Below are 576,716 nucleotides of genomic sequence, written 5' to 3'. Positions count from 1 at the left end.
AAGGGTAACGCAGACGAATGCGCAAATGTCGATTGTCGAGGCGAGTGATAGGCGGCCCTTTGCAAACGCGCGGGATGCACAGTTAAGTGTGTGCCCTGCACAGTGAAATCATTGAAATCGCATTTGCGCTATGCAAATTGAAGTGTGTGGTGAAGTGTGTGCCTTGCACAGTGAAATCAGTGAAATCGTTTGGCATATGTTTATTGTTTGTACTTTGGGCCATGCCCCTGTAAACGCCCACATCTTTTGTTTGACACACCCCTCTAAACGGCCACATCTTTTCTTTGACACGCTTAAGCCCACAAGGGACTACTTTCCCACTTTTGGCGGTTTTGCTTTTTTAATGTATATGGTGTCCACATCTATAGCCTATGTCCTTCTGCTACATCTCCCCTTTCAAATGGTGTATTGGGTGTAGTGATTGGTGCAGTACTTTTTGAGTTTACCTGGCTCAAAGGTTTGTGTTCTCTCTTTATAATAGTAGTATAGACATACATAAATAGATAAATAGCCAAGAAGCCCAAGCAGCCTGAATTCCTGCATCTATGTGTTGATGTACTCCTCCTGAATCAAACAATCATACCCAAGAAAATCATCACCTTCACAGTGCATGACATAGTAGCAGAGGTCAATGTGTCCAGCTCTTTCTTTCAAAACTGGACTTGAGTTCTGGCTACCCCCAACTGCTGCTCCAAGCTGAGTTAACATACATTAACATACATTTAAACCTGCTCATCCATTTAGGGCTGTGATGTAAACAAGGGCTCTGCTTTGGTGTACCCAGGATTTTCAGAATTTTATTAATGAAGTTCTGCCAGGCGTACTAAAGGTCAGTGATCGCACAGTAGAACATTTCCACATTCACCAGTGAACATAACAATCCCCTTTGAGCAGTGTTTTAAAGACCGCCACAAGCAGAAATAGGCATTCCTTTACATGTATATAGAGTTCTTTGGATACTGGTTTCCCACCAATGCCATGGCAGCACTCAAAAATGGTAACCAATGTGAAGAAGCAGCAGTTCCAGAATTAGTGTCAGAGATGAAAAGCTTATTCGGAGTAATAAGTTACTGCCAGCGAATGATCAGGAACCTGATATTTACCTACACATCCACTAAGTTAACTTCTGAAGTTGAACAAGCTTTGGGCCAGTGTCAAGAACACTATAAGAAGCCCTGTTGAGATCCACAACAATGCAATTACTCCTGACATAGAATTCCTGGAATGAGTAGGTACCTATTACGTACACCAACCAGTGCTTTACACCTAAGAAAAGTGCTATTCACAGAGGGAGAAACTAAGAAGTGATAGTGATGCTCTAGGGGTGGCTGTCACCACATCACCTATACCTGTATGGAGTTTCCTTCCACAAACCAAAAATCCCACTGTTCCAATAAGAGAAAGGTGTATCCTTCCGCTCCAAAAATGTTTTTCTAAGGTGTGTAAAATTGAGGCACGAAACAGACAGACTATTGAGATACCCCACCCAGCGTGTGAACAGGAAGCGGTTCGCGCCCAAGCGATTGATCGATATGTCAGACTCTTGATGCAAGGCTCTAGTCTAGAGTCCTCCCTATCTCTGTAAAAGAAGTACAGGATAAAGCACTACGCGAAGAATGCCTGCAAGCAGTCATTAAAGCCACCAAAAAGGAACGCCTCAAAACAGTGATGCAGGAATGGCTTAAGCGCAGCTCTGGCGCTTGGGCAACCCACATCCCCTAACACCATGTGCAGCAGAGGCTTCCACAGACCATTCATGGTCTCCTGAAAGGAACAAAGTTGGTGCCCTCAATAGCTCTGATACTATGAACATCACAACTAGCCCATGCAGGAGACCATATTGCCATCAAGACAAAGACCCACATCCATGGGAGAGTGTGTTTCCAAACCGAGATTCCCTATACAAAGGTCTGATGCAACACAATTTGAAAATTTTGTTCTGGCGCTTGGAAAGTCGGCAAGCCCCAGGCTCTCTAAGAACAAAGGGGCAGATTTACTAGCCCCTTGCGCCACTTTTGGGTCATTTCTCCCATGTTAAAAATGACGCAAAAGTGGCGCAAGGGGCTTGTAAATCTGCCCCCAAGTTTACATCAAGTGCTTTAGAAGCCTATCCTCTCTCCTGAGAGGACTTTGGAAGGGTAAGATACAGAAGCTGTTCTACCGAGATGCACCATGCCATATCATGTTGTTATGGGAAGAGGGCAAGGCAGCATTACTTTGGTTTCTCTGTCTGCTCAGCACCAAACCCAGGCACCTGCCACACACCCTGCAAATACTTTTCCATTCCTTGCACACATACATGATTCACTATGAAAAGGCGCTCGGGCTCCTGCTCCCTTGCTGAGGCAGAGTGTCATGGAATCGAGGTACTAGCAGATACGTGACACCATAGGAATCTTGCCTTGACTATCTTATTCACTTGCTTCATCAGTGGAGAAAATACTTGAGCACTAGATACTATATATGGTCTTTTGAGGTAGATCCTGGACACTTAAAGCCATACCTAGACATTTGAGGCTCATCTGGACATTTTAGATTGTGTCTAAGCATCCAAGCAGTTGATGATGTATATGGGTAGAAGATGGCAGCAACTGTGAATATGATGTGGTACTTTGTCATTTAATCCAATGCCTGACTGCTTATAGCAAGGTCAAGGCATATGGCGTTTGTCCCTGGGCATTTGAATAAGTGGTTGAGCATTTTAAACTGTACTTAGGCATTTGAGAACATGCTTGAATGTGCTGTCATTTTTTTTTTATTGAAAAACATGCTCAATAGACATTACATTCAGGAGATAGTTACATCAAAACAACAATATTATCGTTTACGTCTTCGATGTTATCTTTGTCTATACAATGGGTATAAATACAAGCCTAAACAGTCCCTACACTAGTCGTTTATAGGCATTTATAGGTCTGAAAAGCACCCAATATCTTCTACCATTTCCTCGAACATCCCCTACTCTTGTATATCGTTTGTTTTGCTTGCCGACACCAATCCAAATCAGATTTCCACTCCCCAATATTGTTGGGACATCAGTTGCCCTCCATTTCCTTGCAAATTCCGCTTTGCAACTCCCAGTGCCAATGCCAGCCGCTGCCTTATGTGTCTCAGCCAGTCTTTTTCCCCAATAATCATACGTGTACACCACTTTGGTGCCATCGGTTTCTCTATTCCCATAACTTCCGCTAGTTCTTCTCCAGCTTTCTGCCAGAATTCTTGAAGCTTTGGGTAGTCCCATAACAAGTGATAGAAAGTATCCTCTAAGCCACACCATCTTTGGCACTGTGTATTTTCACTCCACCCCATTTTATGGAACACTGTTCTAGGATAGTATATCCGGTGAAGGATTTTCAGTTGAATCAACCGGAATCTTGCTTTTATCGCCACTTCTCTCGGGCCCTGCAGTGCCTCCATCCACTCTTCATCGTTCAATGGACCACTTTCTCCCTCCCAAGTTGCTCTTAGTAGACCTAATTTGTCAGGGGCATTGTTAATAATATTTTTATTGAGCAAGGAAATTGCTTTTTCGTGTAGTGGCTCAGTTAATATGCATCTATATTACACTCAAATGTCGATGGAGAACAAGACAACAAATCTACCTCAAAGATAAATCAACCAAAGACCTCCCAAAAATGTTTTTGTATAAAAAAATATCCTAAAGAGTAAGGATATCTACCAGTCACCAACCAGTGCCACCCCTAGTCATCATCTAGGTCTTCTCTTGGCACTTCCATAGTGAAACAGTTGGTGAACTAGGGACCATGGTGGTTATGTCCCACACCCAATTATGAATCACTGGATGACCTCCAGATGTACTCTTATTGTCATTTATGATGGGAACTGTATTGCAGTGCAAGAGCTAAATTATGAAAGTGAGTTAAAATTGGGTAAATGACAGAAACATTATGTTTATTAATATCACTCAATGCCCAAGACTAAAAAACAGTGCAAAAAAGGGCAGTTTTTAACAAATAGCTGCCAGAATGACTATGGGGTCGACATGTTTCAGCAATAATGAGTAAAAAAGTCCTATGCCTTCCTCAGGACCTCAAAGGAATTGCTACTGCAATGTGCACACCAAATAATAAAGAAGTGAAAAGTGTGTTTAAAATAAAGCAACCATGTTACCTGGGATCCTGGGTGTGCATTTAGATCCTCTGCATGTGGACTGATCGGCCACTGTAACAAAAACAACATTTCATTATTCAGACTTATTGGTTTTATATCTATCAGGTAGAAAACTATCAGGTGTTCATAACTATCAACATCCTTACAAGGCTAGATAGCCATCTATTCTGGCACTAGTCAGTTTCAACACCATGTATATCTATACACAGAGATGTATTGTTTCTCCCAGCTTACCTAGTCAGCAGGAGGATTAGACCTCACCTCACCTGGCTGCGGCTCAGGGAGACGAAGCACCGCTCTATAAAAGTCAGAAAAAACACAAAGAACTGTAGTTAACAGTGCCCTGTTCCCTTTCTGATATGCCTATATCTGTTTGAATGTAAACACACCCTGGTAAGTGTTCAAATACTACAAAGATCGTGTTTCTCAGTTATAGCAAGCTTGTTATCATTCTCCGCTATGACCACTTCCGTGTAAAGATAATGTTGTACTCCTCATTCCACATACTACATAGAGTTGCCTGCGCCTGGAAGCATAGCATAGACGCTGCACCTACGTTCTCAAACACTCTCACTACCAGAAAACATGCTGGCTGTAGTTTTTAGCGACCTCATTCCAAGTACTGCTTAAAGTTTTGCCACGCCTGGAGGCACTGCATTGACGCTGCACCTCCATTCCTAAACATGCTGGCTGTAATTTTAAGCGACCCTTTTATATGCTAATAAAATTGCGCTTATACTAAACAAACATTGATTGAATTTACATCCTGAAACCTAACCAAATTCTCTTTATAGAGCCCATTTCAATTCAACAATTCAATTCACCTTTATTCGGCTATAAAATAGCCATAAAAGCACAACATATAATACAGACTTGGTGTAAAAGATGGCAAATACACCATATTTCATAAGCCATAAAATATTAAAATATATAAAACCTAATAAGAAAAAGTCAATCCTCTAACATTGTTGCTCTAGAGGAAACAGCAGCGTGTAGAACCTTTGCTGCACCGCAGCAGGATCCATCATCAGCCACAGCCTATTTCACTGGTCCCAATTCCAAATACCACAGTCGCAGCCTTCCTAATTGTGGGCAATGTAACCAAACTCTCGGTGTCCCCTGGGATGACAAAACTCATACACCAATGGCTCCCCTTTCTACCTCTGATTTACATTCTTCACATGCTTCACTTGCGCTGTTTAAACATTTTTCACAAGCACAATCTGTTCACCTTACACCTGGTACACAACTGAATAAGCATGGTTGATGCTGCTTCTTATCCCATGTAAAGTATAAATCTACGCTTCTCTTCATTTGTTAATATAATTATGTTGAATCTAAAAATTGGGACTATGTTTTTGTGTAATTAATTTACTTTCTTTATTGTACTCCCTGATTTACTCCCATTGAAACATTGTTGTATGATACTATACTTTCCACCTTTCTACCGCGTCACCCCAACATGGACTTGAAAAGCAGAGCAGCCCAACCTTTTATTCCATTTGTAAAATGAGGGTTACATGAGAATAGTGAAACGGAACACGGGACTGGTGTTTGTATGGGTAAAGGCAGGCTACATGTGCTATTTCACAATTTTGAAGAACACAATTTCTTCATTTTCAGATATAGTAAAATCGATCAACATTTTAAAACTGGTGTTTAAGGACAAACCTCCTGGTAACACAAATATGACACACATGGATCCATGAAAGTAGTGAAATCAGAAAACATGTATCATATATTCTGAGCCTGGCTGTGCATTGAGACATTAGCTTAAACACCATAAAGCCATCCCATAGTTTAACCTGACAAAGCACACAATACTGCACATACAAAACAAATACCTGTCTCAATATAGACTGGTGAACTTCTTGTGCAAGTCTACCCACAAATAGTAAATACATTTCACCACCTAAACAGGCTACTATCCCAGAAAATGTGGTGAAGAATTGGTAAGAGTCTCTAAAAAGTATTACTGAAATGTGACTGCTAAAGATGTCAAGGTACATCCTGCACGTATGTAGATCTATGTCTCCGGTAATATGGCGAAGACCTATCCAGACGCGCATGCCACATGTAACCCACATCATATTCTCAGTTAATCAACTGAAAAATTAACTAAAAAGACAGACAGTATAAACAATAAAGATGTGAGCTGCCAACATTTAACTGGGATTTCATGTCTTACAAAGAGTTTCTTTCCTGTCATCACTGGCCTGCTACCAATTGTTGATGATCATTCAGATGGAGTCTGTTGTGTGATTTCCGCTCTTTTGCCCTACTGGGGAGAGAAAAGTTCTAGTACATCTATGATCTTCTACAATGGCTTCACAATATCCCTTTCTGTACTTAGTGTTATGTTATGTTATATTACTTTTATATAACGCAAATCACTGTCAGGTCTCTAAGTGCTTCTAGAGAAGAGTGAGCAAGTCACTGGGGCAGAAATATAATGTCAGCAGCAGTGTCAGAAATTACGTAGTTGTTAACGTCTCTCTCAATAGGAAGGTTTTTAAAAGCTTGCTACAGGTGAGCAGAGCCGTTTCCCTGCTTAGGTACTCCGGCAGATCATTCCAGATCTGCGCGAGGGAAACAGAGCACAATCTACCCCATTTGGATTTAGAGATGTACCTGGGGGAGCTAACCCACAGGCCTCAGATGATCGCAGAATCCGGCCAGGAACATATTTCTCCAAGCAATGTTTTATATACTTGGGTGCCTGACCGTAGATTGCCTTGTGGGCAATACATAGACCCTTGAACTGGGCTCTCTGTTTAATGGGGAGCCAATGTAGTTTATATAGCAGTGGAGTTGCGCGTGTCTTTCTAGGAAGTCTAAAAATTAGCCTAGCTGCATCGTTCTGCACCACCTGCCATCTCCTAATAAGCTTCTGGGGGAGGCCAATGTAAAGGGCATTTCCGTAATCCAGCCTGGAGATGTCAGTGGCGGAGACAATTGACTGTAGGGAAGATGTTGACAAGAGAGGAGCGAGTTTCCGTAGCTGCCTAAGTAAGCCAATACAGGTTCCCACTACAGTGGGAACCTGGCAAGACATAGATAGTTCAGAGTCAATTTTCAGCCCCAGGCTTTTTACAACCGGGACTGGTCCCGGAACTAAACCTAGTTCCGGAGGCCAGAAGAGATCACACCATGGGCTATTACTCGTTGGAATGACGAGCAATTTGGTTGTATCCGGATTTATTTTCAATGAATTGGCTGTCATCCAGTTCACAGTGAACCTGAGCAGCTTTTTGGCCGACTCCTGGGCCTGGTGGGAGTTGTTAGAGAACACATTGATGTTTAGGTTATGCATCAACAACACATGTATGCCATGTACAACACTGTTGATATTCTCAGTCAATGCCCCAAGTGACTTCATGATGTTTATAGGTCAATTTAGCTTTTATGTAATCTAGCATAGTCCCCACAGTGTTCTTTAGACCAGCGGACCTCTAGATGACCTCTAGATGACATTCATTGCAGTTTTTTCCACCAACGCTTTCTTGATTACCATTGAGGTTGCCTCCAAAGCGGCCATGAGGGTTTTCTGGTATTTTGACTGATCTGATCTACTGGAATATTTAAGTGTTCATGTTCTTTTAAATTACTTTCTAGATCAGCATGGATCTTCAACAACAATCTTCAACAACAGTGGCTGCATGACTCTCACAATAGATGATCCTGTTGTCGAAGTGAATGAGATGTTCTTGTGTTTGCATGGACATCCTAACTGGGGTCAATGATGGAGACGTATTACCCAGGAGCTAACTTGAGTGGTGGTTTTTATGTGGGTCTTGGTACCTCGGGTCTGGGTATTTGTTTCTGAGCTCAATTGTGATATATTCTCCAGCAGCGACATCAAAGGGCCAGAATTATTACATTGTGAGGTTCCGTGATTCTGGACTCGTTCAATAAAGGTCGTCGGATAAAGACGATTTTGGTATCAGTGGACGGCAAATCATGAGTGCGGTATGTACGAGTGTTTTTGTAATAATCGATCAATGAGAAACACTACGTAATCAGGGATTTCGTTCGAACCTTCGGGTTCCATTTTGTGTACGGCAGCCATTTTGTGTGGTTGCCCTCACATAGGCCGATGACTACGGCCGAACGAGTCTTTGGGACACGTACACCTTAGCTGACTTTTGTGTGACCTGAACGAACTGACTCCCTTGCCCGAGGCTGACCTCGATGAGCCAGTTCCTTGTTAAGCAGCTGGTCAGATAGAGATCAAAGAGCAGGACATTGCTGAGTTTATGGTACATGCACACACCCTTCTATCTTGCTTGTCATCTGCTCCTGTTCCTTCCTTTATGGCTTAATTACTGATTTGGGTTGAGGTCTTCTATTATGGGTCCGTTTGGCCTGATCAAGCAGGAATGTTGGATTTTGCCTTGTCATTTCTGGTGGGCTGGACAACGGAAAGTGGGATTGTCGTCATGCGATATGTTTGAAATGTCATCCTCCGATTGGTCAGTTTGTATGTAATCGATGCTAGCCATGATTGTGATTTTCAGCATAAAAGACAATGCTCCACTCTATGAATTTGTGCAGCCTCTAGCGAACCACTCGTGTTGTGCTTCGTAGACCTCTGTTCCTGGTTGCAGCCAATAAATTTGGTCTTTGACGTCACCGAGAAGTGTCCCGTGTCTCTGTTTGCCAAGGCAGGGGAACTTGAAGACATCAGGCGTTTTCCCTGGCGACGCTGGGTTCTAAAACCCGGTTCTTCAGTTGGCGCCCAACGTGGGGCGACTTCAGCGGTACCGGTCCAAGCCTGAAGATCGTGAGGAGCTTCGTGTGAAAATTCTGGAGGAAGGCCTGCCACTTCATCGACCCCTGTATGTCGTCGTGGTCCGAAAGTCTTTGCTGCGAGGTTCCCCGCTTTCCGACGGCTACGAAGGACTGCTGCCCTGACTGTCGCCCTGTCTTGGAGCCATTAGACGATTTGTAGAGTGAGACGATAGACGGGTCTTCTGGTGACGCCATCGACATTTCAGTTAAGTATGAGTGGAGCGTCTCCCAGTCCTTAGTTTTGTTTTGGTATCCCATCGGGATTCTTTGATTTGGTACCTGCAGGCCCCAAAGCCGAGGGACTCTTGTATTCGCGAGACTATTGTTTTTGATATTCCCTTGAAGTTTGAAGCTAGACTAGTGAGCGAAGATGCCTGGTGTTAGCAGACTTGGAAAGATATTTTGTTGTGGTTGTAATAGGGATTCCCGATTGGAGGATTCGTGTCCGGTTCCTCCGATTGGAACTCCGACCTATGAGCTCTACGTAAAACATGGTGTGGGCCCCATCGCGTATAATGAAGTATGGATCAAGTATACTAGGAAAGACGGTGTCCTACAGTGGCCCCGTTATGGTAGCTTTTAAATTGAGATTTTAGACAATCTCGAAGTTAAACTGTTCAAGAAGAAAGTCCGGCCGGCGATGTTTGACTCTTTCCGCTTATGGCAAAAGGAAGCCAAACAGAAAGAAATTAAGTTAGCGAAGCGAAATAAAAGAGAACGAGGTATGTCAATGGTGCAAGCTGCTATTCAGTTTAGGGATAACGAAGAAGAACAAGAAAGCGAACAGTTGCTTAGGCAACGTAAATTGGCGGTAGACAAGTGCTATCCAGCTTTGCCACCTCAACAGCAAGAAGAAAAGAAAGATCTTGAAAAAGATCCTTTAATGTTGCATCTATTGAGTTCGCCACCCCCTTATGTGCAGAGTGCTACAGCACCTCCGCCACCTTTAGTTGCACAACCTCTGTTGCTTTGCCACCTGTGGTTCCTCAACAGCCAGCTCCTCTTCTGTTGGCTCCTATTCCTTTGGCGCAGCCTTCTCAAGGGCCGCCGCCTTTGCTACCTCCTTCGTCTGTTACTGCTACGCCTGTATTGTCTACTCCTTCTGTTACTGCTCCTATGCATGTTTCTGCTCATCCTGTTTTTCCTCCTGTTCTTTTGTCAACTTCTTCTTCTGTTCGACAGAGAATGACCGATACTGTTGCTGGTCTCTTTTCTCCGCTTCTTGGTTCATTGGGTATGTCTCCTGTTGCAGAGCGTAAGCAATTGCGTAGCCAACTGCCTGGTCCTGATGAACGGACAGTGTTGGATCACTTAGCGCGTAAATGGGTTACGTACCCTTTGCACTATAATCTCGAGTGTGTTATGGATGTTTTCCGTCAATGGGAAGCACCGAAACAGAGATATGTTTTTGATATGATGTGTTTTTTCCTTCGTGAAGAATGGGAAGATGGTGATTTAGGACAAGCTCCGCCTGAGTTGTTCCGTATACGGTCTGAGTTTGCGAAAGGGACTCTTGTGGGTCTTGAGGTTGAGAAAGCAGTTGCGACGTTGTTGTCGTTTAGGAATGAATCTCCTTCTCAGCGACTGTTTGAGCCTGATTCTTCAGTTAGGAGAAAGGCGCGACAATATCCGATGCGAGAGGTTCCCCCAGTTTGGAGACCTGGTGATGCGCAAGCTAATCCACCTGTTCAGCCACACTTTCAGAGAGTTTGGGTACATGTTCCATGGAAGCGTGCTGAAGTTTTAGCCCTTAAGCAGACTTTGCCTGATCCACGTAAAAATCCTGCAGGGTACTATAAGGAATTATCTCAAACTGCGTATTCATGTATTATGAATCTAGCGGATATAGACATGTTGTTTGGGAATGTTGTTCCACAGCCTATATGGGGATTGATTCCTCATACGGATCATGCGCAGGAATTGGGTGATACATGGAATAATCTTAGAGCCGCAGATGCTAGACAAGTAGGTGGTGCTAAACCTGAGGACGTGATTACTGACCTCCCTGGTAGGATTATTGATTACATGAAGGCTATGCGTGTTAATTGGGACAAGTTGTCTGCGTGTAAGCAGAAGAAAGACGAAAGTGTGTCCGACTTTTTCACTAGATTCGAAGAGACGTTTGTCGACCACAGTGGTCAGGATATGAGTACGGAAGGTGGTCAACGGTTGTTCGTTGACAAGTTTGTGCATAATTTGCTTCCCGAATTGTGCACTAAGTTGAAGGATTCTGATAGTGCTTAGGCTGTTTCTACGTCAGCGCAGATTTTGGCTACTGCCCAGTACTACGAGAATAGAAATAAAGAATAAGATAGAGAAAGCGGATAGGAAGACTAAGGAATTGAAGACTAAAGTTCTTCTACAGCAAGCTTATCCGCCTCGTAATAATCAGCGCGATTATCAACAACATCAGCAATATCAGAGAAACTCGCAAAGGTTTGAGTCTTCTCAACAGCGTTTTCCTATAGGTCCTAATCAGTGTGCGTATTGCAAAGAAGAGGGTAATTTCAAGAGTAGTTGTCCTGTCCTGTTACAGTGCACAAATGGTGCTTCTGGTGTGAGAGGTCGAGGTGTTCAGCAAGCTCCCAGAGGTAGAGGTCGTGGTCAAAATTCGCGTCCTTTGCCTCCACAGAACTCTATGAATAGCTTGGATCAGCAGAATGGTGCGTCTGGTAGGATGGCACAGTACTATGCGGACGATTACTACGTCGAAGGTGAGAATGTGGATGGTAATGATTGCTAGGACAGCCATAGACAAAGAGAGGGAGTTGTTTCAGTTCCAGTAGATCACAGTGGACCTTATGTTGAAGTGATTGCATCAGGTGTGTCAGAGCCTTTTCTGTTGGATACTGGTGCTGCGAAGAGTTCTATTATGCACTCTAAACTCCCTGGCGCACCTTTGTCTGGCTTAATGAATGTTTCAGTAGGTTATTCTGGCGCCCCGGTTAAGAATCCGATTTCTAGTCCGTTGTCTATTTCTGTTGGACCTTGTGAATTCGAAGCACCCCTTATTTTGACGACAGGTTGTGGTGAGAACTTGTTGGGATTGGACTTGTTGAAGAGATTGTATGCGACACTACATTGTTCTCCGTCAGGAGTACATCTTACATTAGGTAAGAGAGTGATCTCTCCGATGTATTTATCTAAAAATCGACTTCCACCTGAATTGTCTTCTCTCCCTGATTCTCTTTGGGCTACTGGTCCTAATGATGTGGGTCTCTTAGAGATTCCACCATATGTTGTGACGTTGAAAGCGAATGCTAGATTGCCACGTATTCCGCCATATCGAATTTCCAGTGATGGTGAAAGGGCACTTCTGGCGATCATCTATGATCTGATTGAGAAAGATGTGATTGAGGAAACGAGAGGTAATGTGTGCAATAGTACGGTTTTGCCTGTTCTGAAAAGAACTGATTCTTCACAGCCTCCTGTATATAGGTTTGTGATCGATTACCGCGAGGTGAATAAGACTGTAGTTCCGCAATTTCCTGTTGTGCCTGATATCACCGCTTTATTGACTTTGATCCCGGCTACAGCCACGTGGTTTTCGGTGATTGACTTGAAGAATGCTTTCTTCAGCATCCCGATTGCCGTGGAGAGTAGAGATGTTTTTGGCTTCTCTTTAGGAGGACGAAACCTCCGGTTTAAGCGGGCTCCTCAAGGTTACTGTGAGAGTCCATCGATCTATAGTCAGGCTTTGAAAACACAACTTGATTTGCTTGTTTTACCTGATGGTGCTGCTCTCATTCAGTACGTTGACGATCTCTTAGTTGCTGCTGACAATGAAGAGATTTGTAGAGAGGCTACTTTGTCGTTGTTACGTCATTTGTCTGATTTCCATCGCAAGGTTTCTCTTTCGAAGTTGCAATATTGCCGACAAGAAGTTACCTACTTAGGTCACCTCTTATCGAAGGAGGGAAGGAAACTGACCCCAGAAAGAATTCAAGCAATTGCAAAAATGAGTGTGCCTACGACACAGAGAGAAGTACATGCTTTTCTAGGTATTACGTCGTATTGTAGACAGTGGATCCCTAATTTTTCATTACTTGCGAAACCTTTGATAGCTCTTACTGTTAAGGATACTCCAAATCCTATTCCTTGGACTGACGAATGTCAGAAGAGCTTTTCAGAATTGCGTGATGCGTTGTGTTCGGCTCCTGTGCTGGGTGCCCCCGACTACAGTAAGCCGTTTACATTGTATGTCCACGAGAGAGAGGGATGTGCATTGTCAGTTTTGACTCAACAGTTTGGAGATAAGCAGCGTCCATGTGCTTATTTTTCATCGATTTTGGATCTAGTAGCTAGAGCTTTGCCGAGTTGTTTGACAGCTACAGCAGCAGCGGCTGTTTCGATTCGACAGTCTGCTGGTTTGGTGATGGACAATACATTGACTGTGATGGTTTCACATGCGGTGGATACCTTGTTGAACCGCACCAAGACACAGCACTTAACTAGTGCTCGGTTGTCGGGTTACGAATTGACACTGTTAGCGAGTCATGTGCATATAAAGAGATGCAACACGTTGAATCCAGCTACGTTGTTGCCGATTTCAGTTGAGACAGATGTTGTTGAACAGCATGATTGCTTCCTTAGGACAGAGGAAGAAACGAAAGGAAGGATAGACCTTAGGGATACTCCTCTTCCAGAATATGATGGTACCTTATATGTTGATGGTTCGTGCTTCAAGCTTCCGAATGGTGATACGACTGTGGCATATGCTGTTACGACTTTGCATACAATTGTTGAAGCTGCACGTATCCCACATAATTCAGCACAAGCAGCAGAGTTGATTGCATTGACGAGAGCGTGTGTGTTGTCGAAAGGAAAACGAGTGACTGTGTATACCGATAGCCAGTATGCGTTTGGTGTGGCTCATAGTTTTGGACGTTTGTGGAAAGAGCGTGGGTTCCTGACTTCGCATAGAACTAAGATTCAGCATGGTCAGTTGGTGAATGAACTTCTTGAATCTCTTACCTTGCCGTTGCAAGTTGTGATCGTGAAATGCAGTGCGCATAAGAAAGTCACTGATGATGTTGGTCGTGGTAATGCGTTAGCAGATGAGGTCCACGAAAGAAACTGCGAGAGATGTGATGAGTCGAATGTATGTTGCGGGTCCGGCGAGATGGGTTCCGGATAGAAGTATGTGTGAAGATACGATTGAGAGTGTGAAAGCCATCCAAGCTGAAGCTACAGAGAAAGAGTTGAATGAATGGAGAGAATGCAAGGGTAAATTGGATTCGAATGGTTCTTGGATTGAATTGTCAGAGCATCAGAGATGGTTGTTACCCAATGCATATGTACTTCCAGTGGTTGCGATGGCTCATGGATTGGCTCATATCAGCGTGAAAGGGATTTGCAAGTTGTTAGCTCCAGTATGACAGAATGTTGGTATTCCTAAGTGTGCAGAGAATCTGGTTAAGAATTGTATGGTGTGTTTGATGTACAATCCTGGTAAGGGAACTCCAACTCCAGCTGGTCATTTTGCTCCTCCAACGTATCCATTCGAGGCTTTGCAGCTAGATTTCATCCACATGGAGAGGTGCAACAACCTGAAGTATGTATTAGTAGTTGTTTGCTCTTTTTCGAGATGGGTGGAAGCTTACCCTTTGAAAGATAACACTGCCTTGTCCACAGCGAAAGTCCATATTACGGAATTTTTCCCTAGGTTTGGTTTGCCGAGAATGATCTGGAGTGACAATGGGAGTGAATTTGTGGGTCAAGTGATGAAGAGAGTATGTGATGGATTAGGAATTAGGCAGAAGTTTCACGCTGCAAATCATCCCCAATCAGCTGGCCTAGTTGAGTGCTATAATGGCACTGAAATTAGCCAAGATTCAAGCGAGCTCTTGTTTACAATGGCCAGACGCCTTGCCATTAGCTCTTCTGTCCACTAGAATGACTGTGCATTCACGAATGGGACTTAGTCCGTACGAGGTAGTGTTTGGTCGCCCGGCAAATGTTTGGGAAGTGCCGCGGCCGACGAAATTTAGTGAAATAGAACATCCTGAATTGCTTGACTACCTGTACGAATTGACGGCTAAATTGCATGTTTTGCATCAGGTTCATGATACACTGCCACAAGCTTTTGAAGATCCAGGACACGCCATAGAACCTGGCACCTGGGTGTTGGTGAAGAATTTCCAGCGGACCAAGAACGAGCAGCCCTGCTGGATAGGCCCCTACTTAGTTCTTTTGGCCACCCGTTCCGCAGTACGAGTAAAAAGAACTGGATCCACGGTGTACATTGTAAGAGAGCCCCTTTGCCTCTGCCGTACGACCGGTGGGTCCAGAAAGGACTTCCTGATTCTGAAACTGAGACCGTGCCTCGTTTTCTGCCTTTTAGCGATGCCCGTCTGATTGGGACGAACACTGAACGAGAAAGTGACGATCTTCTTCAAGAAGCTGTGCCTCCGTTGAACCGTTTGGACACTGTTGAACCTGAGTTATTATTCCGTGAACAGACATTGCCTGACAAAGAGCGTTATTATTTGCGACCGAGAGTCGCTGGACTAATAAAGAAATACAATTCTTTCTTTTACTGATTTTTGAAGGTTAGCTCTCCTCCGAGGAACTATTTTGATTTTTGTTTTTTGAACCACCATCCGGATTCAGCTGTAGGGTCGCGGTGTCAAGTCTTTGGAGTGCAAGCCAAAGACATTAGGTCGACGTTCTGGTTGGTCTGAGGGAGTTTCCCTGGACTGACAGACGCGTTCCTTAGCACAGAACACCCTACCGCCGCGAGCAGAAATTAGAGAGGATGGAGTTTTTCGAGATGGAGAGACCTGTTGAAAGAATAAGCTTTAAGAGCAAAATATGTAAATTAATGAGCAGAAAACGTTTTTTAATATTGTGTTTGCTTATGTTGTTTAGCTTAATGATGTTTTTAATTAGATATGTGACATTCTCTTTTCAAGTGACGTTTGTGCCTACTATGCAACCTATGCCTTCCCCTACTGTTTCTTCACATTCTTTTCACCCTCTGCCCGAACATGAAACTGTTAGAAGATTGGAATTTGCTAACAATTCCTTTGTTCAGCTCCTGCATCAACACCAGCTAGTAATGAATACAACAAATTGTTGGGTTTGTGGCCTCATGCCCCATACTACCGATAAAGGTATTCCCTATCTGGTTTTGCCTTTTAGCTATAATGGTTCTATTCGGGCATACAGAACGATGTTCATTTATGCTCATGGCGTCTATCCCCAACGTTCTGTGAAAGATAGTCCGAAGACTAGTGCTCTGGTCAAGGGTATAGTCGACATGATTAGAGGAATTAGTTCATATGAGACTATCCCGAGAGATGAGACACAAGCATACATTGGATGGAACGTTACTGGATACGGAGTTAGTCTGAGTGTTAACCAGCGAGCGAAGAAATCCCCACCGATTTGGATAGTGCCCCATCAGGGTCATTATTGTCTGCAAGGTAATGGCAAGAATCCGAGAGCTCAGTTAGGGAAGAGTGTTTGCTCTGAGACTTTTGTATTTGCGTCTCAGACTTCCCCAGTGTTCCTAGCAGCTAAGGGTACCTATTTCATCTGTTACGATAAAACATACACAGGGTTGCCCCTGACTTTTCGGGCACATGTTTTGTTTCGTTCCTGTTGCCTCCCACATTTACAGCTGCGGCATATTACCATAAGACAAGAGTTGCTAGAGGTGTCTTCAGTAAGGAAGATACTGCAGGACAAGAATTGGGAGATTTCTTTAAGGGTTTTCTGCCGTTCTGGGGACCCATGGCTAATAGCAGGAACATTCGACAGTTGACAAGAGTGGTTGAGTCCACCATAGTCGAAACTGCCGGTGCCCTTAGTAATTTGACTGCTGAGCTCCAGTCGGATCGCCTTATGACTCTTCAGAACAGAGTTGCGCTAGATGTCATACTTGCGGATAGAGGTGGGGTGTGTAAATTGAATCAATCGAGCTGCTGCGTTTTCATTCCAGACAACGCTCCGACAGTTTTCCAGGCCATTTCCAGACTACATAAGATCTCCGAGTCTGTACATATAGACGAGGGAGATTGGTCATTGATGGGATGGTTTTGGGGATTGTTATCCACGTGGGGATGGAAGATTCTGATGGTCATTGGGATGATCTTAGCTATCCTTTTCCTGTTCTGTCTTTGAGTACAGTGTGCTCCTGCTATATGTGGCCTGTGTGCTACTTCGTGTGCGAGGAGACCTGTCCAGAGAGAGTTGCTAAGTACTAGGATGATGCTACAGCAACATCTTGATGATCTGATGAATATAGACCTAGATTCAGACTGATATGGGTTTGGGTTTATTGCCTATGTAAGGGCAAAAGGAGGGTCTGAGGTTCCGTGATTCTTAACCCGTTCAATAAAGGTCGTCAGATAAAGACGATTTTGGTATCAGCGGACTGCAAATGATGAGTGCGGTATGTACGAGTGTTTTCGTAATAATCGATCAATGAAAAACACTACGTATTCAGGGATTTCGTTCGAACCTTTGGGTTCCATTTTGTGTACGGCAGCCATTTTGTGTGGTTGCCCTCACATAGGCCGATGACTACGGCCGAACAAGTCTTTGGGACAGGTACACCTTAGCTGACTTTTGTGTGACCTGAACGAACTGACTCCCTTGCCCGAGGCTGACCTCGTTGAGCCAGTTCCTTGTTAAGCAGCTGGTCAGATAGAGATCAAAGAGCAGGACATTGCTGAGTTTATGGTACATGCACACACCCTTCTATCTTGCTTGTCATCTGCTCCTGTTCCTTCCTTTATGGCTTAATTACTGATTTGGGTTGAGGTCTTCTATTATGGGTCCGTCCGGCCTGATCGAGCAGGAATGTTGGATTTTGCCTTGTCATTTCTGGTGTGCTGGACAACAGAAAGTGGGATTGTCGTCATGCGATATGTTTGAAATGTCATCCTCTGATTGGTCAGTATGTATGTAATCGAAGCTAGCCAGGGATGTGATTTTTAGCATAAAAGACGATGCTCCGCTCTATGAATTTGTGCAGTCTCTAGCGAACCACCCGTGTTGTGCTTCGTAGACCTCTGTTCCTTAGTTGCAGCCAATAAAATTTGTCTTTCACGTCACCGAGAAGTGTCCCGTGTCTCTGTTTGCCAAGGCAGGGGAACTCGAAGACATCGGGCGTTTTCCATGGCGCCGCTGGGTTCTAAAACCCGGTTCTTCAGTTGATCAATCACTGACGACGTACTCAGTAAGTTGTGTGCCATCATCTGCTGCACTGGGCGCTCCTACATGGGAGGGCGACACTCGCTGCCGAGAATTCCAACTACATTTCAAACAAGAAAAATCCATTAACCGATAGTGTTATATTTTTGATACACGTTGCATGTATCTCTGCTCAAATACTGAAGAAGCCACATTAAATATAATAAGTAAGGGGCGTGGCTTGGATTCCGAGGAGGTAGGCAGCGTGAGCCCGGAGCTCCGCGCCCGATCCCGAATATCATCCTGATTATCCGAGCGAATTCCAGTAAAACTGGGATAATTCATAATCTGAAGTCATCGCGGAAGATACGGCGTTCAGAGTGGACGACCTGGAGCTGTTCCTTGTCCTGAAATTTGACTTTGAAGACCAGCACCGGGTGTGATGTCGTCGATCTAAGATGGCGCCCTGAGGCCTGGACAAAGCAACGACGGGAGCGCGAGGCCGGATTCTCCTGCTGCTCTATTACTGGCAGTGTTTATTGGACTGGATGGCCCCTCTTGACCTTCTCAGCGGGCACGGGTGAACTTTCCTCACGCTGGTGCGAGTTGTTGGGAATCGCGACCACAATTACGTTCGCCGACGAAGCCCTAAAATGGCGGCGTCTTTGTGACGACGGTCCCGATTATCCGAGCACAAACTGGCACCTTGAGGCTCAGCGGCAGCAGTGGACCCCCGGGTACTGCACCATCTAGTGCGATCGGAGCAGAGTCCACAGCCCTGAGGACATCCTGGGTCTCTGGTCCTATTGCCCGGGGAGTTCTCCAGTGGCGGAGCTCTGCAGTACGGAGACAGTGAGGAGGACAAGGGGACCCTAGAGGCCGCTACCAGCTGCAGTCGAGATGGTGAAACCAAAAGGGAAGGGGGACGGAGCGACTGACACGGAGGCGACGGATGGAGCGGATCGCGACCAGTCTGCTCTCCAGCGCATGCAGGACCGCATATTGGAGGCCATCGCGACCACGAAAGATGCCCTACAGCAGGACATCGCCCAGGTGGCGACGGGCTTGGGTCTCCTGAAAGCAGATCATGATAAACTTAAGGACAGAGTCAAGTCTATGGAGATCACGGTTCAGGAACTGGCCCCGGACCACGCAGCTGTGAAAGCGCAGATGGCGGATGCTCTAGATAGGCTGAAGGTGTTGGAGAGGAGGGCCGAGGATGCGGAAAACAGGAGTAGGCGCAATCATGTTCGTCTCGTGGGCCTACCGGAAAAAATTGAGGGCGACCATATGGTGTGCTACCTCGACAACTGGCTACGCACTGAGGTGGCACCAGAGGGACTATCTCCTTTCTTCTCCCTGGAACGGGCCCACAGGGTTCCGGCTCGGCCTCCGGCCCCGGGCCTGCCGCCTCGCCCGGTGGTGTTCAAGTTGCTCCATTACAGGGACCGGGACTGGCTACTACAGAGGGTGAGGGAAGCGGGACCCTTTCAAGTTGACAACAACAGAGTCACCATGTTCCCGGACTACACTTTTGAGACCCAAAGACTCAGGGACAACTTCTTGTCCCTCAAGCGTGAGCTCCGTGGAGAGGGCATAAAATACTCCCTGCTCTTCCCAGCGAAGCTGAGAGTTGTGGTGGATGAAAAGTCGCTCTTTTTCACGACCTCGGCGGATGCTTGGGCCTGGTGGGACACCTATAAAGCTGGAACGGACGGAGCTAAGGCCAGGGCGGAGGAGGCTAGAGAGACACAGCCGATCAGGAAGTCGCAACGGATTCGTAAAAATCGCTGGAGAACTGGAAAACCATCCGTGTCACAAGCAGAGACAGAGAGGAAGGCGGCCCTACAGGCGGTTGTGGACCTATCTAGCACGGCCAGAAGCCAGTCCGGGAAGGGTACGGACTCTGATGAGCAGGGCACGGGGTCGGTGACGGGGCTCTCGGAATTTGGTGGAGCCAAAGGCCCTGTAGTGACACCGCAGACATCTGGGGAGATAGTCGAGGCGTGAACCGCTGGACTGGAGGAGCGGCCTACTGGTCAGACACTGGGGCGCTGTGCCCGTGAGCGCAGTTTACTGTTGTATGGGATTTCGTGAATCTATTATGGGGGGATCATGGGGCGGGATATGCGGGATTGATTTGCTTTAACGAACCCTCTCGACATCGGTCCGCGCCCTACTGGCCCTTATGGTCATCGCAGTGGAGACTGCGAATAATAGTGCCTTCCTTTGAGGGATAGTTGGTTGTGATAGTTTGGATGGGTTTGCTTCCAATTGTGGGGGGGGCCTGTCCTGGGGGGGTTGGAACCGAGAGTAGTTGGGGACGCTCAGGTTGTTATTGGGGGGGGGTTCACTTGTTTGGAGTGGGAGGGAGGGGCAGCACGTTGTTGGCAAAAGCGCATGGTCGATGGCTATTATTGTTCTGTCTGTATGTGCAAGAGGACATGGCTAGTACGGGGGCTCTGAAATGTGTGACCTGGAATGTGCGGGGTCTCCATACTATGGTGCGCAGACACAAGGTTCACGCGTATCTAAAGTGTAGGGGCGTGCATATAGCTTTCCTACAAGAAACGCATCGCACCAAGCAGGAGGGAAGGTGGAGGGAGAAGCTGTTTAACACGACATATTCGGCCTTTGCGAGGGGGACATTGATTTGGATACGGGCGGGGGTCCCTTTCCAGGTCACCAAGACGGTGGTGGACCCAGAGGGTAGGTTTGTGGCGGTGGAGGGGAGACTCAGGGGCCGGGTGGTATCTCTCTGCAGCGTGTATGCCCCAAATGTAGATTTGCCCGCTTTTCTAACGACACTCTCGGGCAAACTGGCGAGTTATTTGGCAGGGTCGATGCTCATGGGGGGGATTTTAACTCGGTGGTGGATATTGATTTGGATAGATCTCATCCCCAACTGCACGCATCCCCAGTACACAGGGTAGCGAAGCGCAGACTGGAATGGCAGGAGAGTTGGGACCTGGGGGACGCCTGGAGAACACTGCACCCCACCACGAGGGACTATTCCTTTCATTCACATTTACATGACCTGCATGTTAGACTGGATGCGTTTCTGTGCTCATCACTATGCTCTCAACAGTGGGTAGCGCGGAGTATTTGGCTCGCACGATGTCGGACCACAACCCTTTATTGTTGTCCCTGAACTGGATGGTGGAAATCAATTGTGTACCAACATGGCGGCTGCAACCTGATACCTTAGATGACTTGCTCTTTAGGGAGGCCTTGGGGGAGCGAATAGCTCGCTACTTTGAGGAGAATAGTGGCTCCGCCTCCACTAGAGCTGTGGAGTGGGACGCGTTTAAGGTGGTGGTCAGGGGACACTGTATTGGGAACACTGCAGGGGCTCGTACAACTTTGCTAGATGATCTTGAGAAGGCGGAGAAACGATTGAGGGAGAAGGAGAGGGAACGCCCAAATCACCCCGAGCTTCAAGAAGGGATTAGTGATGCCAGGGAAGCGCTAGCGGTGGAATTGGAGCGGCTGCGTAGCTTCGACCACAAGGCGTATATGACGAAGGCGCATGCGGAAGGTGATAAGGCGGGGTCGATGCTGGCGTGGCTTGCCAACCCGATCAGGCGGGGCGCGCCGATCATGGCGATTCAGGCGGAGGGGGAGGGGCTTTGCCACACCCAAGCCGGGATTCTGGATAGGTTCAGGACGTACTACGAGGGTTTGTATGAGAGCGGACAGACGGGCGGGGCGGATGAGCTGGGCACCTTTCTAGAAGGGTTGCAGCTACCACGATTGGAGGACTCAGAAGCAGAGGAGTTGGGTCGGCCTATAACGATTGGGGAGATAGGGAGTGCAGTGAAGCAGATGGCTAGGAATAAGACTCCGGGGCTTGACGGTCTCCCGATAGAGTTTTATAGCAAATACTTGGAGTATCTAGCTCCGCAACTGCAATTGGTTTATCATGAAGCGCAATCACGAGGTAGACTCCCGAGCTCCATGTGCGAGGCCCTTATGATCCCATTGTTAAAGCCTGGCAGGGAGGGCGCTGCCCTTTCATCCTACCGTCCATTGTCTATGCTCACGACTGATTACAAGATCCTGAGCAAAATCCTGGCAAATAGATTATTGACCCACATGACCGGTCTGATACATAAGGATCAATGCGGCTTTATCCCGACACTTAACACTACCCATAATATCCGCAGGCTTACAAGGCTGATGGGGGCCCAATGGTCGGAAGCCACTACTCCATTTGTACTCTCTATAGATATCGAGAAGGCCTTCGATAGTCTTGGGTGGGACTATCTGTACGAGGTGATGAGGCGTTTCGGGCTGGGGGACGGGTATATCAACTGGACCAAAGTCCTATATACGGAAGCCACAGCTAGAGTCAGAGTGGGCTCATTGATCTCGAAGCAATACCCGGTACGACGAGGCACTAGGCAGGGGTGCTCCCTTTCTCCCCTCCTGTTCGCTTTGGCAATGGAACCGTTTGCAGCGGAAGCCAGGTCTGGCCGCCATTATACGGGGCTGGTATACAGGGACAGACCGCATGTCATCTCATTGTATGCGGATGACCTACTGATGTTCTTGGCTGATGCGGAAGCAGAGTTACGGGGGGCGAGGCGTCTGTTGGAGCTGTTTGGGCGGCTGTCGGGCTTGAGGGTCAATTGGCCCAAATCTTGTCTATACCCTCTGAGACAGGGAGAGCCGTGCCCTCTCACGGCGCAGGAACTCCGGTGGGAACCGCATTGTCTGCACTATCTTGGCGTATACATCTACCATACCCCAACGGATATGCTGGATGGCAATATTAATCGCTGTATTACTGCCCTGAGAGGGTGTATGGATTTCTGGTCCACTCTTCCACTTTCACTGGCTGGTCGGGTCTCCCTACTTAAGATGGTGGCTCTGCCCAGGCTGTTGTATTACTTTAGGACTCTTCCGGTATGGATTCCGGGCTCCGTATTTCGACGCCTGAGATCATTGACCATAGCGTTTCTCTGGGGCGCGGGCAGGTGACGAATCGCGCTGGATACCCTCTTGCGGCCCAAGGATGAGGGAGGCATGGCGGTGCCCGATTGCGAAGGTTATTATCTGGCGGCTCAGCTGCAGACTTTCACTCAGGAGGTCGCGAGGGTGTATCGAGGCCCGGAGCATTCTAGGGATGAGGGCACCCCGCGGCATGTGCTGGCATACATCACTCTGCATCAGAAGCTCTTGGTTAGGGATTTGACAGTGGAGGAACAGACGTTCCGACTTTGTTGGAATCGGGCGCGCAAACGAGCAGGGGTCCGCCTTATGTATGCTCCAGAGATTCCGCTGGGGATGGTTACAGCCCTGCCTCATGGAGGGGACTGGTCGCGATTACTAGGCTGGGAGGAGGCTGGGGTTCAAATGCTGGGCGACTTGTATGAGGATGGGGCGTTGCTTCCGTTTCAGGAGTTGCAGGAGCGGTTCGACCTCCCTCAAGGTGATTACTTGTTACATGCGGCGGTAACAGGCGCCATGCAAGACCACTGGGGAGAGGGTTTGCAGGGACTGGCGACATCCATGGCGTGCCAATATACGATGATGGCGGCCGGGACCTTTAAAGCGGTAACCTGCATGTACTCCAGAATGTTGCGGGAGTCCTTGCAGCCGCTCGCAGCTTTGAAAGCTAAATGGGAGTTGGACCTCCAAATGGAGATCCCTGATACAACTCGGGGACAGTTGCTACGAAGGGCGCGGAAAAGCTCAAGGAACGCTAGGTTCCAGCTCATACACTTTTATATTATTCATCGGGCATACCTCACGCCTGGGAAAATACGGCAATACTTTGGGGTGGAACAGGCGGCCTGTCCCAGATGTAACACAGTTGGGGCGGATCTGGGTCACATGCTGTGGGACTGCCCTACCTTGGGGAAATACTGGCAGGAAGTTGGGAGGGCCCTGAATAATGCTACAGATAGGGAAATACAGTACACCAAGGCAGTGGGGGTCCTACATTGGTTTCCACACATGTCTAAAAATAAAAATACCAGCCGATTTATAGATTTGGGGCTGATCCTTGCAAAGAGGGAAATAACGAGGAATTGGAAGTCAAAAGTGGGACCCACGTATAAACGGTGGTATGGTGAATGTCTGCGGTGGGCAGCCTGTGAAAGTACTTTGAGGTACCAGATGGCTAGGAGGACGGATGATGAGAAAGTCATGGAGAGGGCAACAGCGTGGGAAATGATGGTGCAGGCGCTCCGGGATGATAATGATGAGGAGGAAGGAGAGGAGGAGGACTCGGTAGCAGCTGACCCCACCAACACACCTAGGAACACACCTTAGTGAATGTATAGGACATTCTTGCACACACCAGACCTTACTTTGACTAGGATTTTCACATAGCGCTGCCACGGGGGGGGGGGGGAGTTCGGGACTGTAAGACGGCGGGGGGAGGGGGGTTGATGGGGTGGGGGAGGGGCGAAAATTACTCAGCACGATGGCAGCTTGGTCTTCTTTCTGGAGACGTGCCTGGTATGGTGGGGGAAGAGAATTGATAATGTGCCTTCTTGCTATGTTTTAATGGCTATACCATAACGATATTGTCTGTACAATTATTTTGGTGCTGCAATAAAAACGATGTTACAAAAAAAAAATTAAATATAATAAGTAACATGTTGCAGTCAATGTATCACAACGAGGCTTTTTGTAGTCAAACTATTTATGGACGATGCATTGCTACAGTCAATGGCCTAAAAGCAGCAGTGTAATATTCCATGAAGGGGTACAATGTCTCAAACATTGCACACATCATCACTTCTGAAGCGGATGTGCTTCTACTTCCTGTCATCACAATACACAGTGCCTATGTGCAACTGGAAATAAGGCACAATTATTGATGTGTGCCTCAGAATTATATTAAGTCTCATTTAAACTGTATGGTCCATAACCTCTCAGTGCCATAAATGTCATTTTAAGCAAGTACAGAGCTGTGAGTTCGCCTGTCGATGCAATAGCCACGCTAACAGGTCTCCACATGTACTAAACTCATCCCTTGTGTGTAAGTCCTTGTATCCCATTGCACATCATTTTGGATTTTGTGACATATTACACTTTCCTGCCTGGTGAAGGTTTCATGTCCATGCTAGTAGTAATTGTGCCAATGCTTCCTACTACCAGGTGCAATTATGGCGGCCAACTGTTCCTCATTGCTGCGAGTCATTCTTGGCCCCACCTCGTGCTATTTTTCTGTTTTAGACCAACTACTTTTTGTTCTGTGTTTCACGCCATGTCATTTTCCTTCGTGTTTTTTGACGGTCCTTTTGGTGGGTGCAGCCTATTATCCTGGTGCAGTTTTGGAATTGACGAGGAGTTTGCTCTTGTGTTTCTTCTCCTCTGTAATACGGATTTACAGCTGCACAAGTGGATCACACCTTTCTGGCTCTACCTACCAGACAGGGCCACGTTTGGTCCCCACTGACTCCTGCAGGTGTTGTCTCTTTGTGCAGGCACTCACTTCTTTGGAAGTTTCGAGATTGTGCTGCGATGCAATGTAATATTGTGTTTGAGGGTGTACCACATTGTTTTTGTGCCTATGCACTTAGACATCTCAGTAACATGGCATTTTGTAGGTCTGGCACAATGCAATGTTATTTTGGTGGCAAAATGCTAGGCAGAAGTTTTTATGCTGCATTGCCCAGCTCAGATGTTAGCAAGTCCAGGCATGAATCCGTCGAGTTCTGAAACCACTGAGTGCTTCAAGGTGCTTCATTAGTTACTTTTTTATTTAAAATTACCAGCCGTTAGATTTTTGTGCTTTATATTCCCGTCTCATGCTAGATGGGTTTTTGTTTCCCTATTTTAATACAATGTCTATGCCCGATCTCACAGTCTCTAAAGGGTTAAGCCAGTCATATGAAGAACGTTAGTAAAGCCTCCTCTTAATACGACCCCTCTGTTCTTCACCAGCCTGTTTCTTTTAAAACCCTATTAAGTGGGCATTAAGACATATTTCGGCCTGCCAAGGCGCACACGCATTAGCAGAGTGCGCGTGAAGGCTCTGTTCTGCTGTGGAATTGGCTTATGCGCCATTGGCAAAAACTTTCAGTTGAAACCCTTTTTTTGCAAGAGTTCACGGCAGGGTTAGAAACGATTAAATTGCTTTGAAAGTATGCACTGTGTGAGGAAGCCAAAAGCTGTCTAAAAGAACAAGACGAAATATTATTATGCCAATATTCGAACAGACTGTGAGAAACGTGCACTTTTAATGACACAAATGAGAAACCGGCTGCAAGGTATACCAGGTCCTTGTCATGCTCTCACATGAACATAAACAAACTAAACAATTAATTCCCATGATATAAATTAAATGAACCAAACACCCAGCACCAAACTGTCACTGTCGTGGTAATGATGGTGTTTAATGGGTTTCACACTTTTTACCAAACTTGGGACAGGTTATTGATTCTTTGCCAATTTCCTTTCACACATCCTGCATGAGCAGCTAAAGATGCAAGGGGATGATGGGCAGCTGGAAACCAGGTGCCTCCTCTGCATCATCTTCCTAGATGAAATGTAGAGCCCTCCGAGGGTGAGGCATTCTGAGCCCACTGGGAAGGGAATCAGTTAAAATACTGTGGGGATACATGGGGATTCTCTGTAGGATTCCATACCCTGGTCTGTAATTCATATGGAGAGGGATTCCATATGGCCAGACTGGTTGATAACAGGTGGAAGCCACAGCGCAAAGGAAAATGAGCAGTCAGACTTAGATCTTGGTGGCAACTACAACGGGCCACCTGCTGGGTTGAAGATACAAGGTGTGTAGAGGCCCCTAACAAATATGGAATCCAGTGGTCTCTGGAGCTAATCGCGAGAGGGCGCAACATGTGATGATGTTTGTTGTACTGAAAGGCCTGCCCGTTCATGGTCTTCCCTTCACACAAATGGATGAGCTACTCATAGTGGCCTTTTAAAGGCTTTTCATCCACTTTAGGGCCAGATCATCTCTCCTCATCTGAGGCCCACTAGCAGAACTGGAGGGATACTAGGTCCTGCTCTCACAGTTTCCTTCACCCTTGAGTTCACCGACTATCAGGGGCAGTTACAAACTGCATCTAGTTGAGGTCGGTGCATTGCACACTTGCCCTTCTAAAATAGTCTTAGAAAAGACCAGGAAGCTATCAGATCACCTCACCCACATTCTGCAATATTGGAAAGGCAGGTAATCTTCATTTCAGTTTCAGCGTTTAGTTAGTTCCTGGGGCCCCGCTGTCAACTGGGCCTCCAAAAAGCTACGGTCTTACCTACTCAGAGAGTGACCCTACTGGCAAAGGTGCTCCTGGACTACAAACACATCCCAGACAGCTCCTAGATTGCATGGCTCCGTCTCCTGCAGCAAGGACAGCCCTCCAAACTCCTCATTAGCATGCCTTAAGCAGGAGAATACGGAAGTTTAATGTCAGCCTGAATCTCATCTGGAGCAAAGGCCTGTAGATGTACCTGAAGCAGCACTGCATTGACTTATCTGCACTTAGAACAGGAGTACCCTTTAATGTTGTTGCATTCATAATACCTATAGTGTTGTTGGATACATAATACCTGTAATCTTGTTAGATACATAATACCTGTACATAATTGACAGATTTATAGCTTTAATAAGGCTGCCTACTCCTAAGTGTTCTGTATTCTAGATGAAAAGGGTTAGAATGTGTGTCTAGAATTATATATATACTAGTAGGAAGTTATAGTTAGGATGTAGTTTCCTTTGGAAGAGCGTTTTTTCATTTGCCAATAACTTTGCCGTCATTTGATGAATTCTCGCGAACCTTTCAAAACTAGTTTGCCACTGACTTCAGCTGATGTCTTGAAAGTTTCGGGGTGATCCATCAAGTGGGGGCCAAGAAAAAGGGGGTCCCAAAACACATTTACCCATGTTAATTTCGATCGGAACTTTAGAAACGCTACAGCCTGAACTGCTGAACGGAATTACATCAAATTTGGCAGTGAGGTAGCTGCTGGCCCAGAAAGCAACCTTTTTGTGAATTGTTGTAAATCCATTCAGTAGTTGCAGAATTATTTAAAGAAATTTCCAATTGTATATATAGGGACGCAAAGGATCTGTGACCCCTCCCGATCTCGTGCTGAGATCTGATTGGCTGCCAACACTTCAAAACTTGAGCCGAGTCCCAGAAACAACGTTAAAAATAAAGAAATGGAAAGAAATACACTGACTCCCTAAGCCCAGGTTCTGGGGGCATTTGCAAAAAATAGGAGCGGGCGCATGCCCCTGGGCTTATTAATCGCCTTTGGACCACCACATCCACTCCAGGGAAGGTACCCACTGGCTCAAGAAACTGTGGGGAGTCGGAGGGGTGTAACACGGGAACCGTAGAGAAGCGCTGTACTGCCGGAAATTGGCAGCCCAGGCCACCCTTACCACAGCAGCAAAATGGCGTCCACCGCTACCGAGAGCGGCTTCTAAACGACTGCAGCCAGCAGCGCGGCCTGGGGTGCTCTTAGCGGACTACAGCGACCAGGGCAGAGACGTCTCAGGCACGAAAGAGGCGGGGAAGCTGCAGGTTGTTCCGTGTGCAGCCCCGCGATCCTGTGGTTCACGGCGTCCAATCGACTGCAGCCGGCAGTCCGGTCTGGGGCGCTCCTGGTGGTCTACAGCCGAGAGGGACATAGACGTCTCAGGCGCAACAGAGGCGGGGAAGATACAACTCGCTCCGTGTGCGATCCTGAGATCCTGGGGCTCGCGGTGTCCGCCGGGCATCGCAGAGTGAAGAACGCCACTGAGCACCAGGGAGGGCAGCGCGAAAGGGCATAGCTGAAGCATTGCGCATTAAGAGCATAGGCCTGTAGGCCCGTTGCAGCGAGGACCCACTGGACTGCTAGGGGCTTGCCCGGCGGCCACCGGAGCCCCGATGGTCATTGGCGCTCTCCCCCCAACAAACACTGCGTGAGCGGGGCGCTCTGAATCGATGGGGCCCTGAAGGTAACAAGTCCGGCTTGAACAGGTGAAGCGGCTGTCCCTGGGGGTGTGCTGGAGGTCCGGCGGAGTGCGTGGCAGAGCAGGATCGTGGCGGAACAGTGAGAGGACCCTCAAGTAATAGATGATCTATAGCTGGCAATCCCCCCAGTACGACCGGGCCCTTCACTTCGGATCAAGTGAGAGGGAAGCAGGAGCTCCTTGGGCCTACCTCACGCGCATAGCCAGCTGTCCAGTGATAGTCCAAACACGGAGCCTGATGCGATGCGGCCGGACTGAGCCTCATCGGAGCCCTGAAGCAAGGGTGAACGGCGGAGCAGCACTCTAAAATAACCAGACTGGACTGAACTGAGCCCCAGGTAGCCTCGTCACACCGGAGACTCCGCCTGCTTACAGAAGGCTCCGGTAGGCCTCACGGGAACGCAGTAGCTCCACAAAAGGTCCACCACACAAACTCGTACGCCGGGATGACGTCCTTGGTCATGGGCCGTAACAGACTGCAAGCACAAGTCCAATCAAACCACATAGACAAATACACAGTGACTATGGGAAGGGAGGATGGTCACCAAGGGGGGAGCCAGCAGTGTGAAGCAGTGGGCGACAGTCCCGACTCATCACTCAGAGACATTATGATGGCTATAAAGGAGATGCACGGAACCATAGAACCTAAGCTGGATTCAGAATTAACCCCGGGAACCACCACCTCCCAGGGGCTAATTCATTGTGATGGCAACCCCCAGCCCTGGGGCTCACCCCCCGCAAGGTCCATGATCAATTTGGTTCTAGGGACGTTATAGTTATAGTTAGTTGGACATTTCACTCATACGAAACAATAGAAATTCCACTGACCATGTCATGAATGATGTAATATGCATTGCCGGGCGTGAGTTATAGTTAGCTCAACTAACTATAACAGCGGAATTTCTATCGTTTTGTATGAGTGAAATGTCCAACTAACTATAACGTCCCTAAAACCTATGTTTTTTTCAGTGAATTTCTAAGGTTTTTCAAATGCTAATCCCCAACTTTAACATCTGCAAAACCTATGGTTTTTTCAGTGAATTTCTAAGGTTTTTTAAAGGCTAATTTCTAATTATAATGTTTATTAAACCAATCTTTTTTTCTGTGTTTTTTAATTATCATCCCATTTTCAACCTGGAGAAAACTGCAAATCTCACCACTCTTCCATCGATACCTTACGCCAACAAAATCGCCACAAACGAGAGCCACAACTAACGCTAATGACATGCAAAGTAGGCGTTCTCGTGCAAAAAAAATACAAAAACACCCATATTTTCAACAACCAGCCAAATCTGCAATACGAGCCAAAAAGCAGGCGATAAGCTGAGTAAGCAGTAACAAATTAACATCAACCTTTAACTGGTCTACTATCTACTGCGTGAATTAGACCCCACTCACAGCCACATCTAAAGATCAACATGTGATAGAGCTACTTTTCATGCGGCTCCGATCCCCAACAAGGCCACAACACCCAGCGCCACCACCACCAGAACCTCCCCCCGGGCCATCCCCCAGCTACTATCACCGAGGCAGGGAAAAACAGGACAACGGACCTTCCCAAAATGCCATGTCCCCTCAGCCACACAATAGCTGAATGTTGGGAGATGTGGCAACCAACTATGTATGAAGCAGACAAGTCACCCATCAATAATAATGCACACAATGCCAAGTGTAACGCTGATGTGCTGCACAGACCTCACTATGCAAAGCACAAACCTCTCCATGTGGAAATATGCTATTGATACTTGTAGTGTAGTGCACAGTGGACACAACCATGTTACCTCAAGCAGTGTGGAAGATCTCGGTCATGTAGCTGTGTTGTTCCCCCCTGGAAGCGGAGTGGGATGGTCCAACGTATGCCACTCCAGCGTAGGAGTATGAATAAATAGGCCAGGCCCTGGGCGTGGTTCACTTGCGGGAAGACCAACGAGTCTGCAGAGCGATGGCCCTCACCCTGGCACATGGCTACCACCATGACTGCAGGCCTCCACCACACAAGTCCTGTGCGAACCCAGCGGCACAGCACCACACACTTATGTCTGTACCGACTACTGCCTATCTACACTGTGGACAGCAGGACTCACAATTCAGATGCATTGGCGATTGCAGATGACGCACTCCAGTACGCAAGACATGTTGCTCCCTGTGCGGGCTGCACAGACCACGCATGATCGCAAGCTGCACACACGCTGAGTGCTTCAGGTGCTACTCACTCACTGTGCCATAAGTCATCATCATGTGGCCTTATCAAGACAGAATTCATTAGACAAAAGACATTGCTCCCAGTGCTTCCCTCCTGGACCACGTATCATTGCAGGGTGCTCACACGCTGGGTGCTCCAGGTACCACTAACTGCGCAGCTCAACTCAATTCCACGTGGCTGTGCGCCCACCCTTAGCGCTGCATCTGCCCTACACTGGGGTTACACGGTTCACAATTCAAGATTAGTAGCAACGCAAATTGTGTAAGAGACTATAATGGGTTAAGAAGACCAAATACTCCCAATCTGTGCAACTCAAGTCAACGTCACCTGCCTGTGGGCCTTTGCTGACCACTGCCTCCGGCCTATACTGTAGAAGAACGACGACACCTGGTTCCAACTAACCCTGTTCGACACGAGCCGATCCCACATGTGTAACTGGTTCCTGAGTCTTGAATGGCAGCGACCCCAACTTCATGGCAGCGACCACAGCACCAGACTCCCTTCAATCAGTGAATGATATTTGCATATGCAAGGCCAGTGACACATGGTGCCACTGAACCTGTACTACGCAGGGCGGTGGGGCCACCAACATATGCACATAGCTATCTGCCCTTGCTCACCGCTACCTCTGACCTACACTATGGTAGACCGGCAACACATGGTACCACTAACCGTCTTTAACACAAGCTGGTCCCTGATGTGTAACTGTGTCCTGAGTCTTCAATGGCAGTCACCCCAAATCCATGAGACAACCACAGCAGCAGGCTCTCTTCAATCAGTGAAGCATTTCCATATGCAACGGCGGAGACACGTGGTGCCACTAACCAGCTTTAACACAAGCCGATCCCACATGTGTAACTGTGTCCTGAGTCCTGAATAGCAGTGACCCCAAGTCTGTGGCAGTGACTACAGCACCAGACTCCATTCGATCAGTGAGACTTATTTTGATATGCAAGATCGGCAACACGTGGTGCCACTAACTCTGTTCAACTGAAGCCAATCCCACACATGTAACTGTGTCCAGACTCCTGAATGGCAGTGACCCAAAGTCCGTGGCAGCAACCACAGCACCAGACTCCCTTCGATCAGTGAGGCATATTTCCATATTCCGGATTCCACATGACGAAGTCCAGCAGGGCAAGACACATTGCTCTCAGTGCGACCCGTCCACACCAAGCATCATCACAGGTTCATACAGTCTCAATGCTTCTGGTACCACTAACCCCATTTAACACAAACCAATCCCACATGTGTAACTGTGTCCTGAGTCCTGACTGGCAGTAACCCCAACTTCGTGGCAGCGACCACAGCACCAGACTCCCTTCAGTCTTATTTGTTGTCTTTTTCTTTAAGTTTTATATGTAAATCTATACATGACTAAGATTCTTATTTGTCCAACTGCATATGGTCACTTCCAGGCCAAAAAAAGTTGTTGGGGGTATTTTGCTAATGTGGGAAGAGGGTGCGTTACCTGCTAATGTGGGTATAGGGAGAGTCAAAGGGGTATCTCTCACAGAAAGAACTCTGATACGTTTTCACAAATGCCTCGGACAGATGCCAGCTGATGGATTGAATCACAAAATGATTTTTCAATACTTATGTAGTGTGAGTTATGAACAGTAGGCACCCAGGCTCGCAGAGGGACAGCTGTGGCCCTTCTGCTCGACTCACAGATGCAGTACTTCGAGCCATCCGCGTCATTGTGTCTATCCCTGCCCTGTTCCGTCGTACGCAACTCCACACCACTCCGATTACGTTCCAACGTTGGCCCCAGATAGCTACCTGTCGCAGGCGTACTCCCTGTTGGTGTGCAGGTCAGTGGTCTAGTTCTCAACATCTCACAGCCACTCCCTGAGGGCAGGTTTGCACACACAAACCCCACCCATCCGGCACATGCATCACTAGCCATGTGACCATGAGAATATAATAGATCGACAACGTCACATCCTTTATTGCCAGTGCTGACTAGCTGGCGAACGCTCCATGGTTCTCAACCATAAAGACTCCATGAAAAGTTGTGCAAAAGGTTAGTCGCACCCTCAGCTGTATGGCCGTCAACGGCCTACCATCCCCTTGGTGCGGACGTCATATGCATAGGGTTAGTGTCATCCCAAACTCATGAGGCCATCAGGGGCCTACCACCACGTGGCACGGACTTGAGTTCCACAGGCTTAGCGGCACCAAACACTGAGGTGGTCTCCGCCATTAACAACTCAGGACTCAGCGACATGTGTGAGATCTGCCGGGCCACGGAGAAGCTGATGTGGTCTCCACCATTAAGGACTCACCGACATCTGTCAGATCCACGAATAAGCTAATGTGGTCTCCGCCATTCAGGACTCAGGGACATCTGTAAGATCCGCACAAAATCTAATGTGGTCTCCGCCATTCATGACTCTGGACTCAGCAACACCTCTGAGATCGGCTTGGTTTTGACGGCCACGTGGACTCCACCCACTGCTGCACACTCCGCTGGCACCAGGTAATTATTTGCTCATGGATCCGCAGAGGCGACAGTCTCTCTCTCCCTCTCTCTCACTCTCTCTCACTGACCTCTCTTCACTCTCTCTCTCATTCTCTTCATTCCTTTCCTTCTATCTCTCTCCCGCTTCTCCCTTTCTCACTCCCTTTCTATCCTTCCCTTCTATCTCTCTGTCCCTTCTCCCTTTCTCACTCCCTTTCTTTCCTTCCCTCTCTTTTTCTCTGGCTTGTTTTTCCTTCTACGTTTCTCTCTCTCAGTCCTTTGATATGCGCATTACACACGTCCTTATTTTGTGCTTTATTTTGTAGGCTCTGTCGTCGACATCCATGGTCCCCACAGGAGTCTTCCACGTGGTTGTTTTCTATTATTCTTGTTAAAATTTGTTTATTGGTGTATTTTTTATACATATATATATATTAATAAAAAATAAAATTAGAAAATTGTTTATATATGTTTATAAAAATATAAGTTTAACAAAAAAAAAATTAACCTTTTTGGTTGTTTTCTTAACTGCTGTGTGACTCTTTCTTGTTCCTATTACTGTTATTTGCTGGTATCCTCCATGGTGTTAAATTCTGGGGCACTTATCGCGGGAATACTGGTGTTATCTGAAGTTTCCACCAACTTCTGAATACTGTGTTAGATTTATTTCAACTTTAGTTGCATTAAAGTGCTGATAATGAAATACAGAGTAGCCGTTCCATACAAAACGATACGAGGTGCACCTTTGAGATTTATTCTAAATACTAAAATTCTGTATTGAATTGCACTGAGGTATGCCTGCACTTACAGTGTACTCACAAAATCAATGAGGAAATCTCATTGTATTTATATTGATTTGGAATAGTGTGTCAGGTGCTGGATCTTGACGGGATACACTGCCCAGATCGTATATTGTTCTGCACACGAAAAAATCACATCACGACTTTCACAACAACTGCAATGCAACCGAAATTCCGGCGATAACCCACGTTACCATCAGGGATTTTATACCTGCTTTCTGCTGGTGTTAAGCATGATGAATACCTGCAGCATGAAAGGAAACACAGCGAAGAGCCACACCAGAACACACACAGGTGCCATAGTGTCAATGACCACGATACAGGGATACCCATGATGGGCACAAGACTCATCGCAACAACCCCAGGACCATTAACAGCCCCCAAACCCCCATCTGAACAAGTGTGTCCGTGTGGTCATTGTGTTAGCATGATAGGCACGGGCCCTGCAACATCACAGTGTGCTGTCTTCAGCAGATGTTACCATGTCACCTCAGCATTGGCAGTGACCCTGGACATGTAGCTACGCATGCATCCTCCTACATGCACAACAGATGTGTGCTGGTCGGGCGTATACAGGTCAGCACAGGGGTGTGCCTATATGGCAAGGGAAACGGGGTTCTCAGACATGTTCGTGTGCAGGAAGTGCTGTAAGTGTGTCTCTGTGTTCTGGTGTGGCCTGCCACAAGGGTTGCAGTAGACGATGTTGTAAAGTAACATGCACCACCACCAAACGGCACTCTCATGGTGTAGTTAGGATGCCGCAGGACATGCCTGAATAGGCATTACAATGCTGTGCCGTACGAGTGCAATGGATACAACTGCGTACCGTACAAAAGTGTGGGGGCTCGTGGGAGGAACGAGCAGCTGTTTGGCAACATAACACACAGTGAACCCGCCCATGTGCCACATGCTGGGCATCTCATCCAGGATGACCAAGGTTGCACACATTCCACAACACCCACGACCGGCCTTTGTGCACATCCTGTATGATTGCAACGTGGTTTTCACTTCTATGCTCGTTCAGTGGTGTGATGTTGCCGGGTTGTGTCACTTATGCTCCTTGTTGGAGTGTTTAATTTTGGCCATTGTTTATCTATACTTGTGCTGTACTTGATTGTGCAGGTGTGCCATTGTGCCCATCTCCCCCCGTCCCCCCACTCCCTGCTTCTTCCTCTTCCTGGTGCTGTTGTTTCTATAATTTTGTTCCTCCACACATAAATATATGTAAAGAACAAATTAGAATACTTCCTTGATTCTTTTACGTTTGAAAACTTCTCTCTATTAGTTTTTTTAAAATTTTCCATATAAACAGGTTTTTTCATATTCAACGACACATAGAAGTCAGCAGTGCAACGTATTCTATCAACAAACTTTCTAGAACATTCTACAACATATGCAGGTTAAAAGGTCATCAATTTTTTTAAACCTAACGATTTCTTTTTGCAACATTTTCTCAAACATTTAACGGCACGTGCAGGTTAAAGGTTCACAATTGTTTTAAGTTCGAACAGGGCCTTCCAAATGCAAGTAGCAGGTATGGTAGTTGAGCAAATGTTATCCTATAATATGTACTCTATATTCAAACTGCTTTTTTTTAAACAATCACAAAGATGCTTTTCCACAAAACGAATGTGCACCCTATTTTTAAAAAACAATGCTTTTCACCTCCCAATCATGTATCGTTTTGTATATAAAAAAAAGTAGTTCCCCATCTTTAAACATATCTCTTATTCTACGAAGGAACAGCAAGAGCTACAGACATCTTTCTATACCTTCCAGCCATACCTTCAAAATGCTAGTGTGGATCGTAGGACATAGCTATGTTTTCTGGTGTAAGAGGTATGCAGAACAGGGACGTATTGACTTAGACCTAGGTTTACAAAATGTGGACATTAAATGGTTTGCACAGAGAGGATTGAAGTGGCACCAATTGTTGCCTTTGGTTAAAATCTGTTTGCATCTCCAACAACTTGACCTCATGATTGTGCACTGTGGTGGAAACGACCTAGGCACATTGGCTGGGATAGGTTTGGAAATGCTTATGAAGGACACCTTTGGACAATTGATGTTACTTTTGCCTCAAACTGTCTTTGTATATTCCAATATATGCCAAAGACAGAAGTGGAAATGGTCAAAACAATTTTGTTCTCAGATTGAAAAATCTAGGAAGAAAGTCAACAAAGCTGTGTCTGCATACCTCAGAGACCACAAAATGGGGTCCATCTACAACAACAACATACGTTTTGATATGACTGATATCTACAGAAGTGATGGAGTACACTTCACGGATCAGGGAAATCGAGTTTTCCTGAATAACCTGAAGCTGGGCATCTGCACTTATATGTAGCTCCAACTAATGAACACAAGGGTTCTTTTTAGAGCCACCCTATAACTTACAACTTAGGCCCGCTATTTTAGGGCCAGGTAACGTCAACTCCTGGACCCTCGATAAAATCTATTTTCCACACAGCTGTGGCGCAGCTGCCAGACCAACTGACTTTGCAGCACAGAGCTCTCGCTTTGACCACCGGCTATACTCACCCATAGGGGTGAGTAGTTTGCGCTTTACAAATACCGTATTGATTTACCTTCGCACTCCCTGTACAATACCACCTAAGCACTAAATACAAGTTGGACAGGTGTGGCACAGCGCCCAGAGCACATGACTTCACAGCATAACACACACAGTTTGTCCTCACGGTTTCATCCCCAACTCCAGCAGCAGCTCAATTTAGCAGCATGACACTCTAGGCAACACCACACTTAATTTCCGTACCCAGCACTTTCAGTCCGTTAGGGGTCAATAGTTCAGCGACTTTACCCCAACTCCGGCAGCAGCTCAGCTTACGCCCCCAGCTCCACAAAAGTTCCTCCAAGTAGGTATAACTACATGCTCACACTACTTGGACAGATGTGGCACAGCGGCCAGAGCACAGGACTTCACAGCATATGACACACAGTTTGGGCTCACGCTTTCATCCCGAGTCCGGCAGCAGTTCAGCTTAGAATCATGAGACATTAGACAATACCTCACATCCGTAGTTTGTCCTAGTAGGTATAAACACATGCTGACACTACATTCACAGGTGCAGCGGCAACGGCACATGACTTCACAGCATAAGACACACAATTTGCACCAGCTCACCTTAGCAGCATCGCACTTTAGGCAATACCTCACTTACTTTCCGTAGCCCACCACTTTCACACCGGTAGGGGTGAATACTTCGCTTCGCACCCCCTCTATAGCACACCCTAAACACCCAACAGAGGTAACAGTGCTCCTACCCTCCTTGTTCCCACTTTCTTCGCCCTTTTTTCCCCCTACTCGCTTCAATGCAATCACAAAACGCCGGCCAACACTTCCTAGTTGCAACCGCTTGCAGCGCTTGTAACCAATAGGCAGCAAGCTCGTGCTCGTAACGCCTCAGCCAATCAGATGGCAGAATTCCCAAATATCGATATCTGTAAATTTCAATATTTCTCAAAAACTACTGAACAGATTTACACAAAATAAACAGAAGCGTGCTTTCCAGACCAAGACCCTTCTCCCTGCCAAATTTGGGGTAATTCCGTTCACCCGTTCGACCTGTAGCCTTGTCTAAAGTTTCCTATGGAAATTAACATTGAGAAAACATGTTTCGGGACCCCCCTTTTTTCTTGATCCCCCCTTGACGAATCACACCCAAACCTTCAACATAGGAGCTGATATGAACAAAGAATTTGTTTGGAAAACTTCATGAAGATTCATTAAACAACGCCAAAGTTATAAGCAAAACAGAAAATGCTCTTCCTATGGAAACTTGGTCCAAACTATAACTACCTACTGGCGACTGCCAGTAGGTAATATATATATATCAGAGAGTTGAAATTGAAAAAAGTGTTCACCATCAAAGGCAATAAGGATCTTACGCAACCATCTTCAAGCACAACAGCCTCTTCCGCTAGTGTTAGTAATGTATTAGCATCGGATGTAGCACTGTTGGTGGATTTGCATGATTTAGGTAATGATGGCAACAACATAATAGAGGAGGAAGAAACTACATCCTTGAAAGAAAAACTGGCCAACATCACTACTATTCATCCTAGTGCGGGCAAGAGTCCTTTCAAAGGAAAGTCAACTTTCATACCCATGATGCTGAAAGATGCAGTGGACATATTCCATGAAAGGGTCACAGAGGATCTTAAGAAACTTTACTGGAAGGTATGTGACACAAAAAAGAGTTTAAAACACCATGAGATCATGTATAGGAACCTTATGTCAAAGCTCAAAACCAATCATGAAATTATTGTTTGCCAATCAGATAAGTGGGGGAACATTGTTATTTGGCCACACACGAAAGGAGTATGTAATGGAAGCTAAAAGACAATTAAAAGATTCTTCATGCTATCAAATGGCAAATATGTTGGATTTAAAAAAAAGCTAAGGAGTCCCTAAAAAATCCCTGTAGGATTATAAGAGGCAAGGGCTAATATCCAAACAGGAATATCTGTTTTTACATAATGAGTTCCCAATTACTCCATATTTATACCTTATTCTGAAGATTCACAAACAAGTCAATCCCACTCCGGGTTGCCCAATTATTTCGGCAATAGGGGGGGTCAGTGAGAACATTAGCAGATATGTGGACTTCTACCTTCAACCCTTAGTACAAGGTCTTCCTTCATACTTAAAAGACACTGGGGACTTTCTTAACAAACTAAAAGTCACAAAATGGAAACAAAGGCAACTTTTAATTACACTCGACATCGAAGCGCTGTATACCAGCATAGACCATCAAATTGGCCTAGCAGTGGTCAAACATTTTTTGGACACAAGACCGTTGAATTTTTATCCCCATAACCTTATGCTTTTAGAACTGATTAAATGGTGTCTTTTCAACAATTATTTTAATTTTGGTAAAGAGCTATTTTTACTGAAACGAGGAGTGGCCATGGGTTTCTGCTTCTCACCAAGCTACGCATGTTTACATGTTAGCTTGTGGGAGGAGCAGGTTCTCAGAGGCACGCATGGTCTAATTTTTAACACCAATGTGATCAAATGGTATAGATACATTGATGATGTGTTTTTAATCTGGGATGGCAATATTGAAAGTGCCCAGGAATTCATCAATGTTTTAAATGAAAATGTTTTGAATTTAAAATTCACATCGCAAATCAGTGAATCCAGTGTAGAGTTCCTTGATACCACAGTCTATGTTGAGGGTAACACCATTCAAACTACACTGCACAGAAAAATAACGGCAGGCAACACAACCCTCCATGCCACCAGTAGCCACCCCAAACACGTCATAAACAACATCCCCTACGGTGAACTACTTAGGGTGAAGAGAATTTGAAGTACAACTGGGGAATGTGAGAAATGGTCGGCTGACCTAATTGACAGATTTAAAAAGAGGGGGTATAGTGAGAAAGTTCTCAATAAGGCAGAAAGTAAGGCGAAAATCAAGTCCCGTGAGTCTCTGTTGCATGTAAACAATAGTTCCAAAGAGACAATATCTGTATCCTGCAGCACACCTATTGTCCAATCAGCCCCCAGATTCATTATGACTTTTAATGAACAGCATAAACAGATCAGGGGATCATGAATAAAAATTGGCCAATTTTACAAACAGATGGTGTGTTTGCCCCCACATTAGCTAATAGGCCGGCCATGGCTTTCAGAAAGGCTAAATCAATGAAAATGGATCTTAAGTCAGACCGTGCTTTTGAGTTGGACTAGAGGACCTGGCTCAAACCCAGGAATGGGTTTTTTAAATGTTCCACGTGTAGAGCCTGCAAGTTTGGGGTGAACAAAACAAAGTATAAAGTTCCGTTCAGCCCTAATGAGAGACCAATCACAGGACACTTTACATGTTGCACAGAATTTGTGATATATGTCTTAACTTGAACATGTGGTCTCTCATACATTGGTAGCACAAAATTGCAGGCACATGCCCTTATTTTACAGCATCTTCGGGCCATTGTCAACAGTGACTCTAGCTATCCGGTAGCACGACATTTTAAAAAGACAAATGCCAATGATCTTTAGTGTCTCAATTATTTTGTCATTGATGCCATCCCCTCTCTGCATAGAGAAAAACGTCTTAGGCAGCTAGAGTCAACATACATTTTGGAATTCGACAGCAAGGCCCCGAATGGTCTCAACAATACAGAAGACCTACATAACTTTTATAAGACACATGTAGTTTAATGCATCAGCTTTTAATCAATGAATGTCCTGTCTTTCTCAATGTAGCATTTTTTAGGCCTACCATATATGTTTTTGTTTCCATCCACAGGGGTTTTGTATACATTTTAACCTTCTTCTTTTATTCAAATTTTACCTACCCATTTGATTAGTGAATATGTCCATGTATAATCTTAGATACATAATACGTTATACATATATATTTCTTACTTTCTTGTAGATATGATGTTCACCCTATGGATGCTGTCTCTGAATTATATGAAATATATCTTCAGACAGAAACTTCTTTGACTTATAGGAGTTGCATCTCAGAACAGCCTACCTGACCTCCCACCGTTCCAATTACATGGAATTTTTGTTAATATAGTAACTATTTGCCCTTTATATCACAAATAATTATTATTCTTTTTTTTTAACCTCTCTACCTCTATTTTTTTTTTATTATTGAGAAAAAAGAGAGAACAATACACAAGGCAATAGTACAATATACACGGACATGTGTTCACAAAGGAAGGACCTCTGAGTACAGTGTTATTCAGCATATAACTAATACAGAGAGTAGGGGGGTCAGCTGGGAAGCAAGTCAATGGTAACATAAAGTGAAAGATACATGGAATGTCAAATCAGGGGGAGAGGGAGACATCTAGGATCTCAACGAAAGGGTGCGTGCATATATTTCCACTGTAGGCATTCCACTGGTTCCAGATTTTATTCCATTTCCTAGGTCTACCCCTAGCCACATATACAGTCTTCTCTCTAAACATACACCAAGCCATGCTTTCCTTTCATACCGATACACCAATCCATGCTTTCCTTTCATACCGATACCGTGGGCGGCCGCTGGGAACCCCACAACTGTGCAATGTCTCTCTTGGCAATCATGTTCCAAAGCGTTGCCCACTGGGTCTGAGCAACATTTTAATCATTCGGTTCCCACACATGCAACAGGTAGCGCCTGGCTTCAGGCCGTAGTACAACTCCTGTGACCCTCTCCATCACTGCATGCACACGATTCCAGAAGCAACCACCTCCGGACACTCCCAAATTATGTGAAGGAAGGTTCCAACCATTCCACAGCCACGCTTACATAACCCGTCGGGAGAATAGCCCATACGAACCAAGCGCGGACCAGTAGCATACACACAATGGAGGATTTTAAGCTGGACAAGGCGGAGACGGGCAGGAATAGCCACCTCCTTAGGCGAAGATAACGCGGATTGCCAGTCCTCATCATCAGGCTCCAAACCGTCACCAGTCCAGACCTCCCTGAGATGTACAAGTAAATCCGCCAAATTGTTGATCAACTTCTTGTATATTAATGAAATCGTGCTATCGGGCACATGACCATCAAGCACACGATCTTCGAGCGGGGAGGACTCAGGGATGTCGGTGCCAACAGTGAAAACCGAGGTCAAAGCATGGTGAATCTGTACATATCTGAAAAATTCCCTGTCACTCAACTCATATTCTATCTTTAATGCCTCAAAGGTCTTAATTTTGCCCTTGGCCCAAAGGTCGCCCACCCTGCTAATACCAATCATGTCCCATTTCTCAAAACCTTTCGTTTTCCCAATCTTTCAGACGCATATAACGGAGTTGCACCGGTCAGTCGATCTCTCCATCCCAAAGCCACATTTGTATCATGCCAGACTCGTACAGCAATCTTGGTAGGTCCAGATAATTTCTTCCCCACTACCTTAGAATAGAGAGCCCTATTGTAGTTCCCGCCCGGCAACAAGTACTTGTTCATCTCGAATGCCGGGTTAGGACCAGGTGCGTACGTTGCATGGTTAATCGCACTCAGCTGAGAGGCCCAATAATAACGCCTGATATCCGGAAGCGCTGTACCTCCGTCGTACCAGGGGAGCGTTAGCTTAGCAAGGGCGAAACGCGCACGTCCGTCCCAGACTAGCCGCCTCTGTAACTTTCCACCTCTCGAAAATAGCTCGCCGGAATAATATCGAACGTATTCTGGAGCGAGTACAAAAATCGTGGCAGGGACATCATTTTGAAAAGCGCCGCGCGCCCGAGCGGTGACAATGGCAACCTACGACAGCGCATAACATCGAGTTTCAGCCTCTGAAGAGGGGGGAGCAGATTGCGCTCGTAGCGGACAGCGGGGTCTAAAGATATGAAGATCTCTAAATATTTGAATCCCGTCTGCGAGACCTGGATAGGAAATCTACGAGGCAAAGGAGGGAGACCACCCGAAAGCACATAAACATAGGATTTAGTCCAATTGATAACTAGACCTGAGTTCTTTCCAAACGAAGTATGCACGTCAAACAACACATTAAACGATTTTCGGGGGGACGTGTGGTACAACAAGATATCATCTGCGTAAAGCGATACTCGATGCTCAAAATCCGGGGTCCATTGGATACCCTTTATCGAAGGCTCCCATCGCAGCCAGGCAGCCAGTGGTTCCAGAGCGAGGGCGAAAAGTAGGGGGGACAACGGGCAGCCCTGCCGTGTGCCCCTCCTGAGGGTAAAGGAGTCTGATACTCGGCCATTAACAACCACCTGAGCCAGCGGTTTCTCGTATAAAAGTTTCACCCACCCGATGAACCCGGAACCGAAACCAAATTTCGCGAGGGCGGCCCAGAGATACGGCCATTCTATTGTATCGAAGCCCATTGTGGCGTCTAAGGACGTCAAAATGGCCGGCTCATGAAGAGATGCCGCCTTCGCGAGGACGCCATGTAAGCGCCGCAGGTTAAGTGCAGTGTTGCGATGCGGGATAAAACCCGACTGATCCGGGTGGATCAGGTCACTTGATCAGTCGGTTGGCTAACAATTTGGCTAGAATTTTGGGTTCGGCATTTAAAAGCGAAATGGGCCTATAAGAAGCACAGTGAGCCACAAAGGGGAATGGTCTGATATGCCCCGGGCAAGGTGTCTAATTTCTCTATTAGAGGAGGATTGTGCCGCCGGCATCAGAACGTAGTCAAGTCTGGAGAGACTTCCGTGGGCCCCAGAATGGAAAGTGTATTGTATCTACTCGGGATGCATAAACCTGCAACAGTCTATTAGACCAAAAGTCTCCAAAAACCCACTCAGCCATGATTGAGACTTGGTAAGATCTCTGGGGGGATAGCGATCTACGCTGCCAGAGACAACCGAATTAAAATCTCCACTCATAACCAGGATACCATCAGGAAGCCCCAGCACTACACGCCCAATGTCGGCGAAAGTAGAGGTCTGTAGACCCGGCGGGACGTATACGGTAATCAGTGAAATAGTCCTTCCCTCCCATCTGCCAGTGAGAGCGGCGTAGCGCCCCCTATCGTCAAGGATTACATCATCTATCTCCAAGGGGAGAGAGGACCGGAAAAGGATGCCCACGCCCCTAGAACCAGAAGTAAATCCCGAGTGTGCAGCAAGACGATACCCCCGTCTGTTCATGGCGGGACACATATTCCCTAATCAAATGTGTTTCCTGTAGGAGAACAACATTGGGGGAGAGGCGTCGCAAGAATTGTAGCACCACTCCCCGTTTTATCCTATCACCCAACCCATTGACATTCCAAGACATTTGCCTCAACCCACTACCCCCCATCCCGGCAAGGAATGCAGAATCCACCCCACAAAGAACACAATGACCGGATCAAAGAAGAGAACAATACGTTGCCTTGCGAGAAAATAACAAACACACAAACTCCCCCCTCCACCCCCCAACTTGAACCCGTTGCAACACCCCCCACCCTGCACCCCTGCGTTAGACTCAGAAGCCACCCCAACTTGCAGTGTGCCTGTCGCCCTGACACTAAACTAATCTACAGAAAGAAACCCAGAGGAGGAAAGAGTCTTGTTTCCCCCGCCACCCTCGGGCATACAACAGTGAAACACAATAGTATTAGAATCATCGAACCCAGCTGTGTGATAAGTCAAATGTTCAGAAGTCGGGAACCACAGTATCACTCTTGCTCCGGCACACCACCCTCGGCGCCACCAGGGTGCTCAGTTCAATCGTTCTGCGTAGGTCGAGCATCCAGCCAGTCACTAACACTTTCAAGACGGTCAAAGAAAAACGTCCGGTCCTCGTACTCGACACGAAGCCTGGTTGGAAATAGCATCGCATATTTCAGGCCCACGTCTTGCAGTCTTCGCTTCACTCCCTGAAATCCCATCCTTTGCCTTTGAACAAGCTGGGTGAAATCCGGGTAAAAGCTCACTGATGTGTTTTCGAACTTTACAGGGCCGCTCACCCTCGAGGCCTGCAGGATAGCGTCTCTGTCTCTGAAATGAAAAAGCCTGGCAATGATAGGCCTCGTAGGGGCCTTCGGCTTCGGTTTACCGCGTTAAAAAAGAACTATTTTAACTTTGATGGAGAATTCTACTTCCAAGTCGGAGGCGTGGCAATGGGATGCCCATTTGCCCCTGAACTAGCTGTGTTATTCATGGCAAGATACGAGGAGGCATTCGTCTATAACAATAACCCATACACACAATGGATAACCCATTGGTAACGTTATATAGACAATATTTTTTTCATATGGTCTGGACCAATAGAGGAACTTGAAAGATTCCATGATTGGATCAATAATAGGACACCGACTATAAAATTCAGCATGGAACATTCATCAGAAAAAATGCCATTTTTAGACGTAGAAGTGTACCCCTACGAAGGTGAATTAATAACAACACTCCATAAAAAACCCACCGATCGGAACAGGGCACTGCACTACCGCAGCAATCATCCGCGCAGTCTAAAAGATAACCTCCCATATGGGCAATATTTATGTCTAAGACGTAATTGCCAATGCAAGGAAGAATACTGGAAGCACGCAGACAAACTCACAGCAAATTTACTGACACGGGGCTACCCGAAAAAACTACTAAAGAAATCAGCCAAAAGAGCGTGGTGGACTCCACGGGAGACCCTCTTGGAAAGAAGAGCAAAAAAAGACACAGACAGGTTGGTTTTTGTTTCTACGTTTTGCCCCAATTCAAATGCTTTGAAAAAAGTAGTGAAACAAAACTGGCATCTGCTACGCAATTTGGATCAAACCTTCAATAAAGAGCCACTTTTTGCTTTCAAAAAGAATTACAGTGTCGCTAACCAACTAATTAGAGCTGCCTTGCCCAAAAAGACAAATCCAGACTTAAGGACCATGCTAAATTTTCCGCCAATCCAGGGACATCATAAATGTGGAACATGCACATGTTGTGATACCACGGTAGAAGGAACTGTTTTCACATATAATCAAATTAGTTGGAAACATGAAAAGTTCTCAAACTGCAAATCACGCTACGTGGTGTATGGAATCGTATGCCCTTGTAAACTGGCATACATTGGAAAAACCAACCAAGAAGTCCGTCTCCGAATACAACAACATAAATCAAGAATTCGGAATAATGTGGCCACAGCTCCTCTAGTAAATCACTGGAATGAAAAACAACATAAAGACACAGATCTAATCTGGACAGTTATTGCTAAGGTTGAAAGTGATGCCAGAGGTGGAAACCTAGATGCCAAATTAACAAAAATGGAAGCGATGTTAATTGTCAAATTCAATACAGCATTCTATGGGCTAAACGAAATGTCAGAAATGTTCAAACTCTGAGACATTATCTACATTATCAAAGGACACCAGTCATAATTCTTTGGGGATATCCTTCTACACATCTAAATTCGAACTATGGACACAACCACACCTGTTCATATCTTTGCTGTCAACTTTAAGAAGTCAACCAACAGTGATAGACACTGGCAATATGGGTTGCCACCCGATGTCTTGGTCACCACAAATCAGCACAAGTTCACCTTAGAGGACCTCCCACCGGACATTTCATGCAATCACCGCAAGTCACGGATTGACAACTGTAATCGGCTCCTTGAAATTTCATGAGCCTCCACCATCTTTGACCGTCTCAAACAGAGCACTACAACTCCCAGAACCCATCGCACGCTTTAACGAGCCAAATCTTTACTGCTCGCTCGCTGCTCCTGATACTACTCAGGCCCACTAAAATCTTACTTAATAATAATAATAATAATAATACCGATATTTATATAGCGCGAACAGCTACCTCGCAAGGAGGTGTCCCGGCGCTGAGTGATCATTTTTCCAGGCAGAAAGGGCGGAAAAAGGGGAGGGAGTGCTTAGTTATTCTGGGAAAAGAGCCAAGTCTTTAGCTGCCTCTTAAAGCTGGCTTCCGTTGGAGCCAATTGGATGTTGGCCGGTAAGGCGTTCCAGAGTGTCGCCGTGCAGGCAGAGAAGGCTCTGCCTCCAAGTCTGGCTCTCCTGGCGCGGGGGATAGAAAGCAGGTGTCGTGAATTAGAGCGCAAGCATCTCTCCTGATAGTATCTGGGGAGTCTGAGCTTTAAATAGTAGGGACAGGTCCCCTTTTGAGCTCTAAACGCCAGAGTTAGAGCTTTAAACTTGATTCTGCAGGCTACAGGGAGCCAATGCAGATCGCGCAGGTGCGGAGAGACATGCTGTTTAAAAGGGATGTTTTTTAGCAGTCTCGCAGCCGCATTTTGCACGATCTGCAATCGTTGCACCAGATATTTGGGTAGGCCAAGGTAGAGGCCGTTTGCGTAATCCAGTCTGGAAGTGACTGTAGCATGGACCACCGTCTTGCGACAGTCTTCAGGCAGAAGGGACAGAAATTTGCGTAGGTTTCTTAGTTTATGGAGACAGCACGCAGAGACCTGCTGTATATGTGAAGAGAAGGAAAGACTCTCATCCCACCATACTCCCAGATTTTTCGCATTGGTGCTGGGTAGAGGAGGGGAACCCATTTCGGAGGGCCACCACAGGCTTGGGGGGGGCCGAGTATGTTTGCCAAAGAAGACGACCTCCGTCTTACTCGCATTCAGTTTGAGTTTGTTTGCATTCATCCAATTGGCAACATCTCGCAAGCATCCCTTCATATTGCTGAAGGCTGCCTCTGAAACATCCGAGAAGGGAAAAATTAGTTGCGTGTCATCGGCGTATGAAATCGCCTTGACGCCCCATTTAGCAATAAGAGAAAAGAGTGGGGCCAGATAAATATTAAAAAGTAATGGACTGAGGGCCGAGCCCTGAGGGACACCACACCAGAGGGGTTTGGGTTTTGAGGAAAGGGGGCCCAAGGCTACTTTCTGGGTACGATCAGTGAGATAAGACTGTAGCCAGCCCAAAGCCTTATCTGCCAGGCCTGTGTTTTTTAGCCTTAACAGTAGCCTCCCATGATCCACAGTATCGAAAGCGGCAGATAGATCCAGGAGCATCAACATAGCCGATGCTCCTGAATCTAAGGACCACCTGATCGACTCAGCCACTTCTATCAGAGCGGTCTCGGTGCTAAAGCCCGCCCTGAAACCTGACTGGGTTTCATGCAGTATGTCTCTTTCTTCTATGAACCTGTTTAGTTGGCGTTGTATCAGTTTTTCGAGCATTTTGCCGGGGGCTGCCAACAGGGAGATTGGGCGGAGATTGCTAAGATCATCCGGGGCACCGTTTGGTTTCTTTTTTAAAGGCAGGAGTGTGGCATGTTTCCAACATTCGGGGAATAGACCTGTTGCAATGGATGTGTTCCAGATATGTAACAGTGAGGTGGTAATTGAGTCCGACATCATTTTCCAGAGCTTGGGCGGGCATGGGTCGTCAGGAGCCCCTGATTTACATTTTTGTAGTTCCCTTTTGGCCTCGGCGAGGGAAATAAGATGGAATTGAGCTAAGACGGGGAGGGGTGCCACATTATCATTTGTGTCGGACATGATAGTGGGCTCGGGACTGGTGAAGGTGTCGTAGACTTTCTCGATCTTTTTATCAAAAAAGACCGAGATGTCCTCGCAGAGTTTCTCCGACGGAGTCACTTCAGTTTCAATTGCCCGAGGTTTAAAGAAGGATTGAACAATTTTAAAAACTTCTTTGCTAGATTGCTCAGCTTGCTGAATGGAGGACACAAAGAACAATTGTTTTGCTTTTTTTATGGATTTGTGGAAAACACGCAGGGCTTCTTTATAGCAAATTTTTGCTGATATGGAATAGTTTATCCGCCAGAGACGCTCTAGTTTTTTGCAATGACTTTTTTCAGCCAGTAGCTCAGTCGAGAACCATGGGGCCGAAGGGGATTCTCTGCGTGATGTAGCGATTTTTGCAGGCGCGATGGTATCCAACGTATTACCTATCCAAAGATTTAGAGCTACAGCGTCCGTGTTCACATCTAGTGACAGAGCTGGAGTAGTAGCTGAGAGAGCAGGGCAGAGAGTCTCTGCTGATATATTAGCCCAGTTTCTGCGGACATAGGATCGTCTCCCTTTTGTCTGGAGGTGGGAGGGGAGGGAGAGAGAAAAAGGGATTAAAAAGTGATCCGTCCAAAGCAATGGTTGTGCGGTTTTAGCTGACCAGTCTGGAATATTGGAAAATATCAGGTCCAACGTGTGGCCTGCCTTGTGCGTTGGTTGCGAGATAATTTGGAATAGGTTCGCAGCTTCCAGTGTAGAAATAAGTTGGGTGGCTAGGGGGCAGTCTGGACTGTCAACGTGAACATTAAAATCGCCAACTGCAATAAAATGGGGGTGAACTATTGAGCTTTGGACTATAAGGTCCATTAGTTCGGAGGTATAGTTGGTATGGCAGTCCGGAGGCCGATAGATAATCAGGCCGGCTAGGGACAAATGGGGGTTTATTTGAAAGCAGAAATGAAGCCCCTCAATGCCTGGGATGGTAGTAGGCGTTGAGGATGACAGCGTATATTTGTCCTTAAAAATAATCGCTACCCCACCGCCCTTTTTTTCATTTTCTCTGTTTGAGAAGCTCATTTTGTAGCCTGGTGGGACAGCCAGTGAGATAGAAGCTACACTATCCACAGACAGCCATGTTTCTGTAAGAAATAGGGCGTCCCAATCGGAGTCCTCCAGTAGCAGCCAGATATCATCCGCATGCCTAGGGAGGGATCTGCAATTAAGTAGGGCGGCTTTAATAGTGATATCAGGGTGGTTGATCGGGGAGCCTGTTTTGGAATTTAAAAATGCTGTTTTAGGGGGTGGAGCGTCGCGAAGTGTCTTGTAGCACACCGGACATGATCGCGGTGGTGTATCGTTGGCCAGGTCATACCTGAGCGCATGACAGTGATTGTCTGAATTCAGAGCTAATAATGCAGACCTAGACCAAACGATCCGCGTAGCGTCCCTACTCTTACCTGCAGCGTGGCTGGCGCTGGTCGCGGTCCCGTCGCGGACGGGCGCAGACGGGCTTGCCTTAGGCGTGCCTTCGGCACGCAAACGGCGCTCCCGCTGCGCCCGTCCGCTGCGCCTCCGGAATATGCACATAATGTATAGTGGCGGGAGATGTAGTGAAGGGGGCGTGGCCTCACAAAAGGGGCGTGGCCTCAATCAACGCCAGGAATGGCGGCAGCGCTAAACTCCGCTGTGCACCTCTCGACGAGGAGTTGAGGACCCTGAACTAAAGTGCCACGAGGAGATAAGTGGTGAACACAAAGTAAATGTGACTCTCAAATAGTTTTAAAAGGTTTAAGAATAGTCTTAAAAACACCCTCCCGGCTTCCGCCTCAGGAGACCTAGAAAAGTAATTGACCGGCGCTTGTAGTCAGCGACCTTATATAAGCTCTGAGGTTGTTGTTTTGCTTCGGTAAGGGGGCGTGGCCTCACAAAAGGGGCGTGGCCCCAATCGACGCCAGGAATGGCGGCAGCGCTAAACTCCGCTGTGCACCTCTCGACGAGGAGTTGAGGACCCTGAACTAAAGTGCCACGAGGAGATAAGTGGTGAACACAAAGTAAATGTGACTCTCAAATAGTTTTAAAAGGTTTAAGAATATTCTTAAAAACACCCTCCCGGCTTCCGCCTCAGGAGACCTTGAAAAGTAACACAACTGAGGACATGTAGACTCATCCATTAGTCGTCTGTTAATCTCATTTCCCGATTGCCCAAAGGACATTTCTCGGGCCCTTAAAGATATTTAAAGCGCTGCATATCGCGCATCGAACTCATCTCCCAGGATCCTTTGCGGACCCGGAAGCATTGCGCACTGAGGACGACTGGCAGAGACAACTGAATCCTGCTCCGTATTGACGTTACCTCCTCGAGGTAAGATTCGTCTCTTTAGGTTGCATATAGACAATTCACAACAGCTAAGTCGTTAAACATATCTTGACAGGACTGTTCTGTCCCCTTTTTCAGATATACTCCAACGCTTACGGATACCTCGGCCATCAAGACTCATTCACTGGTGTCGGCCATTGAGACTCATTCACTGTTGTCAGGTGAGCACACACCCATCCCCCGGCGATACACCGCCTCTGAATCCCCATCGCAACATATTGACAAGCCCCTTCTTCCCCACAGATATTCGGCGCCCGCCAAACAGCCCTCTTGGTCAACTGCGGAGCCCGGACCCGCCCTTTGACTATGTAAGCACAATGTGAGAAGTGAATGCTTGCCTGTGGTTGACAAGTAATTAGGTGTTAGTAGATAATGGTGTCATACATTTTCTTATGACAGATGGTTTTGTGTCCCGGAATCCCAACACGTTATTCTGGTCTCCAATTGACTGAGAGGTAAGAGACATGAGCTGGTAGTAGGGAAAGGCAGTGTGGTACCACAGTTAAAACAGCATACCAATAAGTTTCCCCTTTTTCTCTTTTACAGACCTTGGTCCTGACGAGAACTCAATTATTTATTTGAGTTCGAAACGCGTAGACTTTTCAAGCCTAAAATTTAAAAAAACCGTGATATAAACTCCTAAATGGTTTCTGAATAAACACAAATGTTTTTGGCTTCTTTGTAAATCTAAGTGATTACATTGTTGAAATAATTCATATGTTTTCTTTTCTGTTGTGTTTGTATATAATATGTAAATAGCGTGGTTTGTGAGTTCTATGACTGATTGTATGTTATATATGTTGTCTAAAAGGTTCTAATCGTTCTACTTGAAAAAATTGTTCATTTTGAATATATGTTGTTTGGTGTTGTACATAAGGTCTTAAATTATTCACTTGAAAAAATCTTAATTTCTTTACAGATCTAAATAAAATAATTTTCCTTCAAAATAAAATAAATAAATGACATTTTTGGTCAATACAAACATTTGTTTAATTGTCAGATGTTTAAACTGAAAATAAGAGAGCGAAGTTGTTAGCAGCACATGCAATTCTTGTTGTTGGTTATTAGCTTGTGGCAAGCGGTGCTGTTGGGAGCCCAAACCCAGTAGTTTTTGTTGATTGTCCTATTTGCAGACAGTGGTCTGTGTGGTCCCTAATCTCTTAAAATAGGAGAGGTATAAAGTGGGATTTTGTCCTTTATTGTTTTGTACCACTGAGCAGATAGTTATGCTTGCTGTGTGTGGTAGCCTATGTGGTAGATTGACCTTGTGTGTAGTTTATTGTTAGGAGTATGAGTGAAAATTAAACTTTTGCGTATACTGAAGAACATATAACAAATCTACTCGCTGACCCACCCCTCTTCGCTTCTGCTTCTCTGAGCGTCTCGGCCCAGAACCAGAATGAAATAGACAAACTAACACGCTTAAAGAAAAAACAAATCCGTACCGACCTGCATGGTCATTTTTTGCTTCAGCATCTGAGAGGAGGCACAATTCCTGCAGGATTGCAGATCAAAAACGTACCTGTAATATTCACAGAAGATCCTATATACAAAAAGGGATATAGTTACATCAAGACGAAATGCAGCCGTGACTTAATGGTGTTAACAATCGAAACCGCCCAAAGACTTTCAAAAACACAATTGGAGGAAATTGAGGCACTGGAAACAGCTATCTCCACAAATCAACTAATCACAGACTCAAAATCATTGTTAGAGAAACTACAAAAAGAAATCGGGGAATTCAAAGACTATACAATAAACCAAAAAATGGTGCAATTCGAAAAAGATAAGAAAAATTTCAACTTGGAAAAAGTATATCCGTATCTACAATCGGACTTTTATACCAAACCTGATTCTAGAAAACATCTACAAGAATATCAGGGGAGATCATTCAATAAATTCACAACCTTTTCGGACACTTCGTCAACTGGAAGTGGGAGCGAAGGAGACGACCCCACTCCAAGGAGAAATAACAACAGGAGAGGAGGATTCCAACAAAACCAAGGATTCCAACAGCAACAACAAGGTCCTTTTTTAGGCAGGGGCCAAACCAAACCACGCGGGAAAACTCGTTTTGCCCCCCAAACATGGGAGATGTCAACAAGACGACACAATTACAAAAACTAGTACCTTCACCAATATTTAATTTGTCTAACAAAATCTTGACACCTGGAGAAGAAAATATTTTAACAAAAGGTTTAAAATTTGCCCCTACTAAATACACAGACTTCGTGAAACTCAAGACAGAGGTCATTGAATTTTGTCAAAAAATAAGATTAAAAACATTCTTTTTAGAACAGCCCTACCAACCTAGGCTTGAAATAACAGGACTAAGGAATAAATCATCGTTTTGCTCGCTTACAAATAAAATACCGTGGAGGTTATTACCTTTGAACGGACCTTACTGTCAGCAGTCATGGAAATGGAGAAAAAGAAAAAGCACATAAAATTCAATTTATCGAAAGCTGAGTCACAAGCCTTAAACAATCTAAAAACAGATACATCGGTCATTATAAAGCAGGCCGACAAAGGTGGCTCAATCGTCATCTGGGACAAAGAACTGTACACAATGGAAGTCAAAAGACAATTAAATGATGAGACATGCTATCGGAAGGTGAACAAAGATCCAACCTTTGAACTGAAAAATGAACTACACAAAATCATTGATGTCGGCTTCGAACAGGGATTCTTAGGCAAAAAAGAGTATGAATACCTAAAAATAAAACACCCCAGGACTCCTCTATTTTACGTATTGCCTAAAATACATAAAAATGAAAAAACGCCCCCAGGACGCCCAATAGTGTCCGGCGGTGACTCTTTATTGGAACCCATTTCTAAGTTCGTTGATTTCTTTCTTAAACCTTTTTTACTGAAAGTCAAATCTCACATACAAGATACTACGGATTTTATCAATAAGCTGATGACAATCAAGTTTGATAAAAACTCCCAACTAATGGTCACAATGGACATAACCTCAGTTTATACTTCAATCCCGCAAGATGAAGGCATTTATGTCCTTGAAGCATTTTTGGAGGAAAGATCAAGACCTCACCCAATACCAACTGATTTCATTTTGAAACTTTCAGAATTCGTGTTAAAAAAGAACTATTTTAATTTTGATGGAGAATTCTACTTCCAAGTCGGTGGCGTGGCAATGGGATGCCCATTTGCCCCTGAACTAGCTGTGTTATTCATGGCAAGATACGAGGAGGCATTCGTCTATAACAATAACCCATACACACAATGGATAACCCATTGGTATCATTATATAGACGATATTTTTTTCATATGGTCTGGACCAATAGAGGAACTTGAAAGATTCCATGATTAGATCAATAATAGGACACCGACTATAAAATTCAGCATGGAACATTCATCAGAAAAAATGCCATTATTAGACGTAGAAGTGTACCCCTACGAAGGTGAATTAATAACAACACTCCATAAAAAAGCCACCAATCGGAACAGGGCACTGCACTACCACAGCAATCATCCGCGCAGTCTAAAAGATAACCTCCCATATGGGCAATATTTACGTCTAAGACGTAATTGCCAATGCAAGGAAGAATACTGGAAGCACGCAGACAAACTCACAGCAAATTTACTGACACGGGGCTACCCGAAAAAAGTACTAAAGAAATCAGCCAAAAGAGCGTGGTGGACTCCACGGGAGACCCTCTTGGAAAGAAGAGCAAAAAAAGACACAGACAGGTTGGTTTTTGTTTCTACGTTTTGCCCCAATTCAAATGCTTTGAAAAAAGTAGTGAAACAAAACTGGCATCTGCTACGCAATTTGGATCAAACCTTCAATAAAGAGCCACTTTTTGCTTTCAAAAAGAATTACAGTGTCGCTAACCAACTAATTCGAGCTGCCTTGCCCAAAAAGACAAATCCAGACTTAAGGACCATGCTAAATTTTCCGCCAATCCAGGGACATCATAAATGTGGAACATGCACATGTTGTGATACCACGGTAGAAGGAACTGTTTTCACATATAATCAAATTAGTTGGAAACATGAAAAGTTCTCAAACTGCAAATCACGCTACGTGGTGTATGGAATCGTATGCCCTTGTAAACTGGCATACATTGGAAAAACCAACCAAGAAGTCCGTCTCCGAATACAACAACATAAATCAAGAATTCGGAATAATGTGGCCACAGCTCCTCTAGTAAATCACTGGAATGAAAAACAACATAAAGACACAGATCTAATCTGGACAGTTATTGCTAAGGTTGAAAGTGATGCCAGAGGTGGAAACCTAGATGCCAAATTAACAAAAATGGAAGCGATGTTAATTGTCAAATTCAATACAGCATTCTATGGGCTAAACGAAATGTCAGAAATGTTCAAACTCTGAGACATTATCTACATTATCAAAGGACACCAGTCATAATTCTTTGGGGATATCCATCTACACATCTAAATTCGAACTATGGACACAACCACACCTGTTCATATCTTTGCTGTCAACTTTAAGAAGTCAACCAACAGTGATAGTCACTGGCAATATGCGTTGCCACCCGATGTCTTGGTCACCACAAATCAGCACAAGTTCACCTTAGAGGACCTCCCACCGGACATTTCATGCAATCACCGCAAGTCACGGATTGACAACTGTAATCGGCTCCTTGAAATTTCATGAGCCTCCACCATCTTTGACCGTCTCAAACAGAGCACTACAACTCCCAGAACCCATCGCACGCTATAACGGTGTGACAAATGCAATCGGCTCCCTGAAATTTTCATGAGCCTCCACCATCTTTTGCCTTCTCCAACAGAGCACTACAACTCCCAGAACCCATCGCACGCTATAACGAGCCAAATCTTTACTGCTCGCTCGCTGCTCCTGATACTACTCAGGCCCACTAAAATCTTACTTAACACAACTGAGGACATGTGGACTCATCCATTAGTCGTCTGTTAATCTCATTTCCCGATTGCCCAAAGGACATTTCTCGGGCCCTTTAAGATATTTAAAGCGCTGCATATCGCGCATCGAACTCAGCTCCCAGGATCCTTTGCGTACCCGGAAGCATTGCGCACTGAGGACGACTGGCAGAGACAACTGAATCCTGCTCCGTATTGACGTTACCTCCTCGAGGTAAGATTCGTCTCTTTAGGTTGCATATAGACAATTCACAACAGCTAAGTCGTTAAACATATCTTGACAGGACTGTTCTGTCCCCTTTTTCAGATACACTCCAACGCTTACGGATACCTCGGCCATCAAGACTCATTCACTGGTGTCGGCCATTGAGACTCATTCACTGTTGTCAGGTGAGCACACACCCATCCCCCGGTGATACACCGCCTCTGAATCCCCATCGCAACATATTGACAAGCCCCTTCTTCCCCACAGATATTCGGCGCCCGCCAAACAGCCCTCTTGGTCAACTGCGGAGCCCGGACCCGCCCTTTGACTATGTAAGCACAATGTGAGAAGTGAATGCTTGCCTGTGGTTGACAAGTAATTAGGTGTTAGTAGATAATGGTGTCATACATTTTTTTATGACAGATGGTTTTGTGTCCCGGAATCCCAACACGTTATTCTGGTCTCCAATTGACTGAGAGGTAAGAGACATGAGCTGGTAGTAGGGAAAGGCAGTGTGGTACCACAGTTAAAACAGCATACCAATAAGTTTCCCCTTTTTCTCTTTTACAGACCTTGGTCCTGACGAGAACTCAATTATTTATTTGAGTTCGAAACGCGTAGACTTTTCAAGCCTAAAATTTTAAAAAAACGTGATATAAACTCCTAAATGGTTTCTGAATAAACACAAATGTTTTTGGCTTCTTTGTAAATCTAAGTGATTACATTGTTGAAATAATTCATATGTTTTCTTTTCTGTTGTGTTTGTACATAATATGTAAATAGCGTGGTTTGTGAGTTGTATGACTGATTGTATGTTATATATGTTGTCTAAAAGGTTCTAATCGTTCTACTTGAAAAAATTGTTCATTTTGAATATATGCTGTTTGGTGTTGTACATAAGGTCTTAAATTATTCACTTGAAAAAATCTTAATTCCTTTACAGATCTAAATAAAATAATTTTCCTTCAAAATAAAATAAATAAATGACATTTTTGGTCAATACAAACATTTGTTTCATTGTCAGATGTTTAAACTGAAAATAAGAGAGCGAAGTTGTTAGCAGCACATGCAATTCTTGTTGTTGGTTATCGGTTTACCACCCGGCACACGATGGGCACGCTCCACGGCGAAAAATTTGTCAGACCTGTAGGGGCAAGGTGATTTAGGACGAGGTCTTCCACCAGGAGATCTGTTGCGGAATTTTCGGGGTTTTCAGGGACACCAATGATGCGTATGTTGTTACGTCGGGCCCTGTTTTCAAAGTCCTCCAGTCAGTGAGACATGAGGTCGTTGGAGGATCACAGATTACCGATTTCAGTCTGTAGATCTGACACATCGGTCGTGAGGCTAGAGGTCTTTAAATTCAGCGACTTGACCCTATCATTGGTCTTAGACAAATCAGCTCTGATCAGGGTAGCATCGATGGCTACCGTGTCGATTTTAAGAGCGAGAGCTTCATATTGTTGGCAAATGGAAGCCTTCATGCTGGCAATGGTGCCCATGACATCCTGGAGAGTCAATTCGGTTGGCGCAGTCGGGTCCTCCTTGGCTTCTTCCAGAGTACTGCTGGTACCACCGGGGGACCCTTTAGGATGGGTATGGCGGTTCATGACGTTAGTTTGGATCGGTCCCCCGCGTAAAGGCGTCTTGGTTTTCCGCTTCTCGTTGTCGGCCCTGTTAGCCATCTTGGAAAATGTGCCCCGAAGGGGCCCACGAGACATGGTGAAAATGGCCGTTCGCAGGCAGATCACCAGAGTCTACAAAAGTGGGCTCAAGTTGCAGGGGTAACAACGTAGCTCAATACAAAAGCGCTCACGACCGCAGGCACACGATGAAGAGGCAGAGCCAGGCTGGACTTCGGGCAAACCGGAAATGTCTTGCGTTCTGATAGTGCCAGGACCCAAAAATGAAACTGAAAGTTGGTTCAAGGTTGCTGGGGGGAGCCCCTCAGCCGCTGTTGTTCAACTACTTCCCGGCGTCCTAGCTTATCAAGCCCCTGGCTTCGCCATGGGGTGGGCCTCAAAAGTTCAGATCAACGTAGCTGCGGTTCCCAAAGTCCAAATTACATTTTTAAAAGAGCAAAGTGTCAGCCGAAGTTCATCTCCAATAACCCGTATTCAGAATCAGGATATCTTCAGGATATGTGCGAAGGGCGGCGAGGGTCTCGGGAGCCCTGTGCTCACGCGGCCATCTCGGCTGCTACCGTAGCTCCTCCCCCACAAATAATTTTTAACATGGTTTTTATGGACTGATAGTTTTTATGTGTACTGTAATTTCCGTCATGACTCTGAACTAAGGCCCCAAGTGTAGGTGGCAAACTCAGGATTGAGTATTTTGCACACAACATATTTTGCACTGGTTAAACAGTATTTTGCACTGAAAATCAACATTTAGCATTTTAAGCTAAAAATTGGGGTAATATCACACTATGCCCTTTGTTTGCGCATTTTGCACAGTTTCGCTAATTTTGCACATAAGATATGAGTTCTGGAAGTATTGGTTTATCCAGAGTCTGACGGATAACAAAATCTAGGCACATTTGCAGTATTTTGTACTGGGTATACTGAATTTCTCTTACAACTATTAATTAGGATGTTGTAGGCATTTTTAGACATATAGCATATTTATTTAAATTGTTTGCCATAAAATGAAATTTCAAACATATATATATATATATATATATATATATATATATATATATATATATATATATATATATCCATCATTACCAGTTCCCAAAAGTGAAGGGACCACCAGGAAGATTCTTGAGAAAACACTGGTTTATTAACAGCATGCTCGTGGCAAGGAACAGGTAACCAATCCTGCAAAGTTTTGGCAGCCAGACGCGTTTCGGGAGGAACCAACTCCCTTCTTCTGTGGCTAGAAAATGCTTGTCAAGTGAACCTGCTGGTTAAGTTGTTTGCTACCCACCACGCCCCTGGGCGGGGACGCGACCGCTCCTGCGGCATTGTGGGTGTTGTAGTTTTATGCACTATGAATCCCAAGTGGGTGCAGGGTTCAATTGCTTGTGGCACAAATGTTTGTCCCAAGTGGGTAGAGGGGGTGACCTGCTTCATGTCACGCTGCTTTGTCGCTGTCAAAAAGTGTCCACGTGAGCACTTACTGGAATCGTGCTCGCACGTCTCCCATTCGATGACGTCAGACATCCAGGTGGAGCTGACCGAATCCAGAGGCTGGGGGGTCACCTTCGCGACCAGGGCGGCCGCTAACATCCATCATTACCAGTTCCCAAAAGTGAAGGGACCACCAGGAAGATTCTTGAGAAAACACTGGTTTATTAACAGCATGCTCGTGGCAAGGAACAGGTAACCAATCCTGCAAAGTTCTGGCAGCCAGACGCGTTTCGGGAGGAACCAACTCCCTTCTTCTGTGGCTAGAAAATGCTTGTCAAGTGAACCTGCTGGTTAAGTTGTTTGCTACCCACCACGCCCCTGGGCGTGAACGCGACCGCTCCTGCGGCATTGTGGGTGTTGTAGTTTTATGCACTATGAATCCCAAGTGGGTGCAGGGTTCAATTGCTTGTGGCACAAATGTTTGTCCCAAGTGGGTAGAGGGGGTGACCTGCTTCATGTCACGCTGCTTTGTCGCTGTCAAAAAGTGTCCACGTGAGCACTTACTGGAATCGTGCTCGCACGTCTCCCATTCGATGACGTCAGACATCCAGGTGGAGCTGACCGAATCCAGAGGCTGGGGGGTCACCTTCGCGACTATGCACTATGAATCCCAAGTGGGTGCAGGGTTCAATTGCTAAAGCCAAAGCAGCGTGACATGAAGCAGGTCTTGCAATAAAATAATACACAAGGACTGAAGTTGCTGGAGTGTTGCTTCTCTCCTCGGTGAAGGAGGGGTTTGTTGATGTAATTACGGCGTGGTTCTGCCGAAAGCATGCACCGCCAGTGAGTGTGCCGGTCCCCGCCCGAAAGCGAACCTGTGTGATGAATGCGGAAACGAAGGGCGGCGGCACTGCCGAAGACTAACCTCGGCATGGTTCTTTGTCAGCTCCAAAAGCGGGCTGACTATGAGACGCAACGGACCTTTGATAAAAACAATGCAAATTAATCAAATGGGGACAACAGCCATTGGAGGCTTGAAAAGCTATTGGAAGCTAGAAAAGGATGTCGGTCAGAGAACCACAAGCACCAGAATGCATTCCGAAATTAAGCGGACGCCCATTAGGGGGCGAATAAAAGACAATGCTTGTCATAACTCACTTGATTGGTTCTCCTACCCGGCACGGATGTCCCCATCGGCGCACCTCTGAAGAAGGTCAATGGTGACCGAAATATATTAGGACTGCCGTTTTGCAATAAAATAATACACAAGGACTGAAGTTGCTGGAGTGTTGCTTCTCTCCTCGGTGAAGGAGGGGTTTGTTGATATATATATATATATATATATATATATATATATATATATATTACCTACTGGCGGTCGCCAGTAGGTAGTTATAGTTAGGATAATTTTCAATGTTAAATCTCAACATTCTATTTTGAATAACTTTGGCGCCGGTTGACGAATCTGCCTGAAATTTTCAGGAAAATGGTCTCATGGCGGTCCGGTCCTTCCCTGAAAGTTTGGGGGGGATTCGTCAAGCGGGGGCCGAGATAAAAGGGGGGTCCCAAAACGCGTTTTCCCCATGTTAATTTCCATAGGGCGGTCGATTTCACTTTTAGCCCGAACGGCTGAATGGATTTCCACCAAACTTGGCAAAATTGTAGGGACTGGTAGCCCGATGTGCCTTTGCTATGTCTCAAGATATGTGCTCCAGTGGATTTTGAGTAATTTAGGTTCAAAAAAATATATATATCTATAGCCGCGCTCCCGTGCGCGCACGGGAGTGCGCTCCAGGCGCGACACGCGACTTGCGCGCAGGAAGCTGATTGGATCTCAGTTGTCTGTAAACATTCTAAACAGTGCGGAGCGGCCGCCATCTTGTGTCTCGGTAAAATCGAGACACAAGGGGTTTGAAAAAAAAAGGGGCAAATGACCATAAGGGGGAAGAGTAGACCCCCTCTGACCCCCTAGGTTTGATGTAGGGACTAAAATAGGGTCCTGCAGGGCATTAACATTTTTTTTTCGTTTTGCGCGGGGATATGCGCTCTCCCGTGCGCGCACGGGAGTGCGCTCCAGGCGCGACACGCGACTTGCGCGCAGGAAGCTGATTGGATCATAAGGGGGAAGAGTAGACCCCCTCTGACCCCCTAAATCCAGGACTATATTTATGAAGGCCTTGCGCTGTTAGTTTTGCGCTTCCTGTGCGTCAATTTTTGTGACGCATCAGCGGTGTAAAAAAATGCGCATTGTTATGCAATATTTAAAAAGTGACGCATCTATCTAGATGCGTCACTTTTTAAATATAGTGCAACGAGGTACATTTTATTACACTGCTGGTGTTATGCGTCACTTTTCTGTGCGCACTCCTTATGACGTTCCAGATGTGTCATATTTAATGTATGACGAATCATGTTGCAGATACAATATGGCGCAGAGTTTTAAAAAGTGACCCATGTACCTAGATGCGTCACTTTTTAAAAATAGCGTCAGGTATAATGTATGCAGAGGGGGTGTTCTCCCGCAAAAAGCTTTGTAATAGCGACGCAGTGAAATCTTTGAGATTTCACTGCGTCAGTTTTAGGATGCTGTTGCGTCAAAATCTTGTGCCTGCTTTACAGCAGGTGTTAGACTGAGGCAAGACCTTTCATATGCTGCTTTCCCCATTTGAAAGGACACATTACTGGAGTTGCGTCACTTTTGTGACGCACTCCAGCAATGCGTTACTTGGAATGTCATAAGGAGTGCGCACAGAAAAGTGACGCATTGCACCAGTAGTGTAAAAAAATGTGTTGCGTTGCGTTATATTTAAAAAGTGAGGTATCTAGGTAGATGGGTCACTTTTTAAAATCAAGCGCCACATTATATCTGCGTGAGGTATAATGCATGCAGAGGGGGTGTTCCCCCACAAAAAGCTTTGTAATAGCGACGCAGTGAAATGTTTGAGATTTCACTGCGTCACTTTTAGGATGCTGTTGCATCCTTTAAATATAGTGCAACGAGGCACATTTTATTACACTGCTGGTGTGATGCGTCACTTTTCTGTACACAGTCCTTATGACATTCCAGATGTGTCATATTTAATGTATGACGAATCATGTTGCAAGGAGTTACAGATACGTCAGTATTTCTGACATATGTGTAAACATAAAAGTGATGCGAGGCCGGCGCAAAATTTTGACGCAATAGCATCCTAAAAGTGACGCAGGGAAATCTCATAGATTTCAGTACGTTGTTATTACCAAGCTTTTTGCGAGGGATTGCCCCCTCTGCATACATTATACCTGATGCAGATACAATATGGCGCAGAGTTTTAAAAAGTGACCCATGTACCTAGATGCGTCACTTTTTAAAAAATAGTGTCAGGTATAATGCATGCAGAGGGGGTGTTCCTTGCAAAAAGCTTGGTAATAATGACGCAGTGCGTCACTTTTAGGATGCAGTTGCGCCAAAATCTTGCGCCTGCTTCACAGCAAACCTTTCACATGGTGCTTTTTCCATGTGAAAGGACACATTACTGGAGTTGCGTCACTTTTGTGACGCACTCCTGCAATGCGTTACTTTTGTGTTTAGAGATATGTCAGAAATACTGACATATCTGTAACTCCTTGCGAATTGATTAGTCATATATTAAATATGACATATGTGGAATGTCATAAGGAGTGCGTCCAGATAAGTGACGCATCGCTATTTTCACGTAGCGATGCGTCACTTTTCAGAAATGAGGCCTCCAGTTTATTCACTGTGTCATAAATTTCTTTTCTAACACTCACCTTCTTTCAGTCCTCCTACTTCACTTCCTTTCACCTCTCATACCTTTCTGTTCTTTCTTACTCATTCTCCTTTCAATTATCAATGCACTATATTTCACTTACTCTTCATTTTTTAAGATTATAGCTCTTTGATGAGAATTGGAGGTAGTTCTGAAAAGAACTTTTGGTTTTCTTCTTTTAACTGAAGAGGAACAAAAACAGGGAATAGAAACTGCTCAACAGGAGCAAAAAGAAAAGAAAAAAATTAGGGGTGGGAAGGGCAGTGATGGTTCTCTAATGCCCGAACCATGAGCAGGACACTTTGCTCCCCATAGGTGAGGAGTTGATTGCAGTATCTGCATCTGACGACCCCATGGTTGAATGCAGGTTGGATGTTTGCTACCTGCCCCTGAGATTGTTCTCTTCCAGAAGAAGTTGCTCCTCCTGTTGATGTAGAGGCCCCACCTCTGGGAACCTCCTGTGCCAGAGCCCTGACACTTTCTCGGGCAAAATTCTGGGGGTGCCTGGTCTCCACATGGCGAATCATGGTGAAGTTGCCAAAAGAGTATTTTTTTTGGGGGTTACCCCGTGACAGGACCTTTTTGCAGATCCTGCACTCTACTTTTGGTGCATTCACCTTCTTCTGGTCTGCTGGAAATTTAAAGAATTTCCAGATGAAATGTCCCTTCACCTTTGGGGTAGGTGGCTCTTCATCAATGAAGTCATCTTCACTGCTGGATGATCTGGCAGCCATGATGAATCCAGGAATATGGAGCAGCAAAAAAGGCAGGTCTTTCAGTCACAAAAGTGAAAGAAGAAGTGAAGGAAATGGGTGGGGATTTCATTCATTGTAAAAAAAAACTGTTAGCAACCAATGAAAAGTGTTATTTTAGGGTCACATGACCTGACGCGCTTACGATGCGCGCTCGGGTGCACTTCCGGGTGCGTTTACGCAGCGCGATCGTAGGCGCTTCCGGGGCGCACACGTGGCGCGATCGTAGGCGCTTTTGCGTGCGTTTAGGCGCCGCGCACGTATGCGCTTCCGAGGGCACGTACGTTGCGCGCCGAAGTGACGTCATCAATCTTTAATAGAAATGCATAATCATTTTCCATATTAAAAAAAACAAATTTTATTTGTATGGTACGAAATGTTTTGCATTATTATTAACTTTTCATTCATATTTTTTTTTCACGAACGACAGTTGCGCTCTGGGTGCGCTTTCAGATGAGCTCTCGGAGAAGCTTACAGGAGAGCTTAGCTGAAAGCTTCCCGGAGCGCGCACCCAGAGCGCAAAAAAAAAAAATTATAAAAAAAATGAATACTTAAAAAAACAGCAAATTGTAAAAAAAAAAAAGGTTAGAAACTCGATATACAAAGGAATTAGCATTTAAAAAACCTATGAAATACAATGAAAAAACCATAGGTTTCACACCAGTTATAGTTAGGAATTAGCATTTAAAAAACCTTTGAAATTCACTGAAAAAACCATAGGTTTCACACCAGTTATAGTTAGGAATTAGCATTTAAAAAACCTATTAAATTCACTGAAAAAACCATAGGTTTCACACCAGTTATAGTTAGCTGGAAATTTTACTGATATAAAACCATTGAAATTCCCACGTTATAGTTAGTCGGACTCACTATAACTTGCGCGTGCAATGCACTGCTGATGACGTCACATATTACATCACTCATGACATGGTCAGTGACATCACTCATGACATCACTGATGACACCATCCAGTGAATATGTGTCTTTCTGAAAAATAAATATTAGTGAGTTATGTTTAAATATTTAAATACATATATTAGTGTTTCACTTTGTGTATAAGTGGCTACATGTGTTGATAAGTAGCTACATGCGTATGTATATGGGTTATTTGATATTTTTATTAGTATTAGTATGAGTGTCTATATGGTTTGGTGGAGGTATTACTTAGCACATAGATGCATGAGTGACTGACTCTTTGTTTGTATGTGTTTTGAAGACAGCATATGTACAGGACTGTATGGGTGGATGAGTGTCTATATGTGTTTGTTAGTGAGTGAATGACTGTCTCACTAGTGTCTTTATCAGTAACTACATATGTTTTAATCTAGTATATATGAATATTGATGTATATAAGTGAGTATATGTGAGAGTAAGAGATTGTAAGATTTCCTGTTTAAATAAGTATGTGTTTCTATAAGTGATTGTTTAAGAGAATAAATATGTGTAATTTTCAATAGAAGTAAGGTGGAAGTGTGTGTATAACTCTATTTTCAAATAAATGGTTGTTCAATAGTTTATTTGCACGTGTGAATATGTGTGTGAGTAACTTTTGGATGAATGTCGGTGTGTAACAGAATGTATAGGTGTATCTCTTCATATGATGAGTGAGTATATGTATGAGTGACTATATAGAACTGTTGGTGAATGAGTGGATGAGTATATAGATAGTGGAAGTACAGAATTGCTTGTTGTAACTGATATAGGTATGTCCATTTTTTAAAAATTTCAGTTTCTATTTTTGAATATGTGTCTCAAGGGTTACTTTACACTGAGAGGAGGTCTGTCACTGTGTCACAAGGATGGTGTCATCAGTGATGTCATGAGTGATGTCACTGACCATGTCATGAGTGATGTAATATGTGACGTCATCAGCAGTGCATTGCACGCGCAAGTTATAGTGAGTCCGACTAACTATAACGTGGGAATTTCAATGGTTTTATATCAGTAAAATTTCCAGCTAACTATAACTGGTGTGAAACCTATGGTTTTTTCAGTGAATTTAATAGGTTTTTTAAATGCTAATTCCTAACTATAACTGGTGTGAAACCTATGGTTTTTTCAGTGAATATATATATATATATATATATATATATATATATATATATATATGTATATATATATCTGGGCCAGCAGCCGATTGAACTGTTGGAACATAACAAAATGTTGTTATCTATGACCAGTTTTTGCCTGAACCATAACTTTTTCATGTTCCTCAACCAATACTACCAGCAGGTCAGGGGTGCCGCCATGGGGCCTGTTTCTCTCCCAGTTATGCCTGTTTGCACATGGGCTACTGGGAGAGACAGGTCCTCTGTGGTGATCACCGTGACATCTGTAATAGCCACATCATACAATGGTACAGGTACATCGATGATATCCTGTTGATTTGGCGAGGTTCACATGAAGAGGCAGTTAATTTCGTTGAAACCCTGAATTGCAATGTCTTTAACTTGGCGTTTACATCACACATCAGTCAGTCTCAGGCACATTTTTTGGACATCACGATCGAAATCAATCGGGACAGGTTGGAAACAAAATTGTACAGAAAGCCCACTGCGGGCAACACTGTACTACATGCTGATAGCCATCATCCCACGCATCTGATTAGAAGCATCCCCTACGGAGAAATACTCAGGATCAGGCGGATTTGCAGCACAAATGATCAGTGCAAACTAGCACAGACAGTGAGTAAAAAGAGGTTCCTGGCTAGAGGGTATAAAGAGAACATAATAGATACAGCTATCAATAAGGCAAATGCTTTGTCCCGTGATGACGCTCTGGTCCATAAGAAAGCTCAGAGATCCACAGATACCAAGACACATCAACCAACCAGACTCATTTGGGCCTACAATAGGCAACATGGGGCACTAAGAAAGATAGTGAACAAACACTGGAATTTAATCGGGTTTGATCCAGTGATTGGTGAACATATGCCTAGCGATCACATTCAGGAAGGCTTATTCCATGCAGGATGCCTTAGTGAAATCGAGTCCTGAGGTGATCTCCCCTACAAACTGGATGGCTATCAGTAAGGGATTTAGAAAATGTTCCAGCTGCAAGGCATGTGTGCATGGATTCAGTAAAACTGAATTCTTGACAGCATGTTCCCCGGTGCCCCGTAAAATCAAAAAACAACTCATGTGCAAGAGTGAGTACGTGGTCCATGTGCTGGAGTGTCCGTGTGGCCTGCAATATATTGGAAGTACCAAATTGCAGGTCCACAAAAGGATACTCCAGCAAATAAGGGCAATCAACACCAACGATGCCACGTACCCAGTTGCCAGGCATTTTAAGGAGTGCCACAATAACAACAGTGGACTCCTTAGGTACTATGCCATCGATACTGTGGGTCCTTTAAGAAGAGCAGGTAATAGGGAGGGTATCTTAAGAGCGTTGGAGACAAGATATATTTTATAAATGGATAGTAAGACCCCACGTGGCCTTAATTCCACAGAAGATTTCTATACTTGTCTTCAACAGCCAGGATTGTCTTCTATCTAATTGTGCCGTTATCCATTAGAGAGATATTCTGACAGTTGTTTAATATACATATATATTAATTTTTCCACTGCACCAACTCTATATGCAGCTAGGTTGGCCAGTGGGGTAGAGTAAAAGAAGACACCTGAGAGGTTTCTGTGTTTCGTGTATCACCTTGAGTATTTGCTGTAGATTATGAGTAACCTACATGAAAGATCTTGCATTACTCGTTTTTTATCATTATATGAAATTTTGGAAATAAATGTAATTTTTGTTTTTTCTCACATATTCACAAATAATTGGCTGTCCTTGAAAAAGCTGGACGTTAAATACAGGCTTAATGGTACTGCTGTTGTAAAACTATAGCAGAGCAAAAAATGACTAAAAAGGACAAGGTTGAAAGGGATTGAGGTTTTTTCCGATCTATATGTCATTCACTCAAATTATAAAATCAAATAGCAACAGACTGTGTATTTAAACACAACACTTTATGTCTGTTTTAGAATAATCCTAAATAATTTTGTAATAAAAATTATTTATTAGCTTTTATCCAAGTATTTTACATTAATTGTATCGGATAATTATTGTGGCTTTTATCAGAATAATTTATGTATTTATACAGTAAATGTTTAAAATTCTCGGGGATTACCCCACCATGGCTTTCAAATCAATGTGTTTTCTATGTCTATTAATTTAAACGACTGCCTTAATGTTGTGACAGCCAATCAAATGCACTGTTTTCTTTGCACTAGCACTTTAAATACTGCTTGCTTCTCTCATGGCGTCATGTGACCAAGGCCTCTTGGCAGGCCGAAACGTTATGCTGACGAGGTGTGCCAAATAAAAAACTCACCTGCACCCTGGGTCTTCTGTTCCTTCTTCTTTGTCGCGTTTCCTGACTTGAGGGCGTGCTGTCGGTTGGAACTAACAGGTATATATATATATATATATATATATATATATATATATATATATATATATATATATTTATTTATTTATTTTTTATGGAATTAGAACATGCATATTGTCTTATAGTATTTTTTCCATCTCCATATGTAAAACCATGTGACACTAATGGGTGTGTGTACTTATATGTCTGATCTCGCGTGGAACTTACATGTGATCAAGGCCAGCTTGGCTGGCCGAAACGCGTAATGGCAGGTTGCCGGAGCACTGCATACAAAAATGAAAAATAAAAAATAACCTGGAATCACAGGAAGTGGTGTTCGTGTGTCTCTTCATCGCCGAAAGGAGGTTGAGGATGTCATTGGATTTAATATATATATATATAAAAGTTCATTATTGCCCTAATTAAGTGCACAAATCATGAATAAAGAATTAAGCTTGGGTAAACATCAGCATGTTTAAATCTATCTATGAATTGCTTGTTGTAGGTATTAAATTGAGCGCATTGATGCAATGATAGACTTTGTTTTTAACCTAAACAGTTAATTTTCAGTCTAAAAACAAATATTGAAAAATTAAATTATGTTGAAATTTCAATTTGACCTCACGTTTTGCACATTATGTTTTGCACATATATACATATCACATGATAAATGTTCAACCAATAAGAAAATAGAGGTTGGTTTAAAAACGATTTTTTTTTTAAAGTGATGACCTACATAAAAGAGATGCTATTTGTAGTAGGGCATCATGTGATCATGTCCCCGTAGTAGGGACGATACGCGTCATGGCTGCCAGCATTTTACCTGTAACTGAAGGCAAATAAACTGAAGGCACTTTTAAGCTTGGTGGTTCGTGCTCTTTCTGTTCTGCGGCCTGCAATGGTATGAAGCAGCTGTAAGGAGTTTTTGGCGATAAAGATGACAGGTTCTGACTCCTCCTGTCTCTACACAAACTCCCGCGCATAACGGGCTCACTTGTCGCAAAGGAGTTTCCTGCTCGGTAACGAGCGAAGATTATACAATCCAGAAAGGATTTTCGGCATACGAGACCCTCCAATGAAGTAAAAACGGTATATGGCTGTGGACTACTGATCCGGTCAGGCACGACGGCGAGCGGGAGGCGTGTCGGAGGACGCGACTGGCACGGAACTGGTGTTCCGGTAAGAAGCAATTCAGCTTTACCCGAAATTTAAGTAATCGTTGGGTGCGTGGCTAGCGTACCGGTGTAAATTTGAGGTATTAGGCAGCCTGTTGTGGCCACTTAACGGAGACTCCTCCATCGAGCCCAAAAGCACACCGGCAGCCTTCTAAAGCAATTACATTCATAGCATACTCAGTACTCACAGGTAGAAATGTCGGCAGACGATGCCAGAAGGGAAAGGGAGGAGGCGGCAGCAACAATGTTTAATGACGACATGGTACTAGAGGTGGACTGTGGCTCCCAGAATGCAGCAGCAGCCTCCACTTCAAATACTGGGATTAAGGAAAAGTGCAGGCAACTGGAAAAACTATGGAGAACTGAACAAAAAAGATGGTGGGAGGCCAAATCCCTAAATCGGTACATCGAAGTGAGGAGAGTTCCACGAGGGTTGAGAATCCTTATTGCCCCTAGCTATGAGACACTGGATCGCGACATGATGCGCGAATGGGCAGAAACCAATTTGGAATCCTCGCAGAAATTATTATTCATACTAGTGAAATATGCGGAAAAGGATTGCGTAAAATTAGGGGAGGAAATTGACACTCTCACTAAAGAACTTGATGCTATGGAGAATCAGGATGAAATTACCAAGTTGAAAAATGAAATGAAAAAACGCCTCAAAAAGGAAGAAGATGTGATCAGAGAGTGTAAAACATTTAAGTTCCATCGTGATCGCTGCGATTACGAACAAGACAGAATTTTCACCTTTGCTCGGAAATTCGATGCTTTAAAAGCTGAGAGTAAAAAAGCGTCCAGCCAAGGAGCAGCAAATACTAATCAACTTTCTGAACTGACGTCTGCATCAGAAGACAGCTCAGTAACGGGAAGTGGCTTGGAGGCCGATACATGGAGTAAGAACAAATAACCCAGGGGATGTGAACTCTCTCTCACTGAGGAGGTGTATTTTTTATGCTGGGAGCGCCTCCAAACTTTAAGACCAAGAAAGCCACAACCAGGCGACAGCAAAGGAGGAACCAAAACAGGCGGGAGAGAAGAAAAGCCTGCAGAAGAAGAATTGCCCAGCAAAAATCAACAACAAAAGACAAAAAGAAAGACATTTTGGAAAAAATAATATCACCAAATGTCCAGGAGAGTAGGGCCAGAACTGTCATCAATTTAACTGATATGGTACTTAATACAGCAGAAACACAATTGTTGGCCCTGGGTCTTTCATTCTGCCCCGAAAGCAGTTTTAATTATACAAAATCTAGGGTGGATGTTTACAAGAATGTTAGGAAATTAAAACTACGTAAATTCCATGAGCAAACAAACAAAAAAGCTTTGTGTGGGACACTAACTGAGAATTTGAATATACCAATATCGGTCTCAGAAACAAGTTACAATGATCGATCCTCCATTGCACAAGAATTATCGGAAACAGGTAGCACAAGTCAAATTCCCAATACTCAGCAAATGGTGGACATATTATTTGAAATGGGACATGGATTGAATCCGCCTAATGAAGAACTAGGATCTAACCCTCAACAATTGAAAGTCCATAATGTTACACCGTTCAAACCACCATCAAAATTCTACCCATTAATGGTTAAAGACAATATTGATATGTTCCAGGAGCAGGTTATCATCAATTTGAAAAATCTCCTAAAAGCGACTATCAAAACATTACCAAGGAGAAAAAATAATAAGGCACTACAAAATCACCAACTTATGAAGAAAATTAACAATAATAAAGAAATTGTAGTGTGTAATGCAGACAAGGGCGGGAATGTCGTCCTGTGGAAGAGGCAAGATTACCTGTTGGAAGGTTTGAAACAACTAGGCGATGAAGCCTGCTATGGTAAAAGTAACAAAACAATTTGGAACAATATCCAAGCAACATACAGAGTGAAATTGATGGCATGGCTGGAACAAGGCATGCTAACTAGTGATGAGTACAAATTTCTATGGAAACCAAATCCCACCATTCCAATCCTGTACTTTATCCCTAAGGTACATAAGGACAGAATGAAACCACCTGGAAGGCCGATAATTTTGGCAAGGAACAGTATTTTTGAAAATACATCCATTTATGTGGACTTTTTTCTTCAGGAGTTCGTTCAAAACCTGGATTCCTACATTAGAGACACTGGTGATATTTTAACTAAGATGAAAGATTTTGTGTGGGACAATGAATACCTACTTATTGCATTAGATGTAACCTCACTGTATACATCAATCAATCAAACACAGTGATGGATTGAGGGCAATCAAATACTACTTGGCGAGAAAAGGACATTTGTATAATGAGCACAACAAAATGCTCATTAACATGATTGAATTGTGTCTAACCAACAATATTTTTATGTTTCAGGATGCCATATACCAACAGCTCAGGGGTGTAGCATAGGGGCCAGCTTCTCCCCCAGCTATGCCTGCTTACATATTGGCTGGTGGGAGGAGCAGGTCCTCATGGCAAAACACGCAGAGACATTAGCGAAACATGTAAAAAGTTGGTCTGGCAGGGAAGTGAACTGGAAGGAAAAGCTTTTATTACAACTTTGAACCAGAATGAAATAAATCTAAACTTCACTGCAACTGTCAATCCCAAGTCAATAACATTTCTTGATGTGGAAGTTTACATTGACCAAGGGAAATTAGAGACAAGATTATATCGCAAGCCCACTGCAGGCAATGCGATACTCCATGCCGGTAGTGCCCATCCGATGCATCTGGTACAGAGCATCCCCTATGGAGAATTATTGCGGATAAAACGAATCTGCAGTAATGATGAGATGGCAAAAATAGCTCAGGGAGAATGCTTGACCAGATTCAAGGAAAGGGGATATAATGACACATGTCTAAAAAAAGCCCTCATCAAATGTAATCAGGTGGATAGAGAAACCTTGGTCTCAACTAGAAAGAAAGTTATAACTAAAAGTGAGACACCAAATACTTTCAGGTTCATCCTAGATTACAATAAAGAACATCTAGCAGTCAGAAAGAGCATCAGAAAAAACTGGCATCTCATCAAACAGGATCCGATAATTGGTATGACTGTCCCCAAAAATCCGGTGATTACCTACATAAGAGGGGTATCAATGAAGGACACCCTTATGGTCAATGACCCATGTAGGCCGCGAACCAAGGGCTCTTGGTTTGCTCAGAGAAAAGGATTTTACAAGTGTAAGGTTTGTGAAGCCTGCCAACAGGGAGTAAATATGACTGAATTTTCTACAATATTTGGAGGTCCCAACAAAGAGATCACCAAGAGTCTTAACTGTAAAACTGATCAAGTGGTATATATGTTGGAGTGCCCCTGTGGGTTAAATAAAAATATAGGCAGTACCATCTTGCCTGGACACAAGAGGGTACTCCAACACATAAGGGCCATTAAGAATCACGATCAGGCATATCCAGTGGCCAGACACTTTCATGAGTGTCATGAGGGTAATTCTAAGGACCTCAAATATTATCTTATTGACTCTGTCCCTAAAAATAAACGAGAAGGAGACAGGGAGAGGAACCTTGGAATTTTAGAAATGAATTATATTCTCAGCCTTGATAGTAAACAACCAAATGGGCTTAATAGTTTGGAAGAACTCCATGCCAGTCTACTATGATTAATCAATAACTGAGGGCAGACCAATTGAGGTTGATGTTATAACTAGTCTGAGAAAACAAAATCTTAAAACCTTAAAAGTGGCACAATACGGATAAATAGAGAATCTGGCAAAATGAATTTGATCCAAATTAATTTCTGTACCTTTGTCCCAATCTAACATAAGTTGAATTAATATTACTAATTGTTGTAAATATATTGAATTTGTACTTCTCCCCCTCCCAGTACCCAAACTTTTCCTTTCAATTTTACTACTTTTTTAAGTCACTTTGCAGTGATAGGCACAGTTCACTTTTTTCAAAATCAGCATTAGCAAGCGTATTGCGTATTTAGCGTGATTCACTTCCTGGTGATAGACAGTGAAAACAGACTTTACAAAACCGCGTGATATGGTAACAGGAGCTAGACAGACTTTGAATGAATTTACATCAAGTCATATTTCAATCACTGAAATGTTATCATGAATAACGGAGAATAAATCATAACAATTCTGTTTAATGTATTTGCATTGGTGAATTAGCATTTCAATAAAACTTTATTGTTCACTCATATGCTTGGCCATTCAATATGTAATCGTTGTTTTCTTACGTATGTGAGCACTTTCACACCTTGCTTACAACACAACAGTACCCCAGTTATTATTTGGTCCACGTAGGCTGAGGCAGTCAGCCCCACTGGGGCTAAATATTTGATAGGTGCAGTTGACAATTAATTAAGCGCTTATACATTTAACAGAATTGTTATGATTTATTCTCCTTTTTCAAGATAAGATTTCAGTGATTGAAATATGACTTGATGTAAATTCATTCAAAGTCTGTCTAGCTCCTGTTACCATATCACGCCATTGTGTAAAGTCTGTTTTCACTGTCTATCACCAGGAAGTGAATCACGCTAAATGTATAAACACGTACCAAGGGAGTTCATCTCCGAAACGCGTCGAGTGATTTGGGCCTTTTTCCAACTTTAATAAACACGCTGTATGCAGGATTCTGTGGCATCGTTTTTGTCCCAAAAGGAGTGAGGAACGATTGAACTGAATATATATATATACCTAAAAAAGTTTTTTGCCTTAAAAAAAAAAAGACAAAACAACTAGCGAGAACTATGACCTCAATGACCAAACCTTTGCTTTAGCAGCTGCTGATATACCAACTTTATTGACAATACATGATTTCATTGCAACTGAAGTTCAAACCACAGACGAAGATATCAATGAAGCCACTCAAATCAGGCTACAGAAAATAAACTTAAAACAGAAGGGTGCTGGAATCAGCCCTTTCAAAGCCAAGTCAATCTTCATTCCTATGATTCCAAGGGATGCGGTTGATATTTTTCATGACTGTGTCATAGAAGATATCAAAAAACTATACTTACAAGTGAACAATAGTAAAAATACTAAGAAGAAGAAACAAAGGCAACACAAAAAACGTAAATATGCCAGTCTAATGAAGAAACTAGAAACCAACAACGAGATCATCATCAAGAAATCCGACAAGGGTGGGAATTTAGTCATTTGGCCAAACGACTATATTAAAGAAGCCCAAAGACAACTCAACGATACTAACTGTTATGAAACAGCTACCCACAAAGAATATTTAAAAGCTGCTGAGCTATTGAAAAAACTGCTTTCACAATGGCGCAAAGAAGGACTAATTTAACAAGATGAATACAAATTCATGATCAATGAATGGCCAGTCCTACCTGTTATGTATCTAATACCTAAAATACATAAAGCTATTGTGCCAGTACCTGAAAGACCTATTTTTTCAGCCATGTTGCGGAACAGGTTGGGCAATATATAGATTTCTTCTCACAAGTTCTGGTAAAAAACCTGCTTTTAACAAAAATCATAAATTTATCTTGGTCTGAAGGTATGTTGATGATAGCGTTGGACATTGAATTGCTATACACTAGCATAGATCACAAGGCGGGCGTAGCGGCAGTCAAGTATTTTTTAGATCAGAGACCCAGCGAATTTTACCAGCACAACAAAGCAATCATTAGCTTAATTGAATGGTGTTTGAACAACTATTTTTTTCTATTTGGGAAGGACCTGTTCAAACAGATCAGGTGCATGGCGATAGGAGCCTGAATAGGAGCCTGAATAGGATCTGCCCCAGCTATGCGTGCTTACACGTTGGCTGGTGGGAGGAAGAGGTCCTCAAAAAGAATCACAGTGTGTGCTTCATTAACAACATAGAATGTTTCTTCAGGTACATTGACGACATCTTTCTTTTGTGGAAGGGTAGCCAACTAGAAGCGTTAGATTTTGTTAATAATATCAACAATAACCAATTAAACCTCCACTTCACAGCACATATAGATAACAACAGTATGGAATTTTTAGATGTCAAATTGTCATCAGTGACAATAAAATTGAAACAACTTTATTTAGGAAGCCTACCGCTGGGAACATGACATTACATGCCTCGAGTTCGCATCAGAAACATCTCATCGCCAGTATCCATTATGGGGAAATTTTACGGCTAAAAATAATTTGCAGTGTAGGTACAGACTTAGACAAATGTGCTATTGAATTAATGGCAAGATTCAAAACACGTGGATACTCAGACAAAATACTATAGGCCGCCATGACTAAAGCTAGATTGAGACCAAGGGATAGCCTGCTACCCAACATCACTATGAGTAACGTGGAGTCTGGAGGACGAGTAGTCCAGGGAGAAGAGCAAACAGAAAATCAAGGGCCCAAACTTATCACTACATTTAGTGATGAAGAACGCAAAATTAGATCCATAGTAAAGAAAAACTGGGGTATAGTGCTTACTGATCCAGTACTACGCTCAAGTTTACCTTCCATTCCCACTATCACATTCAGCAGAGCAAGAAATATGGGTTCAATATTAGACAAGAGCAGTCCAGAAATCAAACAGAATTCCACCTGGTTGAAACCAATCCCTGGGTTTCGGAAATGCTCATCATGTAGAGTGTGCAAATTTGGCGTGAATACAACACACTACCAAACGTCTTTTAGCACCAGTGAAACTGCCATAGTAGGCAGTTTCAATTGCAGGACCGAATTCGCTGTATATGGCCTCACGTGCACCTGTGGCCTAAATTACATCGGCAGTACAAAACTACAGGTGCACATGAGGATTTTGTAACATCTTAGAGCCATTCTACACAGCGACCCCAAATATCCGGTGGCACGCCACTTTAAAAGAGTACACAATAATGATGTAAATTGCCTACAATACTTCGTCGTGGCATCTGTATCAAAACAACGCAGAGGAGGTAATAGAGAGCTTTTGCTTAGACAATTCGAAACTAAATTAACCCCTTGCATGCTGATGACGGCCACATCCGTCATGCACTACGGCGCTTGTGTGCTGATGGCGGCTGGGGGCCGCCATAAACCCGCCCACTTGCGATTTTGCCGCACAGGCGCAGAATCGTGGCCGCATGCAAGGGGTTAATTCTAGAATTTGACATCAAAAGCCCTAATGGGCTGAACAATGCGGAAGATATGTACAACTTTCTTTAAACATTGTCAGCCAACTCTGAGTAAATGGATACAGAAATAATGTAGGGAGCAGTTCCAGTTGTCATCATTATTATGATATTAGGGGTACCTTTCTGTGGCAACTTTAAGACACTTAAGAACAGGAATTCCAATGAGGTCTAGCTCTATTCTGGTCTAACTGAAGAGTGTTTAAGTTGGACTTGCTGGGTGTAGAGACACTAAAAAACTATGATAAGGCGGTTTAAACATTACCTCGTATGTTTGATCTAGCGAATCAATGCCTGAATTTAAATCACGAATGCACTTTGTAAATAGGATGTATGTCATGAATAGGATCTTAACAAATATGAAAACTCAGTTTTTCTGATGTGTTATCTATATTTAATGGTACATATCTCCGCGTACTTTTTGCACTTTATTTCCAAGCAGGGAACATATTGCCACGTTTTTGCACATTTATATCTTGATTTTACTGCTTTGCACTGTTTTGGACAACCCGAATAGCCCAACTTACCATCTCCATTCAAATTGGTCGAATTAATTATTCATGTATTAGCATTGAAAGTAAAGTGGGAAAAACGTTTGCAAAAGGATTTAACCTGATATTGATATATGACTCCTATGACACTACATTGCCGGAATTTGCTAAATATGTTAATTAAAGAATTTTTTGGGGAGGTTATGCAATTTATGAGTCATCATACTACAAAGCCAATGATGTTGGATTGTAACAATTTTTGAATCAAACATTCCCAGCTTTTATTGTACACAATGTATTTAAACAGTGATATTTCTGAAAGACCAATTTTATTAATTATGGATTTTAATTCTAAATAACTTACATTTAACATATATTGCAATTGGAAACAATGCACGTAATGAATTGTTCTGCAGTCTGATGTTTAGTTCCATTATCAGGTGACTGGAGCATGTGATCGGGGCGGGATTGTAGCAACGTTTAAAAATAATTGGCATTTGCACAGTCTTCATGTGAACAAGGGCTCTTGAGCCCGAAATGCGTCATACCTTCATGCTGAAGAAACTGGGTTAAATAAAACACCTTGCCTGTATGCAGAGGTCCGTCTCCTTCTTCGTCGTGTGGGAAGTGGCAGGAGTTTGCGTATTGTGAATATATATATATATATATATATATATATATATATATATATATATATATATATATATATATATATATATATATATATATATATATATATATATCCTTGCTCGCTGCTCCAAGGTACGTGGCACTCTTCACGGCGGGTTCAGTCCAAGCGCGTCGGAGCCTCGCGCTTCCAATACAAAAGCTCTACCCCTCCCGGTCCCGGATGGGAAATAAGACTGCACACACGGGAATCTTCAATTCAAAGCAACTTTTTACTCGCACAGACGCGTTTCGGAAGCCACGCTTCCTTTCTCAATGTTGTCACATCGCAACGCGCAGAAAAAAACAACAAAAGAGTGTCCCTTTTATAGGAGGGATGGGAATATGCACGGAGCACAAGGAATCAACAAAAGCCCATTTGGTTTGTTTTTAAAGCCCTCACTCACCGACCTGGTCGTGACTTGCTTCATCATCGGGCCCCACCGGGTGTGACCGAATGCCACCCCGGTGTGCTGCGACGCCAGAATTACTGCGGAGCTGGTCTTGTGAGGAAGGAGGGGCTATGTGATAGGTAACGTGAATAGTGTCAAAAGTGGTGGTTTAAAATTGCCTTGGATGTATCAAAAATTATTTAATAGGTGATCATCAAGGACAAGGTTTTAAAAAATGTGATGGTGAACAAGGCCAACTAATTGGATGGTCTTGTACCAATAACATTAAGTGAAAGTGTAGTTGGTCAACATGTTTCAGCCGGTGTGGTATATTAACCTGGCATTCGTCAGGACCTAGAGTGTAAACCCCGGCGGTCTAGGCACGCTAAGGCCCATCCGACCGTGGGCCGTGAAAGTGAAAAATTGTGTCTGTGAAGTAAAAACGAGAGGAGGGCTCCACCAGCCAAGGGCGGGGAGCAAACAACCTCAAGTCTCTGAATTTCAGAGACAAAAAATTAAAACCTGTGGGGATAAAAGTACAGACAAACATACAAAGAGACAAACGAGGAAATTAAAATCATTTGTCAAATGGCTCATAATATTACAGCCTGTGACTTGTGCTCAGAGTGCCAGGGGGTGTATAAATCATACAAACTAGCAGAGGTGCGTGACTCTGCCTGTGGTCAAGACTCAGAGGACTATAACTAAGCCTTTAGTAGTGACTGAACAGTCTCACGTGTGGACTATTAGACTGGCTAACAGTGCTAGTGAGCATCAGGGGTTGTGAAGGTGATGGAGTAGGCGACTAGCAGTGTGATAGACATACACACGCAACTCAGTCACACGGGCGATCAATGGGCCAAGGGCCGGTGACCACTCAACAAAGAACTTTAAAGGTGAGAAAGGAAGGTTCTCACTTCACAGGGGGTGGTATTACACCCCATAGACCTCGGGAGGGGGGGACAGCGCTTTTTGGCACATCCTAAAGTAAGAGAAGACAAGGGGTAGAACAAGGGACAAACACAGTCAATGTGTTGCGAAGAGTACTTAGCTCGTTTCATCTGTTGCGGTCGCGGTGTTACTCACGCCCACTACGCCAGTCTCCCGCCGATAAACCTGGTCGGCCCTCGGAACCGGGTCTCGCCGATCCAGGGTCGGGGAGTATGAGGCGTTTTTATTAGACAAGGTAGTTTACGCTGTGATTGCTCTTCCGGGTAGGCTGCCTTGAGTGGTGCGCATGCGCCATATTCGGAGGACTAGAACGTACACCTGACTACGGGGCAGCGCACCCACTTCCGGGTTTGAAAGTTTGTTGTGCGCATGCGTATGAATCAGGTTCGTGACACACTGAAGTAAACAGACTCGGATAAGCAGAGACATAGGGTCATGGAATGCGGCAATGCAAAGGTGGTTTTAAATGAAGGGTATGGGGAATTCAGTCTACGTTTGTTTGTAGACCGCGCTCCCGCATTGCGAGGCGAGTGTCATGCCCTTTCGTCATAGGTGGTACGAAATCAGACTGGAAATGAGTTAACTGCCTTAGATTGTGATCGAGTGTGATGCCCTTTCGTCATAGGTGGTACGAAATCAGACTGGAAATGAGTTAGCTGACTCAGATCAATATAGGTTCATAGAAGGTCTGTAGAGCTGAGTCTGGATTAATTTATAGACAGCGCGAGAGGGAGTGGTGCCCTTTTGCTAAGAGTGGTACAAACTCAGACTGGAACAAGGGAGTTAACTGACTCAGATCGATATAGGTTCTTGTGGTAGGGAGGCAATGCATAGGTAGTACTTAATGAAAGGTATGGGGAACTCGGTTTATTTCAGGACGGAGGCCCAAGGTATGTCGTCATTGAGGCCATTTGTATGAGTCCCCAAGCGGTATACCCACCGCTGTTCCTTTTCGAACAGTCTGTCTGTGATATTAGAACCTCCAGTAATTTGTTCAATCACAGTCCATCTAAGATCGTTCGTGGTGTGATTGTTCAATAAGAAGTGATCGCTCATTTTGGTAGTTACTTTCTTGCACCTGATATTGCTCCTGTGCTCGCATATCCTCTGTTTCACTTTTCTGGTTGTCATTCCAACATACCGAAGAGAACATGGGCATGTAACAAGGTAAACAACATTTGTGGAGTTGCAGTTGGTATGTGCTTTTTGGTACCAAGTTTTACCCGGTTCCAGGTCTAGAGATTTGGAGGAGGTGGTCAGGTGACAGACAGAGCAGTTGGCGCACGGAAAGTGGCCAGTAACTTTAGGGAGATTCCAGGCATCAGTGATGCTTCTTATTGGGGGGATTGTCAATTGTCTAGGTCTCGTGTGTACGAGAGCGTCTTTCAGGCTGTGTCCCTTTTTGAATGAAAATAGAGGTTTTTGCCAATCTTTCTTCGTGCTTGTGATGATTTTCCAGTTTTTATTTATGGATTTCTTCATCAAGTTGGATAAAGCACTATAGGTGGTCACACACGTCAGTGGAACTTCCATCGTGGTTTTTGTGACCGGTTCAAGGAGGGCTTCTCGGGGTTGGTTTCGAGCTCGTTTAAGACCCTTTTGGAGAATATGATTGGGGTAGCCTCTCTGTGTGAGCTTGGTTGTCAGATCGGATGATTGGGTCTTGAAATCATCTAGACTACTACAATTCCGTCGGATTCTTAAATATTGTCCATAGGGTAGATTCTCCCTCAATGGGCGAGGATGGAAACTGGCGAACTGCAATAAATTGTTTTTGGCAGTGGCCTTGTAATGAGTTTTTGTAGTCAGTGTGGTACCACTGTTTGAAATTACCACATCAAGAAAGACCACCTCCGTGGTACTCACTGTGTGGGTAAATTTCAGATACCTACTGATGGTGTTGATCCACCCCAGAAATTCCAACAGTCGTTCCATGCTGCCTTTCCAAATTAGCAGCACGTCGTCTATGTATCGTCTCCAAAAAGTAATGTTTCTTGCAAACGGATTATTAATGGACTGGATGTTTTGGGCCTCAAAGTCTGATACATACAGCCCCGCCACGCTGGGCGCAAACGTGCTGCCCATCGAGGTCCCAGAGCACTGTAGGAATAGCTGTCCTTTGTACGCAAAGAAATTTTCTTTGAGAGCGATGGTAGCACATTCTAATACGAATTCCTTGGGGGTGTTGTATTCCCATGTGACTGAGTTGAGAGCTGTTCCGAGTACCTTTATTGTTTCGTCTTGGGGGATACTGGTGTACAAGCTCTCTATATCTAGAGTAGCTAGAATGATGGTATTCGGCTCAAACGTAATAGTCTGTAATTCGTATAGAAGGTTTTTTGTGTCCTTTAAGTAGGTAGGGGTGTTCTGGACAATTGGTTTTAAGAACTGGTCACAGAAGGTGGATAACGGTTCTAGTAGAGAACCAATCCCTGACACTATAGGGCGGCCCGGTGGTGGCAGCCTGTTCTTGTGAGTCTTTGGAAGTGTATAAAAATATGGGATGACCTTCTTACTGGTTGATAAATAATCCGCCTCATTCTTGGATAGGTGGCCATTCCCTTCAGCTTCCTTAACCAGGTTGGTGATACGGTTTTGTAGATCAGAGGAAGGGTCTACAGTAAGTGGGGTATAATTATTGGTATCATTCAGTAATCCCTCACATACTTTATCGTAATCCGTGGTGTTTTGGATGACGATACCACCGCCTTTGTCGGCAGGTTTGATAGTAATCGCATTGTTGTTTTTTAATTTCTCCAATGCCTGGTATTCCTTGGCGCTGAAGTTCCCATAGGTCTCTGGTTCAGAAATGGTTTCCAAATCCTGGAACACTGCTTGTTCAAAAGCTGTGATGGCAGCAGGTACCGAGTGTGGTGGGGGTACAAATGTTGATTTTAATCTCAATCCTGTGTCCCCTTTTCGTAGGTCTGCGTCTGGATCCTCTTTACCTTCGAAAAATGCCTTGAGTTTTAATTTGCGGAAGAAGTCAGTTAATTCGCAGTGTAGTCTAAACTTGTCTGGGCGGGCAGTAGGCACAAATCCAAGTCCCTTCTCTAGTACTGTTAGTTCAGTAGTAGTAAGTTGATAATCAGAGAGGTTGGTTACTAGGCTTGTTGGTTGCTTGTTCCTGCTTGGGGTGTCTTGCTCCTGGTGTGATTGCCGACTGCGTCGTCTGTTTGCCAGGAGACTTGGTTGGGGGTTCTTCTGTTCCTGCCTCTTCCTCTCCGGCCCCTCTCTAAAAAAGGCTGCTGGTATTGGTTTGGTGGGGGCGGTTGATGCCAGCCTGGATTCCATCCCGTCATCGGGAATTGTGGGTGTGGAAAGGAGAAGGGGGTAGGCCCAAAGCCAGCGTGTGGTGCCATTGTCCAATGACCAATGATGTGAGGAAATATAAATTTTTGGTCAAGTTATGTTCCCTATCGTGTACCCCACCGTCTCCATGTACGAGTTAAAGTGCATGTAACTTCCCTCCTGTGCCAGCTATGAAGACGCAAATACATTTGCGTCCAACGTTAACATGTCCTCTTTCAGACCCACCCTGAATGGGTTGAATAGTCCGTTCCTAAGTATGCCATGCCAACGTCTTTTTGTAGTGTACGTTACATGTTTTTCAGCTCTGGCAAAGTAGGCCCTGAATTTCTGCCATCGAGCCTTTTTCTGCCTTCTGACTCTGAAAGCCTCAGCCCAGGCTGCCCCCGTACCTGTGAACTCTGCCTTACTTCCAGCGCGGCCCACCACGCTCAGCTCAGCCTGCTGCCTGCCAAGACTGACTACAACCTTCGAGTTATCTGTTCCGCTCCTCGAAAATACATTCCTGCCTACTAGTTTCAGTAAACATCCCCCAGCTGCAGAGCCGAAGGGCCAGCCTGTCTCCGTGCAAGTAATTCATAGCCTCTGTTACCATGCTCCCATGGAAGGCCCATGCCCCCACGCTTCTCATGCAGACACTCAGGCGCTTATACACGCACTCACAGTCAGTATAGAATAGCTTCTGCCCCAGAGACCTTTCCGCTCAGATAGCTCAGTTCCTAAACATCAGATATCAGATATGATAGAAGCACAAGTTGATCTGACATGCCAGACTTCTGTCTCTTTCCGTCAGTGTAAATGTCAAGCCCCCTGCACCCTCCAGTTTCACGCCAATCACACGTCATGCAGCTGCGCGCGCATCCAAGCTTCCGATTTCTGCTGACATTGCAACATTTCTGTTTAGTGCCACCCACATGTGACACCTACCTGTGACGTTTCTAGAACACACCTCCAGTTACGCCTAGTCCACGCCTCTGATTACGTACTAGTAACACGTGGATGCTGTTATCTTGTCTTCTCTCAGCTGTTACGCCTACTATATTGCTTTCTATGATGTAAATTAAGTATATAAGCTATGTACTGTCAATAAAATATGGCTCTATCCCTTCCTGAACCCTGTGGGGTTGCAGGAACCCGATACCCAGTTCCGGAACGATTCCTTTTTAAGGAATAAAACCCCTAAGAACTCTAACACCACGGACTCTGTTTTCTTTCTTTCCGATTGAGTTATTATTGATTAAGTACTTACCTGCATAGAAATTAAGATGGTAAATTAAATATTTACGACATTTTGGCACCCGAATAGGGACCCCTCCCCCACCTCACGCGCCGGTTGGTGCGTTGCAAGCTCTGTCCCCTGCCATCAGTTAGAAGGAAACTACGCGTACCGGCAGGATTTCCTGTATCTCCCTCTGGCCCACGGAGGTGACGAAGATTGCGATCAGTACCCAGACGAGGCGGTGAGGAGTGCGGAGGATCCCGACCAGAGCCTAGCCGAAAGAAGCAAAGTCCGAGGTGTCAAGAGGCCCACCAGTTTTCCGAAGTATCCACGTGTCGAGTCGAGTCCGGTCCAGTCCAGTCCAGTCGAGTTTTCCGAGGCCTTCTGTTTTCCGTGCTTCCCGGTGAGTACCATTGCTGGGACGTATCTAGACGGGTTTGGGTACACAAGTCCGGTCTGCACTGTTTTAGACAGTGTATCTGTACTGTTTAGCAGTATATCTGATGATTCAAGTTCTTGCACTGTTCTCAGCAGTGTATCTGTGCTGTTTAGCAGTACATCCGATATAGGGGGTAGTCATATATGTTGCAAATGTCTTTTTATGTGATTAATGTCGTGGTATGAGTGTGACTGTTTTATGTGCATTATTGTGTTCTTGTACAACTAGCTGTATCCAGTAATAAGTAGTAAGGATTGAACGTTCAGTACTAAGTAAGCAAGATGCAGTTTTTCAACAAGTTAAAACAGATAGGAACTAGGAAAGGGATACTAGAGGAAGAAATTCCTATCCCCCCTAGGGACACTCCTGGAAATTTTATGTACCATAAGCATGGCATAGATGCCATAGTGTATCTAGATTTATGGGCCGATTATACTAAGCATCTAGACGAGAGACACAGATGGCCCGTTACTGGAACATGGGATGCCGAGTGCATCATGAAGGTAGAAGAAGCATTATGGAAAAAGAAAGCCAGACAATCTCAGAAAGACGCCATAGAGTTTTGGCGTAAGGAATCACATAAGCGTGCTGAAAAAGAACTACGTAGAGAGGACAGACTTAAAGAATCAGATAAAGCCCAAGAAAACGAATTAATTACTGAAGGGATCCGAGTAAAATCAGAGCAAGTAGACCGTGCACGAAATAACCTCGTAAACGGTATGTATCTCGCGGCCGAGGGTTCGCCTGAGGCCATTTCAGAAATACCGAAAAATCTGCCGTCACCATTGGTTCCGACGAAAGTAACTCACAGGACCACTAAAGACATATTCCTGAATTCCTATCTAGAGGATGTAGCACCCGCTTACACCAATCTGCCTGTCCGCGCCCTGCCTAACGACAGGGACGGGGGTGGTAACCCGCCCCAAGATCATATTCCGCCAGTACCACAACAGATTCCCCCTGTTCCACCACCTCCACCACTTCCCACACCTAAAGTTAATCTACCGAAGCCACGTCTACCTGACCCTACTAAAAGACAAATTCAAGTACAGATACAGACTCCACAGAGAGATAATGTCCAAGCTTCCGCCTCAGGAGGTGCGACGGGGGGTCTACAGACCCCGCCATTGATGCGCAGGTCACAGCTCGGGGACTTGCAGAGTCCCTTCACGTTCAAATCACCCCGTCTCGACATACTCAAAGGACAACTTACAGTTTGCAGATATGATCCAGTACCCGGCAAAGACGATAGAATGATGATGGCATCACTACGGTTACGATCTGCTACTGATTTCCTGCTGATGTTTTCAGGAATGAAAGAATACCTAGATAGAATATATCAGTTTGTACAAACCGGGAAAGACCCTGATAGTATTAAGGATGCCATGGAGCATCAGAAAGTTGACGTTCAAGGACAGATACTACGTTTTTTCATAAATTGCCTAATAAGAGAACGAGACAGGCCCGAGACAGATCAGGGTGAAGTCTTACACAAAGAAGAGAAAGAGAAGGCTTCCTCCGAGGGGGAAGAAGTACCTGAAGACCCAGAAAAGACTACAGACACTATAGCGTATGTAGGTAAGGGAACTTACCTTAGGAAAAGCATCCGTCCAGAAAGCAAGAGAGTTTTTCTCTCTGCCTTAACAAACCCGAATTCTGCTGAACATCAGTTCCAGGAGACTGATAAAAGGCTTCGAGACCGAATGGGGTACCATGTACTCAATTCTATGGATGAACAAGAACTAGCCCGGTCAGCCATATTATGGACTGACAATCCGGATATATACAATGATGACACCGTAGCACAGACATTCCTGAACCTTTCCCCAGACGAGCAGAAATTAGCAGGTGTATACATGATTCAGCACCTCCTCACGAAATACAGAAATCAACATTCTGATCCAGGTCCCTTACATGATACATTAGAAGAACTACTCATGGATAGATGGAGAGGTTTAAGCACCAAATTAATTCAAATAATTCTAGAACAACGCCACAGATATAACACTTTCATAAGCTCCGAATATGTTCCCGCCCCGCCCCCAGAAAGAAAAATGTATCATATGGAACGTCTGCATGGCATTGAAAGTCAGAACCCCTTACGAGAAGTGCATCCAGTTATGGGTGACGATCATAACTTGAAACGCGTGTATGTACACACGCCTCTGACTAAGTTAGAACTGTTAGAAATGAAGAAACTAGTCCCGTGCCATGATAAAGACCCTGCAGGTTTTCATAGAGAGCTTAAAGACATGTTACTGATGGGGGATTATACGTACGAAGATATCACGAAAATGTTAAAGGTACTGCTGCCCACGGGCATTTACGAGAAACTAAAGGAAAAGGAATGGGAGGTGGGAGAGAAAAAGATTGTATGGGCAGAAATAGAAGACGAAGAGAACAAACGTGTCCCAGGGGTAGGCCTTGGGGAGAAAACTAAAGCATTACCAGGTTTGATAGTACAGGTTCTGCCAAGATTATTGACAACTAGAAAGGAAGACTGGGATGCAATCTCAGCATGTAAACAGAAACCCGACGAAGATACTAGTGACTTCTATTCAAGATTCGAGAAATGTTTCATTATTAATAGTGGTCTTAAACCAAGTAGCGAGTCATACCCGCATCTTTTTGTATCAAAGTTAGTCGAGAATTCCCTGTTAGCAGTTAAAAACTGTGTATACAAGGTCGAGAGTACATGGCAAGCCAATACGCCATCACAGATGTTACAAATGTTACAATACCATCAGAACAGAATTAGAGAAGAGCAGGATCAGGAACAGAAACGTATGAAAGACACGAAAATGAAAATGCTAGTAGCCCAGTCGGTCCCAACCGACGGCCACAGGAAGGGTACGACCCAGACAGGTCACGCCGCAGCTCCCGTTAAAGGGACATGCAACTATTGCAAGCAGCCAGGTCACTACGTACACGAATGCCCAGTTCTGAAACATAACATAGCGACAGGTAAAACTAAAGAAAGACCGCATCCGCCTAGACAAGACCATAACCAGCATCAGTCTTCGCAGAATATACAGCCCATGCAGAATACACAGCCTACGCATGCTTCATCACATACAGCACAGACAGTAGCGGTACCACAGCCGCAGCCCATTGCCGCAACTCAGCAAGTTTCACAACAGATGTACCAGTATGCCCAGTCCGCTTACCCCGATTATCCACGATATACATGAAACAGCCTAGAGAGGGAGGTTGGCTTGCCTCTTATTGAGATTCCTGTAGATCAAGAGGGTCCTTATGTACATAGTCAAGTATTGGGAAAAGACAGAAAGTTTTTGATTGACACAGGGGCAAGTCGCACCACAATCAGTCATGATGAAGTTCCAGGGGCACCCCTCTCAGGCTCACAGAATGTTTCCCTTGGTTTTTCAGGACAGCCCATTGTAAATGAGGTATCAGAACCAGTTCCCCTGGCTGTGGGTCCATTATCACGTGTTACAGATTTGTTACTTACGAAATCATGTCCAGAAAATCTGTTAGGAATAAAAACATTGAAGGCTCTAGGAGCCGTGATCTGCTGTTCCCCGGAGGGAGTCAGACTCTTTCTGCGGGATTTCAAGGGTCATTATATGTTACGTGAGTTTGACGTCAGATTGAAAAATGTACCAGATCACTTGTGGGCAAAAGGCCCAACTGATGTAGGTTGTATGCACATTACACCATACCGTGTTACACTCAAACAAGGTGTAGTTTTACCCAGAATTAGACAATACAAGTTACCACCTGATGCTGTAGTGGCTTTACTGGAAATCATTGAAGAGCTCATTGCCCAGGGAGTGGTCGTAGAGACCGACTCCAATATCTGTAATTCACCCATCATTCCAATTCTTAAACGTACTGACCCCAATGCACCGCCAGTATATCGGCTGGTGATAGATTTAAGAGAACTGAATAAATGCATTATTCCACAGTACCCTGTGGTTCCCGACATCTCATCCTTATTGACTGTTATTGATTCAGAAGCAGCGTTCTTTACTGTAATTGACCTCAAGAACGCCTTCTTCAGTGTACCTATTGATCCAGAGAGCCAATATCTCTTCGGATTCAGTTTAAATGGACGAAGTTTCAAATTTTCGCGCGCACCTCAAGGATTTACAGAAAGCCCCAGCATCTATAGCCAAGCACTGAAAAGACAACTTGATTGTATCACAATGCCAGTTAACACCGCTTTACTGCAATACGTCGATGATCTGCTGATCACCGCACGAAGTGAGTCCGAATGTGAACAAGCATCACTGACAGTTTTACATTTTCTGGCCGACAAGGGACACAAGGTGTCTCCTTCGAAGCTACAATTCTGTGTTCAGCAAGTTGTGTACTTGGGTCACTTGCTGTCCAAAGTGGGGAGACAGCTCACTCCCGATCGCATTCAGTTAATTGTAAATATGCCACAACCCCAGACACAAAAGGAAGTGCGGGCCTTCATAGGCCTCACCTCGTACTGCAGACAATGGATTCCCCAGTATGCATTTCTAGCCAAACCACTCATTCAGTTAACAACACAGGAGGCAGCGACTTCGACTGTCCTTCCCTGGACTCAGGAACATACACAGGCTTTTGAAGAATTAAAGAAAGCTTTATGCCAAGCACCAGTTCTAGCGACACCATGTTACAGCAAACCTTTTACACTTTTTGTTACAGAACGTGAGGGTACAGCATTGTCTGTCCTCACTCAAGACCAAGCAGGTTCATATAAGCCTTGCGCTTATTTTTCAAGTACATTGGATTCAGTAGCTCAGGCACTCCCTGCGTGCTTGAAGTCAGTAGCAGCAACAGCACTAGCAATCAGACAGAGCGATTCAATTGTTTTAGGACATCCATTAACAGTTCAAGTTCCACATTCAGTAGAGGTTCTTTTAAACAGAACCCAGACTCAACACTTGACTATAGCACGACTGACAGGTTATGAATTGACACTATTCCAGCCACACATAGAAATCAGACGCTGTAGCATTCTGAACCCCGCAACACTGTTACCTACAATTCTGACAGATCCAACACCGCATGATTGCATAGAAATCATTAATACAGTAACAAAACCTCGACGAGACCTAACAGATGTTCCACTGACAAATCCAGACCTGACACTTTATGTGGACGGTTCATGCATGAGAACAAGCACAGGAGAATTAGTGGCCGCGTATGCAGTGACCACTGAAACTGAAGTTAAAGAAACACACCGTATTGACACACTGTCTGCTCAAGCGGCGGAGCTCATCGCTCTGACCCGAGCTTGTATTCTAGCCAAGAACAGAAACGTTAACATATACACTGATTCCCGCTATGCGTTCGGAGTCGTACACGACTTCGGCATGTTATGGCAAGAAAGAGGTTTCTTGACCTCTCATGGTGCCAAGATCCGACACGGTCCCCCTCATTCAAGCACTATTAGAAGCAATACATTTGCCCTCGGGCATATCAGTCATGAAGTGTAAAGCACATACTAAGGTTACAGATTCTGTTTCCCAGGGTAACGACCTGGCAGACCAACCAGCAAAACATACAGCATTGACTCACACCCAGACTACTGATGTGACAAAGACAATAGTACCAACTCAGTGTATGTCAGTCAGGGATCCCACCCTAGACGTAATCGATATTCAGACACATGCTACTCCAGATGAAATAAAGAAATGGACTGAACTAGGAGGGATCCAGACAGATCAAGGATGGGTCACAAAGGGAAAAACTACATGGTTCCTCCCCGACTCAATGGTTCAAATCATGATAAATACAGCACATAGTCCTGCACATCTAGGAGAGAAAGCTATGTTAGACAGTTTACAGAATCTCTGGTACAACAAACACTTACGAGCAGCAGCAAAACAGAAAGTGCGTACTTGCATGATCTGTTGTCAGTTCAATCCAGGTAAAAGCGTTCCTGTAGAGCAAGGTGGATTTCATCCTCCCGATCACCCTTTTGAAGTCCTCCAGATGGATTATATCCAGATGGACCGTTGTCGAGGATTCAAATATGTCCTCGTAGTTGTTTGTGCACTTTCTCGTTGGACCGAAGCATACCCAGTCTCAGATTACACTGCCCCGACCACTGCCAAGCAGCTGGTCCGAGAATTCTTCCCACGATACGGCCTGCCTCGTGTCGTGTACTCAGATAACGGACAGCCGTTCTCATCCGAACTCATGAAGCATGTCTCCCTTTTGCTAGGATATCAGTGGAGATTCCATTGTGTCCGACATCCCGAAGCCGCAGGCCTTGTAGAGAGGCATAACCAGACACTTAAGATCCGCCTTGCCAAAATATGCCAGGAGAAAGGGGTCGACTGGATAGTCGCCCTGCCAGTTGCACTGTTCTATATGAGAATGGTTGCACATTCGAGATCAGGACTATCCCCGTACGAAGTGGTCTTTGGCAGACCACCGAATATGTGGGGGACGCCCATTCCTAAGAAAATTACCGATGTTGATTGTAACATGTTGACAGATTACCTTGCCTCCTTGATGTCTGCACTCCAATCATGTCGTTCACAGGTGGCCGCAGCTTTTCCTGACAACACTGATGTAAAGCCGCACGATGTCCGTCCTGGCGATCTGGTCCTAGTGAGGAACTTCGACAGGAAAAGCCCGCTGGAGCCCCGCTGGAAAGCGCCGAAGACCGTCCTTCTTACTACAAGGACCGCAGTGAAGTTGGAGGGCAGAAAGGGGTGGGTCCATACGAGTCATATTAAACTATGCAACGAACTGAAACCAGACCCTGACTCGTCCACCCCCACCAAAGACTGTATTAAACCTAGTGACTTTAAAATACCCGAACGAGAGAAAACTCCCCAAGAGGAGTATCGATTGAAGCTTCGATCTAGCAAGTCAGACAGTTTAATTGTTTAAGTCCTCCCCTAGGTGAATCGGTTAAATAGTTTCTGACATGTATCCCCTAGATCGAGATAGAAAGAGAGAGAGACAATTCAAGAAACGTACATACTGCAAATCACTGCGTAGTCACTGTATAGTGACATTATTAATTATGTTTTTTCTAAGTCTTCTGATTATTGTTGCAAGTATACTTCTTCCTATCTATTGCCCTATTTTCAAGCGTGAACAATCTGCTTACAATGTTTCTGCTGAACATTCTTTTAGTGAGTTACCTCCACATGAACTCTCTTACAGACTTGCGCTGCGCAACAACACATTCATCAGTATGCTACATCACTCCCATCAGACTAATAACGCTACAAACTGCTGGATATGTGGCCGACTCCCTCCCTACCAGAATTACAAGGGAGCTCTGCCCCTCTTTCCGTACCCGTTCACTCACAACGGCTCCTGTGGTGCATGGTTTAAAATAATTAATTCCTTAGATCCTGATATTGCTGTTTTCGACGGGAGCTGGGTTTGGGGAAACCTGAACTTAGTCCTGCTCGACGTCTGTTACCCTGATAAGGAGGGACTCCCCATTAGAATAGGAACTGATCTAGAAAATGAAGTATATGGATTAAGTAATTACACAATTAACCTTATGATTCTTACTGTTGAATCCGAAGCTGCACCAGTTCTGCCCGCTATGTCAGTACTACCAGTCACTGGTGAATTATGTGTCAGGAAGAAAGGTTCAGTACACTTAGGTCATAGTAAATGTACTACTGTGGTCGAATTCAGTGATCATGGTAAATCGTCCTTTAAAGCTACCCGTCATTCTTATTTTGTTTGTGGTCATACCGCATACATACGTTTACCTCCAGATTGGGATGGTACCTGTTATATTGCATTCCTTCTGCCACCTGTTTTTCTAGCCCCTCCTGATTATCACAGAAACACACATTATTTATTTATTTTTATTTATTTATTTATTTTTAACATTTCTAAAGCGCTGCTTATACCCGTGGGCGTCTTGGCGCTGTAAACCAATTATTTGTAAATTTGTAAATGCCTCTGAGCTAATTGACTATTGAGTGAACAGCCAGGTTTTCAAAAGCTTACGGAATTGAAGGAGGGTGGGACTTCGCTTGATGTTAAGAGGCAGAGTATTCCAAAGCCTGGGGGCGGCCACCACAAAGCGGCGATCGCCCCAGGTGACAGTTTTGGTACGTGGGGTAACTAATTGGTTTAGGGTGGCTGACCTTAAGGCTCTGGAAGGTTTGTGCAATTGAAGTTGGTCTCTTAGAAACTGGGGGCCTTGGTTGTTAAGTGCCTTGAACACAATGCATAAAGCTTTAAATTGGATTCTTTTCTGCACAGTGAGCCAGTGAAGGTCTTTAATGCTATTGGAGATGGATTCAAATTTGGTTTTGCCAGCAAGCAAGCGTGCAGCGGCGTTTTGAATGGTCTGCAATTTGGTAATGACTCTGGCTTGGGCATTTAGGAAGAGACCATTACAGTAGTCCAGGGAGGACAAAACAAGAGATGTGACCAGTGTCTTAATGGCTGATTCAGGTAGAAAAGGGTGTATATCTAGTAAAGAATAGACTCCGAAGAGATCTCCCGCTTGTCGACTATACAGAAACGGCATGGGAACAATACACCGATTTTAATAAAGGATTCTTTTTCTTTTTAGGCCCCGTCCAAAATAGTAAATTAATACGTAGATTAACTAGAACACTTGAAGCCGTAGTACATGAAACTGCCTCCGCCTTAGGTAACCTAACAGAGGAGCAATCCGCCATGCGGGTTGTTGTCCTTCAGAATCGTCTTGTTATTGACGTCATCTTGGCAGATAGAGGTGGAGCCTGTAAGGTCATCGGGTCAAGTTGCTGTGTTTTCATCCCAGAAAACGCGCCATCTGTATACAAAGCTATTACACGTCTTCACAAAATTGCAAGTTTAATACATCAGAATCCAGGCACCTGGACTTGGTCCGGTTGGTTCTGGACAACGTTGTCCGCTTGGGGATGGAAGATCCTATCCTTCCTAGGCATTGGCCTTGTCATAGTATTCAGTTGCTGCCTGTGCCTACAGTGTGGGCCGGCGATATGTGGACTGTGTGCCACATCATGCATTGAACATTCCAGTTTTCTCTCAAACCGACAACGGAAGAGAGACGAGCAAATTATGTTACAAGAACAGACTGATCAATTCATGATGATCGAGATATCATGAAGGGTCCGTAGGGAACAAGGAGGGAATGAGGAAATATAAATTTTTGGTCAAGTTATGTTCCCTATCGTGTACCCCACCGTCTCCATGTACGAGTTAAAGTGCATGTAACTTCCCTCCTGTGCCAGCTATGAAGACGCAAATACATTTGCGTCCAACGTTAACATGTCCTCTTTCAGACCCACCCTGAATGGGTTGAATAGTCCGTTCCTAAGTATGCCATGCCAACGTCTTTTTGTAGTGTACGTTACATGTTTTTCAGCTCTGGCAAAGTAGGCCCTGAATTTCTGCCATCGAGCCTTTTTCTGCCTTCTGACTCTGAAAGCCACAGCCCAGGCTGCCCCCGTACCTGTGAACTCTGCCTTACTTCCAGCGCGGCCCACCACGCTCAGCTCAGCCTGCTGCCTGCCAAGACTGACTACAACCTTCGAGTTATCTGTTCCGCTCCTCGAAAATACATTCCTGCCTACTAGTTTCAGTAAACATCCCCCAGCTGCAGAGCCGAAGGGCCAGCCTGTCTCCGTGCAAGTAATTCATAGCCTCTGTTACCATGCTCCCATGGAAGGCCCATGCCCCCACGCTTCTCATGCAGACACTCAGGCGCTTATACACGCACTCACAGTCAGTATAGAATAGCTTCTGCCCCAGAGACCTTTCCGCTCAGATAGCTCAGTTCCTAAACATCAGATATCAGATATGATAGAAGCACAAGTTGATCTGACATGCCAGACTTCTGTCTCTTTCCGTCAGTGTAAATGTCAAGCCCCCTGCACCCTCCAGTTTCACGCCAATCACACGTCATGCAGCTGCGCGCGCATCCAAGCTTCCGATTTCTGCTGACATTGCAACATTTCTGTTTAGTGCCACCCACATGTGACACCTACCTGTGACGTTTCTAGAACACACCTCCAGTTACGCCTAGTCCACGCCTCTGATTACGTACTAGTAACACGTGGATGCTGTTATCTTGTCATCTCTCAGCTGTTACGCCTACTATATTGCTTTCTATGATGTAAATTAAGTATATAAGCTATGTACTGTCAATAAAATATGGCTCTATCCCTTCCTGAACCCTGTGGGGTTGCAGGAACCCGATACCCAGTTCCGGAACGATTCCTTTTTAAGGAATAAAACCCCTAAGAACTCTAACACCACGGACTCTGTTTTCTTTCTTTCCGATTGAGTTATTATTGATTAAGTACTTACCTGCATAGAAATTAAGATGGTAAATGAAATATTTACGACAGGTACATGATTGTGTTGGTATCGCTGGTTGCCTCTGTTACCTCTATTGCCACGCCAAAGCGCCATTTTATTTCAAATGCACACATGGGTTTAGATGTGGGACATAGAGAGAGGACTGACGCGTGAGCGCCATGTTGCTAGTACATGTCATTAAACATTAACATAGCAGTAAATAAACATTCTCCACACAATTTCTATGGCAGTATTTAGAATAGGAGCGAACCTTGAAAATTAAAAAGTTACTCACAATGAGATATAGCCGTGGATCGGCATGGAACCTCTCAATTGACTTTACAAAGGGGCATGGAATAAGATCTCGCCGTGGATCGGCATGTGGCAACCAACAAGGTTGCCTCTATAATCTCCAAAGCCCAATACACTTAATTGTCCCAAAACTTCCCTGTGTTGTAAATTGCATATTGTTATAAAGTTGCTATATGCTTAACAAAATCCTGCGAATACCAAGAAATCTGCATTAATCAATCTCAACATTCATTTGATTAATGGTTCTCATCAGTTCATTCAACAATAAAAAACACAAAATACCATCTGTAACCGAAGGAAATTCATAGCAGGTAACAACCCCATATCGCTTGTTCTATGTACATGTATGGCCAACACAGGATTGATCGCTGCATTATCACTACTGCTCTATCGTTTAGCTTCCTAGGTGTACTGTTAATTCTTCCCCACAGTTCAGTCCTAAAGGGGCCTTTGTCTGGCAGTCTATAATATATCGAGATTCTAACCTACGAAGTTTTTGTAGTCTGTCTCCTCCCCTGATGTTATCGGCAATTGCGTCAAGGCAATAATATTGTAACAGACTTCTATCGATCTTATGTTTGATGGAAAAGTGTCTTGCGACAGGATATGTGAAGTCTCTGTTAGCTATGGCCCGCATGTGTTCCAAAATGCGCAATTTTACAGGGTTTATAGTGCTGCCTATGTACTTAAGCCCACAAGGGCATTGGAGGCAATAAACTGCACATGGCGAAGTACAGGTAAGGAATTGGTTGATTTTCTTTTTCATTTTACACCCTATGATCTCATATGAGTAAACCCTTTTACTACTGGCACAGGCCTTACAACGGCCACAAGGGAAAAAAACCCTTCACATCCTTCAGCTTGCCTGTTTTTGTGGGAATAGGTGACAAATGACTATGTACCAGAGTATCCCTCAAAGATCGGGCCCTCTTAAAAGTGATTAAGGGGTTGTCAGGTATATCACTCCCTATGATGTTATCGCTTTTCAGAATGTGCCAATACCTTTTCAAGATTTTTCTAAGTTGTTGACAGTCCTGAGAAAACGGGGTGATCATTCTGAATTTGTCTGTATTAGTTTAAGGTTTGTTCTTTTTAATGAATAGGGTCTGTCTCGGTGGTATCCTCACCCTGTCTAGAGTGTTCTGTAGTAGTTGCTTGCTATACCCCCTGGCCTCGAATCTTTCATTGCTCACCTTTGCCGCAAGCTCAAAGTCTTCATTGGTAGAACTATTACGTTTCAACCTTAGAAGCTCGCCATACGGTATACTTTTGATTAGTTTTTGGGGATGGTTGCTCGACGCATGTAGCATACTATTTCCTGCCGTTGGCTTTCTGTAGATGGAAGTTTTAATCTTGTTATCCATCACCTCCACTTTTAAATCTAGGTACACTGCCTCACTTGTGCTGGCCTGGCCAGTGAAAATCAGATTACAATCATTCTCATTTAACACTTTGATATATTGCCAAGCTGTCTCAACTGAACCATTCCACACTATGCACAAATCGTCTATATAACGATACCATGAGACGATGCAATTGGACCACTGCTCTTTCTCAGGGGCCCAGGCTTCCTGCTCCTCCCACCAGCCCACGAATAAATTTGCGTAGCTGGGGGCGAAGCAGGAACCCATGGCTGTACCGGAGAGCTGTCTGAATAGGGCATCTTGAAATAAAAAGATGTTAATATGGAGACAAAATGCAATTAACTCCATCAACATGCTGTTGTGCTGAGAATATTTCAAGGGTCTTTTCCCTAAAAAATAGTCAATCGCCTTCAACCCTTGGGCATGCTCAATGCTCGTATAGAGGCTGGTGATATCAAGTGTCAGTAGGGCGTACCCTGGATGCCAATCAATTGATTCAATCTTTTCGATAAAATCGACAGTGTCTCGAATGTAAGACTTCAGTCCCAAAACCATTTCAAATAAAAAATGATCTAAGAATTTCGAGAGATTCTTGGTGAGGCTGCCCATGGATGAAATAATAGGGCGCCCTGGTGGTTTGTCCATCCTCTTATGTACTTTGGGCAAGTAATAAAAGGTGTGGGTGACTGGATTTGTTGTTTTCAGAAAAAAATATTCTTCAGTCTCAAGCATCTGTTTGTCATGCCATTTTTTGAGTAATCCATGTAGCTCTTCAATGCTGGATTGGTATCTTTGTTTCGTAGTTGGTTCATAGCAGGCTTCGTCTTGCAATTGTCGCATGGCTTCTTGGACGTATTCCTCTCGTGACAGAATGACCACGTTACCGCCTTTATCTGAAGGCTTACAGACTATGGATTTGTTGTCGGCCAATGTTTTCAATGCTGTCCGCTGTTTTTCAGTCAGGTTATTCCTACGTCCAAATGGTTTTTTATGCATGCGCAGTTTTCTTAGATCCTTGATCACTAGTTCTGAGAAAGTGTCTATTATGTCTGTTTGTGTTGGAGGCACAAATTTAGACTTTAGTTTAAGACCGCTGTTTGGAGCCTCCTGTTCTATATCCACCGCCCTTAGTCTCTGAGTCAGGGTTTCTGTCGGTGATGGCGTTGTCACTGCTACCTTCTCCAGTCGTAGTTCTTCGAGCAGTTCCAAGGAGTCAGATCACTTACTTTCAAAAGATCAGTGTCTTTAAAACGTGATCGGATCAATTTCGCTTCATCTGTAGTTGGTTTGGTTTTGAAGTATTTATGCAGACGGAGCCTTCTAATGAATTGGAATAAATCAATTCTGGTCTGAGTGTACTCAAGATTGTTGTCAGGGCAGAAGGTTAATCCCAGTTTGAGTATAGATTCTTCTTCAGGCGAAAGCGTTCTTGCGGAAAGGTTGATAATTGTAAGATGGTCTGTGTTTTCTTCAAGTCCTACCATCTTGATCCTCTTTTGGCTCTTGTCTTGCGCACTGGAGCCTCCGCATTCGCCGCTTTCCCTCTTCCCCTTCCTCTTCCGACCACCCCTTCTGGTTTTTCTCCGTCTTCTGGGGGTTTGTTCTTCCCTCCCCTCAGCCAGTTCATTCGGATCACTTGAAACTCCTGTTGAAAAGGGGTATCCTCGGTGTGTTTCGGGGTTCTGGTTTCGTCTTCAGATTGTTCTCCCTCTGTGACCTCGGACTCAGATGTTTCCACGTGTGCTGGTGCAGCCGCACCAGCAGCCTTGTTCCTGCTGATCAGATCCTTCCGCGTTTGATCATATTTTTTAGAGAACGTGAGGACTCGACCCATAACATAGTCCCTTTCGTCTCTATCGAACTTTTCTTGTTTTCGTGTACGAATCTTCAACTCATACATTTCCAGTCGTTTCTTCATCTGGGCTCTTAACTGATCCTGCTGTGCTTTATCCTCATTTAATGCTAGCTCCGTTTCCATAGTTTCAATCTCCTTGAGGACCTTGTCTCTGTCACTCCAAGCGAATTGTACCAGGATTTCTAGCATCCCTTCACAGGATTTAGCAATGTGTGTTGCCCCGGTTTCAAGAAGCAGTGGGTCCGGGTTCTCATAGACGGGGATTGTAAATATCCGCAGACTTCTGGGCACTCTTTTTACTTCTATATATCCTTGAAGTGATGTGCCTTCCCACCACTTGCGAAGCTCACGCTCATATAATTTCTCCAGTTTTCCATATTGCGTAACTAGTGGACTGGGAGCTTCAGTTGTTTTCGTCACTGATTGGGTGGTAACGTCAGGATTTTTGTTTTTAAACATTCCAGTCGCCAAATCGCGACATTGCGAGATGTTAAACATGCTTGTATTTTGTCATCGAGCCCCCCGCTCCCGGGTTGCCCTAGTTGTTGCTGTAATTTGAATTAATTTGAATTCCCTTCGCCAAAGCCAGACACTCGTGTTGCGTGGAGCCCACTGTAAAGTTCGATCAGCCAAACACGAGCAGAATATATCTCCGCTTACCCAGTTTCTGTCGGGTTGCGCCGAGTGCTTTCTGTCCGGGTTGCAATTGCGGGAACTTCAGGTTTATGCGCTCCTCACTCGATTTCACCCATCGGGTGTTGGCGGTGCTCTACGTGAATTAAATCCTTGCTCGCTGCTCCAAGGTACGTGGCACTCTTCACGGTGGGTGCAGTCCAAGCGCGTCGGAGCCTCGTGCTTCCAATACAAAAGCTCTACCCCTCCCGGTCCCGGGTGGGAAATCAGACTGCACACACGGGAATCTTCAATTCAAAGCAACTTATTACTCGCACAGATGCGTTTCGGAAGCCACGCTTGCTTTCTCGCAACGCGCGCCAAAGCGCCATTTTATTTCAAATGCACACATGGGTTTAGATGTGGGACATAGAGAGAGGACTGACGCGTGAGCGCCATGTTGCTAGTACATGTCATTAAACATTAACATAGCAGTAAATAAACATTCTCCACACAATTTCTATGGCAGTATTTAGAATAGGAGCGAACCTTGAAAATTAAAAAGTTACTCACAATGAGATATAGCCGTGGATCGGCATGGAACCTCTTAATTGACTTTACAAAGGGGCATGATGTTGGGGTTATTAAAGGGTCCCGTGGGGAAAATAAAAATAAATTGATTTTTCACGGTAGAAGCGCTTCCCGGGCCGCGAACTGGGCCGCAAACTGGTAGCGAAACAGGAATTCGCCATTTTGTGTTTCGTTTTAATTAAATTACTAGGTATAAGGGGGTGCGGGAGACGTATCCTGATCCCTTATGTTTTCTGAGGGTGGCTGAGGAGGCTCATATATGTTGATATATGTCTTCCAGCGGCTGTGCGTGCGCCATCTTATCTCTCGGTAGGATCGAGAGAGAAGAAGAGGTGAAAAACGAAGGGGGAATTTAATGAAAGGGGGCAAGGTAGACCCTTCTTGACCCCCTAGGAATGATGTTGGGGTTATTAAAGGGTCCCGTGGGGAAAATAAAAAAAAAATGATTTTTCACGGTAGAAGCTCTTCTCGGGCCGCGAACTGGGCCGCAAACTGGTAGCGAAACGGGAATTCGCCATTTTGTGTTTCGTTTTAATTAAATTACTAGGTATAAGGGGGTGCGGGAGACGTATCCTGATCCCTTATGTTTTCTGAGGGTGGCTGAGGAGGCTCATATATGTTGATACATGTCTTCCAGCGGCTGTGCGTGAGCGTTTTTTTTTTTTTTTGCTGCGTGACGTCTGTTAACGTTCGATTCGATGGAAATCAGGAAGTGTTGACCGCCAATTTGTCACTGCGATAAAATATTTTGTTATAAATGAATCCTTATTGATAAACATTGTATGCGCCATCTTGCCTTTTTTCCAATGGCACAATTTTGTCGTGCACGGCAGCCATTTTAGATGCCTTGACCAGACCCACTCTCTGCACGCCGTCGATCCTCAGCACGGCTCCCCACCCTCGCAAGCATCTCCCCCACGCACTGGTCACCCCCGCTCTCTCTCTCATGCTTGGGCTATAAACTTCCCCCCATCTGCGCTGCTCTTCCCTGAGAATCACACCCTGTGCCCGCCCGACACCTCCCTTTCACCCTATTCACTACCGCACCCTCTGACACTCCTCTTCCTCTGTGTCCGATTGTCCAGGCCGGTCCCAGGCTATCACCTAGCCCTGCGGATGTAGTTTATGGCCCCAGCTGCAGAGAATCCAGACATGCCAACCCTCCCGATTCAGGCGTGAGACTACCGATTTCAGTGCTAGTCTCCCGCCTCCCGATTCCTGCAAGCAAAAACCCGATTCCTCGGGGGTTTCAGCTGACAGGGCTTGGTATTGTGTTACGTGCTAATTCTTCCAGGAAACGTCAGAGGGCCGATGCAGGGGCTCTAGAAGGGCTGATAAACCATTTAAGCCTCATTAACAAGCGCATGGTCTTTTAAAGATATGTGAAGTACTAGGGGCGGCGGTGTGTGTGTGCCCTCTTTCAGGAGCGGGCGGGGGGGTGGCACTGCCAGCAACTTGCCAGGCCAGGCAGTGTTCAACACTTGCATCACCCTTTCTCTGCCTGCTATTGCGCTCCATGCTTCGGAAAGGTAAGAAAAAGAACGTGCATTTGAGTTTGAAATGTCCGATCCTGTAGCAGCACACTTCCAAAGCCCACACATGACAATAACCCGATTCAAGGCCCCATTCACCCGATTTTTTAAAAATATATAGTACTCCAACAAAGTAGGATTATAAAACTTTATTAACTTTATAAATATAACGAACGTAACAAAAACTGTAAATACATTTAAACATTTTTTTGCAAAAAGAAGCAACAATGGTCAGTAGCTGTCTTTTGTGCGAATAGTCCCAAGGCAGCACAACGTGCTGAGTTCTGGACGGCACCCAGGTGATGTCACCTGGGTGCCGCACTGGTTTTTGGTTTCCTACAATGCAGCTCAGAAAAACAGCGTGGGGCGTCCCGGGTGGTGCGGGGGGAGGCCTTGTCAGTAGCGGTCTGTTGTGCGAATAGTCCCAAGGCAGCAGAACGCGCTGAGATGTGGATGGCACCCAGGTGATGTCCAGTAACTTGCCGCACTGGTTTTGGCATCCTACAATGCTGCTCCGAAAAACGGCGTGGGGCGCCCCGGGGGGGGGGGCGTGGGGGAGGCGGCGTGAACGGGCCTCCCCAGGTGGAGGCTCGTCTGCTGTACTGGGGCGCCCCTTTACCGTTTCAGTTGCCATTCCGCCCGCTTTTGCTACACTGTGCCTCATCCTCCATTCAGCTGTTTATCGCCTGCTCTTGCGGCTACAGCGTCTCGCTCACCATGTAGTTGAGTTGCGCCCACTCTTGTGGTGCAGCGATAGGCGGCTGCCATTGGATTCTTAAAATGGCGGACGGCTCTTCGGATTTGGGCCTGGTCCACTAAAATGGCCCTGGGACACCTTGGAACTCGGACGCTTGCCTGCTAGGGCTTGGGCTCCATTCTCGAAAGCGTCCCCTCAGCCGTGAAGATTCTACAAAAGTCTTGGGGGCCCTCGACTCCTGCAGGCTTCCGGTGGGGAGCGGCTGCCATGATTGCTCGCGGAATGACCACGACGGAGCCACGAGATGGTGGTGCTCTCATGCTGACGCCAGCTTCAGTCTGAAACATCCAGAAACAAGGTGGGGCTTTCATCGTTTGGGAAAAAAAATGTTCTAAACCAATGAAAAGTGTTATTTTTAGGTCATATGACCAAGCCTTCCATCATTAGGAAACCAAAAGTAAAATGAACCAATGAAAAGTTTTATAAACAAGTCACATGACCTGTTATGCGGCATAGGGCTTCAAAAAGCGTAGAAAATCCGTTGGCATGTGAGGCGGCGCCAGTAGCGGACCGATGTGCGAATAGGCCGAAGGCAGCACAACGCGCCGAGATCCGGATGGCACCGAGTTGTTGTCCAGCAAGTTGCTGCACTGGTGTGGCTATCCTACAATGCTGCGCCGAAAGTCGGCGTGGGGCGCCCCGTTGGCCTGTAAGGTCGCGTCAGTCAGTGGGGGCTGTGCGTCTCCCCCAAGATGGAGGCTCCTCGGCTGCAGTGCGGCGCCCCTTAGCGTTTCACTCGCCGTCCAACTGAGTTGCGTTCGCACTTGCGGCTACAGTAGGCCGAAGGCAGCACAGCGCGCCGAGATCCAGATGGCACCGAGGTGGTGTCCAGCAAGTTGCCGCACTGGTGTGGCCATCCTACAATGCTGCGCCGAAAGACGGCGTGTCCAGCTGAGTTCCGGTCACTCTTGCGGTACAGTGACTCGAACGCGCCGAGATCCGGATGGCACCGAGGTGGTGTCCAGCAAATTGCCGCACTGGTGTGGCCATCCTACAATGCTGCGCCGAAAGACGGCGTGTCCAGCTGAGTTCCGGTCACTCTTGCGGTACAGTGACTCGAACGCGCCGAGATCCGGATGGCACCGAGGTGGTGTCCAGCAAGTTGCCGCACTGGTGTGGCCATCCTACAATGCTGCGCCGAAAGTCGGCGTGGGGTGCCCCGTTGGCTTATGAGGTGATGTCAGTAGTGGACCGATGTGTGAATAGGTCGGAACCAGCACAAGGCGCCAAGATCCGAATGGCAAGTCCTGGATGTTGAGTGCCATAGTTGAGAGTTCTGAGCAGTGCTTGTAAGACTGTCTGAAGCTTATTTGCACCTGCTGCAGCTTCACTATTGCCCTGGGGTGGCCAAAGATCGCACATGACATAGGCGGCTGGCTCCCGAGGTCCGGCGGAACTTTTTTCCTTTTCCTTTTTGCTTCTTGTCCCACAATCCGTTTCACCTGAAGACACGACCAGGTCCCTGAATGTGTGCAGGGGGACGTTATTGATTGAATCAAAATGGCGGCTTCACACAAAGCTGACTCAAGCGTTGCTGTTGATGCTATACAGACAAAAATTGGTTTTCAGTTTGTACATTCTTCAGGATTTTTTTTTCCATCCAAGGCTGATTGAGAGTTTGTAGAAAAATGGCTTCAGATTTTCCACATACTACTCTTCAACATTCTTCCTAAATGTAACAATGTGAGACTCACTAGGAGAACGGCTGTTTATCTTTCCTTTCAAAATGCTGCCAACAATATTTTCTGAATGGAAGACACCATCTTGTAGCATAAAGGGCCGAAATGGGTTCTGGTCTGGCCGATGGTTGGTGGAGACATTTTGACTATATCTTGCACCTGCCCGGCCTCGCCCAAAATGGCGCCGGTATAAATGGGACTCGTAACTCCTTGTTGTGTACTGGTTGAACAACCTTGATATCACGAGATATGAATGCAGTTTTGATGCTCATGGCGGGCGGGGGCGAGAATTGATTGAATATTTTGACATCCCTATTGATATTAAGTTCTGATGTGTTATTGATTACTGTACTATTGAAAGTTCGAATTAACGTCACCCATGGTACTTGCCCGCAAATGTATATCTAGATGATTTTTTTGTAAGTGGCCCTGTCGTAATTTAATTACAAAATGTACGTCCACCGATTCCGCAACTGTTAGACACCTTAGTTCTTGCAACCTAATGGCCCGCTCGTTACGTTCCTCTATAATGTAAATGTCTCCTCATCATATACGATTTCAGTTTGCTCCGTGGCCGGCCCACGTGGTTATAGGCCCGTATTTGTATACTGGCATTTTCACAATAAAGGTTTTTAAAACAAAACATGGTAGTAGTATTTACATTGGTAAAGTTTTTACTTTTAGTCACTGTTTTCGAATCAGTAAAAGGCAAGTGAAATAAAGCAGTCCAATTACATGACGGATAAAAGGTATAATACGTAGGAACGCAGTAAAGATAAATGGTCAAGGGCAGTTGTGTTTTCCACTCCTGCAACATAAAGTGATCGATAAGAATCTGATAATCAGGCGTATCGGCGACTAAGACAGCAGGCCGAGTCTCTTTTACTCAACGGCCCCGTCATGGAACGAAGAAACGCCCTTTTTCTCGAAAAAGGAATATATTTTACTTGCAGGACAGTTGTAAATTTTCCGGGAAAGTACATTAGCCTGGAATATTATAACATATATGTTTAAAAAAAAAAGTTCGAAATCAATAAAAAGCGTATTTTTTAGGTCATATGACCAAGCTTTTCATTATTAAAATAACAAAAGTAAAATGAACCAATAAAAAGTTTTATTAACAAGTCACATGACCTGTTATGCTTACGTTACGCGCTGCGCGCCGCGCCCCGGATCACTTCCGGGTGCGCTAACGCGGCGTGTCATATAACGCATTACGCGACAACGTAGGTCAAGAATATAGTCAAAATGTCTCCACCAACCAGCGTTCGGAACACAACCCCTTTCAGCAGTCCAAAAAGTTCTGTTAAATGACAACAGAGGGGACAGGCAACAAGAACCATCAGTCAAAGAGGGGAGGGCAAGTTCTTCTCTACCGGGTCATGTTGGGGCGCTACCGGAACTGATCGAATTGGTAGTCTACAGTGTTTCTGGATGTTTCAGACTAAAGCTGGCGTCAGCATGAGAGCACTACCATCTCGTAGGTCCGTCGTGGCCATTCCACGAGCAAACATGGCAGCCGCTCCCCACCAGAAGCCTGCGGGAGTCGGGGGCCCCCAAGACTTTTGTAGAATCTTCATGGCTGAGGGGACGCTTTCGAGAATGGGACCCAAGCCCTATCAGGGAAGCGTCCGAGTTCCAAGGTGTCCCAGGGCCATTTTAGTGGACCACGCCCAAATCTGAAGAGCCGGCCGCCATTTTGAGAGTCCTGTGGCAGTCGCTTATCGTTGCATCGCAAGAGCGGGAGCAACTCAACTACATGGTGAGCGAGACGCTGTAGTCGCAAGAGCAGGCGGTAAACAGCTGAATGGCGGAAGAGGCACAGTGTAGCAAAAGCGGGCGGAATGGCAACTAAAACGGTAAAGGGGCGCCCCACTACAGCGTGTCTTCAGGTCAAACGGATTGTGGGACAAGGTCCAGAATAGAAGAGTCATCAAAAGGCAAAAAGTTCCGCCGGACCCCGGGAGCCGGCCGCCTATGTCGGGGGCGATCTCAGGCTAAACCGGTGCTATAAGACTTGGGGAGGGGGTCGGAGCCAAGCGTCTTCTCCGAGTCCGTGCCATCACACCGCCCCTCGGGGGCCTCCGTCAAGCGGTTTAGGGAGGTACCATATCACATTGTTTTCAAATGCAGTCAGGTCCACAAACGACCCTCACTTACTTTGAGAATAGTGAAGCTGCAGTAGGTGGAAATAAGCTTCAGACAGTGTTACAAGCGCTGCTCAGAACTCTGAACTATGGCACCCAACATCCAGAACTTATGCCATTTGAGAATGGCAGTGACATCGAAGCAACTCAGGGACCAAAACCATTAACGTACTTTCACGTATGAAAATCTTACTTGGGGAGGGGGCAGGAGCGAAGCGTCCCCTCCCAGTCCGCGCCACCACACCGTATGTTGAAAATCTGAAGCCATCGTTCTACAAACTCAACCAACCTTGGATGGAAAAATCTAGAAAAATGTACAAACTGAAAACCAGTTTTGGTCTGCATAGCATCAGTAGCAACGCTTGCTATCAGAGTGCATGAGTTTCATGCTCGATCGATTGAGCTAGCCGGATCGGGCAATAAAAAGTATAAAATAGTTATGTAAATAGTTATTTAATAAAATGTTTTACCCTGTTTCTTTGCTGGTGTGTTGTATATATTTTTAATATTTGCATAGGGTTTGTCGTTATTTTGGGCGGGGTGGGTGACGGAGCCGAGCTGTCTTGCAGCCCTCATGGTGTGGAGCTCAGTTCATCTCACTATTTTCGTATTTCTCATGAAGGGTTGTTCCTAATATTTCTATTTTAGCGAGGTCAAAAAGAGATCCAATTAGTGGCCTACTGATTTTGCTCGATTAATTTTATTTTTTTACACGATTTTTCACGATTTTTCACTATCTGCAAAGACTAAACAGAGTATTGCGACTTTGTGCTTGTTTGTAAATAGAGAATCAACCAAAGAGAATCAATTGTAAAACAGTAAATGCTTGGATAACAATCAATCAAATGGAGAGACAAGCAGGCACGACGGATTACAACGGGGGTAAAGGCCTGCGTTAACTACTCTTCACTATCCTGCAAAGAGAGAGTACTACTAAGAGAAAAGAGGGGAGGGGGGGGCAGCGTTCAAAGCACATCAGCGTGCATAAACACGAAAAAGTTTTTACCTATCACGTACTTGACATTTGACAGCTTTTGATATTTGCTATTAAAAAACCATTGAAATTCACAGAAAGAACCATAGGTTTTAGGCCATATATAGTTAGGAATTTGCATTTACAAAACCTTGAAAATTCACTGAAAAAACCATTGGTTATAGACCATATATAGTTAGGGATTAGCCTTTTCAAAACCTTATTTTACTCACACAAAACCATTGAAATTTCATATATAGTTAGTTGCACTAACTATATATCGCGCACCCGCAATCCACTGCTGATGATGTCACATATTACATCATTCATGACATGGTTAGTGACATCACTGATGACATCACTGATGACATCTCAAATGACATCACTGATGACATCTCAAATGACATCACTGATGACATCTCAAATGACATCACTGATAAAATCACTGATAACATCTCATTTGACATGACTGATCACATCACTGATGATATCATTCATGTGATAATACCATGAACCTCTTCAGACTCTAATATAACCTTAGATACAATCAGTGTAAACAGACAGTCACAGACTGTCACTCATCCATGGAGTTACTCACACACCTAGTCAGTTATGCAAAAAATCAATCACACCTCCATTTTCTCAACTATACAGTTATACACACCTTACGTATTCAAACATATACTAACACATATTTACTCTCTTATACAATCCCTGATACATGTTCACAATGATCCATACAGCCACTCACACATTCACTGGCTCTTATGCACAGTTATTTATATATGTCAACTCTCACATGTACTGTGTTTTACATATGTACTTACTTTGACATGTAGCACTGAGATATCCATTCACTCACTAATACACTCATGCACAGTCAACCGCCCAAACAGCTGTTTCCACATGCACTTTTGAACCCATACATATAGTGAATCAACTACTCACACATCTATGTACAGAGTCACACACCTCCCAGCCACCCATACACACACACTCAGTTTCCCATACAAATACTTGGACAACCAATGAATAACCCATACAGTTACTCATATAGCTACTGATCAACATATGCAGCAGTTTGTAGAACAACAGATATAATGATGCACAAATTAAGACAGTTTAGTCACTAACCCATACACTCAGTGAGACACATTTAATCACTCACTCATACAGTCAGTCATGCACCTACTAAATCCTTCATCCAGACACTTATACATCCACTCATTCTTCAATATGTAAGACATATTTTAACTTTACAGAAACATACAGTCACTGGATGTTGTCATCAGTGATGTCATCAGTGATGTCATTTGAGATGTCATCAGTGATGTCATTTGAGATGTCATCAGTGATGTCATTTGAGATGTCATGAGTGATGTCATCAGTGATGTCACTAACCATGTCATGAATGATGTAATATGTGACATCATCAGCAGTGGATTGCGGGTGCGGGATATATAGTTAGTGCAACTAACTATATATGAAATTTCAATGGTTTTGTGTGAGTAAAATAAGGTTTTGAAAAGGCTAATCCCTAACTATATATGGTCTATAACCAATGGTTTTTTCAGTGAATATATATATATATATATATATATATATATATATATATATATATATATATATATATATATATATATATATGTAGTAGCAATCTGAATGTTTACACTTCTCAAATTAAGTAGGCACAGACTCCTTCAAGGTGCGTTGGAAATATTTTTATTGTTGTTTTAGACCATTAAATTATACTGTGCACAGAGTATTATCCATGATGCGTTTTGACTGTATTCACACAGCTTTGATCATCACACACACACCCACATATATATATTTATATATATATATATATATATATATATATATATATACATATATATGTATATGTGTATATATATGTATATATATATATATATATATATCTATACACACAATGCTTATGTTCGTGACGCTCAGTAGGGCGGGGCTTGTTATTCATTAAAAACAGTTGTTCCCATCAGCCCGCTTTTCCTCCTCATTGTAGCCAGTGAACAAGAGCATGCAGATGCTCGAAACGCGTATGGCAAGTTTGGAAGGCTTGTGGCATGCTGATCAACCCTGCTACCTAAGCATGGGCGGAAAATCCGTTTCGCTCGCGGATTTTGCGGATTTTCGGTAAATTCGCAATCCGCGAGATTCGCGAATCTCCCGCAAAATCCGCAAATCCGCGAGCAGCGGATTTTATGGCTTGCTCGCACTGTTCACGTGAGTTCGCGGCTTCCCAGTACAACTTCGCGCCCCGCGAATAAGCGCTAAATTGCAGAAATACGATCTTAGCAAAACTGAAACTACTTACCAGGTTCAAAAGTTCAGGCTCATCATTAGTAGCCATTTCCTGTAGTGCTTCCTGAGGGGCCCCTCCAGAGTTCAGTTGCCAGTTGCAACTATTATGTGACCCTGCTCTGAACCTCAGAATAGTTACACATATGCCACAAAGGTCCTGAATTACAGCTAAGGGAGACAAGCAGGAGCCAGGCTGGAAGTTCAAATCCATTAATCAGCCCCTAATTCATTATTGTCAGTTGGGGCAGGTCAGGTGTTGTAACTAATTTTGCAACAATGAAAGCACTTAGCAAGTGCAAAAGATCACTAATCAGGAAGAACTAAGGAAGCAGGTGCCAGCTAAAAAAATATTCTGTGACACATTAATCAGCCCCAAATTAATTCAGGTCACTTGAGGCAGGGAAGGTGTGCTTTGCTTTGCCACAATAATGTACACTGACTGGACAACCAGAGGGTGCTGTGATGAAACAGAGGGTGGCATGGGTGGGCCAGAGGGTGGCATGAGTAGTCAGAGAGTGGCAGTGGTGACAGAGAGTGGCAAACACAAAAAAAAAAAATTCGCGAGAATTCGCGGATTTTGCGGATTGCGAGTTCGCAAATCCGCAAAATTCGCGAACGCGAGATTCGCAAAATTCGCCCATGCTTACTGCTACCTGTGGCAATTTGTGTTTATACTCCTCTGTGTGTGGCGACTTTCAAGGGCAACCTTTCTGTGTGTGATTTAATGCGGCTGGTCCGGTCGCTAAGTCGCTCCGCCGCTGCTTGGGCGGATCCTGTGTGTCTGCAACACGGACACCGATGGGAACAGAGGGGGCCTCAGCCACAGGTATATATTGGCAAGATGGCAGCAGAGCGGACAATGCTTTTCACCCAACCGGGTTTTGACATTTAACGGTGATGGAGGTAGCGGAGCCCATTTGGATTGATGGCGTGAGCTTAAACAAACTACTTTGACCACAATGCTTATGTTCGTGACGCCCACTAGGGCGGGGCATGTTATTCATTAAAAACAGTTGTTCCCATCAGCCCGCTTTTCCTCCTCATTGCAGCCAGTGAACAAGAGCATGCAGATGCTCGAAACGCGTATGGCACGTTTGGAAGGCTTGTGGCATGCTGATCAACCCTGCTACCTGTGGCAATTTGTGTTTATACTCCTCTGTGTGTGGTGACTTTCAAGGGCAACCTTTCTGTGTGTGATATATATATATATATATATATATATATATATATATATATATATATATATATATATATATATATATATATATATATATATATATATATATATATATATATATATATATATATATATATATATATATTTATATACCTTTACTGAAAAAACGAATAATCACGCTCTCAGGAAAGTAAAGCCACAGCAAGAATGGAGTTGGAAAACGTTGTTTACTTCACAACGCGTTTCGCCACACGAAGTGGCTTGATCACGTGAAATAACAACAGGCACTCCCATCATTACATTTGTATCATGTCGACAATCATCATAGACATAGGACTGACATTACCTCATTCAAAGTATTGTCTAAAAACTACAAATATGTCACATTGTGTAACCATAAATCAATGATCAAGCAATAGTACATACATGTTATGAATTGTTATTTCTCAAAAGTTTGTGTTTAAATAAACACATTTTTAAATGGACATCGACCTGGAGATGCCTGTAACTAAACCTGTAATTAAAAATGTAAATTCAGCTTGACTTTTTATGTAGTCCCAAGTTGCATGACCGAAATACGGAGACAAAATTATAAAGAAAACAGTGAAAACTCTCCGTTCCATACAGCAGCTTCACGTGACGATACGTGCACGCACTGACGTCTCCCAGTGAAGAAACACGCAAATAGCGTATGCGCTATTGACGGGATTGAATAAAGTTAAGATGTTCAAAACAGGCTTACAATAGGGCTCAAAATTACTCTAATTAGATGCTGCGAGATACATATAAGGGGAGCAAGTGAAGGCTCCAAACCACTAACAATACTAGGCAAGTGCCTTTGTATACTCAATAAACCCTATACAAAATAACCGCACAGTGGCACTGGTAGCTTCCAACCACTAATACTAGGCAAGTGCCTGTTTGTCCATATGCTTTGTGGGGGTGCATGAAAACAGCTATGACCACTGACAATCTCACAGTTCTTGATGAATTGCCCATGGTAACGGACGTGGTGAGAGAGTGCAGCAAACCCAAGTGCTCATGAACGGAATAGAGAAGAGGGAGAACTGCCCGTGCAGAGTGAGTGAAGATCCCTTGGGCCCCTCTTAGCCTTTCCTAAAAATAATAAACAAAACACAAAGTTATATTAAAACTAACAACTTACCACTTACAAGCTGATACGCTGTTGTATCAAAATATACATCACAGGGTCAATAAACAACAAGGGCTCATGTTCAGACTATTAAAGAAGAAGATGTGAACATCTAGGTAAAAAACACATAGGTAAAAAACACATTATTCTTTCAAATGTACTGACAATTCCTCGTCTTGATTGAGCCCCCCGGGATCTTTACTAGAGAACTTAATGATCAATTTGGATTCTCTCTGCCTTAGTAACAGGACCCTGTTGCCCCCCCTCCAGTTTTTGACAAACTGTTCAAGGATAATATAGCTTAAATCTTTCAGATTAGAAAAATGGCTGTTCCTGAAATGACGTGCTACTGGGTATTTGGGGTCGAAGTTGGAAATGGCCCTGGTGTGTTCAAGAATACGTTTCTTGGCCATGCAAGTAGTACTGCCAATGTACCACTTGTTACATGTGCAAACAATGGCATATACCACAAAGGTGGAACTACATGACAAGAATTGAGTAAATTTCTTGGTTATTCCATTATACCTCACTTCACTGTGGCTTTTGCTGTTAGCACAGGCTTTGCAGTGACCTCAAGGGAAAAAACCCCTGAGGCCCTGCGCAGTGGTGATAGGATAGGTGGTAATATCATTACGTACCAGCATGTCTCTCATGTTGTGACTGCGACGGTACGTGATGCTAGGCCTATCTGAGATGATGTTACAGATAACGTTGTCAGACTTCAGGATCTCCCAGTTCTTTACCAAGATTTTTTTAATCGCCTGGGCATCCGAACTGTACGTTAGTATCAACCTGGTGGTATCTTCTTTCGATTCTCTAACCGGAGTATTTTCACTCAGGGTTTGTTGTCTTTCAACTTTTTTAGCTCTGTTGAGGGCTGCTTTCAGTACCCAGTTGGGATAGCCTCTTTTCCTAAACCTGTCCACAATAACCTCACTTTCCAGTTTATAGGCATACTCAGTGTTGCAGTTGTGTTTAGCCCTCAGCAGTTCACCATAGGGAATGGACCATTTAAGGTTATCCGGATGACTGCTGAGGGCATGTAGGATGCTGTTCCCTGCTGTGGCTTTGCGGTGTAGGACAGTATGTACTTTGTTGTCAATGATTTCCACTTTGACATCAAGATACTCGATTTCCGTATTGCTCATAGTTCCACTCAATACAATGTTGCAATCATTTTTGTTCAACTTGTCGATAAAGATGGTAGCCTCATCAACAGAACCCTTCCAGACAATAAACAGGTTGTCAATGTAACGTAGCCACATCGATACATTGACAAAATCTTTCTGCAAATTGGGATCAGACCGAATGCTTTCCTCCCATTTCCCCAAAAACAGATTGGCAAAACTAGGCGAGAAACACGAGCCCATCGCTGAGCCTTTCACCTGTCGGTATAATATTCCATTGAACAGAAAGATATTATTTCTCAAACAATACTCCATCATCTGCAGAAGCATCTGTGTGTGTTCACGGAATCTGATGTGTCTGCTGGCAAGATAGTATTTGCATGCTTCTAACCCGTGTTTGTGGTCAATTATGGTATAGAGGCTCTGCACATCTTATGTCATCAGAATGTAATCTTTTTGCCATACCAAGTCTTCGATTTTGTTAAGAAAATCTTTGGTGTCACGGACATAGCTCGCCAAGTTTACAACTGCGTCTCACAAAAAATGGTCAATGTACTCAGACACAAGTTCGGAAACACTGCCACGAGAGGAAACTATAGGTCTCCCTGGTGGTCTTGTGGCATGTTTATCAACTTTCGGAAGGAGATACAAAACTGGGAGTACCGGATAGTCACATTTAAGATAACAGTATTCCTCCCATGTGAGGATACCCCTATCCTTCCAATCACACAGTTGTTCCCAGATGACGGTAATACTCTGATTGTATTGCTCAAAACTCACCAATTCATAAAACATTTTATCAGACAACTGTCTATCTGCTTCTTCCAAATATAGTTCCCTGTCTAGAATCACCACGTTACCCCCTTTATCTGCAGGGCGGACCACAATACTATTGTCGTCCATAAGGGACTTCAGAGTCTGTCTTTGTTTTATAGTGAGGTTGGAAGAGCCCTTATATTTGTATTTCTGTTGTTTTTGTCTGTGTTCAATGAGATTTTGTTTACACATTCATGAAAAGTATTGATACTGTCATGAGGTAGTACAGGAGTAAATGTATATTTTGGTCTAAACATAGTGTTAACAGAGGTATCAGTAGTGATGTCACGATCAGAAAGTAATTGTGTGTCGGAAATAGCAATATCCAACTCATCATTCCCTAAGTCTACCACAGTCGCCAATACTTCAATGTCATTGATGCTGAAATTATACGAATTTTGTCCTGTAGACACCGAATTGGGGCACAACTTATTAGTATCACCTTTGAGTTTATACCATTTTTTCAGTTTCAATTTGCGGATGTACCTAAATAAATCAATCCTATAGGATTGATTTATTTAGGTACATCCGCATTATATGTATTTAGATAAACTGGATGGACAAAAAGATAAACCAAGGCATAAGGTCCTTTTGTCATGGATATCAATACTTCTCTTAGAAAGATTTATAATGGTTTTGTTCACCATGTCATCCTCTATCAGTAGCCTCTTCTGGTGCGTCTGTTTGTTCCCACTGCGCCACGGCCCCTGCCTCTTTTGCCACCGCTGTCTGATTCTTTTCTTTCTGTTTGGTCGCTTCCTCTTCCGCTGCCCCTTCCTCGTCCCCTCTGTCCCTTTGTTTTGGGTATCGGTGTCTCCCTCGTCGTTAGACGTCCCCTCCTTAGAGTCTGATACTCGTCTAAAAAAGACACCTGTTTCTTGCTGGTAGAGGGTAAAGTTTCACTGAGTAAAGATGCATCCGATTCACTTCCACTGGTTAATGTTGTATCTCGATTCACACTAGCCATTGAAGTATTCAAGTTGGTAAGGAGTCTTCACCAGAATACAAATAGTCATACTTATGACTGAAAGTCAAGATGCGCCCACTGTCATAATCTCCTTAGTCACGTTTTAATTTTCTCTCCTTGTGCGCTTTTATATCTTCCTCATGCTTGACTAATCTCTCTCTAATGTCGGCTAGGGCTTTCTCAAGACTGTCTTTGTCCAGGCCTGACTTCAATTCATCCATTAACTTGTTGATTTCTTTAATGATACTCTCTCGATCCAACCACGCACATTTTATTAGAATTTCAAGCATTCTCCTGGAACTGACTGCTGAGTAAGTAGACCATTCTTCTGACATCAACGGATTCGGTTTCTCGTAGGTAGGAGTGGTAAAGATCCTAAGCCCTCTGGGCACCATGTTTTGATCCACATAATGTTGCAGAGAAGTTGCCTCCCACCACTTTCTTGTTTCAGTTTTTTTCAATTTCTCATATACCTTGAGTTTATCATCCATAGGTTGGGTCTGACTTTTATTCTCATTGGGTTTCACCCCGGGGTTTGTTTTTCTCATGAACAGGCTCTTGGCTACCTGTGGTCGTTCATCATCTTCTTCAATAGTTGCCCCACTCTTACACACAACTCCAAAATGCTGTAGCCAAATCCCCCCAGTAAATACTGGGTTCTCTTTGCCTCAATGAAAAAATCGTTGGAACAGGAGATATTGCTTGCACAATAGTTATAATACGAATGATGGTCCCTTAAATTCTGGATCATCAAATCGGGTGTATATACAAGTTCATCCACACCGGTCTGCGCAATGCTATACGGTTCCGCGGCTACCCTTAGTCCCGCTGCCTCGGAGTGAGTGAGTTCCAGCGCCCAACCACCGTCGAGCACCCCACTCCCCACCCCTAAGTACGGAAACACCGGTTACCGCTTACCTGTGTCAGCAGAAAAGCGCTTCTAGATGAGCTTACACTCCCTTCTGTTCCTTGATTGCAGATTGTATGGCCGGTCCTGCCAATGAGGTCCTTGTAATAAATCCAAAGTAGAAGATGCCCCTTCCGTACCTCGTGGGACCCGTGAAAAGTGGCGTGAACGCTGGCGGAGCGCACCGGCACACTGAATACCTTTACTGAAAAAACGAATAATCACGCTCTCAGGAAAGTAAAGCCACAGCAAGAATTGAGTTGGAAAAGGTTGTTTACTTCACAACGCGTTTCGCCACACGAAGTGGCTTGATCACGTGAAATAACAGGCACTCCCACCATTACATTTGTATCATGTCGACAATCATCATAGGCATATGACTAACATTACCTCATTCAAAGTATTGTCTAAAAACTACAATTATGTCACATTGTGTAACCATAAATCAATGATTAAGCAATAGTACATTCATGTTATGAATTGTTATGTCTCAAAAGTTTGCGTTTAAATAAACACATTTTTAAATGGACATCGACCTGTAGATGCCTGTAACTAAACCTGTATTTAAACATGTAAATTCAGTGTGACTTTTTATGTAGTCCCAAGATGCATGACCGAAATACGGAGACGAAATTATAAAGAAAACAGTGAAAACTCTCCGTTCCATACAGCAGCTTCGCGTGACTATAGGTGCACGCACTGACGTCTCCCAGTGAAGAAACACGCAAATAGCGTATGCGCTATTGACGGGATTGAATAAAGTTACGATGTTCAAAACAGGCTTACAATAGGGCTCAAAATTACTCTAATTAGATGCTGCGAGATACATATAAGGGGAGCAAGTGAAGGCTCCAAACCACTAACAATACTAGGCAAGTGCCTGTGTATACTCAATAAACCCCATACAAAATAACCGCACAATGGCATATATATATATATATATATATATATATATATATATATATATATATATATATATATATTTATTGTTGCGTGCTTATCTAGGATCCTGATCGATACTGTGACCTTATGCCCCTATTCGGCTATAAATCCATTTATTCCCTTTATTGGCATAACCGTTCAAGTGCGATATTCAGAAAGTCATCTCTGGCCTCACACGAACAGAGCCACATTCCAGAATAGTTCTCTGCCACTTCCTCTGCAACCAATTAGTGCAATGACAGAGCAGAAGTCACTATCTGAAGATTCCTAGATTAACACTCCGAGTTCTTCAATAAGATAAAAACTCAGCAAACCTGGAAATCCCCGCTTGCTGTGTTTTGATTAGTAATGGAACTCTAATGAGCAACTGATAGCTATCACTTCCTAGTGACATCTTTAATTGACGTCTTATGTCCAGCAAACTTACGTCAAACCAGGCACCTGTCAGGTATAAATATTACCAACGTTGCCTTAAGCAATTGCTGTTGTCGCCTGCCTGTTGCTAGCTGTCTGCAGTACGCTGATGCTACTGCTGTCCCGAAGCTGCTGATACCATTATCGCTGCTAAAGCGCGAACGATGGTGTGGTGTAACTAGGAGCTGAACAGCCGTCCCTCTGCGAAGAAGCCCAGCAGATGCCAGCTGCCCGCGGACGCTGTCCCCCCTCCTCCTCCTCGACGCGCTGAAGAGAGACGCTGCCTTTCTCCTGCAGAGAAATCCAGCTCCAGCGTTTCTGGTCTGCCCTCGCGGGTGACTGGGATACCGAGTTCCCCCTGAAGGAGATACCAGACCTCCATCATTCTATTCAGAGGTATGGTGTTGACTAAACCCTTAGTGAGAATTCTTGAAGCAAACCTTGGCAAAACCAACTTAAACTGAAGCTACTTACTTACTCCCCTCCCAAGTATTAGGCTTAGGTCAGGTACACTGGGGTAGGCGTAGTTAGAAGCACCAGTTGAGTATTTTAGCCTAATGTATATATGAATGTATATATGTTTTATTACTTTTAAACCATTGTATGGCTAAGAAACCATATCAATGCTTTTACAGTATTATCTTGCAATACTTATCTTACTGTACGTACTTTTTATAATAACAAGTCTTTCAATTGTGGCAATACATTTCTCTTGTACGAGAAGAAAGACTGTTCAATAAATGTTAACCCTTTATTGACAAACGCCCGTCTCTCTATTCTCTACATATCGTGAAAGTAAACTGCACTAACCTGACTGAGTAAAATAACTGTCTATTGTTTCACACGACCCTAGAGATTGACTCTTGATCTGAGGAGCAAAGTTGTCATGTTGCACGGTTGTTGGAAAACTGAATCCCTTCTTGTCTGTGCCAGGGAAACTGATCACTTCCTATGCAGAGAAGAAAGTTTCCAGTGACCTCTGAGCTAGTTGGTAACAAACCCAATTAAGTTTAGCATAGCCAGTAGAGGCCTGGAAGATCCGCACTTCTACGTCGATACTACTGTTTATGTTATTCCAATCCGCAGGGCCTAGTGGGAAACTAGGAACTACACTACATGGCGCCCAAACGTTTGGTAAGGCGATAAACTAACGCAAGACGTTAGAGTAACTCAGTCGTGCATATTTCACACAGACCCCTTTCTCCCGTAAATACTCCAATAGACGTCTGGAGTGGGTGAAAGGTTAAAATCCGCCCGAACTCAGTAGGAAGAGATTCCTATGTAAAGCTCTGGTTTATTCAACGTTGAAGGATACAGTGTTCCAAAATATTGTGCACCTAATCTTTGTCTCCTTGGAGACCAACTCTGCAAAATCTGCATTTATATAATGTCAGACAGTGAAGAAGAAAGGGAAGCAGCTAGGCTGGCAGCCCTACTAATAGAGGAAGACACGAGTCTCCTACAGATAGACCCGGATGCTATTATCATCCCGGTCCACTTAAGGAAATCTATAACTTTAAAACTTATAGAGAACGGACTGACACCACAAGGTGGTACAGTAATTTTCGTGATAGAGGCTCACGAATATCGGCAGACAGAGGTATTCTATTCATGGATAAACTTTCCAGCGGCAAACGCTACAACAAAAGAGTTTCACTATTTCAAAATAGAGGAACCTCCGGAAGAGTACGCTCCTTTCGAGGAGACTGAAATCCCACTAAAATTCCAAGAGCACCTGCTCTGGTTTAATGGCGCCCTAAAACATAATGATCATATTACCAGGCTCGGTCCACTAGGTAGACCAGGAGCAACATGGCCGGTTCTAGCCAGCTACACACCACATCCTGACATTGCAAAAATGTCTAGAGAAGAGCTGTTAGTACAGCTAAAAACACTTATAAAAATACATAGGCAATTAGTCCAATATGTAATGCGGACTGCAACAGTCCAACCAGCTGTTAATGTACCACAGCTGACCCCTCAACAGGGGAACACTAATAAAATCACACCACAGAACATACAGTCATGTCTTGGTAAAACACCCGTAAAACGGGAACAAATTCCTTTCTGGTTAGCACAGAAAATCACTCAAATAGAGGCAGTATTTCCTGATACTACCCCTATAGAGAAACACAGAATCTTGACCATCTGCCTTCCTATGGGAATCGCACCACACGTGGAGGACTGTGACACTTGGGGTACAGTCTTTGCTTCCATTTACACAAAAACACACGGTGTTCCGTCTATGGCGGTAATACCAGAAGTGCTAGAACAGATTCAAAATGAATACGGTCCAGAGCCCGCTTTAAATCTAGGTATGAAATTACTGAAAGACTTCAAGCAGGTCTCGGCTATATTATTAGCCAATATAAAGGGAGAAGCAGCATCTGTGGCGATCCGCCAGAAGTTGAAGGAAACAGATATAAAAGATCCAATTGAGCTTGCCAAAATCATAGAAAAATGCTATGAAGAATTAGGTAGAGACAGCTTGGGTGGGAAACCAGTAAAGCCCCAACTGCTCGAAAATCCTGAAAAATTATTTATTAAAAATAATTCAAACACTCCTAAAAAGAGCTGGGATGGAAATAAACAATCCACTTCCAAGGAAAAAGTTTTCCAGTCCAGAGGAAGGTCTCCTCGACGGAGGGAAAGAACTCCGACTCGAGAACACCAGTCTCCCCAGAGGGAGCACTCTGAGAAAAGATATAACCTTAGAAATAGGGATAATCTGAAAAAACCTGATAGATATCAAAGTATTGATACACGTCCCTCTCGATCTTTTTCGCAGAAATCGGAAAGAAGAGGACGGTCAGACCCAGGAGAGCACACCAAGTCCAAATACAAGGAACCTGCTCAGAGTAAAAAATCTCAATTTCAAAAAAAGAAGGTAGCCAGTATTAGGGTAATCAACCATGCCGAGAATACTGAGGACACAGTTGAAAAACGGGGAGTGGGCATTGACAATGTTGGACAGTGCAGCAGAAATCAGTATAGCGCGCAAGATCTTGATGAGTCATCTGGAGACAGTGGACACGAATGAATACATTCAGGTTGAAACTGCCGACACCAGACTTAGCGAGCCCATAAAATATACGAAATAGCATTGCGTATAGAGGGTGATAAGACTAGGAAAATAAGAGGTCTATTTTGGGATAAGCTCTCAAAAGGCTATGATATTCTGTTAGCTGAAAAAGATTGGCCCCCAGAGTTTGTCAGGGAGTGCCCTCGTGGCGAAGAAGTGATTATGCCTGCCTTCTCAAATCACATTCCGATTCACAAAAAATATACATATGCAAGGAAATGGGCAGTAGCCCAGGCACCAGCATTATATAAAAATCATGTAGGATGGGATGAGGACTCTCCTCCCCACAAAATCCAGTTAAAAAGTAAACCAACTGCCCAACGGCAGTATCCCATTAAGCAAGAAGCTAAAAAACAAGTCAGGGAGATCTTAGATCAACTTGAATACCAGGGGGTGATTGAAACATGCACCTCTCAAATGAACAATCCTTTGTTTCCTGTCTCCAAGCCAGACAATTCATATCGTCTAGTTTTGGACTACAGACACCTTAATACATGTTGTAAAACATTTGCAGTACAAAACTCGCATAGTGCAGCCCTAATGAATAACATAGTTAGGAAAAAATATAAAACGACATTAGACATATCTAATGGTTTCTTTTGTCAAAACATTGCACCGGAAAGCAGATATTTGACCGCTTTCTCTGCATTTGGGTCGCAGAAAAAATTCTGTCGACTCCCACAGGGGTACAAGAACAGCCCAGGACTATTCTCAGCTAGGGTAACAGAGTTACTACAAATATATGATGATGAGGCATTATCTTACGTAGATGATATCTATCTCACAGACGACGACTTGGATACTCACTTGAAAAGAGTGAACACCATTATACTTGGGTTCGCAGCAGAGGGTTACAAATTCAACTTTAAAAAGTCTCGAATTGTCCATCTGACAGTACTATTTTTAGGGTACGAATTATCAAGTGAAGGGAAAAGCCTAGCGGACAACTTCTTAGAGAAGTGCGCTGTACTCCAAGCTCCAAAAACGCTGAAGAATTTACAATCCATTCTAGGTTTTCTGAATTTGGAAGAACTTACATTCTAAATTACGCAGAGAGGGTTAAACCTCTCTACAAACTAATTAAACCTGATTTTAAACAAATCAATTGGACTCAAAAACACACAGAAATTTTGAGATCACTGCAAACAGACATGTTAGCAAAACCAAAATTAGATACACGTGACAACACACGCGATCTTGTAATCCGAGTCATCCCAGGAAGATGCAGATTCACGTACCTAACCTCTAATGAGGGAGAAAAGGTACCAATTTCAATTAAATCTCACTTGTACACACAAGCAGAAAAAACATTCAGTCACACAGAAAGAACTGTGAAAGCAGTGCAGATTGCATTAGCAAATGAAAGAGAACTAGCACACGGCAGAAGGATTAATATCCTCACAGCGGAATCCGCCTTCGAGGCGCTATTCAGCCCAGTAAACCTGCCTACAGTGTCACTGGATCCGAAATGGATACAGTGTGCAGATTCTCTAGGAGCGGAAGATGTGAAATACTATTTCGCCCCGCAATTCGAAGAACTGACTGATTTAGAATATGAAGAAGAATATGCTTTGCCAATCGAACTTCTGCCTCTCCCACAATTCGCCTGTATAATCTATACAGATAGATTTGTACAGCATTTCAACGTAGAGAGTAAATTCTACGATGCAGCATGTGCGATTATTAAAGGTCGTTGGCTGTGCTGTAAATTCAGACCGAAAGTAACAAAAACTGAATCTGTAAGAAACTGTTCGGTTCAGAGAACTGAAATCAGATGTTTAAAGATGGCGGTCGAAAATGCAGAACGTGAATTCCCGACACTTATCGTGTGCGATTCTCATTTTTGCGTCAACTCTTACAACAATAAACTGCAGAGGTGGATTGAAAACGATTACAAAGATGACACAGGTGCCACAATAAAGCATAAATTGCTCTGGAAACAGGTAGCTCTTTTACACAAAGAACTACAAAAGACTCACGTGATTCACGCACAGAGTCTTCAACGTGATGGCGTTCACGTTGCAGGGAATTCATTGGCTAATACAGCCACAGCGGAAGCAACTAACCCGGCTACCGTAGCCACAAAAAAGCGTACAGAAAAATACATAGACGGGGAAACCATGCTGGCAGTAAAAACGACCGTAAAAGGCGACTGTGCAGCACTACCCGTGAACTATCCACTCAATTATGCATACGTAATCGATGCAAACTCCGTTCCTTTTGCTCGAATCCCTGGAGTGGGGGACAGAGTAATTCCAAACACGAACCGGAGAATATTTTTAATAGCAGACGCACACATGGGTTTGGGTCCTAGGCACAGAGAGATCAAGGAATCACTGACTGAATTACAATCAGTATACTGGTGGCCGGGAATGAGAGTAGAACACCAAATATATGCAAACAACTGTGAAAACTGCAATAGGGATCGCAGTAGTGAACCATGCTACCGGCTACCGATCAGAAACAACGTAACGCTGCCTACACCCCATCCTGCGTCCTATTAATAGTTAAGGCTAAACACACTTAAAAATGTGGCCTCCAGCGCTCGGCTGACGCTAGAACTGTTATAAGAAAGATCTGCGAGTCCATATCGGCATATACGCAATTACCACGTTCCATTCTGACCAGGGTCCTGCTTTCAGCTCTCGAGCTTATAAGGAGGCCATGGCCAGCATGGGAATTGGGTTGCGGTATTCTTGTCCGTCGCACCCCGAAGGGAATAGTGTGGTTGAAAGAAAAAACCGGGACATAAAGCGATCTATAACAGCGAAGGTATTAGGTTCAGGCGCTGGGTGGGTCAACCATCTAATAAGTGTCCAGACTAGTCTTAATAACTTGCCAAGAAATTCTCTAAAAGGTTTCAGCCCATACGAACTATTGTTCGGAATTAGAATGAACATTCAGGACCTCGATAGTCAGATGTCAGTGGTACAAGAAAAAACAACAGACTTTGACATCAAAGATCGTTTGGCTGTTTTACAGGAACTGAATGAAACAAGAAAATCCTTAAGCAACATAAAGTTAAAATAACAGCCATCTACCACTGACGAGGCACCACAAGCAACAGCCCCAGCAAGGCCTGTCTGGATTCCAAAGATTGGGGATCTAGTCAGAGAAAAGATCGCAGTGAAGAAGGAATTTGGGCCTTCTTACAGAAAAGCAGTACCTGTCTTGGCAGTCACCGGAACAAGATCAGTTGTACTACCGCCCCTTGCTGGTAAAAAGGAGAACAGAGTTGTGTCCATCGACCTGGTAAAACCACAAGCATGTGACCTATAATCAACACTAGGCCCAGTGGACTCCCAAGAAACAACAGAATACCCAAACTTGCAACAATCCAAGAGGTTCAAACTGAAAGACTAATCACATTCGATCAGCCTGCAGTGCACAGAGAAGGACTATGCAATAATGCCATGGAACTCGTGCCTCTTGAGACACAGATTGAAACGGTTCGTCAAGAAACATCAGTCTACAATAATGTGGCATCAGAAAGTGCTACCGAGAGACAGATTGAACGAACAATCCCAACAATTGACAGAACTGCCTCTGGTTATTTCATCAACTTCGACAACTTCTCTGAAGATCAAAACGAACCCGAAGTGATGCCAGAAACAAAAAAGACTTTTAAAGAAAAAGCAACGGAACTCTTTAATCAACTGAAGGAAATCTACCTTATTTCACCTTGGTTAGAGTTCTGGTTCGGTCTAGGTGTATTTTTCCTCCTGCTTTGGCTCATCATGGTACTTTGTTTGGGAAAATTCATTGAGGGAAAATATAGTACAATGGACACAGCAAGTCAGAACATCAACCTAGTCCTCAAACCACACAGATCATCCCACGTGAAGAAAAGAGAACTGTCAACAGTAAATGTCACAGCAATTCCAATACCTTTTGGGGGATTTATGGGAGAAAACAGACTATGAGATCTATGGTCCGGTCGAAATCCTGAAGTATCCTCATCAACTGAAGGTTTCCTTAAGTGACTTTGTAAAACCTAGTACATTCTCTGATGATTGGGACTTTAACAGTATTAATGACATGATGTCTGATTTAGTAATGTCAGCTAGATTCACAGAACATGATTATTTACAAGGTTCATCTAGTTATGAGCAATTATTCTGCTACACACATTATGGTGATCATTACTTGCATAAATCTGCACAGTCTAGAAATGTTTTTATGTATAATCAATGGGAACATTGTGCTACACCACCTAAAAGCAGTTCTAAAGCATTTTTTGAGAAATTCAAGTACTTCTCAGGGTTTAACACCAGTAATGCAGAAACGTTTTATTACAAACTGTTAGATAAAACAGGAATGAAAACAATGCTGACAAATTCTAAATTGATATATTCAGAAGCATTCTATGAAAAAATGATGACATTTGGTTTTGATTATTGGAAAAATAACATTGAAACGAAAACAATTTGGGGTACAAAAGATTGGCAGGTACAAGGCCTTGAAGCACTATTTAGAACCTGCATGATACCAGAACAAATGATGTTTTTAAATGACACAATACACCAAACATCCTGTCTTGGCCTAGCTAAGATCAAAGACCTTAAAACACCGTCTATTCCAAAGCCAATACCTGAAAATGCAACTGCAGATATTGAGTTAGACGTGTCACAAATTTTACATTTTAACTGAACACATCCTGATTGGAAAAAGTGGTTAATCTGGCCTATTGACACAAACAACTGTCAAGATTGATTCCTGAACAAAACACAGGGGTTAAAAATGACCAGACTAGACCCTAGATACTCCCAGAGACAACATCCAGGGATAATAACAACATACAGTGTAGGGAAACTCTGCCTTGAGTGGCTAACATCATCCACACTGGCTGAAATTAAGCAACACTTGTCTTTACTAAAAGATGGTGCTGATTTGCGCGATTTCATTCTTGGACCACGCAAACAGCGTCAAAAGCGTTTCATAGCGACCAGTATCTATGCTGCTTACAACGAGGCTTGGAAAGTCAAACAAATTGATACAGCTGAAAAAATACGAGAAATTGATCGTATTAATTTGGAGAAATCACTTTCTGTAGTGGACAATGGGTTAATGACTCTGTCCTCCAGAATATATTCGTTGGACAATATTGTATCCTCTGCCTTTGATGTGATAGACAGAGACTTGCTAATGTTACAACATGGCCAATCTCAATTACGTTCTATTATACAATTAGGCTGGACGCTGCAAAATCTTCGTTCAGGCTATGTGCCTTGGCGTTTAATCAACACAACGTCATTATTTTCCATTTTTAACCTTACTGATAAACAGATCAGTTTGGCACAGAAAGGAGCAGACTATACAATCCTGAGCATCGAAAAACTTGAGAGATTACCATTGACAATGTCAGAGAGTCCTGTCATTGAATGGATAATACACGGAATTATCACAATTCCGGTAACAACTTTCCGATTTAAAAAGTGCCTTGAGTACATACCTGCTGGCCAGTATGAACAATTGGGTAAAGGATATGTAAAATCAGAATGGAAATTACCATACACACATTCATGCTATAGTGACAGCGACAAAAATGTATTTCTTAGTGGTGAAAATTGTAAACATTCACTAAGCGGTATACTTTTGTGTCAGGGTATTAATTTACACGGAGCTTGTGATGGAAATTCTAACAACCTTTCATGCCACCAGCTTGTCACACCTGCAACTCAGATAGAGCCCTTCTTTATGCAACTCGCAAACGGGAGTTACATTCTTAGAACGGATCACAGATATTGTGGCCTTGTGCCAGGGAAAAGCTATCTAGTAAGTGTAACATCCATGGTCAAATGCTGTATGCAGGCATTGTTCCCGAGTGAGCCTGCAGACACAGTGACTCCCATCTGGCCTCGTCTGAATCTCTATTCTATACGAATTGATACTTTAAGCAAAATGAAGTCTGTGCTTTTACAGACAACAGTGCCCATAACGTCATCAAAAGAGACGTATGATCTTCTAGTTGCAAGGACAGCTACTGAAGTTCATGAACTTTTATCAACAAATTGCCCCGTGCATTTCGTAGAAATGCTTAGCCAACTCCTTAACATGTCTAGTGCCACAGGCATCCCAGGCATATTTAAGACGATTTTTACGGGACTGCTAACACCTTTTCAAGCAATTTTGGGAATCGTTCCTAATTTTATCCACTCTGTTTTTGGTGGCATACCCTTATTTTTGGGACTTGTAGCAGGGATTTTATTTTTGACCGTCCTGCTTCGTTATGGCAAGCCGAAACTCAGACATAGCTCCCATGGGAATGGAAGAGACAATCCTAGCAATGCGCTACTGGGACAGGATAACTAACGTCCTTGGATTGGCCAGGCTGAGAGATCTAAACATGACCTGGTTCTTTTCATTCAGACCTATATGGCAGAACTGTATCTTACCGGTACTTCGATGTATGCTATGCGGAGATGAGTGCGTGTTGGACATCTGTCTTTCACTTCCATCAGCAGTACCAATGGACGTCGATACTTTGCTCAGTCCGATAACGGCTCACGCATTGTGTTGTCCCCAGCGGCTACCAATCCTGATGACGGCATTCGTTGAGACTCCTGTGCTTCGACTAGGTGGTAACAGTGGAGCGAGTGACAAAAGCAACATCACCCAGGTACGACCTTCTGTGAGCATTGCTGATCCCGACTATGATGACAGCAATCATTCTCACACCTGCCAAGTTACAGCACTATCGAATTTGGTTGAACTGTCACCTGATTTTGTAGACCAATTCTTTGAGAGCCTGTCTGATATGATGTTCTCACCCGAACAGAAATAATAACTTTGGAGAAGCTTTCCGACACACAGCTTTCCCATGAACTCTGAATTTGGCCTTCAGTTTTGAACAACAAAAACTGCTAAAAGCGTTGGAACTCTATTTCCCAGTTCAAGCATTAATTCTTTTGAATTGAACACTTTTTAATATTGACCTTTTTTTTTTGGCACGAACAATTCTTTGCTTAAAGTAAAAACTATTCTTAGAGAACAGAAGCTTCAACTTCTATTTCTAAACACATCTAGAGACATAACAACCTTACACCAGCCTCTAGCACGCATTTATTGCAATGCATTTATATGTGATGATTTATCTCGCCCTTCTTCTGTTTCAGAGATATTTCATGTGTAATTCTTTTTGCATAATCGTTCATTGATTTTATATGCTATAATTTTTTAATGATTTCTATGCTTCAAAAAACGTACAGTACCTAAAATTTCACGTATTACATTATACGCCTATTTCAAATGCATATATATATTTTGGGGTGGGCAATGTTACACATGCATCTTATTGCTCTAGTTTTAGTAATTTGATGGACATGAACCCGTGGAGTGGGTGTTGCGTGCTTATCTAGGATCCTGATCGATACTGTGACCTTATGCCCCTATTCGGCTATAAATCCATTTATTCCCTATATTGGCATAACCGTTCAAGTGCGATATTCAGAAAGTCATCTCTGGCCTCACACGAACAGAGGCACATTCCAGAATAGTTCTCTGCCACTTCCTTTGCAACCAATTAGTGCAATGACAGAGCAGAAGTCACTATCTGAAGATTCCTAGATTAACACTCCGAGTTCTTCAACAAGATAAAAACTCAGCAAACCTGGAAATCCCCGCTTGCTGTGTTTTGATTAGTAATGGAACTCTAATGAGCAACTGATAGCTATCACTTCCTAGTGACATCTTTAATTGACGTCTTATGTCCAGCAAACTTACGTCAAACCAGGTACCTGTCAGGTATAAATATTACCAACGTTGCCTTAAGCAATTGCTGTTGTCGCCTGCCTGTTGCTAGCTGTCTGCAGTACGCTGATGCTACTGCTGTCCCAAAGCTGCTGATACCATTATCGCTGCTAAAGCGCGAACGATGGTGTGGTGTAACTAGGAGCTGAACAGCCGTCCCTCTGCGAAGAAGCCCAGCAGATGCCAGCTGCCCGCGGACGCTGTCCCCCCTCCTCCTCCTCGACGCGCTGAAGAGAGACGTTGCCTTTCTCCTGCAGAGAAATCCAGCTCCAGTGTTTCTGGTCTGCCCTCGCGGGTGACTGGGATACTGAGTTCCCCCTGAAGGAGATACCAGACCTCCATCATTCTACTCAGAGGTATGGTGTTGACTAAACCCTTAGTGAGAATTCTTGAAGCAAACCTTGGCAAAACCAACTTAAACTGAAGCTACTTACTTACTCCCCTCCCAAGTATTAGGCTTAGGTCAGGTACACTGGGGTAGGCGTAGTTAGAAGCACCAGTTGAGTATTTTAGCCTAATGTATATATGAATGTATATATGTTTTATTACTTTTAAACCATTGTATGGCTAAGAAACCATATCAATGCTTTTACAGTATTATCTTGCAATACTTATCTTACTGTACGTACTTTTTATAATAACAAGTCTTGCAATTGTGGCAATACATTTCTCTTGTACGAGAAGAAAGACTGTTCAATAAATGTTAACCCTTTATTGACAAACGCCCGTCTCTCTATTCTCTACATATCGTGAAAGTAAACTGCACTAACCTGACTGAGTAAAATAACTGTCTAGTGTTTCACATGACCCTAGAGATTGACTCTTGATCTGAGGAGCAAAGTTGTCATGTTGCACAGTTGTTGGAAAACTGAATCCCTTCTTGTCTGGGAAACTGATCACTTCCTATGCAGAGAAGAAAGTTTCCAGTGACCTCTGAGCTAGTTGGTAACAAACCCAATTAAGTTTAGCATAGTCAGTAGAGGCCTGGAAGATCCGCACTTCTACGTCGATACTACTGTTTATGTTATTCCAATGCGCAGGGCCTAGTGGGAAACTAGGAACTACACTACAATATATATATATATATATATATATATATATATATATATATATATATATATATATATATATATATCACGGTCAGATGATGATAAGTTGATAAGAGAACTACGAGGGTTACCAGGCTCACCTGCACGCCAAACCAGTTGTCCCTGGGTGCCTGACGCTGTTGGGCTCCCTGCCGCCCCCACTAACATCCCGCGGCCGCATAGGGGGAGACCACAGCTCCCAGGCTGCACACGGACTGCCCCGCCCACTGCCACGCATTTCGCCTGCCCAGAGGCACTTAAACAGCGGAGGCTCCTGCTAAGGAGCGGGGGAGAACTACAAGGGTTACCAGGCTTACCTGCACGCCGCACCAGTCGTCCCTGGGTCCCTGACGCTGTTTGGCTCCCTGCCACTGCCAGTAACATCCCGCGGCCACAGAGCGGGAGACCACAGCTCCCAGGCTGCATACCAACTGCCCCGCCCACTGGCACGCATTTCACGCGCCCGGAGGTGCTTAAACAGCGGAGGCTCCTCCCGCATTGCGGGACGCGCGCGGGCGAGCCGGGCAAAGGGCGGGCCGTCTGTGGCCCTCCGGGGCTGGTGGAGGTCGGGCCGGGCCACCCCCCCTTGGTCTTCCTGTAAAAAGAGGTACAGAGAACTAACTTACACCTTGAGACTACCTGCATGTGCACTTTGGCTCTTCCTAAGGGACTTTACATTGGCTTTTAAGCTACACGCTCCAGGTGTTTGTTGTGGTTATATATGCTGTGCTAAATATATAAAAGCTAGCCACACTATGTCTTGTAAAGGGATTCCTAAAAACACTATATCTCAGGGGGGTTCTCTTAAGGGAACAGCTGACCACTACCTGACCAGGGCAACAACGGTAATTGATCAAGAAATAGAGAGAGCAGAACGACGTCTCTCTATAGAAATTACATCTAGCAAACGATCTCCTTTGGTGCCAGACGACGTAGTACAACATTTTTCTTTACTGGGGGAATTAAATGAGATATGTAACACCAGGTACGCTCCTGTGGAACAGGGAAACGCGCAAAGTGGTGTTTCTACCTGCTCTACGGGAAATATAAGTCCCCAGCCTAGCATACCATCTCAATTAAACAAAAGTCTCCTGAGTAATCCCCTTTCACCATCAGTTAAAGATAATACGCAATCGATAGTGCACCCTCAGGCCCCTTCTGTTAAAAGAAAGCGAAAGGGTGCTAAACAGATGGGGAGACTAGCGAAACAACATAAACTGCATTCAAGCCCCCCACTGGATAAAACCACCACCCCTAAAGCATCTAAGGTATGTCCAATACTAGAATTTCCTGTATCTTCTCCACAGGCTACTCTATTGGCGCAGATCGAACATTTGGTTAAATCGTTAATATCCCTGCTGATAGAAAGAATGAAGAGTATAGGGGAAACGCTCACGGGTGTTGAGGAATCCACCAACGCAGATGCGCTACTTATTAAAAAGAATAGTAGGATATAAGCACTCACAGATTTTAGCTGCTACTGATGCACCCAAAACTACTGCTCAAAATATTACTGCCCAAAATCAACCAGTAATCCCAAAAATGCCAGCCTCAAATATTCAGAAAGTAACCCTAAAACCTGCAATAGTACAGAGTCCCGCTCCTAGAGTAAGGCCGAACAAAGAAGCCACGAGCCCCAATGGGATAGTCGATAACCAATGTATGATTCCAAGAAAAATTAACAACATACACCTACCACTGGAGGCCGCACCATTTGTGTGCGTCCTGTCTGGAGTGCCTGTGCTTACAAAGAAAAAAACTGAAGGACAACAGGAACTAAAAAACAAGGTATCATTCTGGTTAACTAAAAATAGACCCCTTCCACCTAACATCAATGGAAGAATATTAAATGTTAGACGGGTGGGCTGGTTAGGATCCCTGCCAAAGGATATAGCTGGAGACCTGGTAATAGTAAACTTCAGGGATAACCATGTTGTCCCTTATCTTCAAAGTTGGCAGCCACAAACAGGAGACGGCCCTATAGTAACTTAGGAACTAGGTGACTTCTACCCTAGAACAGCATATCTCCCACCTGCAAGAACGAATGCAGAAAATAACTACTTGGTGGGTAGTGGAGCCCTCGTATTGAGCAGCTATAACATACCCACTTACAATCGATTTGACTTATTTTTTGGGTTACATCTGGTGGATTGTTTGGATGCGGACACTACTTCGTAGGAAATTTTTTATTCTTTTATTCCGTCCCTAACAGGTAATGAATTATAACCGATGTAATCCAGTGTTTCCTAGAACTATAGAGATTGGATACAATTTTATCTGTTGTAACAGTTCCATCATTTTTAAAATATGTTTTTATATTGCGAAAATCGATCAGTTTGGATGATTTGTAATTTTCTCATCACAAGGAAAATATGCTCTATATACGAAACTTTGTCTAAATCTTCAATGTAAATGACATTTTATGTCGTATGCTTTTATGGTTATACTTTTTAACCGAATAAAGTACTTTTTTGGTTTGGTTGGTTAAGTTGATAAGAAAAACCTATCTTTCTTCTGCTACCATTGTTGTCAACACATTGGAAGCTGCATCAGCAGGTGGCGATTTAACAGTTTCTGGACAGAAGCTCTGCACATGCGACTAATTTCTGACATTGAACTACAATTTGGGGTAGGAACTCACTGTTGCTAGTTGGCCATTGTCTTAGCTGTTAAAGCTTGTGCCCTCCTGCAATGTCTTTATTGGTTCTGATCACAGTCAATAGTGGTTCTATCGCTAGCAAGAAAAGAGCTGGGGTGAGTGGGCACCCTTGTCTGGTTCCCCTGCCTAGGTGAAGTATTTCTGATGTTCCTCCGTTTACAACCACCCGTGCTTTGGGGTCGTTGTAGAGTGCCATTACCATCTTCCTAAAGTTGGCTCCCAGCCCAAATTTCCCCAGGCATTGATCCAGGTATGGCCATGACACCCTATCAAAGGCTTTCTCCGCGTCTAGGGCAATCATAACAGCTGCGTTGCTGCTTTTGGAGGAGTGGTTTATTATGTGGCATAGTAATCTTGTGTTGTCGTGGGACATCCGGTTTTTGAGGTAGCCTACATGGGAGTTGTATATAAGCTTCGGTAGGTAAGCATTCAGTCTGGTTGCCAGTATTTTTGCGTAGATTTTACAGTCTACGTTTATGAGAGAGATTGGTCTAAAATTCTTTGCCTCGTTAGTGTCCTTGCCCTCCTTTAGTATGACTATTATGTTTGCTTCTGCCATTGACTGTGTTATGTGTCCGTTCTGGACACATCTCGTGAATACTTCTTGCATGGTCGGTTTGAGAATGTGTAGGTACTGCTTGTAGAAGCCGGCCGTAAAGCCGTCTGGCCCCGGTGCCTTGTTTTCTTTCAGGCTAGCCGTGGCTTTCCCTATTTCATCCTCAGTTATAGCTAGGTCGAGTATATCTTGTTCCTTTTTTGATAGGGTTGGAGTAGATATGCCCCTTAGTAGTTCTTTCCCTCCATCAACTTTTAGTGTGTCGTCTCTTGTGTATAGTCTCTCGTAGAAGTCTCTAAAGACTTCCAGAATGTCTTTGTTTGTAGTCTGTGATTTGTTGTGTCTATTTTTAATGGCCCCAATCGTGTGCTGTTTCTGTCTCCCCTTCAGGTAGGATGCTAGGTTTTTCCCTGCTTTGTTTGCAGTTCACAAGTTGACTGATTTGTATTTATTGACCCAGGTCCCTGCTCTCTCGCTCAGGATTCTGTTAAGTTCGTACTTTCGCTTAGTTAGGCATGAGAGGGTGTTCTTATCCTCTATGTTAGCTTTGTGGCCGTTCTCTAGATTTTTAATTTCTTTTTCTAGGTCTGAAATTTTTTTATTCCTTTCTTTGTTCATCCTGCCCTTAATTGTCATGACAGTCCCTCTTATGGTGGCTTTCAGAGCGTCCCATAGCATTCCTCTGTCTGTCTCTGGGATATCGTTTATTGTTATGTACTCTTTTATAGCTGCCTCAATCTCCGCTTTCGCAGAGGTGTTGTTGAGCAGACTGTCGTCAAAGCGCCATCTTCTGTTTGGTTTTTCATTGTGCTTCCCTGATAGGGTCAGGCTTTTGTGCGAGTGGTCTGAAATAGTCCTAGGGCCAATTTCAGTGTGGTCTATGAGGTGGGTGTGTGTTTCTGACATGAGAATGTAATCAATTCGGCTGTAGGAGTTGTGGGGGTTGGAGTAAAAGGTGTATTCTCGGGCGTCTGGGTTGCTTAGACGCCTCGGGTCCTTCAGGCTGAGCTTAGAGCATAAGTTCCTTAGGATGTTGCCGCTGTGTGTGGCTGAGCTTGGTCTGTGGGGGTTTTTGTCGATTGCTGGGTCTAGGACCTGGTTCATATCTCCAGCAACCACGAGGAGGTCATCTAGTGGCAGGGTGTGTAGTTGCGCTCCTACTCCTTCCCAGAAGGGTTTGTCGTCAGTGTTTGGGCCATATATATTGGCCACGTGTATTGTCTCTCCCGCTCTCCTTAGGCTGGTCACAAGAGTTCTTCCCTGGGTGTCTGCCTGTGTGTCCACTACTGTTAGGTTTGACTTCTTACTGATTATTGTCACCACCCCATTTTTCTTGTTCTGTGCTGGTGACCCTACAACATCGCCTATCCAGCTTGCTCTGAGGTGCTTTATGTCCTCGGCTTCTAGTCTTGTCTCTTGTAGAACAAATATGTCGCCCTTAAGCTTCCTGAAGTATTCGAGCACTTTTCTCCTTTTCACCGGGCTGTTAAGACCTTTGACGTTCAGTGATACTATCTTAACGTCTGCTGAGATGTTTGTCTGAGTGTTGTGCGTCATTTGTGTGGTTTCAAGCTTTGCGGTCTGTGTGGCCTTACCCTGTAATTTTTTCTGTGGCCCCCTTTTCTTGGTGCATGTGTCGCCTGTTGGTGTCTGTGCTTAAGCCTTCCCTTGCTGCTCCTCGATGTGGATGTAGAAGTAGAAGTAGAAGAAAAGAAAGAGTAGTGTAGAAGATAGTGAAGAAAAGTAGCCCCATGCATGTGCTCCCCGCCCCCCCTCCCTCCCCGGCCTTCCCGTTCCCCCCTCCCGTCCCACCCTCCTCCCCCCATACTTGCTGAGTGAGTGTGCGACGACAAAGTTCCTTTGCACCGCAGCATCCCTGAGGTAAAGTTTGTGTTCTTTGTTTGGCCGGGCCTTGAAATTTGGCAGAGTGCGCAATCTGTCCTGGTAGATCTCACTTGGCCCACTGTTCCGGTATTAGACTTCCCTGTCGTAGTCCTTCCCAGTCCTGAGATATGATACCGCGTGTTCGCAAGCATGGTAAACGCCATCTGCTTCCTCGTACCGCGCTTCGTCGGCTTGCCTTTCTTGTCATGTTCGAGGTAGATTTTACCTGGCCTGAGATGCTGGCCCTTTTAACAGGTTGTGGTGCTGCCGGTTCAAAATGCGCTTGGTCATTGAGGTAGACATGTTGTCCTGTTGCTTGTTGCGTGTGGGGTGCCCTACTCCGATTGTCCCGTCACGTCGGGAGAGGCGCTCCTTTTCGCTCCCCCGGGGTTTTTCGTTTCTTCCATCTCCTCTGCTGGTGGGCCCTGCAGGTACCGTCTTAGGTCTCCTGGGTTCTCAAACACCATTGTTTTCCACTTGTCTATAACTTTGAAACGGGCCAGACCAACAAAGCTGAAGCTGGCGCCTCTTTTTCGCAGTGTCTCCCTTAGGGCCAGAAACCCCTTCCTGATCTCGACCATTGGCCGTGAATAGTCTTGAGTTAGCACGATCTTGGAGCCTGACCATGTTAGGTTTTGATTTTTCCTTGCGAAAGCAAAAATGGCATCAGTCTGGCACGCTCTCAGTGGGTGGGTCAAGAGCTCCAAGAAGAACTGCCGAGCCCTCGAGAATGTCTGGAGAAAGGAACCCACACCGGACAACAGGACCACCCTCAAGCTCGCCACCCGGAAACACCACCAACTGATCCGCACCGCCAAGAAAACGGCTTTCAAGAACCGACTGGACAACAACGCACACAACTGCAAGGAACTCTTCAACATCGTGAAAGAGCTCCCCAACCCCAACGCCGGAAACAACGACATCACCCCATCGCAAGACCTCTGCAACTCCCTCGCCTCCTACTTCCACAACAAGATCGCGGACATACACAACAGCTTCAGCACCCATCCGACCCACGCCACGACCACAGCAACGCCGCCCACCACCACCCTCCGAGCCTGGACCCCGATCAGCACCGAAGACACCGTCCGCATGATGAACTCCGTCCACTCCGGATCTCCGACCGACCCCTGCCCTCACCACGTCTTCAACAAAGCCGACGCTGTCATCGCACCCCACCTGCGGGACATTATCAACACCTCATTCGACACCGCCACCTTCCCCGAGAGCTGGAAGCACGCCGAACTCAGCGCTCTACTCAAGAAACCTACGGCAGACCCCACCGAACTCAAGAATTACCGCCCCATCTCACTACTCCCGTTTCCAGCCAAAGTCATCGAGAAGACCGTCAACAAACAGCTGGCCGCCTTCCTCGAGACGAATGGATCCCTCGACCCCTCGCAGTCCGGCTTCTGTGCCAACCACAGCACCGAGACCGCCCTCATCGCCGCCACCGACGACATCCGAGCCCTGATGGACAACGGAGAAACAGCTGCCCTCATCCTCCTAGACCTCTCCGCGGCTTTCGACACGGTCTGCCACCGCACCCTAGTGCAGTGCCTCAGCAACGTCGGAATCCAGGAGAAGGCACTGGAATGGATCGTCTCCTTCCTCGACGGAAGAACACAGAGAGTCCGCCTACCACCGTACAAGTCAGAGGCCACCGAAGTCATCTGCGGCGTCCCTCAAGGATCCTCGCTGAGCCCTACCCTCTTCAACGTCTACATGAACCCCCTCGCGGCCATCGCACGCCAACACAACCTCAACATAATCTCCTACGCCGACGACACCCAGCTGATCCTCTCCCTGACCAACGACCCCGCCGCCGCCAGAGCCAACCTGCACGAAGGGATGAAAGAGGTAGCCGAGTGGATGACGACGAGCCGCCTGAAACTGAACTCAGACAAGACGGAGGTCCTCATCCTGGGCTCCTCGCCCTCCGCCTGGGACGACTCCTGGTGGCCCCCCGCCCTGGGCACCGCACCCAAACCGACGAACCACGCACGCAACCTGGGCTTCATCCTGGACTCCTCCCTCTCCATGACCAGGCAAGTCAACGCCGTCTCCTCGTCGTGCTTCAACATCCTGCGCATGCTTCGGAAGATCTTCTGGTGGATCCCCACGGAGACCAGGAAGACCGTCACCCAGGCCCTCGTCACCAGCCGACTGGACTACGGCAACGCACTCTACGCCGGAACCACCGCCAAGCTCCAGAAGAGACTCCAGCGGATCCAGAACGCCTCAGCCAGACTCATCCTTGACATCCCACGGAACAGCCACATCTCCGGACACCTGAGAGACCTGCACTGGCTCCCCGTCAACAAAAGAATCACCTTCCGGCTCCTCACCCACGCACACAAAGCCCTACATGATCAAGGCCCGAGCTACCTCAACAACCGAATCAACTTCTACGCTCCCAAACGCCACCTCCGATCTGCCAGCCACGCCCTCGCCGCCGTTCCACGCATCCGCAGAGCCACAACAGGAGGAAGGTCCTTCTCCTACCTGGCCGCCAAGACCTGGAACTCCCTCCCGGCCGACCTGCGCCTGACCCAAGACCACCTCTCCTTCAGGAAGAAGCTCAAGACCTGGCTGTTCGAGCAGTAACGGCATCCCCCTCCCCCTAAGCGCCTTGAGACCCTACGGGTAGGTAGTGCGCTCTATAAATGTCATTGATTGATTGATTGATTGATTGATTGATTGATTGATTGATTGATACATATGATCGGTCTTGGACCTTTGCCTGTCGTTGGCTTCCCTGTCGGCACCCACCTGCTCCCTCCGGCTCTCCTCCTTGTCCTTTCCCTATCTCCTCTCTCCCAGGGCGAGGGTCCAAAGATGTAAACCAAGCATAACGAAGGGGTGGTAGACGACATCGGAAGTCTGAACTCGGAAGACCGGCAATCGGACTAACGTCAATAAGACTGGCAGCTGACAGCTATCTTTCTCCCCCCCCAGCGCTTTTTCTCTCTTCCTTTTCTTTCTTCCTCTCTTTCATCCATGTATACTGTATGCTCCATGTAAATATATATTTTTCTAAAATAAAAAACTACAGAAATAAAAAAAAAGCTTGTGCCCTCCTTGAGCCCAACTGTTATTTATCCCGATGATGCAAGGAAAGCAACGCGTGCAGCAACCCAGCTTCACAGTATGAAGTCAGGAGAGTCAGTGTGTGAGCTCTGTGATGCTGTCAGTGAGGAAATTCTTGGATTACAAGCTGGTTCACAGTATTTGAACTTACGCTGTGGCCCACTTGAAGGCCCCGTGTCAATTGAAGGTGAGACATTGACTTGCACACAGGCTTCAAAGACACTGAAGCTACAGCAAATGTCTCAGGTGAAGAGCGAGCTGCAGAAATAGTCATTACTCATAAGTACTTGTGTTGTGTGAGGAAATAAAAAACATTTTTGAAAAAACAGTCTAACTTACATAAGCATCCTGTTGTATAGGAAGTCTTGTTCGTTGATGCTGCAGATGATCCTAGAACCATGACTCTTCAGATGAAAAAGAACATACTTTTGCACACTTTGGATTCTGAGGGCTTAATATTGAACAAGCAAATACTTAAGAAGGGTAGGTAAGGGTACAGGAATGTTTTGAATGATGCTTTAACAGACCTACATGCTTATTACACACATATGGTGTATATTGGGATCAGTAGGTACAACATTTTCCACAGATAACAGATGAAGGCTCAATCTGCTGATGACGCACAATTGATGGACGAATTGCAGAACAAATCAAAACATTCACTCCCCCGTCAAGAGATCTGGGTTAAATCTATCATTCTTTTGCTCACCATGCCACCCCAGTTTAGACCTGGCCATATGCAAATCAGTCTTGAGCCCTGTGCCTCATGCGAACTGCCAAGTCAGCTCCTCCCTGGACCAAAACAAGCATCCTAGGACCGGTATCGGTCCAGATCTCTGTACTGGGGTGAATGTATGACATTGTTCTGCATTCTTTTCATCAATTGTTCTTCTTGCATTTGTCACCCAGAGTGGGACGGGTATGCTCAGACGTGGGTCCTGTGCTCTCCTTGCCACTGGAGTCAAGCTATCCTGGCTGATGAGGCCTGAAATCCCAAAACCAGTCCTAGGATGCTTGTTTCCAGTCCAGGGAGCACCTGGCCTGGCAGTTCGGGCTGGACTGTTCCCATTGGGGCAGGGTCAAGACTGATTTGCATATGGCTGGGTCCAAACTGGAATGGCATGGTAAGCAAAAAAAAATGGATTTCGGCCCAGATCTCTGTATTGGGGTGAATGTATGACATTGTTCTGCATCCTGTCCATCAATTGTTCTTTTTGCATTTGTCACTCCGAGTGGGACGGGTATGCTCAGATGTGGGTCCCGTGCTCTCAATGCCACTGGAGTCAAGCTATCCTGGCTGATGAGGGCTGAAAGCCTGAGACCAGTCCTAGGATGCGTGTTTCCAATCTAGGGAGGACCTGGCCTGGCAGTTCAGGCTGGACTGTTCCCATTGGGCGCAGGGTCAAGACTGATTTACATATGGCTGGGTCCAATCTGGAATGGCATGGTGAGCAAAAAACGATGGATTTAGGCCCAGATATCTGTATGGGGTGAATGTATGACATTGTTCTGCATTCTGTCCATCAATTGTTCTTTTTGCATTCATCACCCCGAGTGGGACAGATATGCTCAGAAGTGGGTCCCGTGCTCTCCATGCCACTGGAGTCAAGCTATCCTGGCTGATGGGGGCTGAAAGCCCGAAACCGGTTCTAGGATGCTGGTTTCCAGTCCAGGGAGGACCTGGCCTGGCAGTTCGGGCAGGACTGTTCACATTGGGTGCAGGGTCAAGACTGATTTGTATATGGCTGGGTCCGCACTGGAATGGTATGGTGAGCAAAAAAACGATGGATTTAGGCCCAGATGTCTGTACTGACCTGAATGTATGACATTGTTCGGCATTCTGTTTATCAATTGTTCTTTTTGCATTTGTCACCCCGAGTGGGACAGGTATGCTCAGACGTTGGTCCTGTGCTCTCCATGCCATTGGAGTCAAGCTATCCTGGCTGATTTGGGCTGAAAGCCCGAAACTGGTCCTAGGATGCTTGTTTCCAGTCCAGGGAGGACCTGGCCTGGAAGTTCGGGCTGGACTGTTCCCATTGGGTGCAGGGTCAAGACTGATTTGCATATGGCTGGGTCCAAACTGGAATGGCATGGTGAGCAAAAATGATGGATTTAGGCCCAGATCTCTGTACTGAGGTGAATGTATGACATTGTTCTGCATTCTGTCCATCAATTGTTCTTTTTGCATCAATCTGCTGATGAACGTGTAAATGCTTTGAAATTCTGTCAATGGATTGAATGCAGGTTTGGGATGCTTCACAATGAATCGATCAGATATTTATCCATGCACGCACTCCTGTAATCTAAGGGAGACTGTAGATCAACTGAGCTGAAGAATTAAAGGAAGTTATCACATCAGGAGAGCTGAAGTTTCAGGCTGGTGTGTAAAAGCTGTTAAGAAGGACGTAGAGAGAATGAAGCAGGTTGGAGATGCGAAGGTGAATTTTAAGAAGCAGCTAAGAAATGCTTCTTAACATATTTACATATTACATATTTACATAGCGTTTGTAAATATGGCAAAATAGTGCACTGGAAAAAGTATGATAGCGCTAATCATTTAGCATACAGTAGTGGTGAAAAGTAGGTCATTATGTAAGGGCGTGTTGAAAAATTAGGTAACTCTATCGGAAAATACAAATACTCAATGGAAAGGAGATCATATCAAGTGGCGAGCAGTCCCTAAACAGTACAGCTATCTTGAACATAAAAAACAGTTGTGTTGACCATTTTGGATATATGTTTGCTTAATACCATAGGTGAACTCAAAATTCCAGTAGTGGTGGACTTAGAGCGCTAGGAGCTTTGGGGACCCATCTTAGGGCTGACTTAAAAGTTTTAAAAAGGAAGTTTTAGGTCACCCAAACTGTTTATTTTGTCAGGTTGAAATGGGAGTTGAAAAATGCCCCACAGGCTGCAATGGCAGGTCTGAGATGTGTTGTTTGGTTGAAATATATTTTATTGAGTTTCAATAGCCTTCCATTAGAACACCAGTACAATGTGCCCGAATGTGCCCCCCCCCCAACACTGTTGCTGTAGTGCGTGGCAGAGGATACAACACAGTTAAACATACCCTAGACATCCTCTGAATCCACCCACCTGCACTAACTCAAAAAAAGTACTTATGCCGTTTATGTAGCCAGCATTTCAACACTATGACTTTGGTACCTCCTCATATGTTTTATCAGCAGGTTCTGTTCATCGCAGCAGGCATAGTTATCTAGGGCTATCAGTTAATACAATTCAGCTGGAAGTAACAAACTGAATAGCTGCCAGAACTCTCTGTAAGTTTCCAGTGGTGAGTGCAAGAAACAAGCGTTTCATACCCAGTATATGCCATATGCTATAAAGCCATGTTGTGCGTGTTGGCAGCCTTCCAGTTCCGATTCAACAACATAGCTAAGCAAACAGTGATTTTTTTCACACTGTTCTACACTTTTTTTAATCTGACGTCCTGGTGAATATCAATAAAGAATTTTTTTTGCCTCGAACGTCATTTTAAACATCACTTATTCACCTTTTTGTTTGCACTGCACTTTACCAGCACCACTCAGTGGCATGGACACTTCCACTGTATGAACCAGAATTGTGTGTTGTCTGGCCAATTCATCTGGGCCTGGACACACCACCCTGGTTCTAGACGTCCTACATGACGAGGCTACGCCAAGTGGGTGGTCTGATAGGATATCTCTATTATACATCTAGTATCGCGTGACCACTTGGTCTGGTCCAGTGCAATCCAACAGTGTGGTTTCTCAATAAGGACCTTACAGGCTCAGCCTTTTGTCTCACAGACCCTCCAACTCTTCTTGTTTGTTCGTAGCCTTCCAGTTCCCCAACCAGTGAGTATTGCCTCGAGCACTGCTCCCAGTGCTAGGTCAATGAGTCCTACCCCTATGCGATTTAAGTGGGAAGATCAGGGGGTTAGGGAGCCCCAAAACAATATATGCTGGGACCACATTTCAGCCTGTTCTTGCCGTTCCTGCATTCCTGTGGATAATTGCTGAATTCTACTCCACGCCTCACGGTACCCGCTGCGCGGGTCCCGCATCGTAGAGAGGCACTTTCTTTCATCTGGGAGCTGCTGCTGGGGTGTACCAGGGGCTGAGGGCTGCGAGCACAAGGGCTGGGACTCCATCTCCCAGGAGTCTCAGGTCATCCCGCGCCCGCTCCACCTGGGCCGCTCTCCCTCATCGCCCCGCCCCCAACAGAACTGAACTCGGAATAAATTCCGGACTGCTCATGGCTTCGTGGGACCACATTTCAGCCTGTTCTTGCCGTTCCTGCATTCCTGTGGATAATTGCTGAATTCTACTCCACGCCTCGCGGTACCCGCTGCGCGGGTCCCGCATCGTAGAGAGGCACTTTCTTTCATCTGGGAGCTGCTGCTGGGGTGTACCAGGGGCTGAGGGCTGCGAGTACAAGGGCTGGGATTCCATCTCCCAGGAGTCTCAGGTCATCCCGCGCCCGCTCCACCTGGGCCGCTCTCCCTCATCGCCCCGCCCCCAACACAACTGAACTCGGAATAAATTCCGGACTGCTCATTGCTTCGTGGGACCACATTTCAGCCTGTTCTTGCCGTTCCTGCATTCCTGTGGATAATTGCTGAATTCTACTCCACGCCTCGCGGTACCCGCTGCGCGGGTCCCGCATCGTAGAGAGGCACTTTCTTTCATCTGGGAGCTGCTGCTGGGGTGTACCAGGGGCTGAGGGCTGCGAGCACAAGGGCTGGGACTCCATCTCCCAGGAGTCTCAGGTCATCCCGCGCCCGCTCCACATGGGCCGCTCTCCCTCATCGCCCCGCCCCCAACAGAACTGAACTCGGAATAAATTCCGGACTGCTCATTGCTTCGTGGGACCACATTTCAGCCTGTTCTTGCCGTTCCTGCATTCCTGTGGATAATTGCTGAATTCTACTCCACGACTCGCGGTACCCGCTGCGCGGGTCCCGCATCGTAGAGAGGCACTTTCTTTCATCTGGGAGCTGCTGCTGGGGTGTACCAGGAGCTGAGGGCTGCGAGCACAAGGGCTGGGACTCCATCTCCCAGGAGTCTCAGGTCATCCCGCGCCCGCTCCACCTGGGCCGCTCTCCCTCATCGCCCCGCCCCCAACAGAACTGAACTCGGAATAAATTCCGGACTGCTCATTGCTTCGTGGGACCACATTTCAGCCTGTTCTTGCCGTTCCTGCATTCCTGTGGATAATTGCTGAATTCTACTCCACGCCTCGCGGTACCCGCTGCGCGGGTCCCGCATCGTAGAGAGGCACTTTCTTTCATCTGGGAGCTGCTGCTGGGGTGTACCAGGGGCTGAGGGCTGCGAGTACAAGGGCTGGGATTCCATCTCCCAGGAGTCTCAGGTCATCCCGCGCCCGCTCCACCTGGGCCGCTCTCCCTCATCGCCCCGCCCCCAACACAACTGAACTCGGAATAAATTCCGGACTGCTCATTGCTTCGTGGGACCACATTTCAGCCTGTTCTTGCCGTTCCTGCATTCCTGTGGATAATTGCTGAATTCTACTCCACGCCTCGCGGTACCCGCTGCGCGGGTCCCGCATCGTAGAGAGGCACTTTCTTTCATCTGGGTGCTGCTGCTGGGGTGTACCAGGGGCTGAGGGCTGCGAGCACAAGGGCTGGGACTCCATCTCCCAGGAGTCTCAGGTCATCCCGCGCCCGCTCCACCTGGGCCGCTCTCCCTCATCGCCCCGCCCCCAACAGAACTGAACTCGGAATAAATTCCGGACTGCTCATTGCTTTGTGGGACCACATTTCAGCCTGTTCTTGCCGTTCCTGCATTCCTGTGGATAATTGCTGAATTCTACTCCACGCCTCGCGGCACCCGCTGCGCGGGTCCCGCATCGTAGAGAGGCACTTTCTTTCATCTGGGAGCTGCTGCTGGGGTGTACCAGGGGCTGAGGGCTGCGAGCACAAGGGCTGGGACTCCATCTCCCAGGAGTCTCAGGTCATCCCGCGCCCGCTCCACCTGGGCCGCTCTCCCTCATCGCCCCGCCCCCAACAGAACTGAACTCGGAATAAATTCCGGACTGCTCATTGCTTCGTGGGACCACATTTCAGCCTGTTCTTGCCGTTCCTGCATTCCTGTGGATAATTGCTGAATTCTACTCCACGCCTCGCGGTACCTGCTGCGCGGGTCCCGCATCGTAGAGAGGCACTATCTTTCATCTGGGAGCTGCTGCTGGGGTGTACCAGGGGCTGAGGGCTGCGAGCACAAGGGCTGGGACTCCATCTCCCAGGAGTCTCAGGTCATCCCGCGCCCGCTCCACCTGGGCCGCTCTCCCTCATCGCCCCGCCCCCAACAATCCTCCCACCTTCGCTACAGCCATAAACGAGATTGCGACTTCCGCTGCGCGGGAGCGCGCGGGAGCTCGCCGGGAGAAGCCCGGGACAAGGGCGGGATCGTCTGTGGCCGTCCGGGGCCGTAGGAGGCCGGGCTGGGCCAGGTTACTGTTATTGTTAATTGTATCTGTATTTTCTTTTGTTGTCCACCGTTCTGCACTCTGTTAGTAGTATTTTAAGTGTATAATTTGGGTTAGATAGCATAGCTTGTCCTATCTGGATATGAGTCATTCAGCTCCCCCAGGTGTGGGCATCTCTGTACTTGGCCCACTCGATAAATTCTTTTAAAAATCTACCAAGGAAGTAGATATGGATCTACTCCTTGCTGAGAGAAGAGCTGAGCGACGACGCTCAATTGAGCAACTAAAGAAAATTCCACTGCCCACCCTATCAGACCCAAACTTCACCCAAGAAACGGCTGCTCAAGGGTTGAGCTCCATTGAGGATGATGTCACTGATATTAATCAAATCCCCAGTATTTTTAGGTTTCCAATTATTTCCCCGCCGTGTGCTAGTGCTACCAGCGGAAGCCATTTAGATTGTCCTCCTAATGATCATTCTAGCTTTGTTGATATAAACATCCCCGATATCCAAATCACGGATTCCGAATCTCGTCCTACGCTGCCCAACCAGTCATTGGTTTGCATAGATCCTGACGAGAATCTACATCCAATGAGTGTGTGTGACGCTGGAACCAAGCCTGACAAGGCAAAGAGGGTTGTGCGTTCTCCACCTAGGAAAAAAAGGAGAAAGGGCGGGGTAAAAAGGAAAGGCCAAAGTTGTCAGTCACCTCCCCAGTCTCTACCCAAACCAAACTCTGAGTTATTGATCCCACCCAATGCAGAGTTACCGTCGCCTGACACACACGATTTGGTTACCCCTGAGACAGTCATCGATGGGTTTAATGAGGTGTTCTATGCCATTATAGAGAAGCTTATTAAATCATACATGTTACCCCTGCTGGAGCGTGTTAGGACAATGGGTGATAAACTGGATCGCCTACTGGCGACCATTGAGCCAACACATCCCTCTAGCTCTGATAAGGACATGGGTCCATCCATTAAAGCACATGGTACAACCCACGTTGCTGGCAATATAAATACTACCTCTAGCCTACAACCCAAAAGTACAACTAATGTAGCTACTATCTCAAATAAAGCATCGGTTTTGGCTGTTAAACCTCCCAGAGCAGCCAGCACTGCTAAAGCGAATCCCAGGGTGGTCGTTAACAAACCACCTACTAAGGGAATAGTGCCACAGGCAAAGAATGGGGTGGGTAAACCCACAAACTCTAACAGTAAATCTCACAAATCCCTATCACGGAGGAACAATGTAGACTTGCCCCCGGATTCCATGAACTATGTTATTGTAATGACGGGTGTGCCACCAGTTTCGGAAGGGGATCGGGAAAATAACGAAAGCCTAAAAAACAAAGTCATATTCTGGCTGAAAACAAATAGACCCCTTCCTGTTCATCTTAACGGGGATATTGTTTCGGTCAGAAGATGTCAGTGGGTGGGGGTACGCCCCAAGGATATAGAGGGGGATATAGTGATCATCAACTTTAGGGACCACAGAGTAGTATCCCATCTCTCAGATTGGTATGTGGGAAAAAATGAGGGAGGGATCTCCACGAGGAACCTTAGTTATTTCTATCCTGAGACCCTGATTAATCCAACAGATCAACCTCCTGTCAAAAACACTAAAAGTTCCCTCAAATGGTCCAAGGCACCTAGTTTTCGTGGACCCCAATTTAACCCTGAGGCACGGTACCGCTCCTACACACAATCTAGCTACAACTGTTCCCTTCAAACACCGGGTTGGGCTAAGATTAAGCCCCAGCCTCTTGGTCCCCCAGCCTTATTGGATCTTCCACTCTATAATAAGTCTCTGTATTCCTTGGTACCCACCACCCCTGTTTTCCCACAGATTCAACAGCCCCCAAGTTTCCACCCAGCTTATCATTATCCAAATAGGTTCACTCAGCCCAATGAGTATTGGAATATCCCGCTGAGAAACCTTTATGACCCACTATCAGGGCTGTCGACTAACGATTGACCAGTTTTTTTGACAAGGGATGATGAGCCTAATTCCGATTGTATGGGTGTTGGAGATGTCCTGAGTAACCCACTAAGCATTGTTGAAAGTTTTGAAGACCAACCTCGTTGTTGTGTGGAAGGGTGCATGGTTTACTCAGGAGAGCCAGATTTATTGGCTATGGTACCCATCTCATTGTCCTCCATGGATGTCACCACTGTGGGCGTAAACCCAGAGCCAATTACCCAGGCTGGGTCAATATGTATGCTAATGGAAGGTACGAATACAGTTGCCCCAGTGCTTGAAGAACCCCTTCCCCAGTCCAACGAATCCCACCCTCTAGACATAACTAAATTGTGTGATCGAGTATGTAAAAAGGGTACTATTATGGGCTGTTGGAATGTTGCGGGAATTGAATCTCGTATGTGCATTCCTGATTGGGTTGATTTCATTTGTCAAGGCGATGTTTGGTCCTTTCAGGAGACCTGGGCAACCTCACCAGTGTTTCTTCCAGGTTTCTTGAACTTTAACAAATTAGCCATTAGAGGTCATAGAGGCCGGGCCATGGGTGGCCTCACAATCTGGGTTCGCCAATCTGCAGGTGTATCTGTTAAGGAAATCTTTATTGACTGTCCAGATATATTGATAGTTAGTATTAAAACAAAAAGTGGTTGGATATACTGCTGTTCAATGTATACGCTAGAGGAATCACGGGTGGCAGAGTTTCAACCACCCTTACTTGTTTGGATGATTTCCTAAGTTCTACCTTAAAAGCTGGTCATGTGGTTGTTATGGGTGACCTTAATACTTGTTTTGAACCACTAAGCAAAGATGATGGTTTATTAACTGAAGCAGAGGATCAGACCTGGGGGATTCCCCAACTTGATATACCCCCGATCAATAAGTGGTCCCAAGCAGCCACATATATTAAAGGTCTCTGCCTGAACTGGGGGTTACGTGCCCTTAACGAACGAGTAAGCTCGGACAGGATGGGTAATCACACATTTTTCAATGGCAGACATAGCAGTCGCATTGACTACATCCTAGTAGATATCAAAATGTGGCCTGTGGTATCGGATATGATAGTTAAGCCACGTCCAGAAAGTGACCACGAACCTCTGATAGCGGAACTGAAGGATTTTAGCTTTGCAGGGCCGGTTGAACGACAGCCTAATCCTGTACAGGAGGCGGTCGTACTCACAAACGACATGAGGAGGGTTCGCTGGCCAAAGGTTTCTGTAGATGTGGAAGCACGTAAAAAGGTCAGAGCCCTGGTCTCCAACTCATTGATAGAAATTGATGAGTGTGAAAACCAGGAAATGATGATCACAAATATCACAGACATTCATGCTAGCCTGTTTTTGTCCTTAAAATCACTGTTTGTTAAGTTTGTTGCCAATAAGGGCAGAGGGAAGGTTAGGAAACCCGCTAATTGGTATAACGATGTTTGCCGAGAGACCCATGCAGATCTGTTTAAAGCTTTAAAATCAAAGAACCCAGCCCTAATTAAAGCAAGTAGGAAGGCCTTTAATGAAGCCAAACGCCATGCCAAAGCAGCTTGGGATGACGAGCGTTGGACATCATTAGCTGAGGCCTGTGGCTCTAGGAACCTACAGCAGTTTTGGCACCTTCTCAGGTGGGGTCAGTCACAGGATGATAGCCCAAGCCCCGCAACGGTTGAACATCAGAAATGGGTGTCCCACTTTGAGGAACAATTTAGATGCCGCAATAACATGCAAGATTCCATCAGCTGGCCACTATCGCTAGATACACTTGTGTTCTCGGCTAAGGAAGTCGAAGCAGTCCTGAAAGCCATTCCTAGGGGAAAAGCGCCTGGTCCTGACTGTATTCCAGCGGACATATTTCAACAGGACCTTGATCTATGGGTACCATACCTAGTGCGATTGGTAAATGCACTGGCCATGGGTGCTAGGGTACCTGATTCCTGGGCTGGTGCAGAAATATTGCCTATTTTTAAGAAGGGTGATCGGTCGGTTCCATCCAACTACCGGCCGATCAGTCTAATTGACGCGGTACAGAAGATCATAACCCGTCTTGTTCTTTCCAGGATTCAGGCATGGATAGAGGAGCATGACATCCTTACTCCTCTTCAAGCTGGGTTTAGACCCCACGTGAGTACCCTAGATCAGGCATTCCGGTTCATGCTTTTGCATTGGAAGACGGTCACCTTGGGCAAAGGCAACCTATACGCGGCCTTCGTGGATCTAAGGTCAGCATTTGACCTTGTCCCGAGGGCCGGGTTATGGAAATGCCTACTAGATATGGGCATGCCCCCCATTTTGGTACGACTCATAGAGAACCTACATGCACAAACCTTTGCTTTTGTGCGATGGGGTAAACCAGGTGAGGTGACAGAGAATTTTCCAGTGGCTAAAGGTGTCAGGCAAGGTTGTGTGCTGGCACCCACCTTGTTTTCTATATATATTAATGGAGTTACCAAGTATTATGACAATTTTTCCACGGATGCCCCAAGTTTGGCTGGAATGAAAATCCCCCTGCTCATGTTCGCTGACAATACTCTCTTGATTTCACGAACCAGGCAGGGTTTACAGAAAGCACTGTCGAGGTTCGAGAGTTTCTGCAGCGAACATGAGCTGGAGGTGAACGTGTCCAAAACCAAATTTATGGTTTTAAGAGGGCACAAACAAATAAATGCCAGGGTTTCCATGGGGGATATCCACCTGGAGGAGACAAAGCATTTCACCTACCTGGGAGTTACCTTTAGTGAGACCTTGAGCTGGACCCATCAGATTGAGCTCATGACCATGAAGCATCAGCAGTTGGGTGGGGCACTGATTAAGGAACATAAAGGGTCATTTACAAGGCCAATGTCCCCGCTTATTAAGATCTATGGCGGTAAGGTTCTATCAGCAGTCCTATATGGAGCAGAACTTTGGGGTGGTAGCAACTTGGACCCGCTAAGACATGCCCAAAATACATTTTTAAGAATGGCAACAGGTCTGCCACAGTCAACACCACTAATTCCCCTTCTTTACGACCTAGGGTGCCAACCGGTGGAGGACCAAGCAAGACTTTGCCCTCTAACATTCTGGCGTCATCTTTGGACAACGCCGGAACTCCATCATTATGCAAAAGCCTGTTTGGAGGTTAGAAACAGCTTTGGTGCCACAAACATTGGCTGGTTCAGAGACTTAAAGGCCACCCTAATAGCTCTGGGGTATGGTGACCTGTGGTCCTCCCCCGAATCAGCCAACTTCCCTTCAAAAAAGGACCTCAAACAATGTTATTGGGAATGGGTGTCACATAACAGGTATTCCAAAATGAGCTCGAGTAGCCTTACTGGTCTGTTTATTGTATACAAGGATACGCCCAAGTTGGAAAGGTATTGGGATATTATAACCGCAAATTATTTTTTCAATTCAGATGCGGTTCACTTCCCCTCGGGGATTTTACCAAAAAGTGGGGAGCCGAAAGGACGGGGCTCTGTCCCAAGTGCCAAGGTACTGGGGAAAGCTTGAATCACTTTTTGTATGTGTGTCCACTATACTCTGCCCCAAGAGCCAAATGGCTTAGGCCGGTATGCAGAAATCTAGGTACCAGATCGGCTGGGGAAGCAAGTTTAAAGACCAACTTGGACCCTTTTATTGTTGTGGGGGTTGCTAAATTTTTGGGGTGGGCCTGGTTGCTTAGAAGCAGGCTCATTAAAAGTAATCTAACGGGGACTTAAATGATGTGATTGTTTTACATCTAGGCCTGTATCCTGCTGAATTATGGTTGCACTTGTGCGTCTCTGTAAATTTTTGTAAAATTGTACAAGAAGCTGATTAGCTTGTCAATGATTTAATATTTGTTTTAACTGTTTTTATATGTATAAACTGTATTTTATGTCTTTTATGATGAACTAATCGAATAAAGACTTCTTGACTGAGTATATGCTGGCAATCGTGTGTCAAGATATTTATCAACAGCCAATAGTGCTTACCAACAGCACATGAGTTTGGGGCAATACCAGAGGTGGTGAAGCAGCGTCCTGGGATCCCCAAACGTCTCCAGCACTCTGCACTATGCTCATGGTTACCTCTGTGGAGTCAGACGGGGGTGAGGTAAAAGTAGGTTACAATTTTAACAGCAGTTTCTTTTGAGCTGTTCAAAGTGGAGGGGACCAGTAACATCAAACATATGTCCCTCCGAGCGGCAGGTGGCTGTTCCCCATACCAGGATGGCGGCAGGGTGCAGCCCTTGAGTAAAGTCTGTGTTATCCAACATTGGTGTTAGTGGTGAAGGGAACGAAGACAATCCGTTTTGGATAGCCATGGGGTTTCATACTTGCAGTGTGGCTCTGGTCACTTGAAAGGAGTTCAAACCCCAAGCCCTTTGTCTCCTACACAAGAAGGGGTCCTTCCAGAGATGTTTTTTTGCTATAGTTCTGTCGATGAAACACCAATGCTTTTCAGACTGCTTGTGGGTCCATTCCATGAAAATCATAGTTGTGCCGCTTGGTAAAAGCACTGAAGATTGGGGATGCCCAGACCCCTCTATCAAATAGGGCGGCAGGGCTGTTTATGACATATATGGGACCTTTGACCACCCCAAACAAATTGGTTGATTTTTTTCTCCATGGTTTACCGCATACCAACTGGAGGCGCCAGAGGTAAAGCCTGAAAAAAAAAGACTCCATGGCAAAATGGTATTTTTTCAGCTCTGCCATCTGCCCTAGTCGATAGATTTTCCATTGGGCCAGATCGGCACAGATCTGTCACAGTAGAATGTGATAGTTGAGGGCCGCTGTGTCACACCACCAGATAGGGCAACGCAGTGGTCACCCAACCAATCAGTTACTGGGCAGCCAGCTGGGTCTGTACAGCTCGTGGCGTTGAAAGGTTGAGGGCTATTGTGTTCTGAAAATTAATGCAAAAGCTGGTGGCTGCCCCAAATTCTCCCAGCTCCTCTATAAAGGCCAGCAAGGCCTGGCGGGGATCTTCAAATGCCACCATACATCATCTGCATAAAAGCAGATGATGCGTTCTTCACCCCCAAAGTGTACCCCAGTCATGCAAGGATTGTGTCACACTCTCTGTGCCAGTGGTTCCATATAGAGCGCAAATAAGAGGATTGATAAAGAGCAGCTCTGCCTCTACTGATAGCGCTGAGCAAGAGGCCCTTCCATGTGCACCATCACCTGTGGGGCTCCATAATCGCTACTAATACACACACTGAATCTGTCTCCCGTGCCCAAATGTGTCAGCGTTGCTTCTAGGTAAGGCAAATGGACTTGATCAAATGCTTTTCAGCGTCAGTAGCAAGAAGCATGATTGCCCTCTGTGCTCGTGTGGCCTTGTCGACTATGTGAAGGATACGTTTAGTGTTATTGCTGCATTGATGGTGCAGTACAGATCCTGCCTGATTGGGATCCACAAGAACTGGCATATAAGGTCCCAGTCTCGCTGCTAGAATGCTAAAGAACAATTTAGCATTTACATTTATAAGAGAAATGGGCCTGTAAGAGCCACATTGTCTATTACCTTTCCCCGCTTTGGTATCACGGTAATGGAAGCCTCAAGCATGGAGGGTGGAAAGGTGCCAGTTTCAGCTAGGGAGTTGAAGAGCCGAGTACGGAGAGGGGCAATGCCTTGCAGAATGTTTTGTAAAGCAGGATAGGGAACCCATCCGGGCCCGGTGACTTCAAAAGTTTCTGGTAAGCAAACGCCATTATCACCTCCTCACTGCATATGCGCTGGTCCAATAACTCAGCCTGCTGGGATGTAAGCCGAGGTTTATGTGCATTGCAGAGGTAGTCTCTTAAGAGTGCAGATGGCAAGGCCTGTGTTGTGTATAGGGACATGTACTAATCCCGAAATGCAGCCGTTATAAGTGCATCTTTGGTGATTTCAGTGACATCAGTCCTCAGGCTAGTCTCCACACTCTCTGCCTGCCTCTTAGTCCTCAATCTGTCAGCTAATAGCCTGACACGTTTGTCCTCCCCTATACAGGAGTGTTGCAAGTGGACCACAGTATTTTCGGCCCTATCCAGGTCTAAGCTACTGTCTGAGCATGGGCCGCTTCTTCTTGATTCCAGATCCGGGGAGCCCCTGTCCTCTTATGAATACTTTCTGGCTCCATCACTTTCCCCTCCAGCTCCAGCCATTTCTCTTTGTATTCTTTATTGTCGACAGACAGCAGAGATAGCAATGAACTCTCCTCACACCACTGCTTTCAATGTCTCTGATAAGTGGGAATTGGGTTTCCTCGTGGCCATTTATTGCTAAAAAATCTTCAATCCCCCGGGAGATGCATCAGACTGTTTCAGGGCGATGGAGGAGACTTTCTCTCAGCTGTCACGGGCAGGAGCCCCAGCTTTGAGAGTCACACTGATGGTAACATGGCCAGAGAGACCCCGAAGCTTGTTGAATACCACTACGACCTGGGATGTATACCCTTGGAACCCAGGAAGTATTCAAGGCGTGCCTAGGCTCTATACACATGCTAATCTCTAGTGTGTGGGTTTGTGTCTCGGCATAAGACGTTCAAGCTGACTTCTCGTAACCAGTTCATCCCTTCCCAGGAAAGGGCCCCAGGCTGCCCATTGTGCTGCCTCCACCTATCCATGTATTTGCTCATCACTCGGTTAAGATCCCTCCCAAGCAGTATCTGGTCAGGGGACATCAGCACCTTAGAAATAGCCAGAGTGAGGAACTGCTCCTGGTTATAATTAGGAGCGTATGTAGAAGCCAGCATAATGGAACAGTCCCCAAAGTTTACCTGAGTTGCTCCTTCAGCTCCGCAAGCTTGCAGCCCACCTTACCCCTAAAGGAACATGCAAAGAGTATGGCAATGCCCCCAGTCTTGGTAGTGTTAGAAGAGAAGTATTGTCGTGGGAAGAGCAGGGACCTCATTCGGTGCCAATCTCCAGCTAACAAGTGTCTCTGGCAAGAAGCAGGCATCACCCCCCAGAATGTTCCAGGTATGACACGACTGTCCTGTGCTTAATTGGGCCGTTAAGCCCTTTCACGTTATGACTTTAAAACTGAGTGGGGTGGTGGGAACTTAATCGTAGGGGTGTTAGTGTAGCATATTCTGTGCGTTGAAGGGTAGGTGGTGCACGTCAGGTGTATAAAAAGGAGTCCATTAGTACAGGCCTAGATATCAAGAACGGAGTGAGTACCCCTCCATAAGTTCCCCAACAAGCCTCGATGTAAACCAAAACGAACACATGACCAAAAAAATAATGAGTTGCACTGGTATTCACCTGCAAAGTCCCATAGGGGTACCTGGGTGAATGTCCCTATAGTCATCACTAAAATCTTTGGACAAAAGTACCTGCCCCCACCTCTGCCTCTCTTCACGACCTAACTATAGTCACATCATTGCCTCCAAGAGGCCACTTTGGCCCAGACTCCAGGGGCTCTCAAGTCTAGTTTTGCAGCTCTGAGTCACCGGTCAGGCTGTCGAGAACAGCCTGCTGCTTCATGGCCCTGGTTGTTGGATCCAGCCCAAAGGTCCCTGTCAGGCCCGGTACTGTACTCCACTGGTTACGGCGTCTCAGCTTGCGGTGTGTGGGTCGATGGGGTGGTTCCTCAGGCCCCCTCTCCGGATTATTCAGGAGGCAGCGGGCCTCTTTCAGAGACGTAATCTGATGGAGTTTGTCCTCCCAGCTGAAAATGAGGCAGAACATGTAACCACAGCTGTAGGAAACTCCCTTGTTGCGGAGGAAGATGGTGATAAGTTGTAGAGTCCCTTCTTTTTTGTAGCGACCCAGCGGCTAAGTCTTGGTACAGAGTTAGGGTATGGCACCTAAATTGTACAGGGTGGGCATCCCATGTTTTGAGTAATATACTATTCTTTAATTGGGAGTCATGGACACAGGCAAAGATGTCTGGCGAGCAGGTGCCCTCTGTAATGACGTCCACAGTGACCACAGTAGCCAGGCACTAGGACATGCCCGAGGTGGGACGAGGGCGGGCGGAAAGGGAGGAACTGGGCCTAGGGACAGCAGTTAGCCGTTATCCCAGGAAGGAGAAGGACGTTAATAAAGAAGGCTATATTCATTCACTCGGTTTCCGTGTGCTTATATACCACGACGGACACTACAACTGGCGACGAAGGTGCCTTGAACTCGCATGTATGTGAGGACGGCTAACTCGGTGCACGTCCCCAGAGAAGAGGCGTCCACCAGTGGGGAGAGAGACCCATTTCCCTCCTGCCCTTCCTCTCCAAGATCCTGGAGGCTCATGTTTCCAGCTGTATCTCTAATTTTATGGAGACTTCGAACTACCTGGAACCTAACCAAGCAGGTTTCCGTCCGGGCCACTCAACTGAGGCGGTGATTTTAGGGGTGCAGGACACACTCAGGGCCAATGCAGATGCAGACGTCCAGCAGGCTCTGATACTGCTCGACCTGTCGGCCGCGTACGACACGGTTGATTATAACATCTTACTCAACCGTGTCGAGCAGGCCGGCCTTAGGGGCTCTGCTCTGAGGTGGATCGCATCTTTTATTGATGGCCGAACCCAAGCAGTACAACTGGGAACATTCACGGCTACCAGACATCACTCCATTTGTGGGGTCCCGCAGGGCTCATCACTCTCCCCCCTGCTATTTAACTTGTATCTCCGTCCCCTTTTATTTTCTCTCAAAAAATTCAAAGTCACAGCGTACAATTACGCTGATGACTTACAACTGGTATTCACTCTCAATACACCTGATGCGGTGACTGAATTTCAGAAGACCATGAGGCATATCCAAGGCTGGATGAATGATAACCACCTTAAGCTGAACCCGGGCAAGACGGAACTACTCTTGCCCGGGAAAAGCGTACCCAGCTGGGGCCCCCATTTCTGGCCCACCGATATGGGAACTCCTCCTGTCAGCTCCGCCTCAGTAAAAAGCTTGGGGGTCACTTTAAGATCAGATCTGTCGCTGCACTCTCAGGTAGGCGCAGTGGTGTCAGCAAGTTTTTTTCAACTCCGTAAAATAAAAAAAATTGCTCAGTTTCTCACACATTCTGCCCTCATTCAAGTCACTATAGCCCTGGTGCTGTCCCGTCTAGATTTTTCAAACAGCATTTATTTAGGCTTACCATTGGGACTCTTGAGAAGACTCCAATTGGTCCAGAACCAAGCAGCCAGACTCATAACTAAACAACCCAGGAGGCACTCAATTAAATCAGGCATGAAGGAGCTACACTGGTTACCTGTGGCCCAGAGAATAGCTTTTAAAACCTGCTGTATAAGCTTCAGAGCCTTAAACAACTGTGGACCAATTTTTATTAAAAACCTAGTGACAAAATATGTCCCCACACGACACCTCCGATCTGCCCAGAAAACACTCGTGGTGGTGTCTCGATTCAAAAGGAAACGACAAGGGGGCAGCTGCTTTCATCACCTCGCTGCCACCCTTTGGAATTCGTTACCTCTACCACTGAGACATAGTAAAGATCTGCTCACGTTTAGACATGCCTTAAAGACCTGGCTGTTTGAGCAAGCCTATTTATAGTAGTTTTCACAGCAACATGTATCATCTCTTCCTCCCGACAGCGCCGTGAAGCCCACGGGCGTACGAGCGCTTTAAAAATTGCATATAACATAACATAACATAACATAACAGAGACCGCGTGGTCACCAGGCACAAACGCGAGCGTCCTCGCGAGCTGGGAGCCCAGCCCAGCCACCCGGCGGTGATCGACCCGCCCGGAGCTCGCCCCACGTTTGGGGGTTGGAGCGCGCTGCTGTGTCTGCCCACCGGGAGCCCACCCCGGCGGCGGAGCAATCGGAGCTTGCCCCGCGTGCGGAGGCTAGAGAGCATCGCCTGAACTGCCCACTGGGAGCTCACCCCGGCGGAAGAACTACAGAACCAGTGGTGCTCGCTCCGCATGAGGAGGCTGGAGCATTCCATGTAAAGTGCACACCGGGAGCCCACTCCGGCGGCAAAAGACAGAAACAACAAAAGAAGCACGTAGAAAAAGCTGCCCTACCTGATGCGGTGACTCCGGAGATGAATTGTAGCTGCAATCGACAAGCGGTGAGTGGAGAGTGAAAGCGCTAAGAAATAGAGCAGCTCCGGTGAAAAGAAAGGAAAAAACGGCAGAAATCTCGTTCAACACGAGATTCACGCGCAGCCATTTTGGAGTCAGGCAGCATTGTCCAATCCCCTGCGAGAGACCATCGGCGGCCAATTTGAAATCAGGCAGAGGACCTGAACCACAAACAAACATTGGCGAGTGCAAGAGGGCCAACAAACAAGCATTGGTGAGTGCAATAAATATAGCAAACAAGCACTGGCGAGTGCAACAAAGACAACACACAAGCATTGGCGAGTGCAACGAATACAGTAAACAAGCACTGGTGAGTGCAACTAAGATAGTAAACAAGCACTGGCGAGTGCAACGAACACAATAAACAAGCACTGGCGAGTGTAACGAAGATACTAAACAAGCACTAGCGAGCGTAACAAACACTAAGAAAGAGACTGTAAGAGCAGTCAAGAACAGCAGAGTCAGACAATGGCTGACCCAGCTCCCGTAAGTATGTTTGGGACCTCATTTCTGCTACGTCCAGAGCCCCTCGCTCTTGAATATGGCGGGGGTATGGGTTTACGATGGCAAGAGTGGATAGAAGACTTCACGGTCTACATGAAGGGGTCGAAAGTAACAGACACCGAAGAACAACTACTAGCTCTCAAGAACCTGGTCAGCAAAGAAGTTGAACAAATAATAAAAGAGCTACCCACTGAGTCTGCTGGGTCCTATGAGGCAGTCTGTGAAACACTCAACCGCAAGTTCCTACACAAAAGGAACGTTGACTTTGAGCGGTACACATTCAATCTGGCCACCCAAGAGAGCGGTGAACAAATGGGTGTATTTGTCACACGCCTGAGACGGTTGGCGAGATACTGTGAGTTTGATACATTTTCCACCGAAGATGCTCTTCGACTAAGAATCATAGAAGGCTGCATCTCAGAACCACTGAGACGGAAACTGCTCAAGAAAAGCTACTCGCTAAAAGAAATCTAAGAAATGACAAGAGTAGAGGAGCAAGCAGATGAACATGCAAAAAAAATGGAAGCCGGGAGAGGTGATAAACAAGAAAGAGCATTCAGGACGCAGCCCCGACAAACGCATGGACGATCGCCACCTCAAGTACGCTCCTCCAGATCAAAGAAACAACGTCACCAGTCACACAATGGATGCCACAGCACAAGACACACCACAAGACGATCCGACAAGCAACTGAAGTGCTACAGATGCGGCTATGACTTCCCACATGCAGATGCATGCCCAGCACTAGGGCAACGATGCCGGAAGTGCGGCCGAGACAATCACTTCGAAAGCATGTGTGGGACACTGCACAAGAGCGATCAACGGAGACAACACCGGCAACATCATCACTCAGACAGTCGTCACCATGTCAGAGCAGTCCAGGACAGACGAGACTCGTCCACTGGGTCGTCACAATCTAGCTGCCACTCTTGCCGGACACATCAATCTTGACGGTCATCATCAAGAGAATCTAGATCCCTCTCACCCATCTCACAAGACCGCAACGAGTACATCTACTTCGTAGCTGACCCTGATTGGCTGAAGGAATTTCCACGGCTGGACATCAGAGTTGGTTCTCATTCTACCAAATTCGTGCTGGACAGTGGGGCATTGTTAAACTACCTACCAGTAGCGGAATATCAACGAATGAGACCGCCCCCAAAACTGGTCAACGCCCACATACAAGTATACACGTGGATGTTGAAGAAACCACTAACATGTCTTGGGATGTTTGCAACCGATCTGTCTTACAAAGATCGCAAGATAGAAGCCTACATACATGTCATCGAGGGGCCCGAGGCAGACTGCCTTCTAAGTTTGGCCACAGCTGAACGACTGAAACTGATTGACCTATTGTACAAAGTGGATGACAAACCGGACGTCATCCAAAAGTTCCCCAAGCTCTTCCAAGGCCTTGGAAAAATGAAGAACTGCCACGTAAGACTGCATATCAATGAACAAATCACAACGTGGGCACAACACCACCGGAAGATCCCATTTCACCTACAAGAAGCCGTCAAAAAAGAACTACAAGAGCTATTAGACCCCGACATCATAGAAAGAACGGATGGACCAACATCATGGGTCTCCCCGGTTGTAGTGGAGAAGTGTGGCTCACTGGTTAGTGGAGAAGTGTGGCTCACTGGTTAGAGCAGGCAGACCATGAAGCAGAGGTCAGACCCGGGACCAGGGTTCGATTCCCGACACGGCAGGGTGTTGAGCTCATATGTCCACGGACTCGATAATTCTCACTTTGGTGCCTGACCTAATCATGGGTTCACACTCTGCAACTCTGGGCATTAAGCTTGCTTAATCTCCACAACGGCCCCCCCGCGGCGGGATGCCTGGCTTTACCTTGGGGATGCCCTGTAGGGGCTATCTCACAGGGAAAAACCAGGACGGGTTCCCAAGGCAAGCGCGGAGATACCCCTTCGGGGGTCGATTCTGGCGCTATATAAGAAATGTAATAATAATAATAATAATAATATGTAGTAGTCCCAAAGAAAGGAGAAGCCGGCCGAGTCCGACTATGTGTGGACATGAGAGCGCCCAACATGGCAATAGAAAGAGAGAGACATCCAGGTCCACACATTAGCGACATGATAACGTCACTCAACGGAACAAAAATATTTTCGAAATTAGACCTCAACAAAGGATACCACCAACTAGAACTGCATGAGCGATCAAGATATATCACAGCTTTTTCGACACATCTGGGGTTGTTCAGGTACAAAAGACTACGTTTTGGGGTGTCCTTAGCAGCAGAAATATTCCAAGAAGTTATCAGGAGAACAATTCATCATATCCCACATGCACTAAACTACAGTGACGATATCCTAGTATACGGAGCAACCACTCAAGAACACGACAAGGCGCTAGAGCGAGTCTGCCATGCATTAACGGAAGCCAACCTCACACTCAACAAGACCAAATGTGATTTTCACAAACCAACATTGACATTTTTTGGCCACATATTTTCTGGAGATGGCATGAAACCAGACCCCGAAAAGGTAACAGCGCTAAACGACACACCAAGCCCAGATGACGCTGGGGATGTACGATCATTCCTAGGCATGGCCAGCTACTGCCACAATAAGTCACCCGCTGAGAGTACTGCCCAAACAAGGACAACAATTTCAGTGGTCCACCCAATGTGAAGGGGCGTTTAGAGAAATAAAGAAAGCTGTGGAGTCAGCTAAAAACTTGGCTTACTTCAATCCAAAAAAGAAAACGTAAATAACAGTAGATGCTAGTCCCGTAGGACTGGGAGCCATCCTAGCTCAATACGACAGAGAAGGAGACCTTCGACCCATAGTGGCATATGCCAGCAGGAGTCTAACAGACACAGAGAGAGCGTACTCCCAGCCAGAAAAAGAAAGCCTGGCTGTTGTATGGGCGTGTGAACATTTCCACATATTCATTTTTGGAAAACACTTCACTTTAGTTACTGACCATCAAGCACTGACCACGATTTTTTGAAACCCTCAAGCAAAAATGCCACCACGGATAGAACTATGGGGCCTCAGGTTGCAAGAATACACATATACCATCATACACAAACCAGGAAAAGCTGCAAACCCCGCAGACTACATGTCCAGACACCCCACCAGATCCAGCAAATCAGAAAAATCAATTGCGGACGAACATATTCATTTTGTAGTAGACCAAGCAAGACCTCCGGCCGTTTCGCTGGAAGCAATTTGTGAAGCGACACAAGCTGACGCCACCCTACAAGAAGTGAAACGTAGAATCCAAACCAACAGATGGAGGCATTCACAGACCAGTGAACAAAGCGACCAAGAGATGGCGGCATTCAAACATGTCCACGACGAATTGTCAATAGCAGCAAATGGTCTCATCCTAAGAGACACAAGAATAGTGGTCCCACGACAGCTTAGACAAGGGATCATCAACCTAGCGCATGAAGGACATCGGGGCATAGTAGCAACAAAAAGAGCACTCCGCGAAAGAGTCTGGTTTCCAACACTAGACCTGATGGTAGAGACAACTCTGAAATTTTGCCCGCAATGTCAACTGGTGAGCCGTCCAGATCCACCCGCACCACTACAAATGTCTCCACTACCGGAGGGTGTCTGGCAACACATTGCCATTGACTTCTTTAGGCCAGTCAAGTTGGGCCAATATGTCCTAGTCATCAATGACGAATACTCCCGATTCCCCTTCCCACAACTATGCACATCCACGAAAGCGTCTAGCACCATACCAATCTTAGAAGAGGTTTTTGCTGCGTGGGGCATTCCTCAAGTGGTGAAGTCAGACAACGAGCCTCCATTCAACAGCCATGACTTTGCTGATTTTGCTCAACACCTCAACTTCAAGCATCGGAAGATCACGCCTCTATGGCCTCAGGTGAACGGAATGGTCGAACGCTTCATGACCACGATCAAGAGAGCCATTTAGCAAGCAGAACTCACCAGGAAGAACATTCAGACAGCACTGAACGAAGTACTACGAGCTTACCGAAACACGCCACACTCCACCACAGGCAAGTGTCCTGCCACCACCATGTTAGGCGACCAGGCTGCCAATGATGAGTCCCGCGGCGAGTGAACAATATCCAGACTCTGACCATGAGGAGATGGTGGCCAGGGATAAGATAAAGAAAGAAAAGATGAAGGACTATGCGGATGAACGCCGACATGCCGCTCCCTTTGAAATTCACGAAGGAGACTGGGTGCTGGCGCGGCAAGAACAACACAGAAAGACTGACTGCCAATATCATGAGGTGCCTCTGAAAGTGATACAACAAAACGGAACTATGATCACTGCGGAGGCCAACGGAAGACGCATTACCCGTAACATGACGTACTTTAAGAAGTGCAGCCCCAATGTCAAGGAACTACTGTCTGAACCAAGAGTAGAGAATAGAGAACTAGAGACATTACCAAGTCGCAGTCAGGTGCTGATGGAAATCACTGACGAGCGCGAGCATGACAGTCCTGACCTCCAGGCGCGCCCCAGACGGGTCATCACAAAACCGTCTCGCCTGATTGAGGATTTATAAACAGAAACAGTTGACGACTAGAAAGAAGAGGGTGCAAACTGTTTGCTGTGTTGTGTTTTGTTTGATTTTGTTTTTCTTTTTTTGTGTTTGTTTACAGAGGAGGGAGATGTAATGACGTCCACAGTGACCACAGTAGCCAGGCACTAGGACATGCCCGAGGTGGGACGAGTGCGGGCGGAATGGGAGGAGCTGGGGCTAGGGACGGCAGTTAGCCGTTAGCCCAGGAAGGAGAAGGACGTTAATAAAGAAGGCTATATTCATTCACTCGGTGTCCGTGTGCTTCTATACCACGACGGACACTACACCCTCCAGTCGCAGGAGGCACACTCTATGAACCCTGTCCAACTGCACTTCACAATCATCTTGTGATCCCAGTATTTGTAGGAAGAGTTGTGATGTCTGAGCCCTCCACCTTGGTTGGCCCTCCTCGGATGCAAATGTTCCTCCAGGAACGATTTCCAAGATCTTCTGTGTGGGCATAGAGAGCAGTTTGTTGCTCTTGCAGGCGTAGCACCTCTTGTTGCAGGGGTTCCATCTCTGTGTCTCGGCCAGACTCATTCCACTCTAATGTAGATACCCTATCTCCCACATCTGTCATCTTACATCTGAACTACTTATGGTCCTGGCCCAGTGCTCTCCGTACTGTTTGGATGTCTTCCCACAGAGAAACGAAAAGCGCCTCCATAAAGGATCTCACTAAAGGGGGCTCTGTCTGCCCCCTCTCAGGCACTGCAGTTGACTTTGACTGCTGCACATTTTCATTGGCCGAAAAACAAGTCGACTATATGTGCATGTCTTTGAACGAACGCTCCTTCTTTCCCACTGTCACTGTTGTCTGTCCTCACTGGTTGGGGCCCTCAGGCAGGCAAATGGTTTTGCAATGCATGGTGTCACGCCGTCTCGCAGTGTAGCCCAGCACCAGCTTCTAGGCTCGCATGTGGAGGGCCAGAGGGGTACCAGAGAGTCCCCTCACTGTGCAGCTTAGGGGTGAGTGTTCCTCTGCCAAGCTGGTCATGTTGGAATTGTGTGGTACGATGGCAGGGGAGGGGCACTTGAGGCCCATGCAGCGCACAGGATTGACGAGCTACCACAACCTGGCAGTGTTGCACAGGGTCTATCTCACAACTACTGGCTAACCCAGTCAAAGCTATGACACCCCCTTGGGCTGAGCTGGCCCAATGTAGCATGCCAGGCACCTCCATCTGAGTCGCTCTCTGCCACATGCATCACCCCTTGCATTTCATACCTCTGGGCCTCCATCGGTGCAGGCTCTACATTTGGAACCCTCCATCGTCGATTGCTGTGCAGGCTTTCATTGGTGAGCTTGCTCCCCAACTGTGAAGCAAAGGACGGCAGCACACAAGCAGGGCCCGTCCCCAGGTCCAGAAGGGAAGTTCCCTGAAACAACCCGCAGGCTCTGCAGACCAGCATCGCACAAGCTCCATCAGCTGCAGTGGGCTGTGCGTGTCTCATTGTGGCCGGCCAACCAGTCTCCCTCCTATGGCTGCCCCCTGTTGAAGATGCGGTGAGGGCCCCAGTCCATGGGCCAGCCTCCAGGCCCCTAACCGTTGCTCCCTTCACCCCGCCCGCACCTCTGGGCTGATTATAAAGGCGCACGCCCCCCTGGACCGCTGTGTGGCCAATGGCGACCCACAAAAGTGGGTTTTTTGCACAGCCGCTGCTCAACATCTGAGCCTTACTGCATGGGCAGCAAAACCGCTGCTCCTCCTAGACATCAGTCTCCCCTGGCTCAGCAATGGTCATAGAGCCCTCTCTCCGGGGTCACAGGGCTGTGGTAGATGCTCCTAAGGCGGCGGTCAGAGGGAGATGCAGTATGGCGTGTCCTAATGGTCCGCCATCTTGGACACGCCCCCCTGAGATGTGTTTTAAAGTGTCACTTGAGTGAGTGGCACAATGAGTGCTGCAGGCCCACGAGTAACATTTCATTTACAAATCCTGGGCACACCTAGTATACCATTTACGAGGCAATAACATGTAAATTAAATGTGGCAATTTGGTGTAAACAAATTTGACCATATTTGAGGGAGAAAGCACTTAGCACTGGTTAGAGGTGGAAAAAGTTCATAAAGGAAGAAAGCCAACAAACACAAATTCAGTAAATCAGGAGGGGTGAAGGCAAAAGATTTGCGGGACCACCACCCAAGTGTGTTGGGTCTAACAGCAGTCTATTGGGAAACTGGGACAGTTGGACCAGAGAAGTTTGCATATAGTTTTTGATCGGTATAGTAAGGAGTGGGTCCTGATTGTTAATGAGAAGGAACTTACAAGTTTCGCAATGGCTTCAGTATGGAAATTGGCAAGCTTCCAAGGTTTGAGCATAGAATTGTACAAAAGGAGGATGCAGTACCGAAAAGCACAAGGTAAGGAGTATTTCCATATTACTCACAGATTAATTCTCTGCTCAACTTGAGAAGCTTGTAAGGGATGATTGATTGAATATACAGTCATTCAACTGGTTGTCCTACCTCAAAAATTCATCTCTGTGTGGGCCTTTGGGGGCACACAGACACCAAGGCAAGAAGTTTTGTTTAGCTGTCTGCCCCTCCCTCAGTTTCACAACACAGGAGACTCCTTGCCATACACTTAAGTTGAACATTTCAACTGTCGGAATTAACCATTCCAGTGCGGTTGTCTTTTCACAAAAATTGTCAGATTCACAAACGTACTTATCTGGGTTTTTTTAACCTCATCGACGCTCATGACGAGCTCAGCTCGTCTTGAGCCACGGTGCTCGTGTGCTCATGACGAGCTGAGCTCGTCTTGACCGTTGGAATGCTTGCATGCTGGGATAATTCCCCTGCTGTGCGAGCGTTCTACAGGAACGGGTGTGGTCATGACGAGCTCTGCTCGCCTTGAGCACACGACCACCGTGGCTCATGACGAGCTCGGCTCGTCATGAGCACGGGGGTGCTGTGCGCCCCCGCCTCCCCTCAGCAAAGCGGGGCAATCAGCCCCGCATGCAAGGGGTTAAACATACTTTATTTAAAAACCTTATCAGCATAAATGTAGGATCATTTTGATAAATAAGGTATTTTGTTTTTTGTTGTTTCCAACTTATACATAATACATATTTGTCCATGATATAACTTCTGGTTACAAATGTAGTTCGTCAGTCGTCCGCCTTTGCGGTATGAGAAGTATGTTCATATAAGCGGCCAATATTATTACATTGAGATCAGTAATACCAAACATGTTTATGTTTAGACTAACTTCCTAATTGGTCCCCACCCACCTCCTGTTCTCTCCCCTCGTCCTGGTCTACAGTTTCCGAGTCATATGGTCGACTGATAGGGTTATTAACGTGGTACTGTGTGTCCCACTCTGTCTGTAATCTGTGGTATGTAGACTGGGGTCCGTGTGGGTCTGGCTATGTTTTCATAAGGGGTGACAGTAGATTATTGTGTGGGAGTGTTTTGTACAGGGATTAGATCTAATTGTTTGAAGTCCTCTAACATAATGTCCCATTCCACAGAGATAGGCTGTTTCTGTAACCCCCTCACCTCCTCTCTTCTAAGCGCCGTGCTCTCAGCAGCACCCCATTGTATCATATCATCTTGCCAACTAGACAATGTCGGGCATCTAGGGTATTTCCATCTCATAGTGAGGGCCCTAATGGCTAGTAGAAGGGCAAGGTCCAGAAAACGTTGTTGAACTTTCTGTTCTTTGGTACGTCTACGAAGCCCAATAAGACACTCTAGGGCATTGTCCTGAACTGTTATATGTGTGGATTCTACCAGGGAATGTCGAACCACATTCCAATAATCTAGTATGTGCGGGCAAGTCCATAGCATATGGATAAATTCCGCCTCGTCGCCTTTGCAGCGAGGGCAGCAGTGTGGGGCCTCCAGGAACATCCAATGAATTCTCTGTGGGGTGAGGTTGGAGCTATGCAGGACCATTGTTTGGATAAATTTCAGTTTAACGTTGCGGGATACCTTCTTGGGGTGTTCTAGCATGCTCGCCCAGTCTTTTTCGGTAAGTTCTAAGCCAGCGTCCTCTGCCCATTTTGTCCTAAGATTTGTGAGTCTGATGCCAGCTTGCGCCCTGATACTGGTTTACAACCATTTGATGAGATGTCCTCCAGTCCCCATATAATATAGTAAATGGACCAGGTCACATTGCGGGGGTTCTCTGCATTGTGGTGCCCAAGTGTTCCTGATATAATGTGATACGATTGCATGTAGTAGATACTGGCAGTCCGATGCCCCAGTAGTCTGTACGAATGTGTCGTGGTCAAGGAGGTTACCATCGCCAGAGAAAGCACCAACCTCCTCCACACCTGTCTCTGTCCAGGTGCGTATTCTAGCCTTTGTGAGCTTGCCCCCGGGGGTGGGACTACCCCGTACTGGGACATTGGCAGAATAAGGGGTTACGTCTGATGTATACAGCAGAGCTTTCTTCCAGCATTGTAGTGCAGCCTTCAGCCATGTGGGTCCCTCCAGATGAATTTTAGCTTTGGGCAGGTTCAAGGAATGTTACATACCCGGTCAATATCCCTTGACGTAAACCCGATTTCTTGTAGGTTCCTCCCCGCTGTCCAATAGGACCGCCACTGGATTTGACAAGCATAGTAGTATGTCTTGAAACCTCCCTTGTAAGATTCCAGTTGTAGTTTCTGAAGGCTCACTCTTCTGCGACCCGCACCCCAGATGAGCTCCACCAAGATAGTGTTCAACATGCGGAATATGAATTGAGGAACCACTATGGGCAGGTTCACGAAAAAATATAATAACCGAAGGAGTACTACCAGCTTAGAGATGGCAATTCGTCCCATCACCAAATTCGGCAGGGATGTCCAAAAGGCCACACTCGAGCGTAGTGCCGTGACGGCCTTCAAGAGTTTACCCTCCAGCAGATCTGCCTGTAATCTGTATACCTGTATTCCTAAATATTTGAATGTGGTGTGGGTTACGGGTAGAGTATAGGTATCGAATTGCACCTCATCTGGGCAGGGCCCCTCCCGAAAGAAAAAGGCATGTGATTTCCTTGAATTAATAACTAGGCCTGAGATCTTTCCAAAGTCGGAAAGAATAGTGGGGAGGGGTGGGGCTTCGGCAGACAAATCACGAATATACAAAAGGATATAATCTGCGTATATGGAGGTCAGGTGGGCCGTGCCATCGATTGGTATTCCTAGCTGTTCCGCTGACTGTCTCAGGGCTATTGCTAAGGGTTCCAACGCAAGTACAAACAATAGGGGGGACAGAGGGCATCCCTGCCGGGTACCTCTGTCGATCGTGTACTCACAAGAGATATGCTGCTGTCCAGTGCGAGCTTTTGCCGTGGGATAGGTGCAGAGTAGGCGCACCCATTTGAGATATTCATCAGGGAAACCAAAGCGCTGTAGGGTAGTAAACATGTAGTCCCAGGTTATGGAATCGTAGGCCTGACTAAGGTCTAATGCCAGACAACCCGCGGCCGGATAGGCGGCCGGGGTAGCTTTCATAACATAGTGTAATCATCTAGTATTAAGGGACGTGCTGCGATTCGGTAGAAATCCGCATTGGTCACTGTGTATGAGGGTATTGAGATATGGTTGTATATGGTTTGCGAGTGCTTTGCTCAAAATTTTATATTCGGTTTCTAGTAGGGATAGAAGCCTATAATTAGTATTGTCTGTGCTATCATGGCCCGGCTTGAGTATGAAAGTGACCAGGGCTTGCATGGTGTATTGTTGTAGGTGGCCGGCCTCTAGAGCTGCCTTATATACTTCTTCCAATTTAGGGACCAGGGCATCTGAATAGATTTGATAAAATTCTATGGGCAGACCATCTAGGCCAGGCGCCTTATTACTATTTAGGCCTTTAATCGCGATACGTATTTTTTTGTTGGGTTATAGGGCCTGCTATTTCTTCCTGTATGTCTGTCGGTAATGAGTGGATTGTTAAATCTCGTAGAAAGTCATCTATAGAGGTGTCAGTGTCATGTGCTGGGGCTGCGTAAAGATTACTGAGATAAGTGCAAAAGGCTTAGTTTCTTTCTTGTTGCGTGTAGGCTGATCTGCCGGATGGTGTATGAATAGAAGTAATAATTGGTGGTTCAGGTCTGTCCCGTACTATTCAGGCTAATAATGTCCCAGCTCTATCTGCTTCCGAGTGTTTCCGTTGCATAAAGGCTCTATGGTCTATATCCCGCAACGTTTCAAGTGTTTTAGCATGACTAATGCGAGCACTCTGTAATGCATCCCTTTTGTCTGGGTCTGTCACCGCTTCCTGCTCTAAGGTGGTCAAATAATTCTGAAGTATTTCCTGTCTGGCCCCCACCATCTGTCCGATTGCAGCCCCTCTCACCACCACCTTGAGTGCGTCCCACTCAATTAGGTTGGAGGAAGCTGTGTTTCAGTTTAATAATTAGTGATGGTATTGGATACAGTGGTGCGAAACGGGGCATCCTCCAGTAACTGTGGCCCCAATTTCCAGGTATGCACTGGGTCGGAACTCTACTCAAGGCAAGTGTAAGCTCAAGGGGGTTGTGATCTGAGAAGGTTTTTGCTAAGTAAGTGGATTGGTGGATCTGCGTGGCTATGGTATTGGAGCAGAGGAATCTGTCTATCCTTGTGTGGAGCTGGTGGACTGGTGATTAAAAGGAGTATTCCTTATGTATAGGGTGCAAACGGCGCCACACGTCCAATAAAACCCATCCCTCTAGCCAGGTGTTCAGCATCTCTGCTAGCTTGCAGGCAATAGTGCCATGTAATGGGGGTGTGACCTATCCAAATCCATATCTAGCACCACATAGCAGTCCCCTCCTGGGATCCCTGGGATTGTATCCCACCCGACTAATGCTGTGCTCAACCGCTGAAAGAAATTGTCCTGGTCAAAGTTCGGGGCATATATGCTCCCCAGGACCACGGTTATGCAATCCAGGTGTCGCAGGGATTCAGTGCTCAGACAGAACTGTGCATAGAGGCTTGGAACCTCAGTGAATTAGGGTGTGCCAAAACTCACCTTAGTACCCAAATATCCCCTACCAGACTAGCAATCAGTGTCTCATTGGTCATCATAAACTCCCAATGCTTAGACAAACCAGAACATGGACTTAGTACACCTCAGGTAACGTGGAACACATGAACACTTTTTCATTATACAATAATTTCAATCCAGAACAAGGAGTAAAAGAGGACACGTGCATATTTGAAATGTTTATTCACTAATGCAGTGTTCTCAAACGCAGTATCTTAGCTAATACAAGCAAACATATTATAAGAAACAAAGTAATCAGCATAGTCACTAGTCCATAGAACACAAACGGTGAAAGCATAATATTATGCTAAAATGAATAGGGTTTAACAAAACCTAATTCTCACCCTCCCTAGCTAGTATATTATATTTTATCTAAGAAGGTCTCTTTTGGGTTTTAGCAGAGCAGCCCCATACCTCAAGATTCTAGTGGTAAGGGATCACATCATCAGCAACCAGCTCTTCTGCATGTGAAGCACCATCAAGTGTGTTTGTATGCTATCGTGCAAAGCAATATTAAACGCGCCTAAAGCCAGAACTTGACTGCAGCTGCATGTATGTTATGTCTAGGAACGTGCGAAGATCAGTGCTCACAACAACCACTGTGTTGAGATATCCTTGAAGGTTTCAGCACTCACTGTACAGACACAGCTCGCCAAGCAAGGCTGATATCAGTGTAACAACATATTATTCTCGTATGAATCAAAACATTCTACTAGGTTAAAAGCTAAAGCAAAAATTATGTGTCATGTGCAAAAGCAGCAGAAAGGTAAAATGGCGTTTAAACTCCTAAAAAGCTCATGCTAACTTAACACAGCATACAGGCTATATATATCTATATATCACCCTCCCTTGATCCGAGCACGTATCAGATAAGATAAGATAAGATAAGATAAGAAAAGGGACTCAATCGTTGAAAGCAGAGTTCAATAAAACGTTCAGTTCGAAATCGAGTAGGTGAGGAAAAAAATAATTTAGTCCGCCCAAAAATCCAAAATCTCACCAGCATGACATTATAATGTCCGCTGTTGGTAAAGCCAATAGGTCTGATTACAAAAATAATATCCATCATAATTCAAAAAAAAAATTGTTTGAGAGAAAGAAAAAAACACAACATCAAAGGCCTCAATAGGAGTCAGCCTAAAACTGAGTATGCGAAATAAGCAGCAACCGCTTCCAAAAGGAAGTCACTGTTATCATCCGAAAATAACTCAGCCATCCAATTTAATAGTGAGAAAGAACATACATGCTCTTCAATAACCGGAGCCTCTAGTAACATCAGAGGACAACTCAGTGGGTTCTCAATGAAGCTGTGTGCCAAGAAATCTTGCGCCGCTGCGAATATATTCCAACGACCAGGAACTCCATGCATCGCTGCAAAGGCCATAATCCCTTCATCAGAACAAAGCAATTCATGAGTAACTAAGGGACTCATGAGATGATCATAATCCACTTCAGGAGGCACCAAATTGCAGAGACACAAATCCAGGGCCCAATCGAAATCACAGCTCAGGCAATGAAACACAGGCTGGACACAGGTGAAATAGGAAAATCGAAACGATAATCCATACGATGCACTTAAGGTGGCGAGTGGCAGCACACCATAGTATTCAAGCATCCTGTTGCGAAATAGTGCTAACTGCTCCCATTTGTTTGCGAACACAGGACGGGCATCCATTTAGAATTAAACAAAATAGCAACAAAAAGCCAGCAGCCAGCGCCAGTAAAACAGGAAATCCATCAAATAGGCTGGAAAAGATCGAATGGAAGAAAGCAGGAATGACTCCAAATATCTTTTGGAAAGAAGTCACTAGACCACTGCTCACTACTTTAAAAAAATGAGCCAGCCCGAAGTGGAGGACGCGTTAAAGATTGTATGAATCAGCTCACCAAAATGTAAAGGAAGGTCCGTATTTAATAAGGCATGCACTTCTGTGCAGGTGTTAGCTATGTGAAGGACAAATGTTTCGCGAGCAGATGTCAGGGCAACTTCTTTTTGTGACAATAAGGCTCTTATTCTGCTCATTTTATTGAACTCTGACTTCAAGGTCGGAATTCTCGGCCATATGGAAACATCCAGGTTCCCATGCGGGGGTGGATACAGCACATTTTTACAGCAAACCACACGCTCACTGACTGTCCCGGGCCCTTTATGAAATCATTCAAGTCAACCTCGTCACTCAGTTTAGAATTTTACTGACGCTAATGTAGAGTGTTTGAGACAATTCTGACATAATTTGCCTACAGAATAAGTGGTAACTGAATGGTTACTCTCAAAACGGAGATCTACTCTGACTTGTGTAAAACCCTCAGCCAGGCCCAAAAAACGATGCTGGCACAAATCTGCACTTCTGTGCCACATCAACCAACCCTTGGGATCCAAACTGGATATGTTAAAGGATGAATTTAGCAAAAGGGTCTGCAACTCTAATTGAAAATTTAGTTGAATTTTCCCAACCCGAATATTCTTCCAAATCTGGGAAGGAAGGAGAATTTAATTTTTTAGAAGTAGCCAATCCAAAGCATGTTGTCTGTGAGATAGTAGAATTCAAAAACAACATATGATTTGGGATGAGACATGCACGGTGCAAAGCCTCAGTGCCTTGTACCTGCCAACTTTTAGAACCCCAAACTGATTTAAGTTCAATAGTTTCCTTCCACAACTCGTAGCCACCAACAGCCAGCTGGTCTAGAAAGGACTTCAAATACAATAACTTAGTATCGGTAAGTCTAACTTTGGACATGGATTTATCTATTATTCTAAAATAAAAGGAAGCGCATTTGGACTGATTAAAGTCAGTAAAATAAGTGTACTTTTTCAAAAATGTATTCGAGCTGCCTCTTAAAGGAGCCGGGCAATGTTCCCACTGGGTATAATTCACAGTACCTCTCCTAGAATTAGTTTATGCAGGAAGTGATGGACAAAATGTTGGAAGCAAAACAAATCACCATAATTAGCAGATTCTAAATATAAATCTTCAGCATCAAAGGCAGCATAATACTTCAAATCAGCAAACAAAGCCTCTACGGCCCGAACATCCCAATCATCAGAACGTATGTTTTGTTGAACCACATCCCCCACGTTAACTCTAAGCACATTAGGAACATTAATAACTTCAGTCGGGCCATAGATTTGAAATTTAACTGCATGCTATACTATTCCATCCAGGACAGGCCACGCGGTGATGTTAACAAAGGCCAAGTCTCTTTTCAATCTGTGGGCTGAATGTGATGAGGAGTGGGGAGCCAATGTTCCATTCAGATGTCTAATGCATATTCTCTCCTCGACATAATGTTCATTGATCAATTGGAAAAAATAAAAAACAAAACCAATTGACATAAAAAGATAGAGAGCAAAAAACCCCAGCCAAATGTAAGTCCAAGGGGGAATCAAAAAATGCTTCTTAAACAAAGTTGCATAGGCTCTCAGCCTTGTGGGCTTCCCTGAAGTATGTGAAATAGTGTCAAATGAAAATCTGGATTCTGTGGCTAAACGAGTTTGCAAATCAGGCATCGATAAGTCAGTTGGGTAGGTGTAATCTGTATCATCAAGGCGAGTAACAGGCAAAGCACTCAATAAAGGACTTGAAACTGCAGGCATCTCAAGGGCCACCTCCGGTGCATGATCCGAAGCAGTGGCCAAAACAGAATTTCTCACTATCGAAGGACATGAGACTGCCGGTGTCATGCTAAGAAGAATCGGCCACTCTGTGTATTTTGACATTGTCAATGGAGATATACCTGTTCTCTTTACGACCTGGAAGTGGTGGTAAAATGACTGTTCTTGTGCCCTTCACTCCAAGCACGGGAACCGGAGCACGGTATGAGGGACCAAATTCCTTTTTGTTATCGATCTTCTCCCGAACCAGTTCTCAAACTTGGGGTAGCCAGCCAACTACCGGGATCTGCAACGCATCATCCGAGGTGGAGGGCATATGTTCCTTTGCAAGACTGTCTCTGGTCTCTTGTAGAGTCTGTAAAACATTGCAATGTTCATCTGCGTCAAAGGAGGCAGCCGAACCGACGTGTCTAGGCGGTCAAGGTCCGGGACATACATCTTGATACCAAAGAGCATTTCGTATGGGGTGCCCCCACCCAGAGACCTTCTAGGGAGATTATTAAGAGCACGCTGCACGCCATGAGGATGGGCCAGACAGTTTCTTCCAGTGCCTATAACTCGAGCTGTCAGTGATTGCTTTAAATCACGGTTCATTCGTTCCACAACACTATTACCCTCAGGTCGGTATGGAGACGAAAACTTGACTTGGACCCCCATCGAAGCCATGGCATCCTTATACGCCTTGGAGGCGAAAGCAGGACCCTGATCCGAATGGAAGGTACCACAGGCAAAAATCCCTACAAAGACACGCAAATCCCTGATGACAGTCCGTGAATCAGCGCTGCGATGAGGCCAGATCCAAACAAAGCGTGTGCATGAATCAACTGCTACTAAGATGTATTAAACGCAGTATCAGATGAAAAAGGACCGCAGTGATCTAAATAAACACAACCAAATGGTTTATTAGAAATGAACAACTGTGTTTGGGGCGGACGCGTAGCAGTTGAAGTCTTAATCTGCTGGCAAATGTCACATTGAAGGACATAGTCACGCGTCTGTTTGTACAGTCCCCGCCAGCCAAAAACGTTGTTGCAACTGAGACACAGTAGCTGAAACGCCCGCATGCGCAGACGCAACCCCTTCATGGGCTGCTGTGATCAGTGAATGTCTGCGATCTGAGTTGGGAATCAACCTATCCCCAACTTCAGGTATTTTCACATAAGGAACCTTATCGGGACTTAAGTCGTATGTGTACTTCGAAGGGAACCCCGTAGTATATTTATCTCCCTTCTCAGTGGCAGCAACAGCCCCCAAGATATCATCATCAATCTTACTTTTGGACCGTGTGACTGCTGCAACTAAATATGTATATACCGCTGATTTCGATGCTTCATCTGCAAGCGAGTTGCGGACAGCGTGGACTCCAACGTGCTGGTGACCGAGCGTATGAATTACAAACATGAGTGGCAACTGCTCTTTAAGCTCAGCCACTCGGACCCAGACCATTTTATGTTTTATTGTGCTACCCTTCGAATCACGAAAATCATTCTGAATCCAAAAGAACAAGTTCTCTTTGTAAGACTGGACACAGTAGTAAGAATCACTTACGATAAGTGTTGTCACACTAGGATCAGCGTACTCCAATGCAAGCATCAGAGCACGAAGCTCTGCCAATTGTGCGGTGCAGTCCCCTAGAGTCTGCGTGTGCACGACCCTGGACTTGAACTCATCGTTCACCATGGCACCTACCACAATGGCGCAAGCGGAAACGTAGGCGTGTTTAGAACCATGCGCAACCTGCGCCGAACCATCAGTGTATATGATGCAATGGAAATCCTCCAAAGGCGGCATAACCAAGGGTGCAGGATGAACAAACTCATATTGCAAAAACTCCTGCAACCGTAAGGAGGCATGAAAAATGAATGTGACATCCGGAGACGTCAATGATGCAGCCCATTGTATCCACCGAGGGTGCAAAGCTTTAGAATTCGGTACACTGGCTTTCGTAACTGTCTCCAAAGCAGGACACGGGGTAACAACCAACATGCGTTTTCCCTGTGACAGAGCGCGATCCTTTAGAATCGACATCTGTAGAGCCGTCAAAACTTTCTCCACAGTGGAAAATTGCATTTCAGCCGAGGTGTACAAGTGTGACTTGTAAGCAATAGGTATCTCCTTCGTTAAAAGTAAGGTATGTGAAACCCACCGTCCCAGGGATGATTCTTATCACCAGGTTGGTGTGATTATCAAGAGTCAATAAGTATTTAGAAGCGAGCAGATCAGCCTGCAAAGATTGCAGTATAGCCGAGTGCTCAGGCAGCCAGTTCGATTTTGTAAAATTTGGTTGTATCAAAGCATACAAGGGCTTTATACGCTGGGCATATTCAGGAATGTATGTCCTCCCGAAATTTAAAAAGCCCAGCAAAGACTGTAATTTTTTTAGAGTTGTTGGAGCGCGCAACTGTGCGCATTTCTCCAAGAAGTGAGGAGCAAATCCTCGACCTTCATTGTTGAGCTCGTAGCCCAAGAACAACACTGTGTATTCTGCAATGTGCGATTTTGCAAAGTTAAATTTGTAACCGAAGTCCGCAAAGCTACAAATTAAGCGGTCAACGCAACACAGATGCTCCCACAGTTCATCATCCGTGAGATAAATGTCATCCACATATGAACAAGCATCTGGGTCAACCCTCTCTAAGAGAGAGACTATGCGGGCAGCAAACACTCCAGGACTATTGTTGTAGCCCATCGGTAAATGTTCGAAATGTTCATGGACACCGCCGCAAGTAAAGGAGGTCCATTGGGAACTAAGACCATCGAAATGGTGGGCATAAAAACCGTTGGAAATGTCAAGCGTAGTTTTAAACCGCTTACGCACGAGACTATCCACTAAAGCAGAGCTGTGTGTATTCTGTACTGCACAGGTACGGAAATGCGAGTTTAAATGCCGGTAATCCAATACCAAACGATATGAACCTCAGGCTTGGTTACAGTAAAAAGAGGGTTATTCATTGGTGGCACACAAGTTTCAATAACACCCTGATATTCTAATTGTTGGAGGATTTCCGCAACGGAAGCCTTCGCTTTGCGCTTTATGGGATATTGAGGTTGAGGCTGAGACATAGACCGCAAAGGAATCTCGTGGTGAGGGGAAAATGTATCCCATCCACAGTGAGTACGGTACAGAGCCGGTGCAAGGGCCTTAGCCCACTCTTCTGCAAAATTCAGCGCATGCTCCTTCGAGACCGTGTGCACGAAACTAGGGAGGATTACCTCCTCCCCTCTCGGAGCTACGAGCACAAAAGGTGGGGGCCAGTCAGCCTCCGCCGACAAAATGTCATAGGTAGTCGTAAGATTCTCCCAAAATACCCCTTCTATGGTACGTTGAATGTCACCCTCAATGAATAAGACTATTTCATAGAGTCTGTCAGGGGGAGCTACTCTAGTGTCAGTTGTCTCCACAACAACATAACGGTCAGTCGCTGTCACCTTCAGTAGTTGACGCAGGGCCTCTCGCACTATGGTAATCTCCGCCGCGCTGTCCAGCAAGGTCAGAGCCCATGTCTGATTCCGAAGCTGGGTTCTCACTATCTGTGGCATATCTGTGTGCTGTTAAAGCAGCGACTTTCTTTTTCTGAAACTGGGGTCTCTTCGGTGTAGAATCGTCCTGCTTGCCTTTGCCGTCTTTCGGGCGGGGCTGGTTGCGTCCTTGCTGGCCGCCCCGACCCATGCCACCTCCTCCACCACCGGAAGAAAAAGCCGATGACTCCTGAAAAGAACGAGGAGAGCGCTGATCAGAAACCTGAAAACGATCAGGTGATTTTATCATCGCTCGATCGCGCAAGTCATAAACACGTTCTGTGGGCGCAGGCAATGGAGACGCAGGACGAGACTTCTGTTGTTGTTGGTGCTATCCCTGTTTTTGTTTTTTAGGCCAATTTTGTTTTCTGGTCTTGGGCTGGTCGTCGGTTTCCGACTTCTGCCCTTGGGGTTGTTTTTTCTCTTTAGTAGAAAAAGGCTTGAGACCCCTACTATTGGGGCCCACGGTTTTATAAGCCGCCACAATAATCCTCGCCAACTGTCGGGGTTTTTCGGCATCGGGAATCGCCTGCAAAGCATTGGCAACCTGAAAGTTCACTGCATCCCCCTTGACATTAGCAAGTATGAGATCGGAAACCACATCAAAGGTGCCACCGAGACGCATACCCAATTCAACCGCAGTCTCCGGTCCGTGTTCATCCTGAACACGTTTAAGGACCGTCATAGGACCGTCATAGACGGAGTGCCTTAACACCTCACGTAGACCACCGCAAACGTTTTTCCCCAGGTCTCACAGTCACCGATTTCGGGGGTCAAATCCTTCGGTAAGCTAATTGTCAGAATCCTGTGTTTTTCACCAGGAGACGTGTTAGGAAATACTGCTTCCAATTGGTCAAAACTTTCGGCAAGCCAAAAAGGAAATTTATCCTGTTCTTGGGGACGCTTGCCCATCACAGCGTTGACCATAACGGGACTGAGCTTCATTCCGCCCTGCCCGGCAGGAAGCGCCGCACCACCCGGGGTCCCGCCAGGGAGACTGCGGGTAATGTATTGCACTAACGACCTAATCACGCTAATAGCGACTACATGCAGTCATCTTAACTCAGCTACGTTACATGCTCCGTGCAGAGGATGAGGCGTAAAATCCAGCCAAAACAGGCCAAGTTGCGCCTGGAATGGACAAAAGACCTAACCTCGGAGGTGCTAATGTATGGGGCAGGGCGCCATTAAACAAAACTCAATGCTGCCAAGTATCAATAGGAATCTCATGTGCCCTATATGGTGCATATTCTGCTGGCACAGCCGTAGGAGTGTACGTGTCTAACACACGAGTATTTGCATTCATTGCAATCTCATATGGGTAAGCCACCTCTGCACTCACTACCATGATCACGGCCATACCATCTTTGGGGACATTATAAATCTGCAAATGATTGCGCACCGCAATGCGGCAATGTTGCGCAATGTCCACCGCAGCCATAGAAAGAAAAAAGGTACGGTGTGGAGAAGTGTGGCTCAGGGGTTAGAGGCGGCAGACCCGGAAGCTGAGATCGGCCCTGGACCAGGGTTCAATTCCCCGCCTCGGCGGGTCTTGGGCTAAAAATTCCACGGACTCGATAATTCTCGCTCCGGTGCCTTCTCGACTCACGGGTTCACACTCTGCGACTCTGGGCAATAGCTTGCTTAATCTCCACAACGGCCCCTCGCGGGGGGATGCCTGGCTTTCACCTTGTGGATACCCTGCCGGGGTTATCTCACAGGGGAATACCAGGACGGGTTCCCTAAGCAAGCGCCGGGAAACCCACTGCGGGTAGCTGTGGGCTATATAAGCTCAAATACATTTACATTTACATTTACAAAGGAAACTTTGTAGCACAACTGTGTGGTAACTCAATGAAACCGTTTTAGAAAGATTCAAGCTTGAAAAGACCCGTACGCATACAGGTAGGTTTGTCCGACACCACTGTTAACCGGAAACAATAGTGAAGGTGTTAAGGACTGAATGATGTACTACTCAAGTATCATGCAATAAGACCACCAACGATTGGGCGCCATGTCGCAGGGATTCCGTGCTCAGACAGAACTGTGCATAGAGGCTTGGAACCTCAGTGAATTAGGGTGTGCCAAAACTCACCTTAGTACCCAAAAATCCCCTACCAGACTAGCAATCAGTGTCCCATTGGTCATCATAAACTCCCAATGCTTAGACAAACCAGAACATGGACTTAGTACACCTCAGGTAACGTGGAACACATGAACACTCTTTTGTTATACAATCATTTCAATCCAGAACGAGGAGTAAAAGAGGACATGTGCATATTTGAAATGTTTATTCACCAATGCAGTGTTCTCAAATGCAGTATCTTAGCTAATACAAGCAAACATATTATAAGAAACAAAGTAATCAGCATAGTCACTAGTCCATAGAACACAAACGGTGAAAGCATGTTATTATGCTAAAATGAATAGGGGTTAACAAAACCTAATTCTCGCCCTCCCTAGCTAGTATATTATATTATATCTAAGAAGGACTCTTTTGGGTTTTAGCAGAGCGGCCCCATACCTCAAGATCCTAGTGGTAAGGGTTCACATCATCAGCAACCAGCTCTTCTGCATGCGAAGCACCATCAAGTGTGTTTGTATGCTATCGTGCAAAGCAATATAAAACGTGCCTAAAGCCAGAACTTGGCTGCAGCTGCATGTATGTTATGTCTTGGAACGTGCGAAGATCAGTGCTCACAACAACCACTGTGTTGAGATATCCTTGAAGGTTTCAGCACTCACTGTACAGACACAGCTCGCCAAGCAAGGCTGATATCAGTGTAACAACATATTATTCTCGTATGAATCAAAAACATTCTACTAGGGTCGTGTGCAAAAGCAGCAGAAAGGTGAAATGGCATTTAAACTCCTAAAAAGCTCATGCTAACTTAACACAGCATTCAGGCTATATATATCTATATATCACAGGGTTCCCTTCAACAGGATGTACCTCCCTTGGTCATCTATGCGACGATCCAGTTCTGTGAACGGGACCCCATGCCAGATGGTCGCTCCTCTAGCGAATGCTAAGTAGTTAGTGGAATAAATATGGCCCGCCATTTTTTGCTGGTCTTCTGGGCCTCAGAGTCAGTAAGATGTAACTCTTGTCGGAAGACTATATGGACTTTGTGCCTAAGGAGATATGCGTGGACACTGTGCCTTTTCTGTATTGCTCCTAGGCCCCGCACATTCCAGGTTAGTAGATTGTAGGAGCCTACAGTGGAGCAATCTGTAGGCATAAGACTCTTTGGTAGATGAAGCTCCCTATATTGCGGAGCCTGTGAACTATTGTAGACCAGGAGTTCCCCATTACCTTAAAACGAATAATACTTGGCTCAGCTCCCAAATTACACTGGGCCCAACAACTAATTCCAACATACAATTTACACATAACGGTGCATACACTCAGTGGGGGTTCACTTCCACCATTCACACTGCACATTTTGTAAACGCGGAGTCCTGGCGGCTCGACGGAGCACGGGGGGGAATATGAACATAACGTAGTTAATTATTTGACTATCACCACTTGGTTACATGTGAGACTCAAACAGAATAAATTGTGCATGAACTCTGGTAGACGTACAGAATCAGATAATCGGACTGGGTATAGCTATACATGGAAAAGATAAACACGTAACATATTCATACAATTCCGGGCAGCTTAACCTCTGTTGTCTTATTGCGATAAAATCGGGTACAGTTACAACTCATAGGTCAGTAGTATTTCCTACATCATGGGAGCATTTTACACACCAGACCTTTCATGGAAGTGTGACCATTATATAGGGGTTTAGTGTTTCAGTTATCTACTAAATCATTTATAGTCTGAGGTGTAACAGAGGGGAACAGGGTGATGCTGTGATCAGAGTCCGAGTGTAGTGTGCTGTCCTCAGAGTCTGTAGAGATCTTGTGGCTGCCATCCCTGAACAATTCGGCCACAGTCAGAACCTCCTCCCTGTCTATTTGCTGATGTTCCCGGGTCGGGCCGGTGCTGTCTTTACTCTGATTGTTCTTCTGCGGTCGGCGGTATTCATGTCTCTGTGATTTGTTGCAGCTCTGGGTTAGCAAATCTGATTGGCCACTCTGGCTCAAGTCAAAGTTCATTATCTCCAGCCATTCCTCTGCATCATTTGGGCTGTCAAAAAAGTAATTTTTTTGTCATGGATGATCTTTAACCTGGCTGGGAACAGTAACGCGTATTTAAGTTGAGCCACCCACAATTTTTTTTTTCTTGACAGCTTGATAAGAGGATCTTTGCCATTGTACTAGTATAGTGTAGTTTGGGTACAAGGAGATACAGTGATTTTTGTACTGGATCTGTATTTTTTCCCTTGCTTTTTGCAGGAGGACGTCGCGGTCTCTGTAGTTTAAATTTTTTACGATTAGTGGTCTTGGGGGCGCACCTGCCTTTGGTGCTTCTGTTGGTATCCGATGGGCTCTTTCTACACAAAAGTATGGTGAGAGTCCATCCTGAGCCACATGGTCTTTGAACCAGGTTTTCAAAAGTCCGCCGCTCTGGAGCCTTCGCTGCTGTTTTCGGGGAGGCCAATTACGTGTATATTACTGCATCTATTTCTGCCTTCGGCGTCCTCCACCCAATCCTGGAGACTATTGACCTGTTGTTGTAGGTGTTGTATTTGCGTTGGATTTGCAGTGATTTGGGGTTCCAAGTCTTTCAGAGCTAGGTCATGCTCCTTAACCGTCCCAGCCAGCTTTTCATGGTCAGCTTTGAGCAGCATAAGGCCAGAAGTGAGAGCCCTGATTTGTTGCTCGAGTGCCGACCGAGATTCACTGATTTCTTTTATGATCAAGTCCAGTTTGTCTGAAGTGATCTCCACGGTATCCGAAGATGAGGCACCTGGTGACGGGGGCCTACTGGAGGTCCCAGATGTGTAAGTGGCCACTTACACTGGAGTGGCCATCCAGTATTTTCCCTTTAAGTCTGCCCATGTTGTACACTGGTTGTGGTGGATGGTGGTGCTCACTCACAAATACGCACGGAGGAAGAGGGTCTCCACTCCAGCTCGCACGTCGAGCGCAACGTGGCATGCTACCCAGTACTTTACCCTCGAGCTGCACCTTGAGAGGAGAGTAGGCTCCCGGTCATCGCAGGTACAGTCAGGTGCTAAGGGCCATAGCCGGGCTGGTGTGTTGCGACAGAGAGCTGGCGACTGATAGGAGCACACGTTGTTTTTCCTGGGCAGCGAACCGAGTTGCAGGAGGAGTGTGTTTGCCACACGTGGTCAGATCTGCAGCACCATGCCGCAGGACTCAGTACTATTCTCCGCAGACCAGCAGGCCCCCATGGTCGATATGTGGCATCAGGAAGGTGGACACTAAGCTCGTACTCTCTGGGCCTCCGATCTGTGATGTTGTACACTGCCGAATTATCCTTCAAGCTCGGCCAGGCCAGGTGTCAGCGGGTGGCTTATGGTAATGGCAGCCGTACCCTTAGCACACTTAATGAATATGAAAACCGGGACCGGGCAGGTCCACACCCGGCCCGTAAATGTAGTGGTGTTGTTATCGCAGGTAGGGGGGATTTTCAGCAAGGGGGGCACCGGATCAGGTCCCGAGCACTGGTTTAGTGTAGAAGGCTCTGAATGGGCGCCCCCACTCCCCACATGATTATGGTCTGGTGTTGATCGCGTGCGTATTAGTGCTGAAGCACGGAGGCGAATGGACGGGCCCACAGCCTAGTCGGGCCCGCCCGATTTGCCGCACTCACCGCCCAACCAACGGTATGAAGTAGCTCTGTTCCAACTCGGGGTCTCCTCGAGTATTGCGGGGGCGCCAGGATGCCCGTAGGGTTGCAGCGCACTTTAAAAATGGCATAAATAAATAAATAAATAAATAAGGTGAAGCTCAGAAAAAACTGACCTAATGAGGTCTTGGTAAGATAACTCCATCGTGCCCCATGAGCTGGCAAACGAAGGGTTATCCACGCGGTAAAGTTGCAGCTTGTGAAAGTAATGCCTTAATCGTACCCTTGTGCCGCTCAGAGGAGCGGCACAAGGGTACGATTAAGGCTACTTGGTTTTAGGACTTTAGGTAGACTATTAAAAATTCAAAATTGAGTCCTTTTTTAGTAGGGACCATCAGAGGTCCTGTTGAGTAAGCAGTAGGGGACTGCCTACGAAACATGTTGACCAGGTAGCAAGCATACTACGCTCTACCCACAAACCCCTTTTTAACGTTACCAGCTAGAGAAGTTAATAAATATTTTTTTCTACCAGCCAGGGAATTTTTAACTTTGTATTCACATAAATAGGTCCCTACACTTCACTGATATCACTTCACACTGCACTACACATAGCCTACTGTCACAATATCTAGTGCTCCCGCGTAGCCCGTAGGTCGCAGCATGCCCCACCCCGTAGAGGGACGGGAAGACCCCATGATGAAGCATGGCACTAAGGGATTCTTAGTGTGTGAGGGGTATTTTAAAAGTACATAGTGCCCTCGTCTTACCATCACAAGAGAGAGCCTTGTCTCACTTATTACACAGCAGCGCATCTCAGACAGGCCTCAACCGCCGGCAGACTCCCACACCTCCCCGTCGCTGCGGACATCGGGATCAGCTACCTCTGCAGTCTGCGTTGGAGTTACTCACTGGTACATGCCGGTAATTATGGCGAGTGAGAGTCCATTTTGGGCGGTTTAATTAGAGTTTCCCCCAGGGGGTTCGGAGCCTCACCACGACACGTCTGCCATTTTAGGAGGCAAGCCACGCCCGAGTCCCCACACTTGTGGCGGAGTCTCCGCACTTGTGGTGGAATCTCCTCTACTGAGGTGGAATCTCCGCACGGCACACTCTCTGCAATGTGTAGTGCAGAGATTCCACCTGAGTGCCCCTTTCCCTGTCTTCTGGCTTAGGTCCTTACATATGGGTAAGCTTTAGGTTTTATAATTTTCCCCTACCAATTACCACTTAATTAAAGGGGTAATAGGTTAGGAAAAATTATATATAGTTTCTACATATTTTTTTTAAATGTCACAGAGTACTGCGATACTTCCAAGGAGGTACCACAGTACTTAAAAAAATGTAAAAAAATGTATGTTGAAAATTAAAAACAGTGTATCTTTAATTCTTTTAGATATATCACTCTTTGTAAAAAGAAAGTCCACAAAGTACCGTGGATATCCCAAGAAATTACCATGCAACTTAAAAACAATAAAAAAGTGTTTACATTGCTTAAAATTAGTACTTCCTATGTGGTAGTATGGTACATCGTAAACTTTTTAAAAGATTATATAGAAAAATATAAATTAATTTCCCTTTCTATTAACACCTTGATAAAGTGGTAATAGGTAGGGAATAATAATAAAATCTAAAACTTTCCTATAATTAAGCCCTAACCCACAACCCAGTTACAATTATTCATAAAATATGCCCGCCTTTTCGTTTTGTGAAGACAGCTATTACCTAATAATATACCGACTTGTCATTAGCATGTACTGCGGTATACCACGAATTTACTGTGGTATAATATAGCGCAATATATAACTAAGGGCCAGATTAATTATTGTGTTGTGTTACCCTTGTGTCACGCATGTGTCACATGGATAACACAATAATTAAGTTATATTTACAAAGCAACACAATGCCACCATGCTTGGCCCTGCATTGCTTGATATATCTGGAGAAACGCAAGGAAGCTCTAATTGCTGTCTTGCGTTAATCTGCACACCATATTGTACATTCCTGACAAATTAAATGTACATTTGTGTGCCACTCCTCTGTGCACCACACCACTCAATGACACTCCACTGTACACCACTCCACTCAATAGCACTCCACTGTACGCCACTTCACTCTAAGTTACTCCACTGTACGCAACTCCACTGTACGGCACTTCACTCTACACTAGTCCATTGTATGCTACTCCACTCTGTGCACTACATTCTACATGACCCGTCACTGTACGCCACTCCACTCTACACCACTCCATTCTACATTATTCTACTGTACACAATTACATTGTATGGTCCTGCGCTGCAGCCTGGGTCTCGCAGTCCCAGCCCTTGCTTTCGAGCAGCCTCACAAGCGCTTCCAATCTCCTCCTAGGTTGGCAAACAAGCAAGGAAGCAGCAAGTTCACCATAGTCACTGAGCAAGGTAAAGCTACGAGCGGCACCCGCAAAGCGGGGGCCGCGAGCAGTTGACGATTTCAGCAGCCAATCACAGGCCGCTCTGGAGCAAACAGCCAATCAGTGAGGAGCAGGGGCGGGAAGAGACTCCAGGTGCGCTCTGTTGGTCCTGCGCTGCAGCCTGGGTCTCGCAGTCCCAGCCCTTGCTTTCGAGCAGCCTCACAAGCGCTTCCAATCTCCTCCTAGGTTGGCAAACAAGCAAGGAAGCAGCAAGTTCACCAAAGTCACTGAGCAAGGTAAAGCTACGAGCGGCACCCGCGAAGCGGGGGCCGCGAGCAGTTGACGATTTCAGCAGCCAATCACAGGCCGCTCTGGAGCAAACAGCCAATCAGTGAGGAGCAGGGGCGGGAAGAGACTCCAGGTGCGCTCTGTTGGTCCTGCGCTGCAGCCTGGGTCTCGCAGTCCCAGCCCTTGCTTTCGAGCAGCCTCACAAGCGCTTCCAATCTCCTCCTAGGTTGGCAAACAAGCAAGGAAGCAGCAAGTTCACCATAGTCACTGAGCAAGGTAAAGCTACGAGCTATTCCAGTGTATCCCAGTCAACTCTACGCCACTCCACTGTATGCCACTCGACTCTATGTTGCTACACTGTACGCCACTCCATTGTACATCACTCCACTGTACGCCACTCCACTCTATGCCATCCCACTGTACCCCATGGTACACTAATACACCGTGCAAAAATCCACTCTACGCTATTCCACTGTATGCAATTACACTTCATACCACTCCACTGTATGCCACTCCAGTGTATGCCACTCCACTGCACGCTAACCCACTCTAAGCTATTCCACTCTATGCCACTCCACTGTACTGCACTCTATGGTATTCCACTGTATGACACTCCACTCTACGCCACTCCACGTTGCATTATTCTACTGTATGCCACTCCACTCTTCCTCACTGTACTGGATTCTATTCCACTCTACCCCATTCCATTGTACACCACTCCACTTTAGGCCACTTCACTATACACCACTGCATTCCCACTACACTGTTCGCTACTCAAATTTACTCTATTCCACTCTACGCCATTCCACTGCATGCCCTGCATGCAATTCCACTGTATGCCAATACACTCTACTCAACTCTATGCTATTCCACTGTGCACTACTCCAGTTTATGCCACTCCATAGTATGCCACTCCACTGTTCGCCACTCCACTATACACCACTCTGCTGTACGCTATTCCACTGTATGCAACTATATTGTACATCACTCCACTGTATGCTATTCCACTCTACCCCACTTTACTGTATGCCAATCCACTCTATGCTACTCCACTAGAAGGTATTCCACTGTATGCCACTCCACTGTACACTACTCCACTCTATGCCAATCTGCTCTATGCAATTCCACTGCATGCAACTCCACTCTCTGCCTCTCCACTCTCTATTTCACTCTACTCCACTCTACTGTATGCCACTCCGATGTTGGCCACTACTCTCTACGAATTTCACTGTATGCTACTCCACTCTACACTATTCCAATCTACGCCACTGTGCTGTATGCCACTCCAATCTATGCTATTTCACTGTATGCCACTCCACTCTACATCATCCACTGTACGCTCTTTCACTTCATGACACTCCACTGCATACTAGTGCACTGTACCCCCTCCACTGTACACCACTCCAATCTAAGAAACTTCAACTCTACTTTATTCCACTATAAGACACTCCACTCTACACCTCTCCACAGTACACGATTCCACTACATGTAACTCCACTATATGGTACACCACCCTACGCCAATCCAATGTATGCCACTCTACTGTATGCTATTCCATTGGATGCCACGCCACTCTATATTATTCCACTGTATGTCATTTCATTCTACATTGCTCGACTGTCTGCCACTCCACTATGCGCTATTTCAGTGAACACCACTCCCCTCTACGCCACTCCAGTTTACATCACTCTACTGTATGCCACGACACACTACGGCATACCACTCTACACTATGACACAACAATGTACAAAACTTCAGTTCATGCCACTCAAGTCTACTCCGCTCTACGGACATCTGTCCCACAGTACGACACTCTGCGCCTCTCCACTCTACCAAACACTACTCTTTTCTATAATACCCCCTGTAAAATCTTTACTCAACACTATGTCACCACATATAACTTACATTTATAATTTACGCGCCATCTTCAATTTACTATAAGTCGTGCACTTCGGTACACACATTACCAGTAACTCATGCTTTCTCCATGCACCGGCTATACCCTTGCATATTATATTACTTATAGCATGTGAAATCATAGCAATACACTCAAAACAACACTTATTACATCTTAAATGACATCGTTTGTGAGAACACAGTGCATGGTATAGTGGCAAGTTATAGTTAACTATAACATCTTTTTAACCTTTGTTTTTTTCAGTTTAATATAGAAAGGCACCAGCACACTTGAATGGGATAAGTGACAGTTTTATTTGTACTCTGTGCTGAGAAAGAATCTCAACGTGTTTTGGCTAGTCTGTAGCCTTGAACAGGATAACCAGTGCTATGTTGAGTTTCTCTTAAATACACAATGTGATCATTAAAAAAAAACATAAAAGGAATACTGCCATCTTTCAACAATGTTTAACACAGTAGTCCATCATCAAATAAAATTACATCTCATTCCCATTATCGAGAAACATAAACCTGAATCATATGTCAAAGGTCTCAATGACTTCGATATGTATTCTGACAAGCTATCTGAGTTGAGTAATTTTCTGAAAAAAGCGTTCATTGTCACTTAATATCATTCCCGTGTGGACGATCGCATAATACATTTGTAGGAACTCCCATTACTAAATGATCAATTGAATTTAGGCAATTTTCACGATAAAAATCAATGATACAAAAGCGTAAGTTTTTGTTACAATTATGCCCATGTGGGCACAATAAATTTAATTTGTAAAGTTAAAAATAAAAAAAACATAAAACAATTAATGGAACATTGTGCTTATATGTCTTAGTTAGAACTTCAGTCATACATACCTTCTTTCATATGGTATGTGTTTCTTTGGTATCCCCTCGATGTCAGCTTGAAAACGGAAACCAAAATTATTTTAAAAACAATTAATTTGGATCACAATATTATTATCGCAAATTCTATCGAGAGGGGCAGAATTAATTAATACACAATTTATAAATGTACAAATAACTTCATCTGCATTCCATCCATTCGGCTTCTGAGGATCAAATTCTAAAATGTATCTGTTTTTTATAATCTTCTGATGGCCTTCTATCTATCATCCAATCTCATAGTGAGTGGAATCCCAGCAATAACTATATTTCAACAACAATTTCTTGCCCTCATGCATTAACTAAAAATGTTTAGCAAAAGGATATGTATAATACTGATTTCCAATTGCTCAGAGATGTTGCAACATCCTTTTGTATGTAGGTAATGCTGTGCTACCAATGTACATTTGCTGGCAAGGACATATCAAAACATATATCACACGATCATCCCTGCTAGTGTAATGTTTATTACGTACTTTCTTACTTCCTGTCATGGAATTTTCCAACACTTTGATGTTTTGACCGTACTTTGCTCTTTGTACACTTGAAAAAGATCTAGCCATTTCGAAGCTACCTCCTCGCTGTCTCAGTCTTAAGGTCGCTGTGCACTAACCTATATTTCATGGACGTGGATTTTCTAAATGTTAACATTGGTTTATTTCAATCTTGTTTCCTATGACAAGATCGTTTTTCAATATGCCCAGTATTTTCGGTGAATACATATGATGGATTTGTGTTGTATGTTATAAGTAATTATCATCCTACGTGCATCATACTGACTTTCTGTGTCCCCTTGTTGCTTGGGTGATGCTAACAGACTATCCTCTAGATTCTTATTCTTTTCTCTCTCTACTGCTTTAATGAAGGTTTATTCTTGGTATCCCTGTTCCCTGACTCTCTCTAAAGTGTCATCCCTCGCTGTAATATATGCTTACTCCTTACTACTATTTCCTTTATTTCATAGTAATTCCCCATATGGGACAATTTCCTTCAGAAGGATAGGATGGAAGTTCTTAAAATGTAACATACTGTTTTCTGTAAGTATGACTGCATATTTTATTGTCAATAATCAATACTTGTATGTCAAGGAAAATCACAGTTTCTTCACTGAGTGTACTATTAAAATGGAGATTCAGATCATTAACAATTATTCGATCCATAAACGCCCGCTGCTCGCGGTTAAAGCCCTTCCACACTATAAAGAGATCATCCATATATCTCAGCCATAAAATAATATGTAGTAAAGAGAGGCATGGGTACATTTAGGGTTTAGGGATGAGTAGTGATAAAGTAAGGTTAAGAGTAAATAAAAACGTTTTTTATAGGGGTTTTAGTTACCTTAAATATACTTGCCATGCGTGGTAAAGGTGTGTGCGAGGTAAAGGCATGCATGGTGGAAGCCTCCCTTGTAATGTCATACATTCATTTCCATGCAATGTTCATGGAAGAATATGAGTATGCATGGAAAACAACAACTGGTGTAGATTCCCAGACATATACTAGCGATCTTTGTGACTCACGCGAGAGATGTATCAATCTGTAAATGCATTCACTCCCACTATTCCATAAAACGTTTGAGTAACAAATCACTAGCCACCTTAGGGCTGCTCCATCCCGCTGCATGACTACATTACACATTGTGTATTGCATTACAAACATAACCATAGTTCAAATTGGCAGAAAACTGATGAAAGATTTTAAAAGTAAATGTGTCCAAAACAAAAGATTCCCCTGCATCAGAGCTTGAGATCCTCTTGGTCGTGCAAGAGTTAGTTTCCTTGGGTTTATTTTTAGACTCTGTATCCAGCAGAGAGCATTCAAAAAACAATAGTACCACAGACATTACTGTGCGGCAACCAAACTCACATTAAAGTCCAAATTAATTCAGCACAATTAATCATGTCAGTCCTAAGGGAAATCAAAGATAATTTGTTTTGCGTGGGCTGGAAACCATAATTATCTTGTGAAAAATTGGTCATTAATATCAGATCACTGTTAGTCCAAAATGAGGCGACATGCAGAACAATGCTATCCAAAGAGTAATGCAATGACACTATCTGTACGTAATGTAATGTATAAATAATTTGCGCACTGATAGGTTAAATGCTAATTCTTAGTACTGAGGTGGGATCTGTGGCAAGGGGCAGAAGTGCCATCTTTGTAAGCCCTAGGGGCGAAATGATATCAGCTCGCCTCAGCACTGTCCTCCGAGCACCTGACTATGAAGAGAAAGAAATGATTGTGCGTGAACCTCTCTTCCTCCCCTCCCACTTTTCATTGTTAAAAAAAACCCAGAGGAAGGACTCACAAAACGAACGATCACTGTGGATACATGAATGAATGTCTTTTCTTATCTTTGGGTGTACACGCCTTTTTGTTTTCTTTTTGGGAAAGTAACAAATTGTCATCCTTTTGAAAGTTAACAATGCCTATTGGCTTACCTTTGACTGCTCAAAGTGCACATTCTGGGGTTGCTGGGTGCCTGTTCTAGTACCACTGGTTTGAGTCTCCTGCAGCCCACAAGCCATTTCCCTGGTATACATTAATTAATGTTTTCATTCACCCAGGGTTCCAATCAGGGGTGATAATCTCTGTCCCACTGCAGTGCTATGCCACTATGGCTGTAGCTCTCTTCTGTTTAGTTATGCTAGAATCGGCTACGGTGCAAGTCCACCGTTCGTATCTTGCTAAAAGGTCAGACGGCACACTGGCCTGGGTTAACTGCACAGTTCTGAGGCATTATAGTCTTTCGGACGCATCCTCCTGGTATCTGTCTAGGAGACGCCAATCAACTGGACGAAATTAGAGGTCGTCTTGGCTTTTGAAGTTGTGTCCTCTGAGCCATCAGGGAAATCCTCGGCTGCAGCGGCAATGACGCCTGGACACACAGCTTACCAGCAGCAGCAAGCAAATCCCTCAGGTTACGTCAGATATGCCGGATGACACACTTATAATGAAGGTTAATGTTGTTTCACATAGTTCACCAAATGAACCATGCAGGGAAGATGGGGGACTTGGAGGTAGGCATCGGGTGCACTCCCACATTCAAGTTGGCTACTAGTCATCCTTTTCTGGATGTTCCTTGCTCTGGGAACATGTCTCGGTATCTCCTCCTCAAAGGCCATTTTCCTGCTGGGCTAAGCACTTTCCATACCTCTCCAAGAAGACGTGCAGGCTTCTAGTTGCTACGCAGCCCCAAAGTTTCTCCATAAAGCTGTGCAGACTTCAGATGATGTCCCCTTATCTCCTGGAGACTGGCTGTCAGGTGTACACCAACCCTGGTCACACAGCAGCTATTTGAGAACTCTCCAGAGCACCTCATTCCAAGGTCAAGAAGTACTTGTAACTGGAACAACAATCATGTACAATGCGATAGGTCTTGGGTTAATTAAGCTTGAGCTATTGGCATTGCTAAATATTGCAACACCAACTGCAACAAAAGTGTATACATTGCAGGCCAAAAAAATGTGTATTTATTTTTGTAGCAATGGTGGCATGTTGCGCTTTAGATGAATATGTTTAAATGTAAAGTGTGCCATACTGTGATTGCTGCAATAGTTAATTGTGGATGCGTTAACAATTGATGTGTGCACTGATGGCTGGTGGTGTGTGGGCCTGTAGAAATAGTGCACTTATGGCTGGTGGTGTGTGTGCCTGGTGGAAGTGTGCACTGATGGCTGGTGGTGTGTGTGCCTGGTGAAAGCGTGCACTGACGGCTGGTGGTATGTGTCTGATGAAAGCGTGCACTGACAGCTGGTGGTGTGTGTGTGCCTGGTGAAAGCATGCACTGATGTCTGGTGGTGTGCGCCTGGTGAAAGTGTGCACTGACGGTGAGGTTGTGTGTGTGGTTGTATGTGTGGTTGTATGTGTAGTTGTGATTGTATGTGTAGTTGTGATTGTGTGTGGTTGTGTGTGTGGTTGTGTGTAGTTGTGTGTGGTTGTGTGTGTGGTTGTGTGTGTGGATGTGTGTGTGGTTGTGTGTGTGGTTGGATGTGTGTGTCGTGTGTGTGGTTGTGTGTGGTGGTTGTGTGTGGTTTTGTGTGGGTGTCTCTGTGTGTGTGTGTGGGTGGAGTTGGGAAGGGATAGTGAATAGATGAGTGAAATCATGGATGGGTGAGTGAAAGGATAAATGGATGAGTGGGTGGAAGGGAGGTGGATTAGTGAAAGGGTGGATGGATTGAGTAAAAGGGTGAATGGATGGATGGGTAAAAGGATGGATGAGTAAAAGGGTGGATAGTGAGATGGACACGTGAAATGGTGGATGTATGTATGGATAGATGGATGGATGGATAGGTTTAATGGATAGGTTGGTGATGGATGGATATGTTTGGATATGGATGGGCGGACAGAGGAATGGTAAAAGAAAAAGATGGATGAAAGAATGGATGACAGGATGCAAAGCTAAAATTATAGATAAGTGGGTGAAAGGATGAATGTACAGGTGCTTGGATGAAAGAAATACGAGTGCTCTTCTGGGGAGGGTCGTGATGACTTGCTTCGTTTGCTTGGTGTCATAAGAAGTTTGGTTAGAAGTGGGGGGGCATTTTCATTTTCTAGCTAAATCCTTGTTCTCACTAATTTAATACGTCTGTATTACATTGCTCTTCTTGAAATGCACACTTTTATTTTGACCCACAGAGTATTTAATAGAAATATCGCTGCTGCAACGCGAATTAGAATTCGCACTAATTGAGCCGTCAGAACTTGTTAGCTACCTTCGATCCCAAGGTTGGGACCGTGGAGTCCCCCTGTGTGTGCCGACCTGTGGGAGCAGGCCAGAGGAGCCGGGGGTCCCTGCAGTCTGTGCTCCCCTGGGAGGATGGCGCTGAAGCTGGCAGCATCCATTCTCAGACAAGCAGGCAGGCAGCCCATGGCAGTGCCGAGCGGTGAGTGGCGGGGGTTGGGTGAGGGGCGAGCATTGCTCAAACTCCCGTGACACGGTGGGCAAACTCCGGGCTGGGGCAGAAAGGAAGGGGGCTGTGGCTAGGGATGGTGAGGGGATAAAACCCATGCTCAACCTTGACTGAGTTACAGCTGCTCCCCACATTAGCATGAACGCCTGGTTAATGTCCGCCATGGGAAAGCGTCACTTACGTCTTTCCTCAATTCGGTGGCCAGGATTTCTTTAGTAACCCGTCGCTTTCCAAACACCTGCGTCAGAGGTGCACGGGCCCATTAAGTAAGTCATCTGGCAAAGAAAGTCCCATGTGAAGCTGTGTCTTGTTCCACCCCTCTCAAATTTTGGATTATTCCCAACAGCTTGGAGTGCAGGCTGGGGTAGGCGGAACAGGCACCGCTTGAGACCTGAGTGCATGCATCGACCCTTCCAACTGTCAAAACGGGGAGACGACCCTAAGTTCAAGCGTGGGCGAGGCCTGATGTGATGTGACTGACACTGCCCCAACCCTTCAGTTTCGAGCTTGCTAGGAAGTGTCTCCATAGTGGCGCGGAAATTTGGCCTCCGACTTCACCACCTTGAATTTGTGGTGCAAGTACGCGCTAGTTGCATCTATAGGATACTTTCAGGAGGAGGTCGCGCACAAATATCACGTCCTTTGTAATGCTTTATGTTGCTCCCACTACCCGTACTTCAACAGAAACAAAAAAAATTTGCGAGACGATCCAGGGCTGTAAGATCCTTCTGGGTGGCGAGAAAAACTTTGACAGTGAGTTCTGGTCCTTTCGCTATCCCCCTTTCAAGGAAGCCATGTAGCAGCACCTCCCTGCTAAACATGGAATTGTTACTAAGGTTCTCCAAACACACACCTACAATGGAATCATCTCTGAAAAGCAGCAGTGATCGAATCTGTACATGCAGGTGACGGATAATGGAAGCAGGCTCGCACAGAAACTAATATGAAGGTGGAAATGCCACGTTGAAACCAAAACGGATTTCGTGAAATTGTAGCTTATGTAATGGAAATGCTATGTTTAAATTAAATATTAAAAGGAAAGAAAAAAAGTATAATAAACACAAGGCGGCAGGGCTGGTGGCTGGGCGACACAGGAATTACAAATACACATGGCAGAGCCAAGCCATGAACCATGACTATGGAGGACTAAGATGTATAGATGTGGCTGGGAGTGTTTACTAATTCACGTTAGGATTAATTTGACTATTGCTCATGCGACTATTGGGGGATCGCATTTCCGTCTAATCTGCGAACGTTTAGACATATGTTAGAAACTGGGCATTTAAAAACTTACAAAGGTACTATATTTGGCATCAAATACAAGCCGGGTACCTCACTTAATATGACACTCTCACAATGTCCAACAAGGAGGAGTTAACAACTGAAGAGGGAGAGGCTGAAGGTGGGAGGGCGGGTGAGAGAAGAGGCAGCCAGCTTGTTTAGAAGCGCCGCGCGCCCCTCTGCAGACTCCCCCTGCATTCTAGAGAGGCGCTCAACACGATCCGGTCTGCCCTGCAATGCTGTGGAGACAAGACCTGGCCGCATGCACAACGTTATCCTATGGGGAAACGCTGCGCGCGGCCAGGTCTTGTCTCACTTCGGTGTTCTCAGACTGCTGAGACGCCGACCATAGTTCTCTGGCGAGAACGCGCTTTCAGCGCGTTACTAGCCGAGACCTAAAAAGAGTTAATACGGATCCCATCGTTATGCGCATTCTCCACACTGGGATGTGAATCCACCTGCTCAACCGGTTTGGGTGAATTCCTTTCAAAATAGAATTTTCTGGTTGCAGTGTAGACACAGTCTTTGTGCAGTATGTTGGCTCTCACAACAGGTAGTGATGATGCTGGGTTATGGTAGCAGTATCCAAAACAAGGGCACAATGTGGTGTGAGATCTCTGCACATGGCTGTCGTTAGCCTTTCTTGAATTAGTATTCAGGGACATACCGTCCCTCACCTTTACCGGCAGAATCTGCTAATTCACCCCTTCTAAGCCCTTAACATCCACCACATGGCAGTGTTAAGGAACGCCAGTCAACAATCCCATGTTAAAAGTTACTCATAGAATTTCTAAGGATAGCCCCATCTCCACACTTCCTCCTTCAGTGTCTGAATCCCCAATCACCAGTCGCAGGAATGCAGGCAACACACTTCCAATGTCAGCGAAGTTGCTTGCACCCTTCAACTTCTGCCATGTTATACCAGGGAATATCAAAATGGATCCCACTGGTTACAGTTGTATAACACGTCTCCTACCATGCACGCACATACTCAACACTCATTAGTTCCAGGGTTAGGTACTCACAGCAGAACTTTACACAAGTGAGTTAGCGGGCTGCACGCATCTGAGTAAGACAACAAAGGCTACACCCAGTACTATGAATCCTCAGATATCGGTATACTAACAACACCACTGTAAGTCAACAACCCAATACATGGACAGTAGCCCCATGTCGATACACAGAGTCACTTGGTGCATTCTCCTAGATCACTGAACTGGTTGAGGCCCTTTGCTTTACTATGGACAGGCCTGGGACAGAGCACACACACTAGATTAGAGTGCTGGCTAGGCTATAATAAAAATCAGGATACCAGTTTCACATGCAGTTGGGCCCTCAGGGCAGGTGTATACATTCCTATCCCAAGATATCTAATTTAAAGTTTCAACTGCATTTTAAATAATGAGTTCTTTGGCGTTGCTTTTGGAAAGATTAGCTTTGGTGGACAAAAGGTTTTCAATTTTATTCTCTGCCTAACATAGGGCAGTTTTATCATATGCATACTTGGTTGGGCTACTGCCTCCAGGATGAAACAGCAACATAAAAATAGGGAAATGAACAGAAACAGGTTGAGGTTAAGGTCTACAGATCTAAGATCTTATAGGATCACTCACCATTTTGGGCAAATCTATCAGCAAGTTTTAAACTCAGAACAGCACCAAGGTGCCATCGGAGAGGGTGAATGATGATATATAAGAACTGTGTATTACATTCGCCCAGTGCTCTACCACTTCGTTGGCTACCATTTGCCTACCCCACTTGGCCTTAATCTCCCTCAGAACCTCTACTTTGGTCTCCTCTATAATAGTGTTTCACAACCTAGTTACTAATGTCTCTGTAATATTCTATTTCTTTCTCTGCTCTGGTTCAGAGTGAGTACCTATTTTTGTTTCATTGAGGTAGTAAATAGTTCCTATTGGACACATTTGATTCGTATGCATACAACATCACTTATGTATGACTATGTTGAATGTTTTAATGCTATTACCATTCAAGGTTTGGAAGAAGTAATGATACCCCACCCTGCATTTATTTTTAGGTCGAGCCTGAGCCAGCACACATGCGCTGTTCTTGCGATCTGCTGTAGTGGAGTAGGGAATAGAAGCCCCGCCCACTCTCCGCCCATATTTGCCATTGGCTTGCGTCATTGTCCGTCCTAAATGCTGGCAACTGATTCGTGAATAGGCTTGTTAGGCCCTTCTTATTACCGCCTTCTCTTCATTTGATACCTCCGATGGCGACTGACCCCTTTACTTTGATTGTTACAAGGTGAAATCTGATTCTCCTGATGACCCTGTAAAACCTGGCATCTTTAGGAAGTTCCAAGACTGCATCCTGACAGAGGGGAGGGCACTGATTAGTAGATCACTTCAGTCAGCAGTGCTTCACAAATCTTGGAAACATGCCAAGGTTGTCCCAATTCTGAAAAAGCCCTCACTGGATGCATCTGCCCCAGAGAATTTCCGCCCTATCTCATTGCTCCTTTACTTGGCTAAGGTCATGGAATCCCATGTTAACACCATCCTAACCAAGTACTTGGAAGAAAATGAGATTTTGGACAGGTCACAAAACGGGTTCCGGACTAAACATAGCACAGAATCCACTTTGTTGGCAGTCACAGAGCAGTTGAGGGCAGCACTGGATGAGGGCAGCACCACAGCACTGGTGCTGCTTGATCTGAGTGTGGCCTTCGACACAGTCTCCCATAAGATTTTGCTCCAACAACTCAGGGAGATCCGCGTCAGCGGCACAGCCTGGGCCTCGTTTGCATATTTTCTATCTGATAGCTCTTTCCAGATCCACTCCCCCCCCATACCAGTCCAGTATTTACCCTCTCTGCTGGCGTCCCTCAAGGCTCTGCGCTGAGCCCCACACTCTTTAATGTGTACGTCCGCCCTTTGGCCCTCCTGCCCAAAGCCCGGGAGATCAATATGATATCCTATGCGGACGACACGCAGCTGCTAGCCACCTTCTCCAACAACCCTGGCCTTGATCAACTGAGGTTCCAGAAGGATGGCTTTGCAATCTCAGAATGGATGGCGGAAAACTAACTCCAACTTAATTCCTCTAAAACTGAGGTGCTTCTGGTTGGAAGAGACTCTCACAAATGGGACTACCAGTGGTGGCCCGCTGCACTGGGCCCTTCTCCCCAGCCGAAAAGCACAGTAAAGAACTTAGGGGTCCTGATGGACAACTTCCTCTCCTTCGAATTGCATGCCAAAAAAGTGGCAGGTACTTGCTTCAGCCACTTACGTGGGTTGAAACCCATTTTAGGGTTCTTTGCTGCACCCATCCACCAAGTGATCATTCAATCAGTGGCCTTGTCTCGTCTTGATTACTGCAACAGACTTTTATTGGGTGCAAACAAAACGGTCACAAAGAGATTACAATGGGCTCAGAATGCTGCTGCCCGCACTCTCTTTACCCTCCCTAAACACTGCCACACCTCCCATCTCTTGCACCGCCTACACTGGCTTCCGATTGAACGGAAAATTCACTTTAAAACTCTTTGCACCATCCATAAGATTCTGTACAATCAGGGCCCCCAGATTCTGGAGGGGCTCTGTTCACTGTATGTGCCGACACGAGCACTGCACTCTGCAGACTTGCACCTGGCTTGTACTCCCAGGGTGCGCAGGAGCAGAGTGGGGGGCACTCACTCAGGTCCCTGGCTCCTGCCCTTTGGAACTCTATCCCAATCTCGGCTCGCCACACCCAAAATCACTTGGCTTTCAGGAAACAGATTAAAACCTGGCTATTCTCTTTCATCTAGCCGGGGACGCCTGTGTTGGGCACTTCTGTCCCGTGGCGTCCACATTTTAGGCATTTCAGGGCTGCCCTCCTTCTAGCCTTTCACCTCCCATCTTTGCTTCCTGCTCCGCTAGCGCTGGGATGCCCCGTTGCTGGGGTAGCCATGCGCTATACAAGTATTACTAACATAACATAACATAGACTGTGAGCACTATCTTCTTCATCCAGTTTCTCTTACTACAGGCACCACATGCTTTGCTGCCTTATTTACAACCCTGCCCTCCCTCCCATTGTCTGCGCCTTCTCTCCCCACTCCCTCTCTCCCTCCCTCCCGTTTTCTGTGATGCCTACCATTTGCAATAGGTCTCGCAATTACGAGAGTATAAGCTATTGGCATTGTAAATGACAATGCCTTTTATTTATGTTTTGGCTTTTAAAACAAATAAAATGCATTGTCATTTACAATGCCAATAGCTTAAACTCGCGTAAAAGCGAGACTTATTGCATTGCAAATGCTTGTTATAGTGTCTTGGGTTGCAACACCTTCGTCTTTCTTTCCGGTATGTGGGTCATTTAGACCCACCAGCTTTAATATGTCAGGTTTCTTCTTTTATTGATTCAACTTAGTAATGCTTTTGATATTGTGATCTTTTGTGCTGACATAAGCAATAGGATTGGGTAAAAATGGTTCCTTTACATATTGATCCAAGGCTTAAAAGGACTTTGTTGATGGCATCTCTATCTTTCTCACACAGGCGTACTTGAAAGTCTTGCTAATTGGTTCTATGGAGACGGGAGCAAGATTCATCCAAGTTATCTTTGCCTTAGTGAAACTAATTATTTCTTAGAGCACTCGGAATTTGATGACATTTGCATTGTTTTCACATTCATACTGGTGTTGTTATAACAAGTATAATTGCAAAGGCGATTAGTAACAGATACCTGGCATTACAAAATGGATAATTTATTGTAAGTTTGTATGGTCTACGAAACAGTAAAGAAGGCAATTACCCAGAAACCCGTGACCTCAACCACATTACCAAGTAACCATTAACACAATTATTTTATCACATGTGCCATATTCCTTTTTTTTTAGGTCTCGCCTACGCAGCGCGCGCTGCCAAGGCAAAAAGACCTTTAGCGATCGCTTTAGCTTTTCAGCCAAAAAAGTGCACGTGTTCCATTGCCTTCAATGGCAACGCGTGCACGTGTGGTGATTTATTTGCGGGAGCGCCATATGGTAGCAATTATCGCTCCTGGCGCTGCTCGCTTTTGAGAGTGAAATGATTTCACTCACCCCCACCTCTCGCCCCTCCCCCTGCTGCCTCCTTTTAGCACGAGGAACGCACTTGTTATTCCATATGAACAGCTCACAATTTGTTAGTGGGAATGCCAGAGGTTCTTGAAAAACTACTTCTGTTCCATGACGGCGTGTGCTAAAGAACAAACTAGTAGGCCATCAGCTATGACATAGCTCACCCGAATAAACATGAGCATAATTTAACAGTTTGTTAATGTAATACGACGCCATTGCAAGATGGCTGCAGCTATCTGCATGATCAGGGTGACAGCAGCAAAGAGCAGCCATCAACTGACATTGTCCGTTTGGACAGAGTGGTGGCCATTTTATTGGGCCGGGCCCATGCACTTTGTGTATTCATGTTGATCTCCCTCTGTCTTCCAGTTGTGTCTTTAGATGTTATGCACTCTCTTTCTGAGAGACTGGAGAGTTGATGACTTTGCTACTATTGGTAAGGTTCCTGCGCACCGCCCGGCACGAGTGCTTGCTCAAAGCAAGATACGACATTTCCCTATTGGCTGTGTAAACTGAGCGGAAACTATTAACAAATGTGATGAGCATTGCCACCAACCAACCAGAGAGTTGTTCAAAGAGCGAAACCGATTGATGTGGCATGTGGGCAGGCTTAGACTATTCTCACAGTGTTGAGGGTCCGTGTTCGAGGTTTCGATCGGTGACAACGACTTCAGTTTGTGTGAGTGGGGTTTGAAAGCAGGGTGGCTGTTAAAGGCGGCGGTGTGGGAGGCTGTTTATGAAGAAAATAGATGGTATGGTACACTACTTCAACAAAGGTCGACAACTTACCTGTTCTCTTTACTGGTATTTTGATTGGATATGGCACCATTGTAAAATCTCCAGCTAATCTTCACGCGCTGTCTTGTTTACGATTTTCTAGTTTTGTACAATAATTTGTGGTTCTGAGTCTTCGATGCTAAGTTACTCGCAAAGTCCCCAAATGGTTTTTGATCCTGCTGAGCTATGCACAGATGTTAAATATTAAAATCAATAGTGTTGTAACAAAGTTGAGATAAGCAGTGACCGTGTGAGGTGTGTTTTACAAAAAAAAATTCTGAGACAGAGGTTGGGCTTGCGAAGATGGGGCACACCTCACTAAGTCATTACTCCAGTTATACCTCTCGGTATTCAGCTGCTTCTTCAAACTTTGCCTTGGGTGCCCCACGAATATAACGTGTTTTTAATTTTTCTCAGGGACTTTCCAATGTCACTGTTCCAAGGCATTTAATAAGGTGCAGAAAACGACCTTGTGGCAGACTTCCAAATGTCTATTCAGGATGGGCTTTACATTTTGCGAAGTATTGATCAATGTGACTGACCCCAAATGTTTTGAAATGTTCAATTTTTCCATCACAGAGCCACTGGAACTTTACACTATATTAGTTACTTGGAACCCCATTCTAGTTCAAACATTCATTGCAAGTGTTTTGTTTTAATTAAGCATTAGGACAGTAACCAGCGCTTGAAATGGAAAAATTGAAAGCAGGTACGCTGCACCAGAGTACCTGCTTGTTTCTGAAAAGTGCTGGTACTCTCCAATTAGAAGTATTCTGTTTCTCTTGAGAAGTGCCGGTACTGTCCCTCTCAAAATAAACAAGCATTGGCATAGCCAATAGGTCTCGCCTTTGGGACCTTATAAGTGTTTAGCCAAGCAACAGTTGTTGTTGCACCAAGGATATTGTGCTGCATAACTAAATACTTATAAGGTCCCAAAAGCGAGACCTATTGGCTATGCCAATGCTTGTTTTATTTCTGAGGGGATGCTCTACATCACCCAGTATCTCACCTCTCTCCACACATACCTGTTTTGCCGATTCACCTCCACCCCCGAACTTCGTGATGATGGTTTTATTTGTACTTTTTTGAAGACTAAGATTTTCTTATGGTTATGGAATAGACATTTTTACATATTGTGCTCTAAAGAGTGCATCAGTAGGGGTGGCCGAATTACCCTTCAAATCTTTACTGTCTCAATGAAGCAGGCATCATTAGGAGGTGAAAACGGTTCTTTTCTGAACCACTTTGCTTCGAACACAATTCATATTCTGTTATAATTTATCATTACCGTTTAATGTGTTTTCAATTTAAAAAAATAGGGGCCAGATTTACCAAGCATTCTTCTGATCGCAAACGGCTTGATTCGCAGTATTTGGCCGACTGAAACTGGAAAAATTATTTTTCTAGCGAACAAAATGTAAAATGCAATTTGTTAACTTGTTACTGAATTGCAATTTGCATGTGTGATTCAGTATTTGGAATGGGCATGTTTTGGGCATCCCTTCCAAGTTCTGAATAGTTATGGTTATGTATTACAGTTTTGCAACCAAATTCCAGTAATAATTTACCACCATTTTAAAAGTGGTGATAACCCATTCGCAAATGGGACCCTTTTTCCTTTTGAGAATGTTGAAGAAATATTTCTTAAGAGCAGGCAGTGGTCCAAGAGCCCACTGCTTAATATGGCGTGGAGAGAGAGAGTGGAGAGAGAGCGTGGAAAGAGAGAGTGGAGAGAGAGAGAGTGGAGAGAGGGTTAGAGTGGAGGGAGAGTGAGAGTGGAGAGAGAGTGAGAGTGAGAGTGGAGAGAGAGTGAGAGTGGAGAGAGAGTGAGAGTGGAGAGAGAGTGGTGAGAAGGGAGAGAGTAGAGAGAGAGAGTAGAGAGAGAGAGAGAGAGTAGAGAGAGAAGGGAGAGAGAGTGGAGAGAGAGTAGAGAGAGAGTGGAGAGAGAGTAGAGAGAGAGTGGAGAGAGAGGGGAGAGACAGTGGAGAGACAGTGGAGAGGGAGTGGAGGGAGATAGTGGAGAGTGGAGAGAGAGACAGTGGAGGGAGAGACAGTGGAAAGAGAGTGAAGAGAGAGACAGTGGAGATAGAGTGGACAGAGTTGAGTGGAGAGAGAGTGGCGACTGATTGACTCAGAGACTGAATACTGACTGACAGAGAGACTGACTGGCTGAGAAACTGACAGAGAGAGAGACTGACAGAGAGAGAGAGCGAGACCGACCGACTGACTGACTGACTGACTGAGACTGAATGACAGAGAGAGAGAGAGACTGATTGACTGACAGACAGAGAGAGAGAGAGAGAGAGAGAGAGACTGTGATGGAATTGGGGTCAAAGTGTGTATGAAGCTATGCAATGCCTCTTAAGATTGCTATTGTCTACTAATAAAAATGTATTATCAAAATGTGCTCTTTGTAGTTACATCTGCTTTTGAAATACTGCATTGTCGCATTGTCTAATGTTTTAAAACGGAAAGGAGAAGGAGCAGTGGATGCGCTTTTGTCAAAACTGAACGATGAGTGGGCCCGATGTTGTATATCATGACAGGAGCCTGCATCAGGAAACCCACCTAAAATTGGGCAAACTTCCCCGGCGTACTGATGGCAGGGACCCTGTAATGAATGGACCACCACTTATGATAGCCTACTGGCAGACTACGCCCAACCTTTAACTCCACCATCCAGTGTTACTGATAACAGCTGTATGGTGACAGTGGCGTAACAATAGCCCCCATCCTCTGCAGTATGGCGGGTCGCTGGCCTGAGTGCTCTAGACTGACACAAGTACATAAATGTTCAAGTTCATAAATTTGTATAGCGCACTACTCACTCAGAGGGTCTCAAGGCGCTTGGGGGGGTACTTACTTATCGAATATCCAAGTTTTAAGTTGCTTTCTGAAGGAGAGGTTGTTCTGTGTAAGGCAGAGGTGGGTGGGTAGGGGGGCCCCCTCCATGTAGTTTGCAGGGGGGCCCCCTCAAGTTTCGTTACGCCACTGAACCAATAACTCAAAGGACTACATTCCCCATGAGTCTTTTAAACTTAAACATCAATATCCACCAATAGCATTGCTCTATTCTGTATACAGTCCTCATCAAAGAAAGGCATTTCCTCTTTCTTGGTGTGAAGTGTTATGCCATATACTGCTAATCAAAATTCTGGCTTCTGCTCGTATCCTAGTGAGAGAAAAACAAAGCTTCCAGCAATTGGTCCACACTGGTTCCGACTCCCACTTTGGTAGTATTTAGGGGCACCCCCTAACCTTGCCTCTTCAGACAAGAAACGACCAAGAAGAAAAGAAGAAGAAGGAACGAACAGCTGTGCAGAAGCTAAGAAGACTTGGCCCACTGACTTGGCCCCAGCTCTACCAGCCTGTCCCCACCTTGAACCTGTAGAAGCGAACCTCCAGTGTGTCCAGCAGACAGCAACCTCAAGAGCCCCAAGCACCTGCCCTGCCTTCTAAAGAAAAGACTTTGTTTCCTTTGAACACCGGATTTGTTCACCCACAGACTCTGGCTCCAGCAAAATTCTCGAGTCTGCACCACTCTGCGCCCGTCGCCCACGGCCCAAGTTTGAGTGGCCAACGCCCTGGTGATTCTGACTCAAGATCTGGTGATCTCTGACCTGACTCGAATCTCCCGGCAAATTCTGCAGCCTCTTTCTGGAGACTCCCCTCGACTATGACTGAAGTTGGTAAGAGAAACCCGATGCCTAAAGACACCCCTGCACCCAAAAGCCCCATGGCCTTGGGTGACCCAACCAACTGTGCCCCAGCATCTTCAGGCATTCCAACTTACCTCTCCAACCAGTGGTCACCTCCAGAATATCTTCGTCCCCAAGCCTGCAGTCTATATGGAAATCAACAGGGCACCCAATGCCAAACCAGCACCCTGTACCAGCCCTGCCAAGTATCATGTATCAGGAGTGACACTAATGTATTTCAGTGTGGTGGTCCCGCATCACCGCACTGAAATGCAAAGTCATGCATTTATAGCGCCTCCTGGGCTGTGAAGCGCCCAGAACGCTGGCTGCTAACCCACCATTTTTTAATGTGAAGAAAGTGCAGAACGACAGCGATTGTTGTGGGCTGTTCCCGACAAGCTTGGGGGCTGCCTGAGCTCAAGGGAAGCTGCTACTACTTACAATGTAACAGACCTCATTACTAGGATTGGGTTCCCGTGCGGCCGCGGCATTACCATTTTACTGACGTGGGAGGAGTCGGCGAGCGCCCAGTGTGATAGGCGGTGGGTCCTGCTGCAGCTGCCGGCACGACGCAGTTGAATGCGAATTTGCCTAGCCTTGGTGCTGGTAAGTTCCAATTCTATTAAGGACTCGGAGGCGAGGATTATGCCATTCTTTCATCGCTTTATTCTCTACAGCAGCAAGAAAAATATATAACAACTACTTTTGCCATGAACATTTGGGGGAAAGAATAAAGTCAAACATGAGTCCTATTACAGTGTCCATGTACAGGTGTCTCCCATCATGCTCCACTGTACTTGTCCCTCCTCTTTCTTTGCGCGAAGCCAGAACATCCGTCCACTCACGCATCCTGTTTAGAATTATCTGCTCCTGCAAAAGAACACACCATCAGATCCATCCTATATCAATAGAACCTCAGCGATAAAACAGGAAGAGCAGTACACCGCAGAGCCATAAGCGCACATTCGAAAAAGAACATAAACGCTTTACTTACATTGCATACGGGGAGGGTACACTTCCATGAAGTCACTGGGGGGGATAATCCTCGCCTCCGAGTCCTTAATAGAATTGGAACTTACCAGCACCAAGGCTAGGCAAATTCGCATTCTATGTCAGGACCGGAGGCTTCGGATTATGCCAGTTCAAAGCTTATCGACCACCAATCTGGCCACATCAATAACTGACTTGAAATAGAACCTCTTAAACGTGGAGTCTGAGGACCAATCGGCCGCTCTCATCAGATCTTCCAACCGAGCCCCAAGGGCAAAAGCTTTAGACGCCATGGCACCTCGCGTAGAGTGCGCTCCAAACTGTTTAGTATCAATCCCCGCCTCCTGCATGATCCAACGCACCCAACGGGCGATCGTCGGTGAAGTCACTGCCTTATACGGTTTACGCAGGGCAATAAGCAACTGTCGCTCACCCGGAGGGCGAGTATCCTCTGTCATATCCTCATAAGCACGGAGGCACTGCACTACGCACAGCTTAGGGGAGTCCTGAAAAGCCGGGTACGAAATGACCCTAGTATGCGTTTTGGTCCGTCTGCTGAGGGTAAAGGAAACTCCTTCAGGAGAAAAAACCCTGGCCGTAATATCCAACGCTCGCACATCCGAGACACGCCTGCAGGACACCAGGCACAACAACATGGCCAACTTAGCCGTCAACTCCTTACGCGTTAGAAACCTGTTCGGTTGCCAGGAAAGGAACAAATTCAGCACCCTGTTCACATCCCACAGGGCGGAATACCGAGTCTCCGGCGGCAAGGCAAGCCGTATACCCCGCAAGAGCCTACAGACTAAGGGGTGTTCGCCAACCGGGGACCCTTGAACCAGGTCGTGTCCCGCAGACACCGCCGACCGGAACGTGTTGATCGATCGATAGGCCAGGCCCTGATCAGACAGTTCCACCAAGAAATTCAAGACACGCACTACAGGTGCCCCCACGGGATCCAAACCCCGTCGCACACACCAACGGCTCCACCGGAGCCAAGCCGGTCTGTAGCGTTTGGTCGTGCTGTCGGCCCAAGCCTTGGAGAGCAAGTCCTCTGCCGATCTCGAAAGGCCAGGCAACGTCCAGCGTCGCCGGAAAGCCTCCACGCCATCAGGCGCAACGAGCCCTCCAGAACCAACCTGTGGGGCGCTCCTTCCGGATTCAGTAGAATGTGGGGAGACTGGGGGAGTAGGATCGGAAAATCCCAAGAAAGTTCCAGAAGAACCGGAAACCAAACTTGCGACCTCCACCACGGAGTGATCAGCACTACCTGTGCCGACTGGCGGTGTAACAACGCTGACACCCTCGTTATCATTGAGAACGGTGGAAACGCATAGCCCTGTAGTCCCGACCAGTCCTGGAGGAACGCATTCGTCGCCTCCGCCAGAGGGTCGGGGCGCCAGCTGAAATACCGCGGGAGCTGGTGGTCCAAGCGGGATGCGAACAGGTCCACCTAAAATGGGCCCCAAAGATCCGAGAGCTCCGCAAACAGGGTAGGGTCCAGCTTCCAAACGCTGGCGTCCAGAATATTCCTCGAGTGCCAATCGGCCACCTCGTTCTGACGACCCGGCAAATATTCTGCCGTAACCGACACCTGGTGGTCCAGACAAAAGTGCCAGAAATCCCTGGCCAGGTCCGCTAACATCTTGGACCTGGTACCGTCCAGGTGGTTGATATAACGGACCGCCGACACGTTGTCCATCCTCAGAAGGACGCAGGATTGCACCCTGTCCTTGGTCCAACATTGCACCGCGAAGGAGCCCGCTAGCAACTCCAAGCAGTTGATATGCAAGGACTGTTCGAGAGCAGACCAGGCGCCGCCTGTGGAGAAATCTCCGCACCTCGCCCCCCAGCCGGAACGGCTGGCGTCCGACTCTATCACGATATCTGGGGCGGAACCGAAAATCCTACGGCCATTCCGGGCTTCCATGTGCGTAAGCCACCACTGCATTTCGTCCCTCACGTCCTCCGACAAAGGAATCAGTTGAGAGTACGTCAGGCCCCTCCGCAGGTGGAATGCCTTCAAGCGCTGCATGGCGCGGTAATGAAGGGGCCCCGGGAAGATAGCCTGGATCGAAGAGGACAACAGGCCCACTAGTCTCGCCAGGTGGCGCAAGGAAATCATCCGCTTCGCTAGGGTTTGTCTCAACTCGTGTCGGATCCGCGCCATCTTCCTGGCCGGCAGGCTCAAGGTGGCCGCCACGAGTCTATGGTGAAACCGAGGAATGTAACGCATTGCATGGGAACCAAGAGAGACTTCTTCTCGTTGATCACGAACCCCAGGCCCTGCACAAGGTTGACCGCAGACTGCAACTGTGACCGCAGTCTCTCGGGGCACTGATCCATGAGCAGCATGTCGTCTAGGTAGACTATCATCCAGACCCCCTGAGCTCGCAAGGCCTCCACCACCGGCCGCAACACCTTTGTGAAGCACCACAGTGCTGAGGAGAGCCCGAAAGGAAGAGTAGTAAACTCGTAAACCTGGCCGTCCCACCTGAACTGGAGGAAACGCCGATGAGGCGGAAAAATGGGAATCGTTAGATAAGCGTCTTTCAAGTCCAGCCTGACCATCCAGTCGGACTGTCGCAAGACGTCGTGCAGCAGATGTATCCCTTCCATTTTGAAGTGCTGATACACCAACCACTCGTTGAACTCCTTTAGATTGATCACGGGGCGACTGCCCCCATCCACCTTGTCTACTAAGAAAAGATTGCTTATAAAACCTGAGGGGTGCTCGCAAGCGCAACATATCGCCCCTTTTTGGAGGAGGGCAGCGACCTCTTCGCTCACCAAAGCCGCATCGCGCTGGGAAAAGGTAATGGGGCGAGGACGCTGTAGCTGACAAGGACGGCCATGGAACTCCATTTGGAAGCCCTGAACCGTCTGCAGCACCCAAGCATCGCTGGTAAGGGAGGCCCATGCAGGAAGAAACTGCGCCAAGCGCCCCCCCACTTTCAAACTCGCGGAAGGCAGAACACTCACCTCGGCCACCGCCTTGCTGTTGGCCACGCTGACCACCACGACCTCCGAACTTCTGCCCTCTCGTGGGGTAGAAATTATTGAACTTGGCCCTGTCCTGGTACTGGCCACGTCCGGAGCCTTGACCTCGGTCCGAGCTGGCGCCCCGGCCGAACGAGCGGCCCCTGCCTCGTCCGGCCTTGTCGAAAACCCGGGGCGCGAAAACCTTTTTGATATTGGACTGGGCACGATCCAGGGACGTGAAGGTCGCCACAAACTTCCCCAGTTCTTTGATGAACGGGTCACCAAACAAGCCCCCCTGTGCTACAGCACCCGCCTCCGACGAGGCGAGGTCGCCCAGCTTGGGATCCACCTTGATAAGCAGGGAGCGCCTCCGCTCCGTAGAGAGGGCGCAGTTGGCGTTGCCAAGGAAAATAATGGCCCTCTGGGCCCAGTTGGAAAGAACCTCCGGGGAAATTGCGTCACCCGACACCTTGGCCTCCTCCGCCATATCCAGGATCTTGGTAAGGGGCCCAACAGCATCCAGAAGCTTGTCCTGGCAAGTGCGCCAGGATCTGTCGATACCCTTCCTCGGGTCCTTGACAAATTTCTGTAGGAAGCCGGTGGACAAGGATGCTAGGAGCCGCCTGCGCGCGGAGTGTCCCCGGCCGTCGTTGGATGGCAAGGTGGCCATGACCACCTTGCCATCCAACGACGGCCGGGGACACTCCGCGCGCAGGCGGCTCCTAGCATCCTTGTCCACCGGCTTCCGTAGCCTATTAGCGACGTACTGGGCCACCTTGTCACACGGGACCCACTCTGAGGAACGGGGATGGACGATATTGTCCGGGTCCAGCATGTCCGACGGACCTGCGGAGGATGAGGGCTGAGAAGGGAGCCACGACCCAGAAGAACAGGCCTCCTCCTCCGAGTCCAGGGAGTCGTCGTCATCGCGCTGCGGGTCCGGAGACATCGCAGGTGGAGAAAGCGGCGGAGCCTCCGAAGGAAGAGGAGCAGGAGCTTGTGCGTCCTCCAGGGCCTTGAAGGCACTCTTTACCCTGGCGAAAGCCACCGAATCAACCCCCTCAGTGCAAGGCTTCTTGGGAGGAGGTGGGGTAGGGGACGAATTGCCGGAAGCAAGGCGGCAAACTTGGCATAGGCCTCGTCCAGGCGCGCCGAAAGACGTTGTTCCAGGGGGACCATAGCCTGGTCGACCACGCGGTAGATGGACTCGTCGACCGCCTGGTAAAAGTCATCGTCCAACGGGACATAGTTCAGGGGTTCCTCCTCCGGATAGTTGTCCGCGTTCCCCTGCATAGCGAGTTAAATTAGGCTCTAGCAACGGGAACGTCAGACAAGACCAACGACCCTCCTCAGGGTGCTCTATAGTCTGAGGAGTCCCAGCGATATGGGTGGCCAGAGGCACACAATGAACGGGCAAAGCCCTGGGAACGCTGCAGCCCACAGAGTCTCGGGGCGCCTCCCGGCAAAGCGGTCCCACAGCACACTTACGACCCCATAGGGTGTTCGCCAAAAGTACAACCCAAAGGGCGTTCAGAAGCAAAGGGAAAACCTAATTGCGACCCCGCAGGGTGTCAGAGCCTGGAGGCTAGGCACGGGTCCGCTGGTGACAGGAGCGCGCCAGAACACTCTAGAAGCTTCTGGAAGCGCCCCTTCAGCAAACGAGACACTGGCCCCTGGTGGCCGCGCCACCACACCGCACACTACTGGGCAAAGATCGCGTAAGGAGCGCACTAGGCGTCCCGCGACCAAGCAAGGGAATCTGTGGGGAAAAAACAGAAACCCGACACCCGGCCCAAAGGCCAAAGGAACCACACAGAAACCCAAACCCAGGAGAGAAGGAAAAAACCAACTTAACTTGCTGCGAGCAGCGAAGAAAGAGGAGGGGACAAGTACAGTGGAACATGATGGGAGACACCTGTACATGGACACTGTAATAGGACTCATGTTTGACTTTATTCTTTCCCCCAAATGTTCATGGGAAAAGTAGTTGTTATATATTTTTCTTGCTGCTGTAGAGAATAAAGCGATGAAAGAATGGCATAATCCGAAGCCTCCGGTCCTGACATAGAATTAGAAGTTTGCATCCTAAACTGGCAGCAAACATTTAGGCTGCTGATTGAACCACGACCCGGAGTGGTTTGTAGCTTCACAGAAAACTTTCCTGACTCACTGTGCAGCTATGTAGCAGAGCTGTGACCCTCAATCATGCTCGGCGGCCGGCATTGCTCAATGCAGCGGGCGGGGTCCAAGTTGGGTTGCTGGAGGCCGGCCTGCACTGCCTCCCACTGGCCCTCAATGTAGGAAGTGCCCAGCGTAACCAGGTATAATGATTTCAAAGTTTTACGGTTGAAGGTGCTAGCACGCAGTCAGATACATTCCTCTTTAAGTAAAGGCCTGTTTCACAGCTGATTATTACATAGGCACACTACGCGCCTGCTTGCTTGCAGATAATTCAGTTAATTATAGGCAAAGATTGGCGTTTCTTATGGCGATGCTGCACTGCTGTGTTTTTTTTCTTTTTTACGTGACGATTTGGAGCAAGCAGAGCGAAAAAGGCAGCCAGCGCTGCTGTGACTCTCACTGGCAGGGCCCGGTACCACACAAGGCAGTGAAGCGAGGGAGCCCCACTGTACTCCGCACTCACAGTCTGGGTCCAAAAAGGAAGGGAAGGCGGTTTAGGCCAAGCAGGGGCTCGCAACAACTCGCCAGCCCAACTGGGACACAGTCTCCTGCATTGCTCAGTTTCCAGAGGGCAGGCTGTTGGCCTCTCAGGGAAACTTTGTGGCAGTCTGGACTGTGAACAAACCCAGGGGGAAGAAGCCATCACTCACCTACCGAGACGGGGTGCCAGCTTCCACCTAATGGGCCTCTCTCTCCTCACCCCGCATGAGGGGAGTCTGGGGCAAAGGTCTGCAGGCCTCATTCAAGTGCTTTCAGCTGGAAAAGCATTGTATTCTTAGTAGAACATGGATTTTCTAAGCACACTGACACATTTCTTTGTCAGAGAGGAATGTAAAACTACAGCCTTTTAGAGTAGCTGTCAACTTACATGACCCACGCATGTTTGCAAAACTGTACTTTTTTCACGAAGATTAGCTACGAGTAACTGCTTTTTACTAGGTTAGTGCCTTTCCATTTCTGTACCTGTACAACAGTTTTAAGATATTAGAGTGTCTCGTTCCTCAAAAGGGTGTAATTTCTGATATTTAAATGTTTCCCTCATATTCATCGCTTGATTTTGTGTGAGAAAATGTCACTCATAATTACACTGAAATTATGAAAAGGTCACACATGGCAATCTGAAACCTTGGCAGCTATGCTGCACCCAGCCGTCCCCGCGCCGCTGCTGGTGTACTTTGTCTGCTAAACAGGATCCTCCTTTGCCCTGAGCCTAACACCAGGAGCTTTGCTCCCACAACCCAGTGGCCAGCCCGTAAGCAGCCACAAACCGGAGGCACCCTAGCCCCCATTGGATAACATTGGGCCTCAGCACTCTGCACCCAGCCGCCCCTGTGCCGCTGAGGAAATAACAAGAGTGCATCCTAAACTCTGGGGGAACCCTTGTTCTAACCCCAGATACTCAACCACAAAGACTGAGTACTTACCTGGTAACCTATTAAATCATTTATCTCCATAGGCATCCATTGACTGTTTCTCTCTGAAGAAATTTCTGTGTGGAGTTGATTAGTATGGAAACCAGAAAAATTACAATTGCACAAAACTAAAAAGTAATCTGTACAGTAATTTCAATACCTTGACTTACCTGTATTTCAAGCAACTGCATTTGAACTTGCATTGACTTGTAAACATTGCATAATAGTTTGCAAATCATTTATTTCACTTACCTGTGCCAGGCTTGGTTCTAGAAATAAAATAACTTAATATGTTTATACAAACAAAATTGGTCTGATTTCAGTCTTTGAGTGTGTGACATCATTTGCTGATTGAGAGGGTGAAACAAATGCTTAACACTACCTTCTGATAAAGCCTTACGGCTCACACTCACTACCACAAATAAAGAGTAAGGTGCTATCTACTTTTACCTCTGCTTACTGCCAGGGGCGGATTGGCAATGCGGGCATTCGGGCATCGGCCGAAGGGCTGGTGTCTCTGTGCCCTCTGTGGGCCGTTTTTTTTCCTCCCCTTTCCCAGCCACACAGTGAAGCTGCATTCATTTCTCTGTCTCTGTCTCCGTGCCCTCTGTGGACTAGGAAAGGGGAGGAAAAAAAAAACGGCCCACAGAGGGCACGGAGACAGAGAGAGAGAAATGAATGCAGCTTCACTGTGCGGCTGCAGCGATTATCCGCTGTTGCCTCTCCTTCACCCTCTGCCCTGCAAAGCAATCACGCTAGGGTGGCTGGGGAGGGGGTGATTGTTTGCAAAAATCGGCCTCCCTGGGGGCCAGGTGTTGTTCAGGCCTTTGAGCCATTTTCACCTCGGCCCCCCTGGGGCCCACGCAACACATAAACAGTGTTAGTTTTAACACCTCGCCCACAGCCCTTCACATTCAGGGCATAGTGGGCGAGGAAGAATGGGTCTCGCTGTGGGGGCCAGGTGATCTTTGCAACTTGCACCATCTTCACCTCAGCCTCCCCTTGGCTACCATGGATGACCCAGCAGCTGTGTTTTGTGCTCCCATGCCAGAACATTGCCCTGAGGCCTGGAGGGCTGATTATTTACTAATTGCAGGGGCCTTACAGCTATTCATGTGCTCCTGAGCTGAAGGTCTGGGGAGGGCTGAGTAGGTTAGTAAAAGCAGAGCCTTCGCTGCTTATTAGGTGCTCCTTCCCTGGAGGGCTCGAATAATTTTGTGACAGATAGGGGCCTTGCTGTTTTTTTAGTTGCTTAGCATGTAGGCCATTGTCAGCTTGGCCCTGTGTCCTGTGCAAGAACAGTATCCTCTCACTTTCATTCCTTGTCTGAGCCAAACATCTAAAGGATTTTGGGGGCCCTGGGCCAAACATATTTTTGGGCCCCTGTTCGGAACAGATTTGAATTTATAATCCAATTCCTGCTCTTAGTTGCCCTCTTTCAGCTGGTCACTGGACAGTGCACTACCATACTTGTCCAAATTCTTAATGTATTTACATCTGATATTCATGGACATTTACGTGTGTTTTCAATATTACAACACAGTAACAGCTAAAATTACTGAAAATAATCTCAGTGACATCCTCCCATTTCTCATATGTGATGGCCTGTTTGATCTTAAAGACATTTTTTATGGATGTTGCATGAAACAAAAACATTTTTCTGCAAAATCTCTGTGATAGGTTCTTACTCATCGCCCATATTAAAAATACATTTGAAAAAATGGTATTTAAAACAATCTGTTTAAGGAGTATGCATGGTCATTAGGGCAAGATTCTTGAGTAATCCTCAGTCTCCCCATGGCCAAGACTTAAAGGCAGCAACAGATATGAATAAAACTGTGTTTTTTGTATATGGACATTACCTGCTGGCTGTGAAATAAATTTATGACTGGATTGTACAGATACATTTTTCAGTATTCTTTACACCCCAGACTGCCTTTTCCTCGTTTGTGAATTCTTACTTTTGTTATTACATGTTCTATTCCCAGAGATTCCAGTCTTACCCTTTCTCCTTGACTTTGTGCTAGATTTCTGATTTATGTGATGATTAGAGTCTAGGACATAGCTGGTTGGGAAAGAGTATCTAACGGCATAGTGCAGGGCGTTAAGACTGCAAGTAAGTATACAGGGCCCGATGTAGGTAATTCTAATTTACCACTTCTTAAATACCGAATCATACCGATTCGGTATTTAAGAAGTGGTAAATTAGAGGGGGGGGGGAAATGTAGGTAATTCAGAATCGGTAAATACCGAATCGGTAAGATTCGGTATTTACCGATTCTGTAAATACCGAATCGGTATCCCCCATTGATTCCTATGGGCCTTGAAGCCCATAGGAATCAATGTGGAATACCGAATCGGTATTTACCGATTCGGTAAATTCCGATTGTAGCAAGGGTGCAGGGGGTGTCACTTTGACACCCTCTAGCACCCCAATTCCGGACTTGTGTGCCATGTGGCACACAGACATGCCCTAAGGGCATGTCTGTGTGTCACATTGCACAGGTGTGCATGCACAGATGTGCATGCACACCTGTATTCGGTATTTAACCACCTAATAGGATTGGGTGGTAAAATACCGATTCTTAAAGCCCTGTGGCACTCTGACATGTCGAGCAAAGATAGACTAGGCTGTTCCTACAAATTAGAAGTTAAGAAAAGTTAGATGAGATTAAGGTATGGTCACAAGGAGGGTAAGGGTAGTGCTCTGTGGAGGACTACTCTGGGTATCCAATATGTTGGTAATAATGGCCTCACACACCCTTGCGAGTGTCATGCTTCATCATTGGCGTTTGCTCCTCGTTGGGCAGGCGGTGCAATACCCAACGGGCTCACCTCAGAGAGGGGCTCTTTGGCGGAGATCTTTTTACCAACTGCCTAAGGGTGAAGTGTGGGTGAGGGGCCAGAAAGGAAAGGATAGTGTAAATACGTGAATTAAAATGTGGCACAAGGTACCGGAGACCAATTTATTCTGGTGGTCCCTTGCCACATGTAAAAACAGTGGGTAGCCTATGATTGCTGGAAATTATGATTCCTTATCACGATCTAGGACTACAAGACTTATCGTGAGGTCAACATGTTTCTCGCCTATGCACACTGGCTGCGATTCTTCAGGACCTAGTGGTTACATCTATCTCTAATATAACGTGACCTAGACTAGTGTCAGTTAAAAATAGTGTGTACTACCTGAATGGGACAGCTCTTGCCTACGGTCAAGGTGTCTAGGTGTCAACAGTACCCGGTAGGTTTTACATCAAGGGAAAAGAACCATAGGGGTTTAAGGTTCAAGAAGCCTTGGTAAAAGCACGATTTGCCTACCCATCTCTACCGGACCCCGGTAGAGATGGGTAGGCAAATCGTGCTTTTACCAAGGCTTCTTGAACCTTAAACCCCTATGGTTCTTTTCCCTTGATGTAAAACCTACCGGGTACTGTTGACACCTAGACACCTTGACCGTAGGCAAGAGCTGTCCCATTCAGGTAGTACACACTATTTTTAACTGACACTAGTCTAGGTCACGTTATATTAGAGATAGATGTAACCACTAGGTCCTGAAGAATCGCAGCCAGTGTGCATAGGCGAGAAACATGTTGACCTCACGATAAGTCTTGTAGTCCTAGATCGTGATAAGGAATCATAATTTCCAGCAATCATAGGCTACCCACTGTTTTTACATGTGGCAAGGGACCACCAGAATAAATTGGTCTCCGGTACCTTGTGCCACATTTTAATTCACGTATTTACACTATCCTTTCCTTTCTGGCCCCTCACCCACACTTCACCCTTAGGCAGTTGGTAAAAAGATCTCCGCCAAAGAGCCCCTCTCTGAGGTGAGCCCGTTGGGTATTGCACCGCCTGCCCAACGAGGAGCAAACGCCAATGATGAAGCATGACACTCGCAAGGGTGTGTGAGGCCATTATTACCAACATATTGGATACCCAGAGTAGTCCTCCACAGAGCACTACCCTTACCCTCCTTGTGACCATACCTTAATCTCATCTAACTTTTCTTAACTTCTAATTTGTAGGAACAGCCTAGTCTATCTTTGCTCGACATTGTCCTTAGGGCTCTGACTGTGGCTGGACCTTCCATTCTGAGAAATTCCCGAATGGTAATTTGAGCCCTTGGATCTGGATTTGATCCACTTCCCCTCCTTTTGATATATATGCACTCTGACATGTGTCAGCTACTTCTGCATTTACAGAATCTGTATTTTACCGAGTCTGTATTTACCGATTCGGTAATTTTACCGAATCGGTAAATACAGAATCGGTAAAATACCGATTCTGTAAATGCATGCCCAACATCTGGAAAACGTAATACCGGTTGGAAACGTCCGAATTCGGCCGTTTCCGACCGGTATTAGGGCACCTACATCGGGCCTTAGTTTTCAGAACTGCAGTGCTCCTAGTCTTTACCAATGTTACTTGCGCTGTAAGCTTTAAAAGGCTTAATTTAATAAATATTTCTCTACAAATTAGACCTCAAAGAGTAACCAAATGGTGTTTCATGAAAGGGCATGCCCCTTGATTGTGGGCCACGCCCCTTAATTGTGAACCACGCCCCTTGAATGTGGGCCACTTTTTTCGTCAGTTCCCGGGCCAAATTGTGATCCCAATCCGACCCTGCTTACTGCACACTATACCTAATTTTGGTATAATATATACAGAGCCAGCTTCCTTCAATATAGCATTGAGAAAGGCGTCATCGCCGAAACGCGTCTGCCACAATTAATATTGAAGTTTGCAAACCTATGAGTGCTCCGAAACTTCCTGGTGTGGAAATTGGTGAACAATATGTTTCCTGAGGCCACAGTCGCGACTGAGGCACCCGCCCGCAAGTTGTTCAGCAGCAAATTGTTGAAGTTGGTGAAGGACAATCCTGCTAAACTCAGGTTTCATCCACCAAACGGTGTCGGTGCCAAGCAGTGGATGGAAAGCCCGCTAAACATCAAAGTAAAGCTGTGTCGAGTCCTTAGCAACACAGTTGTTTGCGCTCCGTGATGTGTGTGAAAAATAATTTTTATTTGGCAATGCGTTTTGACCTTGCGGTCTTTGTCACAGCCCAAAACTAGCACCCGCGTCCCTACATGCAGGACAATCACCGGACCGATCCTGGTTATTCCTTTCATAGAGGATGTCTGCACATTCTCGACAGCCTGCTTAGCTTCACCAGCTCTACCACGTTGTCAGCGCGGCCACTGTGCCTCACTCCTGGCCGAGGACTCTGTAATCCGGCATACCTCCTGCATGATTACGGTCTTGCCTTTGACAGTTGATTTCTATGTATAGTGGCCATTGATTGTTCCAGTGATTTTAGGCTATATGTTTTGAGTTTGCTTTAATTGTTTCACCTCGCACTGGTTCATTGCATCATGGCTTCAATTCCTTCCAGTGCAGATCGATTGGTTGGTTGATTCAGAATGTCCTGCTGATGATCGTTTAATTCAATATGGATCGAAACGTCATTGGTTGGTTCTTTTACCTTAAAGTGACTTCTTGTGATTATTGTGTATTACATCTCAGACATGATTCAGAATGTCCTGCTGATGATCCTTTCATTCAATATGGATCAAAATATCATCGACTTTGACACACTGACCCTATTTGATTTGTATAATTCATTCTAGGAGCAGAAGTGTCTTGTGGGTACTTTTGTGACTTATTATTCTTGCAATTTCCATCACAGTTTTACAACTGAGTCACTTCCCATCACCTATTTTTAGTGTGGGTTCTACCCACTCAAAGTATTTTAACGTTATTTATGAATAAATAATTATTTTTTGTTTCCCCAGTACATGAGTTACTATCAGATAGATTCATGAAGCATTTTTGCGGGCGCAAACGGTGCGAATCGCAGAATTTGGCTGTTTGCGCCCGCGAAAATGGCATTTGAAATTCATCATTGGGTCATGTACACGCAATTTGCGAAATCGCAAAAAATATGCGATTTTTCAAATTGCGATCACATTTAAGGAATCTCAATTTGAGATTCCTTAAATGCTATTCATGACCCAATGAAAAATTGCGAATTCGCTATTTTTTGCCGCTATTTACCACGAAGTCAGACTTCGTGGTAAATAGCGAAAACAGAGAAAAATTCACTTTTTTGCATTTTTCTCAGTTGTATGTTACACACACACATGTCCTTTGGACATGTGTGTGCGCAACATAAGTCAAAATTTACATTTCAGGGGTGCTACAGGGTGTCCTGTGGACACCCCTAGCACCCTTGAAATCGCATCCTTATTTGCGATTAGCAAATTGCGAATCGCAAATAAGGAATAACTCCCCATTCATTCCTATGGGCCTAAAGGCCCATAGGAATGAATGGGAAGTTATTCCTTATTTGCGATTCGCAATTTGCTAATCGCAAATAAGGAATGTGTAGGAATCGCAATTTTTTTTGCGAATCCTACATGAATCCCGTTTTCCGAGTCTGTAATAGCGATTCCTTATGAATCGCTATTAGAGACTCGCAAAACGGGTCTTTGATGAATCTACCTGTTAGTGACCTTTCTAGGGACCCTTGTTTCTCATAAAAAGTAGCTACCCCATGTCCCTTGATACCCGTGGGATTCCCTTGTTTTCTCATAACAAAATCACTGATTACTGTAAACATATCTGTGAACAAAATTACGGAGTTATTCAACGTTGTTAAGTCAAATTACCATATTACAGTGAACAAATCATCACCCAACAGTTAATATGAAGCATTGTGTCATCTATTATCAATATGATGCCACTCTTACTACAAATATTTATCCCAAGTGGGTTGAACTTCCCTGTTACACCGCCATGACGCTTCAATAATGAACATTATAAATTAATTTCAAATAATAAATTTAAAGACTGGTGATGTGTAATACTGTGTAACTCCTCCAATAATCAAAAATGAGGCCCAAGTGAGCTACCTCCTCAGTTAGTGACGCATACTCATGGTTGTGCTCAAGGGTCGAAAAACCATACTATTCGGCTTGAGTGCTCTAGACATTCCCCCCCCCAATCATATCAAACTACTGCATGGAAAGTTCTACCTATAAGCAGTGCTATTCAATGAGAGGACATCTAACTAAATTCTTTCAAATTGGAAATTGTGATAAAAAATAATCGTCCTATAAAGTCAAGCCCAAGTGGGCAAATATTTCAACAGTGCTGGTCCGAAATAAACAGTAACATTTATGCAGGATATCCTCTAATTTTAAACACATATCTTAACACAAACAAAGATATATCTTTGCTCTCTTGCATCCCTTCTCAACTGGAGCATCCAAACGGTACCTGTATGAAAACACATATATGAAAATTGGTTAAAAATAAGAAGTGAGTATCACTTTTCACTTTTAGAAAAACACAAAAACTTAAAAGCAATACAATCTAATTCCTAATAACCATTGTAATGACATTGAATTTGTGTCTCTGAATACCATAATCAAAATTGCATAGCAGATTACAATGCAACCTAACCCAAATGTACAGATAACTCTTCATCAAGGTTAAGAACTGTAGGGTTCAGAGTACTGAAATTAATGATGAATTTGGACTCCAATTTTCATAATTCGAGAACTCTTTTGCCACCCCTCTCATTCAGTGGTATCCTGTTTAGTACACAAATTTGTAACTGACTAACATCACTCAACTGGAAAGCCTTGAAATGCCTGCCCATTTGGTAATGCTTATCTTGTTTGTTGATGGCCCTCATATGTTTGAGTATTCCCTTTTTGGCTTTGTGGATGGTACAGCCAATATACTATTTGTTGCATGTATACTTCAAACTGTAAACACAGAAATTAGAATTACAAAACAAGTGTTTATGAATTTGAAATCCCTTCTTTATAGTGGGGAGCTTGACTTCCTTTGGGTTTTCACTAGTTTTGCATGCTTTGAAGTTAGCATATCTATAAAATCGGTGCATTGCATTTTGCATAGTATTTTTAGTGAGTATATTATGACACAATATGTCTCACAACAATCTGCTTTGTTTGTAAGTTGTCCTTGGGTGGCTATCTAGATGTTTCGAGAATATCTCATCAGTGTGTAAGACATGCCAATATTTATGAAGGACCTGTCTTTCATTAGAAGCCTTTTTAATATGTGTTGTGATAAAATGTACCATCGATCTAAACCATGGTTCTCACCCCAGCTTAAATTACAGAAACAGCATTGTAAAAGGCTGAAAGAAAATGGAGACAGAACTATAGCTTAGAGGCCAAGACAAAATTCAAAATAACCCAAAAATCCTGTTATGCAGCTATTGTATCAGCTGAGCGCTCCTACTATGCAGATCGTATCGCCTTATCTGGTAACAATGTTAAAGAACTGTTTAACATTGTTAAAAGCTATTTGACCCCCAAAGCAATGAACGATGCCCACGCCCCTTCTCTCTCCTGGTGCTAAGAGCTTTCTAACTTTTTTATCAATAAGGTTAGGGCGCTACAACGGCTTTTTAGCAACCAGGATGCCCAGCCCACTCTGGTGCTCTCTGGCCAACTAGCTTCCTCTGCCAAAGTCACTTTCTCCTTGTTTGACGCTATATCGTTAATGGACTCCCGAGCTGCTCTGTGCTCTCTTAAATCTGGCTCCCATAACGATCCCTGTCCTGTCAAACGTATGGCTAGCGCAGCTGTTGCTACCTATCCGCTCTTGAACCAGCTGATCAACGCTTCACTGACTCTGGCCTCTGTTCCTACTGACTGGAAGCAGACTCTGCGGGTCCCTCTTATTAAAAAGTCGATTCTGGATCCCCACCTTCCGTCCAGTTAACACCCTATTGCTCTACTTCCGGCTATTGCCAAAGTATGTGAGAAAATGGTTAACAAGCAGCTGACCTCTTTCATCAAACAGCAGGGTCTTTTGCATCCAGCCCAATCGGGATTCAGAGTTTCATACAGCACTGAGTCTGCCCTGGTGGAAATCACGGAGGCTATCCGTGAGACCTTAGATGCTTGGGGCAGGGCAGTTTTGGTCCTGTTGGACCTTTCTGCCACTTTTGATACTGTCCCCACTCTCTCCTTCTGGCCCATTTGCAGAAGTTGGTTATCATTGGTGCTGCCTGGGAGGGGTAAAATCCTTTCTAGAAGGTAGAACCCAACAAGTATGGATTCCCCCTTTCGTGTCAACCACTCAAGCCCTCCAGACCGGGGTCCCGCAGGGCATGAGACCGCTACTACCTATGTTAGAGCTCGCTTGTCTGCCGTGTTCAATTGGCTCACGTCTGCACAGCTGAAATGTAATGTAGACAAAACAGGGATCCTATTCTTCGGGGAATTCCCTCTGCTGTTTTGGCACAATTTCTGGCCTAATGAATCCCCTAGTCCCTCTCCATCGGGACACCCAGTAAAGAATTGTGGCATCTGGTTCGATGAAAAACGTAGCTTTTGCAACCAGATTAGCAAATTGACTGGCACCTGCTTCGGCATCCTGAAGTTTCTCAGAAAATATCTGCCTCTGCTGCCCCTTTCTGCTAAAGAAATGATCATTCGTGCTTTGGTTACCTCCTGCATTGATTATGCAAATGCATTGTATGTTGGACTACCCGGCTACCTTATGGATAAGCTGCAGGTGATCCAGAATGCCGCTGCTCGGCTGCTGTTGGACCTACCCAAACATACCTGTGTTAGGCAGCATTTGCGCAATTTACATGGGTTGCCAGTAAAAGCTAGGATCCTGTTCCAGGTTCTGTTACAGCCCATGCCGCCCTCTCTGAATATGGCCCGCCTATCTTAAGAAACGATTTCTGTTTTATATCCCTGGCCGACTCGAATATGCACCTGGCTACGATCCCCAGAATTTGTCTGAAAAGAGAGGGGGGCAGCTCCCTGGCTTATTTAGCTGCAAAATCCTGGTACTCTCTCCCTCTTGATCTGTATAGCCTTCAGGATCCCACTAAGTTTAGGAAAAAACTCAAAACCTTCTTATTCAACTGAGTTGGTTCTACTGGTTCCACCGTCTCTTTCCCTGTTTTGCTTCTCTTGGGCTCGCGCTGGGGCATTCTTCTGAGTAGCTGTACACGTTACAAATCGTTGATAACATAACCTAACATTTTCTTCTTTCTCCTTCTTTTTGCTTAACAAAAAATCTTCCCTTGTAACCAGATCGACTCGCTCCAGAGCCTTATTTATAGAATGTTTCATTAACAGGATAAACAGATCCATTGTAAGCTTCAGGTATACATTCAAAATGACAATTATGGATATGTTAAACATGTTTGTAAGATAAGTATCAACAAATCCGCTTGTTCATTTCCATTACATTGTCAGCATTAATCACATTAGCTGTGGTCTGTGGGCTGGATGTTCCTATATCTAATCCAGTAAAATGCTGTGAGCAGTGGCAGTCATCATATTCAGGCCAACCCCCCATGCTGCAAGTGAAGCATTAGTCTCAAGTTCCTGAACTCTATTTATAATTACTTTGGTTTGCTTTAAAAAAAGTGTCTTGTGTACTACAATTTCTCTTCACTCTAAGTAATTCCCCGTAAGGAAAACTGTGAATCAGATTCTGGGGGTGATTGCTTGAGGCATACAATAAACATTTGCCAGTTGTTCTCTTTCTATAAAGCTTAGTATCCAGTTTATTGTTGCTAACTTCAACCTTTAGGTCTAGAAACTCTATGCTACAATCATCCATGTGACTGGAAAAGTTCAAATTTAACATGCTCTTATTTAATATCTCAGCAGATTCTTCAGACCACTTCTCTAGATCCATTCCAAATACAAAAAATATCATATGTGTACCTCACCCAGAGAACCACGTGGTCATCAAAATAATCTAATAAGGCTACTCACTACCTGTTCCTCTGATCAGCTCAGGTATAGACCCGCGTAGCTTTGAGCGAAACAGATGCCCATTGCAGTTCACTGGGTATGGCGATAGATTTCTTTATAGATAAGGAAAACCTTGTTAGTAAGACAGTACCACATCATGTCAATCTGCATTTCGGTATATACCACGGACAGTGACCTGAACCAAAAGAAGTGTCTACAAGCTTGTATCCCCAATTTATGGGGAATACGTGGATAGGGACTGTTGACATCTAGACTCATAAGGAGATCATTTTCTTCCCATGATGTTCCCTCAATTATGCTTCAAAAATATCCACTGTCCTTTGTGTATGAAGATAAAGTGTCAACTAACAGCTTTAAAAAGACACCACTGAAATGCATTACAAAACTAAATTTGTGGAACATACTGGCACGCTAGATGAGAACGTGTACTGACCTTATACTTGTATTGATTATTTGCACAAATTAGCTGATGAATTAATGACAAAGTGCATTGTTTTATGTGTTCTCTATTCCTTATTTGTGATTTGGAATTTCAATTATGGTGTAATGATGTTTTAAGACCAATGTTTTTATCAATTTGATCATGTGTAGGAATTGCACTTTATACATCTGAATTATTAGATTTTTATGGATGACAAGTGTGAAGAAATATATATATTTTTATTAAACATTTAACATTGTCAATCAGCCTGTGGCACTATATCTAATTGTGTGGGTTGTATATGTGAGATTGTATTTTGAAATCCTGCTGTATCCCATAACACAGACACATTTTCCAACTACTCGAGGGCCCCATATTAGCTCTAGAGATCATCAGTAGGAAGGGTATGCCCAGATGTGGGTCCCTTGCTCTCAACGCCACTGGAGTCAAGCTATCCTGGCTAATGAAAGCCCGAAACCGGTCCTAAGATGCTTGTTTCCAGTCCAGGGAGGACCTGGCCTGGCAGTTCAGTCTGGACTGTTCCCATTGGGCGCAGGGTCATGACTGATTTGCATATGGCTGGGTCCAAACTGGAATGGCATGGTGAGCAAAAAAACAATGGATTTAGGCCCAGATCCCTGTACAGGGGTAAATGTTTGTGGACTACCAGTGCAGATATCTCTACCTTTTTATGCCAACCAAACACATTTTTGTAGTGCTAACTGAAAAGATATATATTTTTTAATAACTTTGGAGCCGTTAATCGAATCAACAAGAAATGGTCTAAAATAAAGTACTTCCCATTTGCATTCAGCAAGGCACGTTTTGTGCAGATCCATCAAAAGGGAGGTGGGGGCCAAAACAAGGGGTATGTCAAAATAGTAACTATTCCTATTGTAAACATCCATAGGAAACTTCCGCCTACAGAAAAAAAACATTGAAAGGAAGTACACTGAATTTAGCATGAAAGTAGAACTTATGGGTGGCGTGAGCAGCTGGTAATGGGGTGAGACTCACTCTGCTGAGCTCTACCAGCCAGCCGAGGCTCCCGTTGGTGCTTGGGGTCTGCCTTTTCCCCCTTGCAGCGATCTGGGGATCACAGTAGGGGCCCATGAGCTCAGAACAGACCGAAAAGCACCACTGCCAACCTGGGACTGCTCCGCCATCACTCCAAGTTATTCAAGATGGCGGCGGCCACCTGAGTGCAGAAGAGCTACAAGGCCTTGGCAGCAAGTGCACGATGGAGAGGGGGCTTGGAGCCTATACCTCTGTGGTCGAGGGGAGCTGCAGATCCTGTGCCCCAGTCAGAACCCAAGGTAGGGGGCCATCTGAGAGAGGTGAGGACTCCCTTCCCCGCATTTGCTATTTGCTGCAGGAACTTACAAGGAGCCAAGTAGGTGGTATGCTAGGCATTTGCCTTGGAGTAAAAAGTAGGACGATGGTCCGACCTTGGGGTGTTTTGTATACATGTTGTGCTACAGGAGTTAATAGAGTTTCCTCCAACATCCTGCCTTATTTTTAATCTGTCTATGGTGCCTTATGAATAAAGGAGTTTCGAGTACACATAAAGGCTGTTTTAATTTTTCAAAATCAGACCCCTTTCAAGACCTTAGGACTACTATCAAAGTGCTCCCTCCATTAGTGGGGTTGAGCCCACCTGGCAACAGTAGCTGTGCTGTACAGAGGACTCGATGATAAAGCATGCCACACATTTGTGGTTCTTTCCAAACTACACGGTAATGGTCAGTACAAACGAGGCTCCTTCTTTGAAATAAAGAAAGTTAATCAAGACGCAGGACTCTGTTACAAATTGCTCTTTCCTGCCAAGTTAAAGATCCTGTTGGATGAAACATCGACTTCCTTTAATGAACCAGTGCAAGTGGGGGACTGGCTGGAGATGCAACATTCTGGGAAAGGAGGGGCCAGATCGTCCTGTTGTACACCACAATGAAAGAGAAGGCATGGCAGCCAGCCAGGTGGGAGTGAACCTAAGTGACCTACTCAATCACAAGTATGAGCAGAGAGAACTGGTTGCCATGATCTGACAAGAAGGGATTGCGGATAGTGTTGGATTCTCTACGGGTGGTACCCCCAAAGAGGGGTTACATTCTGAGCTCTCTCGTGATATCTCCGAACTTCCTGACCCGACACCCCGAACAGCTGACGATTTGTGGATATAGGTTAACTTTGTCCATTGGCAATATCCTTTTGGTGCTGCGGTTGACTTATTTCCTTGGGGCAAATATGAGTATCCCCTTCTGTGGATTGTTGCGTCAACACATAATATTTTGATTCATTTGCGATTCTGGCTTTGTCTGGGGGGATAGCTCTTGGCTGGCCAGTTGAGTGAAAATTAAAGAACACAGCATAGCCTACCCCCTGCCCTAACTGTCTTTCTTGTGGCATGCCTGCAGGAGGTCCGTGTGTTTATGCTATGTTTGTTTGCATGGTTTGGAGGGACCTGCCTCAGTCGAGGGAAAGGAGAGTTGGAATATATCTTTTTAATCTTAGTGATTCCTTAGTGTGACAACAGGTCTGTACTGGAGAACGTGGGGTGGCGAGAGGTTGTGCATCCTTCACCTGCAAAAATAGGATGTTTTAAAGGACACCCTAGTGGTCAATTATCTGACTGATGATTACGCTAAACAACTACCCTTTCTTATCTTGCAATATTAGTGGTATCCATTTTCAAAAGATACAAAATATACAATTCTCTGAAACTCAGTGGCATGGATGAAACATTTCTACACAAGAAGCACCGGACCGCTGCCGATATAGCTAAATTACGACTCAGATGGAGGTGGCAATTCTTTGCTATGCACTTCTTGCTTTTTGCTAGGGAAACATAAACTTGGTTTCAGTCTGGTGTCCAATTGACCACTCTCCAGGTGGAAGTTGATGAGCACGGTAGATATGTAATAATTCACAGAGGAACAGATGGATTAGATGTGATATTGTTCATCCTATGTGTTCCTAATGTTAATCGACTGCTTTTTTTATAGCATTTCCACATACCTGCAACATTAGACACAAATTACTGTTATCTTTGGTGGGAACATTAATTCAATTTTAGACACCGATCTTGACAGATCATCTACCCTCCACCCCCCCATCTCCGCCCCCCCACCCCCACCACCACCACCACCACCACCAGACACTCCATCTGTAAGAATAGCAAAGGGCTTTGCGGCTTGGCTTAAAAACTGGGGACTTCCTGATATTTGGAGACAAATACATGTCACACACAGAGACTACTCATTTTACACACCAGTTCATGATCTCCGTGTCTGCTGGGACAGGTTTATGTGTTCTCCTGGGTGTCCAATGCAGAATATTTAGGGAGGATCCTGTAAGACCACAGCCCTTTATTGATGAGAAGCAAATGGGGCAGACAAGTGATGGAGCGTGATCATTTAAGAATGATTTTGCTCAGTTAAAACCTGCTCATTGTGTGTCAATTACTAAAACATGCTTAAAAAAACATGACAAACATTGTGTCTCGTTGAACACAGAGAATTTGTAAAACTGCATCGTAAAAGCATGCAGAAGGGTCGCAAACTGGTGAAACTGAGAGATTTATGAATGAGAGAGAAAAACCACTGTTATGATAATGTGAAAAATAATAATGTCGTTGGTAAAATTCTAGCAAAATATGATTTGAAAGAATTGCTCTATTGAACTGTGTTTTTGCTGTTTTCTCAAAACGTAAATCTGAAACTGGAAAGAGAAACTGTCTGTTTATTAATGAAATATGATTAGACTATGCTTATTAAAATAGTGAAATGGTAAATATATAAAAGACTCTCATGTGTTTACGTTTTCTTCAAGTGTTTTAAAGTTAGAATGTTTTTGGGTTCTCCATGTAGGCTTTAAAATGTATTATGTCTTTTTATTGTAGGCCTTAGAGAAATGTATTTTGTCCTTCATTATGTCCTTCAAAATAGAATAAAATGCTGACTTGATTGCTCTAGTTACAAGTATTATCACTGACGTTTATTTTCTTACAGTCTGAATGTTGTCTCTCTATAAATAGATGTGTCAACTATGTTGCAAGCTAACTCGGAAGCCAGTGCATGGACATGTTGAGTTACAAGTGTGCTTCCTAATTCATAGGTGAAAATAAATATTGTACATTCTTTGAAAACTATAGATATAGAACATAGGTATTATGTGTAGGTTCTAGGCGATTTGGTTTGAAGAATGATCATTTCACGATCACACCATGGATCTCAACCAATAGAATCATGTAAAATTGTGCAAGAAGCTACATTTGAAGCTGCAATTGTAAACATTTTGAGGTATAAAAACGTTGTGGGAAAAAGTATGTGTGCGGCTATTTTCCTTGCAATTCTTGGGCGTGACATGCTGTCAGTCCAAACTCTGACTATCCTGAACTGAAATCTCCTGATTTTCCCCTGTCCTTCCTTGGTTGGTGAAGTTGAGCAGGCTAAACCTTTCGGTTAAAGGGTTCATTATTCCAGACTATTGAGAGCTTTGCAATTAGTCCACCTTGCGTCTCATTTCTGATAATCTACGACTGAATTTTGGTCGGTATTAGTTCTGAAATTGAATACTTAATTCGCCATACATGTTTATTATTTCTCTTTTTCTCTCCTCACACCAGTTATTTGATTTATGATGAATTTTGCCTTAAACTGTGATTGTATTGTGATTTTACCTGTATTCAATTAAGAAACCATGTACTAAAAATTCTAATGTGTATTGACCATTCATTTTTGAAGATTAGATAAAAAGCCTTGATAACTATACTGAGTTTTGTTTTACTTATTGATTAATATTATTGACAAGTTACGGTTATTGATTATTGTTGTTAGCTAGGCATTTCTTTATTACAGGTCCTCATGAAGGAATGGCTTCCGGTTCTAATTAGCTGAGTCTCTATTGGCTCTTACAAAGATCTATTGGACCTCATGTTTTGTAAGTGGATGTAGTGTTTCCATGGGCACACACTGTGTGTTATTGTGAATTATAATACTGAGATTAAAGTTTATGGTGTGGTGGGTAACCTGTGTCTGTGCCCACAATTGTACACTGCTTCTGCTGGATCACAAGCCTCACTGATATCAATATGGACGTTACCGAATGTAGCAATGATTACTCAAAGGGGTGAACCAGAGGCCTGAGTCGGATGAAATGGTTGAAGGGGCGTTCTTCAAGGCTGTGGTGAAGAGACACTGTGGGCCCGATTCACAGAATGAACTTAAGACTCAATCCTAAACTACTGTTTTGGTATTCACAGATTGCACTTACTACTTTTGGTATTCACAGAATGAACTTACTACTTTTGGCATTCACAGAATGCACTTACTACTTTTGGTATTCACAGAATGAACTTACTCATTTCGGTATTCACAGAAGTTAGGACTCCTAACTTTAGGACTCCTCAATGCCTTCTGTGAATACCAAAAGTCTTAAAATTAGGATTTTTCTCAATTTAGTAGTAGTAAAGTTAGGACTCCTAACTTTAGGACTCCTAAATGCCTTCTGTGAATATCGAAAGTCCTAAAATTACGATGTCACCCTGCCATGTTGACTTGGCAAGTGTACCCACTTGCCAGGACCTAAGCTTCCCTTTTCTTACATGTCAGTCACCACTAAGGTACGCCAAAGGTACCCCTGTGGGCAGGTTGCAGTATATGTGAAAGGTAGGACATGCCCTGGTGTGTGTGGTAAGACCTGATAGCAAACTACTGTTAATTTCGTTATTCACAGAAGGCATTCAGGAGTCCTAAAGTTAGGAGTCCTAACTTTATTACTACTAAATTGAGAAAAATCCTAATTTTAAGACTTTCGGTATTCACAAAAGGCATTTAGGAGTCCTAAAGTTAGTAGTCCTAACTTTACTACTACTAAATTGAGAAAAATCGTAATTTTAGGACTTTCGGTATTCACAGAAGGCATTTAGGAGTCCTAAGGTTAGGAGTCCTAACTTTACTACTACTAAGCTGAGAAAAATCCTAATTTTAAGACTTTCGGTATTCACAGAAGGCATTTAGGAGTCCTAAAGTTAGGAGTCCTAACTTCTGTGAATACCGAAATGAGTAAATTCATTCTGTGAATACCAAAAGTAGTAAGTGCATTCTGTGAATGCCAAAAGTAGTTAGTTCATTCTGTGAATACCAAAAGTAGTAGGTGCAATCTGTGAATACCAAAACAGTAGTAAGTTTAGGATTGAGTCTTAAGTTCATTCTGTGAATCGGGCCCTGTATTTCTTCACTTTTGGGCAAAATCCATGACTATATAATATATAATCCATGACTATAAATCTCCTCAATATGGATATCTCCTTGTACACTTTGGAATGGGCAGTGAGATTATCCCTTGCTAACAAACATGACCTGGTGGAGAGATGGAGCTGCCTTGATGATTTTAGGCGTTACTTAACTTGCATGCATTCTGAAGCTTGCGGAGATGTGGTCATACTGGCTTGGCTGGCAAGTCAGACACTAGAAACAAACCTATTGTTCAGATACAATTTGCTGTGGATTACATTTTCCGAGATCAAAATGGCATTAACTGAGCATTTGACTATTGTCAAGGCCTTTATAAAACCCAGGATTTAATCTGTGCAACAGATATAACAGATTAGTTGGATAGTCTAACATTGCCTTGGCGGAAGTGGCTGAGCAACTAGGCACCACTTTCTATGTGGAGGAAATCCATCAGGTGCTTGAGGTGCCCCCCAAGGAAAATACTTCTGCTAGGTCCGGGTTACTGTCTGGATTTTTCTTAGCACTTACACTGATCTGCTGATACCTCCCCTACTCAAGGTGTAATCTATGGCTTGGGAGGCTGGTGTACTTCCACCTACTTCCAGAGAGGCTCTGGTGATCCCTAGCCCTAAAAACACTGCAACCCTAGTTATAGAACTTCCTAGAGGCCTCTCTCCATAACAGCCTTTGACTATAAAATACTTATTAAGGTACTAGCCATGCACCTTAATGCCCACGTGACGATAGCATTTTTCACAGAATTTCGGAGAACTAGAAAATAGAGCGTGGAATTTCTTTAAAGGGTGGAATACCAGTCAAAAGTCACTTTATTCGATTAATTCAAAGTAAACAAAAACGTTCATATATACATCACATAGATAAAATATAACACCCATAAAATACATGTTATTTAACTTTATACAGATGACATGCTTTTGTACTTGAAGATTACAGAGGTTGAAAGTGCACCTACGATTGAGTATCTACATGAATATGCTAGACTGAGGTTTGCAAGCTAAGTGGTCAAAAACAATATTCTTCCCAGTAGACAGAAGTATGCAGCTGGACCAAGATTTTTAAACTTGCTTGGGTGCAATCGGTGCTACAATATCTTGGGGTTTGATTTGATCATGACTTTGATTTGGCTGAGAGCAACCTAGGCCACAGCCAATTTATTTATTTACACATGACAGCTTTAACTTTTTCAAAGGCTCCACTGAAGATCATTGCCCTAGATGTGACCAAACTGATGCAGATTTGTTTCACATGGTATGGTTGTGCAATTCTGTCTAATTGTCCTGGCATAAAGTGACAGGATTTTTCAAATGTTTACTTAATAGGAAGGCCTTACATGTATCTAAGGCCTGCCTGCTAGGCGATTTCCTGAGGCCTAATCCTAGGAGAACTGGTAATAGGTTAATAGATTTGGCTTTGGTTCTTCTTAAAATATGTGTTGCTATGCATTGGAAATCTAAATTCTATGTCAGGACCGGAGGCTTCAGATTATGCTATATCTTCCTTCGCTTTATTAACAGAAAGACTCCACAGCAGCTTAGGAAAAGATATATAATAGTAACAAAAATGCTTTCAGACATAAAGCATAGATGGAACGTTCAACAAATCAAACAACAACTCCCGAGAGTCTCTCTGTATAACGACAGTCCATAGTCCTTCCACACTGTCCATCACCGCTATAAATCCGGTCTTCTCTTCCTCTTCCTCCTCTTTCTTCGCTGCTCCCGCAGCCAGATAAGTGCTTTTCATGTTTTTTTCCTTCAATGTTTACTTGATTGTATTGTGTGTACGATCGTTGGGGGACTCATTGCATGGTTTATTCCCTTACAGAGTCCCCGGTCGCGGGAACGCTCTATCGTTCCTACGCGATCTTCTTTCCCACTTGTGTGCGGTGCGTAAGTAGGCCGCCAGGGGGCGCCCTGACGTCTCGCCGGCCCTCCGACGCGCCTCCGCAGAAGCAGGGGCCGCGCCGTGGAGTCTGCTTGCGCAGGAGCCAGCCCTCGCGTACCCCTCTGACACCTGGTGCTCCGGGTCTGTACATCCCTACTCCTGACGCCCTGTTGGGGTCTGTATTGCGGCTCCGACCGCGTGAAACACCTCCGGGTGAACTTTGTGCACCTTTTTTGGATAAGAAGTGTGGCTTAGCGCGCTTGAGGGGTGCGGAGACCCGGTCCCGGTGAGGAGGGTCGACGCGCTGGGGGATTGGTGCAACCCACCTGCCAGTCCAGTTGGCACAGAAAAGTGATCGCAGCCGGTTGGCCTGCCCATATCCGAGATTTATCTCGCTTGCCGCCCTACAGGGTGCCCGGTTTTACCCCTGTACTTCGTGATGGAAGGGGAGTACGAGGAGGAACCCTACCCCTACCTGCAGGACGACGAGTTCTACCAGGCGGTGGACACTTCCATTTACCGCTGCGTGACGGAGGTGGTAGGCCCTATGGAGGATCGCCTCTCCGCCCGCATCGTGGAAGAGTGCGCGAAGCTGGCATCGGCGCACGTGCCTCCGAGCCCCGACCTCCCGGGGACGTCCGGCGGGTTGCCACCCGCCCCGAAGAGGCCTTGTAAGGAAGGGCCGTCGTCGGAGGCCCAAGGAGTGGACAGGGGCGCGTTTGAGCGCCTTTGGGATGCCTTCCTGGCAAAAGCGACAGCGGTGCCCACTACCCCCTTGGCGGATCCTGGGGCCTCGGGAGACGTGTCGACAGCCCCTGCTTCCCCCGTGTACGACTCTCCAGACACCGACGACGACGGGGAGTCGACCCGATCTTGGCTTTGGCGTCCTCTGCCAAGGAGATGCCGAAGGATGAGTCGGGCATGCTGGATCCGGACGAGATCGTCCACCCCCGCTCCGCGGCTTGGACGCCAGGAGAGACGGTGGCTAAATTCGTGGCGGGCAGGCTGCGCTGAAAGGAGGCGCGGGGTTGCCTGCGTGGGGAGTGGGGAGTGCCCTAGGCCAACCCTGGACGGCAAGGTGGCCATGACGCCGGAACTGGATCCCAAGATGGCCACCTTCCTGGCAAAGTTTATGAAGGATCCCAGGAAAGGCATCGATCGCTCCTGGCGGGCCTGCCAGGATAAGCTGCTGGATGCGGTTGGACCTGCCACAAAGATCCTCGATATGGCGGAGGAGGCGAAGGCGAATGGCACCGTCATTTCCCCTGAGGTGCTTTCGAATTGGGCCCAGAGGGTGATAGTGTTCCTGGGCAACGCCAACTGCGCACTTTCTACGGAGAGGCGGCGCTCACTCCTGATCAAATTGGACCCGAAATTGGGAGACCTGGCCTCGTCGGAGGCGGGTGCGGTGGCCCAAGGAGGCCTTTTTGGCGAACCCTTCATCAGGGAACTGGGCAAGTTCGTGAACACGTTCACGTCGCTGGATAAGGCCCAATCCAGCATGAAGCGGGTGTTCCACCAGCGTTTCTCCGGAGGGGCTGGTCGCGGTAGGGGCCGCGCGATCGGCCGTGGCCAGCAGACCACCAATAAGGGACAAGGCTCCGGAAGAGGACAATACCAGACCTCTGCCAACTATAACAACTTCTACCCCACAAGAGGGCAGCGCTTCGGCGGCAGAGGGTTCAGAAAGAACTCCGGTCAAGGGAATGCCCCCGGTAAGTGTACTTTGTTTGGATCAAGTTCCAATTGGGGGGAGGCTGGCAAACTTTTACGGGGAGTGGGAATTGCTCACTGCCGACGCTTGGGTATTGCAAACTGTACGTGGTTTCCACATAGAGTTCTACGACCAGCCCACGCAAGCGGTGCCCCCGCGCCCTATGGTCTTTTCGGAGTCCGACGCGCGGTTGATAGACGGGGAGGTCTCGGACTTGCTCCGCAAAGGGGCCATCCGCCTATCAACGCGCCACCCACACGGGTTCCTCAGCAACGTCTTCTTGGTGGACAAGACCGATGGGGGCAAGAGACCTGTGATCAATCTCAGGGAATTCAATGGGTGGTTGGTCTACTGACATTTCAAGATGGAGGGTATACACCTCCTTCGAGACGTACTTCTCCCCCGGGACTGGATGGTGAGACTGGATCTCAAGGATGCCTATTTAGTCGTCCCCATCCATCCCCCGCATCGTCGTTTTCTTCAGTTTCTGTGGAACGGCAGGGTGTTCGAGTTCACCGCGCTGCCGTTCGGTCTATCATCGGCCCCATGGTGCTTCACGAAAGTTCTCCATCCGGTAGTGGAGTTCCTCAGAAGTCAGGGGGTCAGAATGTTGGTGTACTTAGACGACATCCTCCTCATGGGGCAGTGCCCGGAGGTGTTGGCGGGCCAGCTTCGGCAGGCCGTAAACCTTCTCCAGCGGCTGAGGTTCGTGATCAACGGCTCCAAGTCGGTTTTGGTTCCTACTCAGAAGATCACCTTCTTGGGTTTCGTGGTGGACTCGGTGCAGGCGGTCTTGAGCCTGCCGGGTCGGAAAGTGGCGAAAATTCGACACCTGCTTCGGCAGACGATCGCAAAAGATCGCACTTCCTTGCGCCATATAGCCAAGGTGGTAGGCCTCCTGTCGTCCTCCATCCAAGCGATTTTCCCGGGCCCCCTGCATTACAGGGCGCTCCAGCACCTGAAGGCGCAACACTTGCATCGTGGGATGAGTTACGATCAGTGGGTTCCCCTCACGAACGAAGTGAAGGAGGAAAAGTCCTGGTGGCTGTCTCACATGGAGGCATGGAATGGTCGGGCGATCTTCGGTTTGGCTCCGGACCTGGTCATAGAGTCCGACGCCAGCAGGTCGGGCTGGGGCGCCCGGTGCGGGGATTTTTCCACCGGCGGCGCCTGGTCTTCAGACGAACAACGGTTGCATATCAATTGTTTGGAGCTCTTGGCGGGCTCCTTCGCAGTCCGTTGTTGGACCAAGGATTCGGTCAAGGCCTGTGTCCTTTTACGGATGGACAACATTTCGGCGGTTCGCTATGTGAACCATTTAGGGGGTCCACGGTCCCGCGCTCTAGCGGACTTGGCAAAGGACTTCTGGGACTATTGCCTGTCGCGTCACATTGCGGTGACGGCGGAATACCTACCGGGCCAGTCCAACCAAGTGGCAGATTGGCACTCCCGGCACCTCAGGGACGCCAGCCAGTGGAAGCTGGATCCGGAGGTCCAAACTCTCTGGGGTCCCTTTTCAGTGGACCTGTTTGCATCCCGTCTCAACCACCAGCTGCCGCGTTTTTTCAGCTGGAGGCCGGACCCTCTGGCGGAGGCCACGGACGCTTTTCTGCAGGATTGGAGTCGGGGACGGCCGTTTGCGTTTCCCCCGTTCTCCATGATAATGCGAGCGGCGGCCCAAATACGCCGCCAGGGAGCGGAGTTGGTGTTGGTTACACCGCTCTGGAGGTCTCAAGTGTGGTTTCCGGTTCTTCTGGAACTTTCTTGGGATTTTCCAATCCTACTCCCCCTGTTTCCTCTGCTCCTGACAAATCCGGATCGGGAACCGCATCCTCTCATCACGCAGGGCTCTCTCCGCCTCGTGGCATGGAGGCTCTCAGGAGACGCTGGTCGCTCCCAGGCCTTTCGGGGTCTGCTGAGCACTTGCTCTCCAAAGCATGGGCCGATAGTACGACGAAGCGCTACAGATCCGCTTGGCTTAAGTGGATGCGTTGGTGTCTTCGAAGGGATTTGGATCCCTTGGTCGCAGGCCTCGTTCCCGTGCTGAATTTCCTAGCTCACTTAGCCGATAAAGGCTTGGCCTATAGGACGATCAATGCTATTCGATCGGCGGTTTCGGCAGGCCACGATAACATCGATGGTCACCCGGTAGGGGAACATCCTTTAGTTTGTCGGCTTCTGCGGGCTATTCGCCTCTCGCTGCCCCCTGAGCCCAGGTACTCCGTCCTTTGGGACGTCAATTTGGTTCTGAACTTGTTCTTGTCCTGGCCGGCCAACTCTTATCTGTCTCTTAAGGAGCTGTCGGCGAAGTTGGCCATGTTGCTATGTTTGGTTTCTTGCAGGCGCGTCTCTGATGTGCGCGCGCTGGATGTCTCTGCACGCATTTTTTCCCCGGATGGGGTTACCTTTACCGTGGGCCGACGCACTAAGACGTCGTCCCGATCCATTTCCTATCCAGCTTTTCTTGACACTCCTAAGTTGTGTGTTGTGCAATGCCTCAAAGCATATGAAGATATGACCTTGGAGTTGCGCCCTCCGGGCGAGCGTCAATTGCTGATTGCCCTGCAAAAGCCACACAAAGCTGTCTCCTCTCCCACTATTGCTCGGTGGGTGCGGTGGGTCATGCAGGAAGCGGGCATCAATACTTCTCTCTTTGGAGCACACTCCGCCAGGGGGGCCATGGCCTCTAAGGCATTCTCTGTGGGTGCTCGCTTGGAGGACCTAATGCGTGCGGCGGATTGGTCCTCGGATTCCACCTTTAAGAGGTTTTATTTTAAGCCGGTGGTGGATTTGGCCCAGTTGGTGGTAAGTAAGCTTTGAACTAGCATAATCTGAAGCCTCCGGTCCTGACATAGAATCGAAATTTGCCTAACTTACGTAACGGTAAGTTTCAATTCTATTAAGGACACGGAGGCGAGGATTATCCCACCCAGGCTACAGTGGTGTCTCTACCCACCCGTATCGTATGGCAGTAAGTAAAGCGTTTTCCTTTACATTGTCGGTACTGTACTAGTCAGTGAATGCTCCTCGCCTTATTGTTGCATTCCTGGGCCACCTCGCTGATGCTGTTCTTTTTTTTTGACAGGCAACGAGGGTGCTAAACAGGATCAATGAGGTTCAAGCGTGATCTGCGCGAAGAAAGAGGAGGAAGAGGAAGAGAAGACCGGATTTATAGCGGTGATGGACAGTGTGGAAGGACTATGGACTGTCGTTATACAGAGAGACTCTCGGGAGTTGTTGTTTGATTTGTTGAACGTTCCATCTATGCTTTATGTCTGAAAGCATTTTTGTTACTATTATATATCTTTTCCTAAGCTGCTGTGGAGTCTTTATGTTAATAAAGCGAAGGAAGATATAGCATAATCCTCGCCTCCGTGTCCTTAATAGAATTGAAACTTACCGTTACGTAAGTTAGGCAAATTTCGATTCTCCCCTCTTGCTGACAAATTATGCCACTAAAGGAGCTTCTGAGCTAAATGTGAGAGTCTTGTATTGGATGTGGAGGAAGGGCGTAAGTATCGATATAAATGCCCTGTTGCGTCACTCTTGGATGAGATGTTGTTTACTTTCAATAACCCTAAGAGTGAGCAAATGGAAGTGTTGCAAAGCGAGAATGATCATTAGCTCTCTATTTTGTCTGTCCCCACCCCCAAATCACTCATTGCTTGTGGGATTTGTCAAGAACTTGGTTTAAAATATGTCTGTCTATCCTTTGTTTAAGGAACCACTGCAAAATGTCTGACTGTTTGGTTTGCTTACTTTAGTTTTTTGTTCCAATTAAGATTCATTATGGTGCTGTTGCTCTAACTCCTCTTAATATGATCCAGTACTAGGCCCTTGGATAACAATGCTGTCTTTTCTTCCTATTTGATTATGCTGTCAGTATTAACACAAGTTACTGTTATCCCAAGAACTTTGACTCCATTAGAAAGCTAGTCATGTTTTGTAAATACGGCATACATTTCTATTTTGTCAGAATGTTGATATTAAAATTCAATAAACATATATTTTTTTAAGGGTAGGGCCTATTCTTGGTTTAGTGTAAATCAGTTTGGTAACTTACGAAGTTAGTGTTTAAACAATGTTTTGGGGTTAGCTTAAAAGAGTTATAAAATGTTAGATATGGGTGGTAATGCTAATTGGAATGGTAATTATATGGTTTCTTCTTTAACCCCTTCGCTGCCAGGCCTTCCCGCCGTGCCATGACCTTTTTTTTTCTATTTGGGGTTTTTCACGCTTAGGCCTGCATACCTTTTTGTCCTCATAAGGTATCAATGCCAAATTTGCGTCTTTTTCTTCCAACATCCTGAGGATTCTAAAAGAACCCATGGGTAGTGGAGACCCCTAAAGGGAGCCGAGAAATTAGGCAAAATACAGCTAAATGTTGGGTTTTGGGGGGAAAAATGGGGAAAAAAGTGTGGCAGAAGAGAGTGTATGTTATTTTCCCTGCAAACGGTTTTAGCAAAGGGGTTGTGGTGCTGCAATCACCATCTTCGCAGCTTTCAGGGACAGGCAGACTTTTTTCAGAAAACCAAACTTTTCTACACAGTTTTGGCATTTTACTGGGACATAGGGTATTTTTCCTCTTTTTTGTGCTTTCAACCTCCTTCCAGTTAGTGGTAGAAATGGGTGTGAAACCAATAATGGATCCCAGATGGTTATACATTTCTGAAAAGAAGACATAATTCTGAATTCAGCAAGGGGTTATTTGTGTAGATCCTTTAAGGTTTTCCCCTAGAAAATAACAGTTCAAATAAAAATATATTGAAAATAAGTTTAAAAAACTAGCAATTTGTGCCTACATTTTCACCTGTAACTTCTACTAACTTTGCTAGACTTTTGAAAGCAATATTTACATCAGCGGGACCCTTCTGGTTGTGAGGATATATTGGGCTTGTAGGTTCACTGTTAGACTTGGCATCTTTTGGCGTGTTTTCCCTGAGTTTTTGGTTTCTGACCTCCCGATTTTGTCTCTGTTTTTGCTGGCTTAGTGTCTCTGCACAATTTCTCACTGCTGATCAGTGTTAAAGTGCAAGTGCCCCCTTTATAAATTGTGTTATGGATTGGTGTTTCCATGATTGGCCTATTTGATATATGTGTCAGTCCCTAGTAAAGTGCACTGAGTGTGCCAGGGCCTGTGAATCAAATGCTGTTAGTGGGCTACAGCACTGAATTGTGCCACCCACACAAACAGCCTGTAAATGTAACTCTGGCCTGCCATTGCAAAGCCTGTGTGCAGTCTGGAACTGCCATGTTGACTTGGCAAGTGTACCCACTAGCCAGGACCTAAGCTTCCCTTTTCTTACATGTCAGTCACCACTAAGGTACGCCAAAGGTACCCCTGTGGGCAGGTTGCAGTACATGTGAAAGGTTGGACATGCCCTGGTGTGTGTGGTAAGACCTGATAGCAAACTACTGCCAATTTCGTTTTTCACTATTGAAAGACTATCTGGCCCATAGGAAAGCATGGGAGTTAATTTATAACATCTTATAAATATTACTTCCCATTAGGACCAGATAGGAAAATAAAGTTTAGTATGCCTTAACTCAGAATCTAAAGATACATCTTTTAGTAAATAGGATTTTTACATTCTGTGTTTGAAAATACCACTTTTAGAAAGTAGGTATTTTCTTGCCTAGCCATCCTGTGTGCCTCTGCCAGGATGTGTATTGACTGTCTGGCTTTGGGGTGACAGGGGTTGGGGAGGAACAGTGGCTCCAGAGAGCCTAGATGGGTCAGGGATGGGCTGAAATAGACCTGGGCTGCATTCAGAGTAGTGGGAGGAGTTGTCACTAGCACCTGAATACAGGGGCGTAGCTAGAGCTTGTGGCGCCCGGAGCTATCCCTCAGATTGCCGCCCCTGGAGGGGGGGGGGGGGGGGGGGGGTAATGGAGAAGAAAAACAACGAGCACTTGAAAGAGGTCCGAGAGACATGTAGTATCGCCGCTAATAGTTAGCTCGATCATGCAAGTTAAATGCACATACATGACACGGTCCAAGGCTTCACAGTTGAATACACCGGTGACAGGCAGTACAAAAGAGAACACACAGACTGCATGATCTATCTAGCGACTCAGAAAAACCGCATGTGACATCCATCAGAGAGCAGCGTGAACAATTAATTGCTGAGAGGAACTGACAGCTGGCTGGGAAACTCTGGTCTTCGTTTTCGAAGAGTAGCGGGCTACTCTGCAATATCATGACCTGATTGATCACCATTAAGGCCCCCAGGTAACTGTTCGGTCTCGTGCTCCTTAAAACCACTAGAATAGTCAGCTGCCTGGCAAGTGGTTTGGAATGTGCCTGCTGATGAGCATTTCTGAAAATTAAAAGCATTTTTTTTTCACTGGCACATTAAAGCATTGTGTCAGCTGAATTTATAATTCTGCTATATAAGTTGCAGAGAGATGGAGGAAGGGAGACACTGGCATAGTAAAGAGTGGGCAGAAAGAAAGGTTTGGAAAGAGGAGAGAAAGGCAAGAGGAAGGAGGGGGAAGAGAAGAGGGAGAAAGGAAAGAGAAGGAAGTCGTGAAAGGAAACAGACTGAGGCAAGAAAAAGAAAGTAGAGAGAAAGAGGATGTGTGTCCCTAAAAAGACCAGATGTAAAAATTATTAGGGACAAGAGGGGAAGAGGACAAAAAATATAAGAGAGAGAGAGAGAGAGAATGGAGAGGCTTGATGAAAACCAGGGTTTCATTCAAGTTTTCAACCTATGATGCCAGCTCTGTCCCAACTACCAGTGATAAATGAGCTGAGGATGGAACCGCCTTCCCCCCACAGTGAAATTATCTTTTAATAATGTTATCATATCATAAATCGCTTTCTTCGAGCTGCTGCCTCTCTCTTAAAGGGGCATCATCTGAAGAAAAAGCAACAGGCCTCTCCTGCACCACTAACGGGCACCACCAGTAAGCATTCCAGAATGCTGTTTATTTGATGACTGCAACGTCTGCTTGGATATTGATACCTATTGTGACTTCATTCACTAGATGGCCCTTTAATGAACTGTATTGGGTAGCACACACAGTATGATTCAGACAGTCTTGTTGCACAAATGGGTGCAATGTCTGATATTTATATGTTTCCCTCAGCTTCGTTCCTTGATTTTGCTCGCCAGAAGGAGTGCAGAAAGCATTGGACAAGTTTGGGGAGGGGGTGATGGGATGGAGCAACAAGGAGTTAGTGTAAATGAAGCAGTGTTTAGGAGGGAAGCAGCACACATGGGAGTGAGCTAAAAATGTGCATTCTAATGGAGTCCTGAAAGGAAAAGTTTGAAAAAAGTTCCCTGAATGGGAACATTGGAAGGATACGAGTGAGCCAATCAAAATGATGATAAAGACATATGCCCCCTGGGAGGGCCAAACACAAGAAGAAGAAGAAAAGCCATAGAGTAAGAAGCAAGCGACTGTGAGTGGTCATGTGGCTCAGTGGACTAATGCACCCACTGCAGGGGCCTGTGTTCGACCTCATGGTCACAGGTTCAAATCCCAGCAGGTCCACTAAACCTTTCATCCATCTGAGGTCGATAAAATGAGTACCATTGCGTTGGGTAACAATAAACATCTGATATTCAGCGCCAAGATGCCTACTGTCTGTGTGCTTATCCCGTGTTCTTTTTTTGCCTTAGAGCTTCTCCCCCACCCCCAAGTTGTGCCCTCTTTTGTTGGTTTCTTCTCCCATCGTTATTTCTCTCTCCGGTAGGCCTCCTTTTTTCCGTAGCCACTCATCCTGTTACTTCCTCCTCTCGGTGTTGCCCCCTGATCCTTGCTTCTTCTTCCCCCTGTATTGCTTCACCTAACAGCACCACTGGTTACTTACCCCTCCCCCTCACAGTGTCTCTTCACCCAACCAGCTTATCCCATAAGGTAGCTGCCAAAGACCAGTCAGTCAGTCAGTTACATAATAGGGTCAGGTCTTCATAGGGTTTTCTCTCACACTCCCTCTGCCACCAAATACTAACTGCTAAACAGTGTTTAATTAAGATGCAAAAAGCATATTTGCAAATATATTGACACTCAATCAGTGAAAAAAATAAAATATACATGTTGACAAAGAAGCAGCCAAGGAGTTCACAACGCGTGCCGTCAAAATCTGTTCCACCAGCAGGCCACTGGTTTGAATCCTGGGAGGGCCGCCCAGTTCATCATGCTTGTGATGTCGATAAATATGTACATTTGAGTGGGGGGTGTTCTTTTTTTTTCTTTTTGTCCTCATTAGCCATATAGTCGATCCAGGGGCGCTTCAACCATGAGACCCAATCTCCCCTGTGACACCAAGGGACCAGTGGTTGGTCTCCTAGAACCCAGAAAGGCAGACCAAATATCTCAGGCCATGAAGAACCCTGCACGAACAATCTCCATTCAAGCCATTTAATGGCAAGTGGTCCAACAGCAGTGTGGCTTGGGGTGCCTCCCTTTGGACACAGAGATACTGGCCTAATCATCGGACCCGAGGGGGAAAAAAACAAAAAAAACAAAAAAAATCTGGGTTGACTAATTATACCTTCTCCAGTCAATCAGAAGATCCCAAAATTTCACCGACCGGGGGCTACATGTTCTAGATAGACTGACCTTCGATGTTGCATATAGTGAAGACAGCCACTCTGCATGTGTCGGGGAGTTTGTGTTGACCCAGTTCTTACAAATTTCTCTTCTTGCTAGTAGAATAGCATAGTATAGGAATTCTCTTTCTGATCCCTTGATGTTCTCGTTCAGGCCAAAGATGATTAAAGACCATGTCAATGGGATAGGCATTCTGAGAATAGATTCAAGTGATAACTTAATTTCTTGCCAGTAAGTAGCAATATTTGGGCACTCACAAAACATATGTAAGTCTGAGGCTGCTGGGAGAGAGCATTTACTGCAGCATTTCCCAGGTTGAAATTTCGAGAGTCTCTTTGGGGAGTAGTACGCCTGATGTAGCGTGAAAAAATGGTTGCGCCTCACCCATGCTGGCTCAATGATTTTGTAGAGGAGGGTAAAAGAATCCTACCATATGTCCTCCACATGGAGTTCTCCCTCTCCTCCCCATAGTTTTACCGGAAGGTTAAGGTCGCCCTCTCCGTCCTCTATGATATTCCAATAATAAAGTGCTACTTTCTTTCTTCCCGGGGGTTTCTCCACTAAGTTGTTTTCTAAGAGGCTATATTCACCCATTGCTGCTTTTTTCTTTGATTGGGTTCGAAGCCAGCTGGACAGTTGTATATATACTAGCCAGGAGAGTGATGATGTTACCCTGAGCTTGAATATTTCCCATTTTATAAAGGATCCTTCTGCCACTAGTTCTCCCCACCGTGTTATGCCAGCGTCCGATAGGACCCTTTTAACTGTGCTAGCATGTTGTGGTGAAAGCCCAGCTAATTCCCAAATCGGAGCGTGATTAGAGAGATGCCCTATCCCAGTCTTAGATTTGATTTGGGTCCATTCTTTTATAGTGCCCAGTAGTGACTTTAGTCTGAGTTTTTAAAAAAAATTCTGGTGGCCGAACTTAAATAAGAAGCCATTCAGTGGAAGGTCAGAGCCCAATAGCATTGCCTTAAACATTTTGCCATTTGCATTGTCCACAGGGATCTTATGTAGCATCCTGAGTGAGTCAAATGAAAAGCCCAAGCGTAGCATTCCAAGTCTGGCAAGGCGAGCCCCCCCTTTTCTCTTCTTCTTCTCAATTTCCTCTACGCCAGTCTGCTAGATTTGTATTCCCAAATGAATGAGTTAATGTCTTGTTGGCATTTAGCAAGTTGTTTAGTTTCAAAAGTTAGTGGGATGGTATTGAAAATAAATGTATATTTGAGGAGAATACTCATTTTTATCAGACTGGTTCTCCCGAAGATAGTAAGCGGGAGAAAGGACCAGGATTTCATCAGGATTTTGGATTCGCGGGAGATCCAGGCCAAGTTATTTTGAGCCAAAAGGTCCAAGTCATTGGTTATTGTTATTCCTAAGTATCTCATTGAGGATTTTACCGGGAGTTGGAGGTTAGGAATATTCCAGGCCATTATTTCCGTCTTCCCGGCATTTATTTCATACCCGGAGAATGTTCCAAATTCCTCCGCCTTCGTGATGACCATTGGAAATGCTAGAGCAGGGTTCGTAGTGTAGATGAGTATGTCGTCGGCATATAGCCCGACTTTCTTTTCCCATCCAAAAAAGGAGAAGTGCGGGATATTAATATTCTCTCTTATGGACTGCGCGAATGGCTCTACGTACAAGTTAAAAAGGAGAGGAGAGAGAGGGCATCCCTGCCTTGTTCCTCTACTGATTTTAAAGGGAGTTGTTCGCGTGCCATTTACTAATAGACAGGCTCTGGGGTTGTTATATAATAAGCCGATGACTCTAGAAAAATTGGGACCAAGTTGAAATTTATCCATTGTTGTTTTTAAATATGCCCAGTTTACCCTGTTGAACGCTTTTGTAGCGTCAATTGTCATAGTTGCCAGGGGTAAGGAAAAAGTTGAGGCGATGTCAGCAGCTCCCACTAGGTCATATGTTAAATCAGCCAGTTGTCGGCCTCTGATAAACCCCTTTTGATCAAGATGGATAATTGATCCAATCTCGCTTCCCAATCGTGCAGCCAATATTGACGCAAAGATTTTATAATCATTGTTGAGAAGCGAGAATGGACGATATGATCCACACTCAACTGGGTCTTTGCCTGTTTTTAAAATTAAAGCTATATTTGCTTCACCCCAGGAACTAGGTGGTGTCTCACCTCTACTTAAGATGTTATTAAATAAAATCGTCAGGACCGGGGTCAGAGTAGAGTTAAGTACCCAAAATAGTTCTCCTGGGAGATCATCCGGTCCCGCAGCCTTCCCCTGCTTTAGTTGTTTGATAACATTTCCAACTTCTGTTTCTGTTATTTCTTTATCTAGATTTTCTCTTTGAGACCTACTTAGGTTTGTAAGAGTTACCTTATCCAGCCATTCAGCACTTTCATCAGCATTAGCGTTAATCTCTTCTGCATAAATGTTTCGAAAAAAGTCGCTGAAAGCTTCCCCGATGTCAATATCCGTTGTCCTATTGACCATTTCCCCAGCCACTCTCACTTCTTTACTGTGATTTCTAGTTTGGTCAGCTTTTATTTTCCAGGCTAGCAATTTTCCAGCAGATTCACCGTATTCAAAGTGTGAGAGTTTGCTGGCCTGCCATCGTTTGTTCAATCTATCTTGCAATAGCGCATCTAATTTATCTTTTAATTCCGTTTTCTCCTCTTGGTTATCTGAGGGGGCTTGATCTACCGACTCCAGGCGGGTCAAGTCTTGTTCTATTGTTAATATCGCCTCTCCGTATTTCTTTTTCCTATAGGAAGCTCTGTTAGTAATGCAGCCCCTTATATAAGCTTTCCAGGCCTCCCATACATTTACCAAAGAAGCGGAGCCTGTATTCCACTCAAAAAAGGAGGCGGTTTCACATGTAAGATAATCTCTCTCCTCTTCCTCTAATAGTATTGTTCGGTCAAAAGACCATGATGCATGAGTAGGTTCCTGCTCTAGTTTTTGCGAAAAAAAGATAGCAGAGTGGTCTGATAGATGCAGAGGCAAATCAGATAACTTTTTAATCTGATCTTTAAGAGATAGGCTAAATAGGGCATAGTCAATTCGTGATTTATGCTTGTACTTATAGTTATGAAAGGAGACTCCCATAGTTTCCCCCGCTCTTTGTCTCCAAAGATCGTTTAACCCTAAGTTTGACATGAAGCTCCGGAGCGTGTCCCTCATGTTGCTTTGTACTATAGCTCTGGAGCTGGGGGATTTATCTAGTTTTGGATCTAGTACTAGATTGAAATCGCCCATCCATATTATGGGGTCTGAGCAGGTAATCAGGTGGTTTTGTAAAATATTTAGGTAAGAGGAATCATCCTGATTAGGGCCATAATAGCTAACAATAGTAAGGCACCTTGAGTTCATTTGGACATTGGCTATCAGCCATCTGCCGCTCGCATCTGTTTTCCAATCCGTGATCTGTGCCCTTGCACCTTTTTTGAAAATAATGGCAGTCCCGCGAATACTGGCATTATGGTCCGTGGTTACGAATTTATCTACCCATTTCAACTTTTTCAGTATATCAGTAATCTCCTGTTTGTTTAGATGTGTCTCCTGAATCGCCATGATCTGCGCGGGTGAGTCTCTGAGGTACTGTATAATTTTGTGTCTTTTTGCACTTACTCGCAGACCATTGACGTTCCAGGATAAGAATTTAATATCTGCCATCCATTTTATCATCCCACATCTCTGGTGCCTCATTGCCGCTTGTCTGCCTGCCATTTCCAATTCCTGTATTAACCAAACAGTGGTTACATTGCGCCATATTTTTTAAGATTATGAGATTCAGCTTATGAGAACTTTTTTTTTGTGCCTTCCACCCCCTCCCATCCCTGGAAAGCCCCCCCCTGGAAACCCCCTCCAACTTACTCTGGCTGGATGTCTTGCCAGATTGTCGTCCCCGACGTGCTCCTGTCTGTTGCCCTCTTTTTCTACTTTATCGGTCGATATACTCAATATACTCAATATTTTATAGACAAGAATGGTAAGAGTAGTAAGAGTGGTAAGAGTACAATTTAATTATATTAAGTAATTAGCTATGTTAAATACATTGTAATTATGAAAGACCCTCGGGCTTCAAAGATGTTATTAGCAGTGAACCCTAGAAAGGATTGGTCTAGCACGGGACTTCTTCTTCTCAAGATTAGCTTTACGGGAGGTGGTAGTCTATGGTGAGATTTGTGTGGTTTTTTTTCCCCTCCATTCTTCGCTCCCTTTTTTTAAAAAAAAATGTTCCCCTTTTTCCTCCCTTATCCCTTCCATCCACTTTTTTTTTTTATCCATTTTCCCTTCCACAAATTTTTATTTTTTATTTTTATTATTTCCACCTTCTCATTATTATTATTTATTTTTTTCCTCTTTTTTTTTTAAACTGTTATTTCCCCCTTTTTTTCCCCCAAGTGCACATTAATTCTTCCCCCTATTTATTATTTTCTTTTTTCTTTTTTTTTGCCTTGATGTTCATATCTTCCCCTTTTTTAGTTTTATTCATGTTTCTAACTCTTATATTTTCCTTTTGTAAATTACTGGCTATTACAAGGGGGCTTTTGCAAATTCACTGATAGAAACTAATAGCTCATCTGCTTCGAGCGGAGACTTAATATTGTACATTTTATTATTGTACATTATCCTTAAGAAGGCGGGGAATCGCATCTGGACGGTGGCTCCGAGACCTCTAAACTTCTCCATCCGCTGGCCTAATTCCCATTGCCTGTCCAATGTGGTTTTAGATAAGTCAGATCTAACTTCGAAAGGGAAGTCTGAGGTTTTCAGGGTCTTGGTTTTGAGTGCTAGGTTCAGAATCTTTTCTTTCAATGAATATGTTGGGAAGTTCACTAGGACCTTTCTTGGTTTGGTTCTGCTGGGGTTAAGGCGGAAGGGGTCACGATGAACTCTCTGTATATCGGACTGGAGTTCAGATACAGATTCTTCCAGATTGAGGGAGTCTTTAAGTATAGTTGCAACAAAGTTCTTTATCTCCCCCCTCTTTCCCCTCCGGGATTTTTAGCAGCCTCAGATTGTTCCTTCTAGAAAAAATTTCAAGGGACTCCACCCTTTCTTTAACTACCCCACCCTCTCTTCGTAGAGTCTGAATCTTGGTTTCTGCATGCTCCAGTTTTGCTTTAAGTTCTCCGACGGTATCCTCCAGGCTCCGAGTTCTCAAAAATAGCCTGTCTACTTTGGTCTCCAGATTTTCACACATTGTGCGAATCTCTGACTGATTTTGCCTCGATTCCACAAAGCATTTTTTCGACTCCTCGAAACCATTCCTAATCTCCTTCCTCATACTAAGTAGTATGAATTGAATGGTATCATTGCCATCAGTTTCTTCGTTCCCCCCAGCACCTAGATCTGGGTCTTTAGCCAGCCCATCTGTCTCTACCAGACTAGCGGCTTGACGGTCTACAGAGGGCGTCGTATTTGTAACCTGCTCTGATGGATCCCCCATCTTTGCGCCGCCAAACTGCGCCTGCTCCTCTGTCTCCGTTAACTCCTCCGCTACTTCCCCAAGGGTACTAAGTACAAGTACAGGTGCAGAGTCAGAGGCTTCAGCTGAGGTAAGTGCGTTTTGCGTATTGACCAGTCTCTGGGGGTCTTGATTTATGTTGAGAATCTGAGGCAGGACCCTAAAATAAGACTTTAATGAGGGTGTAATCCGGGAGACTTTAGTAGTTTTTTTTTTGGAGTTGTCCTTGTTCTGACTCTCCTTATGGGTTAATTCCTTCAGGCCGGTATATAGTAGCTGATGTCTCTTGCCCCTCCTTGGCACCCTTTGGGCCAGGGGTTGTGCTGGCTCAGTCACAGCTTCTGACTCTGACTCTGTGGCTATTTGTTCCCCATAGCTTCTTTCGGGTTCTTGTGCCTGTCTTATACCCCTAGGTCCTGAGGAAGCTCCTGAATCCTTTTCTTTGTTGCTCCCTTTGCCTTTCCCCTTAGCCTTCCGTTTCCCCATGGCTCCAGTGGTCTTTCTGCCTACAGTCTCTCCCAGAGGCAATATATCACTGTTTGTCAAGGCGGAAGCTTGTGAGTTTGCCTTAAAACTGAAGATTTTTAATGCAGGAGCTGAGCTACAGTCCTGTTTGTCTATGGGGCCACAGTTTACAGATGGTTGTGTTTCCCCTTTCAGAAAAATTCTTTCCTGCTGGTCCCCCTTACCGCACCATGTGTTTGCTGCCGGCGTGGCCACTCTGCTTGAGACGCTGTGTGTGTCAGCCCATCGACTTTTCCGCAGCTCCACTGCTGCGTCTCCCCAGCGGTAGGGCACAGGAAGGAGAGCCCGCCCCCCACACATCAGCAGCTCTGTCCGTAATCGGGCCCGGAGCGGTCCGGCGTTCCAACGTGTCCCGGCGTCTCAGGGCCGTTAATCGCGTAACTGCTTGACTCGGCTTGATCTCTGCCCTGCTTGCGATCCGCCCGGCCGTGTCCAGTTCGGCTCCTGACTCCTTTTCTCACCGCCCCTGGTAGCTGCACAGACGTCGATACAGAGAGCTACTCTGTTCCACGACCGAAATGCCTAAACAATACTCAGCTGGGGCATCCCGACAGGAGACTCCATCCATGTATCCGGGGGGTGTTCTTTTTATAGTAGTCTGCATCTGTTGCAGTCTGTTAATATTGATAAATATATGTCTGTATATAACAAAACGTGCAATGTCTGATATTTATATGTTTCCCTCAGCTTCGTTCATTGATTTTGCTCGCCAGAAAGTGTCACTCATTGCCATAGAAATGTCACTCATAATTACACTGAAAAAAATTATTAAAATGTCATTCATTAGAATCTGAAACCTTGCCAGTTATGCATGATGAGCCACTCAGCCGCCCACCCCTCTGAAAATGCTTAGGTAGCTGAGCTACTGTTGCTCCGCTCTTACCTCACTCGCTCCAGGGTCTCTACTCTATGGCAGGCATGGGTGGTTGGTTCGAACTTGAAGTTCGAACTTCATTCACCTAGTCACTTCAAGTTCTGCTGCTCTCTGACTGCAGCAGCCAAACTCCAGAGTGAACAAATCGTCCAGCCACTAATCACCCAGCCACTTACTGCATAGCTGCCAAGGTTTCAGATTGCTATGTGTGACATTTTCATACTTCCAGTGTAATTGTGAGTGACATTTCAACGATTATGAGTGACACTTTCTCAAGAGCAAAATCACGGAAAGAAGACGAGGTAAACATTTAAATATCAGAAATGACACCCATTTGAGCAACAAGAAACTGAGAAGATCTGAAAACTGCTGCAAAGCACCAGAAATGAAAGGGTGACTGCAGTTCTCAGTAACAGAGGGCATAAACTGCAGCTGCTCAGAAGATATTATTAATCTGATCATTCATGACCACACAGTATCCTATGACCACACAGTATCCGAAAAAGCACATTTTATAGCATAGCAAGTGCAGCTAAGCGAATATACTGTCTCTCAGTCTCAAGCACGTAAACTGGCAGGTTTTCTGACTTATGTGTCACATTTTCATGATTTCACTGTACATATGAGTAACATTCAATGGCAACATGTGACAACGTGTAACACATACAGTGACACTTCCACAAGTCAAATCAAGCAATGAAGTGCATTAAAATAGAGATCCGAAATTACACACGTTCAAGTAATGAGAAGTTTCAAAAAGATATTGAAACGACTATAGAATACCTGAAAAGGAAGTTCACTCACCTACTGCCCCTTTCTAAGATGATCGTACTGTCATCTGTCAGGGGTTCAGTGCTGCAGAGAGTGTGGCCTCGAAATGCGGCCTCAATAGGTACTCACTTAGGATTGCCACTGTTTGCCGAAAACATACAAGCCACCATTCCTTTAACAGTTTGCTTAGGCCTTGACTTAATTTTTAAGGGAACTTTATATGAAATTGTTCGTATTAATTTTTGAAATACACTTTCTGTCTTTGTTTAAATTATCAGTCAGGTGTTCTTAGGGCAGCTTGGGAACACAATAATGTTTTTATATCATATGCACGGTTTAAAGTATGTACAAATATGGGTAAAATACCTTTTGTATTTGTCAAGATATTAAAACGCTTACTGTACTGATGTCGGTTTTCTAATGCAGTTTTCTCTGATAATTTAGCTGAATGTTGTTGGTGCTGGCATGATAGTAGATAGACTGAAGCAGTGGTTATCCTTACTGGGGCTCAGTACTGCAGCGTGTTCTGGCATTCATTACACTGGACTGCTTTCCTTTAACTTAGGCATCATGCTGGTGCACACTACACCAGACGCTGAGGCAGGAAATTGACAATCAGACACATGTACTAGTTGGGCATATGTGTTGCTGGGCAGGCGGACCAATAATTAGATCATGATGCCATGTTGTAGCCAACGTATGCCGACAGGGCCCCTTGGCTCCTACCCTGGCATTTGCATTCCGGGGTGACGGTGACTCCACAGCGGCCGAGGCCACTCAGGCGTCATGCTGCTGAGTGATGCTGCCCGCGTCCAACACCAGTAAATATGCGCAGCACCGTCCACACACACTGAGTGAGTTCATGCGCAGGGACGAGGACAGGACAGTTACTCGGTCTGCCCCCGGCGGGCGGCAATCCATCTCCGGTCGAGTTCCCGCTTAAGTTCCTACCAATCCCAACCTCACTTCCTACATCCAGGATGTGAGGTCACAATCCTCCCCCTCCCCGGCGGCACCAGTAGGCAACCACTGCTGAGGGCAGACCCCGCCCGCCGCGAGTTACAGTGTTGGAATAGGCAAAGGCCTGCACTGTACATAACTGGGCCGCGTGCGCAAATAAATTATAAATGTGGCGCGGCCGCAACGGGCTACCAGTGCCACCCCCAAATGTTATGTTATGTTATGGCTTATTTGTATAGCGCCTATCACCGCCAGTCTCTAAGTGCTTAGAAACAGAACAACACAATACACTGTTAACCCAAGTCCCTCAGGCTACCCATCGACTATGCTGGAGTCATCGCCCTTTTAAATAGATGGGTTTTTAATTTCTTTCTGAAGGGCAGTAACTGAGATTCTTCCTTCAAAGTAGTCGGAAGTGCATTCCACAACTGTGGGAGAAGAACAGACAGGGCTCTGCCTCCTCTGGTTTTTAGCTTGAATCTGGGTTGAATCAGATTAGAGGTCTTCCCTGAGCGCAGAGGTCTACCGGGAACGTATCTCATGAGATGTTGTTTTATGTACTCTGGTGCTTTACCAAAGAGAGCCTTGTGGGCCACACAGAAACATTTGAATTGTACTCTATACATGACCGGTAGCCAGTGCAACTTTTGGAGCAGGGGGGTGGCGTGAGAGTTTCTAGGCAGGGAGTGGATCAGCCTTGCGGCATCGTTCTGTACTACCTGCAGCTTCCTCAACTGCTTCTCTGGCAAGCCGAGGTATAGTGCATTGCTGTAATCAAGTCTTGAGATAACTGTGGCAGATACAATCGATTGCAGGGTAGAGGCTGATAAGATGGGTACCAATTTTCGCAATTGCCTCAGTACACCCGTGCAAGAGCCAACCATGGCTGCGACTTGGGAAGCCATCGAGAGGTCTGCATCAATCCTCAGACCCAGACTTTTTACCACCCTACCAGGAGGGGGAGTAGAACCTAGCTCTGGGGGCCAGTATAGGTCACTCCAGGGGTTGCCTAGGTTACTGAGGACCATCACTTCTGTTTTTTCGGCATTCACTTTCAACAGATTGTTGGTCATCCAGTTGACCGTGAAGCTAAGCAGATTGCTCACTGATTCCTGGGCTTCAATGGTGTCTTCCAGCTGAACCAGTAGCTGGGTATCATCTGCGTAGTTAAAAACTTCGCAGTTCCGGCTCATGAGCACCTCAACCAGCGGCTGCAGGAAGATATTGAACAGCAGGGGGGATAGCGCTGACCCCTGGGGCACACCCCATGTTACATCACTAATCCCCGATAGCTGATCACCCAGCTGTACCCTTTGAGTACGACCTGATAGAAAAGACTCCAGCCACTTTAGCACTTGGGCGGACCGCCCCCACCCCCCCGCCCGCCCCTAGCTACGCGGCTGCCTGAATAGGCCCGGGCTGCATTTAGAGTGGTGGGAGGAGATTTCCCTTGCATCTGAATAGCCCCTGTTTGCCTTGGACAATGGTGTCTCTGCCTCGTGATGGGAAGCTGGGCCAGAGAGGACCAAACTGGTTTGGACTAAGCAAAGACACTCTGCCCGAGAGAACAAAGTAATTTTGGGTATAAATATTGGGGCTCAGACCCCAGAACTTCAACCCCTTCCATGCTCATGAAGAGCTCAACTCGTCATGAGCCACGGTTCTCGTGTGCTCATGACGAGCTGAGCTGGTCATGACCGTTGGAACGCTCACACGCGGGGCTAATTCCCCTGCTGTGCTGAGCATTCCATTAAACAGGCGTGGTCGTGACAAGCTCAGCTCGTCATGAGCACACGAGAACCGTGGCTCATGACGAGCTGAGCTCATCATGAGCACCGGGGCGCTGTGCGCACCCTCCCTCCCCCAGCACAGCAGGGGAATGTGCCCCGCAGCCAAGGGGTTAAACCTCTTTTGGACCAAGAAGACTGCCATGAAGAAGAGCTGGAGAAGCTGTGAGGAGGAACTACCACTTTGCTGAGTGCTTTGATGTGTTGGTCTGCAGTGGCTGCTTCTGTCTTGGGCAGTGAAAGGAATGGACTAAACTTTCTGAAACTACTTTCTTTGAGTATCTCCAATGGCGTGAGGTATAGCTTGGCCCCCTGTTCAAGAAGTCTCAGGAACAGCAAAGACTTCAAGTTCTAAAGCCATCAGCAATCGGGACTGTGTATTTTGTCCTGCAACAGAAGAAAAATCACTGACGACGCCATCTGATGCCGCTACTGAGCGGCTGCTCACACCGTGACCTGTGGGCACCGCGCTTCGCACCACCTCGCTTCACGATGCCGCCTTGGTATCCTTGACAACGCCACTCCATGCCGAAATTGATGCAGATGCTTGCACCGTGGTTTGAAGGCACCGCTCGTAAGTTACACGATGCCTTGGCCTACGAACGCCGGTGCCATCGACTCCAGTTCATCAGCCTGCGACAGCGCTTCAGCAACGATGATGGCGCTGTCTGCACCGTGACCTGCCAGCACCGCGACGAGCACTGCATCACTTTGCACCACGGCCCTGGTCTCACCGACAACGCCATCTGACACCATCATCAAGCCGCTGCTTGCACCGCAACCTGAGGGCATCGCACGCCACACAGCTGCATTTCACACAGCTGCACCAGACGCCCGCACTCTTGACTGCAGTCGCGAGGAGTTCGACCTGAAACACGTGTGACTTTGAGGGCCGACGACTCCTGCACCGACCTCCGAAACCAACGCCTGTGGACGCCTTGCTTTGGGAAGCTCAACGAGAGGTCGCCAATGCCCTGCATTCGTAAAGGTACTGTTTTGAGGGTCTTACCGACACCGGAGCTGGCCAGCAATGCTGCAGTCAGCCAGAACTGTTTGGATTTTTTTGTTCATGACATTGTGATAACCCCGAACGGAGCTATCAACTTCAAGAAACTTTTTTTGAAGGTTATTTTGATAACTGAAGATTTCTAAATACTGTATTGTGGATTTGTATCATATTTGGTCTTATTTTAAGTATATAAAAACATTGTATATTTTTTTGAACTGGTGTGGTGTCCTTTTGTAGTGCTTACACTGTATTACTGTTAGATATGGGCAAATGCTTTACACACTGCCTCTAAGATAAGCCTTACTGCTCGCGCCAAGCTACCAAGGGGGTGAGCTGGGGTTATTTTAGGAGTATAACTCTCTTATCCTGACTAGAAGGGAGGGTCCCTACTTGGACAAGGTGCAAACCATTGCCAACTAGAGACTCCTATTTCTAACACTCACCAAGAACCCGAGGTACCCAGAGCCAACAACTGTGCTACACCTTGCAATTGTCTTTCATTGTGTACTGGGTATACAGCAAATAATTTGATAAAATATAAAGAAGGAAAATAGGTATCAAGGAAATCTATGTATTTCCGAAATGGGAACAAGATATGGATTTTAGAAGCAGTGGTTATTTGCACATCTCTGAATTTTTGGGTAGGCATACTAGCATCTGAATTAGGGGGCATTTTTCAAAATGTCTTCATTTTTACTCACTGTCTTACATTTGGGAGGCAGAAATGCATAGAAATACAACTGGTAATACCATTTGTTCTACTATTCTGTGTTCCCCTAAGTCTCCCAATAAAAACGGTACCTCACTTGTGTGGGTAGGACTAGTGCCCTCGTCAGGAAACAGCCCAAAACGCAACTTGGACACATTATAATTTTTGACAGAAAACTGACCTTTTTTTTTGCAATGTGCCTATCTGTGGATTATGAGGCCTAGCTCAGCCAGTACCTAGGGGAACATAGCAAACCTGTCAATTTTTCCAGGCTGGGGTGACTTGTGCGGCTGTCAACAGGTTCTGTTACCCAGAATCCCCTGCCAACCTCAAACTTTGTAAAAAAAAACACATTTCCCTCACATTTCTGTGATGGAAAGTTCTGGTTTCTGCAGAAAGCCACAAACCCACCCAGCAGTCTCCCACATTTTTCTGATAAAAATGGTACAAGTCACAAAACGCAATGTGGACACAATCACATTTTTCAAATGAAAACTGACCCTTTTTTTCGCAATGTGTATAGCTGTGGATTTTGGACCCTGGCTCAGCCGAGATACCTAACAAACCTGTACATTTTTTTAAACTAGACACCAAGGGAATTCAAGGATGGGGTGACTTGTGTGGCTCTCAGTTTGTTCTGTTACTCAGAATCCCTTGCAAACCTCAAACTTTGAAAAAAAAACATTTTCCCCACATTTCTGTGATGGAAAGTTCTGGAATCTGTAGGAAGCCACAAAATTCCAAAAACCAGGCAGTCCCTCAAATTTTCGAATACAAATGGTACATCACTTGTGTGACTTTACTAGTGCCCGTGATAAGAAATGGCCCAAAACGTACTGTGAAGACCTCAAAATTATGGACCACAAAAATACATGGTTTTGCGAGGGAGCTAACTGAGCTTTTGGTTCTGGGCTTCGCGGCCATCTAAGGAAACCTGCCAAACCCATGCATTTCACAAAACTAGATACTCAGGGGAGTCCAGGGAGATGTGGCTTGGGTGGATCCCCCAATGTTTTCTTACTTAGAATCCCCTGCAAACCTCAAATTGTGCTGAAACAAATTACACTTACCTCATATTTCTGTGTGGGATAGTTGTGGGATCACAGGGCTGACAGAAATCTCCTACCACCCAGTGTTACCCCCAGGTCTCCTGATAAAAATGGTACCTCACTTGTATGGGTGGGCCAAGTGCCCGTGACAGGGAATGGCCTAAAACACACTTTGGAGACTTCAAAATTATCGATCATAAAAATACATTAGGCCCGATTCACAAAGGTAAAGTTAGACAGAAATCTAACTCTAGGAATTTCGGTATTCACTAAGGGCATTTACTACTTGTAAATGCCCTTTGTGAATACTGAAAGTCATAAAGTTTGAATTTTGGCATTCACAAAGGGCATTTACATGTACTAAATGCCCTATATGAATACCGAAAGTCGTAAAGTTAGACTTTTGTCTAACTTTACCTTTGTGAATCGGGCCCATGGTTTTGCAAGGGAGTCACCAGCGCTTTTGGTCCCGGGCTTGGTGGCCATCTAAGGAAACATACCAAACCCTTACATTTCTGAAAACTAGACACCCGAGAGAGTCTAAGGAGGTGTTGCTTGCATGGATCCGCCAACTTTTTTTTTTAAGCAGTTGAATCCCCTGCAAACCTCAAATTGAGCTAAAAAATTAAATTTTCCTCTGATTTCTGTGTGGTAAAGTTGTGGGATCACTGAGCCAATACACATTTACTACCACCCAGTATTCCCTCAGGTCTCCAGATAAAAATGGTACCTCACTTGTATGGGTGAGCCAAGTGCCCGCAACAGATATGGGCCCAAAACCTATTGTGGAGATATCAGAAATACCTATCACAAAACAACATGGTTTTGCAAGGGGGGCACCTGCGTTTTTTTCCCAGGCTCAGTGGCCATCTAGGAAAACCTACCAAATTCAGTCATTTTTAAAAACTAGATGCCCAGGGGAGTCCAGTGAGGTGTGGCTTGCATAGATTTAACAGTGTTTTTTTACCCAGAATCCCCTGCAAACCTCAAATTGTGCTAAAAAAAATTACATTTTCCTCAGATTTCTGTGTGGGAAAGTTGTGGGATCACTGGGCAAACACAAATTTCCTATCACCCAGTGTTCCCCCAGTCTGGCTTTGCAGTCAACAGAGATGTTCGTGAGCTAGGCTAGCTCCCTAAAGACCGGACGGCTACCCTTCATCCGCTACACCTACCCGTGACCCAGGCAGCAGGGGGTGAAATCGAAACTGCTGGGGGGAAAGCTGAAGTTGGAGCCAACCTCAGAGACTTTGTGGATCCCGAATTATTGCAGTGAAATACCGGGCCCTCACGGCAGCAGTTGCTGAGGGCTCAGACGTCCTCGCGTAGGGCGTGGTATCGCCATTCGATCGGCCTGAGGCCTGCACGAGAGCACGGATGGGGCCTGGAGCAGACATTGCAGTGGGAGCAGCGGCGGGGGGCAGCCTGGGAAACAGCGGAGGACACTGGTTTCCATCAGCGGAGAAAACAAATTAAAAGCAGACCCCCCCGGCCAGCGTAGGGACGGCGCTGCATGCCCAGAACTCTGTGAGTGGAGGTCACGAGCGAGGCCCAACCACACGGCCGAGATCCCAGACCCCAGGGTAAACAGCCCAGATGATCTCGGGACCCACACACCAGCGGAGAACGATCGAGCACTCAGGGGTGCCCATTGGGGGAACCCCGCTGAACAGGGAGGGTGGGCTGGGTGGTGTTCATTCCCTACCGCATCTGGCACAGCAGGGTGGCTGCCTGGAGCTCGACTCCACTCGCTAGGCATACTTGTGGAGCACCGGGTCACATGGGTATCACCCAAATCAGATAACAAGAGGAAACAGCGTTGGGGGCACCAGAGTGGCAGCCGGACCGAGGCCCTGGGGCCAAGTGCAAAGAGTGACTGAGTGACTGTCCGGGGCAGCGACCACAGACTTAAAACCGCAACAGAGGAAAGTTACGCCTTCTTGGCCCTGCCAATCTACCACCACACATATAGTGGTCTACTTGGACCCGGTAGGAGAGGACCTGCCTGACGGATCAGATCAGATCCGGAGCCAGGGTGTGCAATGGCGGGCACAAAGGGCGCCAAAGCACTCCCGCAATTAAAGCTGGACAAATATGCCTACACCAGATCCTCTGACTCAGATCACCAGAGTAAACCCAAAATGGCGGCTAGCTCGGAGGGAGAAGGCCCGAACCTCATGCTCAATGACATCATGGACACCATAATGGGAGTTCGTACATCCCTTGAACAGAAAATGGACGCTATCACTTCCAAGGTGACACTCAACAGGGCAGACCTCACTAAATTCGGCGAAAAGGTGAAGCAATGGAGATCGTTACATCCAACCTGGTGGGGTACACGTCCCAACTACAACAAGATGTCAAAGACTTACACGCCTTTCGCAAGTTCGCAGAAGACAAGCTTGACGACTATGAGGGCCACACCAGATGTAACAATGTGCAAATTATAAGGGTGCCGCAAAAAGGGGAGGGACCCGCGGCCGACTTATTCGTAAAAGACCTCATACTCAACCACCTGCAACCTAAAGGCCTATCAAAATTCTTCGTACTTGAGAGGGCACACAGGGTCCCTGGGGGGCGACCTCGACCTGGCGCAACCCCCCACCCACCCGATATTGGCAAAATTGTTGAACTTTAGAGACAGAGATGTAATATTACAGAGTGCCTGGGGGCACCGCACCTGAGATATAAAAATGCTGAAATCTCATCCTTTTACCATCCACCTGCAGAAACAGCGTAGCTCTTTCCACGATGTCAAGAAGAAACTACGTGACAAAGGGGTTAAATACGCAATGTTGTTGGAAGCGGAGGGTAAAGCCTGGTTTTTTGACCACCCAGAGGCAGCCGCAGACTGGCTTGAGGGCTGGAGAGGGGCAAAGGAACAAAATGCCAAAATGCCCGGTGAGAGAACATCTGCATGTTGAGGTTCACCGAACTGAGCCAAGTGGGGAAGGAGAACCATAGACTAGTTCTGGTGAATCGAATGAGACCGAGAAGGGATCCACTGACCACAACTGAAGCATGTTAAACTGGTAGTGGACACTTGTACCATTTGGTAATGTATTGTTGTACCCAGACCCCGCTTGGGTGTGTAAACTGTTATTAAATCAAAGGAAGAGTACGGGGCAGAGGAGTTCTTCACCCCCAGTGTTAACTACCTACAGTTCCAAGTTTGGCGACAGGCACTCTGCATATAAATCGATGGGCAGTTCTGAGCCCGGAGTGCAGGGGAGCAGGGTGGGGGGATGTTGGGATGGAGATGAGTTGTTATTGTACTGTTTAGAGAAGGTGACATTGACTTTCTGTAGACACAGCATAGGTCACATGGACAGCATACATCACAATGACTACGCACTGGGACAAAGGCCTAAGACTTCTTAGCTGGAACGTCAATGGGTTGGGGGACAAGCTTAAACGTAGTATGGTTCTATAATACATCAAACGACATTCCCCGGATGTGGTCCTACTCCAGGAGACGCAATTAGTTGGCAACTCCTGTAGAGCCATGAATAGATGGGGTTACCGCCTAGTGGCGCATGCAGGCTTCACCACGGGCTCAAGGGGGGTGGGTATCATGCTAAAAAACTCTTACCCATTCTCGCCGGGGACCACTCGGATTGACAAACTGGGTGATATGCTACAGTCTTGGGACAGCGGGAGGGGAAAAAACTCACATTGATGAATGTTTGCGTCTCACCGGAGCTGCAGGGCCGTACATTCCTGCTCTATCCCATAGGTGGCTGCCAGATTTCCTAGATGCTCTGGGCTTTTTAGATGTCTGGAGGACATTCCACCCTGACGACATACAACACACATTCCACTTGGGGGCACACAACAATCTCTCCTGTATTGACTACCTCCTGGTCACAGCATCCTACCATGAGAATGTTCGAGGAATCACACACATGGCTCGAGGCATCTCAGACCACAAGCCCATATGGATATCAATGGCCCTGGGTGAGCGTAGAGTGGGGAGAGTGGGACCTATTAACCCCTGGTATCTCCGTAATATGGCAGTTAAGGCATCACTCACTCGAGTCATTAACACATACTTTCCCAAAAACACTGGCTCGGTGTCCTCGTCCCAAACTATATGGGAAGAGTTCAAGACTGTGATAAGGGGACAAGCACTGTCGGCTATTGCTGAAGTGTGTAAGGAAAAAAAAGGTTTTGAGCAGATTAGAGCATGAAATCCTGCGGTTGGAAGGGGGCGTGGGAGAAGCGGTGACAGAGGAAAATCTACACATTCTTAAAATCAAGAGAGATGAATATAAATCTACATCTACTGATATGGCTAAAACATTGGGTAGGGACGGCGAGGATAGGATATATGACCTGGGAAATAAAGCCAGTGATTGTGCCAGATCCTTATCTCAACTTTATCGGATCTTAATATTTATAAGGATCTTCTGTCGACTGGACCTTTTTATCTGCTGAGAAGTGTAAAGGGCAGAAAACCATCACAATCACCTTCATCAATAAGACTCATCAATTTAGACTCTGAAAGATCACTGACTCCGACTTATGATTTAAGGTTTTATTAAAGAGCCAAAAATAATTGAACATACAAGCACCTCATAACAAGGTTAAAAAATACATGGGCACCAGTACAAAATTCATTCTACGGATTAACTTAATTCGGTGCAACGTGAAAAGGATAAGCAATTCCAAAAAGACTAAACAAGCAACATTTGATCCAATATCCAAATTAGTCTTCATTAGTTTACAGAAGAGGAAATAAATTGGTTAAATCTGTTCCTACTCTAACACTAAAGTGGCATCCTCAAATAACATCCTTCAGGCAAAGTTGAGTCAGCTTGTGAAGACTTCCTAAGAAGTACATTCACTTTCGAAAGGGTCAGAAATAAACGAAGTCTTCATCCTAGAATCGATCCCTTCTCTTACCCTCCTAATGGCTCTTTGCTCTCCTCAGCCCTCTCTGCCTCGTCTGCCTCTCTTCCCTCATCTTCCTCTCCTCCCTCGGGGCACTGTCCCTAATAAAAATGAACAACTCCTAAAACACGTCCCGACACACCACCTCTGGATACACATCTTCGGCAGGTGATTTTCCACAACTTGTGCTTCATCCAAGAAGGGTTGAGTTGTCCTTGGGTCCCAGGCTCCTCCAGCGAGCTTCCAATTATCAAATTCCACTGCTACATTGTAACAGGTCTCTTCCATACCTAACCCCTAAAACAACAAGCATCAGTCTAGCTAACAAGGAATATGTCCTTGCACCTGCAACGGAAAGCAAATTAACTAATCAACCTTGCACGTACAAATCTGTTGACTACATTCAATTGAGAGTCTTCCAAAGAAAAATACATCTCAGGCCTACTCGATTTTGCAAACATAAGAAACCATGAACAGGCCTTCCATGGCAAAACGTAATTCAGGCCTTTACACAGCAAACCTATCATTTAAAATACTGCAATAAGGCATTACAATTCCCTATTTTAAAGCACAGTTAATTTTGTCTACACGTGCAGACTTTATAGTGCACGTTCAAATGTAGTGCATCACATTACACACAAATGATTCACGAAGAACTTGCAATAAGCAGTTACATTTAAATGTTTACATTTTTCTACTAACACAAACTAACTTTCTTAAAGTACACATACATTATCCGTTATTACATCCACATTTTCTAATGATTACATGCTTAATTCAACCCAGAGTATATATGGGTGCGTACTAATGGTGATTATAATGCACCCCTACAAATTTCAGGATAACATCAATCAATCATTTGTAAAGTGCACTACATACCCGCGAGGGTCTCGAGGCGCTGGGGGGGTGTTACTGATCGAACAACCAGGTCTTGAGTATCCTCCTGAAGGTCAGCAGGTCTTGGGTCTGTCGTAGGTTCAGTGGGAGGGTGTTCCATGTCTTGGCGGCGAGGTGGGAAAAGGATCTCGCACTGGTGGTTGGTCTTCGGATGCGCGGGACGGTGGTGAGTGAGAGGTCGGCATAGCGTAGCTGGGGGTTGGGGATGTAGAAGGAGAGCCGTCTGTTGAGGTAGGCTGGGCCGGTCTTGTGAAGTGCCTTGTGTGCATGAGTGAGGAGCTTGAAGGATATCCTCTTGTTGACGGGGAGCTAGTAAGGGTTTCTCAAATGGGGGGGTGATGTGGCCGTGGCGTGGTACGTCGAGGAACAGTCGTGCCGAGGCATTTTGGATGCGTTGTAGTCGTTTGATGAGCTTGGTCGGGGCTCCCACCTAGAGGGCGTTTTCGTAGTCGAGTCTGCTGCTGACGAGGGCCTGGCTGACTGTCTTTATTGTATCTGTCGGGTTCCATCTGTAGATCTTGCGTAGCATGCAGAGGGTGTTGAAGTATGAGGAGGAGACTGCGTTGACTTGCTTGGTCATTGAGAGCGTTGAGTCGAGGATGATTCCCAGGTTGCGTGCGTGGTCGGTTGGTGTCGGGGATCCCCCCAGTGCCGTCTGCCACCAGGAGTCGTCCCAGGCTGAAGGGTTGGAGCCGAGGATGAGGACCTCCGTCTTGTCCCATGATGCTCTATCAGTTCCCTCCTTTGATGATCAGTGTCATCACCAAAATCACAATCCCTTGGAGAAAGAACTGATCTAAACAGAACTTGTAGCCACTCTTCCCAGCCGGAACTTCTCTAGAATCTTAATATTCTGATATGGACTGCCCTGCAGTCTAGCCATTCGTATCTCATGCTCTCTAAGAGATATCTCAACTTCGTTTGCCCTGTACCACTGGTAAGCTCTGGCAAATCCCCGCAGACAAACCACAGTGATAATGTTAGGCTTCAGAGCATATCCAATGATACCTTTCCCCAAATTTACAAACCAGCTTCCCACCTTTACAAACCCTTTTTCAACCTTTTCCCAAACACCTTCCTCAGTCAAGTCCTTAATCCCATGATGGATTACAGTGATGTTACTTATATATTTCTCCAGATCTTTACTGTTATCTGGTATATAAGTGCAGCACTCTTGAACCTTCAACATTTTACAGACTCCACCCTCTTTTGCCAATAGGACATCTAACACAAGACGGTTCAGCATCACCATCGTCCTTATCAACAAAATCTCTCTATCCACAAGTATCAATGGCTTAGCTGTATTTGTCGACAATCGATCCACAACAGTTGCCAACTTTCTTATTTTCACGTCATTCAAAATCACTCCCAGTCCTGGTATCACTGCTCCAAAAATGTCTGCAATCACTTGTCCTGCACTTGCATCCCTCTTTACTCTTGAATGCTTTTCACCTTCCAACAGCTCCAAATCATCTGTGTGATAGATCTTAGGAACAATCATACCCAAATAGCATGTACTATACAAATTAGCAGGCAGTCGTACATAAGCATTCCTTCCACACACATAATATACTGTTGGCACCATTTGCACTGAACCTTGCAAGAAATCCTTTGTAGAGGTTTCCATCATGAACACATGATAGCACGAGCTCTGTCCTATGTAGATCTTATCATAATATAAGCATGCACTCGTTTCAAACAAAACTTCCCCTTCTGTGATAAATCCAATGCTATAGGGCCATAGCTTCCCATCGCTATATGAGCTCTCTCCTCATCTGTCCAATCTATGGGACTATATCCTGTGTGACGTGATTGTGTTAATTGTCTATACCCATCTTCTATTTGATCTACAAACTTCTTTTCTACATCTGTTAGTGAACAAGTCAAATTATGTCTATGGGCAGAAGAGTTATCTAGAATTGTATCTGGTATGAAGTACTTCCCAATCCTGTCTTCTTCCTTGTAATAAACATACTTATTCAGGTGCCTATAATCTGGTACCTCTGAAAACACTGCATCATAATCCGATAAGAAATGCTCATAATGGCCTCTCCCATAGAATATACTAAGTAATAAACTACATGTAATGCCATAAGTCAGTTGAAGATGGTGATACTTAATACCCTCATCCACGGAGGCAGGCAACTGCATACACACATAACAATCCTTTGCATCCATCGCCTCAACATATTCATATAGCAGCTTGGCATATGCATTAAGCTTAAAATCACCTTTGGACAAATCTACATGCAACCTATGACTATTTTAATCTAGCTTAGCCTTTTCAGCTCCTATGATGCCCTCTTTCTTGGTTGAAGTGCTAGGTGTAGGCGTTCCCCTCACCTCTCCGACTTCTACCTCATGTGAAATAGCAGCTGACACTATGATAACTACGACTATTGAAACTATCACTCCTACTATGAGTGTGCCTATCATACACTTGGACCTACGGTTCGGGTTTCCAGCCTCCATTTTTGCTGTTGATTCTGAGTTCAGGAATCAATCCTTAAAGTCTCTGTTACCACCACAAATTGCGGCTTAACCAGTCCAAACGCCGCTTTTCGATGAGCCGGAAATCCCACCCCGATTCAACAGTTTTTGTTCCTTATTTACACAGTCCACAAAAAACTTCTTTAACCCTCTTTCTTCTACAACTGAAAGCCCCTAATTTTATTCTTCTTCCACTCAGGCCTAGATTATCTTCTTTTGAATTCTTATTTACAAACACAGTTTATTGACAATCAACAATGAGTTCGGATCCTATTGCAGCTAGAACATGTTACAATATTTCAAGGTGGGCGGTTAATAATTCATGAGTTGATGCTTCAATCCAAAGGACCAAAAAACACATCTGTGTAAGATCAGGAGTTGCACCTTACTCAGGATCTGAGGATTTGGAACTGTGATCGTCAGTTCACCTTCGATCTCAAGGCCGGGCACCAGCAGTACTACTTTGAACTTCAGTAGCGGATTCCTGCTGACCACACTCATGGACGTCAGCCTCCCGGAACCCACTACTCCCGGCATCAGTTACTGTGTAAGTCCACTCCAGAGTAGCGTATCTCTGACAAGGCCCCCTCATCCTTTTGGACCTTCTCAGGCCTTGATTCTGCTCTTCGTCGCTCTGCTACGTCTCAGAGACCTTGGACACAGGAGCAAGATCTCTCTCGGAAGCCAGTCAGAGATTCAGCCTTCTCTGCCTCCCAGGCCACGCTTCTTCTGTGCTTTTACCTCTTTTGCTTTCCTCTCGGTCACTCTGTGCACCACTTTCTTCTGCTGAGCCTGACTCTTGACCACGCCAAGAATGGCTTTCTTCCTCAGAGTCAATGTCCGGGTTCTGGACAGCGTAACCATCCTCAGCTCAGCCTGGTGAACAGCTAGCTTCCCCAGCAACCCTCACAGCTTGGCTTGTCCTATCTCGTGGCCCTACAGCCACAGCTGGATTTTCATACGGGAGAGGAGCTGCTTCTTTCAAGGGTGCTGAAACCCTGCGGGTATGAGAAGCATGTAACCAATTTGGCAATCCTCCACACTTCACTGCTATGTTTGTTACCAGTATTACCTGGTAAGGGCCTCTCCACCAAGCTTCCAAGCAGCTCTTCCTCAAGTGCTTTTGGACAAGCACCCAATCCCTTTGACACAGGTCGTGACAAAGGTTGCTTGCAGCCGGAACGGCGGCAGCCTGCACCTGCTGAGACATAGAACAGCCCACATCAGCTAGTCCTTTGCAGTAATCAAGGATTAAATCATCAGTGATGTTTCCCAACACTGTGGCTGGAACCGCTGGCAACTGCATCGCTGTCCCCATTAAGATCTCATGTGTGGAAATACCAGTCCTCCTATCTGGTACACTGCGAAGACTCATAAGCACCAAAGGCAATGCGTCGGGCCACTTCAGGGATGTAGACGAACACACTTTTGCCATCTGTGCTTTCAAAGTTCCATTGATCTGTTCTACTATCCCAGAAGCCTCTGGTCGATAGCTACAATGAAGTCTCTGCTCTACGCCCAAAACAGTGCAAAGCAACTTCATGATCTCGCTGTGGAAGTGTGTTCCTCTGTCCAACTCCAAAGAGGTAGGAAAACCAAACCTAGGAATCAACTGTCTTAATAACAGTTTTGTTACAGTGAAGGTGTTACATATTCGTGTTGGGTAAGTCTCCACCCACTGTAAAAACACACACACTACCACTAAGATGTACCTCAACCCATTGCACTTCGGCATCTCAATAACATCCAACTGCATCCTATTAAACGGTCCTTACGACCTCGCAATGTGACTCAAAGTGACTAGCCTTTTTCCCAGCATTCATTTGTTGACACACCTCTGACACACAGCCTCAGCAACCGCACAAAATCATGGATTGTACCACGTCTGTCTGAACACTCGTACTATCGCATCTCTTCCAAGGTGCACCGCACCATGAATATGCCTTGCCATCGGGCTCAAATGGTCATCTGGTAACACTGCTCGTACATCAGTTGTGACCCAAATGTCAACATCCCCTTTATCACATCCAGACTTGATCCATACATTCCTTTCCTGTTCAGAGACCTCGTCCTGCAGGCGCTTGAGTTCATCCCAAATGTCTGCCATGGCTAACGTCATGTTGAGCTCGGTTCTCTCTAGGCTCTCTCCTGTGTATTCTCCAGTGAAAATGCACCCTTGCTCGGCACAAAAGCATGCAATCTCATCAGCGTACTTATTGCTGAGAGAAACAAAATCTGTTCCCCTCCCATGTGCTGCGCATTTCACAACTGCTATTTCCTTCAGACACTGCAAAGCCTCCAACAGTTGTCTAACATATTCTCCATTCCTGATGGGAGAACCAGATGAAGTCATATAACCTCTTTGAGACCGTAGCTGTCCGAAATCATGAACCACACCAAACCCCTACTAGCTGTCGGTGTAGATGGTGATTCGGATCTGATCGGCTGCCAGGCAGGCGCAAGTCAAGGCAATGATTTCAGCCACCTGTGGGGAATGTACTCCTTCTAGACAAGCAGCCTCAACCACTCCTGAAATAGTACATACAGCAAAAGCTGCTCTCAACTGACCAATATTGTCTCTTAGGCACGAACCATCAACAAAGATTTCATCAGGGTCAGGCAGAGGTTTATCGACAATGTCGCATTTTGGCTTGGTGCAAAGTTCAGTCACATCGAGACAGTCATGGTCTTCAAAATCTTCATCATCAACATTTGGAAAAGACATCAATGTAGCGGGATTCAAAACAGAATGCCTTCTCAGAGTCACATTCTCCGCAGCAAGTATGACCTGTTTGTAGCGTATGAGTCTGTTATTGGTCAGGTGCTGTGTCTTAGTCCTTGTCATCAACAATTCGACAGAATGCGGAACATGCACAATCAAAGGATGACCCATAACAATACTTTCACACCTCTCAATGCTGACACTGTTGCAGCAATGGATTTATGACATCCGGGCAACGCTGAAACTACTGGATCTAGAGTAACTGAGAAGTAGGCAACTGGTCTACGGACACCTCCATGATTCTGAGCCAGGACTGACAATGCGCAACCTTCCCTCTCACAACAGAACAGTGAAAAAGGCTTGTTGTAATCAGGAAATCCCAGAGCCGGAGTACAACATAAGCTCTCTCTCAGGTCTAAGAATGCCCTCAAACAATCATTGTCCCATGGCACGGGATCGCTGACATCCTTGTGCGCCAGCTTCTGCAGAGGCTTCGCCTTCAGGGGGAAATTAGGAATCCATTGGCGACAGTAGCCAACCATCCCAAGGAACATTCTTACCTCCTTTTGAGTGGTAGGCACAGCCATACTCGTGATTGCCTCAATGCGATCTGGTGACACCTTTCTCTTGCCTTTCTCAATTTGATGACCCAAGTATTGTACCTCACTCAAACAGTACTGCAATTTGTTCGGGGACACCTTGTGTTCATGCTCTGCTAAGTGATTCAATAAGGTAATCGTGTCAATCCTTCAAGCATCCTCCGTCTCGGACGCAACCATGAGGTGGCCAATGTATTGCAGGAGAACAAAGTTCTGCGGCAACACAAGACTCTCAAGGTTCTTCTTCAAGATCTGATTGAAGATCGATGGACTCTCTGTATACTCTTGAGGGATACAACACCATGTTAACACATGATTTTCCAGCTGGAAAGCGGTTAAAAATTGGCTTTCCTCATGCAGGGGTATTGAAAAGAAGGCTTGACACGTCAATTACCGTAAACTACTTGGCCTCACATGGAATCTGAAGTAGTATCACTGCTGGATTCGGTACCACTAGATAACATGGAACAACAATTGTGTTGACCTTTCGAAGGTCTTGCACTATCCCGAACTTCCCACCCGGCTTCTGCAATCCCATAATGGGTGAATTGCATAGAATGCCCATTATCTCCTTCATAATCCCTTGCTTGATCATTGACTCGATTACATGTTTAATTCCTGCAAGTGTCTCTGGTGACAAATTGTACTGAGGCGTTCTTGGGAACTTAACGTTTTGTTTGACCTGGATCTTAACTGGCTCAACACCCTTAATCAGTCCAATCTCTTCTCCTGTGATATCCCACACATCCTGTGAGATCCACTGTCAGTATAGGATACATCTCTACACCCAAGTGTTGAGGTGCAACTTTAAAGGTGGCATCATCATCGTTGGTCTGCAACTCAACTCCCTTAGGGGTGCAATAGATGATTTGGCTTGCACAAAAGTCTCGTCCAAATAGGCAAACGGGACTTGAGTCGCACACCACAAACTTATGTTGATGTCGGAAAGTCCCTATCCTTACAGGAATGAGTTCAGTAAGTGGGTTAACCACTTTCTTGTTAGCTACTCCTACAAATTGGATGGATTGTCCCGAGAGGGGTAGGTTGGGAACTACTGCAGATCTAACAGAAGAACGAGTAGTACCAGTATCAACCAAAAAGGTAGTAGGATGACCGCCAACATCCGCCTCTACAGACGGTCCCCTCTGGTCTACCTCTAAGACTGCCCACAAGTGCAGTCTTCCTCCCCCCTCAGGCACCGTCATAATAACGGGCATCTGTCTGTACGTTTTAACTCCCTGTGGAATCCTCGGAGGTTGCGAAACTTGCACCTGTGGTGCCAGTGTCCTCCCTTGCATGAACCTGGGTCTTGTCACGGTGTTCATGACCTCAGGTACCTGAACCACCTCCTCTTCCTCCTGCTGGACCTGATTTGATGGATTCAATCTATACTTGTGTTCCAATGCCAATTTTGTGACAGAGATGACACGCATTAGTATTTTTCAGTGTTACCACATCCACTCCTGTCTTGGGGTCCACAGGCTTTCCCTTTACTTGGCCCTGGGCATTTTGGGCTCCTCCCTGATTGTTCCCCTGTCTTCTTCCTAGCATTCTTCTATTTGGCTGTATCTGGAGTTCCCTGGCGGCAGTTTGCATTTGGACTAGCATCAGCTTATCTTTAAGCTTTCTGTGCTTTGAGTCCACCTCATCACTGCAATACCTGGCATATCGCAATATTTCATCGACTGACTTATTCTGCCAGCAGATCAGATGATGCTGGATCATGAAACGAATTTCTAGTCTCAAGCCTAAGACGAACTTGGAAACAAACTGTCCCATATCCTTGTGGTCTAAGGTGTCTAGCCCACTGTACTGCTTAAAGGCTTGCAAGAGCCTCTTGTAATACTCATGTACTGTTTCCTTTGGTTCCTGAATAGTGTGATCTATCTTGACCCAATCAATATCCTGTGGCGATATCTTGGATTTTAGCCATGTGATTACTTGCTCAAACATTTTCATGAAGATAGGTGAAGGACCATTCATAACAGGATCCCTATCTGGTTCAGAAGTGGGCCAATCAACTGCAACCTTACAGGCTCCCCACAAATTGCCTGGTACTACAATATCAAACAATGCGTTCAAGTCAACCCACAACACCTTCGAGATCTTAACAAACCGATCAACCTGCTAGCACCATTCGACAGGTTTCTCCTTCAACCGATGAAACTCCTTCGTAAAAGCTACTTGGTCACCTCTACTCCAAGACACATGTACATACCCCCCATTGGATACCTCTTGCAAAAGGGTAATTCTCTACTCCTAGCATTCCCCCTCCTGGAGGCTGTGTTTCTCCTACACTCTTTTTGCCGCTCTTCTTTTTGGACCATCTTTCCTCCCACTTGCCAAGCATACTTCATGCACCTATCCCTATGATCAATTCCTGGATGTGAGCCTTCAACCCTATCACTCTTTTCTCTTCCAACTACTGGTCACTATATTGCAATCTGTGACTTCCCTGCAACATCTTAGTTTTGGACATATCTACCTTGTATCTTTTTGCCAAATCTGTTAACTTCACATGTGCTGACCTTGCCTTGCGAGTCACATCTTTCGCCACATTAACCCATCAGGTTTGTATAAATCCACCCTCTACAAAGGCAAGTTCCCATGTATGATATCATCTACCTCAGCCTTCAACCTCAACACATCCAACATTGTTGCCCTTATGGCAACCTTCAAGGTTCCTCGGCTAGATGCTCCACTTACTTCTTCAATGTAATTACTCTGATCATCACATCTGTTCCTTTCCACAATGTCCCTAAGAGCTGGTCTATTCCCTGCATTTCCGTGATCCCAACCTCCTGTCACTCTGTCATTCTGATTTCTCATGGAAGGTTCCCACATCCTGAGATCAGATCTTGAATAAGCAAGAGATCTTGGCCTCGCTGTACTTTCATCCACTTGTCCCCTTGAGGAGTCCGCAGTGGCTGGCAACAGGGTACTCGATTCTATGGGCCTCTGTAGGTGAGCTATTCCATTTACTGTACCATTTCTTGCTGAGCCATTTCCTTCTCCTGCTACTGACTGTGCTAGACTCCCATTCTTCACCTGGTCTGGAACATACACTGACACTATGGGACCAATGGTAACCGGCACTGTAAGAGCATCCGGTAACCTCGTAACAATTGTAACTCCATGAGTCTCTGATCTTGCAGGGGTCTGCATTCCCATCCCTTCTGTACCCGTTGAAATCTCCCAGCCACTGTCGCACTAGGTTGAGTCTGTGACCCTCCATTTCCCTCTGTTGTTCCTGCCTTTCTGTCTACTGAATCTGGATTGTATGGAGGCAGTCTTTCTGATAATAGTCTCTCTATCAGGCTGTCATTGGTATCACTATCATCCTCCCCAACACACTTATTTTGGGCATCTCCTACCTTTATCAACAATGGGAACAGCCAATCTCCCTCAATAGTTTCGACTCTCTATCTTTTCTCCAATGCGTCCCATCGCGCATCTTGAAATCCCTGATCGACTTTATCACTCTTTCCTGACTTCGATCTTTCTTTTTGTCATGGGCTGCTCTAATCCACGCATGTATCGCCTCAAACTATGTTGGTCTGGGTAGGAGTCATAAGGAAGATATCACTGTTTTCAATTGATACAACACTTCCAACCCAAAAGTACCATAGCGGGGAAAATTCAATTCTTCATTTCCTTCAGTCATTTTATGCCAATTCTTGAGCCAAAATATGATATGCAAATCTACATTCGTGGCCATGTAATGGGCCGGGGTATCTTCGGGCGGAGCTTCTTCTCCTCCTCAAGTAATAACCCTTCTATCTCCTCTACACATATCTCATAAAACTTTAAAACAATTCATGGTGAGATCACTTTTACTCTTTTCACAGCGCTTCTTTTACTTCCTGATGTCAATCAACCAATACCAGCGCGGCTCAACACCATCTGACCTTTCGCAGCGCGGCACTCTCTGACGTCACTCTTCATCCGCTTGCAGCAGTTCCCCTCCTTTACAATTTGTCTCTCACAAACGCATGCGTCTCTTTCATACAATGAAATAACTGTTTGTCCGTGAAACGACTGGTCACTTCTCTGACTGTCTGTCCACCAAATAACAAGATCTATGACTATGGGGACTGAATGACTACCTTCCTCTAGATCTCCCCTTACTCCAGAGATAACCATCCTACTCTGCTACCAACTGATAGCGCTAGATTCTTATCTCAATTTTATCAGATCTTACCATTTAATAAGGATCTTCTGTCGACTGGACCTTTTTATCTGCTGAGAAGTGTAAAGGGGAGTAACCAATACAATCACCTTCACCAATAAGACTCATCAATTTAGACTCTGAAAGATCACTGACTCCGACTTACGAATTAAGGGATTTAATACAGAGCCAAAAATAATTGAACATACAAATGCCTCATTACAAGGTTAAAAAATACATGGGCACCAGCACAAAATTAATTCTACAGATTAACCTAATTCGGTGCAACGTGAAAAGGATAAGCAATTCCAAAAAATTAAACAAGCAACAATTGATCCAATATCCAAATTAATCTTCATCAGATTACAGAAAAGGGAATAAATTGGTTAATTCTGTCCCTACTCTAACACTAAACTGGCATCCTTACATAACATACTTCAGGCAAAGAATCGACCCCTTCTCTTACCCTCCTAATGGCTCTCTGCTCTCATCAGCCCTCTCTGCCTCGTCTGCCTCTCTTCCCTCATCTTCCTCTCCTCCCTCAGGGCACTGTCCCTAATACAAAATGAACAACTCCTAAAACACGCCCGACACACCTCCTCTGTATGCACATCTTCGGCAGGTGATTTTCCACAACTTGTGCTTCATCCAAGAATGGTTGAGCTATCCTTGGGTCCCTGACTACTCCAGCGAGCTTCCAATTATCAAATTCTACTGCTACATTGTAACAGGTCTCCTCTATACCTAACTCCTATTACAAAGAGCATCAGTCTAGCTAATGAGGAAAATGGCCTTGCACCTGCAACGAAAAGCATGTTAACAAATCAACCTTGCACGTAAGAATCCGATGACTACATTCAGTTGAGAGCCTTCCCAAGGAAAAATACATATCAGTTCTTTTCGATTTTGCTAACATAAGAAACTACGAACAGGCCTAGCATGGAAAAACGTAAATTTTCATTTCAGACCTTTACACAACGAATCTACCATTTAAAATACTGCAATTAGGCATTACATTTCTCTATTTTAAGGCACAGTTAATTTTGTCTACACGTGCAGACTTTATAGTGCACATTCAAATCTAATGCATCACATTACACACAAATGATTCACAAAGCACTTGCAATAAGCAGTTACATTTAAATGTTGTTTTTACTAACACAAACTAATTTTCTAACATTACACATATATTATTCGTTATTACATCCACATTTTCTTAATGATTAAATGCTTAATTCAATCCAGAGTATATATGGGTGCGGACTAACGGTGATTATAATGCCCCCCTACAAATTTCAGGATAACATGACGCTCTATCACCGGTAAACTGCTCGCCTGGTTAGATAATAAAGAACTAGCTAGTAGACTCGTCCCAGAACTGATGAACAAATCGGAGGAGACAATAACAGACCCACAGGGAATCACAGATGTATTTGCAGCCTACTACAGGTCAATATATTGCCCCTCTTCCTCCCTGTCAGAGCCAGACTCACAAGCCCTGCTCCTAGACATCCAGCTACCGATTCTGTCAACAGAGGAAAAAGAAGTAATAGCGATCTCATGAATGACGAGGTGGCACAAGCCATTAGAAGTCTACTGGCGGGAAAAGCCTTAGATCCTAATGGGTTGCAATCGAGTTATACAAGTTACAACCAGATAAATTAGCACCACATCTGCGGGCCATGTTTGAGGGGAGTCACGAGGTTGGGCAGCTTCCAACTTCCCATAGATCAAAGAGTGGCAACATTGGTCATGATTCATAAAGATGGTAGACCAAAGTATCAATGTTCATCCTATAGGCCCATCTCCCTGCTTAATGCCGAACCAAAGATTTTAGCCAAACTGTCGGCGAACCGCTTGATCCAGGTAATTTGCAAGCTGGTGCACCCTGATCAATCGAGCTTTATACCCCACCATAACACCGTACTCAACCTGAGCGACTGCACAGTGTACTGGGACGTTTAGATACAATCCAGGAACGAGCAGTGGTGGTTTTGTTAGAAGCTGTAATGGCGTTCGACTCGGTTGAGTGGCCATACCTGTTTGCGGTTCTGACTAAGATGGGATTCGGACCCAACTTTATAGAGTGGGTGAGACTCCTTTATGCATCCCTGTTAGCGCAGGTGGTGGTCAATAACAAAAAAGTCAAAAGTGTTCGAGTTGGGCCGAGGGACGCGCCAGGACTGTCCACTGTCGCCCTTGCTCTTTGCTCTATCCCTGGAGCCCCTGGCAGCATGGATCCGCAGAGATCCCATAATCCCTGGACTAAAGTGGTCTGCTGAATGGGAGGATCGCATCTCCTTATATGCGGACGATATTCTCCTCTACTTGGCCTCTCCCAAAGCGTCGCTCAACAGGGTACTTGACATATTTACTAGCTTTGGAAACTACTATGTGTATAAAAGAAACTGGAGCAAATCCTTGAAGTACGATCACAGCAAGGGTCCACCTTCTCCGCATAAGAGAAGCCTTATCCGGGTGGTGAGAGAGGGCTTTCGCTACTTGGGAGTCACTGCTCACCTGAAAACTCAACACAAACGTAACCTGACGTCCTCCCCCCCGGCCCCCCTCCCCTCCCCTGCAGCGGCTAAGAAGTGACATTGTGAACTGGAAGACACTCCCTCTCTCCATGTTGGGTAGAGAGGCACTCTTTAAAATGATGTGTCTCTCACATTTTTTATATGCATTATGCATTGCAAAACTACCCAGATCAGGTCCCAGCGAAATATTTTAGGAAAATAGAGGGTCTTTCAGAGGGAATTGCTCTGGGACATTAAGAAATACTATTGGGCGGCTGTAATGAATGTGCTTTTCACTAAAAGGACACACCCAAACCCTGCACTCCCACCCTAGAGGCAAATATACTACTGCACCTTTAAATAATACACTTTGAGCAGCACTTCCTAAAGACAAAGAAAGCACACAGTACTCCCTTTAGGCAAGGCAAGAAAACAAATTCAGGTGCTTTTAAAATAACACACACAAGTTTATTATTGTAATGTTTTAAAAGGCAGGCTGAATATATCAGTAAATGCAGATTCCCAAGTATCAATTAACTACAATGAACAATTAGAATAAAATGCAGTATGTACAGATAGCAAAGAGTAGAAAATATATATACAAAATGGTTAGGGACACCTCACCGATTGAATTTGCATCATCCTTGCCAACTCAAGCTGGGGAAGCCCTTCAACAGTCCAGGAAGGAGTTCAATCAGGACTCAAATTCTGTCACCTCCACAGTAATACGTCTAGTCTCTGGTGAATTTCCACCTGGCCCGAAGGCTCACAGCTTTAACACCATTACTCAGTGTGAGGCAAAGCTTCTAGAAAATCTCACCCCCTTCTCATGAGACAGAACCGAACTGGCTGTACCAGTCTGCGTCAGGGCCAAGACGGAGGCTGGCCAAACGGTATTTTGACTAAGCTCCCGTATTTTGACTTCGAGGCAGAGTTGCACATTCAACAGATAATATCCAGTTCACTCTGGTCAGTGAGGAGCGAAAAACAAGTGAAGAGCAGAAACTTACCCTCCCCACTTTGCAGCTACATGCGAGCAGCAAGTCAATAGTAAGCACTTATAATTCTCATAACCCAAACAACTTGCAAGCACTGCTGTGCACGCAGAAGCAAGGCAAAGGCAGAAAACAAGATGACATTTGGCCATGTCAAAGCCAATAATACTGTTCTGCTCCATGATAGCTCCCACTAAAAGACAGCAAGATTACAAGACAGAAGAGAAGCAGGCATATGCAGGACCATCCTACATTAAGGCTAGGGTAAAATAACACACTAACATCAATTAAAATGGTGGTTGTCGAAGTTCATCATAGGGTGTCAAACCACAAGAGTGGCTCTTTCACAACAGCGGCCCAGTTAGCTGCTATTAATCATGGCACATACTGTTGAGCGATGACACAGGCTACAGAATGGACAAATGGTTACTGCCAGGAGGGAATTATAATGAAGCCCTCTATTCCAGACCTAACAAGATCCCATTAACAGGACCAACCAAACACTGTGCAGGTGTGACATGCAGCAAAACGAGGCATGGGGTGGGACCGTAATCTCACACTGGCTACCCCACTATGGGATGCAGAACAGTTGGGCACTTTGCGGACCTCAAAGGGATTCGTCAAATGGGACTTGATTGGAATAGCAAAGATAGGAGACCTATGGAAAAATGGGATGTGGTGACATTTGATTTTCTGAACCAAGAATTCGACCTAGCAAACTCTGAGTATTTCCGATGCCTCCAGGTGCGCCATGCCCTCACAACACACATACCTACGGGAGGACTGACTGTTGGACGGATATCTGCCCACAAAAGTGATATCTCAAACCTACAAAAAACTGATCAACAACACGCCAGATCCCTTTCGGGAGGTCAGGGAGCGTTGGGCCAGCGACGGACTAGAATTAGATAAGAGGAATGGTAGGAGGCAGTCGCGTCCCAGAGGGAGGTCGCGATCTCCTCCAGACTACAGTTGGTCCAGCTAAAGATCCTCCATAGGGCTTATGTATCGTGGTCCCGACTTGTTAGCATGGGAAGAACGGACAAATGACAGTGTAGGAGGGACTGTGGACAGTTGGGCACCTTTATGCATATACTGTGGGAATGCATACATATTCAGAAATACTGGGGGCAAATACACAAATGCATGGGGAAGGTCCTCGATTGCACACTTGACCTTGAGACTAAACGATGTCTGTTAAATGTATGGGAACCCACAGACCTGTCCACAAAATATATTATCTGGGTTACGCTGGTCCTAATGGTGGCCAAAAGGAACATAGCTCAGTTGTGAGGAGAAGGTGCACCGCCTAAAGTAACAGCTTGGAAATTATATATGGATTGGTGCATGGCCAGAGAAAAAATGGTATACGTAGCACAAGGGTGCCCCTAAAAATGGTCCAATACATGGGATAAATGGAACGCCTACAGAGGATTTATATGTGAACCACCTATTGTCCCCCAAATGAAGAACCTGAATTAACATAATGCTGTAACTTGCTGATGTTGTATTATGTGTTTCACAGTCACCACCAATGTTATCTTAAGTCAAATTGAATATCACTTAATTCTCTCGTATTGTACAATGTCAACTCTCTGTTGGTTAATAAAAAGATAAAAAAAATATATATCTATGATTATCATCATCAACTTTACTTAGATAAAAAAGTTTTAAAAAACTACACAGCACATAATAGATAACATACGAAATATAGATAATTGGTTTTGCATAACATAAATACCATAAAATAGTTAAAAACAGGAGGTTAAAACAGATATGATGTTCTGTGTGTCATACAGTGCATTTGGAATGCTTGAGCCACAGCGCATGCCAGCATCTGGAAAGGCCAAAGACCACTACTCTGCATGTATCGGTTGTCGAAATTCTCTGCACCTCAAGGTAGTGCCTGGGCCCACCAGTTTACAAAGCGGAATCATCCATTTTTTTCTCAAAGATTTGTAATATGGACAGAAAAAAAAAGCAAATGCACAATGGAGATCATCATTAAAAGCATCATTGCTCCACTTTCTGCAAAACAGTTTTGTGGGTAAGGTCTTATAGCGGACCTGAAAGAATAACTGACGTGCCAGAGGGGGGACAATTTCAGCAATAGTATCTTCAAAGCGGGCAACAGGTTTAAAATTTCGAAATTCATGAGTCAAACATCCTTCAGTTTTTGCCAAAGCTTGTTCAGATATAGCTTCCCAAAACTTTTTTTCCAGCCTCACCCTTGGCATGATGGCCAGCTTTTCCGGGTTTGACCAAAAACCCTCCTTCCCAAGCCTCCCCAGTAGTTCCCTTAAAGATCTAAACCAGGGGATCATGGTTACCTGTGGGAACTTCAAGAAACCAATCAATGGCTCAAGGTAAGACACAATCGCTTCCACAGACCACAACCTGTGCCAGAACATGAGAAGTTTATAGTTCAATTTATGTACCAGCTGTCTATGGGCGAGGTCCAAGTATGGGGGCATCAGTGGGGTACTAGAAGGTAAGTCTACCAAGGATCTAAGAAAACGATTCTCATCGGTAGACAAACAATTAGTGTTGCCCGTGCCCCAAAGTTCTGCTCCATAGAGGACACCCCCAAAACCTTTGTATTATAAATTTCCAAAGCCGGTGCTAGCTGCCTGGACAGAGTTTTCCTATGAATTTTAGTAATGTGGGTAGTCTGATGGATTAATTGTAGTTTCGTTTTCTCAATGTGGGCAGCCCAGTGAGTTGTCGGGTTCAGGCGAATACCTAAATAATCGAAAGCGTCAACTCGCTTCAGTTTGCTATTGCCAGCTAACTCAGGTCTTTTGGAGGGATTGGCCATTTCTCTCTTAAAAATTATACATTTGGCTTTGGCCTCAGTTAGAACTAAACCCCGCTCATCACAGAACTTGATAAAATCATTCAAAAGCTGTTGTAGTCCATGCAGGGTTTAGAAATTAGGAGTGTGTCGTTGGCAAAAAAAAGGGCAGTGACTCTTCTTTCAATGATTTTTGGGGCATCACCCCCATCTTTGTCTAAAAAGTAAACTATTCCATTAATACAAATTGTAAAAAGTGTGCGGGTTAGCACACAACCCTGTCTTACTCCGTGCTGAACTGTAAAGGTTTCTGTAACTTTAGTGTTCTCTCCACACCTCACCTGTGCTGTGTTGGATGAATGTAATCAGATTAAAACATCTAAAAGATTTCTCTGTATGCCCTGTTCTTTTAAGACTCTCAATGGGCTAGCTCGCGGGACTAGGTTGATAGCAGACCGTAGGTAGAAAAAGACCACATAGAGCTTTCCTCTTGTGACTGCTGTTTCCTTTCAATAAATACAAAGGAGGTGGAAAGCTTGATCCAAGGTGCTTAATTTTGCACAGAATCCGGCTTGAAAATCACTCAGGATTTTAGAATCTAGGATCCAATCCTGGATCTTCCCTAAGATCTGCTTGCAAAATATTTTAGGCCTATAACTGGCTGGATTTGCTCTGCCCCTTATTTTATAGATGGGGACAATTTCTGCAATTTTCCAGGAAAGGGGAATAGGAGTAAATAAATTATGTAGGAGCCCCAGAGTATTATATCTTCTTTATATTAGTCATTAGGGATTCCATCGGGCCGGTGCACGGGCTGGGATGCATGAGCGAATTGCTGCTTGCGTTTCCTCTACAGTGAAATGTATATATCACAAAACAACCTGTTTTTTCACGGGCAGCACCTGTGTTTTTGTTCCTGGGCTCAGTGGCCATCTATGGAAACCTACCAAACCGAGACATTTCTAAAAACTAGACACCCAGGGGAGTCCAGGGAGATGTGGCTTGTGTGGATTCCCCAATGTTTTCTTACCCAGAATTCTCTGCAAACCTCAAATTCTGCTAAGGAAACTTACATTTTCCTCACATTTTTATTCAGGATCACCATGCCGGCAGAAATTTTCTACCGCCCAGTATTCCCCTTGGTCTCCCGATAAAAATGATACCTCACTTGTGTAGGTGTCAAATGCAGAAACAGCCTGAAAACAGATAATAAAAATATATATAGCGCTTAGAGCTTGATGTACTACCCCCTCAAGCTCTACGTGTTTAGCCTTTCCCAGTCACTGGCCCTTGGCCCATCCTCACAAGTGAGGTATCATTTTACTCTGGAGAATTTGATTTTGTAGCTAAATTTCAGGTCTACAGAGGATTCTGGGTAGGAAAACATTGGGGGACCCATGCAAGCCACACATCCTTGAATCCCCCGGGTGTCTAGTTTTCAGAAATGTTTGGGTTTAATAGGTTTCCCTAGATTGCCGCTGAGCCAGGGACCAAAAACGTGGCTGTTGGGGGGACTTGGTCCACCCCCACAAGTGAGGTACCATTTTACGTGATAAGGGGGGCTGAGATAGCCCCAGGAGCACGTAGGCAGTGAAAGTGAAATAAGCTGAACGGCTCATTTCACTTTCAGTTTCAGTGTAATGACGTATGTGCGCCAAACACGCCGATCATCATTACACTGAAAGAAAAAAATGCCTCAGGTAGCTGGGGAAGCACTTCCCCAGCTCCTGAGGCTTAAAGAAAAACAAAGAAATTCCTCTGCTGTCTACAGCAGAGGGATTTCTGACTGCTGTGCCGAGGACGTAATAGTTACCTCCTTGGCACAGCAGCACTGCAGCCAAGGACGTAACCATTAAGTAATCAGCATGCAAGGGGATAAGGAGGACTTGTTTATGTTTGAGATGTTGGTATTCCAATGTTCTATGGCAATATCTGAACTTAGAATGTTAGGTTAACTGGAAGCTGTGAAGAGAGTAGCTGTGTATGCAGCTAGCTACTGAGCTGCATTGGCGTTTCTCCTTTTTAACAAAGAATACTACTGGTTTTGATCATCCTACATTTCCTGAATCATTTTGAAGCCTACTTCACATCTGGGACTAGCTGGAAGATGAAACCTACTTTTACTAAGGAGGTGCTTCAATGTATTATTTATGCCACAGTATTCACCATAAGGTACTGTTTGAAACGTACGTTATTTGTGGGAACCATGACTGGAATTTCCAGTAAACAAGTGCAGTCGGCACGGTAAAAAACAACGCTGCCAGTGATTGTGGATATTTTCACCCTTTCTTTATTCTATCTGGTATCTCTGTGGCAGTGTAACTGTTATGTGTGGCTATGAAATGGCCTATAGAGCTTCATGCTGGCTCGTGAGGTATTTGCTACTTTTCAGTTTAAATTGTACTGGAACTCACGGGAGAGTGGCTTTGAGATCAGTACAGCGCTTCTAAAAAGCTGGTTAATTTGCATCACATCGAACAATTGATTTAATTCTTAGCCCATGAAGTGGGCACCTGGCACTCTACTACGCTGCGTTTGCCTGTATTTGAGTAGGATTGCAGTATGGGCGTTCCCCAATTTGGGGGTTTAATTTTGCTATTAGTGTTTTCTGAGCTGTCAACTTAAAGCTTAAAAGTAAACATCCATGATCACTTGCGCCAACATCCCTGTGTCACCTGTGTCCTGGAAGACACAGATTATTTTTGCTTGTATTTGAATTCTTAGGTAAACATTTTCTGTATACTTATTCATCAAGATGGAAAACATAACACCACCGTCATTTTTTTTAAGGTCGCCAGAAAAACCTATTATGCTCTGAAAATATTTTTTAAAAGTGTTTGTTACTTATTTAAAAGTTGCAGGGCCAAATGGTTCTCCTGAAAAAAACAGCCTATTAGTACATTGCCTGGAGGTGGAGGGCCAAGATGTTCCTGAGAACCTCCTGAACTTGGCTGGGGAAGGTGAAGGCAATGCAGAATTTTATGAATTTGATCTTACTATCAAAACATTAGACAACCACTATTTACCTAAGGTCTCCATAATATTACTGCTGTATTACTTTGGTAAAAGAAAACAAAGGATAGAGAAATCTGTGGAAGAATATTCCACAGCATTGCGTAAATTGGTGTCTTCCTGTAATGTGGGGGGTAGTGTGGACGAAAGGTTTAGGGACCAATTTATGCTGGAATGTAAAATGATCCTCGTCTTGCTGAAGTGGCCTCTATAGCCAAGCAAATTGAGTATTCTATGTTGTGTGTTCGTGAATTACAAAACACCATGGATTCCCTGCCTTCTGTATAAATGGTAATACACTCAAAAAGCTAAATTTTTCCACAACCAAACAAAAGTTGGTTTGCTTTAGATGTGGCAATCCCAATCACATGGCAAACTCAAGGGATTGTCCTCCAATTAAAGTTATATGCAAACGTTTTGGGAAGAAAGGATATTTCGCAAAATGCTGCAAATCTGTTGGATATAAACAGGAAGTATAAGAAGGTAATATAGAGGGCAATGATTTGGTTTTTGCAAATCATCAACAATGTGAATTGTATATCCAATGTGACTAGCTATCTGATGTTGTAACTCTCGATGGTATCAATGTATCAATGTTTCCATGATTATGGACTCTGGGGCAAAACTAACCTTGGTTTCAGAGAAAGATTATAAGAGACTATTTCAGGAGAAGGTTGAGTTATACAAACAAGATGTCACTCTGTACAATTATGGGGCAAACCAATAGAATTGATTGAGTATTTGCAAGCGACAATTCAATTTCAAGGGCAAGTGACCACAGGTAAAGTGTATGTATCTGTCAAGGGGGGCACTGCTTTGATCTGGCCTCACCAGAAACTATTAGGTATTTATTTAGATCCCAGTGCTGTTCCACAGGTGCAAGTAAGAGAGGTGAATACATTACCCAATACGCTGAAAATGTAATTTCCCTAAGTGCTTGTTACCACTGTTGGTTGCATTGAAGGGTATGTCCTTGGCATTGTTTCTAATGAGGGAGCTACTCCAGTTGTATGCAAAGTAAAGAATATTCCTTTAAGTTTACATGAAGCTGTAAAGACAGAACTGCATAGATTCGCCATGGATGGCATTATTGAGCCTATCGAAGCTTTATAGTGGGTTGAGCCAGTTGTAGTAGCTACTAAACCTTCAGGTGACATGAGGTTATATGTTGACCTGAGACACCTAAATAAAGAAGTTATTGTGGATTAGTTTCTATTGCCTCATATACTGGAAATGATCACCTTGCTGGGGAACGCAAAGTACTTCACTGCCTTGGACTTTTGCTTACCAACAGGTTAGATTGTGTGAAGAATCTAAAGATCTCACAAGCTTTATCACACTTTTTGGAATTTATAGATTCAACAGGATGCCATTTGGATAATGCTTGGTAAGGGTCCATTTTCCTAAGGTTAATGACAAACATACTTGGTGGAATAGCTGGTGTTAACTTCTTTCATGACGAATATTCTGATTTTTTGTGAGACCTTCGAAGACCAATTGTCTACTATTAAGAAAGTACTGAAGGTTTTCATGGAGAAGTGTGCCACACTTAAAATGGCAAAATTTAAGTTTAATTGTTCAGAGATCTCATATTTAGGTCACAATATTTCAAAGGATAGAATTCGTCCCAATAATAAATTGGTTAAAACCATCCCTACTTTACCGTCACCCACCAAGAAAGAAGAGGTCCAGGCTTTTCTTAGGATGGCAGAATTCTATACCAGATTTTACCCGAATTTTGCCAGTCACACAGCCACAATTCACACACTGCTGAAAAAATGAATTCCATTTTGTTGGAATGAGGTTTGTCAGAAAGAGTTTATAGACCTCAAATCATTTCTCAACATTGCTTAAAATGTGTTATTCCTGGAGTGGTGGGTAGCAAGGGATGCCAGTGAGAAGGGACTGGATTGCTTTTGTGTCCAGGACTTTGAAGGGCGATGAAGTTAATTATTCTACGATTGAGATAGAGGCCCTGGCCGTGTACTGGGTGATAATGAAGTTTAAGCAGTTCTCGTACGGGGTGAAGTTCGTGGTACAGTCAGACCACAAACCTCTTCAAGAGGTATTTGCAATGTACGGTCTCAAATATATCACCTCTAGAACCTGCAAATGGTTGGTTGTGTTGAAAGGATTTCCATTTTTCAGTGACATACTTACCAGTAGGTGGTTGATGAAAGAAAGTTCAGAGACACAAACTGAGCAAAGTGAATGGTGGAAAGAAGAGGAAATCAAGATGTGTGACATCACCGATGGTTGTGTTACTGAGCAGAAATGGTTAGAAGAATGTGGGAGGGACGATGAGTGGATAAAAGAGAGTAATTGGGTCATGTGTGGTGGTAAGACTACCTATTAGTGGTGTTCAAATCTCAGGATATAAGAAAGTCTTGAATGAGTTGTCAGTGATTAACAATTTGTTAGTGAGGGGAAGCAGACTATTTCCGCCTCAAGGAGTGAGAATTCATCTAGTACGTCTTGCTCATGGGTAACTCCAATGAGTTAATGAAAGCAAAGAGAGACTAATGACAAATTATTGGTGGCCAGAAACAGACATTCAGAATGAAAGGATGATCAGAGAGTGCTATGATTGCGAAATGAGTGACAAATCTGAGGAGCTGAAAACACTCCCTATGGTGTACCAGGACATTCCTGTAGAAGTGTGGGTTGAGGTTGTGTTAGACATTGTGGGACCCCTGAAATATTAAAAATAGACAAAGTACTTGTTGGTATTGATGGACATGTTTTCCTGGTGCCTGAAGGTGAAAGCAGTAAATTATGTCACCACTTCCACAGTAATGAAATTATTGTCTGACATATTTGCCAGAGAAAGGTGTCCCAAAAATATGCTTACTGATAATGGGGTTCAACTGAGTTCAAAAGAAATGGAAAGGTTCTTAAAAGAAAGAGACTTGATTCATAAAAGGTGTGTGTTATACCTCCCAGAATGAAATGGAATGATGGAAAGGTTTAATAGAACCCTTAAGGAGGCAATGCAAATAGCAAACTATAAAGGGGTGAGTTGGATAGATATGATGCACCGTAGATTGGAAGAGTGCAGATTCACGCCCCATTCAACTACAGGTGTAAGTACTTTTGAGCTATCCAAAAAATCTTAAACCTTACACTAAGATAAATCCACCATGAGTTGTGATTATGGCCATGATAAATTTTGTTGGGAAGATCAGATGACTAAAGGTAAGAGAAAGAGACATAATATGTCAAGAGAAAATAAAAATTAGATATGACCAACATAAGGCAGTGAAGGAGGGGAAAATCAAGGTCGGGATGCTGTAACAGTTAAATTACCAAGAGGGCCTAATGAAGGGTCAAAATATAGCACTGTGTACAAAGTGACCAAGGTGTATCCCAATGCTGTGAAGTGTGGACGATTTACAAAAGGGGGGGGGGGGTGGTGATGAACAGAGTGTCTGAATTGAGCAGACCACTCTTACCCAGTCCAAAGATCAGGGCTTGATCCATCACCGTTATTTATCTCACTGCCCCATCCCAGCTCAGAACCTGGCTATATGCAAATCAGTCTGTCCCTGGCCCAGTGCATCATGGGAACAGGGCAGACTAAACTACCAAGCCAATTCTTTACCAGAAAGGAGACAAGCTACCAGGGACCGGTTTCTGGCATTTCAGCCTCTTCGGCCCGGCTTGCTTGAATCCTGATGGAGCAGTGAGAAAGGGACTCATGTCTGAGTATACCCTGCCACACCTATAGTGGCCAAAATCGATTTACAAAAGGGGGTGGTGATGAACAGAGTGTCTGAATTGAGCAGACCACTCTTACCCAGTCCAAAGATCAGGGCTTGATCCATCACCGTTATTTATCTCACTGCCCCATCCCAGCTCAGAACCTGGCTATATGCAAATCAGTCTGTCCCTGGCCCAGTGCATCATGGGAACAGGGCAGACTAAACTACCAAGCCAATTCTTTACCAGAAAGGAGACAAGCTACCAGGGACCGGTTTCTGGCATTTCAGCCTCTTCGGCCCGGCTTGCTTGAATCCTGATGGAGCAGTGAGAAAGGGACTCATGTCTGAGTATACCCTGCCACACCTATAGTGGCCAAAATCGATTTACAAAAGGGGGTGGTGATGAACAGAGTGTCTGAATTGAGCAGACCACTCTTACCCAGTCCAAAGATCAGGGCTTGATCCATCACCGTTATTTATCTCACTGCCCCATCCCAGCTCAGAACCTGGCTATATGCAAATCAGTCTGTCCCTGGCCCAGTGCATCATGGGAACAGGGCAGACTAAACTACCAAGCCAATTCTTTACCAGAAAGGAGACAAGCTACCAGGGACCGGTTTCTGGCATTTCAGCCTCTTCGGCCCGGCTTGCTTGAATCCTGATGGAGCAGTGAGAAAGGGACTCATGTCTGAGTATACCCTGCCACACCTATAGTGGCCAAAATCGATTTACAAAAGGGGGTGGTGATGAACAGAGTGTCTGAATTGAGCAGACCACTCTTACCCAGTCCAAAGATCAGGGCTTGATCCATCACCGTTATTTATCTCACTGCCCCATCCCAGCTCAGAACCTGGCTATATGCAAATCAGTCTGTCCCTGGCCCAGTGCATCATGGGAACAGGGCAGACTAAACTACCAAGCCAATTCTTTACCAGAAAGGAGACAAGCTACCAGGGACCGGTTTCTGGCATTTCAGCCTCTTCGGGCCGGCTTGCTTGAATCCTGATGGAGCAGTGAGAAAGGGACTCATGTCTGAGTATACCCTGCCACACCTATAGTGGCCAAAATCGATTTACAAAAGGGGGTGGTGATGAACAGAGTGTCTGAATTGAGCAGACCACTCTTACCCAGTCCAAAGATCAGGGCTTGATCCATCACCGTTATTTATCTCACTGCCCCATCCCAGCTCAGAACCTGGCTATATGCAAATCAGTCTGTCCCTGGCCCAGTGCATCATGGGAACAGGGCAGACTAAACTACCAAGCCAATTCTTTACCAGAAAGGAGACAAGCTACCAGGGACCGGTTTCTGGCATTTCAGCCTCTTCGGCCCGGCTTGCTTGAATCCTGATGGAGCAGTGAGAAAGGGACTCATGTCTGAGTATACCCTGCCACACCTATAGTGGCCAAAATCGATTTACAAAAGGGGGTGGTGATGAACAGAGTGTCTGAATTGAGCAGACCACTCTTACCCAGTCCAAAGATCAGGGCTTGATCCATCACCGTTATTTATCTCACTGCCCCATCCCAGCTCAGAACCTGGCTATATGCAAATCAGTCTGTCCCTGGCCCAGTGCATCATGGGAACAGGGCAGACTAAACTACCAAGCCAATTCTTTACCAGAAAGGAGACAAGCTACCAGGGACCGGTTTCTGGCATTTCAGCCTCTTCGGCCCGGCTTGCTTGAATCCTGATGGAGCAGTGAGAAAGGGACTCATGTCTGAGTATACCCTGCCACACCTATAGTGGCCAAAATCGATTTACAAAAGGGGGTGGTGATGAACAGAGTGTCTGAATTGAGCAGACCACTCTTACCCAGTCCAAAGATCAGGGCTTGATCCATCACCGTTATTTATCTCACTGCCCCATCCCAGCTCAGAACCTGGCTATATGCAAATCAGTCTGTCCCTGGCCCAGTGCATCATGGGAACAGGGCAGACTAAACTACCAAGCCAATTCTTTACCAGAAAGGAGACAAGCTACCAGGGACCGGTTTCTGGCATTTCAGCCTCTTCGGCCCGGCTTGCTTGAATCCTGATGGAGCAGTGAGAAAGGGACTCATGTCTGAGTATACCCTGCCACACCTATAGTGGCCAAAATCGATTTACAAAAGGGGGTGGTGATGAACAGAGTGTCTGAATTGAGCAGACCACTCTTACCCAGTCCAAAGATCAGGGCTTGATCCATCACCGTTATTTATCTCACTGCCCCATCCCAGCTCAGAACCTGGCTATATGCAAATCAGTCTGTCCCTGGCCCAGTGCATCATGGGAACAGGGCAGACTAAACTACCAAGCCAATTCTTTACCAGAAAGGAGACAAGCTACCAGGGACCGGTTTCTGGCATTTCAGCCTCTTCGGCCCGGCTTGCTTGAATCCTGATGGAGCAGTGAGAAAGGGACTCATGTCTGAGTATACCCTGCCACACCTATAGTGGCCAAAATCGATTTACAAAAGGGGGTGGTGATGAACAGAGTGTCTGAATTGAGCAGACCACTCTTACCCAGTCCAAAGATCAGGGCTTGATCCATCACCGTTATTTATCTCACTGCCCCATCCCAGCTCAGAACCTGGCTATATGCAAATCAGTCTGTCCCTGGCCCAGTGCATCATGGGAACAGGGCAGACTAAACTACCAAGCCAATTCTTTACCAGAAAGGAGACAAGCTACCAGGGACCGGTTTCTGGCATTTCAGCCTCTTCGGCCCGGCTTGCTTGAATCCTGATGGAGCAGTGAGAAAGGGACTCATGTCTGAGTGAGTGAAGTGTGGACAGCATTGGGCTACACTCCACTCCACAAGTGGTCCATTATCTTCTGCATAATCTACAGATTTTAACCATAAAAATTGTATTTAGCTAAAACGGATCAAAAGTTATTAAAACTCTGGCTAGGAGTTGCCACACAATGTAAGGCCCTCTACAAAAGCCTGTCTGGTTTCGTTTTTCTGTTGCTTTTTGCTGTATTTGGAAGGTAAAGTGGTACTAATGAATAATTAGGTGAAACATATACCCAGTTTTAAGGAGTGTAAAAATCAGAAAATAATGAAATAACACTATCACAAAATGTGCCGCATTATGCCACATAATTTGCCTTTTCTTTGATCATAAATTAGTGAACTCTGTTGTTTAGTTCTAATGCCCATGATTAATGGGTACAACTAAGATCAGCCAAAGCGTGGTCACATACTAGAATTACAGCTGCCACTCTAAGTCCACAAATAAAAAAATAATATTAATAATTAAGTTGTTTGGTTTGCAGCAGAGAAATGGTTTTTGTCTATTAAAATGTATGTTTTCAGTCCATTGATCTTGCTGATAAGCCCAACTCCTGCTGTGTATCCTGGTCTACCATTCATACTAGCTCATAATGTGTGATCTGATGTCTAAAAACAGGTCCCTGTACATGGAGCTTCACGCCTTGTTTAATTTTCTTGGCCTCCCTAGTTGCTAGGGTCTCCCAGCTATCAGTCATTACATCTCCAATCTTGCAAATGACATACATTTATCAAATTAAATGCTGCCCAACCAGCCACCAGGTTGCCTTAAAAGAAAATTAGAGGAGTCGACTTGTGCTTGCCCTCCTCTTGCACTGGCATCCTGGCTGGTCCATATGGCACTCCCCTCTGTAGCTTGAGGAGGCATGCATTTTTTTCACCATTCAGGCTGACTCGTTTATTAGGTCGAAGCCTATCAGATAGCACAGCTGTGTGGCTACGAAAATACTTCTTGTGGGCATTCTGAAAGCTTCCCTTAACGGACTTCTTTGGAAAGATCTACAAAGTAAATACAACAGCCCAGCAAGGCTTTTTCTGGAGGATGCAATAAAACAACTGGGGGTGCGACAACTGTGGGATCTACAAGGGAACCTGGCAGGCTTCAAAAAAGCAGTAAACAACATTGTCAGGAAAGAATCTCTCTTACAGGACAAAGCTTCACTGATGGAGCGAGCACACTGTTGGCTAACTGTAAAAACTTACAATAAACTTACACCACAAACATATCTTTTGACCAGCTTCACCAAAAAAACAAAAGAGTCATTCCTAAAATATCGGCTAGGAGTATTGCCCAGCAGACCACATGGCCCCCTGGCTGCGCCCCCCAAAACCAGCAAAGTGCCGCCTGTGCGGGAATGATGAGGAAAACATCTTACACCTCATCACTATCTGCAAGAAGCTGCAGCAAGAACACAGGAACCTGTTGAAACCACTATTTAACAAAAAAGGGATCAGGTCCTGCAGGCAAGCAGTCCTGGCTTGATTTTCAGGTGACGAAGTCCAAATGGCTTATCGAAGCCGCAGAAGTCAGAATCAAAGCAAAGAAAGAATAAACGGATAAAGAAAGCGCATTTTCCACACCCCCAGAGCTAAAATACTCAGCTTACACAGAGGCACAGTTGGCTCACAGGAACAAACATGGACAGACCACCAAAAAGCACGAGCACTTGGGGAAAAGGACGGCCTGCCTCCTATAAGGAATGTGGACTGCAACGCACTCAGAAAGGGAAAGGGGTCAGGTTAACCATAAGAAACCGTCCCCCGAGTAATTGCAGAAATGCTTTAGTGGCGGACGAACATTCCTCCCTAACAATTTTTTAAATTCTAATTTTTAGTACTGTCTAATCAATGTTTTTTTTCCCCTTGTTTTTTTTAACTTATCACAAGTACTATTCCCTAGGCTTCTATAGATATTTTTAACTGCTGTTATTAATGCTGGTTTTTTAAATGGTTTTTATTAACTGTACAATAAAGCATTACTTACTTACTTACTGAAAGCTTCCCTGGGAATGTATTCCACCGAATGATCACCAATGGCTTTATGGTTTGTAGCTCACATTTTCTGCCTTTCGAATTGCTGGCTTTATTTGTTTTAGGCTGTCCAGCATTTCTTCATTTCTCCTGAGGAACAAAGCTTGTTCCTTCTGGCTCCTTGTATTTGTCAACAAGTCCTCGTTTTCTGTAAACAGGCCTTTAAATTTTGTTCGGAACTTTTCACATTTGCTGTGTGTTCAAAAAACAAAGGTCAAATATCAGGCTTCGTCTTTCAAGGGAGCTTGGTGTTTACTTTTCTTTCTCTGACTTCAAAGCAAGAGGATTTATGTTACAATCTTGCAGGGACTGAGAAAGAAAAAAATATTCTACCACACAACAACATTAAAATGTCTGTAAATGAACTGTGCAAATATTTTAAAATATATCCGAATTTGGAAAGCACAAATGAATCACTTTATTTGTAGTCTGGAAGTGTGGTGGAAATAAATATCTTAATGTGATCAATATAAATCAGTACGCTCTGTGATGCCAATTCAACACAAACTATACGTGCAAACGTAATAGTCATTTCAATTCAAAATGTGTTGTCTGTAATGGCTGTGCGCTACCACACCTTGCATACTCCACACTACACCACTCCACTCAGCACCACTCCCCTCCACTCGACACTCCACTCTATGACACTCCACTTTGGAACACTATACTCCACTCTCCCAAGCTCTACCCCACCCCACACTATGACACTTCACTTTACGTCACTCCGCTCTGACACTCTATTTAAGTCCACTCTACGCCACTCCACTCTGTGACACTTTATGGCACTGTACTCTATGACACTCAACACCCCTTAATTCTATGCCCCTCCACTTTACGTCGCTCCGCTCTGACACTCTATTTAAGTCCACTCTACGCCACTCCACTTTGTGACACTCTATGGCACTGCACACTATGACACTCTACTCCACTCTGTGCCACTCCATTCTATGCCACTTTACTTTAGGACATTCTATTCCACTCTATGCTACTTGACCATATGCCACTCCAGTCTACGCCACTCCACTCTATGACTCTACTTTGTGACTCCAAGGCACTCTACTCTATGACACTCTATGGCACTCTACGACACTCCACTCAAAGCCCCTCCACTCTACCCCCACTTTACCCCCTTCCACTCTACGCTCCTCCACTATACTCCACAACACTCCAGTCCATGATACTCCATGACACTCCACTGCACTCTTCACCACTCTACTCACCTCTTTGCCACTCTAATGCACTATTCGCCACTCCACTCTACGCCATTAACTTTTAGTCATGCTGAACAGCAAACACGCTAGTGTACAATTTGGCTAAAACACATTGGCAAAGGCATTAGCTCATGCATAGGCAAGACCTATTGGCTTTGCCAATGCTTGTGCTTAACTGCCCTCATCTCTCTTAGACTGATACAGCTAGAGTGGTGCTGATGCTAAAAGTCCTCACTCAAGCCTACAACGTAGCCAGAAAGTAGCTGTCACACAGATCTATCCATACACCAGTTGTGGACTGCATGTGATACTTACTGATGTAGGATTTCAGAGTCAAACAGCCTGTCTGCGGTAAGCATTCGGAAGCTGAGCTCTAGACTCCTTGAAGGTTTTCACAGAATCTGCTACCAGCAGCATGTGACTCACTTAGCAAATATGTGCAACCACAGAAATCAAGCAGGCACTCTTCTAAAGGCAGTAATGGCGAGGGACGCTGTAGTCGATGGTGTGACCCAAAGCGGATACCTGGCAGTGGGGAATGTTACACTTCGAGCTTGCCTGCCATCTAGAGCAAGCTTTCTATGCCAGGGCACACCGCACAGGTCCAATGGGCACCGGAAGAGGAACCAGTGAGCTCCAACACAAGGAACAAATCCAGGGAACAGGCGGGACCGAGCAAATAGTATCCCCCCGAATCACCAGCCCATTAGTCTTCAACATCTCAAGCACACAGCTCACTAATGAGGAAACGGAAGTCCTGAATAAAGGCGTCTCCTTCGTCCCCACAACCAGACTGGATACCTTCAAGCTACATGTAGAACTAGCCGAGTTCTTCAGGAAGCTAAAACTCAAAGCTTTCTTTGAAAAGAAAGAAAACACAGGCAACAATCACGATGGGACCCCCAATGAGACAGGCCTCAGACTAAAGTCCAATTTCATCCCACCACCAGCCAGCATTCTGGTAGAAATATCTACCTTTGAACCGGCAGTATACACAGATGAAGAAAGACTGCAACACAGGAACACCTTCAATAACCTGTCCCACCGAGAACGCGAAACGATCAAACGCTTACAGAATGACCCATTCCTCATTATCAATCCTGCGGATAAAGGTGGTGGCATAGTCCTGATGGACAGAACGGACTATGATAAAGAGTGCCGCAGACTCCTGAGCGACACCAGGAATTACAAATGCCTCAAAAAAGATCCCACTGAGGAGCTACGCAACACCATCAACGTCCTGGTTAAAAATGCCAGCGATGTAGAACAAATCTCAAAACAAGAAGCTGATTACCTGTGTACCAAAAATGCCAGAACCCCATACTTCTACACAGTCCCCAAGGTGCACAAAGGAATCACTCCCCCACCGGGGGGGCCCATCATGTCAGGGATCCAATCACTCCTAGAACCATTGTCACGATTCTGTGATTTCTTTCTCAACCCCCTGGTTCAAAAGACACCATCATACGTCAAAGATACCAAACACCTCCTCAATATCATTAAGGACACAAGCTTCGACCCGGCAACTCAACTCCTTGTCGGACTTGACATAGAGTGCTTATACACCAGCCTGCCACAAGACGCCACACTGATCGAAAACACCTGGGACTACCAAACCCCCCGTAGCTTTATCATTGACTGCGCCACCCTCGCGCTAAAAGAAAACTACTTTGAATACGAGGGTAAATTCTATCTACAGACCAACGGAACTTCCATGGGCAGTGTTTTTGCCCCAAGCGTGGCAGGACTTTATGTCGCCCACTTCGAACAGACCCACATACAACCTCCAACCAACCCATACTCAACCAACATAAAAACATGGCGTCGATACATCGACAATATCTTCATCATCTGGGAAGGCAACCAGGAGATGCTGGACAATTTTCTACTCTGGATCAACAGTCGGGACAACTACTTTCGATTCACAAGCACTAGCAGCCCAACTGAACTAGCCTTTTTAAACCTTAACATCAAAGCAGACCAAGGCGGCTTAACCACCACCACCTTTTACAAACCCACAGCAAGGAACTCCCTCCTTAGATTTGATAGCTTCCACCCAAGACCCCTGATGGAAAACCTCCCCTATGGGCAATTTTTGCGCCTCAGACGCAAATGCAGTAACATCCATGACTACAAGCAACAATCCACCGCCCTAGTTCACAAACTGGAGGACAGAGGGTACCCCGCCAGGATCATTAGAACCACCTGTAAAAGAGCACAAAATCAAAATAGGGAGGCACTGCTTGAAACCACCGTCAAACCACCTGAGGAACCCACTCACACCTGTGTGACAACATACAATACTGCATCCAACCAGGTTTCCAACATCATCCATAGAAACTGGAGGATCATTAACTCAGGCACCAGAAACTGGGAAAAACCACGGTTTGCATACAAAAGAGCAAAAAACCTTAAAGATCAGCTTGTCAACACAAGGCCCAGGTCCAACCCCGCCCGGCCGACAACACAATCCTCAACGCCTGGGGCCTACCGAAACTCACAGGCCACCAGCCATGTAACAACTGTAGCGTATGCCACTTGACATCTTCATCCAAAACCCTCAATTTGGAACCGGGCAAAACATGGACGCAACGCCAGTTCACAAACTGCAACTCATCCAACCTGGTATACCTGATAACCTGCAGATGTGGCCTAAGGTACATCGGGATGGCTACCTGAAAAGTCAGAACTAGAATGACAGAACACAGGAGCACCATCCGGTGTGGTAAGAACATAAGTAAACTGACGGACCATTTCTTGTCCCACAACCACACCACTAATGACTTCACATGGACTGTCATTGAGCAGTTTGATGTAACAGAAAACAATGAAAAGCACCTCCTCCAGAAAGAACAACACTGGATATACAGACTGTCTACCCACACAGAGGGCTTGAACGACTCAATCCCGTGGAAATCACTAACCCCCTGAGCAATCCACTCTTGTACAGCGTTCCGCTAGACATACCTACGGAGGCCCCCAAATGTGAACACCATGCCATGTGTCCCAACCTACCTTTCTTTTCTCTACTCACAGTGTAACCCAGCATAGCTATTCATAGCTATTCATACCCTCTTGCATAATATCAGCACCTCTATATACAGCATACTATATAAAACACTGTATACACAAAGTTTTTTTGGTATGCCACCGTTCTTTCTAGCAAGCCATCCTTGCTGCCGGCGCTAAACAGTGCTACCTTTTGAGCATTCTCCCCTCAGCCTTGCCAGCAATAGACTTCAAAAACGTCTACGCGCATGCGCAGATCCGGAGGCACCCCTTCACTGCGATGCGCATGTGCGAGAAACGCTGTTAACTCGGGCATGCGCTCCGCGGCAGAATAACGAGGCACCTAGCGCGAGCGCATCCCTCCTTCTATTTCCATACTTACCCAGGTGAAAGCAATAAACGGGGCTAATTAAACACGACCGGCGGGCCTCCACTTCTCATTTCGGGCACCACAGAAGGACGACAGGTCCAAGGAGGATCTAGACCGGCAATTCCGTGAGTAAATCCAGTGCACTACTGCAACAACTGGGGTAAGCTGTTGATACCTTTTTCCCTACAGGTTGGATGTAACCAATACTCTCACAACCTTCCTTCAGGGTCTCTTTCTCTGCCAGGTGACCCAAGGAAGCTTTTTACAGCAAATAGCCTGTGTGAGGATAATGTACTTTACTTACCTGTACCTCACCATGCCAATATCCGCTGTTTTAGCTCACCACCACTACAATCGGTTTTAAGATAAAACCCACGCAGGTTATGTCTCTGACATGACCACACCCTAGCCGAATATAGGTCGAGCACCCACCTTATAAGTCGGCAAATGATGTGGAAATCATCATATCATGCTAATATAACTCTACCATGTACGTCTGTCTATGTCTTATATGTTATGTGTAGTAAAGCAAGAGGGAATCCCCCTCTAACATATAACGCACCTTAGGGAGTGCGACACATAGCAAAAATAACACAATCACTATAATTTAATAATTTTATTTATCTGCACCTTTTTCACATACTCACTTGGTCCTGAGGAAAGCCAGTTTTAAATTAAAAAAGGCCTGGCTGAAACATGTAGACCACACAGGACGCAGGAGGTCATAATTCGCACTCCAACATGTCCATTTGCCTTTTTAGTAGCTAACGGGGGCCAGTAATTAAAGTTTATCTATTTACCCTCGGGTACTGGGACCCACCGTATAGCTTTTTAACCTTCACTTTCTCACTCACTACACTGCACACTCAGCGAACATACCAGCTCCGCAGTAAACTGGCGTCGTAGCACACCCGGGACACACTCGGTGTCACTGTGGTGGGCCCGATGATGAAGCATGCCACCAACTAGGTCGGTGGGTGAGGGCTTCATGAACAAACCAATGGGTTTGCCGGCACGCTTACTTCATTGAGTCTCCCCCCCTCCCCCTAATATAGCTAGTCCTTTTTGATTTTGACAAATGTTAAGCTATGTCTTCTGACAAATTGCTCCTTTTCTGTTTTTAGGTCTCAGCTAGCGTGGCTGCCACATGCGCAGCTTGCTCGGCCAGATTTAATGATTTAGAGTAACTTCTGTAAAGGGCTTTAAGACCCCCCCCTCTTTTCCATTGGCTGGCATCACTTTTTCTGCTAAACGGTGGCCAGCCATTGGAAAAGAGCTTTTTAAGACGTGTACTTTTGGCTTTTTCAGACGGCCCACTTGGACGGGCTCGCCTGCTTTCCTTTTGTCGCAAAAGGTTTCTTATCTTTATGGGGCATGTGTTCAAAACACATAGCCCCATAAAGACAAGAGATCGCACGCAGTAAGGATCCGCTCTCTTTATTGTTTGTTTTCCTTCACTGTTTCCTCCTCTCACCCACACCTCCCTTCATCGTTTTCCCACCGCTCACTTGAGCAGCTTTTCAACTCTTGTCAGCGTCACATTTCAACCTCAGACCTCACTGCCACACATGCTTGTTTAAATGTACCTAGTTTTTGTTTCCATGCATATTCATTTAACCGTGCATAGAACAGACACCATGTTACACCGACAAAGTGATTCCTGGTGGCTTTGCACACGATCAGCGAGAAAACCAGCTAGAGCGCTACAAGGCTATTGACATGGCAGGCGCTATATACTAATACTGTCAGCCAAGAGCATGGTTGTGTGCCATCCTACGACTTGAGGTACGGGTTCTCACTGTGCTGAAGTCCGTTCCTCCAATAGACACTGTAGTCTAATAAACTTGCTGTCTGTTGTTGAAGGAGCGTTTATCAAAACTATGCCCAATAAAGCACCAAGAAGCGACTGTGCTCTTGTTGTTATCCACTACAAATGGATTGCCAACCGGTGGGAGTCCACAACCTGTGCTCGCTGTCGCACCAGTATGCACGGATTTCTTAACATAGTGAAAAATTGCAACTAAGGATTGTAACGTTGAGGTCTTTGTTTATTTTTTTTTATTCAAGTTTAACATGCATCATAGATTTACATGCCTTCATCCAGCCTGTATGTACACTCTGTGCATGAACAGGCACCGCCGCCCGTGCAGTCCTCTTCGGTTACTGGAAGTCCTATTAATTGCCGGGTTTGTGTTCGCGATGAGTCTGCAGTGGGAAGGTTTGAGGTGGGAGGTTTTGTAACCCGATAGGAAGTGTTTGTGGGAGCACAAACGGTGGCCACAACAGCTGACAGTGTTACTCTTTTGTATGAGCAGGTCTCCTGAGGCACTTCATAACAGAGCAACAAAGTGTGACTAAGTGTTGCGTCTGGGCGGGGCAATGCCCTGGTGTACGAGATGGTGATGCTGCAGTCTACAGTGGAGAAAACAACCTAGGCGGAAGTTTTAGATTGCCTACGCAATGGTCACAAGACAAAAACTCAAAAGGACAGTTTCCAAAAAGGAGTTATACTTTTTTGGTACTAAATAAATTTATTATTAAATAAGACAGTATAAAAATGCATGTACCTGAAAACAAATTAAAATTACATTTCGAAAATATAAATCACAATAAAAAACATATATTGATTCCTTTCACAAAATGGAAAAAGATGGTGTGTCAAGTTGTGTGTCGACGCGTTTCGGCGGCCAGCGCCTTTCTCAAGACAGAAGACAACTTTCTAAAAATAAAAACATATTTTAGTACAACATTAAACCAATTTTATAACTACATTTAAATCTACAAGGTTCACTTTTACCTAATTATTATAGTATGCATACTTTTGGTTGAAACAAGGGAAACTGTACAAAAAAGGTTCTTGTCCTGCTATTTAAGGCAATATTAAAGCTCAGAAGATAAGAGCAAGAATCAATAGTAGCCTCTGCTGTAGCTCACATAATTCATATTGTCAGAAGACGATATTTTCCAATGATAAAGGAGTAGAAAGATTACATCAACACATTAATACAGTGCATACAATTCTAATTGATGTTGTAGATGGTCTGAATATACTATTGTTGATAAACAGTAATATCGAATACATAGAAAACTTATATTGCAAATCATTAAATTCATACTTCCAACAAAGACACTGGATATGAACAAGTTCTTTTTGTTTGCAAAAATGCGCATAATTTAAGAATACAGTGCTAATTATGCCTCACTAACTGAAGATAAATAAGACAGTACATTGTATGTATTTACACAGGTGTTAGGCATGCATTTTCTGCTTTCTACCTTGTGACATGAAACTTGTGTGGTTTGGAAATTGGCCAAGATGGAATTATACTCTAAATAGCTGGGGAAAGTGATGGAAATATATAAATTGGTAGGGGGGGCGAAAAAGAAGAGGATAGAATTTGTGATCAGAAAATCTAAACATTGGAACCTTATGTTTATGTCTTTCGTTATAGGTTATTATTTATATATAAAATGGCAGATCTCATTAATTCAAAGAAGAATTCATTGTTCTATTTATCTGTTATTCACATAATGCTTTTATGCCTCGAATCTGTAAATACGGTCATTCAAGACTTGTTTTTGCTTACCTACAGCTGAAAGCAGCCTGCGGAACCGATATGTATTCGTTTTATTTCAGATCTTTAAGCAATTAGAGGAATCACACAGCAATGGCGACGGACTTCTGTATTTTATATTAATAAAACAAAAGGCTTCATGTAAATCTCTATTTTTATGTTATTCTCCAAAAAATTGCAAAATTGTATTCTGACAGTAACGTACCTAATTTCAACAATATTTTAATTCGTATATGCAGCTGGTATTGATATATATTCAATTCTTTGACTCAGGGCCTGGTAATTGGATAAGCCTATGAGGGATATACAAAAGGGAGAAATACTCTAAGGATAACATGCTACTTTACTATCTCTCAATGTGTGTACTTTTGCCTAGGTATAGGTGTCTAAGTTACCTGATAGTAAAAGCAAAGTTGCGTCGCCTCCACGGGATATGACGGGTTAAAAAACTGCTGCAGTCTAGGCAGGCAAACGTGGGGTCCCCACGGGGGATGAGATCAGGCAATAGTCCGGGACGCATGTAGTGACTTCTTGGAGTAGAGAGTTTATTAATTTTTTATTTTTATTAAAAAGAATGCACATTTTACACAGTTTCTGAATCGAATATTGAGTATATTTGGTTAAGGATAACTGAAGACTCTTATCTGTAGTGACACCATTTATGAGTCATAGGCATTAATTTAAAAACAGTTAATTTTGTGTGCTGTAGTCCCAGATCCCAACTGGCCTAGCGGTACAGATTACAATGCTTTCGAAAATGAAAAACTGGATGGAATATGATCTCGCCATTGGCAGGTAGTACAGGGTGGGCATTGGATTAACGCAATGCATTCAGGAAGCTGTAGTCCGTGGTTCACAGTAAGTGCCAGCTGGATTGAAGTTCAAGTTGACCTTAATTGTCTGAATAAAGAGAACCTCTAATCTAAAGAGATAACTGAGTAAGCACATGTGATCCGGAGAGGTGCGGGTAAGAAGCCAGATTTGGCGATGGAGGGAAGGGGGCATCTGGATTACCCGAAGGCCTTAGCTGTGACTGTGAAATGCCCCCTCGAGTGGGCACACACCATCCAGTGTTGAAATAAAATCCTCTAAATGTACTAATTTGTTTCGGAAAAAGCAGCATGACCTTTTTGACCGGAAATCCACCAAAAAGTCAGTTGTGGTACATCATGTTAGGTAGATATGATGGAATAGAGAAGCAGGAGAAAAGTGAGGTTTACAGCAAAGAAGCTGTTTTGTGACAGGGGGACGGAGGGGGAGGTATACCCTGGAAAGAAAACACAAATCGTACAGTTGTGCAAGGAGTAGTGACCGGATGGGCCGGTTTACACTTCTGGTGCTGTCATTAATTCTTATTTTGTTCCTGACTTGGCAGATGGCTTCTCAGGAAAATCCAGCAGGCTATTGCAATAATCCAATTTAATATGTACTATTGAACCTAGTGACTTGTCAGCAGATCAACAGGTGACCCTGAACTCTGTTTGTGCTCACCATTCAGAGCTGAAAAGGTGATCCCATGTTGCCCATTTCCATCTCGTGCCTGTCAGTGGTATAAAAAATAGATAGCTGTTTCAATTTATTCTCCAATACAGGCAAGTTACAGTATGAATTACAAATTTCCCACAAACCCAAGTTTCATCAGGTTATAGTTAGTTCACTTTTTTCTGCGCTCAACCGTTACATTTGCTTTGTTATGCAGGTTTACTATGGTTTCAGCAGTGACTTTATAACGTGGGGTTTAATTTCCAGCACATTGTCAGTGAATCTCTGTTGGAGCAGCTGATTGTATCAAGTCCTTATCTCACAGTGCTAGCAATTTTTGCGTAAAAGTCCTTGGTATATTCACATATTTTTTTCTTTTTTTACTAAACACTTGTTTGTACTCGTTCTTATGTCACCTTGTGCAAAGAATGGCCCCAGCCCGCAAACCTCACTTCTTGTCCCCCCTGTACAGCTGGTTAATGATGAATGTGAGATTTGCATCCCTCGCCACAGAAAATTTACTAGGTCTCACCTTTGTTTAAGTTAAAGCCATTTCCTTTGCTAATGGTATTGAGAGTTTAAGGGATGTTCCTAACATTATAACTGATGATCCTCTGCAGTTCAGCGCTAAAGAGGTAGAGACAGTGTTAAAGTCTATCCCGAGTGGTAAGGCATAGGGCCTGACTGCATACTGGCTGACTTATTTAAGCAGGATTCTGACCTATGGGTCCCTTATATTACTAATCTAATCAATTCAATAGCTGGGGGAGCTCCAATCCCCGTATCTTGGTTCGGAGCGGAAATCATCGCAATCTACAAGAAGGGTGATCGTTCTGCTCCGGCCAATTATAGACCCATCAGCTTAATTGATGTGGTGCAAAAAATAGCAGCACATGTGATATTGGGTAGGATTCAGGGTTGGATGACTGAAGATGACATCCTAACACCTCTACAGGCGGGGTTCCAGTCTCATATGGGGACCCTGGACCAAGCCTTTAGATTTGTTTTACTCTATTGGAAGGAGGTCCTTTTGGGTAGGGGTATACTTTTTGCTTCCTTCGTGGATTTAAAATCCGCTTTTGACCTCGTCCCAAGAGTAAAACTGTGGGAGGTGTTACTAAGACTAGAGATGCCTAAAGAGTTAGTCTCCTTTGTGGTTAGACTCCACGAATCTACATGGTGCAGTATTTTGACAATCACCCAGCAGACGCGCCTATACTAGCTGGCCAGAAGGTGCCCTTGCTCATGTTTGAGGACGACAAATTGATACTATCCAAGATGAGACAGGGGCTGCAGTTGGCACTGTCTCATTTTGAGGTGTTTTGCCACGAACATGAGCTTGTGGTTAACGTAGGGAAGACTACGTTTATGGTGCTCCTTGGGACCAAGCCCGTTAAGGCACGTGTTTTCATGGGTGGAAATCTCTTGGAGCAGACCGATGTCTTCACCTACTTGGGCGTCACCTTCGGTGATAAGCTGAGCTGGAAACCTCAAGTGAAGATGCTCGTGTTGAAAGATGCCCAATTAGCCGGAGCACTGATTAAAGAATATAGGTTATCATTAACCAAACCTATAGCCCCAGTTGTTAAAATTTACTCAATTAAAATCATTCCTGCTATTTTATGTGGGGCCGAAATACGGGGCTTTTGTAATTTGACCCAACTGTCGCTAGCCCAGAACAAATTTATGAGATCGGCTGTGGGTCTGCCTCAATCTTCCCACCGAATCCCATTGGTCTTTGATCTAGGCTGCCATACAATTGAGGATATTGCTGGCTACAGGCCGCTAGCCTTTTGGAGGCGTCTCTGGATTACTCCAGAGCTCCAACTTTTTGCTAGGGCACTGTCCGAAGTAAGGGGTTTGGATCGTTCCCACAGGATCCCTTGGCTGACTGGCATTAAACACCTACTTATTGATATGGGGATGAGGGATCTATGGGATATCCGAGAGAAGGCGGAATTTCCTTCAAAAGAATCTTATAGAGCAGCATATTGGAAGTTAATTAAAATCCGAAGGTTTTCGTCCCTTACTAGCTCTACATTGTCTAGGGATTTCCTTGAGTTAAAAGATGAACCATGCTTGGAAAGCTATTGAGACCTAATAATGAAGCCCTTAGATCGCAAGATTTACCATCAGTTTAGAGTTGGGACACTACCGCTTGGTAGGTTCACATGTAAATGGCACCTAGGAACTAGTGATAAGTGCCGTTTTTGCCCTGACCACAAAGAAGATTCCGATCACCTTTTATTTTTCGGTCCGGCCTATCAACAACCTAAAAACTTGTGGTTGAAACCAGTATGTCGGACCTTGGGAACTACCTCTGCGATGGTTGCTAAAAGGATATTGAAATCTGGTTATAATGATGTCGCAGTAATTTGAGTAGCTAATATCCTGAGTTGGGCATGGGTACTACGGGTGAAAAATGGTGGGGTCGCAATAGTTAGGTTCAAACTGCTGGGTCACTATAATGACTATATCCTATAATGATCACAATAATTTGCAAATTTTATGATTTTTTATGATGTGTTAAAGTCTTGTGCATTGGACTTATTTAATAACTTCTTAAGTAGGGATTTTAAATTGTAACTATAGGTTTTTTTATTTCATTGACAAAGTTGTAAAGACAGCTCTAAGTTATTCTATTGTATATATTGTGCATCCATTTGTAATTAATTGACTGTCTTGTCTTTTAAGATGAACAATCGCAATAAATACTTTTTTTAATTGAATTGGTATTGTATTCTAGCTTTGTATTATTTAGTGTATATTTGTGATATGTGCATATATTTGCTCTCCCCTCCCCCTTTCGCCTGCCTCATGCTATTGTAATAAGCCCATTATGAAATTAACACACATTCTATTCTTCTATTTATTCACCTACAAAACCTGAAACACTGCTCTTTTCCTACTAACGCTATGCTTTAAACTACTACACATCTAACAAACAATTCTAACTACGTACAACTACAACATATCACAAATAGACACTAAATAATGCAAAGCTAGCATACAATACCATTAGCAAAGCAAATGGCTTTAACTTAATGAAAGGTGAGACCTATTGCATTTTCAATGCTTGTTTAACATGGGGATTGGGGTTTACAAACTTCTTTCACTCTGCGAAAGGACAAGTGAGGTGAATTATGTGACAGTCTTGCTGGGATACAGAGTGTGAAAGGCTGTAGGATGCACATTTTTAGCACACAACACAATGTAAATACTTTTGAATAGTAAACACCTATGCATGCATCTTCTCCTGTGGAAACTTTCTTTCATTGTTTCAGGGTAAAGCTAAAACAAACACGCTGTAAAAGATGTGGAATTACTATTATTATTTCTTTTTAATCCTTTGCTGTGTAATTACCTGCTAACAGAATATGTGCATGCAGGCCACGTGTCCCAGGAAAGTTAATGGGTTTATGGGAACTTTACATAAGAGTTGACAAACAAGAAGTGTCCTGCTGTCCTCTCTGCAAAAGAATGTATGCTTTAGGACAGGATTACAAATGTTGATTTTATAGCCAAGGCAAGAAAGATGTAACAATCTCCGTATTGAAAGGAACATGCAGCATCCCGTGTATTTTTTTCAGTTTGAGCATTACCGCAATAAGTATATGAAACAAACATGATATTAAGAAAAATCTTTAACTGTGCACAAATTTTCCATCGGCAAGGTCAAACGCCAAAGAGGTTTGTTCAGTCTGTCACTATGGAATCCAAAATGCTATTAAATACCCACCAAATTTGCTGGAACCTCTGACAGCAAGGATTTAAGTACACTGTAATTATTACAAGTTGTTACTCTTGAGGACATGGGTGCCACAGGTTTCTTGCCTCGCCCTGCAGTTGTTTTTCAGACACATGGATCGGCTGGACGAGTTGTTGAGAAGCTTCAATATTGCCATTTACCAATATTCAGATTACACGTAACTGTATCTAAAACGGACTATGGAAAAAGGAACCCATTGTCTACATGACTACTTCATACATATTCATAACTGGACTAGCTGAGTCTCAACCAAAGACAAAACAATTTCCTACTCTTCTTGTCCTCCTCTCGTTCTAACATCTGGACCTGGGTAAATGCTTTTTTGGCCCAAGTGCCTTGAATGTTAAATCTCTTGCATTTACTCTGCACAGCAGGTGTAACCTCAACAAACGCATGAAACCATGTTGTGGTTTACTGTTCGCTACAAACTCCTGTTCATCAACATATTTGATTCCATAGCATTGCCTGTGCAGTTCTTCAGGCTTTGGTTCTATCAAGTTTGTCCAATGGCCCCACTCTGCTCACAGGTCCGCTAAAAGTAGTGCAAGATGCAGCTGTTTGACTCATTTTCACAATGTTCTCCCCAGCTTCCCTCACCCCTTTGCTAGCTGCCAGTTGAAGACAGTTTGTTTTCGAATACAGGAGGTCACCAAAGCACAGCCTAACGCCTTGTTGGCGAAAATAAAATATCCCTATATGGAGCTCCACAAAACCTGCAAGCCAAAAGGAAGCTATGTCTGGTAATCCTCATATACAAAAAAATAAAGTAACAGTGCCTACAAGTCCATCTTCGACAACAGTATCTCAAAAATCTGGATTTCCCCTTGCCGAAGCGACCTTGCACCCCTTCATTTACAGAATGTTTGTTGTGCCTTTCTTGTTTCTTATTGTACTTTTCTTGCTTCTTATTCAATGCTCGTAAGTCCTTTGGGCCGCTTTGTATTATATAAAAGTTCAAAAATAAAATGAATGAATGGCGGTGTATTAATACTTTCTTCCCCAGGTGATATCAGTTTATTTCCAATACACCAAGCTCTAAAAAGACCATCGCTGACATATGGAAGAGGTGAAGGCCTCCTCTGGGTGGAGGAGGCTGCTGACTAGAACAATAGCTGAAGATGGCAGCATCTGCATTATCTTTTGTCTTATGAAAAAGCCGGAAGCCCCTTCCTGAACCTGTTTTTAAAACCATAGCACCCAAGTGCCCCATGCCATGCTAGGGGTGACGCCTCACCGACTTGGCTTCTTAACTAGCGGCACTTTGAATGCTGGGGCTTCGAGCAACGATCTGGCTGGCTGTAAACTGAAGACGCTGTGCCCCACCCCTGCTCGTCCTCCAAAGATGGAAAAGGGGTAACAGACTTTTCTGTCCGCAGACCAGGGGCGTAACTTGGTCAGTAAGATTGGCGGCGTGTGAGCTTTACATTTTCCAACAATCTGGTTGGCATAAAATGCTAAACTACATCATACAACAAACAGGGTGCACAAGAGGGGCTAAAGGGCCAGTGGGTGGAAAGGGTGACAAATGTGGATTGGTATGGGTACTAAGTGAGAGAAAAGACAATATTTTGTAAAATAACCTACATTTTTAAGACTTTCAAATCAAAGAGGGGGAGAGTGTGTGCGTTTTTTTCGTGTCAGTGTTTATGTATAAATTCCTGGTGATATCCAACAGATACCTCACCATACCCGACTGAAAGCACCTGTACCAAACTATTTACGATAACATACATTAGGGGCGTGTAACACCCCAAATACATCCCACCCCCAAAGCTACGTCTCTCCCCAGACCGATGCCTTGAAAAGTAATATCCATGGGTTGTAAAATTTCTCACTTTGCACCCTCCCCCTTTAAAATTTCCTTTATATTTTAGGGCTGCAATTTTAGATTTGGCAGCAACTCATCTAATTAAGGATGCTTGGAGATATCTATACCCCAATGTAGCAGGCTACACGTACTACTCTGCCGCACACAAGCTATGCTCACGCATAGATATGGTTTGGGTCTCCGATGTTATCCTTGAAAAGGGCACTATTGCAATTTGCCCTAGAGTCACTTCCGATCATAACCCTATTATGCTGACATTTGAGATAACAACGGAAAGACAAGCTCCCCGTGTGTTCTCTTTCCCTTTATATCTGTTTACAGACACTATCTTTATAGGCCAATTAAAAGAACATATAAAGGAGTTTGTAGAACTCAATATTCACTCTGCAGCACCAAGGATAGGCTGGGATACATGTAAAGCTAGCATCCGTGGGTTTTCCCAGCAGTATATATGGCAACAAAATAAGGAACGTAGGAATCAAGATGAGAAAATGACAACGGATATACTTAATATAGAAAATTTACTGTCTGAAGCGCTTATAAAAGGAGATGACGAGAAGGCATTACGTCTTAAACTGGTTGATCTAAAATCAGTTTTAAAGAAGATTTTTAGGGAAAAAAGCATAATTAAAATCAAGAAGTACCAACTAAGCCAATATGAAGGTGGGGAACAAATAGGGAAAATATTAGCATATAGGGTGGCTGAGAACCGAGCGCAGACGGCCGTTAAAGCAATTAAAGGGGCCAATAATCAAATCTTTCAAGATACAAAGGCTATTTTAAACCAATTTGCACAATACTATCAGGAACTATACACCCCGGAGAATGAGGTGGATAAAGACAAAATTAAGAAATACCTAAACCTAAATAAAGTCTTACCTATTGACCCGGAGCAATGTGTTCAATTAGCTGAGGACATTACATTGACTGAAATTAGAACAGCTATCTACTCTCTGGCATCAGGGAAAGCTACAGGGGAAGACTCGATCCCTACAGAGCTATTTAAAACATGCGCAGAAGAATTTTTTTTTTTTTTTAAACTTTATTTTTGGCGGCGAAGCAAATAAAGAGGCACAAATTATACAAGTGAAAAAGCAGTTAACACTTTCGGACCAATAAGGTCAGATCCAAACAGGAGGAACACAGCCAGGTGCGGCCCACATCCCGGGGGCAGGGCGGCACCTCGTTAAACCTGCAAAACAATGAAGGGAATTGCTCTTGTGCTCCCAGAATCCCCTGGTCAATATCAATACCTTCGCCAATTTTCTTACATGGTGCTATACCAAACCAAACAAAAACATAACCGAAACAAGAACCCCATGAATGGCATTTGTGGCATTGATGCAATCACATAAGGAGAGGTAGGCGAGGGCCTACTACAGAGCGGTCCTCACAGTAGAACGTGGTCAATGGTAATCCCAATGATCAACAAGCGTACGCAACAAGGAACATCGGCATGGCCCAGGGGACTGCTACACCACCTCAGGACACTGCACCCCGGATCCCTCCCCACCATCATCAGACTCCGAGGAAGCGGAGGAAAACAGCTCCGCGCTAGTAGCGTCTGAGTCATCCTCCTCCATCCCCTCGATACACATGGCCCTCCAAGCGAGTAAGTCCTCCTGGAGTTTCCCATCTCTGCGTGTGCTGAGCATATGTGTCTCCTCCGCTAGGGCCCATTCCCTAGCGTCCCGCAACCAACTAGAAATTTCAGGCGCCCTCTGTCCCATCCAAGTAATGGCCACCCGCCTGCGCGCCAGAACCAACAGGAGTTGCAGTAATTTGTAGGACAGACCCTTCTTCCTGGGTTTGGGCACCAGCGCTAGCAAACAGTGAAGCGGTTCCAGTCGGATCGCAAGGTGTGTAATCCGGGTAATATGTGCCACCACCTCCACCCAAAAGTCATGTACTAGGGGGCATTCCCAGGCCAGGTGAAGGAATCCCGCCCGTTCAGCCCTACACCTCGGACAATTATGGCTCCTGTCTGAGGAGATACGGTGGAGGGAGGCAGGTGTGACATATGTGCGATGGAGGAAATTAAAATGTATTAATTTGAAACGCGCATTACAGGAGACTTTTTGAGTTAACATTCCTAATCGCTTCCTCTGAGCTGGATCCAGTTCAGTCCCCAGGTCCGTCTCCCAAGCCCTCCAAGCCGGCATCAATGGGGGAGTCGAGTCCCTGCGCATTGCCGAGTAGAGAAGGGAAATCAGTCTCCTACCTCTGCCACAGGATAAGATGATGTCCAGAGTATTAGTGACCTCGGGCGCCTCTGGGAATTGGGGCCATGTCGTCCTGGCTACATCCCGGAGACATCCATAATGCAGGTACTGGCCCTCACGCAGTCCAAACGAGTCCGCTGCTCTCTCAAACGACACAAACGAGTCATCCGGATAGAGATCCGCAAGTGTCTCGCAACCGCCCACGCGCCACTCTCGGAAGGACATATTCGCCTCCATCTTGAGAATTGGGGCCAGGATCCAAGGGGAGAGCTCCCTATGGAATGGCGCACGTCGCAAAACTCGTTCAACGAATTGTTGCCAAATGCGGGCCGTATGCCTGACGACATAGGGCAAAGCGTCGTCGGCGCCCCTACCCTGCATTAGTGCTTCCTGTAGCACCCTGTCCGAAGCCACTCCCGCCAACATTGCCAACTCCCAGTTCTCAGTGTCAGCAAACCATCTGGCCGCCGGGAGAAGTTGTGCAGCATAGTAATATAAATCAAATCTAGGGGCCTCAAGGCCTCCCGCATCCCAACATTGCGTCACCGTACGCAACGCAACTCTGCTGCGACCACCCGCCCAGAGGAGAGATGTAAGGAGCGAATTCAGTGTGCGGAACACCCGGGGGGGCAACGGGCATAGGGTATTCTGCAGCACATATAGAACTCTAGGGAGCATCACCATTTTGGCAACTGCTAGACGGCCCATAAGGGAGAGAGGGAGCGTATTCCAGAATACAACGGACTTGCGGAGTGCCACAAGTATCCTGTCTATGTTATGGGTTAAAAGAGCCTCATCCGAGGCGGCCACCTGAATGCCCAGGTACCGGAACGCCAGACGTTCACATCGGAGGCCCGCACAGTGAGAATCCGGCGGCGGGACAAGATCATCAGGCGTCAGCGGGAACACCAGGGACTTGTTAACATTTATGCGCAGTCCCGAGGCCGCACCAAAGCGGTCCAAGAGGTGCAACAGAGCGGGGAGGGCCTCCAGCGGAGAGGTCAGGTAGAAAAGCGCATCATCGGCGTAGAGGGAGATGATATTTGTAGTGTCCCCCACCACGATACCCCATTCCTGCAACTCCTTGCGGGCCGATATGGCCAGGGGCTCAATTGCGAGGGCAAATAAGAGGGGGGACAATGGGCAGCCCTGTCTGGTGCCCCTCCCCAGCGTCCACTCCTCAGAGCGGGCCGAACCCAGACGCACCCTGGCCCGGGGCGTCCTATATAATATCCGTATCCACTCTCGAAAGCCAGGACCAAATCCCATCTTAAGAAGTACATGCATCAGGTATCCCCAATGCACTGTATCAAAGGCTTTGGCCAGGTCAACGGAGACCAGTACATGGGGAGTGTCTCGCCCCCGGACCTCGTGCAATACGTGGTTCAGGCGGCGTAGGTTCATCGCCGTATTGCGACCAGGAACAAAGCCACATTGGTCCGGATGGACGAGCTGAGCGACGTGCGGGGCAAGGCGATTGGCCAGCAGTTTGGTCAGGATTTTCGCGTCTGAATTAATCAAGGTGATAGGACGATACGAGGCGGGGTCTGTACTGTCACCGCCCGGTTTCAGGATCATACAAACCTCACCCTGATTCAAGGTGGGTGGGAGGTTACCTGTGCGTAAGGCTTCATGGTAAACCTGCAAAAGGAGGGGGGCCAGGGTGTGCCCGAACGTATGATAAAACTCTGCAGGGAATCCATCCCCGCCAGGGGTTTTGGCTCGTGGGAGGGCGGCAATCGCCGCGGATATTTCACCGAGCGTCAATTTGAGATCAAGGTCTTTTGCCGCTGCCTCTGGGAGGGTCGGCAAGCCAATGTTTTCGAGGTATGAGTGGTAGACCTCCTCAGAGATAGACTGGTCAGATTCATACACAGCCCGCAGGTGGTCCCGCAGAACCGTGAGTACAGCAGCTTCCGAGTGGACCATATCGCCATTGGCCGCCCGCAGGGCTACTATACGCTCAGCCGTGAACTCCCGACGAAGTATCCAGGCCAACAAGCGGCCAGATTTATCCCCCTCTCGATGCAGCCTCTGTCTATATTGCCCCAGCGTAAAGCGATCGAGCCTCGTGAGAATATCATGGATTGATCCAAGGGCCAGGCCCTCCGCGCGCTGATCCGAGATGTCCGGGTCAGGGCGGGCCTGGACACGCAAGAGCTCCGCCTCCGCAGTCTGTAAGTCTGATAGTAGTTGTTTCCTGACTCCGTACGTCAGGCCCATAAATGCACCGCGGACGACCGCCTTTAGTGCCTCCCACTTAGCGGAATAGGACAAGTCACTCCCCGCCCAGTTGAGTTCCAGATAATCGGAGAGGGACGTCGCCACATGGTCCCGGGCCACCTGATCCTGAAGCAGATCAGTCGGCAGTCTCCACGAGCGGGGACGTTCCGTCCGGTCAGGCCATTGCGCCAGGCACGTGACCGGAGCATGATCCGACAGGTATCGAGCCTGGTGCGTGACCGTCAGCGTGAGAGAGGAGGGGAGATTGGCCGCCAATACTCTATCTAGTCTGCTGTGAGTGCCATGGGTCGGGGAGTAACAAGTGTAAAGCTTCTGTGTGGGGTGACACGCGCGCCAGACATCGATCGCCCCTATATTATGCATCACATCTCGCAAACACGCCGTCATACGGGGCTTAGTACCCGCCCGGGGTGGATTACGGTCCAGTTCATGATGTAGGACACAGTTAAAGTCCCCGCACCAAAGGAGGGGCGCGTCCAGGCTAGGAGCCACCAGGTCCTGCATGCGGGAGAAAAAAGCCGGATCATCAATGTTCGGCGCGTACGTGTTAAAGACCAGAAGGACCTTATCGTCCAATCTGAGTTTCGCCAATATGTACCTGCCTTCCACATCCGCATCAACATACTGGACAGCGCATGGAACCCCAGGGGCCACCCAGATTAGGACCCCCCTAGCGTATGTAGAGTATGAGGAGTGAAATAGCTGGCCTCTCCATTTCTTGGCTAGGCGCTGCGCACCATCATCATCCAGGTGGGTCTCCTGTAAACAAGCAACTGAAATCCCATGGCGTTTTAGGAAGGTGAGGACCCTGTGTCTCTTAGTGCACGTACCCAGGCCACGCACATTCCACGTCAAGAATTTAAACCCCATGACCACGATACATGCCCAGCCGGGCAACAGTTTACACACAGCCTAGGCTGTCGCCAGTAGGCCCTCGCCACAAAGAAGTTCAAGAATGCATCGCACAAAGCAAGCTTCCCGCTAAGCAGTAGCAACATGCGCCAAATGCCAGTGTCATCAGTGTCACACCCCAAATCCCGCCCCTCAACAACCCCAACATACGAATTATTAACTAGAACCCCAGAAACCCCACCACCCACGAGCAATAGGATAGCAACAACGAGAAACGCCACCCCGCCCTTCCCCCGCCCGTGCCAGGACGTGCACAGCCACCCCATTCAACACTCTCCACTCGCACACACACACAACAAAACAACCCAACCCACCCCCCCTCCCAGCTCCCCGAAAGACCCAAAGAATCCGGTATACGACCCCGGACACCTCTCCCCCCCTAAGTCAGCAACGTGGAAGGAGCAGCTCACACTCACAACCCCCCCACTCGGTGCACATGCAACCCAGTCGTCAAATGCAGGCACCGATCAGTGGACAACCACCCACTACATCCACTTTGAACGAGCAGAGATTTTAGAACCACTACTGTGCAATAAGGAACCTCATAACAACAGCAATCGCACAACAGAGTGAGTGCAGGCAGGGCCAGGATCATTCCAAGTCCAGAGTCTGTAAGGCAGTTTCCGGGACCACTAGGCCCGCAGACTCCGCGTTCACCGGCGTCACCAGCAGGGTATCCGGGACCAAAATGTCATCAGGTGCAGCCGCACCATGCAACCGTGACTCAGTCTTGTCAGGCGAGTCTTCCATCAATATGGCTCCATCCGGACCCACCGTGGGCCGAGTCTCAGGAGGATCACGAGATCCAGAACGGCGATTCCTCCTGCCACGTCGTCGTTTCTGCGGCCTGGTCCCCCACACTTCACGCGATCCTCCTCTCTCACCCGGGGGCAGATCATCCCCTCTGATCTCGAGCCACTCCCATACCTCCGCCGGCGTCTCAAAGAAGTGTGCCCGGCCCTGGGAGAGCACCTTGAGCTTAGCAGGGTATAAGAGCATATACTGCAGCTGCATGGCGCGTAGCTTCTGCTTGACCCCCAAGTAAGATTTTCTTTGCTCCTGCACCTGCTGGGTATAGTCGGGGTAAATGGAGATGCGACTGTTCTCGATCGTGTGGGGCCCCGACTCCCTCGCCGCCTTGAGGATGCAGTCCCGGTCTTTATAGTTTAGGATTTTTGCAATGAGGGCTCTAGGGGCCTCGCCAGGACGCGGAGGGGGCACCAGGGCTCTGTGGGCCCGCTCCACAATAAAGACACTGGACAAACCGTCCGGACAGAGATGCTCACGGATCCAGGTCTCCAGGAATCGTTCAGGGTTCCCTGCCTCCAGTCGCTCCGGGACCCCCAGGACCCGTATGTTACTTCGGCGCGCCCTACCTTCTGCATCCTCGGCGCGTCTCTCCAAAGCTCGGGTAGTAGAGGCAAGCTGAGAGAGTGACTTCTGTAGGGACGCTACCTCCCCCTGCAGCTGAGTAATGTTGCCCTCTGCGTCCGAGACTTTATCCGCCACCTTGCGAAGGTCAGTCCTCAAAAGGTTCACGTCCACGGACACTGTCTCAATCTGGCGCTCTAGGGCAGTGTGCGAACCCTGTATAGCCTTAAGAAGTTCCGCCCTGGACGGCTCCGGTGACTCCCCATCCCCATCTCCAACGCCCGTTTGGCGCGTGATCCTCTGCGGTGGCAGGCGAGGGGTAGTATACTGTGTGATCGTGTTGGGTTGGGTAGCCTTAGGGCCGCGGCCAGTCCGGCCTGTCATATCTGCAGCCCCAGGGATCAATGTTCTCAGCGGGGCCCTCCGGGAAGGCACCCAATCAGGGCAGAGTGCGCACCACCACAGCGCCGGAAAGAAAATGGGCAAGCAGTGCCCGGGTCCACAAGACCAAGACCGCAGTAGGCAGCGCAGGTCACAGTTCAGATGCCACCAGAGCGCAGTATCCCGGGTTCACCTCCACCAGCTTGCAGGGCAGAGCGGGGCACAGACAGACTCTTCTACCGGTCGCCACCGGTCCCAAGGAGGCCGCCCAAAACCAAGTCCAAGTGGCAGACAGCCGGGGGAGGGGCGCCGTACGTCCACGGGTCCAACAGCCTCCCCGTGAGCCCCCCCGGCGTCCCACGAGTGTCAGGGATCCCGATCTGCCCCAGGGCACAGGATACTAGGCAGCAGGAGGGGACACAGGAGTGGCAGATCCAGAGTGGTCGGGCGCTGAGAGGATCACAGCAGACCAAGGCCCCCACACGCACCTCCGCGCCACAGGGGGGGCCAGGGCAGAATGGTACCACAGCCCCCGCTCCCAGATGAAGGCGCCCCGTCCTCCGGTCGTGCAGCTCCAGCAATCAGGGAGGGGCGGGCCCTCCGCACTTCACCTCGGCAGGGCCTCGTAAGATGGCCGGCACCTCCGTCCCTCTCCCCTCCTTACCGCAACACAGTAGGGCCGCAGTTCTCCGGCACCGCCGCCGCCCGGTCCGGGCCAGGATCTCACAGCGGGCAGCCGGCGGGCATCAATTTACGGGCCCAAGCTGCCCACATCACCCGCTGTCCGGCCCAGCAAGTAGGCCAAAGCCTCGGTGTCGCGTGAAGGAGCACGCCGGCGCCGCCCTCAGGATCAGCCAGGCTGCAGACCGCGGCGGTTTGTCGACCACGGGTCCGGTCCCTCAGGCACAGGAGTTCGGCGGGACTTCCACTGCCTCTCCGACGTGCATTCCCGGAGACGAGAGGGTCCGGGCAGGAGAAATAGCAGGATTTAGACGGTCTTCGGGACGGAGCTGGCGGAGCTCACGTCCTGTCGGCCATGCTGCTTGGCCACGCCCCCCGCGCAGAAGAATTAATACCACTTCTGTCTATAGTGATTCAGGCTATTGGGAAAGGGGATCAAGCACCTAGGTCATGGAACTTAACACAAATTATTTTTTTCCTTAAAAAAGGCAAACCAGCTGTTGAAAGAGGGTCATATAGACCTATATCCCTCATAAATAGCGACGCCAAAATATTCGCCAAAATACGGTCTACTAGGCTAGCACCATTAATGACACAAATGGTATCATCCCAACAACACGGTTTTATCCCTAAAAGGGATACAACGGCGCATATTAATATGGCTATCATGGCTTTTGATGTGGCGCTGATTAAGTCAACCCCACTCGGTATGATATTATTAGATGCAAAAAAAGGCATTTGACCGAGTGGGGTGGGACTTTCTATGGGCCACATTACTTGCTTTTGGTATAAAGGGCCAATTCCTGAACTGGATTCAGGCACTGTACGATAAACCAGCTGGTAAAGTTTCTTATATGGGCAAATGCTCTTCATCTTTTCCGATTAAACGGGGGACCAGACAAGGGTGCCCTTTATCCCCTTTATTATTTGCTCTTATAATGGAACCATTTCTGATCGCACTACAAGGTAGGGATCAGATCTCCCCTTTTTTTAATGGAGCAGAGTCACTTAAATTAACTGTAAATGCGGACGATATAGCGGTTTATTCCAATGATGTCGAAGAAGCGTTAAAGGGTATTATAATAGAAGCGGGGGATTTTGGCTCAGTATCTGGATACAGATTAAATAGTACTAAGACCCAAATTGTCATGAATTATAGTCCATCAAATTCAGTACAAGGGGTATGTGATCTGGCTACATACCTGGGGGTAAAGATTTCATCAGATGTTAATCTAATATTGGCGCTAAACTACGAGCCTCTATTGAAGGAAACAAGTACACTATTCAAGAAATGGCATAAGCTACCATTAAGTATTATAGGCCGAATTAACTTGGTAAAAATGAAAATACTACCCAAGTATTTATATCTTTTTCGCTCAATTCCTTTACGTATAAAGAACTCTTACTTTAATAGATTGGACGGAATTATTAGCAGTTTCATATGGGGGTACAAGAAAGCCCGTCACGCAGTTTCACTCCTTAAACTTCCATTTATCCAAGGAGGACTGGGTCTACCAGATATAAAAGCTTATTATCTGGCTGCTTTCATGACCCGCTTTCAAAGCCTACTAATTCCAGATAAAAGTATGTATTTTTACAAATTTGTGCTAGGAGAGGATGTAAATATGTTCCTCTATAAAATAAACGACCCCAACTACTTTAAACGCGTTAAATTTAAGACTATACGAGATCTGGTCAATATTTGGCGCTCCATTCTGGTTAAATGCAAGACCTCTAATTTTCATCATAAAACCCCATTGTGGTTTAACTCGGGCTTACCTGAAATGTTCCATGATCAATGGGCCTGTAGGTGGTTAGAAGTGGGTATTAAAAGCTTGGGAGATCTGTTTGATTACAATGGACCTTACTCCTTTGAACAATTGAAAGCCTGCTATAACATATCGGAGGCAGCCCGTTTTAAATATTTTCAAATAAGAGACTATCTGGTACAGAAACTAAAACTAGTGAAAATTCAGGATTCAAACTTATGGGATTGTATATACAAAGAAAATGATAAAGCATGGATTAGCTTAGGCTATAAAATCTTTATTAGTCATAGAAATGATGACTCTGTAAAACTTGCTGAAAAATACACTAGGAAACTGGGAATTGCTGTGGCTCCTAATTTAATTACCTCTTCAATAAATAGCCTCCACCGATCTATACACTCCTCTAATTTAAAACTACAACTATTCAAAACTATATGTCAATTATATTACACACCGGAAAGGATTCTTAGATGGGCAAACAATAATAATTTTAATGAGCATACAAAATGTCCAAAGTGCAACATGAGTGCTGCAGATATAACTCACATGTTTTTTTCCTGTCCACAACTAGGTGAATATTGGAATGATGTGATGGAAGTTATATCTATGAAATTAGATCGCTCTATTGATTTGACACCTGTAGACGTGCTTGTTGGCTATTCTGGGGGGGGATAAAACTAACATTGAGTTACTTAATATCGTACTGGCATGCGCAAGATTAGTAATAGCAAGGTCTTGGATACAACAAAACCCGCCGACAGTTATGGAGTGGTGGAGCCTGGTTAAGGAAATTTATCATATGGAATCTGCTTTAGCTACAACACGGGGGATTCAGGCTAAGTTGAAAGTGGAAAGGATCTGGGGATTGATAATGTCATGATACCTCCCTTTTTCTTTCTTTTCTTTTTTCTCTCTCTTTGCTTCTTGTTATTACTGTTATACCTTCATCTTGAAGATACGCTTTACTTTGCGGAGAAATTGATTATGATTGCTTTGCTTTCTTTCTTGGTTGGAAATAATGAATTTACTTTGTTTATTTATTTATTTATTTATTTATTTTTTCTCTTTTTTATTGAGTAATTATGTACTTGCCTCACGAGATGCAAATAAAAATCTTTAAAAAAAAATAATAAAATGTCCTTTATATTTAGCATATACTAAATGTTTGCAGAGACCTGTGTTTTTGCACTTATGACCGTAACAGCTTTCTTGAAGGTTAAAGTGTTAGATTTTGAATATTTGGTGGAGGTGAAATGTGCTTCCTATACACAGAATTTTGAAGGAGAAGAGGGAGGATGAAAATTGTGTAGCTGTGGCAGCAGAGAATGGTTCTGAGCAAATTTGCCACCAGATATTTCCTAGCGCTTCATAACCTGTGAATATATGATGTTAAATGTCAGAGACTTGCAGGGCTTTAAGTGGGGGGGTCTTGCTGGGGTAACCATTTTTACCCTTAGGTGGGAGGGAAAAGACTTACCTCTGCATAGTATATAGTAGCATGAGTCACTGTTTTTGATGTAACTTCAAATTGACATGTTTTTCAGTTTTATATAGCGCAAACTTGGAGCACTTTGCACAAGCACCAGTTACACTACACAAGCACATAGACATTTTTCGAATCACAGGATGTTGAGCCGATGTGAAGCTCTAACATGCTTTCTCAGGCAGGAAAGTCGATAGCTCTAGCCTTACGCCACAACCTCACCTACAAGAACTGAACAATTTTTTATTTTTTTTTTGAAAACCTTTATTGTGCAGATGGAAGCATACATATACGGGCCTACAACCAGTCAGGCCGGCCACGACACATTATGAGAGCACATGAGACAATAATAAGGTTTCCCGGCAGTCACCCTGAGTTGTACAAGCAAGCAATCTAATATTAAAAGGGCTGAATATGACCGCTGGAAACAGGATTAAGGAAGGTTAATTTTATAATATAATAGGAAGTATAGCAGGATCAGTTGCAACTTTTAGCCATCTAAGTTCCCTTGGCGGGCCACATGTCCAACAACAAAACAAAGGGGCATCGATAAAAACAGATAACAGCAGCGGTTAACAGGAATCAACTTATAGACACCCCGGTTCAGAACAGTCCCGCCGTGGCCCATCACGCACCCGTCGACCACCTATATATGTGCTAGTACATAACAGAGGAACCAGAGCAGCAGCTTAGTTGTATTCATCCTCTATACTAACCCAAGTAAATAGAAAAAAAAGGGGGGGGAGGAGGGAGGAAAAAGTATTAGAAGAGGGAGAGAAAGAACGCCGCGCTACTGCACGCACCCCACAGCGATAAAAGCGCGCAAAACTGAGAGATCGGTTATTGGGGTTAGGGCGTGCAAGTCATGATATATGTGCAATCAATACCGTAGAAGCAAGCAAGTCATCCCCCATCCCACCAGCTATCATACCATGGGAAACACGTACAGCCACAGCGTCCCGATAAAGGGATACAAAAGAGCCATAGAACTAAAAGAAAAACGAACAGTAAAGAAACCCCATCCCACCCGCCCCACCCTGCACCCCTGCAGAAGGCTACGGCCTACCCCCCCCCCCCCCCCCCAGCAGCGTGCCTGTCGCTCTAAATAGAAACCCGAAATATAGAGAATTAGAAAGTGAGAAAAGAAACAAAACAGAGAAGAGGGGGAAAAAGAACCAGTGGGAGAGGAGATCTGCAATCGAGTCATTCGGCCCTCACCTCCCGCCTTCACACACATGAAACCACATCCAAGCGAGATCGACACAACCTCAAGTATCAGAGACATTTGAAGGAATCAGCCATATTGGCACGGCTGCGGGCAGTCCTCATCTCCATCCGTTAACCAGTAGTCCGCCCGGTCCAGTCCGGCTCACCCCTGTCCTCTCCTGACCATAGCCATCATGCGCAATAGTTTAGTGGGTAGCAAATAGTTTGAGGTGAAATGGGCACAGGATCGGAACAAATCAGGCCAGGGGTGTAAGCCAGAGGACCCCAGTATCAAACGGCAGAGCAAGCAATGGCTGCGGCAGTCTAGACTTTCCAATAGCAACATCAGGAGCAGCAAGCAGTATGGGTGTAGTCTGCCCGCCCAAGAAAGCTAGGTCTCCCCCGCTAGGTAACAGCGGGGCCACACCAAAGCAGTTCGAATCGAGCATCCACCTCGCTCCCCAGTCATTCGGGCATGAACGGGCCCCGACGTGGGGCCCACGCCCGCACCCGCCACAATCGAAGCTACCTGGAGATTCGGGGCCGCAGGCATACAGTCCTGCAGATGCACAGCGGCAGCACTCCTCACAGCAGCCGAGGGGGGCGAAGGAGCACACATTCGAAGACGAGCCGCGTTTATGAGGGACGGCCCAACAAACATGGCGGCAGACCTGTTATCTTTCACAACGGAGCCGAAGACCATGGCCTCACGTAAAGAATGCAGGGCGCCAAGGACATCACCAATTGTGGGCTCACGATCACAGGACGTGGCCCTCGTGCACTTCAGCGACTCAGGTTCACCGCTCCGAGTAGATCCGTGACTCAGGGCACCGGTCGCCATTTTGTAAATTCAGCCGTGCCTCTCCGCGCCTCAACTTCTGGAGTGGGCTCTCAAGCAAGGCCCACCGCTGGAGTCCCTTCGAGCCACGGAGATGGCAACCTTGGTGCAGAAAGGAGGGCCACCAAAAACGGGGACCGCCAGCGGCACAGTCCCACGGGCACCGCCCGCCGAATCCGGGCGAAGGGCTTCAAGATGGCCGGACAGGGCAACAAAGGGGGGGCATGCCTCCTGCTCGGTCTACCCCCATCCGCGGCGGGCCGCGCCCTACCACAGAGCCCCCAGGCCGCCAGACCGCGCCCGGTCAGTCGCCACCAGCATAACCGCACAACGGCCTCTTCAGCCGACCCCTCTGCTCCACCAGGGGCCGCCGCCGACACCCTCACTCCGGCCGACCGCCATGGCAAGTCCTCGGTCTGCACGCCGCGGAGGCCCCGGACCAAGGAAGGGCATAACTCCAGATCCGCAGCACACAGGAGCCCCCGGGACAAACGGTGAGTGCGAGCATTGTTTCACCTTTCCATTTCTTGCCGAGTGTGTCACCTCGGAGCAGGATGAAGATCAGGATATGCGTTTAGGCAGGAAGGTTGGCGGAGCCGAGCTACAGTGCGGCCATCACGGTCGCGAGCTTGGCTCCTCTGTGTGAACTGAACAATTTTTAATATTATATACAATGCAGTCATAGGTGTTTCTAATTTGTAGGTGTAATGTTACTTGTTGTATTATATATCTGGATGCAATGACAGAAGAAGCATAATACCAGTTGGGTGCAGACTATCCTCACCACAGATTTTTAGTGTGTGTTTTAAGCCATGCCCTTAATTACATTAGCCACGCTCCTATGGGAGACCACTCAGTTTTTTCATCTCTAGGGTATTGCACCGCCCTTTACTGCCATTTGAATGTCCTCACAGCACTGTCTGAGTTCTGGCAACTTTACGCTCTGGTCTGAGGATACTGTCACAGACTTATGGTTATCATTTTTAATGGCTTTTTTCTCACTTTTCTGCCAATTCTCAATGGATATGAAGTGATAGACCAGTGTCTGGAATTAATATGATCCAACAGACATTGATATGTTGCCAAGCAGCTTCCCTGCGATGGAGGCACCGGCCGGGTTTGCAGGAGAACTATTTAAGGATTATATTGGACTGCGCAACTGTTGTCTAAGTGCTTTGATAAAGCACTGTGGGCTCAGCCCGCTGTTATATTTCATATCGGTACCCTGATATAGGTCTAGGGAACATCGTACACTTTCCCTACATCATCTCCCCATCATTTCATATGAACGAGCCTTATAGGGACATAACTCCAAATAAGTATAGACTGCCTTGTATGGACATAACGCCTTATAAGGACTGTAGCCTTTTATGGACTAAACCTTTCACCTAGTTCCATGCTGAGGGTGGGTTTTTCCCAATCAATATTACTAAGACATCATCCTTAGCACATATGAATAATTTATGAGTACACTCTACAGGAGGTCCACTTCACCTCTCCCATCGACGCACAAGGTTTAATTCCCAACGTCATCCTCATACTGAACAATGGGAAACATATGTACATTGACTGTATAAATACAGCACCTCTTGCTATCAGTAAGCAGGAGGGAACAAAGACTTCAAGGCAAACACACTGTTCAGTGACATTGCGGCTCCGGCATGCCATCGCTCCAGCTGACAGTGGTCTGAAGATCCCTTGCGGGGTGTCCAACTCGAGTCCAGGACGAGATCCAACACTCTCATTACTCAGGTATGGGGGTTCAACTAAATCCTAGTGGGATTCTTGGCACTTAGACTAAGGTTCTTAGACTTAGGCTCTTTCGCACATACTCACATGCTAGGTACAATTAGGTACATCTACACAGGCATCTTAGGAGTACGCACTTTATTATATAAATGCATTTCATATTCATGTATGTGTTAATGATTATTGCAAAATGGTAGAACAATACTATTTCTGTATATTCACTGTACTGCTGGTTCTATATCTCTGCTACTGTAGTACAGTTGTAGCAGCGCACTTACTTTACATGGGAAGAACTACGGTACAATAAATTCTTATTGTAAACAGGCTCAACTGTTTCTTCTGTGTATCTCTCTGTGAGCAAAACAAGCAAGCACAAGCGACTGGGTGAAAAGTAGTATATTGTTTCCACGCGTCTGAGGTTATTATGTTCTGAAGTTGCAAAAACTAATCTCTCTGATAACAGGAGATTCTAGTAGCACTGTGAGCTAGCTAATGCGAAAACTTAGGCTGACATATTCGATGAGGGTGTACCGACTCAGTTTGCCACCAAGCCCACAGTATGTTTTCCGTAAACAACGTAGGTCCTGCATGAAAGGGTACTATCGGAACAACACTACACCTCTAACTCCCCTGCCGCACCAGTTCTCCAGTGCTAGCCTCTTAAACATGCGGTTTGATTTCCAAATGACTAAATTGTCACAGAATTCTAAAAAAAAGTGGCATTGGAACTCGCAGGCAGGAGGCCTGTAGGCAGTAACACACACTGAAGAACCGATCTGCATTAGTTTAATCGCAGCACTCGCTGCGCGGCTTTGCTGTTATATCTGGTGTGCAGTGTTTGAAATGGAAAAACAGAAGTGCAAGTACTCTCAGTGCTTAATCTGTAAAGAATTAAGAGCCAGGTCCCTTCTTGGGTAGCCACTGCAGCCTGCACCACGCATACATACCCTGCTTGTGCTGCCATTGGCAGTACCAATATAACACCCAACCATCACACTCCTAAAAGTGTGACAATTCAGGCTATTTCATGCCACACAAAGCTATAATAATGGCATGGAAAGCTAGTATTATTCATTTTCAGTGTATATTGACTTAATAAACACAGTTGTGCACATCTCAAAATTAAAAACAGTGCCACCATGATGCGGACTGTCACTAGAGCCAGTGCTGAACCAGAAACCACTGGCTCAAAATAAGCAGTGGGTACTCTGCAGCACAGAACCTACTTTTTTCTGAAAAGCGCTGGTAACTCTCCAATTAAAACTGCTGGTGTGGTGTTAAAAATACTGGGCCTGGATTTGTTCTCTCCAATTAAAATTGCTAATGTGGTGTCTGGGCCAGGATTTGTTCTCCGGTTTCAGTGAAGGCTGCCAAGTACAGCTAAACGGCACTTGAGGGGAGGGCAAGGTCAGACAGGGACAGATAGCAGGCCCGAGCACCAAATTAAGAGGGCCCAATCACTAAATGTAACAGCTTAAAAAAACAACCATTGTCAAAACTAATAACCATTGCTTTGCAAATGGTTATTAGTCATGAATAAAAATAGTAGCGCCAAAGCAATGTATGTTGTGTGGGGGGGGGGCAGAAAGAAGATTGGGGAGGGAAGAACATGGAGTGGGAGGGTAAGTGAAGGCAACAGTGCCACACAGGAAAACAGTAACAAGCATCTGCAAAGGCAGCTCGACTGGTAGGTGTGCTTTCAATAAGTGGAGAGACCTCCGCAGTGCTTTTCTTGAGCTGGTGTTTGTAGTGGGGCCCGGCAGGACTCAGTTTTGGGGACGGTACTTATTCTTCAGCATTAAAGTTTCACCCGGTGGAAGAGAGAAAAACACAACAGGTGGAAAAGCAAAGAGGAAGAGAAAACCTGTAAAATAGCAGGAAATGGACAAAGTAGAGTTGAAAAAGACGCTGCATGAGTGAGAGAAATGAGCAGGCATGTTTGGTGGTGGAAAAAAGAGGCATGAGGAGTAGTGAAGAACTCAAAGCCTTGGAATTCATAGCCCCCAGATTCGTAGGACCAACAGCAGGCTTCTGAGCAAAACCTTGGGCCCCGGAACGTATGTTTTACAAATGAACCACTAAGCCTGTGAGGTTTGATGCAAACTTTTCTTCCTTTGGTTAGGAGCTTAGCAACAGAGCACACACCACGTCCAGGAATGGGTACTCAGTAGTGCTTAACTTGTGAAAAGAAGTGCAGGGGCCCACGGTTTGTCTTAGGAGACAGCTACCAGAACTGCGCAATGCTGGGGTTGCCAACTGCCTAGACCTGATTCCACATAAAGCCGTTTCTTACTCCGTTTGCCGTTTCCTGACCCTTCATCGCATTCTTTCGGTTGGTGCTTGCCCCTGCTTTTTCTGTTTAACCCTTTTTTCCAGCTTTTCCCTTTTCCTCTTATGCTTGTCTTTTTGTCTATTTTTACCTCTTTTCCCAACAAATGAGTGCTGGTGCCCACCACCGGGCAGAATTAGCCACTAGGCATTCACAATGTAGTGGGTGGCCAAATATATCAAGGCCTAAATTAACTTTGTCTGTAAATCGAGCTATGTAGAAGGACCTTTCCATCACAGGCTTGTCACTCAGGCCAGGACATCATTGATCTATAACAACAACGTAATTGTTTGGATATCACTCACTGTTTAATTTGTTAAAATTGATAGATACATAAATAAGTAAGTAAGTGAGTGCAGGGACCCACATGTTTCTTAGGGACCTGAGGAATGCTGTGGTTGCTCAACAGCAAATGTGCCTCATCTTGGTTTCTTCCTTCTGTCAGATTCTTGTTCATCCTTCCTTTCTTTCTCTATCCCTGATTTCCTCTCTTTCTGCCCATCCTTCTTTCCCCCAGTGCTGCCTTTCTCTCTCTATCAAACTCTGATGATGACATAAATGAGGGTTGTCTATCTCTGGCAACCGCAAGAAAGAATGGCGCAGAGTATCAGAGGCACAGGGGCCACACAGGCCCTGGAGCAGCTACTTCGGGCCTCTAGCCTTCTCCTTACTATGCTTAATCTCAGTGGCAATAAAGGCAGTGACAGGAACAGAAACTAAACAGTGTTTATCTTCTGTAGTTTTGCCTCGTTGTCCTTGTCTTGGCCCATTAACAGCAAAGGGAAGGCTTTTCACGGTATTAGGTAGGATGGCCAAATGTCCGTTTTCCCCAGACGTTCCCGGCTTTTGGAGCAGTGTCCCGGTGTCCCAACACTTTGCTGCAAATGAAAGAAATGTTCTGGTTTTTACGTACTGCCAGGGTTAAACAGATAAAAGGTCCCGCATTTACGCGAGTTTGAGCTATTGGCTTGATAAATTGTAGCGGTCTAGTTGATCACAGCCCAACTCCGCCTAGACCCACACACCGGAAGCATACCCACACTATGTATCACTCTCAGGCCAGGCGTGGCCAGAGGGCTTAAATAAACAGGCCGGGGTCGCTCGGGACTTTCGGCCCATTACGAGTGAGAAAGTGTGGCTGTCAATTATTCATCCAGCAGTGGTGCGCGTACCCGGAGTAACGTGCCGCATGAGTTCGCACTTGTGGGGCCCGACACTGGCGACGAAGGTGGAATCCAGCATCCCAAAGAATACTGAGCCGCTCCTGGCCTGTCGGCCTGCCGAAACATCATCGAAGCTGTGAAGCGTGGCTCGCATGTCATCGTGCACCCCCTCAGACGAAGTGCCGAACTGCGCTCGCCTGGAAGGACATCCGGAAGTCACGGGGCGTGACTAGAGGTACGTGCAAAAGCACCCAGCGCCTACCGGCACAGCTGAGCCCCATCAGCAAGACACGGTGTGCTGGTGCTAACAGCTAAGCCCCGGTCAAACCTGCGCTAAGCTTGGAGGTACGCGCATGCGCAGAAGATTCCCGACACCAACAGGCCAGAAAGCACGAGCTCAAAAACTCACCGTGTGTGCCCTGTAAATGTGCTGCGATACACACCCGGCCACCCACCTCAGCAAGCAACCAGCCACCTCTTGCATGCAGAAGGCTCAACAAGCATTGGCCAAATCAAGTGCACTGCCAAGCAGCAAACTAATAAAGGCTGCATATGAGGAGGACCACTGGGTAAAAACCAATCATGACAGATCAAGCAGCAGCAGCCCAGCAATAAGCACCTCCTGCAGCACCACCACCTCACCTACACTCCCAAGTCACCGCACTTCTCCCGTTCAGTGAATTGATTGATCCTGCCACTGCGTCACCAAGTTGGAATGTGTGGATTGGCCGACTAGATAACTATTTTATAGCCACGAGGGAAACGGATGGCGCCATTAAGATGTCACTGTTGTTACACTTTGCGGGGGACGAAATATACAAATTGTTCGCACACCTGCACAACACAGGAGCGCCCATAGACTACGATGCCGCAGTCAGAGCCCTAAACGCCCATTTCGACCCCAACTCAATCCTGATTACGAACGCTTTAAACTCCGATAAGCTCGTCAGAGAGAGGGGGACTTAATGGATGCTTTTCATGCACGCCTAAGGGAGTTGGCCAGCAAGGGTACCGAAGACGATCAAGCCAAGGAAGTAAGAGCTCAGGCCTTCCAGGGATGCCGCAACAAGACTCTGCGGACCCTCATTGTTTGGCAGCCCGGCATCTCTCTAGAAGACATACTTATCCTAGCACGCTCACATGAACTGTCAGATGCCAGAGCAAAGGCCATGGAAGTCGCGCTAAACCAACCAGCAGAACAATCGGTGACTAATAAAACGGAGCGAGTGGATGCCGCTCGCCCGCAAACTCGTGGTGGGCGAGGGAGATGGCCCAATAGAACCTCATGAAGACCACAGTGCAGATATTGTCGGAAAGAAGAATATCCCCAAGATGAATGCCACGCGAGGGGAAAGACCTGTGCAAAATGCAGTATCCCCAACCATTTTGCACTTGCATACCGTAAGGGCTGCGGAACAAAGGGACTCCCGGACGGAGGCCGCTATCCAAAGTGGTGAGACACCTCCCACTGGAAGAGCCCGCAGCCTTGAAAATGCCAACATCAACACACCACAGACAGTGCCTTGAAGACTCGTCCAGAGACGAGGAAGAGTGTTACCTCATAACCTTCGCAAATGACCTCAAGCAAAGCGTGCGTCCACAACCGACATGTGCGATTGAGATCGCAGGTTCACCCGTCATCTCATTGACACCGGGGCATCCGTAAATGTCATGGGTGCCAACACTACAAGCGGTTGAACCCGAGACCAGCACTCACGCTGTTCAAAGTCACAATCCTCACGTACGGCAGTTAAACACCACTCCCCTTAAAAGGGAAAATGTCCGTCCAAGTGAAATCAGAAAACATTGAGATCACGACAACATTCCATGTAGTCGACAGGGAAGCAGACATATTAGTAGGAAGTCACACCGCTGAAGATATGAACCTGGTGACGTTCGCAAATGCGGTGAAAACACTACAAACAGAGGACATCCTTGAGCTGTTCTCGCAGTTTTTTGAAGTTCTGGGAGTATGTAGGGATCGCCAGTGAAGCTACAAATCGGCACGGCGGTGAAGCCAATTGCCCTATGACATCGACGAATACCATTCCACCTACGACCGTGGACAGAGCAAGAACTACAGATGCTTGAGCAGCAGGGAGTAATAGAAAAAGTGACAGGACCGACTTCCTGGATCTCTCCAATGGTCAAAGTTGAAAAGCTAAAACAGCCTGGAAAAAACAGAATCTGCATCGATATGAGAATGCCCAACCATTCGATAAAAAGAGAGAGGCATCTGACATCGACAGTCGACGACATCCTGGCCGACCTCAAGGGTTCCCAATGGTTTTCCAAACTGGACCTAAACACTGCCTATCATCAGTTGAAACTAGCAAAAGAAAGCAGGTATATCACCACGTTTTCAACACACCTCTGGCTTCGACGCTACAAGAGGTTGAATTTCGGAATATCATCAGCGGTGGAGATTGTATTGCTTTGCCCACTTGCGTAATCTGAACTTACGCACACCACTTACTCACAGAGAAACTCCAACACTCCACTGGAGGTAAAAATGAGCGTTATTAATATTGTAGGCAAAGGCAATGTCACTGCAACTAAGAAAGTCTTAGGCACCGAGTGAAAGGCAATAAACAATGAATACACCACACTATATACATAAATATGAAACTGTGAATACAGGTATATAAACAGTTAATGTACAAAGCACCTCACCAGATTCATTTGCAGCACCGGAGACTTCAACATCCCTAGGCCAAGCACTGAACACCAGGTCGGGAACCCGCAAGACCGGCAGCTCAGGGAGTAATCTCTTCGGGCACCAAAGTTGTCCCGCGAGTGCGTCCACTCCAAGACTGAGTTCCTGAGCTCCACCCCACAGACCCCGCTTTTTATAGCTTAAATCAACCTGTTCGAGAAGCCTCTAGCAGGCGCTCTCGCCCATCTATTCACAAGTGCTGGCCCCATCTCTGCATCAGACCCACCCAGACAGACCTGGCCAGAGTCTGTCTAGGCGGTGTCGAGGCAAAAGACATTCCTTTCCCACTCTCCGGCCTTGGAGACTGGCACGGCCATCCTCCCTCTGTCCTAGCGATAAGTATGGAATGCATGAAAACACTCTGAAGGTACAACGTAACCTCACGAGGCATCCTCACGAGATGCCTCGCACCTGCTTGTACTGGTTTACGTGAATAACATGTTTATGTTACTGCTAAAGTGTAACTCCAGGTCAAGGCAGCTCAAGATGGAAGTGCGGTGCAACAAAATGGAAGATCAGAGCATTGCATGGAATCGAGGTCAACATATGATTTAGCACGTGTAAAATAGCAAATGCAACACAGAGATATTCCAGAATGTGGTGAAAGGAATCTTGTCGGGGTTTCAAGGTGTCCTAAACATCAGTGATGACATTCTAATACATTCGGCAATAGTAGAAGACCATCACCGTCAGCTCGGATGCCACTCTCAAACGCCTCACAGACCATGGAGTGACACTCCACAAGGAGAAGTGCCAGTTCTTCAGAAAGAACATCGAGTTTTTAGGATATGTATTCAGTCTGGAGGGTGTGAAGGTGGACCCCCGGAAATCACAAGCAATTTAGCTCGCTCCTGCCCCCACAATCGCATCAGAAGTCAGAAGCTTCCTAGGCATGGCAACATATTGCAGAAAATGTATTCTGAAACTCGCCACCATTGCAGAGTCGCTACGGAACCTAACAAAGAAGGATACAGTCTGGGGATGGACTCAGGAAGAAGACGAGGCATTCTGCAAAGTGAAGTCAGCGCTGCTGGAGAGTACAACCATGGCCTACTTAAATACAGCGCCACCAACAGATTTGATAGTAGACGCCAGCCCAGTGGGGCTGGGAGCCCTGCTGACACAAGAAACTGAACCAGGGACATGGGTCTCACTAGCATTTGCAAGCAAAGCACTGACTGTGACCGAAACCCGTTACTCCCACATTGAACTGGAAGCACTTGCCATTAAATGGGCATGCAACCACTTTCATCTATACAACAGTGGGCACCCATTTCGAGTGCTAACAGATCACTAGCCGCTGCTTCCGCTGTTCAAGGGTACTGCGCCTCATCCACCACCCAGGAACGAGCAATAGGCGCTCCAACTTTAGTACTATCAGTTAGAGCTAGTATACAGGTCTGGCGCGAAGAACCCAGCCGACTTCCTGTTGCGCCATCCCGCACAGGAAAACTCAGACCAAGAAAAGAGAAGGGACGACTTTGTCAACATGATCTCCCAGTGGTCCTGTCCACGAGCCCTCTCCGTTGAAGAAATCAAGGCCCACATGCGCACTGATATGGTCCTTATTAAGTGATAGATGCTCTGCAGAAAGGATCATGGGAAGGCTTTCTCCACGAAGTCCATGGGTGGAATGAGCTTGACCGGGCCCAGTTGGGAAAAGTCTGGAGAGTCCGAGATGAACTAAGCGCCGTGAAAGTGGCGTAATACGGAGAGGGTCACATATCGTCATTCCACAAACCCTCCAAGAACGGGCAACTTTCCTCGCACACGAAGGCCACCAGGGAACAAGACAAATGAAATCAAGAATGAGGGAAAAGGTGTGGTTTCCTGGATTGGAAGAATCAGTGGATACCATTGTGCAGAATTGTAGAGCCTGTCAGCTGCTCCGTCGCCCTGGTCGTAGGTGAGTCTAGACTTCGGGAGCTTCCCAGATGGGAGAATCACAGCGGTCTTGGTTGACACTAACACAAAATATCTTATAACACTACCGTAGATTGGGGGTCAGAAGGGAAAAAAGTTTATAGACTAATGGGTGTGTATTCCCTTAACATCAACTACATACCACAAAACACACCTGTAGTCTTGTCCATGTGTATTCAATCAGTTTATACAATGTTGCCATTTCTCTCTCAAAACTAAGTAAAGTGATATATATCACATCAAGGGGGAAGACATCCCTTAAGGATAAGACCCCTCACTCACCCTAGGGTGACATGCTTCATCATATGGGTCCTCCTTACCAGTATTGAAAACCTAGTCAACACTGGGAGCTACTACTTCAAGAATTTAAGGAAGGAGCTCAGAGATGTTTTTTAGGAGAAGGATAGTAATCCCATATGTGAGATCATAGGTGTAGTGAGGTTGGCCGCGCTGTGTGAGAAAATAGAAGGTGAATTAAAACTGCCTAAGTAGACTCCACTGTTACTCACTTTATTCTAGTGTGCTACCTGACAGGATTAAACATGAAACAGCACAGTGGTATAGATATATAACCACTGTCGCTTATGTGGTCGACATGTTTCAGCCTATTGATCAAAACCCTTTGTATCAGCGGCTTTCTTCAGGACCAGATGTAATTGTGTAATTGCTGCTGCAAACAGTGAAAAATAATAATAAAATGTATACAACACCGGTATTCCTGTTTTTCTTTCTTTATCAGGTTATACCCAGGTTATCTATGGAAAAGAGAATTCAAGAGAGGAACACTAAGGCAAAAAAACAATAAATGACATGGTTGTATGAACATTGTGCATTAGTCACTATGTCATCCATTTCTTTATACTTTTTATGGTCACATATAAGGACTTACCCTCATCTGTAGGATAGCCCTGCCTCACCTCTACCAGACAGGCTGCTCTGGAGGGAGGCCCCGCTCTGCGGGAAAAAAGGAAAAATAATAAGTAGCGGAAGAGGTGTCAGTATATGTACACCCTTTCCACTACATTCCAAATTACTCTAACGATCAGGAGGTAGGTAAGCACATCTAGGTGTGGCATTTGCAGCGACCCCGCGCCAAAAAATCCATATTGTCTCTATTAGAAGCAAAACAATGGCGAGATATTTTTAAAAGGAAAGTTACCAACTGACTTAAAACTTCTATAGGGGTAATGTTTTCAACTCGCTAGAGAGACGTCCCTCTTACTAAGTAATGCTAGCGGTCAAGTTTACGCTAACCATATATTCCTGCCCAGATCACTCACCTGTCCGTCGGTACCTCGTCACTCGAAAGAGCTCGCCCCGGGAGGTACCGAACGGCAGGGCGAGAGCGTATTTATGTGTACGCTGCATGATTGCTGGCCGCTGTGATGATCTGGGGTCCTTACGCTGTTAGCTGACTGCCCCGCTGCCTGTATTTCCCAACTGCGCATGCGTGACTACTGATGACACTACACTCCACGCATGCGCTTGTTGGTAATGATTAGCTGTTTCTGAATTCTTTATTACCGATTATTGAAGAAATCGGTAACACTGCAGAATTCAAACAATTGTTAAACCCTGTTATGACACTCTATTATGTAGCGCGTCTTGCCCTATTTGAGCCAGAAACGTTGTAATCAGCTTGCCAATTATATTGCGGTGCCTGTGGCATCTAATGAAGAATGCAGCTCGAGTCAGGAGTCGGACCCACAGCAGCAGTGACTCCTCGCGGCCAACCCATAGAGTGTGTCCCTCTGATAGACTACAGTCACTAGCACTCTAAGGTCTGTAATCCATTATTTAACCTTGTTTAAACTATTTTTACTTTAGTCAGAGTTAACCGGGGCGGAGTTTGAAGCAAACACAGAGTACTATAGAGAATAAGAATGTCTCTGCTCTCACGCTGCTCTTGAGCTGGTGAACTGGGCAGTGCTCGGACCGCTCAGCTGATGGACAGTGAAGTCCCATCCGTTGGTAAATTATTAAGTTGCTGAAAATACTGTGACGCAGGTCTGATTGCAACTATAATTGTGCAGGAGAGGCCTACATTATCTATTCATCTTTCTTGCCTCGTCAATAATAAAGAAATGCAGCCCTCTGTATAGCCCCCACTTGAAACATCCTCCTTTTTATTACTTTTTGTTTGTTCTTGGAAGCGTTCAGTCCTTTATTTTGGTTTCTCATAAGTGCTTTGGCCCGTGTGCTTTTTGTATTTCCTATTCTCTTAAGAATGCTTGGGCCCGCAGAGCAGTTATTACCCCACTTTTTACGGCAAATCACTTTCTCCTACAACAGTCGCCTGTAGCTGTTTACAGCGCAAGGCCCCCTACAGTATTTGTTTGAAAAAGGCTAGTAATGTTTTTCCTGGCAGAAGAGGCGGCATTTAAGAGTCATATTTCAGCTGCTTGGGTTTATGTGGCATAGGGTCCTGTGTATACATGCACTCAAATGCCCAATTACAGGAGGCATTGCTGTTGGCAGCTTCAAGTGTCAGCGACACCAGATCGGTTAATCTGTAGATTTACAAATAATTCAGTGCTTACTGCTTCCGGTTCAATGTATCAAAGTACAGTAAAGAGGCAGGTGTTATTTTTACTTTTATACATTAACAAAACAGTGACTCGAGAATATGAGTACATTGCCAGCCCTGGCAAAACCGTAATGTAATGGATATATTGAGTGTAATGTCCGTGGCTTGCACCTTTCACATGCAATACATAACAGTTCGTATTATTTTTATCACATGCGGTACACAGAATCCCTGATAGCATATTCAATTATTGTTTAGTGCCTCTGGCATGTAGCTTCTAAGCGCTTTGTTTATTACTATCAGCATTCTCCTATCGATCTATGCATCATGATAGCTGCAGAGTGCGCACTTTGTTGCTGAGAACTGCAAGTGTCACACATAGCAATCTGAAACCTTGGCAGCTGGGCCAGTGGCCCATCACCCAACTCGCCCCACCCCCGGGCCTCGTCTACGCTCTCCTTCGCCCGCTCCAACGGTGCGCTCCACTCGGCTCCTGCCCTGCCTGAGGTCCGTCTGTCGTCGTGCCCTCATTGGAATTCGGACCGGGCAGGGCGGATATCAGAGGATGCAAAACGGCCCGGGGTTTGAGGTTGGCAACTTGGTATGGAGCCTCGTCGGCGTTTCGGGCGTGTGACGTCAGTACGTTCGCGTCAGCGTCCTAGTCCAAACAGGAAGCAGCAGAAATGGACGCTGCACTGTAGAGAGAGTAAATAAAATATTTAAAGGACCTTGTTTTCGGTGTTGAATGATTGAAAATATTTAGCTTCTCAAGAGAATTGTCTTGCAAACACAAAATCATGCAAGAACTGTGGAGAAAAAGTGTGGGAAAGAGGTAAGCCTGCAGTCCTCATCATTGTTCCTTGCTGCGGTGTGATCCTTCGTCTCTCCTTCGGTGGTGGCAACGTTGTGGCTGGGGGAGTGGTTTCTTCTAGTCAGCGGGCAAGTGTGTCCCGGCCGGGCTACTTGTGTTGTGCTTTCTAGTTTTCTGGAGCAGCTCATGGAGGCAGCACGTATGTGGCTGTGTTAATACCGACACCGGTCGTGATGGGAGGTTCCCCACTGTTCGTGGGCGGTGCTTCCTGTGCCTATCAACTTAAAAGAATTCTGGGCTAGATGTATCAAGCCGTTTGCGATTAGCAAAGGCCGGAATTCGCAGAATTCCGGCGTTTGCGAATCGCAAACGGTCTTTTTGCATGTAACAAAAATTCGCAAAATAAGGAATCGCAAAAATTTACGATTCCTTATTTTGCATAAGCATTGATTCCTTAAATGTTAACGGGCACATGCATCAATATTGCATTTAGCGATTCCTTAATGACGAAAAATAAAGAATCGCAATTAAGGAATTGCAAACTGCAATTCATCAAGAAATATCTATAAAAATAGCGATTTCTTAAAATTCCTTAATTGCGATTCTCTAATTGGGAATCGCAATTAAGGAATACCTCCCCATCCATTCCTATGGGCCTAGAGGCCCATAGGAATGAATTGAAAGACATTCTTAATTTGCAATTCACCATTAGAAATTCGCAAATTAAGAATGCAATTTCAAGGGTGCAGGGGTGTCCAAAGGACACCCTGTTGCACCCCTGAAATCTGCTTAAAAGTACATTTTGCACACTCACGTGCCACAAGGGCATGTGTGTGTGTAAAATGGAACTTTGAAAAATGCACTTTAGTGCATTTTTCAAAGTTTTCGCAAATTACCATGAAGGTCAACTTCATGGTAATTTGCTCCCCTTATTTGCGAATTCGCAAATTTTTAGAGTTTGATGCATTGCATTTAAGGAATCTCAATTTGAGATTCCTTAAATGCAATCGCAATTTTGCGATTTCTTAAGTTGCGAAAATTACAAAAATGTTAATGCATCCCAAAAATGGGAATTGCATTCGCAAACGGACGAATTTTGCGATTCGCACCATTTGCGAATGCAATTTCCTTTGATGCGTGTGCCCCTAAGTATTTACCCCCAGATTCATCAAAGTCCTGTTTTGCGAGTTCTTAATAGCAAATTTTAAGGATTCTCTATTAAAGACTCGCAAAACGGGATGCATGTGGAAATCGCAATAATTTTAGCGATTTCTACAGCTTCCTTATTTGCAATTCGCTAATTGCGAATTGCAAATAAGGATTGGCTTTCCCATTCATTCCTATGGGCCTAAAGGCCCATAGGAATGAATGGGGAGTCATTCCTTATTTGCGATTCGCAATTAGCGAATCGCAAGTAAGGAAGCAATTCCATGGGTGCCAGGGTGTCCAAAGGATACCCTGTTGCACCCCTGAAATGGTAATGTCCACTGGTGTTGCGCACACACATGTCCCAAGGACATGTGTCTGTGTAACACACAACTTAGAAAAATGCACTAAAGTGCATTTTTCTAAGTTTTTGCTATTTACCACGTAGTTAGACTTCGCGGTAAATAGCGGCCCCAGATAGCGATTTCGCAATTTTAAAATGGTTCGTGAATTGCATTTAAGGAATCTCAAATTGAGATTCCTTAAATGCAATTAATTGCAATTTAGCGATTTCTAGATTTGCGATTTTTGCATTTGGGATGATGCATCCCATATGCAAAAATAGCGCTTGCAAAGGGCCAGATTCTTAGAATCTGGCCCTTTGCGAGCCGATTCTGGTGTGATGAATCTGGCTGTTAGCATTTTGGAATTGCGAATTTAGGTTAAGAAATCGCAAATTACCACCAACTTGTAGTTGGTGGTAATTTGCAAATTCTTTTAAAAATGCACAATTTGGCATTTGTGAAGGTGGCATGTGATGCACATTCATGCCCATAGGGCATGTATGTGCGCCATATGCACAAACATGTAAATTTCAGCGGTGCAGCAGGGTGTCCTTGAGACACCCCTGCACCCTTGAAATTATTCTCAGTTGGCGATTAGCAAATTGCGAATTGCAAATTGAGAATTATTTCACAATCATTCCTATGGGCCTCCTGGCCCATAGGAATGAATGGGAAATTATTCTTTAATTGCGAATTTGCAAATTGCGAATTTGCAAATAAGGAAGATTAAGAAATTGCTAAAAAATAGCGATTTTCTACATACATCCCATTTTGCGATTTCTAAATAGCGATTCCTTAAAAATAGCTATTTAGAAATCGCAAAAGGGTATGTTGATACATCTACCCCTCTGTCATCACTGTTAGCAAATTAGGAAAAGTCCAATTACAAATTGGTGAATTATTTCATCCAATATATGTCCTATTCGTTTAGGCATACTTCACTTTTTCCCTTATATAAGAAATACAGTCAATTTTCTACTTGCCTCATAACGCAGGAGAACGGTATTCTTTGCAGGTTCGATGATATTCGATTCCATTTTCTGAGATCGAAGCATGTTGGCACTGTAGTGTATGTAGTGCTTTGGTGCCATATATTAAAGGGACAGAAACCATACACTAAATTTCAGGACTTTAAAAAAGCACCCTGGCAGGGGGACTCATTACAGCAGATTTTTTCATGTCTGGTGATTCCTTGAAAACTGGAAAATCAGGAATAAGTCTTAAGGTTGTAGAAGACTTACTGGATATTTACCCACATTTTTAAAACATGTGAATCTACTTTGGTGGCTTTTGTGGACACGATTTTATTGTTGTATGTCTTGCATTTCAAGAAAATGTGAACTCACTTGGGGCCAGATGAAGGTGGCTAAATACCGGTCGGTAACACCGAATTTCTGAGAATTTCAGCGTTACCGACCGGTATTTAGCCATGTGCGATGTAGGGGACTTTAAACCTACATGCAAAATATGGAATCGCAAAATAGTGATTCCTTAATTTGCTCTTGCATTTAAGGAATCGGAAATACCAATTCCTTAAATACAATGTAGGTAGCACTAAAAACAGTGCACCTCAGCCTTAAGGAATCGCTATTTACCACCAACTTCAAGTTGGTAGTAAGTAGCGATTTCCTTACAAAAAGCACTTTTGTGCTTTTTTTTATGTGCCATGTGGCACACATCCATGCCCTTAGGGCATGGATGTGTGCCACATATGCACACATGCACATTTCAGGGGTGGAACAGGGTGTCCTCTGGACACCCTGGCACCCTTGAAATACCTCCAGCTATTAACGATTCAGTAATACCGAATCACTAATAGTGAATCTCTTCCCATTCATTCCTATGGGCCTCCTCAATTGTTCAGGGCACTGTGCCACCGAGCCGGAAGGACTGCAGGGTGTCCCATCCAGGACATTAAGGTCACCAGGCCATCCGCCGGATTATCCTGATACTCAACCTTAGGGAATCCGTCTTCTCTTATTGAGAGCCATTGTTCGTTGTGTAAGCAACTATTGACCGACCCTGACTACTCGGTTGCCGCAAATGCCCCCGCAACCTCCCTCTGAACAATTGATGTCCTGCACTCCTGTGCGGTCCATACTCTCCACAGGTTACTTATCCACCCGGTCACCAGACCACACCTCCCGTGTTGGCCGCCTTAACTATCGTCAAAACCCTGTTGGTTCACCATTATGTGCACCTGCCACCCTTTTCAGGCTTTGCAAGTTCAGGCAATTAAACTTGAGTCCTGATGATGATCCTCCATTTCATATAGGATCGAAACGCCGTCGACTGTTTGTGTAGTGACACAAAAAATGTTATTTAAATGTGTAAAACTACATGAGGCTAACTAGTTGAATTTTTTGATTTGTTTACTAGCGCCTCCTTCTTGAAATTGCCTGCAAACCCCCTTTTCCCTTGTATTGACATTGTTTTTTTTATATACTGGATACAGGACTGTATCCCACTTTGTAACTGTTTGCTTTATATTTCTTTTTAATCTTGAGCATTGATTAAATTAGTGTCCGGCTGGATACTTGCTTACTTATAGTACAGATTGTTGTCTATAATTGTAATTGTTACTTTAACTGTCTATATTAAGGACCACTGTTGTTTTCTATATACTATACCCCAGGTCCTTGATTACCTTATGGGTTCCCTTGTTCTTTGAAAATACTTTGGGAATCAGTAGCAGCAACATCAAGCATTTAAGACACAAACCAATCGTACAGTATCGTGTCACTATAAATAACAGATTTGTAGGGTGTGGAATGTAGCTGGTAGAGAATTTTTGGAGCACGCTGTCATTGAAATATTACTAAATTATGAGGTAGTAGCGCACTGCTATTTGCAAGTAGTACATTTTCCATTGAAATGGTCGCAATATTTCACATTGAATGCAGTTTTACTGACAAAACTATATAGCGTACAGTCAATGTGTAGAAATCAGATTTCAACAAATATTTATTATTTGCACATCACCAAGTGACGCAATTTGATTTGTTTGTGATCCTATTGAAATAATAATTGAAATGTGCTTTCCTAACTCCTGATATATTTTGAAATATTTGTACTGCTCATTTACCGTGGTATTTAAATGTTTGTGTTGGGGGAACGAACTGATATCCTCCAGCCTTTCATTTCATAGCCCATGTACTCAGTCAGAAAGTTGACTTTACAAACTCTTTGAGCTTTGGTGTTTACTTTTCTTTCTCTGACTACAATATCCAGGATAAAATAAGCAGCAGTTTGTAAGAAGACAAGCTATTATTTGACCTCGGTCTTTGAACGCAAACCAAATATGACAAGATAAAAACAAGATTTAAATGCATCTTCATTGATCATTCACTTTCATAATGAACAGAACACCTGTGCTTTTCCATCTTGACCCTCACCAGAAAGGGCCAATAGGCACTAAAATTATCTTGCACTGATAAAAACTGGCGCCTATAGTAAGTGGGAAAGTACATTTTTTAGGCCTGTTCAGTGCCTACACAGGGAAATGACTCCTCCATCAAAATTCAAATAATTCCAGCACTTTGTCTACCTCCAAACCCTTACATGAGGGCTTAATGCTAAGCAAGGTAGGATGCATCCAAGGTAGTCAACATCTGTACAGACAGTGCATGGAAGTGCAGACTAAGGGTCCGAGCATGGATCTCACAAAGCAGACCTAGTATGACATTCTTATCGCCTGAGTTGGATTGATAAAAAGAAAACATATTGTTGCACAAGCGAGTGGGGGGAAGCCACACAGAGCGGAGGGTTGGAATAAAAACGGCCAAGGTAGCAACAGGAGGCAGAGGAAGCAACATGAGTTAGGCAGAAGCAACACAGGGACATTGGGTGTGATAGAGGCAACACATGGTGTGGGAGGTAAGCAAAAGTAGAGAAAGGAACATGGAGCAGGGAACGGCAAATAGAGGAGAGTGCCCAAGGTGGAACTGCGGAAATTACACATGGGCAAAAAAAAAGTGGAGCGGAGAAGTTTACCAGGATGAATGAACCACAGAGGGATGTGGGGAGAGGCGCATGGGCAGAGAAGGGGGGAGGCACAAGAGGAAACCAGCTGTAAAATATATGCACTCTTGTGGAGTGCTTAAATAAAATGGGACAAATCCATGAAGAGGAAGTAAAGTCCGCACAAGCTAACTAAGTAGAAGCAAGCCAATGAGAGTGAAAATGAAGCCAACTAATGGTAAGCAATGAAGCAACAAGCGGTCACTGATCACACTATAATCTGACAATGTGTCTTACAACAGGCAACACAGGCATGGTATAGTAAGCTAGACCTAACTAGCACATGCTAATAGCATTACCACATATCTGTAAAACACAAACGTTTCTTAATGAAAAAAGAACTGTACCGGTTTCCTTACAAGATTTAGAAGATATCAGACTATGGGATGCACGCCTGTTTATTAAGAACGACTAATAACATGCAAACCACCTTTGGAGGATTTCTTCTGTGAAACAATACTAATCTAGTAAAATATGGTCGTTATTGATTTTGAGGTTTACTACATGCCAATTACAAATGCATTTCATTTACATTTTTCGAGGCAATTTCAAAATATGGTTTCCATGTTTCACTGATTGAGTCATACTCAGTATTAAAGACACAGCAGTTGTCTACAGAATGTTGGTACGTCAGTGAAGTGACAAGGTCTGGGTTACTGAATTTCGCTTTTTTTTATTGAACTGATCCATTCTCTGAGCAGCCACACTGTTACCACTGTAGATAAGTTCATGTTCACAACCTCCTATGTAAACTATATCACTCATGGTACAGTAAGCAATGTTCCAATTAATGTATGTTTGTGTGGCATTCTGAATAAAACTGGTGCATTTTGTTCTTGTACGTACATTTGGAACAGATCAAGCATGATAAAAAAAACTTTTTGATTGAGTAGACAACCAAGATTTTCCGTTTTGGAGATTTAAAGAAATTATCATAGCATCTTCATGAAGTTTGTTTCTTGTTACTGGTGTCTGTGTAGTGGTAAAATATAATAGAGATCAGTTTCGAGTATGTCCTTTTGTTGCTTAATTATATGACTACTATGCTGTGATTAAACATTGGATTTTTTAAAATTAAAAAACTAGGAACATCACATGGTTCAAATCTGGAGGTGAGAAGGGAATGCATTCTTTTATAGAGATTCCATATTTTCTTGTCTCTACATCTGCAGTAGTCACATGCCCCACATGTTCCCAGAATTCAAAGATACTCTGGTATACCTCCTTCTTTTCTGCTGACGAACCTGTGCTGTTTACTCTCACACCAAAGGCTGTTTAAGCTCAGCAGAAGATGTTGGATATTACTTTGGAGTAAACCTTGCTAGGTCAGAAGTGATATTTGTATACTAGAACTAATGATGATGGAAGACACCCAAGTTTATGTTTTAAATCTTTTATTGATTTTATGTCAGGTTAAACAGAATACACCACCTACATCTGATGGCCAGTGGGGAACTATGTTGGATAAGACTATACAATAGGAAGAAGGGAAAGTAAGCTAAAAGGATAGGAAAGGAAATAGTCAGAGGTCTGGGTAGTGTCAGTAGCTCGTTGGTGTGAGTTTCCAGTTGAAGGGAGAGCACTCGCTTTCGTGTGGTTGTGTTCCTCTCTTTTGGGGGTCGTGGTGGGGAATCTGAGGACCAGTAGATACCTTTTGGCTCGTGAGTTCTGGCACCCACATTTATAGCTTCTACTAAAAGTAGCTACTGGGAGGAAGTTAAGGCTTGGCCCTATCTCGGTAGCCCTTACGTGGGAAAACACATAGGCAGCCAGCAGTATAAAGGCAAAGGCAGCTGTAAATGAGGTTGCTGAGTGTGCAAGTAAGCATGGCAGTACTTTGTCTCTTCAGATTGACCACGTTTTATCATTGAAATATGGTGGTACCCTGGCATACATGCTGCAATATAGGGCTTGGACTGCAATACTTCCAAAATAGGAAGTGTGGTTTGGAAAAGAGCAATGCTACTTCCGACAAGTTTTCCTTCAATGGTGTTGGAAGTCTTTACATTCATCCAGACAAGATTTCAGAATAGTTGGTCACAACATGTAGTCTAGTAGATGGTGATGTTTACGGAACACATGGGCGACAAAGCTTGGGCTGAACGCTTGGAATAACCCACCAAATGGTGAAATGCATGAAACACTGGACCTTGGCTTTGTCTTTTGTGTCAAGACTTTTTTATTAAAAGTTAAGAAGACAAACATCACTGTGCAAGGCATATGACAAATAGATGCTAATAGTGCACTGCAGAATATCATACAAAAAGATTAGCAATAGCAGTTTGGAGGTTGGTAAGCACATGCTTAGCCTCGCAGAGACTAAGCCTCGATACTCAAGCATATAAGCAATAATGTGTGCAAACAAAAACTGTGCTTCATGTAACATAATAACTGGTTACGGGAAGGTGAGGGGGAGTGTGGAATACCAGGGAGGATGCCCAGGTGGTCTGCTCAGGGATGGGAAGAGGGAGACTAAGATCCAGGGGTGAGCAGAGAAAGGAGAAGCTAGACAAGCTCCAACACCAACGACATCCCGCCGTCGCAAGCCCTGTGCGACTCCCTCGCCACCTTCTTCCACAGCAAGATAGCAGATATCCACAACAGCTTCAACACCCAGACAGCCCCAACAGATAGCAACACAACAGACCCTCCGTACACCATCGACCACGACCCCCTGCTAGCCTGGGCCAGCGTGAGCATCGATGACACCATCACTATGTGCACAATCCACTTTGGCTCTCCGTCAGACCCATTCCCGCACCACGTCTTCAACAGGGCAAGCAGCTCCATCGCACCCCACCTGCGAAACGTCATCATTCTCTTCCTCGAGACCGCGACCTTCCCAGAGATCTGTAAACACGCCGAGATCAACGCCTTACTCAAAAAACCTAAGGCCGACCCAAGAGACCTCAAGAACTTCCAGCCCATCTCTCTGCTCTCCTTCCCGGCCAAAATCATTGAGAAAACCGTCAACAGACAGCTAACCCGATACCTCGAAGAAAACAAAATCCTGGGCCCTTCCCAGTCAGGGTTCCGCAGCAACCACAGCACCAAGACTGCCTTCATCGCCTCCACCGACGACATCAGGATCCAGCTGGACAATGGCGAGAACGCAGCACTCATCCTCCTAGACCTCTCTGCCGCCTTCGACACCGCCTGCCACCGCACACTACGCGCATGCCTCCACGCCGCAGGGATCCGAGACAAGGCTCTGGATTGGACCACCTCCTTCCTCTCCGGCAGAACGCAGAGCGTCCGCCTCCCCCCATTCCGTTCCAAAGCCTCCGAGATCATCTGCGGCGTACCCCAGGGATCCTCCCTCAGCCAGACGCTGTTCAACATTTACATGGCCCCGTTCGCACACGTAGCCCGACAGCACGACCTCAACATAATCTCCTACGCCGACGACACTCAGCTGATCCTCTCCTTCACAAAGGACCCCATCACTGCCAAAGCCAACCTCCACGAAGGAATGAAGGCTGTCGCCGACTGGATGAAGACCAGCCGTCTGAAGCTGAACTCGGCTCCAACCCTACAGCCTTGGACGATTCCTGGTTGCCGACGGCACTAGGGGCAGCCCCGACACCCACCAATCATTCTCGACTCAACGCTCTTAATGACCAAGCAAGTCAACGCCGTCTCCTCCTCCAGCTTCAACACCCTCCGCATGCTCCGCAAGATCTACAGATGGATCCTGACAGATACACTCAGGCCCTCGTCAGCAGCAGACTCGACTACGGAAACGCCCTCTACGTGGGAGCCCCGACCAAGCTCCTCAAATGACTACAACGCTTCCAAAACGCCTCGGCACGACTGATCCTTGACGTACCACGCCACGGCCTCATCACCCTCCACCTGATAAACCTGCACTGGCTCCCCCTCAACAAGAGGATGTCCTTCAAGCTCCTCACCCACGCACACAAGGCACTCCACAAGACTGGCCCAGCCTACCTCAACAGACCGCTCTCCTACACCCCAACCGCCAGCTACGCTCCGCCGACCTCTCACGCTCCACCGTCCCGCGCATCCGAAGAACAACCACTGGTGGGAGATCCTTCTCCCACCCCGCCGCCAAGACATGGAACATCCTCCCACTGAGCCTACGACAGACCCAAGACCTGCTGACATTCAGGGGGATACTCAAGACCTGGCTGTTCGATCAATAGCGGGCCCCCCAGCGCCTTGAGACTCTTGCGGGTATGTAGTGCGCTTTACAAATGATTGATTGATTGATTGAGAGAGAGAAGTTTGATAGAGGTCGGAGGGGAGGAGGTAAGAGGGGAAGGGATGGCCTGGGAAGGATTTGAAAAGGTCCAGTGCGGAAGCTAGGGGGATAGCTTGTCACTTCTCTTGTGGGGCTGGGCTTTGCGTAATAAGGTTCCCGTATCGCGTGGCTGGAGAGCATCTTCAAAGAGCTGGAGGGCACGAATTCGGAGAGGGGTGTAACGAGAGTACTCCTATTTAGAGAAGTGGTCAATCAATGGTTGCCACGTATGAGTGAATGTGGGGTTGGTATATGTAATGCAGCATGTTAGGAGCTCCATCGCCATGACATGCCAGAGGCGTGTGAACCACGAGGAGATAGGTGGGGTGGAAGGCTTCTTCTAGTGGAGAGCAATGACTTGTTTGGCCACCCCCAGCATGTGTGCAATGAGGCGCCAATTGGCGTGAATCATAGCTGTGAGCTGTTGGGGACTGATGCCCAGGAGAATCACTGAGGGTGAGCCCGGCACAGGGAAGCCTACAGTGTCTTTGATGTGGCTCAGAACTTCCTTCCAGAATATAGTAAGTAGTGGGCAGGACCACCAAATATGAATAAAATCTTCCACCACTGACTGGTAACACCAGCAGTGTGGGGAAACGGCCAGGAACATTCCTGTGACCGCGTCAGTGTATACTACTAGCGTATCATGAGTTTATAAGCAGATTCGCATTCGGGAATTCTCCTGGTTATCTTAGGGATATCTCACTATAGTTCCCAGTGTTCCTGAGGGATTTCGCCTGCGAAGTCTGTGTGCCAGTGCCTTTGGTAAGAATGGGGGTGAATGGTGGAAGAGTGCTGTAAAACCTGATATGTGCGAAAAATCAAGCCGCGCGTGCCGTCGAAGGGGCGCACCAGTGTCTCGAAGGGGGTGAGTGGCCTTGTTGCCCCCTGTATATAAGTTGGCGAAAGTAACCAGTGCCGAAGTTGATGATATTGTAGGCTGAACGTATCTGTGATCGAAAGTTTTGAGCGTGTCCCCCTTAAAAAGATATTGGATGGTTGGAAATTCGCCCACAAGCTTAGAATGATTGGGGCTGCAAAGCTGGAGGAAAGCTAGGATTATGAGCCACTGGGGTGTTGGGAGATGGGAAAGAAGTGAGGCGCCTACGGATTGCTACCTAATCCCAGATGTCGAACTGTCCTCGTCGGAATGGCTATGTATGCACTTCGGGCCGGGTATGTGTGGAGAGCCAGGCCAGGTTCCAAAGAAGTCTACAGGCAGGAGCACGGTCCATGTGAAAACGAGGTTTTCCACTTTCACAGGTCCTTTCTCTTTTAAACATGAGCGATCTGCTCCTTATATTAGGCAGACGTCCACTTAAGAGTAAAGCAGTGCTTTTACCCATACTGCAGACACAACATCTCTATCATAGAAAATATATTTCACAGTTTGAGCTGAAAAAATGAACTTACATATCTTGGGTATTGGATAGCAAGCAACAACCATATTAGCAGTTGCTTGTGAATACACAGCAAAGATGGCTGTTTGCATGGGCAAGGTATAAGTGTGATGCATTAACAAAAACATGTAAAGTTGGAAGTTCTTTTCTGGGGGATGTGTGCAATTGTACCTCAAAACCTTTTCTCATATTTTGCCCACAGTGTAAATCTATTAGAGTAAAGAGCATTTTATTGTGCCAGGGAAGATTGGAGGAGGTTAGAGATACTGCAACACTGAAGCTCCTGCTGCTTGCTGATCAGGATATCTCTATCGTAAGAATGGTAAACATTTTCTGACAGTAGCATGGAAAATTTGTCCAAGACTTCACACTGTCAAATGTCACTAGAACTACTACTGGACAATGCAGGGGATAGTTTTCACTGTGAAGGCGTGTGTGCGTGTGTAAATGAGTGGATTAAACTTCCTTGAGGGGGCTTTCGGAGGGGTGGTCCATTCCAATTTTTGTATTGTCAATTATGCATTTTTCACCTCTATAGTTAAGTGGTTTTATCTTTTTTTAAATTTACACTATATGAGCTGAGCCTATCCTATCGGACTTGGTATTGATAAAAAATGGGGACCATGTAGGGTCTTTGTGTCAAATGTGACAGTCAGTGATTGCATAAAAGGTAGAAGACCAGATGATAATTTTGTTAAGTATACATGCTGCTACTGGGAAGTGGTACTCCTGTTGAAGTATTTCAGCTCTGCTGAAAAGTTCGGGCATGCACTCTTTACAATAAAAGAAGTGTAGGTGCCTAGAGTCAGTTAGTGCTTGCCCATGTAAAGTAGTGAATGGGAGTACAGGCATTCTTGATGGGAATTTTTGGCGGTTTACCTGTGCATACATGCATAGATCATTGAGCATAGAACACTGGCTCTCTAAGTGTGCAAATGTTTTTGGCTTTCTTGAAAATCATAAGGGATTAAACATTGTTTTTAGGAAGAAGCTAATTTCTAGTACAGGTCGGAGTGTATTCACTCATGCTACATCCTGAAGTAGCAACCAGATTCTGATTAAAACATTTTTGGATTGCTTATGTATTGTTTTTTTAAATGTATTTATATATTACATACTTTGGGGAAGCCATACAGTAGATTCCAAGTATTATTATTACATGAATAAACTGTTGTCCTCACAAAAAGATTTGTCTTTATACAGTTAACAGTGAAGGCTACAGTAATCAACAATACTTGTAATTGGTTGATAAAAGACTATGTATTAAAAGGTGGGTGTAAATCAATCCTTCCAGGACTTAAATTACAAAGCTTCAACCACAGAAGTATGCTGCACAGTGTCATGTCTTCAGTTGCCCATCACACGAAAATAGCCTAACACAGCGAGTCACATAATGTAGATCTACTGTACATTATAGAATGCTGGCTCAAGGTGCACTCCCAGTGGAATATAGACTCACCTGTTCCTGCGGGTTTGTCTATCCTAGGGAAGACTAATATCTAAAACAATTTAGAAAGGACTATTGCCTCAGAATCAAAAGGTCCCTAATCGCCACCTTTGAATGCATTAAAGCTTCCTTTTTTATTGGTTCGAGCCTACCAGCCCACATGCGCTGCTCTGTGAGGCTTCGTGTAGCTACTCTGTGTGGGTCTGACTCCTCCCACGCATTGGATTGGCTTTTGTGTGTGTCTTTCTATTATGAACGCACGCAAATGGCTAAAGGTGGGTGCATGTCCCACCTGTTTTGAAATGTTCACTCCCACTGCGTTTTTCCTCGGGAGTGAGCAGCAGTGCGCAGGGCGGCATCGCTTTGACATCATCTTACCCCCCCAAATCATCTGAGATCTAACGCTCCTTCACCCCACCGAGTTACTACATGCCTTGCAGAATATGCCATTATCTTCACTTATCTGACAAACGTCCGGGAAACAAACAATTTTTTTTTTTTTTTTTTAAATTTTTGAAAACCTTTATTGTGCATGATAAAGGAGGACAAATACGGGCCTACAACCGTCAGGCCGGCCACGAAACAGTTGAGCACAAGAGCAAACAATTTAGGCCCCCCCCCAGCGGTATCAGGCAGTACAGCAACAAATAAAGCAATTACACAAAAGTGAATCAAGCCGCCACGGAGGAGGATCAATGAAGGTTAATTTTAAAAATTTTGTAAACATAAATCAATAAAATAAATCAAGGAGAACTGAGTCCATACAGTCCGCGTACCATACACACAGGTAGCAATAAACATGGCAATAGTAATAACACCCAACAGTTTGGCGGCACAATTCCCAACAACAGAAGCATCAGTCCACATCTACACACCACCCACAGCGCTACCCGCTCCTCAGAACCCTCATTACAGACCCAGAACAAGGAAAGGAAAAATCATAAAAAGGACATAAATAGATACCATAGAAATTAACAAAACTAAAACATACCCCCCCACCCTACACACATGCAGAGGCTATGGCCTACCCCCCCCCAGCAGAGTGTCTGTCGCCCCATAAACCCGAAATGTAGTAAGAAGAGAGAAGGGAAGAGAAAAGAGAAGAAAGTAAAGCCAAGATCAGAAAAAAGGCATAGAAGAAAAAAGCGTCTCATTCGACATATAGGGAGGAAGACAAGTGTGCAAACTAGTCGAAAACCCCCCAATAAGGAAAAAGGTGGGGAGGAGCCAACAATAATCAGGCTCGCTAAACTAGCGAGCCGGCAATAATTAATACCCCAAATGGAGCTCCAAGATTAAAAGACCTCACAACAAATATAAACAAATAGCCCATCTCCAGACCCTCGTGCCACCCAGGACCAGGGCCCTAAAAACGAAGACCAACAAAAGGACAGTAGGACTGCGGCCGTGAAAAAAGGAAACCATCGGTGGTGCAACAGTGTTAAGCCGGGGGCAGCAGGAGACTAAGATGGCCGTCCCGGACAAAGGAAGACAAGGAGTTAAAATGGACGCCACCCATTACTGGCAACCCCCCGTCCCAATAATCATTATCGGCAGGTCAGACACCCCAGAAAGCAACAGAGCCGAAGGCTCGCCAGGAATCAGGATAGTCAATAGGGGCACCGATCGCGCCGTGAACCATAATGCAGTATCGCTAAGGAGGCGTCGAGAGCGAGAGCTAAGCGCTACCTAATACTTCCCGGTCAGCTAGAAGATTCAGTGCGTACTGTGCGGGCGGGCCAAACGTTTCCATACAGCAGTTAGATCTCAACCCCCCTCAGATAGGAAAGCAATGCAACCAACAAGCAGGCTAGCCCTGTCCCTATTTCAGATGCCCTCCAGCCCCCAGCATATTACGAACGTGGACCCCCTTATCAGCAAGGGAACCAGATGGAAACAAAGAAGAAGGGGGAGACTCACATGCACAGAATGGATGGCACCGCCTACCCAATAATGCTTAAGTTATATGAAGAGAAGCATCCCCCTCAATGGAGTGAACAAAGTAAACACGTTACAGGTCATGTCATCACCAGGCAATCGGCAAGTCAGTGTGCGGAGGATCCTCAGCCCTGACCAGAGCGTCGAAAAGCAACCAGACACGGCCATTGCCTTGCACTCCCCTTCAGCTGGACAGAGAAGCAAAATGGCCAGACCCAACAGTAAAGGCAAAGAGGAGGAGGAGGTGAACACTCCCAACCATCGACAACAGCAGTATCCAGGTGGAAAGTCGCTCCCCCCGCCACAAGGTGATACATGCTCCGGAGCCTCGGAGAGAAAGTCGCAGAGGCAGGGAGAAGGACCAGCGCCCAGGAAGTCCCTGGGGAGTGCCCCTGTGTCGAAGGAGTAGATACAGTTGCAGGCAGCAGAGCGGATAGCGACTTTGTATCAGTTTCCTCGGCAATATCGGAACAGACGGTTGTACATCCAGGGGCCGGTCGCACATCTTCATGCTCGTGGTGTAAAGCAGTCTCATGGACAGGAATAGGCAGTGGCAGCGGGGGGGCAGTCGAGTGCAGTCCCTTAATATGCGAGGTAGCTCTCACTACCTTTCGCTCCAAGATGTGGGCTTGTTGCCGCCATGTCTCTCGAAGATTGAGCAGGGCAGCCAGGATGGCACCATAGGTCGGCTCCCTCTGTGGTGATTGCTGACTTTCATCACACGAACATTCCCCCGGGGCAACAGCCGAATCCTCCGTAGTGAGGAGACTGCACGGAGAGAACAAAGAAGCCGCCATCTTTCTCCTACGGGGAAGGGGGCGTCTTGGTAGCCCCGGTAAAGAGTTCACGGTGCAGAGGTGGGGGGAATGGCGTCGCCAACGAGCGCAGAGGGAGGGAGAGCCACCAACAAGCCGGCGGCACGTAGGTCCAGGGCAGGGCAGGGTGAAGGATTACTCCCCAGCCATCGGTGCGTAGAGGCAGCGATAGGTCAAACACCTCAAGATGGACTCCAACCCGCCCTGAATCAGCTAGGCGGGCGGAGATCGGCACGACCAGAGTCAAGTGTCTTCCGGAGGCCGGGCGACCCAGCGGGAACCTTACCGCTGTAAAGGGAGACGATGTAGTCCGTAGCTGCACACTGTAGCGCCCCTGCCCCAGCCAGCGCCACTGCGACGTGCTCGGCCGACAGCGCCCAGCCGTGTCCAGTGCCAGGCATACAGCTCCCGGTCCCGGGCTAGAGTCGGGGGCCGGAGAACGGCCCGAATCCACCAAGGAAATGGGCGGCGGAGGTCTCAAAAGAACGCCAACGACATCCGAGCTCAGATGACTCCGTTTGGGCGAGAAATACTCCGGGTTGATGCCAGGAGATCAATGCAGGATAGGACGGCTCGCGGAGCTCGGAGCTTACGCGTCCGACCCGGCCGCCATCTTGGCTCCTCCCCCCGGAAACAAACAATTTTGTCTTCGTTTTGAAGATGCATTATTAATCCCGGTCCTTAAAGATGCCCAGTTGGTACAGTGCATAAGAATTTGCATCTGTTAACATTGTGATTTTTACTTTCCCAAGATGTTTCTCGCTGACCTGACTTGGGCATAAATTTGCAATCCAAAAATATCCTGCAAAGCAATATTGTGAACCCTAAGGCGCTGTCTTGATGTTTATTTTGCAGAATGTTTTTGAGATAGTGCTTTGAGACAGCAGTACTGTGCTTTCGGTATTGCAATATAAAACAAGCATTTGCAATGCAATAGGTCTCTCATTTACACGAGTCTGAGCTATTGACATTGCAAAAAACAATGCCTTTTATTTTTCGTTTTTAAGACATAAATAAAAGGCATTGTCAGTTACAATGCAAACAGCTTAAACCTGCGTAAATGTGAGACCTATTGCATTGGAAATGCTTCTATCTCTTTCATGAATACATTTAATTCACCAGCTCAATAAACTTATCCGCAACCTAATGCTCACTTTCTTCAACGTATTTCTTGTAGATTTCATCCTTAAATGGGGGAAGCCCAAGACCAGACCTACATTGTGAATTTGGTTAATTGCAGGAAAGTATCATTAACTGTTCAGACATGCTGATAAACTAAAACAAAATGCTTAATTTTAACAATCCCCACTTTTGTCTTTGTCCTATTTAGATTTTAGCTTTTGTAAAGATGGCTAACATTTGTGCTGTATTTGGAGGATCCAGAGGTATTGGAAAAGCTGTTGCGCAGTTGCTGGCACTGAAGGGTTATCGCTTGGCAGTACTCGGCAGGGATCTGAGTGTTGCTGAAACAACAGCCAGAAGCCTTGGCGGTAAATATAAACTGTCATACTGCTTTCTTCAGCTGCTAATGCTAATTATGGAACCTGACTTTCTTTTGTTCAGGCTGTTTGGATATAATCCTTTGACACGTAATACGGATAAAAAGACTCAGCCAGATTAAAATTACCGCTGTTAAATGGCATTCAGGAAATGAAACCTTTGAAGTTACAATAGAAGAACACCACTTAACATCAATTAATGTTTTCAGCAGGCCGATCTCGAGAGGAACAATAGTTCTTAACACATCAAAATGTTCCAGCCTAAATAAATGTATTAAAACAGATAGCTTTGTTATTCAAATGTCTATCTATTCATGGATATAAATTTCCAGATGTTATGTTGTGCATTTTTTATATAGTGTCGCGTTTTCCTAGATATGGGAATTAACGCACAATTAAGTTTTGTTTGAGGTAGCACAGTCCCGAAATGTGGGGAAGCAGTACTAAAATCCAAATCCCCTATTTCCATTGCTATTTACATTTATAATACTAAATAAAGTGGTCGTAATTTACTACTTTTTAAGTTCTGCTGAGTAATTTTTGCTACGGATTCAAAGAGGTAAGCCTGCTAGCGGTGGGAAATAGAATGGACAGTTCTTCCACGGCATTATCTTCCTGTTTTCTTTCCTGCTAGCTTCCTAATACAGTTGTTAATATATGTTAGAAACTCCTGGACACATTCAGACATTTAGCGCCTTAATACCACTTTGGCGGTCCTGCAGCGTAGGCGCCAACGTGCCGTCTGCTGTAGGACCACCAAAGCCATGGTGCACTCACCCACCAGATTACAAGTGTAATCCGAGTCGGGCGGGTGGAGATGTGGCGGTGTCACGGCGGAGTCTAAGGCTCATAGGAAAGCCTTAAAACTAAGCATCGCCATGATACTGCCACAGCTCCATTTCCTGCACGGCATAGCATGCACCACGTTGTGCATGCCATACCGTGCAGGAATGGAGGTGCAATATCAAGGGGCATAACATGTGTCCCTTTGCATTCGCCCTTAGGCATGGAGGCACCATTGCCCCACTGCCAACCTACCATGGAAATGGAGGCGTTGAGGTAGCGCATAATATTCTCGGTGGTGCCTCAGCAGCTCTGCCAGCAAATTACTTTGCCTATAAACGCTGCGCCATTGCCACAAGATCCTGGATACTGGCAGATGCGGTGGCCGAATCATTTCAGTCTAAATACTGCAGGTTTTCCCGCAGTGATGGCTGTGGTCGGACTGAAACCTCAACCACAGCTGTCCTTTGGACCGCTGTAGTAGTAATAAGGCCCTTAGTCACTCAGTACAGGTAGGAACTGGCAGCATGTCTCCACTTTGCTTCCAGTCACTTTTCTAGAATATACAATTCTCATTACGAAGGTTAAAAACCGATATATTCCAGACCAGTGTTTCTTAACTTTTTGACTTCTGTAGACACCCCACTTGATCATTACTGGAACCCAGTGACCCCCAGTTAATCATTTTTGGAATCCGGGTTCCCATACCGAGTTATTACTAGAGCTAGCATGAGCATTTTTTGATGATTGGAACCACAAAACAATGCACAACAAATACAAAATCGGGCATTCATCATACAAATAATCACACATTTTAATTAATTTGCAAACAAATATTTAAAAAATCTAAATTTTATTAGGAACGTAGGAGCTTTCCTAAATTCAATTGAGGCCATAAAATATTCAGTTTGATGCAATTATCCCGTGAATCAATCTGAGGATAATTATTAATTTTTTTCCTAGAGTTTCAAATTCCTTTATATTTAAAGAACATTTTAAATGTTTAATTGTACATTTTGCTTCTTTGTTTATATTCACTTTATTAATCTGTTAATATTATTTAATTTTCTAAGCAGTTGCAGACCTCTTGAGAATGTAGGGGGTTGGGAGGTCGCCAAACACAGGTTAACAACCATTGTTCTAGACACTCTGAAAGACTGCCGCTTTCTCTCTGTGCATATCATGGTCAAGTATGTTTTTTATGTCTGGCATTCGAGACCGCTTTAGCTGTCTGGCCAGATTATTGTTTTTACAAAAACAATCAGACAAAGAGAGGCACATGGTTTGTGGGCTTCATTCATTGGTCTGTTAAATTGACTTTCAGATTCTCCTTCCATTCATCACAACCTACAATATTGTTGCAATGGGTCAGCTCATTTCACTTTTTGGCATCCTTCCCTTTAAGTGACTGGAGAAAGCCATTGCACATTGTACACATTAGACTAACATATTTTAGTGTGATGGTCGGCATCGCCACACTAAAATAAATAAGTCACACATTTATAGCGCCTCCTGGCACCACCGGCTCGGACACACTAGACGAAGCGCCACCCTTTAAAAGCACTCAAGCAAGCAGTGTGGGCCAGGGGCTGCTCTGGCAGTGTGTACTGCAGCGACTGCACACTGTACAATCCTGTGCCCGGTACAGTTGTTGACTGAAGTTCATTCATGGCAGTGGGTAGTGTGGGACCGGTGACTCATCTGGTCATTGCTGCTGGCTGCTGAGAATCACTCATCCCGGTCCAGCCGTGGCGACATTACGTGACATGGCGTCACGTTACCACAATTACCTAGTGTGTTCATTTCCCAACAAGAAGTGATGAGGCTGGAGGCAGCTTGTTATTCAGCCATGAGAGGCGGTTATGTTTCTTTGCCACGCCGCTGCCTGTGCCTCAAGTTTGGTGCGTGCCATGCATCATTATGCACGACCCTTAGGAGACCAGAGAGAACGCACAGAGGCAGGAATCATGTTTTCAAAAGATCTGACTGCCTAAGTTACAATGCCATGCTGCAAGACTCGTCTAACGCTCAGGTCTGTATGATTCATCACTGACGTTGATAATTTTAAATCAAGAACATTAGTAAATATATAATTTAATTTTAGCACACTGAGTCTGCAAGAAGATGATTAGCCCAGATGCGTGCCCTATTAGATAGAGTTTTTTTTTCTTTCTCCTTTTTTTCCCCCAAATTTTTTTGATTGGTTTTGATGGTTAGACAATACAAAACAAGACCCCTTGACGGAGGGGACCAACCATGCATTACATATTCTGAGCAATACAGAAAGTTAAAGCAACGTATACAGTTTGTGTATTAGGACTCGACAATTCCTTAAGCAGCTCGACCAGAATCACCCAGGCCTCCCAGAGACCCAGCATATCTGAGACGGCAAACAAATCGCCAATAGGGTCAGTGTAGGCTCTGGCCTTAGTCCCTCCCTCCCCCTTCCCTCCCATCCCAACTTCCAAACATTGAACATGAACCTAAAAAAAAAAGGATAAGGAAATCCAAGAAAAGACTATAGTGTCACGTTAAAACAAAAGAATCATAAGTGGTTGCGGGTAGAGGTCATGTCATGGGTGTGGGGGGGGGGGGGCGGAGGTCACGACACTCTCCGGTAGCCCCTCCAAGGCTAGTCAGAGGGGCCCTCAGGGTATCTATATATGAAAGAGATAAAGGGCCCGCAAGCTTGGCCCACATGCAAACAAGGGTAGTCCCTTTGATAGGTATTCCACTAATGGAGCCCACACGTAATCAACCCCCTTCCTTGAGTCTTCCACAATGTCTGCCATTCTTTCCAGTGCGCGCCATAGCCTGGCATGCCTTTGGGTAAGGGAGGGAGCCTCCACCTTCTTCCATGCTGCCCCCACTGCCATCTTAGCAGCACCAAGGCAGAGCCAGATCACGGATTGATCCCCCGGGTTTGGCGCTTTAGACTGGGATCCCTAATTCCCAGGAGAGTGTGCTCTAGCGTGTCTGGGATCAGGTAACCCAGATTTTTTTTAATTTGGGAGAGTACCTCCTTCCAGACGAGCCTAATGCGCGGGCAATCCCATCAGATGTGCTTGAAATCCCCCAGTAGCCCACAGCCCCTCCAACAGCGATCAGAGGAGTTAGGGAAGATGGAGTGCAGTTTCCGAGGGTACAGGTACCAGTCGTGCATACTTTTGCAGTGTGCTTCCCTTAGAAACAGTGAGTGATTATACTTGGGAATGTGTCTATGCAGGAAGGACCACTGTTTCTTCTCTAAGGGGGTAGCTAACATTGAGTCCTAGAACCCTTGATGCCTAGGGGTGTGGGGTGAACCCAGTGACCTTATGATTGAGTAGAGGAAAGAGATGGTCCCCCTCGAAGAGGCACCAGACTGTGCAAACTTTTCGATTGGGAGTAGCTCTCTAGTGGCAGCCTGTCGTATCTGCAGTTGGAGAGCCCAATGCTGGAGTTGCGTGTTGTGATAAGCTTCCGAGGGTTGGAAGTGGAAGGTTTTGGCACATTCAGCAAAGGACAACATTTTCCCCTGTTCAAACAGGTGAGAGAGCATAAGACACCCCCCTCCCTCTATGTTTCTGTTTACACAGGAGATCCCAGATCGTCCTACCCACTATCTGATGGTCCATGTGCAACCACAACTTATCCGATTCGCGGAGGGACCATTCCGTGATCACCCTGAATTCAGCTGCTCTATAATATCCCAAGAATTCCGGCAGGGCCAGTCCCCCCTCCTCTCTGGACCTGGTGAGTATTCGATTAGAGAGCCGTGCTCTTTACCCTTGCCAAATAAACTTGGTAATCATGGTTTTTAGCTCTGAGAAAAGTGCTCGGTCTACCGGTATGGGGAGGCCCTGAAAGAGGTATAGCAGTCATAACAGGAGGTTCATTTTCACCGCATTTACTCGCCCTATCCTCGAGAGATAGGCAGTTCTCTATCTAGTCAGGTCCGCTTTAAGCTGGCGCAGCAGAGGTGGATAGTTAGCCCCATAGAGCTGTTCTAGCTTGGGGGTGAGTTTAATGCCCAGGTAGGTGATGTCTTTGCGCGCAATTTGGAAGGGGTTGCTCTTTCAATAATCTGCATGTTATCTCTAGATAATGTTTAGGTTGAGCAGGGAGAACTTCGAGAGGTTCACTTTGAAACCCAAATCCTTGTTCGTAAGAGGCCAACTCGGCTTGGATCACTGGAAGGGAGGACTGCGGCTTCGTGACTGGGAGGAGCACGCCATCTGCAAAGAGAGATATCTTATATTCGTCTGTGCCAAACGGGACCCCCCCTATGTCTGGATTAGGCCGAATACGCTCCGCCAGGGGTTCAATGCTGAGCGCAAAAAGTAGGGGGGAAAGCGGACACCCATGTCTAGTCCCCCGGGAGAGGTTAAAAGGCTCTGAAGCTACTCCATTCACCAAGACACTGGAGCGCAGAGCACCGTCATTTGCCTGAATCATGCTGATGAAGGTCTCATTAAAGCCAAATCGCCTTAGTGTACAGTGCAGAAAGGCCCGGTCTACGCAATCAAAGGCCTTCTCCGCGTCTAGCAAGAGAAGGACAGTGGGTATGGCTTTCCTCTTGACTTTCTCTATAATGTGAACCATCCTTCTCAAGTTATCTTGAGTTTGCCTCCCTTTGATGAAGTCTGGCTGTACGAGAACCGGCATGATGTTTTCGATTCGCAACGCTAATATTTTGGTGTATAACTTAGCGTGCAAGTTTAGGAGCGCTATAGACCTATAAGAGGTGCAATTAGTGGGGTCCTTTCCCGGTTTGGGGATGATGGAGACCAGAGCCTGGCCCATTGAAGGGTCACCTCCTGCCTGTCTGCTATATTGTTAAATAGCTGCTCCAGGCAGGGTACCAGTTCCGGCGCATAGGTACGATAGAAGTGGGCGCTGAGGCCGTCCGGGCTCTGCGCTTTTTGGCACTTAAGGGAGTTGATCGCTTTTTGGACCTCTTCTGCAGACACCCGAGGTCTTTGTTTGTAGAGACCGGGACCTGGGGGAGGCTCAAACCCTCAAGGTAGAGCTCTTGAGCACTTGCGTCCAACGAGTCGTCCGTGTATAGGGAACAATAAAATTCCCCAAAGGCCCCCACTTTTCCTGTTTCCTCATAGTGAGAGATCCTCCTGCCATCGATTATGAATTTAATGTATTCCTTATCCTGTTTAGCTCGCAGTTGGTGTGCCAATAGGAAACCTACCTTATTTCCCCCCTCATAGCTGCGGGCTTGCAAGCGGCGCAGGGTCTTTTCCGCCCCATATATGGCCTGGAGCTTCCCCTTGACCTGAGTCATCTTACGTAGGGTTTGAATTGAGGGGTTAGTTTTGTGGACAGATTCGGCCGTACAAAGCTCCCCTTCAAGGAGAAGACGCTCCCCCCTATGTTGTGATTTGAGAGTGGTGTCTAGTTCGATGCACTTTCCCCTAATGACTGCTTAAAGGCATCCCAGTTGTTGGCCAGAGAGGTTTGCACCAGGTCGTTAAGGTAAAAAAACTGTAATCGCATTCCTTAACTCGTTGCGAAGAAGCTGATCTCTACAGAGATAGTTAGGAAAGTACCATCTACCTAGCTTGGATCGCGGGTCGGCCCAATTGAGAACTAGCTCTAGGGGTGCATGGTCCGACAAACAGATCGGAAGAAATTGGGAACCTGTTATTGTGTGGAGAAGGGACGGACTGATAAATGCATGAACGATCCTGGAGTATGTCCTGTGTGAGTGCAAGAAGAAGGAATAGTCCCGGGTTGAAGGATGAACATTCCTCCAAACATCAACAAGCCCCAGCTCCTGTAGCTTGGTTTTAAGGAGTTTGCTGAATGTTCCCCACGCTGCCCCTATGAGGGTGTATAGTGTCCATATCAAGTTAAAATCTCCCAGCAGTAGGATGTCACCCCTTGCGAACCCTTCGAGTGTAGATATGAAAGAGCTGAGAAAGTCGTGTTGCCCTGCATTAGGTGCGTAAAGCATGGCAATAGTGCATGGCCTACCTCAAAGTTGCACGTTGCGGTCTCTCAAGGCTGCCATGATGGGTTGGAACTGTTGGCGCCGGGCAAGGGTGGCTTGGGCCACGTCTTGGTAGAGAGAGCAATCTGCGTTTTGAAAGGACACCTTATCCTGGACTCGAGCTTTGTGAAGGACCTGCTCCTTGATTTTGAAAGAACTGAATTTCGACAAAATATCTCTAGGTTTTCTGGCATCTCCTGGGACTTCGGGGCCCACTCTGTGCACTCTCTCTAATCAGACCTCCGGTTCAGAATCTCCAAGAACTGATGAAAAGAGCCCTACCATAAAGGCCTCCAAGTCAGGGTCCTCACATCCTTCTTCCAGGCCTCTCACCCGAATGTTGTCCCGCCGGGAGCGATTTTCAAGGTCTTCACACCGGAGCACCAGAGCCGTCAGCTGGGCGCGAAGTTCATCTGACTGGGCCTCTAGACGACATACGGGGTCATCCAGCTCTAGATGCTTTTCTTCAAGGTCGAGGTTCCGGGCCCGATGGAGTCTGCAAGGCCACCAACCGGCCTCCCATTTCGGCCTTGAAAGGATCAAAACAGGCCCCAATGTTGGCCTTGATGTCATGCCTGAGTTCTTGCTTAAACTCTCGAAGTGAGGCCTTCAAGTCATCTCGTGCAAGCGCCATACCGTCGTCCGACTGTGTCAGCTTATCGTTAGCAGTTCCTTTGGGGGCAGATTGGAAGAAGCTGGTGACCTTTGTGGGCGATGACTTTTTGGTGGCATAGGGGATGCTCACTCATCGGCAGAGTGGGGATCTCCTCCGTAGGAAGTAGCGCTGTGCACGGGTTGTTGCTTCGGCCCGCCAACTCTGCCCAGGCTAGGTGACCCGGGGGACCTTCCGCTCCAGGTGGGAGGCTCTCCCTGGTGCTGAGGTGGGTTGTCATGGGGATCAGCGCTCAACATGGCTGAGCAGCGTGCGCAGACTGCTTCATCCCAAGTCAGGGCGGTGGCGTCACCATCAGGAGGCTTGCGAGATCCAGGGACCCCCTCTTTGCTGGCAAGATTCTCTGGGAGTGCTTAGGGTGCTTCTCTTTGTTTCATCAGGGCTGCAGCTCTCCCCCCGAGCCCCAGTGAACCCTTGTTGCTTGGTGTCGCAGCCCTTTCCTGCTCTAAGGCTGGAGAGTCTCTCCTGTCTTGGGTCACACCGGTATTGCCATCGCTGGGTGGGTTGTGTGCTGTATTGTGGTCCCCCTAGGAGTGCCAGCTGGTCATTGGGTCTGGGAAGGGAAGCGAGAGCTAAGAGCCTCCAGTCTCGGCCCCCTCATTAGGTGGAAAGCGGGTGCCTGACCGCCGCCATCTTAAGGTCAGGCAAACTGCGGTTTCGCTTTATTCAGTGGGGGCTTCTTAAAAGCCCTGCGAGCCTCCAGCTCCTCACCGCATCAGCCGCATACCCTCCACTGGGTCTCCTGACTCCGCCGCTTTCCCGGGGGTGCTCACCCCGGATTGCGGTGTCAGCGTACAGGTTCCCTCTTGGCCGGTGCTGGTGGATCTGGGTGTTGCCACTGAGCGGGTGCTCTCTGCTCTCGGGGGTAGACGTGTGTATTCCCCGCAATCCTCGTTACACTTAGTGCTCGTGAGGGCTGTTACTGAGCACTCCGCTTAACTTTTTGTTTCCGCGGCCGACCGGAGAGTACGCCCCATTTTGGAGAGCATTGCGGGCTCCGGCGCACCGAGTCCTAGATCCCTCAGAGCATACTGGGAAAGCCGCTCTTACCCCTCTTCCTACACCGCTGCACTCAGGGATCTAGGGCAGGTAGGCCCTCCGAGTTTGAAGCCTTTAAACTCCTCTAAGCTACTATTTAGCTGGGCCTGGCTCGGAGCCAAACGAAATTACGTCCGGTCGGCCATGTTGGTTGGCCACGCCCCTCCTTCTTTCTCCTGTTTAAGGATGGTGTTTGTTATAAACTGTTTAAACGCCAGTGTCGCTGCTTGCAGTTTGAATACTTGAGTAGATGGTTATTTAGTCTTGTTTCATTTATAAATAATAATTATAAAATACTTGGTACTAAAGAATGGCTTGTTATATTAAAAAGCAGCACTACTAAAACGGTCACTTGAGTGAATGATTTTTCGTTTTTATTGCAAGGACTTTTTTTTGGTTAGTGCAAGTTTTGTTATTTTTATTTTTTGTGGTATATGCTTGCGATAAAAAAAGTAACCATTCGCTAGCTTGCCAAGGCCAGATATACTCACTTTTAAAATGCTTCTTTTGTAAAAGTCCTCACATAATCACATTAATCATGGCAACAGAGGTGGCCTTGTAACTGAAATAACTTGTCAACATTTGAAACATGTTTGGGGAACATTCCAGGGGTGTTTCTCTTGCTTCACAGAAGGAAAAGGTCAATGTACATTTTCGATTATTTTTCTCTCACTTTGTCAGGCATATATTGTATAATTGACTTTAGCTGTCTTGCAAGCAGAGTAAAAGCACCATAAAGATGAGGGGCTGGCAGGTTTCCCATGTAGAAGGATACATCTGTCTCCATAGCATAGATGCCTAGGCCACATCCACTGACATTACCGTGCTCATCTTGACACATTGGCAGACTCCATGGTTACTTGCTCAAGCGCTTGGACTGTTGCTGATGGTGTGGGCTCCAATGTTGCCTTTGACCAGCTCTGTGGATGTGTACAGCAATCCACATTCATAGTCACTTTTTTGACTGAGTTGGCATTGCTGGTTCGCACCTTTCCACTTTTTTATTGGACAAGAAGCTCACCTTGTAGCACATCCCTAAAAAAACTTCTAATTTGAATGGCACCTCTCGTTCAGTACCCCCCCACATGCTGAGTTACCCGAGGCACTTAGAGGACAAGATTTGTGCAAAGTAAACTTTAAAAAGGGTAAAAACGTGTTAACTACTCTTTCTTCACCAAAAACCTTCTTGTTAATCCTGCGCCAGTTTAACGAAAGTCCTCTGACTAGTAATGCCAATAAAAGAAAAGGGTGCAAAAAAGAATTGAAAAGATTTGAGTGCTGCTTATAGTAGAAAATATGTATTTTGAACTATCTGGTACAGATGTGGAGTATGTAATTGGAGCCACCTATGTGTTATGCATTGCAAACAGTGCAGATGTAGCTCTTATCTGTCTTTATGCCTGCAGTGGTGGTTATAGGGAGATGATTAGCCAGACCTCGCCATTCAGTCACGGCATCAGGCTGTACAAGTGCTGTGTCACGCCAGTACCCCTTCAGCCAATCCTGCCAACATCTGCCACCACTGCTGTTGCCAGTATTTTGGTGCCCACACTGAGAGGTCACAGTTGGCCAGGCAGATCAGTCTGGGTAACACAACTGGCTTAGTCTACAATGGATGCTCGTCTGCCCCCGGGCCTCTCCCCCAACCTCACCCCAGTTGTGGTACCGCCACATGTAAGAATCCAGTTCGCAGGTCTTTGTCAATGCAGGAGGCAGGCCCAAGGGCACCGTGTCTTGTGGGCCAGTGGGTCACCCATCCGCTATCTTCAGTGAGGTTGCCGGCACCTCCAGGCACACTTCACAGCACACAGTTCCCACGCCAGCACAGTATACGCCCAGGCTCGTCACCGCCCGCATTTAGATCAGGGATGCGCGACACACAGCACAAAAATATGTTCACCTGATTATGGGAAATGTAGAAAATGAGCAGAAATGCCTTCACATTGCAGAGTTAAACAGGCAATTTCATTCTGCTAGAGTCCATTAGTAGACCCCCAATAACTACTATGTAACTTCTGTAGATGTAAACTTGAACACATGTTTCTGCTTAGCTATATTTGCAAATCATAACATAACCAACAGGAGACCGGATAGAGTTTATCTTCCGTTCCTATCTTTGTTGGTGAAATGTGAGTCAGTCTTGCACTGAGTCTAGTAGAATAATTACTGGCTACCACCTTCTACGCAAGTGTGAATGCAGTGCAATTTAAATGCCAGCATTCCAGGTCTTCAGAAACTAAGTTTGTAAGGTTACTGCTTGAAAGACCCAATTGATAATCAGCACTCCCCTATGAAATTTTGTATTGTTTTCTGATGAAGCAAAGTAGCCTGAATTTATTAAAGACCAGGATACCAGTACATAAGGATTATTCCGTTCAAAGTTGGGTCATTCAAATAGTTATGTTTAGAGAAACCGCAGTGTAGGCTTAAATGGCTGCACCAGTATATTAGTTCCCATAAGTAATTAAATGCTCCACTTTTTCATACCCCTTCTGCTATAGAAGTCACACTACACAAGAAGAAAATTCTCTTAGAATAAAGAAACAATGAAAAGGAGCATGTAATCAATCAATCAATCAGAGAACTTTATTCGGATATCCAAGTATCCACAAAAGTACAAATACATAAAAGGCACAACAGTAAAAATAGAAAACATCATAAAAAAAATCCCAAGATACATATAAAAGGGACCAAATTCATGGATCAAACATCGTCTGTCTTGCTCGAACAGCTAGTCGCAAGAAAGTGCCGGTGCGAAAGATAAGTTCATCCTCATCCAAAGATAATAACATTAGATAAGCATTTTCCAAGCTGATAGGCTTACATTTTTTACAATAAGGAGTTAAAAACCTTTTAATATATTTCATATAAAATTTACAAAAAAATAAAAAATGCAAAGCAGATTGTCTGCTTAGGCCATCACACGGACAAGACAAAGAATCGAGTTCATTGTGGTGGCCGAGGGGAAAGCAGAGTGCAAATTTAATCGTACCAGCCCTAAGGCGAAATAATAAGCCTCGCTCCCAGTAACTCACCGGGATTGTCAAATAGTGAGGCATAGGTGAGATCGGAAAATCATGGGTCAAATAAGTAGAGACAGTTATCTTCAGAGATTCCCTGTGTATCTTTCTCGGCTGTATAGTGTGTATAGAGAATATCGTAAGTCGTTTTTATGTGGGAGATCATTTGCAGTATAATTAATGAAGACGCTCCCTTGACTAATACTGCAAAGACTGTTATACACTCCGCAAAGCCAGGGGATCTCCATACATTTGTCACAACTCAGACAGTCAGTGATAATGTCCCTTGTGAGTGATGCCGCCGGGTTCTTCCAAATAGAAAGCCAGAAAAGAGGTGGGCGCGCACAAACAAAATCTTCAATGAAGTTCATGCCCAGTTATTCATGACAGACATATTGTGGGGTGGAAATAGGAACTTCCTAAGAAATCTATTCTCCTCAAGTTGAATGGGTCGGCACTTGGCAATACGCCAGACCTCTGCTCCATATGTGGCAACCAGGATACATTGGGCTTTGTAGATCTTTAAGATTGCCGATAAAGCACCAGTATTTTTGGGGCGCGGTAAGCTGAGGATGGAATTGATGGCCTTTGAGAACCTACCCCTGGAGTGAACAATGTGTTCAGTCCAGGAGTTGTTCGCAGCAAAGACCATCACTAGGTAAGGGAAACTATTGGTGGACCACAGCTTATCAGTGCCCACAAAAACACAGCCTAGCTGTCCTTTCTTGGGGCCACAGTACATGATAAAAGATTTCTTAAAATTGGTTTTGAGGTCAAGGGACTCCATATAATCTACGAACCCCTTGACCAAGGTGCGTAAGGCATTCGGGGTGCAGCCCATAATGACCGCGCCATCCGCGTAAAGTAGAACAGGGAGAGGTTTACCCGTAATTTTGGGGACATCACAAGAGATTTCAGTTAAAATTTTGTGCAGCCCATTAATATAAATAATAAAAAGGAGAGGGGCCAGCATGCATCCCTGTTTTACCCCTCTGTGAACTTTTATAGCTTTTGTTACTTCGCCCCGTCTGACCAATCCTGACACAAGCATTAAGATCTTTGTGCAGATAAGCCAAAAAATTCAAGAGGGCTGACCAAAGTTTCGATCTATTGACAAGATCGAAAGCAGAGGACAGTTCCATAAAGGCGAGATACACTGCTGATCTTCGTGCAATATTGTATTTACCTAGAATTAGGTTTAGATTGAGGCACTGTTCAATGGTTCCAACTTTGTTACGAAAACCTAATTGACAGCGCTCCAGGATACAGTTATCCTCAGTCCAACTCAAAATCTTATTGTATAAAATCCTCCCAAGAATTTTTAAAGTATTATCAATAAGGGAGATGGGTCTGTAACAGCTAGGTTGAGCACGATCTCCCTTCTTAAAAATAGGGACGATAATACTTGATGACCAGGTACAAGGAAGGGGGGCAAGCGTGAGATTATTAAAAACATTTAAGAGAAGTGGTGCCCAAACTTCCAGGTTTAATTTAATAATATCAATTGGTAGGCCATCGGGCCAGGCGCCTTATTCCCTGCACTCTGGGTAACACCGTCTTCTACCTCGGACAGAGTTATATCGACCCTCGGAGGTTGGGAGAAGGACAAAGGAGCCGACCCGAGGGCAGTGCAGCATTGATGTTAGCGAAGTGATTCACCCAGGCTTCGCCTGTAATAGTACAAGTAATCGGGGTCAGGAACTGGCTTGAACATCGCAGGTCCTTAGCAGCAGCCCAGAAGGCATCACCCTTTCTTAGGGCTGCTGCTCTTGCTAGAGCATCCCAACGATCTTCAAGGATCTCATTTTTCCTTCTATTAATTGTTACCCTATAGTTGCGTCTGGCTTCTCTCACTTCAGTGGGGCAGCTAGGTTTCGAGGTCAAAGCCCTGTGCAATTCTCTGTTTGCTGCTGAACACTCAGAATTAAACCATCTCGGGCCTGATTTAGTTTCCCTTTGGGGTGCTGATAATAAAGATTTAGATGCTGAACAAATCTTGACAAAGTCACAGACGGCCTTAGGATAGGGGAAAGTGTCTGACAAACATGAGTTAAAGAGGCATAAATTATCTCTAACTAAGGACACGGAACGTTTCCTTAATGTTAATACCCCGCCATCTGAGTCTAAGATTATCAGTCGTGGGCAATAAGTTCCTGGCACCACATTCCCTTTTGAAGATCGTCCGTGATTCAAGGCTCATAACAACCCTGATAGGGTTGTGGTCCCCTTGGGTCATTGGGATGACAACACCCTCTAGTAAACAATCAGCAAGGCGAGGTGAGACAAAGAAATAGTCAATAATTGAGGAGCACCCCCTGCTGGCAGGAACTGAGCGTTCGATGAAAAGTTGCCAGTAATATCCATAGCATTTTGCAAATTATGAGAACTCAAAAAAGAACGCAGTTTGGCGCCCCTTTGGTGAGAAATGACTTGTTTATTTGTCCGAATGTACGAAGGGGCATCATTGAGCCTGGCGTTAAAATCGCCACCTAACAGAATGCCACCAGATTTGTCGAAATCTTGCATGGATTCCACATCAGTGATACATTTAAATAAATCAATAACATTCCTGTTTGGAATTGTGTTAAAATCATTATTATAAACATTAATCAGGAAAAAAGAAACTTTCCTTTTAAATAGCAGAGCTTGGAAATGTAAGTTATCTGTAGGTATATTCTTAATACTCCCTCCCGCAGTAATATTAATCCATATGGAGAGGCCCCCAGATGGGCGTCCCAAACTGGGTTTAACAGCTAGGATGTTATGACACTGAAACACATTGAAATGCAGCTCCTTAGTGGCCCAGGTCTCCTGAAACATTATAATGTCCTGCTGATTTATTAAGCTGAGCCACTCTGGGTCTTCGAACCTTAACTCTAAGCCAGCTATGTTCCAGGACAGAACATTAAAATCATTATCTACCACTGTGCTAGTGGGTCTAGGTTGTTTGTCATAAATAATAGAAAGGGGTGGGGAAAGAGAATCTCTAGTATTGTCTGCCAGTTGGGAAGATAGAAAAGGAGGATCTCTTTCATTCTCTAACAATTGGGCATGGTAAATTTGTGGGTATGATTGTCAGTCTGGAATATCCAGATCTGACAAAGCAGAGAAGCGGTTTTCTAGAGGTAAGGCTACAGGTGAGTTAGAGTAAGGGCGTGCGGAGGGTTTATAAAAATAACCCAATGGGAGAGCGCAAATGTCAGTATGTGGTGTAAATGTAAGCTCTCTTGAGCGTAAAATATTATGGACCAGCTGAGGCCTGCGAAAATAAATGACAATGCAGTCTCCCGCGATGTTTTTTGAGGATTGACCAACCCACCCCACTCTGCGTACCATTAAAACATTTTGTAGATTGGATAGGTTGAAACCTTTATGTTTCTTAAGCCAGTCCACACACTTATTCCGCAAGTCTACCCATGACTCCTTCACAGTGTTTTTTAAACAAGGAACACCTGCCAGAATCAAAACATAGGGACAGGAGGCTGCGGGGAGATTCAAAACATCAGTTTTGGAATGAACACTAGGGGGCACAGATTTAACATTGACCGATATCTCTTTATGCCCGATAGCATTGGGTAAGTGGTTGCCCAATTCCGAGGACTTATGATGTCTAGATGAGGGCTGCTCAGTGCGGTCCTCCGACCCAGGGCTGGTGGTAACAATAAGCTTTGGAGCAATAAGGTCCTGAATTTTGGAACAAGTTTGGCAGGAGTCAGTCATCGTAATGTGGTTAGTGGGAGGGGGCAGTGGGCGTCCTCCGGATCTCTCAGTGACAGATTCCGAAATAACCAAACGTTCTAATCGTTCCAATTTATCGTGCATGGAGCTAAAATTCTTCTCAAAGAGTGCCTTAGTGTAACTCATCATAGTTCTCATGCTTGACTCCAAGGCGTCCATAATATTATCCTTATTGGGCGTAGATAGGACATCATCAGTCTGATTGCCCATAGAACAAGTGATCACTGCACATGTAGGAAAAACCGCACTTCTTGGAGTTTTAGATGGGTATTTAGATTTCAATTTGGGAGGGGCAGTCCGTTTCCATTTTGCCGCAGGTTCTGATAATTTATTCCGGGCCATAGTTTTAGAGGCTCGCGCCCGAGTTTCAATACTATGGCCATTAGATAAAGTACTAGAGGGAGTATCCATTATTAGCAGCGTCGGCGATGATAGGGGCACATCCTCAGGCAGTATCTGCAGATTCGGTGTTAGGGAAAGACGATGATAGTGGATATCGCCCTGATTTAACACATCCAGGGATGCTCGCCTATCTGCAGTTTGGAGATCCAGGGACAAACGTCTTTCAGTGAGCTCAATTTCATGTGTAAGTAGACTTTCGGCCCTGACTATAAAGGCATCCAGAGTTCCCACTGCTCCCTTGCGCTTAGTCATGATCTATTAGTCCTTTTGGCGCACCCACAAGCAGGCAAATATTGACAGATGCGCTAATAAACGTTTTTAAGGTTAGTGAGCTAGATGTTTATCAACAGTACCTTATAGTAAATGGCCCCCAAATGACAGACAGCAGATGGGTGGCCCAGTCCAGGCTCCTCCGGGCTTTTACGGGCGTGGATGGGCCCACCCTTCGCCCGGGCTTTGCCCGTGCGCGTCCCGCGCTGAGGGAGGTGCTGCCGCAATTTAAGCGCCTCTGGGCGCTTCCGGGTGATGCTGAAGGTGGGCGCCGCTCACGGGGCAGGCTGGGAGTTGTAGTTCCGGGCGCTCGACGGCCCGACTACAGAGCCCCTTCCGTGGGCCAGGGACTCGAGGACAGGCTTCCAGAGACGTTTTCCTGCTGATGGGCAGCAACAGTTAACAAATAAACCCTGCGCTGCGGGAGGTGCTGCCGCGATTTAAGCGCCTCCGGGCGCTTGCGGGTGATGCTGAAGGTGCGCGCCGCTCCCGGGGCAGGCTGGGAGTTGTAGTTCCGGGCGCTCGACGGCCCGGCTGCAGAGCCCCTTCCGTGGGCCAGGAACTCGAGGACAGGCTTCCAGAGACGTTTTCCTGCTGATGGGCAGCAACAGTTAACAAATAAACCCCGCGCTGCGGGAGGTGCTGAAGCGATTTAATCGCCTCCGGGCGCTTGCGGGTGATGCTGAAGGTGCGCACCACTCCCGGGGCAGGCTGGGAGTTGTAGCTATGGGCGCTCGACGGCCCGGCTGCAGAGCTCCTTCCGTGGGCCAGGGACTCAAGGACAGGCTTCCAGAGACGTTTTCCTGCTGATGGGCAGCAACAGTTAATATATCAAATATAGTACATTTATAGATTATAAACAATATCAAGTTAATCGAATTTAAGATGAAATTAAAGTACGGGGAGTCTTGAAATTTCTTCTCTTCATATAATCTTTATTTTCATTTCCAATCAGAAGCATAAAGCCCAGCCAACGTGTTTCGTCCAATAGATGGACTTCATCAGTGTTGTGCATCAGATCACGAAGATCAGCAAAGTAATCTACGAATGTGAAATCTTGAAAGCCAAGAATCTTGTGACGTCTTGTTAATAATATATATCGGAGTTGGGAACAGCTCATGTAAATCACCAAACAAGTTTAGTGATCTATATTAATATGCATTGATATTCCAATCGCACCAATATCTTCTGCATTTTCTAAGGGTTATTGCCTACTAACCATGCCGGGATCACATGAAAAACCTATAAATTTAGGATCACAAATTGATTGCAATCAACGTATGGTCTACTGGCGAAATAAAATGTCAGTGCCCTGAGGATGTTCATGGTGGTGAATGAAACGCTTTGCTATGTATGTAACGTTTGAAATTCTGAAATCATATGACTGTCTTGAAATAAAAATAAAGACACTATGGGACAGTCGACAAAGTGATTGGAGTTTATCTTTACTTTAAAAAAAAAATCTTTTTATTAAAGAAAGGCAAACCAAATAATATCACACACATCAACACATACACGAAAAAGCAGTCATTAGAATATACAATAAGGATGAAATCAAAAGTGGGCAACAAATAGCCATAAACATCACTGAGGGGCACACTATACTGGAGCTTAAATCACAGTTTCCTATTTATGACTGATTTCAAGGAGCACAAGACTACAGTGCTTCGTTATCAAAAGCGAACAGAGAGGTGTCACTAAAGGGGGTGCACAGCCAACCCCTACTCTCGTTCCAGGAGGCCCAAATATGTGTCCACTTAACCGGGCAACCCCTGCCTTCATACACCGCTCTCAGCTTGCATGCACCAACCCATATCGGTCTTCCAATCCGAGCATTTTAACTCAGCCCCACCCTTCCACGTTCTAGCGATGTTACGTTTAGCCACCATGCACCCCAGGGAGACCCACAGTCGCTCAGGTCTAGACCGGTCAGTGGCATCCCAGATATTAAAGAGACATAGTCTCGGAGTACCCTCGACATCCTTACAGCAAACCTGGGATAAAGCAATGATGATCTCACCCCAATGCCTCTGAAGAGTTGGACATTCCCACTATTAATGCAAATAAGTACCTACCTGGCCACAGCCACGTAGACATAATGGAGAATTCAGAAGACCCATTTTAACCAATACGGAGCTCCTGTAGTAGGCCCTATGCAGTAATTTAAGCTGAATTAATTTGAACCGGGATTGAACCACAATCTCACGCGGCGATGCGAGGGCCTCCCTCCAGTCCTCATTGTCATTTTCACCCACATCTGCGCATCATTTTATGCGTACTTTGTCAAGGGGGTCAGGTGAATTGTTAAGGATTTTTCGGTAGGTTAGAGAAATGGCCTTATCTGGAAGATAGTCATCCAAGAGCCTGTGCTCCAAAGGAGAATACACCAGCAGGTTGTCGCCTCTAGAAAGCGCTTTAGTCAGTGCGCTTCGCACCTGAAGGTAACGGAAAGTTTCCTTCTCGTGCAATTGAAATTTCTACTTCAGGTCACTGAAAGGCACTATTCCACCCCCGACCCACAGGTCGCCCACCTTGGACATGCCAATCAAATTCCACTTATCAAACCCAGGCTGTCGCCAAAGCAGACCCAAGAGACAAGAATCGAACAATGGAGTCGCTTGTGTAAGTCTACCCCTCCAGACGAGGGCCGAATTCGCTGAGTGCTAGATGGAGACAGTTGTGGAGGTTGGAGTGAATTTGGGTTCTAGTTTTGATCCTCCATACAGTGCCCTCAAATAAGTGCCAGGCAGCATATTGTGCCTGTCCATTCTATATGCAGGGTCAGTAATGGTTACTTTTTGTTGGCGTACCACTCAAGAATGTGAATCCGTACATATCCAATATTCTACACCAACTTTTACATCCTGGTTCTCCTTTTGTACAAAGTGTGGATGCCCTGAAGAAGTCCTCACATTAAGAAATTTCTGTAGATTATGAAACTGGGGATGAGGTCACAAATCATCATATGGGGAACATAGCATGATGATGAGTGGTACATTTGGGGAATTAACATATTGAGATACTTAAAATGTTGACAGTGTTTATGATTTCAACAATTCTGGGAGTGGAATGGCCTTCCTCTCCACCAATACACTTCAAAAGACACTTCCTATTTGCATATTGACACTGAGCTTCGTGGCTGAAGTCAGCAGGTAAATAAAGTAAGCAGAGGTGAAACTGCATTGTATTTCCTACTGAAATCCAAGTAAGATTCATACATTTTATGAAGCATAGGCAGTCTATAATATTTTAATGGAGAGTATTTATAGTGCATATATCGAAGCCTGGTACCCAATAAAATGTTCCTAGCAGCTGCTGCGATGAGATAACACTACAGTTTTTGACTGTTATGAACTAGCCAGTATTGGAAGCTTAGCAACGTTGTGGCTGGATGTCTGATGCGGTCTGTGGAATATAGGGTGTGTACTCTTTAGTGGAGTCTTGCGTGATATCGTGGGAGATCTCAGAGGATAATCTGGCCACAGTGTCTTCAAGGTAGTTTAACTTCTGTAATATGGTAGCATAGGGGATGGAGAGCTCCTCAGTGCCTATGTTAAAATTTTCCACAAGGATAGAAGGAACCCTTCTACTGAAAGACCTCAATTTCAGTTGTGTTTTATCCACTCCTGCTCTCCTCCTCATTGAGGGTAGGGGTATATGAGGTCATAAAACAGTGCATGACTAATGTAACCAAATGATGTATGATATATATTTGAAATGCCCATTCCCAACACGGAGAAGGGTTTGGTGCATATCATTTTGCACCTGGGCAGTTGTGACCTCCCCCACATTTCACTTTTAGAAATCTGTCTGTAAAAGGAAGTCTGTAGTAGGAGTATTAGCATGACCATAAAATGGTTTGGCAATCAAAAGAGCTGTATCATTTGTTGAATAGTGGAACACTCCTACTTATAAGGGGAAAATATTCCACAGATCGACGCTGATTTCCATTATATCTAGGGCCATTAAAAGGTTATTAGTACGCAGCTTGGGACACAAGTCCCTGAAGTGTATGCCTGAATATATAAACTCCATGTGGGCATCATCCAATGTCAAGTGTGAAATGAGGCAGACTGATGCACATTTAAACAATGAGTCTTCAGCACTGAGACATGCCTAAACACCACTCTGTCTTGGATATTTAACCCCTTCGCTGGGGCGGCCGCGCGGCGGTTCCATGTTTGTGACGGAACCGCTCCGTCACAGCTTGTGGGTGAGCTGTGCTTGTGACGGAACGGTTCCGTCACGAACCCGCACGCCCATTAATTAGTCACCGCAGGTGCGGAATTCGCGCCGCGCAGGCGCGGCGAGCGGGCCGTGACGGAACCGTTCCGTCACAAGCACAGCTCACCCGAGGCTTGTGACGGAACGGTTCTGTCACAAGTATGCAAGGGGTTAAAGGACTATTTAGGGCAGAGTCCGAAGCATATAACAGTATGGCACCAGGACAGACTTATATAATTCCTCAGAGTGGTCCTTTCGTGCCTCGAATCTGCCTAAGCGCCACCGCCTGTGGTTCAACATGCAGGGCATACATAATTGGATCTGGCAGACATCACTGTCTTTTGTAGAGCATTTTGTTGATAACATCCTGTAAGCGAAGACTCTGCAATGAGGAGAGGAGTTTAAGCCTAAAATCATATATACAGTGAATCCTCCATTCATCTTGATTGGTACTGCCGAAATGAAGGTCACCTCCAGAGTCCAATTCCTTCATGGCGTCCTTTAGGGTGGACACCTCATTCATATGGGGATTGATCTGAAACATAACAGAGAACAGACAATGGTGTTTCCAGTGGGTTGAGAAACGTGGGCTGAAGCCCTTTTTAATCACCATGTACTTACTAACATTTGCACATTGTGCATCATTCTTGTCTAGAATCACTTTAGATAAAACACTGTTGTCCTTGGTCAGCAGGGAGGGAGGCCTGTAGAAACCACTCATCTCAGCTTTTTTTTCTGGCTTCAGTAACAAAATTCTAGTGTCATCTCACAAAGTGACCTTAGCATATGTTCTCTATAAACCTAATGTAGGTTGGTGGCTAATAGATCTTAATATGCTGAACAAAACTTTTGGTCAGAGTTTCTAGTTTCAAAACTTCAACATCTCATTTCTCTAGCAATGACTCATATTAGCATAGGAGATTTGAAAACCTGTGTTCATGGTCTCTTCATTATCATTCTTACGGCAAGACAAATCTATCTTTGCAGTACTCCCTGTTAAACAACCTTGCTACTAATGTACTAGGATGTTCTGGTTTCCGGTACCTCCTAGCAACAACGCCTACCCGAAATGTCTAACTTTTCTGTTGTTGTGTTCTGAAAACCTTTGAAGACAGGGTTAAGACAAATGTTTCCCTTCATGCACCTACAAGGCTTCAACAAATGACCATGTTATTAAAAAGAGGTTCCCCCTGCCTAGAGGCGCACACTGCACCAGAATACAGAGCTTTGTGCTATAGATCCACCCCAGCACATAACACTGTTGAGTGGAATTATGAGAGACTTGCATAGATCACAATGTTTGCAAGTTGTGGTTGTGTCCCTCCCAAGACACTACAGGAATTGTGCATCACCCCACTTGCTACTTCCACCTCCATTAGGTGCCATCTTCACTGGCCGTTTCAAGAATAGAGCCACCCAATAATCCCACCGGGACTGGGTAATATCAGATAGATAAGCTAAATGTCCAGGTAGGAATCATTCAAAATAACCACTTTGCATTTATAAGTGTCACCTGAGTGATCACACAAATCAGTAGAGTAACCAAAGGGCTTATATCAAAAATATATTCAGTTTATTTTTGATTCTCAATTTTTAGTTTTTAAATATATGACAGAAATTTCAGAACTGGCAACAGACAGACTAACATAACATGTAAACTGAATGGTAGTCTACATACACCTACAGCATAGTATGTGGCTATGTTCTCTAGACCACATCAAAGTAAGTATTTACACATAAGAATTCACAAATCAATTTATACAGTGAATTATACAGTGTATTGCATGTCAGGTGTTAAGCGTCGACGTTTCGGTCCATGCTGGTCAGGTCGATCCGTCGGACCATCTTCAGGACAAAAGACGTTGCGCAGCAATGTCTAGTACAAACACAATAATAACAATAATAAACCCTGAGGCACACGGAGACCAATATCCAGCTCAACACGAAAACCAACACAAAAAACCAACAAAGTGATAAAAAGGTGAACCGTGAAACCAAATCACGAGTTAGATAATATAAATATCACCGCATGCAACACTCACCGTATGCACCCATAAGTGGGTTCAAAATTAGTGGGGTGATGTATCTCTGTAACTTATACCATAAATCTCACCGCATGCAACAGTAACCGCATGTAACCACAAGTGAACATGTAGGTTCGAAATTAGTGGGCTGATTTATCTACAACTAGTTCCAGAAATTCTCAAGACCAGAATGACTGAGCAATACTCACAAGAAATAAAACGCCACCCAGGTCGTTCTGTCTTTAAATCAAAACAAAACAAAATCACATGAATTCCAAAGGGACATTTCTAAAAACTGCCTACAACTGCGTTACCCTGCACCAATGCACCAAATAGCCAGGGACCAACTTACATGTGAAACTGTCGCCACGGGATCTACAAACAAATTACAAGGGGAACATTAGCGAGTCCGCCTGCACAACCAAGCAAGTAGCAATTCAAAAAGCGGACCTGGCTTCAGAAACGGGGCAGGTGAGTGAAACTTACTGTAACAGCAGCTATGCGCCGGCTCTCAAGAGTCCGTGCTTAGTTCCCGGTGAATACTCGGGACGCCAGGAGATCGCCACCTCTCACGTGGTTAAGTAGAATGACGACATCGCGGCCCGTTAGAGCGGCGGCCATCTTAGCCTAGTCAGCAGAGGCAGTAGGATAGTATATAACTCAGAGTCACAATAATAGCAGATAACGAAAGCGGTCAACTAAGTGCAAAAACCGTGTTCATACTAAGCTTACAACCACTGTGGTGTTTAACAATAGAAAATAATTAAAATTATAATTAGAAGTATAATTATAAATGCCGGAAAAATAGCAACAGCCAACTAGGGCTCCTACATAATTGTACAGAAAGTGAGGGCAAATAGTATCCACAATGACCATTGAGAGACCAATAGTCTTTAATCTTTAAACAGCATATACAGGCATGTACAACAGGCGTGAAACCAGTCAAGTAAGAGTGGCTAAATTATGCCATTCAATAAGGCTATTAAGCCCATTTTCGACCGTATCACACAGCCAAATCAGTTTGTTTTCCCTTTGTGTCAGTAATCTTTCGACATTGGGTCTTCTCCTTGTGCCTCTTACACATTCTATTACATACCATTTCATATCAGTTGGAGCATGAGACATGTTAGTGAAGTGCTCTACTAGTGGTGCTGTCATAACTTTACATCTGATACGGGACTGGTGTTGAGTGATCCGCTTTCTTATTTCTTGCGTTGTTTTACCAATGTAATAGAGGTCACATGGGCAATGGATACAGTAGACCACATTTTTGGTCAGACAGTTAGAATGATGTTTAAACAAAAATGTTTTTCCGTTAATGCAGCAAGTTTTTATAGCCTGGGTGGTGGCGCAAGCAGTGCAGCTACCACAAGGGAAGTGTCCCACAATAGGAGCCAAACCCCAAATGTTTGGGAGGGTGTTAGGTTTAGGCTCAGTGTAAGCCCTAACCAGATGATCCCTTAGGTTTCTTCCCCTTTTGAACGCAAATCTTGGCATAGCCAATTGGGGTTCAACTTTTTTTATCAGATGCCAATTGCTTCTGATAATTTTGGTTATTGCTGTCGATTCTGTACCAAAAGTCAAGACACATGTAGTCTGCTCAGTAATAGGCTCAGAAACTCTCGACTAATTTTTCTGCAGTAGGGCTTGTCGGTCGTAAAACCAGGCACGCTTCATTGCGTGTTTTACCAGCCGATAGGGATATGAACGCATCACCAGTTTCTCTTGAAGTACTTTGGCCTCCCGGAAATAATCCTCCCTTCTGGTACAATTCCTCCGAATCCGGAGGAACTGGCCAAAAGGGAGGTTATCTCGTAAACTACGGGGATGATGACTGCTGTATTTTAGGAGTGTGTTACGAGCCGTCGGTTTGGTATATAAACAGACGGCCAGTGTCCCATCAACATGCATGATATTTAGATCAAGAAAACTGATGCTGTTAGCATCATTTTCCAAGGTAAACTGTAAGTTCGTGTCCTTTGTATTCAGCCATCGATGAAAATCTTTTAATTCAGATTGTGTGCCATCCCAAACTATACAGACATCGTCGATGTACCTTAAGTAGTTTGCCAGATGTGTTACAAAAGGATTGTTGTTAAAAACTACTTGCTCCTCAAAGTTTGCAACAAACAAATTCGCTATTGTGGGGGCAAAAACCGCCCCCAAGGCCACGCCCTTCAGTTGCACAAAAAAATCATTATTGAAAAGGAAATAATTTTCATACAGTGCAATTCTAGCACACTCGGTGATAAACCAGGTAGGTACTTGGTGGGGCCGTGTACGAGTCTCTAAGATGTTGTGAATCATTTCTACTGCTTCTGCCTGTTGTATATTGGTGTATAGACTTTCGATGTCCATTGTAGCCAGGATGTTAGATTCTGGACTATAATGGACACCTTCAAGTGTAATAATAACGTCCCTACTGTCTTGAGTGAATGATCTCGTATTAGGGACAAAGGGCTTCAAAAAATGATCCACATATTCTGCCAGCGGTTGCAGCACCGACTGGCAGCCGGCCACTATAGGTCTTCCAGGCGGATGCTGGCTATTCTTATGGATCTTGGGAAGCGTATAAAACGCTGGGATACTGAAATCATCTTTATTCATGTATTCAAACTCCTTTTTACTGATCCATAATCCCTCATAGCCCTTAGTGGTCAAGGTCAAGATAAGTTTTCTAATTCTGGTAGTAGGGTCACAGGGGAGCTTTTTATAGTGGTCAGGATTGGCAAGTTGTCTCAAAGCCTCTTGATCATATGAGATTTTATCCTGTAAGATGATCCCACCGCCTTTGTCGGCCGGCTTGACCACTAGGTCTTCGCGTTCGGCCAATGTTTTAATGGTAGACATGTCAACCTTAGACAGATTGAACTTCACAAACTTTCTGTTTTGGAAGAGCTGTTCAATTTCCGTCAAAACCACATTCTCAAAAGCGAATATTTCTTTTGGAACCAAATTATTTGCCGGGAAGAATGTTGAAGGACACTTCAGGCCACTGATATTCATAGGCATATTGATGGTAGTTTTGTGAAAGAAGTGTTTTAATCTTAAGGTTCTGAAGAATCTATGTGTCTCAACCAAAATAGAAAAAAGGTCATTCCGATTCGTAGGTACAAATGAAAGGCCATGGCTCAGCACTTCAACTTCTCTAGTACTTAATTGGTACGAGGAAAAATTAAAGATGGGTACAACCTCCTTATTCGAGTGGTTTGTCATGATGGTATTTATATTCGGTGTCGTGCTTACCACTCGTAATAGTTGTTCCGGGTCTGTCTGAACCCCGGAGTATACTGGTTGCGAAACCAGCCTCGTCTGGGGTTCCGAGCCCGTCCTCTGTGTGGCGCCTGACCTCTTCCTAAAAAAGGAGTAGAATTATTACCTCTATTTGGCCTAAAAGAGGACGTAGATCTATTCAAGTTATCCTCAGAATTAGAGGAGCCTGAATCTGAAAAAGTGGTGTGCTTGGGTCCTTGGTACCCTTGATTGTTTGTCTGCTGGAAGAAGTCTTTTTTTAGATAAGGATAAGTACGTTCACGGCTGTAATTTCTCAGATCTTTTTGCAGTTTCTCTGTTTTCTTGAGGATATTAATCCGTTGAAACTCAGCTATAGTAAGATCAAGTTTACTCAAAAAATCATTCGCATCAGTAATTGCAGGGTCTTCACGTATTTGTTTCTCTAAGTCAGCGATTTCAGTCTTAAGTTTATCAATAAGTCGTGTCGCTGTCTCTATACTTAGCACCATCCAACTTATGGAACATTTGTTAGAAACAAAACTGAATCCGGTCTTATATTCCTCGTCTTCTACAAAAATGCAAGGTATATTTCTAACTTGTAAGCCTATAGGGATGATGTTATTTGCGAGGCAGTCTCTTAGAAATTTAGCGTGCAATTCAGTGCGAATTAATTTTTTGTGCAATCTTTCGAAATTATTGCGTAGTGTACTTTGTACCGAGCTAGGGCCACTGGTATTAGGTTGGGGACCCAAAAGAGATGGTCCACCTGCGATTGTTTTGATGTAATCGTCTGTGTAGGTGATGGTTTCAAGTTCCGACATTTAGATGATTGCACCCCAATTTAATGTGTTAAACAAAACAATATATACACTTTACAAGAAAACATACACAAATATAACAAGAAATGTAACAGAACATGTGTGAGCTGACATATATACTCCAACGTAAACGACAAACCACTTGTATAAAGGGCCCTTGCAGACAGCGTCTGCGCTAAGTAACAGTTTCAAGAATAGAGCCACCCAATAATCCCACCGGGACTGGGTAATATCAGATAGATAAGCTAAATGTCCAGGTAGGAATCATTCAAAATAACCACTTTGCATTTATAAGTGTCACCTGAGTGATCACACAAATCAGTAGAGTAACCAAAGGGCTTATATCAAAAATATATTCAGTTTATTTTTGATTCTCAATTTTTAGTTTTTAAATATATGACAGAAATTTCAGAACTGGCAACACACAGACTAACATAACATGTAAACTGAATGGTAGTCTACATACACCTACAGCATAGTATGTGGCTATGTTCTCTAGACCACATCAAAGTAAGTATTTACACATAAGAATTCACAAATCAATTTATACAGTGAATTATACAGTGTATTGCATGTCAGGTGTTAAGCGTCGACGTTTCGGTCCATGCTGGTCAGGTCGATCCGTCGGACCATCTTCAGGACAAAAGACGTTGCGCAGCAATGTCTAGTACAAACACAATAATAACAATAATAAACCCTGAGGCACACGGAGACCAATATCCAGCTCAACACGAAAACCAACACAAAAAACCAACAAAGTGATAAAAAGGTGAACCGTGAAACCAATTCACGAGTTAGATAATATAAATATCACCGCATGCATTTTTTGAGTAAACTTGATCTTACTATAGCTGAGTTTCAACGGATTAATATCCTCAAGAAAACAGAGAAACTGCAAAAAGATCTGAGAAATTACAGCCGTGAACGTACTTATCCTTATCTAAAAAAAGACTTCTTCCAGCAGACAAACAATCAAGGGTACCAAGGACCCAAACACACCACTTTTTCAGATTCAGGCTCCTCTAATTCTGAGGATAACTTGAATAGATCTACGTCCTCTTTTAGGCCAAATAGAGGTAATAATTCTACTCCTTTTTTAGGAAGAGGTCAGGCGCCACACAGAGGACGGGCTCGGAACCCCAGACGAGGCTGGTTTCGCAACCAGTATACTCCGGGGTTCAGACAGACCCGGAACAACTATTACGAGTGGTAAGCACGACACCGAATATAAATACCATCATGACAAACCACTCGAATAAGGAGGTTGTACCCATCTTTAATTTGTCCTCGTACCAATTAAGTACTAGAGAAGTTGAAGTGCTGAGCCATGGCCTTTCATTTGTACCTACGGATCGGAATGACCTTTTTTCTATTTTGGTTGAGACACATAGATTCTTCAGAACCTTAACATTAAAACACTTCTTTCACAAAACTACCATCAATATGCCTATGAATATCAGTGGCCTGAAGTGTCCTTCAACATTCTTCCCGGCAAATAATTTGGTTCCAAAAGAAATAATCACTTTTGAGAATGTGGTTTTGACGGAAATTGAACAGCTCTTCCAAAACAGAAAGTTTGTGAAGTTCAATCTGTCTAAGGATGACATGTCTACCATTAAAACATTGGCCGAACGCGAAGACCTAGTGGTCAAGCCGGCCGACAAAGGCGGTGGGATCATCTTACAGGATAAAATCTCATATGATCAAGAGGCTTTGAGACAACTTGCCAATCCTGACCACTATAAAAAGCTCCCCTGTGACCCTACTACCAGAATTAGAAAACTTATCTTGACCTTGACCACTAAGGGCTATGAGGGATTATGGATCAGTAAAAAGGAGTTTGAATACATGAATAAAGATGATTTCAGTATCCCAGCGTTTTATACGCTTCCCAAGATCCATAAGAATAGCCAGCATCCGCCTGGAAGACCTATAGTGGCCGGCTGCCAGTCGGTGCTGCAACCGCTGGCAGAATATGTGGATCATTTTTTGAAGCCCTTTGTCCCTAATACGAGATCATTCACTCAAGACAGTAGGGACGTTATTATTAAACTTGAAGGTGTCCATTATAGTCCAGAATCTAACATCCTGGCTACAATGGACATCGAAAGTCTATACACCAATATACAACAGGCAGAAGCAGTAGAAATGATTCACAACATCTTAGAGACTCGTACACGGCCCCACCAAGTACCTACCTGGTTTATCACCGAGTGTGCTAGAATTGCACTGTATGAAAATTATTTCCTTTTCAATAATGATTTTTTTGTGCAACTGAAGGGCGTGGCCATGGGGGCGGTTTTTGCCCCCACAATAGCGAATTTGTTTGTTGCAAACTTTGAGGAGCAAGTAGTTTTTAACAACAATCCTTTTGTAACACATCTGGCAAACTACTTAAGGTACATCGACGATGTCTGTATAGCTTGGGATGGCACACAATCTGAATTAAAAGATTTTCATCGATGGCTGAATACAAAGGACACGAACTTACAGTTTACCTTGGAAAATGATGCTAACAGCATCAGTTTTCTTGATCTAAATATCATGCATGTTGATGGGACACTGGCCGTCTGTTTATATACCAAACCGACGGCTCGTAACACACTCCTAAAATACAGCAGCCATCATCCCTGTAGTTTACGAGATAACCTCCCTTTTGGCCAGTTCCTCCGGATTCGGAGGAATTGTACCAGAAGGGAGGATTATTTCCGGGAGGCCAAAGTACTTCAAGAGAAACTGGTGATGCGTGCATATCCCTATCGGCTGGTAAAACACGCAATGAAGCGTGCCTGGTTTTACGACCGACAAGCCCTACTGCAGAAAAATCAGTCGAGAGTTTCTGAGCCTATTACTGAGCAGACTACATGTGTCTTGACTTTTGGTACAGAATCGACAGCAATAACCAAAATTATCAGAAGCAATTGGCATCTGATAAAAAAAGTTGAACCCCAATTGGCTATGCCAAGATTTGCGTTCAAAAGGGGAAGAAACCTAAGGGATCATCTGGTTAGGGCTTACACTGAGCCTAAACCTAACACCCTCCCAAACATTTGGGGTTTGGCTCCTATTGTGGGACACTTCCCTTGTGGTAGCTGCACTGCTTGCGCCACCACCCAGGCTATAAAAACTTGCTGCATTAACGGAAAAACATTTTTGTTTAAACATCATTCTAACTGTCTGACCAAAAATGTGCTCTACTGTATCCATTGCCCATGTGACCTCTATTACATTGGTAAAACAACGCAAGAAATAAGAAAGCGGATCACTCAACACCAGTCCCGTATCAGATGTAAAGTTATGACAGCACCACTAGTAGAGCACTTCACTAACATGTCTCATGCTCCAACTGATATGAAATGGTATGTAATAGAATGTGTAAGAGGCACAAGGAGAAGACCCAATGTCGAAAGATTACTGACACAAAGGGAAAACAAACTGATTTGGCTGTGTGATACGGTCGAAAATGGGCTTAATAGCCTTATTGAATGGCATAATTTAGCCACTCTTACTTGACTGGTTTCACGCCTGTTGTACATGCCTGTATATGCTGTTTAAAGATTAAAGACTATTGGTCTCTCAATGGTCATTGTGGATACTATTTGCCCTCACTTTCTGTACAATTATGTAGGAGCCCTAGTTGGCTGTTGCTATTTTTCCGGCATTTATAATTATACTTCTAATTATAATTTTAATTATTTTCTATTGTTAAACACCACAGTGGTTGTAAGCTTAGTATGAACACGGTTTTTGCACTTAGTTGACCGCTTTCGTTATCTGCTATTATTGTGACTCTGAGTTATATACTATCCTACTGCCTCTGCTGACTAGGCTAAGATGGCCGCCGCTCTAACGGGCCGCGATGTCGTCATTCTACTTAACCACGTGAGAGGTGGCGATCTCCTGGCGTCCCGAGTATTCACCGGGAACTAAGCACGGACTCTTGAGAGCCGGCGCATAGCTGCTGTTACAGTAAGTTTCACTCACCTGCCCCGTTTCTGAAGCCAGGTCCGCTTTTTGAATTGCTACTTGCTTGGTTGTGCAGGCGGACTCGCTAATGTTCCCCTTGTAATTTGTTTGTAGATCCCGTGGCGACAGTTTCACATGTAAGTTGGTCCCTGGCTATTTGGTGCATTGGTGCGGGGTAACGCAGTTGTAGGCAGTTTTTAGAAATGTCCCTTTGGAATTCATGTGATTTTGTTTTTTTTTTATTTAAAGACAGAACGACCTGGGTGGCGTTTTATTTCTTGTGAGTATTGCTCAGTCATTCTGGGCTTGAGAATTTCTGGAACTAGTTGTAGATAAATCAGCCCACTAATTTCGAACCTACATGTTCACTTGTGGTTACATGCGGTTACTGTTGCATGCGGTGAGATTTATGGTATAAGTTACAGAGATACATCACCCCACTAATTTTGAACCCACTTATGGGTGCATACGGTGAGTGTTGCATGCGGTGATATTTATATTATCTAACTCGTGATTTGGTTTCACGGTTCACCTTTTTATCACTTTGTTGGTTTTTTGTGTTGGTTTTCGTGTTGAGCTGGATATTGGTCTCCGTGTGCCTCAGGGTTTATTATTGTTATTATTGTGTTTGTACTAGACATTGCTGCGCAACGTCTTTTGTCCTGAAGATGGTCCGACGGATCGACCTGACCAGCATGGACCGAAACGTCGACGCTTAACACCTGACATGCAATACACTGTATAATTCACTGTATAAATTGATTTGTGAATTCTTATGTGTAAATACTTACTTTGATGTGGTCTAGAGAACATAGCCACATACTATGCTGTAGGTGTATGTAGACTACCATTCAGTTTACATGTTATGTTAGTCTGTCTATTGCCAGTTCTGAAATTTCTGTCATATATTTAAAAACTAAAAATTGAGAATCAAAAATAAACTGAATATATTTTTGATATAAGCCCTTTGGTTACTCTACTGATTTGTGTGATCACTCAGGTGACACTTATAAATGCAAAGTGGTTATTTTGAATGATTCCTACCTGGACATTTAGCTTATCTATCTTCACTGGCCAGCGTTGGAAAATGCGGTTGGCTCTGCTCATGAATTCCCTCAAGTAAACTAAGGAATCAAGATGTCTGGTTTAACGCTTTCTGCACCTGTGCAAAGGGAGAGACTATATTTCTGATGCTGTATTCTAATGATGGCTTTGACTTACCATCAAATAGTAAAAGAGTCAGGGTGGTCTCAAGAACTCTCACGTCAGAGCAACTCCCATGATGTGACACTGCAAAGTTCTCCATCTATTAGGAGGCAGAAACCACCCAACATGGTGGACAGAATTGTTGGCTGTATGAGACACAAAGACCAGGGTAGAGCTTGAGGTGTTACCTTGTAATGGAATCCGCACACAAAAAAATGAATGTACTTGCCCCGTGGTATGATAAATAACCGTACCAGAGTCTGCAGACCAAAAGATTGATCATGATGCAAGAACATAGGCTGCCCTTTGTTAAAATGTGAGGATCTACATAATGGTGACAGTTGATCTCATCTGGTACAAATGAGTCCGAAGAATGTATTGTAATTTCCTAGGTCGGGAAGTAGTTGAAGCAACACCGGTCTCACTTCAAGGGAAAATACATATTCAATGACTGGATGCTATGCTTCTGATAGACACATGACTGTCTGTCACCACATCAGCGACCCGGATTGGTGTCACTACAATGCATGCTTTTACATCGCATGCCTTTACAACGCGGTTTTTACCACGCAGTCCATTACAACGCATAATGCTTTTAGGCGCTGGATAGTGAATTATTTAATTTACTATTCCAACTCCAGTCCCCGTGGATAGCAGGGAAGGTGTTGGATAGTAAATTAAATATATTCCCTATCCTAGAGCGCCCCCCAGCGCAATGCGTTGTAATGGTATGTGTTGTAATGGTTGCGATGTAATGGTAGTGCGTTGTAAAAAATGCGTTGTAAGTGATGTTCCCCCAGCGACCCAGGTCAACAGGTGGAAACTGGAACCATATTGTATGTTCCCCACAAAACATGTTTACTACTACCGAGCCATCCCAATACACCTCTTAAGAACCTTCAAAACAATCATGGATAATGGCGAGACAGAAATCAGTGTGAAAATATTATTTATCCCAGCCAACATGTGCATTCTTTTTAGCTGCTGCAGAACCGAAAGGAGAATAATTTGGAGTGATTATGCTGAAAACTGGGCCATTTACCAGACATTGAAGTGTGGAGTTGGGCTATCCACACAGGATTATCACTTACTCTTGGTAGTAGATCTAATTTATACTCGCCAGGTGTTAAAGAACATTGCATTCTCTCCCCGCAAGTTGGTGCTATTTACAAACTGTTTCAAATAGACAGCACAAACAAAACATTGGTTGTTAATTTTAAGCATCCTATCTTTTAAGTGATGGTATTGATCCAGGTTATGTTTTTTTTAGCTGAATATAATGCAAAGTTCATTGAGATTTTTATGTAGTTATGGTGCCAATGTTTGTTTTTTAATGCAGCAGGTCATCTTGCTCTGAGGTGTGATGTTGCCCAAGAAAAAGATGTTCATAATGCATTTGATGAGATCGAAAACAAGTTGGGCAGCATTAACTATCTGGTAAATGCAGCTGGAACCAATAGGTGAGCATTGACGTTTAGCAAAGCTAACAGGTAACTTAACGTCTAATGATTTACAACTGCCTTCAGAAATTAAGGAGGAAAACCGTCTTCAAACTTAAACATCATGACACTAGTGTGTTTTCTTGCCACTGGACTATTGAAATTACTCACTCCGAATATGTACTCATAATGTGTCAGTGTTTAGTGCAGTTTAGTCTATTACACATTACTAGGCTACCCTGTTTAAGGTTTAAACCTATAATAACTGATAAAACCCCACTGAAAGGGAAATAGCGATCACCAGTCTAAACATATAAACACCTGTGCAGCCACAAACTAAAAAGCATTCAAACAAAGGAAAAGGAAAGTGAAAGAGTCGTTGTTATTTCTTCCTGAAGGGGCCAATACAATGTAACTTTGTTATACAAGGTAGCAGAATTGAAAGACTGGTCTAACAATATTCTGCTTGAGTTTTGTTGTTTAGGGATGTCACTAAAATATTGTTTCCTTTTCCTCGCCATTTTTTTTAACATTTTGTGATCATTGGTCTATAGATGCAGGGATTAGAAGCATGCTTTAGGTCTTATTTAATTATTTTATAAACTGTAGGGAATCAGAAAATATCAAAATCATATTTGATATTTTGGCTACATTTTATTCTTTCACTGATAGGTAAAATGGCTGGTTTCATAAGAATCTTTCCCAGTATGTACCACATTTACCCGTAAACCGAGAATGGGTGAAACCCTTTGATAAATCAGCCCCTTTTTTTCTAGCAAGTCAGTATTAAGTGAGTTGCCAAACACCCCAGGCTTTAAACATTTAATGCAAGGTGTAGTGACAGGTATATGTGAAAAGAGTGCTGTCACCAAGCATCTGGGATAGTGGTGAAAGCATGCCACCAGAGTTTTGGAAAACATAGAATGCAGATCACTTGGAATGCTGCTTCAAAAAGTTCTTACCAAGTTCAACAAAGATTGGAGTGCTATTGTTTGTGTTTACAGTGATTCTGCTACGCATATGAAAAAGTTGTGTTCTGACCTATCAAAGTCGATACCTGAGCTGCAGTGCTTTCTTGTAAGAGAACCCTACCACTTGCTAGAGGGTTGCTGAAAGCATCTTTACAATCATCGGAGTTAATGAAGTCCTTTCTGGTGCACTGTTTCGTTATACTCGGGAATTAAAACACAAATATTTCTCATTTTGTGCTTTGTGTTGCATCAAAGAAAGAGTCATCCCAACTGTGTCCTTTAGCAGGTGGTTCTCAGACCTAGAGACCGCGAATGTTATGTTATTCATGTGGTGACCGTTTACAGAATATTTGCTTAGTGATGATGCCAAAGGCAAGAACTTTGAGGCTCTTCAGTTGCGTATTGATAATGATGTGAAAAAAAGCACACTGTACTGCGTTCGTAGATTTTTACAGGAAAACATGACTGATGTAGTGGACATAATAAAAAAACAAGAGCGTAAAACACCCTTGTCTACCGAGTGTTCTGCGTAATTGGTGTAGATGTGAAACACCTCCTCGAGAGTAGGCTGGGCGACACTTCTAGTGCCTTTGGCTCTGCAACATGTTCCATGTTAGAAGGCTTGCCACTTGGTAATCAAAAAAATGTTGAGCAATTCAGGAGATTTTATTTTACAATGCATGAGAAACGGCTTGTAATAATGCATAATAATGATCCTTCACCAACCATGGCATTTGAAGTCAATGAGGTCTCACTCTACACAAGTTCTAGATCCCTTCCATAAATGTGAATTTTCTCCAGACTTTGAAAAGTACTGCTTCATTTTTGACCGCTTCAAGAACTCTGAGGGCATATGCGCACAGTTCAACGCATATTTTGTAGAACATGTGCCAGAGAATCGCAATCTTCAGGTGCACCAGTATTGGCACGGAAAGCTATGTCAGTGGCTAGAGTTAACAAATTGTGTACTGGCTGTTTTGGCGTTGCCCGTCTCAGGGGCCAATGTTGAGAGGGCCTTTTCACAGATAAAAGTTAACATGGGAAGGAAATAGCTATTGCTCAAGACAAAAGACTGACTGAAGAGGTATTGTATGGTATACTACAGTAAGTTTGATTTGTAAAAATGTATTTGGACCTCATATACACTGTATGTACACTGTCTATATACCATGCACTATCGATGCAGAAAGCAAGCAATTATAAAAGCTAAATGTTCCATAAACGCCAGAAAAACACTGTTTCTGGTTTTATTTGCTTGAAAATGTGTAACAACTGATAGCCACTGTTTTTTAAGGTATCGAAATCACTGGAAAACACTGGGGAAAAAACACCAGAATTTACCGAAAATAGAAACTGAAAACAAAAAAGCTTACATATTACTAGTGCTCTGTTTTGGTGAAGCAAGAAGTGAGGAGTAATGAAACCCTGAATTCTCCCTTTAGATGTGCAAGCCAACTAGCATATATTTACATATATCATAGCAAGGAGAGAGTGCTTCCTAGACACTAAAGAAAGCAGCCATGGTACAGGACCGGACCCTCCTCACAGTTCCTGTAAAAAGAACTGCCCACGTAAATCCACACTAACATCCACCCACTTCTTCTTGTGTGATAATAGATAGCCTTCGTCTCCTTTAGCACCTGACATGATGATCGTTGGCTTGAGAAAGGATGGTTGCTCTGTAGCATCATGATTTTTACACTCTTTTCTATTTTGATTGCATAGGAGGTTTTCTGGCCACCCATAGCTAAACATTTGATCAGATTTAGTGTAGTGTCTTTGAATGTCTGGAAGAGGAAGAAAGGAATTTAACTGTAGATCCCTCCAAACAATCTGGAATATCTTGAATTCGTTGAAATAGATGGCACAATGTTAATTGGCATGATGGGCACTGGTACAAGGCAAGTGATGGTTGACACTTGCGCAATAGCGTAACCAAGATGATTCCTGGAGACTATTATCTGAAGTTTTCAAATACTGGTCGCCAGCGTGTAACTGCTGATAAGTGAAGAGACAAAAGCAGTCCAAGCCGATCTAAAGGGTGACTTAATCTCGGACTGTTTGTTGAGGAACAACATTAGAGGTTACAGTTCATGGAGGTTGTGATCAGGGGAGTACTGGCCCTCTCCAGAGCATCCTCAAAGGAAGGGGCTCCTCTAGGTATGGCACATAGGTATGTTGTGGGGTCTGAGCTGTTTCCCTGTTTTGAAGGGGAGATAGGCAAGCCAGAAGCGGACCAAATTCCAAACCCGGGAGTCCAGCTGTAATTTTAGATGTTGATTGAAACTGAATATCCTGGAAAAGCTGATCTTATCAAAACTCACCCAGAATCTTAAGCTAGAGGCACTGCACCAGAATGCGCTGGCACAAGCTCAAGAACAGGAGGATTGGTGCCCACTCTCCTAAGACCAATGGGAGGTCAGAAAACCTTAAGAGTGTCCCCTACCTACTAACCTAAGGATAGGGGAGACACTTGAGAGGGACGTTTCACTGAACATCTTTCACTGTAAACTTCCAGTGATCCAGTGGAGTCCTCGTACTCCTGGTTGTAGGACTACCTTTTGGCCTCTCAGTGAATAGAAAGAGCAGTCCTGTGAGGGTGACTTTATGAGAAGGAAATCCTGCAAGAAAAGGCTGATTGTTTTTCTAAGGAGGCAGCAGCACTACTAGGTACTATTGTATCAGTGGTTCATCCTAGCCAGAAGGTGAGGAAGTAGGTCAATAAGACGTTTGAGGTGCTTTCTTGGGTGTGGTTATTTATCAAGGACAGTCATAGAAAAGGAGAATATGGGCTCAGGCCCTGGGCCTATCATGTGACTAGAACGATAAACAAGAGGAATTTGGTTCCTTTGGCACTGGATCAACCAGGGATCAGTAATGTAAGTGGCCTGCTGTAGGTTTGGACTGGCTTCACACACCAGTGAGACGGTTTTACATCTTTCTAAGGGAGTTGGGAAGCAAGGTACCTCTAAAATTGGAGATCTTCAACACACACAACTCCGTATACTGCAATCATAGGTAAGTGAGCTTAATTTCCAGACAAATTCTCCATCCAGGAATCTCTCCGTTCTCGAATAGTGTTCTTGTTTATTAGTGGGTACACCTCTGCGAGTTCTGGTTTCCCAAGTCCATTTACTGGATCAAATGCTGAACCTCTCTTTTGTGGTGCCCAGCCAGGCAATGAAACCTTGACTTGACAGAAGAGCCTGAATTGTAAGCCCTTGCAATGTTACTGCTTTGATATATTTTTAAAAGGTTTGGGTTTGCTGTGGGTCAGAAAGCGAGGTAATCCCGGGGATTCTATTGAACTTTCTAGAACAGTTACTCCATCAGATTTCAGAGGTTCTTGTGGGAGGGAATTTGATTTAGGCAGGTCTGCCTGGAGAGTCTAAAGTACCTTAGTGTCAGTTTGACAACGTTTCCACATGTTTAGACTTGTGTCATTAGTCTCCAGACAAGTGCAATACATGGGTATGTATGGTGGTATGGTGGCCACCAACTGAGTCCTGGGGTGACTGGGTTCCTTCAGAGTGACACTCCTTTTAATGTTGATTGCTTCTGTCCTCAGGAACAGCCCATAACTCTGCTTATTGCTATCAGCAGCAGATAATTCCTGCTTTTTTACTTGAACAGCAGTGGGGACACAGTTCTGTCTTGATTTAGTATACTCATTCCCTCTGATCGTTTTTGTAGTATGTATATGGATGTATGTGAGGTGGGGTACCCAGTTAGGATTTTGTCCTGTAAAAGTACAGCCCCAAGGCTAGTAGGATGCTTAAGTGGTTAAGTGGCTGTTGGAGTTTCTCGTCTAATTCTGTAAGTGTTTGGCAATATTAAGTGAAACTGTCTGGCTGCAATACATTAATTTTTTGCAAGATCTGAAATAAGAAGGGCAAATGAATTCAATGCTTTTTCGTGGTCCAAATGGAATAACGCTGAGGGGTCCTGCAGATCTTCAACAGGGGCCATTTCCATCTTTAGCCTCTGTGACATAAAGCTGTTCTGGTCCACGTGGACCTGCAACCCAATCACTGTTGCCAATCTGGTAGGGAGTAGTTTGGCCGATATTTTACCCTCTACATTGAGAAGTGAAATAGATCTTTCGGAAAAGAGGTCTTCTGGTTTTTCGTTTTTTTTGGTTTTAAAATGACAGAGATTAATGCACAAGCTTGGTCGTCTGGGCGGGAACTGGAACTGCCCACAACATTAAAGATGTCAAGGAAATGGGATGTCAGTATCGACGAGACCCACTTAAAAGAAATCAATCAGAAATCCATTTGGACCTGACCCAAGAGGGGGAGGTGGTCACTGCCACCTGGATCTCCTCCAGGATCAGGGGTGCATCTAGAGCAGTGGGCAGTGGCCTTAAACATCTCCCCCCCACCTCATGGAGGAGAAAATCATCTGCACCCCCCCGACATTTTCACAATAATTCTATTAAGTTAGCAATGTTTAAATACGTCTTGACTTATTTAAACATTGCAGTTAAGTTCAGTTCTCATCCAGGGGATACTCATCAATAGTCATAATCTATGAATAATCCCCGCCCATGTGCGGCATCCCGGAGCATATAGAAAATATATATATATATATATACATCAACAAGGTGCCCAGAAGCTCGAGGGAGCACTCAGCAACTCGCTATTCCATCCGGTATTTGTGGTTAAATTGCCTCCATAAAGCCATACTATTTGTGCTTATCTGACGCATATATATATATATATATATATATATATATATATATATATATATATATATATATATATATATATATATATATATATATATATATATATATATATATATATATATATATATATATATATATATATATATATATATATACAGCCTAAAATGTTTCCAAAATGGCAAAGATGCTGAAAATTACATAGGTTTGCATAGTTGCAGCTATACTCTCCCAACCCCTAAGGAAGAAAGAGAGCAGTAAATATTTGCATACAACAATGCTTTATTGCCCTAGAAAAACCTGTAATTAAAGGCATTTGCCAGTAGGCTGCAGTAGAGTATAAAGAAACAAAGAAAGCCTGACACCTTGCCTCTAAGACATTAGAGTAGGGGTACCATGCCTTTAAGATCTGAAGGCGGCCCCCTGCTCCCATGATGCACCACAGGTGGCAGTTAGGCCAGTTCTTTTTTCCGGCTCCTTCTGAGAGGATCCTGGAGCTTGAGCTCTTTAGTTTTTGACTGAAACTGTTTGATGAGAATCTTTTCAGAAAATTCGACTTTTTCTGCTTTATTAAGGCTTCTGCTACTGTTTTTTGTGGAATTCCACTGAAATTTTTCAGTCAGAATGCCAGCTTTATTCAGGAAGTGTCCTTCCTGTGACAAGAAAATGGCACTGGCAGATCCACACTCGGTGTGTATTGTGTGCCTTCCATCTTCACACAATCCTGACCAGTGCCACTATTGTCAGAAGTTCTCCAGGCGGACCTTACGCGACAGAGAACGGATCAAACTCCATGCCATGCTGAAAAAGGACAAGAGTCATCAGGTGGGTGGCTATGGAGGCCCCAGGACATCGTCTTCCAGCAAGCAAGGCCAAAAACGGCGACGTACCACTTCTCCTGACCCCAGGAAGAGGAAGGGGATAAGAGATTCACCGTTGATGTCGAAGTGGCCGTCGAAGAGGCCCAGACACTCTTTAGGAACACCATCGCGACGTCGAGAGTCTCCGCCGCATCCAAGTAAGTCGGCGTCGAGGCACCACACTTCGGGCTCGAAGACTGTGGCTGCTGACAACACCAGGGCCTAGATGTAGGTAATAGCAAATTACCGAATGGTAAATACCGAATTTTACCGATTCGGTATTTACTATTCGGTATTTGCTATGTAGGTAAAAAATTCGGTAAAAATACCGAATCGGTAAGATTCGGTAATTACTGATTGGCCTTGAAGCCCATAGGATTTAATAGCAAATACCGATTCGGTAATTACCGAATCGGTAAAATTACCGATTTTACAAGGGGGACAGGGTGTCACTTTGACACCCTGTTGCACCCCTGTTACTGGCTTGTGTGCCATGTGACACACATACATGCCCTTAGGGCATGTCTGTGTGCCACATGGCACAGGTGTACATGCACAGATGTGCATGTACACTGGAATTCGTTATTTACCATGTAATAGTATTACATGGTAAATAACGAATCGGTAAGGGCCTGTGGCACTGTTTTCTGTGCCACCTACATATTGATTTACCGATTCAGTAAATTTACAGAATCTGTATTTTGCCGAATCGGTAACTTTACCGATTCGGTAAATATACCGATTCTGTACATTTTAAGGCCCCTACATCTCCATTTGTAAATACCGGTCGGTAACGGCCGAAATCGGCCATTACCGACCGGTATTTGCGACCTACATCTGGCCCCAAGTCTCCATCGACGTTGAGGCTTCCGTCGACATCGAGACACTCTTCGCCACCCTCGAGGGGGTCAGCGTCGAGAGGACTGATGGCTGACATATCACCGCCGGCTGGCAGGCCGCCGTCGAGAGGATCGTCAAGCTCCCACCATTCGACGTCGAGGAGATCAACGTCGATACAGTGACAGTGAAGGTCGCCATCGACACGACGTTGAAGAAGATCGTCGTCGACACAACGCCATGCAGGGTCGCCCTCGACACAACGTCGTGGAAGATCGACGTTGAGATCACCAACTCGACGCCTAAGATCGCCGTCAAGGTCACCATGATGTGGACGGCCGACGTTGAGACCATTGAGACCTCGCTCAACGCCAATGGTCACCCAGACATCGTCGACGTCAAAGCACTCGACGTCGAGAGACGAGGTCACAGGCATTGCGTAGTCACCGAGGTGATCAGATCCTGGGTCCAGAGTATCATCAGGGGACCGGTCATCATCTCCTGGGCTACATATTGTGGATATGTCTCCAGAAGTCTCCCCAAATCTGCGGTGTGGAAATCCCGGAGTTTGTCACTTTGCCATCCACAAGGTGCTGTATCTGGCGGTTGCAGTAGTCCGGGCTCGGATTACTCCTGCACATACTCGCCATCTGGTCCAAGGACAAGCACTCCAGCCAGACCATCAAAGTCTCCTCCTCGGAGGCCAAGATCTCCTGCCAGGCCAAGATCTCCTGCCAGGTCAAGAACACCTCCCAGGCCAAGATTGCCTTCTAGACATCGGTCTAGATCCTCGGGGTCGGCACAGCTGTCATCGCGACAGGCACCATAAGAGAAGGTGCACAAGATCTCCTACATGGTCGTCGTCAACGAGATCTACGGTTTGGGACTACTCTCCGACCTTCTCCTCCACATCACCTTCACGGGTTTCACCCATAGACGACATCTCTACTTTTACTGATGTTCTGGGTAGCGGGGCAAAGAAACTTAACCTCTCTCTGCATATCCCAGTGGTTCCCACATCAATCATCTTTGATACCCTGCATCACCGGACCGCTCCCAGACCCTGCTACCTCTGGTGCCCGGATTCCTGGAACCAGCGATGGTCACCTTTCTGACTCCTGCGACAGTTGGCTCTGTACCCTCCAGAATCGCTAAGAAGTATAAGGCTCCTGCGGAGGGCCCCCTGTTCCTCAGGACTGATCCACCAGCTGATTCAGTCATCATGGCAGCAGCCATTAAATCCCACTCTGCTTTCACCTCATCCTCGGTGCCCACGGAAAAGGATAGTAAGTAGATAGACTCGTATGGAAGGAAGATGTGCAACACTTCGGCGTCATTCATGAAGGTTACCAGTGCCTCTGCCCTTCTCGGGAGAATCGACAGATCTCTCTGGGATTCTCTCACTCGTTTCACCGAGAAGCTTCCCAAAGAAGACCGGCAGGATTTCACCGAGATCCTACAGGAGGGAGGGCTCGTAGCCAACCAGGCCATCAGTGCCGCAGCGGATTCTTCTGACCTCGCCGCTCATGGCTACTCCCATGGAATTTACTCCAGACGCTCGGCTTGGCTACGCCTCACAGGCCTCAAGCCTGGTGCTCACAATAAGATACTAAACCTTCCTTTTAATGATACATGTCTGTTTGGGTCTAACGCGGACAACGAGATGACTAAGATGAAGGCGGAGATGGACACGGTTAAAGCTGTGGGTTTGGAGAAACGTAAGGAGTTTAAAAAGCGCTTACGTCAGGGCGACAAGCGGTCGTACCAACAGAGGGTTCAAACCCCTCAGTGGTCCTCCCAAACACAGCAAAGATCACAGTTCCAGCAGAGACGCCCTGGTAGAGCCAGAGGCAATAACAACAAACAACAGTCCACCTCCAAGCAGCCTCCCAAACCTTAAGTCGTTGCTTCCTCCTCAACTGTTCACCACTCCGGTGGGAGGGAGTGTAGCTTGTCACCTGGAAGAGTGGAAATCCATAACAAAGGACAAATGGGTGCTGAGTATTGTGCAGCACGGTTACTTGCTGAGGTTCAAGTCTCCTCCTCATCAAGTGTCTCCTCAACTCAAGCACCTTCCTCGAATTCAAAGTCAGCCGTTGAAGGACGAAGTGTCTTCCCTTCTCAGGAAAAAAAGCCATAGAGGAGGTCCCTCTCATGCGAAGAAATCAAGGAGTATAATCCTGCTACTTTCTCAGTTCAAAAACGAGGACTAGCCAAGTAGTACAGGCCTATCCTCGAACTACGTCTGCTGAACAGGTTTATCAAAAAAGAAAAGTTCTGTATGCTAGCCCTGCACCAGATCTTTCCACACCTTCATCAGGGAGACTGGATGTGTGCCATCGACCTACAGGATGCGTACTTTCATATACCTGTCTCAGTAAAGCATTGGAAATTTCTCAGGTTTCCGGTAGACCATCACCACTACCATTATCGAGTACTACCGTTGGGCTTCAAATCCGCCCCACGCATATTCTTCAAATGCATGGCGGTGGTGGCTGTCTTTCTCCGCAGGCGGAAGATCTTCGTCTATCCCTATCTAGACAACTGGCTTCTAAAAAGCTCCACGCTTGTTCTACTTCAGAGCCATGTATCGTACTGTCTCAACCTGATGCATTCCTTAGGGTTGCAGGTCAACTACAAGAAGTCAGTGCTCAATCCCACCCAACGAATACACTACCTGGGCGCCTCCCTGGACTCCGCAGAGGCAAGCGTGTGTCCTTCGGAGGAGAGGTTGTCATCCATGCTTCTGAAGTCTGGCACCCTGCTACACACTCAAAGTCCCACAGCTAGGCAAGTGTTGTCTCTACTGGGATCGATGGCCTCGTGCATCTACATCATGCCCGCCTTCACATGAGGCCTCTTCAGCAGGCTCTCGAGGACCAATGGTCTCAGAAATCAGGTCACTGGAAAGATCGGGGTTCTCTCCACCAAGTTGCCAGAGACTCCATCAGATGGTTCATCAGTCGCCTCCATCGCAGACAGTGGTCACGGACGCCTCAATGCACGGCTGGGGTGCTCATATGGACCAGCTTCAAGTACAAGGTCTCTGGTCCGAAGTAGAAAGAAGCTACCACATCAACTTCTTGGAGCTCCGGGATGTCGATCTGGCGCTCAAATCCCTCTACCCGTCTTTGAGCACCAACCACATTCAAGTTCCGATGGACAACACAACAACAATGTTCTATCTGAACAAGCAGGGAGGCACAAGGTCACGAGCTCTGTCTCTGGAAGCTCAAGCGCTTGCTTGCGTCTTTCCATCGTGGCGGTTCACCTACCAGGAATCCTGAATGTTCGGGTGGGCGGCCTAAGCAGAGACTTCGTAGAAGCGCACAACTGGATGCTCAATGAAGAGGTCACACAGGAGGTGTTTCAGCAATTGGGTGTACCAGACATAGATCTGTTCGCAGATTCGGCAAACGCAAAATGCACCTTCTTCGCGTCCAGATTCCCCAAACAGGGATCACGGGAATGCACTTTTGATCAGCTGGTCTCAGACATTGCTGTACGCTTTTCCTCCCCTGCCTCTGATCCCGGCGGTGATACAGAAGTTCTACAGGACCAACACCAGGATGATCCTAATAGCACCAGAGTGGCCACGCCAGTGGTGGTACCCGGATCTCCTCCATCGGTCGGAGGTCCCTCACCCGAGACTGCCCTGCCGCCCAGATTTGCTGGCCAAAGATGAGGGGAAGGTGTTTCACCCCAACTTTCCTTCCCTTCGATCGACGGCATGGCTCCTGAGATCATCCAATATGGCCACCTAGACCTTTCAGCAGATTGCATGAACGTTCTTAAGAAGGCAAAGAGACCCTCCACTAGAAAGGCTTATGCTTTCAAGTGGAAGAGATTTTACATTTGGTGTCCAGACAACTCTCTTGATCCTATCCACGATCTGGAGCAGGTGATTTTACCCTACTTATTACATTTGGCAAGGTCAGGCCTGAAGTATCCCTCCACCAGGGTTCTATTAGCGGCAGTCACAGCCTATTGGAAGTCACCTTCTCAGACCTCATTCTTCCTCATGCCTGCTTAAGCCCTCCTCTCCTCCCTGGGAGCTTAACATTGTACTCACCAAATTGATGGGTGCTCCCTTCGAGCCTATCCACACGGCTTCTTTGCAGCACTTGACCTGGAAAGCTGCCTTTTTGGTGGCCATCACCTCTGCCCATAGGGTGAGCGAAATCCAGGCCCTCTGTTGCAAGGAACCGTACACAGTGTTCCATGCCAATAGGGTGGTGCTAAGGACGCATCCAGGCTTCCTGCCAAAGGTGGTCTCAGACTTTCATATTAATCAGACTATCACTCTGCCTACGTTTTTCCTCAACCAACCACTGCCCCGGTGAGGTCTCTACACTCTCTAGATCTCCGGAACATTCTGAAATATTACCTGGCTAAAACTCTTCCACTTAGAAAGTCTGACCGGCTCTTTGTTAATTATGGGTCAACTAATACCGGTCTGTCAGCCTCAGAAAGATCTATTTCAAGATGGATCGTCTCCTGTATAGCGCTGTCTTACCAATTAGCTAACAAGGCTTTACAGGGCAAACCTCATGCACACTCTACTCGAGGTAAAGGTTCTACTACAGCTCTCCTTCGTAACATTCCAATATCTGAGATTTGTAAGGCGGCTACATGGCGTTCAGTACATACCTTTACCTACATACCTTTACCCGCCATAATTGCCTAGATTCAGATGCACATGCCGATGCCCAAGTGGGACAGGCCTCTTTGAGGAATTTGTTTGCATAACTGCATTATAAATGTGATGTTGATTCATGTTTTTGCTGTATACTTGATTGCTCGTCCGCGAGACTTTGGGTATGTGCTTGCTAATCCGTTCATAGATTATGACTATTGATGAGAAGGATTAGTTACTTACCTGGAATCCTAGTACTCATCCAGGGGTATACTCATCAAAGTCATAAGTGACCCATCCACCTCCCCGGACGCGCATTATTGCAAAGTTATGATATGTTACTATCGATCTACTCAGGTGTTTATACACCTACAAAAAGAACTGACCTAACTGCCACCTGCAGTGCATCATGGGAGCAAGGGGGTCGCCTTCAGGTCTTAAAGGCACAGTACCCCTACTCTAATGCCTTAAAGGCAAGGTGTCAGTCTTTCTTTGTTTCTTTATACTCTACTACAGCCTACTGGCAAATGCCTGCAATTACAGGTTTTTCAATGGCAACTAAAGCATTGTTCAATGCAAATGTTTACTGCTCTCTTTCTTCCTTAGAGGTTGGGAGAGTATAGCTGCTACTATGCAAACCTATGTAATTTTCAGCATCTTTGCCATTTTGGAAATATTTTAGGCTGCACGTATATGTTTTCGCATAAGTCTGTCGCCCCGACGGACGGAAACCTGAGCAGCATCGCGGTGAGGTGGTGCAACTCATGTAAGTACGTTGGAAAGGGTGACGCTTCAGCGTGCGGAGATCCTGGACTGAATAGGGTTAGGAGCCGATTACAAACTGAGGAGACGTCCTCAATATCGGCAGAAGTTGTTGTTATTAACATTAAGCACGTAACTATGGCAGCGTTGGATGCCAAACGAAAGGCCACCGCGGACAAACTTTTCTTTATGCAGGGTGGCAGCTTGTCTAATCCAAGTGCGCAAACATCATTCACGATAAACAATGAAGTACAATTACAGGCACTGTTGATCAAATTGGAGAAATTGCAGAAGAAAGAGCTCTCTAAATGGTGGGAGGCGGAGTCTTTACAACTTTATATTGAAGTAGGGAGAGTGCCTCGAGGCCTAAGGATTTTCACCATCCCAACCTTTGAAGATCCAGATCCTGACATGCTCGAGGAGTGGTCTAACAACTCATCCTCCTGCTCTATCTCAATGATGCGCATACTAGTTAAGTATGCTTTGAAAGATAGATGTAAATTACTGGAACAAATATACAAACTTATGAGTGAGATAAGTGCCCTTATGTCAAAAGAAGCCCTTGATGACCATCTAAAACACTTGGAAACGAAAATGTTGAAACTTGAGGAGGAAATCACCATGAGGAAGCAGTGAAAATTTTTGAGAGACTATAAAGATTACCAATCGGGTCGCACTCTGACTTTCCACCGCAAATATGACCATTTATTTGATAACTCTCCTCCGGTGAAAACTACGAATCCTGGCATAGTGGCTCAAGCAGAAGTTGTCGAAAGCGATGTCTTAGAGGGAAGCCTTCCAGATATTTCCCCAGCTGGGCTTAATCAAGTGATCGTAGAAGACCAACAAAAGAAAAAGAATAATTTTTTTATTGCAATTCCAAGTGTTGAATCAAGGACGGACAGATTCACAACAAGATCAGGGGAGCCAAAGGGGAAGAGGCAGCAGAAATCGCGGAAGACCAAGAGGAACAAACAAGCCAAAATCACCCATGGGAGTATTGACGAGGGGCAGCATGGCAAAAATATGATGGAAATTAATCTTTCTCAAAGATCATTAACTGTGCATGAGAATGAAGTGTTGACACTAGGACTTTCTTTTTGCCCTTCTACTAATTTGAACTATGCCCAAACCAGGATTGATTTATTTTATTTTTCAATGAATCTAAAGCTCAAAAAATGGTTTGAAACACACTCTACTAGATTGGCACCTGAGAATAGAGATGTTAATCCCTGTGATTTGGACTTGAATTACATTGAACTTCCGGAGGTGATCTCCTCAGGGACTATTGAACATGATGACTTTCTAATGGATGGGGTTACTAATGTGAATGCCAATCCTGGGAGCCACTTTAAGGTGAAGTCTAGGTTCCTCCCCTACATTGCATGTGAAGCAGTAGAAGTCTTTGAAAAGGGTGTGCTCAGCGATATCAAAAAATTGAGAAATAAGCGAATGCCCAACAATATGAAAAATCTCTCCCTTGAACAGAAGCAGGCCATTGATGATCTCAAGGGCGATAATCAAATCGTAATCCGCAATGCGGATAAAGGGGGGAATGTTGTGGTGCTCGACAAAAATAAATATTTGGCTGAGGGTCTAAGTCAGCTAGAAGATACGTTCTGCTACCTACCATGTACCCAATCTGACATAAGAATTGCCAAGAACATATTTGATGACTTACTACAAGACTAAAGAGACAGATGGCTACTTGAGTGGGAAGAATATAAATTCTTACGGTGTGAGCATCCAAAAATTCCCATTCTGTACCTCCTTCCCAAACTTCACAAAAATGCTGTCTATCCCCCAGGAATAGGCTCCTTGTTGGAGAACAGATCCCAATATATTTATTACTATCTACGGCCATTTGTCATCTCCCTCCCGGCTTATTTAAAAGACACCACCCATTTTCTGAAAATCATTGAAGGCATACACTGGGAACCCTCCTTCACGCTGGTTACTTTGGACGTAAGCAGCCTGTATACATTGAGGTTCCGTGAGAATCGTAATGGCGTTTTTTTGACTTGTTCGAATATGGAAGAGTTTAGTATCTATGAACCGCAAATGACGAGTTTAGTGGGTGTACGCGTTTTCGCTACGCTGCCCTGAACCGTTCGTCTTATTCGTGAGTTTCTCTATCTGAACCCACGGGTTCCATTTTAGATACGGCATCCATTTTGTCTCTTGCCCTCAAGTAGCCAGCGAACGGACACTGTCCGCTTCGTGACCCTGGGATTCCCAAGCTCTTGCGGAAGACACGTGTTTCTTTCGAGGGTGTCTTTATGACGAGGGGGATGACACTGCAAAGGCAGATGGCTCCGCTCGGGGCTCATCTTGCCGTGCCGGTCTATTGTTTCAGTCGTGCATGCATTTGGCACGAATCCTTTGATCCTGCAATCATGCTTCCGATATTGCCCCCTACACACTTTTTCAATCTGTTGTCTGTTTTCTGTCTTCCTTGCACCTGTTTCTGTCTCTTTCCTTAACTCGTTTACAGCCAGAATGGAATGTACCTAATGGTGGGATAACGTACTTTTACAGTTGGGAACCGGCGATGTTACTGTAATTATGTTCCGGGCTTCTGAATACATGAAAGCGACCCTTTTGAAGTTTACTGTGGGAACTGAGTTGTAACCTTTTGTTCGTCATGTTGTGCTATGACTAAAATATGTATAAAAGGAGCATCCACTGTTGCAATTCGAAGCAGACTCTCAGAACCTACACGTGGTTGTACTTCTTGCGATCTCTGTATCCCTGCAGTAAATAAACGCTGAATCTTTGACGCCAAAGGAAGTGTCCCGTGTCTCTGTGATTTGTTCGCCGGAACAGGTAACCCACGAAGGTTTCAGGTGTTGTCCCCTGGCACCGCTGGGCCTTAGAATAGCCCAGTCCTTCAGTTGGCACCCAACGTGGGGCAACATCAGCGGTACCGGTCCAAAGCCCGACGATCATGAGGAACTTCGTGTGAAATCTCAGAGGGAAGGTGCACCCCGCTTCATCGATCCTGTTGTCGAAATAAGTGGTCCGAAGACTTTTCCCGCGAAGATTCCCGCCTCCTGACGGCTGCGACGGACTGATGCCCTGACTGTCGACCTGTTTTGGCGCCTGGCGTAGACCTTTGTACAGCGAGACGATAGACGGGCCTTCCTGGTGACGCCATTGTTCTTTCAGTTAAGTATTTGTGGGTCGCTCCCGGTCCTTGGTTGTTGGTTCCTTTTTTTGGGACATTTGCTTTGTTGTTGAAACTTGGTCGTATGCATGGTTCCATTGCATTTGTGGTTCTTAGTTGTTGGTTCTTAGTTGTTGGGTTTTATTTGACGATTGCAATTGCCAAAAACCGAGGGTCTTGCATTTTTGCGAGGACATCGTAATTCGATAACGCTTGAAGTTTGTAAACTCGGTTAGTGTGCACGATGCCTGGCCGTAGTACTTTGTTTGGTTTCTTTAAATGTTGCGGTTCGGATTCCCGATTGGAGGACTCATGTCCGATACCTCCAGTTAGAACTCCGATCTATGAGCTCTTTAGTCGCCATGGAGTGGGTCCTATCGTATATAATGATTATTGGATCCGCTACACTAAAGATGATGGTGTCCTTAGTTGGCCACCTCATGGTAGTTTAGAAACTGCAATTTTAGATAATCTTGAAGCTAAATTGTTTAAAAAGAAAGCTAGGCCGGCCATGTTTGATTCCTTTCGGCTATGGCGCAAAGAGGCCAAGCAGAAAGAAATCAAACAGATTAAGAAAAATAAGAGGGAAGGTATCATTACGGTGATGAGAAATGCAGAGCAGTTTCAGCGAGACATAGAAGAGAAGGAAAAGGACGTTTTTGCTAGACTGCAACATATGGCGGTGGATAAGTGTTATCCTGTTTTACCGTCGAGTTCTGATAAGAAGGGAGAAGAAGCGGTAGAGGACCCTTTGTTGTCCTAGCTACTGTAATCACCACCTCCATACGCACAGGATACTACGGCTCCTGTGATTCTTCCTGTCCCTCAACCTGTTGTTCCGGCAGCTGCTGGTCAGCCTGCCGTTGGTCCTGTCCTTCCGAATCCTCTTGTCCCTCAAGTTGTCCCTGCTCCCTTACCTGCCCTTCTTCCTACTGCTCCACTGCCTATACCTTCTCAGTCTCTTGTTCCTGCTACTTCTGCTGTCTTGGCTACTCCTACTGCTCCTACTTTCAGTCCTCATGTTGTTGCCCCTGTGCTTCTCTCCTCTTCTCCTTCTGTCCGTAGTCTCATACCTAATGCTGTGGCTAATCTTTACTCTCCGTTGTTCGGACCGATACTTGGGTCCGATGTTTCTGATGTCTCTCAGAGACGGAGTCAAATTCCTGGTGGTAGGGAGAGTGAGACGTTAGTGAAGATGACGCGTAAATGGATTAGGCATCCTGCTAAATATACCCCGCGTATAGTTTTTGAGACGTTCTCTCAGTTTAATGAGCCCACACAACGATTCGTGTTTGAGGAAATGTGTAAATCCCTACGGGAGGAGTGGGATAATGAGGAGGTAGACAATGTACCGTCTGAAATGACTGAACTCCAGAATCAGTTTTCGAACCGTATGATTGTGGGTACTAATGTTCGTCGTGCTTTAGAGCGTCTCTTATCCTTTCGATCTACAGTACAACCTCGAGCATTGTTTAACGACGACACTGAGGAGTGGATGGCACAACCTGGTCAGTATCCTTTGCGGGAAGTTCCTCCAGTTTGGATGCCAGGTGATGCTACTATTAATCCTGCTATTTTGCCACACTTCCAGAGAGTTTGGATACACCTCCCATGGAAGCGATCAGAAGTTTTGCAGGTGAAACAATCTTTACCTGACCCCCGGAAAAATCCGGCAGGTTATTATAAGGAGTTATCCCAACTTGTGGATGCTACTATTATGAACCTCGCCGATATTGACATGTTGTTCGGTAACGTAGTACCTCAACCAATTTGGCCAAAAATCCGTCAAGAGAATCACGTAGCTGAGTTAGGTGGTGATTGGGCTGCTCTTGCGGCGGCCGACGGACGACAAGTTGGTGGGGCTAAGCCTGAACAGCTCATTACGGATCTGCCCCAAAGAATAATTACCCTTATGAAGACACTTATGCCAGCAATGAGAGTTAATTGGGATAAATTGTCTGCGTGCAAGCAAAAGAAAGACGAGAGTGTCTCCGATTTCTTTACTAGATTTGAGGAGGCATTTGTCGATCACAGTGGTCAGGATATGAGCACTGAGGGAGGTCAGCGGCTGTTTGTTGATAAATTTGTGTCGAATTTGTTGCCTGACCTAAGCAACAAACTGAAAAAATTGCGAAAGTTCGTGGGCTGTTTCGACCACTGCTCAAATATTATCCACGGCTCAATATTATGAAAATAGAGAAAAGGAAGAAAGTGATCGGGCAGATAAGAAAACGAAGGAGCTTAAAACTAAGGTTTTGTTGCAGCAAACGTATCCTCCGCGCTCGAATCAAAATGACTCACAACAGCAAAATCGATCGCAATCACAGTCTTCTAGGACGCAGTCGCGTACTGACTCCTCTACGCCAAGATCTATGCTTGGGTATAATCAGTGTGCATATTGCAGGGGTGAGGGCCATTTGAAGTTTAATTGTCCGGTTCTACGTGACCGAAATAATGGCGTTTCGGCTCGGGGAGGTCGTAGTGGTCCTCAACAGGTATCTCGAGCTAGAGGCCGTGGTACTTCTCAAAATCAGAACGAGCGTTCTACGTCCTCATCGGACTCGAACAATTGCTTTGATCAGCGCGATTCATCGTCCGGTAGATCTGCACAGTATCATGTGGACGACTATTACGTCGAGCATGGCATTGATGCTGACGGCAGTTACTAGGACAGCCACAGACAAAGAGAGGGAGTAGCATCAGTTCCGGTTGATCAGAGAGGACCTTACGTCGCAGTTGCCACATCGGGCGTAGTTGAGCCTTTTCTGTTGGACACTGGTGCAGCGAAAAGTTCCATCATGCATTCGAAACTCCCTGGTGCACCTTTGTCTGGCCTAACGAATGTTTCCGTTGGATTCTCTGGCCATCGATCTACAGCCAAGCCCTAAAGAGTCAACTTGATGCGTTTGTGTTACCGGCTGGTGCGGCCTTGATTCAGTACGTTGATGACTTGTTAGTGGCTGCTGACACTAAAGAGATTTGCAAAACTGCTACAGTATCGCTGTTACAGCATCTATGTGACTTTCATCACAAGGTGTCACCTTCTAAGCTACAATATTGTTGTCAAGAAGTAACCTATCTAGGTCACTTATTGTCAAAGGAGGGAAGAAGGTTGACCACAGAGAGAATAGCAGCAATCGCTCGAATGACTGTGCCAACTCAGAGAGATGTTCGTGCCTTTCTAGGTATCACGTCATACTGCAGGCAATGGATTCCAAATTTTTCATTGCTAGCGAAGCCATTGGTAGCCCTCACGTGCAAGGATGTTCCGACTCCTTTGCCATGGACTGAAGAGTGTCAGAAAAGTTTTTCTGAATTGCGTGATGCGTTGTGTTCGGCTCCTGTGTTAGGTACTCCTGACTACAGTAAGCCGTTTACAGTATACGTTCACGAGAGAGAAGGTTGTGCGTTGAGTGTCTTGACGCAACAATTTGGCGGTAAGCAGCGTCCATGTGCATATTTTTCTTCGACCTTGGACCCAGTAGCGAGAGCATTGCTGAGTTGTCTAAGAGCGGCAGCGGCAGCTGCGGTGTCCATCCGGCAATCTGCAGGACTGGTCATGGATAATATGCTTACGGTGATGGTTCCGCATGCAGTTGACACTCTCTTGAATCGAACGAAAACTCAACACTTGACGAGCGCAAGGTTTTCTGGTTATGAGTTGACGCTTTTGGCAAGTCATATACAGATCAAGCGTTGTAATGTGCTGAACCCGGCGACATTGTTGCCGACTAGTATGGAATCAGATGATGTACCACCACATGACCGAATCAGTCGTGGTCTCAGTCTTAGACAAACTCAGAAAGGGCAAGGATGAGAACAAACACCAGGCACTGGTCCTCCTTGATCTCTCCGCCGCCTTTGACACGGTGGACCATACCATCTTACTTACCCGTGTCAAGGCGGCCGGCATCGGGGGATCAGCTCTGGTCTGGCTCTCCTCCTTTCTGAGGGACCGCACTCAGGCGGTCCGGCTAGGCGACTTCACGGCCACTCCTCTCCCTGTCACCTGCGGTGTTCCCCAGGGATCCTCTCTCTCCCCCTTACTTTTCAATCTTTATATCTTTCCTCTCATCTTCGCACTCCAGCAGCTGGAGGTCACCGTTTATAATTACGCGGATGACCTCCAGCTCATCTTTGATCTGTCCCCTTCTCCTCTCTCTGTCTCTAACTTCCAGTTAACTATGACATTCATCAGGGACTGGATGAACCACAACCACCATAAGCTGAACCCGGATAAAACCGAGCTGGTTCTCACTGGTGGTTCATCCAGCCCCTGGAACTCTCTCTTCTGGCCCCCCTCTCTTGGTCCCGCACCGACCCCCTCCACCACGGTCAAAACACTCGGTGTCAAAATAAACAACCAGCTCACCCTCCATTCACAAATTAGTTCCGTGGTATCCTCCTGCTTCCTCACTCTCCGCACTATCCGCACTGTTTCCCGCTTCTTTTCCCCCCAGGCACTTAAGATCATCATGGCCGCACTAGTGATATCGCGACTGGACTACGCAATCGCTCTTTACCATGGCATCCCCGCGTACAGCTTGCGTAGACTCCAGACTATCCAGAACCAGGCAGTCCGGCTGGTATACGGCCTCCCTCGTTATCACCATTCCACCCCCCTTCTCAGGGAGCTTCACTGGCTCCCTGTAAAAGAACGTTCCCTCTTTAAGATCGGCTGCATGGTCTTCCAGGCCCGCCATGGCACTGCCCCCGCTTTCATCTCTTCATTAATCAATCCTTATGTACCTGCAAGAGAACTTCGGTCTTCCTCCAAGTCCCTTCTTCAGATCCCTCGCTTCACACGTAAAAAGTGGGGCGGGGCCAACTTCTCCACCCTGGCTCCAACATTCTGGAACTCACTCCCTGACCACCTCCGCTCTGCCACTCATTATCTCCCCTTTCGTAGAGATCTGAAAACGTTCCTCTTCAGCCAGGCCTTCCCCACTTAAACTCTCTTAATATCTCCTCTTATCTCTTTTTCTGGTCTTTTTCCCTCAGTTGCCGAACCCCTTAGCGCCAAGAAACCGCAAGGTGTACGCTGCGCTCTAGAAATATTTTAAATTAGAAATTAGAAATGATTGTTATCTACGAACTGAGGAAGAAACGAAGGGTCGTGTTGACCTAAAAAACACTCCATTGGCAGATCCCGATGGTACTTTGTATGTTGATGGTTCATGCTTTAAGTTGCCGAATGGTGATGTGACGACTGCGTATGCTGTAGTGACGTTGAGTACGGTTGTGAAAACTGCGAGATTGAGTCAGAATTCGGCTCAAGCGGCAGAGTTGATTGCGTTGACGAGAGCGTGTGTTCTGTCTAAGGGAAAGCGAGTGAATGTGTTTACTGATAGTCAATATGCGTTTGGCGTTGCACATAGCTTTGGTCGATTGTGGAGAGAAAGGGGATTTATGACATCGCATGGTACTAAGATCCAACACGGACAGCTCGTGAACGATCTTTTGGATGCACTTACATTGCCTAAGCAGGTGGCGATCATTAAATGCAGTGCGCATCGAAAAGTTACAGATGATGTTGGTCGTGGTAATGCGTTTGCGGATGAGATTGCTAAGGAAACAGCTAAGAATCTTGCAACCCGAATGTACGTTATGAGTTCAGTAAGGTGGCCGGCGGAGACTGGTATGTGTGAAGACACTGTTGAAAGCGTGAAAGCGATTCAGAATGAGGCCACCGAAACTGAAAAGACTAAGTGGAAAGAAAGCACGGGAAAGTTAGACGCGCAAGGATGTTGGGTTGATTTGTCGGAATGTCAGAGATGGATGTTACCGGATGCATATGTGCTAGCCGTTGTGACTATGGCTCACGGCTTGTCACATATTAGCGCGAAAGGTATATGTAAGTTGTTGTCCCCTGTATGGAAGAATGATGGTATTGCTAAGTGTGCTGAGAGAGTGGTTAAGAATTGTATGGTATGTATAATGTACAATCCTGGCAAGGGCACCCCCACTCCACCTGGCCATTTTGCCCCTCCTACATGTCCCTTTGAGGTTATCCAACTGGACTTCATCCATATGGAGAGATGCAATAACCTGAAATACGTTTTAGTTGTGGTTTGCGCGTTCTCCAGATGGATTGAGGCCTATCCTCTTAAAGATAATACTGCCCTGTCCACAGCGAAAGTCCTACTGAAGGAATACTTTCCTCGGTATGGAATGCCACGGATTGTATGGTCAGATAACGGAAGTGAGTTTGTGGGGAGTATGATGAAGAGTGTGTGTAAGGGCCTTGGAATACAACAAAAATTCCATAGCGCCAATCATCCCCAGTCAGCAGGTTTAGTGGAAGGGTACAATGGTACTCTGAAACTGAAACTTGCTAAGATTCAAGCGACGACTGGTCTGTCATGGCCTGATGCCTTGCCTCTGGCTCTCTTGTCGACCAGGGCGACTGTGCACTCTCGAGTAGGGCTTAGCCCATATGAGATTGTGTTCGGCCGTCCTGCGAACATTTGGGGAGTCCCGAGGCCTAAGGCCTTTGATAGTCTCGAATATTCAATGTTAATTGATTATCTTCATGATCTGACTGCTAAACTGAGGTTAATTCATCAACAGGTCTTTGAAGCTCTACCGGCACAGACAGAGGGTCCTGGACAATCGCTCCAACCGGGTGACTGGGTTGTCACCCGCAACTTTGGAAGAAAGCGTAACTTGGAGCCTAGATTTGTGGGTCCCTTCCAAGTCCTGCTGGCTACAAGGACTGCAGTTCGTTTGGAAGGCAGAAAGAATTGGGTGCATGCCACCCACACCAAGAAAGTTCCGATCCCTTTGCCAGCAGATAGCTGGGTCCGAACTGGAATTGCTGCAACAGAAACTGAGACCCCAATACGTTTTGTGCCGTTTAGTGATGCTCAACCTGTAGGAGATAATTCATTGCAGCCAGATACATCTGTTGAATCGTCAGCATTGGAGAATTCAAGGTCTGAACTGTCATCAGAACGATCGAACACTGTTTTGCCATCTGAACAGTTATTTGAAGAACAGAATCGACCTGGAAGAAGTCGATATTTTCTTCGTTCACGTGACAAAGACTAATAAAAGAAATCCCTTTTTGTTTTACCTTTTTAATTCATATTACCCCCCTTGCTGTTGCCACGAACATTATGAACAATTGCATCCTCTATTAATTCTTGAGTTCTTTTTCACGTGTATTCCTCTTTTTGTACAGCTAAGAGATTTGCATTAAAATTGAATGTTTGTTTAAGAAAACCTTTCATCCAGGTTGACCGTAGGACCGTGCGGGTACTTCCTTCTGTTTAGCAGGTTCCTGACACTAGGTCGGTTACTTTTGTCGATTCCTGGGAACTCCTGGGAATTGATAATCGCCACTCAGAACGAAGTGCGTCAAGAACGTTACGGACGGTTTTTAGAGGATGGCGTTCTCTAAGCTGTTAGAAGTAGAGAGGATGTCGGCGTCAAGATCCAAATTGCATAAGGTTATCCGAACAAAATGTTTCCTGTTCCAGTTATTTCTGTTATTCCTGACTATTTTTATGTTACTAGTGGGTGGAGTGTATTTTGGAATACAGTCGTTATTACCTTCTACTTCACCTACTTCTCCTTCACCTGATTTGAATTCTATTCCCACTGTTTCTCCACATTCCTTTCATCCTTTGCCCCAACATGAACAGGTTAGACGTGCGGAATTCATGAACAACTCCTTTGTCCAGCTCCTACATCAGCAACAGTTGGTGATGAATACTACTAACTGTTGGGTGTGTGGGTTAATGCCACATACCATGGATAGGGGTATTCCGTATTTGGTTCTTCCTTACAGCTCCCAGGGGTCAGCTCGAGCATTCCAAACTATGTTTCGTAGTGCACTAGATTCCTACCCCCATCGAGAGCCACGCTCTGCAGGTCTTGGTCCCGGCCCGTACCACAAGACTCTGGCAATAGCGATTGCTGATCTAGATAGAGATATTTTTGATGCATCGCTTAGTCCGGAGGAAGAGGTGCGAGCATACAAGGATCTGAGTGAGGCTGAGTATAGTATGTCAGTGGGTGATAGACAGCTTAAAAGCTCGTCTCCGATCTGGATTGTACCCCACCTTGGTAATTTCTGCTTGCAAGGACTTGGTCGAAATCCGCGAGCTCAACTTGGGAAGAGTGCCTGCACTGAAACGTATGTTTTACTAATGCTCTCTTCCCCTGTTTTCCTGACTGCCAAGAGTACATACTTTGTATGTTATGATCGCGCATATACGTGGTTGCCCCGTGACTTCTCGGGCACCTGTTATATTGCGAATCTTTTGCCACCAACTTTCACAGTTGCCTCGGACTATCACAAGACTAGAGTTGTGAGAGGCGTTATTAGCAAAGAGGACACTGCCTGTCAAGAAGCAGGAGATTTCTTTAAGGGTTTCCTGCCATTTTGGGGACCTATGGTTAATAGTAGGAACCTGAGACAGTTGACTCGTGTGGTAGAATCGACTGCTAATATAACTGCGAGTGCTCTTGGTAATCTAACAGCAGAGCTTCAGGCGGATAGGCTTATGACGTTGCAGAACCGTATGGTTTTAGACGTTGTTCTTGCAGATAGAGGTGGTGTGTGCAAGGTGATCCATTCGAGTTGCTGCATTTTCATTCCTGATAACGCTCCAACTGTATATCAAGCCATCTCGAAATTGCATAAGATCTCCGAGTCCATACACGTGGACGTAGGTGATTGGACGTTACTAGGATGGTTTTGGGGCCTAATGTCGACGTGGGGTTGGAAGATTCTGATGATCATCGGGGTTGTTGCGACATTCCTATTCACGTGTTGTCTTTGTGTACAGTGTGGTCCTGCCTTATGTGGCCTCTGTGCTACAACGTGTATAAGACGGCCATCTGTTACCAAGGAAGCATTGATGGATAGAATAATGTTGCAGCAACATCTGAACGATCTGATGAACATCGAGATCGATTCTGATATTGACTAGTGCTTGCCTACATGAGGGCAAAAGGAGCGTCTGAGGTTCCGTGAGAATCGTAATGGCGTTTTTTTTACTTGTTCGAATATGGACGAGTTTAGTATCTATGAACCGCAAATGACGAGTTTAGTGGGTGTACGCGTTTTTGCTACGCTGCCCTGAACCGTTCGTCTTATTCGTGGGTTTCTCTATCTGAACGCACGGGTTCCATTTTAGATACGGCATCCATTTTGTCTCTTGCCCTCAAGTAGCCAGCGAACGGACACTGTCCGCTTCGTGACCCTGGGATTCCCAAGCTCTTGCGGAAGACACGTGTTTCTTTCGAGGGTGTCTTTATGACGAGGGGGATGACACTGCAAAGGCAGATGGCTCCGCTCGGGGCTCATCTTGCCGTGCCGGTCTATTGTTTCAGTCGTGCATGCATTTGGCACGAATCCTTTGATCCTGCAATCATGCTTCCGATATTGCCCCCTACACTTTTTTTCAATCTGTTGTCTGTTTTCTGTCTTCCTTGTACCTGTTTCTGTCTCTTTCCTTAACTCGTTTACAGCCAGAATGGAATGTACCTAATGGTGGGATAACGTACTTTTACAGTTGGGAACCGGCGATGTTACTGTAATTATGTTCCGGGCTTCTGAATACATGAAAGCGACCCTTTTGAAGTTTACTGTGGGAACTGAGTTGTAACCTTTTGTTCGTCATGTTGTGCTATGACTAAAATATGTATAAAAGGAGCCATCCACTGTTGCAATTCGAAGCAGACTCTCAGAACCTACACGTGGTTGTACTTCTTGCGATCTCTGTATCCCTGCAGTAAATAAACGCTGAATCTTTGACGCCGAAGGAAGTGTCCCGTGTCTCTGTGATTTGTACGCCGGAACAGGTAACCCACGAAGGTTTCAGGTGTTGTCCCCTGGCACCGCTGGGCCTTAGAATAGCCCAGTCCTTCAACATGCATATGGCATGATTTGGGACTGGCAGCAGTAGAGCACTTCCTTAAATCCAGATCTATTTCATATCTTGGCCACTCTAAAATGCTAATCAAACTTATTGAATTTTGTTTGACAAACAATTTCTTTATTTTTGATGACAAGATGTACCGACAGTCACAGGGCACGGCTATGGGCACCTGCTTCGCCCCCAAATATGCCAACCTTTTCATGGGTTGGTGGCAGGAGCAGGTGACCAGTCAATTAGCTGAATTTAACACCGAAGTTGTCCTGTGACATCGATGACATCTTTATGATTTGGAATGGAAGCATTGAGTCTGCCAGAGCGTTCACATGTCTGTTGAACAAGAATACTCTGAATCTGGTCTTCACAGAACACATCCATAAAACCCGAATTGAATTTCTTGATATTCAGATTGAAATTCAAGGAGATTCTGTGACCACCAGCCTCTTTCGCAAACAGACGGCAGGCAACAGCCTGTTGAATGCCAGAAGTGCACACCCTTGAAGCCTTGTAGACAGTATACCCTATGGGGAACTTCTAAGGGCCAAGAGAAATTGTAGTACTAAAGCTGCGAACGAACTGGAGAAAAATACTATGTGCCATCGTTTCAAGGAACTCGGGTACAAAAACAAAACCATTGTACAGGCATGTAAGAGGGTAGATACCACCATCAGAAATGAGTTACTCAATCCCAATAAAATCAGGGAAGAGGATATTACAATAAGGTTTATTACAACTTACTCTGGACAAGCTCATGAGATCAGGAAGATCTTTAACAAACACTGGCATGTCCTCCTGACTGATCAACACCTAAAATCCCATCTGAATCCCAACCCCCAGATAACTTTCAGAAAGTGTAAATCACTTAAAGATGATCTCAGCCGAAATACTGTTATGAGTAAAATTGAACCCAAAGACAATCCAGGTTTCAAATGTTGTAGGTCATGTAAAGCCTGTCGCAATAGTGTTAACTGCAAAGAGCTCACAGTTCCTACATCAGGGAGAATGTTTACAATCAAGAAATCACTCTCATGTCAAACGATGTACTGTGTGTACTTACTCATCTGTCCTTGTAACAGGTGCTATGTGGGCAGTACAACACTGAAAGCAAAAGAAAGGGTCCTACACCATTTAAGAGCGATCAAAAATCACAATTCACAGTATCCTGTAGCTCAGCATTTCTTTGATCACCATTTCCAAAATGAGAATTTGTTGAAGATGGTGGTCATAGACAGGGTGGATCTGGGAGTACGTGGAGGAAACAAGGAACTTGCTCTACGCAAAATGGAGTCGAGGTACATTATTGATTTTGATTGTATGACCCCAAATGGATTAAACATAACTGAGGAATTAGCTGTACATCTTGCTTAATGGTGTAAATGAAATGTAACTATGATCATTGTTCGCAGTTGGACCTCCGTAGGTCTTTCTTTTAAAAGTTTTTTATATATTCTATTTTCAAAGGGAAAATTGATGAAATGGTGTGACTAGGAATTTGGAGCTAACCATAATTGACTGTTGAAGACCTTTTGGCTGCCCTAAATGCACAGGCAAATTTCCTTCAAAAATTCTTTGTGTTAGAGAGCTGTTCATAATGTCGATTATGTGGATTATATTAATTTGCCCACTGGGGCATGGACTTTTTGAACTTTTTGAACATTTTGCATACTCTTTGCAAACCTTGTGATGTTGAGCATGCTGATATTATTGCTAGCCCAATGGGGCATGGCCTATTCTGATTGTCGTAACCCACTAGGGTGAACGTCCAACATGATCGATAGTCAACGCATGCTATCAAACTTTATTGTGCAAAAAAAGTACAAAATAATGTAAAAACGCAACTGTGTTAAAAAAAATGTTAATGTGAACGCAATATTACTGACTCCACAGCTCTCCCATTTGATTCATAGTATTTCACAGATACACAAACATGTGATCCGCTAAGATGTATAACCCGTATTTACTATGTAGAAAATGTACGTATATTTTGGTGCAGCTCAATCGACTTAAGATATGATCATGACTGTGTTTATAATATGAGTTGGTAAGCTTTTGGGCATTTAACAAGCTCTAGAAAAGTCTCAGCAATGTGAATTGAATGCAATTTTGCTAATTGTTTATAGGTGTAATTCCCTTTTAAACATGTCTGCCGTATTTGGTACCTATTTCTCACACTTGGGTGATAGTCCGTTGTTTATGTCAATTGAAAGAGTAAAAGGACAATTGTTTGGTCTCCACTTGTAAACGTGATCAAGCTGCAAAGCGAAACGCTTTATTTTCCTGCTGATACAAAAATTACGTGCACAGCAACTTCTGAGTGTCAGAGACGTCTGTTCGGATGAATGGAGTACTTTTGTGGATATATATATATATATATATATATATATATATATATATATATATATATATATATATATATAGTTATAGTTAGGATTATTTTCAATAGGGAAATCGCAACATTCTATTGGGAATAACTTTGGCGCCGGTTGAGGAATCTGCCTGAAAATTTCCTCAAATTTGCCTCGCGGCCCTCTGGTCCTTGCCTGAAAGTTTGGGGGGGATTCGTGAAGAGGGGGCCGAGAAAAAAGGGGGGTCCCAAAACGTGTTTTCCCCATGTTAATTTCTATAGGGCGGTCGACCTCACTTTTAGCCCGAATGGCTGAATGGATTTCCACGAAACTTGGCAAAATTGTAGGTACTGGTAGCCCGATGTGCCTTTGCTATGTCTCAAGATATGTGCTCCAGTGGATTTTGAGTAATTTAGGTTAAAAAAAAATATATATATATCTATAAGCGCGCCCCGGTACGCGCACCAGGGCGCGAACCAGCGCGCTACGCGAGTTCGCGCGCGGAAAGCTGATTGGCTCTCGGTGTCTGTAAACATTCAAAACAGTCCGGAGCGGCCACCATCTTGTGTCTCGGTAGGATCGAGACACAAGAGGTGGCAAAAACAAAGAGGGAAATGACCAAAAGGGGGCAGGATAGACCCCCCGACCCCCTAGGTTTGATGTGGGGGCCATAAAAGGGCCCAGCGGGGCAAAAAAAAAATATTTTTTTTTTCGATTTGCGCGGGGGGAGCGCCTGGTACGCACACCGGGGAGTGGACCGGGGAGCGTACCATGGGCAAAAAAGAATAACAGAGTTTAAAAAAAATGTAGCCTTTTTTTATAAATTGGAGGTAGTTCTAATAAGAACTGTTTTTTTTCTTCTTTTTGTTGTTTTATATTTTTTTCTTTTTTTGGAACATTTTATACTTTTTTTGGCTTTTATGAACAGTTTTATATTTTTTTGTATTTTTTATGGGGACAAACAAAAAACAGGGAATTGTACACAGCTCAACTGGAGCAAAAAAAAACAGGAAAAAATTAAGGCTCCTTTCGGCACTGGTGGTTGTCTCCAGCACGGTTTATAAGTTTGATGCTCTGCTCCCCATAAGAAATGGTAGTCCCACAAAATATACAAGTTATCTTGTATTCTCCAAACTGGCGTTGGATGCATGGGACCATCTCTCTAGTTTCAGGATCCGATGGAGTGGGTTGTTTAGAGGTGCTCGGAGAAGATTGGGGAGGGTTTTTGGTCAGTTCTCTGACCTCTGCTGCAGAATAGTTATTGGGGTGCTTTCGTTGCATGTGGCGTAGCATTGTGTGATTCCCAAATGAATATTTTTTTGCAGGGTTCCCCCTGGAAAGTTCAGCGCCACAGATGAGACAGATCACCTTTGCAGCATTAACTTTTTTGAAATCCCTTGGGATTTTAAAAAACTCCCATATAAAGTGCTCCTTAGTTTTATATGGGGGATTGTCTTCATGCAGGAACTGCCTTCTCTCCTCCTCCTCCTCCTCTTCTTCTTCACCACCAATGTAATGTTGTGGTGGTCCTTGTGGTGGTGGTGGTGGTGGTGGTGGTGCAGATGCTCCAGCTGCTGCTGCTACTGTAGCCATTTCTCTATCAATAGAAGCAGGTCTTCCTCACTCAAAGAATAAAGTGAGAATGAGGAAAAAAGGTGGGGGCTTTCATCATTTGGAAAACAAACTGTTCTGAACCAATGAAAAGTGTTATTTTCAGGTCACATGAGCCGGGCTTTCATCATTTGGAAACCAAAACTGTTCTGAACCAATGAAAAGTGTTATTTTCAGGTCACATGACCCGACGCGCTTACACTACGAGCCCCGTTGCGCGCCAGGGGGTCGCGCCCGGCGGCGCTTACGTAGTGCGTTCGTATGCGCGTGGATGCTTCCGGGTGCGCTTACGCCGTGCGTATCACGCGGACGCGGCACGTCACGATGATGTTTTCGTTCGCGGCAATAGCGCTAACGGGACGCTCACCGGTACGCACCCTGGGGCGCGCCGCAAGACTGCGCTTACCAGTGCGCTCACCGGAACGCGCACCGGGAGCGCTCCAGGGCAAGAAAAAAATGAAGAATATACATATAAAAAAATAGTATTACATAAATATACAATATAGGATTCATTAAAAAAAATATATTTCATAGCTATAGAAATTTGCTATTAAAAAACCTATGAAATTCACTGAAAAAACCATAGGTTTCACATCAGTTATAGTTAGGAATTAGCATTTAAAAAACCTATGAAATTCACTGAAAAAACCATAGGTTTCACACCAGTTATAGTTAGGAATTAGCATTTAAAAAAACCTTTGAAATTCACTGAAAAAAAACACAGGTTTCACACCAGTTATAGTTAGGAATTAGCATTTAAAAAACCTATAAAATTCACTGAAAAAACCATAGGTTTCACACCAGTTATAGTTAGCTGGAAATTTTACTGACATAAAACCATTGAAATTCCCATATTATAGTTAGTTGGACTCACTATAACTTGCGCGCCTGCAATGCACTGCTGATGACGTCACATATTACATCACTCATGACATGGTCAGTGACATCACTCATGACATCACTGATGACACCATCCTTGTGACAGAGTGACAGACCTCCTTTCAGTGTAATGTAACCCTTGAAACACATATTCAAAAATAGAAAATAAAATTTTCAAAAAAATGGAGATACCCATACCAGTTACAACAACCAATTCAGTAATACCACCATCTATATACACATCCACTCATTCACCAACAGTTCTATATAGTCACTCATACATATATCCACTCATCATATGTAGTGAAACACCTATACATCCTGTTACGCACCGAAAGTCATCCAAAAGTTACTCACACACATACTCACACATGCAAATAAACTTTTGAACATCCATTTATTTGCATATACAGCTATACACACACTACCACCTTACTTCTAAGGAAACATACACATACTTACTCTCTTAAACAATCACTTATAGAAACACATACTTATTTAAACAGGAACTCTTACAATCTCTTACTCTCACATATACTCACTTATATACATCAATATTCACATATACTAGATTAAAACATATGTAGTTACTGATAAAGACACTAGTGAGACAGTCATTCACTTAATAACACACACATATACACACTCATCCACCCATACAGTCCTGCACATATGTTGTGTTCATAACACATACAAACAGAGAGTCAGTCATTGATGCATCTATGTGCTAAGTCATACCCCCACCAAACCATACAGACACTCATACTGATACTAAAAACAACATCTAATAACCCATATACACACACATGTAGCTACTCACAACCCCATGCAGCCACATATACACAAAGTGAAACACTAATACATATATTTAAATATTTAAACATTTCTCACTAATATATGTATTCACTAAGATACACTTAATAAGCCAGGTAACCAATCAATTTTTCTTTTAAGAAAACATCAATTTAGACACTTATTTAAACAGTTATTCTTCCATTGACTTTTACATATACATATATAAAACATATTTATTTTTCAGAAAGACACACATTCACTGGATGGTGTCATCAGTGATGTCATGAGGGATGTCACTGACCATGTCATGAGTGATGTAATATGTGACATCATCAGCAGTGCATTGCAGGCGCGCAAGTTATAGTGAGTCCAACTAACTATAACGTGGGAATTTCAATGGCTTTATGTCAGTAAAATGTCCAGCTAACTATAACTGGTGTGAAACCTATGGTTTTTTCAGTGAATAAATATTTATATTATATATATTACCTACTGGCGGTCGCCAGTAGGTATATATAGTTAGGATTTTTTCTCTATGGAACTGTTGAAAATTCTATGTCTAATAACTTTGGCGTTTGTGGACGGAATCGGCTGAAATTTCCATGAAAATGGCACATTTTGTTTCTGAGCAGCCCCTGAGAATTTGGGGGAGTTTCGTCAAGGGGGTGCCGAGATAAAAGGGGGGTCCCAAAACGCGTTTTTCCCATTCATTTTTCCATAGGGCGTTTGGCCTCACTTTTAGCTCGAACGGCTGAATGGATTTACACAAATCTTGGCAAAATTGTAGGGACTGTTAGCCCGATGTGCCTTTGCTGGGTCTCAATATATGTGCTCCAGTGGATTTCGAGAAATTAGCGTTTAAAAAAACAGATATATCTGTGACAGCGTCCCGGATAGCGCTCCAGATCGCGTACTTTTCGCGTAACGGAGCTTTGCGAAGCGAAGCTGATTGGCTCTCCGGTGTCTGTCAACATTCTAACCAGTCCGGTGCGGCCGCCATCTTGTCTCTCGGTAGGATCGAGAGACAAGAGGAGGAGAAAAACGAAGGGGGAATTTAATGAAAGGGGGCAAGGTAGACCCCTCTTGACCCCCTAGGAATGATGTTGGGGTTATTAAAGGGTCCTGTGGGGCAAATAAAAAAATTTAATTTTTCGCGGTAGAAGCGCTTCCCGGTTCGCGAACCGGGTCGCAAACTGGTAGCGAAACGGGAATTTGCCATTTTGTGTTTCGATTTAATTAAATTACAAGATGGAGGAAAAACAATGTGAGAAATGGGTATAAGGGGGTACGGGAGACGTATCCTGACCCCCTATGTTTTCTGAGGGTGATTGAGGAGGCTGCGCATGAGCGTTTTTTTTTTTTTTTGCTGCGTGGCGCCATCTTGCTTTTTTCCAATGCCACACTTTTGTCGTGCACGGCAGCCATTTTAGATGCCTTGACCAGACCCACTCTTTGCACGCCGCCGATCGTGACGTCTGTTAACGTTCGATTCGAAGGAAATCAGGAAGTGTTGACCGCCATTTTGACACTGCGAGTAAATATATTGTTAAAAATAATTGTTATAAATTAATCCGTATTGATAAACATTGTCTGCGCCATCTTGCTTTTTTTCCAATGCCACACTTTTGTCGTGCACAGCAGCCATTTTAGATGCCTTGACCAGACCCACTCTCTGCACGCCGCCGATCGTGACGTCTGTTAACGTTCGATTCGAAGGAAATCAGGAAGTGTTGACCGCCATTTTGACACTGCGAGTAAATATATTGTTAAAAATAATTGTTATAAATTAATCCGTATTGATAAACATTGTGTGCGCCATCTTGCTTTTTTTCCAATGCCACACTTTTGTCGTGCACGGCAGCCATTTTAGATGCTTTGACCAGACCCACTCTCTGCACGCTGCCGATCCTCAGCATGGCTCCCCACCCTCGCAAGCATCTCCCCACGCACTGGTCACCCCCGCTCTCTGTCTTATGCATGGGCCATAAACCTCCCCCCATTTGCGCTGCTCTTCCCTGAGAATCACACCCTGTGCCCGCCCGACACCTCCCTTTCACCCTATTTACTACCGCACCCTCTGACACTCCTCTTCCTCTGTGTCCGATTGTCCAGGCCGGTCCCAGGCTATCACCTAGCCCTGCGGATGTAGTTTATGGCCTCAACTGGAAAGAATCACCCCTCTTCAAAGGAGTTACAGTAGATCAAGGCCCCCACCCGATGAGATCCGTCACACTACACGCGTTCCTACAATCTGATAACCATCCTGTATTGTGATTGGAGAGGGGATTCTCACTGTGAGGGTGTGTGGGACCGAGCCTGAAGCGGAAGATTCCAGGGATGCCTTTTTGTACATCAAAGTCTTCACAATTATGTGTCACATTAAAAATATATAGCACTCCAACAAAGTAGTAGGATTATAACACTTTAATAACTTATAAATATATACATCGCAACAAAAACAGAAAACACCTTAAAACATTTTTTATTAAAACAGAAGCAACAATGGTCAGTAGCGGTCTGTTGTGCGAATAGTCCCAAGGCAGCATATTTACCTAGCGTGGTGCTGTGTAGGACATTCTGAATGGAAATTAACCAGAACTATAACCATCTACTTCCAATAATATAACTTTTATGCCCAAATTACGCAAAGATTTAGCTAATCTGCTAAAGGGGGGAGTCGCCATTTCTTTACAATAATCAATAATGAAAAGTCGACATCAATAGGGTTGTCCGTATTCCCGATGCAGCACTATAGTGCAACATACACAGCACCTGGGGTGTCAAGAGTGAACAGGTCCTAGCTGCTTAACCAATGACAGACAAATGCTATATTAAACACTTACTATGTATAATTCTTGCGTTCACAATAGTTTTACTTTACAAAACAGAACAAAAGATGTCCCCTGTAAGTAAACCCATATTAGCTGTTTCAGTTATTGAACATCCTAAGGTTTTATGACATGGGGAACAGTAGTGATATCCTGGGCGGGTGATGGAACTGGGTTTGTTAATGGAAAAACATCTACAGAGAAAACTATTGGTAAATTATACTTCTCCGGAAATTTAAAACTCACAAATGTTTCATTTGTGTAATCGTTTCATAAACATGTACATTAAAAAACTAAATACGCTCCACTGTTTTAGAAAATCTTTACAGTTTGCTACATCACCCTTTAAAGTTACAACTACGAAAACGTACTTACTTAAGCTGTTGAATTCGGCTTCAAATGTAAAGCATAAGTTCAAGCTAGCATATCATATTTTTAAAAGGTTAAACATAATTGATATGCAAATTTAAATACTACCCTTTCTTAATGGTGACACCTTATCTGTCCTATATCCCACAATTTCCATGAGCAAAGCAAAAGAAATTCTGAGGCCCTGAAGAAATAAGGCTTACTGTGGGGTTCAACTCAATCTGGTGTTTGGGCGCTTTCATGTTTTGGGGTGATATTCTGTGACAGGGTGCAGGCACCAGAAGAATTTTAGCCTAGTTCATCACATTGGAGAATGAGGGTCTGGGTAAATATCTAATCTGGTGAAGAACCATCCCTTCTTTTTTTTTTTTTTTTTTTGAAAATCTGTTTATTAGCATAGTGATTGGAGCAGTTATATACATATTCGGGCATAGCAATAATCAGAATGTCACATTCACATGTCTGCTCAGTGTTTACAGGTACTTAGTATCATTGATTTTTCATTTTCGTCCGGACCATGGTGACCAACTATAGTTTATTCTCTATTTCGTTACCTTGCCATAACAAAAAAAAAGTCTTGGGTTATTTATGGAAGGGAAGACTTTTTGTTTCTTCCAATTTTTAAAAAAAAACAAAGGTTTAAGGAAAGGCAACCCTTAATGTGCATGTTTTCCACAGAAATTTGCCTTTGAAAACTAGAGGCAATAAATAAGGCCGAAATCTGTATTTTGTTTTTGGATACACATGTTACTTGTGTCTGTGTATTCATTTTTATGCATGACTTTATATGGAATGGTTAAAATAACTTATGATGCATCTTAACAGGAAAGATCACAAACATTCCAATGAGTGCTATGTCCCAGGTTTTACATAAAGTAGTGTTTACCTAGAGTGGTGCTGTGTAGGACACTCTGAATGGAAATTAACCAGAACTATAACCATCTACTTTCAATAATATAACTTTTGTGCCCAAATTACGCAAAGATTTAGCTAATCTGCTAAAGGGGGGAGTCGCCATTTCTTTTCAAAATTTATTCACCCATGCGTAGCCTCTCTAATCTCCATTACAATGTGTTTGTTGCTGTCGCTAGCTGATGAAAAAACTAAAGTGACAACTTCCTCATCCTTAATTTGTCTTTCTTTGTTCCTTAAGATGTCATCTGTGTCAACCTCTTCCAAGAATCATCAGCGTGCATAAATACGAAAATGTTTTTACTTACCACGTACTTGACATTTTACAGCTTTTCATATTTGCTATTAAAAAACCATTGAAATTCACTGAAAAAACCATAGGTTATAGACCATATATAGTTAGGAATTAGCATTTACAAAACCTTAATTTACTTGCACAAAACCATAGAAATTCGCATATATAGTTAGTTACAATAACTATATATCGCGCACCCGCAATCCACTGCTGATGATGTCACATATTACATCATTCATGACATGGTCAGTGACATCACTGATGACATCACTGATGACATCTCAAATGACATCACTGATGACATCTCAAATGACATCACTGATGACATCTCAAATGACATCACTGATGACATCTCATTTGATATTACTGATCACATCACTGATGACATCTCAAATGACATCACTGATGAAATCACTGATAACATCTCATTTGACATTACTGATCACATCACTGATGATATAATTCATGTGATAATACGATGAACCTCTTCAGACTCTAATATAACCTTAGATACAATCAGTGTAAACAGACACTCACAGCCTGTCACTCATCCATGGAGTTACTCACACACCTAGTCAGTCATGCAAAGAATCAATCACACCTCCATTTCCTCAACTATACAGTTATACACACCTTACTTAATCAAACATATACTAACACATATTTACTCTCTTATACAATCACTGATACAAGTTCACAATGATCCATACAGCCACTCACACATTCACTGGCTCTTATGCACAGTTATTTATATATGTCAACTCTCACATGTACTGTGTTTTACATATGTACTTACTTTGACATGTAGCACTGAGATATCCATTCACTCACCAATACACTCATGCACACAGTCAACCGCCCATGCAGCTGTTTCCACATGCACTTTTGAACCCATACATCTAGTGAATCAACTGCTCACACATCTTTGCACAGAGTCATACACCTCCGAGCCACTCATACACATACTCAGTCTCCCATACAAATACTTGGGCAACCAATGAATATCCCATATAGTTACTCATATAGCTACTGATTACCACATTCAGCAGTTTACAGAACAACAGACATAATGATGCACAAATTAAGACAGTTTAGTCACTAACCCATGCACTCAGTGAGACACATTTAATCACTCTCTCATACAGTCAGTCATGCACCTACTAAATTCTTCATCCAGACACTTATACATCCACTCATTCTTCAATATGTAAGACATATTTAAACACACAGTCACTGGATGATGTCATCAGTGATGTCATCAGTGATGTCACTGACTATGTCATGAATGATGTAATATGTGACATCATCAGCAGTGGATTGCTGGTGCGTGATATATAGTTATTGCAACTAACTATATATGCGAATTTCTATGGTTTTGTGCGAGTAAATTAAGGTTTTGTAAATGCTAATTCCTAACTATATATGGTCTATAACCTATGGTTTTTTCAGTGAATATGTATATATATATATATATATATATATATGTATATACGCTCCGGGATCCCGCACATGGGCGGGGATTATTCAGAGATTATGACTTTAATGAATATACCCCTGGATGAGAACTAGGATTACAGGTAAGTAACTAATCCTTACCATTTTCAAAATGCAATCAAATACATGATTGCCAAACATACTATTCTGGCCAGGCAGGCCTTACTAACGTCTAAAAGAATCAACAAGTGTGATTATTAGAATGGGGGTGGTGGACTTGAAGAGTATTTGAAGTTCCTTCCATTTTGACATATACTCCCAGCTAGGATATAAATGAAAAATAATTAGTGATGGCCCATTACCGAGCCGCTTACTGACGCACATTTTGTTCCTCTTAAAACAAAGCACTGTTATCAACATAATGCTTCTTTTGGCCAGAGCCTGGCAAACCCCCTTTGAGATCAGTCAAGGTCCCCCTATGGGAGCCCTCCCCCAAAGTTTGAAGCCCCCGGATTTGCAGTTTTTTGTATGCCTGCAAAAGGGAGCATAGTGGATGGTCACTTACAGTGGGATAGAGCTACTGCAATCTTGGCAGAGCATGTGCTCTATAAAGTTGCCTACAGGATCCTTTAAAGACTTCTGTAATTTTGTGGGACCTTGAAACTATTCAGTCTTTGTTCAAGTGTAATAAGGGATTAGCCCCCTCTTCCCTTTGTGCTAACCAGTAGAGACGTTTACTAGCTTTATTCCTGTGTTCATAGATCCTATATCTGGACATGTTGAAAGCAAGCCTGGCTGTGTTCAATAGTTTGTGCTGGATGGACACTTGCAGTTCCTCCAAGACTGTCTGGTGCACTCCTGCCTCTCTGAACGCAAGTTCCCATTTCAGAAGGAGGATCTTCTCCATTTCTATAAACTCCATCACGCTCTCTGCCTTGGACCATAGAGAGGCCCTCACCCCTTAATGTTGCATTTAGCACCTCCAGTAGGCTCAGTGGAAAGTACAGAGACGGAGTGTTGAGATCAAAGAATTCGCTAATTGCATCACAGAGGAGATCTTTGAAATCACTATTTTGAAGCCACTGTGTATTCCATTGCAAAATACCTCCAGAGGCTCCGGAGATTACATAAAAGCATACTGTGATCGGGGAGTGGTCTGAGAGGCCTTGCGAGAGAATCTGGGCACTTGCAGTAAGGACAATACCCTCTTGGGGGATAAAGAATTAATCTATCCTTGAGTAATAAGTGTGCAGGCAGGGTAGTGGGCGAAACCTCAGTCGTATGGTTGCCAGGTGTCACCCTGACCCATGGACATTTCCCATTTTGTCAGCACTTGAGATCTGGTGGTGATTGTGCCTGAGTGTGTGTCTAAGGTTCTATTCATTTATACATTTAAATTACCTCCCACCACCAGATTCCCAGCGGGGTCTGTAGCAGCACATGTGAGAGTTCCTGCAGTGCGCCAGAAACCAATGAAGGAGAGTTATAAACTCTGCATAGACTCTAGGGGGATGCTTAAAGCATTTTCTCTAGGACCACAAAGCAGTCTAGGTCGTCTGTTTCTACCTTGGTGGCCGACCGCTAGAGCAACTTATGGTGCATTATCGCTACCCCACTAGAGCCTCTGGCGAAGCCCGCATGTTAGATTCTGGAATAGCAGTATTTCCTGAAGAAGGCGCATCTGTTCCCCAGGACATGAGCCTCTTGAAACAAGATAACCCCAGTAGAGTGTTTTTAATGTACATCATTACCACCCCTCTCTTAATATTATCTAGGAGCCCATTGACATTCCAGGTTATTATTTTGAACTGGCAAGTGAATTTACCTTGTAACTGCAGTTGGGAAATCAGTAGACTGCGTATTTGCTATAATACTTCTTCTTAGTGCCATCAACAATCATGAATATGGAAATACAACAACCCCCGCCCATTTCAACCCCATACACTATACTTCTACCCCAGAAGCATCTGTCTCCCAACATACTGATCAAATGAGGCAAGGAAAAGAAAAACTACAATAAACGCCTATGGGAACACCTATAAAGTCTATGTATACTGCCTTGGAATTTCAGGAGTATCAAACCAGTTCTGTCAAGTCCCGGCTCCCAATACCTGATATTGTCCTCCATGTCTATCGGATCTGTTGCATGGCTGCATTATCACCGGCTCGTCCACCGGTGTGCCCAGCCCTGCCACGGCCTCTATGCAGCCATTATCTGTGGTGTTGCGTGGATCCACTTCAATGTCTAGGATTACCTGGGGCCCTCCGCACCCCCTTCTGTCCACAACTTCCTGATGGCCGGAATGAGGGCCGTTCCTCAACCAACTCCCAAACCCTGTTTGGGTGAGGAAAAATAGCATTTTCCAATTGTGAATAATTTTTTATTTTACCAGGTATAGAATGTATTTGATATCCACCGCGCACAGTTCTTGTTTTACTTATCCAAAGGATTTCCTTTGCCTCCGCACCAGTCGGTCGTATAATCTGGGGAAATCCGTATTTTGCGGGCTTCATATTTAACCTCTCCTGACTCCCTCGCGCTGCGTAGGATGAGGTCTCTGTTACTGTAATTTTACAAGTGTGTGATCATAGGCTGTGATGGGGCTCCAGGTGGCAGTTTTGCTTTTGTGCCCGGTCTACATGTTCAGCTAGGAAGCATGGAGCAGTGTGGCTCACTGGTTAGAGCAGGCAGACCCTGAAGCAGAGATCAGACCCGGGACCAGGGTTCAATTCCCGACGCGGCAGGGTGTTGAGCTCAAATGTCCACGGACTCGATAATTCTCGCTTCGGTGCCTGACCTAATCATGGGTTCACACTCTGCAACTCTGGGCATTAAGCTTGCTTAATCTCCACAACGGCCCCCCGCGGCGGGATGCCTGGCTTTCACCTTGGGGATGCCCTGTAGGGGCTATCTCACAGGGAAAAACCAGGACGGGTTCCCAAGGCAAGCGCGGAGATACCCCTTCGGAGGTCGATTCTGGCGCTATATAAGAAATATAATAATAATAATAATGGAGAGTACATGTCATCAGGCAGTAAGGTTTTGAGCCATGTTTCCAAGAATTTCTTGGGATGGGATCCTTCACAACCCTCCTGGAACCCAAGAAGATACAGATGATTTCTTCTGGAGTGACTCTCCGCATCCTCAATGTGGGCTGACATTTCGCCTTTGGAAATTCCCAGTTTCGCAATTGTTTTGTGAAGGAGATCAACTGTGCCCCCAAAGGTAGCACTGCTGTCTTCTACCTTAGTCACCCTGGAAGTCGCCATATTCCTTCATTGGTTCCTACTAAATGTTTATGGCTTACTGATAGGGTTCTTCTTGACCCCTTACTGACCTGCATCATCTTCAAAAACATCAGAATCATCACTTAAAATAACATCACAATCTATCTGGCAGACAAACTCACCATCTCTGGTAGTTCTGGGCACTCCCACTGCCAGAGCACTATTATACTGGAGACAAAGAAATGTAAACAAGAAAGAACAAGGCTGCAGGCTTTTTCCATCTGTGCCCCCAGGATCTGGAACAATATCCCTGTATCCTTTAGGACTGCACACAACCTTCTCCAATTTAGGATATGGTGGAAGATCCATGGGGCACTCTCAATCAAGCTTCCTCTCCAGTCACAATGTGTGCTTGAGTTAGACTCATTTCAGCGTTTCGCTGCCTTTTCACTAGGTTTTCACTATACAAATACTACCTACAGACATATATACATGCATATAAAGGAGTTACTTGATATCACAGTGGGCCCGCAGTGGCATTTGTTTCTAATGTTTCCAAGGACTGTGGCAATATTGCCAAACTGCCCTTGAATCATGCAAGCCCCCGAGAAATATTCTGATAGTGTTTTTCAACAATGGTGCCATAGGCCCAATACTTGCAGCTTACAAATGTTCTCAGATTTTTGGTTCTCTAAGCACAGAAGTTTCATTACTTGTCCATCCAACAATGAGGCGAGGACTGCTTTGGCTATTCTAGGCATTTCACATTGCCAAGGCTGCTCTGACAATGGCTCACTTCTATCAGTCGCAGTTATGGAATCTGTAACATGATTTACTTTTATTGTAACATATGGTAACTGTCTCAGTGCTACAAGTACATTTTGAGACCTTGGACTCGCATTGCTAAAAACTGTCTTAAGCTGCAGATGTAGCAAGTGTATTTTATCATAATACAATCTGGGCCAACTTTGTAGTGATACAAAAGATAAGATAAGGACTAGCACAATGGGATTGGTATGTAAAAGTAATGTGGTCAAAGAACAGCGTGCCCTAAACTGTGCGTTTGACTCAGTAGCTTTAATGGTGCATTTTACTGCTGGTCTGCAGCTTTCACAGAATACCAAAAAGATGCAAATTATCTGGAAAGCAGTTTGTCCATCCTGAATGGTTATACAATAGTTTTGTCACATAGCTCAGTACCTGTTGAACCCACTAATTTATATCATATTTTTCATGGACGGTTGACCTTGTAAATTGTTTATGGTAACACCTGTCAAGCACTTGCTGTACTTTGGTTGAGGTGATCTGTTAAATCGGGTTAGATGTGTACTACCCTTTACAAATAAATACTCTACCAATATGCAAGATAATACTTTTGTTTAGACTGTGCAAGAACTAGGTTTAAATAACTGTCATTGTTTACAGGGATGCCTTGTTGTTAAAAACAAGTACAGAGGACATGGTATCCCAACTCCATACTAATCTCGTGGGACCAATGTTGACTTGCAAGTATGGTATTAAATCTATGCTGAAGCAGAAAGGAGGATCTGTTGTCAACATAGGTAAGTTTTGTCTAATGCCTTTCAACCATATGTTGGTCTTGGAATCAGACAATGCAGTTCAAACATACGTGCCAGTTTCCTCAACCATAACTTTTGTCAGTGGACATCAACTGTTGACCAGTCGCAAACCAAAATGGCCACAAATTAAACCATGCTTAGCATGGTCTCATCTCACATAACCCTGTACCCTTCCAGTCATTCCCTACTTTACTTTTTTGTTTGACTTAAAAAATGCTTCTTGCTGCACTATTTCTAAAGACTTCTGTATGGAAATTCAATCTATACAGTTGTCTGTGTCTAAGTTGAGCGAGGTCTCCAAGTGTTGTGCTTCAGCAATAAACTATGCCATTTTTTATAACTATAGTTTCCAGTGTTGGTGCAGTTATAAACGAATTGGGTCTTCACAGAAAACATTTTAAGGACAGGTGTGTCTTGTAACATGTTTTCAGTTTCAAACTGGTTCAGTGTCTCATATAGCCAACATCCCATTGCAGTGATTTATTACATGCTGCATACCTTACTTTGCATTACTCTGTGCCTCTTTTCTATATCACCTGGTGAATAAGGCAAGTGTCGACTTAACGGTGTAAGTTAACCTATAGCTAAACCAGTTGAAAGCCTGAGGGTGAGTGTTAGCATATAACTAAACCAAGTGTAAACCTGAGATTGGAAGTTAACCTTTAACCAAACCAAGTGTAGATTTGTAGGCAGGATGTAGTCTGTAACCTGATGATGTGCCCATAAATGACACATTACCTGGAGCTCCCCTTGGGCATGTCACCCAATGTTCCCCTGGGGCATGTCACTTAGTGCTTGCCTGAGGCCAATGTTCCCTGGAAGCTCGTCCTCCCCTGAGGCCCGTGACCCAGTGCTCCCCTGAGGCCCGTGACCCAGTGCTCCTGTGAGGCCCGTGACCCAGTGCTCCCCTGAGGTCCGTGACCCAGTGCTCTCCTGAGGGTCGTGACCCAGTGCTCTCCTGGGGCCCGTGACCCAGTTCTCCCCTGGAGCCCGTGACCCAGAGCTCCCCTTGGGGCCCGTGACCCAGAGCTCCCCTGGGGCCCGTGACCCAAAGCTCCCCTGGGGCCTGTGACACAGTGCTCCCCTGGGGCCAGTGACCCAGTGCTCCCCTGGGGCCCGTGAGTCAGTGCTCCCCTGGGGCCCGTCACCCAGGGCTCCCCGGGGGCACGTCACCCAGTGTTCCTTCCCAGGGGGAATTTTGCTCTGCACACCTATGTTTTTGAACACGTAAGAGAATTATGCAGGACCACCATTTTCATAGTGTTCACTCCACCTCACATTGTTAACTTTAATATATGAAATCTACTTGTATTTAATTCAGTTTCTTCTTTAAATACTCTGGAGTCAGTGACCTTAATTCTGCCCTTTATTTTCTTCAAACCTAATGGCACAAGAAAAACTGCAATTATTGGCCTTGAAAATAAATGTACAGGCTCAAGTCCTTTTGTCTTAACTTTGCCCTTTTTCATATAGCAAGAAGAGAGTAATGATTTTTCCTTGCATTAAGAACTCTATAAAAACGTGTTGGTTTTTTTTGAGATGATGGACCATTACACATTTACATCAGTAGATCCCTATTCATGGAAACATCTGATAGCCAAATTTAGGTCCAAAAATATTTTGGGGAGATATGGATAAAAAAATGGATTATTGAAAATGAAACAAGTCTGAACTCGGAAGGAGTTTGTGGCATTCCAGCAAGTAAAATGTATTATCTCTGCGAACTTTAAGAAGTTAGGTATAAATCTTCATTATTTGTATACCTCATTTGATTATAGCGAGCAGTCGTCCTTTTCAACATGTATGTAGTTCCTACAGAATGTTGGGTGTAATTTGTCCAGCCTCCTGTAAGATTAGTGGCAGGTTTGATGCTTGATGGAATGATCTGGATACTGTGAATATAATATAATTTTGCTTTATTTTATGTAAAGCCTTTTCTAGGAGATTACCTCATCACTATAACACAGAAATGTTACATATTGCATACTTGTTGAACTCCTCAATTGATGCATACAAAATGGAATAAGTGGTAAAATTGCCAAAACACAATTGGAAACTTAAAGCAAATATTTTGGGTTTGTGCATTTTGTTTATGAATGTGTCTTTTTCTGACTAGATTTTGTGATCCAAGCTCACTTTATTATACCCTATGGAACCATTATTGCTGTTGATTGTCAATGCTCATCTGTTGGCCTTTGTGCTGAGGTGCATTTCAATTACCAGGAAACTTCAAATCATTTTTGTGCTTTCAAGTGATAGTTGAATCAAGTGACTATCAGAACACTTTACAAGGTCTTTATGGAAAGATATTTACAATTTACAATGAATACATCTGAAAATAGTAGGCATATAGTGTTATAATATAACCTAGTGTGGTGTAGGTGGTTGAAACAGTTCAGAGTTAGCGATGAACTGTTGTGGAGATTGGAGGATTAGAGCCAGAGATAGTGGTATTCAGGCTTTTTGTTGGTTGGTTAGGAGGGAGGGTTCAGGTATTTATTGAGAAGAAATAGTGTGAGCTCTTTTCTTTAAGTTCAAAATATTTTATTGGAAATTATTTCATAATAAACAAACAAGCAAGATATACAAAAAAGAGTAATAATCCGAAACAAGCTATTACAATTACCTAAAATACAATATTTGCTTAAACATTTCAATCGCTATAATGAAAAACGTATTCATAGAAAAAGTAAAAAGGAAGAGGGAGGGAAATAAACATTAAAATAGCAAATTGATAATAAAATACAAATAGAGTTACTAGTCAATATCAATTAATACAATAAAAGACTAACAAATGGGGAACAAGCAATAAATATATTAATAATTTGATAGATAAATAACAGCAGGAATCCAGAATGAATGATAAGCAATAGAATTATGACAAACCCCAGACATAGATAACTGAGCACCTCTTCTTGTAAAAAGAACCCATGACCACCAAGCATGAACTGATAACTTTGAAACATCTTTCCAACAAAATGTAATGGAGTTTAACGCAGCTGAGATTAAGAAATTAAAGAGTTTACATTCAAGAGCACTTAAATCCAGCGATAAAATAACAGCTTTGCATATTAACATTTTATATGAAATATCTTCCTGAATATTTAGAATCTTTTTAATAATAACCCAAACTTCATTCCAGAATTTGGAGATTAAAGCACAAGAAAAAGCATATGTTGAAGCGAGCCGGATTGTAAATTACAATGCCAACAAGTATCAGATTGAAGAAGTTTAGCCCTAAATAAACGCAATGGGGTCCATAAACAATTAAGTAGAATATAAGAATTAGTTTGGAAAAGCGAAACAGGTAACCATCCAGATATATTACTAAGCCAAATCTTTTCCCATGTATTATCAGATAAGGAAAGCGGTAGCTCATCATTTCAGAACGTAGCAATCATATTTATATTACTTCGTAGATTATTAGACAATTTCTTATATAGAATAGAGACACCATGATGATTCGTTGAGACAGTTTGGATGTAAATGGATAAATCAGCTTGAGTATTAGAAGGAATAGTTTGCTCAAAATAATCTAAGATCGAATTACATAAATATTCATATTTTATAAGGTTTCAGAATTAACCAAACCAAACTTAGGGGCTGATTACGATGGAGGATTTTCCGCATCCTCCAGGCCGGCGGAAGCCACCGCCGGCCCGGAGGATGCGGAAAATCCTCTGCGGACCCACCGCCACATTAGGATGGCTGGTGGGTCCTGGTTTCAGTCCGCCACTTTACCGCTGCGGTTGACTTACAACCGTGGCGGTAAAGCTGTAACATGGCTGGCGGTGTCTATCAGACACCGCCAGCCATATTAGGATAGTGTAAAAGAGATGCTTTTCCACGGCGGCTTTTCCGCTGTGGAAAAGCATACAGACTTCAGGGGCCCTTTGCGGGCCCCCTGGGTGAAGGGGGGGTGGGGGGTGCACATGGGTGGTACCCATGGTACCCTCCTGCATTTGTATGCAGAAAGCTGCAGGCACCGCGCGGTGCCTGCCGCTTTCTGCATACAAATGCAATGTATGCATTTTTTACATTTCGGCGGGTGCAGCTTGAAGCTGCACCTGCCGCAATGTTAAAGATAGAGGATGTGACCGCCACCCTGGCGGTCACATCCTAATCTGCACGGAGGGAACGCCGCTGCCCATGCGGACGTTCCCTCCTACTCTGGGGTCGTGGACGGACTCAACTCCGTCCGCGATCCTAATGAACCCCTTAGTTTGCAAATCCTCAAATGGTATAAAAGTGCTGTTAGAATAGACAACTTTAAGGTAAAAAATTCCAGCTTTCATCCAAGAAAACCTAAAACTTAAATTTTTATTTAATTTAATAACATTGCTATACCATAAAGATAATTCATCAGTACTACACATGGGATATTGAAAAATGTAATCCAAATCATTGAAAATCATTTTAGTGGATTTAATGATAATAGATTTATGAAAAGGTGAAGATTTGTTAGACATTGTTAATGGAGAGGGAAGTGGAAAGGGTTTCACAATGGATTGTTCAATGTGGAACCATGCAGGTGGTTTAGGTAAAAAGGATTGATTAAACCATATGGCACTTTGTTTTAAAATAAACGCCTCATAATAAAGCATAAAATCTGGGAGGCCAAATCCAGCATTACCTTTAGACATTTTTTATTTTTTATAGCTAATAAGGGGTGCTTTGTTATTCCAGATAAATTTGGAAAGAAGTTTATCAACATCTTTACAACATTTTAACGGGAATTGAATGGGGATCATAGCAAGGGTGTAAAAGATTTTAGGAGCAATATTCATTTTAATAGATTACAATCTACCCCACCATGACAGATGTAATGAAGACCATTTAGACGTTTTATCTTTAATATAATCTATCACAAAGTTACTGTTTAAAGTTAATGTTGATTTTATAGATGAAGAGAAAAAAATACCCAGATATTTTAATTTATTCATTTGCCAAATAATTTCATTCATAGAAATCATATCAGGAGTACAGTAAACATTTAAAGGAAAAAAATCAGTTTTGTTAGTATTTAATTTATATCCAGAAACCATAGAATACGTTGTTATTATTTCAATTAAGGAAGGAAATGAGAACAGAGGATCACTGATAAATAAAAGTACATCCTCAGCATATGCTAGGGTTTTGATATTAACATCTTTAACATTGATTCCTTTAATATTTTCACATTTCCTTATAGTTGCAAGAAAGGGTTCAAAACCAATTAAAAACAATAGTGTGATAAGAGGACACCCCTGACGAGTACCCCTAAAAATTGATTAGAAATTTGGCCATTAATAAATAAACGTGCAGTAGGTGCAAAATATAAAGCGGAAACCATGCGGATAAAAGTATCACCAAAATTAACACCCGATAAGGTATGAAATAGAAATTGCCTATGAATTTTATCAAAGGCTTTTTCAGCATCCAAAGCCATGACTCCTGAAGGACTAGCCAACAAATGACCTTGTTCAATGACATGTAACAAAGTTCTTGTATTATTAGCTGAATATCTATTCTTCATAAACCCAGATTGATCTGAATGTATGATAGAATCCAATATAGCCGATAAACGTGTGGCCAATATTTTAGCATACAATCTTGATTAATTAAAGAAATTGGGCGGTAATTAGAAACCAGAGTGGGGTCTTTATCTGGTTTAGGAAGAACAATAATTAAAGCCTCAGTAAAAGACCGAGATGTACTTCCTGATGAACTAAACGCTGTGAAGAGTCGAAGTAATAAAGGTGAGAGTTGGGCTTGAAATTCTTTGTACAATTCTGCAGGTATACCATCAGGACCGGGAGATTTATTTAATTTGAGAGATTTTATCGCAGATAGAATTTCATCCTTAGTAATGGTTAAATCAAGTCCGAGTTTATCTGATTGTGAAATCTTAGGTAAATCACATGAGGAAAGGAAAGAATCTACTAAAGAATCATCCTTAAAATCAGGTTTATTATATAATTTGGAGTGAAATTCCAAAAATTATTTAACAATATCTTTATGAGATAAAGCAATTTTACCATTAGGGCCATGAATAGAAGTGATTTCAGTTTTATCTTTTTTAATACGGAGATAGTTTGCTAAAAGTTTTCCTGATTTATTTGCATTGAAACTAAATTTAGCTTTGGCCTTAAAAATCTGAATACCAGCCCTGTTACTAAGAATTGTATTGAAATCATAACGGAGCTTTTGTAACTTATCCCTATATTGTGGATCATTAGACGTAATAAAGAGACGTTCATACTTTGCAATTTGTTTTTCTAAATGCTTAATATTAGCATTGAAAGTCTTATTTTCGTGAGCCATAATAGAGATGGTAGCTCCTCGAACATAAGCCTTAAAAGCATCCCATCTATTAAACATAGAAGTAGAACCTTCAGGATTCAGTTGAAAATATTCAGTAATGGCAGATAAAAGTTTTGGCTTGTTACGTTTATTTAGGGCTATGCGAGAATTCATTCTCCATCTAGGTTGTCTGGTGAAGGATGGATTTAGATTTAAAATAAAAGAAATCATAGCATGATCAGAAACATCAATATTACCAATCGTAGGGGTCTTGATAGAATTAATAAGTTGTCTTTTGACTAAGATATAATCAATTCTACAATGGGAGTTGTGTGGATTAGAAAAGAAAGTAAACATTTTTTCTGTAGGAAAATGGAGACGCCAGATATCAACCAATTTAGTAGTTTGAAGAAACGTTTTAAAAGCAAAATAACTTTAGGGGGATGGAATCTCCTACGAGATAGTCTATCTAATAAAGGATCATAAATAACATTAAAATTACCAGCAACAATTAAAGGGACATTCCTAATTTTTAACACCTTTTTTGCTAGATTATTCCAAAAACCAGGTTCATCCGCCGTGGGCCCATACACATTTACTAAAAATATAATAGAGTCATGAACTTTAACTTTAACAATTAAATATCTCCCATCTGTAATTTTACTCAAAATTTGGCACTGAGGTTTCTTTGGAAAAAGTATACCTATCCCATTTTTCTTGCAATTAGCAGGAGAAGAAACAATACTGTCAACCCATTTTCTATTCATATAATTTAAGATTTTATCATCAACATGAGTTTCTTGCAGAAAACAAAAATCCGCTTTGGAACTGCCTAAATGATCTAAAATTTTAGTACGCTTAACTGGATGGCGCAAACTTTTAACATTTATGGAAATTATTTTGATATTAGCCATACTGGATGAAGAAGAGAAAAAAGGAAAGAAGAGGGTAGTCAGAAAAAGCACATATAATAAGGAGGGAAAAAGAGAAATTAGTAACTCCAGAATAAGTAAAGGGACAGGAAAAGGTGAAACAAAGAAAAAACGACAAACAAATATCAAGAAAGAAACGCACACACGCCTTACAAGCATGACCTGAACCGTTGGAGCCCTACAGAATAATAAACGTTGAGTAATTCAGAACAAATGCAGCCAGATGTATTCAAGTATTAGAGTCATGAGTATCCATGGAATGCTGTGAATGACGCAGCTCATCCGGACGGTGAAAGGATTTTGAAAGATTGTCTTTCCAGATACGTATTGTTGACGGATCAAAAAGGCCATATTTGAATCCAAGACTAATAGTCTTGGATTCAATAGCTGAGGATGAATAGCAGTGAATTATTTGCGAATTGTGACTGTCTCTTTAGCAAAATCCTGATTAATAAAGATTTTATTCCCATTGGCCATCAAAGAAGGGATTTCTCGAGCAGCTTTTCTTATCAGAACTAGGTGATGATGATGAAAAACTTTGAACATCATTTGTCGGGGTTTAGTATGTTGAGGATTGCGATGAGAAGGTATCCTGTGTGCCTTATCAATCTCAGATTTTTCTGGAAATTTAATTTGCAGAAGGCCAGGAAGCAGATTTTCCAATTTTAATCTGCAATTGCCACCCTCAACATCCTCTGGTAAATTAAAAATGCGTAAATTGTATTGCCTGTTGCGATTTTCCATATCTAAAAGCTGCGCAGACATAGGTGATATTTTTGCAACAAGTGGTGTAAAGGATTCAAGCTTTGTCTTATTATCCTGTATTTTAATGGCATTATCAGAAATCTTCATTGATAAACTTTCCATTTCCTTTCGCACATTTTTAATCTCTGAGGCAATAGAACCAGTATTGAGAAGAAGTGCTTGAATTTCTTCTAAAATTAAGGCTAGGGAGGGTTCTGGTGACTCCACCTCTTTTGATTTGATAGGTGGAGGTGAAACTTACTGCCTCCTTTTTGAGTGAAGATTATTTTTATTATCCATTTTAGTAGATATGAAAGTCTATAAAACATAAAAAGCAGAAAGAATGGCAAAAAATACAGGTAAGCAGTGAAAACAAAAGCTTCATAAGAGCTGGTGCAGCAGCTTAAATGCACTATGGGAGTGGCTAGGCCCAAGCCAGGCCCTTTCCTAGAAGATTGCTCCGCCCCCCTGACTAACAAGGCTGGCTGTACCTGAAGGCAGAGTTGGAGCAGAGGCTGCAGGGCTAAAATAGCTGCTTTCCTTGAAGAAATTCACCCAGAAACATAGCAAAACACAGGTAAAGGCTGCAAGAATACAGCAACCTTATTTGCGCCGCATTTGTCTAAAAATCAGCGTTTATGAAGAAAAACAGGCGATAAAACGCCGGTGCTCACTCGGGAGCGGCCATCTTGTTTCGCACGAATCCAGTGTGAGCTCTTTTCTAAAGTTTCAGAATGATTGATTGTCATGTAGATACTGTGGCAGAGCATTCCGGATTCTAGGTGCATACCCATAGAAGTAGCAAATAAGTGATTTTTCTCTCTTAAATTTTGGCGGAATCGGGAGTGGAGTGTTTGAGCTTCGTAGAGGCCTCTTTTGGCTGGCCTTTGATAGTTTGCTTGCTAGGTAGTTTGGTTTTTCAATGTAGAGAACTTTGTGGTTTATGCATGCCCTGTTTAGTATGCGTCTCACTTCAATTGACAGCTAGTTGAGTTTCTTAAGTGTGAGAGTGATATGATCGTAACGTCTTTCCCCGGAGAGAAGTCTGGCCTCTGCTTGGAGTGTGTATTTCATAGGGATAAGGTGGTTCTTTGTTGTACCCATTATTATTGTGTTACTGTAGTCTAACTTAGAGAGCACGAGGGATTGCTCAACAGTCTTTAGGTCTTCAAGAGGTATGATGGGCTTGATTTTCTTTAGGTGTTTCAGTGTGTAGAGGGCACTTTTTGCTGAGGCATTAATATGATCTTTCATGTTCAAGTTATTGGCAAGTGTAATCCCAAGTGAAGAGTTGGAGATTGAAAGGTTACAGTTTAATACATTTGGGTTGTCGAGCCAATTATGGATGGGATTTTCCTTTTGGTTGGATGAGGAGGAGTTCAGTTTTGTTGTGGTTTAGTTTTAAGTGGTTTTTGGTCAGCCAGGAATGAACCGTGAAGAGTTTGTTGGTTCAGTGTTGGATATCGTTGGGGGATGAGATTTTGATGTAGAGTTGGGCGTCCTCGCCATAAAGATTGTAGGCAATTCTGGCCTGCTTCAAGATCACCGTACAGGGCTCAATACATAGATTGAACAGAGCGAGGGATAGGATTGATCCTTGGGGACTCCTTGTGGGACAGATACTGTTTGAGAGGTGGAGTTGTTCAATTTGATTAGTTGAGATCGTTGGGCCAGGTATGAGGCGAATTACTGAAGGATGGTACCATTGATGCCTGCATGTTGTGAGAGGGTATTTATCAGAATGGTGTGGTTGACTGTATCAAAAGGCCTCTGAGAGGTCTGGGATGATTTAAAGGCAGGCCTCACCATCGTCTAGACCTCGGTATAAGCCATCACTGATGTTCATTATTGCAGTTTCTGTCCTGCAGCCTTTTCTGAACCCAGATTGGAAAGTGTCATGAAGGTTTAATTTGTCAGTGTGGTTGTTGAGTTATGACAGCACAAATTTTCAATAGTTTTGGCAAGGAGAGGAAGGTTGGTTATAGGTCTATAGTTGCTAAGGTTATTTGGGTGACCGGCTGGGTTTTAGATAAGGGGGTTGACTTGGCTGAGTTTAAGGAAGGCTGGCATAGAGCCTTTAGATAAAGAGGAGTTAATTATGTTGGTCCATGTTGGGGAGATGATGTGTCTGACATTTTTGACAAAAGGGGAGGGATGTCGATTTCACGCATGATAGTATTTTAGTGACTTCTTCTGAGATCTTTCAAACTTGGCCCAGGTTGCATTGTTTTTGAGTTGTAAGTGGTTGTAGTTTGTGTTCTGGCTCGTTGACAGGGTGGGTCATCGATGGTTGAGGATGTGTCGGCTGGGGAGGGTGGTCAGAGGTGCAGGGTGAAGAGGTGGAGGGGTCTAGAAAGGGTTCTAAGTTTGTTATTGTTTCTGAAAATAATTCGGCAAACTCTTCACGTCTTTTTGCAGAGTTATCAATAGAGTGTTTTGGGAAGGAAGATGTTTGCTGTTTGATGTTGAAATGGTCCTTGGGTCTGTTTCTAGAGTGGTGAGGTTGGGATCAGAAGAATGAGGATTTATCTTCACATATGTTATTTGTATTATAGGTGTTTGGCACTGAGAAGAGTGAGATGAATCAGCAAGCTTTGTAGTCTCCAGGTTCTTCTGTCAGCCTAAGTTGGCTTATTTCCTTGTTGAGGTCTATATTGAGCCAGGATCTGGAAGGGGTACTTCTAGAATTCTTGATATGGGTGACGGACTTGAAATTCTGTCATTTCTTTTATAGTGGAAGGTGAGGTCATCAGCAGTAGTAAGGCTGGGTGGGGGAAGAATCTGGGAACTGATTAGAGGTTCAAGCTCTGATTGAGGGATTAGGTGCAAATTCCTTGTCCAATGTTTGGGACGAGAGGTTTGTGTGGGGAGCTTTGATTGGTTGACATTGAGATCAAATAGAATTAGTTGGTGGTCAACCCAGTAGGTGGGCAAGATGTAATGGAGGTAATGGTGTTGTGGTTGGTGATGATTGCATCGAGGGTAGAGCTGATGTTATGGGCTTGCTTTTTTCAGTGTTGAGTGAGACCTTGTGCTTAAAGGAGGATGGCTAGGGCTTGTACTGTTGAATTGTTGGCATTGTTCAGGTGCAGGGTTAGGTCTCCTAGTATAATGTCACTGGTGTCCTTCAGGGAGTTTTGGGTTATTAAGACCGTAAAATCCTTTAGGAATTGTAATTTTTCACCTGGTGGATGATAGATGATGTGGAATCGAGTTATGTTGGAGCCTTTGGAGGAGATACTCCTAGATATTTGAAGATAAAGTATTTGGTTGTATGTAAGGGTTTTAGGCACAGATAATCTTTGTGAATTATGGCTAATCCACCACTGATATGATCCTTACGGTGACAACAATAATTGAGAAACCTGGTGGGGTCAGGAGATCAATTGTGGGTAAAGGATGTGGGCTAATAGCGAGGGTGGTTGACCTTGAATCTGGGAAACCGGTTTTGAGTCTCTGCAACGACGCTCAACATCCTGTGATTCTGGGAAAATCACTAAATCTCCCTGTGTTTAACAAAAAAAGTATGTGTCAGTCGTAATGAAACTGATGCTTCTGTAAGGCGCTCTGATACCTTCGGATCGAGTTTGCTCTATATAAAACTCAGGAAAAAATGGGGGATGAGTGGTCATTTAGCAAGGTTTCGGTTAGAAAACAAATGTAAATATTGTGAAGTAAGATAGTTCCTCTATATGTATTGCATGCTTGACTGCTGAGCGACAGTTTAGTAGCATGCAGTTAATCATGGGAGATGTTCTCGTTTCAGATTGGTTAAGGTGGATGATAGTTGGGAGGATGATCACTGGGGGGGATCCTATTGGCCCTGAAGCTGACCGGAATTACAAGGTAACTAGGTTGACTAGGAGCATTCTTGTATGGGTTACTCAGCATTTCAGCTTCCAACTGCGATATTTCAGTAGTGGTGCGTCTAGGTTTAAGGTGGTAGTGCTTAATGGGAATAGTAGGCCAGGGAGTGGAGTGTGAGAAGTCAGAGTGCAGGTTTGGTGTGGGAGTATTCCAGTTAGGGCATAACTTTGTGGCTTTTCATAGTGAGCTGATTTTGTCCAGAATAGGGTTCCTTTTTTGTTTCAGACGGTTGATAAAAGGAATCAGTTAAAGAGCGGTTGGATCTGCTGCAGACAATGGGGAAGAATGATGGTCATTGTAAGCTATGATGGGGGCTGTGGTTGAATTGAACCTGTTGTGGATCGGAGCTTGTGAGGAATCAGGTTTGGTTGTTTGGTCTAGCTGTGCAGGATTGGTGGTCCTTGGAGGTAAAGGATGTAGTTCTTGAAGTATGGTTGAGGGTTTGTGAGGATGTTAGTGGGTGTGGGTATCATTGGGGCACGGGGAAGGGGGACAAGAAGGCTCAACTGGGTGAGGAGAGACTATGGTGCATGGGGGTGTGTTCAGTAGAGGAGGGAGGTAGCTGTGGATTGAGCAGGAAGGCATGGAGGCACAGAGAGTGGGGAAAAGGTGGTCGAAGATGGAGAGATTCTGTTGTGAGGTTTGGATTAGGATGTTTCTGTTTCTGTGTATGGATATGGACAGTTCTCTGACAGATATTTGGGATGGGGATAGGTGGGTGAGTTTAGATCCGTAAAGTATGTTGGTTACTTGTAGGTGCTGTAAGAGGATTTCTCTCCATTCGGCAGGTTTCTTGGTGAAGAAGATGTAGTCTGTTTTGAGGCCTCCATGTGTTGAGCTGTAGTAGATGTCTGTTATTATCATTTCTGGGTGTTCCTTGAGGAGTTTTTGCTTGTAGAATTTCATGGCATAGTTGGAGAGATTTTGCGGAAATTGTATGCAGTAGGAATTGAGACTGTGTCTTCCTATGTCTGTGCCATGTGAGGCCATGGTTGAGAGCAATATATGAGGATACACGACGGTGAGGAGTTAGCTAATTGTGTTGAGTAAGATGGAGGTAAAATGGTTAGTTGCAGGTATAGCTAGATAGAGAGAGAATCGTGCACCAACATGATATGTGTGGAGGTGTATATTGTGAGCCACGTTTAGATTCTTCCTTGCTCTGGTAGAAAGGAGATATGACAGAGTTCTGGGTTAAGGTGAAATCAGTCATCGATTGATATTAGGAGGGGTTGTACCCTGGAGGATGGTTTGGAGGTCTGTAAATTGGTGGTTCCTGTGAATTTTATTGTTAAAATAGTCATTGGTAATATGGCCCGTGTATAGGACTCCTAGGCTGTAGTCCCCTATTTGTTATGGGAATGAGATAAGAGTTGGTCTGGGGTCGACCGCTACTATCTCCCGCTCGAAGGTTGCCTAAGTTCACTCATGGTGATCTCGCAGCTGGGGAGATGACATGTAGTTTCACACAGGCAGCTGCAGGCATGACCAAGCGCTGCCGGCTACGAGAAGGAGCTCTTTCTTGGATAGCAAACTTAAGAACTTAACTAGGTGCTTGAAGTTTGAGAAAACTTTCTCTTTCATGGTGTTTATTCCTGGAAAGAGATTTTCTTTTCGTTTTTGTGATTTGGGTATGCAATGGTGTGGTTCGGGTTGAGCAAAGAGGTTGTGATGGCAAGCAGCTGACCAATCCAGAAGGGCCCCCTGTCAGGGAGCTAAGTTCCTTCCTCTTTCAATTTGTTTGGTGGTATAAATGACAATCCAAAATGGCCACAGTTCAGGGTGCTTAATCCTTTCCTCTTTCTATTGCTGTTGGAAGAAGTCGAGAGGAGATGAGCATTCATTGGGACTTCCCTGGATGGGAAATGGATGCCAATCTCAAGGGGACCACAAAATGCTTGAGTACTAGTATGCAAGAAACTTTGTTTGCTGCAATTTCAGCTCTGGCCGAGTAAAAAGTGCCGGAAAAAAACTGTGAACATCTAGCATGCAGAAATCTAAAATGTTGTCTGCTTTCTGGCCGAGTCAGCCACCCTTCTTCAAAAAATTGCAGTGACTTACTATGTAGCTGCTACTGGAACAATGTGGTACAAAGCCCCCAGGGGAAAGCCCCAACAGGCTAGACTGCCCGACTCACTTGGCAGTACATCAGGCCTCTCTTGTTCCTCCGAACGCCTCACAGCTCTTCCTTCACATCTCCAACATGTGCACCTGCTGCACCGCCCTTCACTTGCCTCTCAGATGTGCCATTCCTCCTTTACCTCAGTGGCGCGGTCACTTGCCAGAAATACGGGTCCAGAGCCGGGCTAAGAGCTCAGGGACCTGCGCTAGTTCAGACAGAGGTGAACATCCAGATCACCCACCATCCAATGGAACACTGGAGGGGGACTCTTCAGATCTGCCATGATCTCCTGATGTATGGGGGAGGGTTGTCTCGACTAGGTCGGTTCCAAGAGCAGAGTCTGGACCAGGGGACTGAGGTTCCGGTCTGTGAGTCAAATCTGCAGGCCAGGGGTAGCGGGCCCCAGCAACCACAAGCCCCCAGGCAACAGATGCTCGAAGGAGGTCCACGGGCTCCGCACAAGTCCCGGCTGCGTCAGGTCAAGGTCAGGAGCAGGAGGCTCTGATATGGGAGTCAGACCCACGGGCCAATGGCAGTGGGCCCAAACAACCATAAATTCCAAGGCATTGGCTCCCGAAAGAAGTCTGTCGGCTCAGAACTAGGCTCAGTGCAAGTCCCAATGTGGGACTGTGACCTCAAGGTGATCCCTGAGGTTCTCAACCTCACACAGCCTCTCATGCCCCTGTCACAGCCTTGATTACGATCCAGGGATACCTCCAATGTCCACAACTGCGATGTGGCCTCAGCGGAGCTCAGGCTCTCATCCTTGTTTGCTGATCCACACAGACTGTGCCAACTAATCCCGACAGCTGGACACCCTGAGACATCAGGTGTCTCCGACTTAACTGATTGCCTGGAACCGATAGCAGCACTTTGGTCCTCACAGCAAGGGCAGGACCCAGGGGACTCAAGTGGAGGTATCACCATCTTCCTGTATAGCTCAGGTGGTTTTCGCAGGGTGGATGGCCAGGGAATGAAAGGGTTTTACACAGATGGTGTTCCCAGCCCTATGGGGCTCTGAGAGAGTGCTCTGAGCATGTTTAAAAGAACTTGAAATCCATTTTGAAAAACTATGCTTGAATAAGGAACACCAGTTACCCCTTTTCAATCTAATTGGCATTGTATGAATGTCTTTAGTAGAGTGGTGTGGCTCACTGGTTAGAGGCGGCAGACCCGTAAGCAGAGAAAGGCCTGGGACCAGGGTTCAATTCCTGACGCGGCAGGGTAGTGGACCAGGGTCAACGGACTCGATAATTCTCGCCTCGGTGCCTACTCTAACCAGGGAACACACTCGGCAACTCTGGGCATTAAGCTTGCCTCATCTCTACAACGGCCCCCCACAGACGCCGGGGATGCCTGATTTCACCTTGGAGATACCCAGAAAGGGACCATCTCACAGGGAAAACCAGGATGGGTTCCCCAGCGGTCTTCAGCGCCAGGACACTCCGATGGAGTAGCAGTGCTCTATACAAGTACACCCACATTTACATTTTACATTTAGTTTCATATCTATTCAGGTATGTTTAATAACATCTACTGTAGGAGTGCCTTTGGTTTGATATCTATTCAGATATGTTTTAAAACCATTTTTTCACAATGCTTTTGATAACACTCTAAATAGGAAAAAGAATAACTGTCTGCTTACTACAAACCTAAGTGTAATTACCATAGGAGAATATAAAAATCAAGGAATTATTATGGACGAGTCATAGAATGGCAAAACAGTGTTTCATAGTTTCATTTGTTTAGCACAATTCGGCCACATTATCCTTTTATTAGACATGGCTCCTCTTAGGGGAATTTACCCACAAACCTTTTGCATTTATCTCCTAGTCTGTGCCAACCCTCTCTCCATAAACTTAGGAATCTCAGCACCTTCCCGCTGTACTGCAGAAGGAAGGTGCACATACCGGTCTCGTACGCTTTGGGCAGGGGGTGCATACGTTGTGGGTTTAGGTGCCATACCTCTGTGTGTCCCCTAAACAGGTACACCACTTACCTGGGGAGGGCACAGCACTGGCTAGTAGTGGGACATAGCACCTGAGTGTGCCACCCACCGGATAACCCGTCATATATTTATAAGGTCTGCCATTGCAGGCATGTGGAGCATCATTGCACCCCTGCCTAGTCTGGCATCACCTATACCCCAACCAAACCTGAGTGGGTCATTCCATACCATGAAGGTACCCACTCCCAGGAAAGACCAGACGGGCTCATGGTGGAGGGGGATGGTAGTCTGAAGGCTGGGCAGGTACATGTGCATTGTCCCTGCACAGGTAGTGAGGAACCCCCGCACGTGGGGTTTGCCCTGCCTTGGAGTTCAGCTCTTCCCAAGGGATAGCCCAGGGTTTTGCTGATTCTCTTGTGTCGCATCAGGGCTCTGAGTACGTCCTCTCTGTCAAGGCAGTTTGGCGAGTGCCTTCCTACACAACCTAGGAAGAGGCGCTGACACGGTGTTCAGAAACATGGGCTGGTCTGCCAGCACAGACCTAGGCCCTTATACTGTTTTGAATACATGTCCAGCCTGCCATTGCAGGCTTGAGGATGCACCTATGGCATGTTGCATATGTGCCTGGCATGCCATTGCGGGCTGGTGAGTGCATACCTGCATCCTCTGGGTTCTAACTCCTGGGTCATGCCTGTCGTTGCCAGCCTGTGTCCAGTTTGCTTGCACTCATGGTGCTAGAGGCAAGATGCCCGGTCCACTATTGCAGGGTGGGTGTGCACACTCACACTATTAAGGAGATCGACCCATGTCCAGCTGGCACTTTGGGTACTAGGGCCCTGGAAAGCCCCTGGCCCTATCTGCTATCGCAGACCTGTGTGTGCGCACTGGCATCTATTGTGATTAAACTCATGAGCAGCCTGCCATTGCTGGCTGCTGTATGTGTGCACCTGCACCTGTGGTGCCCGTGACTGCGGCTGTAATCTGCCATCGAAAGCTTGTGCGTACGCATTGACACATACATTACTTAAACCCGTGTCCAGCCTGCTGCTGGCGTCTAGGGCGGGCACACTTGCACCCCTAGTGTTGGGGACTGTGTGTCCAACCTGCCATTGCAGGTTTGTGTGCGCACATGCGCCCATGTAGGGAGAAATACCTGCGTGTTTTCACTACCTATGAGGCTTGATCTTCCCATAGGTTAATATGGGGAAGTGGTTAAATAGCTTTAGGCTGCAATAGTGGTTTGCAGTGGAGCAGCTTCATGATGTTTCTTATCAGTGGATTTCCCATGCCAAACCCTTTCCAATAGTAAGGGGCTTTTGGCATAACTCACTTAGAAATGCTGCTTAAAGAATATGGATATATCTATGCTCTGAGTCTTGTGTGCCGTGGTGCCTGGCTCTGGTGGACACAAGGGGTCTGGGGAGCACATCTGTGCATTCCCCAGCAACAGTCCTAAAACATGGGCATACCACTAGAACGACAGACTTCTGCCATTTGAAGCCAGAGGGACAGATTGGAGAGAAATGTTGTGACACTTAGGGACAGATGTTGGACGGCAAATACCGGTAGGTAACGGCCGATTTCGGCCGTTACCGACCCGGTATTTGCTGTTTGACATGTAGGGGACCTTATAATTACAGAATCGGTATATTTACCGATTCGGTAAATTTACCGATTCTGTAAAATACCGAATCAGTAAATTTACCGAATCAGTAAATACAGATGTACGTGGCACTTTAAACAGTGCCACAGGCCCTTACCGATTTGTTATTTACCACCAAATACTATTTGGTGGTAAATAACGAATACCTGTGTACATGTGCCATGTGGCACACAGACGTGCCCTAAGGGCATGTCTGTGTGTCACATGGCACACAAGCCTGAATCAGGGGTGCAACAGGGTGTCAAAGTGACAACCTGTCCCCTTGCAAAATCAGTAATTTTACCGAATCGGTATTTACCGATTCAGTAATTGACATTGATTCCTATGGGCCTCAAGGCCCATAGGAATCAATGGCAATTACCGAATCGGTAAATACCGATTCGGTAATTACCGAATCATACAGATTAGGTAAAAATTGCCGATTTTTTACCTACATCTGATTTACTGAATATAGAATACCGAATCGGTATAATTCGGTATTCTAGAGTCGGTAAATCAGATTTACCTACACCGGGCCCTTAGCCTCTAGGGTCCAGGTTGTGGCCCCATTAAAGATTATGAGATGCATTCCTTGGCCCCATGCCAGGCAGGCCTACAAATTAGGGGAGATATCTGTGGTTCAAAGGGAAACCCCTTAAACCACCTCTTACTTCGAAGACACAACAGTATAACTACTGGTGCCATCCTTCAGCGAAGGGTGAGATACGCTTTTGGGGACGCGGGACCAGAGAACCCTGACTGCGTGATGCACATTGCCTGAGGACTCGGTTGTGTACATGGAGGATTACTGCCATTTCTGAATAGTGGCTGGCCTGGGCCAAACACCTGCTGAAGTTTGGCGCCCTAAAATGTGCTCTCCATGGGCCCATCTGAGGGCCTCTTGTTCTCCCGGAGATCCCTGGGACATCAAAGACTTCCTACGAGGGACCTGCACCATCTACCTGTAACAGCTGGAGAGTGGTTCCCTCTCAAGTGCCCACATAGGCTACTGAATCCCAATTGATAGCGCGGTGTGAGCGTGAAACTAAGACTTGTCTGGAGATTGGATCGTTTAGCGTGAAGCTCCAGAAATCTTGCCCGCATCCCAAGCAATGTTGTTCCTGTACTGCAAGGACCCTGACACTCATAAGCGTCTAGTTGGTGTTGAGCGGATTCATCTGTTGCGGGACCCCACCTGGTCCGTTTTGTCAATCATGCAGCATCTCTCATGCGTCATGCAGGCTGCATGCTCATTGCGTGCAGTGTCCAGTTAACACGGTGCGACCCTCAGAGGTGGGAGTGTACCCATAGTAGTGCCTCATTCTACTTCATGTGGGTGTTCTGAAGTGTGTGTGTCTGTCTGTCTGTCTGTCTCTCTCTCTCTCTCTCTCTCTCTCTCTCTCTTTCTCTCTCTCTGTGGACTGGTACAACCTGTATCATCGTGCACCGGACATAGTGCCTCATTTGCAGGGAGGTACGGAATGTTCAACTTTTTGCTGTATGTGACTGGAATTGCCTGTTGCAACCTATCTCAACTTGCACCGGTCATTGTGTCTCATTTCCTGTGACATATGGAATTTGCAACTCTTCGTGTTTAAGACCTGAAGTGTCTGGTGCCGGGGCATGACCCTGATCAACGTGTACCGGACGGGGTGCCTCCTCCTACCGAGAGGCTCCCCTATGTTACTCACCATTATTCGGTTGTTCCCCTTTGACCCTCAACACAACGGACAAACTGCTCACTGCACACCTGGCCCCTCCCGAAGACATCTTGGCAACAGGTAGTAGCGAGAGAGATTGACTAGGTTGAAAAAATCCTTCTGAGACCTTTCGGAAGAGGCTCAAGAGACTGTATGACTCCATTGTGTTTTGGAAACTGTGGATGAACTTCCCAAGTGGCTTCTAAACTCCCCTTGTTTACATCTACCACGTAATTAAAACTTGCTACATATCCCCACCTGCTTTATGAGGACCCAGACTAAGTGTGACTTCGGCCTCATGCGGCTTAGTACCTGGGAGGTTAATTTCCTTCCAGGGATAAAGGACAATCAAGGTGAACTAGAGCGTAGAGGGAGGCTAGGGCCATGGAGTCTGCAGAATGTGATCTATTGACCTTGACCTGATGGGTGCCAGCAACAGCGCATTAGGGTGTTTGAGTGCGTGTGTGTGCAGGAGCATTCTATATGGACTAGGCTCCTGATACCTGTTGCTCCTTGTAGCAGTGCGGAGGAATGGGAATGATCGTCTGCTGACCGCCTGTGATTCACAGCACTAGCCAGCGGTGCCGCTTTATACGTTGATTTCATGCAAAAAGCATAATGCATTTGAAATTGAGTTTACCTGCGTGGCTCCGGCTCGCGATGCTGCTAAAAAGTGATCTAATTGCGTGTATGTACATATTGTTGATATCATTGTGGCTCAAGGTGTACCCTATAATTGTGTGGGATTGTATTCTCAGATTTGCTAAGGTGGGCAGCGTGTCGCAAAGCATAAGGATGCTCTCTCTCTGAGTGGGGGAGTTAGATTATGAATTGTCCACAGTGTGCATACTATTAATATCATAACAATATGAGTGGGCCTTGTACTGCTAGTAATGCTTACAAATGTGTTTTATGCCAAATAGTATATGATGTTCATATATGATTGAAAATGTGTGTTGAATACAAACATTCTTTACATACATCCTGTGTGAAGTCTCTTTTGTGACGCTCAGTGTATTTGTTAGAAGTGACTGCTGTACCTTTGTTTTACACATTGCCTCTGAGATAAGCCCGACTGCTAGTGCCATGCTACCCGAGGGTGAGCACAGTTAGATAGCGAGTGTAATAACCTGCCCTTAATAAGAGCGGTAGGTTCTGCCTGGCTGGTTCCAAAACCTTTCATGTGTCATCCGAGTTGTAATTACTTACAAACATTCAAAATACTGTAAATAAATGCGAAGGCTTGAAACCTTTTTACAATTAGAGGAAGATAATGCACTATGAACTTTGGTTTGGTGTCAGGGATTCTGAGAAGGGTTCTTGAGTAGGGTACACTGAAAGATGAGGGACAACCATATTTACTTTGGAAGATCAAGCGAACATACAGTATATTAGGGCATGTGGCGCTTGGAAGAAGTGTAGGGGAATTACTTTCTGGGGTTCATAATTTGACCCAAGGTGAGTAGGTCAAGTACTTTTGCTATTGTCATGGCCATCCAGTTCAAATAGTCAAGTGTTTCATAGAACAGCCCAAGGAGTTGGCCTTTTTGGGTATGTTCGAGGAGATGCAAAAAGATGGTAAACAAAGCTTTGAGGGGGGCCACAAGTGTTGAAATGTAATAGAAGTGTAACAAAGTTACTTAATTTAAGAATGATGGTAAAAGTAAACAAGGTTGCCAACTAATCGCTTGTACATAGACTTTGAAAGCCCTTTGCAATCCATCTGGTACAATTCAGAAGATTCTGCAACATGCCAGACAGTTCAGGAACAAACCAGAAGGTTCTGGAACAAGCCAGTAAATAGACATTGATTTCACATGGCAGAAAGTCTGGAACAAGTCAGAAGGTTCTGGAACAAGCGAGAAGGTTCTGAAAACAGCCATGTGAAGGTGGCAGCTGTTGTAAGTAATCTGGATAAAATGACAAGGTGTAGCCAAGAGGTCTTATCATGTAGAGGTTTATTTGATGTCCAAGTTAGGTCCAGGAAAGTCCATAGTAGGGCTCAATGGTATAACTTAGTTGGTAAAGGGAATCCCACCAGGAGCTAGATGACCGCTGCTCAGCCCACTCTCTCCAACTGTCATTCTCCCCCACAAGCAAGCACTCTCACACATTCCAATCACACTGTCATCAGGCATTCTAACATTCTACACACACAACTCATTCATCCTTGCTGAGCAGCTGTCTGAGAGAATGTATTAAGATAAATTAGATCACAACACATCCTCTTCCCTTAGAGACAACAAACAATAGTGATTGCAATAATGCAGCAAAACCAAGATAATTGATGAACAAGGTACATAGTGCATTATACATCAAAAGATATAGATGAAAATACAAATGCAGCAAAAGCTAAGGGGGAATTTGCAAAGCTTAAAGTACTGAAGGCAAGATAGATGAGAATTTAGAAGCTGCAAAAGCTAAAAAGGAATTAGCACAGCTTAGAGTACAAAATGCCAGAAAGCACAGCATGAGAAAACACAGCATGCAGGATAGCACATCACTTCTCCTCTCGTAGGGAAAAACAAATGAACATGTGCAAAAATAAACTTTCCAGCAACTAGTACAAGCAAGAAAAGAAAGAAAAGAAAAAGAAATAAGATGCGAGTTAAAAGCATAGTTGGAGGCAGATTAATAAAGTAGGTACTAAAAGTACCAGCCCAACTATGTTTCCGCACATCGCACAAAGGAGGCATAGTGTGGATAATCAATGTCACACACACCTCCACCAACAACATAAATTGTTAAAATAAATATGAATCCATGAATGGGGCAAAGACAAAAGTGCATAAACAATGATAATAAAATATCCCACAGCACCATCAATGTCACAAACACCTCCAATATCCATGGATGATGTCTAAATCCAAAATGCAACTGAGGTACTAAACAAACATCAATGAGGCAGTACACAAAAGTACACAAAAGTGCACTGCTAACCAGGAGGTAAACACCCCTCACAACGCACCTTAAACAGGCTAACTGGGAGGTAAACACCCCTCACAACGCACCTTAAACAGGCGCTCAAGCAAAGTGCAGAACAAAGAAAGTAGAGGATACACATGAAATTCATGAAGTATAAACTCCACACTACAGTCATTGTTCAACTAGCTTACAGCATGGGTGTAAACCTGAAGAATGTATGCAAACCATTCCTAAAAAACACAAACTCCATGAAGTACTCTTTCACAACCAAAATAAAGAGTGTCAAACCTCGCTCAGGCGTAAGCTGCGCCACAAAATGGAGTACACTGTCCTCTGAATACCAAACCCAAGGTACTCAAACTAAAGGACGTCAGAAACAAGCAAATTCCAAAATACAGCAAAAAGGAATAAAACCCACACCGCTGTATTCCAAGTACAGGCAAAAGAGCAAAAGACACACCACTGTATTTTAAAACATGGGTTGAATACCACTTTAAGTTGCACTAATTAAAGTGCAATATAAATAAAGTCACTGCAACCACAACACAACTGTCAAGAAGAATAAAGCTCACACTGAAATACATAAGATCAGGCACATATAGGGAGGGTCCAGTGAAAGAGTGTGCGCATCACCCAACACTGAGAATAGACCAAAGTAGGAGACCTGCTCCTACACACCACTACCCACAAGATAATCATGCCCAAATTAAACTAAAATACGACACATCACCTAAGCACCACACACACAGGCAAAAATAGGCAGTGAACATTATAAAAAGATACATAAACAACCCAGAATGAAAATAAATCATAGCTAAATTGCTGATACATGACTAAAAACAAATATTCCTGCAAAGAAAACATAGCAAGTTAAAAGTACGCCGGTGAGCGAACTCTCTCACCCGAGAAATGCAGAACTCATCCAACGCTGGTCAACAAAACCTTCTTCCAGTATCCATGTGTAACATCAACAACAGTCACTTGTAGAAGTCCAACAGTCACTTGCTGAAGTCCAGTCACTAGGTGAAGAAGAACGATGTTACCGCTGGACATCGCACAGGTAATGTGGAAATAAAGCTCTCGAAATTGGTATCCAGAAGAAAAGATCCCCGAAGGTGTCACATAAATGTGACGTTACACACAGTTCACTGCAACTAGAATCTTCCGAATTCCATGGGGAGAGTAGAGCTCCCAGAGCAGACAGAGCGTCTGACGTGCACACACAGTAGAGATTCCAGGAGTACAGTGTCTGACGTACGCTCACAGTAGAAATCCCCAGAGCGTCTGACGTATGCTCACACGCCAGAGACACTCTTCACAGACTCCCCTCGAGCATTCCACGACGTCACCAGAAGACACGAGACAGAGGCTAGGAAGGATCGCTCTGCTCCTGTCAACCAACTGCCACAATGCCAGCGAAGACTGCTTCTGACAACCAACTGCCAAAATGTCAGAGAAGACAGCAGGGCACACGTTGAAAACACGAGGTAACACTCTCAAATTTTACCAAGTCACACATGTTTCCTGCAGACTTGTGAAACTCTTAACATTGAGAAAATACTCAGCTGGCAAATGTCGGTAAAATGTCACTTTTAAAAAACACACTGCAGAAAAATGTCGAAGTGAAGTTCCACGCAGACTGAGTTCATGCCCTTATAAATCAAATTTACGAGTGCCTCAGATGTTATCTCATAAAATGCGTCGTAGTAAGGCATTAATCAAATCGCTAGTTTTTTTTAAATCTGGGAAAAGAGGTTAGAAGCTGCCGAAAATCGTAGCGCTCAACCAAAAACGTAGGCAGCAACTCACAAATGTGACTGCAATGTTGTTTAAAAATGTTAAATTCCACAATTACAAGAAGGTTGAATTGCCCTTAGTAGGCTGTCCGTGTGTTAAAGGACACTGGTGGGATTCTCAAGGGCATTCTTTTCTTGTCTTCTTGTTTGGTTACATTGGCAGTCTTTCTTTAGTTAATTTGTAAATAAGTTCCTTTAAATGATAAATATTCTCTCACCTTCATTAGACTTCTGTTCCAAATACACGGGTTCCTTTCCAAGCGTCGCCAAAATGTTGTAAGTAATCTGGATAAAATGACAAGGTGTAGCCAAGAGGTCTTATCATGTAGAGGTTTATTTGATGTCCAAGTTAGGTCCAGGAAAGTCCATAGTAGGGCTCAATAGTATAACTTAGTTGGTAAAGGGAATCCCACCAGGAGCTAGATGACCGCTGCTCAGCCCACTCTCTCCAACTGTCATTCTCCCCCACAAGCAAGCACTCACACACATTCCAATCACACTGTCATCAGGCATTCTAACATTCTACACACACAACTCATTCATCCTTGCTGAGCAGCTGTCTGAGAGAATGTTTTAAGATAAATTAGATCACAACAGCAGCCATCTTTGATTTCACGAGGGTATAAATACCACTTCCTTGGACCACACCCTTTGCAATGTAATCAGAGTTCCAGTGAAGACATCACCCTTGTTTCTTCCACTGACCCAGCTTACCTGCGCATCCAGGAAATCTTCTTTCTCTGTGAACCTTGCACTTCCTGGAGAGAGCTCTTGACGATCTGCAAGAGATAAAATAGACAAGAGAAAGCTAAGTAGATTTGATGTTTACCTCCTTCATGCGCATATGCAAGTCAGGAATTTGAGACAAAGGAATCTTAATTGAGTATCACTAAAAGAACTAGGCTGACAAAATAAAAGATAGTTGATTATTTAAAAGGTACTTAATTATTTGTTAAAATAAGCTCCTGGCGCGAGGACTGTGGTCATAGATGTACATTTATTAAAGGATTCTGCCAGAGAAAGAGCGGGGTTCCCTCCTCCTCCACTTTAAGCTGCCAATTTACTTTCTCAGAACCTACCTTGCCCACCATTCCAACTCCATGCTGGCACAAGCCAGACTAACATTCTACATTCCTTTGTGGTAATGCTACACATCGTCCGTCCCTCCTTTTTTTTCATAACAAAAAAACTAAAAAAATACAGTTAACAGTTCAACATAACCGAGTTATATAATAAGTTCACACCATTGAAATGATTGACACATATATACAGAATACATATGTACATCCTTCACCGTACATTAATGCAAAATGCATTTATGTAAATAAATAACATTTACTACACCAACTATACTATCCTAACTTCATTTTCAAGTCTTCTAGAACTGCAACATATATATGATCTACCCCACAACATAACTCCCCAGAGAAGCCAGAACCCTCTCCCCCTTTCACTACGCCTCAGCACATTACTTTGCTGCACCTGGACAGCTTCACTTTCTTCTCCTCTACTCTCAAAATGGTCCTCTCGAATTTCTTTCAATCTTACACTATTATCGCTTCCCATCATGTATCCTCCACACTCCTCTTCCATCAATCAATCAATCAATCAGTCACTTGTTAAGAGCAATACATACCCGTGAGGGTCTCAAGGCACTGGGGGGGTGGGGGGGGGGGGGGGGCTACTGATCGAACAGCCAGGTCTTTAGTGTCCTCCTGAAGGTCAGCAGGTCTTGGGTCTGTCGTAGGCTCAGTGGGAGGGTGTTCCATGTCTTGGCGGCAAGGTGGGAGAAGGATCTCCCGCTGGTGGTTGTTCTTCAGATGCGCAGGACGGTGGCGAGTGAGAGGTCGGCGGAGCGTAGCTGGCGGTTGGGGGTGTAGAAAGGGAGCAGTCTGTTGAGGTAGGCTGGGCCGTTCTTGTGGAGTGCCTTGTGTGCGTGGATGAGGAGCTTGAAGGATATCCTCTTGTTGACGGGGAGCCAGTGCAGGTTTCTCAGGTGGGGGGTGATGTGGCCGTGTCGTGGTACATCGAGGATCAGTCGTGCCGAGGCGTTTTGGATGCGTTGCGTGGTTTGATGAGCTTGGTCGGGGCTTCCGCGTAGAGGGCGTTTCCGTAGTCGAGTCTGCTGCTGATTAGGGCCTGGGTGACTGTCTTTCTTGTATCTGTCGGGATCCATCTGTAGATCTTGCGGAGCATGTGGAGGGTGTTGAAGCAGGAGCAGGAGACTGCGTTGACTTGCTTGGTCATTGAGAGCGTTGAGTCAAGGATGATTCCCAGGTTGCGTGCGTGATCGGTGGGGGTCGGGGCTGCCCCCAGTGCTGTTGGACACCAAGAGTCGTCCCAGGCTGACGGGTTGGAGCTGAGGATGAGGACCTCCGTCTTGTCCGAGTTCAGCTTCAGACAGCTGATCTTCATCAAGTCGGCGACGGCCTTCATTCCTTCATGGAGGTTGGCTTTGGTTTTGATGGGGTCCTTGGTGAGGGAGAGGATCAGTTGAGTGTCGTCGGCGTAGGAGATTATGTTGAGGATGTGCTGTCGGGCGACGTGTGCAAGCGGGGCCATGTAAATGTTGAACAGTGTCGGGCTGTGGGAGGAACCTTGGGGTACGCCGCAGATGATCTCGGAGGCTTCGGAACGGAACGGGGGAGGCGGACGCTCTGGGTTCTGCCGGAGAGGAAGGAGGTGGTCCATTACAGAGCCTTGTCTCGGATCCCTGCGTCATGGAGGCGTGCGTGTGGTGTGTAGTGGTAGGCGGTGTCGAATGCGGCGGGGAGGTCTAGGAGGATGAGTGCTGCAGTCTCCCCGTTGTCTAGCAGGGTCCTGATGTCGTCAGTGGCGGCGATGAGGGCGGTCTCGGTGCTGTGGTTGCTTCGGAACCCTGACTGGGACGGGCCCAGGATTTTGTTCTCTTCGAGATATCGGGTTAGCTGTCTTCACTCTCCCCATCAACCCTGTCAGATTTTATTCTTTTATTTTTTGCACACTGCCACACAACATAAGTTCCATATCTTTCCATCCTCTAATTGGATAGCACTTCCCAATAACTTACTAATTTATAACGGTCCTGTCCAAAGAGGTTTCCCCTTTTCAACAAATCCTGGTCTTTTGACTGACCTTCCGCTACCTTAGGAATATCATTGCCATCACTATGGCATTTTCTTGTGTGCATTTGATGCTGTTCCACTCTGTCCCTCATTTCACTGTCCTTAGAAATACCAAATTCCTTACAGTTCAGCTCCATGAACTGGTAGTCAGTTTCCTTCCTCTCAAGAGTTCAAAAGGCATTTTTCCTGCAACTGAATGTGGGGTTATCCTATATGACAAAGGCATACTTTGCAGTGATTTCCTCCACGGAATCCCTTTTTCACTGCCAGTTGAATTTCTTCTTTTATGACCCTATTGAAGCTTTCAACTTGACCATTCACTGCAGGATTGTACAATGCTACCCTGGAGTGCTTAATACCATGCTTTCTTCAAACAATTTCATCTTGTCAGATGTTAGTTGCACCACGTTGTCTGATACTAACACTTCAGGTACTCCTTCCCTCACAAACACGTCCTCTAAAAATTCTGTTACCATCTGAACCTCAGCCCATTTACTAAAATAGTCAATTAGTACAATAGCATAACACTCCCTGGTTGGCAACGTGGAAAATGGCCCCATAAAATCTACGGCTAATTTTCTCGAAGGTCTATTCGGCCTCTTCTGTGCCCAAAGGTACCTTACATGGCTTAGCACTCATCACTTTGTGCACACATGGTACAATTCCTTACCCATCTATTAACCATTATATCAATCCCCAGCCACCAAAAGTTCTCACATGACCTTTCTTCTCCAACATTTCACATCCACCTATAGGAGGAACAATGTTATCGTCTCTAAATACCTTATCATTGCATAAAGACACCTCCTAGTTTCCAAATTGTGATACCGTCCCCACATCATTCGTTCCCTTAGCCATCTTTTGGTGATATAGGTTTTAATCAATTGTAATTCAGCATCCTTCTCCATTTCTTGCACCCAGACTTCCTCTGATAACGGTACCTAATGGTCCTTAATTTAACCCATGCCACAAAACACATTTTCATATGTGAATGCAACATCACATTCCACTTGCTTACTCTCCTCTTCACTGGTCTTACTCCCAACAGGCAGTTGTGACAATCCATCAGCTATCACATTATTCCTGCCTGGAATACATTCAATTTCAAATGTTCCTGATGCATTATGAAAGTTGAAACTGCCAAAGCGATAACAATCTTTTCCATTCATTGCAGTATACCTTTGAGTGCCTGCATAAGAGCCATAACTTAAGTCTTTTCAGGTGTACAAAACTATGCAAGCTTTTACATTTAAATCCACACACAGGAAAAGGAGATTTAGTTAATATAAAAATACGTCTGAATTGTTAGAAAACCAAGTGGAATCCTAAACGTCAGCCATTCACCCTTAGTTTTAAGCATTGGTCCTGAAGATAGTCCGCTTTGTATCTAGCTTCACTCAAACTTCAGAAAACCTCAGTCCTCCAAGGCATTAAGCAGATGATCCAGATTGTGTATCGGGCACCCTGGAGGAAGGCGGGGGGGGTGACTTGACGCCGATGTAGGAAGAAGCAGACCTCAGAGCTCCTCCGTGGCCTCCCTCCACTGCTACTGATCCTGAAATGCTGAGGGGGACCCTTGTCGCCCATTCTGTGGCGGAACATCTGGTGCCCCTGCGGGAGGTCTGTCGACGAGTAGGGAGGCTGTAGCATGGAGCAAAAAGCAGTTCCTTGCCCTGCTCGATCTCTGACCGTGGCGGCCCTAAGATGGTGGCCGCGTTCTGACGCTGAGGTTTCCGTTGGCTGCAACGACAGGAGTACTGCATCCTGCATTTGAGCAGCGATGAGGTGTTCCGGTTCTGCACCTGGGCCAGAAGACCTCAGAGGCGCAGGCGTGGGGAAAGCGCACTGAAGGGACGAGGCGGCGCGACCTGGTGCCGAGAGGTGATCCCAAGATGGCGGCTCCGGGAGTTGGTGGAGAGACCCGGTGAGCAAGTGCACAGCTGACGAGTGCCGTGGTGTGCTGGTGACCGCTGCCTCTGGAGCGGCGGGCTAGCGTTTATAGAGTGCGCCCTGGGCTTAGTGCTGTTCGACAGACGGCGGGGCAGAGACGACACCAGCGGAGACGCGCCGAGATCGGAGTCTTCTGGGTACCCAAAGGCCCGTGAGCGGGCTTGAAAGCGAGGGCGCGGAGCTTATGCGGGACGGTGCTTGGGATGCGAGCAGCACTTGAAACCTACCTGGGAAATCTGTGGGCTCTCGGGAGCCTTGACGTCCCCTTTCTGACTGCGAGGTGCAGGTGAGGGGGGACTCTCCTAGTCGCCATCAAGGGCTGGTTTGGAGGATACAGGTGGGGGAGGCAGGTGTGGAGGGTGAAAGCCAGAACTTTAGAATTCACTGCTGAACTGGTTGAGGGGTGTGGGGGCATCATCACTCTGATGAGGATTGGAGGGCCTCGGGAGTGTGCCCTGAGCTACCTGTGAAGGGGACTTCCACCCTGTTCCTCTTCCGAGCTGGCGATCTTGAAAAGCGCTTTCTCCCTGCTGTGACGCCCCAGGGGAAAGGCCCACTGTACCGGAGTGCTCTCCCTGAACTTTCCTATGCTCACTGCCTGTTCTGAATTTCTCAGAACTTTCCCGTGCTTCCTGCCTGGAAGACCAGCGTGACCCAGCGTAATCAGTCAGAATGGGCCACGTATCCCGCCGGAAGGGCTTCACGGCCTTGCTCGTAGAAGCAACGGGGCAACAATCTGATGATGATGAGGAGGAAGTGTCAGAACGACGGAGGGACGAGGCAGCAAGGGGCCCCACACTGGTGGACATAATGCAGGCCATCACCTCTTCAAGAGAGGCCTTGGAGACCCAGATGGATGCCATAGGGGTGGATCTCAACCTGCTGAAGGACGACCACCGCAAGCTCAAAGAGCGGGTGAAAGCTAATGAGGGGGTTTTAGAAGCAATCTACTTTGCAGCGCTCTCTATAATTGGTGGAGGACAGGGTCAGGATCTTGGAGGTGAGAGCGGAGGACAGTGAAGGGCGCTCTTGCAGGTCAACCCGCGCATAGTGGGGGTTCCGGAAGGGGAGGAAGGAGATGACGCTGTTCAGTACATGGAAAACTGGCTTCAGGCCGGGGTGGCCCTGAAGGGGCTCCCCCCCCCCCCTTTTTCGCCCTTGAACGCGCACACCGGGTCCCAGCCAGACCTCCAAAGCTGGGTGCACCCCGCGACCGAAGGTTGTGCGCTTGCTTCCTCCAGAGACCACATCTTACCGCAGGTGCGGGGGAAACAGAACCTTCAAAACGTGAACGCCAGGGTGATGATCTTCCCGAACTTCACCAATGAGGTGCAGAGGCAGCGCGCTTCCTTCCTTGCGCTAAAGCGGACACTCTGACAGCTGCAGGTACCATACACCATGTTGTTTCCAGCTCGTCTAAGAATAATAGACGGTACCTCAACACATTTCTCCACTGCCCCGCAGGACGTATGGCAGTGGCTAGAGGCGTGCAAACCGAGAATAAGGACTGCTTCTCCGTCGAGCACTGCGGAACAAGGATCATCTACACGTTTGGGGTCACAGAGGTCCATAACACCGCCGGGACTCCAACTTGAGAGGGACAGGGCTGTGCAGGCTGTTGCGGAGATCAGCCGAGGTGAGACTAGCCCGATCTCCACTATAGCTAGCCATTGCATGGGCGGACTTGAGACTTCTCCTACCAGCAGCACGAATGGGGACACTGAGCCTGAACTTCCTGATATTACACCCCAGGCGGCGGATCTACTCATGTGAGATGGGTGCATGAAGTTGGGTGAGAAAAGACTAAACTGGCTCTAGGGATTGGCTTTTGAGTGTGCTGAACTCCGGGGGAGGAAGGAAGGTGGCACGACACGAGCTGTAAATGGGAGCTCCCTTGTTTGATACGGGTGGGAGGGTGGCCTGGGGGGCTCGGGCTCCTATTGGGTCAGCTCACGCCTCACCACGTTCAATGATCAGTTGATTGTTACACTAGTTTGGATGGGAGCTAGTTCAAATGCAACTGTCCTGGGGAGTGGGAGTTGGGGAGTTCAAGGGATTGACAGGGTTCATATCGGGGTCAAGCATGCCGCTGGGGGGCTCAGGATGGGAAGACGCTGAAGAAAAAGCCATGGGAACCACTGTAGGTATTAAATATGACCTGGAACGTCAGGGGAATGCACACTATGTCACGTTGCCATAAGATACACGCTTACCTTGTGAGGAGAGGATTGCAGGTCGCACTACTACAGGAGACCCATCTCACCAAACAAGAGGGGGTGGCTCTACAACGCAGATAGCGGGGCAGGTGTTCTGCACAGCTTATTTGGCCTTTGCAAGGGGCACTTTAATTTGCATTCGTGTGGGGGTTCCATTTCAGAGTACTGGACAGCTGGTTGGCCCGGACGGAAGGTACGTGTTGGTTGCAGGCGCTTTGACGTTAGGGACATTGTGTTGGGCAGCATCTATGCCCCCAACATAGATCAAGCTGCATTTTTTGCGCATCTCTGAGGGCAGCTGTCAGCCATGCTGAAGGGGTCGGTATTACTGGGGGGAGACTTCAACTGTACTGCGGACGTTGACCTGGACCGCTCGCATCCCCCTCTTGAGGATGCCCCAGCTACCAGGCTGGTGGCAACAAGATGGGCTTGGCAGCAGCAATGGAGACAGACGGATACTTGGAGAGCTTCACATCGAGGAGATAGAGACTACTCTTATTTCTCTTCGTTGCATGACTTACATGTTCGCCTGGATTCAATCCTTTGTTCGCCTGATGACATGGTATGATCGTCCACAGTGAATACTTAGCTAGAACGATATCAGATCACAATCCGCTGTTGGTATCGCTGAATTGGTTGCAGGGACGTCCTGCTATTCCCACTTGGAGGCTACGGCCGGAGGCATTAGAAGATCCAGTGTTTCGGGACACGATAGGCGCAGTGATAGATAACTATTTCAGGGTCAACACTGGGTCGGCTGTGAGTCCACTCGTATAATGGGACACCTTTAAGGCAGTGGTCAGGGGGCGCTGCATAGGGGAAGTGGTGGGAATGCGGAAGATGCTGTTGCATAGGTCCAAAACACAGAGCATAACCTTAGGTATGTAGAGAAAGAGAGACCGAAACGACCTGATAGGCAAGATGATCTCCTTGCGGCTTGCAAGGCTCTGGCGGTACAAATAGAAAGATTGCGATGCTTTGACTATAAGGCCTACACCGCTCGGGCGCATGCTGACCGGGACAAATCTTGAGCACTACTGGCGTGGCTGGCCAATTAAGCCAGGAGAGGGACGTTGATATTGGATTTGGGGGACCTTGGAGGTGACGCAGTGTATACTCAGTGTGCCATTAATGAGCAATTCCTGCAGTACTACACTGGGCTCTACCAGAGTAAGCTTGCCCCAGGGCTCCCCGGTGATGGGGATTTCCTGACCGAGGTGAAACTCCCCAGGATTAAGGAAGAAAAGGAGGAGACGCCGGAAACCGATGGGCTTTCAGTGCAATTTTATTCTGCATACGAATGCTTGGTAGCCCTGTATAATAGCGCGAGACAGGAGGGTTTCCTTCCGGCCTCTAGGCAAGAGGCAATAACTGTCCCCCTTCTGAAACCGGGGAAACCGGCCTGCGATCAGACCTCCTATAGGCCACTGGCCATGCTTAACTTGGGCTACAAGATACTCAGCTGTGTGTTGCCTAGTGAATTTCTGACTCATATGCCAACCTTAATTCACGTGGACCAGGCCAGATTTATTCCATCTCGGAACCCAACAATGAACTTTCGGAAACTCCTGCGCATTCTAGCGGCAGATACTTATTGCAAGGAGGATGACATTGAGAAGGCTTTTGATAGCCTAGAATGGTTGTATCTTTTTAATGTCCTGAGGGCGTTTGGTTTGGGGGACCGATTTGTGGAGTCGACAGCTATCTTGTACAATAACTTCAGGGTCAGGACGGGGGGACTGATTTCTGCTACCTGTCAAGTGGGTAGGGGTACGAGGCAGGGATGCCCGATGTCCCCTCTATTATTTGCCCTGGCAATAAAGCCCATGGCTGTCCATGCCTGGACGTGTAGACACTATCAGGGGCTGCTAGTGGAAGGACAGGTGCAGCATATATAGCGCTTTATGCAGACGATCTGCTCTTGTTCCTAGCTAACTCGGGCGATGCGCTTCAGAGAGCTAAGGACTTGTTAGGCACATTAGGGAGGATTGCAGGGCTCTGCGTCAACTGGGCCAAATCGTGCCTGTTCCCTGCCAGCCCTGGCAGAGTTGGTTTGCAGAGTGTGGAGGGGGTTCCATGGAAGTCCAGCTGCTTGCCGTATCTGGGGACCCGGATCTACCATGACCCCGCGGATCTACTGGAGAGTAACATAGGGTGGGTGGTGCGCAGCGTTAAGAGCTGCCTTGGATTCTGGGAACACCCCGCTGTCTGTGGCAGGTAGGGTCGCACTTGTGAAGATGGTTACCTTACCCAGGCTTCTTTATCTTTCGGGACACTCCCCATCTGGATCCTGCGTAAGATCTTTGTGCAGCTCAACACCTTGATCACAGTGTTTTTGTGGGGCAGCGGGAGGCGGAGAGTGGCATTTGTCACTATGCAGCGGCCCAGGGCGGAAGGGGGTTTTGCTTTGCCAGACCTTGAGGCCTACTATCACGCAGCACAGCTCCAGTGGTTTACGAAGTGGGCGGCGAGGCAAATCCAGGATGCTGAGGATTTGAGTGGTCAGTAGCCAAGTTTGGCCCAGCTTTCTCGGGTGCTGTTACGGTTGCCTATGATTGATAGAACGATTCCCCCTGATTTACGAACTGTGAGACAATGTTGGAATCGCCTGGCTAGAAGGGCACGGGTACGGATCCCGTACGCGCCTGAGATTCTGCTGCGGGTATATGAAGCACTGCCTCATGGGGGCGATTGGAGCAAGTTGTTCCAGTGGGAGGACGCAGGGGTCATCACTATTGGTGACTTGTTCGAGGATGGTAGCCTCCTCCCCTTAGATGACCTGTTGGAGCGCCATGATCTCCCACGAGGGGACTTTCTCTTCCATGCGGCATTGACGGCAGCCATTAGAAAGCACTGGCGAGAGGGGTTGGTGGGAGCCAAGACGTTCCTGGCATGTCAGTACATAGTGATGGCAGAGGGGACTATTGAGGTGGTTACATGTCTCTATCAGCGGATCACGCATGACTTATGACAGCCTCTGGTAGCTTTACGCCTTAAATGGGAGGCAGATTTGGTGGAGGCCATCGGAGAGAAACCATGGGGAGAGATCCTAGAATGGGCTTGGTAGGGCACTAGGAACGCGCATTTTCAATTAATTCACTTCTATGTGTTGCATAGGGCCTACCTAACACCCGGGAAAATTAATGAGTACTTTAGGGTATCGTCCACCTACCCAAGGTGTAACCTGGAGGGGGCAGGGGTCCTTCACAAGTTTTGGGAGTGCCCCCACCTGGGAGAATACTGGAGAGGGGTGGCGACTGGACTGACCACAGTGACGAAGAGAGAGGTAGCACTGACACCTGGTTGTTGCCTGTTACATTGGTTCCCGCATACTGCTAAGACAAAAGTTACTAGTAAATTTATCGATTTGGGGTTAGTATTGGCAAAGAGGGAGCTTACTATTCACTGGAAGTCAAAGAATGCCCCCAACCTGCTGAGATGGAATGGCAAACTAGTGAATTGGACGGAGAGTGAGGGGACCTGCAGGCGATGAATTGCTACACGCACTGGGAATTAAAAGTCGATGGAAATGGCGCATACATGGGTAGCACTGGTGGTCTTGGTGAAGCACCCGCTTGAGGGCGCAGAAGACCCGCTGGGGGAGGTGGGAGCAACACCGGGCGACTGAATCCAGCAAACACTTGAAAGCTTGAGCATAGAGTTGGGCCAGGGAAGGACTAGTTGAGGGCTTCCTTCCACTCTCTCCACGATATTGTAGGGGACATGGGACACAGTGGATGCACTAGGTGGATACGAGCAGATATTTTATTGAGGCAGTGGCATGCCTGAGGGGGTGGTGGGTGTTTTTTTTAGGGAGTTGGGGGAGAGAGGGGGGGAGGCAGGGCGGGGCGGAGGGTGGCATTCCCATGAGGAATCCTGCTGGGATGTCCACTCTGAGGAGGTGCTCTGGGATAATTACATAAGGCTAGACGTGGGGAGGAGAGGTGGAATGGCGGGAGACACACCTGTTGCCCACCCAATGGGAGGCGCAACACTGGGAGGGGAAGAAAGACCTTAGCGGGGGGATACCTGCACTGGACTTTAACTGCAGGTATCCCCCCGCTTACTGTCATAGGTATGACTGTGGTTTCTGGTTTTCGTGGTGATGGGCTGCTCTCCAAAGTTCCCTTCCCATCTCATAGGAATGCCACCGGTTCTCCACCACTAATCCTACATATAGGTGGAACAATTTCCTACGTGTGTGGATCATTCATGTGGACATTACTGTTGCAAATGGTGTACAGTTTTCTGATGAGCAATGTATTAAAAATACACTTGCTTTTACCAAAAATGTATTCTCCTGTACTGCTGTTGAAATAGTCATTTTCCTTTTCCTTGTGGACAGTGGGCATTGTATGCATATTCAGGAGCCTGAATAGGTTAAACCAATGAAAACATAGGAAAGATTATGATGGCTAAGTAAAGCTTTATTAGGCTGATTTCCAGAGCTATTTTCCGTTTGAAAATGGTCTATCGTCCAAAAAGGATACCTGATGAAAGGATCCTGTGTATCGTATGTGTCCAAAGAAAGCGGTTGATGCTCCAAGAATGGAGCGGATGTTTAACAGAAATTCAGGAGGGAGTGGAGTTAAGGAAGAAAAACACTTCGATTGCAGAGTTAAAAATGATATATGATCTGCTGTATAAAAAGAACTTAAGTGAAATAGTCTAGGGGAAGTTAGCAGGAAGCTCATCAACACGGGGCTGTAAGAGCAATAACACAAGAATTATTCCTGCTGAGCTGCAGGGGGCTGGGCATGCTGTGACCTGATGTTCTTTCAATCTTCAGTCTGATTGAAGGCCGCAATGAATCACCGCAGCCTCTATTTCATAATCACAGCATCCATTTATATTTTTTCAATAACTGTTGTAGACCTCAAAATGATAATGGACTCTGCGCACCAGTTAAATGATTTTCTATAATTGTTTTTGAGACAAATGAGGACCATGCTGCTGTGACGCTGCTGATGAGTAAATTATGCTAGCATCGCGCCACTGGCCGTTCTTATGTTGGAGACGTACGGAGACCCGTAAGGAGATTTAGGGCCAGATGTAGGTAGCCTAATACCGGTCGGTAACGGCCAAAATTACCGTTACAGACCGACTTAGGCTTTTCAGATGTAGGTGGCATGATTGTAGGATTCGGTATTTTACCGAATCGGTAACTTAAAGTAATTGGTAAATTATCGAATTCTTAACATACCGATTCGGTAAATTACCAAATCTGTAATGTAAGGAGCACTCAACTGAGTGCTTTTCCCATTTTAGGATTCGTTATTTACCACCAACTACAAGTTCGTGGTAAATAACAAAAACCCTAAAAGAAGCAATTTTTTGCAATTTAAAACAGTGACATGTGGCAGACATACATGCCCTTAGGGCATGTATGTGTGCCACATGTGCACCCATGCACTATTGAGGGGTGCAACAGGGTGTGAAAGTGACACCCTGCCACCCTTCAATGTGTTCCCCCTTTTACCGAATCGGTATTTACCGATTGGACAATTCCCATTCATTCCTATGGGCCCATAGGAATGAATGGGAATTACCGAATCGGTAAATAATGATTAGGTAAATACCGAATGGTACCGATTCAGTAATACTTACCGAATTTTTACCTACATTGCATTTAACGATTCTGAAATACCGAATCAGTGAAATTCAGTATTTTAGAATCAGTAAATGTAGTTTACCTACATATGGCCCTTAATCCTTCGGACCAGACGCGTTATACTGTTTCAGGTGGACCTCACTGATATCTTGTAAACCAAACACTGGCCAGTGCAACTCCCCAGTGCTGTCCAACCTGCAGTCCCTGGGAAAGCCAGGTCTGTGGCTTTGAGAGGTAGCTGCAGACCACTGCTCTTGGCTTCTCTTGGCATGTTAGCTGCTCGTTGATCTACCCAACCTTTCTTTTTTCCACACTTATTTATTTATTTATATTTTATATGGTGCTTACTAGACCCAGAGGGTGTCAGAGTGCTTTACAATGAAAGAGAAAACAGGCATAAACACTAGTCTAGGGGGCTAGAGTTGTGGTTCTGCGCTGAGGGTAGTACTGAATTAATCAATTGAGCTGTCTTGTCATAGTATTAGTCCACCTCCACTCAATTGCTTGGATTGCATGTTGTGTCTCAGTTGAGGAAGATCCGAAGTTAGGAAGCAAAATATTTATGATCAAATCTTTAAACTAAACTATGAGCCACTACTTGAGTCTGCTATTTTAAAATCGCTGACCTGGAATTGACTACCTAGTAGTATCATAGGTCGTTGCAACGTTATAAAAATGAACGTCCTACCTAAATTTCTGTATCTTTTTAGCACCATCCTGATAAGGGTTCCAAGTGTTTTTAAGAAGCTAGGTGATACTCTAAGTGGTTTTGTTTGGGGGTACAGGTGTGTAAGGCATTCTGTAAGTCTTTTGAAGTTACAGTATCGTCAATGGGGCGGAGGGGATGGGTACAGTTTCCTGATTTTAAATTCTATTTCTGAGCATCATTTGTAGGGCGCTTGTGCACTTTGCTTGCTCCAGTAACACAGGATACACTTTTTTGGGGTATTATTTAGCGTTGGGGCCCGATAGCAGGCTCTTTTACTATAGTATCGCAGACCCAAACTATTACAAGCGAGTAAGGTTCAAGCTTGTTTGGGGGTGCACTAACAATCTGGCGGGAGATCTGTGCCAAACATTCTATAAAACTGCTTCATGAGAATATGCCTCTGTGGGATAACCAGGTTTTTCCTGGGATGTTCTCTGATCAAATATGTAAAGCATGGCACAGGCTAAGCATATTGACGATCGGGCTGTTTTATGCCATACACTGAGCTACAATGAGTTTAATCTTCTGCTCCAACATTTTAATAAATATTTACAGCTTAGAGATTACTTTCTCACAGAAGGCAAGGAATTATTAGAATTTGAAGCTCCTGCTATTTTGACTACTATCCTTCAAGCCAGTTGGAAATCGTTCATTAGCACTGTTTATCAAGGGCTGAGCGAGTACAAGAGCGACGACAACAGCCATTTGGGCTGCTAAATGGATCAAAGTGCTCTCTCATGAGGTGCTTCCACCGGAAATACATCGGCTCTCAAAACTGTGGAGGGAGCTGTACACTCCATCAAATTAAAATCACAGCAATTTAAGACAGTTTGCGTACTGTACTTTACACTAGAGAAACTGATGAGTTGGGGTGCAAAGCTTTATCCAGATGAAACTAGGTGCCCCAATTGGGGATATCCGGCAGCAGATATTTTGCACTTTATATGCATGTCCTGTATTTAAGCATTTTGGGAGGAAGTGTTTAAACTAGCTACTGCAAATTTGAGTTTTGAACTTCAGCTAACTGCCTCCGAAATAGTTATTGGCTATAGGATGGAATTCAACACTGGGCTTAGACGACTATTGTCCGTACTTATTGTCTCAGCCAGACTTTGTATATCCAGATCATGGGTTTCAACAGTCTCACCGCGGGCTGCAGAATGGTGGGCAACCTTTTGGCAAATATATGATGCGGAATTGGCATTGCGTAGAGTAAGAGGTGTCTCATCACTTCAGAGGTTAGAGAGAATCTGGACACAGTTTAATTGGGATCTGTAGATCAAGGCTCAAGAATGCTCACTTGCAGATAGGATGTATGTAAAAAAAATGTTTTTAAATCTTTCTCACAATCCTCTATTACGTCGTTAAACTCTGCCCCTAGTATGGTACTAGAACTATGCTATTCCCACACCTGTCTATATGATATATTATTTAGTATTGTAAATAAGCTGGATTCTTTGTGCTTCCATTGAATGTTATGGGGGTTGTGATCTAATTCATTTTGACTTAATAAAATAATTTTTTTTAAACGAAAGGAAGGCGTCATCGCTCTTCTGACTCCCCCCCCGACGCTCGCGCACCGCCGCCGGGGGTTCGGGCGACACCACCCACGCAGCTTCGCCGGAGCCGCAGGCGTCGTGGCCTGCTCCATACCCGCCGGTCCCTGGGCAGAACTCGACGCCGGAGGAGATCGATGCCTTCCTCACAGCCATGAGGTCGCTCACTCCTCCGTCAGGTTCCACAGCGCCTTCGAGCCCAGCGGCCCCAACTGGGAGCCCAAGCGGGCCAGGTGCTTCGGTCCCGACACCGCAGGGCCCCACTGGATCCGGTTCTGGATCTGGGTTGTCACCGGTCGACCTTACGACCTCGCCGGCGCCGGCCTCCAGGGTGTCGGCCCCGGCGCCGTCCCAGGATGACGTCGTCCCCGGTCCTTACCTCGATCTGGGTCCGGCACCGGTGCGGCGCCGCTCAATGCCGCATTCAACGCCTCTGGGAGATTTTTACTTCTATGACCCGTCCCCATCCTTTGACCCAGTATATCAGGAGATGGTGGCGAGGAGGATTGGGAGGGGTCTGAGGACCCTCTGGCACGTGAGTGCCAGCCTTATCAGGACTGGGCCGGTGAGCTAGGGGATGCCAGTGGTCTGGACACTTAGCCAGACACTGGCTTTGTCTCCCCTCCTACCGCGGCTACAGAGGAAGGGGCTGCCTATAGTGTGGTGTTGATGCGGGCAGCCAAGTCCTTGGCTCTTGAGCTCCCCGTCGCGGCCGTGAGGACGAACTTCCTCACTGAGATCCTTAAACCATAGGCAAGCTCTTCAGAGCCTCTGCTGCCGTTTAATTAGCCCTTGTCTGACGTTCTTCTGGGCACCTGGTCCAGGCCCGCTACAGGTCCCCCTGTAGATAGAAACGTGGCCAGACGCCACCGCCCGGCTCCAGGCGACCCTTGCTTCCTGCCCACCCATCCCACCCCCGAGAGCCTGGTCATACAGGCCTCTAACTCCCAGACCGCATTCCCGACGGCTCCCCTCGACCGAGAATCCAAGAGGTACGAACAGTATGGCAAGAAGATGTTCTCCTCACTGAGTTTGGGGTTGCGGTCAGTTAACACCGCGTGCCTCTTGGGCCATTATACCCACTCTTTGTGGGACACGGTCGCGGACGTGCTGCCACAATGTCCGGAGGAGGCCCGGACTAAACTCGCCCAAGCCCTTGCCGAGGGTCGAGATGCGGCACGGTATTCTATCCGATGTGAGCTGGATACTACGGACTCGCTAGGCAGAGCAATGGCAACGATGGTGGCGATTCGTCGCCACGCCTGGCTGAGGTCCGCCAACTTTTCGGCTGATTTCCAAAACACCCTTAAGGACATGCCATTTGATGGCCGTCGCCTCTTTGGCGACAAGGCAGACAGTGCCCTTGAGCGCTTTAAGGACTCCAGGGCCACGGCCAAGTCCTTGGACCTGTCTGCCCGCGCCAGCAACCTGCTGCCTTTCGCTCCTTTATCAATCAATCAATCAATCAAGCATTTGTATAGCGCACTACTCACCCGGAGGGTCTCAAGGCGCTTGGGGAGGGGGGGTCCGCTACTGCTCAACCAGCCAGGTCTTGAGCTGCTTCCTGAAGGCGAGGTGGTCTTGGGTCAGGCGGAGGTGGGTCGGGAGGGAGTTCCAGGTCTTGGCGGCCAGGTAGGAGAAGGACCTTCCTCCTGTGGTGTCTCTTTGGATGCGGGGGACGGCGGCGAGGGCTTGGTTGGTCGATCGAAGCTGGCGTGTGGGAGTGTAGAAGTTGAGGCGGCTGTTGAGGTATCTTGGGCCTTGGTTGTGGAGAGCTTTGTGTGCATGGGTGAGGAGACGGAAGGTGATTCTTTTGTTGACCGGGAGCCAGTGCAGGTCTCTCAGGTGTCCGGAAATGTGGCTGTGTCGGGGGATGTCGAGGATGAGTCTTGCTGAGGCGTTCTGGATCCATTGGAGTCTCCTCTGGAGTTTGGCGGTGGTTCCGGCGTAGAGGGAGTTGCCGTAGTCCAGTCGGCTGGTGACGAGGGCCTGGGTGACCGTCTTCCTGGTCTCGGTGGGGATCCACCGGAAGATCTTACGTAGCATGCGCAGGATGTTGAAGCACGACGAGGAGACGGCGTTGACTTGTCTGGTCATGGAGAGGGAGGAGTCCAGGATGAAGCCCAGGTTGCGTGCGTGGTCTGTGGGTTTGGGTGCGCTGCCCAGGGCAGTGGGCCACCAAGAGTCGTCCCAGGCGGAGGGTGACGAGCCTAGGATGAGGACTTCCGTCTTGTCTGAGTTCAGTTTCAGGCGGCTGTTCATCATCCACTCGGCTACGTCTGTCATCCCTTCGTGTAGATTGGCTCTGGCGGTGGCGGGGTCGTTGGTGAGGGAGAGGATCAGCTGGGTGTCGTTGGTGTAAGAGATGATGTTGAGGTTGTGTTGGCATGCGATGGCCGCGAGGGGGCTCATGTAGACGTTGAAGAGGGTGGGGCTGAGGGAGGAGCCTTGAGGAACGCCGCAGATGACTTCGGTGGCTTCTGATCTGAACGGGGGGAGGCGGACTCTCTGTGTCCTTCCGGCGAGGAAGGAGATGATCCACTCCAGAGCCTTCTCTTGGATTCCGACGTTGCTGAGGCGCTGCACTAGGGTGCGGTGGCAGACAGTGTTGAATGCCGCGGAGAGGTCCAGGAGGATGAGGGCCGCAGTTTCTCCGTTGTCGAGCAGGGCTCGGATGTCATCGGTGGCTGCGATAAGGGCGGTCTCGGTGCTGTGGTTGGCCCGGAAGCCGGACTGCGAGATGTCGAGGGATCCGTTCGTCTCGAAGAAGGCGGCAAGCTGCTTGTTGACGGTCTTCTCGATGACTTTGGCCGGAAACGGGAGGAGCGAGATGGGGCGGTAGTTTTTGAGTTCAGTGGGGTCCGCTGATGGTTTCTTCAGTAGAGCGCTGAGTTCGGCATGCTTCCAGCTCTCTGGGAAGGTAGCGATGGTGAAGGAGGTGTTGATGATGTCCCGCAGGTGGGGTGCGATGACAGCGTCGGCCTTGTTGAAGACTTGGTGAGGGCAGGGGTCGGTTGGGGATCCGGAGTGGATGGAGTTCATCGTGCGGTTGGTGTCTTCGGTGGTGATCGGGGTCTAGGCGCGGAGGGTGGTGGTGGGGGTCGTTGGAGCGGTCATAGGGTGCGTCGGTTGTGTGCTGAAGCTGTTGTGTATGTCTGCGATCTTGTTGTGGAAGTAGGATACGAGGGAGTTGCAGAGGTCTTGCGATGGGGTGATGTCGTTGTTTCCTGCGTTGGGATTGGAGAGCTCTTTGACGATGTTGAAGAGTTCCTTGCTGTTGTGTGCGTCGTTGTCCAGTCGTTCCTTGAATGCGGTTTTCTTGGTGGTGTGGATCAGTTGGTGGTGTTTTCGGGTTGCGAGCTTGAGGGTGGTCATGTTGTCTGGTGAAGGGTCTCTGCGCCAGGTTCGCTCGAGGGCACGGCAGTTCTTCTTGGAATTCTTGAGTTCGTCGGTGAACCAAGGTGCTTTCTTACTGCCGGGTGGGGTCCTTAGCGGGGCGAGGTTGTCTGCGCAGTTGCTGATCCACTTTGTGAGGTTGTTGGCGGCCTAGCTGGGGTTCGCAGAGCTGGCGGGGGGGTCTTGGCTCAGGGCTGCGGCGAGCTGGTCGGCTGTGATCTTGTTCCAGTTTCTGCGTGCGACCTGTTGCTGGTGGTGGTGGATCGTGTTCTTTTTGAAGCTGAAGTGGACGCAGCTGTGGTCCGTCCAGTGGAGTCCGGTGGTGTGGCTGAAGGCGATGTGCTTGCTGGATGAGAAGATGGGGTCGAGTGTATGTCCGGCATAGTTGGTGGGGGAGGTCACCAGCTGCTTGAGACCGAGGTTGTCGAGGTTGTCCAGCAGGGTGGTGGTGTTGCGGTCGTTGTTGTTCTCCAGGTGAAAGTTGAGGTCCCCGAGGAGGATATAGTCAGCGGAGGGGAGGGCGTGCGGGCTGATGAAGTCGGCGAGGTATTCGCTGAATTGTGTGCGTGATCCCGGGGTCTGAAGATGAGGGTGCCTCTTAGGGTGGTCTTGGGGTCGGTGTGGATCTGGAAGTGCAGGTGCTCAGCGGTTGTGAGGGTGTCGTCGGTGTTGGTCGTGATGCGGATGGTGTTCTTGTGGACGATGGCGATGCCTCCTCCGGTCTGGTTGCCGCGGTCCCTCCGGGTGATCTTGTATCCGTCCGGGATGGCGATGGAGATGTCGGGCGCTGAGGAGGCGTTCATCCAGGTTTCTGTGAGGAAGGCGACGTCTCTGGATGTAGTGTTGATCAGTTTCCAAAGTTGGACGGCGTGTCTGTGGACGGAGCGAGTGTTGAGCAGGATAGTGGCTAAGGAATGGGAGCCCCCACAAGTCCTGCCAGCCACGGGCCACAGACTAACATCCAGCGCGGTGGCGGACGTGGTAACCGCCGTGGCGGTGCCCGGGGACAACGGCGAGGCCAGTCCACATCCACCCCCGCAGCATCCGCCTCAAAGCCCACCTAGTCCGAGCTTTCAGGCCCACAAGACGCCAGTGGGGGGCACGGTTCGCCGTCACCTCCTTCACTGGCGCAACATTACTTCGGACAGGTGGGTGCTGCAAATCGTCCGAAGGGGCTACTCCCTCCCCTTCGAGGCGACCCCTCCAGCCATGCCACCACAGTACCACCGCGTGTTGGGGGATCACTTGAATCTTCTGCGAGAGGAAGTTACGGCCCTCTTGGCCAAGGGGGCCATCGAGCGCGTTCCTGGATCAGAAGTAGGGTGTGGTTGTTACTCCCACTACTTTCTGGTTCCCAAGAAGGGCAAAGGAGGCCTACGCTCTATCTTGGACCTGCGGAACGACAACGGCTTCCTCCGAAAGGAGAAGTTCAAGATGCTGACACTGGCTCAGGTCTTAGCTGCCCTAGACCCGGGAGACTGGATGGTAGCGTTGGACTTGCAGGACCCTTATTTTCACATCCCGGTCCTGCCTGCCCATCGGCGTTACGTGTGGTTCATGGTAGGCCATCAGCACTTTCAGTTTACCGTGCTCCCCTTCGGCCTTACCAGCGCCCCACGGGTGTTCACGAAAGTGATGGCGGTGGTCGCAGCTCATCTGCGCAGGTTAGGGGTTTCAGTCTTCCCCTACCTCGATGACTGGTTGTTGAAGGCGGGCTCACCCCAGACAGTCGTCAGCCACCTCCAGACTACGGCCGACCTCCTGCACCTGCTGGGGTTCTCCATCAATGTGCCGAAATCACACCTGTATCCCTCTCAGAAGCTCCTCTTCGTCTGAGCGGTTCTGGACTCGGCACATTATCCTCCCGAACAGCGGGTTAGGGATATTCAGGCTCTGATTCCGATCTTTCAGTCGTTATCCCGAGTCTCGTTCAGGTTGACGCTGCGGCTTCTGGGGCTGATGGCCTCCTGCATCCTTCTGGTGCATCACGCCAGGTGGCGGATGCGGGCTCTGCAGTGGGACCTGAAGTTTCATTGGGCCCAGCATCAGGGCAACTTGTCCGACCATGTCTTGATCTCGGAGGGCGCTGCAAGACAGTTGCAGTGGTGGCTCACGGACCGCGATTGGGTCAGCGGCAGATCCCTCTCCCTACCCCAACCGGAGCACGTAGTTGTGACGGACGCGTCCCTCCAGGGCTGGGGGGCCACATGGGAGAGGCGGAGATCAGAGGCCTCTGGTCTCTGGCGGAGTCCCGGCTCCACATCAACCTTCTGGAGCTGCGGGCGATCCGGCTTGCACTGAAGGCATTCCTCCCCTCTGTCCAGGGGAGTGTAGAGCAGGTGTTCACGGACAACACCACCGCCATGTGGTACTGCAACAAACAGGGCAGGGTGGGGTCGTGGACCCTATGCCAGGAGGCTCTGCGCCTCTGGCAGTGGCTGGAACATCAGGGCGTGACCCTGGTGGTTCAACACCTGGCAGGTGCCCTGAACGCCAGGGCGGACGAACTCAGCCGTTGGTGCATGATGGATCACGAATGGCGTCTGAACTCGGACGTGGCGCAAGGCCTCTTTCAGCAGTGGGGAGAGCCTTGGTTAGATCTATTCGCCACAGAAGAGAACGCGCAATGTCATCAGTTCTGCGCGTTGGAATTTTCAAGGCGGCACTCGCTCAGAGACGCTTTTTTCATCGCGAGTGGAGCTGCGGTCTGTTGTACGCCTTTCCGCCTATACTACTTCTGCCCAGAGTACTGAAGAAGACCAGGCGCGACCGGATCCAAGTCATTCTTGTGGCTCCGGACTGGTCACGAAGATACTGGTATCCCGAGCTACTCAGCATGTCTGTCAATCCCAGATCCGTCTGCCTCTTCAGGAGGACCTTCTGTCGCAGCAGCAGGGGACGGTCCTCCACCCGAACCAGTCCAGTCTCCACTTACATGCGTGGAGATTGAGCAGCGGCAGTTGAGGCCATTTGACTTGCCTTCTGAAGTCTGTAATGTGATTCTGGCAGCCATGCGTCCCTCCACAAAATCGGTATATGCCTGCAGGTGTAACAAATTTGTGGCATGGTGCACAGCAAAGGCTGTGGATCCCCTTTCTACCCATCTTTCAGAGGTTCTCCTCTTTCTTCTTTCTCTTGCCCAGCAGGGCTCTGCTCTGGGCACTCTAAAGGGCTACCTCTCTGCCATTTCCGCCTTCTTAAGGCTCCCTGATCAGCCCTCTTTGTTCAAGTCCCCAGTTGTAAATAGGTTTTTGAAGGGCATCACTCATATGTTTCCTCCTGTTCCTTTTGTGATGCCTCAGTGGGACTTGAAACTTGTTCTGACTTATCTGATGTGCGCTCCTTTCGAGCCACTTCATAACTGTCCTCTTCTTCTCCTTACTCTCAAGACTGCATTCCTGGTTGCCATCACCTCTGCCAGGAGGGTGAGTGAGCTCCAGGCTCTTTCCTCTAAACCTTCTTTCCTTTCTGTCCATCCGTACAAAGTTGTGCTGCGGACGCGACCCTCTTTCCTGCCCAAGGTAGTCACAGCCTTCCACATCGGGCAGTCCATCACCTTGCCCACCTTCTTTCCGCCTCCGTATCCCTCGAAAGAGGAAGAGAGGCTCAACCGTCTGGACCCAAAACGTGCGCTCTCATACTATCTGGATCCCACACGCCAGTTCCGGGTGGATGACCAACTTTTTGTTGGGTACGTGGGTGCTAAGAAAGGTCGGGCGGTGCACAAACTAACCATCTCTCGTTGGGTCGTCTTGTGCATCAAGGCGTGCTATTCTTTAGCTAAAAAGGAGCCTCCTGTTGGGCTGAGGGCCCATTCCACTCGGGCCACGGCGGCTAATACTGCCGTGGGTCGGGTAGTCCCCTTGCAGGACATCTGTCAGGCAGCTACGTGGGCCTCGCTGCACACGTTCGCAAGACACTTCTGGCTGGACAGCCAAGTCCGGAGAGATGGCTTCTTTAGCCATTCGGTTCTCCAGGACTTTCTGGTGTGATTATTGGTTCGCAGACCCACCACCAGGGTTGGTATTGCTGGGGTATCTATTCTAAGGTAAGGAATCTAATACTAACCTGTTTCTTTCAGATGCACAAGTTACTTACCTTCGGTAATGATATATCTGTAAGAAACAGTAGTTAGTATTAGATTCCTTACCGCCCCACCCATCCTCCCCGTTCTGCGAACCGATATCTAGGGTTACGGTCATCCCCTTTCAGGGCCCTAGTTTCTTGGCACCAGTGTTGGTTTTTATCATGGCTCTGCGTTTCTGGTGCAGAAAAGCTGTGTATAAGAACTTACGTCAGCGTGCGAGGGCGGCTTCTAAGTACTCCGGTGACTTCATCCCGGCACCAACGATGCCGACGACGGACGCGGAGCCGCAGACGACGCCTACCGACGCGCATGGGTACTGCTACGCAAAAGTTTACGGATCCAGTCAGACGCCTGGGGATATTCTAAGGTAGGGAATCTAATACTAACTACTGTTTCTTACAGATATATCATTACCGAAGGTAAGTAACTTGTGCACCTGAACAAACAAACAGAACTTTATTTAGAAGAGAGATCTGGTACCAGACTGCCTTTTTTTTTACTGTGTTCCTTGAATTGAGGGTGGTGTCCGAGGGGGAATGCAAGTCACTTTGGTGAAAATGACCATTGCTAGCAAGTGTAATAAATGGAAGCCAGCAGTCTTGAAACAAATTAAAATTAGACTTAGAGTTAGTCCTAGCTAATGGCATAAGCAAGTGTCAAATGCAGACTTATTGCATGTAATATTTTGGATGCATTGCCGTCTCCAAAGCTGATGACCCTGTCAGTTGTGCGTCTTGACCAGTTTACATCCAATACGACTGTGGCAAACTTTGGGGCGGGGCATGCGGCGGGGTGCCCGCTGTCCCCTCTGCTGTTTGCTCTCACCATTGAGTCCATGGCGATCTGGGCAAGACAGGTATTGGGCCGCTGGGGCATACAAATTGGATAACCACTGGGTATCAGCGGGGAGATCTACTAATATCAAAAGGGGTAAGAAGGATAACCGTATGGATACTTTCTCCTTAGTATAAACTTATTCCACTATTGTATCCAAACCACATAGTTGGCTCTAAACAGCCTCTAATTCTCCTGGTGGTAATATACTCCGCAATCGCGGGAAGGAAAAAGATTTCCTTTTATTAATTATCCCTTACACACCCTATTGGTGTCATGCTTCATCATCAGGTTCACCCAGACTCCTAAAGGTCTGGGTGGGCTCGAACATCTTTCAGGGACCTCTTAGGCGATATTGGCCAGGGGGTTTTAAAGATTAAATATCCTATTGCTTCCCCGGGTATTCCTTTATTCGCGGGGATGCAATGGATATTAAAAAAAAAATAAAAACGTGTCTTTTTGGAGTTAATGGTCCTAGGACCCTAAAGTTTAGCCAACATGTTTCTTCCCACTTCAAAGTGCCAAAGAATTGGTCAGGGGCTTTCGTCAGGGCTCAAAAAATGAATGTTTCCTCCATGGTATTTCAAAAAGTTGACCTACTGGTTTTATTGAAGGTACAGATAGCTGTTCCCTTCTCAAATGTCAAAACTTTCGTTATTAATCATAAAAATCTTATGAAAAAGCATTCATCACAGTGGAGAATATTTATCCTCCTACCTTCTGTATACGAAAAAATTCGACCTATTTGGGGAAAAAGAAAAAGGGGAAGGAAAAAACAGGAGAAAAAAAGAGAGAAAATAAAGACTACACATCAAATTTCAATTATAGTCTCCAAGTGCCACTTCACTCCATGCAAAACTTGCGTGGTCTATTTTATTGACCTTATGAGCCAAAGTGAATTAGATTTATTCACAACACCCAACTAAGGTGAAGTGCATACTATCACGTTGTAACAAGAGTCATCCTTATACGTGGAGACGAATAATTTGTTTGACTGCCTTCAGCATTATTACAGAAACCATATATGGCTGCTTAGGTTGATGTGCAATTGTTCTAAATAAAGTTTAAGAAAAAAAATGTGGCAAACTTGTCTCTGCTGTTTCATGCAGGATTTTCTTTAGCTTCCTACAAACTTCCTACTTGGAGATAACGGGACTCTTTTTGGACAATCTTATTAGGGAACCCCTACACCCTTATCATCTAAAGTCAAATCTTTAGGGATAGTGTTGGATTCCCATCTATCTTTAGAATTGCAACTTTAATCATTTCCATGTTCTTCTTTTTGCCACCTTTGAATACTAAGAAAGATACTGGATTTTCTGTGCACACAGTACGATGCGCAGGGGGTGTCTGCCTGCATGCTGCTCTAGTGTAGATTAATGTAATATCCTATGCTGCAGAGGGAATCAGTTTAAATATAACACGGTTTGCCATCACACCCATGGCTGATCCCCCGTTGTATTTCATCTCAATGGCCAATGGACGCCGGATTTTGAGTATAAGGAGCAAATCATCACATATCTATTAATCACAATCTTTATTTAAGTTAATTAAATAATGAGAGTTATTGAAGAGTTTAGGAGTTTTTTTCCGTTTGGTAAATATTCTTTATTCAGGTTTAATCATATTAGTTTCAAAATAATCACTCTTTTACAGAATTAAAAAAGAAAAATGATTAGGTCAATCATATATATTAAATTCAGAGTGTTCCATAAAGGGAAAAAAATCTATTTTTTGATATATGGACAAAAAAAGTATCTGTTGAACCCATAAAGCAGCGGTTCCCAATCTGTGCACCCCGGTGCGCCGTCAGACCTAGCCAGGGGCTCCACAAACAGATGCGCAGAAATTATATATTTGCATTATATCGAAAGCGTTTTGCCATACAGGGCATTCTCCCAACAACTGCACGGGGCGCTGGTGACCGCACTATCCTCTCCTGAGGGTCACGCCCTCTCTGATTCCTCATACCCTTGTTTTATTAAGCTTTCTCTGAAGTTCAGCTCTGTAACTAACCCTGTAGGTAGGGTCCATCCGCCCTACCTGCTGTGTGACATTTCACACACTCATCCAACCATCCCCTACTAACATTCTTTAAAGTGAAAATAACTTAAACTTAATTGTACCCCGGGACAATGACCCAACAGTGAATGTGTCCCTAGCCCTCCAGCCGAAGGCTCATTAAATGCTGTACGCAGGTAGCATTGTGCTAAAGACTTGTGCGAAGTGGGGCCAAAACTGTGACAAATTATATAGTTTGACATTTACCCGGGCCCATAGTCATTTCAAATAACATAAATATTGCCATTATCACTTTTCTGTGTGTCTTAGCTCTTTATTTAAATGTGTGTTCGGAGGTTTCACTCTGCAGTGGTCCCTATTTTAGCTTAACAGTTGCTCAAAAAAATCCAAATAGTTCAGTCCTAATGATGCCACTATTATTCAAAAGATTTTATGACACGCAGATTCTGTGGGTGCGTTCCTTGTTTACCATCCGTGTTACCGTGGCTGTGGAGGGAAACTGAAGCAGAGCGAGGAAGGAATCAGGCGACCGGCTGGGCTCTGAACTCAAGACGCTTCTCTTTTTGTTGCATCGCACTCAGCTCGTATCATGACGTTTGAGGCTTGGGATAAAATCATGAGTTGCAGGGGCTCAGCTTTTGTTTTCAAGCTTGTTACTTTAATTTAGCCTCGTGTCTGGCCGTGGGCAAGTATTGGGGACTTTAAAGAGACATGAGAGGCGAGAAAGGGCGCTATCACATCCAAGAGGGAGCATGAAGCGCCTAGCACTTCTGCACCCTGTTAGAAGCTTCTGTGAATCGCTGTGTGCAACTTTATTGTGCTGTGAATCTATATAGTGTGCACCTGCCTTGTTTTCAAAAATATATTGACATTTCAGGCAAATTTCAAACGGTTGTTATCTGACAAACTGTTAAAGGAGGTGATGACCTCAGAATTGTAATCATTTAGCAATCTGCCAATTACCTGGGTGATCCTCAGGCTGGCTTCAGGCAAAACAAGAGCTCTATTTTGGCATCATCTGTATTTTGTGTGATCTGTATCTTGAGAATGACCTGGACAGTATTCTTACAGTGTTTCTCCTGGATTGGTTGACCTCTTTGACCACATCTCACCCCCTATGCTAGGTCACCACCTGGCACAGCCAGGGCTAACAGAACACAGTAGCTGCTGGCAGTATTTTGTGATGGTTTCTTAGTTGGCATCTATCTGTCCTTCATTCATATCCTCATGCACTAGTCTGCAGTGTGGAGTCCCCCAGAGTTCTACTCTGCCCCCCACGCTCTTTCATGCTATCTTCACCAACCCACACCTCTTCTTAAACCATTGCGGCTATTTCCACACAACTGTGGTGGTGACATTTCACTCTCGATCAACTGCTACCTGTCTGTGGTGCTTCTCCAGACTCCACGCTTTCATCAGTGGTGCTTAAGTCCTGTATGACTCCTCACACCATGGTCCTAAACTCCTCTGGTTTATGATATCATATGTATGCTGCTGACTCCCAGCCACATCTTAAGGTTCATGAGAATCCTGGCCACTCTCTGAAAGTTTCCCACTGTCCATCCCAGGTTTGTCGTTGGGGCAGAGAAAGTGGTTATGCCCGAGTGGTGAGAAACCACAAGTCCTCCTGCTGGGGTTGGTATCTCTAACCCCATAGATCTGTCTTCTAACCTGAGTCTCTGCTCCCCTGCGCCCCCTCAGCCAGTGATAGAATTCTAAAATGTATGTATACTGTTTGACGGCAAATCTCTTCTTTGTATCTCAAATCAAAGCTGTCTCCAGTAGCATCTACTAAAAGGTGTACTTTGATTCTGACGCCTCTCCCAGAGTATTTTAATTCAACGTCTGTTTTTATTGCACCCCCCAAGAGGGAGTATGCATAAAGAAAAGGTGACATGTACACAGCGATAAGCCTACAACCCCCAAGGGGCCGGCAGCGTCTGGAAAAGAAGCAATAACATACTGTGCCTGCATGGCCTGGGGTCCCATCAATCTTATACACAGCGTTCTGCCTACAACCCAATCGGGCCGGCCGCGTCAAAAAATAGCGATAGCTGTCTCCATGCCTAAAGATCACCGCGCATGGTACCAGGCCCTTAGGGCTGGGCGCAGACCAGAGGTCAAAACCAATAGAACTACCGGACCATAGCGGTCCAACTGACAACCAGGAGCCTAGAGGGAGGCAACAGAACAACAAGGATAGTGGAAAGAGAGGGTAGAGAAAAGGTCAGAGAAGAGAGAGTCGGGAAAGGGGGAGAGACAGGACCCAGAGAGGAGCAACAGCAGGGATACACGTCACTGGGCACATCGCGGGCTCCAGAGCCATCACACCATGAGTCTGCGCGGAGTAAAGGGGAGCACAGCATCATCCACTAAACGCAGCGCCCTCAACTTCGGAGGCATGTTTCTCGCATGTTCGGTTTTGCACAGATAGGTCACCAAGGGCTGCCACACCTCCTTAAAGCGTGTATTGCGAGACTGCAGTCTCGCGGAGAGCAACTCCATAGTGATGACATGCCAGAGTCTCCCAAACCATGCAGCGATAGGGGGCGCCTCCGTCTTCTTCCAGTACAGGGCAATAAGTTGTCTGGCAGCACCCAGCATTTGTAACGACATAGTCCAATCACTTCGGGTCAGAGCGAGCAGATTCGCAGGTTTGATTCCCAGCAACAATGTACTAGCGGCATCAGGCAAAGGAAACCCCAGGACCCCTTTTGTGTGGCTCAAGACCTCCTTCCAGAAGGTAGCGATCTAGGGGCAGGTCCACCAAATGTGTAAGAAATCCCCAGGTACATGTTGGCACCTCCAGGAACTGGGAGAGGAGGACGGAAACATTTTATGTAAGCCCTGAGGCGTGTAATACCACTGCGTCATTACTTTATACGCGTTTTGTTGTTGGGGTATGCTGCGAAACACTTTAGGGATATCCCTCCATAAACTAAGCCACTGCGTCGGTGCGATATCGGCCCCCAGCGTCGCATGCCATCGGGGCTGATATGTCTGCGAAGGCGGTGTCTGAGGGTGTTGCAGTATCTGGTATATCTTGGAGATTAAGCCCTTCGTGTCGGCGCAAGAACGGGGCAGGCGCTCGAACGGAGTAAAGTCACGGGTAGCCCCAGGGTATACCGCGTCCGTCAAGGCCCAGTGGCGTAGTTGGAGATATTGCAGCTCAGCCTCAGGCGGAAGACGAAATTCCTCCCTACAGTGGGCAAAAGATTTAAAGGTGCCCCCATCGAAGAGATCCGTAAGGACTCTGCAGTCACCCTGTGGCCACCTATGAAAGGCTCTAGTACGATAAGCCGGTGGAAACCACGGATTGCCCTCAATAGGGGAATGCGGGGAGGGGAAAGTCGTAAGACCTCTACGTACTGCTATCCTGTCCCATATTTCCAACACTGTCTTTGTGGGCACCGCCAAATATGCGCTCGGAGACTGCCCTGCTTTATGAGTCCACGCTAGGTCCCAGACGGTGCGACCGGTTACAGCTCTGTCCGTGTGGAGCCACCCTTTTTCACTCTCTCTGGTGCTCCACACCACCACAAATCGCAGGTGAGCAGCCCAATAATATTCCACCAAATTAGGGCACGCCAGCCCTCCACGATCTCTCGGAGCCATAAGGAGTGCTTGTGAAAAGCGGGGCCTCTTACCCCCCCATATGAAGTTAGTGCAGCCTTTCTGCAAGGCTAGAATATTTTGTAAGGGGATAGGCGTAGGAAGACACTGAAACAGGTAAAGGATTTTGGGCAGTATAGACATTTTGATTGCATTGAGTCTTCCCAACCATGAAGGGATAAGTGACTTCCATCTCCGCAGATCGTCAAGTACCGATCTGCGACAATCTTTCCAATTAAGGGACGACCAGTCATCTAGTGAGGGGGTCAGGTGTAGGCCAAGGTACCGAATATGGCGATCGGTCCACTGGTATGGACATAACTGCTCTAGCGGGGGAACATCAGATGGAGGGATGGTAAGGTTAAGTACCCAGGACTTACTGTGGTTGATTTTCAAACCAGAGGCGCTTTCAAAGGTGCAGAGCGCGGCGTGGAGCGCTGGCAAAGACTGTCGGGGCTCCGTAAGAGTGAGTATGAGATCGTCTGCGTAGAGCGCCACTTTATGGCCTTGCCCACCCATCGGGATGCCGTGGATGGCCGGATCTCGACGAATCATATCTGCCAGAGGCTCTATCGCTAGGGCAAACAGTAAGGGCGAGAGAGGGCAGCCCTGCCTAGTCCCTCTCCCAATGCTGATCGGGTCCGTTAACTGTCCATTCACGCGGATCCTAGCCCTTGGCGTAGCGTAAGGCGCCATGATTCTGGCGACCATCTTCGGACCAAGTCCCATTTTGCAAAGGACCGCCCGGAGGAATGACCAGTTAACCCTGTCAAACGCTTTCTCAGCGTCTAAAGATAGGAGGCAGGCCGGGATCTGGCAGTGGTGTATCTTCCCCACCAAATGTGCAATCTTTCGCACATTATCAGCCCCTTGGCAGCCACGGAAAAAGCCAACCTGATCCGGGTCGACCAGGTCAGGCATATGTGGGTCCAGCCGCTTAGCCAGCACCTTGGTGTAAATTTTAAAGTCGGTATTCAGTAGCGCTATCGGGCGGTACGACAAGCAAAGTGTGGGGTCTTTCCCCGGCTTCGGAATTAAGGCTATTTCCGCCATTCCCATATCCGGAGAGGGGCCCTGTCCATCAGCGAAAGAATTGAAGAGCCGAAGAAGGTAGGGACCCAGCTGAGTCTGGAACAGGCGATAGAAGGATAGCGGCAGTCTGTCGGGACCCGGCGTCTTCCCCAGACTGAGCTCTCTAAGAGCCGAGGCTATCTCTTCTTGCGTTATCGAATCCTCCAGGAGCCCAGCCGTGTGGGGGTTCAACGTTGTCCCACTGTACTGCTCCAGGACCTCGTCCGCCAAGGCAGGAGTCGGCGGGTCCGCAGTGTAAAGCGAAGCATAATAATCCCGGAACGCCTGCAGTTTATCCCTAGCCGCCGTCGCCTTAGACCCATTAGGAAGCACCACATTCGCTATATGGGACTTGGCTGCTTTGACCCTCAGCCTCCTTGCTAAGAGCTTCCCAACCTTATCCCCTCCATCAAAATGTAATTGTTTCAAAGCCAAAAGGGAGCCTTCAGCCCTATTCGTACGCAGCAGTCGTAATTGGCCCCCAAGATTCGCCAGGTGGCGTCTCGTCGTTAAGGTAGAGCCATCCTGATCTTGTGCCTCCGCCACCTTCAGGTCCCTCACCAAGCCGTCCTCCACAGCCCTCCCTTCTCGTGCCCTCGCAATCACAAGCGATGTAATATGACCCCGTATTGTGGCCTTAAAGGCATCCCAGACCACCGGAAAAGGCGTCTCGGGCAGGTCGTTGGTCTCAAAGTAGGAGGTAATGGCGGTACGAATGTCTTCAACATTTGTCGCACCCCGATACCATTTCCGCTCTCGAGGGGGGCAGTCCCGTGGATCCCGGATGATCAGTTCCACATGTGCATGGTCCGAGATTGATATATCAGACATCTCCCCTTCCATTACATCCCTGAGAAGGTCATGAGATAGGAACATACAATCGATGCGAGAATAAGAGCAGTGGGCGCTCGAATTAAAGGAGTACTCTCGCTTGTCCGGGGAAAAATACCGCCACGCGTCGAACAATCCTAGGTCGCCAATCTGTTTGCGAAGCGCCAGGGACATCGCCCCAGCCCCATTAAAGGAGCCCTCGCTCCGGTCGATCTTTGGACACCATACCATATTAAAATCGCCCCCAAGAATTAGCGAGGGGCTACCCTGAGGTATCTGATCCCGCAGGAGGTCCCGGAGGAAATGATCCTGCGCCTGATTGGGGGCATACACATTACACAATGTCAGACGGCGAAGTCCCACCTCAACAGTCACCTTGAGAAAACGGCCATCACCACTTCGGAAAGGCCTGCCCTCCCCCCGCCTGATGCCAGCCTTGCACAAAATCGCCACCCCTGCAGTTTTCGTATCCGCCGCTGCCCAGTACTGGAGAGGGTATCTAGGATGGGCCATGCGCCCAGCGTTGGCCTGTAGAAGGTGGGTCTCCTGCATGAAAACGATGTCTGGGTTATGCCGCAGAAGGTAGTGCCAGATCTGCCTGCGCTTGTTGGGCGAATTAAGGCCCTTAACATTAAGGGACAGGATCTTTAGGGGGCCATTCACACTACTAGCCATGGCAGGGACCATCAGAAGTCGCTATCGAAACCATCCTCACAATCCACACACCATCCACGCGCCCCAGACAAGGATCCTCCCTCTCCTCTCTCCACCCACCACCCTCCGCACCCTTCCAGGTCCTGCATCGAAGAAAAGAGAAACAAGAAGGAAGAAAGAAAGGAAGAGTAAAGGAGCGAGGAACAGAAAACAAAAACCAGACAGCCGGACAGGCTGGATGTACGAACCAGATAAACACGGCCAACAGGGCCAGAGTTCTCTGTCCCCAGTACAGAGCATCCTACACCTGCAGGTTCGAACGCTCTTCGGGATGTCACTCCCCAAGGGGAAGTTCAGGGGGGACATGGTTAACAGAACGCATCAGGTAGTACGGAGCTCCCACCCGCCCAGGCTCAGTGTGCAGGATCCAGGGGCACGTCAGATCCCCCTCCCCGCCACCCGACCTCAGGTCCGCAAAGGGAGACATGGGAATAGTACAATGTATTTAAGGTGCAGGGGTGTGCACCGCTGGGGTGTATTAGTGCTCAATTCCTTTCCGTGCTCCTAGGTATCACCCACTACTCTCGGGCGTCAAAATAATCCTGATCTGCAGAACGTACGTTTCAGCTCTGTCTCCTAGGGCATCAGGGTGTGCTGAAACATCAGCTGTAGTTTCATACAAATTATATTATAAAGACATATAGAGTCACTTGATAGGTGGTTGGATATTTATTCAACTGATTAAATGTATGTTTTAGATGTTGCATTCAAATGGACAATGACCCTACACAAGAAATAAAGAAAACTTTACAACAGATCGTACAGAAAGCGGTGGATAATGGCATCATACAAGAACGCACAAAAGGGTATCTCATACAAGAACACCCTAAAAGTCCCATTTTTTACATGGTACCGAAAATTCATAAAGACCTAGAAAGACCTCCATGCAGACCAATAGTATCGACCAAGAATAGCCTACAAGAACCTATTGGAAAATTTGTGGATAAATATTTACAACCGAGCGCTATGGCAGCACAATCATTCATCAAGGATACCACAGACTTTCTGACAAAATTAAAAGAAATCAACACGGTTGGCAATACTCCACTAACTTTAGCAACCATTGATGTAAAATCTCTATACACATCCATACCCCACAACCTGGGTATAGAGGCTGTTGAAAAGGCACTATTGGAAAGTGAATATGATACAGAAATGCAATTATTTTTGCTGGAATTGGTACAATTTATCCTTATGCATAGCTATTTTAACTACAAAGGAAAATGGTTCCTACAAAAGAGCGGAACGTCTATGGGAAATCCAGCAGCGCCCACATATGCTAATATCTTTATGAAGAATTTTGAAGAAACACATATACTACAAAAACCAATCTGGCAAAATCATCTTCGTTTATACATCAGGTTCATAGATGATATCTTCATTGTGTGGGAAGGAACAACAAAGATACTGACTGAACAAATTGAAGCATTGAACAACATTGATGAAAGAATTCAATTCTCATGGGAAATAAGTGCAGAAAAAATCCACTTCTTGGACGTAGAAGTGCGGAACACTCCCAATGGTTTTGAAACCAACATATACCGCAAAGAGACAGACAGAAATAACACTTTACAGTTCAACAGTTTTCACCCTCCGTCACTCAAGAAACATTTACCATTTTCCCAATTGATGAGGGTCAAAAGGATAGTCTCGGAACAGGAACAATTGACAGTTCAATCAGACTTGATGTTAGAAAGATTCAGAAACAGAGGATATCCAGATGTGATATTAAAGGAAGCAAAGCAAAGGATTGCAGGAAAAAGCAGAGAAGAACTATTCACATACAAGAGCACACAGGAAGATCAACAAATCACTTGCGTGAGCAAGTTTTCCACTAAAAGTGATCAATTCAAAAAGATCATCAAAAGACATTGGATATTACTGGCTACAGAACCGGATTTTAAAGGGCTATTTAATCAAGAACCTCTTTTTGCTCACACCAGATCAAAGAATATAGGAGAATTACTCAAACCTCAAATCAAAGAAGGACTACCTATTGTATATAAGGGAACAATACCATGTCTAAACTGTCATAATTGTAAAAATATCATGAAGGGCGATTGCATACCCCATACACAAAATGGCAAAATGATAAAACTCAAAGTAAATGGAACTTGTGACTCAACCAATATCATTTATTTGTTAACCTGTCCGTGTAACAAGCAATATGTGGGTCAAACAGAGAGGAAACTGAAGATAAGACTGAATGAACATAAAAGTAACATCAGAACCCAAATGACGAAATCAGCAGTAGCAACTCATTTTATGGAAGCGCAACATCAAATTGATGATTTGAAAGCTTGCATCCTGGAACAAGTGCACAAAACTCCAGAAAGAGACAACAGGAAGACTTTGATCAAAAGAGAAAATCATTGGATTTATTTCTTGCAAACTATGAAACCAAAAGGGTTAAATGACAGGATTGAACTGGCATGCTATTTATGAATACACGAGTAAATATAGTTATATCTGACTTGTTTAGAGGGTGGAAATGTTGCTAATTTGGGAAATGTCGTAAGTATTAGCACAGTACCCCTTTAAGAGCAGAACGACAGCATTTAGAGGCATTGTTCCCTTTAAATATACGAACAACCCGCGCGCGTTAGAATCACAACATCCAGCATGCTTAGCGTGTAGAAACGAACGAAGAACGCCAACACAGTAAGCGACTCTCTCCACGGAGGGTTTAACAGAGTACTTAGAGAGCTTTTATCTCCGGTATGAAGAACCCTAACAAACAGTAACGCTGAGATAAAATAGATGCTAATGGAATTTGACAGCGCTAGCCGATTTGTTAAACAAATAGCCAAACAAGTGGGTTATGTTTTGTGTAAAGTAGACCGAGTTAAGTATAGAATGTGCACGTATATACGTTTTCTGAAAACTGGGAAGGTTCAGTTAAACATTTGAGTAACACAATGACATTAGAACGTATGGTATATGTCTTTAACGGTGGTGAAAAAAACAGTTGAATAATGAAATGTATTATCGTTTTTACAGATAAAATAATCCCTTGACAAAGGCGCAACCCGCCGAAATGCATTGGGAATAAGGAAATACTTATCGTATTGGATTGTTTAAACAATGTTTTTGTTGAAAAGCTATATGGATATGATCAAAGATGTGAATGCAACATCCAAAACATACATTTAATCAGTTGAATAAATATCCAACCACCTATCAAGTGACTCTATATGTCTTTATAATATAATTTGTATGAAACTACAGCTGATGTTTCAGCACACCCTGATGCCCTAGGAGACAGAGCTGAAACGTACGTTCTGCAGATCAAGACATGGGAATAGTGCATCAGGAGGAATGCAGCTCGATTGGATCCACCGTCATGACGCAGGGAGGCTCGCCGTGTGAGAGGTTCCTCCGAGTTCAGTCGTGGTCTCCTCAAGAGCTCGAATGTGGGCGATGACGTCCTGCTTAGCCTGACTGTGACTGGGCTACGCAGCAGGAAGAGTGCGTCGTCTTCTCCAGTCGGCGTTCTCTTAGGAGTCGAAGGTCGGGAGGGGCTGTCCGGGGGAGAAGTCGAAATGCGGAGCAGCCACGCCGCCTCATTATAAGATCTCAAAGCTCTACGCTTACCCTCCCACTGGAAGATAAGCGCGAAGGGGTGACCCAACTGTAGGGAATGTTCATGCTCCGCAGCTTTTCTGTCACCGGGCGGAATGCACACCTGCGCTTCAACGTATTAGGCGCCAAATCCTGGAAAATGTGAATTTTGTGACCCTGGTATTGGAGGTCAGGCTTGTCCCGCGCACGTTTCCAAATCTCCTCCTTTTCCACAAAAAAGTGCACCCTGGTGAGGATGTCCGGTAAAAGGCCCGATCTCCCCGCAGGGACCGCCACTTGATGCGCCCGATCAAGAGTGGGGGGGGCGATACGTCCTCATCTCCTCGGACCTCATGGAGGAGCTGCGCCACGTAGTCCAGCACGTCCTTCCCTTCTTCTCCGAGCGGCACGCCACAAATACGGAGGTTGTTGCGCCGACCCCTGTTCTCTAAATCTTCCTGCTTGATCTGGAGCTCAATGTTCTGTTCCTCAAGGGCCATCAGGCGCTGCCACAGGTGTTCCTGGGCTTCCGTGCGTGTGTCCACGGTCCTCTCCAGGCCATCAACTCGGTCCCCCAGCTCCGTAACCTCCTTCTTGAGTTCGGTAATGCAGGAGTGCACCTGCGATCTCAGGGATCCTATCTCCGCTTTAAGGTCAGTCATAAAGGCGGCCATAAACGCCTGGGTAACCGGCGGGGAGTCCGCAGCCACTCTTGACGGGCTCTCCCCGGCGGCCGGAGCCCCCGTCTTGCCCCACATGGCTACTACAGTATTGTCTTTAGGGCCCGCCGCCGGGTCGGCCCTGACGCCTTTGTTAGTGCGCGTCATCTTCTCCTGTGACTGGAGGGACCACCCGCAGGCCAAGATCCGTCTCTCCCCTGCGTTCACATAGCACCAGACTGCAAGTACAAAGCACGAAAAGGGGGTGGGGAGGAAGGCCCACCGGGATAGCGCACTAGTCAGGAATAGAGGGAGCAGGCCTACACCCCGACCACCTGGAGGCCCAGAGTCCAGATCACCCGGCTCTCGCAGCAGCAGGACAACAGTGGGCCCCCCCTCCAAAGCAGTCCAGGGAGCTCACCTCAGATATACAGTCTGGACCCACTGAGCAAGGGCACCTGGAGACGGTCTGTCCAGTTGCAGGGCGCCCCCTCCTCCCAGTTCTCGCAGATACTGCTCACCTCGAAGGCCACCTCTGCAAGATCACCTCACACCACAGCCTCTTCGCAGCAACAGAGCAGCAGACGCCTCGCACCACCAGGTCTCAGTTCTCCGCCGCCTCACTCTCGCCGCAGTCGCCGTCGGGAGACTCCCACTGAGGCTAGGTCCGCGCTGATGCAGGCAGAGAGCCACAAGGGGGAACAGCACCAGTCCACAGTCAGGGTGCTCCGCACGCAGCCACACCGCCGCCGTGTCACTGCACACCCAGCGCTCCTCAGAATATCAAGCTGGGCATCGCTCACCTGCGGTCTTCCAGGCCTCTCTCCTCGCCGGTTCGCTGCACTGTGGGCTCCACTCCTCTACTGCAACCAGCAGCACAGCGCAGAGGGGGTAGTGGGCCCGGGCCGGCACCAACACACCATGCAGCCGTGGTCGACGCTGTCCAGAGCCTCAGTCCTCGCTGGCCGCCGGTAACCTCCGCCACCGTACACAGGGGCAGCACCACGAATCTGCCCCTCAGCGTTCCAAGGGCCTAAGAGATCCACAGCGCACGCAGGCCTCTCCCGCAGCGCACAAAATGGCGGGTCTCGATGTCCAGTGGAGCACCCGATGCCCCACCGCTGCTCACCCTGCACAGAAGAGCCGCCCGCAGGGCTCCCTCGTTCCGGTCCTCAGGGCTGGAAGTGCAAGAATGTCCACAGCACTCATGGCCCAGCACCCGGACCACAACCTCAGGCCGCCGGACACCACGAAATGGCGGCTCCTCTTCGCCCGATCTGTGTCGGGACCCAGCACCTCCGCTCACCAGCTGCTCACCCGGGCAGAAAGAGGGGCAGCCGCCGCAATCCCGCAGAGCGTGACCTCCGGGGCTCACCAGGAGTGCACCAGTAGCGCTCACAGTCTCGCGCTCTCCTCCCGGACAACCTGGGCGATATTAAAGGCGGCCCTGGGCTCCAAGATGGTGGGTCACCCCTCCGGGTCTCCGGCCGGCGCCGTGAAGAAGCTCTCGCCCTCCGTTCTCCCTCCAACACTCCCGACCGGTCTTGGCGCCAATGCCAGCAGCCCCCACTAAAAAGCTCCGGGGGTGGAATCGAAGCCCCCTGACTCCGCTTTAATAGCCTAGTATGGCTAGGAACGGCGGGAGCTCCGACGAGATGCGTCCGCTCACATCGCCATGAAAGCCACGCCCCCTCCCAGAGTATTTTAATCAGCCTCACAGCAGTTGCACCTATAAGCACCTGGGTCTTTGAATGCGCACACTGCTGGCACTGTTGAGCCTGCTGGCAAGAGGGAGGCTGTATGATTATAATACCTTCATCGGCTCCATCCCAGTAATTTACAGGGAGAATAATGGAAATACTCCAGAGGCCGGGATACATTCCCCCCACCTGCCTAAAATAAGTAACATAATGGGTAGCCGCGGATACGGTCAATGGGTCCAAGGAACCGCAGATCGAAAAAGTTTGTGAACCACTGCCATAAAGGGTTCAAGTTTGTAAGAGATAGAGATCAAGCATAAAGCTTAAAATATCCAAACTCAATATTAATTCAGAGCTGAAGTTCCCATAAAGAGATGTTCCCAAAACTCATTAGCCTCAAAGCAATAAGGAATAAGTCAAAGGAAAATGTGCAGTAGCAGTAGGAACTGCAAAACCTGAATGTGGCAGGATGCCGAAATATGGGGTCTGATTTTCTCCTCTAGAAACACGTACTACTATATAAAGTCAAATAGAAATGTTGCAATCCATGTTGCATCTTCTTCTGCTCTCATCCAATCAGCTTTCGGTATTCTTTTGAGAACAGACCCCCCCCCCCCCATACAAGAACATTAACTACAGACAGTTATCATGAAGTCTGAAACTAAGTACATTTCTATAGCTACATATGAGGCTTTTCAATTTCAAACCTCATTTCCCACAGGCATGACTTCATTTCTAACCTCATAAAACATAGTATGTTACCTAAATGATTAATTTATGTAAAATCGAAACATTAACTTAAAAGGTCAATGTCTCTGTTTAAACATTACATTTTTATGTGATTATTTTCATAATTTCATCTAAAAATAAAACTTTCTCAGCAGTCATTACAAAACATTATTATTAACCAGAATCATTTTGCAGAGTTATGTGAAGGTTTTTGTTAAAGGCATAGTCGTGCAAACGTCAACCTTTAAACATTTGATGCTTGTTTCAGAACATCTAGCAAAGCTACTTGCAGAGAAAAGCTGCTTTAGACTTTTTTGAGGCCTAGTACGAATAAATATAACTATATAGTACAAATTGCACATTTTAAAACGTCTATTCAGTTCAATATAAATTGCACTTTAGTACTGAACATATGATTTTAACTAAATTATTTTCGTTTTTGGTAAAACTCCCTATCGCCTGTTTCTGGGGTTTCCTGACTCCTCTCAGTTTCAACCAAAGATCATTTTGCGGCTCATAAATCCTCGGTTTAGAAAGAAATTAACATGTCTCCTTTCATTGTCTTCCTGTCAAGCAAATGCTGGATATCAAAGCCCTATGTCTCATGCATAAAGATTATTATGGCACAGAGAAATCTCTTCTTGAATCTTGCTTTAAGCAATACAAGCCTTCAAGTGCTCTTCATTCCCGTTCTCAGTTTCGTTTAATTGTACCGAGAATCAAGAAGGTAAGTGTTGGCGGCATATCTCTCCCTGCTTGGCCCAAAGCTGTGAAATGATTTCCGTATATGGATAAAATCCATCGTTATCTATAGCTTTCATAGATGGCCTCTACCGTTTATTTCAGTTTCTGAAAATCATAACTCTTTGCTATTACATCACAACAGTTGATAACAAAACTGGTTAGGAACTGTTACTAAGGCTCAATAAGGCCTTCTAGGCCAGGTACCAGGGCGCTCTGAGGGCCTGCCAGCCCAACTCTGCTTGTCTGCTTTGACTGAAAGCAGAAAGTTCAGCTGCAGGAGAGGGAAGGAAGGCAGGGAAGGTAGTGGGTCTTGTTTACGGATAGGAGGTAAGATATTAATTTTTTTCCAATTGTGTCTGGGAGGAGAGAGCATGTTATGTATTGCTTTCATATCATTCTCTGCGCCTGCACATTAGTTGAAGGCAGAGGTAGATGATTTTGGAGTGCATACATAGCATAAAATTATAGATGAGTGAAAAGGGAATCACAGATATTGTTTTTCACCTCGGAGTTCTGAGTGACATCATAGACAACTCAAGCTGTCTATTTGATGTCAATCTGAGCCCCTCTATGAAAAACATCCCTGTAATTCAGTGTTATATATTTGTCATGCCTTTGTTATGAAAGCTCTTAAGACCTACCCGGTCTGTTAACAAAGCTGCTGATATGCTGTATATCTATCCAGTGTTGTTTTCGAGCACTAAGATGTCTTGTTGTTGATGAGGTGCTTAATAAGTTTGTTCATTCATGTGACTATTTAATATAGTTATTCACAATTTACTTTTGTCGGTTTTGCATCAGGCAATGCCACAAATTTATGTTGCTGGTCCATTAGTGAATGAACAGGACCATCACCAGGACAAGTGACATTTCAGAATTGCTTCCAGTGAAAGTCAGGGAAGTCCTGTGTATCTAAATTTGTTCAATCATTTAGCAGACCTCGGACATTTAAAGGAGCTTGCTTCAAGAGTACTACATCTAGTGCAAAATAGGTGCAGGTCAGATCACTGTACATCAGTCTTCCACAGATTTAATGTACATGAACATCCTTGTTCACTACCGTAAACATGGCTACACTAATTACCTTCCCGAGTTGCTTATACACAAATGCATAGCTGCAATGGGATATGGACTCTCGAATACAGTTTAGCTCAGGTGGCATGCTGTTTTTCACCTGGATCACCCCCAAGGCCAGGGCCACTAGAATTAGGTGGCAAGGGAGGGTGAAAGATACCTCACTGTGGGACTCCACCTTATGGCCTGGCGAATTTGAGCCCACATCCCTTACCACAACCTACACAAAGAACCTCAGACTAGTAATCGGCAATCAACTCACCATGACCGGCTAAGCGAACGCAGTCTCAGTCTCCTGTATCCACACATTCGGGATGCTCAAGACAATATTCAAAAGGCTCCCCATCAACACTCGCAGTACCATCACCCAAGCTCTCATCACCGGCAAGCTGGACTACAGCACCACACTCTAAGCTGAAGTCAATGCTGAGCTGACCAGAAGAATCTAGACCATATAAAACTCCTAGGGCAGGCTTACCTTCAACCTCGCACCCACCACTCGTATCACACCTCAAAGAGTTCGACTGACTCCTAGTCCACAAATGGCCAGTCTTCAAACTCTTCACATACACCTACAAAGCCTTACAGAACATTGGCCCCACATATTTCAACTACAGCGTAAACTTAAATAACCCTATGAAATGAAGATAAATTCAAGGAAATTAGGGTTGATGCTTTATTCAATCGAAGATATTCAAGAAGGGGGGATTGGCCCAGCAAGGTTAGGGAAGGAAGGCAGGGCCGATTATTGATAAACAAATAAGATGCGCCTTCGCAACCACTTAGTATGAACAATTACTTTCAATAGAAATAAACGCAAATTAATCCGTTATTCCTAGCCTCAAAGTTAGGCTGCTTTAGTATTTAATCATTTCAACATTTTTGAAAAGAAAAAGGACATGTAATCAACTCAACAGAGAATACATTTTGATGATGACATGCTAACAAAACACAAAGTAACTGAACAGATACAAAATCAATTTGGACATTTGGAGAAAAAATATACACAAAAATCACAATATTTATCAAAAACAGCAACTGTAGCGAGTAGTGATCTAATCAACTACCTAACAAAAACAGTTGAAACCTGATGAAACCATTCTTGCATGTTTACACAATTCATGACACAAAAACTTGCAACTGTTATGATTACAATTACAAAATTGATGCAAAAGGTTTTTTCTTATCACTCGGGATTCAGGCTGTACTTAATGTATTGGCCGACGCGTTTCAAGTCTTGGTTTTTGAAATTACCAGACTCTCATCAGGGCTGGATGAGTCTTTAAAAGGTATATCAACTGGTCAATGACCAGCGGAAGTTGTGCGTCTCAAGTTCAGCGTTTTATGCAGTGCTCACCTAGTGTGTGATCACGCGTAGTGAACCTTCTCCGGTTCTCTGTATTACAGGGGACGACGTGGCAAGTTTTTCAACAGGTATTACTGAATCTGTATCACACGTTAGTCGGGTGCGCGGCAGTGCCGATTTCCAAGTTCTGGAAGGTAAATGAAACCGGGTTGAAAAAACAGTCACCCGGCAGTGCCGATTTTCAAGTTCTTCAAACCAAGATTTAATCGCCGAGCTGAATGTCTCCTATTCCATCATTTCCTCATTAACAATGGTATAAGGTGAGCCCGAATCAGCATAGATTTTGACCACTACTCCACCAATACTCATTGTACAAATAGGTTTGTTAACCATGTCCTCATCTCTTATTCTTAAAACTAACTTATCATGAACATTCATTACCAAATTATCTTCTATGTCGTTCTCAAAATTTTCTTCCTCATCAATGTCATTTACAAAATTTACTTTACCCTTCTTTTTCCTGTTACATGCTTTTGTCAAATTGCCTTTCAAACCACAACTAGAACATTTAGCTTTCAGGCCAGGACATCCTGTGAAATCAGCCAGATGTTCCAAACTGTTGCATCTGTAACACTTAGGTTTAAAATTCGAGGAAGATTGAGGATGTTTAGTTGAAAAAGATTTGTTGTTAGAACCAAAAGATTGTCTAGAGTTATAACTAAACCTCTTTTTATCAGTAGCATTCACCTTGCCAACCACTTCATTAGTCAGTGCACTATTATCATTCTTTATCACGTTAGCGCACCTGCCAGACATTTCTGCTTTGCGTGCAATAGCAAGAATATCATCTAAGGGAGAATCCCCATTAATCCATAACCTATCCTGTATAGAAGCATTATAAGAATGCATAACAATTTGGTCTCTAATTAATTCTTCTTGTAGTACACCAAATTTACAGTCTAATGATAATTTTTTAAGGTCAGCAAGAAAATGATCAATGTTCTCATCTTTAGTCTGTTTTCTTGAAAAAAATTTGAATCTTGTTACGCCAATACACACTTTAGGAGCAAAGTAAGTGTCTAAATGTAAAAGCGCTAACATATAAACATTCAAATCACCTGGAAAAGAGGGTTTAGTCATAGTTTCATATACCTTTAGTCCAACAGGACCTAAAGAATGAAGAAGAAGTCTCTTTTTTTGAGCATGAGACATTTTTCCATCCTCATCTAATGCATCTATATAGTTACAGAAGTAAGGCTTCCATTCCAACCACTTAAGTGGTGGTTCACTACCAGAAACCCAGAATGCCTGAGGAGGGCTAATGTTGTAATTAGGTTGAGTCATTATAAATTAGAAAACCTAAAACCACAATAATTTAAAATCAAAAATGTGAAGTAATGCTGGATTAAGTACTTTAAATATTATCACTAATTGTGCTAGTACAAAAACTTATAAGGTGCTATACCAGTTAAATAGTATCACACTAAATTAAATCATCACTGTACTGAATACCGTAAAATAAATAATTATATAGAGAAATAAAGAAAGGTGTGCGAGTCACCGTTGATGGTAACACGCTGATGAAGTTGGAGAAGGTGTGCGAATCACCGTTGATGGTAACCCGCTGATGACGGTGGAGAAAGTGTGCGAATCACCGTTAATGGTAACCCGCTGTAGAAAATTGTTTAATCTTCCTTCCGATTCTTCAAAGATGGTAATGCGCTTGTTAAATCTTTCCTCTGAGTCTATACGAAGGTGTCCGTAACTTCAGGTTTAACCAAAGGGGCCGCCACAACGTGTTACGTCACACGCAATTACCCAGCATTCAAAGCGGAACGTCGAAGCGTCGAGGTGGAACGTCAGTGCGCCAAGTTGAAGATGAAACAGAAGGTGAATGTTTACTTTTGAATATGGTGCGAGCTTTGGAGCGAGCTGTGGTGCGAGCTGTGACGCGCTAATGGCAACAACGGTAAAGCGCTTCTTCCCTTAATTAACAATTAGTCACGCCAACATTTCATTTCCATTAGGATTCATAGTTAAAATCCAACAACGAAGGAGTTAATGTAAATCCTTTGTTTTTGCTCGAAATAGCTCGGTATTTAAAAACGCATGTAGTTTCAAAATGAACAGTGCTATAAAATATGCTCAAGCACCTTAAGATTATTCCAAAAGTAATTAGTCAATAAATAGTTGGTATATTTACCAAGGTAGATAATTGTCATCAGAGTTCTTTAACGTCCTTCCCAGTCCATTGAGGTAAAACAAAAAAAAATGTTAAAATCAGGTTGCAATAATATCCCACGTAGGTTCTGCTCTTCGAATCCCGTCGCCAGTGAAATGAAGATAAATTCAAGGAAATTAGGGTTGATGCTTTATTCAATCGAAGAGCACAGTACAAGTAATCCAGCAAGATCAGCATCAAGGAATAACTGACTCTTACAAAGGATGCACATCAACATGACATGTATAACATTCCACATTCAGTAATGACATAACTAGAATGTGTATGATTAAAGGAACAGTACAATAAGTAAGCAACACAACACATCCCCCTTTCTAATAATAAAATAAATAAAAAAATAAAAGAACAAGGAAAACATACATTAAGTGGATCAAAACTTTCCAATCATATGCAAAATAAAAAAAGAAACTACTACCTATTGTTTGTGATATAACCCTTAACTATTGTTAGTGATATAATCTTTAAGCCATAGAGGAACCACCCTCTTCCTTGAGGAATGGCAGAGAGTAGGATCCTCACAAGTAACAGAACCATCTTCCATAGGAGTGACAACCGAATCTTCAGAGATGTTGCTAGAAGACTCTAAATTATCATTCTGAGAAACAACCACACTAGAATTAGGAATATCACTCGAACTAGGACAACTAACCACTCCAGAATTGTCAATCAAATTATTGTTGCCACTAGAACCATCAACATCCAAATCTTCTGGTTTCCAAAGGGTGTTAGAAAAATCAGGCCTAGAAGAACAACTCAGATTACATCTGGCAATTCTACTCAAATTCCAAACTTTCCCATTGCTACGTTTAACAGAATTCTTTAAAACTTCCATTACTTGAAAGGGTTCAGAAAAAGTAGACTCGCCTTTCTGTACCTTAAAAGGTTTTTTAATTCTAATCCAATCACCAACATTTATCTTGACCTCTTTTGATCCATGTTTCAAATCATGATATTTTTTACTTTTGTCATGGACCTGTACCAACCGTGCCTTAACTAAGTCCTTAGAATAAGGCTCAACTTCACCTGAAAATAACCAAGTAGGGATAGTTTTAGAACGTGGGTTCCTACCCTTCATTAAGACAAAAGGGGAAACACCAGTAGAATCATTAATAGTAATACGGTAATTCCAAACAACTTTCCCAACTTGAGTTGGCCAATCCAGATTATTACTAAAAGAAAGCTGAATAGTATTCTTCAATACCCTATTAAAACGTTCTACGACTCCGTTACCACCAGGATTATAAAGAGAAGTTGTCCTATGCCTAATACCAAGTTTACTGAAATATCTTTTCGTTCTTACAGACAAGAACTGAACACCATTATCGGTGAGAATGCAAGAAGGGATTCCCTCTGTAACAAAAGTCTCATCAAGGAAACTTAAAACAGAATCAGTATCTGCTCTCTCTACCACCTTAACAACGGGCCATTTAGAAAACAAATCAATGAGGACAATCAAATACCGATGAGAACCACCCTGTTCTTGAATAGGGCCCATTATGTCCACCGCAACAGATTCCCAAGTAAACTCAGGAGAAGAACACTCCAACATAGGAGGACGAAAGGTACGCAAAGTCTTGTCTGCAGAAGCACAAATAACACAATCTCTAACAATCTTTTCCGTTTGAGAATCACAACCAGGCCACCAAAATAAATTCTTTACCAATGATTTAGATCTCACAGTCCCAGGGTGACCCTCATGGCAAAGTTCAATGATTCCTTCACGCAAACCACTAGGAGGAACGATCTTCTCACCCCTTAATAAAGTCTCATGAGCAACTGAGAGTTCAGACCCAACTTCCCAAAAAGGTCTTAAAACATCATCCAACACACCTTTTTTATCTGGCCAACCCTCAACTGTGTAGGAAATTACTTTCTGTAAACATTCATCAGCCAAGTACTCACTACTCCATTCTTCCCTGCTGAAGGCTGAAAGACCTTCATCATGAACATAGGATATTTGTAATTCATTCCAATTGTTATTATCAACTTCCTCTAACATTACGGGCATCCTTGACAGAAAATCGACTAGAACGTTGCTTTTACCTGGCACATAAACAATCTTGTAAATGAAGTTCTGTAACCTCATAGAAATTCTAGCCAGGCGAGCAGAAGCATTGATAACCCCTTCGGTAGTCAAAATCTTAACTAATGGCTTGTGGTCGCTGCGTAATAAACACATTTTACCCCAAACAAAAGACTTGAAATGATCTAACGCCCTCCCTTTCTATTATAGGATACTTTTCTTCACAAGGAGAAAGAGATCTTGAAGCATAGGCTATTACATTTTCCTTCCCTTTCTCATCTATTTGCACCAAAACAGCTCCAAGACCCTTGTTACTAGCATCAGTAGTAATTACGTTCTCCAAGGATGGATCGAAACTGTGTAGAGCAGTGGCCTGAGCAATAGCGTTCTTAATATTCTTGAAATCTTCATTACAAGATTTAGACCATTCAAACTTCACACCCTTCTTTAAAAGTTGTCGAATATTATATGTAACACTCGCAAAATTAGGAACATACTTAGAGCAAAACTCAGCCATTCCTAAGAATGACTTAATGTCGTCTTTACTTGTAGGAACAGGAGCCTCAGAGATAGCTGAAACCAAGGAAGGTTTAGGTTTAACACCTTCAGCATCAATGATATGGCCTGGATAAGTTACACTCTTCTGAGCAAATTTACATTTAGAATGTTCAACGGTAAGGCCCTTGCTTTCAAGAATATTCAATACTTTATGTAGTCTTGACAAATGTTCATTTTCATCATCTCCAAAAACAAGAATGTCATCTTGAAAAAATCTGACACCTTTTTCTCCCTTAAATAATTGATACATTAGTCGTTGGAAAACTGCAGCCGCCGAAGCTAAGCCGAACGGCATGCGTTTATAACGGAAGCAACCAAAGGGTGTCACAAAGGATGTAAACTTCATTGATTCAGGGCACAGAGAAATCTGGTGGTATGCAGACGATAGGTCTATAGTAGAAAACCATTGTGCATTACCAAGGCTAGAAACCATCTCATTGATTTTCGGAAGTGGGAACTTGTCAACCTCAATATTGCTGTTTAAATACCTCAAATTCACACATAATCTGATTTTACCATTGCTCCGTCTCGCGATGACAATTGGCGAAACCCATTCACTCGCTTCAATAGGCTCAATAATGTCAGTAGAAACAAGTTTATCTAGTTCTTTGCTGACTTCATCTCTTACCAAAATAGGAACGTTCCTACATTTATGTACCTTTGGACAAGCGTCATCCTTCAATATAATCTTATGCTCAAAACCAATTAAATTTCCCAAAGTTTTACTAAAAACTTTCGGACATTTGTGTAAAATACCATCAGTAACAACAGAACTATCATCCACTACTAAAACTTGTTCTTTACTGTTTGTATCTAGAATAATGTGAAGTTGTTTTTGGTCAAACCACCCTAAAACAGGTGGTCCTTTCTTAGAAATGTAAAGCTTTCCCCTACATTCTCTACCTTTGAATCTGAAAGCAAACCAACGAAAACCCAGGATAGAAATAGGTTCTCCCATATAACCTTCAGGGTGGATATCTGATGGCAATAACTTCTCACCAACATGTTGGATAAAAGAAGATTTCCACATTTCCTCATTAACAATGGTATAAGGTGAGCCCGAATCAGCATAGATTTTGACCACTACTCCACCAATACTCATTGTACAAATAGGTTTGTTAACCATGTCCTCATCTCTTATTCTTAAAACTAACTTATCATGAACATTCATTACCAAATTATCTTCTATGTCGTTCTCAAAATTTTCTTCCTCATCAATGTCATTTACAAAATTTACTTTACCCTTCTTTTTCCTGTTACATGCTTTTGTCAAATTGCCTTTCAAACCACAACTAGAACATTTAGCTTTCAGGCCAGGACATCCTGTGAAATCAGCCAGATGTTCCAAACTGTTGCATCTGTAACACTTAGGTTTAAAATTCGAGGAAGATTGAGGATGTTTAGTTGAAAAAGATTTGTTGTTAGAACCAAAAGATTGTCTAGAGTTATAACTAAACCTCTTTTTATCAGTAGCATTCACCTTGCCAACCACTTCATTAGTCAGTGCACTATTATCATTCTTTATCACGTTAGCGCACCTGCCAGACATTTCTGCTTTGCGTGCAATAGCAAGAATATCATCTAAGGGAGAATCCCCATTAATCCATAACCTATCCTGTATAGAAGCATTATAAGAATGCATAACAATTTGGTCTCTAATTAATTCTTCTTGTAGTACACCAAATTTACAGTCTAATGATAATTTTTTAAGGTCAGCAAGAAAATGATCAATGTTCTCATCTTTAGTCTGTTTTCTTGAAAAAAATTTGAATCTTGTTACGCCAATACACACTTTAGGAGCAAAGTAAGTGTCTAAATGTAAAAGCGCTAACATATAAACATTCAAATCACCTGGAAAAGAGGGTTTAGTCATAGTTTCATATACCTTTAGTCCAACAGGACCTAAAGAATGAAGAAGAAGTCTCTTTTTTTGAGCATGAGACATTTTTCCATCCTCATCTAATGCATCTATATAGTTACAGAAGTAAGGCTTCCATTCCAACCACTTAAGTGGTGGTTCACTACCAGAAACCCAGAATGCCTGAGGAGGGCTAATGTTGTAATTAGGTTGAGTCATTATAAATTAGAAAACCTAAAACCACAATAATTTAAAATCAAAAATGTGAAGTAATGCTGGATTAAGTACTTTAAATATTATCACTAATTGTGCTAGTACAAAAACTTATAAGGTGCTATACCAGTTAAATAGTATCACACTAAATTAAATCATCACTGTACTGAATACCGTAAAATAAATAATTATATAGAGAAATAAAGAAAGGTGTGCGAGTCACCGTTGATGGTAACACGCTGATGAAGTTGGAGAAGGTGTGCGAATCACCGTTGATGGTAACCCGCTGATGACGGTGGAGAAAGTGTGCGAATCACCGTTAATGGTAACCCGCTGTAGAAAATTGTTTAATCTTCCTTCCGATTCTTCAAAGATGGTAATGCGCTTGTTAAATCTTTCCTCTGAGTCTATACGAAGGTGTCCGTAACTTCAGGTTTAACCAAAGGGGCCGCCACAACGTGTTACGTCACACGCAATTACCCAGCATTCAAAGCGGAACGTCGAAGCGTCGAGGTGGAACGTCAGTGCGCCAAGTTGAAGATGAAACAGAAGGTGAATGTTTACTTTTGAATATGGTGCGAGCTTTGGAGCGAGCTGTGGTGCGAGCTGTGACGCGCTAATGGCAACAACGGTAAAGCGCTTCTTCCCTTAATTAACAATTAGTCACGCCAACATTTCATTTCCATTAGGATTCATAGTTAAAATCCAACAACGAAGGAGTTAATGTAAATCCTTTGTTTTTGCTCGAAATAGCTCGGTATTTAAAAACGCATGTAGTTTCAAAATGAACAGTGCTATAAAATATGCTCAAGCACCTTAAGATTATTCCAAAAGTAATTAGTCAATAAATAGTTGGTATATTTACCAAGGTAGATAATTGTCATCAGAGTTCTTTAACGTCCTTCCCAGTCCATTGAGGTAAAACAAAAAAAAATGTTAAAATCAGGTTGCAATAATATCCCACGTAGGTTCTGCTCTTCGAATCCCGTCGCCAGTGAAATGAAGATAAATTCAAGGAAATTAGGGTTGATGCTTTATTCAATCGAAGAGCACAGTACAAGTAATCCAGCAAGATCAGCATCAAGGAATAACTGACTCTTACAAAGGATGCACATCAACATGACATGTATAACATTCCACATTCAGTAATGACATAACTAGAATGTGTATGATTAAAGGAACAGTACAATAAGTAAGCAACACAACACCCTAGCAGACACCTGTGCTCAGCTGGACTCCTACTCACGCACACACCCCCTGCATACGCAAAGGATCGGGTGGTCATGCCTTCTCCAACCTCGCTCCTAAAGCCTGGAATTAGCTGCCCCTGAAAATCAGAGCTGCCTCCTCATTTTTTGGATACTGCTAGCAAATCTGGCTTTTCACCTAGACCAGACTCTGGCTCGGCATATACAGATCCTCTTTTAGCAATAGGATGCCCTCCAGGGTGAGTGGCCCACTATCCAAATAAACATAATGTAACAAATTATGCAGCAGGGTTGTCTAAATTATACGGTAACAAAATGCAAATTATGTGGCATAATGTGGCACATTTTGTGTTCATATTAACTCATTATTTTCAAACCTTTACATGTTAACACTATCTGGGCAGATGTTTCACCCACTTAGTACCACTTTCACACTCAAACACAGAAGTAAACAACCAAAAGGTGGGCAGTCAACCTTTGCGAAGGGCTCCACTATGACATAACCTGGTTCATTGCATTTTAGTATCTTTTGATCCGTCTGAACCACAAAATAATTTTTTGTTGAAGTTTTCAAATTATACAGCATGTAATGGATTATGTGGCAAAGTGGCAAATCCATAATAATGTGGAAACCGCCACAGCCGCAAAATCATATCATTCCAGCGACCGGCCCAAAGCCAATCCCTCCAAGCCAACACCTGCACCCCTGAATTTGGTTTAGTTGTAGCAAGGCGTGCACTAACGTCTCCCAATATGCTTTGGTGCCAGTTGCAAACCCCCAAAATGGTTTAGTTGTAATGGGGTGCAAACCTTCCTGAAAGGGTGACCTGGAGACTGGTATAGACTACCCAAGTTGTCAGCTTCAGGATGGGATGCAGACTTTCGAAACTGAAGATGTGCATTTTTATGGGTAACTTTTAGATAAAGTGTGAATTGAGGAAGGGTCAATGTTTTGATTTTAGATAATCTGAATTAGGCTCAGGCTTTTGCTATATACCAGTGACATATGTGTTCTACCAACAATTGATACTTGTGTCCTACAACAATAGACCAGGATGCCTCCGTCTCCCACCTAAATGGATTCCTATTTAAATTAGACAACTCCTTTTTGCATTAAATGCGATGAGAATTCAAACATTCGTCTGTGTGTCTGTTTCCTCGTGAGATCAATAATAATGGTCTGAGTTAGAGTAACTCGTTAGTAAAGTTATTTCCATGGGTATTTTCTGACTCTTCGGCGCTGGTGAAATCTCTCTCTTATTATAACATTTATTATGCTGACCTGATCCAACAGCCTTACAAAAATGCTTTTCTGTTTGTGGCAGTGGCCCTGAACACCACATGTTTTGTGTTTTTTTATTTTTTGTTTTACTTTTTTGCCTCTGTTGTGGTATATTTGTGCTTGTATTGTGCATATATATATCGCTTCTACGAAAATTGTCTTTTAATTCACAAGTGTTAAGTGCTTGTCTGTTGACAGGTTTGCTTATATCACTTGTTTTTACTTTTTCCTGTTATATATAAAAATAATTGACTTTAATTGCATGCAAAGTTATTTTAATGGCTTGCCTTTTAGGTGCCACTTTTTTCCCCGGACGAAAGACGTTCACCCTCTGCACTACATTTTTTTATTCATAATTGTATAAGTGATGTTGCCAAGATGGCGACAGGAACAGTCGCATAACTTTGAGCTCTGTCCTGGTGCTGCGAAGATCCTGCTGATATTGTTGTTTGGTCCCCCCATCCTGCAGGAGAGAATGCTCGCGGAGCCACCTGTTGCCTGGTGCACCACCAGGATGCCATGGCGGGCTATGGGCACTCCCCAAGTACATTGGGAACTCCCACGGAACGTAGAGCCCAGTGGACGGCGAAGACCGATGCTGGTGTTTCTGCCCCCTTCAAAGGCCTGGGATGAGGCTGATCAGCTGGCCGACCATGGAGGATCCTGGGGACCCTAGGGAGACCTCTGAGCCGTAAAACATTCGAGCGGGAGCCCCGTACCGCGAGGAGGCTGTGGTAGGCCCCTGGGGCTGCGATGAGGGCGGGTGAGTCTACCCCTCTCCATCTTAATACTCTGAGAGGCCTGGAGCCGCGCGGAGCCAGGATGGGCGACTAAAGCGAGTGAAACTGCTTGCCAGCTCCGGGGGGAAATCTCATGGCATTAGTGGTCAAGGCGGGAGCTTCGGACCGCAGAAAGACACGGTGGTGCCCGCTGAGGTTGTGACAAGAGTGGGTGAATTTACCCCTCCCCATCTGGAGATGCAGAGAGCCCTGGGTCCACGAGGAGGGAGGCACCTGGGGAATTTATCAGAGCACATCAGTCCCGGCGGGAGCTCCAGACCATGGGAAGACATCAGTGGGGCCCGTGAGGCCGCAACGGTTGTGGGCAAGTCTTCCCTATCCCCTCTTGAGACCCTCAGCGGTCTGCAAGGAGACTGGTCGAGCAGCCAAAGAGAGGCAATAGCTTGCCAGCACCAGAGGACACTGTCAAGGCACCAGCGGTTTGGGCGGGTGCTCAGGACCCCAGAAATACAGGAGCAGGCCTGACAGAGGCTGCAGCAGGGTCAGGTTAGCCTCCCCTCCTTTGACTCTGGGAGAACCTGGGTCCACGCAAGGCCTGGTTGAGCTAACTAGCTTGCTGGCTCTGGGGGACAGCATTGAGGTGACACAGTGCTGGAGAGGAGCCCTTGGCCTGACAAGACCGCTTTATGCCAATTCTAGATTCTGAAGGAGCATGTGGGCTTTCCCCTCTCCCCCATTAGCACAGGGGGATTGGTGACTACTCGAGGCCTGAACAGACACCTGAAAAGCCCCCAAACATTCACTGGTTGGTGCACTAGTATAGAATGTTGGTACACTTTCAGTTTTAGCAGCCTGCTGAGATTTCTGGGCAGATTTCGCCCATTAGATTGCAGCAAGGCGGCCTTTAGAGACTCTTGCGCCCCAGTAAGGAGCGCTGCTGGTACTGGACTGGCTGGTGGGCATAAGGAGGTCACCACTATTCCACTCTTGCAGAGTTTAGTACCTGCTGTGGGTGCCCACCCGGCTCACTACGCACCCATATAAGACGGACCATTGGCCGTGGTTGTGGCTCACTTGTGTAGTGGGCCACCTCTACCCAGTCCTGGACAAGTTGGAGGACCGAGAACGCCCCTGAACTGAGGAGCGGGTGAAGGACATACAGCAGGGACCATGCCCACCGCAGAGGTAGGGGGTATTTGTGGGCCATGGCCTAGCTATACCCTTGAACAATTCTTGCAACGCAAGGACGGTAAAACAGAAGGGTTTCAAGGCGGGGGAGAGCCACCTGGCTGCCTCCTTGATTGGCTAGAACTCTGCCCAGTCTGGGGCACCTCTCATTGTGGAACATATGCTGCAGGACACCAATACTATATTCACGGAGCATCTCTGAAGCCAAAGTTGGACACACTGATCACTGGCATGGGCATCATATGGAAGGCCGATCAGACTACAATGACATTAGGGTGATGGGACTACCTGAGGGGATGCAGGGCACGAGCATAGACCTGTACATGGAGCAATGGCTGCCGCAAGTGGTCCTGGGAGGCAAGACTTCCACCTTCGTTTCGGTGGAGCGGGCACATCAAGGAGCAGCCAGGTCCCCTCTGCCTGGAGCACCTCTATTCCTGTAGTGGTGCGGTTGTTCAACGACCGCCACAGGCAAAACATTCAGCATATTGTCCAAACCAAAAGACCCTGGCAAGTGGAAAATCAAGCAGTTACGATTTTCCCAGACTACACACAGGATCTTCAGAAGCAGGATCCTCCTATTGTTTGGTGAAGCAAAAACGTAGGCAATTGGGGCTCAAGTATGCTTTGATAGTCCTGGCCAAACTAGAGGGTCCTAAGGGGAGATAAGGCTGGTATTTTTCAATCGACACAGGAGACCTGGAAGTGGTTAGAGGCCAGGAAGAGAGCGTCTGCCCTGGAGCCAGACTGAGAATGATGGGGGATTGAGGGGGGCGTAGAACAGACGCCAATTTGCCCGTAAGCTCAGAACCCGAATGTCTGAAGATCAAGCGGCACATTAGAGGGCACTGGTGGTGGCTGAACTGGAAAGAGTGGGATCCCCTGACTTAGGCTTTTGTAGCTTAGATGCCACTGGGGTGCCCCAATTGTGTGGCTTCCTCCCGAATTAGATCCTGGAGGCATTTTTGGGAGGTTCCCGTGTCACTCCAATTACGGCGGATCTCTTGTAAGGACTCTGGTACTACTGAGTACTTTTTGCTCCATGATGTGGGGAGTGGCACTATCTATGCTGATACCCTTGGCTGCGGCACTGAGGACTTGAGATGTTGGGGTAATGGGGTGGGAAAGACACTACACTGGAGGCGGCGCTTGGGGAAATGTGAGCTTCCTCAGTGTACTTAGTAGTTGTCATGCGACACACCACACCATCTACAGGAAATGTACTTTGGCTAATTGTATTTCACAAGGTTTGTGTCAGGATGCAGCACTGTTGTGCAACGGCCTGGGTAAGGGAGTTGAGGGGAACTGTTTCATGTAATTCTATGTGTGTGTGTGATGATCAACCCCTTCTTGCTCCGCTGCCTCAGACCCCTTTGGAGATTGGATGTACAGACTTAACAAGGTTCTACAAGAATATACTCTAATCACATGGCGTATGAGAGGCATTTGTTGCTATATCAAGCAACACAGTGTTTAGGCTTATTTAAGAAGGCTCCAAGCACTTTGCATGTGTAATTGCGCAGGTGTTGGCAGGGTGGAGTCTTTGGCGCCACCTATTCGGGCTATGCGGGAGGAGTGCTGCTGTGGGTGCCCCTTGGTGTCCCATTCACTGTCTCCCACACTAGGATAGACCCGGAGGGACTCTTTGTGGTGGTGGAGGGAGCCCTGGATGGGTTACCATTGTCCTTGGTGGCAGTTTATGCCCCGAACGCTGGACAGGCGTCCTTCTTTGCATCCCTGACACCCACACTTTTGGCTGATCATCGCTCGGATGTTAAGACTTTAATGAGGTCATGGATATCAAGAAGCACACGTAAACGCCCCCGTTACTGGGGGCATAGCCCTGCAAGTCTCCCAGCAGCTACACACGTGGGCACACAACATGTAGGTGGAGAGGATATGGTGGCTGCTACATCCTGAAGATAGGGAATACTCCCAATAATCGGCAGTACATACACTCCAGACTAGACATGGTATTTGGCTCCACTGACTTGGTCCCGCAGTGCACATGAGGAATACTTGGGTCGTAGCCTTTTGGATCACAACCCCTTGTGATATCACTCATGAGGGGGAGAGCTAGACAGAAGATCCCCACTTGGCACTAGGATAGACCCGGAGGGACTCTTTGTGGTGGTGGAGGGAGCCCTGGATGGGTTACCATTGTCCTTGGTGGCAGTTTATGCCCCGAACGCTGGACAGGCGTCCTTCTTTGCATCTCTGACACCCACACTTTTGGCTGATCATCGCTCAGATGTGAAGACTTTAATGGGGTCATGGATCTCAAGAAGCACACGTACACGCCCCCGCTACTGGGGGCACAGCCCTGCACAGTCTCCCAGCAGCTACACACGTGGGCACACAACATGTAGGTGGAGAGGATATGGTGGCTGCTACATCCTAAAGATAGGGAATACTCCCAATACTCGGCAGTGCATACACTCAAGACTAGACATGGTATTTGGCTCCACCTACTTGGTCCCGCAGTGCACACGAGGAATACTTGGGTCGTACCCTTTTGGATCACAACCCCTTGTGATATCACTCATGAGGGGGAGAGCTAGACAGAAGATCCCCACTTGGCACTTAGCCACATCTGCCCGTAATGATGCAGAGTCTGTACTCAGATAGGCGAAGCCATGGAGTGATACTTATTACCTCCTGCTTGAATGGGGTGTTTTTAAGGGTGATTCTAAAGGGGAAGGGTGCGTGAAAACAGTGTATGGTGTGAGAAAGGTCCAGACGGCAGAAGTGCTTACTGTGGCAGACTGCATTGGGGCGCTAGAAAAAGAACTTGTGACATCCCCAGACTGTTGTGCGGTATTGATTGAGCTGCAAAAGGAATATGGGACACTTTAGTGCAGGTTGTCGAATTTTGAATATAACACCTGCCTTCAGTGAGAACACGAGTTGGGAGACAATGCCTTCTGCTTATTGGCTTGGCTGTTGAGGTTGGAGTTCCACAGTTGTCCCATACCAGCTCTCTCCGGTCGGACGGGTGGTGAATTCGAAGCCGGAGATCAGTGTGACATTTGAGGAATAAGGAGTGATATGAGAAGGCCTTGGGGGTAACGATGGACACAGTTTCCGCATATCTGACCGAGGGTGAGAATCCCCACATTCAACCCTCTACACCGGCAGGAACAGGATGATCCATTGACCTTAGAGAAACTAAAGGGGGGATAGCACAGATTGCACGTGGGTAGGTAGCAGGCACTGATGGCTTCCCAGTCGAGTTCTGTGCTTACTACCATGCCCAGTTGGCACCTTTGCTGTTAAAGGTTTACGAAGCAGATGTGTTTTGTGGGTCCCTCCCGAGCTCCCTGAGGGAGGCCGTGATAGTGGTACTCACAAAGCCTGGCCATGATCTATTGATCTATTGAATGTGACGTCTTACCGCCCTTTATTTCTTCTAAATCTAGGTTACAAGGTGCTTGGCAAGGTCCTGGCTCATCGCTTAGTGGAGGTGTTAGACCTGGCTTTTTCAGCTGGTTTATCCCTAGACTTTTTGGTTTTTTTACCTCCTCTTTTTGACCCTGTTGTGGTTGGCTTTATAACTCTGGGCACTTTACCACTGCTGACCAGCGCTAAAGTGCATATGCTCTCACTGTAAATTGTTGTTATGGATTGGTTATTCCATGATTGGAATATTTAATTTAGATTTCAGTTCCTAGTATAGTGGGTGTCCAGGACCTGTAAATCAAAAGCTGCTAGTGGGCTCGCTTCATTGATTGTGCCACCCACATAAGCAGCCTGTAAATGTAACTCGGGCCTGCCATTGTAGCGTCTGAGTGCAGTCTAGTACTGCCATGTCGACCTGGCAAGTGCACCACTTGCCAGGCCCTAACTTTCCCTTTTTTATTTTTAAACATGTGAATCACCCCTAAGGTAGGCCCATGGTACCCCGGTGCGCAGGGTTCAGTGTTAGTGAAAGATAGGACATGCCATGATGTCCTGATAGTGAATTAATGCCAATTTCATTTCTCACTATTAAAAGGCTATCTGTCCCATATGATAGAATGGGAGTTTATTTATGACATCTTATAAATATATCTTCCCATTGGGACACGATAGAAAGATGGAGTTTAATATGCCTCAACTCAGAATATCAAAATGCATCTTTTAGTAAAGATGATTTTTATGTTGTGTGTTTGAAAATACCACTTTTAAAAAGTGGGTATTTCATGTTGGGGTAATGGAGTGGGAAAGACACTACACTGGAGGCGGCGCTTGGGGAAATGTGAGCTTCCTCAGTGTACTTAGTAGTTGTCATGCGACACACCACACCATCCACAGGAAATCTTCTTTGGCTAATTGTATTTCACAAGGTTTGTGTCAGGATGCAGCACCGTTGTGCAACAGCCTGGAAAAGGGAGTTGGGGGGAACTGTTTCATGTAATTCTATGTGTGTGTGTGTGATGATCAACCCTTTCTTGCTCTGCTGCCTCAGACCCCTTGGGAGATTGGATGTACAGACTTAACAAGGTTCTACAAGAATATAGTCTAATCACATGGTGTATGAGAGGCATTTGTTGCTATGTCAAGCGACATAGTGTTTAGGCTTACTTAAAAAGGCTCCAAGCACTTTGCATGTGTAGAGGAGATGCACCTCACGGAGGTAGAATTCGCAAAATCGCGCAGGTGTTGGCAGGGTGGAGTCTTTGGCGCCACCTATTCGGGATATGCGGGAGGAGTGCTGCTGTGGGTGCCCCTTGGTGTCCCATTCACTGTCTCCCACACTAGGATAGACGCGGAGGGACTCTTTGTGGTGGTGGAGGGAGCCCTGGATGGGTTACCGTTGTCCTTGGTGGCAGTTTATGCCCCAAACGCAGGACAGGCATCCTTCTTTGCATCTCTGACACCCACACTTTTGGCTGATCATCGCTCAGATGTGAAGACTTTAATGGGGTCATGGATCTCAAGAAGCACACGTACACGCCCCCGCTACTGGGGGCACAGCCCTGCACAGTCTCCCAGCAGCTACACACGTGGGCACACAACATGTAGGTGCAGAGGATATGGTGGCTGCTACATCCTAAAGATAGGGAATACTCCCAATACTCGGCAGTACATACACTCAAGACTAGACATGGTATTTGGCTCCACCTACTTGGTCCCGCAGTGCACACGAGGAATACTTGGGTCGTACCCTTTTGGATCACAACCCCTTGTGATATCACTCATGAGGGGGAGAGCTAGACAGAAGATCCCCACTTGGCACTTAGCCACATCTGCCCTTAATGATGCAGAGTCTATACTCAGATAGGCGAAGCCATGGAGTGATACTTATTACCTCCTGCTTGAATGGGGTGTTTTTAAGGGTGATTCTAAAGGGGAAGGGTGCGTGAAAACAGTGTGTGGTGTGAGAAAGGTCCCGACGGCAGAAGTGCTTACTGTGGAAGACTGCATTGGGGTGCTAGGAAAAGAACTTGTGACATCCCCAGACTGTTGTGCGGTATTGATTGAGCTGCAAAAGGAATACTGGAGACTTTAGTGCAGGTTGTCGAATTTTGAATATAACACCTGCCTTCAGTGAGAACATGAGTTGGGAGACAATGCCTTCTGCTTATTGGCTTGGCTGTTGAGGTTGGAGTTCCACAGTTGTCCCATAACAGCTCTCTCCGGTCGGGCGGGTGGTGAATTCGAAGCCGGAGATTAGTGTGACATTTAAGGAATAAGGAGTGATATGAGAAGGCCTTGGGGGTAACGATGGACACAGTTTCCGCATGTCTGACCGAGGGTGATAATCCCCACATTCAACCCTCTACACCGGCAGGAACAGGATGATCCATTAACCTTAGAGGAACTAAAGGGGGGATAGCACAGATTGCACGTGGGTAGGTATCAGGCACTGATGGCTTCCCAGTCGAGTTCTGTGCTTACTACCACACCCAGTTGGCACCTATGCTATTAAAGGTTTACGAAGCAGATGTGTTTTGTGGGTCCCTCCCGAGCTCCCTGAGGGAGGCCGTGATAGTGGTACTCACAAAGCCTAGCCATGATCTATTGATCTATTGAATGTGACGTCTTACCGTCCTTTATTTCTTCTAAATCTAGGTTACAAGGTGCTTGGCAAGGTCCTGGCTAATCACTTAGTGGAGGTGTTAGACCTGGCTTTTTCAGCTGGTTTATCCCTAGACTTTTTGATTTTTTACCTCCTCTTTTTGACCCTGTTGTGGTTGGCTTTATGACTCTGGGCACTTTACCACTGCTGACCAGTGCTAAAGTGCATATGCTCTCACTGTAAATTGTTGTTATGGATCGGTTATTCCATGATTGGAATATTTAATTTAGATTTCAGTCCCTAATATAGTGGGTGCCCAGGACCTGTAAATCAAAAGCTGCTAGTGGGCTCGCTTCACTGATTGTGCCACCCACATAAGCAGCCTGTAAATGTAACTCGGGCCTGCCATTGCAGCGTCTGAGTGCAGTCTAGTACTGCCATGTCGACCTGGCAAGTGCACCACTTGCCAGGCCCTAACTTTCCCTTTTTTTTAAACATGTGAGTCACCCCTAAGGTAGGCCCAAGGTACGCAGGGTTCAGTGTTTGTGAAAGGTAGGACATGCCCTGATGTCCTGATAGTGAATTAATGCCAATTTCATTTCTCACTATTAAAAGGCTATCTGTCCCATATGATAGAATGGGAGTTTATTTATGACATCTTATAAATATATCTTCCCATTGGGACACAATAGAAAGATGGAGTTTAGTATGCCTGAACTTAGAATATCAAAATGCATCTTTTAGTAAAGATGATTTTTATGTTGTGTGTTTGAAAATACCACTTTTAAAAAGTGGGTATTTTCATGTTTAGCCATCCTGTGTGCCTCTCCTGGTTTGTGTATTGACTGTCTGGCTTTGGAGTTACAGGGGCTAGGTATGTGCTTCCTCTCAGACAGCCACCGGGGGGTTTGGGTTTGATGTGCGTCCTGCCTTTCCTGAATGAGTCAGGGTTGTGGTGAATAGACCCAGGCTACATTCAGAGTAGGGGGGATGAGTTCTCACTAGCACCTGAATAGGCCCGGTCTGCATTTAGAGTGGTGAGAGGAGATTTCCCTTGCACCTGGATACGCCCGGTCTGCCTTACACAAGGCTGTCTCCACCTCCTGCGGGCATCTGCACCAGAGAGGACAGAACTGGTTTTGTCTGGGCAAAGAGCTTCTCTGCCACCAGATAACAAAGGCATTTTTCTATAAAAACTGGGGCCCAGACCCCTGAACTTTAGATTACTGCTGAACTAAGGAACCTGCCAGGAAGAAGGACCGGGAAAGGTGGAGGAGGAGTACTGCCCCAGTACTGTTGGGGTTGGCCTGCAGTGGTTTCTTCTTTCTTGTGTAGGGAAAGGACTGGACTGTGCTTTCATCATACTACTGTTAGAGCTTTCTCCATGGTCTTGAAGTAGAGCTTGCCTCCTGTTGGAAGTCTCAGGGATAAAAAACGACTTCAAAGATAATTTCTGGAAATGAAGAGGAACCTTTGCCAAGGAGAAGAGCTGGAGAAACTGAGGAGGAATACTGCCCATGTGCTGTTTGCTGTCTGGGGTTGGCCTGCAGTGGCTGTTTCTGCCAGGGAACGGGGAAAGCACTTTACTGTGTGCTGTGTCCCCTGTTTGAAGAAGATCTCCAAGGAATTGAAATAGAGCTTGCCTCCTGTTAAGAAGTCTCAGGGCCACAAATGACTTCCTGCAACTCTGCTGGTGCTGCTAGACTCCGCCATCTGTGAGTCCTACCCTTGCCTGAGGTGCAGTCAAAAGGCCTCAGAAGTGGTTTTTGCAGCTGTTCTCTGCAAGAACCAGCGTGAAGCATCGTGAAACCATGCAAAGCCTCTCGGAACCGACGCAGGGCATTGCAAAGCCGCGCTGAGTCCCACCGGGTGACGTAAAGCCTCGCCGCGCAGCACCCAGCACTGACGCCAGACGCTGTGAAGCCTCGCAAAGTGATGCCTCACCCTAGCGGGCAAAGCAAAAACAAGGAGATGATGGACGAAGCGCTGAAACTTTTCAGACACTCACCCTAGTCACAGATCTGGGTTGAATCCATAATCGTTCTTTAGATCACTTCGCCACCCAAGTTCAGACCTAGATATGACCCATTGCCTCATTGGAACAGTCCATCCCAAACTGCCAAGCCAGGTCTTCGAATGACCGGAAACAAGCATCCTGGGACCGGTTTCAGAGTAACACCCCTCATGAGTCAGGCTAGCTTGAATCCAGTGGCAAAGTTAGCAAGGGACCCACGTATGAGCATACCCTGCAAACTTAGTGCGAACAAAGCAAGCACAAGGAGATGATGGGCGGAGCGCTGAAACTAGGCACACCCCCAGTTACAGATCTGGGTTGAATCCATCATCGTTCTTTAGCTCACTTCGCCACCTTTGGTGCGCAACACATCGCACTTGGGCGCCAACCCCCAGATTCATCATTGTCCCGTTTTGCGAGTCCTTAATAGCGATTATTACGGAATCGCTATTAAGGACTTGCAAAACGGGATTCATGTAGAAATCGCAATTTTATTTGCGATTTCTACAGCTTCCTTATTTGCGATTAGCAAATTGCTAATCGCAAATAAGGATGCGATTCCAAGGGTGCCAGGGGTGTCCAAAGGACACCCTGTAGCACCCCTGAAATGTAAATATAGACAGATGTTGCGCACACACATGTCCAAAGGACATGTGTGTGTGTAACATACAACTTAGAAAAATGCACTAAAGTGCATTTTTCTCAGTTTTCGCTATTTACCACGAAGTCAGACTTTGCGGAAAATAGCGGCCAAAAATAGCGATTTCGCAATTCTAATTTGTTTCATGAATTGCATTTAAGGAATCTCAAATAGAGATTCCTTAAATTCAATTCCTCGCAATTTAGCGATTTCGCAAAATGCGATTTTTGCATTTGGGATGATGAATCCCAAATGCAAAAAAAGCGCTCGCAAAGGGCCTGATTCTGCGAATCTGGCCCTTTGCGAGCCGATTCTAGCTTCATGAATCAGGCTGCAAGTCTTTAAGAACCACAGTAAGAAGCCGACGCATCACCTCCCCTGCATGGCAGTAAGGAACCGACGCATCACCCTCTCTGGGCGTGAGGAACGGATGCAACTCCTTTCCTGTGGCTGTTTTTGTTTGCGAGTGTGACGCATTCAAGGTACTTTGTGTTGAAAGTGTTGCATCCATAGTTTGCTATGGACAGAATTGTTTCTACCTTTTGAAAGTCATATTTTGATTACTGTATTATGGAGTTTTGTCATTTTGGTCTTGTTTGGTTTAGATAAAGATTTTATTTTTCTAAATTGGTGTGGTGTCCATTTGTATTATTTTCACTGTATTACTTTATGTGTGCACAAATGCTTTACACACTGCCTCTGAGATAAACCTGTCTGCTCGTGCCAAACTACCAAGGGGGTGAGCAGTGGTTATTTCGGAAGTGTATCCCTCCTTACCCTGACTAGGAAGAAGGGTTCCTACTTGGACAAAGGTGCAAACCATTGCCAACTGGAGACCCCCATTTATAACAAGGGGGTTGGCACATCAGTTCATTCGGACCAGAATGGTTTTATACCAGGGCGTAATACATTCCTTAGCTTGTGACTGCTGTTTCATAGCACAGACAGGGCAAGATGGACAGGGACGGCTGGATAGGTTGTGTCCTTGGATCTTGAAAAAGCGTTTGACACCTTGGGTTGGCCATACTTTATGGCTGTCATGCAGCAAATGAAAATTGGATTGTCCTTTCTTAGATGGGTTGTGCCCGGGTGCACACCGGGAGAGTAATTTTGGATCTGTTCCCGGTTGCCAGGGGGGCAAGGCAACAATGCCCCTTGTCCCCTTTATTATTTGCCTTGGTGATGGTACCACTGGCATGTCTATTGCAGGATCGGGCACCGCAGTGGGGCCTCATGTTACTGGGGCAGCCACAGACCATATCATTATATGCAGATGATGCACTTGTGTACCTGAGAGCATACCTTGCTGATCTGCCAGGAGTGATATTGGTACTAGATGACTTTGAGAGAAAGTCAGGGATCTGCATCAGATGGGACAAGTCCTGCCTGTTTCCCCTGACAACACGAACAGCAGGCTAGAGAAAGACTTTCCCATAGGCTGATTTGGACTGGCAGTTTGACACCATTAAATACCTGGGGGTGCAGGGATTTCAAGGGAAGGACGCCTTAATAGAGAGAAACCTAGGCAGGACCATGACCTCCATTGGTCGCATCTCTTCCTTTCTGGACCGGCTTATCACTGGGCAGAATTGCCATTTCTAAATGTTGGTGCTGCCCAGACTGTTGTACTTTTTTGCAGCAATCTGATGATCATACAGAAGGCATTATTTTGGGAACTGCTGGGTATATTGACGACCCTAATATGGGGTGACGTTAGATGGTGAGTGGCCCTTAGTAAGATATATACCCCCTTAGATGGGGGCGACTGGATGCCCCCAATTAGGAGTTTTAATATGTAGTGGCCCAGCTGCACTGGCCAATGCGATGGTTAGCTCGAGCTCCACAACTTGAATATGCGGGGGTGGTGAACGAATTGGGGGGATGACCCCTCTTACACAAGCTGCTGGATACCACTCCGCTCAGAGCTCCCGACAGTGTCTTGCTAAGGGTAGCTGTACTCACATGGAGGTGTTATGCTTGTGAAGTTGCAAAATCAATGCCTTATGCTCCCAGCTTTCCCATATGGGTGATGCCGTAGTGTATGGATTTGAGGGTGGCCTACTGGACTAGAGACTGGGAGAAGTAGATATCCAGTCTTGGGCTGATGTGATGTTTGAGGAAGGGCTGCACACATTTGAAGAACTGAAACTTGAGGGGTTTGTGCCAAAGCTATTACGTACATATGCACTACTTTGCAGCAGCACTCCGCCGGAGGAACTGCGATACTGAGGAACTGACGAAAAGCCACGCTGTCCATCGATAAATTGGATAAGGTGTGGACACTGCCTTCAGTCAGTTTGACAGGTGACATGCAATGCTCGATTTCGACGTATTCAATTTCACTACCTTCACCACACATATATGACCCCAAGGAGGATCAGGAGGATGGGCCCGGGGCAGGTAGCAAAGGCTTTAGGTGTATGACGAATAAAGCAAACTTTTGTACACATGGTATGGATGTGTGTGGTGATATCCCCCTTTTGACTGCAAGTGACTCAAAGTGTGGTGAAGGTGACAAGCTGCCTGTTCCCACTGGACCCCGTCCAGTGTTTACTGGACACAGGATATATTTCTGTGAAGAAGGAGGGACAACTGGGGTTTTAGCACGTGGCCTTGATCCTTTTCTAAGTGATGTATCACCATGTCGTGGAAAATGGCTGCAGCTACTCTGAGTCAGTGGCGAGCTGAAATGTCTAAATGGGTTGTAGCTGAGCAAGTGGTACATGGAATGGTATGCACAAGGGGAAGAGAAGAGGATCCTCTGAGCAGCTGGGATATTTACCTGTAGAAGCTGGGACAAAATTCAGATTACCACCCCCTGTGAAGGCACCTTCACCCCAACTGGAGATGGGGGAAATCACATCACCGACCATTTGCTCCACGGGGGTAGCCTTGTGACAGCGAGTTGCAGGAGCTGATTGTCTGCCAATAAGCATTGTGAGTGACACTTGAAAGGAGGGAATCCTGATGGGGAACAAAGAAACGATCAGGGCACTGGGTGACGCGGAAGAGGGGGTGGGGCTGTATATACACACACCTGGTTTAGTTTGTTGTACCATTTTTTCTTTTTTACATTGTTCATGATCAAACTTAAATAGGTTTGTTGCCTTTGCTTATTCTACGAATTCTTCTTGTATGCCTAACATATTCTTTCTGTTATGCTTGTTCGGCTTTCTTGCTCCTCCTTGATGGACAGTATCTATGTAGGGGAGCGAAAGGCCTGATCATGTTATGTTGTCTGTTATGATCAAACATGAGCGATGTGCCTCTGACATGCCTTCTCTGGCTAAAGGTGTTGGTACTGGAAGTGATTTATGGATTTTCTACACGTCCAAAATACAATAAACATATATATTTTTTAAAATATACCTGAACGATAACATAAAGAACCTTATAATGTTACCATTAATATTTTTCATTGGATACCGTGACTTAAACCAGAAATGCTTAAAACACATGTTAGCACCTGTGAAGCTACTGCAGCATTTGGTCATGTGTTGCTCTTTCCTGTTTACCCCCACAGGAAGCATTAGTGGACAGAAAGGGAATGCTGGTCAGTGTGTGTACAGCGCAAGCAAAGCAGGGCTGGTGGGATTCTCACGCGCGCTTGCAAAAGAAGTGGCAAGGAAAAACATTCGAGTAAACGTGGTGGCCCCAGGTCAGTCTCGCTTAAGATGATGTAATCCTTTTTCTAAACTTAAAATAACTATGTTTTGGGACGATTGTAAGAGTTTATTTTGTTTAATTGCAAATCAAGTGTATAAGATCAAAATTTAAAATCGGTGTGTATATCATCCATAAAGTCCTGTTATGCACTTTATCATTGCTTTGACCCCTTCAGTGCGGCGTACGTTCAGCGGACGTCGCGTGCACTACCTCGGTAGTGCTGCGCACGTCCGCTGAACGTTCCGCATTAGAACGTTCCACACCAGCACGGAACGCTCGGCGCAGCGGAGGGGTTAAAGCTGCACTATCATTGTTTGTTTTGATCCAGGAGCTAATCAGATTGATCAAAAAGTTGCATGCCTATAGTAAGCCATGCATAATACACTTTTAAACTCTCTTTTTGGAATTACCAAAGAACATTCTTTTACATTATTACTTACTGTATACTTACTATAAAACAAGAATTAATTCACCTAAACCTCCTCAAAGCTATCAGGAGCTCATACAACAAGAAAATCAAGGGTGCTAAAGCTGATTTCTTCAGATCTCAACTTAATCGAGCCATAAATCACCCCAAGAAACTTTTCGAAATTGTTAATCAACAATCGATCAAAGCGCCCATCTGCACTGTCCCTGGTAAAGGCACTCCTACTTGCGATGAATTGGCCGCCTTCTTTGTCGAAAAAACCTCAAGCATCAATATAGACCTAGAACTAAAAAGGGCTCTTCTTCCAAATTCTGGAAGCACTGCTCCAAAAAACCACCGGGGACTGCCTGTCCTCCCTAGTACTAGACCCAAGAATAATGTCTCTTGGCACACATTTACACCCCTCAGTGAAAATGACATCTATAACACTCTTCATGCCATCAAACCTTCCAACCACTTCAATGACCTTCTACCTCCTCCCATTTTCTAAGAAATTAAAGCTGCCATCCTACCCATTTGGGCAAAGATTGTTAACGCTTCATTACTGCAAGGCATGATACTGACTGCCTAAAAGCAGCAGAAGTATCCCCCATTCTAAAAAAACACAAACGCAGACAGTTCTGATCTCAATAACTTCTGTCCTATCACGAACATCCCCATGCTGGCGAAACTTTTAGAAAAGTGTGTTCAATCTCAACTCTGTGCTCACATTGAGAAATTCCAACTGTTTGATCAACATCAATCAGGCTTTCGGAGAGGCCACAGCACAGAATAAGCACTCACTCACCTCCTGGATGACATTTTAAAGTTGCTAGACCAAAATGATTCCTGCCTCCTTATTCTCCTTGACTTATCTGTTGCCTTCGACACTGTTAACCACAGCAAATTACTTTCCACTCTAGAACACCGGATGGGTCTTTCAGGTGTGGTTTTGCAATGGTTCTCTTCCTTTCTCCACATCAGATCTCAAAGGATCAAAGTGAATCAATCCCTATCTCAGCCGTCTACAGTCTTGATCGGGGTTCCACAAGGGTCTGCCCTTTCACCCATACTTTTCAATCTATTCCAGGAACTTTTAACTACTGCCCTGAATTCAGCGAACATTCTCTTTCTCATGTACGCAGACGACACTCAACTTTATATGAAAGCCTCCACCCCGGAAGACTTCATTTCACTCAACTCCATCTTGATGAACACCCAAAACTGGCTCACTTAAAACTACCTGCGATAGCAGCTGTACCTGGCTGGGTATAGCTGTCCCCCCGGGCACCGATGTGTGCTGAATCAGCTCTCAGTTTATCTTTTGTTCATTCACTGAAACGTTTAAAGTTTGTATTTCAAAATAACACCATTATTCCATTGTTTCTGAACATTTCATTTATTTCTCATGAAATTGTTTCTTTTTTCAAAGCATTATTTCCGTTATTTCACGTAATACATCCAATGCATTTCGGCAGTATAATCTGCCTTCATCAGGGAAATAATTGATCTACAAATGAAAAATACGCATTTTCAATTTAACATGCTATGATATGTTTTGCATACTTCTGCAACTTAACTCTATGCATTTCAATCAAATACTATCTTAGTTTCACTAACGGACCCTTGTGAACCTCTATTCTCAGGTTTATCGAGTGTATCAAACTAAATGTTCTCTCCTCTATTTCAGTTTCTGCCATGCATTACGCTCTTTTCCTGCTCTTGGTTGACTGCCATCTATGTTACGGGGTTCGCCTTTAAAGGCGAACCCCGTAACATAGATGGCAGTCAACCAAGAGCAGGAAAAGAGCGTAATGCATGGCAGAAACTGAAATAGAGGAGAGAACATTTAGTTTGATACACTCGATAAACCTGAGAATAGAGGTTCACAAGGGTCCGTTAGTGAAACTAAGATAGTATTTGATTGAAATGCATAGAGTTAAGTTGCAGAAGTATGCAAAACATATCATAGCATGTTAAATTGAAAATGCGTATTTTTCATTTGTAGATCAATTATTTCCCTGATGAAGGCAGATTATACTGCCGAAATGCATTGGATGTATTACGTGAAATAACGGAAATAATGCTTTGAAAAAAGAAACAATTTCATGAGAAATAAATGAAATGTTCAGAAACAATGGAATAATGGTGTTATTTTGAAATACAAACTTTAAACGTTTCAGTGAATGAACAAAAGATAAACTGAGAGCTGATTCAGCACACATCGGTGCCCGGGGGGACAGCTATACCCAGCCAGGTACAGCTGCTATCGCAGGTTGAAATAATATCTCTCCAGACGGGGAGAGAGCCCCGGAGGCACGTAAACATCGAATAATTTCCAGTAAAAATAGCGGTGCTCCACCCTACACTTCCAGTATTATACTTCACTTAAAACTACCTCATGCTCAACACCTCCAAAACTGAATTCCTTCTCATTGCTCACCGTAACCATACCCCCAAGGTTGACCTTTGGATACATCATCTTTCAGCCTTCAACTGCTCTCCCCACATTATTGAGTCTGCTAAATCTCTAGGAATCACCCTTGACAGGCACCTAAACATGCAGAAACATATTAGCAATGCAACTAAGGGTGCTAAGCACCAGATGAGGCTACTAAGGAATCTCAAACCATTCCTCCCACAGGTAGACTTCAAATGAGCAGTTCAAGCTTAGGCTAGACTACGGTAGTTCTACGCTTTGCGGTCTCTCCAAAAAAAGCTTGGTTCCACTTTCTGCTTCCATTTATGCCGCAGCCAGATAGATTACTGGTACAGAAAAGAAAAGATCACATATCCTCAGCACTAAAATCCTTAAACTGGCTACCTTATGAAGCTAGAATACAACTAAAGATCACTTGCTTGACTCACAAAGTACTGCACTTCAAGACCCCCATCTATCTGGCTCTCAAATTAGAATTATCAGGGGGTGGCCATCCATCACCTAGTGCAAACTCATTGCTCCTGAAACCTCAAATCTTCCACGAAAAGAAAACTAGTTTCAGAGCATTCTCGGGCATGGCCCGTAGATTTGGAATTCCCTTTCTCTGGAAGTCCGCCAAATCCCATCCACTGCTTCCTTCAAAAAAGAAGTGAAAACATTCCTAATGCTGAAGTCCTGGTTCAACGACTTCAATATTGCTCTCTTCTCTGATGCGATGTCTGTCCATTACACAGTTATGCTCCTGGGATTAATAGTGTGAACAAGCCACTGCACAACTTTGTATGTTATTTATGTAATATTTCTCTCCCATTACCTGTTCTTTTACATTTGTGTAATCCGGTGATTAATAGCGTTGGCAGGCTGTGATCTTACTGGTACCATTTTCATTGCCTACTCCTCTCTATTATTGGATCTGTCCAGGTTTGTTTTTTAAATGCTCTGAATCATGTTGTTGTCATGCACTCATCTTTAACCTATTTGTAACGATTCTGCTTGTCCCACTTTGGTATCCTGCCTACGTCAAATGTGACGAACTGCGATACCCCCTGGGTCTTGTTCGCACTATATAAAACTTTTTAAAATAATTTTTTGTGTAGATTTAGGAATTTCTGGTATTTATAAACATTCCCAGGCAACATTTGGACAGCTGCTGTAGGCATAGGTTTCTATGCGTATTCTTTGGAAGATCATGTGACATTCCTAATGGTATCCTATTCCCGAGAACTTCGTGGGGGACCAGGACCCCACATTCCAGATTTGTTCCCCTGCTGGCAAAGGATTTTCCAGCATGAGAAAGCCATCCCCAATCACCACCAGCAAATCTGATCAGTTTCCCTTTCCAACCTGGAAAGAACATTATGGAAGCCCCGCGGGAGTAAAGGGAAATTAGGAGTCTGTGAATGCTGACTACAGATTTGCTTGTTAACATTTACACTGATATCCAATACACCTTTGGTGTGGTACATAGCTTCGGCCAGCTTTGGAAAGAAAGAGGCTTTCTCACTTCACAATGGACACAAATAGTGCATGGGGAATTAGTACATAATCTCCTTACTGCCTTGACCTATCCTAAGAAAATGGAAATTGTTAAATGAAGCGCACACAAGAAAGTGACTGATGAAATATGAGCAGGCTTACACAGCTCGGGAGACCTCAATGCAGCAAAGTTCCACATCTATGTATGTAGTTAAATCACAGGCTAAACGTTGGCCTGTTGCCAGGCAAGAAGACCTGCAACAGATTGCAAGACATGCAACAATCTGCCTCTGTTGATGAACTAGACCAATGGTCCAAGGAGGGAGCATTGGGCCATGAGGGCTGTTGGAGGAATAAAGAAATGACATAATGGAAGTTACCCACAGCCTGTTTACACCCTATTATTTATATGGCACATGGGTCGGCACATGTTGGAGCATCCTCAATAGCAAAGCAACTTATGCAAGTTTGGGATCATCCAGAGATTGTCGGTACAGCTAAGAAAATAGGCCAGTCCTGTCTGATCTGTCTCCAGTATAATCCCAGAAAGGGAGCACAACCTCCAACAGGAGAGTTTGCAATACCACTACACATTTTGAGGCCCTGCAAATGGACTACATACAGCTTGAGCATTGTAACAACCTAAAGTACGTCTTGGTAGTGGTTTGTGCCATTAGTAAATGGGTGGGGACATACGCCACGAAAGATAGTACAGCTCTCACTACAGCAAAGGTGCTCCTAAAGGAGTTCTTTCCCCAATGCGGCATTTGTCGTGTTTTGTGGAGTAACAATGGACCCCAGTTTATTGGGCAAGTTGTTGAAAGGGTTGGGAATTAAGCAGAGATTTCATGCTGCTTTTCACCCACAATCAGCAGGACTAGTGGAACGTTACAACTCTACCCTCAAATTGAAATTGGCTAAGATACATGCTTCCACATCTTTGAAATGGCCTGATGCACTGCCTTTAGCATTGCTATCCATTAGATCGATACCACGTACACGATCTGGCTTCACACCGTATGAGGTGGTTTTTTGGAAGGCCAATGAATATTTGGGGGATTACTAAGCCACACCCTATACATGATGTACCCTATGTATTGATGAATGATTATTTGTCTCAGTTGTCTGACAGTTTGAATAGAAGACAGTTTGTCTTCTATTTATTTATTAACAGGTTCGGGAGACTCTTCATGACATGTCGCCAGGTGGGGGCCACTGCTTGCGCCCTGGTGACTTTGTGGTTATAAAGTCCGTCCAGAAAGCCACCTCCCTAGCACCGAGATGTTGAGGCCCTGAGCAAGTGCAGCTGGCTACCAGGACTGCAGTTCGAGTGGCGAACCGGAAGAACTGGATCCATGCGACACACTGCTGAAAGGTTTTGCAAGACCTAGTGAGCCCAGCTGCGTTGGCAGATGACTGCAACATCTTGGTCACCAAGAAAGGACAAGCTGTGTCACCTGAAGGATCTGAGGAAGTCCTCCCGGACCACACGATTCCTGGTACATCCCGATAGCTGCGACCCAGGAAGAAAGACACTTCATTGTTGAAAAAGACTGTTTGAGCCACTGTCCTGGGTGGTTAAAGCCTGACTACAAAGGGGGGTAGTCTTTTAGTAACTGCTCGTCTCAACCTCAGTGAAGAAATCAACGTCCGCCCAGAACCATAGGGCACCATCTGTTTTGTTGTTTGTCGACAAAATGAATATACCCAAGGAGAAGAAACCAACTGCTACAAGAGTTTGTAGGAAAAGAACAATGATTGTTACTGGACACACTTTGGTTTTTGTTATTGTTACTGCAATAATGTGGATTGTAGAGGAAGTAGCCCCTGTTTGAAATCTACTGACTGCTACCATTCCTGTCCCCATTGAACACCATTACTCCACTCTTCCTTATCATGAGAATAAGCACAGAATGTCCTACCTCAATAACACTTTCATTCAGATGTTGCACCATACACACAATGCTACAAATGTTACCAACTGCTGGGAATGTGGAAGGATGCCAGCTCATCAGAAAAAGGGAGGAGTGCCTTTTATTCCATTGCCGTTTTCACATGATGGCTCCTGCAGAGCCTGGTTTGCATTGTTGTGGGCTTCTGAAGTTGCTAACATTACTTATGCTGATGAACGAGGACTAAACGCTCAATTTAATAGGGTTTGTTACCCTGACGAGGATTGAGATCCACAAGCAAATGGAAATGCTTGGGAAATGGAGGAGTATCGTCGAGGTAATTCCTCTGGGCACTATGTTTTCCCTAACACTCGAAAAACCAAGGGAAATGGGTCTCGTTATTGCTGTCACTAGAGCTCGAGCGGATCTCTGTGTGAGCAGTATTGGCAGTATACCTGTGGGAAAAAGTGACTGTACTTTAGTGTTTAGTATTACTGGAATAAACAATAGCAGCTTTTTTTCCTCACATAATACTTCATTTGTGGAAGTATAGGTTATTATCATCTTCCTATTGGTTGGTCAGGTAGCTGCTACGTGTCCTTTTTGCTTCCACTTGTGTTTTCTGGCACCTGCATCCTACCATAAAGACTATAAACTGTATAGTGACATTTCTGAGAGCCGATTCAAGAGGACAATAAATAATGATGAGGTGGATCAAACTGATACTGCACTGCAGCAGTATATTGACTTTAACTTGGGACTATTCTTCTTTGTTGGTGCGTCCTTAAACAGCAGAAAAATCAGACTTTTGACATGTGTTGTAGAGGCTGTAACCAATCAGACAGCAATGGCGCTTGAAATATTACAGAAGAACTACACATTGAGAGAATTGTGACGCTCCAAAATAGAATGGTCCTCGACGTCATCCTGGCTGACCATGGTGGAGCATTTCGCATCATCAGGAGTAGCTGTTGCATTTACATCCCTGACCACGCCCCTTCTGTTTTTGATATAATTTCCAAGATGCACAAAATAGCCACTGAAATCCACCAGGATTCAGGGACATGGACTTAGACTGGATGGCTATGTAACATATTTCCTGTATGGGGCTGGAAATTACTGTCAGCTCTATGTATATTTGTTGCTATTCCTTTCACTTGTTGCCTATGTATCCAAGGCGGCCCGAAGCTTTGTTCCCTTTGTGTTTCTACTTGCACTTCGTGTATACCGACTAAGCAAAATGCTGAGAATGTAAATGCCCGATTAGCAAGTAATCTAGAAATCAATGAAATGATGCAGATTGACATAAATGATATTTATCGTATTCCTTCGAAAGAATAAGAACATGTCTTCAGCATATGCTAAAAGGGTCGTCTGTGGAAATCAAATATAATGTCTGTTAGCATAAAGCTGAAGCCATCTTGTTTGTAGCATCCAATTTGTTAGCTAAGAAATTCATCTGTCTTCACTGTTGCTTGCCTGTCTATTCCGCTTGTGTCATCAACTTTAGTTAACTCCTTCTGTACTGGGCCAAAGCAATGTATGTGCTGAGAAAAGGCCTGTAACTGCTAAAATGCACTCGGTCCAAGATGTAACTATCGACTATTTGTGGCTGCTGTAAGCAGTTCTGTTCCCTCTCCCACTTTGCTGACTAAGTGATCTCCCATCTGCCTATGTTTGTCGGTAGTTATTCCCGTCTATGCTTGTACCTTCTATTTGTAACTACATGCTTACTCTGCAACAAACTCTGTGTATTAGCACCATGGTCTGTATTCAATATACTACCTCCTGGAACACTTGCGGGTGTTGTATGGACGCGGTCCCACTCATGAGTGATTAATAAACTTTGAATTCCAGCTTCAGTGCCAATCTCTATTTTGTTGAGCTACGGACCCGTGGACAAAGAAGAGTGACCCCTGCACCGGTGAGCTCATTAAAAGGCACATGTCCACACTACCACAAGGATGACAACCGCTTTGTCGGCGAGATCAGTACTGACGACGTCCTCGTTGACGATAAGAATTTTGACAGTGGTTCCTTCATCCAAATCAACAAAGGTTACTCTTTCAAGAACACCAAAATTTTCTGTCGACGACTGCTCCCTCAACTACTTTGTTGACCTCTACACTGACACGTTAATTAAGGTTATTGTTACCTCTTCAAGGACAGCATCGTCGACAGCTGTTTCTGATGATCAGATCCGGCTAGATCAGACCTTACCAAGTAAGGTGTCACCTTTACCACTAGTATGTCTTTTGAAAATGGGAGCTATGAGAATGAGGACAATGACCTTTTGGGGCTGCAGGTAGAGATGAGGAGTATGAACAAGATGAAACATCTTGCTTAATTGGAGATTTCTCCTTTACCAACAGACAAAAAGCTAGTGGAATTATCCTTATGATGAAGCATGTGAGGAGTGGTCACTCCAATAACCAATGACACAGGTTCCCATTGCTCTAATCGCAGAACTTCATCAAAAGCCTAATGATTATTATTAACATTTCCCAGAAAGGGACACTCCACCACAACAGTAGCAAATGTTGTTGTCCTCAGTGGGATATCCTTCACAAATCTCCTAGACTGTTGTCCCAGGAAAAAAGGCAGGTGACTAAGCAAAGGGTTGTGTCCCAAACCAAGACAGATGGTTCCCATTACCATTCTTGGCAATTACATAGATCAAGGGAATGGTGATGACGAGCCAGAAAAGGGAGAAATCCCTCATGACCTGACTACAAATACAGGAAGTGAAAGGGATCACTATGTGGCTGCAAGATCAGCCACTCCAGTGCCTCCATCAGCAGCTTCTCCACTGGAAGATATATGGGATTTTCACACTCTGTTAGAAAGGGCTGCTAAACATTTTGACCTGCCAGTAACGGGGCAGCAAATAGGCTGCTTCCTTTACGACTTCAAAAAAACAGCAAGGAAAGAAGTGAGATCAATTCCAATGGCCGACCGTCTCTGGGCAGAAGGTCTTACTGTCATAAAGAACCCATCTACTGTTACAGTGCTAATTCCTAGCCTAGACAAGAAATATAAGGCTCCTGAAAACGCTCAAGCCAGCCTGATAGCACATCTTAAGTCAGATTCGGTAGTGATGCAGGCGGCACAACAGTGATCTATAAATCCAACTACACCATGGTCAGCGCCTCCTGATAGGAAAGGTAGGAGGTTAGATAATATAGGTAAACTTTTTTCGGCTACGGCCGCTATGACCATTAGAGCACCCAATGCCTTTAGCCATACTGGACAGATACGATCGCCAAATGTGGTCTGACTTGATGCCATTTATAGACCACTTGCTGGACGACAAAATGCAGGAGGCAAAGTCTATTCTTCAGGAGGGAGAGAGAACATCCCCCAAAATGATTGATACAGCAATGTATGTAGCTATGACTGGCTCCAGGCAGATGGCTGGAGCAGTAGTCTTTAAGATGACAAGGATGGCCCAAGGCAACCTCATGTTGCCCAAAAGTGCTGCCAAATATACGTACTATGCTGTAAAACTGAGACGCTCTCTTTGGAAAACACATAAATGATGTGATTCAATCAATTAAACATGATACAGAGACTGCAAGATCATTAGGAGTACCGCAACAGCACATGTTTCAGACATTTCGTGGTACAAGAGGCAGAGATCAATTCACTTTAGAGGAAGTTTTCAGTCCAACACCTTACGGTCAAGCCCAGCAGGGATACAACAGCATTTTACGCAGCATTATAAAATACCACCAGCTGCAGCTTACGGGAGACAATAAACATTAAAAGTTGGAAGGTGCAGAACGGGGCATGGGTATTCCAGAAGGCGGTGACAACAATATCACTTTGGTCGTCTCTTTACAAACCGCACACTTGATTGTAAAAGACTCTTTACAACTATTACGATGCTTGGAGAGGCATCTCCTCAGATCGATGCGTATTGGACATTATAAGACAGGGTCATCCCCTAGAACTTACTCAAAAGTCTGCTCGTAATTCACCTCGCAGGAGAGAACATCCGCATATTCGTCTGTTAAAAGATGAAATCAAATCTCTTATTCTCAAGGGAGCAATCAAAGAAGTTCCACAGGCACAGGTTTATACTCCACTTTTGTCCTTTTAATGAAAAAGAACGGGAAGTAGAGACACGTATTAGATCAGATACAGCTGAATAAATACTTCAAAAAGCAATAATTCCGAATGGTTATATTACAGGATATTCAGCATCTAATGAATTCAGGGATCATATGATATCTTTAGATCTGCAAGATGCGTATTTCCATGTCCCCATTCATGTCAAACACAGGAGGTAACTCAGATTCGTGGTGACCGGATGTCACTACCAATTCAAAGTCCTCCCTTTTGGATTAAAGTTTGCCCTGAGAATTTTTGCCAAATGTATGGCACCAGTATCTCAGGAGAAAAGGTAATCTAATATTCCCATACTTAGAGGACTGGCTTATATAAAAAAAAATCATTCCAGGCTGCTGTATATTCGACAGAACATTACCTCCAGATGTTAAAAAACTTATATCTCAAATTAAACGAGGAAAACTCCTACCTTACCCCAAGCAAACAATTTACATTTTAATGGGCGATTCTGGACACAAGGGTCTGCAAAGCCACAGATGCTATCCAGGGAAGCACAACAAATCTGGAACTGATGTCTTCGTCATTCTTTCTCTAAAGTTAAAGCATGTGCAGGGTACAAACAACAAGTAGAGGGAAGATTTATGCAGAACGTCAAAAGAATGGCATGAATGGGAAATATCACAAACACAATTTTCTAGGCTGTTCAGCAAGTGGGAAAAACCAACCTTGTATCGGGTCGCTGTTTTCCACATGGGGTCTTTGGGAAACGCCTTTCAGATTGCTTGGACAGGAATCTTTGCATAAGCCTTTCTGCCAATTCCTCTGATTCAGCGGATCCTCAATAAGTTGGAGGGAACCGTGTTGAATAACTTTAATAGCTCCAGCTTGGCTATTGCAAGTTTGGTACTGGAGCTTATTCTCATGTCGGAACAGTAACACATTAACCTCAAAGCTGTCCCAGGGCTGCTATCAATGAAGAGTGGCCAAGTGATTCACTCAAATCCAGAATCACTCAATTTAACTGCCTGGCTCCTGAATACAGTGAGTACCACCAGTTGAATATCTTACAACAATACAGAGACAAACTACCTAAATATAGAAATCATATAAGTCAAAATTAACAAGGTTCTGCAATGTTCTTTGAATAATTGCCATACTTTCTCTTCAACCCCTGTGCAGAAATACCATATCTGTTCAGTTTAACTCATTTGAGCTTATCGCACGGTGCAATCAAAGTTCATCTTGCTGCCACATTGAGTTTCAGAAAAGCCTGGAATCAAGCGTCTATGATCATATAGACTAATAAAATTATTTCTATGTGAATTATTTAGAGTTTACCCTCTGATTAAGAAGCCATTGATAACATGTCCACTAAACGCAGTCCTGGCTCAGTTAATGCGAGCACCCTTTCGAGCCTACACACAAAGCAGAAATCAAATATCTTTCATGAAGACGGCTCTACTTATAGCCCTTACTTTAGCTAGGAGAATTAGCAAAATACAGGAATTTACAACAGAAAGTCCATATATGCAATTTAAAAAAAAGGCAGAGTTGTCTTGTAGACTATGTCACTTTGCACCTAAAGTGCTATCAGCTTTTCATTGTAACCAACCCATATTTTCAAAAGGATATTTCCAAAATCCATCCAATGCACTAGAGTGAGCCCTTCGTATTCTTGACGTTAAAAGATGCTTTAAATTTTATACTGAACGAGCAAAGAGCTGTTGAAGATCTGACCAACTTCTAGTTGGCTCTGCACTTCCGCAAAAAGGGCAAGCCTTGTCAAGAAGTAGCATATCAAGATGGGTATCAGAGTAATAACTTTTTGCCATGAAAACGCAGGAAAACCGCTTACATCTAAAGTGTGTCCTCATTCCACAAGAAGCGTGGCGACTTCCAAAGCACCTTTTGCGGGAGTATCCCTCCCTGACATATATAGGTCTGCAACTTGAACAAATATGTACACCTTCACTGGATAATACGGTCTAGATGCCACTTCAACCTGGACGCTGCAGTGGGTCAAGCAGTTCTTTGCAGCCTATTTCAATGAGGTGAGCTATTTTACAACTATTATCATTATTATGTTTATTACATATATTACTGTGGTAATTATTGTTATTATTATTATTATTACTATTATTTTGATTATTGATGCAGTTTAGATTAAGGAATACAATGCATAGGATTTTTTTGTCCCAGCTCTACATGACATCTACATCTGATCAGTTTTGTTACTTCTTATTATTCTGATTTGATTCAGGCATGTGAATCTATGAAATATATATATTGGCTGAAGTTTGGTTCTACCTATAACAATGTGGATTGGTACACAATCTCACTGGTTTTGGTTTTACTACATGAGGCATTGCTTTATACTACTAAATATAATTACTGTGGGACTCCCACCATGATGACGGGTAATATTCAAGCATGTGAATCTATGAAAGCTGTCAATACTGGAAAGCCACAGTGTACAGGTAAGTAACTTGTTTTTTATCCACTATTAGGGATTCTATTACTTTACTTGCACCAGGTTCCAATACTAATGTTGGACAGTCAACATTTGGGTTTTACGTACATAATATTACAACATTAGACACCCAGTGTTATTCAGATGTTGTTGGAGCAATCTTTGATAGAGCTGACTCCGTTGTGGAAGCCTCACAGGAAACTATTGTTTGTCCGCTATTCAAAGGCTCAATATATAGACACTTGGTCTGTTTACATTTAGGTAACTTGTAATTATTTGAATACCTTCCTGCATTTCTTGTTCTGTTTGTCTCCAGTAATGCTCCAACAAATGTGAAATTCCTGAGACAAATTTTTCAGTGCATCACAGTGGTCTCTTTATAATACATGGCATTCTGAAATCCCTGTAGAAACACCGCCTCTAATTTCTTTATAATACATAAGATTCTGAAATACCTGTATAAACAGCAGTCTCTAATTTGGTTATAATTCACGACTTGTGATGCACCCAGGTACCGATTGTAAAGAAAAGACATCAGAACTCTATGATGATTATTACAGTCAATTTCCCAAATCACAATGCCTGATACCAGAGCAAGCAGCTGAGGTGAAAGACCTGTCAGGCCTCAGAGCACTAAGCAGCTGTTTAAAGCAACGATAACGGAAATTGCTTTTCTTTCTTCTGCTCTATTTTTTAGTGTGAAACATTAGTTTGAGAAAAGCTAGTATCATTCTGCATGTCTCTACACATTCTGAGCTAGTGCAGCTATTTTTTTTAACTGACTTCTACAGAACTGTTTCTTAATATCTGTTTACAACCAATAACTAACAGGTTTGTGATGTGTTTAATTTTGTATTAGAGGTTTTATTTTAATTTGTAATGTTTGCAAACACCAAGGTTTAAAGTGGTTTGTGGAAAAAGTGATGTATTGATTATATACTATACGGGCTAAAGTACCCCCTGCCGTACATGATAATGATATTACAGGTCACCTTGGAGTTCCATAACCCCATAAAGGAACTCTGCGTTCGGTATCATTTCTCTATATGGTTTTGGAAATCCTCAGTGACTTGCAATATCCTGTAATGTATGGCAGGATGGTACTTTATCCCTTATATACACAAACTGTGGAGACAGAGGACCTTGTTTTTCTCCACCTTTACAACAGCCGCCTTGTTTTTGTACATTAAAATAAAGATTCTGAGTACGTTATTGCCAGTTATCTTGTTGCTTTTTTTATCACACTTTTTTTTCTTGAGATGTTCTCCAATTAATACCGCAACAGTTATTTAGGTCCTGTTACTCCATGGCAATTGCAAACAGCAGTGCGGGCCATTACTAAATACTAATTTATAAGATTCCAGAGTAGACATTCAAAAAGATAAAGATAATCTGTCATGATTGGTCCCATTTGCAGGAGGACCAGTCATACTTTTGCAACATTGAGAAAACATAATTAGGAATTCTGTAGTTAATGGCATTCACAGAGGTATTATTCAGTTTAGTAGGTTTTCCCCTGGAGATCGCCACTAAGGAGACCATTAACGATACAGTATCACAACTTCATTACGTAATCAGACAGTATATGACCCCAACCATTAGATGACCTTGTTATATGTATATGAACGAACCATATGTCGGCTGAATCATCTGTTAGATGTCATTACTGATCTGTATCATCTGCTATATCATTACTGGAACAACTGTATTGATTGTGTGACTTTTGTGATTGTTGTATAGGGTATCTGTTTTGTGATTTGATTTATTTTTTGTACATTGAGTGGTCCACTATTATTCTCTTGATATGCCAGTTATGTGTATATTTCCTAGGAAAGCCGTAGTAGCATATTTTTGCAAGTAGAATGAGCTTTAGGAGGGATAAGGGGAGCTTGTTTAGCTTTTGCATAGCTGGTGTGGATACATTTTACAATCCAGCGTGATATGCCTGATTTAGAAATCGCTCTTCAATTGTATGGATTGGTAAATGCACGAAAAAGTTGTTGAGTCTCTCTGAATAGTTAAGTTCTATCTATATTGTACATAAATGCCCTTTTTACATCCAGTGTGTGTAAAGCTCTTTCAGCAACTGAATTGGGTTCAGGGAAGAATACGGGCTACTCTGTGAATTGATTCAAGTGGAATTTGGAAGGAATTTAGGGTTGATAAGTATTTTGTCTCTATGAAGCTGGAAGAATGATTCTTCTAGAATTAATGCATGAATCTCACTGACAATTCTGAGTGAAGTGATTGCAATGAGAATTGCAACTTTTCCATGAAAGGAACCGGAGAGCGCACTTGTGCAGAAGCTCAAATGGAGGTCCTATTAACCTTGTTAAACAATGTTGACATTCCAAGCTGAAGTGGGAGAGACTCTGAGCTGGATAACTCTTTTGAGACCCTGTAAAGAAGCTTTAATTATGGGGACTCTGAAGATAGAGGTGTATTCTCTATTTTCTAGATATGCGGCAACTGCAGTTAAGTGTATCTTTATGGAAGTGGCAGCTAACCCTGAAGTTTGTAAATGCTGCAGGTAATGTACAATATCTTTAGCCTGTGATGCTAATGGGTTAATATCCTGTGACTGGCAGTAGAGTACAAATCTTTTCCACTTGGTCGCATAACTGGCTGTTGTGGTGGGCCGCCTTGATTTTTTCAGAATGTACATACACTCTTGAGCTAAACTCAAATATCCGAATTCTAGGACGTCAGGAGCCAGATGACAAGATTGAGAAATCTGGGGTTTGGATGCTTTACTGCTCCCTGGTTTTGTGTTGGAAGGTTCTGCCAGTTGGGAAGTATCTGATGTGGAACCACTGAGAGTTCTAATAGTGCAGCGAACCATGGTTGCCTGGCCCATGTGGGAGCCAGTAGGATGAGGGTCTGTTGTAGTTTGCGGACCACATATGGAAGTAGTGGGAGAGGCAGAAAAGCGTAAGCAAATTTCCCTGACCAATTCATCCATAGTGCAGTGCCCTTGAACTGTGGGTGTTGGAACCTTGAGGCAAAGCTTGAGTATTTGGCGTTTGTTGCTGTGGCGAAGAGGCCTATGTCTGGGTGACCCACTGTTAAAAGAATGGGCGAAGGACTAGTGGGTTGAGCTCCCACTTGTGTACCTATTGCTGTGTCTTGCTGAAGAGATCTGCAAAATAGTTGTCCACCCCTGGAATGTAGTCTGTTAAGAAGTGAATGTTGTGCCGAAGAGCATACTTCTAGATTGTTTGGGCTAGTAGATAGCTGAGGTGAACTGGCACCCCTCCTGTTTTTGCAGGTAGCACATGGTAGTCATGTTGTCTGTTTTGATGAGAATCACCTTGCCTTTGAGGTGAGGGAGGCATGCTTTCAGCGCTAGATGAACAACTAGGTTACTGATGTGGGGATGAGTTTGGCTGGGTGTCCAGTGACCCTGCACACTTAGCTCCTGTGAATGCGCTCCCAAACCCTTAAGTGATGCATCTATTGTTATGGTTCTTTGCGCTACTAGGAGAGTGGCAAGCTTGATGATCAACACTAGATCCTCCAGTTGACCATACGCTCGAGACCATTGACACACTAAGCATTCTTTGCAACGGATGCATATTGAGTGTGGCATGAGGTAATATTACTATACATGATGCCATAGATCCTAGAAGACGCATACCTGTTCTCGTTCTACACTCGAGAGGTTGAAACTGTTGAATTAGTGTTTGGAAGGCTTTAATTCTTGCTGAATTTGGGTAATGTATGTCCTTGTGTGAGTTGAGGATAACTTGGAGGTAGGGCTGCATTTGAAGGGGTTGCAGATGAGACTTGACTCTGTTGGTGGTGAAACCTAGTTTATGAAGTAGGTTTATTGTTACTTGGGTGTTTTGAAAACATCTATGATAGTCTTTGCTTTTGATGAGCAAGTAATCTTGATACTGGAAAACATGTATGTTTTTCCTTCGCAAATGAGCTGCTCCTACCACTGAACATTTGTTGATTAACCTTGGAGCTGTAGTGACCCCGAATGGAAGCACTTTGAATTGAAAGTATTACTTTGAAACACAAACTTGAGGTATTTGCGTTGTGCTGGGTGAATTTGTATGTGGAAGTAGGCATCCTTCAGGTTCAATTCTGCCATGAAGTTGCCTTGTTAGTAGAGGGATGACAACATGCAGAGTGACCATGTGAATATGTTATGGTAGAATGTACCTTATCATGGGACATAGGTCTTGGATTGGCCTTAGAGACTTGTCCTTTTTGGGTATTAGGATGTAAAGTGAGTAGACCCTTATGCCTTGTTGGTGTAATGGCACACGTTCTATTGCTCCTTTTTGTGGGAGAGCTTGGACTTCCTATCTGAGCATCTGATGATGGACGGTGGACAATTTGTTTTTGCGAGTTGGAATGTTTGGAGGTGTGGATGTGAGCTTCAGACAATAACAATGTTGGATAATATCCAACTTCACTTCTCGGAGGTGATGGTCTGCCATGCAGAAAAGAACTGTGGAAGTCATCCCCCCAACAAGTGTTGCCAAATCGGGGGTGGAGGGGGAATGACAGGCAAGTTAAGGTTTAGAGGCTCTTGTGGGAGGCTTGGCAAAGCTGCCCCAGCCTCTTGAATTGTTGCCCCTGTAGAATCTTCTGTAATATCCTCTAGTAGTGGATGTTTGGGTATGTGTCTTATAGTATGCAGTGGATGTCTCAGGGGATTGTGTGTCGGATCTTCCAGGATAAAATGAGCAGCGAAAGGAGCCCTGTTGTGGAGGTTGCAGCGGTTCCATATCTCTCGCCGTCTCATTATCTTTTTTGATTTGCTCCTAAAGGTTGTCCCCTGAAGCCCAAAAAGATGTTCTGCATCAAAGGAGAGAACTAACAGGTTGTGCTGCACTTCAGGTTTAAAACCTGTCCCTCTTAGCCAGGAGTGGCGTTTAATTAATACACTAGAATTAGTGCCCCTTGCAGCTCAGGAATCGAAAAATCATAAAATATTACTAGACTTGCTGGTATAGTTAGTTAAATAATCTACTTGACCGAATTATAACGCTTGTGACCACTGTTCCCAACAAGCTGCGCGTGTGTGCACTGAAGTCACCCCAAGCATGCAGTGTGCTGTATTTATCGCACACACACAGCACAACCCGCAAGACCATTCGTGCCGCCGCTTTTAAAACGCGAGCAGCGCGAAAATCTGTCATTTCCTCGTTGCAGGAGATGATGAGAACACGAGGGAGTGGCCCTTGCACTTGATGCATTCTTACTGTGTACATATGCGGTGCTGATTGTGGTCCTTTGAGTTAGTATTCATGTTAATTGCAGGGCACACAGGCGCTGCAATTAACATGAATACTAACTCAAAGGGTCATAATCAGCCCCGTAGCTGTGCACAATTAAGAAAATAAAAAGCAGATCCTCAAACACAGCGTACTTTAGCACACGTCGTGTTTGAGACACTGTTTTTCTTTTCTTAACACGGTGGTTCCCAAACTGTGCGCCGCGGCGCCCTGGTGCGCCGTTAGAAGTAGCCAGGGGCGCCACGCACAGCTTGGGAAAGTGTAAAAGGCAGCACACACAGCTCTGCTGCGCCCGCCTCCCAGCAGGCACTAATGAGACATGAATGAGTGTGAAAAACACAGCACCGTGTCCCATTCACACACAACCACTGCAGCTCTACGGTGGCTGCCTCCCAGCATGCTTACACCCTCTGATAATGTAACCTAGCTGCCCATTTACAAGAACTTGACCACCAGAGAGGCCGAACGCAGAAGCACATAGGGAAGCGTTCTCACCGGTGGCAGCTTCACACTGAAGTGTGTTTTTATCACAAGTGGTGGCAGCCTATAAAAGAAGCAACAGCATTCGCACTGAGGTGACAGGCTTTAAGGCTAATGTTTCATTCATGGTGTTACTTATAAAGTCAGCCACAAAATAGTCCCAAAAAAAAACCAACCGCTACACACCAAATACATATATTTAGCAATATTTCAGAAACACATTTAAAGTCAGAAAGTGCTCGTTGTCAGAGAGGTGAACATAAGGGGCTCGAAGTAAACTTGGCAGCAGAATCATATATAGGAAAATGTAAAATACGGCTCGTCCATGGTTTATTCATGGGTCACCTTCAGGATGTGAAACAAGGTTAAGGAAGCAGCAGAGCTTACATTCTTTCACTGATGTAATGGAGGAAAGTAGTCTAATTAGGATGGAAAGTTAAAGGAGTTCCGTAGACTATTGCAGTTTAGGTTGGGGCAGACAATTGCTGAGTGTCTATTTGTGCAAAGGAACAAAAAAAAGGACCAACTAGGAGGGGAATTAATTTAAAGGGAATTGCCGAAAAAGCAGTCCAGTATAGTCAGAATCAGTAGGAATTGACGAGAGAAAAGCCAGCCTTTAAATTAATTGTAGTTCTGAAAGAATGAGTCTCGCATTGAAATCTAAATTAATTCAGTACCATGACACACCAGTCACATGATTTGGACACTTTTCTTCCTGAGGTCTAGTGGTGTTACCATGTTGTCTTATATAGAATAAGTGCACCTATGGTAGGGAAAGTAAAATGTCATGTGTGGACGACAGCGTGTATTTACACTTTTGAATTATTATCAAGGATTCAAGTTATATGCACTACAATATATATATATATATATATATATATATATATATATATATATATATATATATATATATATATTTATATCTCTTCCCTGTGTGACTTTACAACTTGTACATTTGCAATTTTGTTTCCTGTTTGTATTTTTTATGTAACGCATGTAATCATAAGTCTTTATGTATCGCAACTGGTTCTTTTGTAAAGCGCTCTGACACCTTCGGGTAATGTTCGCGCGAAAGAAAATCGCATTAAATAAATACATAAATGGGAAGGACCTCACAGAGGGAAGGAACACACAGGGAGAGAGAGTCACACTGGCACAGTTTGGGAACGGTATTCACCTGTTACAACGCATTTTTTACAACGCACTACCACTACAACGCAGGCATTACAACGCATACCATTACAACGCATTGCGCTGGGGGGCGCTCTAGGATAGGGAATAAGTATAATTTACTATCCAACACCTTCCCTAGGGTCCACGGGGACTGGAGTTAGAATAGTAAATTATACTTACCACTATCCAGCACCTCAAAGCGCTATGCGTTGTAACGGTATGCGTTGTAAATACCGCGTTGTAATGGTATGCGGAGTAAAAGTATGCGTTGTAACGTCATACGTCCTTTGGGAACCACCGGGGTAAGCACTACTGATTTCCTCATGTATAGCGTTTGGTGAGCGCTGCTCACTGTTGAAAGAAAACATGTGGAGAGTTGAACTTCCAAACGTCGGCTGAACTGAACTCGCAGGGAGTGCAGCATTGTTCCCCTGTGTGGAGTGGCCAGAGAGAAAAACATCAGTGACTATCGACACCTGAAGACGCAGGAATGTTTCTATGCACTTACAGTCACTTAACACTTAAAGTTTATTATAAACAACTGCTTTCATTTTTATTTTGTTACAAATATAGTTAAAATATGTTCCTCGACTTCTTCCCAAGTACTTTCATGGAAAAAAATGAAAGTACTTCTGAGTCCGGGCTCACATCCCTCACCCGAAAAAAAGTGACATAAAGGGGAGCCACGGCCAATGGCCAATAGGTCAAGGGAGCCGCAGGTCAAAAAAGTTTGGGAACCACTGTCTTAACAGTACACAACTGCGGGGCTGATTGTGGTCCTTTGAGTTAGTATTCATGTTAATTGCAGCGCCCATGTGCCCTGCAATTAACATGAATACTAACTCAAAGGACCACAATCAGCGATGTGTGCTTTAGCACACGCTGTGTTTGACACGCAGCTTTTGCCTTTCTTTTATCAGCATGGTGCTCACTTTCATGTTTCACAATTGCGCACTTTTTATTTTATCAGAACAGCTGGTCATTGGCGTTGCAAGGACTCCGGTATGTAAAGCCTCGGCCCTGGGAGCCTATGCGCATGCGCCTCTTCAGTTTTTCCTTCTCCTCATGTCAGCATCTTTGATGTTTTCTGTCCTTCACTTACACTTTTTTTTTTTTACGGGGGGTAAAATAGTGGTGAGGGGCTGAAAAGGCAATCTGCACATCTTTGAGAGTGTTACCACCTTTTACTGTAATTCGGAGTAGTTGTGGCCTGCCTATGCTTGGGGAAGGGTGTAATTTCTCCCCTAGTGTTCTTAACCCTTCCTCTGGGCTGCTTGATGCTGTCTCAGCCACAGGGGGGGTTGTCCTGGGTTGAGAGGCGAGCACACTGCAGGTCTCTCAGCGACCGCTGTACCTGCCCTGAGATCTCAGGGAACACTCCGTTCTTCCATTCTGGCCAAACAAAGCTGCTATGCCAGCTGCCAGGCAGAGACATGCCCTCCTAAAACAAGTAATCTGTCCTTGACATGGTGGCTTTACAGCTCAAGCACAGTATTATTTAAAATGTAAACAAATCCTCATTGTTTACCTTGCAATCCGAAGGGAAACGAGTTCACTTTAAAGGGCTAAAGGGTTTCACTATCTCCCACCTTTTCTTGTACAATTGCCTTTTTTGTAGCAGGTTAAAGTCTTGTGTGCTTTTGTTTGCTAAGCGTTTCGAGTTTCACTTGGAAAGTGAACTACTCCCTACCACATTTTTAATAACCCTTTCATGACTCTTTTCACCGGCCGGCTTCTATGTTGCTTTTTCGGAATATACACTTAAAGAACATGTTGATAGGGGTGGAATGGCATTTGCTTAGCTTATTTGTTGGCTCTTTACTAGAGCTTCACGTTAATTGCAGGGCACACAGGCGCTGCAATTAACATGAATACTAACTCAAAGGGTCACAATTAGCCCCGTAGCTGGGCACAATTAAGAAAATAAAAAGCAGAGCCTCAAACACAGCGTACTTTAGCACACGTCGTGTTTGAGACACTGTTTTTCTTTTCTTAACAGTATACAACTGCGGGGCTGATTGTGGTCCTTTGAGTTAGTATTCATGTTAATTGCAGCGCCCATGTGCCCTGCAATTAACATGAATACTAACTCAAAGGACCACAATCAGCGATGTGTGCTTTAGCACACGCTGTGTTTGACACTCAGCTTTTGCCTTTCTTTTATCAGCATGGTGCCCACTTTCATGTTTCACCATTGCGCACCTTTTATTTTATCAGAACAGCTGGTCATTGGCGCTGCAAGGACTCCGGTATGTAAAGCCTCGGCCCTGGGAGCCCATGCGCATGTGCCTCTTCTGTTTTTCCTTCTTCTCATGTCAGCCTCTTTGATGTTTTCTATCCTTCACTTACTCTTTTTTTTTTTACGGGGGGTAAAATAGTGGTGAGGGGCTGAAAAGGCAATCTGCACATCTTTGAGAGTGTTACCACCTTTTACTGTAATTCGGAGTAGTTGTGGCCTGCCTATGCTTGGGGAAGGGTGTAATTTCTCCCCTAGTGTTCTTAACCCTTCCTCTGGGCTGCTTGATGCTGTCTCAGCCACAGGGCGGGTTGTCCTGGGATGAGAGGCGAGCACACTGCAGGTCTCTCAGCGGCCGCTGTACCTGCCCTGAGATCTCAGGGAACACTCCGTTCTTCCATTCTGGCCAAACAAAGCTGCTATGCCAGCTGCCAGGCAGAGACATGCCCTCCTAAAACAAGTAATCTGTCCTTGACATGGTGGCTTTACAGCTCAAGCACAGTATTATTTAAAATGTAAACAAATCCTCATTGTTTACCTTGCAATCCGAAGGGAAGCGAGTTCACTTTAAAGGGCTAAAGGGTTTCACTATCTCCCACCTTTTCTTGTACAATTGCCTTTTTTGTAGCAGGTTAAAGTCTTGTGTGCTTTTGTTTGCTAAGCGTTTCGAGTTTCACTTGGAAAGTGAACTACTCCCTACCACATTTTTAATAACCCTTTCATGACTCTTTTCACCGGCCGGCTTCTATGTTGCTTTTTCGGAATATACACTTAAAAAACATGTTGATAGGGGTGGAATGGCATTCGCTTAGCTTATTTGTTGGCTCTTTACTAGAGCTGAGCACCTACTTATGTATAGCATTTTTGCTAGCCTCACTCCTTGTGGCCCAGGGCAGGACCCCTTCAGAGCGCCGTGCACCCTTGATTGGACTTGGGGGCAGGTTCACAAGAGGCTCATTGAAGCCAAGAACCTCCTTCCACTTATTCCTCGCTTCCTCATATCGCCCCTTCCTATTCTCCCCATATCAGCTGTGCTACCTGGGGCTTGTGAACTTCTCGTTCCCTGCGTACTTGGTATTTCAGTGTACATTCCTGCTGTCCCTTCCCAGCCAGGACAACCCTGTTCCACATGAGTGTTTGACTCAAGGATGTAAAGGGCCAGCATAGCTGGTTTATTTATGGGCCTCTGAGGCAGACCAGCTCTACCCAGGATTATTGGCCACCTGTTGAATTGACCCCCTTACTCCGGCTGTAGAGGGGGAAACACATGAACATCTGTATTGTATAAATAAATATTTCTCCTGCTAATTACCGCTCATTTTACTTCTTAGTGTCGATGCTGCTTGGCTGTTGGTACACTCGATAAGGCCATCCTGTGTGCAGTATTGTAATATATTTTTACGTGTACCCTGTTAGCGAGTTTCAGTGCCTTCTCTCCTCAGTGTCTCTATTGTCTGCCTGTGCTATGTACATTGTGTGGCCTGCCTCTTTAGTCACCCCTGTCCTGAGAGTCCTCTCTGTCATTTGGGTCCATTATGTGCTGTGAAGGCATGTTGGACAGATCAGGTGTCATCACTATGCTTTGACACTCTGTGTACTGTCCCTAGCCATTGACTGTAGGTGCCCTCACCCAATACCCCTCCCAAGTCCTCATGCCCATTAGAGGTACTGCCTGACCCCTCAGGGCTTGTATCTCAAGTTCCTATATGTTGATATGCAGAGGACGTGGTGTAACAACCAGACCTGCCAACTATGTAGCTGTTGAACCAGGTTTGAATCTATGCATTGGCATAACATCCTGAGAGTTTTTTGCAAATCTCTTAATTTCCACGTGCCTTTAAAAAATAAGTCTTACTGTGTGTACTCTAACTGGTGGTCATGTAAAGCATGTTTGCTTTGTTTGCCCTAAGTTGGCAGGGTATGCCCAGACATGGGTCCCTTGCTCACTTTGCCACTGGGATAGCTTTCCTTCCAGACCTCTTAAGAAACAACTCTGGGGCACCAGAGTCCAGTGAACCTTTGCGGATTCCATCATTACTGCACACTGTGGACCATTACATATTTTTCCTCGACAAACTTCCATCCAGGGCCGAAGACAGAAAACAACGCACATCTTCTTAGCTAAGCTTTGAGCCCCGGCACTTATTGATTTGAAATTGCCAAATGAAGATGAACACTGCAGACTACAGCAAGAAGATTCCATTCCACAACTTATTGTGTATATGTTATCTTGTGTAGGCTCTCAACCTTTTACCCACCCAATGAACAGTGCTACAGTTAAGAATCTTCAGTACAATGTTATGATGGTACCACAGTTGGAGTCTTGTGCTTTTGTAAACCTGAAGTGTACTGGCCTGTGTAATTCATATCATGGCGTGTGTATTCAAATTGCAAATCTGCCTTAAGACGCTTAACTTGGCGCTGTATGTGTGAAAATGCACAGTCTTTTCAGTTTTTTAAGCAAAAGTTTGGAGTGATAATTGGCGCTGCACACATGCGTGGTCTGGTTCCTGGCGCACATAGCCATGGCTGCAGCGCACAGAGACCCTACACGGCAGCACACAGAGGAAAAAAATTAGAGGAACATTGCTTGTGACCCTTAAACTGGTTTCAAATTATGTGATCCTGGGCAAATATTTAAATTTGCTGAGCCAACATTATCTTCATTATCACACATGAAGTACCTTCAAATAGGCAAGTTCAGCATGTCTGCTGTACAAAAAAAACTTTTGTTTGATTTAATAGACAAAACTTTTGCTCCATAAATATTAAAAATATAGCCACACTAGAATACACACCGCTGACTTGCCTCTTAGTTCAATAACTGCATTGCCTTTAGAACGGGGGCAGAAATGTTTCTCAAATCGTGTTTAAAAACTATCACTTTTAATAAGTACATACCTGAAGCATAAAGTGGTAGCATACTTATGTGCAATCACCAGATATTCCTTTGAAAGGGCCCCAACATTTTTCACTGACATGTGGTTTTACTGCTAAAACTATATAGTTTACAATGTTTGGAAATCGAGTTTCTGAAAATATTTGTTATTAGTGCAGCAAAGTGTTCTGATTTATTGTGCTCCTTTTTAAATCTGTTTGCATCACACTTCAGAATTAGAAAAAAGGATTTCTTCATTCCTGATATATTTTGAAATACTTGTACTATTCCCTTACAAGCTATTTTATATGTTGTGTGTTTGGGGGAAAACTGACATTGTAAATGCCTTTTGTTTCACAATGAGCGTCTGACATCTCACTTGACAAAATCCTCTAACTGTAATAGGAGAAAGAAAAGTAAACACCATTTTCCAGGATAAGATATGCAACAATAAGTAAAAAGACAAACTGGCTTTTGACCACTGTCCTTGAACAGACAGCAAACATGTCAAGATAAAAATTAGAGCCCCCCCTTCTTTCATTACAAAAACATTGACCCTGGGGGGTGGGGTCCTCAGGGCCTAATAAGGCTTGGGGCTGGCAGTGCAGTCCCCCTCCAATTTTTTTGAGTTGTGGCTCTGGGGGATGGGGGCCGCTTGTCCTCCCCCCCCTTTAATGACAAAAAACAGTCCTTGGGGATGGGGTCCACAGGGCCTAATAAGGCTTGGGTGGGGGGCCCATGTGCCCCTCCCCTTTAATAAGAAAAACTGGCACTCGGGTATGAAGTTCCTAGAGTCTAACAAGGCTTGGTAAGAGGAGGCAGCACAGCTCTTTACTTTAAATTGTGGCCTTGGTAAATGGGGTCCCCGGGGCCTAATAAGGCTCGGGGAAGGGGGTATGTGTTCCCTGCCCTCGAAAAAACATAAGGTCCTGTGGCCAAACCCCCACTGCACACGGCCATAATAAAATATCTCTTAATGGTAAAAAAACTAGAAATTCACTGAAAACAACTAAGGTTAAAGTAAAATTATAGTGAGGAATGAAAAAAAAAATTCTTTTTATGTTTTAAAAAACATTAAAAATTCACTGAAAAAAACCAAAGGTCATTGTAACATTAAAGTCAGCTGAATATGTCAGTGACAACATTAAAGTTTTGAACTAAAAAAAAAAACACAGAAATTCACCAGTTTCTTGCGCCCCTGCCATGCACTGCTTATGACATTACATCACTCATTGTCAAAAACAAAATAGATGCCAATATTGATAATTAGTCCACAATTCTTTTGTTAGACCACACGTTGGACTCGTTGTGATCAAATAGTAAATTCATTTTTTATTTTCATACCAAATGATGTATCAAATCCATCAATTTTTTCAGGGAGATCACTTATTGATCAACACAACACCACAAAATTCAATTATTCACATAAACCACATGTACTAAATCATAGACAAATTATTTGGCTTTACACTTAATAGAAAACAAAAGACGAAATTTAACAACAAATTTAACAAACTAAAGATTTCGGGCCAGATGGCTAAATACTGGTCGGTAATGCAGAAATTCACAGAATTGGTATGAAAATGAAAAATTAATTTACTATTTGATCCAACGTGTGAACAAAGAATTGTGGACTAATTATCAGTATTGGCATCTCGTCTGTTTTTGACAATGAATATATTGGCCTAGCCTTACTGATTTAGGGCCAAAACCCGTTCTCAATTACCCATTACATCACTCATGACATGTTCTATGACATGATTTATGATATCACTCATGACATCTCAAATGACATCATTGGTGGTCGTATACGTGTATTATTTCTTCCATCTCGAAAGAGCGGGGCTGCTTATGATTTAAATGGAGATTCCACTGAGAGAGAACTCGGATTACAGTTAAGAAATAATTTTGTCTCTCTCATGGGGTCTCCTTTGATAATCATAAGCACTGAATAGATTTGCAAACTTATCCCACAAAGATTCCACAAAGGAAGAGATAAAAAAGGAGAAAAGTAAAATCCGAATAAACAAATTCTTTAGAGATGCTTGTCCAAGCTGGGCCTCAGCTGTAGCATCTGAATCAAGGCAATTGTGTTTCATAAAGGTGTGAAATGATCTCCAAGTTTCAGCCTTGCAAATCTCAGTAACTCGGATGTTACTAAGCACCGCAGCAGTAGCAGATATACACCTGGTGGAGTGGGCCCTAGGTTTACCAGACATGGTTTTGTTTGCTTTTTTAATCCTTTTTTTATTATTAAACATGACTGTGGATCCTCCGGGGAGCCACAGACCAGTTTTTTAAAAAAAGCACACGCTCCCCACTTTATAAAAAATAAGCGGCCCCATGTGATCCCGGCCCCATCCCAGAGCCTGCTTGAAGCCCTGGGGACCCCATCCCCTGTGACGAGTCTTTAATAGTTAGGGGAAGGGGCGTGTGGACCTACTCCCCAGGTCTTTTTAGGCTCAGGGAACCCCACCCCACCCCAGACCACTTTATTTTTAATAGGGAGGAGGGCTTGCTTGTCACCTCACTGGGCCATCTTTAAACCACAGGGACATCATCTTCCAGGGCGGGGTTTTACTGGTGAGTTGCTAATTTATTATTCACTGCTTCAGACGAGGAGCAGTCCAGAATGCCCTGTGAGGTATTTTAGCAATAGTTTTAAATCCTGGTGGTGCCTCTAGAAGAGGCAGGGGCAGCAACATTTTTATAATGTTGTGGAGGGTTTTCAGTGAGCACAGCAGCCACCCAGCAACATAAAAAGAAAAGACATAGTAAGTCTCCTTGATCATTAAATGCATGACCCTGTATAACTGTATGCTCTTCCACTGGACTGCAAGGCCACCTGTGTGGTTGGTTCTATGACAGCGTTTTGTGGCTTGAAACAAAAAACTCTGACATTTTAAATGTTTTTTGTTAAAAATGCTTTATTAAAAATATTTAGTGACAATCTCTATTATCAAGCAATGCCATGTGTGAATTTATAAAATATACACTTGATTATAGTTATTTGTGACTTTTTAACAAAGGCAATAAGTCTCCATATATCAGTTGATATATATGTATGAATGTATATGTTTGATGGCAGTCTGGCTGTAGATACACATGTTTAGCATAAGTAAGCTATCTAGAGTTGGGTTTGGAAGTGTGCAAGTTGTTTTTCTTCAAAGAAGTTTTTCGAGTCATGAAGTTCTGTGACTTGACCTTTTGCTTGCAATTTGCATAGTCCTTGATTCCATTGTTGGATTGTTTTTTCCGCCGATGAGTTCAAATTAGTGCTTCTCTGTCATTCCTGTAATTCCATTGCCATTGTTTTCGAACACAATTCGATACTTACATCCCTATTACTAACATAGATGTCGAATTCATCCGGGGGACTTGATTCAGCCGTGGTGCGCTTGGCCCTTCACCCTTCTGGGTGGAATTTCTATTTGGCTTTCTAGACAAACAATGCCCAATTGTTGATGGAACAGCGCCTTACTGTTTCTGCCCTAAATGTCACAAGTGTCCATGCACCGATCTACATCAGGTGTGTAACATGTGCCTTTCCCCCCACCACGAGGAGGTGACCTTGGAAGCCTGCAGGTCTTTTCGATCTATCAGAGATCGAAGGATTCGAAGAATGGAGATGTCATGAGTGGAGGACTCTATGTGAGTGGAGGACTCTATGCCGGATCTCTTTAGATCAAAAGACCCCGAAACTGAGGTGGAGGCTTGTCTGTGGATTGCAGATGAGGGCAGTTGCTCTCCACACCCGAGCTCCGGGTCCGACATGGAATAGGACATTCCTCCAAGGCAACCCATGAGTTATGTGCCCCCTCCACCTTTTCCCCGACCACAGCAGATGTCGACCAAAAGTCGCTCACACCCACCCGTTTCGAAACCCTCTGTAGAAACAGTAAAACCAGTGCTAGAGAGACTTCAACAAGAGTTTGATTCTTGACAAAAGCATCTGGTCATTGACACAGGACGTATCCTCGTCAGACCCCCTCACTTTGGGGTGCAACTTGCTAAAAGACAGTTGTCTTTTGAGGAACCCATAAATCTGCCTGTGCCTCTTCCTCCAAAGACGAAAGACAGAGCACTAGTCCACTGCACACCACTTCACCACTGCTGCCTCCTGTGCACACCCCTCTTCCACAACTCTCTCCAGTTCACACTATAACACACAGGGTTCCATACATTCATATGGAGGGGATGGTGGGGGATGGAGATCACAATTTACCTCAAGGTGATATCTGGGATACTTATGATACGGAGCCACATGATAATACCGATCCAGATTTTTATCCATGTAGACCTACCCCTTCTGATGACACGACAACCTATCATGATCTGATAAGAAGGACAGCCACATACCATAAAGTGCCTCTACACACACAGACATTAGAAAAACTCTCTTGCAATCAGCGCCCAGTGCAGTATTAACCAACGCTAATGGATATGCTCAGGCACACGCAGGACATATTTAATGACTTAATCAGGGCTAGGGTAATATTACTCCCAGGGTTGATAAAAATTTCAAACCCTCACCTCTTGACCCAACCTACATCAAGGGTCAACTTACACCTGATTCACTGGTAAGGGCCATAGCTTTGTAAAAGAACACGCCTTTTCCATGAAGTGTAAAACTGATGTATCCACACATACTACAGTACTTTACACACTAGGGGTCACTTGCAGTATTCTCTGAAATCATGTTTTTCAAGTGTATTTCTAGAACAACCAACTCTAAAACCTATTTTCCGTTTTTTCTGTGACTCCGGATATCGCAATGACATTGGTTGTCGCGATCCCCGTAGTTACGTCACGAATGCAGAAAACAAAAGCAGGAATTCAATAGCCACCAACAGGTAAAAAAATTATAACTATGTAATTGATTCTAATCATCACAGTAAATAACTCACTATAGAAATACCTCTTTAAAAACATTTATCAGAATCTCAATAACAATATGTATTAATGATTCACTGATATATTTTTTTTATATTCCAACCAATATTCGCGGTGTGCCGTGATATTCTCGATGTCCTCACAATGGTACAAGGGGGCCGCGCTGGCGATCACGATTGTCATAGCGAATATCGCCTTTAAAAAAATATATTTTGGACACATAAGTGGACACTAGCACCCCGATTTCTCAAACATGGGATCAGAGTACCTCTACTCTGACCTCTTATGTTAACTTTCTCAGAAATTTTCAGACCCAGGAAACATTCCCGATCGATAAAATGGCGGCCACAACTTTCTGTTCGGAATAGAAGGATTGAACCTCGGCACTCTCAATATTTTTATCTCTCATTCTTAATCATATTCAAGACAATAATCCCATGTACATTTATGGTAACACCACTCACAGGAAACACCAGTCTATGAGATTATACTGACATGTTCATTCAATTTAATAGTCTGTGACAACCACTTATGTATTTGAGTTTCCGGCAAACTACACTACTTTGAGAATTTATACCTCCATAGATTCAAGCCTTGAATAAGTTACGGTTGTAACTAAACACGTGTTGGCTGCCATGTTCCTTTACCATCAATGATGTTTCAAGAATTGGACCATCATGACCTAACTGTGTAACATATAAATGTTAGAAAGTGGTCAACAGTTGCATGTTTATACTAAAAGCCAGATTGATTACATTGTATTAAGTGAAACATTGTCACAAACTATTAAATTGAATGAAAATGTCAGTATAATCTCGTAGACTGGTGTTTCCTGTGAGTTGTGTTACCATAAATGTACATGGGATTCATGTCTTGAATATGATTAAGAAAAGTACTGTACCGTTTCCACGGTCCCTGAGGGGTCAGGGTTGTCATGTTCGATGGTTGCCAGAAACTATTCGCTCCTTGGTAAGGTTGTGGGGCTTATAGTGGGCTGTGAGCTAGCTGGTCTACAGACGTACATATCCTTCGGGGGTGTCTGGAACGAGTTTGAACACATCCCTTAGTTTATGTTGTCTAGACGCGCAGATCCTATTTAGATTTGTAGATACTACACGACAAACCAGAACCTACATTGACACTTTTTGGGGAAAATGTGATGAAGATCGGTGAAACAATGCCAGATTTCATCAGTGATGTCACTGACTATGTCATGAGTGATGTAATATGTGAGGCCATAAGCAGTGCATTGCGGGAGGCGAGTTATAGTTAGCTCAGCTAACTAAAACTGCAGAATTTCTGTGGTTTTGTACGAGTGAAATGTCAGCCTAACTACAACGTCCCTGTAACCTTTCGGTTTTTTCCAATTAAAATATATATATAGACATATATATCGTTTAATGTTGTCCTATATTGCCATATCAGGCTCTGGTGGCATTTGCAATGCAGTCAGTCTTCATCCTCGTAGTTTATGGTGTCACCAGAATCTCTCTATGACACTATTGGACTATATTAGTTACCCATTACATAACATACATATATAATATAGGTACCCAACACTAATGAAAACATTAAAATAAAATAATATCTGAATCTTACAATAATGTACATGATAAAATCTGTGTTTCCCTGCTTTCCCAACCCTCCCTCTGCAGACTTGGATCTTTCAAGTGGAGAAGGTCTTTCCCTTTCTGCCATCCTTAAACCACAGATGGGAATGGTAGAAGGTGTACCATGTGCAGATATCGACTGGGAGTCTACAGAGAATGTCCAGGACCTGACCGGAGCTGTGCTGTGTTTGGGAGGTGGGGCGGGAGATATATAGGCTTTGCTTGTTTACAGTGTGTTTGAGAGTTCACAGATTGGCTGGGGATGTGTAGCACAGGCGTGAGGATTTGTCGTGTAGGAGAATGCAGATCATAATTGAGCAATGTTGAGGATTTTAAGGGTAGACCTGTGCCCAGCATGTGGTTAGAACAAGAATGAGGGTGTTCAGAGTATGACCAGGGGACTTCTTTGCTCAGAATGTTCAAAGTATTGCTCTTGGTGGGTTAAGCGTAGCTACGAGTGAACAGCTTGTGTCTCAGTGTATCCAGAGCATAACTTATGTTGTGAAGTGAAAGGGTTGATAATATAAGGAACCTATGTTGTGCATAGCATGGCGGTGAGGGTATGTAGTCTATAGCCGAGGGTGATGGTCAGAACGAGACAGTGTGACCTGGGTATGGGCGAGGGTTTGCAGGACATGGTATTTGTATGTATTATGATTTGCAGGATATGGTTTATGGTGGTGAGTACATGGCTCTGAGTCTGAAAGCTGTGGCTAAGGCTGCACATCACAGTGTATGTAGCTGAGTATTTGCACTATGTGGGTTGAGGTGAGCAGGGCCTGACTGACAGATGGAGTCCAGATAGACTGTGAATCCAGGTACGCAGATTCTGGGTCAACAAACCAGACTAGTAGAGTAGGAGCTCTTTTTCCCATACGGTAATATTGCATCATGAAGTGGGCTCCTAAAATACGTGTACAGCATCTCAGTGGTCTGCTAGCAAAAATATTCTTCATTGTTACTCGTGCCAGAACCCATTGTTGTGCTAGTTCGCTTGTGGACGGATATTCCCTTCATGTTGTCACTGCTCTAGAAATCTAGTAGATAAGAAATGTGACAGCTGACTTCTTCAGTAAAGATTTACATTTTGGCTGACGCATTTCCTGTCAGAAGATCATTACGGACCACGAGAAAGCCTTATGAAATGGAATTTGTTATTATGATTAAAGATTGCTAAGTGCGTTAATCTCCAGTCCTTTTCTCTCGTACTTCATCTTGAATGTAATTAGTAAATGCATAAAACCCGTTTCTTGACCTTTATGAGTGCAACAAATAAAGAGTTGAATATAAATTGCTTCATTACCAGGTTCTTTGTGGACGAGTGGAGCAGTGATTGCAGTTATACCGAGAGCTATATTTCTTCTCCTCTAGGTTTCATCCATACAGAGATGACAGCCCACTTGAAAGAGGATCAGCTGAAGGCTGCAATCCCTCTTGGAAGATTCGGAGAAGCTCGTGAAGTGGCGCAGGCGGTGGTCTTTCTCCTCGAGGCGCCCTACGTCACAGGCCATGTACTGCTGGTGGACGGAGGCCTGCAGCTTTCCATTTAAACGACTCGGTAACTGGAAAATGTCATTTATCAGTAAAATACCTCTCGTCGCTTCCTGACAGGCTATCAAAGCAAAAACCAGGCTGCATGCATAAATTCCACACCCTGAATTACAGAATTAGAATAGGTATCATTTTACATTTGCAAGATAGACTTAATATTGCAGATGGCCACCGACATGCCTGCTTTAGCGAATTCACAAGGGTTGGGTTGGAGGTGAGGGTCGGGCCGTTTTCGGGTGCGGTGACGTGCTGAAGTTGCTGAACCCTCATGGACAACTAAGTTTTTAAGGATTCTGTATTTCTTGCAGGTTTCTTTCCAACCTTGGCTTGGGAAATCACGTAAGTGGGGTTCCGGTAAAGGCTGAAGTAAGGACATTTCTAGCTAGGTCGAGAAAGGATGCGAAGGTGTCCCTGTGTACTAGAGGTGTATAGGGAGGGGGTTTACATAGTAGGAAATACGTGTTAATAATGCCCATTAACTGCTAATTTAAACATGCCCCATGCAAAAGATCCTTCAGATGGAAATGGCGCACATGCACATTTCGCGTATTGGAATACTGCAGGAACTATACAACTGAGATTTCCTGAAGTTTTGGTAGTAGAGAGCTTTGTGGATCACTAAAGAGTCTGCTACATATTGAGGAGAAACCGTGCGCAGCACATTTACATCTTTTTATGCTTTGAGTTGTGTAAATGTTGTCCATAATAACCGGAATCTATATTAAAAGTAGAAAGCTTGTATCAAGAAAAGGAGAATCTTAATGAGAATGTTACCATTAATATTTGATGTCTTGTGATGTGGAACACATGGTTGCTGTATACCCCTCTAATTTTGAGGGGAAAAAACGCTGTGTGGCCACCAACAGTTTCGTTGCACTTATCTCTACCGTGACTGAGTTAAATGTAAAAAACGTTCATGTAATCATGCTAAGTTATTATAAAGATGGGCTAAGTATGTGACTTGCAGACTTATTTTTGTTTGTACACTATATTCCGGGAGCAGAGCTCCTTCCAAGGAACATGGGGGCATATTATCAACAACTAGCTAACTGCTGTTAGCGATAGCTTGCTAATAGGGCGATAAAAATATCGCCGCTTTAGCGGGAAAAAGTCCTGCTAAAGCGGCGATAAGGCCCTTGATAATGTGCCCCATGGTGTTATGCCACAGAATTCCGACTCTAAATGCGCTTTATATTTGAGTATTGCCCAGTAAAAGAATGACTAATGTATGCAAGCATTCATAAATCAAGTCAAGCATTACAAATTAATGTCAGCAGTATGCTGCACGGCTTCCTGGAGTTTTTATAAAACGTAGGAAAGTTCTGTCACCTGTCGATGTCTCAATGTTTGGTCTGCAGTATTCATCATCTTGAGGCAAAGTGTTACTAACTCAGCATTCTTCAGCTGCAATTTGAATTTTGGAATGAGGTGCATTTACAGAGCCTTTGTGTTTTGTAGAGTGAATCTTTCTGGATTCATATGCAGTCCATCTGATTTGCCGTCTAGTGGTAGGGTCTGGAATTATCTCTATTCTTTTTTTTTTTTTGGAGTGCTTGTTGTCGTTGACCATTTGGTGATTTGTTCCTCCACTTATGACACACGCTCTGGAAGAACCCTTACATGTTTGCCATCTTTAGATATTATTTTCTGCTATTGGGTCTGAATGCAGGAGAGCTAAGTGTCAGACGGATTGGGGAAAAAGAAGCCTTTATTTTTTTTGTTGCAGAAAACACAGAGAAAAACCTACACACTCCAAAGAACACTGACAAACACTGAGGAGGATGAATAGGAATTGATGAGAATAGCTCAGGCCGGGTAACCCCACAGGACCATGAGGCACTCAACCCAGTGATGCAGAGAATTTTGCAAGGATATTGCACATACTCCATTCAGGTTCTGCCCTAATTGCCACCACAAACTGGCACAGAAGAACTGATGCCAAGACTGCAGTTTGTTGTTGCCCAGGGACCATGCATTGGAGAGTTGCAGAGTCTGCGTGGTGTTCCAGCCGAAGACCCTTAACATGTGGCAAAGACAGATGGGCAGACTATGCCATGGCACATGTGTAGAAGCACACTCCTAGGTCAGAGAATTTCCATAGCGGCAACAATGCGAAGATGCCTAGTGTTCTAGACCAAGGAAGGGAGGCCTTCAAAGATACTACAACTGCAAAGGTGGTTACTCCATGTGTATAAAAAATGCATGCACTCTCCACAATGTACCCATCCTATATCAGAGGATCAGTGACCACAAACTCCATTATCGTCATCATGGCGCACATGACAGCTGAATTCCAGCATCCCAGCATTACTAGTCCTACTATCTGACACAGAGCAAGCGGGTGAATGTGGTGGGCAGGAAGATTGAAAAATCTGTATTTAGAATGGCAAACTCTAACGCCCTCTTTGACAGGTATGCTCCCCAACAGCAGTGGCCAGAAATTGAGAGCCTCTTCCAACATCTCCCCCAGCACTATCGGAAAAGAGGGGGGGCACTAGTACAGGAGGGAGAGACAATAAAAAACATCTGTCCAAAGCCAGCCCTGGATGCTGCAAAGACTGCTAGCAGATAACTGTGCACAGGAGCCACACTCAAGAGGCACGCCTGGCTAAAAGTGTCTGGTTTCAAGCAGAAGGTACAGGCAGCAGAGCTCAATATACCTTTCACAGGGGAATTACTGCTTGGGACATCAGTGTATGACTTCCTCCAGAGGACGACAAAAGACAACAGCACAGCAAAATACATGGGCGCTCTTCACTTCAGTTGCCATTTCAGAGCAGAAGCTACTCCTCATGTGGAATGTCTTCGCGAGTGAGCAGGAACATTCCATGTATCTTTCGCTGCACAGCAACCAACCCACCCTACCCCACTTCAACAAAGTGGCAGTGCACAGGGCAACAGAGCCAATCCTTATGCGACGTTGCAGAAGGAATAAGAGCAGCACCAAAAGGAGCTGCTCACGTTACCAAGTGACTCCCTGGCATACCATTCCTACCACACAACTCCTGGAGGAGGCAGAATCAAAAGATTCCGCAAGGAATGTGAAGACATCATCTCTGGCAAATAGATGCTCAACATCATCCTACACGGATATTTCATATAATTCATAAAGATACCACCCAACATAAAACCACGGGCCAGGCATCAAAACTGCAAGTTACAAACAAAAAAACCTGAGCACTCACAAATTTTACAAAACGGTCAACAATCAAATCCAGTGATATTATGAATTTTTGTTCCAGGCTTCTTGCAATCCTTGAGCCCACATTTCTTGACATACACATAAGCCACGTTTCCTGACCTCGTCAGAAGCCAACATGTGTTTGACCACTAATATACATTCACCTCCGACTGCATCAGGGTTTAATGTTGATAGTGCTATTCCTATAGCCACGTCTCATCTAATCCTATAACAATCAATAGTTTCATCTTATTTCACGTAAAGTAGGGGGAATGGTGTCCCAGCAGAATAAGGCAATACCAAAGTGGATGATGGACGGAGCGTTTGAGCAAATCAAACACTCACCCGCAGTTCAGACATGGCCATATGCAAATCAGTCTGACCTTGTGCCTCATGGGAACAGTCCAGCCCGAACTGCCAAGCCATGTCTTCCCTGGACCGGAAACAAGCATCCTGGGACCGGTTTAGGAGTCATAATCCTCATCAGCCAGGCTATCTTGAATCCAGTGGTAGAGTGAGCAAGGGACCCACGTCTGGGCAGTCCCTGCCAACTTAGGGCGAACAAAGAAATACCAAAGGGGATGATGGACGGAGCGTTTGAGCAAATCAAACACTCACCCCCATTCAACTGATCTGGGTTTAATCCATCACCATTCTTTATCTCACTCCACCACCCCAGTTCAGACATGGCCATGTGCATATCAGTCTGACCCTGTGCCTCATGGGAACAGTACAGCCCGAACTGCCAAGCCATGTCTTCCCTGGACCGGAAACAAGCATCCTGGGACCGGTTTCAGATTCATAATCCTCATTAGCCAGGCTATCTTGGAAGAGTGAGCAATGTCCCAGGATGCTTGTTGGCTCTTGAGTGGGTGCTCTTCTTGGTAGTGGTGGTTTCTTCGGTGGTGAACGGTCCAGGCGGTGATGGTGGGTCGGCTGGAGGTATGGGTGGTTTATGGAGTCTGCTCGCTGAAGTTGTCATAGAGGGCTTTGATTTTCAGGTGGAAGTAGGAGCCAAGCTTGTTGCAGAGGTCTTCGGAGGGCGTGACGTCTGTGGCGTCAATGTTGGGCTTGGTGAATTGCTGAATGATGTTGAAGAGTTCCTTTGAGTTGCTGGAATTGGTGAGGATTATGTTCAGGATGAAGGTCTTCTTTGTAGATCTTATGCGTTGGTGGTAGTCTATCAAGGCGTTCTTATAGTTGGTCAGGTCTTCTGTGGTTGGCTGTTTCTCCATTATTTTTCGAGACGTCTGCACTAGAGTCTGGTATCTCGGATGTCGGTGGTGAACCAGGTGGCCTTCAGGGGGCATTGTCTGTTGGTGGTGTGGAGGGGTGTGAGCTTGTCTTTGCAGTTGGTGATCCAGTGGTGTAGCTCCTTGGCTGCAGAGTTGGCGCCGGTCGAGGCTGGGGGGGTGGGGGGGGGGGCACAGCTGAGGGTGGAATTCAGGTGCTCCTCTGTGACCTTGCTCCATTTCCTTCATGGAGTGCGAGGAATAGGTTTGGAAGCGGTGGGAGTGGCGTGGTTGAAAGCGAAGTGTACGCAGTGGTGTTACGTCCAGAGGGGCTGCGTGGTGTGGCTGAAACGGATGTTGTTCCCAGCAGCGAAGATGGGGTAGAGGATGTGTCTTCCCTTGTGGGTAGAGGTGGTTACAAGCTGTATAAGTCAGATGTTGGTGATGTTGTCCAGGAGGGCGGTGGAGTTGGGGTCGCTGACGTTGTCGAGGTGGAAGTTCAGGTCTCCGATGAGTATGTGGTCCATGGACGTGATGGCGTGGGATGCGACGAGGTTAGCAATAGTAGTGGCGAACGAAGCGCGGGCCTGGTGGTCTGTAGGTGAGGGTGCAGCGAAGATTGTTTCTAGGACTTATCTGGATCTGGAAGTGAAGGTGTTCGGTGGTGGCGGAGGAGTCGCTCGTGGTGCAGGTGGAGAGTCAGAGGGAGCTGTTGGGTGCGATGGCGAGTTCTCCTCCTGGGCGGTTGGGGCAGTCCTTCCTCTGTATCTTGTAGCTGTCAGGAATGGCAGTGGTGATGTTGGGGCTGGAGGAGGCGTTGGTCCAGGTTTCCGTGAAGAAGGCGACGTCTGGCGAGAGGGTATCGAGGAGGTCCCAGATGTCTATGGCATGTCTGTGCAGGGAGCACACATTGAGGAGGATGCACCCCACCTAACCCCCCCCCCCCCGCAGCAGCTGCCATTAAATAGGGGAAGGGGGAGCGAAGTGTAGCTGGGAGGCAGGAAACCGGTTGGGGGGAGGGGCCGCGAGGGCAGCAGTGGCAAAAAACAGGCACGGAGGGCACGAACAGGAGAAGAGGATCAGGGGGAAAATGGAAATTAAATTAAACTAAGGCAAATAAAATACAGGAGAGACGACAAAACGACAGAGGAACACTAGGCAGACTCGAACCCCTACCAGCAGAGAGGTAGAAGGGGCAGCGGCGGAGGCACAGTCAGTGAAGCTGCACAGGTGGAAAGCTGGATCACTGTCCAGACCTCTGTGCAGCGGCCGCCATTAAATAGGGGAAGGGGGGGGGGGGAGGGGAGTGCAGCTGGGAGGTGGGAAACCTGCAGCGGGGAGGGGCCATGGGGGCAGCAGCGGCAAAAAACAGGCACAGAGGGCACGAACAGGAGAAGAGGAGCAGGAGGCAAAGGGAAATGAAATTAAACTAAGGCAAATAAAATACAGAAGAGCCGCAAAAGGATACAGGAACAACAGGCAAACTTGAACCCCTACCAGCAGATACGTAGAAGGGGCAGCGGCAGAGGCACAGTCACTGGAGCTGCACGGGTGGAAAGCTGGGTCTATGACCAGGAGTTATATCTCAATACTAAACACCACTCTGCACTATTCTGAGCTGATAATGTCGGTGATAATACACACATAAAACCTGGGTACCAAAAGGAACAAATAGCAGAACATACTGTAGGAAAATTCAATAAAATTTAAATGACCTACAATTTCAAGGCTCGACGGAAGAGTACTCCGTCCCAGCCTCATACATATCTGGCATTATAGTCGGGCACCATGTACAGACTCACTATACCTGGTCTTCAAACTAAAAAACAATCTTAGTCACCAACATATGTTATGCGATGGCCATCTAAAATAACCCAAGATCTTAAGCAAGCTCTCTATTCTTTTGAATCAATACATCCCATGTTCTCATAACTTAACAGTGACAAAAATTGCAACAAAATCTCATCAGTTATTTAAATATACAAAAGTCACGGATATTACCCCGTAATACACGCTCACCAAATTACAGTACCACTGTAGCACATAATATACAATTCTCTAAAAATATCACAACTTACAATTTTAATTTTCCCGTCCCAGCCTCATGTATATCTGGTGTTATGGCTGGATGCCATATTGGGACTTGTTTATATACTGGTGTTAGACATTAAAATAGGCTAAGCCTCCAAAATGTATTATGCAGGGGCCATCTTCACAGTCCTAGATCTTAACCAAACGTACTATACTATCGAGTACACACATCCCATGTGTTCAAATCTCGATCAAAAAACAGCTTAACTGGAAAGTTCTTTACCTCACACCCTGTAAATCTAAATATACAGCACTATATTGGGACTGATAAATGGACCAGCGTTAGACATAAAAGCAGACATAGGGGCCAAGATATATTATGCTGCGACCAAAATCTAAATAGACCAAATTCCAAATCACTATGGGGCACATACGAACATTTAAGAATTGCAATTAAGGAATTGCAAAAGCCTACGCATGTAGGAATCGCTACAAAATGAGCGATTCCCAAACATTCCTTAATTGCCACCCCCAAATTGCGAGTCACAATTAAGGAATGCCTTTCCAATCATTCCTATGGGCCTACAGGCCCATAGGAATGAATAGGAAATTGCATGCGCAATTTGCGAGTACCTAATAAGTACTTGCAGATTATGTATGCAATTCCAAGGGTGCAAGGATGTCAAAAGGACACCCTGTTGCACCCCTGAAATTGATCTGTGCACACATGTTGCTCTCACACATGCCCTGTGTGTGCAACCTAGAACTTTGAAAAATGCACTTTAGTGCATTTTTCAAAGTTTTTGCAAATTACCATCAAGTTCAAATTGATGGTAATTTGCGACCCCTATTTGCGAAATGGCTATTTGTGATTTCATCATGCATTGCATTTAAGGAATCACAATTTGCGATTCCTTAAATGCAATCGCAATTTAAGAAATCGCAATAAATTGTGATTTCTTAAATTGCGAGAGCCTTACAGTTTGATGCGTCACAGAAGCCCTTATTGCGGGCGCAAACGGCCGATTTTTGCGACTCGCTCCATTCTTTTGAATCAATACATCCCATGTTCTCATAACTTAACAGTGACAAAAATTGCTACAAAATCTCATTTGTTATTTAAATATACAAAAGTCACGAATATTACCTCGTAATACACGCTCACCAAATTACAGTACCACTGTAGCACATAATATGTACAATTCTCTAAAAATATTACAACTTACAATTTTAAGTGTCCAGTCCCAGTCTCATGTATATCTGGTGTTATGGCTGGACGCCATATTGGAACTGGTTTATATACTGGTGTTAGGCATTAAAATGGGCTAAGTCTCCAAAATGTATTATGCGGGGGCCATCTTAACAGTCCTAGATCTTAACCAAACGTACTATACTATCGAGTACACATTTCCCATGTGTTCAAATCTCAATCAAAAAAAAAAATTCTGGAAAGTTCTTTACCTCACACCCTGTATATCTAAATATACAGCACTATATTGGGACTGATTAATGGACAAGCGTTATACATAAAAACAGGCATAGGGGCCAAGATATATTATGCTGCGACCAAAATCTAAATAGACCAAGATCCAAATCACTATGGGGCACATGCGATTATTAAAGAATTGCAGTTAAGGAATTACAAAATCCTTTGCATGTAGGAATCGCTATAAAATGAGCGATTCCCAAACATTCCTTAATTGCCACTCCCAAATTGCGAGTCACAATTAAGGAATGCCTTTCCATTCATTCCTATGGGCCCATAGGAATGTAAGGTATGTGTCTTGTAAAGCGCACTGCTGCCCTGAGGCGTTGTGGCGCTGTAGACCGCTGGGGAACCCGTCCTGGCTATCCCTGTGAGATGGTCCCTACTGGGTATCTCCTAAGTGAAACCAGGCATCCCCGGCAAATGTGGGGGGCTGTTGTGGAGGTGAGGCAAGCTAATGCCCAGAGTTGCCGAGTGTGATACCTGGTTAGAGTAGGCACCGAGGCGAGAATTATCGAGTCCTCTGACCCTGGTCCACGACCCTGCCGCGTCGGGAATTGAGCCCTGGTCCCGGGCCGTTCTCTGCTTCCGGGTCTGCTGCCTCTAACCAGTGAGCCACAACACTCCACGAATGAATAGGAAATTGCCTGCGCAATTTGCGAGTACCTAATAGGTACTCGCAGATTACGTATGCAATTCCAAGGGTGCAAGGGTTTCAAAAGGACACCCTGTTGAACCCCTGAAATTGATCTGTGCACACATGTTGCTCTCACACATGCCCCAAGGGCATGTGTGTGTGTAATCTAGAACTTTGAAAAATGCACTTTAGTGCATTTCCCAAAATTTTTTCAAATTACCATCAAGTTCAAAACAAGAGTGTAGATATACTCATTTAAATAAAGTAGATGGGACAGCAAGTTGATGTATATCCCTAGTAATCCACTTAAATCTTACTAAATCACAGCAAACCTTTTAGTTACCTGTTCCATTCCACAGAAAATATTGTCATTCATGATCCACATTTAGTCCCTGATCCACAGCTTTTAATCCGGATCATCCGGAGGGACTGCGTCAACCAGACCGGAGGAGGCATCTCCATCGCCCACAGAAACACTATCCGCATCACGACCAACACCGACGACACCCTCGCCACCGCAGAGTACCTGCACTTCCAGATTCATACTGACCCCAAGACCACCCTCAGAGGAACCCTCATCCACAGACCCCCGGGACCACGCTCACACTTCAGCGAGGCCATCGCAGACTTCATCAGCCCGCTCGCCCTCGCCCCCCCCGACTACATCCTCCTAGAGACTTCAACTTCCACCTGGAGAACGACCAGGACAACAACACCACCGCCCTACTAGACAACCTCGCCAACCTCGGATTCAAGCAACTGGTCAACACCCCCACCCATTGCGCCGGCCACATCACTCAGGCTCTTGATACCTTGATCCCGGCCAGATGTTGTAAAGCTCGCACCCATACTGCTAGCCCTTGGTATAACCTCGAATTAGCTAGCCTGAAAAAGGAATGCAAGAAGGCAGAGAGGGCATGGAGGAAGAACTACGATGTCAATTTAAAACTAGACTATGTCATGCTCCAAAAAACCTACCATCGTAAGATCTGCAGAATAAGGGCGGCATATTATGCTAAGGAAATTAATAACAGCCTTAACACCTCGAAAGCTGTATTCAAAATCTTGAAAGATCTCACCGCAAAGAAAACTGTTAACACCACTATCACTTCCCCTGACCTCTGTAATAACATGGCCAATTTCTTCACCAACAAGATCCTGAAAATCTACGAATCCTTTCCCAAAGGCCCGCAGCCAGTTGCTATCTTTGATCCTACTAAGCCCTCTCTCTCCTCTTTCCCCACGCTTGAGCGAGAGAGTTTCCAAAAAATCTGCAAAAAGATTAAATCAGGCTCTCCGGCAGATCCCCTTAAACCGGATACCTTCCGCGAAGCCCATGAATCAATCACTGAGCACATCCGAGAAATCATCAATCGGTCCCTTCTGACTGCTAAAGTTCCCTCCAAATGGAAGCAGGCCTGGGTCTCTCCCATTCTGGAAAAACCCACTCTAGACCCCTCGCTTCCTGAGAACTTTAGACCTATCTCCCTGCTCCCCTGGCCTGCCAAAATCATCGAGGCACACGTCAATAATATTCTGACAGATTTCCTCCTTACCAATAACATCTTGGATGAATCTCAACACGGGTTTAGAGACCGCCTTGCTCAGTGTTTCAGAGGACCTCCGTACCATCCTAGACACCGGAGGCACGGCAGCACTGGTCCTGTTGGACCTCAGTGCTGCCTTTGACACGGTGTCACACGAGGTCCTCTTGTCGAGATTGGAGGAGATTGGGATCACAGGGCCAGCGCTGGAATGGTTTAGAGACTTCCTTTTCAACAGGTCTTTTAGAGTCTCTACCCCTCCTTACATCTCGGAGGAACATAACATTGGACAGGGAGTGCCGCAAGGCTCTTCCCTGAGCCCCACCCTGTTCAATGTATATGTCCGCCCCCTGGCAGAGGTAGCTAGAAGAAATGGACTTGCCCTGGTTTCCTACGCCGACGGCACCCAGTTGGTGGTGTCACTTAATGACAACAGTGGTCTGGAGGCTCAACACTTCAAACAGACACTCACTGACATCACCAACTGGATGACGGCGAATTTTCTTCAACTTAACGCCGGGAAAACGGAGATTCTCCTCCTGGGCAAAAACACCTCGTCCTGGGGTGACAACTGGTGGCCGGATGTGCTAGGCCCTCCCCCTACGCCTAAGGAATGTGTCAAAAACCTGGGAGTTTGGGTGGACTCTGCTTTAAAGTTCACGCACCACACCAAAAAAGTTGCCGCCACATGCTTTGGCGTTTTGCGAAACATCAGGCCCATTCTGAAGTTCTTTGATTGTCGCACTCGTCAACTTATCATCCAGGCGACCATTCTCTCCAGACTAGACTATGCGAGCTCCCTTTTACTGGGAGCTAATCTAGCTGAAATCACTAGATTGCAAAGAGTTCAGAATGCGGCCGCCAGGGCTCTGGTTGGTCTCCCGCGCCATTCCTCTATATCGGGAACCTTGAAGAAACTACACTGGCTCCCGGTGGGCAAAAGGGTCCAGTTCAAAGCATTGTGCTTCGCTTTCAAAATTCTTAAAACCTCCTCCCCCCCAATGCTTCGCCCACTTCTGTCAGAGTACATCCCTAGGAGATTGCTCCGGTCAAAGGGGCAGCATCTTGCGATCGTCCCCCGCACCAGACTGGCTAGAGTGGGCGGCCGCTCTTTCAGTTTCCTCGCGGCCAAGCTATGGAATAGTCTCCCTGAAGCTATCCGCGGGATTCAGGATCTCCTAGTCTTCAGAAAGGCTATCAAAACACATCTCTTTCAACAATAGTCCCTTCCATAGCGTCTCCACCTCACTGTACTCTGTCCTTCCGCAGCGCCGGGACGCCCCTTTGCTGGGGCAGCCGTGCGCTATACAAATCACTATAGCATAGCATAACATGCTCGACCCGGTCTTCTCCTCCAGCAACCACATCTCCTTCAGCCACACCACCGAGCTCCACTGGACCGACCACAGCTGTGTACACTTCAACTTCAGGAAAACAATGACCCACCACTGCCCTCAACAAACCCCCCGAAGATGCTGGAGCAAGATCACCACCGACCAACTCACCACCTCCTTGGGCCTAAACCCTCCCACCAACACCACGAACCCCAACGAAGGATCCCGCAACCTCACACAGTGGATCACCAACTGCGCCAACACCGACACCCTTGCTCCACGGAAAAACCCTCCCAGCAACCTCAACAGCAAGAAAGCCGCGTGGTTCACCAACGATCTCAAAGACTCCAAGAAATCCTGCCTTGACCTTGAGAAAGCCTGGCGCCACAACCAGTCAACGGATAACATGACAGCCCTCAAGAATGCCACCCGCAAACACAACCAGCTGATCCGCACCACCAAAAGGTCATCCTTCAGAGAACGACTGGACAACAACACCCACAACAGCAAGGAACTTTTCAACGTCGTGAAAGAGCTCTCCAACCCCAACGCCAGCGACAACGACATCACGCCTTCTCAAGACCTCTGCAACTCTCTGGCCACCTTTTTTCACCGTAAGATCGTCGATATACACGACAGCTTCGGCGCTCAGAACACGTACCCCACCACCGAACCTACACCCCCCACCACCACCATGTGCGCCTGGACTCAGGTCAGCACGGAAGATACCACCCACACGATGAACACTATCCACTCGGGCTCCCCAGCCGATCCCTGCCCACACCACATCTTCAACAAAGCCAACTCCATCATCGCACCCATACTTCGGGACATCATCAACAACTCCTTCATATCCGACACCTTCCCGGAGAGCTGGAAGCACGCAGAGATCTGCGCCCTCCTGAAGAAACCCACTGCAGACCCCTCAGACCTCAAGAACTTCCGCCCCATCTCGCTCCTCCCCTTCCCACAAAAGTAATCGAGAAAAACGTCAACAAACAGCTGACAATCTTCCTGGAGACAAACGGCTCCCTCGACCCATCGCAGTCTGGATTCCGAGCGAACCACAGCACGAGACCGCCCTCATCGCGGCCACCGACAACATCCGAACCCTGCTGGACAACTGAGAAACCGCCGCCCTCATCCTGCTCGACCTTTTGCCTGCGTTCGACACGGTCTGCCACCGCACCCTGACAACCCGCCTCCGCCACGCCGCGATCCAAGGAAAGGCCCTGGAATGGATCACCTCCTTCCTCTCCAACAGAACCCAAAGAGTCCGTCTCCCGCCCTTCTTCGCAGAAGCCACCAAGATCATCTGCGGTGTACCTCAAGGCTCCTCGCTCAGCCCCACCCTCTTCAATGTCTACATGAGCCCCCTCGCAGCCATCGCACCCAAGCACAACCTCAACATTATCTCCTACGCCCACGATACCCAACTGATCCTCTCCCTCACCAACGACCCCACCTCCACCAGAGCCAGCTTCCAGGGTGGAATGAAAGACATCGCAGACTGGATGAAGCTCAGCCGCCTGAAACTGAACTCAGACAAGACGGAAGTCCTCATCCTCGGCCCATCCATCTCCGCCTGGGACGACTCCTGGTGGCCCCCTGCTCTGGACCCCCCACCCAAGCCCACGGACCACGCACCCAACCTGGGCTTCATCCTTGACTCCTCCCTCACGATGGCCAGGCAAGTTAACGCCGTTACCTCCTCCTGCTTCAACACACTCCACATGCTCCGTAAGATCTTCCTCTGGATCCCCACTGGAACCAGGAAAACGGGCACCCAGGCCCTCGTCACCAGCCGTCTGGACTACGGGAACGCCCTCTACGCTGGGACCACCGCCAAACTACAGAAAAGACTCCAGCGCATCCAGAACGCCTCAGCACGACTCGTCTTGGACATCCCCCAACACAGGCACATCTCCGCCCACCTGAGGGACCTGCACTTGCTCCCCGTCAGCAAAAGGATCACAAACAGACTCCTCACCCACGCACACAAGGCTCTCCACGACTTGAGCCCCGAATACCTCAACAACCGCCTCTCGTTCTACACACCAACCCGCCAGCTCCGCTCCGCCAGCCTCGCCCTCGCCACCATCCCACGGATCTGCAGAACCACCACCGGAGGAAGATCCTCCACCTACCTGGCGGCCAAGACCTGGAACACCCTCTTCACCCACCTACGACTCACCCAGAACCATCTCTCCTTCAGGAAGCAACTAAAGACCTGGCTTTTCGAGCAGTAGCAGCCCCCCCACCCCAGCGCCTTGAGACCCTAGCGGGTGAGTTGCGCGCTTTACAAATACTCTTGATTGATTGATTGATAACCTCATAATCCATACCACCTCACATCGTCTCAATTGTAATTCACGATTCTTCCCCCTTACATCATTACCAATATCATCAATACAATGAAATTTAAAACCTGAATGTACATTCTGAGCCCCACATTGCACTGCATGTACCCCAATGTGATATTTTGGATCCTTTTGCTTCAGTCCTCTAAAGTTCGCAGTGATTCTTTCCGTCAGTGTCCTAATGGTGCTCCCTACATAGATTTTATTACGTTTGCAAATCATTACATATACCACATAACGTGTACCATAATCAATGTAAGTATTTATCACATATTCATGAGTCACCATAATAAAATGTCTTCTTTTTTTTCAACTGCCCATCTGCACGTTACAATGTCCACATCTGAAGAAAGCTTAAATCATGTTTGATAACCATTAATTTTGTACCTCAGGTGTAGGATAACTAGGACTAATTGTATTTCCTAATGACTTTCTTTTATCTGATATTAGTAAATGCCAGTATTTTTTGAGGATATTGTATAGATTACCAGCTGCCGGTTTGACATCTGAAACTAATCTCACTAATACCTTCTAGTTTTTAGTGGCCTGTTTCTTTTTCAATAGAGTGGATCTACTATCCAGTTTACATGCTTTCCTCTTGTCAATCATGACTACATCTCTATCATAACCCCTCATCAAAAATCTGCACGCTATATTATGAAGCATTTCTAAAATGTCCATAGCTTCTGTGCTGTTACGCCGTGCTCTTACCATCTCACCTCACGGAATGGCATTAATCTGTGACTTGGAGTGGGAGCTTGAGGCATGTTGTAAGGCATTACATGATGTTTTTTTCCTATACATTCTACTGTAAATCTGATTATCTTAAATACATAATTCCACATCTAGGAATACTAAACATTCATACCTATATTCAAATGTAAAGGACATATTCAAAGTATTTGAGTGTCAAATATTAAAAAGACTGGCACATCACCTATCCAAATCATTAGGCAATCATCCATAAATCTTCCCTAATAACTGCAAGGATGTTTTACACTGAAAGAAGGAAGTTGCAGACCTACTCAAAAAAGAAGGCTAGAATAATGGTACCACAATCAGAAAGGCACACAGAACTCTACTCACTGTTTTTCCTAGGCAAGGCAGACATTTCACTAAGCCCCATCCTGAACCTCAGGACCTTGAACATGTACATAAAAACACAATTCCAAATGACACCACACCAGGAGGTCATATCACTCCTCCGGGAGGGAAAGTAAATCACAATAAAAGACCTCAAGAATACATACCTACATGTACCAATGAGCAAGAGACACAGAAATTTCCTAAGATCCTTGACAGGCAAGACCCACTACCAATTCATGGTACTGCCTTTTGGAATATGCCAAGAGTTTGTGTCCAGGTACCCAAACTGCAAACCTCTGTGGAATTTCCTATCAGTGTCAGGGAAATGTGCATATGCTTTTTCACCAATTCCCTAATACCCCGGGTAGTAGAAATATTCAAGCAAGCAAATATGACCCTCATCCTGATAGCACCAGAATGGGTGAGGCAGCCAAGGTTCTCTAATTTGGTAGAACTAGTGCACAGCAATGTGATGCTGCTACCAACACGAAGGACATCCTAACCGTGCATGGGGAGGCAAGATTTTCCACCAAGGACACTCCGCTTGGCAGCATGGCTCCTAAAGAAATAGAATTTGGTCACTTTCAACTACCCATAAGAACGATATGAAGTGCACAAGGAAGTTAGAAGACTGATAATGTGCAAGAAATGGAAGAGGTTTAGAAAGTGGGGCACCAGAAACGAGGGGCACGAACTACAAACGAGTGCACCATACTCCTGAAATACCTCACTATCTGCTGGACGAAACACTCTCCAAAACTATGCTGGAGGTGCACCTAGCAGCCATAGTAGCATAAGCAAGGGGCATAATAGGAAGGAGTTTCTTCTAAACACCAGTGGTCAAAAGATTTCTGGAAAGGGCAAAGAGAATAGTGCTGCCCAAAGTAGCACCCACCACCACCTGAAACCTTAATGTAGTGCTTACAGAGCTCATCAAGCCGCCTTATGAAATGATGCATAATGCTGGATTACAATTCATAACTGTGAAAACGGCCTTCCTAGTTGTGATAACATCACTATGCAGGGTGAGCGAGAAACTGGCATTATATGTGCAGGAGCTATATATCCAAATTCACAAGAGCAGAATAGTGATGAGGACTAACCCTAAATTCCTACCCAAGATTGTAACCCACTTGCATGGTAACCAAACATTACAGCTACCAGACTTCTTCCAGCAACCAAAATCGTGGTCAGAATGCACTGTACACGCTCTATGGCAGAAGAGCAGTGATACATTACTTATAGAAACCAAAGCAGTCAGAAAGACCAATCAGTTCTTCCTCCCCCGCAACCAGTTACTAATGATAAAGAGAACTATAGCAAGATGGCTAGTCCAGACAGTACAACAATTCAACGACATCTGCGTTGCAGCTACATGGTCATCTATACACACCTTCACAAAACATTATATGGTGGACATCCATGCAAACCAGGAAACACAGGTGGGACAGAATACACTTAAATAACTTTTTGTAATCATGAAATCATTCTCTACCCATCCTTCCACAGGACACGGGAATACCACTCCTTCACCAATGCACAGCATGTGATTCGAGAAAGATTCACGCTGCAAAACAAAACGGTTACTTACCTGTCGCAATAGTCTTGCAGTTTGAAGATTTTCTAAATTCACATGCGACCCTCCATCAGAAAGTGAATGCAAATGTTTTGTAGTTGGGAGGACAAGACATTTTTTTCTTATAACACCCCAAAGGAGGCTGTACATGTAAGTTGCTGGAGAAAAGAATCTTGAGCTGGCGAACACACAAGGGGGCTTCCTTGATGTGTGGCTGACATCATAAGAGGAGGGACAGATAGCCAAATGGTAGACAACGATGACCACTCGAAAAAAAAGAAGAAGAAAATAGAGACAATTCCGGACCCAACTACTAGATGGCGGATTAGATGAACAACATGTGAATCCAAACAGTCTTCAAGCTGCTAAACTAGTTCTACAGGAAGTATCTATTTCATTTTCACTGTCATTCTCAATAATGCATTAAAACGTGAAAATGTGATTTGTGTGCATGAAATGTACTTTATTGTCAGTAATACCTGACCTATTCTACGAGTTGCTGCTCTTTCTCGTCTTAATTTCTGTGTTGGATCTCACTGTTCTTTTTATATTTATTATTTCTCCAGAGTTTTTGTTTTGTTGATCTGCTTTATTAAATCACCAATAGCACAGTTTTTAACATATTCATTAACTAATGATTAAGCCCCTTCCTGTGTAGAGGAACATCTTGTCTGTGGCTTCTATTTGACAAAGTTCCTCTTTGCTTACGTATGATACGTAATCAAATATTCTCTTGTTTTTCGGCCTGTAGAGCTGTTTCAGTTCTATTCATTAGGAGTTGCTTGGATCCCAGTGTGGTAATTGTTCGTGTTCATTGTGGCCTCATTATCACTGTTAAAATGTAATTTGGCACATACCATGGTTGCCCATACAGTCCCTTGCCTCTTAAGTTATATCACCTTATTTAAGCTATTGTGTAGTGTGTTCCAGTTAGTATTCATGTGCAGTACTGTCTTGGTATTTTCTTACGTGTTGTGTGTTCGCTTATGTGATGCAAAAGATATTGTCTCTTTCCACATAGAATGCAGGGATAAGTGCAAGATGAAGGTAGCTACTCTTGGGAAGTGCAAACCCTGCGATTCATGGAACGACGAGGCAAGAGAGAGCATCCCCTTGACCACAATACAGCCTCTGTGGAAGGAAGAAGCTATATGAACTTTACAGTACAATGGGGACTACAGAAATCCAAAATACACTTTGCATAAGACAACAGCTACCGGGGATCAGGAAAGCAGAAGTCTTTGGAGGGCTGGGGCAATTATTCGCTAAAACCTGTTATGAATTTTTTGTTCAGTTTCTGTTTAGATAGTGCTTGATGTTATGAACGGGTTCAGAGCATTAAGAGAAAAAAAATAGCAACTGTTCTGCCATATTTGTGTGCCTCTCAAGGGATAGAAAAGTGCTACACACATGACAATACAATATCACTGCCTCTTTCAATTACATTATGATGGAATCTTGTCTTTTGTTAAAGTTATGTGATGAAGTACCAATGCTGTGTATTTGTATCTGTGGTGGCTCCCCACTTGACCTTTTATTTCTGTGACTCTATCCCCCGGCACCCTAAGTAAACCGATATGTCCCGATTACAGCTTGCACTGTACTGGCGCTGATCAAACTCCACATCACTAGTTACTAGTACCATGCAGTAACAACCCACCAGTTATTATTTATTTTATTTATTTGAAAAGTTTTATAAAGCGCAAGACCCAGACGGATATCAGAGCACTGTACAAAGAGGAAAACTGACGTTGACGTACAGATACAGTATAAGTACAATACAATAAAGCAACATGAGAGAAGCCTGAGGCATCAAGTAAATAGGGGTGCTAGGGGAAGAAGAGGTAGCATATGATCAAACAGGTAAAAGCCCACCTTTATGGGGCCGAGCAGTTTAGTTAATCCAAAGAACAACAAAATGCGTTTCAAACCTCAAGTAAAAATGATGGTGAAGCACATATTTCAAACACAAAGTGAAAATAATTGTAAAGCATACATTTCAATACACAAAATAAAAATGATTGTCAAGCACGAAAGGTAAGTGTGTAGTAAATGACGTAGAGGTTATTTCTGATGAAGTTCTTCCAACAGTAGCCATTTGACTTGATTTTTGAATGAAGCAGTCGAGGGGTTGGCTCTGATCTCTGTTGGAAGGGCATTCCAAATTCTTGGAGCCAGCCCTGAGAAGGTGCGATTGTAAGTTCTCTTTTTGTTGAATTTCGGTGGTTTCAGTTGTAGGGTATTGGAGCTTCTTAAGTTTCGCATGGATCCGGAGAGCTCGAGTTTTTTGCCAGGTAAACGGGCTATGGAAATGTATAGCTTTATGTGTCAGACATACTATCTTGACGCGGATCCTTGCTTCAATGGGAAGCCAGTTAAGCTGGATTAAGTCAGGTGTAATATGAAAAGGCTTTCTAGAGCCTGTGATTAGTCTGGCAGAGGCGTTCAGAGTAGCTCTTAGCGTAGCTAACCTAGATTTAGGAAGCCCAGCTAGGGTAACCAATCCGTATTCTACTCGTGAGATAACTAAGGATTGGACTGCTGACTGGATGTCCTCGGGAGGTAGAAAAGGTTTGATTTTCCTCAGAGTGTTGAGCTGATGGTTGGCACACTTAATGGTTGCACTGATGTGACCTTGCATGTTTAGAAATGTGTCCTGGGTGACACCTAAAGAGCAAGCGGAGTCCACCATATGCGGGGTGCAGTTGAGTGCAGAGATTTTTTGTGACCCAGTTTTGCATGGGGGCTTTGTGGTTGCGGGGGGTAATCAGGAGAAATTCAGTTTTGAGGGAACTAAGTAACAGATGATTATGTGTTATCCATTGTTCCATGCAATTATGAGTAAACGCCAAGGGATAGAGAATTACTGTGCGGACTCAGTTTTACCAGGCGGTATTCCGTATGGTATGTCCCTTTTCAGGTGGTTTAATGCACACATATACCATCTGCTTTGAGCAAGGGGTAAAAGTGTGCAAGGTGTTACAGTAAAATTGGGCAGGGGTTATTGTAAGGCAGGGGTGAAGAGGGTAGAGGAAGGAATGGAAAATGTTGGCTGGTGGGCAGAGCATGTAGTGCTCCCCCCAGTGCTTGTCTGAAATACGGGCAGGTTATGAAAAGGATCCGGGCTACAGTGTGGCTTTTTCCTACAGTTTCTGGCTGGTAAAGTTGGATTTGTTATTTCCACACCCAGTAAAATCACTGGCTGAAACACTGGACCTCTCATAATTGTTTGGAACAGAATTCCACTTAGGAATCCACTTTGTACAGTTCTCAATCAACGCCCATGTTTTTATGGGTGCCTTGCAAGTGGGCTGAATAGAGCGAAAGAGCTCAACATGATGAGGCATGAGAAGCAATGAAACCCCAAACAAAGCCTCCCCCACCTGTAATTTGCTCTTGGATTACCTCCTTGGCTGAGTGGGGCAGGATCTATTGGGACTGACATTTCCAATCTTTTACAGTTCCATACTATTTATTAAAAAACAATCGCTCCACTACATAATGCCAACCTTCAGGTGCCTCTGGCTGAAAGGGAACGGAGAGGGTGTCCTGTTCTGTGAAGCAAAGGGAGAGGCCGAGAGTGAAAGAAGAAACAACCCTTCTCACCTAGATGTGTATACCTCAAATAAATGTAAATATGTGCAATTGGTTAATCAGCAAATCCAAAGACTGCTTGGGAGTCTCTATATACCTTTAATTGATCGAGTCATTTAAGGGTTCATGAGGACAAATAGTGTTATCAGCTGGGTCTGGAGTGCTTCTTTCTAATGAAGCTTATTAAAAAGGTTTGTACTAGTACAGACTGATTACCTATTACTAAACATAACCTTGTTCTATCTTAAACACCAAGGGCTCTATTTAGAGTTTGGCAGATGGGATACTCCATCACTAATGTGGCACATGTCCTGTCACCATATTACAGATTCATAATACGTCTGATGGGCTGCATAAATGTCAAGTATTCCAACTGCCACACTCTGAAGAGGGCCCTTCATCTCTTTGCACATTTTGTGGCAGCTTATCTTATACTGTGTCTCATATAATTTAAAAAGAATGACTTGCATATTCACAGTGCTTGCAGTCGCAGTCTGGGACCTCGGAGCACTGTAAATAAACAGGTCTCTATTCTCCAGTGCATCAACCTGGATTCAGTTCTGTGGCTGTCTGGTTACACACAAAGACATCCACAATGATCACATTACCCAAAGAAGCTTTCATAACCTAAAATAATGTATTTTCCACTGATTACTTTGACTTGCTTTTATTTTTTATTTAATGAGGGTGTGTTATATTTTATACGTATCTACCTGAAAGGCCAAGAACATAATTACATAATAGTTTGTTCTATAATATTTGGCAGGTTTAGGGAGTCTCAGGCCCTTTTAGGCCAATGGGTGTTGTACTCTTAAGTGAGAGCAGATTTGTAATTGGCTGATTACAGCACAGTGACGTGCTATTCAATTAATAGCTAGCTTGCATGGGTGATAAGATACTGAAAGCAACTCATGACCCTAGTGCAGCTTTAGTGAGCACTCAAATTACAGCTAAGCTTGTCTCACATGCACTGCTGAAAATGGAAACATACTCTGGGATGCCTGAAATTGAGCAGTAAGGGGAGACAGCAGAAAGGAGGCGAAGTCCAACAGTCACTGTACACATTAATTTTTAGATGCTCTGCCCCAAAGAAAATAGTAACGAGGGCAATGTTATAGTAAATCTGTTCAGGCTTACTTAATGTTTCACAAACATAATGCATTTTAAAATGTCTTACAGTTTCAATACCCTACTGCAGAGATCTTTGTACACTTAACAGTTTCCAAGTTATATTTGTCAGTAAGATAACTCAGCTGGTCAGCGGACTTACTTTAGAAAACTGTGTGCAGTCCAGTCACAGGTTGACTCATTACACAGAGTGTTAATGTGCCTGTGTAAAGTACAATGTGTTACAGGCGGGTCAAAGATTTGTATGTTATGTATACAGCTCAGTGGATTGCTTTTGCTACAGAGAGCCTCCTGTTGCCTGTGAGGCACAAGTTATAAATCTTGTAATATAGCTTTGTGACAAAGTTAGAATTGCCACCTGAGCCACTAACAGAAGAAAGTGTCACTTTTGCAGTAGTTTTCGAAGAGCCGCAGAAGTGCTTGATTTAGAGTTAGAAACTCACAAAGGATACGTCCCCTTTGAAACAAGAGTCATGTATGAAAGCAGTCAGAAGAAGAAAACAAGCATTAGAAATGCAATCGGGCTCGGATTTATTTGAGTTTGAGCTAATGGCATTGTAAATGCCAATGTATTGTTGCTATGTGTTATGGAGTGTGTTCATGTGATGTGTACTGCCAGTGATCTCCTTGTGAGTGTGAGAATATTGCACCGTTACTGCCTGTGATGTCCTTCTTGTGAGTGTCAGAAGCTTGCACCTCTGCTGCCTGTGGTCTCCTTGTGAGTGTAAGAAGCTTGCACTGCTGCTGCCTGTGATGTCGTTCTTGTGAGTGGGAGAAGATTGCACCTCAGCTGCCTGTGGTCTCCTTGTGAGTGTAAGAAGCTTGCACAGCTGCTGCCTGTGATGTCCTACTCACTACTCTACTCACTACTCTACTCTACTCACTACTCTACTCACTACTCTACTGTACTCACTACTCTACTCACTACTCTACTCACTACTCTACTCACTACTCTGCTCACTACTCTGCTCACTACTCTGCTCACTACTCTGCTCACTACTCTACTCACTACTCTACTCACTACTCTACTCACTACTCTACTCACTACTCTACTCACTACTTTGCACTCACTACTCTACTCACTACTCTACTCACTACTCTACTCTACTCACTACTCTACTCTACTCACTACTCTACTCTACTCACTACTCTACTCACTACTCTACTCTACTCACTACTCTACTCACTACTCTGCACTCACTACTCTGCACTCACTACTCTGCACTCACTACTCTGCACTCACTACTCTGCACTCACTACTCACTACTCACTACTCTACTCACTACTCTACTCACTACTCACTACTCTACTCACTACTCACTACTCACTACTCTGCTCTCACTACTCTACTCACTACTCACTACTCTGCACTCACTACTCTACTCTCTACTCTCTACTCTACTCACTACTCTACTCTCTACTCTACTCACTACTCACTACTCTGCACTCACTACTCTACTCTCTACTCGCTACTCTACTCACTACTCTACTCACTACTCTACTCACTACTCTACTGTACTCACTACTCTACTCACTACTCTACTCACTACTCTACTCACTACTCACTACTCTACTGTACTCACTACTCTACTCACTACTCTACTCACTACTCTACTCTCTACTCACTACTCTACTCTCTACTCTACTCACTACTCACTACTCTGCACTCACTACTCTACTCTCTACTCGCTACTCTACTCACTACTCTACTCACTACTCTACTCACTACTCTACTCACTACTCTACTCACTACTCTACTCACTGCTCACTACTCTACTCACTACTCAACACTCTACTCACTACTCAACACTCTACTCACTACTCTACTCTCTACTCTACTCACTACTCTACTCTCTACTCTACTCACTACTCACTACTCTGCACTCACTACTCTACTCTCTACTCTACTCTCTACTCACTACTCTACTCACTACTCTACTCACTACTCTACTCACTACTCTACTCTACTCACTACTCTACTCACTACTCTACTCACTACTCTGCACTCACTACTCTACTCACTACTCTACTCACTACTCTACTCACTACTCTACTCACTACTCACTACTCTACTCACTACTCACTACTCACTACTCTGCTCTCACTACTCTACTCACTACTCACTACTCTGCACTCACTACTCTACTCTCTACTCGCTACTCTACTCTCTACTCTACTCACTACTCTACTCTCTACTCTACTCACTACTCACTACTCTGCACTCACTACTCTACTCTCTACTCGCTACTCTACTCACTACTCTACTCACTACTCTACTCACTACTCTACTCACTACTCTACTCACTACTCAACACTCTACGCACTACTCAACACTCTACTCACTACTCTACTCTCTACTCTACTCACTACTCTACTCTCTACTCTACTCACTACTCACTACTCTGCACTCACTACTCTACTCTCTACTCTACTCTCTACTCACTACTCTACTCACTACTCTACTCACTACTCTACTCACTACTCTACTCACTACTCTACTCTACTCACTACTCTACTCACTACTCTACTCACTACTCTACTCACTACTCTACTCACTACTCACTACTCTGCACTCACTACTCCACTCTCTACTCGCTACTCTACTCACTACTCTACTCACTACTCTACTCACTACTCTACTCACTACTCTACTCACTACTCTACTCACTGCTCACTACTCTACTCACTACTCAACACTCTACTCACTACTCAACACGCTACTCACTACTCTACTCACTGCTCACTACTCTACTCACTACTCAACTCACTACTCTACTCACTACTCTACTCACTACACTACTCTACTCACTACTCTGCACTCACTACTCACTACTCTACTCACTACTCTGCACTCACTACTCACTACTCTGCACTCACTACTCACTACTCTGCACTCACTACTCACTACTCTGCACTCACTACTCTACTCCCTACTCTACTCACTACTCTGCACTCACTACTCTACTCACTACTCTACTCTCTACTCACTACTCTACTCACTACTCTACTCACTACTCTACTCACTACTCTACTCACTACTCACTACTCTACTACCTACTCTACTCACTACTCTACTCACTACTCTACTCACTACTCTGCACTCACTACTCTGCACTCACTACTCTACTCACTACTCACTACTCTACTCACTACTCACTACTCTACTCACTACTCTACTCACTACTCTACTCACTACTCACTACTCTACTCACTACTCACTACTCTGCACTCACTACTCACTACTCTGCACTCACTACTCTACTCCCTACTCTACTCACTACTCTGCACTCACTACTCTACTCACTACTCTACTCTCTACTCACTACTCTACTCACTACTCTACTCACTACTCTACTCACTACTCTACTCACTACTCACTACTCTACTCACTACTCTACTCACTACTCTACTCACTACTCTACTCACTACTCTGCACTCACTCTTTACTCACTACTCTACTCACTACTCTGCACTCACTACTCTGCACTCACTACTCTACTCACTACTCACTACTCTACTCACTACTCACTACTCTACTCACTACTCTACTCACTACTCACTACTCTACTCACTACTCACTACTCTACTCACTACTCACTACTCTACTCACTACTCTACTCACTACTCTGCACTCACTACTCACTACTCTAGTCACTACTCTGCACTCACTACTCACTACTCTGCACTCACTACTCACTACTCTGCACTCACTACTCACTACTCTGCACTCACTACTCTACTCCCTACTCTACTCACTACTCACTACTCTGCACTCACTACTCTACTCACTACTCTACTCTCTACTCACTACTCTACTCACTACTCTACTCACTACTCTACTCACTACTCTACTCACTACTCACTACTCTACTCACTACTCTACTCACTACTCTACTCACTACTCTGCACTCACTCTCTACTCACTACTCTAATCACTACTCTGCACTCACTACTCTGCACTCACTACTCTACTCACTACTCACTGCTCTACTCACTACTCTACTCACTACTCACTACTCTACTCACTACTCACTACTCTACTCACTACTCTACTCACTACTCTACTCACTACTCTACTCACTACTCTACTCTACTCACTACTCTACTCTACTCACTACTCTACTCACTACTCTACTCACTACTCTACTCACTACTCTACTCACTACTCTACTCAACACTCTACTCAACACTCTACTCACTACTCTACTCACTACTCAACACTCTACTCACTACTCAACACTCTACTCACTACTCACTACTCTACTCACTACTCGCTACTCACTACTCTACTCACTACTCTACTCACTACTCTACTCACTACTCTATTCACTAATCTGGTGGTGTTAGTGCTGGTAGTACTGAGGTGGTAGTACTGGTAGTAGTGGTGGTGGTTGTGGTACTGCTAGTACTGGTAATGGTAGTACTGGTAGTGGTAGTACTGGTAGTGGTGGTACTGGTAGTACTGGTGGTGGTGGTAGTACTGGTGGCTGTAGTAGTGGTAGTACTGGTGGCTGTAGTAGTGGTAGTACTGGTGGTGGTAGTACTGGTAGTATTGATGGTGGTAGTACTGGTATTACTGGTGGTAGTGGTAGTACTGGTGGTGGTGGTAGTGGTAGTACTGGTGGCGGTGGTAGTTGTAGTACTGGTGGTGGTGGAAATGGTAGTACTGATGGTGGTAGTTCTGGAAGTACTGGTGGTGGTGGTGGTACTGGTAGTGGTAGTACTGGTGGTGGTGTTACTGGTAGTGCTGGTGGTGGTGGTGGTACTGGTAGTAGTGGTAGTACTGGAGGTGGTAGTACTGGTAGTGGTAGTACTGTTGGTGGTAGTACTGGTAGTGGTGGTACTGGTGGTGGTGGTACTGGTGGTGGTGGTACTGGTGGTGGTGGTACTGGTACTGGTGGTACTGGTACTGGTGGTACTGGTGGTGGTACTGGTAGTGGTAGTGCTAGTGGTGGTGGTGGTGGTACTGCTGCCCGTAGTACTGGTAGTGGTAGTACTGGTGGTGGTGATACTGGTGGTGGTAGTACTGGTGGTGGTAGTGGTACTGGTATTGGTAGTACTGGTAGTGGTAGTACTGGTGGTCGTGGTACTGTTAGTACTGGTGGTGGTGGTAGTTGTAGTAGTGGTGGCTGTAGTACTGGTAGTACTGGGGGTGTTGGTGGTACTGGTAGTGGTAGTACTGGTGGTGGTACCGGTAGTGGTAGTGCTAGTGGTGGTGGTGGTACTGCTGCCCGTAGTACTGGTAGTGGTAGTACTGGTGCTGGTGGTGGTACTGGTAGTGGTAGTACTGGTGGTGGTACCGGTAGTGGTAGTGCTAGTGGTGGTGGTGGTACTGCTGCCCGTAGTACTGGTAGTGGTAATACTGGTGGTGGTGGTACTGGTGATGGTGGTACTGGTAGTGGTACTGGTATTGGTAGTACTGGTAGTGGTAGTACTGGTGGTCGTGGTACTGTTAGTACTGGTGGTGGTGGTAGTTGTAGTACTGGTGGCTGTAGTACTGGTAGTACTGGGGGTGGTGGTAGTACTGGTGGTGGTGGTACTGGTGGTGGTGGTAATGGTAATGGTAGTACTGGTAGTGGTAGTACTGGTGGTGGTAGTATTGATGGTGGTAGTACTGGTATTACTGGTGGTAGTGGTAGTACTGGTGGTGGTGGTAGTGGTAGTACTGATGGTGGTGGAAATGGCAGTACTGATGGTGGTAGTACTGGAAGTACTGGTGGTGGTGGTGCTACTGGTAGTGGTAGTACTGGTGGTGGTGTTACTGGTAGTACTGGTGGTGGTGGTGGTACTGGTAGTAGTGGTAGTACTTGAGGTGGTGTTACTGGTAGTGGTAGTACTGTTGGTGGTAGTACTGGTAGTGGTGGTACTGGTGGTGGTGGTACTGGTGGTGGTGGTACTGGTGGTGGTGGTACTGGTAGTGGTAGTACTGGTGGTGGTACCGGTAGTGCTAGTGGTGGTGATACTGCTGCCCGTAGTACTGGTAGTGGTAGTACTGGTGGTGGTGATACTGGTGGTGGTAGTACTGGTAGTGGTACTGGTATTGGTAGTACTGGTAGTGGTAGTACTGGTGGTCATGGTACTGTTAGTACTGGTGGTGGTGGTAGTTGTAGTACTGGTGGCTGTAGTACTGGTAGTACTGGGGGTGTTGGTGGTACTGGTAGTGGTAGTACTGGTGGTGGTGGTACTGGTGCTGGTGGTGGTACTGGTAGTGGTAGTACTGGTGGTGGTACCGGTAGTGCTAGTGCTAGTGGTGGTGGTGGTACTGCTGCCCGTAGTACTGGTAGTGGTAGTACTGGTGGTGGTGGTACTGGTGATGGTGGTACTGGTGGTGGTAGTACTGGTGGTGGTACTGGTATTGGTAGTACTGGTAGTGGTAGTATATACTGGTGGTCGTGGTACTGTTAGTACTGGTGGTGGTGGTAGTTGTAGTACTGGTGGCTGTAGTACTGGTAGTACTGGGGGTGGTGGTAGTACTGGTGGTGGTGGTACTGGTGGTGGTGGTAGTGGTAATGGTAATGGTAGTACTGGTAGTGGTAGTACTGGTAGTACTGGTGGTGGTACTGGTAGTAGTGGTAGTACTGGAGGTGGTGTTACTGGTAGTGGTAGTACTGTTGGTGGTAGTACTGGTAGTGGTGGTACTGGTGGTGGTGGTACTGGTGGTGGTGGTACTGGTAGTGGTAGTACTGGTGGTGGTACCGGTAGTGGTAGTGCTAGTGGTGGTGGTACTGCTGCCCGTAGTACTGGTAGTGGTAGTACTGGTGGTGGTGATGCTGGTGGTGGTAGTACTGGTGGTGGTAGTGGTAGTGGTATTGGTAGTACTGGTAGTGGTAGTACTGGTGGTCGTGGTACTGTTAGTACTGGTGGTCGTGGTACTGTTAGTACTGGTGGTGGTGGTAGTTGTAGTACTGGTGGCTGTAGTACTGGTAGTACTGGGGGTGTTGGTGGTACTGGTAGTGGTAGTACTGGTGGTGGTGGTACTGGTGGTGGTACTGGTAGTGGTAGTACTGGTGGTGGTACCGGTAGTGGTAGTGCTAGTGGTGGTGGTGGTACTGTTGCCCGTAGTACTGGTAGTGGTAGTACTGGTGGTGGTGGTACTGGTGATGGTGGTACTGGTGGTGGTAGTACTGGTGGTGGTAGTGGTACTGGTATTGGTAGTACTGGTAGTGGTAGTACTGGTGGTCGTGGTACTGTTAGTACTGGTGGTGGTGGTAGTTGTAGTACTGGTGGCTGTAGTACTGGTGGCTGTAGTACTGGTAGTACTGGGGGTGGTGGTAGTACTGGTGGTGGTGGTACTGGTGGTGGTGGTAGTGGTAATGGTAGTGGTAGTACTGGTGGTGGTGGTACTGGCAGTACTGGTGGTGGTGGTGTTAGTGGTAGTACTGGTGGTCGTGGTACTGTTACTACTGGTGGTGGTGGTAGTGGTAGTACTGGTGGCTGTAGTACTGGTAGTACTGCTGGTGGTGGTGCATGTATCAATGAGTCTAATTTTTCCTAATGAAATAGCCATTGGCATTACGTGAGACACACAAGACATTTGTGAATTCCCATTGTAACAGCGGGAAGGCTCTGTTTTCCATGATTATTGCGTATTCGCGTTTTTTCCACAAACTTTAAAATAATGATGACTGCATGTTAACTCTGGGAGTCAGGCTCAACAGCACGTGTCACGAAGGTCACTTTTAACCTTCATCATTTATTCAACCAGTAGTCTGCATGTCAGCACTTATTAAAATTCGGAAACAAAGCTTACAGAACCAGAATCCAAATGTTTTAAAATAAAACGCCTTTAAACCCCGTTTTTTAAACCACAGACAAAAATAGTGCAGCGCAGCGTGCGAGGAAAAGAAGGAAATGACCTTTGGAAATGAGAGTATTCAGGAAACACAAGAACTACAGTGTGGACGAGCATGTATGAGTCATCTTCTGTGAGCCTCGCCTGCTGCCTCATCATTTTACATTGAACGCGCTCACCGCTGTGAAAGTGCACGCATCATCTGGATTGCATTACACGGGCACTCTGACAGCTCCTAATTAAGATTAATCCCTCTGCTGTGCTCGTTCACGTACAGAATATGCCATGAAACTAACATCAATGACGGACGAAAAGTCAATATAGCCTATCACGTCAAGGCTACTAAATAGACAGCACAGCGAAGACGAATCACTAGGCACATGCCATAAAACACTATGGAATTTAAGGAATGTGCCTGGCCATAGCCCTACATATCCTTTTTTTTTCTTTAACATTAGGATCTCGAAGCTCCGCCCCTTCGGGGGCGTAGTCCGAGCCCTAAAAAGTGATCCTTTTTAAATACGAGAACCCTCACTCACCCGAGGGTGACATGCTTCATCATTGGGCTCCCTCCTCACATCGGGACCACAAGGTCCCAGATGTGAGCTACAACTCCCAGCCAGAAAAGTGTAGGGGATACCAGTGAGCAAACAGTGAGTGAGGGGCAGAATGCAAATCCCAAAATAGAGAGTGATGAAAACTATCTCAGGGGCCCAAAAACTTTATTCAGTGATACCCTTGGATAAGAATAACAAACCAAGAGGACTAGGGGTTCAAAACAAATATACTCCCATAGTGATCAACATGTTTCTGCCTTTGTTTAGACTCAAACCAAGTTCTCTAGGCATTCATCAGGGCCAAAAAATCATTCCAGTCAATCTGCATCAATAAATACAATAAAAAATTCAATAAGATGGCTATACTGGCCATGTCCAAATATAGTCACGGAGATGATGGGTAGTTAATACGCCATCTCCATCTTATAGAAGAGTTGCATTACACCTCTCTATAGCCACAAGGTACCCCTCAGCCAAAACTCGGCTATCAGTACACAGTATTCGCACTGGATGCCTGTGTTTACGGGGGTCCTGGCGAGAGATTGATTTAGAGTTGCCTACTGTTGGAATCATGTCAGTGGTTGAAGGATGCCAGTTAACTGTTGTCAACTGACATCTTTCAACAGGCCCACCTTCTTTTGGAGCCATCATTGTCATTCAACTAGGGTCTTACAGACACCCTTATGTCCTCTTGGTCCAAGCTGTGGTCGGACCATCTGATCAGTTGACCTATTGCAGGATGGCATAGGCTGACCCTCAGTGACTCCAATTTCCTGTCAAGACACTTGATGCCTGAAAGCCTGGTGGTACCAGCATAGATAAGTAAAGTCACTCCTAATACATTTCTGACCATTCCTCTAGGTAGAGAGTCAAAACGTATTGGTGCCTTTCGAAAGAGATTGTTCTCTTTGGCCAGGTTGGTCTGAAGATCCTTGAACGTGGTGTGCATGTTGGGCAGGTATTCCATGATTATAGGTCATGGCCAGAAAAGTCTTGCTAGGCATCCCGTAACACCTTCGAGCCTTGCTGGCTCAAATGATGCATGAAGGCCACGACTTGGTGAAGTATGTCTTGCTTGCTTGTTTGGACGCCACAGGCTGTGTGGGTACAGCTATTAGCACCTGTGTAGTGCTTAGCAGGCATGCTGGGATGTGTTTGGTGTGTTGTCAGGGGGTATCCTTCAGGAACGTGCCCTTTGATGGCTCTAAATTAGTTGGGGAGAAGGCTAATGTGGGGCTTGAAGAATTTAATACAGTTGAGAGATGACACTATATGTGGGACTCTTGATAACTGCCAAGCCGTTCAACTAGCAGCAATAGACATTTAGGGGTTAATCAAGGGGGCAAACATACAGGCAAAACCAGCTTTTATAACCTGTGCAGCAGTGTCAGGGCCAGTCCTCTTAGGGGCGGGAGTCATGATGGCGGTCAAGGACATTTGTACCAGCAAGGCAGCCCTCTACCACTTCTTTCCTTGCTGTAGTGGCTGCCAGACAGCTTTAACTTGCATTCACAGGCCCATGCTTTGGTGTTAGGAGGCAGGATATGATGTTCCTCCTTGGCTGTAAAACCATCAAGGATGGGTCTTGCAAATCATTCAAAAGCACTACACCCTGCCTTTTATTTCCTCCTGCCCCTTTTCCCCCTTCACATCAGAGTGACTTTCAGCAGACTATGCAGGAAGAAGCCTTATCCCAACCAAGGCTGCCATTGAACAGGTGCTGAAGAAGGCTTGTTTTTGCATTATTATCTCTTGCTAAGGAAGAATGAAGGCCTTAAGCCTATACTGGACCTCCATCCACTGAATAACTTTCTCTGAAAGACAAATTCCAAAAGTTCACTCTGTTCTAGATTCTTTCTACTTTGGATTCAGGAAATTGTATGGTATCTCTGAACGTGCAAAGGGTGTATTTTGTACACCCATCCTACAGTCTAACTGGCATTATCTGCAGTTCATGGTGGGGTCAGAACCTTTGCTGGGCTCTCCTTTGGCCTTAGCTGGGCACCTCGGGTGTTCACAAATGTGATGACAGTGATCGCTTCCCACCTTCGAAGGTTTGGAAAACTTCTTCCCATACCTAAGTGACTGGCTACTCAAAGCAGGCTTGCAGAAGTTGTAGACCACCTCTGGATGGCGGCTGAACTCTTAACAACTTTGGAATTTTTTAAATCAAAAACCCGAAGTCTCACCTGTGGCCCACGGTGAGGATTTCATTCACTGGAGCTATCCTCAGCACAGTAGTATTCAAAGCATTTCAACCGCCACAACAAGTTTGGGACATTCAGAATATTATTCTGATGTTTCAAGCTTAAACCTGTGTCTAGGTGAGACCAGCTCTGACGCCTCTTGGACTCCTAGCCTCATGCTTCCTCCTCATCCCAAAGTGGCATATGCGGACCCTGTATTTGAACATTCGGTTTCAGTGGGCTCAGTATCAGGGGTGCCTCTCCAACTCCATCCAGATCTCACTGAAAACGACTCAGGATCTTTTGTGGTGGTAGAAAAGTACCTACCTAACCTGTAGCTGGCTTGTCTTCTTTCCAAAGCGACAGCCGCTTCACTGCTAGAGTGGGTGAAGGAGGGGTCACCTAGAAGAGGTGAAATCAGAGGCATCTGGTCTCTGACTGAGAGGCGACTCCACATAAGCCTTTTGGAGCATCGACCGTGTGGTACTACTGCAAGCAGGGAGGGGTGTGCCAGGAGACCATTTGCCTGTGGAAGTGGCTGGAGCAGCAGAACATCTTTCTGGTAGTCAACCATCTGGCAGGGTCTTTCAGTGCTAGAACAGATCAGCTGAGCAGGCATTGGCCTGCAGCTTACAATTGGCATTGCCACCCCTTGGTGGCAGGGGCATCTTTGGCCAGTGGAGTATGCCCTATTTAGCTTCCAGTGATAGCACACAGTGTCAACTCTACTGCAAACTAAAGTTTCCTCCAAGAAAATCAATAGGAGTTGCATTACAACTGCAATGGAGCACAGAGTCCAAATCATCTTAATAGCCCTGGACTGGGTAAGAAGAATGTGGTACTCGGAGCTCCTGAGCATTTGTTCTGTGATTCGGCTACCACTTTGGGATGACCTTCAGTCCCAGCACTCAAGTGTCCACAGTCGAGTTGGCGATGCAGCGAGCGCAAGGTAAATAGTTTTATTTATTTAATGACTTACTTTACTCCTGTCTGTCATATGTCTGAGTCCACTACCCCCCTACCCTGCCCCTTCCCCAACCTACCACCCGGCTGCACTCCCTCTGTGAGCCGCCGCTGCTCCATGCTTGGTGATTCAATGGCAATAGTTAAATGTATTTGATTTGCAGCCCACAGTAGTCAATGTTATCCTTGCAGCCTGACACCAGTCAACAAAGTCCATTTACTCTGGGCAGTAAAAGATGTTGCTGTCTGGTGTGGTTCTTATCATATCAACTCTGTGCAGACCAAACTCTTGGGTGTTTTGTTTTTATTATTATTAGCCCAGCAAGGCTATGCTGTGGGAAAGTTCATGGTTATCTATTGGCCTTTGCAGCCTTTCTGGGTTTACTTGAACTACCATCTCTATTTAAATCACTTGTAGTGATTCATTTCATCAACGGGTTGACTCACATGTTTCCTCTGAAGCCAGTTGTCCTTCTGCAATGGTGTGAGCGTAGTTAATGGTTATCTGTCGGCCTTTGCATCCTTTCTGGGTTTTTTTGAACAACCATCTCTGTTTGAATCCCTTATAGTGATGCATTTTGTCACTGGTCTGACTCATTTGTTTCCTCTGAAGCCAATCGTCGTTCTACAATGGGACTTGAACTTAGTGTTGACATTTCTTATGTGCACACCTTTTAAGCCAGTGTACAGCTGCTCACTGCAATGACTGATGATAGATCCTAATTGCCATCACCTCTGTGTGCCACATGAGTGAACAGCAGGCATTCTTGGTGCGACCACCCTAAACCACCTTCTTTTTTGGGCATGCTAGTGCAGAGGATCAGGATGGCCTTCCTGCCCAATGTTCTGATGCCTTTCCACATTGGTCAATCCATCACTCGGCCAGTGCTTTTTGCTCACCTCATTCTTTGAAGGAGGAAGAGAGACTCCACAGTCTATACCCTAAGAGCTTGTTGAGCTTATACATTGACTGCTGAAGGGACCAATTTGCGAATGTGGAGCTCTTTGTAGGATTTTTTACAGCTAAAAAAGCAAAGGCGTTGCAGAAAGGTGTCCTGTCAAGATTGCTGGGCGCATTCCACTAGGGCCAAAGCCACTACTTTGGCATTGGCAAGGGTGGTACCAGTTTTGGACATCTGCCAGGCTGGAATGTGGGTGTGGTGCACACATTCATGAAACATTACTGCCTTGTTAGCCAGGTCCGATGGTTCAAGACTGCCTGGTCTAAGTCCTCTCCCCAGACCCTCCACCTTTTGGAGATGCGGCTTCAGGACCTATTTGTGAGGTGAGAAATCTGCAATTTGAGGTATTTATCAGAAGGACAAGTTTCTTACCTGTGGAAATACTCTTTCTGGAGCATTGTCTATCTAACAGCAGATTCCTAGATGCCTCCCTGGACTCCTGAACATAATACGGTTTTAGGTTAGTTTTTGGCACACTGTCATGATCAGTTTTTCATAATGCTCCACGTCGGTGGGAGCAGAAGGAGAAAGATTAAGAAAGATGTCAGTGTGCAGAGGAACGTTTATATGCATCTTTGCTCTGTCGCTTGCAGGTGGAACGCTTTTACTGCGGAGACACATGGCACCACATAACGGCGCACTAGAGCGTTGCTGAGAAAATTATCCAGCTCTATTCTCACGCCCGTGGATAGCCTTAAGGTAAAGAATCTGCTTTTAGAGTATCCACCAGAACAGCATTACCAAAGGTAAGTAACTTGCTCTTTCTGCACACCACCAGGAAACAGCAATTTGTCTTTCGGACGAAAGTTTCCTTTAACCGCATCGCTGCGGCGGCTTTTCCCGCTGTGCGCGGCAAATTCGAAAATACCGCGTTACGTGACGAGCTGGCCTTGTCATCCGCGCAGGACAGGTAAGCGCGATGACGAGCCCAGCTCGTCAATAGCCTCGAAGGGGTTAACACCATTGTGGTCACAGCTGGATATGAAGGAGAGGTTAGCGGCTTTGGGGTATGGGCACCACACATTTGCTGAGCGCATCACAGCTGTGGATTAGTTGCTGACTAAGGGAAGTAACAAAGTACGGGTACAAATGTATGGCTGGGTCTGGATGGGAGGCAGACATGCAATCCTCAAGTCTTCCCATCCTGTCCTGACAACCTCCTCCCCTTGCTCCGAGCCACTCCTATGTTGCGCAGACCGTTCTAGAAGCCAGCAACCCCTGCTGCCTCTCTCAATACCTCACAATTCGACTTGAAACTTCTCTTGTGTACTTTAACCTGCCCCTCACAAAGATGGCCTCCAGGTGGGATACTGACAATAGGTCTTCCTGCCTCATACCTTTAAAGTGAGCAAAGTTCATGCTTGATATGTGGTGCGAAAAAAGGGATGGCAAAAAGATTGGAACATGCATGCACTGCAAATTACATAAGTAATGTATTAAAAATTAAATAACAACGCACACACACTGCTGCTTCGGCTGAGAAAGTGAGAAGTCTGAGAGGGATTGCATCAACAGACCGCAATGATGCAATTACAGCTCAGAAGGTGTTCGGCACCAGAAAGCACTTGAGAGCCTGCTCCTATGCCAGGCAATATAAATGCTTCTCAAAAGCTCCCTTCATGTGTTTTGGGCTTGTTTCAGTCTCTCCCGTGCTCCACTGACCTTTACCACGTGCAGGTGCTCCAGGTGCTTGCATCATGATAACACCTAAAGTAATCAATTTAATTAACTAATTTTCCCATCTCAATTAACAGGAGAAAAAGTGCGGACAATGTATGCTTTCGTGAAATACCATGGCTGGTGTGGCAGAGAGCCCATGGAGCCAGACCCTGAAGAGAGTTCACCCAAATAAACCTTGACTGAAGAGGGATTCCCCAAAGCCTCTTTCTTAAGATGACATGTGTTGTATGACATGTTGTGTACATATGTATTTGGTATTTCTATAGTGCAAACCTAGCGAAAAGGCTGCGGAGTGCTGTACCGGGTCAACAAGAAGCATAAAGTCATTGAGTGATAGGAGAGATTACTGGATTTTGCACGGTTAATGCATTGTGAAGTAGTGTACTTTAAAGAGGTAAGTCTGTAGATCTTTTCCGAATCGGAGAAGCATTATGGTGGTCCTGATGGATATGGGGATGTCCTTAAAGATCCTGTATGCATAGATGGAATGGCGTGCTGTCTTTTTTCCCCTTTTTTTTACTTCTATTAGTCTGGAGTCTGAGTGGTGCCTTCACTGCAGATGTGCAGACAAAAGCCAGTGATGGTGAGCTTTTCTGCAAGATAAGCGGGTTGTTTGTTGTGATAGCTCTGTAAAGATTCTGCTATTTTTGAAGATGGTGCGAGTCTGCAAGGGGAGCTAATGGAGTTCCATCAGGATGGGGTGTGGGGGGGCAATGTGATCCTATTTCTTCAGGCCCTCAATGAAACACGTTGCTGCTTATAGGATGCCATTGTGGAGTCAGGAAGGTCATTGAGCATAGCATTCTCACCATTCAGATCCATGAGGTATGCAACGTTTACAACGGAATTTTTACAACGCACTACCATTAGAACGCAGGCATTACCACGCATACCATTACAACGCATTGCGCTGGGGGACGCTCTAGGATAGGGAATAAGTATAATTTTATATCCAACACCTTCCCTAGTGTCCACGGGGACTGGAGTTGGAATATAAAATTATACTTACCACTATCCAGCACCTCTAAGCGCTATGCGTTGTAACGGTATTCGTTGTAAATACCGCGTTGTAAAGGCATGCGTGGTAACAGTATGCGTTGTCACGTCATACATCCGATCCATGAGTATGAGGGTTTCTACTTCAGTTCTGAAGTTGCTTTCTGGAAGAAATGGTTTCACTTTCCTTAGAAGTGAGAGCTGGTACCAGGCTGTGATTGTGGTTTTTTTTGCCGTATGTCCCTTGAGGGTGAGGTTGGTGTCAAGGGTGAAAGATGAAAGGTGGGTTAGAAACTGTGAAGGTTCATTTCATTGAGTCAGGTTTGTACTGTTTCCTGTTCTTGGAAAATAACAAGGATTCGGTCTCGATTGTATGGTGTTTGTTGTGTATGGTATGCAGTCGCGACATGAGGTCTTCCCTTGCAGCTAAATCAGTATGTGGCTGTTAGAAAGCACTAACCATGTACTTTAAATCCAACTAGAGGGATGCAGTTGTCGGCCTCTCACCACAACTGCTACGGGCCATGTACAACATAATATGTGAAATCAATAATAGAAAAGGGGAAAGGGAAATGGGAAAGGAGTGAAAACAAAAACATTGGATATCACTCCTTTGCTCTGCCACGGCCCTTGGTCCTGACATCTGCAGGTTGGAATGGCTATCCAAAGCAAGTAATAGATCTTTAGTACTCTACCATGAAGGGGCAGCATACAATTTCCTTACAGGGTAATGAAATACTTAGAAGCTATCTCAGGGTAAACAAATCTCTATGCTCTCTATGAAGCTGACTTCCTGCACCTGAAATATTACACGGTGCAAGTAATTATAGAAACACTTGTTGGCCTTCCTCTCTACTAGAAAGATGACTACCTCTGTTTGTATCACCTTTTAATATAGATTTATCTTAGTTCTGATTTGCGTTTGCACAATTAACAAAAGAATCAACATTCATTATCAATCTGTGTTCCTTAGTTTAACTTGAGGTTTATGTATTACTTCCTAATGTGGTGTGTACCTGAAATGTGTATTGCATATGCATATCATAATTCATCATCGTCATTGCTAAATTCTACTCATACGTCACAAGAATACAAATTCAAAAGTCCAAAAAGTTCACAAGTTGAAATTGAATGCAAGTTCGAAAGTATTTGACCAAATAAGTCTAAGTTAAAAAATATTTTTTTTACATTGAAAATTGTTTTTCACTCAACTTGATTTCCAGAATAATTCTCGTGAGTCCAGAATCTTTTTCTCCCAATTAAG

General features: G+C 45.3%; 2 protein-coding genes across 8 annotated transcripts; both read left to right on the top strand.

Annotated features, from left to right (window-relative positions):
- Nucleotides 1-325,276: 325,276 nt before the first annotated feature.
- On the top strand, nt 325,277-557,622 carry CBR4 (carbonyl reductase 4). Of its 7 annotated transcripts, XM_086962413.1 has the most exons (8): nt 325,281-325,467; nt 336,823-336,942; nt 342,151-342,310; nt 375,041-375,161; nt 417,068-417,204; nt 506,157-506,291; nt 538,948-539,134; nt 556,616-557,622. In XM_086962413.1, the coding sequence occupies exons 2-7, from the start codon at nt 336,940-336,942 to the stop codon at nt 539,124-539,126; spliced, it is 735 nt and encodes a 244-aa protein (XP_086818539.1). In that variant the 5' UTR covers nt 325,281-325,467; nt 336,823-336,939; the 3' UTR covers nt 539,127-539,134; nt 556,616-557,622. The 7 variants fall into 7 exon arrangements, with proteins under 7 accessions (XP_086818538.1, XP_086818539.1, XP_086818540.1 ...); XM_086962412.1 differs by lacking the exon at nt 336,823-336,942 and having other exon boundaries at nt 325,277-325,467; XM_086962414.1 differs by lacking the exons at nt 336,823-336,942; nt 556,616-557,622 and adding an exon at nt 539,436-539,461 and having other exon boundaries at nt 325,283-325,467.
- Nucleotides 398,448-399,998, top strand: LOC147728642 (endogenous retrovirus group PABLB member 1 Env polyprotein-like). The gene has a single exon (XM_086963319.1). The coding sequence runs from the start codon at nt 398,448-398,450 to the stop codon at nt 399,996-399,998; it is 1,551 nt and encodes a 516-aa protein (XP_086819445.1).
- Nucleotides 557,623-576,716: the final 19,094 nt, after the last annotated feature.

Source organism: Lissotriton vulgaris, chromosome 3_1 (assembly GCF_964263255.1).
Source record: "Lissotriton vulgaris chromosome 3_1, aLisVul1.2, whole genome shotgun sequence".
Classification (NCBI taxonomy): domain Eukaryota; kingdom Metazoa; phylum Chordata; class Amphibia; order Caudata; family Salamandridae; genus Lissotriton; species Lissotriton vulgaris.
The sequence above is the reverse complement of the archived record's forward strand: the minus strand, read 5'-3'. Positions and strand labels throughout refer to the sequence as shown.

Excerpts from the sequence above, each read along its gene's own strand:
- LOC147728642 (XM_086963319.1), top strand. The coding sequence starts at position 398,448 with ATGGCGTTCTCTAAGCTGTTAGAAGTAGAGAGGATGTCGGCGTCAAGA.
- CBR4 (XM_086962413.1), top strand. Across the intron at positions 375,162-417,067 it reads AATGCAGCTGGAACCAATAG|GGATGCCTTGTTGTTAAAAA; the intron begins GTGAGCATTGAC and ends CATTGTTTACAG. Across the intron at positions 506,292-538,947 it reads AGTAAACGTGGTGGCCCCAG|GTTTCATCCATACAGAGATG; the intron begins GTCAGTCTCGCT and ends CTTCTCCTCTAG.